Here is a 576,716-nt window from a genome sequence, read left to right as displayed (position 1 = left end):
CAGGAAATCAAAGCAATGTGTTCCTTCTCTCCCCATCCATTGAATGTAGTTTCTTGAATAGGCTTTGGCTGTCATTTCCTGAATGCTCAGGGAGCAGCTGGCCTGAGATTAGCAGAGATCAAACAGGGTGAGTGTAGGATAAAGAGAAGTCTAGGATAAAGAGAAGAAGACTGGAGGGAGGTGGAAGTTGGGAAGGTGAATGGAGGAAATGGCAGGGCAGAAATCAGGGACTCAGCTTCTGCCACTGGCTCCTTCCCTGGCCTTGGCCAAGGTGAATAAGCTGAATAAACATTTGCTAATTTAAGGAACAAAGCAGTGATTTTAGGCACTGAGTTCTAGATAGTGAGGTCTAAAAGGAAGCCCTGTGTCTTCAAGGTCTTCCAAGAAAAAGTGTTGTCACTGTCACATCTACACTGTTTCAGTCCTGAAGTAGTGATAACATTTTATGACTGTTGAATTTTGTGTTGGGTTTATATGGCCAGGTTTTGGTTGCAGAAGGGCTACAAGGGTGGCTTCTGTGAGAAGCTGCTGGAAGCTTCCTCCATGTCCAGCAGAGCCAATCCCAGGCTGGACCTGCCACTGGCCAAGGCTGGGCCAATTAGAAATGGTGGTAATGCCTCTGTGCTAACAGATCTGAGAAGAAAAAAAGGAAGTTTTTAAGGAGTTGTATCTGCAGCCAGACAGGACAGGAGTGAGAATATGTGGGAGGAACAGCACACCCGGGGCAGTGCAGGAGGAAGGACAGGAGCTGCTCCAGGTGCCAGAGCTGAGACTCCCCTGCAGCCCCTGGTGCAGCCTGTGGAGAGGCAGCTGTGCCCTGCAGCCACGGAGGGCATGGGGGGCACAGATCCACGTGCAGCCCTGGAGGAGCCCACGCCAGAGCAGGGAGATGCCTGAGGGAGGCTGTGAGCCCGTGGGAAGCCCGTGCTGGAGCAGGGTCCATGGATCCATGGAGAGAGGTTTCCTGGTAGGACTTGTGAGTACCCTGTGGGACCCTGTGAGGGACCCACACTGGAACAGGCTGTGCCTGAAGGACTGCACTCCTTGAAAACAGAGCCATGTTGGAGTAGTTGGTGAAGAACTGTTTCCTGTGGGATGGACTCACATTGGAGAAGTTCATGGAGCAGGAGGACTCTGACTCTGCTCCCTGAGAAGCAGCAGAAACAATCTGTGATGAACTGGCCATAACTCTCATTCCCATCTCCCTGAGCTGCTGAGGGAGGAGGTAGAGCTGGGAAGGAGGAAGGGGTGGGGGAAGGTGATTCTTTTAGGTCTTATTTTACTTCTTACCATCCTGCTCTGATTTTGTTAGTAACAAATTCAATTAATAACTCCAAGCTTGTTTAGCCCATGATGGTGTTTCATGAGTGATCTCTCCTGGTCCTTACCCTAACCCATGAACCCTTTGTTATATTTTCTCTCCCCTGCCCAGCAGTGGAGGGGAGTGACAGAGAAGCTTTGGTGGGTGCCTGGCATCCAGTCAGTGTCAACCCACTACAAGTTTCCATCAAACAATGCCCAAAATACATTTAAAACAAAGACTCTAAAACCTCTTCAGTAAGTCCAGAATGAACTGTTTTAACAAATGTATTTTAGAGGGATTTTACCGGAGTCTTGATGAACAGCGTCCTCCCCACAGAGGGGCACTGTGGGGAATCTGATGGTTTATTTATTTCTGTGGGACTCGGGGCTGTGTGCTGAACGGCTCCTCAAACCTCATAGCCTGGGGACTGGGGATCTCTAGTGGATCTTGCTTCAGTTTGTCCAGCTCAGACACCTGACCTGGCTCCACTACGGGGTGCTGGTTATGAGAACCTGGGATTAGCTGAAGTATCTGTAGGTTGCAGGTACAGGAGAAGCACAGCTGGCCGTTTTGATTTGTATATGTTTATGTAAATGCCTCATAAAATATCCCCCACTGGGACAAGCCAAAGTCACGCATCATAAAGATCAGCTCCTGTAATGGCTTATTTACAACTGTATTTGCCAAGGTAGTGAAAAAAAATATGCCTGTGTTTATAGGAAATTAATTTCTGCCCCTTCAGTGATCAGACCTGAGCAAGCAAAAGACCTGAATTGTCCCAGTTGCTTCACTCTGGCAGAGAACTGCTCTTCAGAGCCGCCTGCAGTGTAATCTGGGGGGGATGTTTAATCAGAAAACCTTAAAGCAGCAAGGTCCCAATCCAGCCAACTCAGTGCTCCTGCAGCAAGCAGTCCTTCCTCAGCAAAGCACTAAATCACACCTTAATTTTACACCTGTGCAAAGCCCAGGTACCAGGCTGGGCTGAAGAAGGTGTGTAGGGCTTTTGCTGAAGAAGAATGGATTTTTGCCTTGGGCTTGAATTAGCATACAAAGAATGAAATTCCTTATGAGGCAGATCAGCCAAGTTATTTAAAACATAAAACAACCCAAGCATGACAGGTCCCACCAAGGGAGGAACAGTTCTTAGTGCCAGTAGATGGTGCTCTGCCAGCTCCACGTGTGGGTGAATCCACACTCATCCCAGATTTATGCAGCACCCCAAAATTCTCATGGCTTAGTGCTCCTCCCAGAGGAGGTCATGACTCTGCTGGGAGTGAACCTTGAACACCTATCTATGTGTAGATGTTCTGCAGAAAGCAGTTGGATTTTCTAAGAGTCTTTAGGTAAGTCTTGTCCTTCAGGTAAGATTTTTGTACCAAGAATGTAACTGCTGAATGCTGTCGGTAAACCAAACCTGAACTATTTAACTCTGCAGGACTTCTCAAGAATTAAGAAAGAGTAGGTGGAAATCTTTTTCAAACTGAAGCCAGCTACTAATTTGTCTATAATTCATTAATCATAGGTTTTGTCCTGAAATCTGTTGTAATATAAGATTGACACATTTTTTGCTTTTTTTTTTTTTTTTTTTTTTTTTTTTAGATTCTGGTAGAGTGGATGGTTTTTGGTGTTGCTGCCCTGGGCAACACCAACTTCAGGACAAACACTGCCCCTGCTCCCCAGCCAAGATACTCCCTCACAATTTGGTGCCATCAGAGGTTCCTCTGCAGCTGGGCTGCCCTGGAGCAGGGGTTGAGGGTGTGAGATCTGGTTGGCAAGAGAAACCCCTGTGCAGTGGCTGCCGATGGAAGCAGGGGTTCCATCTGTCCCTTTGTGGCCCAAGATTAAAACCATGAGAACTAAAAAGCAGCAGATATGGGCAGATGTTCAAATTAATTGTTTTATCTGTACGTATAACCCCACCCTGTGTGTTAAATCTAGCCCTGGCTCAGGCCAGTCAATGAAAGAGAAGTCTGTTTTCTTGCACGACCCCCTTAAAATTTGAGGAGTTTCCCTGACAAAGTGATGCATAGTTATGGGCTCAGTAAATGGTAGAGTGATTTATGGCTTACACACTGTAAATCAATAAAAAGAATCACAGACATTGACAGCACGTTCACAGCCCATTTCTTTAAATGGAAGGCACTTTTCTATCCTTCCATTTCAGACTGGTGTGCCCACAGGGAGGTTCCTGCCACTAAGGAGTGCTAAGAGAGTCTTTATAAAGCTTGTAAAACCTACTTCTTATATAATACTTTTCCTTAGATGCCCTTTCTTGCTGTATCATCATTTCCAGTCATAGAAAGTACCATGTTCTGCACCCTGGCTTGTGTGATTTCCCTGTCCTGGACAAAACAGGATATGAACAAAACACATGAAAAATCTCCAGGGTTTTAAGCCCCTCCAGACCAGTCCCTCTGCATTCCCAGGGCTAGTATAAATCCCAATAAAGGTGTGTTTTGTTTGTGGGAGGCAAGGTGTGTGCTGGGAGGCCGGGTGTGTGCTGCAGGTCCTGGGAGCAGCAGGGGAGATGCAGCAGGAGAGGGAATTTCCCCTGGGCAGGAAGCTGTGGGGCTGCCCTGGAGCTTCGAATGCTGCAGGCTGGGTTGGGAAGGGTCCCATGGAGGGAGTCTCATGCCTTACCCTCTCTTAGGAGTGTGGGGCTCAAGGCTGTGCAGGCCAGGTCGCCAGTGGGGACCAGGAGCCTGGGTGCCAGCTTATTGTAAATGCAGGCGAACCCGGTGGGAAGAATGATGGTGTCTGACTCCAGTTCAGAAGGCTGAATGATTTCTTTATTATAACTATGCTATAATACATTAATATACTACATAAAGGAGATACTAAAACTACAAACCTACTTTTCTAACTACCATATCTCACTAACTCACAACTTGTGATGAAGCGATACACGGAATAAATAAATAGACTCCACACCCTGGGGTAGTTATGAAGTGGGTATGTATGTCAGCACCTGACACAAGTGAGATAGCTCTCCAAAACTTGTACCCCGAGCCTCAGTCTGACCCACGCCTTTATTCCCAAAGCTGTTCCATATGGAACACATTGCACAACCTTTTCATGCATATTCAACCCCTGGCCCTGCCTGTCCTCGCCTCTCACGCTCAATAGGTCCACGCCCTTCTGGGCACGCGTGGTTTGCTGTGGTGGTCACACGGGGGTCTCTCGGTGGTCCTGAGGCTGAAGATTGTGGTCTTCCTCATGGCTGAACTTTTGAACTTTTCTCCTTTCCGTGTGCACTTTTGGTCCTTTGGTGCTTATCTGAGTACGTCTGTAGTCATGATAGGCTTGGAGACAGAGGAGCTTCTTTATCTGGGTTCTTTGCCTCTTCTGGTATTGTTCTGTATGCAAGAAGCTTCAGAAATTTGCATTTTCCTATGCCCTTTGTACCAGGCAGAGGTTTCTTAAGTAAAAGGTTAAAATTCAATACATACCTCTACAAGCTAAATTATAAATGCTTAATTCATTTTGTTAACTCCAAAAATCTCTGTTTCAGTGACCCTCTCTCAAGAGTCCAGCACAGGTGGGTTGGATTGGCCACCAGGCTCAAACAATCCTCACCAGAATCCAATCAAGCAATCACCCCAGGTAAACAATTCTCCAAACATATTCCACATGGGAAAAACAAGGAGCAGAAATAGAAATTGTTTTCTCTTTCTTTCCTCTGTGTTCCTCTATGAAAAAATCTTGAGAGAGAAAAGAATATACCTACCACACCAGGCAAGTACCATTTCCTTTATTTACATACAGACACCAGTCCTGGAAGATGTTTAACTGCTCTGTTGAAATGGGCCATAAATGGGCCATAAAAGTCAGCCATTTAAGACTGGAGAAGCATTAAGAGACTCTTCAGTGTTGGATGGGTTATAAATACTCCACAGCCCAGCCAGTTCCACAAATGCTGGAGTCCTGGCTGCTCTGAAAGACCCCTCTCCGAGTATCTGAATATCTGCTGGCTGCTCTTCCCTAGGGCAGCCATGTAACAACACAGGACAATTGCACAGGGTGTCCTCAACCAAGCTCCTAAGGCTTGTCAACTTTAGGAAGCAACTTGTTAAAGGTTACAGGCTAAAAGATAATGTCTTTTAGAAATTCAGATTTTTATTAAAGCTTCCACTTGCCTTTAAAGACAACAGGTATTACATGTGTGCTTATCCCTTGGAATCACAGCCTGTGCTTAGACTTTCTTTGGTAAGCTGAAGACTTCCCAGAGGATGCTGGTTGTAACACCAGAAGGGAATTAAACTGCAAATTAGCCACCCCTTCCGGGAAGGGAGGGACAGAAAAGGAGAAACTATAGGTTGAAATAACAATTTAGTTAAAGCACAAAGCAATGGAATAAGACACACAGAGAGTAACAACAGCAGTATTAACAGCAAAAGAATACAAAGAAGAGAAGGTGTTTTACCCACAGAAGGCTGTTCACCACCAGGAACAAAAAAAACACAACTCAGCAATTGTGAGAAGTGATACTTCCAAAAAATTTAAAAGGTTTATTAAAACCTTATCAAAAATACAACAGAAGAGTGAATAGAGAAAATATCACAGTGCCAGGAGCAAAGGATTTTCCCACCATGTGCTCACCCACACCATGGAGGTTTCACCTTTTAACCCTTTGGCCCCTCCCAAAGTTCTGTCCATCCACTCCTCCTTCCCTGCCCAGTGCTCGAGATCACTGCCTGACATCCTGACTGGAGCTCAGCTGTTGCCATGGTAACGAGCCGACCCTCCCAAATGTCCCAAACCCAGGGCACCCCTGCTAACAGCACAAGGGGGGTAAAACACAACTATAAATCTATAAAACTTCTCCTAACATATATACGTGACATTTGCCTTTTAATTGTGAGTCAACCTTCCCATTACTTATCTATCACAGTGGGGCAGCTCCTGTGGCTAATTTCACACCCTCAAGCCCAAACCCAACAGCAGTCAGGGCCAAACCAGCCCTGGAAGCTGGGTCATCCATGTAGGGCTGTGCAGCCCCTCCCTGGGTGGGGGTCCTCACAGTTCCATGTGCTGCACTCACCACTCTCTGGGTGATGCCATTCCTGCTGTAATAAATGCTTATTTTATGATTGGCTCTTTGCAAATATTAAATTGAATCCTGTATGTATTATTATTTTGTAATACTGTATTAATCCTTTTTAAGTAGTGTGTTAAATAAAGTTTTAGGTTATAACATAATGTTAAAATAGAAACTCTGTGATGTAAGATATTTTTTTTTACTAGCTCAAGAAGGGGATAGGATAGTCAAGAAACTCTTCATACAGAGATAACAGTGACAGGGCACATAAAGAGTTAATGCCTCCTTATCAGAAAAAAACAAACATTCTTCTACCTTCTCTCCGTCTTTATGGAATCACCAGGATTAAGAGGAAGAAGTTGACAAAAACCAGAAAAATTCTTACTTTGCAAGGAATTATGCATCATGTATGAGATATATGAATATGCAACAGGCTATTGCTTTTAAGGGTTATTCCTTTGTTCAAAAGGCATGGTTTTGGCAGCTCAGTGCCCAAAAACATCCGGATGTCTGTAATTCTTTGCTTTGTATTGTCTCGTAGTGTCCTAATCCTCATTGTCCAAATTTTTATTACTCTAATTGTATTACTATTTTTATAACTATTTTTTAACTAATAAACTTTTAAAATTATAAAAACCAAGCGATTGGCGTTTTTCACGCTGCCACCTGCCAACCTCACACTGCCCAGCCCCGCTGGCTCAGCTGCGCCTCAGAGCTGTCCCTGTGAGCACCACAGCCCATCTGCAGTCACACTTCAGAGAAAACAGGAGCAGGGGGAGCAGTGGGTGGCAGAGGGAGCAGCTCTGCAGGGCTGCATGGCAGCAGTTCCTCTGCTGGAGGGAGCCAGGCAAGATGGGGCACTTCCCCTTCTCCCTGCCCAAACCACACTCCCAGCAATGATGGGGTGGTGTGGAATAAACAACTTGGCCACACTGACCTGGTGCTGAACTGCACCATCCTTCTCTGCAACCAGGACACTCAGCCAGGCCACAACTGAAATTTGAGCAGCTTGAGGAAATGTAGTGTCTCCCTCGTTTCTTTTGATGAGAGAACAGGATACAGGCTTTGCAGGATGGGCATTATCCATTGGATTGCAGGCCCATATACTGCAACTGCCACCTCTTTCTCGTGTGCAAAAGTAAATGAAAAATCAGCCATGATTCTAATTACTCTATGCTAATTGGGCTGCATTCAGGCTTCATTGATGATGCTATTATGCTGCAAGAAAACAAGGGCAGCATATGTACTTACCTTGCTCTACTTATCCTATGATTATTCTCTGTTAGTACAGAAACATCCTAAAGTATCATCCTGCACACAAATTAGCCCATGCAATGGACCACTGGAAGTTCAGCCCTGGAGCACAATCACTCTCTCTTTTTCAGTATCAAATGCAGGATCAGGGATGCCACAGCAGCTCCAAGCACTTTTATCTTGTATTGGGTTTAGCTTGTAACAGCATTTGCAGTCCTGTGTTTCCTCACAAGAAAACACTTTTGTATTCCCACCCAATCCATCCTGATGTCCTTATCTAACAGAATCTCCAATGCAGAGTTTCACCATGGCCTCTGGAAATCCTGCTGCCTGGGGAATCATCACCATGTGCCTGGCAGCTCCTGTGCCCATGCCCTCCAATTAGCTCTAGCTCTTGATAAGGGGGAGGAGGGCATTCCATGCTGGATTGCTCATTCCTGCTTTGGTAACTTGAGCAGAACTTGTTTTCTACTGTAAACTGGACTGAGACATTTGCATATTGTTTTTTGCAGTAGTATCTAATATGCCGAGAGCTCCTGGAGTCATTACAAAATCATCAGTGCTTGTTCCAGTGTGATATATTCTGTTTGTCTAGCTGGCTGTTTTCCTGCCATATGTATTTATTGAAGCTGGCTGAGTAGCTTTCTCTGTGATGTTTTGCTTATTTATTCAAGAATGAGTTCATCAAAATTCAGCCAAGCTTTCTGTCCTCAACATACAGAGATCTAATCGAGCGTTTGAACACACCCATCACAATAGCAACTGAATGCAAAATTCCATGTGATTCAAAAACTGAATGCAAACTTGATAGGAGCACTGAAAAAAGTCTGCCTGCCCCCCAGTCCATCCCAGGTATTACTCTGTGAGACTGTTATGACCTTGAGAGGTAAAGAAGGAAATTGAGAACCTCCCCAAGTTGCACCAGGTTCAAATTGGATATTTGGGAAAATAATAATTTCATTGAAGGGGCTGTCAAGCACTAGAACGGGCTGCCCATGGAAATGGGGGAGTCACCATTCCTAGGAGTGTTCAGAGCATGTGTAGATGTGGCACTTGGAAACATGGTTTAGTGGTGAGCATGATGGTGGTGCCAGGCTGACAATTGGATTTCATAATCTTAAAAGTCTTTTCCAACCTTGACAATTCAATGATTTCTCCCTTTAAGGCAGCTGGTAACTCAAACCACACTCCAGTGGGAGTCCCTGGGGAGTTTCTAGCAGGTGCCTGTCTCAGAGCCCATCAATGAGTAAAGTGGCCATGATATCATGTTCAATATTGTGGTCTCATCAGGGAGACAGATTTGTGTTGCATTAAGCAAGACAGGGTTGCTAATATCCACTGAGGTTTACATGGGAAAATTTAAAGCCTATTCCAGTATATTAAATGGGACTGAAAAGCTTCGATCAATAATTTCCCTTGTATGAAAAATAAAGAGATGAAAATGAAGGTAGATTGATTCAAAATACTTAATGCCAGATACCAGCTGATGGAAGTACCTTGTAAATAGCATTTTGTACAGTTGCCAATGAATTACTCTAAATTGTGAGGGTGATTGAAATGTGTTTTATAATGTTCATGTCCAGTTTAGTGGCCATTTGCAAAATTTAGAAGAATATGAAATCCCCAAAGAGTAAATGACCAGCCAGCAAAACCCAGACTAGCAAGCAGTGGTAGCTTGCAAATGAGATCTTGGAGTAGTTTATTAGAAAAAAAGCCAGAGTTCTTTACAAGCAAGAAGAATCAGTGATTTAAATGTGTGTTTAAATTTTAAAATATGTTTTCTAAGTACTTCCTTTTTCATCAACCCCCTATTTTACATGGAGATTATGATCTTTGATGTGGAAAGTGAACTGGATGTGGTTTTTAAAGTTAATTTGGTAATAAAAGAACACTTCCTTCTGTGAACAATCCTAGGCTTGGCTGGGCCGGTTCGTGTAGGAGTATTTTGTATCTCATCACACTGATTTCTGCAGGGAGTTAGCAGAATTGTGTTCCTTTGCTGTCTCACTGGGGTAGATGGCGACCTTGGGCAGTGGTGTGATGACTCCTGGGGACAGCCCATGGTCCCAGCTAGGAGAGGATACCCAAAGAGACCTCAGGATTGAGAGCAATCACATCGTTCCTCACAGCCTGTCTCTCCTGTGTGTGCAGAAGAGCCTTGCAGCCTTCCTCCCCTTTCTCAAAGGCTTTTCTGGTTCCCTCTTGCTCTGCAAGCTGTCCCAGGGCTTTTCCCACCAGTGCTTGGGAATGCTGCAGTGTGGGTCTACTGCATGTCCTGAGACCACCGGGCAAACCAGCAGGAGATCCAGAAAGATCCATCCACGTTGCATCCCCTGGGGGCCTGGCTTTCTTTTACAAACAGCAGTGAGCACCAATGTTTGCTTGTGTGCTCTTGTGTGGGTGTAGTCACAAGGGAAAGGGCTCTGCACTCTGCAAATTTGAGTCTTAACCATTCCGAGAAGTTTGTTTTGTGCTGATTTTTTTCTGCTTTTATGCATGGTGGCACTGCACTGCTGATATTGGAGCTGATTGCTGGCTGAAGCCAAGACTTCCTGCAGACAGAGCCCACTCCAGCAGTTCTCTGACAAGTGAGTGACAGCCAGGCTGCCTGCACAGAGGTCACTTGCACTTTTTGTCCTCCAGTGAGCCCTGAGGTTTTTTGGGTTTTCTTATCTTCTTAATGAATTTAGTAGGAAAGTCTCTGCTTCAAAGTAAAAGGCTCTGGGACAGCTCATTGCAGCTTTCCCAAGAGGTCTTAGAAAAAAGAGGAATAGTGAGTTTTTACACAGCTAATAGTGATAGGACAAGGAGAAATGGTTTCAAACCAAAACAGGAGAGATTTTAATTTGCTGTCAGGAAGAAATTCTTCTCTGTGAGGGTGGGCAGGCCCTGGCACAGGTGCCCAGAGCAGCTGTGGCTGCCCCTGAATCCCTGGCAGTGCCCAAGGCCAGGCTGGACGGGGCTTGGAGCAGCCTGGGATAGTGGAAGGTCTCCCCAGTGCAGGGGGGCACTGGATGGGCTTTAAGGTCCCAACCCAAACCCTTCTATCATTGTGTGAATGTCTTCTTGAGTGGAGCTGGCATTTGTAATAAAGCATTTTAGGTACACTGACCTAAACAACCTTCCTGCTCCATGATCATATTATCAGGAGGAAAAAGACAGAGTGCTGTCTTTTTTTATAGCTGCTGGTGCTATAAAAGCAATGGCTAATGATGAGTTTTGTCCTTTACTTTAGGGTGTTTTATTCGAATAGGATGAAAATTCACCAAGGAGGGGACTGTGGAGTGCCCCACAGGGTTATTCTAATCACCAGTGCCAAAAGAAAAGTGCTAGAAAAGTAATATCTTCTCATGAGTAACAGGAAAACAGCTTTTTTCCCCTCTTTCTTTCTGGTGATTCAGTCTACTAATTAGTTTCCAATACCCAGTCCACGGGATTTTTGCAGGAAATAGGTCTTTCTATTTATAAATTGTTGTTCTATCAAGTCACAATTTTTAATTTGTGGCCTTGAGGATTTTCATTTCCTCCTTGTGAGGTGCATTTTAACTAAACCATATTCCATCAGCCCTGTACAAGCTGCTGCCAAAACTGTTCTTGGTGTCTCAGCCTAGGCCTTTGTGGGGAAGAGGGAAGCTGGAACAGGGCTGAGACCTCTTAATAGAAATGACCAGGAGAAGTAACCTTTCCTCACTTTCTGGCTCTTCTGTCTGCCCTTGGAGCCCTTTAGGGTGACCTCTGTGGCCAGGACTTGCTGTGGTGGCTTTCCCTCAGCCCCTGTTCAATGTGCAGACAGGAAAATGCATATAATCCAAAGAACTGGCTGGTTCTCCACAGCTGATCATAGAATCTCAGGATATCTTGGGTTGGAAGGGACCCACAAGGATCATCAAAGTCCAGCTTCTGGCCCCGCAAAAACTGGGGTTTGGAATCAGGATCTACATTGCAAATCCTTTCCAAGTTTGAGCTGCTGTGGGATTTTCATTTTAACTTGTAAAAAAGTGGCAAGCTTTTTTATCCAGTATTGATGGTGTAAGTACAAAAACTCAGAGGATATTTCTTCAAAGATCTCATTTTGACTTAAAAAACACAGTCAGGTTCTGCATCATTCCTCCATATGTTTTTTCTTGATACAAGAAACTTGTGATGAAAGTGAAGAGACTTACATTTTTTCTCTGGCACTGCTTGCTGTGTTTCAAAATCATGAACATATATGAGTATACGTTCATATATATTTTGAGAACATATGAGTATATGTTCATATATATTTTGAGTATTTGCACACTCAAAATAGGCTCTTTCTGTTGATTCGTACTTTTTTTTTTTTTTTGGAGGTCATTAAGGGTAATAAAGGCTAGAGCAATGCCTTTCTGAAAGCGAGGTGCACTGTAGGAGTGTTTGAAATGCTTGTTCATGTTCCTACACGTTACTTGCTGAGGAGAAGCAGGTCAGGATTAATGAGCATTACTTGGGGCATCTGCCTGGCTGAACACATTTAATTCACAGAATCACAGACTGGTTTGGGTTAGAAGGGACCTTACATCTCATCTTATTCCACCCCTGCCATGGGGACGGCTTCTACTAATCCACGTTGCTCCAACACCTGTCCAACCTGGCCTTGGACACTGCCAGGGATGGGGCAGCCACAGCTGCTCTGGGAAACAAGAGAAGTCCTTCATCTGAAGGCTGAGACTCATCCTTGGTATTTCCCAGGACTTGGGATGCTGATTCAGAGTCTTCTGAAGCCACTTGCACAGCAATGGAGGTCTCAGTGTAAATCTTGCCCTGAAGGGGACCAGCAGAGCATTCTGGCTCAGCCGGCTTTGGGTGGTGAATGCTGCTGTTGCTCCACTTGCAGAGCCTGGCAGAGCCCTTGGAAATAAGACCCCCATGTGACTTTACAAACTGAGCAGTGAGAGTGCAGCAGGAGGAATGCAAGAGGGGGCTTCCATGGGCATCAAGTGATGGCCCTTTGAAAGGGATGGGTGTCCCAAGGATGGAGCCAGGGTCTTGTCAGTGGTGCCAAGCAATGGCACAAGAGGAAATGGGCAGGAACTGATGCCCAGGGAGTTCCACATGATCATGAGGAAGAACTTCTTCTCTGTGCACTGACTGAGCCCTGAACACGCTGCCTAGAGAGGGTGTGGAGTCTTCCTCACTGGAGCTATTCCAGACCCCTCAGGACAATCCTGTGCCCTGTGCTCTGGGATGACCCTGCTGGAGCAGGGAGGTGGGACCAGATGACCTTGGTCCCTTTCAACCTGGCCCTTTCTGTGATGCTGGGAATGTCTGGCACAGCTTCCCATATTTCCCAGGAAATACAAGGGTAGCTGCAGATGTTACTGTCGTGGAGGAAGCGGGGCAGAAGCAGGAGGAATTACAGATATGCTTCACTGCCATTGCTCTGAACAGCAAACAAATAAGCAGTAATCAGTAAATAAGCCCATAACATTTCCCCCCAGACACTGTCCTCAGATGGCCTCTTTGTGCTAATCCTCCTCAGCACTGAATCACATGCCAGGCAAAAAACTCCCCAAACCTCTGAGTGAGAGATTTTAAACTTACTGTCTGGGAGAAAGCTCCCCCAAGGCTGGTTTGTAGCTTGTACCAAACAACCCCAGGCCCTGGGCTGGATGCTGAGGCTGCGGCTGCGTTTCGAATCTGCTGCTAATTCATAAACATCACAAGCAGTTGATTTCAGCTGAACCCCTTGATTTAATTACACTCTTGTATACAATGGGGACCTTGTGTTTTCCTATATGTAATGAATATTAAGCTGATAGCCCTGTAATTTCCTGTGCCAGGCTTGCTCTCATTTTTTGCATATTGATACCACATTTGGTTTGTTATTTTCCAATTTTCCAGTCTTCTAGACTTGTGCTCAGCGAGTTCTCCATAGTAATTGCTGTTGGCACACACGTTTCCTTCCTCAAATCTGCTCTAACACACTGCAATGAATTTTGTCTCATCCTAGAGATTTGCTTGGGTTTCAATTTCTCTTATTTATTCATTGTCTTGAACTCGGTAGCATTGGAATCATGCAGGTCTCTGGATATAATTTCATATTCCACAGTTTTAATTTCCTCCTTTAGCCCAGGCATCTCCTCTTCCCCCCCACATGAGCACGTGGATGGTTTTTATCTGACTCCGTGACTTTCTGCTGTTCATAAGCCACTTTCCAGTGCTGCTTCCTCAGAAACTCCTATCCAAATCTGAACACTAAAACAGATTTAGATGTGGCAGGATCAAAAAGAATGCTGATATTTACTCAGTTGTCTTGGTGTGTTTGGTGTTTGTCCAGCTTTTTCTCTCTGTCTTTGAGGTGCTCATCTGGGTGTGCCCCACCTTGCCTTTGGAGGTGAATAAACCTCTTTTTTGTGTGATTTGGGCATTGGAAGGATGTGGGGCTGCTTTTGTAGGATGTGTGTGGAACTAAACCAAAAAAGAAATTGACAACTTATTTGGGCTTTTATTTGAACTAGAAAACAGACTAGAAAAAAGTGTTAATCATGCAAGATATGTCTGCTGAGTGTCTGTAAAAGGCAACCCCAGGCTGCTGCACTGCAGTACTGGGGAGAAATGCTTGGCTCTGGGAGGGAGAGTGTTTGATGCCTTTGACTGTCACTGTTTGGAGAAATTAAGCAACTTAGGAAGGAAAAGGAAAAAAAAAGAAACATAAAGAAGGGGGAAAAAGGAACACATTAACTGAAATTTTCCATTTCCCAAGGGTCTGTGTGAAAATCAGCCTTCTGAAATGTGCTCTAAGGAGGGCACCCTCTTCCTGAAACCCTTCAGCTTACGGTTGGTGTTCACAAAATAGTCAACTGGGCTGTTTCTGTGGAAGTGGCTGAGAAGCCAGCCAGAAGCCCTGGATTCTCACACTTTTGGGCCTTTTTCTAGCTCTCACTGCTTGTGACATTCATGTCCTGAAGGAGCAGGTCCACCCTGGCACCTGGCACCCCTCTGATGGCCACGGTATGAGGTGAGGTGCTCTTTTCCTGTGAGTTCATGGCACTGTTTTCCATCCTGGATTTAATTTCCCTGGCTGCAAAACGGAAGCCAGATGCCCTCTCTGTATTTCTTTGTGATTTCTTTCCAAGAATATTTACTGAGAAGAGTAATCCCGTGGTGAATAATCATCTTTGCTGGAGCAAACAGCAAGAAGAGGTGTGCCCAAATCCCAAGCCTGGCCTTCACCCATCACACCCTTGGCTGCACTGCTGGCAGGGAGAGGGAAGCTGGCTGTGCTTACCCCAGGTAAGCACCTACCATTTGTATAAATATTTACCAGGTTTGCTGACTCATTTTTGAATGTGAAATGGTATGAAGGCCAGGTTCTTCCTCAGGATTTAGCATATAGTGAGTTTTATTTATTTTATGTGTATATATATATATATATATATATATATATATATATATATATGTATGTATGTATATATATGTATGTATGTATGTATGAGTCTTTAATCTCAGTTTTTCACCCATCCCATATTTATCCACTGGCATAAATATATATCAGTCTTGCTGACTCATTTTCCTCATTTTTGAATGTGAAGCTGTATGAAGGCCAGGTTCTTCCTCAGGATTTAGCATATAGTGAGTCTTTTATATATATATATATATATATATATATATATATATATATATATGTATGAGTTTTTAATCTCAATTCTTGTGTTCTCCACCCATCCCTCCCTCAGAGGACTGACCAGGATATTTTAACCAGGTTTTAACCAGTATATTTTAACCAGCATATTTTTGACCAGTCTATTTTTGTACTCTAGTTTCCAGTCTTTAAAATCTCCTTCCAGTTTGGTCGTTGTGGTGCTGGGGAGCAGCCAGAGCCTGAGGCAGGGATCAGTGGATGAAGCAGTCACGTTGATGGTAGTGCTGTCATGTGATGATGCAAATTTTTCTATTTTTGTCAGAAATCAGAGCCTTGGTGAACCAGACTTTAGATCAAAGCTACCATAGTTGGAATTCTGCTTATTTTGTCACCTCTTTCTGCAGAGTAACCTACTTCTGGTGCTACCTCATGTAATCAGAAGCAACCTGTGCAATTAAGAAACTGAGAGACATCTTTAGATGGCAAAGCTGTCAGATTCCTGTCTTTCCCAGTTGACTTTTATTTTTCTTCGTGCTCTTGAGGTCTCTTAGTTCCTTTCAAGAGACAATTCATGCTCGCGGGCTCAGCAATTATTGATGGCCTCCTTTGTCAGACAAGCAGGGAATGTGAGCATGTGTGTACCACTCACAAGGAACATACCACTGGCCTAAATGCATCATTGAACATCTTAAAATTAGAAGCATAAATAGCATTCCTTACTGAAAACTCCATTTTTTACGGAGCTAATTGCACCAACTCCTCATCCACACATATAAAAAGAGAAATAGCCTATATATTTTTTTTTCCTTGACTTGCTCTTATTCCTGCTGAGAGGGCTAGTTGTGGGTATCACAGTAGAGCATCCCAGGCACTCTGTGGCAAAGAGTTTTGGGTCAGGAAAGGGGAGATTTTGGGTCAGAAAAGGGGAGATTTTTCTAAGACAACTTTGTGATGAGGACATCACTTGGATTCTGTAGATTTCTAAGTATATTTTGAATGGTGGGTCTTGCTGGGTCTGGATGATCCTCACTTGGATTCAGTTTGATACCTCAGAATTGACTTAATGGTTTGTATTTTGCATGTATACAGAGCCCAAATCATCCTCCTGGCTGTAGCTGATTTAAATAATGGCTGTTTCAGGGTGAAACTGTCTCTCCTGCTCTTCCCTCCCTGAGAAGAGAGCAGAAAGTGGCTGAGCAAGTGGCACATATGGTTGAAATAGTCTTGGAGCAGGAGCTTCAGAGTTATTCATAACAGCTGAGCATGTAATTGTGCATAATGCAGCAGAAACATTTCTCTTCTTGTGATTGAAAGGCATTTGCTTTTGATTGGTGTGCAACTGTTGTACCTGGGAATATCAAGGGGCTGTGAATCTGCATTATTTCAGGCACCAGTGCTTATCAGTCACATCTGAAAACACTGGAGGAAAAAGGCCTCGTGACAAACGCAGGCAGGGCCAGTAACGACCTTTACAAGACAGTTTTATAGAGCAGGATAAACAAGAGGGGCTGGATCCTCAGCTGCATAAAGCACCCTGTCTGTGCTGCTGCTGCCAGGGAGGAGCTGTGAGAAATGCTGCTCACTTCCAAAAAATGTAAAAGGTTTATTAAAACCTTATCAAAAAGGCAACAGAAGACTGAAGAGAGAAAATAATACAGCACTGGGATCAAAGGATTCTATCACCATGTGCTCACCCACACCATGGAGGTGTCACCTTTTAACCCTTTGGCCCCTCCCAAAGTTCTGTCCATCCACTCCTCCTTCCCTGCCCAGTGCTGGAGATCACTGCCTGACATCCTGACTGGAGCTCAGCTGTTGCCATGGTAACGAGCCGACCCTCCCAAATGTCCCAAACCCAGGGCACCCCTGATAACAGCACAAGGGGGGTAAAACACAACTATAAATCTATAAAACTTCTCCTAACATATATACGTGATATTTGCCTTGTAATTGTGAGAGCCAACCATGGCATTACTCATCTATCACAGAGCTGATGCTCACAGATCCAGGGAAATGCCAGGCAGCAGCAGCTGCCTCTGCTGTGAGGCTCTGGTGGAGATGTGCTGGTGTGCTGGTGGATGGGTGAAGCAGAGCTGGTGTGGAGGGAGCTGCTCTGGTGAGAAAAGCTTCCTACCAGCAAACCTTTGTGGCAGCAGCTCTCTGGCCACAGAGAGCAGGCACAGACTTTCCCAGGCATTTTCCTGGGGAAGGCTGTGAGAAGATCAGAGAAAAGAATGAGAAACAATTAATTTCTCCATTTGTTGCACCTGCTGTTGTGCACATGTGGAATGTGCTGTGGAGATCTGTTTACCAAAGGGTGATCTCTTAATTGGACACTGGATGGTGTTTGGGTGGATTGACCAATTAGGTCAAAGCTGGATCGGACTGGCTGGAAGATTACTGAGTTTCTTAATAAGTACAGTATAATATAGTATATGATGATATAATAAAAGAATTCTGCAATCATGTAGTCAATGCTAATTATTCCCCGGCTGGGGGCCTGTGGCAACAACCTTTATCTGGAATCTTTATGGAGCAGGTGAAGCAGATGAGCTTGGATGCTGACCCAGCCATGCCGTGGTAGGGGCAGTTTGCCATCATCTCAAATCCAGGCACTGCTCACTTCCTTTAATTCTCCCCCTTAGACAAAATATTGACCCAGCAGGCTGGGAGTACCTATTTTGGGACAAAAGCATCTGCAAGGGCTGTGGAGTGCACTTGGACATGGTCCTAGTAGACAGGGGACTGTAGATGCACTGACTCATTAGCTTGTACACCTTGTCCCTCCTCCCAGTGTAAAAACCTGAGGTCTGAGTTGGTGTGAGGGGCAGATTTACCTTCCACTGGGCTGGGACCAGAGTTTGATCACAGAGGAAACCATGCTTGTACTCAGGAGAGGAGTCCAGTCCACAGAGCTGCTGATCTGAGACTTTAATCTGTGTGAAATTCACTTTGGAAGAGTAATATCACCAAAAAGGAAAGCTGGCTGGCTCTCCTAAATTAAGCAATTACTCTTAGACACAGTCCTGTCTGTGAAGTACTTGGAAGTTCATCCTCAGGCTGAGATGGAAGGTGGTTTAACAAGGTGTTTTACAAAGTGTAGGTGGATAAATTCCTGGAGCATATCTGTATAAACCCGCTGTAAAGGCTGCCCAGAGGTTAAACAGATAGATAACTTCATGGAAGCTGAGTAATCGCACTATTACCCTGTATAATCTTGCTGGAAGGCATATTTTTCTACAGAGCAATGATACAGAAGATATTTGTGTGTAGTGATTACAGCAGCAGAAATCAATTGCACACAGCAAATAATTTGTTAGTGCAGGGATGCACATTATGTCATCAATAAAGGGATTAGTTTGTTGAACTATAATGAGGGTGAGAAGAAAGCAAACTTCATAGTGGTGTAACTAGTCCAGTCATAATATTGGCAACAAATACATCTGGTATACATACATCCTTCTGGAGACTGAGTGTGTGAGCTTTCCTTAACACCCACTAGCTCTGTTTGTTCTTTGCATCTTCAGTATACACCATAAGTAGTCATTAATTTCTTAAAAATAATATTTAACCTGGTTTTAAGGAATATATCCAAGCACACTGCTACATTTACCACTACAAAGGAAAAAGGCATCACCCTCATGTCACTGCATCTATTAAGATACTTTCTGCCAAGGTACAGGCAGAGTAATCAGTTTCTTTTTTTCCTGTTCATTAGGAGACGTGTGGTCTTGAATTAGATATTCCCAAAGGCAGGCACAGTCCCTTTTCCATTGCTTGGCCAGGGCCCCAGCAGTGCTAATCTCAGCTGAGCTCCTCTTACACAAACCCTACTCCCTTGGGCACGTACACTGTGCTTGACAGTCACAAATCACTGTGGAGGAGAAGCCTCCCCAACACCTGCCAGGTGGGTTGGTTTAATTATCCTCAGTGCAGAGTGGATTTTCCAGGAGTGCAGCTGATGGCACATGTTCAAGGTCACACAAAGAGAGTGGGACTGCTTGGCTGAGAAGCAGATGTTGGGCTCTGCCTCTTCTCCCAGCCACACATCCCCACACTTGTTGTGAGCTGCAGAAAATCCCTCCTTGAGCCCCTCCTAAGGGTGCCTTTAATGCCTGTGTGCTGCTCCCTGGTGCAGAGGGGACTGTGACTCCTTCACAGGGTGTGATGGCTTCTCTTCCAGAGTCACTTTGGCTTCTCAGCAAGCACCAGAGTCGACTCCAGCACGACACTCTGCAGGGAATGATGGTGCTGAAGATTTGTCTTGCTACAAATCCTGTACGTTAGGTAGGAATGAGTCTTTCCTTACCCCAGGTTTGAAGATGAATTTAAAACTGACCACTTTGGAGAAGAGCCAGAAAATAAAGAGGAAGCTGAAAAGGCAAATTGGGAATCAGCAGGGGAAAATAATCCCTCCTGATTCCTGCAGGTAGCCAAACGCTACCTGCAAAAGTCCCAAAGCGTGGGATTAATGTATATAAATAAGGTGTGAACAAATTCAGTGGCAGGAGAATGCCTAAATCCTTTGTCCCTCTTGCAAATCAAACCTGTTCTTGAAGGATTCAATTATTTCTGAGATCCCACCTTAGCTAAGGATTAACTGACACCAGAGATTAGGAAACCCATTATACTGGCATCTGTGCGTGGACTTCCTGGGCTTGGTTTTTGCTGCAAATGGTGTAAGGAAGGGGCATGAGCTGTGGGGTTACCACAAGGCTCATCCAGATTTTATAGCCAGCCAATGGTCTCTTTGGATTTTGATGGAGCAGCTGGAGGCAATATTTTCTTGGCCAGGGAAAAAAGGGAATATGATACATCCTGGCATATACTGGGAGTTGGGAAAGCAGTGCAAAATATCTGATGTTGCCTTGCACTGTGTAGAGAGGTTTTCTGCAAGATGCTTAGTCATCCTCGGGATCTTTCTCTACAAGAGAACTGCAGAGGGATTTTAACAAGAGCCTGGAGTGAGAGGACAAGGGGGAAATGCTTCCCACTGCCAGAGAACAGGATTAGATGGGATATTGAGAAGAAATTGTTCCCTGGGAGGGTGGGCAGGCCCTGGCACAGGGTGCCCAGAGCAGCTGTGGCTGCCCCTGGATCCCTGGCAGTGCCCAAGGCCAGGCTGGACAGGGCTTGGAGCAGCCTGGGATGGTGGAAGGTGTCCCTGCCCTGGCAGGGTGGAACCAGAGGGGTGGAATTGAGGTCCCTTCCAGCCCAAACCATTCTGTTGTTCTGTGATCAGACAGAATGTGTTGCTTGGCCCATTTCTGTGTTGGCTGAAGCAAAAAGCCCATTTATCAAGGGTGTTTTGGGAACTGTTTTCCTTCCCATGTCTTGCACCACGATCCCAATTGTCTGTCATGGGCATGTCAAAACCTGAGGGCTATTTCCCCCAGCTGCAGAGTGTGTGAATGAGGCAGCAAGGCAGGAGAGGCTACAGCAAAGCCCCCAGCCTAAACAGAAGGGAAGGAAATCAAGGGAAAATCACATCAGAATTATTACTGAGAACAGAAACACATGTAAATTGTAGCTCTGCTGGTGTATTCTGGGGAGCTCCCAGCCATTTAATTGGTGAAGACAGATATATAGCAGTATCACTATCTGCTAGGGACCCACATAAATCATCAGGGATGGTTTCTGTTGCTAGTACATGTAGCCAGGCCTGGTGGCCTGAGTGCCACAGAAAGGAAACAAAATACAACTCATCCTGTCAAGAGCTGCTCTGTGTTGTAATTGCAGTATCTGTAAGGAATGCCAGGGTTGGATTATTGGAGATGTCAGAAACAAAATGGGAGAGATTAAATGGCCACAAAGAGCTGCGAAATGAGGAGGTAATTGCACTTCATACGAGTTCAAAGATAACACAGGGAATGTAGATCTTGGCCAGGGCTCTGTGGAGCTGAGATGCACATGGTGTCCCTGGTCTCCAAGTGCTCTCCTGGAGCACCTGTGGTGAGCCTGGAGGAGCCTGGTGAGCACAGCCATGCTGCACCCACTGAGGCAAACACCCTGGCCCTCCTGCAAGAGGTGGCACAGGACAAGGCAACTCTGCTGCATGTTAATGCACTTTAGCAGCAGCCTCTGGAATGAAGAAAGCAGCTCTCTGCTGAATTCAAACACAGGGAATACACATGAATGAGTCTCCATGGAAGGTCTGGGTAGGCAGAGCATCTCCAAACTTAATGGCAGGTGTGGTGCCTCATGGTCCCCCTGCACCTCACATGGGGCCAGTCCTGAGGCTATCTGTCACCCTCATCAGCCCAGGGGCTGTCTGCCCCCTTCACCAGCCCTGGGCCTGCCACCTTCATCAGTCCTGGAGCTACCTGCCACCTTCATCACCTCTGGGCCTGCCACGTTCATCAGTCCTGGGCCTGCCACCTTCACTAGCCCAGGGCCTGCCTGCCACCTTCACCAGCCCTGAGGCTGTCTGCCACCTTCACCAGCCCCGAGGCTGTCTGCCACCTTCACCAGCCCTGGGCCTGCCACCTTCATCACCTCTGGGCCTGCCACCTTCACTAGCCCACGGCCTGCCTGCCACCTTCACCAGCCTCTCAATGGCTGCTGTGGGTAAGTCAGCCTGAGCTAACCTGAAGTCATGAGATCCTTGAGGAGGAAAGCCAAATATGAGCACTTTGCTTTCTCGCAGATGCCAGCTTCACCCTGAAAGAGCCCTCAGGCAATGGGAGAGCTCTGCTGGCTCTCGTTCATCTGTGGTTGCTTCTCACCCCTCAAGGCTTGTGTCTGCAGGAAGGCTCACGAGTGCTGCTGTGCCCATACCAGTTGTGTTTGTTTGCTCCCTGCTCCTGTTTTCTCCACAGCACTTCGCTGCTGCCTGGCTGTATCTTGTACATGCGTACAAGCCAACAGTGACCTTCGGTGTCCCACTGCTCATGGAGCCCAGGTGGAGGAGCTGGAGTGGAGCTAATGGCCATTTCTAGCATCCCTGCATGTTCCTCTTCTCTGAAAATTTAAGGGATGTATTTTATTTCCCTGGAGCAAGGAGATCAGCATAGCTCTTTTACACACAGAGGAGGATGTGTACTGCCTTTAAGTGCCCTTATGAAATGTAATTTGGGGTTTTTTCCCCCAAGAATCTTCATGTTCGATAGAGGAATAATGTCACAGCAGGTGAGATTGTTTACTGGCAATTGTTTAATTGGAATCTGTGTGGGTCCAACAACCAACTTTTTATGGTGTCTGATTTCCAGCTAGCCCAAACTCAGGATACCTCCCCTGGCATAAATGGAATGGGCTATTGGAGGATCTAGTTCAATTAGTCTAAGTGGCATGGGCCCTCCTTTGCATCACTCTTCAAATCCTGTAGAGCTGAGCTTTGCAGAAGAGAGGGAATTTGGCCACATGCCTTTCCTGTGGTGCCAATTTGGCTGAATTGATGTTTGATGTACGTAGGTAGCCCCACCAAGTCAATTCAAGGGGACAAAGGTTAAGTGTGCACTGCAGGCAATTATCCATTAGTATAAAAGCTCCTTGGGATAATATTTATACATTGAAATGCCAAAAAAAGCTGGACAAGATGATAGCTTTTGCAGCACTGTATAATTCATACATTAAAGCTCTGCTTTGCATGTTTGGTATTTCAGAAATAAGGGAACCCATTTTTGTCAGGAAATGCAACATGTGAAATACAGTGTGTGCAACATCCAGTGCTTGCTGTAAACCTTTTCCTTTCATATAGAAATTATATATATTTTATAAATAAACTATGAATGTCCTGGGATGTTTGATGGAAGAAACTCTCTGAAATGGTGACCCTGAGATGTCCAGTTGGTAGAAATCTCTGCAGCTCACATGGAGTTGTGGAATGGTGTCCCTGTAAGAAGCAGGGACAGAGTTCCCCTGCAGGGCTGTGAGAGCAGGATTTCTCCTGCAGTCTCTACTGTCAGGCTTCAGTGAATTCCCTGTCAATGATGTCTATGGTACCTGGAAAATCCAATTTACAGTTGAAGGGATTAATAACTGGCTATTATCAGGCATTGCCTTAGAAAACAAGTCTGTCTTGTGTGTATTAAACAAGTGGTTCTCTGGCATCAGTGTGCTCGGTGCTTGCAAAATTCTCCCTGAGGATTCTCTGGTGCTTGTAGTTAATATGGTTTTTTCCATCAGAGGCAGTAATTTGGGACATACCCACCTAGAAGGGTTACATGTTCAGGTGTTCCACACCTTCAGAAACTTTGAGTCTTTGGGACTTCAACCTCCACCTCCAATTTACTTAAACCTTTTTTTTTTTCCACAATATCAGGATGATTCTGTGAAAGTTTATCCTCATCCTATGCCTTGATCCATGGACAGATTGGCAGAAATTCAGTTTTAAATGTTCCCTGATCCACCTTAGAGCTGTGGTCTGTGGCTGGCTGATTTACCTTCATGTGATTGTGTTCCAGTTGCCTTAAGAACCATTTTTAAAGCATCTAAATAATCACAACAGTCCAGGAGCTCCAGCTTTATGCATAAGGAAGCCAAAAAAGGTACTGGACCACCTGGGACCCCCCGTGTGGATCCTATCCCTGTGCTTTGGTGCAGATTTGGAGACTGTTGTCATCTCAGATGAGATTCACCTCCTCTAATCTACAAGTCTGATCCTCATATTTCTCATCAAAGCTCAGTTCCTGAAGTTATCTGAGCACATCAGAATATCAGATTACAGTTTTTCCTGTGAAAATAGTAGTTTGCATTAAAAAATTGCAAGCAGTAAATCCTAAGTGTTAGGAAACACGGTGAACATGCTGTAATTCTGGGAATGAGATTTTAAATTGTGTCTGCTCTTCAAACCAATATCATGGTTTTTGGGGACTGTGGTGTTTGGTGAGGGTGGAGGGAGAAATTTTGTACTGAGACAATTTTTCACTGCTCTGCTGCTCTGTGAGTCTAAAAAATGATGTAGTGTTAGAATTAGCTTTTCCAGACTCCAATAGCTGTCACAGTGTTTACTGGTCGATCTATGATCCTTCCATCATCTTTGGAAAGTTAAGGACCCTGATAAAATATCCATTAAAGTCACAGTTGTTTTGTACACCTCCTCAGGCACTGGATGAGATCCAGCCTAAATACCCAATCTACATTTTCATGAGTCATTGCAGGAGCAGGGAACACACTGCAACAGGTACAATTGCCACTTTCAGGGGGAATTTTGCTGCCTCCACTCTGACTCCAGCCCAGTCAATCTAAATTTCCATTATGGACAAGGCTGATCTGATATTCCTATGGCCCACTGCTCAAAATACGTGGACACAGAGTAGTTATAAACCATTTTCCAATGACTTTGATATTAAAGCACGTATGGCTCATGCATCTGCTCTTTTGTAAATCTGCTGGTGCTTCTACACAGCCTGCATAAGGCACAGGGAAGACACAGAAACATCTGTTTGGAGTTTTAAGCAGCTTGTTAGATGAATTCAGCACCTGGGTTTCCTGCAGTGAGTCAGCTCTTGTCTGCTCAGTACAGATGAGAAATGGAGAAATACAACACTCCTTGGGATCCCTGTTCTCCTGGCTCGTGGGGGATTGCTCGAGGTCATTCCTGCTGCTGCAAGTGGGAACTGCCTGTGCAAACTCCCAGAAGTAAATATGGGAATAGCATTCTGAGGGGGGAGAGTTTACTCTGCTAAATCTGCTCAATCCTACAAGAAATATGGAGAGGAACTGTTTATGTGGCATGGAGTGACAGGATGAGGGGGAGTGGCCTCAAACTGACAGAGAGTAGGTTTAGGTGATGTATTAGGAAGAAATTCTTCCTTGTGGGAGTGGGAAGGCCCTGGCACAGGGTGCCCAGAGCAGCTGTGGCTGCCCCTGGATCCCTGGAAGTGTTCAAGGCCAGGCTGGACAGGGCTTGGAGCAATCTGGGACAGTGGAAGGTGTCCCTGCCCATGCCAGGAGGGTGGAATGATCTTTAAGGTCCTTTCCAACCAGACCATTCTGCGATTTCTATGATTTCTGTGATTTCTGTGATTTCTGTGATTTCTGTGATTTCTGTGATTTCTGTGATCTCTGTGATTGTGATACTGCTACACACAGGTTATGGTGTTTCCATCTTACTGCCATCCCAGGTAATTCCTTGGCAGTACCCACTACCAGGCAGTAGTCCTGAAACAATCACTGTGTCTGGTTAAAAAGCCCCAGTCCTGAACCGGTTTTCTTTCCGTTCCCTTTTCCCCTCTTCCCCACAGGAAGGATCTCTCTGGTTTTGGTGACCATTACACAGCCAAATGGGAATCTCATTCAGCTGGGAGCTCCTGGCCAGGCTGTGAAAGCAGCACAAGGGATTTGGCTCTGAAAGGAGGTTCAGAGCAGCTGTGTGATGACAAGTCACTTCTGCTTGGTAACTTTCTCTTTTCCTGTCTGTGTATAAGGTTTTAGACATGAGCTGATATCAAGGACTTTTTTGCCACAGCAAGGAGAATTTCCATTGAGGTAAATTCATTTTTAGCCTACTCAGGGAACCCCGGAGTGCATCCCCTCAGCCTGCTTGTGTTTGTGAGCAGAAGGAATGGGCTCGTGAGACAAACTGTTAGGTTGCAATATCATTTTGTTCCTTGCAGCTCTAGAATCAGGCTGCCTAAACAGAGTGCTTGTGTCATGGCCACAGAAGAAGAATCATTTTGGCTGTGCCCAAAGCATGCTACACCTCCCTCTAAGGCCAGTGTACAGCAAACTGGCTCATGGCCCAGTGCAGAGCCCCTGGACTCATCAGGAAATGCCAGTTTTAATCCTTTTATGGCCTGAAGTCCTTGTATTCCTTTGGGCTTATCCATTCCAAAATTAAGGGAAGAAAAGAATTGTGATTGTCTGGTGCCTCCCCACCCTGCATGAACAGCACTGGCCTGTGGTAACCTGGATATAATATGTTTTGTCTGATGTAGTTATAATGATCAATGAGCTATTTCTCTCTCTTTTCTGAGTGATTTTGATTATTATGTATAACAGCACGTAGTCTCCAGTGGATAAAAGCCTCTAATTCTATTTTATCCAACTCAGAGAGCAATCTCAGCAACTGGCTGTTGCCTGTATTATTATGCAGCAGCTATGGCATGTATTATTGCATATGATATTAAGGACTTTGTAATAAATATTTAGTGTTCCTTTAATCTTTCTGTTCTTATGTCATGTTCTGCAGATAATCCTCTACTCCACCATGTACAATTTAATAATTCTTCTTCTGCCCTTCTGCTCTTCTCCCTCATCCAGGCACCTGTGCCCATCTGCTCTTCTCCCTCATCCAGGCACCCGTGCCCACCTGCCCTGGGATGAGCTTTCCATCAGTCCTCTTCTGAGCAGTCTTCAGAGTTCTGGGTTTTCATGACTGTGTCATTAAGAGGAAGAACATTTGTTGCTTGTGTGGATTTCTGAGTAACAATAAATTGTCTTGTGCTCAGATCCCAGCTTTTTGGCACACAATAATTATTTTTTTGTTGGATGGAGGCCAAAGGCCTTTGAGAGACACCAAGGTCTGGCATGGGATTGGTGATGTTTCTGTTTGCTGCTGGCTCTTTTATCTGATGCAAGTTGCTTTGTGCCTATTCTTTCTTCTCACCCATTGCATGGCTGGGTTGGAGCCTTTTCAAGGAAGGGAACCTGAGCTTGGGGCAGCAGGCATCTTTGGAGTGTGGGGGCCAAGGAGTTCAGCTCTCCTGTGGGTCTGTCTTCAACATGGCCATGTTGCAAGGGCTGAGCAGAAATAAGTAGAGCTGTGAGCTGGGGAGTGTTTTGTGGCAGGGCCAAGGGGAGAGGGACAAGGCCTCATGAACACCAACTGCTCTGAGTCTGCCCCAGCTCTGGTGACCAGTGACAGGGGCTGAGGGAATGGGTGGAGCTGTGTCAGGGGAGGTTTAGGCTGGGTATTAGGAAAAGCTTCTTCTTGCAGAGGGTGCTGGGGCACTGAACAGCCTGTCCAGGGAATGGGCATGGCCCCAAGGCTGCCAGAGCTCAAGAAATACCCAGACAATGCTCTAAGATAATTGGTGGGATTGTTGGCTCTGTCCTGTGAAGAACCAGGGATTAGACTGGATGATCCCTGTGGGTCTCTTCCAACTCAGGATATTCTACAATTCTTTGAAAAGGTGTCTCCAGACCACCAAGGTTAACATGCAGCTAAAGTGTGTTAACTGACCTTTTCCCTCTCTGAGTCCAACTATAACCATCAGCTTTCCAATACCTGTGGCAATGATATCCAAGTTTAAAATAATCCAGAGCTTCTCACTTGAATTCTCCTTGGAGCAAGGACCATGTGAAGAGACAGGTGGTCATACACCAGGACATGCATTTTTCTGGAGCACTCTTACCCCAGCTAGGCCTGACATGCACAGTCAGATGTACCCACCTTGTGCTTTCCCTGCTACCATAAACTGGAGCTGTTAACCCCCAAGGAACAGAGCACTAGAGATGGGAAGGGGATGTCATGATGAAAAGGACAGTGACAAGTAGCACATTTGCAATGGTACCCTGCTTCACTGCTTCCAAGTTAGTGATACTGCAAGTCATGACTTATTATAACTATTCTATAAACTGTGCTAATGAAATCATGCCAGTATTTGTTAAAGCAGGCAATAATGCTGAACCAGAGAAGACATGAAAAGAGTTCTGATCATCTATTAATAGTGTTGCAGTCCTATTTTGAAAAGATCCCCAAATTCATGTGTGCTGGCATTAAATACTAACCTCCTTAAAGAACACTTAGTGCACCTCAGTAGTATCTATTATAGTATATGGGACTTTAATTGCTTTATTATAAAAGAAAGCAATAGTCACCCTTTTATGAATTTTGATTTAATGACTTTAGCACATTCATTATTAGTTCATTATGGTTCTGTGGAATTGAGGCCTCCTGAGTTAAAAGGATGTCCCCACACTAAGCTGGCCTCAATTAAATTGTAATCATATTGTGGTTAATCTCAAGGACTTGCTCTATAAGGGCAGGGGTATGAGAGAGAGAGAGAGGCAGTGGGGGGCACAAGGAAGAAACAGGAATGCAAAGAAGAAGGATTTGTGTTGATGAAAAGCTGTTTAAGTCCTCATCTGACAATGTCCTGGGCTAGAACCTGAAATGGCTTCCTTAGCTTGACCCATAATATTACATACTTAAAGCCACAACTAGAACTTCTTGAAGTAAATAAAACACTGCTGGTCTTTAGGAATAGAGGAAAATTCTGCTTAGGGAGGTTGGGCCAGTTTCTCCTCAAGTCCTGGAGCCAGCAAAGGTCCATGAGAACAGGCCACTGACAGATATCAGTGGGACTGGAGGGGACTGGAGGTACATTCTGACACTCATTATTTGACTGGGACCATTTGTGTGCAAATGGGAAGAAAAGGGAGCTGCAGAAGGCAGGGCTGCGTGCCTGGGAGTGGGACAGCAGCACTGTGGGCAAGGACAGCTGCAGCAGCTCTGCTTTGTGCCCATGGTGCCAGCCTGGGTGCACAAGAAAGGCCTCTCCACTTGAGCCTCCCCCTGCCATGCTTGGCCACAGGACCACAATAAGGAAACCAGCAACTCGGGATGATCTGGAAGAAGATTAGAAATTCAGCTCACAAGTAATTTGGTTGAAATATTCCCTCTTTGATGTTTTGCCATGCTGAACAGTATAATAACTCTTCCAGAAGAACACTCCAAACAGAGCTATTTTGGGATTCTATTTTTCCTTTAGCTTTTATCCTGTGGTTTTCCTGAATCTATTTTTTATCTCCTACATTTCACTGAAAATGTCTCAAGCTCTCACCAACTATTTCTGATGTTTCAAGATCCCTTCAAGTTCAGATCCTAGATATAAATTAGAGTTCTTGTTTGTAAAGCTAGAGTGCTTTGCAATGACTGTTTGAAAGGCTTTCTATTTTTTTTACTGTACTGTGGAGCCAAATCTGGAATCCACGAGGCCCAAAACTGAGGAGAATGGGGAGAGGCCAGATTCCTGTGTGTTGCAAAGCAAACATTTCTAGTGTTGGGGTCAGGGAAGATTTCCACAATAACTTCCCATTAGAAAGCCAGATCCTCAACAGGAACAGAATTGAGTACAATCTTCAATTTTAGTTGGTAATTTGATGTAATTTGAACTAGAAAAATTGTTAAAAGGAAAAAAAATAAGCCCCAGAAAAACTAGAATCCTGCTTTCACATACTGTCATTGTAAATATAAAGCCCAGTGAAGATTGTGAAGAACAGCAATTTTTAGGCTTTAAAAGATGTTTGTTTCTGTAAGAGCAGAAAGTAAATTAAGTCTAAAAGGTTAGTTATCAGGAACAAGCCTCAGCAGATTTTGTGTCATGTTGTTTAATAATTATGAATGATAATTACTGTGGGAATATCGATAATACTGTGGGAATGTTGATAATGTCAATATTTCATAAAGTTTTTCTATATTCCAGGAATTAAATGTAAAATGTTGTGTTTCATGAAGTAAAAAAAGCTGTTGGGGGGAAATGATGTTTTTTATGGAAGTGACTTATGTGTGGAGTTTTACAGCATCTTTTCACTCTGTAGTTGTCTCTTCATCAGCTCACAGCTTCAGTAGTCTTTTATTTCCCAAATCTCACAAGTCTCTTTAAATCCCTATTATATGTTGCTGATGATCAAAGGCCAGACCAGACCCTTTAGCTTTGCTGAAGGAAACTCCACTCTCAGCAACTCTGACTCTGTACTCAGAGAGCTGGAGAGTTCCCTAAACTGAGGCACATCTGTTTGCCATGAGAATTTACCCTTTTTTTCAGTTTTCATATGCCATTTAGGGCATTAACTTGCAGATGATCACATCTACAAAAGGCCCAGCCACTGAATTCTTGCACAGAAAACATCCAGCACTGGCAAGACAATGTCCAGGGAGAAAACAGCTTAACAAATTTCTTCCTGACTGTGGAAATATGTCCACATTGCTGAGAGAGGCACCTCTGCAGAGCTCCTGGCAGTGCAAGCTGTAACCTTGGGAAAAATTCAGCAGCAAGCAAGGAATGGGAAGTGCTGTGTGGTGTAGAGCACCTCAGAGAGCAGGAACACAGCAGTTCCCTCCAAGTGCTCTGCTCTAGGGGGTTTTGGGCTAAGTTCAGCCAGTGACATGTGGGACAATCCAAAGCAAACCTCTGCATGTAACTCACTGCTGCTTCTGTGCCAGTGCCACCATAACTGACCATTCACATCAGCACAACCTCGTTGACATTGATGAGTTGTTTGCAGAGCACAGTTCCTCATGGCACACTTCTGACCCAGAGAACAGCCAGAGCAGCTCCCTTCGCCTCTGCCCTGCCATGCCCTGGGCTGGGAACTGCAGCAGGGACACGCTGGGCACCTGTGGCTGTGCTGGCACCAGGGCTTGGAGCCACAGCTGAGTCCTGCTTTCCAGGCTGTGAGAAAGGATACTCACTTTCAAAAATTTCTAAAAGGTTTATTAAAACCTTATCAAAAATACAACAGAAGACTGAATAGAGAAAATACCACAGTGCCAGGAGCAAAGGATTTTTCCCATGTGCTCACCCACACCATGGAGGTTTCACCTTTTAACCCTTTGCCCCCCCCCAAAGTTCTGTCCATCCACTCCTCCTTCCCTGCCCAGTGCTGGAGATCACTGCCTGACATCCTGACTGGAGCTCAGCTGTTGCCATGGTAACGAGCCGACCCTCCCAAATGTCCCAAACCCAGGGCACCCCTGATAACAGCACAAGGGGGGAGAAACACAACTATAAATCTGTTGCATCCCGGGTTTGGGTTCAGATTAGGGGTTTTGATCTTTGTTAGTTTGCCGGTTCTGTGTACCCTCGTGCATCCCCCGTGTTTTCCCCCCACACCGTGGTTAGCTCCAGGCTGCCTCCCATTGGAGCTCCCCCCTGTCACTCTTGTAACAACTCCCTGCCCACTCCTGAGGATTCTGTGTCCGTCACCCCATTCCCACGGTCCCAGTCGCCCCGAAGCCCCGTGTCAGCCCCTGTTGTGTTCCCGTTGGTCGCTGTGGTACACGTCATCACCACGGTGTCTGTATTCATTGGGCGGGAGGGCTCCCGTCCTCCCTGTCCCACCCCTATATCATCCTGCTCCCCCCCGATCCCGGGGGCATATTCGTCCACGTGAGGTTGGGAACAGGCTGCAGCTTCTCCATCGCGGCTCTCGCGACCAATAAAGCACCAAGCCACCACACGGACAGATTTGGATGTTTTCCCTGCCTCTTTGTTTCCTCCCTCGCGCTGACGGCAAAGCGTGGCCAGCAGCCCGCCCCGGAGCGTGGCAGCAGAAGCGCCCGGGAATCGCAGCAAGCGCCAGCCCCGACGAGAAGCCAAGGCGCCCAAGCCGGGCACTCGGGAGCTGACCGGGGCCAAGAAAAGTAACGCGCTGCCGCTTAAATCTATAAAGCTTTTCTTAGCATATACATAATATTTCCCCTTTAATTGTGAGAGTCAACTATCACATTACTCATCACACAGGCCATGCATGCTTGCAGCTCCTGCGTGTCCAGGAACTGATTGACCTGATCTAGGGGATGGCATCCCTGCCCATGCCACGGGCTTGGAACCAGCTGGTTTTAAAGGCACCTTCCAACCCAAACCATTCTCTGATTCCACGGATCTATGTATTCTATGACTCGTTTCACTGGAGGCCAGCACCTTTCACATGCCACTGAGTGCTCACCAAAGCTCTCCAGAGAGGAGTCAGTCTCTCTATTGTAAATGCAGGTGAACCCAATGGGAAGAATGCTGATGTCTGACTCCAGTTCAGAAGGCTGAATAATTTCTTTTTTATAACTATGCTATAATACATTAATATACTATATAAAGGAGATACTAACACTACCATATCTCACTAACTCCCAACTCATGACCCTCTCTCGAGAGTCCAGCACAGGTGGATTGGATTGGCCACTAGGCTCAAACAATCCTCACCAGAATCCAATCAAGCAATCACCCCAGGTAAACAATTCTCCATGGGAATTCCACATGGGAAAAACAAGGAGCAGGAATAGAAATTGTTTTCTCTTTCTTTCCTCTGTGTTCCTCTATGAAAAAATCCTGAGAGAGAGAAGAATGTGCTTGCTACAGTCTCTCACACTCTGTGTGTGTGTTGAGAGTAGGTATAGCCTGAGCCTCCTGTGTGTGACAGATTTAGAGGAGCAGGTAGAGGAGAAGGTGCTGGTGAGAGATGAACACTGTCAAGCTTTATCTCTGCTTTTGATTTATTTGCAAAGATGAATAATTAAATCCCAACAATATTCCTTCAAAATATGAAGAAGTCACCTTCATCTTTTGTCTTTCCCTGGGCTTCCCTTCCCAAGTACACAGAGACCTGAGTTTTGATCAGGAGGGTACAGCCTGTAAGGTAATTTCTGGAGAGAGCTTGTACTGACTTTTTCCATGGAAAGCTTGAGAAAGGTAAAAATTATCATATTATGGATTCTTTGGCCATGAAGAGAAAATGATGCCAGATGTGAAGAGAAAGAAGTTCCTCTTATCTCTGGGTATTTTTAAGCATTAAATTAATTCCCCCTATCTCTTGGTGTGTTAATGGGAAGGCTTTCAGCTCTGTGTTAGACAGAGGCCCGCATTTGCATTTAGATGGAGCTATTTTAAGGATTGTAGTATATACATAGGGGCCTGTATCCCATTTACAATAGAATCTGTAAGATAAAATTAATATCTAGTAAGTGGTTGTTTTTGCAGTTTTGTTATAATCTGAACCTGTAACTGAAGTGCCATAATCTGACATAATAAATACCAGAGTCTTTCACTTTAGAGAGATCTTATCTACCCACAGGAAGAATACTCTCTTTAACCAGTGAAGTGGTATTATTTTTTCCCTTTCACAAGATAATCATGCAGTCCTGCATCCAGGGCAACTCCTGACAGTGATACCCAGATGACTTTTCATTTTACTTGTGTAAAACAATGTTCTGCCTCAGGAGGAGACAAGTTTTTGCCCCACCATCCAAGACAGCATAGCAGGGTAGTGGTGGCTGTGAGGGGAACACAGTGCAGGGACTTTTAAATCCTGCTTTTTTTTTTTTTCAAATGGGCCTGTTGGAGTCAGTCCAGAGGAGATCAGGGAAATGCTCCAAGGGCTGGAGCCCCTCTGCTCTGGAGCCAGGCTCGCAGAGCTAGAGGTGCTTACCTGGAGAGGAGAAGGCTCCAGGGAGAGCTCAGAGCCCCTTCCTGGGCCTAAAGAGGCTCCAGGAGAACTGGAGAGGGACTGGGGACAAGGACCGGGAGTGACAGGATGGGGGGGAATGGCTTCTCACTGCCAGAGGTGGGTTTAGGTTGGATATTGTGGAGAAATCCTTCCCTGGGAGGGTGGGCAGGCCCTGGCACAGGGTGCCAGAGCAGCTGTGGCTGCCCCTGGATCCCTGGCAGTGCCCAAGGCCAGGCTGGACAGGGCTGGGAGCAGCCTGGGACAGTGGAAGGTGTCCCAGCCCACGGCAGGGAGACTGGAACTGGATGAGCTTTGAGGTCACTTCCAACCCAACCCATTCTGGGGTCCCATGACACACACAAAAGCTCAGCTGCCCTGAGCTGCTGCCAGGTGGGTCTGTGGCAAGATGACTTATGAAACCCAGGTTTGATGTTTCAGCCTGGTTTGCACCACCCTAAACCTGTGATTTCTATGGCAGCTGCCAAGCCTGAAGGAGAGCCCTGGCACACGTGGAGTAAAGGCTGTGCCTCGTTCCCCTGCCCAGGGAGGACTGAGCAGCCCCGGGGTCGCTTGCCCTGAATTCATCCTGGTGGCAGGGAGTGAAGTGGAGATGGAAAATCAATGGGGTTTGTTTCAAATGCAATCTGTTTTCAATGACACAAACTGGTCATCAGTATAAAGACTCTGCATCCAGGTAGCCCCAAAATAATCCACCCCTGCAGCTAGAGCCATGCAAAACCATGGGTCATTGATGGAGCAAGCACCTCAGGTGAGAAATCTGCTCCTGAAGAGGTCCTCAGGGAGGTGTTTAAGTCATTTTTTCCTAAAATTGTCCCACTGAGTTAAAAGAAAAATTTTTGCTGATTATGCTGACATTTTTTATTAGGCAAAACTCAGGCAGAGTTTCACAGTAAAGGTGCTGCACCTTGCAGCACCTTGTCAAAGATGGAAATGGTGTTGGTCACTGAAGGTCACTTCCAAGATTTGTAGTAAAGGGATTATTTTACTTTATAGGGAATTAATAGAAGCTCCTTGTATTCTCAGGTAAAAAATTTTGAACAAAAATGGCTTGAAAAATGACAGTCTCAACCCCTCTAAACCAAACCTATGTTTCAAGTGGATTAAAACACTTTTCTTTAAAAAACTGAAATGTCTTCTCTTGGTGTGACTCTATGTTTCTTAAGCTAAGTTATATCTCATAACAGCTGTGCTTTGAGAATATCTTTAAGGAGCTTACTCCAATAGTGCATATTTCTACAGTATTGAAAGCTCTTTTGACTTTTCTCTAAAAATTAACTTCTGTTAAATTTACAAAACTGGTGCAAGAAATTCCTCGTATAGCAAGAGAGCATTACCTCATGGAAAATCCTTGTGGGAAATATTTGGAGTGTTGTGGGGCTCTGTGCTCTCTCTCACCAGAAACTACTCATCTGATGGGAAGAAATAAAAATTTATCTCCCAAGAACACATTATCAGCATTCCCAGGAGCTGCACCTGGCAGAGGCTTGCTTGCCAGCTCCCGTTGTTCCTTCTCATGCTGACAGCTATCAGAGAGCGTCTATTTTAGGGAGGAGCAAGCTCTCCTGTTTTCCAGCCCTTCCAGCTGCCCCATGCCTGCCTGCTGCCTGCTCAGCCCCTGATGAGTGTCTGTGGCCCCAGAGACCAGGTCTGAGATTGAAACTCAGATCAAAAGCGTATTTATTTTGTTTTTCAAGTGAATCCCTATCTATTAAGAATTGAACTAGTGAGCAGTAATCCTCAAGTCTTACATGAAAGATCAAATGAATGGATGGGAAAAGAAAGATAACAGGGGAAAAGCTTGATTTGGACTAGTTTCCCTAACAAGAATGGAAGAATAGTGAGACATGTCAATTTGACTTTTACAGAGCAGGTTAATGCCAGATACATGTTTATCCTCGGAGATTCCTCAAATCCAGCAGATTTCAGCACTGCCTAATGAAAGCTTAGGGAAGAGCAGGAAATGGAGCATGTACAGTTCAGAGGAGGGGAAGATGCAGATGAAAACAAATGCAAAGTCTCTCCCCTTCATGTTTCAAGTGCCAAATTATGCTTGACATTTCAATTTCCCCAAGGCGTGCTTCCATAAAATCGTTTTGAACTCTCCTCCAAGTGTTAAGGCTCCCATCAGCTCCTCCCGTGGCATCAGACAGGTCAGACTGAGCTGAGGCTGGGCTGTGAAATGCAATCAGTGCAATCATTGCCACAGCACTGCACCACTGGCATGCAGGAGAGCCATGGATGGGCTTCTCACTCAGCTTTGCACGATGTAAACCCTGTGCCCACACCATCAGCTGGTGACAGAACCCAGCCAAAGGAGCTGCTTTGGTTTGGTGACTGGCTGTGGCTCATTTTGTACCAGTTCTGGGAATTCAGGGTGTTTACCACTTGCGTGTGGGTTGTTTCACACGAGGATTTCTGTACTGTGTGTCCATAGCCAGAAGGTCTCAAGTCCTTTGGAAATCTGTAGGAGAAATCTGTAACCACTAAAATTCTCGCTAGTTCTCAATGTTCCAACATTTTTAGAAAGCTTGAAAGCTTGAATTTTTGAAGTGTTTTGACCATGTCCCCAGTGAAAAATACCACGATTAGGGAAATGGCAGAAACTGTGTTTTTCCCAATCCGTTCTATTGATGTGCTTTGTTTTTCTTGTTTTCTTCTAAAGGTCAGTGAAATTTTCTGTTGCATAAATTTTATTGACTTCACTCATTGCAGTCAGGCTTGTGAAGGAGATGCTGAGACTCTGGGCACTGTCAGTGCCAGAAAGTCAGAAGAAACCTTCCTCCCACGTGAGTGGGAATAATGGTGACCCAGCTTTTGAGAGACCTCACTGAATTGAACTCTTTGAAAAATATACCCTTGGGCTGTGGTTGCTGAGCACTTGAGAACACATATGATTGATGATACAGTCATTACCAGCATGATTAAGAGCAGCCAGGATTTACATTTACCACCTTGGCCTTTTGCAGTGGTCTGGGGACCACCAGTGCTGTGCACAATGTGACTGCGTGTGTGGAGGGAGCTGTGATTAATTCAGCTGGCAACACGATGCTGGCTCTCTTCTTTGATTGCAGCTGATGAATAGTATTTTAAAAGCTAAGAATACATTAAGCACTTTGCTGTAGCTCCTCTACAGTCTGAGGCCCAGCACCACAGCTGTGCTCCATTTACAATGAGTGCAGCTGAAGAACCAAGAGGAAGGAAGAGAGATAGCTTTTAGCTTGACTTGAACTATGGATTCTGCTTATCTTGGGAAGTGGCTGGAGACACAGGCACCAGTCTCCCTGAGCTGACAGCAGGGAGGGGCCTGCTGATGGAGTTTTGGGCCCCAGCAGGATTCACCAGTTCTGGCTGCTTTGGCATACTAAAATAACAAGTTGTTGCTCGAGCAGGTAACTGTGTTCCCTGCCCTCCCTCACACTTTTTCTCTGTGCCTGGAAGACCTTTTCCCTCCTTGCAAAGCTGGAAGCTCCCTGCTGCTGTTTGGGGATGCCAGCCCCTGCAGGGTGGGCAGGGTGAGCTCTGCACAGCAGGCAGCCCTGGACTGATCACGGTGCCACTGTGCAGGGATCCTCTGGTGATCTTTCCATTATCCAAATTCCCCCCAAATTTGCACAAGCTTCATACTTAACCCCTGCCTTTGCCAAATTTGGTTGAGGTGGACTGTCTGGCTGAAACTGTTTGGAGGAAGAGGCAGTGAAGGAGGGTGGGATGGAAAGCTCAGACTCACATCCCCTGTGTCCTTCAGGAATCAGAGTCGTGCCCGGGCGGGGAAACAGCAGCTCCACAGGCACAGGGAGCAGGGCAAGCTCCTCTGCTGCCCTGCATGGGCAGCATCCATCCAGGCACCTGGGCAGAGGAGTGAGCCACGAGTGGATCTCTTTTTGTATAACACAGCAACACTTCTCTAACATCCATTTTTCAGTTCATAGTACTGGCTGTTAGTAACAACTAAAACTTTCCTCACGGCACGCCTGACTCAGTGTTCATGCCAGGACTATTGCCCTGATTTGATAGCAGCTATTGAAGGAAATAAAAATGACAGCTTTGGAGCAGTCTTGTCAGGCAGCATGATGACTCTTGGCAGCAGGGGAACCATTTGCCCTTCTAGAAACTGCTGGCCAGACCCAGGGTCTCAACAGACAAGGTACCAAGTTATCTCTTTTCCCTCACAACTGGGTTAAGGCAGGCTGCCAGGGCCTGGTAGGAAGAGTCCCCACAGGTGACAGACGCCATCCTTACAGCAGGACTTCTGATGGCACTGCCAGCTGATTGCCAGCCAAGTGCCAAGGTGTGCCCTGCTTGCTCACTTCCCATAAAAACAGAGGGAAGTCTGTGTGTGCTCCCCACAGTGTGGGAGATGGGGAATTTGCTGCTTGCAGGAAAAGGTGGAATATTGCTTCCACTGCTTCCCACCTCTCCACCCTCCACACTCTTCAGCTGCAGCATCCTTTGCTTCCTCCAGCCACCCCTCCTGCTCTCCAAGGGTTTCTCTAGACAGGTTGGCTTGGCACAGGGCAGCCATGACAAATGGTTAAAATATGGTGATAAATTATGCTCCTTTGCCCAGTCCTTCTGGAAAGCGATTTTAATGTGGATTAAAATAAAAGAGGTTTGATAGATGCTGGAAATGTCTCCCTTTGGCTGTTAAGAAAAAAATCTGAATGCCTGTAATATTTCTGCCGAGAATTACAATAATTGGTATTTAAATAGTATTCTGAGCAGAGCTGCAATTGCCTAGGAAAGCCAACCCCAGGAGCAAGATCTGTTGTCTTTAAGAGCTCAGCCAGGCTTGGTAACTTAAAAATAAACTTGAATTATTGGGAATTTAAAACATGCCCTTGCTTTGGCTTGAATGCAACATCAAAGCAGGAGCCTGTGTGTTCCTGAAAAAAAAGTTTCCCTCCCCTCCCAGCTGCTGAATGCTGTTTCTCTGCTGATTTTATTAGTGCCACTATCCCAACATCATCTTCATCTACGAATGCCTGTTTAATGTGCTCACAGGAGGGAGTCAATTTTGCCCTCTCAGAGGAAGAATTGCCCACAGCCCAAACAAGAAGTGCCAGTAGCTAAAGAAGGCTGGTGATCTTAGGAACAGCTCCGTTCCCTTTGGCAGTGCTGGGCACAGTGCTGAGAGGGCCTCTGGCATACAAGGGTGGGTTAAATCCATCACACACCTTGTGGTCACCCTGGATCCCCTCACCATGGTGGTCCTTGTACTCAGGAGGCACTGCCCAGACTCTGCCACCTCCCCCAGGACACAGCAGCTTCAGATGGATGGTGTTTCCTCCTCTCCCTTCTGCTGCCACCTGGTCTCCAGTGCTCAGAAAGCCACTGCACATCTGGGACCTCCACCCATAAAGGCCCAATCACTGCTTCACAGAAATCACACAACATTTGGTTTATAATGACAGGGCTTCTTTTGAGACCAGCCCCACTATATTTGTGTTTGTGAGATACTGCTGCTGTCTCCTGTGACTTCCCAAACCCAACATCGTTTAGTTGTCACCGTGCCACCTGTTTCCCATGTCGATCTGGTATTTAAGTCCCTGCAAATGAAACCTCTCAGAATACTGCTATTTCCACGTGGCTTTTCCGTAGAATGCCTCAGCTCTCCCACCATGCATAGGTGACCCCATAGATGACCCCACTAAAGGGAACACATCAGTGCCTAATGCCACCAGCAAATTCTGCCTCAAACAAGCTGGGGGCTCTGATTGTGTTATTCACAAGATTCAGACCCATACAGTTCACTGACACTGATTGTCTCATAGTTTTTCTCTTCCTACCAAAACCTCTATTACCTGTACAAGATATATATTTTTTTTAATTTATATATATATAATTTATATATAAAAATATATAATATTGTATTTATAAATATAAATAGAAAAAATATATTATTAAATAGATATTATTAAATGTATAATATATTAAAATAAACATAATATTTACATTTTCTATAATATTATATTTTTGTATGCACATAAAATTTATATAATTTTAAATATATATAATTTCATTGATTAAGAAAACCTGGTCAGGGGTGTGAGCATCCCACAACACATGGCAGTGTGGACATTCCCAAACTACTGCGGGATGAACGATGAAGGGGTGCAGGCACAGCTGAGAGCTGTGGCCCAGCACTGCTGTGACACTCCTGGCCTCTGTGCAGCACTGGGTGTGATGTGTGGACAGAGCTGGTGTTTCTAATGTCAGCAATAACCACTGGGAAATGTCCCCCTTTGCCTTGAAATCGTTACAGTTTTATGTGACAGCAGCTTTATTCCCCAGCTGAGATTAGAAGTCCATTAAGTGCTTGACATGGTGTGCATGCATAGTGTGAGGGTGTGCACTCCTGAGCAGCTAATGCTGTTAACTCTGTGCCACCCAGGTGTCCATCCACCTCCAGGTACCCACCTCTCCACAAGAGGAGGGTAGTAGGGCTGCTCTAATTTTTGGGTTGTGTTTCCATCCTCTAATTTTAAAGAGCATTTAAAAGTGAGAGGAAAAGTGCTTGACCTCATAGAAGTTAATATATATCAAAGATAGAGGATAATATATATTGAATATATATTATACATTATTTATGGATTAAATCTAGTAATTAAAAGTTAAATTCATTACTAGTTCAAATGAAAAATAATTTGACTGAAGACAGTGGAAATTATTAACTCAGGGAAGCAGTTAGTTATCTAGCATTCCCTCTTTAAGGAATAAAGAAATAAACCTCATTTCTCCTGTGACATCTATTGCTTTTCCCCCAGTGTAACTCTAGTGATTTCTGCAGGGTTATTTCTGGGACTGAAACACTGCAAATGCACAAATGCTCCATTCATGGTGAAGTGGTTTGGATAAACTCAGCCTAGAGTCAAGTGAACACACAGAGGGGAGAAGAAGATAAATAGTCCTGAAGAGGAAATGCCAGTGAGGAGGTTTGTGAGAGCAGGAGCACAAGGCTTCCCAAGCCATTCAGCTGTAGGAGATGCTTCAGTTTCTCTCAGTGGTGAATTGAGCAGAGCCAGGGCTGCTGGATCAGTTCCTTACTACCTGCTGAAGGTAAAACAACATCACGTGTTCCCTGGTCACAGCCAGAGGAAACATCAAGAACAGGAGCATTTCCTGGAACTGTTCAGCAGCTCAGGTGGAGGTGGGATTTTTGTGGAGGAATGGCAATCAGTCTGTAATTAAAAATATGAACAGATCTCTTTTCAAATCAGAAAGATTACTGCAGGTATTTCACCATGCACGGTCAGGGGATTAGATGATCCAGAGCTGACTGAGATTCCTAACTCACACCTAGAGAAATGTGTTTGCATGCCAATGAGATTTCCAGACTTGGTCCTTAATAACTAAAAATATTGTATTTTTAGATTTTGGGTTGTCCTTAGGGAGCTAGGTTAGCAGCTTGGGAAATTGAATCCCAGAGCCTTGGTGTCCTGGGTTGTGAGATATGGTTTGGGGGTATTCAATCACCATCTGTCAGAGCTGGGGCAGTTCTCTGCTGTTCATGGGGCACTTTTCTTTATCTCTCCCACAGCCAATCCTCCCTCCAGGAGATCTCTTCTCTTCATGGCCACTGAGTGTCCCTGCATGGCTGAGAAAATTCCAGCATCCCATGGGGAGAGGCTCCACCCAGGGGAGCAGCCAAGCATTCCTACCTGGATCCAATCTGACCTTGGAACAGCACAGCAGCCTTTGCCCACTGCATTCCCAGAGGAGCAGCTTTCTTCCCCACTGCATTCCCAGAGGGAGCCCAGGCCCATCCACAGCAGCCCTGGAGCTTCAGAGGAAAACTCCAGCCTTGTGCAGGATCCTGCTCCAGCAGAAGCACAGCTGGCACTGCAGGAGGGCTGAGCCCCCATGGAATGGCACTGCTGCCACCACCCTGACCCACAGCCTGCCAGGGCCTGCTCTCACTCTGGCAGTGGTTTGTTTTTGTTTGTTAGAACTATTGCATTTGTATTTTTAATTTTCCTAGTAAAGAACTGTTATTCCTAATCTGATATCTTTGCTTGAGAGCCCCTTAATTTCAAAATTATAATAATTCAGAGGGAGGGGGTTTACCTTTTCCGTTTCAAGGGAGGCTCCTGCCTTTCTTAGCACACACATGTCTTTGCAAACCAAGACACTTGCCACATTAGCCAGCCCAAGTGTGGCTGGAGACCCCAGGCAGTGTGATTTGTGATTCCAGCCCCGTTCTTCACCTCATGGCACACCTCAGTATCTGAGGGCTTCAAGCTCCTGACACCCTGACATGACCTTTCTCATGGCAGATATCCATGGTGGCCATGGGCTCTTATTAACTCAGGTCTCTCCCATCTTCAATAGAGAGCATCCTTGTCACAGGATATCAAGCAAAAAGAGGCAGAAGCCCCCCGTCACCAGCCCCCTCCCCTTTCCTGAGTGCACTGCCCTGCCCCAGAGCCAAGAGCTGTCACCCAAGGAGGCTTTGGATGCTTTCAGAGCAGGCAGGAACATTCCAACTGAATAGAGCCATACACAGAGGTGGAAAGATCCTCTTAGCACTCATTAATTGTAATTTTCAGGATTAATGCAAAAGATTTGGCAGCTTGGCAGAAGAGAGTTTTAGCACAGATAATTTGCCGCATCTGGCTGGAGCCAAGGAAAGGGTCAGCAGTTCCCCCAGCCCCACCAGTGACAGGTGAAGAGAGGGACAGGAGTAACCAGACAGGGAACAGGGATATAAAGCACCTGAGAGATGACAAGATGCATTTTACACAAGGCAGTGTAAATATTCATGTGATTTATGAGAGTAGCAGACTTTTCATTGATGATTATATTGAATGGAGGGTTATTTAGAAGCTAAGGAGATCAATACAGCAGCTGGGAGTCAAAGCAACAGAAGGAAAAGTGTAAATTGCAGTGCCTCCTTCTGTGTGAAGTGCTTTCAGTGCCCCTGGATCCATATCTATGAAGTGATGGCTTTAGGAACACACTGTTATCTATGTGTGCAGTGCTGGACATCCTTCCAGGGAGCCCAGGTGCCTCCAGGGCTGTGCAGTGAGCCCCACTTTGGACAGGCTGTAGAGTTGCTCTGGTGGAGGGAAGGCCAGTGCTACACAGAGCAGCAAACCAAGCCTCCTGGATGTTCTGCCAGAGATCCAGCTCTGGGCTGGATCATGATTTAAGCTCAAATCACCACCTTCACTGCCATCCTCAGCAGCCTGGTTTTAGGCAGGTAGGGATCAGGGGGATGCAGCAACACCACAGCCTTTGGTGAGGTCTCCAGGCCTGCGCAACCCAGCTGCTGTTAGGACTTGTCCTGTTTTTAGCATAGAATTCATTTTTCCTCTTAGCAGCTGGTACAGTGCAGTATTTTGTGTTCAGGGTGAGAATAGTGCTGATCTCACACTGATGCTGTTGCTGTTGCTGAGCTGTGCTTCCCTTAAATCAAGGACTTTTCAGTGTCTCGTGCCCTGCCCATGAGAAGATGCACAAGAAGCCAGGAGGGAGCGTGGCCAGGACAGCTGACCCAGGCTGGACAGAGGCTATTCCATACCATGAAGTGTCATGCCCTGCAGAGACTGGGGGGAGCTGCCTGGGAGACACTGGTGCTGCTGGGGGAGGGGTTGGGTGTCAGGCTGCAGGTGCATTGAGAAGCACTTGTTTCTCTTGGATTTATCTCTCTATATATCTCCTTTTAATTATAAGTAGTAGTAGTAGTATTTCTACTATTTTATTTTCCTTTGCTTCAATTATTAAACTGTTCTTATCTCAACTAAAAAGTTTTACCTTTCCCCCCCTGATTCTCCTCCCCATCCCAGTGGGGAGGCAGAGAGAGCAGCTCTCTCACTGCCTTGATTTTCTGTCCTTGATTTCTGGTTGGGGCTAAGGCATGACAGGACCATATATCTCCTCCCTGACCCATCCCATCCCTGCCTGCACCTTGGAGCCAGGGGAAGATCAGAGAATCAGAAAATGGTTTGTGCTGGAAGCAACCTTAGAGCCTATCTCATTCCAACAAGATCTGTAACAAAGGCTTTATAAATATGATGTCTTTGTGATGGGGAGCAGAAAAAGACAAGGAAAGTGATTCCTTGTGTGAAACAGGTTATTCTGAAGCACATCAAGAACTTTTCACCACTGTCTAGCCACTGTCGATCTTGTGAGTATTGGGTTTTACTCCCTATCACTTTTTATTACATTTATTCCTTCAGAAGAAGTATAACTCAAATGTCCCTAATCTTTTTAGCATAGAATTTTAGATTTTAATGGGTTTGTTTTAATTTGCACATATTCTTGTTAATAATGAAATCTGTTTAACAGGACTTAAACCAAAAAGCCTGTAATGGTAATTCAAAACATAAAACTCCAGTGCATTTCCATAAGAATTCCCCGTTAATATTCTTAAAGCTTTTTAATGGGTATTGGTATTAGCAGAAACATCACACAAATTAGAATTAGGCTCTTTGTGAATATTTTAAAATGAATATTCACAGACTCTTCAGCATGAAATTAAATCTAGTTACATTTGATGCTGCTGGTATGTTTTAAGGAAGTATACTTGACTGAAAAAAGATTGTGTTGCCTGTGAACTTATTACTGATAGTTCATTTAATTTATTACAGGCCGTTGAATGTAACAATCAAATTTTATATAGCATAGCCTTAGGAGCCAGTGTGAGGCTTTAAATCTGCAGAGATGGAACCTGAGCCAGTAAATCACTGATGGAATTAGGAACAGGGACTTCCTGCTCTGGGCAGCACTCTTGTGTCTCTTGGCTGGGTGATAAACCTGCCCCAGTGCTCTAAAATGGGAAATCTGACTTTTGGCATTTGGGGTTGCCCTGCAATTGGGCCTCTAAGAAATCTTAGATTTATTTTTCCCTATTTTTCCTAGTTTAAATCCAGTACTTTGCATTGGGGTCACCTGTTTCACAAGCACATTTGGGCCTTGCAGAGGTTTGTGACTCCCTCTGTGGCTTTGTCACCAGCTCTGCTTCACCTGCTGCTGGGGGCTGGTGGAGCCACTACAGCTCCATGGCTCTGGCTTAACCTGTGCTGGAATTAGCTCCTCTGATGCCAGGGGATGTATAAAGAAACAGTCAGTGGGCAATTGTGTCCTTTCTTCGCATATCTTTGCTGAAATATTTCCCTATCCTCTTTTTCTCCTGACCATACAGAACTAAGGTCAGCCTTATAAAATTCAGATTACCACCCCCAGCTAGCATGACAGCAAAGCAGGTGCTTAAAATTAAACATGTGCAAATCCACTGGAAGTCCAGTGGAGTGAAGCACATCATAAAATTTAAGCAAAAGGTGAATTCTGAACTGATAGCTTTAGGAACACACTTTTGGACTGGACTGATAAAGTGATGAGGAAACATCCCAATCTGCCACAAGAAAATGCCTCCGTGACCCCCTGCCTGTTGCTATCATAATGGGACAGTCAGATTCAAAATCTTCCCTGGTTTATGCATTTTATTTTGACAATAGCACCTTGTACCTGCCTCTAGGTCCCAGGAATCAGGCAGCACTTTCCATGATATATCTTGGAACCCCTAAAATACAAAAGTAGAGTGGTGTCATCTTCCTGCTGATGTACACCACAAGAACCTGTCATTCCCTTGATACAGTACAGCAGGAGAACAGTCTCTCTTCAAAATATATCACTTGGGATAGTGGCATTTTGAGCTACACGGTGCCAGGATGGCAAGTGTTTGAGCCATTCACAAATGTAGACAAGACAGGGTCAAAATATATCTCTAGTTTGCACGTGGGCAGCTGGACTATCTGTAGTGCTAAAAATCACATTAAACGTCACTGCCATTTAGAGGACAGCAAGGAGGTGAAATTGGATTAAAGCACTTCAGTAGTTTGGGTTCCCAATTCCCATTTGCAAGAGTCCCCAGCAGGTGCAGAGTGGCTGAGGAGGGCACAGGCTGCCCACCTGCCCCTGCAGATGGAGGCTGGCCCAGGAGCTCCTGGCAGAGCAGGACGAGTTGCACAACCCAGGTGTGCTGGAGGACCAAACCCACCTGGAAGGCAGTGGACTCTGTGTGAATCCATTGCCTGTTTTTCTGCTGTTAGGACACTGCTGATGGTACCTCTAGCCTGCCTGGACCTGAAGAATGTGCTGGCCCTGCTGCACATTCCCATATTGTTAAAAACAAATGGTGAACGTCTTTGCTCTGTAAGGTCTGAGCCTCCAAAGCACTGTGTCCCCTGTGTCCCCTGTGTCCCCTGTGTCCCTGTGTCCCCTGTGTCCCCTGTGTCCCTGTGTCCCCTGTGTCCCCTGTGTCCCCTGTGTCCCTGTGTCCCCTGTGTCCCTGTGTCTCCTGGTCCCAGCACTGCTGTGAGCTCTCACTGGTGCCAAGAGCATGGTGTGTAACAGCACCAGTGCTTCCAGTGCTCAGTGCTTAAAGATTTGTGGGATGACTGGCCCAGCTGGCATTTTTGGTTGAAACTGTGTCCATGAAGAACTGATGGAATCAGGCAGGGCCAGCTCTTCAACCAGCATGAGCCAGCATGGTTCTCTGGAATCTAAATGGATGATCTCCTCTTCCTTGGGGTCTGCATTAGCTATGCAAGGCAAAGGAACAATTCTGGCAACTGGAGAACAATTCTGTGATGAATTGGTGAATGTTTTTAATTTATTGCCTTGATGTTGCTCTATTCTACTGCTGGGAAATTATGCAAATTCTACTTGTACAGGAAAAGAATACTGATAATTAAAAAATGTGCATCTTGGACTTAAGACAATCTCTTAAATGCAGACTAGTGTTCAGACACAGCAGAACACTGATAGCTGTGGCATGTGCTGTGACACCCAGGACTGGCTCCTCAGCCCTCAGGAGGTCACTGCACACACTTCAGGTGGCAATGGGGTGCTTGCTCCAGAGGAACAAGGCAGTGGAAAAGAGGGCAGGGCTAGAAGGCAGAAAGACCTGGCCTCCTTTGAGGCCAAGCTCTGCAGGTGTAATTAAACAGCCTTGGCTGTTTGGGCTTCACACTGCTCTCAGGACCCTGATTGAAGCACATGGGGAAGACAAAGTCAGGGCTCCCCAGTTGGAGTTCTTGCTGCAGTATCACACATGGGAGCAAACTGCCAAGTTCCTCAGCCTTTCCCACGTTGGGTATTATGGCAGGATGCCAGGCTGAGCCTGTGGTGCACAGAGAGATGTGTGGACCACAGCACAAACCTCAGCTTTAAAACTGGCTGAGTGGAGAATCAGCTGCTTTTATTTCCAGATACTGTCATTTCAACCCAAGGGGGAAAAAAAATCCTAAGTTGCTCCTTACATGGAATAAAAAAAAAAAGATTTACTGATTTAGGAGTGACATTTTGAGGGGTAATGGTTGGGTGGTCAGTAAGACTCCTCCTGCATGCACAGAGCTGCCCAAGGAGCTCAGCCACGCTGGCTTGGTCAGCCAGTCTTTTGAAAATCCAGCTGTTTCTGACAGCTGAAAATCCAGCCCTCGTAGTGGAAATGGAGTAGCCCCAGACAGAATCAGCACAAGGATAGGTTATTTTCAAATACAGCAGACCAGCTTATTTGCATAGTCTCCACACAATTTATTGAAATTTCCCAGAATCTCAGCCAGAGAGTCATATTAGCAGAAGGAATATTAACCTGGGAACCTCCACAAAAACTTTACCATGACTTTCTTCTATCTATATATTTTTCTCTCAATACAGCACTGTCACTGGGCAATTTAATTCTCTTCTGAGCACAATTGTCAACCTGTTTTCCAGAAGGAACACATGCTACAGGATTTAGTTTATTCCATTTAACTAACTATGACCAGTTGTCATAAATTGAGGAGTGGAAATTGCTCATTCCCTAAGGCTCTCTAACAAATGAGATCAGAAATCCAATGAATATGTCTTGCAAAGCTTTTCAGTTCAATTACAGATGTCCATGTGCAACTGGTAATGCCACGATCAGTTCACATAGTATCATTGCAGGTGTGAAAGACCTGCAAATTGAAGTCTGTTTCACATCGGTATCCAACGTGTGACTGGAAAGATTAAAAGGAAAATTTTCAAGGGACAAAGGATGAACAATTAATGAGCCCTGGAGTGGCTCTGAAACAGGTAGCAAAGCAAAACAACTGTAAAAGGAGAAGCTGTCAGAAATGAGCAGTTTGGTGCAAGTTTCAGGAGGAGATTAGTGGAGAGTTTCACTGGATCCATTAGTGTTTGCGAAGTACTTGTAGACTGGATCAATGAGCATCACAGAAACTCCCAGGAGGAAGTGAATTAAAAGCTTTTCCTTTTTTTTTCCATAGTGGGAAGCAAATAAAGCAGAGCTCGCACACCAGCTGAGACTAAGACAAGGCACTGCATGGACCTCTGGTCGAGTGAGTGCTGCCTGTGCCTGCCTGTGCCAGGGTGAGGTCAGCTGCACAAGTATGTGGCCATGAGAAAATGTAGTGATGGCCAGCAGAGGCTGGACCAGAGGTTTTTAAGTGACCTTAAGTCAATCTATTTTGAGCTTTGTGTTTTTGGTCTTCAGTTCTGAGCATTTGGTGGGAGGTGGCCCTTTGTAGGTGAGCAGTAAACTCTGTGACTTGGTGTTAGTGGAAACAATAAGAAGGTACTAAAATCCTGAGAGCCACCTTAAAGATGCAGCACCAGAGCTTCAAATGATTACGCCAGCACAGCACCACTGAAGCTTCCTGAGTGCTAGTGATTTACACCAGTTGAACATCTGGCCCATATGCTTTGTATTATTAAATACTTCTGTGATTATTATGTGAACAATTAAGATGCATGGAAAAGAAAAAGCAGGCTATGATTTGTGTCTTCCCTGCGATTCGGGAGTAGGAATTGCTTAGGGAATGCTCTGCTCTGCCTTTTACTGAAGCTGTGCACTTTATCTGTGTGTTTTTCTAGAAACCAGAAAGTGAGTGGGACCTTGGGAGATTTTCCAGGTTACCTTTCTCCTCCAGGGCAGTGTTATCACAGAATCACAGAATGGTTTAGGTTGGGTTGGAAGAGACCTTAAAGCTCATCTAGTTCAACCCCCGCCCTATAGGCAGGGTCACCTTCCACTCTCCCAGCGTGCTCCAAGCCCCCTTCAACCTGGCCTTGAACACTTCCAAGGATGGATAAACTTCAGCCCTGTCATATTTGCTCAAGATGTGCTTAAAACTCTGACACTTGAGACCCTGCAGCATATCCCAGTGCTCAGTACTGGTAAGAATGTTTTCCCCAGTACAACTTACCCCTCTCCCTGGCTGTGCTCAAGCTCTCCAATTTCTTGTCCTGCCTGCCGCTGCCCTGGAGCAGAGCACCCCTTCCCCTGCCCAGCAGTCCTTTGTACACGAAGCCTGTCAGTTGGTTTGTCTCTTTTGTGTAACATTCAATCTGGTCAATCATGTTGGAATTCAAAGCTGAGGAAGTCCAGACAAGCCCCAGTAAATGTTAACACTGCAAATTCTTTATAATTTCTTTCCATAAGCCTGATTCCCTTTCATGGTTTGCTGCTGAAGTGTAGAAGTACATCCAGCCATAAGAGAAAAAGATCCATCTTTCAGCATCAGGAGATTAAAGAAATAGAGTGAGATAACGTTTTGCAAACCTGAAAGGATTTGAAAATCCCTCTCATGCTATTTCTGGAAAAAAGTCAATTGCAGGGCAAGATTATCTTCATTAATAGTGTGAGAATGAGTGTTGGCTGTAGGTTTTGTTTTACCTGAAAAGTAGCATTCAGCAGCTGGGTTTCCACATCTAAAATAATATCCAGAGAATCAAAAATTCTTTGCCACACATGAAATCATCCTTTGGTTGTGTAATGGAGCTCAGCAGTGCAATGTGCAGGAGAGCAGGATAACCTTTTAACATCCCCACAATCCCCAGGGACTGGCACGTTGCTGATTAACAGATGCTTGATGATTTGAAGCTCCCCAGCTTAAAGCTTTGTATGTATTGCACAAGTCACTGGTTTTATGGAGAGCTTGGGAAACATAATTTTTGGCTTTCATCCTACTTTTCAGATGTGCCATGATGTAAGTGACTGCTCTGAAGTGAAAGCAACTGTCCAGAGAGAGAGAGAGAGCTGAAGCAATCTTGTGGGGACTGCTCTGCAGGGCCTAGCCCATGGTGCCCTGCCTCTGATGGGACAACTTCCTCAGGAGGTGTTTGGGGGGCTCACCTCAGCAGCAGAAAGCACGAGCAAACATGCTCTTTCCAAACCTCTGTCCTTAGGTATTCACAGAACCACACGATGGGTGTGGTTGGAAGGGGCTGTGGAGGTCACCAGCCCACCCTCCCTGCACAGGGATGGAGTTTGGCATGTCTGGAGTGCAGAGTTTGTGTTCACTGGTTCCATCTGGGCTTGGAGCCGTGGACTCAACGTGCAACCTCTGCTTCTTTGTCCTCACTCATACTGAGTCAAGGGAAAAACATCCATTTCTGTGCTAAAGACAAGGCTGCAGGTAACTCAATTAACCAAAGTACTGTGGTTCAGTGGCAAAATTAAGAAAAGGACCCAGAAACTGCCAGAGACACCCCTCACAAAGACTGAGACCTTCTCTTGAGGCCATGTAAGCATTTTTTTCCCACTGACCCTTTGGATTCAGCAGAACTTTCCTGGGGGTTTTCATTCATGTCTGAAAGGCAGCTCTTATCTGCTCTCCTCCTGAAGGCACCCAACCTTTGGTTGATCACTGCCCCCCTGCCACAGGAGCTGCTTGGAGAGCCAGGACTGTGTGCAGGAAAAAGGTCTAATTAACAAAATCTCCACTCCAAAAATCTGCTATTTTCAAGGCACTCCTCACTTGCCAAGCTGTGCTAATGTTAGCAATGCATGGCGAGAGGAACTTTAAAACTAGTGCTGGAAAAATCCCAAACCCTGTCCCTGAACAAAATGCCACCAGCTCCCAAAAGACTTGTATGACAGACAGAGAGCCCTGTAACTGTCAGCTCTTCATGCCTTTGGGGGCCTGCTTATTATTTTTAAATACTTTATCTCTCTGGTGGTTCTTCTAGCAGTGTTGCCTGTACAAGCAAAACATAAGGGTCTTAGCAGAGCTGTCCATAATTTTTGATATAAATAGGATAACTCTAACTTCTGTTGTTGTTATGAAGATAATTAAAATCTGCATTTTATTTACATTTTGTAGCAACAGAAGAGGTGCATCTTGGAAGAGAGGTGTGTTGCTGCTCCCAGCAGGGTGAGCAGATAGGGCTTGGGGCCTTTTCCAAAGCAACAGAGAGGTGAAAGAATTGAGAAGCAGCACAGTCCTGCCCTCCCCAGTCTTGTCACTCACACTCAAATCAGTGACATTTCATGTGCGAAGGGCAAATAAATACAGGAAAATTACGTGGAGATGGAAGATCAGGGAGGTGTGGAGAACAAAGGGTTGGGTGAGTGGAGGTTTTGTGGAGAGAATCACTGGCTGGGACTGCTTGACAGAATTATACTTCATTACTGCTGCTTCACAGCCTTGATTTTCATATTTATTTGTGACTCTTCTTTTTTAAACCATGGGCTCTTTTGACATGAGAGTCATGCTGTGTAAAGCACTATTGATTAGAGTTTCTAATTTCATGCCATTACAGCATGACCACTGGGGAATGAAATGTATTTTATTTTTTCCACCACAGCTATGCCAGCAGTGTTTGGGACGCAGCCATGGCACAGACTGTCAGCAGCAGGCATTTTCAGCTCAAGATCTTTGCTGTTTGAGCCAAAAGGCGAATTTGCCCAAGGTCTAAGCCTCAGCTCAGTGTGTTTTTCCTGGAATTAAAACACATCAGTTGCAAAGTGTATTTTGAGGCCAGAGGTTTCCAAAAGGATGGCTGACTTGGGGACTTTCCATTTTTCAGTCAGGGCTGCAGAAGACCATTTCCCCCCCATTTTTTCCCCATTTTCAGTCATACCCTTTGTCTTTCCACAATCTCTGGTTTGGTGCCCAAAAAAGTGAAGGAAATTGCTAAAGGTATGAGACCAGAGCATCTGATGTGATCACGTAATGTACATAATCCCCATTAGGCACAAGCTGCAAGAAGGAATTGACTGTAAACCTGAGGAAGACCTGGACCAGCCTTATTTAAAATGGTTTTCTCCTTTCACCTGCCAGATTTGGACCCTTCTGGAATTTCCTAAGGAGAGGGTTCATGGTCAGGGGAGTTGGTGCATTAATAGTATCTCATCCTGTTGGTGCTGTCTGAGGGCATCTTCCCCTTCCCTCTTCCTCCTGGTATCCTCCAAAACCCTTGGGCTTTTTGGTCTGTTTCAAAAAAATCTCTAAGATCTTTCTTTTAGCCATTTTTTTTTTCTCAAAGGCTTGTGTGAGGTAAAGACAGCAGGAAGATAAAACCAGCCTACGTCTGTAGCTGAGCTTGGCTGCAATGGGTTTCCCTCATGCTGTAACTAACGTGGCTTGTGTTCCCCCCTGCTTTGCCCTCTGGACAGTAGATGTGCACTGTCCTGAACTCATGAAGCTTTCCAGCAGTGCAGAAGAGCTCCAACAGAGTGGCCATGGATGTGTGAACCCCTTAAAGGTGGCCAGATGAGAGAAGAGTGAATGCTTGACATCGGTCAAAGGGGAACCAGCCGAGAAAGTTCTCTGACTTCTGCTTTTTTGCAGGAGCTCCTGACACCCACCAGTGGGTGATGAATTAGTGCAGCACAGCTGGAGCTGCTCATGGGCTGCAGATGTGAATCCCAGAGCTGTTCCTACGTGTACTGCAGCACTGGAGGTTTTGTGGCCACTTTGGGGTTTCCCTTGCAAAAAGACATCAATGTACTGGGGCAAGACATCAATGTATTGGGGCAAGAATGAGAAAAACTGGAGTTTTAAGGAGGGAAAGGGGACATCTTAGTGGTGTTGATGACCTTCAGAGGAGGGTGGGCAAAAAGCAGAGTCAGATTGTGCTTGGAGATGCAGTGACAGGACAAGGGCCAACAGGCACAAATTGCAGTGTGGGAAGTTCTGATGAGATATAACATCAGAAGTGTCCACCCTGAGGATGGTCAAATGTTAGATGAGAGACCAGAGAGGCTGTAGGATCTCCAGTTTTGGAGATGTTCAGAACTGTCCTGGACAAGGCAAGCTGGTTAGTTTACCCTGATTTGGTTTGGAGCCATCTGCTTCCCAACAGGCATCTCCTGATTTCGTCACACCCTGGAACGTCTCTTGATTTCATTATGGGGTGTGGTGAGATATTGAGTCTCCCTCACCTGCATGGGGTGATTGGCCAGCACCTTTTAGGGCACAGAGCAGGACGGCCCCTGGGAACGGCTGTCAGGCAGTCAGCCTGGATGGGTCACTTCAGTGCCATGCTGGTTTTGTCCTTGTGTTTCCAGAAGGTGCCCAAATGACAGCTGTATTTTAAAATTCAAAACCCATGTGCCTTCAGGCACTGAGCAAAAGGCTTTGTGGCCTCAGCCTGGTCTGTAACATCTCAGAGCCTCAATTAGATGTGGATGCCTCATCCCTGGAAGTGTTCAAGGCCAGGCTGGACAGGGCTTGGAGCAACCTGGGCTAGAGGAAGGTGTCCCTGCCCATGGCAGGAACTAGTTAATTTTTTAATGACTTTAACATCCCTTCCAACTCAAACCATTCTAGTATTCCACGATGATTCCATGATCCTTGTCATGTTCTCATCACCTCACACATGTGGCCCTGCTCCAGTTCTCACTGTGACACAGAGGCTTCAAACAAGGCTCTGTCCCTCTCTCCTGCACAGCCTTGGCTTTTTGCACCTGTGGCACACCTCAGATTGGCACTGCTGGAGATAATGTGAGAGATGTCATCTCTCACTGACCTCTCCTGCCCCTGCCTGGTGTCAGGCTCCCCGAGGAGCAGCAGCCTGCAGTGCAGCCAAGGAGCCCTGGGACGGGAGTGCTTGGCCCTTTCCCAGCACTTGGGTTTCAGTGTAGCCCAGCCCAGTGATCTTGATGCCTCAGGCTTTAGTTTTTATATTTTTCACATTCTGTGCTGCTTTAGTGTCTGGGTCTGGGCTTCATATTAGGGAATGGTGAGCTCTCTTCACAGAGTGGGGAGACAAAACAATTCCTTCTCTAGCTGGGGACCAAGGACAAATGATCCAGATCTCAGGCCCAAGAGCACAAACAACATGGAATGAAGAGAGAAAAACAGGAAGGATGGGACTACTGGAGTGCAATGGGTACCTGCGAGGTGTGTCCGCCCTGACTTGCAACATCAAAACCAGAATGTGGCCAACAGGCAACCTTTGAACGAAGACCAAGATGATGGCCGAGATGACAACTATCAATCAGATGGCCCTTCCACGAGTTGAGACTGAACACTTCATCCTGTTTTCTGGAAAGGACTGTTTTGAATTAGAATAAGTATATGATTTAGGATTGATAAGGCATTTTATAAGAGACAATCACAAGACCCAATCTCTCTGGCCATTTCAATCGACATCTGAATGAGGGACCTCTGGAGCCATGTTTGTTCTTCTTTCTGCAAGGGGCCCCGCAGAGGACTACAAACACCACCTCCACCTTTAAACAAAAAGGGGGACCTGTGGATGCCAGCCTGGTCAGGGAGAGAGAAGCGGCAATCGTTTCCCACAGTGGCTTGTGAGAATTTTTAGGAGTTGTAGGAATGCGATAACTTGATAGTCTAAGCAATCTGCAGGTGGTGTTTTTCCACCTTGCTTTTCTGTTCCTCTCAAGGACAGTGTGTGAGAAAGATGTTTTTATTAACTAACCAATCAAATAGAATGTATCATATCAGTCTATTTAAGCTGAAGTTTCCTTTCCATTAAAACCTTCTTTTCTTCCTTTTTACACTGCGTCTCTCGTCTGTTCTTGTGTCATTCTTGGCACAAGGGTGACATGGAGCTTCATAGGCTGGAGCTATAATTGGACAATTAGCTCCAATATGCTAATGGACCACAACTTATAAAAATGTGAGATCTCGTGACCAAGTTCTCTTTTGCTTCCACCTTGGAGCCATCTGGGCAGAGCCTTGGCTGTGGCTCCAATAAATATCCTTTTTATTCCTCTTAACTGCATCTAGCCTCTGGTCCAGCTCCTTAAGTCATCAAGCTCCACACCTCCCTGCTGCCTGCAGACTCCTCCAGGCCTCGACTGGCCTGCTGGCATTTATAGACATTTCTAAATATCAGGAAAGTATTGCAGGGAGAGGGAACTGTGCAGTGAATGACCGTGACTTGCAGCAGCAAAAGGAAGAAAGTGATTGAGAGCTGGATCGTGGTGACCATGCCAATGGTCCCCCGAGGAGTGAAGCTTCCTGTGGGAGCAGAGCCTTTTCCAGGAGATGAAATGAACTTCTTCAGCATTAGCCCTGAGCAAACACTGGTCCAGCTCATAAAACAGCCTGGAGTGCAGAACTGTTTACAGATTTTATTTGTCTTGAGCCTTGTGCTTTGTGAGATCAGAGGTGTTTTTATTACCCAGCTTTGTGCAATATCATTCCAGAAACAAATGCCATGTGGCTGTTTACCATAATGAGGGAATACATTACAGCCCGAGAGGATGGCAGTGTCTAACAGAAATATACTTCTGGAGCACCTGAGGGCCAATCCCAAGGAAGGGCTTTTCCTTGTTTCTTTTTACCCTTTTTACTCTGATTTTTACTCTCCCTGCAGCTGGATGCTCCCCACACACAGGACAAAGAGGCAGGACTGAGCCTTCCCTCTGTGGTAATGGGATTTGGTTGCTGGGGAGCAGTTCCCCAGAGAGAATTAGAGCCCTGGCTGGAGGGGGCAGCAGCAGCCACCTTGAGTCAAACAGAAAATAGAACTCGGTCAGCTTCTCGTACTGGAACTTTGATTTTCCAAGGAAGATGCAAGCAGTTTGTCCTTATAGGATGTTATAAAGGCATTTCAAGAATATTATATGGTCTGCTAATGCTACTGAGAACATCTTAAAAACTTAATTGCCTGTGATACCAAATGGGGAGAGAGTTGTTCCTTGAAAGATCCTGTGTTTTGAAACCACACAGCCAGATCTGAATGCTTTCAAATGGTACAAACCTCTTTCTTCCTGCTGACAGTTAGAGTAATAGCTGAACACAGCATGAGGGACACTGCCTGAAATGTTTCAGCACTGTTTCCTTGTTCCATGTTTTTTCACAATGCAAAAAGACAGTGGCATTCTTGGTCTTTGACCAAACACAAGATGAGGAGACAGAGAGATCTCAGTAACAAAGTGACTCTAAAAGCTTGGGAACATCTCTGCTCCCATACCCAGTTCTCTTTGCCCTCCTTCCATGTCAGCTATTCACAATCTGCTGATGTTTTAGTGAGAAAGGAGGGAAAAACATCCCAAAAACAAAGTCTGTTACCTATGCTTTGGAATAAAATGGGCTTCATCAGGCACAGCTTCTGTAGAAGAGAGGTCTGGAGCTGAGAAACTGTCACTGGAGCCCAGGTAGTTTTGACTGAGTGATGCCTCCCAGTTTGGCTCCTGGCAAGTGCCATAGACCGATGGTTCCTGCTACAGGTCTGCTGCTCACAAGGGTGACAGAGAGGGGATCTCCACATCACTTACTCATGGCACTGACTGACCAACACCTCTGTTAATTCTGGGGAACAGGAGACCTCAAGAGTTTCAGCCTGATCACTTTCATTTTGGCTATAATATTTAGCACACAGGATTCTCTGGTCTCAGCCTGGCTGGAGCTAGCAGAGGTGTCTGCTCTCTTTGTGTTTGTCCAGTAAGGACCTGTTTCCATCTCCTCATTTCCCTGTGTGGCCCATGAGACACAATAGCATGAGACAGCAATACCCACTGTAACATTATGTGACATCTGAAACCTCAAAGGACACACAGACACATGCTCATGCTTCCTTTGCACATGTTCTGAAAGCAGGGAAAAAATGGGTGAGATCTATAGCTTTAGCAATGCATTTCTTTAATTTATATAAGCATCTCAGGGTTGGTTTGGGGTTTTTTGGGGTTTTTTTGTCGTTTGTGTGTTTTTTGGTTTTTTTTTTTTTGTGGACAAGCAGATCTGCAAAGCACAGCAGATGTCTCAGACTTCAAGATACAAGGGACCATTTCTCCTCAGTTCTCAGATGAAATGGACTGGGCTTTGCTCCAGAAAAGAGAAACGATTAATCCATCACTGAGCATGAACTTAAATGAGCTAATGTTGGGTATTTTAGTTCTGATGTATGTGCTAAATGAAGTAATCATTCAGGGTCTAAAAGTAATATCTTTGGGAAAATGTTTTAAAACACCGTGGCTGAGGCCCGTGGGGCTGCACGGAGCTGGAGCAGGCCCTGGCGTGGCCACTGCTCCCACACCAGAGCTGTGCCCAAACTGCAGGAACCACAGACTCCTGGGATGGTCTGGACTGAAAAGCACCCTTAAAGCTCATCTTGTTCCTTGGCCTTGGAACTTTCAGGGATCCAGGCACAGCCACAGCTGCTCTGGGCACCCTGTGCCAGGGCCTCACCACTCTCACAGTCAGAGGAAGATGAGTGCACAGGGACTGAGCCCCACAAGGCTACTCTGAGTATCCTCTGGGCACACAATGAGTAAATACAGCTTTCAGGAGAGTTTCCAAAAGCAGTGCCAGTGTCTGGGCACATTCTGCCTGCTCCAGCCCCAGCCTGCACAGCCTTGAGCTGAAGGTGCCTCTGCCTTGTGCTGTACGTGCCTCCTCCCATTATCTTCCAGCCTGGTTTCTTTGCTCCTCCAGTACCACTAACCACAATTATACCCTTGAGCAAGGGACAGCAATTGATATTTCATCATGAGGATTTTTCACCCTGACTTTTATACCCACCTGGAGTGAACAAACTATTACAAGTTTCATCCAATTACATGAAGTGCAGTTGGACACACAGGTCTGAGCACAGTCTCTGTTCAGTGGGAGTGAGGGACAGTCCCTTTTCAGCTCCAGGCACCATCATTCATTAAAACATCATTTGCCTCTCACCAGTGAAGCCGAAGCACAAATCTATGGGATGTTATGATGAGGTGTGCTAATGAAAGATAGGCAGAGCAGGATTAACAAAAGGGTCCTCTCTACACTGTACCTGCTTCTTACTACTTTGCACAGTCCCCATCTTTTATGATCCCCTAGAAACATTTCAATGGATGCTGGAATTGAGGCCCACAAATCCAATTAATAGCTGGTGTGGTGTGTGCCCAGAATTGCCATGCACCACTGACACAAACTCCTGAGTGCAGCAGAGGAGAAAAAGGAAAGGATTGGGCACACAGGACTGTAAATGAGCCTCTGATCCATCCCAGCCTGTTCTTGCTCTGGGCTAAGAAAATCTTTGATAATTAGTTTAGCACCTTTGCTCTCATGAGCTGGTTTGACCATCTCTGCCCTTTCAGACCAGTTAGGATCTTACTTTTACTGGAGTTACCTGGCTGATGTGCTAAGTGGGAAGAAGAGCCCACTTGCTTCCCAGGGTCCCTGGGCTCAGGCGTGCAGGGCTCACTGCTCCTTAAGGGGTCATCCCTCCTGCAGCAAGCACTGGAGAGGTGATGGCACTGCCCTCCATGCTCCAGCCCCATCGTGAGCATGGCTGGGGAGGAAAGGCAGAGTTAAAGCTTGTCTTGACCTAATCAAGGTGCCAGAGGGATTCAGTAGTGTTTTCATGACACATTGCTTCTTGGACTGGTTGTCTGAGGGCTGAAGCTCACATTTTGTCCATCTGCATATCAGACCTTCCATGACCTTTGAAACTGCCTGAGTGTCAGCAGCTCAAATATTTCCTGAGTGTAAAGAGAAGATGTTTCAGAGCTGATAAATTTTGCAATGTACCTGCAGTTACAGATCTTTGTAAGGGCGGAGAGAAGGACCTGCTTTGACCAGCAGAGCTCTACATGCACACATGCACTTATCCCAGTTTGTCACTCCAGTAAACAGACCGTGGCTGTGATACAGGCACAGCAACATTGGTATTATTGTAAATGCAGGTGAACCCAGTGGGAAGAAATGCTGATGTCTGACTCCAGTTCAGAAGGCTGAATGATCTCTGTATTATAACTATGCTATAATACATTAATATACTATTTAAAGGAGATACTAACACTACAAACCTACTTTTTCTAACTACCATATCTCACTAACTCCCAACTTGTGACCCTCTCTGAGAGTCCAGCACAGGTGGGTTGGATTGGCCACCAGGCTCAAACAATCCTCACCAGAATCCAATCAAGCAATCACCCCAGGTAAACAATTCTCCAAACACATTCCACATGGGAAAACGAGGAGCAGAAATAGAAATTGTTTTCTCTTTCTTTCCTCTGTGTTCCTCTATGAAAAAATCCTGAGAGAGAAGAATGGGCCTGCCACATTGGTATGAAGATGTTTTTGTCAGCACCATGATTCAGTCATGGGGGTAAAGCTGAGGTGTCTCCAAAACCCTGAAAGCCAGTGCACAGAGCTGGGCTGGACTGGACAAATGCCACCTACAGGTTCTCCCTGAAAAACCCAATGGTGGCAGTGTCTAGAACCAGGCTTCAGAATTCATCCACTCACAGTGGAGCAGAGACTTACAGCACTGAGACTGATTTTGTGTTCTTGCCAACACTTCACGTCTAGTTTTGTCTGTAGTAAAGCTTTTGTCAGTATAGAAATGTCATCAAAATTCACATCTTAAATCACTTGGCTGTGTCCCATAAGTTACTTGTAGTAGGTGATGGCCAAGGCCCATGGTCCTCACAGAGGAGAAGAGCTGAACCAGTTTGTGTTCTTAAATCCAGCTCCAAATGTGGCAGCAGGGAGTCTGGGAGGGAAAGTCTCCATTTCTGTACCATGTCAATCCAGGCACACCTGGAGCACATGGACACCTGTGGCAGGTCCTGCTGCCTGTCCTCCTGCCCAGGACTGGGACTTGCCAGTGCCTTGCCAGCAGGGTGGGAAGGGAAGAGAGAAGCAGCCCCACACTTTGCTCACAGGGAGCAGCCGTGTGGGGATGTGCTGGAACAGGCACAGTGACATTAACCAACAACCTCTGCAAACTCCTGGCCATGCAGGTGGCTTCCCTGCCTAGTGTGTTATAGGCTATAAATACATACCTTAAATTTAGCTTATCCTTGCAATTTCTACTTCCCAGAGAGCAACCACTACCTGTGGCACTGCAGACCCAAAGTGCAGCTGTGAATCAGCTGCTCTAATAACTCATCTGCACAATCCTACACAATACACCCTGGAGGGAGTGAACCTGAATACATGGGGGAATCTTATTTCTACTTATCTTCTGCTTTTATCCAATTATCTGGATTTTTACCACCTATAATGTGTTTTTCTTCCCACAATGCCCAGAAGAAGCACTACACCCAAGTGACCAAAAGAGAATTGCTGTGGAGACAGATGAAGTGACACGACCAAGGTCACCCAAGGGCTGTGTCTGAGAAAGGAGCTGAACCTGGAGTGCTCTCAGCAGGGACTGAGTACAGTGTAGGCTCTGGATGCCTGGATGCAATTGAAGGACAAGGATTTCACAGCTGGAAAGGGACCCACTGTAAGTCCTGTCCCACCTCTGAAGCCAGTGAGACTAGCAGGTCAGAAGAAGATACTTTCTAATATTTCCTAATAATTTTCTTTTTCCAGGTCATGTGCATGGTTTACTGGTAAAGGCACAGCATGCCCACAGCTGGGCCAGATGTGCAGCTGATTCCTTCATTTGCCTTCTTGGTTCCTATTCACATCTGATATATATCAGTCCAGCCCTGCTAAACTGACTTTTCTTTTTTTACTACTCTCAGAAATACCATTCTGCAATGATTTTTCCATTTCTAGAGTGGGTCAGATTGTCATAGTCAGTGTCCCTGTTGTGGTGTCTAAGGGAATTAGGGAGGTGGCACAGGGCTGAAGCAGAATGGCACGGCCAGAGCTCAGCCACCAGCACCAGAAACTTTGAGGGTGTTCCTCAGAAGGCACCTCAGGGGGTAGGAGCACAAGCAGATCCTTAAGAAATTGTTCCCTTAAGGAACTCTTCTAGAAAAGCTGAACTGAACTTGAACTAAAGTGCAGGAAATGACCACAGGACCCCAGATGGTTTAGGCTTGAAGGGACCTTAAAGACCACGCAGTTCACCCCCTACCATGGGCAGGCACACCTGACACTAACCAGGCTACTCAAACACTTGACCTTGTTTCAAACACTGTTAGAAGAAAGTCTCTTTGGCCAAAATCTAGACATACTCCTGAACTCCAGTAAATCTGGCTGCTGTCACCCTCCTGGAGATGATTTCAGTCCACGAGATTCCTCAACCCAGGCTCTGTGCCTCAAAAGCAATTGCTTGTGCTGTAGTTGGGAAACGTGTATCATCACAGTTGCCTTTTTCCCACTGCAAAGTAATTAATAGATATTTCTCATGGAAGACAGTCAATTCTCATTACACTGGGCTTTCACAAAACTGGTTTATTTGGGCTTTTTCTCAGAAGTGGAATATCCAAGAGATACTTTGTGCTAAGGCTGAAGTCTCCATGTCACAATCTCTCTTTGGGCTGTGAGAGTGTGAAGGCAGCACTCAGAGACAAATTGAAGCAAAATTTTATGTTGAGGGAGGCAGCCACAGGTTCAGAACTCTCTGCTGGTGTAAAATTAATGGAGGTTTTACTGCAAACTTTTCCATGCAGCTCTGTGTCAGCTGCTGTGAGCCTGTCAGACGGTGCCAAGGGCTGGGGCAGGAGCATGGCAGAGTGGAAGTTGCAAGGCACCAGTTTTTGTTTATGCAAGACTTTGGAATCCTGGAGTGGTTTGGGTTGGAAGAGACCTTAAAGACCATCTCATTCCAACCCCTGCTGTGGGCAGGGCCACCTTCCACTGTCCCAGGCTGCTCCAAGCCCTGTCCAACCTGGCCTTGGACACTTGCAGGGACGAGGCAGCCACAGCTGCTCTGGGCACCTTGTGCCAGCACCCTCAGCATAAATTCCTTCTTCCTAATATCTAATCCAAATCGACTCTCTCTTAGTCTCAAACCATTACCCTTTGTCCTACCACAATAGGCCCTGCTAAAAAAGTTTGTCCCATTTTTTTTTCTCATAGACACCTTTCAGTACTGAACACCACAATAAGCTCTCTCTGGGCCCTTCTCCAGCCTGAGCAATCCCAATTTTCACAACTATGGAGTTAGTCTGGCACATTCACACCAGCATGGAGCCACCAAGGATGACAGTGCCAGCAGCCCTGCCTGCTCCAGTGCTCCCTATAAATACCTGCTCCATACCCAGCTGCTGTTGTGGGGAAGGGAGGGTCACTCTGCTGCCTGCACAGGTGCAGCACGTGGCAGCACCAACAGGGTTTTCCATCAGGCTCCTGAGCTTCTTCCTGACTCCGTGTATTTTAGTGTACAATACAGCACTGGAAGTCATTATTGTTACAAAGAATCACTAATTCAATAATGCCACTACCCTGCAGGAATAACAACCACACAATATTAATGCGCTTCTCCCCTCATGTTCCTTGCAGAACACAAAAGCTGTTCAGAGAATGCAAGACTTGAAGCAAGGGCACCATTAGCGCTGCCATGCATTGCTCACACCCAATCCAAGAGCTGGAAATTATGATTGCAAAGCACATTTTTGAATGCCATTCACAAATACAAAAAAAAATTGCTAAAAGTTAAAACTTCAAATAAAAGTAGGAAAGCTGCCTGGCATTGCACGATAACAGAGCACTTTATTATTCCTCTTCGATTGTTTGACGTTTATGCCTCTGTTTAGCAAGTCTGTTCATTATCGTTCTCCAATTAACAGAGACTTTTTTCAGATTATTTTTATGAAATCCTCATTTAATTAGCAATACCGCTGAATCTCAAATGGCAGTTTTAAAAATATCCTTCTACCGATCAAGCAGCCAAATTGTCTTTCTGAGATATTTGAAGAACTGAAAACTCTCATTTGTCTGCTAATTATCCCCCCTGCTCAGATGATGGGGATGGGAACACCTGACAATCAGGGGTTATTCACTGGACGCTTTAGTTGAGCAAGGTGTGGAAAAATACAGATTTCACTTATTAAAACCTTCTCATGGGCTTTTTGAAAAGTAGAGAATGGGATTTATCAGATGATTTTCATAATCCACACAATAGATGGGGAATTAAAATAATAGGACAAATAATAGAAAACAGGTGTGATAGGAGACATCAGGCATTCTACAAGCACAAAGCAAAATGATAGGAAATACACTGATAATACTGTAAGGAAAAAAATAAACTGAGCAGTAAAATGTCAGAGAATGGGCCCTCCTGCCACACAGCTGGAGACCATTATGGCATTTAGCAACCCATACACAAATAAGCTTAAAATGCATATTTACCATATATTGGTGGGTGTTTGTAATTTGGGAGGGAAAAAAAATTCCTTTAATCTACCACTGAACCACTTCCACATTTGCAGGGGAATGTGGCAGCTTTCCAGGTCCCTGCTGGTCAGCCCTCCCTTTGCTCTGTGACACTGCCCCTCTCCAGCCCTCTGGGACTCCTGGCAATGCCTCCACTGCCTGCTCCCAGCACCTGGGGGATGTTTGTTCCTGGGATAAGGGGAAAACTCAGGTTTTCCAAGCACAGGGCTACAGGGCAAAATACTGAATTTGAGGCAAAAGGAGACAAAGTCATAGCATGGTTTGGGCTGGTAGGGAGCTTAAAGATCATCTAGGTCCAACCCTCTACCATGGGCAAGGATAACATTTTCTGTTGCAGGTTTTAAGCCTCATTCTAGCAGGACATCAGGACACTTCTGCCCATGCCAGAGGTGAGTTTTGGGTGGTGTTGGTTCTGCCACTACAGTTTTGCTGTGCTCCTGCTCTCATTTATATCCCAACAGTGCTCGGAAGCCCAGAGGTAGGAGGAGGGCAAGTGAAGGCCAATGTGGCCATTTCAGTGCCTGGAATGGACGTGGGGCTTGCAGGAGCCCACCAGCCATCCTCACCGAGTCTCACAAGCTCCAAGAAGAGCTTCCAATCCAGCATTTGGGGGCCAGGAGGGAAGGCAGGAATGCCTCCATCCAGGCATTAAAGGGGAGTAGTGGAATAGCCTGCTGCCAGATAACTGGAGAGGATTCCTCAGAGAGTCACTTTGGATCTCCAGCTGCAGCAGTACATTGTTATGAATCTCCATCAGTGCACTTGTAGTGCAGCTGGAGAGTATGTCTGACACTGCCTCCAGTGACCTTTCAATACAGTCCAAGTGCTGCAGAGCTGGTCTTTCAAGAGGCATTCAAATTGAATTTACTCAGGCAGAAAGGATTGGCCTGAGGATAGCCCAGCTACTCACTTCACATTTCTCCTTGTCATTCTCATGGAAGCTCTGTAAGCATGGTGCTTCTTCCTACAACTGCAAACGTCTCCCTGCAAACAACAGGGACAGCCGGGGCTCTGAGGGAGGGTCTGGGCAGTGACAGTGCTGTGACATTGCAGGTGGCAGCGGGAGGATGCAGGTGTGAACTTGAGCACAACCTGTTGAAAGGTGACGATGTGACCTCGTGAGCTGGCACACCAAATTAGCTGCTGCACGGCAGGCACCCACCATCATGTTCAAGAATGCAACGCATTGCCATGGGATGGGATAGCTAAGATCTGGATAAACTCCAGGTGCAGGGAGAGAAGTTCATGGGAGAGAAATTCACTGAGTGCTCTGCAAGGTGAGCCAGCCCAGGAGCAACCTCTGGTGCTAACACTAATGGCCCTGGGTGAAGTCTCTGCCCTTCTTGGGGCAAGGTGTGTGTGTTTGGGAGGAGGAAATGTTGGTGTTTTCATGTGCTTTCCTGGCACAGTATGATTATTTCATACATTTGTCTGACGTGCTTTAAAATGTAATTTCTTTGATTAATTTGGTGTCTATATTTTCACTGTTTTGTTCACTCCAATTTATGACAAAATTGAACAAAGTGGGTAACAAAATATAGCCCTGTCAGGCTCCTGTCTTCATGGATATAAAGAAAAATGTGAAACTGTCAGGCACACAAATGTGCCAAACCCCAAGGAAAATTATTACATTCTGCTTGACATTTACTTTAATTTTACAAAATTCTGTAATACCATTATAAATAATAATAATAAAAAGCAGCATGGAAATATTTTAAAGTGTATTTATTTTCATTTGCTAGCTTGGCGATTTATGGGTTTGTTTTATTTTCTTGTTTTCCCTCTCTCTGCATCAGAAGAGAGAATGAGCATCTTGAGCTCGAGTGCTGCCGCCTGCCCGACTGCAGGGTGCCTGGAGTTGGGTATCCAAGGAAATGTGCCTGCAAGAAGGGGGCAAAACAACAAAAAAGTAAATCTGTGCTCCCAAAAGCTCTGCAAGGCTGTTGTTGAGCCCCTGTAAAGTTCTCTCTAAGGGACAGGTCACTGGGTCAGGTCAGTAACTGCAATGCCAATCCAACAAAGTTGGTTTGTACCAGCTGAGGGTCTAAAAGGGAGAGTGGTCCAGCACTGCTGGGAATGGGAGACAGACACCCAAAGAAGTGTGGGAAGTGAGCAATCTAATCCTTTTCTTTTCTAATGAAAGTAGAGAAAGAGTTTAGAAAAAAAGGCACAGAGGGTGGAAGCCAGCAACACTCAGCTTCCAATAATGAGATGAGCAAAGGTGCTTTGAAAAAATACACATGGGTATTTTAAAAATTCACATGGGTGATGCTGAGGGCCTAATCCTGCTCTGCCTGCTGATGTGAGCACCACATTCTACCTTTCCCTTGAGACCAGGGCTGGCTCCTTAGGCCACCCCAGCCTTGAAGCTCCTATGCAAAGTAGAGATGCTGTGGACTGTAGCAGTTTTTAATCAAGAGGCAGCTGTTCTGTCTGGCTCTTTGGGGGAACTCAAAAGGCCATCAACTCACATAGCTCAACTCTCTTCTGAAAATCCTATTCTCCTCCTCACCAAGCCCCAAAGCAGAGTCACACACCCCAAAGGAAATGGGAGAAGAAAACCATTTCAAGACATCAAGGTGATGTCTGTTCCTCTGACAGCTGAAGGCAAAGAAAAGTGTATGAAAATAATTGATAGGATGTAGCAAACGGGGCTGGCATCATTTACATACTGAGCTGACAGCATGTGCCATTCACAGGCCCTTCCACTGTGAATAATGCCATATTGTGGCACAGAAAAGTCTTATTTATCTCAGAAGTTAAAAAGGCACCGTCTCAGTGGACAGCCAGCTTCCAGGCTCCCCAAGAAAATGTTTATATAGCAGAGGTTGCATTAAATAATGAAATATAACTTGGCTGATATGGGCAAGGCTCTGTTAGCCAGTGAACTCCAGGCATTTCCAGCCCATATTCATGATCCCTGTGCTCACCCCAAGGGCTGATGTGCCTGCAACACAGCTCTAACACACTGCATCTGAAAACCTCAAAGGGCTCTGAGTGGTCAATATTTGTTACCTTTTCCCCTTGTCATCCCCACAGTCTCTCATTTCCAAGGTGTTTGGGTTTCCTTAAGAGCTTCCAGCTGTGCTGCATTTGGGGTTGAGTGCTCCAGCTGCTCCCCATTGCCCTCCCCGCTGCTCTCAGAGAACCACCTGGTCTGGTTACAGGAAGCTCAGTTTCAGTAGCTGTGCTTGAGTAATCTGCCTTGTTTTGGCAAGAGAGGGTTAGAGAGTGTTCTCTGGGTTGGGATATCCATGGGGTGGGTGGCCTTTGCAGCTGAGAAAGTCCTTGCACAGCTTCCACCCACCTGTACCTGAAGGGGAGGTGCACCTTGGCCATGACATTGCACAGGAATGTGTCCTCTAAGGCCTGTGTAAGCTCTGATGTCCTTGGATTGCTCAGCTGGTGGGAACAGGCTTTGCTGAGGAGTGGGATGCTTTTAGAAGAAAAGGCTTTGGAAGGTTTTGGTGAGCCAGACTCTTCCAGACTGTAAGGTTTAATTTGTTTTCATCTGTAAAGGATGGCTCTTGTTGGGAACTAAACTCTGGGGAAGCAGCAAGGCTCTGTCATCCCAAACAAGTCAGGAAGCTCATTCCTGGTGTTTCCAGCAGCACCCCTGTCCTGCTGGTTCAGTGGCCAGCGGGCCTGGAGCTCTCCATGCTGCACTCACGTGAGCAGAGCTGCTCCTGTGTGCAAACCCCAACCACCTCGGCCCCTCGGGGCTGTGCTCTGCCAGCCAGCAGGTCTCCACTCAGCCTCTCCTTTATAAAGCCCTTCTGGGAAGTGAAATGTGCTGCCTGCTCAGGAAAAGGCGTTATAATGGGCAGGTAGCTACGGGGGAAGATGGATCACTGAGTCAGAAATCAATCGAGAGCTTGTGATGGCATCATAAATCAGGAGATGCTGAGCGTTAAAGAAACCCAACACTTGATTTATAACTTGGCACAAGCCATTTGTCGCCAGCCAAGATTTTCAAAAAGAGAAACATTTTCGTAAGCTTAATTTAACATTATTTTTTTCCACTGTGCTAAGTGTTTCTGTAGGGTTTATTTTTCCTCCCGCAGATAAAACTCAATTTGCAGATAAAAGCAGCCAAATGACATCTGAAAATTTTGTTTCCCTTTTAAATTCTTGTTGGGTTTGTGCCCTCTTTTCCCTAATTCATGGTCATTCTTCTCTCAGCCTAGATTTGTCCCTGATGTCTTTTAATATTGAGTCTCACTGGGAGCTGGAGGCTTTTGCTGGTAGATGGCTGGTGCCAATCCAGCTCATGCTGCTGAGAAGTATTATCAGTTAATCACCACTCTGCTGCTGATGTGGAGCTCATTTTGGTATCAGCAGCAGGTAGGCAGCTGCCTCACCTGAACCTGCCCTGTTAGCTGTGTGTCTGGGTGGCTGCAGGAGGGCTGAACACTCAGTGGACTGTGGTAAATCAGGATTTACCCTGAGCTACAGTGGCTTGGGAGGGGCACTTTGTGCAGCTCCCCAGTGCTGAGACTGGGAGCCTGCAGTGCTTGATGCATCAGAGTGGTTTATCTGTCCCTGCACCTCAGCATCTCCTCTCTTATGCTGCCAGGTGATGTGTCATTAATATATATTTATTTTTTAAATGAGGAATTAAAGTGTTGTTCTGGTGTGAGGGGTTTTTTTAAGAATCTAAAATAAAGCATCTCTTAATTCTAAGGTGCTCTGAGCATCAGGCTTGATGGGCAATGCTGTTCCCAGAGTACTTACCTTTTTACTGTTATTTTATAATTAATTGGATTTTGGACTTGATTTCTTTTAATTGGGTTTTTGGACTTTGATTTCTTTGCCTTAAACCAAGGTGGGAAAACACAAAGCAGTGCTGTTCTGGAGCTTTCTGTTTGCCCTGGTGACACTGTTTATATAACATGTGTACTGTAGGTGGGCACAGTACCAAGCCTGTCTGAGTTCCAGAAGTGTTTGGACAATGCCTTGAGCACATTGTGGGATTCTTGGGGATGTGTTGGAGATGTACTGAGCTAAAAGTTGAACCTGATGATCCTTGTGGGTCCCTCTCAACTCAGAATAACCTGTGGTTCTGAGGTAATTGTGCCTCTTAATTGGAAGTATTTGTCAGTGCAAAGCATGGTGCACAAGGTCATGGTGGGAGTGTGCTCAGTTTGCGACTTGTCTCAGACCCACGTGTGGTTCTGGCAAATCTATTCCAGGCCAAAAAAAGATAACAAGCAAGAAGAAATAAAAAAAAAGTATGGAACTCGAATATCCTCCGCTTACAAATAGTGCCTATGGTCCATTTAGCTTCATATACACAAAGTAATATTGTTCATAGGCAAAAATCCCGTGAGCTTCCTGCAATAGAGAGGATTGGTGTTGCTTAGTTACCAGTGGTACGCTGGCATGCTGAGATAAATCAATACAGCTCCAAATATTAAAGCCTTTAAAATAAAATCAAAGCTGTGTCCATAGTCCCCAGTGCTCCTCTTTACCTTGGAGCAAACGTGGCACTGGAGCTGTGCAGGAGCCATGGACACAGAGACTGCACAGGCTGCTGCTCCGCCTTTCACTTCTTTCTTTTTCCACTCCTTGAGCTAAAAGTGAGGATAGGCTGAGCCATCCCAAAGGAGAGAGCAGGATGGAGGGGCAGCAGGGCTTTGTATGGATGTGGAGGTGACTTTTATCTGCTCTGAAGCTGCTCCAAGCCCATCCCTCCTGTGCGAGCAAGTGTCCAGCCTTGGGCAGACACGTGGCAGCAGCATCAGCTCTTCCCTTAGGGGGCCTGGGTGAGGTTTGCCCTGGGTAAGACACTCTGGGCCAGGTCTGAAAGGACCACAGAGCCCTGAGCAGAGTCATGGCATGTCCTGGCAGTATCTGCTGAAAAGTGGGGAGAGGGGAAATAGCTATAAAAAAATGCCAGAGCAGCTTGGTTCCCCAGGGAAGTGCCTCAGCTGCCAAGATCCCAGGTCCCTCTTCACCCTGGGGTGGAAGTGGTATTGTCCTTGCAGAGGAGGTAGATAACTTTAAATGTTTGAATCCTGCTCTTAATTAAATAAGAGTGAGGAAACCATATCCCACAGATTGAGAGAGAATGAGCAAAGCACAGAAAAAAAATAACCCTCTTTGGTTCATTTACTAGAGTGAATAAAATTGGTGGTGATTGACCTAACTTTCCTATATAAAGACAATTTATATCATTCATTGAGACTGATTTTTCCACAGCTGATAATGGTAGGGGAAGATCTTGCTCTGGAGTCAAATGTCAGCAATGCCCTGCACCCACAGGCATGGGGTGGGCTGCCTGGATCAGGTCCCTGGGCTTGGAAATCCCAGGGAACAGGAGCTCAGGTTCTGAAATGCAAATGTAAAACAATCAGAGACCTTGGTTCCTGGGCACAGTGCTGAGATAAGTCACTTACTGGCACCTGAGAGTGGGTTAAGCTGTCTATATAGACAGAGCCCTTGGAATTCGTGTGACAGTAATACCTAGAGAAATCTACCAGGATTAGATCACTTATATTAGATTTGGTAGATATGCATGTACAGCCTCTTCTCCCAAAAGATTGTAATGTAAGTAGACAAGTCAAAATAATGGTGAGAAAAAAAGGCTGTAACTCTACTCCAGCTTGTTGATGGCAAACTAGAGTACAGCAAGGCTCAGTCACTTGCCCACAGAGACAAAAAAAAAAAAAAAAGTGTAGTTGAGCTGGGAACTTGTCTTGGTTTGAAAAGACAGGTGCATGCTAAGGAAGGCAGGAGCCTTACTTGAAACGGAAAATGTAAACCCCCTCCCTCTGAATTGTTATAATTTTGAAACTAATGGGCTTTCAAACAAAAACACGGGAATAGGAATAACAGTTCTTTATTAGGAAAATTAAAAATACAAATGCAATAGTACAAACAACAAAACCAAACCACTGCCAGAGTGAGAGCAGGCCCTGGCAGGCTGTGGGTCAGGGTGGTGGCAGCAGTGCCATTCCATGGGGGCTCAGCCCTCCTGCAGTGCCAGCTGTGCTTCTGCTGGAGCAGGATCCTGGACAAGGCTGGAGTTTTCCTCTCAAGCTCCAGGGCTGCTGTGGATGGGCCTGGGCTCCCTCTGGGAATGCAGTGGGGAAGAAAGCTGCTCCTCTGGGAATGCAGTGGGAAAAGGCTGCTGTGCTGTTCCAAGGGCAGATTGGATCCAGGTAGGAATGCTTGGCTGCTCCCCTGGGCAGAGCCTCTCCCCATGGGATGCTGGAATTTTCTCAGCCATGCAGGGACACTCAGTGGCCATGAAGAGAAGAGATCTCCTGGAGGGAGGATTGGCTGTGGGAGAGATAAAGAAAAGTGCCCCGTGAACAGCAGAGAACTGCCCCAGCTCTGACAGATGGTGATTGAATACCCCCAAACCATATCTCACAACCCAGGACACCAAGGCTCTGGGATAACCTAGCTCTCTAAGGACAACCCAAAATCTAAAAAATTTTTTTTTTTTTTTTTAGGTTTTTACCAGCCCTATGGCTGCTTGGGAAGTATGGCTTTCTTTTGTCTTTTTTTTTTTAAGAGATTCTCAGAAACAATCTCCCCGTTGTTTTCCTTTCTACTAGAAAGCTCGAAAATTGGCAGTCTCTGGCTTTAAGCCACACTAGCTGACATTTTGTGGATAAACTTTGTCCTTCACATTTTCCCACTGTTGAACAGAGCAGCACAGACCTCTTGGACGAAACCAGGTCCTTGTAATACAGCTTGTGTGGCACTGAGAGGAGAGGAGAAGCAATAAAATGTGCAGGTGTGCACAGCTGGCCACACTGTGATACTCCTTCCAAGAGAAGGACGTGCCCAAAGCCAGATTGGTGGGGCTTGGAGCAACATGGTCTAGTGGAAAGTGTCCCTGCCCATGGCAGGGGGCTGGAGTGAGATGATTCTGGAGGTTCCTTCCACTCCAAATCTTTCTGTGATTTTATGTATATTGTAATTGGTTTGGTTGAGTAATTGTTAAGTTTCCAGAGACATCATCATGTTTTTTCATTTTTTACCAACTCCATGGGAAGCTACTCTGGAGAGAACTGCCAGGCAGAGCTCAGGTGATCACTGTCCAAACGAAGGTAAGAAAACATTTTCACGGAGAGCAGGCAGTGAGGATTAGCAGGCAATGGAGGGGGGTGTGGGTGGAGAAATGATTGCAGGTTGATAAAGACAGATGTAAGATGTAAACCACTAAAAATTGGTTTAAATATTTATAAGAACCATGGGGTCTCTTACAGATGTTATATTTGGGAAGGAGCTATAGTGATTTATAGCTGCTCTTTGCACTGCTCACTCTGCTTTCATCACTCCATGGTCTGAGCTAACCTGGGTGTCCCACAATTGAGGTGGAACTTAAGGTCACACAAACATTGCACAGCACACGGTGCTGTCCTGGAGGGGCCCTTGTGTGAGCATTCCTGAGCCCCCTGGCTCCAGCAGAACATGCTCCAAGGGCTGGAGCCCCTCTGCTCTGGAGCCAGGCTGGCAGAGCTGGGGGTGCTCACCTGGAGAGGAGAAGGCTCCAGGGAGAGCTCAGAGCCCCTGCCAGAGCCTAAAGGGGCTCCAGGAGAACTGGAGAGGGACTGGGGACAAGGGATGGAGGGACAGGACACAGGGAATGGCTCCCACTGCCAGAGGGAGTGGGATGGGATATTGGGAAGGAATTGTTCCATGGGAGGGTGGGCAGGCCCTGGCACAGGGTGCCCAGAGCAGCTGTGGCTGCCCCTGGATCCCTGGCAGTGCCCAAGGCCAGGCTGGACAGGGCTTGGAGCAGCCTGGAACAGTGGGAGGTGTCCCTGCCATGGCAGGGGTGAGATGGGCTGAGATTTGAGGTCCTTCCAACCCAACCCATCCTGTGATTCCATGGTCCCTCTGCTGCACATCCAGCACTGGGAAGCTGTGCCCATGGAGGGCTCTGGAGAGGTCACACTGTGTGTCCCCAGGAGCCATGGCTGTGTTTGCTGACAGCACCTGCAGTTCCTGTGACAGCAGGCTGTAGTCTGGAACACTCATGTGGCTGGAGGCTGGAAAGGTTTCCCCACCTCACCCAAACACCTGTGCCTTTGTGTGTCCTGGGAAAGCCTCGGGCAGCTGAGGGGACTCACCGTGGCTCTTTGGTCCAGCCAGACCACTGTAAGGCAAGTCTTCATCCCAGCTGCTGCCAACAGGGCAGGACCTCAGCACAGGGGAGCAGGGAACTGAGCAGGGGGAGCTGGTGGCATGAGCCACCATTTATCATTGTCACCCCTAATAATGAAGGGATGGGACTATTTTTGGGCAAAGGCCGATTTATTAGATAAACACCAGTCTCAGATAAACACCAGTCTCAGAGGCTGTGAGATTTTAGAGGAGCAAGCAGCCAGCCATAGCTCAAGAGTAGTCACAAGCTCTTTGTTACAAGGCAATATGGAACTTTCTAACCCAATGGACAGTTGCCACAGGGTTTATTTTGATTTTCTGACCTATCACCTTTACTCACTTCTGCTGCACTGTGGATACTGTTGTCCAATGGGTTTCTGTCTCACGTGCACACAGGTGCTTCTGTTATAACCTCTAAACTCCCCAACTATTCCTTACTATTACATTACTACACTATAAACCCTTCACCATCTTACCCAATGCAGTTTCTCACTTACTTAAGGCATATTCTTACTTTCAACTACAGAAACATAAGTTTATGTTTTAAGTCTCCTGCAGGGAAAGCAGGCAGTTGAGGAGAAAGGAGCAAAGATGGTGCTGGTGGGAGAGGCTTGGAGGACAGGACTGGGCTCCCCAAGCTGGGCATGGAGAGCAGAAGGATCAGCAGGAGATGGGTCTGGTGGGAATGAGGACGTGCTCGTTCCTGCGACCCAGAGTCTGCCTCACAGCATGTGCAGTGGCAAACACCACCCTGCTGGAGGGGAAACCCCACTGACAGCAGCTGGGCACACGTTTGTCCCCATAAACACCACAGTCCCCACTCCTTCAGGCTGTACCCACCTGTGGGGTGTGACCTCCAAAGACAAATGCTCCTGCTTGCTAAGCAGAGGAGAGAGAGCTGCTGCTATTAATTATTAATGAAATCTCACACACAGCATTAAAGACACAGGCAATTCTTTTTGGCAAGTGTAATGAAAAAATTAATTGAATAATCATTCCATGTAAATAGATTTAGATAAGCTTCTCGTCTTTCTTTTTGATTTTTTTTTCCTTCCCCTCCTCCTCTCTCCCTGCTCACACCTTCCACTTTTCAATAGAGAAACACTGTGATTAATCACTTGGAATATTGTTTTAATTCACAACATCCTGTGGTGAGCAGCGGCTGTACTGGCTGGGGCCACCAAGTCCCTCGGGTCCAGACAGTCTTACCTAGGGGATGCACAGTAGTATTAGGGAAGAAAAGGCTGTTAACATTTACTATTTGGAACACTTCAAAAGAAACCTAAATGCCTGATTTATAGTGTGTTGTTTTTTTAATGGCTTAGAGGGCCTGCTCCTGTTCAAGTCTATGAATCTTTCCATTGTTTAGGGGGTTGTTGCCTGGTGGGTGTCCCTGGAGCTGGATCCAGGCCCTGCCTGCTTTGGGGACTGTGTGGTGGGGACCATCCCCTGCCCTGCTGCAGTGACCTAGTGCTTGTGAGATGCTGTTGCTGTTCCCCGAGGCTGCTCAGGTGCCTGTCAGCTTCATGCCTTAAACTTTCATGTTGGAGTGGGAGGAAGCATGACAAGCCTTCCAGTTTTTCTTTTCTCTTTTCCCATTAGGGAGTTCCTAACGTTTCCCAATTAATGAGCCCATAAGTGACCCTTGGGCAGGGTTGGGCATTCCTGGAAGTTCCTCGGGGGCTGCACTGCCAAGAGCCACGGGAGGGATGTGGAGCAGCCAGGCCAGGGCAGCCCTTCCCAACAAGGATCCAATCCTGAAACAGAGCAGGACCAAAGCACTGAATTCCTCACAAATGCCAGAGCCTGGGGCTGTGCTGTCTCCTGTGAAACCAGTGAACAAACTCCTGGTTATGCTGTGTGCTCTGGTTCCCACCTCTCATCAGAAGCAGTCTGGCTTTTTCTCTCTTGTGTGTTTCAGTGAAAAATACTTTCCATTAAATTTTATCTCAGAGAATCTTCTTTGGGGTCTCCAGCTCTAATTCCCTAACATGGAATATTTATAAAGATAGAAACCATTTTACCTTTACCCATTAAACTTCTCAATTCTCATTACTCTGCAAAGTGGCATCAATTTAAGGAAGAGCCAGGAGAGAATATCTTTTCTTAGGAATTTCTTATGGCTTTAAAAATTAACAATCAAAAATACATACCAAAATAACCAAGCCCCCAAAGCACCTTTCTCCCCTCCTATATAGGGCCCTGAGCTCTCACAGATGCCCAGCATCATCTCAGCAGAACCACAAGGAAAGGTGTTCAGGACCAGGGTGCAGTGACCCTGTTTAGCATCACCACATGTTCAGCAAGACACATCCACTTTCTATATTTTGAAGCTTAAAATGGCCAAATTCCTTGACCTGTGATCTGCCCCATCTTTAAGATGATGTAAACAAATTTTAACTCTATCTCTGCAGATTTTCTAGGAGCATTATGCTAGCATTTCCTGAAGACATATTGCTCTTCAACCCTCTGTCTTTTTCAGCTTCCCATCTCACCTGACAGCAAATTTCCAGCTCTCTTGTTCCCTATAGTTACAACTATGTTCAAACAGTGTCTTATCATTAAATCAACCTACACTGAACCAGCCAGCTGCCTGGAAGAGAGACTGCTCTTATGGCTTTTCACACTTACTCAGCTGCTGTCTCACTCTGTCTGCAAAACAAAACAAAAAGGGAGAAATAGAAACTGCCTGCTGAAATGAAGCAACTGCTTTGTTGCTGCTTGTAGTGGTGTACTTTCCATGACTTTCCATGCCCAGAGTTTCTGAATTTCTTTTGCTTTAGATGACAGCTGGGTGTGTAACTGTCCCCTGAAATGACATAAGAGCCCAGTTTATTTCTACCTTGGGATCTAACCAAACTGAACTTTGTGGACCATGGACTCAAGGCAGCTCATTTGGGTGCTGGAGATGAGAGACAGGAGCTGGCTGTTCCACAGGCTTAGGTCTGGCTAAATACCTGTAACTCTTCTCTGGGGTGTTGTCCCAGATTGAAAAGAAAGATGTATTCCATTACCATCTGTATGGCCGTTGTCTTCTGTTAACTGGGCAGTTTTCCTTATCTCTTCCACAGCCAAAGCTCTCTCAGGGGAGACATCTGCTGTTAATGGGCTATTGAATGTCACTGTGTGACTGATAAGAACTAGAACATCCCATTGGGAGATGCTCTGCCCAGAGGGAGGAGCCAAGCATTCTTACCTGGATATAATCTGGAGTTTCTGGAACACCAGCATGGCTTTTCCTTCACTGGATTTCCCAGAGGAACAGCTGCCTCTTCAGAGGAAGACTGCACCCTTTTCTACAAGATCACTGCTCCAACAGAACCACACCTGACGCTCCAGGAGGGCTGCAGCCCAAATTCCAATTGGACTGCTGCCAACACCCTGTCCAACAGGGAGTCAGGTTGTGTTCTGACCCTGTCAGTGTTGTTTTGGTTCACTGCATTGTTTATTTTATCTTTTTATTTTCTTCCCTAATAAAGAACAGTTATTCCTGCTCCCATATTTTTGCCTGAGAGCCCCCCCTTAATTTCAAATTTATAACAATTCGGAGGGAGGGGGTCTACATATTTCCATTTCAGGGGAGGCTCCTGCCTTTCTTAGCAGACACCTGTCTTTCCAAACCAAGACAGGTATTTATTTCAATTGCCAGACACATGTACAATTGTAACATTCATAATGCAAGTTAAGCTGAAACAATTCAGGCTGCATCTCGTTTGTGCTAACACACGCACAGAGTCCTGCCCACCCCTACAGCCTCTGCCCAGCTGGGAAGGAGCTGCTTTGAGAGTTGAAGCAGCCCAGTTGCTCAGCAGGAGTTAATGAGCACTTCCCTTTCTCAGGGATTTTGGGTCTTCTAATTCACAGTGGGCTGAAGCTCTGTGTGTAATTGTCTGGTGTGATTCAGTATAAAATCAGCAAAACTTAGTTGCTGGAGGGTTCCCCTCCACCTTGGAAGACCCCTAATGTTTAGGCCCTGCTGAGGCCATCTCAAACTCGTTACCTGCTGAGCTTTGGCTCAAATGCCTGTGGAAGGGGTTAAAAGCCCCTGGCCCACAGCAAAAGTAGGTTATTTACTGGGGCTGCTGCTCAGCAGTGTCCAAGCATGATCTACTTCTCACAATCAAAGTCTTGGGACTCATTTGTTCCAATTACACCAGTAACTCCAGATGAAAACCAGCAGAAACACAGCAGTATAAAACAGGGTCAAAGGTGAGATGACAGTCTGCTCCTACTGACACTGCTGTGCTTTTTCCACTGATGTTTTAGTGCCCTCTGGTATAAATCAGGTCTTTCATGGTTTTTAAGGTTTGGTTCCATGTGACTGCCCTCTGCTAAAGTGTCCTTTCTCAGGTTTCAGGGCTCTGTTTTAACCTTTAATTAAAAAAAGAGAGAGTAATCTATAAACAATGTAATATTGGGTTTTGGGTTTTTTTTCTTTTCTTTCTCTTTTTTTCTTCTCCCCCCCACCCCCTCCCTGAAAAAGAGCCAACTGAGCCTAATCCTATATTCTGAAGGACCTGGCAGCATTCAGGACTGATTTTACTGGGTTTATGTGGAATTTGGACATCTGTGGCTTCAGGCAGCCCAAATCTCTCAGGATGTGCAGGACAGGTGAGGGAGAGCCAGGCACATGTGGATCCCACCCACAGGAGAGCGATGCCTTTGGGAATCAACTCTTGCACATGCCCAGGGCAGGACAGTGGGAAAGGAGAATTCTGTGGGGAAAGGGAAAGCCTTGAAGGTTGGCAAAACCTTTTTCTCATGGTAGGAGTGACCCTCACCACGCTGGTGTCATTCTTGCCCACCTCACCTGTCCCTATGGACAAAACCCAAATCCAGGCAATCTTTCCAAAAGCACTCAACTCCTGCCTGTGCTCCCAGTGAGAGCTCTTTTGTTTGGAAAGAGGTTATTGAGGCCATCATCACCTGGATATTGCTGGGAGGGCTTGGGGTTGTTCGAACATCAGGGTCCTGCAAAACAAGCTCAAGGTCCCATTAAAAAATGTCAGAGTGGGATCATATCCACATGGAATATGAATTAGGAATGAGGGATATGAATACGATTTAGGAATTTGGGCTAGGTGACTTTTGCTTTTTCCCAGTATTGCCAGCCCTCAAGCTGATGTGTAGCAAACACCATGTCTCAAATGCACGTTGTTAAATAGTTTCTTTAACCTTTGTGTTTCTATTCTCTCTGTCATAAAATAGATATAGCAGCCCATCTCAGGGATTGTACTGTGGAACACTGATTAAAGTCTTCACACAAAACCACTTCACACTTGTGCAAAGTGTTTCTGTGAATGCAGGAAGAACTTTGCCTGCCCAAAAAGCTCTTTTGTTTTGTTGCAGTCAGTGGATTTGCCACTTAAAAAAAAAAAAAACAAAAACAAAACAAAAACAAAAACAAAAACAAAAAAAAAAAAAAAAAAAAAAAACCGGAAAAATCCCCAAAAAACAAATACCAAAACAAACAAACAAACAAACAAAACCAAAAAACCAAACCAACCACAAAAAACGCCCCAAAAAATCAAAAACAAAAAAAGCAACAACACAAAAAAGAGCCAAGGCTGAGGTGGGCATGAGGAACATGAGAAGCTCTTGCACTAAGCAGGGAAATGTGCAGGAACTGCTGCCCTCCTTGGTCCTTCCCAGTGCCCAACACCCATGAGCCACACAGGTTCCCAGGAGCCTGCAAGGTGAGGCAGAGGACGCTGCAGCTGAAGTGCCACATCATTTCTCCCAGGCTGTATCATGCCTCTGCTATAATTAATGTCACCCTTGGCCCCTGCTCCTGCAGAGGAAGGGGCTCAGTCACCTGCTGGGGAAGCTGCGACTCCAAATCTGGGAATAAGGAAATAAGGGGGTCTCTCTTCCCCTGCTGTGGGGTTTGTGGGGAATGCTGAGCCCCAGGGGCAGCCTCATCCCCCACAGATGTTGCTGTTGTCTTCTCATGGGAGTCACCCAGAGGTGATTTAACAGTTTGTGGTGGGAGATGAGTGCTGATGCCTTGTGCAGGCTGCCCTAGAGCAGAGGCTGGACAGAGTTAAAGAATAAAGCAGGGATTTATTCAAAGGCCTCAATGGATCCACCTTGGGCAGCACAAGAGCCCAGCCAGGGCTACACCCCAGGTGAACCAAAATGGTCACAAAATGCACAAGTAGTCAAGGGGTCTCTCACTTTTATAAGTTCTGCTCCATTTGCATATTGGAGTTAATTGTCCAGTTACAGCTCCAGCCCATGCAGTCCCATCCTGCTTGTTTTTCTCTCTTCATTCCACGTTGTTTGTGCTCTTGGGCCTGAGATTTGGATCATTTGTCCTTGGTCCCCAGCTAGAGAAGGAATTGTTTTGTCTCCCTACTCTGTGCAGAGAGCTCACCATCCCCTAATATGAAGCCCAGACCCAGACACTAAAGCAGCACAGAATGTGAAAAATATAAAAGCTAAAACCTGAGGCATCAGTGCAAACACTGCTCCAAGAGAAATGCTCAGCAAGTCCTTCTCAGTAACAGGATAACAGGAGAGACTGGGATCACAGGAGAGACTGGGATCACCCTGCACTGACTGTGCTGAAGCTCCAGTCGTCTCCAGAGCCCCTCTGAGATGTTGTGTAAAAGAAAGCAGGATGGGCTCATTGCACAGATATAAAATGTTGGTACCAGAGTCATGGGAAGCCTGAGCTGCTGCTGCTGCTGTTGACCAAGGAATGGTGCTGTGGTGGTGAGCTGCCTGTGGCAGGAGGGGCTGCAGAGCTCATGGCCCTACAGCCTGTTCCCAAGGAAGCTTGTTACATCTGGGGCTAACTGTGGTGTGTTTGGAAGTGTAACCCAAGAGCCAAAAGTAGCTGTGGTGGTTCTGGCAGTGGCCCAGATCACCTTTATGGACTGAGAGGTGAGGGAGAGGTGAAAACACCAAAGCTGTGCTTGCATGGTGCATCCCTGACTCCTCTCTATGATTTGGTCACAGTTTTTAGCAGCTCTGTGCTGAATTTGGTAGAACTTTCCTCATCCACCCTTGCAGGGTCAGTCGGACAGGTTGGCAACTTGTGTTCTGTTTTCCTTTGGGAATCTGCACTTTGTCTTGGGGCTTCCCAGGGTTTGTCCTTGCTTGCAGGGATGCAGGGCAGTTGGTATCTTGCTAGCACAACGCTCAGGCTCTCCCAGCTGTTCCTGGGCAGAGCTGCTGGGTGCAGCAGGAGGGCAGGATGCAGGTGTGTGGCTCGGGGGTGTCTGCTGGGAGGAGGGACTCAATATTTCATCAGCATTGATTCCTGGAGGGCCATCTCCCTGACACTGATGGGAGAGGTTGAGCTTCAAATTAATCCCAGCTTTGGATCAATGGGGTAAGATCAATGAATTCAGGATAAGCCAGCCTTGTAAGAGCTACAAGCTGGTTCATTGCACAGAAAGATGAGCTTGTTTCTGCTGCCAGAGGTGTGAGAATATGGGAGGCTCTGTGGATTTGGGGATGGACATGGTGGGGGCCCCCTAGATCTGGCCTGGACAGTTGGACCAAAGAGCTCTCACCAATAGGGGAAAACTGGTTTTTACAAAAAGTTTGGATTGGAAGGGACTTCAAAAACCATCTTGTTCCACCCCTCCCTTCCATGAGCAGGGACACCTTCCACTAGACCTGGCTGCTCCAAATCTCATCCAGTCTGTCCTTGAACACTTCAGGGATGTGTTTCTGTTTTACACGAGGCCTCACGCTGAGGCTCCACAGTTGGCATCGGGTGCCCAAGAGCAGATCTACAGTGTGAATGTCCTTCCTGGAGGTATTTCTGCAGGTGTGGAAGAAGGACCAGCCCAGTTTGTTGAGGGGGATTACAGCTATTAATGTGGGTTGCCATGGTGAGTAATTAACATCTTCCCACACGTCCTGCAGCAGGTGCCCTGCACAGCAGATGTTGTGCACACCACAGGCACGGGAGCAGCTTTTGAGCACAGGAAAAACCCACAACATGCTTTCACCTCTACTTGTCTTGGTCAATGAAATGGTCCCTGGCTGGAGCTTAAATAATGCTTTTAATGCTGCTTTGCACAACACAGAGGAGCTGCAGGGTACAGGTTGTAATCCATGGATGCTCACTGTCTTTGAGAGTGTCAGGTATTGTTGTAACTGTTGTAAAATGAACCAGATAATGGCATTAAAGAAATAAAACCTCTGAGGGTGGCTGTGTGCCTTGCCTGGTGCCAAGCAGAGGTCAGGAGCTGTTGGTTCTTCAGCACAGCCTGGGTTACCTGAGGAGGTGTTTAACTGATGTCAGCTCCCAGGTCCTGCAGTGCTGGGTCTCTCCTGTAACACTGGAGCATAAATTGCATGAAGATTTCCTTCCTCTGCTTTGGGGTGTCTGTGGGAAGCCCTGTGATGAGAGGCATTGGGGTCAGAGCTCTGTGTGCTGGAGCACAGAGCTGCTCTTGGGTCCATCACCTGAGCAGGTCCAGCTGGCCTTGTTTGTGATGGATATGGGACATCCCAGTCAAGCCAGAGCTGAGAGGTGACCACTTCATCCCCAAAGAGAAAACACAAGGTCTGTCATGTCCCATTTTGGCTTTACTGTGACTCATCAGACTGCTTCTTGCTGTGCTTCTCCATTTCAACCCTGAAAAAAATCAAAACTGTGTCTTTGCTTTTGTACTTTGCTTTTTTTCCTCCCTGGATTTCTTTGCAGTGCCTCTATTGTAATCGTTTAAAGGAGTTAGGAGGAAGCATGGACAATGTCTTCTGTGCTTCTCAAGGAAAATCTTTGTGCTGAAGCCTGTACAGCCTCTCCTCCTTCCTTGTGCCTCTCTGAAGATCAGGTTGTGAGCCCAGCTTTTGTTGGAAAGCTGAAAATCCATCTCCAGTGGGTTGGTTACTGGTGTAGCAGCTGGTGATCCCAGAATTTAGAGAGGAAGGAGCTGGTGGGACCAAGGGGAGAAAGCCACTGTCCCTTTCCTCCAGCACACCTGTCCTGCTGGGCTGGGGCTGGAGCCAGTCCTTTTCCAGGCCTGATTGTCCAAAGAACAAAAGCAAAGCAGGAGTAAAGTGCAATAATCATGTGAGAGGAGAGAAACTTGAGAAGTACACCACAGGTTCACTTAACTCCTGCTTGGTCGATAAGCTGCTTATTGAAAGGCATTATTCTTGTGCTCCTGATTCCCAGAAGTGTCAGAGCTGCCTGGAAGGCCACAGCCAAACCCTGCCAGCTCGGCTGCCATTGATTTTAGTGGAGCAGGACACAGCCCTGGGTAATAAAGTGTGAAAACACGATTCCTCCAAAAGGAATAGCACAATGGGATAACAAAAGTAGTGACTAGTGTGGAGTTGTTTCTTATTCCTTTGCAGGAGGAGTGGCTGGCTGGCTCCTTCACATCCCCATTGCATGGCTGCAGTGCTAATTTAGGCCTATAAGCAAAGAACCCACACTGGAGGATGGGCTGAACACCACCCAGAGAGAAAAAAAAGAAGTCAATGGATGTTTGTTTCATTACTCTGATATTCTACTACTTCAGCTATTCACAGTTTAAGAGCAGCTATTTCCTTTTCCACTCTGTTATTTAAAACAAGAGCTCCTGTTAAAGCTGTGTGAAATACAGATTTCCTTTGGATTTACTGCCTAAACAAAACATAATGCTTTGGGTGAACATTTTTTTTTTCCTCTGGGTGAATGATAAAATGTTAGAGTTACCAAAAATGTCTCATTCAATGACAAGTTAGGTGTTTTGGTTTGGGGAATGGAAGAGAACAGCAGTGAGAACAGCTCTGCTTTTAAGTTACATTTAGGTAAATACAAAAGAAGAACAGCGAAACACATTGCACCTAGAAAATATTTGAACTCAGCAGTGGGTCTAGGGGTGATGTTCCTGTAGATCTTGGCATAAAGATCTTTTAGATTTTAACCATACTGAACTTAGTTTTCTCTTTTGCAAAAAGATCCTTTACTCAAGAGAATTTGCATGGCCTTAGCCATGATATAACAAATATTAAATCTAATTTTAAAAACCAAGGTCATTTTTCAAAAGTAAAATCTCACTTATATATGTAGACCAGATGGGTTCTGTTTTCAGTGATAGCTGGGGGGCTTTTTTTTTGGACATGTTATTTCAAAGTGAGCTTGAACAGGAAAAGGCTGAGTTCAGCCTAACACAGCATCAGAGATTAAAAAAAAAAAAAAAAGAATTGCTCTAATGCAGTGGTTCCCATAGCCCAGCCCCAGGTGCCAATATTTCCACAGGGCTGTGGGATCACCTGTGAGCCAAGGGAAATGCACTGAGGGCAGCCTGAGGTGCAGGAGCCCTGCATGCTGTGGGAATGTCGTGGTGCTGAGCCCCTTGCACCATGCTGGTTGTGCTGTGCTCTCCTTAGAAACCATGTTATGATTTTACACCTTGCTTTTATACTTTTATACCATCTTCTTGTAAGCCCAAGTCAGTATTTGCTCTGGCCCTGACTTGAAGGGAAGGGTTCCATCCTTGAGCAGGTGTGGGTGAATACCTGTAGAGAGGCTGAGAAGAATTGTGGTGAATTGAACTCTTCCTCCTCTCTGTCTCTCTCCAGGTTTGTGTCACACCACCCCCACCTTCCTGGAGACTGGTGTCACCCACAACAGCTTAGTTTTGAAAAGAAGGTGGATAGGTAAAGGGGAGAAGGTATAATTATGGTTGGAATCTGGGAATTTTTTTATCAGATTGTGACACTGTTGAAATCCCCATTGTGGCACTTAGAAATCCCCATTTTACACAAGCGCACTGGCCTCAGAGCTGCACCTGCCAGGACAAAATCCCAGAGGGTTTTACACCATCCCCTTGTAAGCCCAAGTCAGTATTTGCTCTGGCCCTGGCCCTGAAGGGAAGGGCTCCATCCTTGAGCAGGTGTGGGTGAATATTTGTAACTGCAGTGCTGCATCCAGGGCTGGAGTCCTCCCAGGTCTGGAGTCCTCAGCTCATGAAAGACAGGGACCTGTTAGGTCCAGAGGAGGCCCTGGAGATGCTCCAAGGGCTGCAGCCCCTCTGCTCTGGAGCCAGGCTGGGAGAGCTGGGGGTGCTCACCTGGAGAGGAGAAGGCTCTGGGGAGAAATCAAAGCAGCCTTTCAGTATTTAAACAGGACTCATGAAAGAGCAGTGGGAGTGACTTTTTACAAGGGTAGATAGCAATAGGACATGAGGGAATACTTTTGAACTAAGAGATAAGAGATTTAGATTAGATGTTAGGAAGAAATTCTTCACTGTAAGAATGTACTGGCACAGGGTGCCAGAGCAGCTGTGGCTGCCCCTGGATCCCTGGCAGTGCCCAAGGACAGGTTGGACAGGGCTTGGAGCAGCCTGGGACAGTGGAAGGTGTCCCTGAACATTTAAAACAGGGGTTGAGCATGAGATATCTTTAAGGTCTCTTCCAACCCAGACCATTCTGTGACTCTGTGACTCTGGATTTGGTGTCTGGCCCTCGCTGGCTCTGTCTGGGCCCTGGGGACAGCTCTGCCTGCCCTGCCCACAGCAGCTCCTGTGTCCACAGCACAGCCAGCCTTGTGAGCTCTGTATCGATCCAGCCCGAGGGCAGCCCCTCCTGCCAGAGGCCAGGCCCTGGGCCCATCACAACTACAGCTTTTTTTTCCACATTACTGTATTAAGCCAGAAGCTGATGCCAGTAACCCCCATCCTTACAACCTTCCTGGATGTTTGCTCAGCTTCTTGCTTCCCCAGCTATTTAACATCAGGTGTGCCATGTCCACAGCAGCTGGGACCGCCTGGACTTGATTCTCTTCCCAGGGATGCTTCTTAGAAACTGTTGCACAGGGCTGGTCCCTTGCCAGCACTGATGGATGCAACATCCTGGTTTACTGGAAATGCAGTGAGACAAAGGGTGGGGAATGGCAGAGCAGGGCCTCGAGTCCCTGTCCCTGCCTGCAGCAGCACTGAGCGTGCCTCAGACCCTCCTCAGCCACAGCAGCCCCCCAGACTCCTGGCTTATTTTTATTTTAGCTGGCTTAAGTCGTAAGACCAATGCTGGGAGGTCTCAGCTTTTGTCTTTGCAGTGTTTGGATGGGTACCTGGGGAGGGAGGGCTGGCTACAGCCCTGTCCCCTTCCTGCACCCAAACGCAGTTGTGCGTCCTGAGGTCTCCCTGGTGTTGAGGTATTGAATGTGCTTTAATCTCTGGCTGACAGAGGTGGGCATGGACATCTCTTGAAGAACTTTGGACAGTCCATCCTATGTCTAGAAATGGTTTTGGAGCAGTTATGTCCATGTGACTTAACCCAAAGTGCAGCCAAAGCTGGGAAGCACCACACATGCCTTAGGGCCATGCCCTGCTGTTGTAAACGCAGGTGAACCCGGTGAGAGGAAATGCTGATGTCTGACTCCAGCTCAGAAGGCTGAATGATTTCTTTATTATAACTATGCTATAATACATTAATATACTATTTAAAGGAGATACTAAAACTACAAACCTACTTTTCTAACTACCATATCTCACTAACTAACAATTTGTGACCCTGTTCTCGAGAGTCCAGCACGGGTGGATTGGATTGGCCATCAGACTCAAACAATCCTCACCAGAATCCAACCAAACAATCACCCCAGGTAAACAATTCTCCAAACACATTCCACATGGGAAAAACAAGGAGCAGAAATAGAAATTGTTTTCTCTTTCTTCTCTCTGTGTTCCTCTATGAAAAAATCCTGAGAGAGAAAGAAATGTGCTTGCCATAGCCTGCCACCCTCATGTTGCTTTTGGGGCATTTTCTTGATGTTCTTTGTAGATTTTCAGAGCTGCTGTGGGGTCCATCACCCTGAGAAGCCCTAAGGCAGCAGAGCACACATGCACCTTATCTTTAGCAGTAGCTGAACATCCACAGTTCCTCCTCTGCCTCCCAACAAGGACTCTGAGTGGAGCTGGCAATCGAACACTGTGAAACCTCTTAGCTCACCTGGCTTTCTAAATTCCTGAAAATGCCTCAGTCTTCTTTTTTGTTAGAAATGGCACCAATCAGGTGATATTTCTTCATCCTAAAACCTCACCCCATCCCAGATGGTGCTGGCCTGCCCATGGCTGAGGAAAACTATCAGCTGAAAAGAGACAGGTGGGAGAGAGTGGGCAGGCAGAGAGGCTGAGAAGAATCGTGGTGAATTGAACTCTTCCTCCTCTCTGTCTCTCTCCAGGTTTGTGTCACATCACCCCCACCTTCCTGGGGACTGGTGTCACCCACAATAGCTTAGTTTTGAAAAGAAGGTGGATAGGTAAAGGGGAGAAGGTATAATTATGGGTGGAATCTGGGAATTTTTTTATCAGATTGTGACACTGTCGAATGCTTTCTGTGCAAAGTATATTGTCAAAAAGGCAGTGATTGTGCTTTTCCCACCACCATTATCAAAGCTCCAGTCAGTCAAATCCTCCCTGTTATTAAAAGCTGCTCTGCAAGTCTGCATTGTGAAGCTGAAGGATACAATCACAGGTGCCAGACATGGGAAGAGAGCTGATCCAAAGGTGTGAAAAAAAAGAAAACACAAAGATGAGCTGAATAAAAACACATAAATGAGGTGTAAAAAATCAGATTACAGGGGGCAGAGAAGGTGGGAGTAAAATGAAGCAGAAAAAAATCCATTACTTAGGCTTCTTCCCCCCCTTTTGTTAATATAGTAGACAGTGGACAGATGCAAGTCAGAGCACAGGGTATTTGTCACTGTTTTCCAGCCCTGCTTGAGACATGCAGAGCTTGAGGTGATTGTGGCACCTCTTGGCTGCAGCTCTCTGTGTCACAGGGCCATCAGCACCAGCCCTGGGACCGTGGGGTGCCCTGCCAGCCCAGCACCCTGGGGTCCCACGGGACCTGCAGTGGCTTCGGCACAGCCCGGCACCGGCAGCACACCTGGGTGGCTGCTGTGATGTCCATGGCAGCACAGGAATTAGGAAGTCAAGTATTTGAAATTACAAATATTAACACAGGCTTAAGCTCCTGGTAGAAGATTTCCAGTTTTTTCTGCCAGAGTGGATTGGCAGAGGGATTGGGTCTATCAGAGCTCCTGTTTCAAGGGGAGGGGATGGCTGCATGCTGCCTGCAATGTGAAAGAAACTCATTCTGGTAGTGATGCCAAAAAATCCTTTGGAAACTAACTTTGCTCCAGCCCAGGGATGTCAAGCTGAAGGGTTTGCTGCCACCCCCCTGAGCTCAATATTTCAGGAGTGGACACATTCCTGCATAAAATTTCTATTTTGATGAACTTGCCTTTTTTAGAAAACTTTCAAGCAGCATTAAGTGTGTCCTTTGAAGACAGCTTTGAGAAACCAAATCACCCCGATTTCCTTTAGATGTGAGCATCTCCAGCCATTTACTCCCACGTCCCTCCATGCTGCCCTTGTTCATTTTAGAAAACTCTCTGTCTTTTACCCAAGAGCTTGGCCACAGAAACTGGAACCAGTTTCCTGCACAGGGCCAGCCTTGTGCAGAGCCTTCCCCAGCACATTGTACTTACCCTGGCTTAGGCTAAGCCTCTTTGTAGCCCATGTCAATTAGCACAAAACTGGTAGAAGCGCATCACACAGCTGTTCTGAGATAGGTTTGCAAAATCCTTTGAAAAACAACACTCTGAGGTCAACCAGTGCCACTCCAAACACGGAAATCTGGTTTATAGAGACATTCCTGGGTGGGATATCTATTAACAGGCAAGGCAATAGGTCACCTTTACCATGCATAAAATGCCAATAGCATATTAATGGAGCTCAGACAAGCAATCAGCCCTGCTCCTGGGCAGAGATGCAGTCATGCTTATAACATAGAAAAACATAGATTTTTTTTTTTTGTTCTGCCCCAAGGCACCTTGGAAATTTGGCCCTATAGAGGTCAATAAGGTTGGGAGTTTTTTTCTGGATTTTTTCCTGACTCTTCACAGAGATAAAGGGAGCTCAGAGAAAGACCTATGATCTCACTGCAGGAATTTCAGAGTAATGTTTGCTGGCCTGTTTTATGCATGAGGATAGGTGAAACGATCATACAGCTGCCTTCTACCCAGTCCACCCCTTCCTGCAAACATCTTTCTTTTTGTCACTCTGAATTTCAGGGGGTCAGAGCATCACTTGTAAACTGAGCAGCACATGCATTGGGTAAGGCTAATTTTGAACACAGCAGGTCATCTCTCAAACTAGTGTGACCTTGGTTCAAATTCCACTATATTTCAAATGTTATGGATTTTCAGTGCCTCTTTTCTGAATGGGAACCTCTGAAATGAAATACTGTGAAGTGCTATAGATCTGTTTGCAAGGTTATCACAAAGGCAGGCGGGACGGTTCTGCCTCTGAGAGGATGCACTGCAAAGCCTCCAAGGTCTGTGAAATACTGACACTCCAGAGACGTGTCACTGGTTATCAGGGGCCAGTTTTCATCCTGACCCTCAGACCAGCTGAAATATTCAACTTTGTCATTGAGTGCTCACTGTCCTTCCTGCCAGCAGTGTGGGAATGCCCACAGACCCATGTGCAGGGCAACAGGCGCTGCCCAAAACAGCATTTCAAGGACACACCAAAGACTTACCTGCCCAATTTAGCACTCATTGGCTCCTCCCAGCTGCAGAGCAGCAGCTACAGACTTGGTGCAGGAGAGGGCAGAGTGTTTTGTCCTCAGTGGTGAGGGGCTTGGAACACAAACCCTGTGAGGAACCACTGAGGGAGCTGGGGGTGTTCAGCCTGGAGAAAAGGAGACTCAGGGGTGACCTTATCACTCTACAGCTCCCTGAAAGGTGGCTGTGCTCAGGTGGGGTTGGTCTCTTTCTCCAGGCAGCTCTGACAGAACCAGAGGACACAGTCTCAAGCTGCACTAGGGGAAATTTAGGTTGGATATCAGGAAAAAGTTTTTCACAGAAAGAGTGATAAAGTTCTGGAATGGCTGCCCGGGGAGGTGGTGGAGTCACCATCCCTGGGTGTGTTTAAAACAAGCCTGGATGTGACACTGAGTGCCAGGGTTTAGTTCAGGTGTTGGGGCTGGGTTGGACTCAATGATCTTGAAGGTCTCTTCCAGCCCAGTGATTCTGTGAATTCTGTGAATTCTGTGAAATCAGTTGCCACCCTTGGGAGATGCACAAGGCAAAGGAGGCAACAGAGAGCAGCTCACGTTTCCAGCAGCACTGGAAACCAAGCGCTGTGGAAAAGAGTGTAGAACCTGCAAACCTCCAAAGCCCAAGTCACAATAAAATAATATTCATAGTTGGGATGGATTTTTACTTTTCAAATGCCAAATGGGATGATATCCAACTTTGTAATGAAAGAACATAAACCATACGCTCAGCACTGACAGAACAAAATGATTGATTTTTTTTTTTTTAATTGTCCTGTTCCAAAAGATGTTGCTTTGGGGGCATTTTCTTGATGTTATTTGCAGATTCAGCAGGTTGGCTGATGAGGTGAAAATTGTCAAGCTAGTGCTGGCTTGGCAAGATTTACCTGACCTTCTGGGAGATACAGCCAGAGGAATCAGCAGTGTTGACATTTGTTGGTGGACATCTAAAGGCATGTGGCTGAGCTATCTGGCACAGCTTTGGTACAACCAGGGAGAAAAGTATGATGGAGTTTTTGTTTCAGGTGCAAACTTCTGCAATTTAAAACTGAAATCTTATCTTCCTACGAGCAATATAGAATTTATTTCAGATCTTTAAGTCTGACTGTCTAGTGGAGAGCAGTAATACTCATAAACTTTTCTATCTCAGGGTGTCCATACTTGTATACAGAAGTCAGAAGCAGGCAGTATTTATACATTTCCTTTCAGGTGTTTACAGCAGCAGGTCTCAGTGAGAAAGCTCCTCACCAGCTTTAAAAAGAACAGTCAAATAGTGTAGCAAGGGGCTGATTGCTGCTCCATGGGGAACTGCTGCACACATTATAGACTATCTGCCTCACACAATAATGACAGACAAGTAGATGACCTTTCTATGCTAATGATTTGGCTCCTCAATGAATTCATCCTATGTGAAACAGGCAACTTGTCTTTGCTCAGTGATGGATCATGTCATGGGATCCCAGAGCTTTCATGTGTTAGTTAATGTTCTGTCAACACAAACCCCTGAGAGATCGTCCCAGATGTTCTGGATGACAATTAAGCTCTCCTGAATAAAAGAGATGGTGCCTAGCAAGTTTCCAGGAGCTGATGCACTTCCTGAAACACAACTGGTCACATCCCAGTGGAAATGTTCCCTCCCTGTGCTGTCGGAGCATGGAGCACGAGTGCAAGAGCAGGGTTAAAAATCTACAGTAAAATGAACTGGAAAATATTGATCCAATTTAAAGCTGCATTAGGAATGCTCAAATCATTGCATCCTAGCATTAACTAATTTTTAAATATCTAATGGTTTTATCTGCTCTGCTGCACTTCATAATGACAAATAAATGTGTTAGTGCACACAGCTCCTCCACTGCAGATATTTTGGTTCCCTGTACCAAATACAGACCCTGTGCTGCCCCATCTCCACATCACCTGCAGTGAAGTGCAATCTGAGAGAGTGCACGTGGACACACAGGTTATTTCCAGCAGGATTTAGATGCCCATCATGGCACCTTTCCTACCCAAGGGCTGGTCTCAGGACTGCTGTACATCAGGGCAGCATCCCACACCTCCCCTGAGGGATTTAAAGCAATTGAGCCTCAGCCCAGATAATACAGATTACTCTTGTGTTTACTTATGAGTTGAGGATGAAAATCAGGATGAGGGCAGCAGAATATGTGATAAGAAATGTTTCATGTGTGAAGACTGACAACTTTTTTGCAAATGCTGTGGAGAAACTTTGTGTTTATAACCCACAGGGCAGGCTCCACCTGCACCACATTCATGGGAGAAATTGGTATCACCCCTTTTCTCCCCACAGGCAGGACTTTTCATACACCCTTGGAACTGGGAGCTAAACCAAGGGCCACATTGCCCCACTTTAAATCAATGCAGTCCTGCAAACTCCATTCACTCAGCCCAGTTCTGCAATTTTTAAAATGTCCTTCTGTTTTTGATTTTGTCCTTACAGGGTTCATTTGCTTTGGAGGATGCTAAACCTTGCCTTGACTTCTATTCTGGTTTGACAGAAAAACCAGTGAGAGACTCCAAGTCAGAAATACAATTTATTAGGAGAAGAAAAAAAAAAAACAAAAAAAAAACCAAACAACAAAATATGTGCGATACTTCAAAAGAAAAACCACTGACAGAGTCAAAATACAACCTGACACCCTTTTGGTCAGGGTGTTGGCAGCAGTCCAATTGGGAATGGTGCAGCCCTCCTGGAGTGACAGATGTGGCTCTGATGGAGCAGTGATCCTGTAAAAGGGTGGAGTCTTCCTCTGAAGGTCCAGTGGAAAACCCAGCTGTTCCTCTTGGGAACCAGTGGAAAGGCTGAGTCTGGTGTCCCAAAAACTCAGATTGTATCCAGGTAGGAATGCTTGGCTCCTCCCATCTCCCAATGGGATGCTGTGACTTTTATCAGTCATGCAGTGACATTCAATAGGCCATTAACAGCAGATGTCTCCCCGGAGGGAGGATTGGTTTGTGGAAGAGATAAAGAAAACTGCCCAATTAACAAAAGATAACTGCCACGCCTTCAACAGATGGCAAATAGAATACAATCTTGCAATCTATGACAACTTTGTAGAACGCCAGGTTGGAAGGAACATCGGGGATCATCTGCTCCAGCCTTTCTTGGCAAAAGCATGCTCTAGATGAGATGGCCCAGCACTTTTTCCAGCCAAATTCTGGAAGCATCCAACACTGGGAAATCCACCTGGGGAGATGATTTCAAAGCCTGCTTGTTCTCATTGTGAAAAATTTTCCTCATGTGTCCAACTGGAATCTCTCCAGAAGTCTCTTGTACCCATTGCATCCTCAACTTTTCCATGTGAACCCTTGTAAAAATGGAGTCTTCATCTTCTTTGTAGCCACCTTTTAAATACTGGGACATGGTGATACAGTCTCTTCCCAGGCTTCTTTTCTTCAGGCTGAAGAAGCCCAGCTCTCCCCTTTCCTCACATGGCAGTTTCCCCTTCCTTGGATCATTTTTGTGGCCCTTTCCTGGATCCCCTCCAACCCATCCACAGCTTTTTGGCACAGCAAGAACCAAAACTGTGCACCTGGTCTGAGCTGGTTTAGGTGCTGGGGCAGAGTAAGAAAGAAAATACAGAAAATACTATTGTCACAATCAGATTTTTTTTCTTTTTTCAGTCAACTGAAGTTTTTCAGCCAACTGAAAGTACATATACAGTATCAAATAAATGAATACATATGAGAGGACATATACAGTATCAGATAAGTGAATATTTAAGTATTAAAGAAAATAATGATAATTAGGTGGTTACAATAATGCTAACTTGAACAGTTCTGCCTAATTTGATTGTTCAGATTTTCAAAGAGATTTAAAATAAACAGCATTTTATGTAAGGAACTTATGCAAAGTTCTTTGCTTGAAACACATTTCTTTCAGCAAGTGCTGCTTAGATCTGCTCCTGACACTCTTCTTTGCTGGGGGAAGGTGTTTTTTTGTTTGTTTGGTTGGTTGGTTGGTTTTTTTTTTTAATCTATTTACTTCAGAGGAGCTCCCTGATTTTGTTCAAAACACAGTTCCACAAAGACTGATGTTGGCATAGTCCAAAAGACAGGAAAAAACAGGGAGGAAAAGGAGCAAGGCAGAGCCAGAGACACTGGCTGGTCCTCCAGGCCTCACCAGAAAGAATTCTCATACCAACAGTGTGATCTGCAACTGTTAGGGGTGAGTGACCTCCACTCCTGTGGCTCCTCTACACTCCCTCACTCATTTCTGCAGACAAAATCAGTCCTCAGGTTGCCTTGAGCCATCCTTACAATCACATCCATCCTTTTTTTATGGAATCCCAGCGTCTCTCAGTTTTCCATGGTCACCATATCTGCAGGACAGACATGCCACATCCCTGCCTCACTTAGTGGCTTCTTGCCTGACACTGAATCCTGCTGGTTTGTCCCATTTCTGGCTACCCAGATCTCATTCTGCCTTTCCAAACTCCTGCCATTCTCCACCTTCCTGCCCTCAAGAGATCCCATGTGTCCTCTGGGGCTGGTGTCATGGGGAAAATGGATTTCCTTGCAGAGCCTGACAGGGAGGATATGGGAATGGTTTGGTGAAGTCCTGCCTGTAATGTGCTCCTCTCATGGTGTCCTTTCACAGCATCCACAGAATTATTGTCTCTCTTTTTTTTTTTTAATTGCTCTCACACTGCATTTTGAAGAGGTTGTAATGAGTTTAGCCCCCATCATTGCTTTACAGTCTATGTTTTTATCGGGGGGAATTTGTAGAACAGACATTTTAACTGCACTAAGGTGCCACAGTGAGGTTCAGGCCCCAATCCTGTCTCCTCTGTGACTGCAGGAGCACCAGACACAGAAAAGTCATGAAGTTGGTGTGGGGCAGGTGCTTCCCAAAGTGAGCTGCACTCCTGGGTGGGTGCAGCTCAGATCCTGGGGTGATGCACACCAGGGCTGCTGTGGAAACCCAGCCCTGGCGTGGGCTGAGGTGCTGCTGGGGGGACAGGATTCCTCCTGAAACCAAAGCTCCTCTCCACCTGCAGCCAGCAGATTTGAACCCAGCACTGGGGACAGTTTTTACAAGGGGTGGGTGAGGCCCTGGCACAGGTGGCAGAGAGGTGGCAGATGCCCCATCCCCAGCCACATCAGGGTCAGGCTGGACAGGGCTCTGAGTTTACTTTGTTTAGAGCTCATCCAAACTGGGGTGGAACGGCTGGGTAAGTGCTCCTCAGGATTCAGTGTCCTCAGCAGCGTCCTTTTTCATTGTTAAAAATTGTTGTCATTAAAACAGGAAAGCGTAGTCATTGGGCTTTCTGAATGACAGATTCATCTGTTCTGGAAGAAGCAAAATTGCTATAAGTACCAGGAAGGATTTCAAGGTATTTTAAAATATTCATTGAGAATATTTTAGAAATCAAGGAACTCTTGTATTATGTTGATAATTTCATTTGGTTAAAAAACCATTTCAGTCCAAACAAAGCCCTATCCACTTGGTAGAGGGATGTGGCATATAAAATATTAATCACACCTTCCCCCTTAATTTTTGTGCAGCCCTTGTTGGTGTTGTCAGCCTGGACCCAGGAGTGAAGAATATGGAAAATGCTTTCATTTCAGATTTGGGGCACAACAGAAAAGCTTTTGTCCCCAATATCTTGCCTACTCCCTCCAGCTCCACTAAGTGGTCTTTGAAAAAAGAGCCTGCCTTTCTGATGGACATGATGGCATTTTCTAAATGAAGCTGCACCTGTTCAACTGAGGATGTGATATTTTAAACCAATTAGTTCAATTTCCAGAGGAATCCATGCTCTTACTCCTCTTTGAAATAGCTTGTTTTGATTAAATTAAGACTAAATAGCTATTAATACATTTAATAAAGATCCTGACTCCCTGTTTATCCCAAGCCAAGTCCAGCTTCCCCAGGAAGCCCAGCAGGAACAGCTGCTGCACAGGGGGTTAATCCACATCATCCCTAAACTTGTCTGAAACTCCACTGACCTGGTGCCACTTACACTTCCAGTCTCCCGCTCCCCTTTTCTTCTCTGCTGTTTTCTGCTGTGTCAGAGCTACGATTGCCATGGAGCAGGAGCAGCAATGCCTGGAGCCAGCTGTGCTGTCATCACACCCTTGTGCAGCACAGCTGGATGTGGGCAGACCCCTCAAACAGGAGCTCAGAGCTCCTTGGGTTGGGAGGGGAGGCACAGCAGCTTCTGGAGGTGACAGGTGAGGCCCCTGCAGGAGACAGGGACTCTCTTAAAACAGCAGGAATAAACTGGTTAACCTGGGCAAGTTTCTGTTTTGGGAGGCTCACCAAAGCCTGTTTATTGCTGCTTATTTTCTTATCCAGGAAAGACAGAATTCCCCTCAGCTTGTGCTTGTACAGGATATTTTATTAGGAGCTTCAAACAGTTATGTCCCTTAGAAGGGCTCTCCTGTCATTCTCTGGGTGTCCTGTCCTTGCAGGGGAGCAGTGCCCTGCTCTGGCTGTGGGAGTTTCTAGGAACCTGTGCTTGGCTATCAGACATGGACCTGTTTCCCTGGGGAATTAATTGGATTTGATGGCTGTGCTCTGTCTCTGAGAGCAATGGGTGAAAAACCACTCCAGGCAAGGTAATTATTGCAAATATTTCTTGTTTGTGTTACAGCACAACAACTGTGTTTCACAGCCAGGTGTCAGAGAGGGTGAGCTTTACAGAAATAACTGGACCCTGTTCTCCAGGTTTGTTATTAATTAACTGTACCTTATAATGCCTCTTGGAGCTCAGCAAGTGCTTCCAGGAATGGGGGAGCTGCAGGAATGTTATTCACATCTCTTCCAAGGATTGTTGTCAAAACCTGGAGCACAGTTCAGGCCCCATAACCTGAGAGCTGGAGCAGGGCTGAGATGGCATGGCAAGGAGGAAAAAACAACACAAACCCATAATCTGTGTTATGGGGTCATCGAAAGGACCAGTCACACCGAATATGATCAAAATTTAGATTTCTCCAGTGGAAAAAATTTGACCTGGCATTTTTCACAGTCTTGGTGTCTATGCTTTGAAATACTCCTTTGTTCTGCAGGTCTCAGGGTGAAATTTAATCATGGCTCACATAAATACTAATTTTTTTTGACTGGCTGGGAGCCAATCTTGGATCATATACATTATGCCACTTTCCAGGGCATACACACACCATGTTAAAACTATTCCTGCCCTTTAAAGTGAGGAAGATCAGGGGCATTTGCTCCTTCTCTGGAAAACTTGCTAGAGAAATGGGAAGGGGAAGGGCATCCTTATGACCCTGGCATGGGATGAGACTGGCTTTATAGGGATGGCAGCAACTTATGGACCTCAGGAGCCCCTTATGGACCTCAGGAACCCCCACAGGGGTTTGGGTCTTGCTGGTGGGATGAGCTCACGTGCAGTTTTTGTCTCGGTGAAACATTTTTGACTGAGGGTTTTTAGTTGTAATAATTCTTCAGGCACTTTGAGTGGAAAGCTGCTCTCAGAGGGCAGTTCCTGGCGTGTCCTGTGCCAGTGCTTGGTGTTTGCAGTTCAGCTTTACAGGACTGGGACTGGTCCCTCAAGTCCCACAGCATCACCCCTACTTCCACGTTGTTTTAAACTAGGGAGCAATGAGTAACAGACTATGAAATTTGGGGTGAATGCTAATTTAGGCTGACTTGTGTGAAGCTTTTATGAATTGCAGACATTTCCCTAATGCTCTGTGGTTTTCCAAATGCTTGTGAGTCACAGCCAGCCACTTTCATTCACAAAAATATTTACAAGATTGGGTTTTTAACTATTTAATCAGTTCTGTGAGGGCTGGAATGCTGTTTTCAGACTGAAGTTGCTGGAGATATTCACACTCATTTCACTGAGATGTGGATCTGGCCTAAATTACTCTAACAGCATGTAATTATATACAAATACCAAAAAAAAAAAAAAAAAAAAAAAAAGCAAAGGGCATTAAACCAGAACCTTCCGAAATGAAAAGCAAATGCAAAAAGACCTGGCCTGAAAATTGCCTGTGAGACCCTCTAGCCAAGGTAGTCCTGGCTATGGATGTACCTTTTCCTGAGAGAGAGGAACATTTTATGTTAGTTCTTTTCCCCTCATCTCCAATAGGATCTGCTGGAATTTGTTCAAAGGATTTGGATGTGGAAATACAACTTGAGGGAGATGAATTAGCAGGCAGGGGGTTGGTGAGGTCAAAAAGACAACTTATTTCATTGCTTTGTGCCCACTGCCCCTCTCAGCTGTGCATCTGCACACGTGTACCTATTGTATCCCAGAGTATTACAGGTATTTCTGCTCTAGGAAAACCCTTCTCTTGTGGGATTGTACTCATGGGATCATGGAAAGGGTTGGGTTGGAAGAGACCACCAGGATTTTGCAGTTCCACCCTGCCATGGCAGGGACACCTCTCACTGTCCCAGGCTGCTCCAAGCCCTGTCCAGCCTGGCCTTGGGCACTGCCAGGGATGCAGGGGCAGCCACAGCTGCTCTGGGCACCCTGTGCCAGGGCCTACAGCCCTCACAGTAAAGAATTTTCTCCTAACACCAAATCCAAAACCTCTGATCAGCCTCTATGAACAGCTATAGGTATGCAGAATCAGTAACACTGACTGATACTGATCATTTGGGATTTTTTTTTTTTTTGCAAAGGCAGCACACTCTAAACCTGAGCAGGCAAGTTTGGGTGTGTCTGGGTTTGAAAAGACAGGTGTCTGCTAAGGAAGGCAGGAGCCTCTTCTGAAATGGAAAATGGAAACCTCCTCCCACAAAATTATTATACTTTTGAAATTAAGGGGCTTTAAGGCAAAGATATGGGAATAGGAATAACAGTTCTTTACTAGGAAAATTAAAAATACAAATGCAATAGTACAAACAACAAAAGCAAACCACTGCCAGAGTGAGAGCAGGCCCTGCAGGCTGTGGGTCAGGGTGGTGGCAGCAGTGCCATTCCATGGGGGCTCAGCCCTCCTGCAGTGCCAGCTGTGCTTCTGCTGGAGCAGGATCCTGGACAAGGCTGGAGTTTTCCTCTCAAGCTCCAGGGCTGCTGTGGATGGGCCTGGGCTCCCTCTGGGAATGCAGTGGGGAAGAAAGCTGCTCCTCTGGGAATGCAGTGGGCAAAGGCTGCTGTGCTGTTCCAAGGTCAGATTGGATCCAGGTAGGAATGCTTGGCTGCTCCCCTGGGCAGAGCCTCTCCCCATGGGATGCTGGAATTTTCTCAGCCGTGCAGGGACACTCAGTGGCCATGAACAGAAGAGATCTCCTGGAGGGAGGATTGGTTGTGGGAGAGATAAAGAAAACTGCCCAAAGAACAGCAGAGAACTGCCCCAGCTCTGACAGATGGGGACAGAATGCACATCCCCATTTCCAGCCTAAGACAGGGTGCTGCTGGTGAGGCAGAGGAGGGGATTGCTGGTGAGGCAGAGGAGGGCACTTGTGTGAGCCCCAGGGCAGTGCCTGGGTGATGCTGTGGCTCTGGGCTCAGCAGGGACTGGGCTGCCTGCCTGCAGGAGGGCTCAGGCATGGCTTTGGTGCCTTCAGTCAGGGAGGAATCAGGCCTGACACACAACTGCAGACAGCTTAGGGAAGTGCCCTGCTTGTCACTCCAGGCTGTGCAGGGGCTGCCCCTCCCTCCTCAGCCTCACCTGGTGCTGCACAGAGCACTCATCCTGTTTGGGCTAACAGCAAACTCACAAGCTCCTCTTTATTGAAACCATCGGGCTTGGCTAAAATCTCTGGGCTCAGAGCAAAGCCAGTGACTTCATCCTTGGAGCTGCCTCTGCATAACCTCTGCTTTCACGGATCTATTAGGAAGCTCCCCGGGAGGGAAAGCACAGCTGCCAAATAAATCACACATTCCCAGCAGAGAGGTGTGAGGTGCTCAACAGGAACCCGAGTGCCTGGAAGGAGGGAGATGGGGGATCTTCTGCAGGGATTTTCCAAGCTCGTTCAGGCACTGGCCAGGCCAGATCCTCAGCCAGAGCCCGCTGGTGTAAATGCACCAGTTCAGTGGAGTTCTGCTGCTCTACTCACAGGGAGGATTTGGCCAGAGTCTGTGTGTGTGGTGGGTAGAAAAGAGACTATTGTCAACTGCAGGGCTTTTTATTTTTCTTTCTAATTAAAAGCAGACATTTTCATTTTTTTTAAACACTTGCAGTGGGAAACTATAATTTAGTTTTAGGATTTCCCATTTAATACTCCCCTAATGCCTGTGGAAAGGTTTGAGTTGCAGGTCACAGTTTGAATCTTTATGGACAATTGGCTGGGGAAGGACCTTGAGAAACACAGGTTTCTCATTTGCAGGGATGTGGGGAAGAGAAAACCTACAGACTGAGCAGCTCTGCTGCAAGACAGGGTGGATAAAACCTCCATTTTCCCATTCCTTTAAGGATGGCTGCTTGAGCATCAATGTTGCCTGATCCAGGGGTCCTGTCACACACCTGTAATTCAGATTTGGTGGCACCAGAAGCCAGATTTCCACATGTATCCCAATGTGACCTCTGCACTGCATCTGCTGGATCTGACAGAGCTGACACCAAGAAAAGGGACCCATGCTCTTGAAACTCCGCTCTGTCTTTTGGTCCAGCTGCAGCAAAGACAGAATGAGCTGTGAGTGTGACACCATCTGCCAGGAGGGGCTGTCCCAAGGTCTCCTCTGCAGGCAACAGGGTGTGGGTCTAGATCCCTCTGCAGTGCCTGCAAAAGAGCAAGGGCTTGGCTGGAATTACAGGGGTTGGTTTGCATCTGGCTCCTCCTGAGAGGAGACTGAGGGAAGAAAAATGAGATGTGAAATTTGTCTTACTCGTGCATCATTCAAGGCTTATTTCAGAGGGTTTGGACAATGAGATGAAACTTTCAGCCTTGGGGCCTCTGTTTAAACTAGACCAGGTTTCTTTGCATAAAAACAAAGGTGTTGCTGGATCGGGTTTCTGGTCCAGGTTTTTCCCTTGAAGACTTGAAATCTCCACCTACTTCAGAAGAAGACACTCAAATGAATTCCATTAATTACTGGGTTTTATATCCCTCATCCCAGCTCCAGTGAAAACTTTTTCATTTTTGTATCAAAAATGAGAAAACCTTCCATCTTCCACAGATTTCACTGACTCAAATTTTTCATCTCCATGAACTGTCAGTCCTAAAAAGTTTCCTATCCTCTGGGTTTTCTCCATGCCTGGTTTTGCTCAGTTTTCTGTGAGCCCCTTCTGCTGCCACTGCTGCAAATGATGTGTTTAATGCTCCAAGGGCAGGTATTTCAGCATTACGAGCTGTAATCCAGAAGTACCTTGCTGGTTTTCTGCTTCCAATCCGTCCAATTACAAAATACCACCCAAACCCATGGAGAAGAAGGAAGAAGAAAGTAAAGGACCAGCCCTAAAACCTCCATCTTGCTTCATATATATTACTATATTCCAAAACCCCAAACTCTAAGTTTTCCACCATGTGATATTACACACTTCTATTCAAACTCCACACCCATAATCCCAGTGCTATCAATCAATTTTGGAAGCTTTTTCCAAGGCCTCAGGTCAGATGCAGCGTTCTCCTGGGGGTCAGTGCCTGCCAGCACAGAAAGTCTAAAATTCTCAGCATCCAGAACTCCAACAGTCCCTGTCTGCAGTCTTTGGGGAACAGGGAGAAAGAAAGGGTTGTCTGTACAGCTGGACATGAGTTAGATTAGTGTGGTGTTATATTTTAAACAGATTAGTACCTACTAATCTGGGCAGGTCAACAAAATGTTTGCCTTGGTGTCAGGGGTTTGATGCTGGAGACACAACCTCACCCAGGGCGAGGCTGGGCTGCCCCAGCCCTGCAGCAGATGCTGCTGGTTCATGGCCCCAGGTGACAGCAGGGCTCTTGGCCAGCCTGCAGCTCTGTGCCACAGCCGTGTCACACGGGCACACCCTCCCAGCTGAAGGGGTGACTTCTCCTGCTGCTCGCGGCTCTGCCTTTCCAGGCTGCAGCACAAAGCTCCCCATTTATGTGCTGCGGCCATGCTGTCAGAGTATAAGTAATCACTTTCATACTTTCTGAGCTGCATGGTCACCAAGGTGTACTATCTGATGGGCAACAGATGTCTGCTTTCTCCCAGAGTTTACAGCCCTGTGCTATTGCTGTTATTTGCTCTGGCTCCACGCTGCCGGGGAGTGGAGGAGGGGCAGGTCCTGATGCTGCCTGCTGAATGAATGGCACCTACAGTCTTCCTTTTGCTTTGGGGGGGTCTGTTTGAAGTGCTGAATAATAGCCAGTGCTCACAGATTCAGCTTCTCTCCTCAGAAATGGAATCGTGTCTCCTGCAGTGCAAATTCCTGGTTTATTCAGATAGCCTTTACCCAAACACAGCTGTGTTCAGCTGAGGGAGACTTGTTGCATTTCTCAAATCTCCCCGTGCCTGCACAACGCTGCTGAAGATAAAATAACCTGGGAATAAGATGGGGACTGTGCCTCCCGAGGCAGCCTCTCATGAATATGACACAATTACCATTGCATGAGCTGTCTGTGTTCAGGGACCGAGGGGAGCTGTGCCTCCCATGGTGCCAGCAGCACTTCAGGCACAGAGTGTCCTGCTTTATCATGCTTGATGGAGAGAGTCAGGTGGTGCCTCTGACTCTGCTCCAGTGCTACTGCATCCTTTTTGCTTTTGAAAAACTGTTGTGCAGCCGTAAAATTCCACTTCGATACCCTCCAGGGAGCCTGGCTTAATGCCTCATGTGAAGGACATGATATGAGTCATTAAAAACAATTTTTAGAAGTCTGGAGATGACCTATGGGGCTCCAGGAGACTGACTCCTGTGCAGCAGCAAGCAGGCAGTTTGTACCTTCCACCTCTGGGCACCTCCTTGCAGCTCTTGGCACAGCAGCTCTTCCTCTGGGCTGGGCTAATCCTGAGCTGTTCCAGCACCTCCCGTGGGAGCTGATGGGCAGTGGGCTACAGGGACAGCCATGGCTCAGACAGACTAAATTCAATCCAAATGCTTCCTGGTGACTGCTCAAGCAGCCCTGATGAGCACTTTAAGCTCTTTGCCCCACGTTTCAGGAGTGCTGAACTCTGTACTCTGACATCTTCTGTGCAGAAAAGGATATTTGAGCTGTCTGCAGCAGGACCCTGATCTGCAGGGTAGCTGGGGAAAGGCTGGGGACATGTGGCCTGTCCTCCCTGACCTCACGTGCCATCTGAGTGCTCTGTGCACTGGTGTGATGAGGGCACATCCAAGGACACCCAGCACAGCCACTGTGGAGCTGCCTTGGGCCCTTTCCCTGGAGTTACTGCTGGGAGTAAAACTAACAGACAGGCTTTACAAACTCCTCTGCCCCACACTGTGGGTGCTGTGGCACCCACCAGGGGCTCAGCTGGGGCTCCCCTGTTCCCTGTGGAAGGGCTCAGACTCACGCCTGGCTGCCTCTGTGCCTTCCCAGCCCTGCCACCCACAGTGTTACCAGCATGGCTCTGGTGCAAGGGATGAGTCAACATTTCCTGACCCTTTGCTATATGGCAACCACAGGCAGTTTGTTTTGGCTGGCTTTAGTTGGGCTTTAAAAGCCTCAGGAGGCTGGGAGGATGATAAAGGCTGTATCCCCCTCGATGAGTGCATGGTTCAGGCTTTACAGCTGGAACAAGGAAAAGAAATGCCAGCTCAGGGGTGTAATTTAGCTCCATGGAAATACCTAAGCCTTGTTGAGCAAATACTTGTGGTAATAGGTATTAAATTGGCTCATGTAGACATGGTCCTGAAGGGCAAGGAAACAACTTCACATCTCCTTTGTAATGTCTCTCTCTTTCCAAGTCAACCCTTTTTCCTACTTCAGGTCTAGTATCTTTGTGACTGTTTAGGTTTTGCTGTAGTCTGGAGGTGTTCAAGGAGCCTGTGCCAGGAGCCATTGCACATTTAGGAGGGAGACCCACAAGGAAAGGTCTAAAATCTCTGCTAACACAGCAGGAAAAGGAATCCTTCCCTTATTTTACAAAACAAGGGTTTGTAGGGGATTAAATTCCAGTGGCTGTGGTCCTTGGTGCTGCTCTCTGTGGAGCTCTGTTTGCTGGTAGGACCTTGCTGCAGGAGAAGAAGTGGCTCCTAAATCACAATATGAGCCCAAACATGGCCAGCCTCCCTGCCAGTGCTGGGTTACTTCAGCACACCTGGCTATAAAATGCCTGGCTTAATCCACCCCTGTGTCTGGAATAGCATCCCAGGGCAGAAAGGAAAAGCTTGCCTGTGCTATCAGAGACAGAATATAAACCTCCTTCTCCTGCAGCCAAATCTGGTGTTGGGCCACAAAAAATCTCAGGAGAGAGCTTTTCCAATCCAGTGCATTCATCTTTGCTGCATTCTGTCCAAGGGAGAGGCATCCACAGCCACTGCCTGGCAGGTTGGTCTCTGCCTTCTCCAGAGCAGCAGTACTCTTTATTTTCAAGATGAAAAGGCTTTTATGTGATCTTTTTGAATAACAAGTTCCAGTGTCACAAACTCTTGTCATCAGCCAGGTTAGCTTTGAAAAGCCAAATGCTTTGCCCATTGTCTTTGTAGGTAAAACAAAGGGAAGTGGCATCTTTCTACAACCTGTGGACAAAAAACCTCTGTGAGCTGCTGAGGTGCTGCTTGAGTGGCATCTCAGTCACAGCTCTCTTGCAAGCCTGGCTCTGGTGCTTCAGGAGCTGTGCATCTGATCCAGCTCCTGCAGCCTCAGGTTCACACTGTCAATGTCACAATGGCAGTCAGCAGGGCTGAGCTGCCTCCAGCTGACTCCACCATGAGTGTGCCTGCCTCACGGTGGGATTTTTGCATTTTATGTGTCATTAAGAATGGACTGTTCAGATCCTGCTTCTTTCACAGTCCTCTCTTAGCAGGAGAAATGGGCCCCAGCTCCTTTGGTCACATCCAGGGCTCTGTGCATCCACGTTACAAAGGCATTTGCATCTGGACTCCTGTCGTGACCAGATTAGAAAGTCTCCAAAGCACGAAATTCTCTTGGTCTCTCTCCTAGCCTGGGCCTGTTTCCAAGATAAATGCAAGTATTTGCAGACAAGCTGTGGAAATGAATGCCTTACCCACTCTGGGGAAGAGGAAAGAGGTCTGGAGAAGTGTTGCAAATTCCTGGCTTGAATGGCTCTTCCTGTCTTTTCCAGGGGCTGTACCCCCAGCAGGACAGCACTGAGTGATTTCAGTGGTGCATTAACAGCCAGACTAGTGTGTCAGCTATTCTCCCCAGCAGGACTTTATTCTCAAGGATCTTTGCTTTTAATTGCTGCCTTTCCATTCCTGGTGACATCTTCCAGAATGAGCAATGGACTGTGGGAAACCTTGGGCCATTCTGTCTCTACCTGATGCCTGGAGAGGCTACCTAGAATAGAGGCTAGACAGAGTTGAAGAATGAAGTAGGAATTTATTAAAAGGCTTAAAGGATACACCTTGAGCAGTGCAGAAGCCTGGCAGAGGCTACACCCAAGATGGACGAGGGTCACGAGTTTTTCAGGCACTTATAAGTTTGGTCTATTTGCATATCAGAGGTTAATTGTCCAATTATAGCTTCAGTTAATGAAGTCACATTCCCCTGGTTTGCTTCTCCCCCCAGTTCACTTTTGTTTATACTTTTCAGGCCTGAGGCTGTGATGATGACCTTGGTTCCCAGGCTCAGAAGGATTGTTTAGTCTAACCAAAATGTGAGGAGAGCTAACTAGCATTCTATATCGAGTTCAGAGTTACACTAATGCAGTACAGAAGCTGAAAAATATAACAGCTAAAAACTTAAGGCATCACACTGGTGTACTGAAATGAAAATTTGCACACCTGACCCGCCCCTGCTTAACAGTGGGGAAGAGCAGTTTGCTCCTTGTTATGACAGCAGAGCTCTCATGATGACTCAGAGGATGAAGATTGATGAGGATGAAGAGTCCCAGGAAAGATGCAGCCATAATCTGTTCTCCATTAGCATCACCTCCAAGGTACCCCCGTCCCTTTATCACCTGTACCTGGACATCACTTTCAGTACAGCAGAGGGAAAGTCCCACAAACTCTCCCATGATGTCACATGGTCACAGACTGGTTTGGGTTGGGAGGGACCTTAAAGCCCATCTCATTCCATCCCCTTCCATGGCAGGGACACCTTCCACCATCCCAGGCTGCTCCAAGCCCTGTCCAACCTGGCCTTGGACATTTCCAAGGATGGGGCAGCCACAGCTGCTCTGGGCAACCTGTGCCAGGGCCTCAGCACCCTCACAGGCAGGAATTTCTTCCTGATATCCCATGTAACCCTGTCCTCTGTCAATTTAAAGCCATTCCCTCTTGTCCTATCACTATCTGCCCATATAAGAAGCCCCTTTCTCAATTTGAAAGCCCCATTAAAGTACTGGAAGGCTGCAATGAGGAACCCAAAGAAATGTTTTCACAGTTTTTCTCCAAAGAGTTTAGGAGTGTAGAAAATCATTTATAAATAGCAAGGAGAAGGAGGAGAGAGAAAAAGAGCACTGTTCATATAATCATAGAATATCCTGAGTTGAAAGGGACCCACAAGGATCATCAGCTTCCAGGTTTTATGTCATAGATCAGCTGCTGCCCTGGTCAGATTCAGGTGTGTGCTCTGACCTTGGGGGCACCCCCAGGACCTGAGCTCTGGGGAGGTTTTAGGGCATTGGGGCCACGGGGACAGCTCTTCCTTCTGCTGTGGGACGTGGCCCTGCCCTCAGGGAAGCTCTGTGACCGATGGGGTCAGGAAAAGTGAGCATTGTGCTGGTGTTCCCTGGGTGTCACCCCCAGCCCCGTGCAGGAGCTCTCACCACGTCCCACGGGCTGTGCAGCCTCTGTGTCCAGCCTGCTCCAGGTGTCTGCACAGAGGCTGGGCCTAAACCCAGAATGGCGAGCTCTGAATCACCTAGGAGATTAAAAACCCAACAATCTCCAAATGGTTATGCTTTAGTTTGAGATGCTTTGGCCTGAAGTTTCTAAGTTCCTCCCCCTTTTCAGCCCACCTGTGGTGCCAGCTCACAGAGATGTGGCCAAGCAGATTTTGATCCCTAAAGCTGCACACCAAATCTTTAGGAGCATTGACTGGGCCAGGTGTATTTCCTTCCTTATCTCTTAGCCCTCCATGACTTGGAGATCACTACATAGTGTTGGAGGACCTTGGTTTGAAAGGTTTTCTCATTTGGGATTTTTTGGCAGCTCCGGTCAATATTTTTAGATTACTATGAGGTCCTGGAAGTCCCTCCAGCAGCAACAGGTTTGGGCTCTTCTCCTGCAACAAGGTCTGAGCAAATGATCTCTGATGTTAGTGCATATGGCATATCAAAGGGTTTGTCCTGGGCTGTGAAATATATTCTGTATTAAACTCCCCCTCACCTGTAAACCAGATGAAAAAGCATACACAAACACACCAACTGTTTGATGTTTCTCCTCTGAATCAAAAAGACCTGTCTCCATGGTCCTATTATCTCCTCTTATTAAGTATGTTTTCATGCTGTGCTTTTTTTTTTTTTTGTGCCCACAGTCAATAACAATTTAAATGATACTCTTTGATGACCTTTGTTCACATCATTTATTTCCATCTCTTTATCTGATTTTGCCAACAGGACCTAATTTGAAAGAGGCTGCAGTTCAGCGGCAGGAGGGATTTAAACACTGTTAAGACTGACATTTTCCCTCATCTCACATCCCGTGGGGTACCTGATTGCAAATTTATAATACACCAGAGGTCTTGCCATCAGAAGATACAGACTTACAGTAACAGCAACTAATTTAAAAAAGATCTCCAGCGCATCAGTGTCTGGGGCTGGTTTACACAGACTAATTAATCCTTATTTGACCTGAATTAACTCTTAATCTGTGTGAAATGAGAGAGCTTTACTGGGATATAGAAAATTTTAAAAGATGGAAAATCCTTTCAGAACAGGAGGTTTCTGCAGCTGAGTGACTTGTGGATTAAAATACTTGTTGGCTGCTGCTGCTGTGGAAAATTAGCCACTTCATTTTTCTCCTTTTCCCCCTCCCCTGATACTAACCAGAAAGAAGAGGGGCAGAAGATTTTTTGCCACCAGCAGTTACTGTCCCTTGGTAAGTAGAGCAGCACTGTTGTCCTTGCTGTTTCCTGCTGATATCTTGGGTTTATCAAAGACATCAGCAGCCTGGCACAAGGGAGAAAGCTCATTTTGGTGCAGATCTCACTGCTGACACCCCCAGGTTACAATCTGCAGGTGAGAGGTGGTTTCTCTGCTCCTTGGGAGCAGCACCTTGGCAGGAGCAGCAGGTGAGAGCACTGGTGAAGGGTCAATGTGGATTCTTTCCATGAGCCAGCTCAAAGGTGGGAGATGTCCCCACCCCATTGCTCTGTGATGGGGAATGGAAAACCTCTTCCTGGGATTTGTACAGATGGAAAAAATATAAATTCAGGCTCAAAAGTTGCTCTGTCAGGTTTGATAAAGGACAAGCTTGAGCTGGTGTCCTCTTGTGCCTCAGGGGATTCTGCCAGAGCACAGGGAGCAAATCAGGAACATCCGGATCATCCAGGAACATGAAGGGATGAACATATCCCTGGCCACAGCACACCCTGATGAAGGGATCATCTGGGTTGGATGTGGGATTTGGAGACCAGAGCTGGAGCCAGAATAAGTGGAGGCCACTCAGAATATGAGTGAACTTCCACAGCAGAGCCCTGAGGGGATCGTGGTCAGTGAGCCTGGGCATGTTAAGGGCTAGCCAGCACTAGAGCTATGGAAAAACATGAATGGGGAGCTGTGCAGAAACAGGAATGGCTGGAGAAGCTTGGACCTGTGCATGTAACGTGGTGCTCTGGTTAGATTTTTTGGCACATTGTGCTAAATGCTGCTGCTTGTGGAAATGGAGAGCTCCTCTCAGAGCTCCTCCCTGCTTTGCACTTCTCTGTATCGTACTGGGAAAAAAATGGTCAAGAGATGCCTGGGGAAGGTCAGAGACTGTCTGTAACATAGCAAGGAGCCAACCAGGCCAGGTAAGTTATCTTTCCCAGTGCCAGGAAAGCAGCAACTTACCCTTGTCTTTTGCTCTTGACCCTTTTTTCCGACCCTGCTTCCCTGTTCTTCACTCTGTTTGAAACTCCAGACCACAACTCCTTATCTAAATACCTAAAACATAGGGCAAGGTGCTTATCTCCAATTCTTGAGGTGTCCAAAGTCACCCAAGATACCTGAGGAGGAAGCATGGTGTAAGTCTGCTGTGGAGTGTTTTAGGTCACTTAAAGCATCACCACCAAAGGTATTGGCAAAAGCAGGTTCACTATAAAAGAGAAAGCATGACAAAGTTCTTGGACAAGGTTCTCTCTACTGTTTACTAGGTGGATAAACACCCAGAGAAAAAGCAAACTAAAATCTAAAAGCAATCCATCTAAAATCAGAATCAGCCCAAAAGTTGTCTTTGTGAAGGTTGGGGGGTGGAGGGTGGGGGCAGAGAGGTGAAGGGGTGAGGACAGGTAGGGTGAGGCTAAAAAGGAATATTAGAGACCCTCTGGTTGAGGCACAAGGTTCAGAGTGGACACCCTGCCAACCTGAGCCCTGGACTCGACCAACAGTGAGGTTTAGCAGCACTTAAACCCAACAGCATTTAATCAGTGGCTTAAGTTAAACAACAGAAGATTTGTGTAGAATTTACTGCAGCACAACAGTAATTCACAGGCCTCATTTGCTTACAAATCCAAAATATTCAGTGATGAGGAGAGCAATGTTCATGTGCATTTGCTGTGGCACATTCCCACTTGCACACACACAGACCTAAAGGGTCTGTACAGGCTACAAACCTGTGAAGAATTCCCCTGGAATGCAGTGAAGTGCTCACCTCCAAAGCCTTTGGATCTCCCCAAGGCAAAGGCTTGAGCCTCGGGGAGGGGGGATCAGCCCAGGCTCCATCCCTGCCCTTCAGCAGGTGTCCAGGCACAGCAAAGCTGAGATTTGCTGGGCTGGGAGAGGCCCCAGCAGAGGGAGGTCCCTGGTGCAGCTGCTGCAGCCCAGGAGGGCTCCAAGGCTCTCTCTGGGGACTGCTCTTGGTGGCCACGAGAGATGGGTTTGGTCAGTGCCATTTTCCATCCTGGCTGCACTTCAGGTCAGTCACTTCCTCTGAAATTCTGATAACAAAATTGTTATTTTCCAGGAAGGAAAAATGAGTTTCCAGGACTTGGTTAAAAAGCAGGAGCTTGTTGGACAGCAGGAGCTCTGGGAGCTGTCAGGGTTTCTGATAAGCTCAAGAGGAGCTGGGCCCAAGGGCTGTTCATCAAGAAGGAGGCCTAATGAGCATTAATGAGATCATGGTGTGCCCCAAGGAGGGGGGAAGGAGGCACCAGCACAAACTCCCAGCCCTGTACAGCAGGACCTGCCTGCCTCCCCTGTAAGGCTGCCCTGAGTGTTGTCATTATTGCATTAAGTGTCCCCTTGCAGAAGATGCCACCACACTGCACAGCAGAAGCGTCCCCCTCCCCAGTCAGTGAGCTGTAGGAGGCTTGAAGTAACCACTTAAAGGTTACCCAGTGCTGCTGCTATCTCTATTTCCAATTACCCCCACTTGTTGGCTTTAAGGTCTTTAGTATGGAAAATAAATCCGTGTGCAGCTCCATCACTCAGTGACGCCTGATGTGGCAGTCTCAGAAGATCACACGATTATAGGGATAAGGGTCTAGTTATAAAATGTGCACCATTTCCCAGTCAGATCTTTGACCTCAGACTGCATTAATGTTGTGCCATTTTTAGGTCCAATGCCAATCTCTGTCTTGCAACATATCATCATTGTAATGCCTGATTTACACTCTGAATTATGGTAATTTATTGTAATAGCAGGATTCGACCTTTCCAGTATTTCCTGGTTTTATTGGCTGTTGCATCCCTTTCCCCAGAGGTTAGAGGGACTCTGGGGGTAGAGGAGGAGGTGGATGAGCCTATAAAAGCACATAATACTGGAAAGGGCAAACCACAAGAGCATCCTGCTAATCCAGGAGCTGGGGAGCACATGGAAATGTTGAGTTGATATTTGTGACATGCCCCATGCCAGGAACAGACCTGATGTGTTATCAGCCTTGGAGAGGAAAGGGCATCTTCAGGGATGGCAGGAGCCATGTCCATGAACCTCCAGGTGTGGAGCAGGGCTCTGGGAGGGCTGGCTGTGCCTCGCAGTGCCAGCCCACCTCGTGTTTATGGTGCCAGCACTGTGCAGTGCCCCTGAGAGGCATGAGCCTGTTTCTAGAGGAAATGAGCTTTGGCAATCAGAGAGTGCCCTGGTGAGAGAGCAGAAATGTAAAAGGCCAAGATGGAAGCTGCAAATATAATCCTAACAGTTTCTCTCTTTATTGCTCTCTGCCCAGAAACACTGCTTCTGCAAGGTAGGATTTGCAGGCATGAGAAAAGAAACTGATAGCTTACTAGCAAAAAAAAAAAAAAAAAAAAAAAAAAAGAGAGAGAGAGAAAGAAAACCCAGAAACACTAAAATAATCCTCTACAACATAAAGCTTTGATAAAAGCAAAGCTGAGCCTGAGGGTGATGGTACTTTTTCACCCTGTTCTCCAGGACTGAGTTTGTTCCAGAGGACCCAGCCTTTCCTTTCAGGTTTGGAGTGAGTTATTTATTTTCTTAAGGACTGCCCTCTGGCATTCCTTTTGAAATGAATATTTGTGCCTGGCTCTGGAAAACAACAGCAAAAGCAAGCAGCCAGCTCCTCTAATGGCTGTGCTGCCTTCCAGGGAGCAGCATCTTCGGGGTTTGCTCTCAAGGGGTGGGAAGGCACTGCTGAGCTGGGGCTCCAGCCCTCCAAGAAGCATTTTGAAACTTTTGCTAATAAGGACTCAGACAAATACAGATGTAATTCTGCTCCAGAAGAGTGGTGGCTGCTGGTACAAAGCTTTGATGGGAAGCAAGTATAGAAAAATACTATTAAAAAAAAAAAAAATATATATATATATATAGAGTGTGTGTGGAAAATATGATTTATATATAAATTATATATGTATTTTATATATATATAATATGTTTTATAAATATTAAATATTTATTTTATATGTAGATATATATATAGAGAGAGAGTATAGAAGATACAGGCTGGAAGAGCTGGCTGAGGTCAGCCTAGAGAAGAGAAGGCTGCAGGGAGAGCTCAGAGCCCCTCCCAGTGTCTAAAGGGACTCCAAGAAAGCTGGAGAGGGACTCGGGACAAAGGCCTGGAGTGACAGGACACAGTGAATGGCTTCCCCATGCCAGAGGACAGATGGGGTATTGGGAGGGAAATTCCTCCCTGGGAGGGTGGGCAGGCAGTGGCAAAGGGCCCAGAGCAGCTGTGGCTGCCCCTGGATCCCTGGCAGTGCCCCAGGCCAGGCTGGACAGGGCTTGGAGCAGCCTGGGACAGTGGGAGGTGTCCCTGCCCATGGCTGGGGACGGAACAAGAGGAGCTTTAATGTTCCTTTCAAGCCAAATCATTCTGGGATTCCATAAAAAATAAAGAAGCCAAGCAGGTGCTGAGAATCTCTGTTCCTGGAAGGGAGGGAAAGGGTTGGAACAGGTTGGAAACAAAATGGGACTGAGGTCATCCAGTACCCCCTCTGGACACTTGTTACACCAATCATGGATTACAGGTGCCTGAATTTTGCTCAAAACCAGAGGCAAAAGTAACAAATGTGCCTGGAGGAGTGCTGGTGCCAGCGTGGATCTGCTGGGAGCTGCAGGTGAGGCAGGGGTGGCACAGCCAGGGCTGGAGCTGGAGCTGCAGCACTGCTGGCCCCAGGCAGCAGATGGAGGCCAGCGTGATGGATTAGCAGAGACACCAAGGGAGACCAGAACATGTATATTGTGCATCCAAGGAATTGTGTTTTCAGGTGATTTGTTTTCTCTTGAGCCATCCGGCTCATCTCTTCCAAAGAGTTAATTTATGGTGTTTACCCAAAATGATGGGTCCAGGGCAGAAGATGGGGTGGAGTCTCCTGGTGAAAGGTCTCCCTTCAGCTTTAGCTGCTGGACACACAATTCTTCTTGCTCTGTGTCTGCACCAGGTGTTTTATAACAGGCAAACATCCATCATTTCCAATTAATCCCAAAGGCCATTTCCATTATCCCTTGGTGGAGCTGACTAGAAATAACAAAATTTCCCAGAGCTGAGATTCAGTAAAATATTCTGAGTATCTCATAAGAGATGACTTCCTCTTAATAGCAGTGAGCACTTTGTACCTCTCAGACAATGTTTTATTTCATTGTCTCTAGTGGGATTGTACTCCCAGAGGATGAGCTCCTCCCCTGGATTTTCCCTGCAAGCTTGCACTTGACAGTGACACAGTCCCTGGGCTTTAGCTGACATTTTTCTACAAGTCATGGCTCAAGTTACAACACTGGTAGGAGTTAAGTGCCCCTGAGACTTCTAGCCCTGTGTCAAATCTGGTTAAAATTGCTCTCAGCTCATCTCTTCTAATGAGTACTGGTACCTGCAGGCAGCTCTTTAGAACCTCCCTGGTACCTGGATGCATTTGGCTTTTAAGGTGTGAAAAAACATTTTTAAAATGGTTTTTGATCTGATCACACCAAAGCCCCAGATGAAGTTTGTCCTCATAGAGAAATACTCTTCTGCCCTATAAAGTGTATTTTGTGCTTGCACTGCATAACAGCCTATCCCAGGAAGGAAAGGCAGCTGAGAGGGGCTGGTGGAATTCAGGAGCTGAGGTTTTTCCACTGATTTCCTCAATGACTTGAGACAGGTTTCCCTCATTTTGATATTTGTTCACCTCAAGTGTAGCCAGCTCAACAAGACCCAGCTGGGATTTGACAAGGTCTTTGCACAGGTCCCATGAGGTCCTGATTTGGGGCTTAATGTGAAATTTTCTGGTTAAATAAAAATGCACCTGGGAGTTTTGATGCAGACAGCTGTTCTGTAGGTCCTAATCAAAGCTCAAAGCTGATCTCCAAGCTGGCCAGTCCATACCTAAAGGATGAGTAATTAAATACAGGAGATGCATACTTGCATACTGTGATTCTGGGCTGACAAAATCACTGCTTGCTGCAAGGGAAGCTAAACCAGAGGCAGGCATTTCCAAATTCTCAGCTTTCCAAGCAGCCTTCAGGAAAACCCTGCATGTAGTGTGGTTTTATTGTACATTTTCAGTCCATTCCACCAATACAGGCAGAAGTACACACAATCACCTTCATTAATTTGATATGCAAATGGTTACATAGAGATACTTCATATCTGCAGTGAGTTGTTTCAAACCTCTCCACACAGGGACACAAAGCTCTGCAAACACATTGTGGATGCCAGGACCTTTGAAAACAGCTCCTTTTAAGCTGCCACTCGCATTCTGCTTCTGAACTGGGATTTTGCACAAATATTTTTAAGTCATTGTTTTAACATTTTCACGCTTGCTCTTCAAGTAGATCATCCTCTGTGATCACAGACAATGGCAACAATTGTTCAGTGGTCTCTTACTCTAATCGAGTCAATTTGCTTTGCTGGGATTTCCCTCTCCCCTGTATTCAGCGTTCAGGACCAAACAGAGTGAAGCGGATCTAATTAACTTTTCTCAAGGGTATTGACTGTCTGCAAAGGAAGAGGAAAGCAATGAGGAATTCATTATAAGAGCCTATTCATTGCCAATTCACACACAGGAGCACATCTTCCTCCTGCAAACCCGAGGTTTACACAAATTTCCTTATTTGATTGTATTTCCTGTTGCATAGAGGCACCAGGGGCTAAGTGAACTCCTACGGGTTCTGGAAACAGAGTCAAAAGGAAATAAAGCAAAAGTGTTTCGTATAAACAGTGGAAATTAGAAATTTCTAATTAGCCTTTATTCATTAGGAGGATGAGAAATGAGATGTACTGTAGGCCTGTGCACTATGTTCTCTCCTTTAAGACACAGAAACTGAGCCTGACTAAGATCAGATGCTGCCTTCACCTGCCTGGAACACTGTGGGAAGAGTGAGGACTTCACAGCCATGCAAGACAAGTCCAAAATTTGGAAAATCATGTAGACACTGTCCAAAGTGTCATGGAAAATCATGTGTTTGGAAAATCATGTAGACAAGTCCAAATTTTGGGAAATCAGGTAGACTCTGGGTCTGGCAGGCAGCTTTGCCCGGGAGCTGCTGCAGCCATGGGAGTGTGTGCAGGGAGGCTGGGCTGCCCAGGGTGCCATCACTGCCAGTTCAGTGCAGAGGGTGACAGGAATTTCCATCCATTTGCCTTTGGGGGTAGCTAAAGACCAGAATTTCCTACGTGCATAATTTAAAGAACAACCCCCAGAGGCAGTGCCTCAGTTTCCCCAGGGTGAAGCACCTCATGATGCACTGCTCTCAGGACACTTCTGCCAGCAGCACAGGCAGCAGTGCCCATCTGTATGCCAGGGGTAAGAACATCCCTGGGCAGGTGGATCATACCTGGGGTGAGCCATCAGCACCCCATGAGATGGCAGCAGCCTTCATCCCTAAGGGAGTGTTTGCCAGGGAATTTCTTGCGAAATGGCCACAAAGGTGCCACGGGCATTGTCACCTCAGGCTAATAGGAATTCTTGTTTGTAATTGAAAGTCACTCTCAGCTATTGACACAAACTCAAAAGGACTTTCCAGGTAACCTCGAAATTCTGGTGGGAATATTTGCTTGCAGGATGTGCAGGTTCCTCCAGCCATAGCACTGTCACAGGGTCACCTCTGCTTTGGGGACCTGGACCTCTCAAGGCAGGGAGAAGCAGAGGGAAGCTGAAATAGGGTTACTTTGACTCTGTGAACCTTTAGCTCTCTCTCCTGTGAAGCATTAGGCAGTCAGTGAGTCCTTCTGACCACTGTACTAGGACAAGATAAATGAGGATGGTGTGTCACGCTAGCCAAGGTAGCCTGTGAGCATCTGGGAGCTGTTTTCAGATGTCAGAAGTTAACAAGGCTCTGGCTCTTCTGCTAAATTGAAATCCTTTCTGAACCTCCCCACTTCTGACACAATCTGTTGATTGTCATCTCTACTATACCATGTGCAAATAAATACATAATAGCATCTTGTCAAAATGTATTGCCATTCAAACTGTACCTGTAATCTGGGTGTCTGACACAATCTCAGTGCTTCCTAACAAATACATTTCCCTACCAATTTCTGCAGGATGAGAACCCATTGCAATTTATTCAGCAGTAGGGCTGAGAGCAGGGAGAGGATCAGGGGTGGGGAAGGAAGAGACATTGTCAGCACCTGCATCAGCACAGCATCAACTCAGATTTCAAGAGACATTAAAGGTATAACCAGAGCAGAATAACCCTCTTCTGGACACAGCTGTGAGCAACATCAATGCTCCCGAAATATTTTGCTGGTGCAGCATCACCTGTTTAACAAGAGGATGTTCTACAAGTCTTTAAATTCCCTGGTGTCTTAACAGCTCTTAGGAAGGCCAGGCTGGGTAGGAGGGAGCTGCAGCGCTATTTGCATGACCCCAGGCTTGTGTGGGCTCTCAGTGCCTGCAGCCCTCTCTGCTGCACTGGGTGATGTCCAGCTCTGCAGCCCCATGGGGCTGTTCCCAAAATAAAAGCTGGCTGTTTGCTCAGGCAGCAGAAAAGTAAGAATCACTCACAGTGGGATAGAGAGAGGAGTGCTGAGCTGGGGTGGCTGCCTGGTGTTAGCAGAGCAGTGTTTCACTGGGAGTGGTTCAGTGAGGTGCCCCAGGGCAGACAGGCCCTGCCCTGTGCTGGCTGTCCCTGAGCCCTGGGCACTGAGGTGGTACCAGCAGCACTGGGCCACCAAAACCAGCACAGGGGAAAACAGAACCAGCGTTCTGACAAAGGCAAATAGCAACAAATCACCCTCCACTACATTTTCTAAACAAATTCAAAGCATATTTGCTGTCAGCAAAGTGTTTAATGGTTCCCACCTCATTCCTGCTGGTCTGACAGCATTTGTAGCTCAGCCTGCTGAGCTGGCTGTGGTGGGACAGCCCTGGCAGGGAGTGACAAGGCTGAGCTGTGGCCCTGGATGGTTTAGGAGCAACAGTGCCTGGGTCTGGGTTAGAGCACTGAGAAAAGGCAGATATAATGATGGAGAGGCATGAAGCAGCTGCTGTGTTCCCTTCCTCTCTGCCAGGGTGAAGGGATTCATGTGCATTAGGAGGAGCAGCTGCTCACACCACCATGTGTTTACACCCTGTTTTGCCTCTCTCTGTGAGTGGTGCTAAATTAATCTAAGACACCTGTAACAGCAATAGGTTCTAAGTGCAATAATTACCTGTATGCTAACGTATGCCCTATTTACATTCCAGTATATTCTGCTCAATGTGTTGTGACACTGCATTTAATAAGTGGAGCACAAGGTGCTTTATAGACCAGTGCTATGCATTTATCAGCTTTCTGCTGTGGTTATCAATGAAATCATTAAATAATGAACAGATTGGCTCAGCTCCATGAAATTACAATCTTCAGTCCCATACATTCTGTAATTTCTGCTGTGTGTGCTGGGAGGCTGCATGGGCTCCTCTGACTACAAGCACCAAATCTGGGAGAGTTGCTGAGAGAAGCTGGAGTTTGCTGCATGGCAGAGCAGGGGTTTGGGATTTTCATTCAATGACCTTCTCCATGCCTGGGCAAGTAAAGCTGCAGCCCCATTGTCTAAGCTCTATTTTAGTAACAGTTTTACCCTCAGCAGTCTTTGCTGCCTTTTTCGATGGATGTAGGAACCTTCATTCTAATGCCAGAAAAAAACTCCCTGGAGAATTGTATTTTACAGAATCTCAGAATGGTTTGGGTTGGAAAGGACCTTAAAGATCATCCTTGCCATGGCAGAGACACCTCCCACTGTCCCAGGCTGCTCCAAGCCCTGTCCAGCCTGGCCTTGGGCACTGCCAGGGATCCAGGGGCAGCCACAGCTGCTCTGGGCACCTGTGCCAGGGCCTCCCCACCCTCACAAGGAAGGATTTCTTACAATATCTAAACTAAACCTACTCTTCTTTCTTTGTTGCCACAAATACCAGGAGGTTTGGAGAGACCAGGTTTTGGGGTTTTGTGGTGAATGTGTTATGTTTGGCCTTTTCCTGCCTCACATATGCAATGTGAGCAGGACTTCACCCGAGGGATTTAAGGAAAAATCAGTTTCCATGACGTTACTGTAGGGTACCACTGCTCATGGCTGAAGGAAGGTATACCCCACCAAGATTAACAAATTAAATGTGTCCTGGGCCATTTCAGGGCACAAAAGCTGATATGTAAGGGTCCAAGTGTGTGTCTGCAGCCTGTGAAATGGGGTGGTGGATGCAGCATTCCTGCTGGGAAAAGCGATTGGACTTGCCAGCTCCAGGTGAAACCGTGTCACATAAGAAAATGCTGACCACTCCACAAGTTAAAAAACAAACAAGCACACAGATGTGAATTACACAGAGATTCCAACTTACACCTGACATCTTGTACTACACCCACAAAAGACTGTAAACTCAAAAAAAAATAAAAACTGTAGAATTTATAGTCAAGGCAGTGAGAGCACACTGAGCAGTGCAGCTTCACCACAGACAGGGCTGAACCCACCTGAGTGCTCAGGGACATCCCCATCCCTGCTCACCCACTGCACTGAAAGGGCACAGACATGGAAATTTGGGTCCTTTAGGCTCAGCCACCATCAAACAAGTTCCTTGTGCCTGAGTCCATGGTCAGTGCAAGGCTGATGCAGCAAAACCCCTCTGACAGGAGAACAGTGCACCAAAGGTACATTTTAGAGTGCAAAACAATATTTTTTTAGGAGAATCCTACTCCTCAGGAATCCCATCAACTCCTGCTGAGTGAGTGAGAGCAGTACCTGGCCCTTGCTGGGCTGGCTTACCTGGACATGGCGCTGCTGTTAACATCCTTCAGTGCTTTGTAAAAAGCACTCTTTGGGATGATTTGGCAGGAGAGAAGGTGTTTCTTCAAGTGCCAGTCTCCTGATTCCCTGCCTTAGAAAAGCTGCACTAATTAAATTGTGGTTGCCAGCAGAGAGGGTATTTTTCCTGGCAGTTTAATGCCTGGATGATCTGAGGGCCCCAGGCAAAGCCGAAGGTATTTGATCCAGCAAGATGTTAACTGCCAGGAAATATCCCAACAAGACAGTGCTGTAATATGCTTAATAAAACATCCTGGTTTTCCTCTGGCACTGGGAAGGCATGGAGACAACATACAACTGTTTCTACACCTAATCCAGCTCGGTGGGCAGAGAGCAGGAGCTGCAGGGCACTGCACCCCTTAGTCCATCTGGTCAGACATGTAGGCAAGGGCATTTCCATCCAGAGGGGCAGGGAGGCAGGCCAGAGGAAACCAGTGTTTGCTCAGCCTCTTAACACCTGGAAGTCCATGGAAGTATTGTTTCTGGTGCCAAAACCAGGAAAATGAGCTGCTCTTGCAACTGGTGTTATTTCTTGTATTTTGCTATCTCCACTCTGTTTCTGTTGTAATAGTATCATGGGGGGGGGGGGGGGTGTTGCTAATTTTAGAGACAAAACAAAAAAGTGCTTTGCAATCTAGCAAAGATTACTGCTGAGTTAGGCTAGGATTATAATCTCTGTTTTGTAAAGGGACACTGAGACAGCTTTAAGGAGCCAGGATATGATCCCATGGCAAGTTAGAAGGAAAACGGAATTAACACTGTCACTTTGTGGGGAAAGAGGACTGGATCCAGGCTTTTCCCAAACATGCTCCGTAACCCTCAGACCTCCTCTTTCCTGCCTGTAAAATAAGTCTAAAATCTCACTTCATCTCCCCAAGCTTTGCTCCCTTCTTCTCTTCAGAGTGCAGAGCCCATCAGAGGAGTCCGGTTCTTACCCTACAGAGAGCTGAGGAGCTCTGATCTCTCCCTGCATCCTGCATTTCCAGGCTGGAGCCAGACCAGCAGTTCCCTGGGACTGCTGCAGACAATAGCAGAGCTCACGTGGGAGCAGGTTTTATCAACCCACATCATGCCAGAATTAATGACTGTCTCAATAAAAGCAAGTGAGATCATCACTCTTGGCTTAATTTTTCCTTTTTATTGCCTTTTACATGTAGAAGTAATGATCAGCTGCTGAAATATCTCTTCAGCCAACACTTAAGGACATGTTCAAATCTTCCACTCTCCTAATGAATGGCAGTGTCATTTCACAGGGAATTTTAGCACATTACTAGACCAAAAGGAGAGGTTCTTTGTAGGACTGGTATCCCCACCCTTCAAGACTCCTGGAACCAGTGAAGTCCCATTAAAACAGGGAGGTGCACTGGGCCTGTGGCTGGGTGCTGGGGGCAGGCTCAGGCCAGAGAGCACAAGCAGGGTTAAAGGCAAAGGCAAAAGTTTCCATGCCTGTCTATGCAGCCCATGTCAAAATAGAACTTTTACAAAGTCGTACACATAGCTTAAGAGATTCTTAGACTTCCCAAGAATCTTTCAAGAGAAGTCACCAGGTTAGAGACCAAAGGCTTTGTTTCCCCTTGTTCATCAGAAGGATTTCTAGACACTGTGGTGTCTCCAGTGACCCACTCCATCCCAAAAAGAATATCAGAATCAGCCTCAAATGTTATTGAAATATGACTTATGAATACAAGGACCTAAATGTAAATGATGTTCAATGTGATTCTAATTCCCAAAAGCCTTATCACTTAAAAAATTAATTTTAGTCTCTAAATCACTTCTCAAACCCATCCCTCTGCCTCAGGTATCACTCATGAGGCATCACTGGTAGAGCTGAAGTGGAAGAGTCACAGAATCCCAGGATGGTTTGGACTGGAAGGGACCTCAAGGCTCATGTTGTTCCAATCCCCCTGCCATGGGCAGAGACACCTTCCACAAGAGCAGGTTGCTCCAAGCCCATCCAGCCTGCTCAGGGCCTGCCATTGCTCTGCAGCTGCACACATACAGACAGGAGCAGTTTGCCTTTCTTCACCTAGCATTAATCTGCAACCTGTGTGAATTGTAATTAAAGTCATTTAGAGCAAGACATTTTAAGCAAAACACCAATATCAGCAGTAGATCATCCAGATTAGGTCTGTTTGTCAAAATAATGCTATGGGGGAAAGTGTGTGACATAGCTCAGGCTGTGAGTGAGCAGGGCAGAGTTCAGATGCTCCTGTGCTGTGACAACCCAGGACAGCTTTTCTCCTTTTCCTCTAGAAAAGGACTACAAACCTTGCAGTGGCTCCAATGAAGCACATCTTCCTGGGAGCCCCTGCAGGACTCTCACTGGGGTTAACAGGGTTAATGAGATCTTTGCTTGGTGCAGGATTAGTTCATCCATTCTCATGAGACCCCACGTGGAGCACTGCAGCCAGCCGTGGGTTCCCCAGCACAGGGAGGACATGGACCTGTCCAGGAGAGCCCAGAGGAGGCCATGAAGAACACCAGAGGGATGGAGCAACTCTGCTATGGGGATGGGCTGGCAGAGCTGGGGGTGTCCAGCCTGGAGAAGAAAAGGCTCTGGGGAAACCTCAGAACCCCTCCCAGTGCCTGAAGGGGCTCCAGGAGAGCTGGAGAGGGACTTTGGACAAGGGATGGAGGGACAGGACACAGGGAATGACTTCCCACAGCCCGAGGGCAGGGATGGATGGGATATTGAGCAGGAATTGTTCCCTGGCAGGGTGGGCAGGCCCTGGCACAGGGTGCCCAGAGCAGCTGTGGCTGCCCCTGGATCCCTGGCAGTGCCCCAGGCCAGGCTGGACAGGGCTTGGAGCAGCCTGGGACAATGGGAGGTGTCCCTGCCCATGGCAGGAGTGGCACTGGATGGGCTTTGAGGTCCCTCCCAACCCAAACCATTCTGGGATTCCATGCTTCTGTGATTCCAGGATGCCTTGGGAATCCTCAGGAGTGCAAGTAGGGCCCAGGTTACCCAGGAGCTGTCTGGTGGCTACAGAGCCAAAGCTCAGCCTGCAGGTGACACCGACAGAGAGTGGGTACTAAACCCCTGTGCCACGATCAGCCACCCTGCAGAGCTCTTCTGCTGGACAGGAGCTCTTTGGTCCCAGCCCCCTGTGGCAGCTCATGGGAACCTGCTGTGTCCAACTTGGGGGCCTTGAACAGAAACCAAGGGAAGGCTTCAAGCCAGGAGCAGCTGATTACTTGTTGGTTGTCTGGGCTTTGCAGGCAGGGATGTGTCAGCGATGGAGAGAGAAACAGGGACTCAGTGAGATGGTCAAAAAATGCAAATTTATTGTGAAGTACAACTGCTTATATACTTATTCTAGGAAGACTAGTAATGTTTTGCTACAATGATTGGGCTAATCATCACATAAACAAATTTATACATTTTAAACATCTCTTACTTGCAGAAGTCTGATGTCATTTTCTTTTTCCTGGTAAACCCCTCTGATAGAATCTTCTTGCAATCTTGATATAATCCTCAAAGTTCTGTTTGCTATTGCCAAGGCATCCTGTTATGAAATTTCTTATAAGTACTGTCTGTTTCATGTATCCCAACAGGGATGGAGGGAAAGGCTGAGGTGAGAAGCTGTGAATGAACCCTGCTGGTAGGAAAAGGTAGAAAGGGGATGGCTTTCAGTGCACAGGAGGTTACTGGCAAAGTGTTTGTTTATTATTTATGGAACAGGTTCCTCAGAGAGGTGTTGGACATGTTCAAGGTCGGGCTGGATGGGGCTCTGAACAGCAATTTGGTCAAGTCCCTGCTCACTGCAGGGGGGGTTGGACTGGATGAAATTTAAAGTTCCCTTCCAGCCCAAACCTCTCTATGATTCTTTGGGAGGGTAAATGGGGGGATGGAATCCTTCCTTCCTGCAGTGAGGGCTGCCTGCAAGGCTGATGCACCCCATCTGGGTCCCTGCTCCATGCCAAGCCACCCTGTGCTTGCAGGGGCTGTGGAGCTGGGACTTCAGATATCTGGCAGCCAGGACTGTGCAGCAACTGGAAAACCAAGAGTTTGCCACCCAAAGTGGGGCTCAGCAGGCCTGGGATTTGACTTCTTGTCCTTTCTGGATGAAGGCTGGGAGGGAGCAATCTTTCCCTCCTCTGCTTTTGTAATTTTGTTGGTGCATTTGCTGGGGCTGTGCTGGCTGAAGTGCTGACAAGTTGGGAAGGCTGCATTCTTCTAGGAGGAAAAACTGCAAAAGTAGTTACATCTGTGAAGCCTCCAGCCCATCTCAGCTGCCAAAATGTACAGTAACAAAACTGGAACCTGCTCTGGTTTCAGATGCTGGCCTTCACTGCCTTGAGAAGGGGCCTCTTTGCACCCTGGTTTGTGCCACAGCCCCTGTGCAAAGGAGACAAGCTCAGGTGTGAGGCTGGCTTCACTTGCACTGGGGGTTGTTTGGGGGTAGGAGCACACTGCGGCGTTGGCTGAGAGAGAGGAGCAGGGGGGTTCAGGAGGAATGAGAGAGAGGAGCAGGGGGGGGTTCAGGAGGATTGAGAGAGAGGAGCAGGGGGGTTCAGGAGGAGTGAGAGAGAGGAGCAGGGGGGGGTTCAGGAGGATTGAGAGAGAGGAGCAGGGGGGTTCAGGAGGAGTGAGAGAGAGGAGCAGGGGGGTTCAGGAGGTTTTGCAGCTGTGGAGATGCTCTGCTCAGCAGCCCCTGGCACAACCCTGCTGGTGCCCTGGCTGAGCTCTGCCTTCAGCACCAGTGTGGATGTTCCCCGAGCTGAGCTGTGATCCACGAGGTTCCTTTAGCACTGCCTCAGCCCTGCCCTCCCTCCCTCTGTCACTCACTGGGTGCCCTGACCCTTGTGACAGACCTCAGGGGGTGTTTATCATTTAATGCTGCATTTCTCAGCTTTCTCTTTCCTGTTTATCTCTCTGCCATTTTAGTGCCCACGTTCAAGAGAACCTTGATGGGTTGTCAAACCCCTCCATGAGATATTTGATTGAAATGTGTCTCGCCTGCCTGGGTAAACCTGGCTGCCTTGGAAAGGCTTTTTTGCTCTGCAAAGAAAAGCTTTTTTGCTCTGCAAAGAAGCAGCTTTCTTCCACCCTCTGCTTTTCCAGCAGAACACAAATGAATTGCCTCATTTCAAGCAAATTTGATAATAAGGTTGGGGTGTCAAAAGTGATTACATTCCAGGGTATTATGGCATTTTATTTAAGTAGAGAGATCATGTTTGGATTCTCTAATTTATTTTTTCTCCAATTTCCCCAAAAGAAGGACAGAAGTATTTTCTCCTTGCTGGCTGCTAGATATGGCTGGGACAAGGCTGCAGCTCATCTCCTGCTCTTGGACCATCACAGGTCCAAGATTTTCTGGAATTATCTGTCACCTGCACCCTGGCAAGGCAGAACCAGCATCAGCCAGTCCAGGACCTGAAGAAACAGCTCCAAAAAGCACTGCCTGGGCCCTGTTTTATTTGTCTGAACATCAGGATCGAGGTGCTATTCTGCAAATGACCTTTGCAACCCACCTGTATGCCTTTAAGTTGTTATAACCACGTGTGGAGCAGTGGTATTAATAATAATACTATTCACACCAGAGTCTCCTGGGCAGCTGAATGACAGGATGAATGTGGATTAATATTCCTTAGCCACAAGGGACTGGGAAGGAGCTAGTGGAAGCATAGCTTGTGAAATTAATAATCACCACCCACTTGGAGGAAAAGGAATTGGATTACAGGGACTCCAAAATTAATAGTATCCTGGGCAAGCAGAGCCTATTGAAATATTCATTGGGCTCAGCTCACCCAAGACAGTCAGAAGCAGGCAGGTGTGATGCATTCTGTAGCCACGGGCAATGCTGAGCTGCCTTCTGTGGCCAGGGGCTGCTGCTCCTCCTGCACACAGGCAGAGTGGCACTAATTGGGCAGGGGAGCTGAGGGAGACCTGTCTCTGCACTGATGAATGCTGCCAGGAATGTTTATGCCCAGAATAAATAAAGCAGCAAGGCTCTTGGGCTGAAACACAGGGAACCTGGAGGAGGGGGAGTTAGGGGGTTGCCACGTGAAGGGTTTCAGCAGGACACCTCTCTGAATTCTGGGGGCTGCCTCTGCAGGCACACCTGATTCGAGTGTTCCTGTGACACTGTGTGGGGTTCTGGATGCTGTGTGGTGTTGCTGCAGGGTACAGGGCAGGAGTTTGGTGAGCGAACAGGCTCCTCTCCTCCCAAAATCACATCCGACCTGTGCCAGTGGAGAAAATAACTGACCTCACTCCCAGGCACATGAAATAGGTGAGAGAAACAGCACAGCCACTGCTGTCTCCCAGAGGGCATCCCCAAAAGTGACTGTGATATCCCAGGACCTGCTAAATCCTGCAACAGGGAGAGCAGGGGGAGGGCAACTTCCAAAAGCCATTTGTGGGGTGTGTTTTGTGCCTGCTGCTGACTGGGAGGGAACTGGATTCACTTTAGAGGAATAAATGGCTTCCAAATGCTCCTTTCAGGAGCTCTGCTGGCCACCAGGCCCTGCACATGCCTCTTAAACCCACTGGCATCAGACCTGTGTGCACTGATGGGAGCGAGGACAGTGGCCCTGTGCACCCCCACCAGGCCCTGGGCATGGGGACATGAATGTCCCTCACCAGCCAAGCCTGGTGGCTTTGTCTTCATGGAAAAGCTGCTTTGACCAGGAAAGAGGAATCATGGCCCTTCAGGCCCTTCAGCCCTGCTGATGTGTCTGCACAAGGCCTTGGGGTGGGCAGGGAGTGCTCGGAGCTGGGACTGCTGCTGTGTCCCTGTGAGCCTTGGGGGCCTGGAGGGGCTGCAGGCCAGGAACTGACTACAGCACCATTGCTTCCTTACTTTTCTGCCCAATCTGCCTCCTTTTGCTTCAGTGTAGCAAGAGAGAGAGGTGCCAGGGCTGCCCCACAGAGCCAGCCCTGTGCTCTGGGTCCGTGAGGAGCATCTCCTTTCCTCCCTCACCCATGGAAATGCCTTCTCTCGGCAGATGCAGGGTGGGCAGAGTGTGTCCACTCGAACACATGCTCCTATTCCCTGCCCCCAAATTCTTATCTGTGGATTGTTTCATCAATGTGTAGTCAGAGAGCTCCAAGGTGTGACCTGTGAAAAGTCACATCTCTGGCAGGCCTGCATGTGGCAGGAAGATACCACAGAGAGAGGCTCAGCAGGCTCTGCTGATTTGGGAGTGTTATGGATAAGCAATGCAATAGTTGGCTGTCACAATTAAGAGATAGATACTACACAGATGCACAGTGATGTTACTGTGATATGTCCTCCCACAGCCCCCTTTCCCTCCCCCCTGTAACAGCCTCAGCAGTCAGGACATTCAGAGCAGGCCAGCTCGGTACCAGGAGGGCTGGTGTAACAACACCCGAGCTCCAGTCAAGGTGTAAGAAGTGATCTCCACCTGTGGATGGCAGAGAAGGAGTTAACTGACAAAACTTCGAGAGGGGCTAAGGGTATAAAAGGCAGAGCATCCATTTTGTAGAGGAGCTGCATGGCTGGTAGTCACAGGGGGCTCTCGGTGTTGTAATTTTTCCTTATTTAGTCCTCTGTTGTAGTTTTTGTTAAAGTTCAATACATTTTTTTTAAAGTGAGCAGTTGTTTTTCACAGGAGGCAGCTGTCTGGAAAACAACCCTGCACAGGGCTGCAAGCACAGGGCTGCCTGGGGGTGCCTCCATCCCGTCCACTCCCCTCCAACCCTCCCTTCCCACTCTTGGACAAGGCTGATAGCAGCTCCCACAGACCCTGCTGCCAGGAAAACGAGGGATATCTCTGCTCCAGAGGCTGATGGGACCCCCTGAGAAGCAGCTGTGGGCCAGATGCCACCAAATGTCATGGAGGCAGCATGCTTGAAAAAGGAGAGTGTCTGTGGGACAGCAAAGCCAGCACTAAATTAAATTGGTTGTGCTATTGAAGAGGGAGGCATTGCCCCTGTGAAAGTATGTCAAAGTCCTGCAAGCTCATGTGAGATGGGCAGTGAGCCTGTGGTGCTGCCAGCACACTGAATTACTCCTTGAGTGGGTATTTGAAAGGGTAAATCACTACAGGGGATCATTATTTAATCAGTTTGAATTAAAGATTCCCCAGAAATACAATATTGTGCATTTAAAAAATGTCCATGTCCTAACTCTGTGTTTCCCACAGCTCTGCTCTGCCTCCAGGAAACCAGTGATGTTTGATTTCATTCTGCCTCAAGGCAGCCAAAGCATCTGGGTTAAAACCTGGCCCTGTGATGTCCAGCCCACCCTCCTTTCCCAGAGGAGCAGGTTCTGGTGGCACACCCAGAGATGAGGCTGCTGCATTGCAGGTGTAATGGGCTAAACATGAGTAGTTTTGCAAGACACATCTGTTTGTCCACCCAGCCCTCCCAGCTGGAGTTAAGCCCAGATGAATTTGCCAGGTTACAGCTCTCTGTGGCCACAAGCTGAAAAGAGGGTTTGTTTTTTTGTGTTTATAGTGGGGAAGGAAATTCTGGATGTACCCCAGTGCATGGTAAAAATCTGCAGGAGCCTTTCCAGTGAAGCCAGGTGTGTGCTGCTCCTGCTGTAGGTATCTCAGGAGGCATCATGAGGTGTCCAATGAGTTCCTGCTGAGAGCTTGGGTGAGAAGAACCCTAAGGGACCTGGGGTGATGTCCAGTGGGTACCTGTTCCTGGTTTTTTGGCACAGATGGTTTAGAAAAGACATCTTAATGAGATTTATGGGGCTGGTTTAAAACACAAGTGTCCTTGCCAACAAGACACGTTTGCTACATAAAAAATATGATGATGAAGGGATAAGATGACAGCTTTGTATCCACACACTTTCATCCCAAGGTGCTTTCATGCAACTGCTAAATATTTAATTTCTTCTAACTTCCATATTTCTTTTAGCTTCCATATATTCCATATGGAAATATCCATAACTGGGATATTTTTAGCAGGTGAAGATGCAGAAAGCCCTTTGCCCCACATGAGTGAGGTGGAACTTGGGGCAGGCACAAACCCCAGCCAGCTGCTCCCCAGCTCCTCTAACACCCTCCACTCTCACAGTGCCAAACAGCATCTTGTCGATTCAAGGTCTGCTTTAAACTCAGAGTTTATCTTTGTGGCTGTCTTTGATTAGGAGTTGAAATTGATCTGGAGAAAAGATTTTGTGGCTCCTTTCAGCCAGGAGAGCTGTGATATCCATGGGGCAGGGTTTGGGCTGTTTTCCAGGCTGGTGGGATTGAAGCAGAGCAGGTCCTGAATGTTGGGGACCATCAGTGCCCAGGCAGGGACAGAGCCTGCCCCGTGTCCTCTCCTGATCCATGGCCCAACCAGGGCCACTGGGAGCCTCATCTGCTGTCACTGCCTGATTTTCCACACAGCAAATCCTGTCCCTTAGAGCACAGACAGGACTGGACCTACATACTGCAGCTGGTGGGAAAGGCAAGGGTCCTCCACTCCATTTGGATTTTGCTGGGAATTGGGAAGAAGAGCTTTTCTTTTCCTCTTTCTTTCTTTCTTTCAAACTTTTGCCAAAGTAAAAAAAAAAAAAAAAAAAAAAAAAAAAAAAAGGTTGAAATGTCAAACTAGAATAATGCAATTGTTGTGGCAGGTATGTTTTGTTCTTCCAAACTGAAATTCTACCCAAATTTATTTAGCTTGTATACTACAATTAATAACATTTTGCTTTCCTTTTGTGCTGGTGAAGCAAAGGCTGGGGCTGAGGTTGGCAGAGACCCTGTGGAGTGGGATCCTCAGCCAGGGCTGTCCTGCAGCCTCAGTGGTGCTGGGGAGGAACAGGCAATGTGGGATGTGAGTCCTCTGGTCCAACATCTCATGTCCACGTTATGAGAGGGGAATCATGTCCCACACTCACACCCACACTCCCCCAGGTGCTTAGGGGTGATCAGTGGTGAAATCTGATAGAGCTAAATATGCTGTGGCCACTCAAAGTGAAATAAATCCCACTGCTGCAGTGATGTGCATGTTCTCAATCTCTCTGAAGGAACACTGACATCCCCTTTCCTCCTTGAGTGCACCATCAAGGTCCACAGTCCCTTCAGCTGCACACCCGGAAACCACAAAGCCCTGAACCAAAACACTTAAATACTTCTGACTCTTGAGGTTTAACTGCAGTCCTAGACAGACATAAATAACTCCCAGCTGCCTGGTGTGCCTCAGGGTGTCCTGCCCTGGGTGTCAGCCCACAGCAGCTCGGCGCTGTCACCTCCTGCACAGATTTCCTGGGTGCAGGAGGTCCCTAAAACACTGACAAATGCTGTCCTAAAACCAGCCAGAGTGCTGCATTCCATGAGGAATGGGGATGCCTGAGGGACTGACAGGCTTCTGCTGTCTCAGAACTTCTGGATTTCCAAAGCAATCCTGTCCAGGAATGGGAATGGAGTTGAAGTGGCTATTACAGTCTGTGAAGCTTTAAGTGAAGCTGGAGGCATGGGCTTTAACACCCTTTCTCTGCTGCTGCAGAAGGCAGGGTGGTGAGTTTTGCCTTCTGAGGGCACAAGCCTGCAAAATGATAAAAAATAATAAAACACAAACCCTCAAAAAAACCCCAAACCCAAACCATATGTGACCCAGAGAAACCAGCTGGACTTCCCCATAGCACAGCTGAGGAGGTCAGTGCTTAAGGCAGCTGGGAAATCTCACAGAGAAATGAGTTCCCATTGTGCTCTCTCTTCCCTGCCCCCCTCCAATGCCCCAAAAAATCCCTCTGATTTTTACCTGACTAATTAACAGCAATATGTACTCAGTACACCAGGAACTCTCTGGTTAAGGGCTGGACTCTGGTCCAGGCTGGGGTTTGGCTGCCCCTTGCAGTGAGACTGAAGGAGCAGGACTTGGCTCATTTTGCAGAAAGCAGGTTTGGGACCAGGGTGTCCCAGCAGACCAAGGGTGATGGCCATGAGGTGCTTCAAGAAGGTACCCTAAGGGCACACAGCCAGCCCAGGACAGCAAAATCCATGGGATCATCACAGCATGGCTCAGGCTGGAGGGGACCTTACAGCTCATGTCATTCCAACTCATCTGCCACGGGCAGGGACACATTTCCACTATCCCAGGGTGCTCCAAGCCCTGTCCAACCTGAACGTGGATATTTCCAGCCACAGCTGCTCTGAACAACCTGTGCCAGGACCTCAGCACCCTCACAGCCAGGGATTCTTGCCCAATATCCATGTGGGAACTTGCCAGCCTGAGGTAACCATGGACTTAAGGCCATGGGATAAACATTGAAGTTAGGATGAGGAGAAATGGCTGCTGGGAGTTCTTATGTTAATAGAGTCATTCTGTATAAGGTTGTGTTTCAAGTTACAGTTCATGACTGGTTGGTCACATTTGATGGATGAGGTCGTGTTTCTACTTCTCTTTCATGACTGGGCCCCTGCCCTCAGACCTACCTTATATATTGTTGTGTTTCCACCACTTTTGGGTCCTTTGAGATCACCCCGCAGCACGTGCAGCTTCTCTTCTTTGTTGTTTTGACTCAGTTTTACTAAAGTTCTTTTTTGGGTACCTCAGTCATTCCTGTCCCTATTTCTTTTGCCACACTACTCCCACCTGCTCCGGTACCGAGACTGTGTCTGCTGAACCACGACATATCCCACCCAACCCTGCCCTCTGGCAGTGGGAAGTCATATCCCCTTGTCCTGTCACTCCAGGCCCTTGTCCAAAGTTCCTCTCCAACTCTCCTGGAGCCCCTTTAGGCACCAGAAGGTGCCATAGGTTCTTCCCAAACTCTTCTCCAGGCTGAACAAGCCCCACTCTCTCAGGCTGTCACTGGATGTGTCCTCAGGCTTGGATTGGAGCTGTGGGTAACACTGGTGTGAAACCAGAGCTTCAGCTCAGCTGTGAAGTTGGCCGAGTGTCACACGGTGTCACCCTGCCTATTGCATCATACAAACCCCTCTTTCCTGTGATTCTTCTTCAGGTTCTTCCTGACATTTTGCATCGCTGCTCCCTGTGCCTCTGGTGCCAACCCGTGGGCAAGGACCAGCCCATGCCTCCAGTGTGAGTACTGGGGCTGCCCTGCTGGCTCTGATGTCCCCCCTGAGCTGGCATCCAGCTGAGGACCAGCCCTCCACCCCTGGGGACTCTCCCACTGAGAACGTGAATGGTTCAGCAGCTCCAACCGCCTGCTCAGGACAGCACTTTGTTTGCTCTGAAGAGGGGCTGAGGGAAAAAAAATCTGGAAAAAAGGACCTCTGGGAGACCTTGTAAGATTAAGCCAAAATAGCAAGCTGCTGAACAATGGCTGGCAGAGCAGGGCTGCACTGCTGGCCCTCCCCTGGCTCCTATAGATCACAAACACTTGCTCCGTGCACGCCGCTCCCAGGCTTTCATTTCGCCATCTTTCAGTTCCCGTCTATCAAATCCTTTTATTCCACCTGTGACACAGAAGTTAATTTGAGGAAAAGGATAAAGTGTCACATTCTCTTGAGAAATGAACATGTAAATGGCCTGGAAGCAACATATTTTTTCTCTCTCTTCTTCTTCTTTTAAATTTTTTCCCTTCCCCACCATGAAAGCAGCATTAAATCTGCTCTCCTGATCTGCTCTTTTGATAGCTGCTTCCCTGGTGCCAGAGAGGATGGATGGGCCATGGGCTGGGGCACAGGGAAGGCCTGGCTGGCTGGAAGCAGCTTGTCCAGCTGGCCCCAGTGCTGGTCCATGTGGGATGGGCAATGGGAGCACATCCATGGGTGTGTCAGTGGATGTGGGTGCAGCAGAAGGAGCAGGACCAGGCTCTTGGCAGGCCTGTGGGGTCACTGAGGTTCAGCACATCACGGGGCACTTACCCCAAGGGCTCACACACAGGTGTCTTTGGCATGTGCCTCCTAGCAGCAGGAATAGCAGGAAAGAGAAAACAGAAGGATTTGTATTGATTGCTTTGGAAGGAAGGTTGCTGGTGTACAGCGACTTTTGGGAGCACAAAGTACAGGCACAGATCAGAGGCTCCAATTATGCAGAGAAAAATACACAGCTCTAAAAAATAACCCTCCCTCAGAAAGGCTTCAGCACTGTAACAAAATATTAATGTTTAAAGATATTCCTTCTTAATATTTCAGGAAGCAATTGGAAGTCCCACAGTATAGTTCATTCTACTTTTTAAATGGAAATATTTAACTTGGAGCAACAGAGCTCACATTGGCTCCAAGATAAACTTTCCTTGGCAGTTGCAGCTCGTGTATAATGCTAAAAGCAGCTTCATCTTTGGGGTGGCATTTTTTTTTAGCTCATCTTGGAGAGCCAAGCTCCGAATTAAACTGAGGGCTTGAGCAGCTGCTATTTTGCCAGTGAGTCCAGAAGCTTGTCTGAGGCTGGGGAGGGGGGAAAAAGGGCTGTCTGGATGGGGAGGCAGGATCCATACAGAAGGTTGGGCTAATTAAATCTGGAGAAGTCACCAGAGAGCCCAGTGTTTCTGCATATTGTATCTTCAAAGCTTTCCCTTGTGCAGGGCATGATAAGGAGAGGATCATCTTGACACTTTCATCTTCTCCTCAAAGGGTGAGCGTTGAGCTAAATAAAGAAATAAATACACATTGATTACATAGGGAGGGACAGAAATATCTGCTTGTTCAAAGAGCTGATGTGTCTCCCAGGACTCCATAGGCTCCTTCTGCTCATTAGTAACCATATTTATTATTATTTTTATTACTATTATTTTTCAATCTGCCAATTGAGTGCTGTATTGCAGGAACTCCTGTTCTCACATGTACCCTCTGATGTCAGCAGCCTTTGCCAGCACTGGCACATCTCCCCAGCTTTCAGAGAAACATGAAAGTGGAAAAGGAAAGGTGTGCAGGGGGTGTGTCTGGTCCTGTTGCCAAGGGATGTTGAAGGAAGGGCTGGGTCAGGTTTGCCCAGTGCAGGAGCATCTCTGTTTCAGTGTCAGGGCTCGTGTGTGCCTCCCTTCTATCCCTGGAAGTGCTCAGCTCCAGCAAGTTCCTTTAACTGGGAGCACTGCATGTCTAAAAATTCAGACTGGCAGTGCATGAAACTATAGGTTTGGAGATTGGTAGGAGAAAAACCTCCCAGGGATCCTCCAGTGCTGGGTCCATATGAGAGCTCTCTCAGCACCTGGAGTAGCTCCCCATCAGCCTCCATGCACTGTGGGAGCACGAGGCTGGTGGCATCCCTAAAACCCCAGGAAAATGGTTGAAAGTTTCCAGTGGTGGCTCTTTGTTTAACACATCCTCAAACTCTTTGTCCTAAGAGTTGCAGTTGGCATGGAGATTTTGACATGGACCCCAAAGCTGCAGGCTTGTCTTTGGAGAGGGTGTTCCAGTGTGGTGGGTAGGGCAGAGGCTGAGGAAAAGCAAAGCAGAGACTCCAGAGGGGTTGATTTTACACTTAAACACACTGGAATTAACTCCCCCTGATACCTATAAATTGGTGTTCCCTCTTTGGTGGCCCAAGGAACAAAACTGAGCTGTTCCTGTAAAACAAAAAAAGACACAGTGATCTGGAGACTGAAACATGCTATAGGCAGATCTTTCCTAGCAGTGTGCTGAGCCCCAAATCTGCTCAAAGAGAGGACTTGGACTTTTTAGGGTTCATACAGCATATAAGCCTTCAGTTTCAGAATGTTTTACCAAATGGTTATTCCTCAAAGCATTATGGTGAGTCCCAGCAAAGCAGAGAGGGATTTCTGCAGCTCCTCCAGTGCCTCCTGGATGGAGACACATGTTGCAGTAAGGTAGAAAAATTATACAGAAAGACTCTCCTAAAATCAGTGGCCGGCCTTGTCAGGCTAGCCCTTTGCAAGTTCCCATGTGAAACCAGTCCTGGTGTGAGCAGTTCATTAACATAACAATCTATTCCTGGGTAAAAAACAACTTGTACCTGTATAAACTGTTTTACACCATTAGATAGAAAAATGAAAACTATCTCTCACAAACAACTTTCTCTACATGTACACACTGAGAACTGGAGTGTCCAGTCAATACAGAATAACAAGTTGTTAATGACCAATAAAGTAATTAACAAGAAAGCTCCTGACCAATTGGAGTCCCACATGAGGTCTGTAAAACTGTATAAAAAGGAGTTATTTATGTGAATAAAGAGAGGGCTTTTTCCACCATGAAGAAATTGGAGTCTGTGTGATTTATTCCCATAGACACAGCCCTGTGAGCCAGGGCAGAGCTGCTCACAGGCTGCCTGGCAGCTGGCACACCCAGCAAAATCCCTTTTTCAGCTCAGCTATAGAAACCTGGGGGTGGAAAATGAGGCTGTGTGTGGGGAAGGGCAGCCATGCCAAAGCCATGGCCTGTGCTGGCCCAGCTGGGGTGGCAGCCCAGGGGACACGTGTCCTGGCCCAGAGGGAGCATCACTCCAGACCTGCCATTCCACAGGCTTGTCCCAAGGCACCCTCCACTGCCCACTGTGGGATGTGGTATCAGCCCAGATGATAATTACAGAGTGAAATGTCAGCCTTATTCACAGGAGCATCATTACCCATTAGCTAATTAAGCATTAGCCATTCCAGCACTGCTGTCAGCTGCTTTTTAAAAAGCCACTGGATATTAGCAGAGAGAAACACTTTGAAATTGCACTTATGATAGCTGGTTTGAAAGAGCAGGGAGTCCTCTGATGCTTTTAGCATGTTAGAAAGCACAAATACCTCTTTTTTTCCCAGCTCATAGGTGAGGAAGAGAGGAAGTCATCCCCATTTCTGAATGTGTCCTGTAGAAAAGGACATGATTTCATTTGGGCAGGGATGTGAACCCACAGTGACTCAGGTCCTGTTCAGTGATGGTAACAGGACCAGTGAGAAGTTTGGCAGGGCCACTGGGCTTGACTGAGATCCACATTTCTGCTTCAGTTCTTTATCTTCGGGTGTGGGAAAGTCTGTTTTCTGAGTTTTAACTTAAAAACCTGAACTTGTCGAGACAGAAATGGCTTCTGGTGGTTGCTCTAAATCTTTTCCCAACACCCTTGAGGCCATGGTTCAGCCTTTCCTGGGGAGGAAGTCTGGGGCTGCTCTCACCTACATGGCAGCTCAGCAGGACCCTTGTCCTGGCAGGGGTGTCTTTGTTTTTGGTAATTCCCCAGTAAAATTGTGTTTCCTCTTCACTCTGAGTGGCCTGAGCATGACACTTCACAGAAGACTTTATGGTTTCCTGCCTGTTTGTAGAGCTCAGAAGCCTCTGTGGATTTGCTCTGTAACTCCCCAAAAGCAAAGCTAGCAAGGATGGATGGCAGTGAAGTGACTTTGGAAGGGCTGGCTTGGCTGGGTTTCAGCCCATTCCCACCAGCACCACGTGCCTCTGAGCAGGACCTACCTGGGACTGGTCTTGTTGCTTTTTACCTTTAAACACCCACTGCTAGAGCTTGTGTCTTCCAATGGATGCTGCCATATCCTCATTCTCCTTTCACAGAAATGCCATAGGGCAGGAAGGAGACTCTCCTTCAAGTGTCCAGAGCTTAGAAGAGATGTGGTGGAAGGTGGCTCTTCTCACAACAGAATGGGGAAAAGGAGCAGATCCATATTTATATAGATCTGTCATCTCTATATAAACCTGGGGAATAAAGAGCAATTTTATGTACATTAGATAAGGGAGCCATGTTCTCCTTTTAAATGAAGCAAAGATTAAATTGGTCCCAGTAGGATGGCTCTTAATTCCTTCCATTTATATATTCTTGTTTTATTATGCTTGTGTGATAGCAGCACTTAGTAAGGCAGACTGAACAGATAAAGTAATCAAAGAAGGTCCATAGGAGTGATTTGCCCAAATTATCAATATATCTAATGCTACTTCTTGCCTTATTTTCCTTATATTTTCCCATCACTTTGCATTTCAGCTCAGTGTTTAACAAGAGTCAGGGAGAAGCCTCTGCTCCTCTACCAGCACCCAACAGGGAACAAGCCCTCTCCTAACTGCCTCCAGTCACAATAAATGACAACTCCTTTTTGTGTGCCTTTGTGCCTCTCAGCCTGGATTAAGGAAATAGGTCCCAGGTGTGGATGTGACAGCCGGGTCAGAGAGAGAGAAAGCTGGATAAGTTTTGGGCCTGGGAAGCTTTAGGGAGCTGGAGTTAAACAATGATAGCCAAATATTAAAACAATCTGCAGGTGGTGTTTTTTAACAATCTGTTTGCTGTTTTCCTCATAAGGTTGTTTACAAATGGGTGTCTTGTTAATTAGCCAGTCATGGGAAATGCATTGGTTAAATGACCAATCATGTCCACCTGTAGCAAACTAAGGTATAAAAGGGGAGAGGATCAGCTAAACAGGGCTTTTATCTTTTTGCCTTCTGCTATGACTCTGTGTCATCTCTGACTCAGTGGTGACACCAGGAACCTTTCCCACCTCAGGGCAGGGCGAAGGCTTACCAGTGATGTAAGCACAGCACAAGCAGGTTTACTGATGTCCAAAATTCAGAGTGTCCCATGCTGTCTGCTACTGATGCTGCTGGCCCCAAGGCACTGGCAAGCTCCAGCTGCCACAGCGCAGCGGGTATTTGTGCACGTGTGGGACAGAAAGAGTTAAAAATGGGCAGCCATTGGCATTTGCTATCATGAGGGTGGTGAAACACTGGCAGAGGTTGCCCAGAGAGGCGGTGGATGCCCCATCCCTGGCCACATTCAAGGTCAGGCTGCACAGAGCAGTCTGGTCTAGTTCATGTCCCTGCTCACTGCAGGGGGTTGGACTGGATGCCCTTTAAAGATCCCTTCCCACCCAAACCATTCTGTGATTCTATGAAAAGTGCCCAGCTGGAATCAAATGTCAAGCATGGAAAGCAAGGGAGAAGCTCCATGAGTGGGATGTGCTGCTGCGTGGTCTCCCAAGGCTTTCCCAGCTCCTTCAGCAGGTAGCAGCCAAGGCTTTGGAGGGAGAGACTCAGGATGTGAGTCCTTGTTCCCAGCTTGTTGGCTGTGATACCTTTGTCTTGAAAACAGTGTTTTTAATGCTAGGAGATTTCTGGAAAAAAAACTGTTGAGAATGAATTCAGAGTAATTTAGGGAGGCAGTGTGCAGGAAATGGTCTGTGGTGGGTACTGCAGATGTGTTGGGTACCTCCAGAATAAGCACAAAGAAGGGGCAGGGGGTGGATCTGGCTGTAAACAGGGATGGTGCTGTGGCTGGATCTCCCTGGGAGGGAAGGGCACTGGGTTGGTGCCACGTGAATTCCCAGGACAGAGAGGCACAGAGCAGAAACAGCTCCTTGGGCTGGGGGCTGTTTCCAGTGTCAGGAGAGCTCAGCAGGGAGGTGAGGCAGTGGTGTCCCAGCTCTGGACACTGTCCCACAGCTGTGGCAGCATGGCCGGGTCACTGCCTGAGCCCTGGAGCCAGCCAGGGCTGTGTTCCTGTCCCCATGGGCAGTGTCACATCCCACCAGGCCATGCACTGCACCACAGCCTGTCAGGTGTCCTGCACCACATATCTGCACCTGGGCAGCAGCTACTGAAGTCCAGCTTTTGGAGCAAAAGCCAACCTGTGCCACTGCCAGGTTTGGGGCTGAAAGCATCAGCCTTGCTCTTCCTTTGCTATTGAAGCCCAGGATATTTATTTTTTGTGGGTGAAAGTCTCTGTAGCTTTTCCCCAGATGGGCTCTCCTGATTTAGATACAGCCTAGAAGAGGGGAGAAACCTCCTGTTCCCCATGGATTTGTCCCAGGGTGCTGCAGTCCCATGGGCAGTGCTGGTGGAGGCACCAGTGGTAGATTTAAGCATCAGGTGAGGGCAGCTCTGCCCCAGCCAGGTATGAAACACAGATGCAGCAAAGTTCCCTCTTCTCAGAAGGAAATTCAGAATAAAATCCAGGGGGAAATGTTTCTTTTTGCCCGGTCTGGCTCCAGCAACATTCCTGATGTTTTGCTAGGAGGGGTCCTTGACCCTGAGTGATCCATGGCTAATCGAGGCGGGTTGTCCACACAGAGGCACTTAGCCTGGCTGTGCAGCAGGGAATTGTACTGAGAGACTGTGTGCCTGTGTATGTGTGTGTTAAATACTTTCCCCAACAAACGTGTGCACAGCTGTGTACATGTACAGTTTAACAGTTATCGCTCTAAACTTAATAGGATTAGAGATCTGCAGACAAATGAACATATCCCTCTATAGCCTTATCATCAGCTGATAAGTAAAAGCCCAAAGATTGTTGAGACAATTATGTTTTGATATTCATCTTAATATTTGTTCAGGAGACAAAATGAATAAATTGCTTTTCGGCACTGCGGGTGTGAGCAAGAGCCCACGGTGCCTGTGGCTCGGATCCAGCCTTGTCTGGCCAGCTGTTGGACACAGCATCTTTTCCTGTACTGCAGGGTCAGGATGGAGCTTTGCTCATCTCCCCAGGCTCTGCAAGATGGACACAACCTGAACACAGCCCCACCGAGCCCTCGCCTCGGCAGCTCCCATAAATCTGCTGTTGTCACCCCAATTTCCATGAGGGAACTGAGACAGGGTTGCAGCTTGCTGGTCCCTGACCAGCCCGTGGAAAGTAGAGCCAAACCTGTCTGTCTGTAATTTTGGGTTCACAGCTCCATGTCTTTGCACAAAAGGCTCCCTTAAGCTCCCTCCTGCCCAAGGCTGAGCTCAGGCTCTGCTCCCCCAGCTCTGGAGTGTGATGAGAACTGGGAACTGACCCACAGCCAAACCCTGTCCTGGCACACGGCCCCAGCCCAGCAGGGGACACCTCAAGCACCTCCCAGGCAGTTCCAGAACTTCATGGCACAAAGGCAGCCACTCTCCCCTTCCCTTCTCTGGGTCTGCTTCTTGTCCTGCTGGATGCCAGGCCTGGAGCAGCAGCGCAGAGCTCACCTGGCACTGGGTCCCTGCTCATCTTCTGCAGAGGCTGAAGGGACTGACCTGCTCAATGCTGGTCCTCAGCCTGCACCAGCACTCCCCAGTGGCCTGGCTGCTGGCTTTGGCAACCACAAAACCCAGGAATTTTTAGCTCCTCTGTCAGTATGGGGCAGGGGGATGGGGAACTGGAGCAGACAGAAGAGCCTTGCTGGAAGGAAATATTCCCATCCTCTGGTGTCCTGTGATTTTTGGCCATGTTCTTGTGCTAATCTGGAAGAGTTTTCTGGAGATATTGAGAACAGCTGCCCCTCTAATTAGAGTTGGGAATGTTTGTATTACCAAAAGTGTCAAATTGCTTCATTACAACAAACACAGGAGACACTTTGATCCAGAAAATTAGATGACTTCAACTTCATATGAAGTTGGAGCTCTCCTCAGTGATTGAGAAACAAAGCAGAGGAGAATAAAGCAGGGGATGCTCTCAGCTGTGGGTGTGGGCAGGCTCTCAGGAGTGAGCTGAGCAGTTTGAGTCAGGCTGGTGCCTCAGATCTGCACAGCTCTTGAGTTGTGCCAAACAACCTGGTAAAACTGAAAAATTTACACCCAAATTACCTGTAAAACAACAGTGCACATTGGCAACAACGCCAGCATTTTTCAGAAATCATTGATTTTGTTACAAGTCCTTTTTTTACATAGGTGAAATCTCTCCAGCTTTCTTTGAGCAGTTTCAGTTCAATCCAGCCCCATGTTTTTCCAGTGGGAAGCTCCATGGGCTGGTTTACAGCAGCTGCCCTGGGGGGAGCCTGCAAACTGTGCCTGCCTGGGGTGGCCCTGTCTCCACGAGAAGCACAAGCAGTTCTCCTCATGTTCTTACAGAGCTCAGGCCAGGATCTGCAGCCAGGGCTCAGTCTAGGGGGCTGCAGGAAGCCTCCCTGTTAGAGGGAACATCCTCCAAAGCCAGGAGGTGCAGCCACAGCTGCTCTGGGGCATCATTTGCAGAAGGGCAGAGCTGGGCTCAGCTGTGCTGCTCCCCGTGCTCTCCATGCAAGCAAGCTGCCTTCAGCTTGAATCTCTAATCTCTTCTTATCTCTACATCCTTATTCCAGACAGGCTTTTCCTCCTAACAGTGTGTAAAGAAAGCAGGGGGATCTACTTGCCATTACCTGCATTGAAATAACACTGGAGGGTTGTCATCTTTAAATCCCACCAGGCAGATGCTTTTGTAACATCTTAAAACTAACCAATGAACCCAGAATCAACCTCCCAAATAGAAAAGGGAGATAAAAGATTCATCCTTCCACATACTTTAACAGTAGGAGAGCAGTGATATTTCAAAAGCAAGACAGACATCCTGGAGGTGAAGGCAAAGGACACGTGGGAAGCACAGAGAGGATGCAGACTTTAAAGGTGAACAGGAGGGCATCTGTGCTCAGCACTGTGAATGCTTCAGTCACAAGATGAGACCTCTTGATTTTGCACTGAAGTGGAATCACATATTTCTGGCTCTTATTTACTCTGCAAACAGAAAGCAAAACCTCCAGCCCCACTTGCTTCCCAGGGAAAGTGGCTGCAGTTGCCAGGATGTGCTGCAGCAAAGAGGGGCTTGGAGTGTCCTGGCAGGTTGGGCAGTGCACCCACAGCCCTCACCCACCTCTGAGGCAGCTTCAGGTGGGGTGAATAGCTGTGTGCTTGCAAATGCTTTCATAACACAAGCAGGCACTGATTTGTCAAGAGCTGAGGTGGTTCCAGCCTCCAGCAGCTCCAGGTGCAGCTGCAGCCATAAGGCCTGGCACAGCATGGGCTGGGGATGGCCAGCTAAAACAAACCCCAGCCTTGAAACAGAGCCCCCATGTTCAGAAAGTTTGGAAATATTGTGTAAATGCAGAAAATGTGGCACTTTCCAACCCCAGCATCCCACCTCCCCCTGCAATGTCTGCATGTGTGTTTGTATGGAAATGACAGGTAAATCAGCAAACCCACCAAGAAGCAAATAGAGTGGTTGTGAAAATATGTGGTTTTCTCTTATCAAATTTGCTTGGCTCTCCTCTCTTTCTTTTCCTTTTGGCTCCCATCAGCTCATGAGGTGTGTTAGGCAGCTCTGCCAGGGCCTTTCTGGAGGAGCTGCTTTGTGTCCTGCCTCTGGCTTCAGTGGGAACCAGGGTGGCTCTGAATTCCCACCAAGCCAAACAGAGCTGCATAAAGAGGACATTAAATTCCTTTCTATAAGGCTAAGTTGTTTAAGGTATATTATAATATTAAGGTATATTTTATAAGGTATATATATTATAGGTATAATAAGCTCTTTTTTTTTGTCATTTTTATTATGTTTTAATTATTATGAGGGGAAAGGAAGGGAAAGCAGTGAGCACCAAGTCTGAGTCTGGCAACACCAGGCTCCATGGAAAAAGGGGCAAGGTGTGTCCTTGGGACATGGGCTCATGGTGTTACTTCAGTGCCTGAGAGCTGTTTTATTTTTAAAAGACTAAAAAAATAATCTTTAACATTTGCGTAGGTAGCTTGTGTCTTTCTCCTCAGTCTTTTCCATGGACATGGAGCCACCAGCCAAAGCAGGGCCAAGATCCCAGTGGAGATGTGGCTTTTCCCTGCTTGTTGCTGAGCTGAAACTGCTGTCACACAACACCTTGGACACAAAATATTGACACAGCTTTATCCAATTACAGTCTGAACCTGTGGGACAAAAATCTGTTGACAGCTGTTAAATGTGATGGCATTATCTATGTCTCTGGAGGTGGGAAGCTGTGGATCACCAGATGTGGAGAGGCTGTGCAGGGAATCCCACGTGGAATCTGTCCATATGGGCTTGCCCTGGATTTACAGTCTCTTTTAGATACTTGCTTTCAGCCAGTGTCCAAAATGAGATTGTACAGACTTCTCGTCCTTCCCATCGTGCTGAAAAGAGGAGGGAACAGTACATGGACCTGTTCCTGCCCCTTAGAAAGGCAGCCTGGGTGTGATGGAGCAAAAATAGCCTGGGGGGGAGCAAGGTGTGCTGAGGCCCTGGCACAGAGAGGCTGTGGCTGCCCCTGCATCCCTGGCAGTGCCCAAGGCCAGGCTTGGAGCAGCCTGGGATAGAAGGAGCTGTCCCTGCCCATGGCAGGGGATGGAATGAGATGGTTGTTAAGGTCCCTTTGAACCCAAACCAGTCTGATTTTGGAGAGAGCTTTTCCACTTGATCCTGGCACAGGATGCTGATGGGTCTGAGGCAGCCCAGCTTCTTCTCTGCACTGGTCCCACTTGGGTGAAGGGCACCTGAAGCCTGGATGAAGCAGAGCTCTAGTTTTCCACAGATTCCCAGGGGGATACGTGTGTTATTAAGGGAACAAACTGATGTGCAAGTCAGCTGGTTTTCTCTTTTTTTCTTTTTTTCTTTTTTTTTTTTTTTTTCTTTTGAGCCTGGCATCTCACCCTGTATGAGAGGCAATTTAGAAAAACAGCTATTGAAGGTTTTTAATTCAAGTATGAATGTGTCTTCAGCTGGGGCAACTGATTGCCTCTTCCCTGAGGGAATGAGCTGTCTTATAAAGCACCATTCACTGCTATAATGGCCTGCTCCCTTTGGGGCCAAACACTCCATTTTAACTAAAAGGGGTTTGTATAAAAACAAGACTTAATGCATCCCAACCAAAAATGCTCCATCAGGGCCCTGAGCCCAGTGGTGAAGCACAGCACGTCCAGGACAGCCCTGGTCCTGCTCGGGGACAGGGAAATTCCAGCAGCAGCTCAGCCCAACTGGAACTGGGGTGGCTGGAGGGCAGTGGAGCCACATCCCCTCCCTCTCTGGCAGCAGAGGGGCAGGGCTGCTCCCTCTGCTCAAAAAGGCAGCACAGCAGACAATTAATTAGCAGCAGGACTGGTTGCATGGCAAAGACACACCGTGCACCCTATCTGCATGCAAATATCCCGTGGGCAGGGAGGATTAGAGGGGCTGGCAGGAAAAGATGGCTGGGAGGGTTTAACCTTGAATATTGCAAAAGGCACTGCTGCTGCTTATTTTGACACATGTGTGGGTCAGCCAGACCATGGAGGAGAATAATTAGGGAGGGAAAGGAATGCAAACTCTTATTATTGAAGATACCTGGGGCTAACGGCATGAATACATTTGTTATAATTGACCCGTGGCCCGATGATGATAATTCCTCTGTGGAGATAGCCACCTCATCTATTCCGTGTGCCAACATGGATGGAGGAAATAATTGCAACCTTGGCTCCATCTCGTTTCCACTCTTCTGGAGAATAGCTAATTTATGACAGAAAATAATGACTAATGTTAGAATAAACAATATTATGACTCAAGTGACTTATGAGTGCTGCAGATATGATGCACATTTAATAGGACATGACTTATCCAGACGTGTAATTTTTTTTTCTGAGCAGACTAAAGTAAGTGTGGCAGAAATGCCAGAAACAGCTTTGCAATTGGAATATGCAATTTAAAATAAGTAAAGATTACTCCCAGGTAGTTTATTGCTTTAACTACATCAAGGCAGGTCCCTGTAGCAGACTGCATAATGACTCTCATTTCATTTTTGGTTTGTGTCAAATATCTTCAGTTAGTTTTGCTTTATTGGCTTCATGCAATTTATTGCAGCACTAGAATGTGATTGTAATGCAACTAGTATTTTAGTTTTATCTTCCACTGGTAATTTTTCTTCTTTATGGAGCCTATACTGTCTGCATTAATAAAAGCCATAGAAATTATACAGCGTGGAACCAGGTTTTAGTAAGTGCCAGTTGGCCACAGAAGAACTGAACTAGCAGTGCTGTTCTGAGCCCAGAGGAGGACAGAGCCTCTGGCTGAACGGGGGTCAGGATGCTCTGTGGCACCTTCTGGGCACAATGCTGCTTCCAAACATGACCCAAGCACTCCTGTTTGTCAGAAGGGAGCACGGAGTGAATTCCTCTCATAAACAGCAGCTCTTTCTGCCACATAGCCATGATTCAGAGCTGTCAGGCTGAGCCCAGTCTTGAGGGGTTTTGTAGGCTCAGTCTCTGCATGGAGACCCCAAACACAGACTGAGAGCTGTGCTTGGCCTGAGTGTGTGTGTGCCACCTCTGCTGCTCAGGAGAGGAGAGGGTTACTGCACAGAGCAGCACCTGGGGCTTCTTCCAAGCCAGGCAGGGACCTGGCACCTGCCTGAGGAATCTTCCTGCCCAGGTGCTCAGCGAGCAGCAGCTCCCAGTGCAGCATCTTCAATAATAAGAGTTTGCATTCCTTTCCCTCCCTAATTATCATTTAAAGGTCGATGTCCTGGCTTCTTTCAACCCCCTAGCTCTTCTTTAAAACCTCCTACCCGGGCTGCACTTTCAATCCTAGGGGCAGTTTTGGGCCCCTCACTACAGAACAGGTATTTCTGCAGAGGGGCTGGAGCGTGTCCAGGGCAGGGAACGGAGCTGGGAAGGGGCTGGAGCCCCAGGAGCAGCTGAGGCAGCTGGAAAGGGGCTCAGCCTGGAGAAAAGGAGGCTCAGGGGGGACCTTGTGGCTCTGCACAGCTCCTGACAGGAGGGGACAGCCGGGGGGGGCGGGCTCTGCTCCAGGGAACAGGGACAGGAGGAGAGGGAATGGCCTCAATTGTGCCAGGGTGGGTTTTGATGGGATATTAGGAAATTTTCTTCACTGAAAATGCTGTGCAGCATTGGAACAGGCTGTCCAGGGCAGTGATGGAGTCACCTTCCCTGAAGGGATTTAAAAACCCTGTGGATGTGGCACCTGGGGATGTGGGTTAGTGCTGGGGGGATGGTTGAACTAAATTATCTTAGAGGGCTTTTCCAACGTAAATGATTCTGTGATCCTACTTCACCAAGGAGTAAGCAAATTGAATGCCCTGGTACATAAAACCATGTGAGGTGCTCAGATGCCCCCAGTGCTGTGAGCACCCAGGGATGGGTGACCAGCACTGGTCTGGCTTCCCCCACATGTGCAATACTCACCTGAAAAGATCACGGATCTACAAATTTGTAAATTTGGAGGTGTTGATTAATTTGTCAAAGCAGCTTGGGGGTACAATTTTGGCTGTGTGACTCTCAGTGAGTAATTATAGTGCACAAATTCTGCTCCTCTTTTGACATTTCTCATCCCTTATATCATAAGTCACTTTTTCCTCTCATGAACCACCAGACAAGTCCCATCAGCTACTTCCCCAAGCACTAAAACACCTTTCAGGAACAAACTTTCATTGCTCCTCAGCAGCAGTGCTTCCCTTCCTGATTTTGGTTTGTTTTGGCCACAGCTGAAGATGCTCTGGGGAATTCAGGCCAGCCACAGCATTCACACGGTGCTTGTGGGACCCCAGCTCACCCCTCCACTAGTAAAACAGTAAAAAAAAAGCAAAAAAACACGAGTGAAAAGCTTTTATTAGTATTTTAGGGAGCTTACCTATGCAAGAACTCAAACTGAGGGCAGCCCAGGACACACCCCCGGGGGCTGAGGGTTACAGAGGCATTTCTGGGAGCCAAACAGCCAAACCCCACAGCCTCTGGATGAGACCTGGGTACCTAATTCCCTCAGGCACTCTTAAATTTGCAGGCAAAAAACACCCAGTGTATACAGGGGGTGGGGTTCTGAAAGACTGATTGTGCTTGCTGCGAAATGAATTTCCTTTAAAGCTGCATTTATTGCACTCCATGGCCCCCATTAATCAGTAAGTTATATCTGGCCTTCACATTATGGTGAGAGAAGAATGTGAAATATTCCTAAGCTGCAAAATTACTCAGAACTGGGGGTGGGGGGGGTGGGGTTCCCCCTTTGCATTTGATTTCAGTGTGGAAAATAAGTCACTTTTTGCTAATGTCTGTCTGAAGCCCAGTTGTGAACTTGGCTTTGTGTGAGGAGCCCCACACCCATCTGTCCCAGCTCAGCCTTGGGCAGCCTCTGTGGCACCCCACGTGCCCTGGGGTGCCCATTCCTGGTGCCTTTCTGGGGTGACTGTGTGGGGGCTGATGGATGTCTTGGAGAAGAGTGGGAGGGCTGCTAAAGGCAGAGTTATTGCCAGGAAAGGCTGAGTTTACAGCCTTTGGTTATCTTTTGTAAGAAGTGGGGTTGTGGTTTGACCCAAACTTGGCTATAATGCAGCCTCAAAGCTTAAAAAAAATCAAGATCTCCAAGAAGGCTGAAAAAACATCTATTTTCTTACTTGGTTGAATTCAGTGTAATAATTTTTAGAAGTGTGAAGGTACAAATCTGGCAAAAAGACGAGAAGGTTTTTTTATATAAGCCCGTGACCAACACTTTGTTGGAGCAGGAAAATGCTTTCCATGAGAACATGTCTGTTTGAGGTTTTCAGTGTAAGGTTTTTGGGGCCAGAATGATTTCCTCAGTGAATATATATTCACAGCAAAGTCTGATCTTTGCAGGGCCTGTAATGGCAACAGCCATGAATACCATAAGTAAAACATCCTTCTGAAAACACTGTTCTGTGCTGTCCCCGAGGCCTCCCACAGGCTGCTCATGGCTGGCCAGTGCATTTGAAAGTTGTTAAATCCTGTACACACAAACATCTTATTAACCACCCTTTCATGGGAAGGGAGGAGAAATCAGCTCCATTGAGCAGCTTGACCCTTGTGAGTGCATTCCCATGGCTAAGGGAGCTCCTAGAGCATTTCATGGTGGTTTAAATCACTTCTGAATAGGAGCAGGTTTCCCCTGCCGTGTACCTTTGCACCTCTGCAGAGCAGAGACACAGCATCTCTCAGCGTGGGGAACTCCACTTCACCTTCCTTCCAGTAAAGAAATTACTTAGTAAGATCACTGTGGGTAAATAAGAAGTCACTTTTGTAAAGCCTCTCTTTGATGATGCTAAATGAATTCCCAGAGGGTGGATAAACTTTCTCACAATGACGACCATTTGCAGAACAAAGAGGCAATTTTTTTCTCATTTCAGTGTTTTCTGACATTTCCCCCCTGGGGGAATAAATGGGCCCATTATTCTACCAGATTCCCTGGCATTTGCAGAGCCTGGGTGGGGATGCTCCAGTGCCTTCAGGCTTTGCCTTGCTGCTTTGTGGTGACACCCAGCTGGCCTGAGGTGGCATCTGACTGCACCAGCTTCTCCTTTGGGAGCAGCCTCCCAAATTCCTGAGCTGCTGAGCTGAAGCTGCCATGCTGGGAAGGTGTTTAGGTATCTCATTCCAAATTCCTACACAGGGAGCTGGGGCTGAATGCCACCTAAAGGGTGCCCAGGTAGAAGGAGCCCCATGGGACTTTCCCTGGGGGACAGACTCAGCACTGATGTAGGGGGGAGGGAAACAAAATTCAAGAGCAGGGATTATGTTATGGATCACTCCACCAAAAAAGGTCTGAATTGAACCTGATGGTGCCAATGTTCCTGGCACAGTCCAAGCCCAGCAATGCCAGTGCTGGTGGATTAGTCCCACCACTGATGGGTGTGTGGATAAGGAACCCCACAAGTGTCCCTAGGCTGGTGTAGGTAGACAGCTACAGCCTGTGGCCACCACTTGTGTAGCAGCACGAGTCCCATCCCAACCACAGCTCTGTCACGTTGAATAACCTTCTCTGCTGTGCTCACAGCTTCTGCTTGGCCTGAGAGCAGCCAAGATCAAGAAGGCAGACAGAAGGAGCTGGAAAGGAAACAGGGAATAAGAATAATATATTGGGAAATACTTGGTATGAAGAGAAGTTTAAAAAAAATATTTCCTTTTCAATATCATCTCCTGTACAAGAGCTTCCAGGGAGGGTAAAATCTCACTGCAGATGGGTTATAATCCTTATTGATACAGTAAATGGAACTATCAAGCTGGAAAAGATCATATGGCAGTTAAGATAAAGGTTTGACTTGTCCCAGAACCAGGCTTATCAGGGTTTAGCAGTAAGTGAGTTTTGTTGCTTAGACTGCATTTAAAAAGGTCATTGATTTGCAGCTAATACCAAGTTGTCATAGTTTCGTGAGTAAGAGCTTGCAGTTTTCAGAATCAAAGCCTTTCCCTAAATCGATAAGAGCAGATTCAGTGAGATTGCCTGAGCCCACTGAGGCAGACAGAGAGGCAAGCAGCAAATCCACCCTGGCCGTGGCAGGAGAGAACAGCTCTGCAGCCTGCAGATCCCCTCAGGGCCTGCACTAAAGGGTTGCCAGGAAAGCCCAAAACGCTCAGCCTGGCAGCAGATGGGCTGAGAGGGTCTGTCAGGGACCAGCAGCTGCCTGCTGCAAACCTCCTATGAAGTAATTAGCTGATTGATCTGGGCTTTGCTGGGCTGAGACACTGTATTTCCTGCATGGTCCAGTCAATACCATTGGATTTTCACACTGCTGGATGCAGAAATACACATGCACAGCCAAATGTGGCTGGAAAGGGAGATTCCCACCTTGGGGATGGGTTCCTGGGCCTCCAGCTCCTCCCTAGACACCAGGTGGAGGCTTCAAAGTCAGGAGAAAGGAGCATCTTCCTTAGCAGAACCTCTTGCTGTTCCTGTGTTTTCATCATTTATGGCACAGACAAGACCAGGGCTTTAAGCTTCCCAGCAAGCTCCCCTGCTTTTTGTGGGATAGCTCCAGGTGTGTCCCAAGGACCCTTCTCCTTCCCACCAGCCCCAACCAGAGCTGCCTTCTGCTTGTCTGCTGCCTCATTCCCAACCACTGACAACTTCCTCCTGTCTTTAACCCAATTGCTGGAGAAAATCAGCCTTCTCAGGGCCTGGGTGTCTCTGTGACCCCAAAATTGTAAAAGTTCTTGTTCTCCCAGCCCGTGCAGCCACAGAAGGAGTCTGAATGTGCAGGGTTGGCTTCTCAAGGTTGTTTATTTTCCCTTATCTAGAACATTCTTTCTCTGCCCTGCTGAGCTCTGTCCAGCAGCTCGGCCATGGCATTCTGTCTGCCCTCAGGGCGCTGTTCACATTTTATACCAAAAACTCCGTGTGCTGTGGTTACAATAACGTGCCAATATCTGTCATTGATGTTGGACAGTGTGTCTGTACCTTAAACCAACAGAAAAGTGTCACCATCACAGCGAGACATGGAGGGCAAGAAGAAGGAGAAGAAGGTCAGGACATGCCCAAATCCCTCCATCTTGTACCCCTGAACCCCATTCTAAAAAGCCCCAAAATTCTACTTTTCCACCCTGTGCTAATCCAACTATCACACTACTCAAACCCTTGTGGCTTGTAATTCCTCATGCAGAGCTGGCAGCTTTCTCCATGGGCTAAAATGGAAGCCACAGGTGGTTTTGACTTCGTGCCAAGGTCTCTGAGCCCCCTGCCAGGGTCTGGAGACAGCCAGGGCAGCCAGAGGGATGTCCTGGACTCTGACACAGCCTCAGGAAGCACACACAGTGTCCTGCCTCAAGGAGCATTGGCCACCTCCAGCTAAATCTGACAGAGACAGGGGGACACTCACCCGTGTTGGTTTCTTACACGATGGGAAAAGGTGGGCACGCAGAGAAGTGAGGTGACATTAATCTGCTCAGCAAGGGAAAGGCTCCCAGCTTCCACTTCTATTAAACTTCAAAGGGTCCCCACAGCAGAAGGTGAGGGGTCACCAGGCTTCATGTGTTTTATGGGTCATGTAACAGCTGATTTTTAAATCAAACAGAGCAGAATGCTGGAAAGTGCTACTCTGGTATTTGGTATCTCTGCTTGAAGCCATCCATAAACACAAAAATAAAACACACACACACACAACAGTAGCTCAGAGAGGTGCACCATGGATACTGGTGCCCACAGCTAACTCTCACACTTGGCAAAATTGGGCAAGGAAGGCTGATGTCTTTATGGCACTGGTTAAATGTGAATTTTATGTCTGGGGTGAAAGTTACTACAAGGTGAAACTATCAGAAGCATGGAGCAGCTCTGCTATAGAGACAGGCTGAGAGAGTTGAGGCTCTTCAGCCTAGAGAAAGCTCTGGGGAGAACTCAGAGCATCTTCCAGTGCCTGAGGGGGCTCCAGGAGAGCTGGAGAGGGACTGGGGACAAGGGATGGAGGGACAGGACACAGGGAATGGCTCCCACTGCCAGAGGGCAGGGATGGATGGGAGATTGGGAAGGAATTGTTCCCTGGCAGGGTGGGCAGGCCCTGGCACAGGGTGCCCAGAGCAGCTGTGGCTGCCCCTGGATCCCTGGCAGTGCCCAAGGCCAGGCTGGACAGGGCTGGGAGCAGCCTGGGACAGTGGGAGGTGTCCCTGCCCATGGCTGGGGGTGGGGTGAGATGATCCTGAAGATCTCTTCCAACCCAAACCATTCTGTACCTCTGTGAATTATCTAAGATGTTAGACAGCTTTTAGACAGGAAAATGCAAAGTAAAACAGGCTTAAGCTTCAGAAAGGGCAAAAGATGGTCTGGCTCAGCTTCTACTGTACTTGCAGAGAGAGGAGATTTATTCAAGAGGAATAAACATGTTGAGTAACAAAGCTTCCCACAGAGCTCTTGTATTCTGCATCCCCTGGATGAATCCAGTACCCTGCCCTGCTCCCCTTGAGCCTCCTGCTGCCCTTGGGGCTGGTTTCCTGCTATCTGAGCACCTTGCCTGAAGATTTGGTGTCAGGTGCTGCCCTACAGTAACACAATAAGAATGAATTTGAGCAGGTAACTTGAGCACATGCTTGATTTGAAGGACGTGGTCAATTGTGTCTCCTGCTCTGCAGAGCCTGTTGACACAAGCTCACAGCCAGGCACTGCACCCACCTCCTCAGACCCTTTCCAGCTCTCAGTGCACGTGCTAATCCCAGTTAAATCAAGAGAACATGAGCACGTGCTTGATGTGCTAGTCCTGGTGCTAAGCATATGCTTAAGTGCTTTGCAGAATTGGAAGCCCTGAGCACCAGGGTTGCCACGAGGCTGGGAACAGTATCACGTTCATCCTGAGCACAAAGCAAAGGAAGGATTATAAATCTAAGAGGCAGCCCAACTCTACTAAGCTCCATGGCATAATCTCTCCTTGCCTGAAACTAAACAGCAAAAAAATCACAATCCTTTTGAGATCAAGACAGTCCCAAGGTTTGCACATTTATGATTATGTTTATGAGTGTTATCATATATAGATGGAAAAGTGTTTGCTCTGAGTGATTTGGAGACCCAGGCCATAAAGAGAGCAGATCTAAGCATAACAGGTTCTCAGCTGTGTCCCAGCTCAGTTCCTAGAAGACAGGCAAACCTTTAAGATTCCAGTTTTAACCTGACACAATGCAGAATGAGGGGTTTCACAGGATAACCACCAGTCTCTTGCTTTTCTGGAGTATAGTTTAGTTTGCAGACTTTTCTAGGCTATAGCTTCTGCATAACAGAACTCATCTATGCTTCCTTTTCTCTGTTTTCCCCACCCCTTTTCCTTAGCCACCCTCGCCTTCCACCTCCCTTGGAGTGAGACAGCCACAATATCTCCAGTGGAGCATTTTAAGAATTCTTCCTTGCGAGGCTTTCTATTTGGAGTGTTGGTACAACAAGTTGCATTTGAATCCCATCATCCCAGCACAACTGCAAACTGCATTTCACACACAGAGAGATGATTCTTTCCCTGAGGAGCCTTTGTCAGCTCCTGTCCCTGCCCTGAGTGGCAGCAGGGTGACAAAGGAGCCTGGCACGCGCGCCCGCACTCCCTGCCAGCCCCACAATGGCCTCTCTTGTGGCCTGGGCTGCTGATCCTCCTCCTCATCTGTCTGGATTTGTCATTTGTCAGCAGCTCTTGTGATAGGGCCAGCTCTGCAGCTCCTGGCTGTGGCCAGCCCAAGGTATATCTGGCGGTGAGGCTTTGTGTGCTGTGATGTATTTCTTTGGTAATGGGTACCATCATTTTTTGGCTCCTTCCATGGCCCCCTGGGTCAGCTCTCACTGCCAAAGCTGCTATGGTAGATAGCTTGAAGCCTGCCTGCAAGTTCAGTGGGTTAGTCTGGAGCTTGCCTTCTGACCCAAACAGAAATCATCCATCAGGGAATTAGCCAGCGCCAGGATCAGCACACTGCTGGGACATACACGCTGTTGGAGAAGGGAAGACCTTCAAATATTGCTTATTGCAGCTCCTGCCTCATCTTCTCTTGCAGTTTATTTGCACTGTGATATCTTCTAATGCTTTTTCTTACAGATTCAGCACCTGTGCTCTTGTTATTCTGGGACTGTACCAGGTGTTGCAGAGGAAATTCCTTTGCCAGCTCCTGTGGTTGCAGAGAAATTTTAACCTGTCACTGGACTGCAGCCTCAGGGTCTGGGGGAAAAGCACCAAATCTCACCAGAGTCACCCAAACCTCAGTGCTTAGGGAAGAAAAGCATGTGGGTTGATGAGGAAGCCATCCACGATGTTGAGGAAGCCACCAGCTGTGTCCTTCCAGTGCTGGGGACACAACTCCTCGGTGATCTCCGAACCAGGGAATCATTTCCTGTTTCAGCCCGAGCCCCAGGTGACACTGGCGGGTGTGATGTGGCTGTGTGGGTGGGAAACCCTCAGCACAACTGAGCCCAGTGCTTTCCTGGAGTTTTTGAGGGCAGCTGAAGGATGGCCCAGCATCAGTAATGACCATCAGAGCTGGCAAAGCCACAGGAACTCTGGCGAAGCCAACAGGGATGTGTGGCCAGTTCTGCCTTCTTCTGGCCTAAACCAACCCCAAAGTGCCCTGTTAGAAGTCACCACAGGGGCTGCTCAGGCCAGGCCAGTGAGGCTGTGATGCCTGGGGCTGACACCCAGCACCTGGAGAAGATCAGGTGAAAGAGGCAGGGCTGCAGCACATCACTGATCTCTGCTCTGCAGCAAACTCCCCCACTCTCCTGGTGGGACCAGCGTGTGCTCAGCCAACAGCCAGCCAGGGTTTGGAGCGTGTTTTGTGTCTGAAAAAAGCAAAATCAATTCTGCAACTGGCCCAAAGGCTTCCTGACTGCGCCAGTGCGCCCCAGCCTCCTTTAAGGGTAATATCAGCTCGCTCACTCCACTCTTTGCCTTTCTCATAAAAGAGCATTTTCCCTGTGGCACTGAGAAGAATGTAACCGATAGATTTATAGCCATGAGGGGGGAAAATAACACTCTCACTACCAAAACAGCAGCCTGTGAACCCTTTGCAGCAATGTTTTTTCTTCTGCAGGAGTCGCAGTGCTTCTGCACTAAACCCTCTGCTGACAGCCAGCCTGGGGACACTGTCCTGTCCTGGCAGTGGTGGCAGCAATGTGACTGGAACCCCATGGTAAGGCTTGGCATGTGCTGGGGGAAGGAGGGAACACCAAAGCTCTGCTGGGTCCCACTGGGTTTGCATTTTCCCAGTCTTGCTCAGAAACTCATTTTCAGGGTGATGGAGAGGATGGGCCAGCTCTGAAAACAAAACTTGGAAAATCTGTGTCTTTCCTCTAAAGCTTCTCCGTTGGCCCAATGAATTGATTGCCAGAGATAAAACCTGATGAAGAGGCAATGTTTTCCCAGCATAGCACTTGACTCCAGAAAGCAGAAGATGCAATAGATTTTGTTTATGTGCACGTCCACTGTTTTTTATTTATACATCAGCGCTTCAAGCTCATTGCACATTGCCAAGCAGCACAGCAGAGCTGCTTCCCCCTGCATTTCCCATAGGTAGGAATAAGATTGGAGCACAGCACGTGGGAAGGGTTTGGTGCTCGTGGCATGACTGAGAGCTCAGCGTGCCAACAGCAGGTCTGGCCCAAGAGGGAATCCAGAGGCAAGAGCTGTGTGGTGGTTAATAAGGAGCAGGAAAGCAGCTGTACCATGGTTGAGACCCACTTTAGGGAAGGAAGCTGATGAAAAGTTGGCATTTTTAATTCCCAGGCCGCAAAGGAGGGAGAGAAGGAAATCCAGGAGGGAAGGGCAGGAGGGAATGGCACGGGACTGGGGTGGAAGGAGACTGCCCACAGTGGGCAAGTGAGGCCAATGGGGGACGTTTGGGCACTTCTGCATCACTCCTGTGCAGGGTCAGTCACCAGAAGGATGTGCTGGGCACAGATAGAAGGGCCTTACACTGGCACTGGATCCTCTGTGTGGATGTGCAGGTGTGTGTGGGTGAATATGCCTACTCTTAAATAGCTCTTAAAGCTCCCTTAAACTCATCAGAATTATGCTGATCTTAGGATTCTATTGCCAGAGTGGTGTTGCCAGTGCCAGTGAGCAGAGGGTCTGTTGGAGGCAGTACCTGCCATTACTGATTCCTCCCAAGTGCCTTTTAAAGCGTGCCAAAGGCTGCCAGCGTGGGTTGGGTGTGAGCAGCACACCTGTGAGGCTGTTTGTAACCTGGTGGCTCTAAGTGAGCTCTGCCTGTCACACTGTGCCCCTCTGTGCACAGCCCACAGGGAGCCAGGAGCTCCCATTCACAAGCAGCAGCCTCACTGTGGGGGGAGGAGATTTGCTGACAAATAACTGTCATTTGCTAACCTTGTCGTGGCAATCTTTGTTTTTCCCTTTTTCCCGGAGGCACTCCAAATGCTGAATGCCAGCATCTGTTACAGACCAGAAAACAAGCAAACACTGATATTCCTGGTGGCTTTGAAAGAGCATTTAATGCTTAGCTCTCTACACTTGCCTTTACCAGAAAAAATCACTTCAGGATGTGCTTAGCATGATTATGATGAGGAGTGTCTGGGCAAAACCAAAATAGAGAAGGCAGCACCTTGCTACAGACAGGCTGAAAAAAAATCCATGAGTCTTCCTGCCAGATGTTGACATTTTGATTTGCATAAAGGTAAACTTTTGAGTCAACAGCATGTTTAATTTTCTAAAACGTCTCCAAGAAATAGGGCATGTTTACAGATAATGAGTTTGCATCATTAGCAGTTTTTGTCAGACCTGTATCCTGGCGAACTAGCTCAAGAACATCTTTGTTTCTGCTGCCTCTGAGCATCTCCCCATGAGTGTGCAAGGAGGGAAGGCAGCCAAAGGGGTGCCCAGGAGCTAACAGAGGGGCAGCTGTGACTTGGGAAGAGTACTGAGACATTTATCCATGGATTGTGAAAGAACCTGCAACTCCCAGCCCATGTGGAGACAGTGCAGAAACAGCCCCAGCCCCAGCACCCTCCACCTGCCCTCCCACCTTCCATCCTCTGCAGCAAATTCCAGCTGGCTTTGCCCTTCAGACAGAACCCTGTGAGGTTTTCACCTCACAAAGAAGTAACAAGACCTATGAGAGCATCCTTGTGAAGAAACAAGGATGTATTCACCTCTCAGCTGGGGGAACCAAGACTCAAACAAATGACCCCCCCTCCCCACCCCCTCTGCAGGGGAAAGCATTCAAGCCTGGAGGAGACAGCCCAGAGGCACCTCCCTGTGCCCCAGCTGGGAACATGCACTCCTGGCTCTCTCACTGAGCTAAATTAAGCTGCAGCGAGATGCCAAAGCTGAGAGAGAAAATAAGATCCCAGGACAGGCAGATAACTCTTTCCAAGTCACCTGTAAATCCAGAGAGGAAATGCTGTAGGTGACAGTGGGCTGGGTTCTGCACAGGAGCACTCAGCCTGCTCTGGAATATAAACCATGCCTAGAGCCAAGAATTCCTGCCACATTTCACTGGACTTTGGGTTTCTGAAGAGGCCAGGAGAGTTTGACTCCTTTTGAGTGTGGGCTCAGTAGTGCACAAGGCTCCTGCCTTGAGCTGTGCAGGGGCTGGGGACCCAAACACCAGGAGCACATCCCAGGTGCCACACGCAGGGGCAGAGCAGTGCCCCTGGAGCTGCTGGCCCTGCTCTGAGCTCTGCAGCCCAGCCCAGCCACAGGGGTGCCCGGCTGACCCTCCCTGCCCAGCCCGGGGCTGGAGCAAAGCACCTGCTCACACAAGGAAATAAGCTTGTTATTGCTGCTGGAAGAGCAGCTAAAAACAGCAGCTAAGGGAAAAGCAGACCCTCCTGTGTGTAGCACAGAGCTGAACCAGCTCTCATGGACTGCAGAGCCTGTCCTGCAGCATTTTCCTCTACCAGGGCCACGGTGCCCAGCCAGCAAGGCTGGCCCTGAGCATGGATCCCAGTCTGGGGATGAGATGGAGAGATGGAGAGATGGAGAGATGATGGAGAGCTGGAGAGATGCCCAGCAGCACAGGACTCCTGGCACCCCAGAGGAGCTCCCTGCTGCTGCTCCCAGCGTGGTCTCACAGAGCTCTCCAAGAGCTGGGGAGGGAGGACGAGACTGCAATGCAAAGCACTATCATTGCTGTATTAGCCTCAACTGAAATGTGCTACATAAGTGCAAATTGCTGTTATAAATCATAAACATCAAAAGGCCATAAGTGCCTAATAATGGCCTAAGTGGCTAATTTGTTTTATGTGCTACTGGAAGAAGCACCGTAAAGATATGGAACAAAAAATTTCCCTCATTGTGGTTTGGCCTCTGATACCAAGAAAGGCTGGAAGGGGGTGGGAGCAAAGTGCTGCTCTAGCACATATTCAGGAGCATTTCATATCAAAGCCTGTAATTAAAAACACAGCACAAACCCCTGCAAGATCCTGGTCCCTGTGGAAGGGAAATGTGGCCAGTGCTGGGGGTGACCCCATGGGTGCATGGGGCAGCTGCTGGTGAGCAGGACAGTGCACCAACCCAAACTGTGAGCAATTATTTGTGAAAAGAGATGAGGAGGTGTTGTGGCTAATGGGCCCTGCCTCTGGCACTTCTGAGCTGCATAAGTGGGGTATGATGCCTGCTATATTCCCCTGCTCGACACTGTGTCTCTGCAGGGACCCAGCAAGACCCAAAACACCATCCTGAGCTGGGCTGAGGGACACCTTCAGCCTGGCCTGGCTCCTCTGCACCTCTCTTTCAACGTGGCAGTCTCCTTTCCCCATCCAAACAACCACTGTGTGCCCTGTCCATGTTTTAATTGCTCTGGGACTTTTGGGGTTATGTGCTGCTCTGAAGGCTCTTCCTGGCTGTCTGGCTCTGCTTGTGAAATTAGCCTTGAAGAACCATAAATACCCAATCCAGCCCTGCTGTACTCTGCAGAGATGTTCCTCATGCAATTCTTATGCTCTTCAGGTCGGAGCTGCCCTGCTGCTGTGCCTGGCCCAGGACAGGCTGGGGGTGTTCCCTGCACAGCTCAGCTTTTGGGGTTTTGCTGCTGGGGCAGAGGAGGTTCCTGCAAGGAACTGCTGAGCCCTGCTCAGACCAAGCCCTGTTTTAGGATGCAACACCTTGAACTCATCTTCTCTTGGTCCAGAGACCTGGCCATGCCCAGCACAGCCCTGATGGAACCCCTGAGAACTGGGCAAACCCCAGAGGGCACCTCGTGGCCACCTGGGTGAAGCATCACATGCAGATGGTTTATTAGGGATGAGCAAAACCAGTCTTTCTCAATAATGTACCTGAGCATGGCCCCTTCTTTCTGCCCCCACTTTCTGTAGATATTTTGGCTCTAATTTACAGTAAAATCATGGTGTCCCTTTCTAATTGCCACAGAAGAATTCCCCCAGGTGTATTTGATCAGAATTACGTGTTTTGTCATGATGCTGCAGTGAGGATGTTGTGATGGCAGGAGAGAAACATCAGACCATGGCGAGGACCAGGAGCCCGATACTGAGGATCCATCCACATGCCCTTGTATCCCAGATGGATCATGTGGGAACTGTTCCCAGCACAAGGAATTAATTCAGTAATATTTCAACACAGGTACAAATGATTTAGAGTACCAACGGTGCTGCTTTCCTGTAATACATTGCCCTGCACAAAACCCTTGAGGGAATGGCTCAGGGAATAGCCCTAATTGGTCTGTTCCTCTTGTGATATCTGTGATAACGTGGAGGAAGAAAAATCCTCTTTGTCCTGAAATGGCATGCCAATAAACAGCATTTTAAAAAATGATTTCTTTGACGTTTATCACTTCCATAGCACATGTTCAGTGGGCTCTACAAACAGGAAGCACAGGCTGTGGCTGACCTCTGCATCCCCAGCGAGAGGGGCAGCACCCACTGCAGAGCTGAGTTTGTCACCTTGGTGGGGGCATGGGAAAAAACAAATCCAGCTTTTACAGCTGTGCGTGAAGGCACAGAGAGAGAGCTCTGTGAGCTTTGGAAGTGACTGGACGGGCAGAGCTGGGCTTGGCAGCTTTTGTGGCAGTGGCACAGAGTGAGTGTGGACACCCAGCTGTCCCCTCTGTGGGCAGGTGAGTCACAGCTGAGCCTTCACTAGAACATAACCCTGGGAATGTGTCTTAGGCTGAAAGATGTGCCTGGGGCTGTGTGTTCTTTGCCATCTGTCAGAGCTGGGGCAGTTCTCTGCTGTTCTTTGGGCACTTTTCTTTATCTCTCCCACAGCCAATCCTCCCTCCAGGAGATCTCTTCTCTTCATGGCCACTGAGTGTCCCTGCATGGCTGAGAAAATTCCAGCATCCCATGGGGAGAGGCTCCACCCAGGGGAGCAGCCAAGCATTCCTACCTGGATCCAATCTGCCCTTGGAACAGCACAGCAGCCTTTGCCCACTGCATTCCCAGAGGAGCAGCTTTCTTCCCCACTGCATTCCCAGAGGGAGCCCAGGCCCATCCACAGCAGCCCTGGAGCTTGAGAGGAAAACTCCAGCCTTGTCCAGGATCCTGCTCCAGCAGAAGCACAGCTGGCACTGCAGGAGGGCTGAGCCCCCATGGAATGGCACTGCTGCCACCACCCTGACCCACAGCCTGCCAGGGCCTGCTCTCACTCTGGCAGGGTTGTTTTATATTACTGCTTTTTTTTTTTTTTTTTTTTTTTTCTCCTTCCCTAATAAAGGACTGTTATTCCTATTCCCATATATTTGCTTGAAAGCCCCTTAATTTCAAAAGTAAAGTAATTCAGAGGGAGGGGGTTTACATTTTCCATTTCAAGGGAGGCTCCTGCCTTCCTCAGCAGACACCTGTCTGTTCAAACCAAGACAAAATGGAAAGTGGCTGTTCCTCCACCAGCCCGCTCAACAAAGGGAAAAATGCGACAGTGTGTGTTCAGCTTTCTGAGGAGAAACCACTGAGGTCTCCTCAGAGGTCATAATCTCCTGATTATGATTTCCTGTGCTAGCTCTGGTGGTCCTCAGACCCACTTTGAGCCAGTTGAAGGCATTAATCAAAAGAAATCTTGCCCTTTTTTTTTTTTTTTTTTTTTTTTTTTGCTGGGCTGTTTGTTGGGCTCGTGGCAAAGTAAGTCGGGCTGCCACAAGAAAAGTCTATTGACCACAGTCAGCCTGAAGTGAGCAAGAGGAGATGAGAGAGTGGTAGAAAGAGAGTTTGGGACCTCACTGTGGACAAGGCAAACCTCTCCTTTCTGAGCAGAAGAAAACAAGACATTTCTGACATTTGCATGTGGTGCAGCAGAGCTGTCAGCAAGGACAAGACTGGAAAAGAAAGTGAGAGACTGCCTCTGCTCCTGGGGAATGCCAGGCCTGGCTGTGTTTCAGTCCATTTGGCTGCTTCACCACCTCCTGCAACAAAGCAGTTGATGTGAGAGCTCTGCAAACCCCAGCCCAGGGGCAGGTAACCCAGCCCTGCAGAACGTGCTGCTCTGCCAGGAACTGCAGCTCAGCACCACCATGCCTGGGGGAGAGGGCACTTCACATGGCCTGCTGCCCCCTGGACACCTGAAAGCAGAAACAGGGTCATTTCCTACTCCCTGGAATATTTTAATGTGACAAATGGATTCTTGTCTGTGTAGTCTTAGCTCCCAAAATCTTTAGACTGCCAGTTCATGTTATTATATTACTAACTGTAAGTAATAAAATACAAATAATGCACTTTATTGCTGCTTTTAAGCAGAAATAACTAATTATTGATCTGTTTGCTAAATGACAGTGCAGGTGTTATGTTCTGACAGCAGGAACAAGGCAAGGGTCAGTCCATGGACCCAAGAGCAGAGTTTTTCCTCCTCTGCACTGGGAGCATCTTTCTCATGGCTGGTCCCCAGCTGCAAAGCCATCATCTCTGAGCTGGCTCAGCCCTCCAGCAGCCTTGCAGGGATGGAGGTGTGCTGGCAGGCCATGAACACCTGCACCAGTTTTCACCAGTGCACTCAGACCCATGGGTTGAAGTTTTGGTGAGGCCAGAGGTGTCCTGTGATGGGATGTGCTGGTGCTTTCTGCCCACCCTGGCCCTGCCTGCCAGGAGGCCAGTGCTACATGATAAAGCCCCAGATGATGAGGTTTTGTTTCAGAAATCTGGCAGTGACCTGGTGTTTATGAGGGCTTTGTCAGGGTGCATATATTTAGTTCTACAGCACTGATTGCCCTGTAGAGCTGCATACAAATTGCTGACTCTCCATTCAGTGGAAGTGTCTTGTGAAGAAATGCAACAGGATAGAGATGTGTGGTGTGCCTGTCCTGCTTGGAGCCTGGTATTTCCCTGGGGCAAAGCAGAGGCAGTGGGTGCCAGCCCCTGCCTGCTCTGAGCTACGGGCACTGAGGGCAGCAAAGCCACTACAGGAAATTCCTTCACCCTGGGATAACCAAGCAGGCTCTCCTGCTGTCCACTCCTCCTTTTCCTCTTCCTGTGCTCATCTTCATCCCTGCCCTGGGGGATAGCTGCCCTTTTTTCTCCTTTCCATCTGTGAGCTGGGCTGCTGATGGTGCCTGCCCTCATCCCCATGTGCTCCTGCTGCTGCTCTCTCCCCATTCCCCATACCCTGGTGACATTTGCTTCTTCAGTTATTTACTTTTGGATCAGTAAGTACCATGAAAGCACCATCCAACCGGCCCAGCCCTCTGAGCAGTGCCAGGAATGAACTGTCACTAATATAATTTCATATCAAATGAGATTACCCTTCTCCCCCATTAGGCACACTTCTCTTCTGGGGATAGTGGCAATGCAGGGACACAGCAGTTCCTCCAAGCAAAACCTGCCTTCAGAACTGGCTTCTAAGGATGCCAGTCAGTTCCAGGCTGTGGCTGGTGCTCTGAATCTGAGGAGTGAACGGCAGGACTTGGCCCAGGCTGAGGCTGGATTGATGACACCTGTCTGCCTGTTTCACATGCAATTGCCTGCAAACAGCTACACCTCCCGGCTGGCACAGGTGGCTGTAATTTATGAGTGCCACCCCCGGCAGGTGTGACAGCCCCTGGCTGTTCCAGTGACCTCTGGGGAATCCTGGGGGATACGTCGGGGTGGCTCTGTGCTGCTCGGTACCCCTGTGCCCTCTTTGCTCATCAGTGTGGCTCCTTGATCACCTGCACCATAGTCCCCAGGTGTTGGATCTCCTCTGAAGACACAAGCACCTTGCTGAGACAAACCTGTGTGCAGTTCAGAAGATAATTTGGTGAGGGAGCAGCTCTGGGAAGCAGCACAGGCAGGGCTGTAGCAGGACAGGCTATTCCCCACCGGTGAGCCTGCATGAGGCCAGCAGGCAGCAAATGCAACCAGTGCCATGACAGATGCCGTGACACTAACCTCCCCTTACCTTAGGAAGTGAAAACTATGCAGGAAAAAAATTGCTTTAAGGCCACAAAGACACTCCATAGGTCTGTGGCATGATCTGGTGTACATCCTATGTGGCATGGCTTGATAACTCCCAGGACAATTTTGCAGAGAGCTGCCATGAGCCATTTGCACCTTATGACCAGAGAGCCAGGGACTGCCGCTTGGGGTGGATGGATGCTGGTTTGCTGGCAAAAAGCTTTCAGGATCTAATTTCAAGTGCTTTCAGCTCTTGCCAGACTTCCTCACTGCTGAGAACAGAAGGAGGGTTTTTCACACTTGTATTGTTAAACTGTGACGCTCCCAGGATGTTGCAAAGGATTTCACAGACAGGTAAGATCATTCGCAGACCCATTAGCTGCTGCAGAAGACGTGCAGGTACTGACCAGGAAGGGCTGAAGCCTGGGGCTACAGCAGAGGAGCTCGGGCTGCACCTTCCCCTTGCTGTGCTGCTCTGCTGGCAGCCTGTCCCACTCAGCATGCTCCGGGCAGGGTCCAGCAGCCTCCACGGGGCAATCATTGCTCTGACCTGCTCATCGGGATCACACAGTGCTCATTTAGAGATCAGGCATTTGGGTGTTTGGAGAATGATCCAGACTAGAATTCCTAACAGCGCTCGGTACATCCATGGTGTCAGTGGTCAGAAGAAATTGCTTATCTGCCTGTGCCTTCCCTGTGGACAGGGCGCAGATCTGCTTTTCTTTCTTCAACTTACAGGTAAAAACCAGATTTTTCATTATCTGTGAATTGTAAGAGGAAAATACACACAATGATTTTGGCCCAGAACCAGGTCCCTCCAGTGTGCAGCTCTGTCCCTCCAGGCAGGTCCCTGCAGCCTCTGCAGCTTCCTCAGCCACAATGAGCTGCTACTCCTTGGATAACTGACCACGAGAAACTGGTCAGGACACAGCAGTTTTTCCTCAGATGAGGTTTTTGGTTGGCCATTGGCTCAGGACTGGGCCAGAGGATCCCTTTGCATGAGTGATTCTTGCATGGACCCACCTGACTCTCTTAACTGCAGGGTGTGCCTCATCCCCAGATTTGTCAGCCTCGTGGCCCAACTCCAGCTGAGTACATTAATCTGCTTACCTTGAAAAGGAAAATAAGCCCGTGGATTTGCTCTTGCCTTGCTGGAGATTACTGGGTGTTAGTTTGTGGGGTGGCTAAAGGGGTTCTGTATTATTTGGAGTTAAAGTGATAATTTAGTGCCAGGCTGACAGCTCCTGGCACGAATCTGCTGCCATAGCATCTCTCCTGGCCTTTGCTATGGATCAGCTTTACTTCTGTGGGTTAGTTTTACTCACAAAATCAGAACTTTGCTCCTCAAACTGTCCCTGGCAGTCTCAGGGGAAGCGCAGAGTGCTCTGCCCTCAGAGGCATGCTGGTGGAAATTCCTGTGCCAAGCAGTGGAGATCTTTCATCTTCATCTCTGTGAGACCTTCAATGCTTCAGCTCCTTGCTGCAGTGGGAAAGAAGGGTTAAAATGTGGGAGCAGGGAAGGGAAAGGTCAAATATGTAAAGCCACTTTCATGTACTTAGGAGAAGAGTGGTAACAGGAGAGCTGTTAAAAATTTTTATAGCTGGCACCAAACAACACTGGTGTTAAAAATCATGGAACTGTTTAATAGCAAGTGGAGGTGTACATGACTTAATTAGAGGCATGCAGCAGTGAAGCCAATTGAGAGATATTATTTTAGTATTTTTTCCAGAGGGCATATCAAGTCTACTCACGAATTAATAAACAGATTGTAAAGCCTAAGCAAGCATATTAGGGAAGTGCATGTGTGTGTACTGGGTCCATAGACTGGGGCTATGCACACTTGTTTGTTTGTTGCCATTGCATGTGAAATATGTTCCTTGTTTTCCATACAGACCTCAGTGGAAGAATTATAGCATATTGGGTTTTTCCAAAGACTAATTAAGATCTTCAGAGTTGATGTGTGTTTACTGAAAAAATACAGCATAAATGAGACCTAAACCAACAGCCCTCAATTAACCCATGAGTGGTGAGGTGCAGTGGCTGTCCCCTCAGAGCCTGCCTTCGGTGCACAGGAAGAGGGGAAAAGTCACAGGATTCCCTCCATTTCTCTCACCCTCTGATTTAAGTTATCATTGAAAAGGCATTTTATGAACTACTAAAAGCTGTCTACAGTTTAATATGCACCTCTGGCCTCCCTCTCAGCTCTCTTAGGGGCTGTTAAAGGTGGTTGGATTATGAGGAAGTGTCATTTCAGCTCACCCCGAGGTGATCAGCACTAGGACAGGTGTGGACTTTGGGTAAGGAGGGACCATCCTGTCTGTAAAATGAAGTTTCCCCCAAATGGAGGTGGTGGATTTGCTCTGATGAGGACAGCATCAGCCTTTTAAGCCTCAGTAAGGCTACTCTCCACTAGGCATTTTCCTAACCCAGCTTGGTTTTGCCCCTAACACTGGTTTGATTCCTTTTTTAAACCCACTCGTGCACCTTCTTTAATTCACAGTTGCCACTTTGCTTTCTGTGCAAAGATGAGCTGCCCAGCTCCATCCACTCTGAGCTGTGCCTTGCACAAACCCCGTGGTGTTTCACTCCTTCCAGCCTGGGGTCACTGCATGGCTCCAGCTCTCCTGGCTTCCTCCCTCCACTCTGCTCTCCTATTTTATGGTTTAATATCAACAGTGTTGACAAATTATGGCAAAAAGTCTGTCCCTAGTGGGTATCCCAGTGCACTCAGTGTCCCCAGGGCTTGCACCCCTGCCCAGCACCCCCTTCTCAGCCAGTGAGAGAAGGGGATCTCCTCCACCTGGAGAGATCAGTTCTGGCACAAACCACTCCTCACACAGCCCAGGCTGCAGGGAAAGACCGATGGGTTGCACCTCAGAAAAGACAAAACATTGTGAAAAATGCTAGTCACTGCCAAAAAATTTTAAAAGTTTATTAAAACTTTATCAAAATTACAACAGAAGACTGAATAGAGAAAATATTACAGTGCTGGGAGCAAAGGATTTTCCCCACCATGTGCTCACCCACACAATGGAGGTTTCACCTTTTAACCCTTTGGTCCCTCCCAGAGTTCTGTCCATCGACTCCTCCTTCTCTGCCCAGTGCTGGAGATCACTGCCTGACATCCTGACTTCTCCTAACATACATACATGATATTTGCCTTTTAATTGAGAGAGTCACCCATCACAACACTCATCTGTCACAAAGATGAATGACAGACTGTGTCTCTTTTGCTTGGCTGGGGGCAGCCCCACAAGCAAGGCAAGTAATGAAGATAATGATGAATGAAGGATGCAAAACTGGAAATCCTCCTCCTGTGTTTGTACTGATCTTCCAGCAAAGGCCACATTCCTGACATTTAAAATGGAGATACAATTTTCATGCAGTGGCCCTCCCTGGGCTGCAGTTAAGCAATTTAGTTCATGGAGATTCACAAAATCCCCTTCTGCAGCCTCAGCCCAAACAGCCCCAGCAGCAAACACCAGTTTGGCCAGTGCTCTTGGGGAAGGGCTGCTGGGGGCCAGCAGGAGCCACGGCACCAGGGAGCACCTGGCACTCCATGAGGAAAGAGGTGCTGAGCTAATGGCAGGAGGGGTTTCTGTGTGTGACTGGAGGATGATCCAGAGGGGAAGGAGATCACTGCCCTGTCCGGAGCTCCCCAAACTTCCTCTTCAGGGAGATGTGGCCATCAGCACCCACCACGCACCCAAGCAGAGCTTCAGTCCACAATTACAGCCTTTCAGCAGAGCTCTGAAGAGTCAAACCCCCAAAGTTTTACCAGGGATTTGGGATGTGATGGGAGCAGCTCAGCAGAGAGCTCTGCCCCCGCTGCCCAGGAGCCTGGTGCCACCCCTGGTGAAGCCTGCTCGGATGCACTTCTGGCCTTTGGCTTTGTGAGTGAGACAGAGAAGCCCAGGGTTTGGTTACAACATGTTGGGATTATTTTAATAACTGCAATTTTTCTTTTAGAAGAGAAGTATATTTTTACTTTCATCCTAGAACCTGGAAATAATTGTACATGTGTGGTCCAATTAACTATTAATTTACCCCATTAACTGCTGACACTTATGCCTTTACTTTGTATGACATACACATTTGTGTTCCCATAGTCTAAGCCTAAGAAGCTTGTCTGGAAACTATGAATTAAAGCAACATAAAGGTGTTAAGAGTTACCCATCTTAGCAACAGCCTCGGGAAGCTCTGGAAAAGAATGCATCACAAAAATGATTTTTTTTTCACAGTATCTGAACTCTTTCATTTTAATAATAAAATCTCCAATTAATTCAAGAAGCTCTGATCTTCCCACCACTTCCTGCTAGAGAACTGATCAGGATAAAACCATATTTGATTTTCAATGGCAGCAGGACGTGTCTGGAGGGCTGGGAGAACCCACTCTTGGAATATTTCTTCACCCTGCAGGTTTCCAGTCTGTATCATGCGCACAGCACTGTTGCCTTAAGGCCGTTTTCCATGAAGCTCTGCAGGGAATAACACCTTCTCCACACCATGTCCAATTTGATTAAGTCTCTGCCTTGGCACAGCGAGCAGGTCCAGCCCAGGCTATCCAAGGACAAGACTGACTCCAGGGCTGTCCCCAGCTTTGTGCCAGCTCAGCCCTATGGACACCAGGAGGAACTGGCACTACACAAGTGCTTCAGTTCTGCCAACAGAAGCAGCACCTCCCAGTGATGCTGTGTGAGATGCTCTGGAAAGGCAGCCTGCTCTTCCCTGGCTGTGTGTGCCTCTGCAGTAGAGCCTCAGCCTGACCCTGATGTTTCTCTGATTGTGGTATTTAGGGACATGGCTTCGTGGTGGATGCAGCAGGGCTTGATTTACTTTGGACTTGATGATCTTAAAGGTATTTTCCAGCCTACCTGGTTCCATGATTCCACATGCATGGGCAGTGACAGGCAAACATCTGTAATGGTGCCCTGGACAAGAGAAGGGTGTTTTGTATTTACAGTGAAGGAATGACAGAGACCTGGTGGAGTGAGGCCAAAAGTGTGAGAAAGGATATTCACTTTCAAAAACATTTAGAAGGTTTATTAAAACCCTATTTAAAAATACAACAGAAGACTGAAGAGAGAAAATATCACAGTGCCAGGAGCAGAGGATTTTCCCACCATGTGCTCACCCACACAATGGAGGTTTCACCTTTTAACCCTTTGGCCCCTCCCAAAGTTCTGTCCATCCACTCCTCCTTCTCTGCCCAGTGCTGGAGATCACTGCCTGACATCCTGACTGGAGCTCAGCTGTTGCCATGGTAACGAGCCGACCCTCCCAAATGTCCCAAACCCAGGGCACCCCTGATAACAGCACAAGGGGGGTAAAACACAACTATAAATCTGTAAAACTTCTCCTAACATATATACATGATATTTGCCTTTTAATTGTGAGAGCCAACCATGGCATTACTATCTATGACAGAGGGATGGAGAACATGTCCTGTGAGGAAAAGCTCTGCCAAGGAGGATTGTTCAGCTTGGAAAAGACAAGCTCCAAGGAGCCCTTAGAGAACATTCAAGTATATAAAGGGAGCCTATAAGAAAGATGAGGACAAACCTTTTAGCATGGCCTGTTGTGATAGAACAAGGGGGAATGGTTTTAAACTAAAAGATGGTCAAATTAGATTAGATATTGGGAAGAAAGTCTGGAATATGAGTGGGGTGAGGCCCTGGCACAGGGTGCCAGAGCAGCTGTGGCTGCCCCTGGATCCCTGGCAGTGCCCAAGGCCAGGTTGGACAGGGCTTGGAGCAGCCTGGGACAGTGGAAGGTGTCCCTGCCATGGCAGGGGGTGGAATGGGATGAACTATAAATTCCCATTCCAGCCCAACCCATTCTGTGATTCTGTGCTGAGAGATTTAACCACGGATGTAAGTAATGCTTTAACATGTACAGACAGGAATAAAAATGAGAACAGAAGGGAAAACCACCCCTGTGAAATTCTGTGATTCCTGTTCTATCCAGGGTCAGGTGAGGTTATCACAATGTTCTCTGCCAACCAGAGATCAGGTGAAGCACAGCCTCCTCCACAAACCTGTGCCTTAAAATACACCTCAGCTATTTACATTTGGGTCTGGTATCCACCTGCCTGTAAGTGTTGCCTGACAGCTCGTTCAGGAACATATGGTGTAATTTTAAAATGTGCTCCTCCATTTGAACATACCTTTGGATATTTCTCAATGACACTTGGGTGCTTGCTGATGTTGCTATACTGTGCAGTGGAGTAAGTGAAAAAAGGAAAGGTTCTGGACACGACTGCCAAAGCTGGTGCTGCCCCATCAGCCAGCACTGATCCTTACTGCGTTCCAGCTTCACACTGGTGCAGCTCAGCTAAATTAAACTGCATTGCTCTACTGGATTTTCATTGACTTAATTATTCAAGCATGGAGGAGGTATAAAAGAGTTAAAATCAAAAGAAAAAGCAGAGTAGATATTTCTTTAGGACAGGATCTGTCCATAATCCAATGGATAACTTTTATCCTGTGTATTGATCTTGTTCTTGTGAGAACTAACTTGAAATTTATTTCCAAATTACCTGACCTCAAGCACTTAAAATACTGCAATACAAAAAGTTAAAATTCAATTAATAAACCAGTACTGGTCCAAATATTTGATTAATGTATTACATTTCCTTTACATGAGTGTGAATGCAGGGAGTGTCCAGCATGAAGGGAAAGGTGCTCTCTGCAGGAACAGGATGCAGAATCCCTGCAGGGTGGCAGAGCACACCCCTTCTGGTGCTGTACTGAGAACTGCTGGGTGAGATTATCCTGGGGTTCTTGAGAACAAAGGCAGGAGATGATAAGGGCTCTAGGTGACAGCACTCAGTCCCTGCCTGGCAGGGAACCATAGGGTGGTTTGGATTGGAAGGGGCTTAAAGCTCATCCAGTTCCAATCCCCTACCATGAGCAGGGATGCCTTCCACTAGACCAGGTTGCTCCAAACCCCATCCAACCTGGCCTGGGAAACTTCCAGGGCTGAGGCAACAGTGGAAAGCACAGTGGTGAGAGAACTTGGAAGATGGAACTTGGAAGTTGGAACTTGGAAGATGGAACTGAAATGCATGCAGGGAGCAAAGGCTTTGAGGAGCTCCTGTGCTGTGACATGGGACAGAACTCCATCCCACTGTACCACATTTGCAGGCAGCACTGTGAAAATAAAGTTATCTCATGAGACAACTCTGTCCTATAATGAATTTCCAAACCAGCACAATTTCCCCAGGACTTTGGGGCAAAGATGTCCACACCCAAGAAAAAAAAAAATATTACTAAAGATGAGGGTTGCTTCCCAGAAATGGAAAGAGAGGAGCTTGACTCTTTCACCAGCTGTCAGTGCTGTTTTTATTGCATGTAGGAGCAGCTTGTACACAGCATCTCTTTACAATGGTAGCAGGGAAGCTGGAATGTTGTTATATCAGACTATCAAGTTGTTATGTTGGATTACATATAATGCTATCACAAATGACAGAATGCTTGCCTCCCATCAAAAATTTAAAGAGCAATAGACCTCTTTTTAGCTGTCATTGCTGATAACATTTTATGCACAAGTTTATTCAAGCTCAAATAGAGATGCAGCCTGTCAATAAAGAAGCCCTGGCAGATTAGGTATCGAGTATATTAAAGCTAACAGTACTAATGTGACTGTGCAGCCTAATCTGACATTTTAAAACTGTGACAAAATGAACCCTCAATGTTCTCCCCAGTCGTCGCAGCACGGCACGTTCACTGCTGGGTTTTATGGAGTGGAAACCAGAGTAGGAGAAATGAGACAGGCTGAAAACCACAGAAAGGTCAGCAAGGCTTGCTTCCCAGGAAACTGCGGCTGTCTTTCCTTCCTCTTGCTCTTATCTCATCTGCTCTGCTCCTCTCTTCCAGAAAAGTGGGTAGAGCAACAAATAATGGCCCTAAATTGCCGCAGAGGTGACACAGATTACGCATTAGAAAAAGCACTCGAGGGCAGGAAGGGTTCAGCACTGGAGGAGATTTGCTGGAAAGGGCGTAACACCTGCATCATTACAAGGCTTTAAGAAGGGGTTAGGGAAACATCTGCCAGGAATGAGGAGGGGTGGCTGATTTTGCTTTGGAGACCCAATGCTACTTTGTGCCATTGACTTTCCTGGTCTCACTAACAGCCATGGCTTTCTGCTGCCAGCAGAAAGGGTGTGTGAGTGCTTGTGTGCCGGAACTGTTTGGACCAAAAATAGTCTATTGAAATCAATAAGGAGTTGTGGTTTTACAACAGATGGCCTGGTTATGCTTCTCTTTCCCCCTTCCTACTCTTATAAGAGGTCTCAGCAGCTGTTGCTGATCTTTTGAGGGATGCAAAATCAGGAGAAAGTCTTTCCCAGGCCTGGGAAAGTGGAGCATCCAGAAATTTGAATCTGTCCTTTGCAGCTGGCAAATATTCACATGGACAACTTGATCTTCAAGAAAGACAGTCTGTTCCTGGCAATCTGTACATTGCAACTGTGGTGCCTTCATGCTGTGCTTGGTGATAAAACACCAGCCTCCACAGTTTGATAGTTCCAGCTAAAATCCAAATCTGTATGCAATGCCTCCCTTCCTGGAGAGGGAAGAGGAACACGAAGGGCTGCTGAGGCTGGAGCCTGGGCATGTGAGGGCTCACGGGTTCAGTGAAATATATGTGTGGCTTTGGGAGCAGTGGGCAGGCTGAGACGGCCTCAGGCAACACCAGCACCAGGGCAAAGTCTTCATCTCCTGCAGACGAGAGCTGGTCAGAGGAGTGGTGGAAAGGAAGGTCACAGAGAAACCTACAGGCTGCAGGCAGGGCTCCCCCAAACAAACAGCACCATTCCTTCAGTCACAGCAGAGACACACAACAAGACATGACTTTGCTTACTTGCACTGAAAACAGAAGGGAGGTAACTTCCAAGCAGATGTCCCATCCCTGGAAATGCCCAAGGCTGGCTTGGATGGGACTTGGAAGGTGTCCCTGCCCATAGCAGGGGTGGAACAAGGTGCCTTCCAAGCCAGACTGTTCTGGGATTTCCGGCTGTTCACAAATGAATGTTGCTGTGGTGGGATATGTGTAGCATCATCAAAAGCATAGGACTTTAGGAGGCAAACACCTCACCCAGACAAGTGAAGGGTCACCACAGGCAGGGATCCCTGAAGCCACACCTCCCTGCTCCAGAGGGGAAAAAATGATTGAAAACATTAATATAATCCTTAAAAGATTAAAGACAGCTCTATGACAATAAAGGAAAGAGAAAAAATGCATCATTTGGCTACGGTTTCCTCAAGCAAGAATTAAGTACAAAAGAAGGGACAGACCCTCTTTAAGGGTACCTATGGGAGTTAAGCATGTGGAATCTTTACCTCACCTTTAAAAATTAGCAAAAGCCTCTGCCACGTGGCTGTGTCCCATCTAACACAATGCTTACATGGAAACTTGACCTGTGAAGGGTCACATATCCAGTACCTGCTCCTGTGCTGACTCTAGAGAAGTCTTTCTGGTCACCCTGGCAGATTTGAAGCTTGGGGATTACAAGTGTGAAGGATAAGTCCTCAATTTATTTATGCTTTAAAAATATCTGTGTTTCCAGTAATAACTATCAGTGGGGTGAAATGAGGTGTTTGGTTTCTGAAGTGACTCTGTGTGTTTCTCTGGTTCTTCATTGTCTGTTTTTTAGGAAAAAAAATAACTTTGAAAAATAATGACAACATCTCTCAGAAAATAATGAGTTCCTTCCAGTTAGCTATTGAATTGTTTACTGCTGTAGCTGAATAATAACAGCACATCAAAGACTACTGCTGTAATTAAAAGATTTGTGAACATAGGTTAACAAATTAGTGTATTATAATGTGCAATTGTCTAATTAGGACAAAAATGCTAGTTCCACGTTAAAGACCAATAAGAAGAAATTATAAGGGAGAAAATAAGATAGACAACAGCACTGATACTACAGAACATTGGCAAAGATGTTATCTGTGACTTTTGAATGGTATCACTAGCACCCCAGGGGGATCAGCATTTTTGTGGATTAATTTACAGAGAAATTCAGTCTGCCATATGAATCCCATGAGCTGGTTGAGGGATCCCATGAAAAGATTAAATTTGTCCCTGACTGTTTAAAGCATTTTTCATTCTTTCAGCACACAGAAGACCTGGGAGCAAAGAGGCTGTGGCTGCACACACCCAGGAGAGCCCCGAGCCCTGATGTGACAAAAGGAGATGTATGACATTCCCAGGGTCACTGGTGAACATGGAGGCAGAGTGGGAGAAATCCTGTTGCTTTGTCAAAGCTAAAGGCAAAAGTCCTCTAGAGTTCAGTGGATTGAGAGTTTCATTTGGAGAGATGAAGGCCAGTGCTTCCCCTCAATGAGGAACAGACAGCAGAGTGAGTTTGGCTTTGATTCCAGGAGGAACTTCCACGCTGTCTGGAGAGGTCAGTGCATAGATGCTGAGCTCTCCAGACAACCCTGCTCTGCCATCAGCAGGGATATTCCTGAGTGCTGAGTCCCCCGAGGATCTGCCTGAAGGAGAGCTGAGCCCCTGGGAATCAGCTCTGTGCAGGGGCTGGGCTCAAAGCCAAACCCTTCATCCCTCTGTGCCCTTTGCTGTTGGTCTGTTAGGGAACGTGTGGCAGGGCACAGAGCAGGAGTCAGATTCTGAATGCTCCTGTTGAGTGGTTTCACCCAAACCAGCCAGAGCCCCTGCATGTGGATTTCTCTCCCGGGGTTCCTATAGGTCAGGGTGACCCCAAGAGAGATTGTAAAGAGTCTTTGCTTCCCTAGCCTGAACACAGCCAAAGAAGGAGCCTGGAATGCTTCCAAATGTGCTTTCAAGGTTGTTTATTTCTTCTTATCTCTATATTCTTTCTCTCTGAACTGCCGTGGTCCACCTATTACAGAAGCCACAGCAGTCTGGCCTCGAGTCCTGGGCGGCTCCCACATTATATACTCAAAACTACTTGTCTATGTTTACAATTTCTTCACAATTCCCATCACCTATGTTAGATGGTGAGTCTCTACTTTAAACCAATAGAAAAGTGTCACCACCACACCAGGACATGGAGGACAAGAAAATAAAGAAGAAGGTCAGGACATGCCCAAATCCCTCCATCTTGTACCCCTGAACCCCTTATCTTAAAAACCCCAAAATTCTATTTTTCCACCCTGTGTTGATTCACCTATTAAACTGCTCAAACCCTTGTGACTTGTAATTCCTCATACAAAATTGACAGCTTTCCACAGGCTAAAATCAAAGCCACAGGTATTTTTGACTTCATGCCAGGGTCTCTGAGACCCCTGCCAGGGTTTCGAGACAGCCAGGGCAGCCAGAGGGATGTCCTGGACTCTGACACCTGCACAATCCCTGAGACACATTAAAAGCCCTAGAGCCTGGTGTATACACAGGGGAGGATGAAATAGGTCCAGACACAGGGATCCAAAACCACCACAGGCCTCCTCACCCAGTCAGGAACATGCAGAATTGCAAACCACTGGCATACAAAGAAAGAGGTGCTCTCATCCAAGAGCAAATGCTTTCAAGTGGCTTGGTAAAAGGCATGAGAATAAAAAACCTGGAGTGGTAGCTGCCCCAAGTGGATCACAGGAGGAACTTGAGTCACACTGGAGGGAAAAGATGCACATGGTTAGAAAAGCAAGTGTCATTTATCATCTTTATTCCCAGTAATGACACTGCAAGCCTCCACTCCATCTTCAGGAAGAGCACACGGCCAGCTTTTGCATGAGTTAATAGCAGGGCTTGAACATGCAATCTTCTGCATTACACCTCCTGTACCTGATGTACCAGATGAGCTTCATTAGCCCGTGGCTGCGCCGGCTGCCTCCTGTGCTCTGACAGCTGCTGGAGAGACACACGTGGCAAACACTGCAGCAGGACCGACCTTGCCTGAGCCAGCAGAACCCTGCCCCTGCTTGGGGCTCAGCTGTCTGGGCAACTCTGAAACGAGAGCACAGCTCAAACCCATCAAACTGCTTCAAACAAAGATATTTCTGGTGTTCCTCGCCCTGCTCCAGGCTCTTTAAAGCAGCCAGGGCTCCTGTGACCCTCCTGCAGGGTGGGGTTGAGCAGCCTCACCTGTGAGCATAAGCCCAGCACCAGGGGCTCTGCAAGAGGCCCTGCAGCTGCTCTGAGCATCTGTCAGAGCAGCAAAGATCCTTCAGGTGAGCTACGTTTGTCCTGAAACCAGTAATGTTACAAAACACACACGTTAATAATCAAGGATTCTATAAGTGTTTTGTTTATGGCTTTGTATTTATATGTACATATGTATGAGCTGTAGTACATTTTGTTTTGCTTTGAGAAAACAAATTTTAAATTGCTGGTGGGGTATTTTCTCAAAGCTATTTAAATGGAAAAACACACCTTTCAGAGAAAACAAGTATTTTTATGAATTTCTTCTTCCTACCAGTAAAGCCTGAATGTGACAAGGACTGGGGAACATAGAAGGCACAAAGCTTTGTATTGTCTCAAAGGGACTTTTTTGTTTCCTCTTGATTTGGGAAATAGTTGTTAATCGCTGCCTAATTTTCATTTTAATTAGGCCATATTGATAGGACTCTGTTCAATATGAAAGACAAACACAGCAACTGAACTTCCTGCAACAGTTTTGGGCAAAAATTGAAACCATAGGAATGAACACAAACACACGAATGTTTACACAATCACAGCCTTAAAAACTAATGAGCAGTAAATAAATCAGAACTCTACCTGACCAAACTGGGATCTGGTGGAGGAAAAAGCCCCGTGGTTCATGAGATTTTTCTGCTGGAGCCTGGTGTCTTCTGCAATAAAGCTCAGGCTCTCTGGTGCCCAAATTAATCAGTTGTTTCTGCTGCTCCTGTGAACCCAGCACGCTGCTGCTGCAGCCTCTGCCTGCAGAGAGCACGAGGAGCTGCTGGGGTGACAGGTATTGCATCTACCAAAGGAATATTCACTGTTGTTTACAGATATCTGTGTCTTAGTCCAGTGCAATAATGTTTATCTCCCATCTGAGATGAAGAGTTACATCCTTTGTGAGTTGACTCTGGTCTGTGAGTAAACAAGGAGACTTGTATACTAACTGGTTTTTGTTGGGGGATTTTTTTGCCATATGTAGCAATTAAAGGTGATTTATCCTTTTTTTTTTTCTTCTACCACTCAGATTTTAGAATGTTTCAGGTAAATTTCTTAATAAAGCAAATTGGAGAATATAGTATATATTTTAGAACAAATCAGCTTCCTGTTTTTTGCCTAAACAACAAAAAGACTGACAAAACCAGATTCCAAAAAGTCTCTGTAAGCATACACATAGCCTTTGGAAGGGTCCTACTTTGTAACAATCCTGTAATACATCAAAGAAACTGCAGAAACATCAACAACACAAAGCCCTTGAGCTGGTGTCTCTGTGTGGTTTGTATAACCTGTACTATAAGTGACAGGGACCCCAAACCCTTGAGAATATTTCCAAATAAGCAAGGAGATGTTTGAAAACATGGGCTAACTCTATGCACCCTTGATCAAGACACTAAAGTTATGCAAGTTCCATGAAAATTAGGGGACTGTAGAAGAGACAGACCTTGTTTTAAGTCACTCCTTATGGGTATTGGGAAATCCAGGTGGACAGAACTGCTGGAAATCATATTTCATTAGTTCTGCTGCTCAGGCTTCTTGAGTTTTCTATATAGGTCAAAGCTTTTCATAATCGAGAAGCTGAGTCTTAGCTGTTTCTTTAGTCTGGATCAGTAACACTGCTCTCAGACCAAGACCATTCTCAGTTCAGGGACAGCGCAGCACAGAAAGCTCTGCCTCGAATGTGTGACCTGATTTCCAGAGGGTTTGTGGGCCCATATGTTTTGATGGGTGCTCAGTACTTCTGGTGCCTTTCAATTTCTAAATATGGACTTGGAAAGCCTAATTTTAACCACGCATTTTGGAAAGTGTTGGCAATAGTTTAAAGAGACTGTCTAGCCTAGCACGCCTTGCTGCAGCAGATTGCTCTGAGTGATTTATATATTCCTGGTGCTCACTGTCTCTGATGCCTTTTCAGTGCCTTACAGCTGTTGCATTTATGCAGCACTCTTTATCTTGACCTTAGCCCTTGGATTTCTCAGCTATTCTACTCTCTTAACATCTGGGCCTGAAAGGTCACTAATTTAGCTTATGTTTCCCCGCTGTGGGTGCCATTGGGTTGAGTGGGTACATTTTGAAAAATAACACTCTGTTGGTGGGCTGCCTTTGAGAAGGGCTTTCTCCCCTCGGCATCCTTGTGTTGCCTTCTCCCACTGCAGCAGCTCTAGGTCATCCAGGATCTGCCCTCGAGAGCATTGGAGTGTACTTGTTGGATCCTCATGTGCTAAAGCAGCACACCGGGTATTCAGAGTGCTGAGATTAAATTGCTTTTGCAGCTTGCCTGGAGATTAGGAAGGGAGCTTTATTTGTACTAACACCCCTTTAATGCATCTCGAAAGACCATAATAAACATCTTCTGGACTGTAAAAGGAAAATATATGTCTAGAGGTTGTGGTAAATTATGAAATTCTGGCATACCTAATAAAAATTGTGTATCAATGAGTTAACATTTAGTGAAATGTTAGATGATGTGAAGCCAGACCTGGCTTCACTTCAAGCCCAGGTCACTAATGTCACTTGGGGAAATTATGAGAATTTCCATTAACTTTGAACTGGCAGACCTCCCAATCTACTTCACATCTATACATTTTTAACACCCCGTGAGCAATACAAAGTGTCATTTCTCATATCTGAGAGCCAGACAATATTGCAGAGCCTCTCTGCATACCAGAGGCTACTTCAGAAATTAACAGGTCAGATCTCTCATTGATTTTAATACAGAGCTGTTTGTGGCAAATGTCTTGGTTATAGAAACTGAGGACTGATTTGGGCTTCCTGTCAAAGCCAGCACAGCAGGACAGAGCTGTAAAACTTGGGGAAAGAGCACAAGAATGTTAAATCAAACAGTTTCTTGACATTAAGAGCCAAATTCAGCTAGAGTTTAGAAATTGCTGAAACTGGTTTACTACACAATCCCTGAACTGGGAGCCTCAGAGAGAACGAAGTTGTGACGATGCTTTGGGAGGGGGACACTCACAGAACTTTTAAACTATTATCTCAGATGCCCTCTGTTCTCTCTTTTCCCCATAACCCCCCTTTCCCCTCCTGCCCATTGCCTTTACAAACTTGCCAACAGACAACTTGTTTTGAAACTCAAACAAGTTGGTCTGGAAAGGACTTTCCATTAAAGCCTAAGAATTGGAGCAGACTTAAAAGTGGCTGGTAGTATTTTCAGAAAAGAGGTATTTGGCAAGTCTTTAATGTCATGCTTGCCTAGAACTGCTCTCCTCTTTAATTAACTCAGTAAAAATCCTCTTGTTACTGCATTTTATTTGCTTAAACCACTACAGAAAAATAAATGCATACAAAACCGATTAATAAATCCATAGAAATGTGCTGTTGTTTACTGCGATGCAGCAGAGCACCGAGTTCCCTGTACATAATTCAAGCCCCTGGCAACAAAGCCATTTGTGAAAGTCCCCCTGTTTTGACACAAACATAAAGGTGGAGTATCCTCTGAGTGAAGCACAGACTGTGGTTTTCAGCTCATCTTCTCCAGGAAGCCTTGAGGTGGCTATTAATAATTGAAGTTCAAAGCGGTGTCCAGGATTCCTCAGGCTCCACGCACACACAGCCTCCTGGGATGTGTCTGCTACAGAGCCTGACCCGTGACTGCTGTGCTGGGAATGCAGGGCCCAGCAGCCCGAGGTGCAGCTGCAGCCCAGCTTTTAACTCTGAAGGCCCCACTGCTCCAGACAAAATGCTTACAGCTGCACCAAAGGGGTGCCAGTGCCTGGGACAGGGAATCATTCCAGGCAGGTTTTCACCCCTAAGTCTCAATAAGCAAGTGATCCGTGACGACAGCAACCCTGCCTAAGTGTGGCTCAGTGCTCCTGCTGAGCGATGCTGAGGAGCTGTTTGGACAAACACTCCCTGTGCTGGCCGGGGAGCAGAGCAGGGCCCACTGTGGCACCCCAGCCCCTCCCAAGCCCTTCTGAAAGCCCTCTGGAAAGAGGGAAACATTTCCTTAGTTCACCAAATTGATGTTCTGACATTTAGCTTTAAGTACCTTCTCTTTCCCTCGGTGTGTGGCCTTTCCCTTCCTCGCACGGCTGTTGCCCTCCTCTGTCACTAGATGACACTAGGAAAAACGATGCACTACAGTTTTGGTCACGATGAAGAGACTAATTTATTTTCTCTGACTTTAATCTTTTATAGTTCTCAAAAGGTGCTAGTGGATTGGTGGGTGAACATGTATTGTGGTTCACCCACCAATGGTTGGACATTGCGCCAGTGTCCAACCATAACATTGTGCCACTTCGCCAACGACACTAAACTACTTATACATCAAATTTCTCCACCTCTATGAAAGAATGTAAAACAATAAGTTGTTTACAGAAAGTTGTGTAAGAAAGTTCTCTACAAGAATGTAAACTCAGAAAGCTTTAAAAAAACTCTTAAAAATCAAAGCAACACTCCTCCACTAGCCAAGAAGCCCCACAGAGCCATCACCAGCCCCAGCTGGCCCATCCTGGCCATCAGCGTTGATCATCCCCGAGCAGCCCAGCCCAGCCCGGCTCCTCCTGTCCTCCCTGGGCATGGAGCAGGCCGTGGGAGCCGGCACAGGGCGGCGCAAGCCGTGGCACAGCGTTGTGATAAAGGCGGTCATTTCCAGCTGCCACTGCCACTGCACTTCTCTCCAGCAGGACGCAAAGCAGCCTGGATTAAAGCAGGAGGCGAGCGCCGTGGATCATCTGGCTGTGATTTCCCCCAGGACTGATGTGAGGACTGCAGCGAGGTGCACTAGCGGTGGCACATTAGCAGTGCCACGGGCTCCCGCGGCCCAGAGCATTCCTCACGCTGCCCATTTACCCAGCCGTGCGGGCAGGGCACGCGGCCGCTGCTCCAGCAGGGATGGCAGGAGCGGAGCCGGAGCTCCGGACTGGGAACGACCTGATGGGCTGGGTTTAGTGGTGCATGAGGAGTTCACTTAAACACGGACAGAAAAAGGAGAGGGAGAGTGTGAAAAATGCTACTCACTTACAAAAAATTTAGAAGGTTTATTAAAACCTTATCAAAAATACAACAGAAGACTGAAGAGAGAAAATATCACAGCGCCAGGAGCAAAACATTTTTTCCCATCATGTGCTCACCCACACAATGGAGGTTTTTTAACCCTTTAGCTGCTCCCAAAGTTCTGTCCATCCACTCCTCCTTCCCTGCCCAGTGCTGGAGATCACTGCCTGACATCCTGACTGGAGCTCAGCTGTTGCCATGGTAACGAGCCGACCCTCCCAAATGTCCCAAACCCAGGGCACCCCTGATAACAGCACAAGGGGGGTAAAACACAACTATAAATCTGTAAAACTTCTCCTAACATATATACATGATATTTGCCTTTTAATTGAGAGAGCCAACCATCACAACACTCATCTGTCACACGAGGAAAAAGAGGAGATAAAAGATGTGAAGCTGGAGGTAGCAGATAAGAGGGGTGATAAGAGAGGGAATGAAGTTGAATTTAAGAAAGCCATGCACTGGGAATTCAAATGAGGGGCTGGACGGGATGGAAAACCATCGAGGCTTTATCTAGAGATTGATAAAAGAGAGATTAAAACAAATGTTTAAAGGTAAACATTTGTGTTTATAAACATGGGGAACTGTAGAGAGAGAAGACAGTACTCTGACATACCCAGTTCACCCTCAGCAATGTGAATCTCCCAAGTTGTCTTGGCCAAGAGGAGAAGAGCAAAGATGGGGTGCTGGAACAGAGCTGGAAATGACAGAGAAGAATGGGTGTGAGAGCAGCAATGGAAAACAGGCAGGGACAGCACTGGGAAGCAAAGGCAATTTTGTCCTGTAACCATGTGCTCACTCAAGCCTGACAGATAAAGAAGAAGAAAAATACCTCCCTGTTATAAAAATTCCTATGTAGGTAAATCACACAGCAAACTCCATGGTGAGTGGTTCGGTGTGCCCAGGCTTGGCTGCCAGCTTTCCTGAGCTCGGGTTAATCTCTGAGACTTCTCTGTAAATTGTGGGTGATGCTGCTGCACTCCCAGCCTTTGCCTCTCTGACCTCTGGCTGTCCTGGGGCTGTGCTGCTACATCTGTAGGTAATGTGAAAATAATCCCTCTATATTAGCAGTGTTGTGAGGATGGTGAAGACTGGAGATGCCAATGGTGCTTTATGTAAGTCTGGCTCCAGTCAAGGGAAGCTAAGATGGCTTTTGTACTTTTAAATATAATTTTTGCCACTGTGTACCACGTCACAGATATGAAGCTTCTTGGGAGATGAAGTAATGAACTAATGTGGGAGCTAATGAAGGTCATCTTGAGAGAGCAGTAAGAGTAATGCCTACTGCTGGGAGACTTCTCACTGGGAACCCTCAGACTTCAGCACTTTCCAGTCTAAATAAGATCTATGCTTCCCTGACCTTGTCTTCTCCAATGTAAACGCAGAGCAGGATGTACTTAGAATAAAGATAAATAAGGCCTTACCCAAATAAAACACTTGTCTGCAGAAACAAATCTCCTCCAAGCAAGAGAGGGCAGGGAAGCAGAAACCGATGCTACTCTGGTGGAAAAAAAATATGTGCTATAGAGATGAAGGAACATAGTATCTGCTTCAGAGTGCAGAAGTAGTAAATGCAACTTAAAGTTGAAGGTGCTATTGTAAAATCTTGGGAGGTTTTCTAATTAAATTGTGGAAGATGTAGCATTTAGTTTTTCTACTTAAACTTTGTTTTTGAAGATAGTCTGGGTTCAGCAAAGTGCAGTGCAAGGTCCTACACCTGGGTGGTGGCAATCCCAGACACACCCACAGGCTGGGCAGAGAGGTGGTGCAGAGCAGCCCTGGGAGAAGGGCTTGGGGCTGATGGGTGGTGGAAAACCTCACCCTGAGCCCGCAGTGAGTGATCCCAGCCCAGAACCCGAGTCCCAGGCTGCATCCAGAGGAGCGTGGCCAGCAGGCCCAGGGAGCAGTCAATTCTCCCCCTCACTCTGCTCCTGTCAGACCCCACCTGGAGTCCTGGGCACAGTTCTGGTGTCCCCAAAAGAGGAAACACATGGAACTGTCGGAGCAGATCCAGAGGGGGCCATGAAGTGGATGGGAGGACTGGAGCACCTCCCCTATGGAGACAGGCTGAGAGAGTTGGGGCTGGTCAGCCTGGAGAAGAGAAGGTTGGGTGGAAACCTCACAGCACCTCCGGGGCCTGAACGGGCTACAGGGAAGCCAGAGAGGGACTTTGCATCAGGAACTGGAGTGAAGGACAAGGGGGAACGGGTACCAAGCAAAAGAGGGGAAATTCAGGCCAGATATCAGGAAGAAATTCTTCCCTGTGAGGTGGTGAGACTCTGGCACAGGTACCCCAGGGAGGCTGTGGATGTCCCAACCCTGGCAGGGTTCAGAGCTAGGTTGGATAAGGCTTTGAGCAGCCTGCTCTAGTGGGAGGTGTCCCTCCCATGGCATGGGGGTTGGGATCAGAGGACCTTTAAGGCCCATTCCAACTCCTTAAAATTCTGTGATTCTATGATTTTTCCCCTAGACATGCAATAGACAAGTGCAGCTAATCTTTGGGGGATAGATGCAAAACCACAACTTTCTGGAAACAATTACTAGGAACCTGCATCAGCTGGGACAAAGTGGAAGAAAGAGGGAGGTTACCTGGGACAAGATTCCCAGTTCAGCTTCTTGCAACAACAGCCCTTCTGCAGCTCATGGCTGGGAGTGGTCAGGTGAGATCTGGTTTTTACTGTGAGGGGGGACAGGCCCTGGCACAGGGTGCCCAGAGCAGCTGTGGCTGCCCCTGGATCCCTGGCAGTGCCCAAGGCCAGGTTGGACAGGGCTTGGAGCTCCTTGGGACCGTGGAAGGTGTCCCTGCCATGGCAGGGGGTGGAATGGGCTGAGCTTTGAGGCCCCTCCCAAGCCAAAGCATTTTGTGATTCCTTGATTCTCCTTTCATCCAGCGCAGCAGAAGGAGGTCGGTGTGCTCCTCTGAGCTGTCCTGTGCAGTGCAGCACTGGGGCTACGGCTCCCAGCACAGGGCTGCAGGAGGGATTAGGTCTGAGCCCCACATTTTTAACACCACATCCTAGTGAGGAAGCTGAGAGGAAGCAAGGGGGAATGATTTGTATTACAAATGACGATGTGAAAAGGGGTGGAGGAGCCCTGTAAAAATGTAAATGTGCAATTTGCATAATTGGGCAGCCAGGATTAAATGAAGCACAGAGATGGATAAGGATTACATGGAGGGACAGAGAAGGGAAATAAGAGCAGCACAGAGAGAAAACACTGCAGATAGATAGAAAATCTCAAGATAAGCAAGAGCAAAGGGAGAAGTTGCAATACTCAAAGGCAGAGAAAGGAAAGGGAGCTGAGAGGAGCAGTGGTGTGTGTTACTAATCCAGGCTGTATCTGAGCTGGCTAGGAAGTGTGCAAATTAATTTTAAAAGGAGCTTGAAATCAAAGGGGAGTGTCAGCTGGGCATTAAACATCCCCTTTAGTGGTGACCTTGAGAGCCTGGACCACCAGTACCTAACAACCAAACACAGCACTCCTGAACACTTCCTTCACATCTCATCCATAATTAATTTTGCCTTTGATGAAGGGTCATTCTCCACCAGGATATTTGTCAGCTGTCAAAATCACCCAAGTGGTGGCCTCTGACAGCTTTCTTGCTGTCTCTTGCACTGGGGCAGCGGTGATTGCTGTCTGTCTCTGCTCAGCTTTTCACAGGAGCTGTGCTTGACTGCCTGGTTGGACCCAGCAAGGTCTCAGATGCTGGCACTGCTCAGCAGGGACCAACATTCCAAGCACTCAACCATCCAATCTCCCCTTGGTGCCAGAATTCCTCCACAAGTCACTCCAGGTCAAGGAACCTTCCAGAACTCTGTGCAACCACCCTGAAGTCCTTCTCCTTACCCACTCCTAAAGCTCCTGTGGGCTTGCTTCCCTCTGGCTTGTTTGTACAGGGAAGATGGTTGTGGCCAAGCAGAGCCCAGAGCCAGCCACGTTCCACACAAAGCCATATGGAGAGGCAAAACCATGATACTCCTTTTAAGATTTGTTTTGTGTGAGTGCCTGAGGGCAGGAATTGCACTGTACTTGCTACTGTGCACATGTAAAACAGAGTGTTTGCAGCCCTGGAACACCTGCTCTGATAAGGAGGAGAGGGAGGGAGTGGACAGCAAGAAGAATGAGGCACCCACTCTGTCCCTGCAAGGAGAATCTCTGTGGGAATCTGGCCCATGGAATGGAGGAAGCCACATGGTACTTTACTGACATTTATTGACATGGTGCTTTATTAATTTATTATATTTAATATTGTTTTATTTTCTCTATTGCCCGAACAGAACTGCTTCAGGTGACACTCAGCGCAGAGAGGGGTAGGAAGAAAAGATGGTGGTGCATGTAGGTGTTCAGAGGGAGTTTGGTTTGCCTGTGCACCGTGCAGAAAATGTGGAGTCTCTCTTAAATGTGTCCCTGGTTGGTTTGTTTCTTCACACTCTAAACTTGGATTCAGCAAAAATAAAGTCTGCTGCTTGACAGCTCTTTAAAGGGTGATGGAAGGAGAAGATGGGTGAGGGAACCTCTTTTTTAAAAGGTAAAGATCTGTTCTGTTTTTACTAGAAGTGTTACGGCATCCTTACTGAGAGCTGAGAGTAAACTCATTGAGTGAAACCTTCCAGGTGGGATGTGAGGACAATTTGCCCTGACTTGCTGTTGTCTCTGCAGTTACTTTTCTGCAGGCCTGGGTGATTACAGCTCCCACCTTGTCCCATCATCTGGGATTTCTGTCCCCAGACTTTTCCCCGGGCTCCAGTGATTCAGTCAAACCATTCACATGTTAATTCCTCAGTGGGGTATCTCAAGAAATGCACTATCCTACTCCTCCAGTCCAAAAGGGAGAAGCTAGGTGAAGGTTTAATACAGGAAAATACAGGAAATTGCACTACACAGAAGTGCAATTAAGTGTCAACAAAAAACATCACCACAAAGCTTTACACACTCAGATTGTAAATATCTTCCTATTGTAGTTACTCAAGTCTCTTATTTTATGTAGGGTCACATTTAACTTATTCTCCAGCTATCACAGAATTTCTGATATTGGAGGAACTGAGCTCCTAATAAAACTGTAACAATAACAAAAAAAAAAAAAAACAAAAACAAAAACAAAAAAACAACAAAAAAAAAAAAACACCCCCAAAAAAAACCCCCCAAAAAAACCACAGACAGGCCTTCATCAACCCCTAGTGAGAAACAGAGCTTGAGGGGGAGGGAAGGGATATCAGAGAAAGGGCAGAAGAGGAGAAAACACAGCCCTGTTCAACTTGGGTATCCTTTATGAACCACTTGTTTTTTGCCTTATTCTTTTTTTTTTTTTTTTTTTTTTTGTCTACAGGCAGACAGCATGGCCAGTTAAGTAAAGCAAGTAGAGAGATTGACATTGCAGATCAATAAATCTGAAAGAGCTGGCATTCCCAAATTTGATGTCATTTATATCATTCAGGATTCTTCAAAGTATATAATCTCACTCAATTTTGAAAATACTGTCTTCTGTCACAGTTTAATTAATCTTGTACTCCCATGGGTTGTAATTTTGATTGTCTAAAATGTACAGTATTGTGCTTGGAGATTATTTTGGTCTTGTTATATTGCCACTGGCTCTTCATTTTTACATCATTATTGCTTATGACATCAACAAAAGTCCAGTCTTGACTTTCTCCAGATTTTGGTTGTTTCAAGGTTTGTCATTTTTGCTCATTTATTCCCACTGTTATATCACTCCCAAGCTCTGGAAGGATCAGCTTGTCTCCTCAGGAGAATCCAGCTCTTTGGAGGAAAAAAGTTTCTCTGCTGAAGCTCTCCAGAAGTACTGTGAACTGCAGAGGCAGTGGCAGTGTTCCCAGTGCTCCCACACACTGACAAAAAGGGGTGTTCTAGATTTGTATGAGAGAGATTTCCTGGTTTTCTTCAAGATAAAATTGGGCAGAATAATCTTTTCTACTCTGGGAAAAAAATGATTAATCAGTCAATAAATCCTCTTGTGAAAACTTTGTTATTCACAATCTTAGTGTAGCCAATCTTCCAAAGCTGGAGCTGTGTTTACACCCCACTGATGGAGAATTGCTCCTAGAAAACAACAGCTCCTTCCATGGAGAGCAATGGCTGAAGTGTTTCTGAAAGAGCTTCCTGGCAAAATGCAACATCTCATACTGCCTATGAGGATTTGAATAATGAAAAAGAAAAAAAAAAAAACAAAAAAAAAACCCTAACATAATAATTCACGTTGTTTGACCCAAACCTCTTTGTAATACAGATCTTCAGGATCTTCTGCAGCTCTGCACTGTGCTTAAAACAGCTATTAACTCTCATTTGTATGATGAGCACAGCAAATCCTCCCCAAATTTTCTACTAACTCTGTGAACAAAGGATTAATTTTCTGAGACTCGACATAGGTAAATTGATTTCATATCCATTTCAAAAATCAGTCTTTAAAAAAATGGTTTTTCAGTAATTACTGATAGAGATATTTCATACGCTCAAAACTCTGAAATCCAAATTTTCTAAAATCAAGGCAACAACCAGAAAAATTACAGGCTGATTTATGAAAACTATGTTACTGAACAACTGATTGTGAAAGGATGTGATTCGTATACTACATATGAGAGGCTTGTAGAACTATTTTTCAAAATGCTGAAGGCTAATGTCTTTTTCCTATTATTATTTAAAAGCTGAGATTACTGAACAGCCACTTGTCTTCAGCTGCTGTCATCCTAGAAATACTGGAGTTGGACAACAAATATTTGAGGTAAGAGCCAATCATATCCTAGTCTACAAAGCCAAGATCTCATTGAAACTGCCTGTTTCATTTTTAGTTGAAACTATCAGAATGACTAAATGAAGGTGTTGAAAAAAGTAACAACTTATGATTATAAAAGGACCAAAACAAGACTGGATAAAACTCATGCTTCTCCTGAGGTCACAGCAATCTAAGAGATACCTCAGCCACTCACAGTCTTTAAGCAAAGAAAGCATCAGTCTTTCTGATGGACTTTTTCTTCTTACTGCAATGAGGGGATCATAGAATCATAGAAGCACAGACTCATTTGGATTGGAAAAGACCTCCAAGGGTCATTAAGTCCAGCCTTTGACCAATCTCCACCTTGTCAACCAGACCAGAGCACCGAGTGCTACATCCAGTTATTCCAATTGAAAAAGAAACATCCCATTGTTTCTTGAACACCTCCAATAATTCAGCCTGGACTGTAGGTCCAGCCCATGCCAATTTGTACACTGAAAATTTTGCTTCAGATTAATCACATAGATTCAAATACTGAAATCCCTGGAAGTGCTTAAGGATAAGTTGGACAGGGTTTGGAGCATAGGTTCCTAGTGGAAGGTGTCCCTACCCATGGCAGGGGGTGGAGTGGGATGATCTTTAAGGTCCCTCCCAATCAAACCAGTCTGGGATTCTACGAAATGGGATTTCTCATGGCAGCAAAGTTAAATGGATGTAGATTAGCTTTTACCATAAGCTTGTTTTAAATGCTTGGTACTACATTCCTCACAGCGTACAGCAGCTTCCTGACTGCCATCCTGGGTGGAAGAGGAGGTACATTTTCCCTTCCAGCTGTGGTGCTGGGTACAAGCTGCACTGGAGGACACCACAAACACCATTTAGCCCCTTGGGAGGCACTGTGCAGAGGGGCTGTGATGCCTTCCCTTCTGGGCTGCAATTCATGCCCATGGCTGAGGGCAAGACAGACACAGAAGGGTGGGCAGTGTCCCACAGTCCCAAAAAATGCTGTGCCAGAAGCTGACATTGCTCATGAAGCATCTGGAGAGCAGCTCAAAGTTTGCTGCATGGAAAGGCCTGTGCGAGCCCAGCTGCTCTGTGTTAAACCCTAGGCCTGGAGACAGCTGCACCCTCTCTTTTCTGAGCTGTTGCCCATGAATATTGCATCCATTTGAAATGCTGAGCCCAGTGACAATCGTATTTCACACTCCTGCATTTATACTTCCCTTTATGTTAATATATTAATAATAAATAAAGGAATAAGACTTTCTGCTAAAACCCCTAACATTTCTTCAGCAGTGCTATAAATATGGCTGTAATCTCTGAGCCTGTGAACTTGCTTAAAGACCAGAGGAGTTATCAAAGGAACCCCTGTAGCTCTGCTTTTTTGTTTGATTAATTTTAGTTGAAAAGAGGTCCCAACATTTAGCTGCTAGAACACCATTAGTGTGACCCAAGCAAAAACAAAAGAAGAGTCTTGGTGGGAGTTCTGAGAAGCTGATAAGATATTGAGACTCCACATGCTTAAGCATGGAGATAAATGCACGTATTAAATACCAGTGAAGGAAGAAAAGAAGCCAAATCTCTGCAATCTAAGTGTGTGAAATGTGAAAAGCAGAAAGGAAAATTGCAAATCAATACACAGGGAAACAAAAAGAGAATTGAGGATAAACCAAAAGCAGATAGAAAACAGAAGAAAAAAAACCTCCAACAGTCAACAAATTGGGATCTTGACAAGATAACATTGTCAGGTTACTGAGTCACGTTCTGATTTTGCAGGTGGCTGAAATAACAAAGCCCTGTTAAGTTACGATGTTAGAAATGGTGTTTCCTACTGGAAGTGTGTCTCGCATTTCCATACTCTGGTTTGCTGGGGTGTTCCCAGAGAAATTCAGTGCATGTAGTACCAGCCATTGGTTGATGGGCAGGCCCTGGCACAGGGTGCCCAGAGCAGCTGTGGCTGCCCCTGGATCCCTGCAAGTGTCCAAGGCCAGTTGGAGCAGCCTGGGACCGTGGAAGGTGTCCCTGTCCATGGCAGGGGGTGGAAGGAGATGGTCTTTAAGTTCCTTTCCAACCCAAGCCATTCTGGGGTTCTGTGATTCTGTGAGTGTGTAACAGCTGGACTGAATGATCTTAAAGGTCTCTACCAACCTAATTTGTTCTGTGGTTCTGTGGTGCCCCAGGGCTGGGACACAGCTCTTCTGTGAAAGGGACCTTCAAAGGCTGGTCCTTGATCCACCTACTACTGTAACTTTCTAAGGTGTGCTGTAAAGGTCTATATACCATTCTTTCACGAGCTAATGGTCCATATTTGCTTTTGATTAAGTTATTGCTGCTATTATTTGATTTGAGACAGACTACAGAAGCAATATCCCCAAGCAAGAACCACTGCTTGCACAAGTACATCCACCTCAAGGGGGTCATGATCCCCTCTGTCTGGTGTTGGAGACATCTGAGCAACCCTTACAGCTGGAACTTGCTGTTTTCCTTTATTACCTCAACTGTGCCCTTACAAGCAATAATCCTCCCTCTCCTGTTTTCCTCCCCTTTCCCCTTCAATTATCAGTGACATTTGTTTTTTAACAGGGATTTTTTTTTTTCTGAGAAATTACAAGTAAATTTCAGTCCAGGAAAAAAAAAAAAAAGCTGCATTGGAAAGTGAAAGAGTAATTTTAGCAAGTGGCATGGAGGACAGAAGAAAATGTCAAATCAAGGGATTGAATTTTAAAAGGCAACAACACTCTGACCGTAAAAGAAGAAGATGAAAATAAGGTGCATCAGATCAGTAAAATTATAAACTAGTTTCTGCCCAACCAAACTCTTTCTTCAATGGACCCTGATGCTCCTTGTTTATTTAACTATTTGGTGTTTTCCTCATATGACAGGAGGTTACACTCAAAGGGTTCTGCCTGAAAAGAGGCAGGAAGAATGCAAAGAGAAAGTGGTGAACTGGCTATGCATGAGAAGATGACTGGGGCAAAATACTGGAGTGATTATGACTGATGATGTTTTAAACTTGTCTTGGGGATCTGGATGCCTATGAAAATTCCCACAGATTGTATCTAAATTGTTTGACTCTGGAAGCCTCTGCTCAGTGTAGCCCTCCATGCCTGAGGCAGCCTATCCTCAGAGTCACAGCCTTGGCTCACCTGTGCTCTTGTGAGTGGTGTCACGGCACTGTGCAAACAGGGAAATTAATTCCATCCCTGTTTCCATGACCATCTGAGTGAAGAACAAATGACTGGAGTAATTTGCACACCATTATTCACAACATGTATCAGAACCAGAGCCAGAAAACGGATCATAAATCTCCTGATATGTCTTTTCATCTGATCTTCCAGTCCTGCTGCAAATTAAAGGCAAAGAGAATCTTGCAACGGAACCCATGAGGAGCAGATCCAGGATTTTTGTAAGTATTCAGGGAAACAAGGGAGAGGTTATTCCCTGGAAAGCAGAATGCTGTCAGCATGAGGTTCTTTGCTGTGCAGTGCTCCATCCCAGAATTGGGAAGATGGTGATCAAGACTGGATTTAAAGTCTATTAAAACAGTGGGGATTTCTTCTTTGACTTCCCTGGGCTGGTTGATCTTCAGTGCACTGAAAGAATTGCTACACAAACAAGATGTGTATGGAGATTCTGGGAATGATGAACAAGAGACAGGATATTATAGAGCAGCTTCTCCACTGAAACACAGTGTCTGAACTCAGCCTTTTCTCATGAATGAATAATGAAGTGGCCATGTTTTATTAGCTTTACTTAAAATTCTCTACTAGTTGAACACCCTTTTGAGCCTTTTAACACTTCTACAATTTGCTGCAGCAATGATTTTTTTTTTCTTTTTTGTTCTTTTTAGGATACAGGAGCCAAGCTGATCTTAGTGTTGCAGTAATTATCTCTGTTAATGTGCATGAGGTGTAATTCCATCTGTGAAATGAATACTAGGTGAATATTTAACTCATACAAGTTTTGTTACATGAACTTCTGGGGTAGGTGCATGCATTAATTTCTAAGATGTTGATTTATTAACTAATCTTTCTTGTGTTCTTTGCTTTATTTACCCTTTGTTTACTCATTTCTGTGGTCAGTTCTGACAGTAGAGAACCTCAGAGTTAGGAGGAGCTCATCAGATCACAGAGAGGCTTCACACATATGGTAAGTCTTGTGCTGGTAAACTAGTGTTGGACTGGCAGCTTAATGAAAAGATTTATTGTTCTGTCACCACCACAGCTTTGTGTGAATCCAACATCTTCTTCTGCTAAGAAGAGTAGCAATGCACTAATGACACTGGTATGTTTGGTGTTTAGTCTTTAGGATCTTTATCCCCTCACTGGGAACTTCCCCTGCAGTATGACCACAATGCTCATTGCAGCCAGAAATTATTTCTGTAATAATGATGTTTTCCGTAAAACTCTAAAGCTGACCAATGCTGATGCAAATCACTTACCTGTAGTGGCTTCTCTTATGGCACTTTGCAACCCTGACTCTTTGGGGCACAGCAGAATTTACAACAACCTGAAAAACCTGGTTAGAATTGTTATTTAAAACCAAGAAGTGTTACAGTTTTATTGTTAATATCAGGGGGGAATATTACTTGCAAGCCTGTGCTTTGATTTTTCTTCTGTCTCCTGATGCAACAAGCTCACAGAAGAATTCACAACCCTCTCAAATTACTTATTACAACTATGACTTATTCCAAAATCCATTTTGAGCATAGCTGGAAACTGTAGTTAATACTGCTGCTGTAGTTTCTATCTTTTTCCATATAAAGTTAGGGCTTGATTTTATGTGTCATCCTCAGTGAGTATATATTTGCATAGCTCTGTTGACATCAATAGTGCTATATTGATTTATACTGCTTGTGCCTGCCTCATTATTATTTTTATTTTCTGTTCAAGGAGCATGGTGTATTTTCAAATTCATGGAAGATAAAAAGGGATTGCCTTTTCAGAACAGAATATATACAGTGTCTGCTGATGGGATATTTTAGATTTGGGCAAGCAAACAATGAAACATTATCAGTGAAGTTCTGTAAATATCAAGGCTGCTTGTACACTATCTGCAGAATATTTTCAGATCTGTAGGTTGGGCACAGGTTACCCAGAGAAGCTGTGGCTGCCCCTGGATCCCTGGCAGTGTCCAAGGCCAGGTGGATGGGCTTGGAGCAGCCTGGGATAGTGGAAGGTGTCCCTGCCCATGGCAGGGGGTGGAACAAGGTAAGTTTTACAGTCATTTCCAACCCAAACCATTCCGGGATTTTTAAAGGTGCCTTAGATTTCCAGTTATCTTGAATAGTTAGAAGGATTTGGTGTCCCATGACACAAGGCTGCCAGTCATGATTTATTGCTTACAAACAAACAAACTTGCTTTTCCAGAGATGGCTGAAATCTCCATTTCTCCAGAACAAAGTGCAAAGTCGAGTGGTCATGAACAAGATGCAACAGAGCCCAGGTAGAAGGGCATAAAGATTGGAAAAAATGAGATTAAAAACCCAAGAGATGGGAGGGCAGGAAAATATGTTCATTCCTCCCTGGAGGGAGATGCTGCATCATTGTAGGAGCAGCAGCAATACCACATCTTGCAGGACTGTGAGAAAATGCCTCCACCCCTTGTCTCATCATTTGCTCATGAACATGCCTTTGGGTCTGAGTGTAGGAAGAGGTGAAAAAATGGCTGGAAATACACAATATATTCCACAGAGGAAAGGACTTTACTGCCCTTTATATCTACAGAATATGCCAAACTAGCTGAGGATGATCAAAATCCTCTGCCTGAATCTCAGGGCACTCCTGTAAAGACAGGCTCTTCCTAGGCACTTCCACACACACCTATGATCATGTATTCACTGTTACAGAGATTATACCAAGAACAAGATAGACTTACTGTGTCTGAGATCACCTTCCAGAAGAGATTCCAATGTGTCAGTACCCCACCCAGCCAGGACAGGACTATCCTCCTCCCAGCTCTCAGCACAGGTAAGCACACTGGCCAGGTGACTTCCTCAGTGCCCAAGTTCAGCACATGATGTGTTAAAATGAGAGAAATTGCATATTTCTTCTCCCTTTGCTTTCTGGGACTTTCCAACAAATTTCCTTCTCCCTTCTTCTTTTCTCTGCATGGCTCTTTCAGATGGAAGCATCTGGATCTAAGAGAATTATCTCTAAACAACAACTTGAGTTGTGGTACATTTTAGAGACTCAGGTTTTATTAGTTACAGAAGACCTTGTAAAAGTTTGCTTGGGATCATTTTTAACAGCAAACAATAATCCTTCCCCCATCAGCCAATGAAAAACAAGCCAAGCCTCCCCCCAACTCCTGCACTGATATGTCTTACAGAAATACGATGATTCTGGAGATGCGTAAGTGAGAAATACAACAATACTGGAGATGCACAAGTGACATTTTTGCCAAGCTGAGGGTTTTATCCTCAGTAACTTACATTAATACAGCCCTAATTTCCTTCTGAAAGCTACCTGAGCACTAAGCACACTTGATGCTCAGTTGGTGTAATGTTGTTTGGAGTAGTCAATAATTGCATTTGATTTCACATTGTACTTTTCTGTCCTGAGATTATTTAAGGCCAGAGGACACCTAGTCATGCTGTGAGCCCAGACTCTGCTCCTGCATGTTCTGTGTCAGACAACTGTTTTCATCAAAACACACCAATACAACAATCCCAGAAAATTCTCTCTCCCTTTCCATCGGGAGCAGCTGAAGAACCAGGAAGATTAAAAAGCAGCATTCCCTGCAGTGTAACTGGGTTAGCATCCAGGGCCATGTTCAGGCTGCTAATCCAGAAGTTACATTCAGCATGTCATTAGTAATAAGGAAAGATAATATAGAAGGAAAAAGAGGAGAGGATGACAGATTGATTCCAGGGATGGGTGTCCCATAATTCTCATAAAACCAGAATGAAAGCTGAACCCATTCAACAGCTTTAAAAATCAAGACAGTCTTATAAATGCCTAAGTGCAGATGAGGGACTTCAGGTACTTGGGTGTGCAGACTTGGACCACTTAGCTCACTTCTGATCTTTGCAGATGAACTCCAACAGAAAACTTCATTGTTTTTATCAGCAGAATCACACTGATAAATGTGAGTAAACTACAGGATATTTCCTAATCAATTTCTGACAAATAAAGGTATTGTAGCTGTACTGCTCTAGTGCAAATGAAAAATAGTGGAAAAGTATGAACTTCAGAAATGTAAACTTGAGTTGTCATTAAAAATCAATTTTCATGATAAATTTAATTCACATTTCATAGAGAGCTGTGTAATATCAATAAAAATGCTTTAATAATTGCTGTGCTGGCACACAGTACAGTGTAAGACATAAAGAGATATAATTTTTTTGTAATTTAGAAGATGGGGACCTAAACCCTGTTTTTCAAAAGAAACCGTTTCTCAGGGAGAAAAATGAATGTTGGAGGAGGATGTAATTCATTAGGGCTTTTACTCCACCCCTTTTCACAAAGACTGCTCTGAAATTAAAACTTTCAAAGATCAGGTTTCTAATTTATTCGTAGGCTTAAAAGACCAGAAAAGACCAGGATCAGGTAGTCTGACCTTCTGGATAACCCAGGCTATTAAATTTCCTGTAGTTCTCTCCATATCATAACCTGTGTTGGGCCAAAACATAGTTTCTCATAAACATTGATTTTAAATGGTGGAACAAACGCATTCTTGTGTTTCTTTTACATGCTTTTTGGTGAAGGTAGGAGAGAAGGAAAGATGTAAATTGGTTGTTTCCTGTGACATATCAGCAGAACTGGTACAGCATGCAATACTGCAATCTGAACTCAGCATCACTAAATTATAAACACTTGGTGTTTTCTGGTAATAAAAGCTGACCAATTTTCAGGGCAGAGACATGCTACCTATTTAGCAATATGCTTTGGTGAACAATTTTTGAAGGGACCAAAGGGCAGGTCCTAAATCTCTAAGTCACATTAAAAAAAAATCCCATCATGAAATTGTAAGCCCATCTGAATCTCCTGAAGAAAATAATAGTTTTCTAATTTACGTGTAACTGAGGTCAGAATTTCACCCTAGAAGATCAGTCCACTTCATAAGATGCTAACTGAAGAACTGTAATTTGCAGTTGGTGCTTTGTTTCCACAGTGAATATAATTAACTACCTTTCTCAGGAATAAGTTCTCAGAAAGGGTGGTCAGGCATTGGGAAGGGCTGCCCAGCAGGGTGGTGGCTTCACTATCCCTGGAGGTGTTGAAGGAACAACTGAACGTGCTGCTCAGTGCTCTGGTCTGGTTGACAAGGCAGTGATTGATGTAAGGTTGGACCCAGGGATCTTGGAGATCTTTTATAATGTTAATGATTTTGTGATTCTATTCTATGATTTTTATTTTTTTTTTCATCTTGTTCTTGGTGAAAATCTTCTATTTGTTCCTCCACCAATGTGAATATTCATGGTCGTTCCAAATCCAGCGTGGTCTCCAAATTTCATTAATGTACTATTTATTTGATATTTTGGATATTAGATATTCAGTAAAACAGGGCTGCAGCATCAAACCCTTCAGAATACTCCACCCACAATGACACAAACTCTGATCTTGCCATTCATCACCATCCTTTACAGTTTCACAATCAATACAGTATTTTTTTCTATCCACAGAACTTGGAATCATGTTTTCAAATGGAGCTTCCTGAAACCCAGGGACACCTGCTTTACCCTGTATTATGAATGCTGCCATTCACCAATGTTCAGGCTGTGGGATAGGGAATCCCAGGCAATTAGAAAAACAGGTTTAGTCAGCTTAGGGTATTTATTAAGAAATCCCAAGGAATCAGCAGGATCCAAAAATTCTTGAGTTTATCTGGCCATACATGATAAACATACACAGCTTTATTGCTCATGACTGACCTGTTCTCCAGGGACCACATTTTTCCCTGCTGTAAATTACTGTAGATCCACAAGAATGAATAAATCAAGACTCTGAAGTTCTTATCCACTGCATGCTCTGATTTTTCTTTTTTTTTTTTTTCCCTGATAAAATTAGTCATAGATACTTCAGAGTTGTATTATAACCAACTAGAGAAACAAGAAACATAGATGAATTAGTTTTTCATCTTTTCTGGGGAAACTTGTACTTCCACTGATGCCATCCAGCTTTTTCTTTTCCTCCCCCCGCCAGTTCCCAGATTTCCTGAACTCTAAGCTATTTTTAAGAAATAGCTGCCCATTACACAATTATTTCTACCAGCTACAAAAATCCGAACTTCAACTTTTTCAGGACCAGTTAATATACCAACTTTTTCATGTGCCCCTTGATCTCCTGGTACCAGTGAGGATAGATTGCTCCAAACACAGGAACTAAAACACACTTCACAGAGAAGTGAACACAGGTTCAGATGCGTGCCAGCCCTGATCCAGCAGATTGGATCAGGCTGATGATCCATCAGTTCAATCTCCTGTCTCCTGCTTTGTTTTAGAAACTGTTTTAGGTTCTAAGGCATTCAAATGTACATCCCCCTCACCCACTCTGTAACCAATATTCTGGTTACTTGGAGAGTTCTCATTATTCTGGACCTCAGAGCTGCCTTGTGGCAGTGAGTTCCACTGACTGGGTTAGTTCCTTCATTTGTGAAAGGAACAATTGTCTCTTCTCTGAGTATTTTCTTTAGAGGTTGTTCTGGAAACCTGCCTGCCCCTGGGTTTCAACTAACTACTTTTAGTACTGCCTTTATCTTTAGTCTTGAGCTATCTGGGTTTTTTAAAGGCCATAGGTTTCTATTCTTCCTTGTTGGTTCACTTTGGATGCTCCTTCTTCCATAACTGTTTCTGTTTCCAACCTCCTTCTAGGAAAACACCTTTTAAAACAACAGGTGCAGCCCTTAGCTATGAAGCCAGACAATCCTCTCTGATTAGCAATACAATTCAGATAAAATTGGTTTAGTTTTATGGAACTGTTTTAAATTCCTCTGCCATCCACACAATCACCCCGGCATTTATTTTGTATTAGAGTTTTGGTTCTCATCATTTGCTATTCTTATAAATGCACTGTATGAGCGGGGTGGTAACAATAACAAAAAGGCTCTTTTCTCCATTTCTCTTGGTTTTTTGTGATCCCAGATCAAACTCCTTCTACAAAAATAATAGTCTGTAAGACAGACACTCTGCTATTTCAAACTACCCATCTCCTAAAAGGATGATAACCTCAGAAAGGTACTTTTGCCTCTGCTGAGATTCCTATGTGGACTGAACTTAAAAATTCTGTCTTTGGAGCTTAATGCCAAAGCACAGTGCAAGTTACTCTTGCTAGAAGCAAGGTTCTTGCCTTTTCCTCAAGCAATGAATTATCTCCTGATATTCGAGTTAGTTCAAAATATCCTTTCCATTTAGGTATGCCAGGCTTCTAGTGTTTTTACAGTTGCAAATTTTATTTTGTTCCAATGTCTAATGGTGACATGGCAATTGCAATTGTTGCTTTTGGTCTGTGTTAGCCTTTCTGTCTTTGTTATTTAGGAAGAGAAAGCTTTTGATATCTGTCTCAAATCAGAAGATTATAGGTCTGTTATTACATGCTGGAGAAGTACCCTTTCCGTGGGTGTTAATTACTGAGCATCCAGTTGAGTACACTAGTCATTAACCTCAAAAACAGTGACTCAGCAAGGTACCAGAACCTAAGAAAAAAAAAAAAAAAAAAAAAAGGGAAAAAGCGTGCTGTTTTCTCACACCAGATGCCAGGCAAGATGTATTTCTAGAGGAAAGCTAACAGGCAGCCTAAGAACAAATGTGCGTGGAGGTTTGTGGTATTCTTTCTGCTAAGATGACTTGAAATACTCAGCTGGAGGCAAGAGCGCACTGGAGAAAGAACTTCCTGAGGATCTGTCTGGTACTCCCAAATCAATTAGGGTTCGTGGAAATGCTCCTGCTGGATCAGACCCAGAAAAGTGGTAATTCACCTGTATTGTACCCAAGAAGGTGACCTGTGGTTTCTATGCTTGCCATAAGTATTACACAGAACAAAAATGTTTTGCAATGGAGGATGAGTTAGATGGATGGGTTTTAATCTTATTTTTTTCCGTAGACATGCAAGTCTGGGGATTTGTTTCTGCAAAGAATGCAAAATGAATCACGTATCATGTCTGTTATCCACATACATGCATTCAAGAAGAAAACAGACTGAGCAGACTTTCAGCCATGCAATGAATGTCTACAGAAATGTATCTGACTACAGATCTCTTAAGTCACTTTAATGGTGATGGATATGCAGGAAACTATAATCAATTTCTTTGCCCTGAAAATTACACAGTTATTTTCAAAAAAACCCAACAAGTAACAGTTGTTTGACACAGCACAGCTTAATATTTTTCAGAAGACTGAGATCTTGTAATATTTGAGCTTGCTGTACACAGAAATTGTAACACTTCAGCAATACAACTGCAGCTTCCGTATAGTCAAATTGTATAGAACTGGCAGGCAGCTATGAGACAAAAGAACCCAAAGTAAGATAGAGAAATTAACAAATTTTTTTTGTTAAACAGCAAAAAAAAATCTGAACAGGGAGATCTAAGGTCAGATTAGGAGATGATATCTGGGTTGATATCTGAGAATATTTAAAAACTAGCCATGTGCCTCTGCAATGGGCAGCGTGGCCTTCTGTGAGGTACCCGCTCTCACACTCTCGGGCTACTGACAGCTTTGTGCTTCCTCCTCCTCTGGCTCACACCAGCCTAAAAGTCACTGTGTGCTGTCCGGGAGATGTGGGATGCAGAGAGGTGGCAAAGGTGTCACTTGCCTTCTGCATACAGAGGGCGTATCCGATTCCCACTATTTCACATACTCAATATTCATAGAAAACATACTAAAAAAATTACTCCATTGGTGGCCTAAGGGTACAGAGTAAACAAGGTATTATACAGTCAAGCAGAGCCTCATCCCCTGAGAGTCAGAGCAGCCCAGAGGGAGAATACTGGAAAAATACACTCAGCCTGCGTGTGTTCCCCTTACTGGGGATCTCAGTGGAGGAATGATTAGCAGCTACAGGAGACAGACTTGGTTCTCGTACAGAAGGTTCTTTGTGGAGGAGTATTAAATGATTTTTCTTTTTCTACCTGCTCTTCCAATCTTCCCCAATATATTTCAAACTATAGAACAGCACGATCACCCGGTAGATGGAAGAAAACCAGTGCTGTGCTTCCAGAGCCCCTCTTCTCCATTCTGAACATTGAGATTTCACAGGGGTTTCTTCTCCATCTTGTTCCGTGCTCTTCCTCTCTACTTCTCTCTTCCTAGCAAATGTCCCGATTCCCCCAGGGCTCTGCTCCCAATGCCTTCTCCCCAAAGTCAGACCAAACAGCTCCACATGCCCTTCTCCTTCCATGCCTATTCCCTCAGCAGGTTCCCCTGGGCAGGAGAGAGAAGCACCAGGTGAGAAGGGTGACCATAAGAACCAGTTTAAAAAGCGAATTTGTTCTTTCCACAGCCCTCTTGGTGCTGAGGTGACACGGGCAATACGCCCTTATACGATGGAGGTGGGAACATGAAGAGGGGAGACAACGAAGATGGGGCTGACACAGGCGGAAGGCCACTCACAGCGCGGGAAGGGCAGAGCCAAGGACAGGTGAGCTGCAGGTGGGCGGCCACAAGTTGTTCTGCCCACAGCCTCAACATCTGCGCCAGTCATGTCGGAGGGTCACCGTGGCCACAGCCGCCATCCCGGGGCAGAGGGGTGCGGGCTCCCCTCAGGGACAGCAGGAGCACAACCCACCACAAGGCTGGGCCGGGGCAGCGCCCGGCAGCAGCCGAGGCCGTGAGGGACGAGCACCTGAGGCAGCCCCGGGCTGTGAGGGAAGGAGACCGGGCAGGGGGGACAAGGGCTGGACACAGAATCGCGGAACCAGAGAACAGAGGGGCTGGAAGGGACGCCTGGAGATCATCCAGTCCAACCCCCTGCCACGGCAGGGCCACCCGGAGCAGGTGACCCAGGGAGGCGTCCGGGTGGCTTTGGAATGACTCCAGAGAGGGAGACTCCGCGCCCTCCACGCCTGTTCCCGTGAGGACATCCCTGCGCGGCTCGAGGGCCGGGGCCGGGGCCGGGGCCGGGCTGTGAGGGGCGCTGTGAGGGGCGCTGTGAGGGGGTGTCACAGCGCGTGCCGCCCGCCCCACCGCGCAGGCCCCCCGCGCATGCCCGAGACTTATTTCGCGCGGCGGGGGCGCCGCATTTCGCGCGCCGCCGGGCGGGGCGCGGGCGGGGCGGCGGTCACGTGAGCGGCGCGGGGCCGCGCGGCCGCTGGGGGCGACACCGCGACCGCCCCGCGCGGGGCTCGGCGGGCGCCCCCCGGCACCGGCACCGGCCCCGCCCGGGCGGCACCGAGCCCGCCGCGCCCGCACCGCCGCGCCCCCGGCCGCCAGCCGGGCTCTTGTGGCCGCCGCCGCTCCCGGGGGCCGCCTCCCCTCCGCTCGGATCTATTGTCACCAGCACCAGCACCCCCCCCCCCCCCCCCCCCGCCACAATTAATACGATGAATTTGCCATGATTGATCCGTATTAATAGCTGGGGTGGGTGGGCGTGTTTTGGGGCTCTCTTTTCCTCCCCTTTTTCTCTTTTTCCTTTTTTTTTCTTCTTTGTATTGTTTGGTTTTGTTTTCGGAGGGGCCGGGCTGGGATCTGATCTCCACTCCCGAGTCCATCCCTGGTCGGTGCCTGAGAAAATTGCATCTGGATGCATCGTTATTATTATTATTGTGTTTGATCCAGGGAGATAAAGGAGGAGGGGGAGAGGAGTGCGTGTTGGTGGGGAGGGGAAGGCTGCACCCTTCCCTGCACACACACACACACACACACACGCAGACAGAAAGGGAGTTCTGTACATCTACATATATATTTTTTCCCCCCCCGGAACTTCTTTTAGTTGGGGAAGAAAGGAAGAAAGAAAATAAATTTTGTGCAAGGAAATACTCTCAGCTCCCTCCTTCCAGCGGGTCTCCTTTCTTTATTTTTTTCCCCCCTTCTTCTCAACCTTTTTTCCTCTCTTTCGAAGATCCTCGCCCTCCCAGCCCCTTGATCAAAGCATTCCGCTATTCTGATTTATTGCCTGCTTGGTGAGGCTTTTTTTTTTTTTTTTCCCTTTCTCTCCGTGGCTTTTTTTTTTTTTTTTTTTTTTTTTTTTTTTTACAAAGGCGACCTGAGATCAGCCATTACTTTCCTTGGCTCGCTTATAGGAATCTCTTACATTTGGTGCTTGCTGCTGGTGGTGGTGGAACCGCACTCGGATTCTTTCATCCCCCCCCACCCCCTTGCTGTCCTCTCCTCCCTCCCTTTCTCCTTCCCTCTCTCCCTCCCTCCCTCCCCCGTTATTCCGCCGGGGGAGCCGGATTTGTGGCTGCGGTGGGGCGGGGGGGGACGAGAGCGAGAGGGAGAGCCGGCGAGAGACATGGATGGCCCGGCGCGATGCAACGGGCTTCGGAAGAAGCGGCGATCGCGGTCCCAGCGCGACCGGGAGCGGCGAGCCAAAGGCGGGCGGCGCGGCTGTGCCGCCGGCGGGGCCGCCGGCCCCGGGGCCGCCGCGCTCTCCTCCTCGGGCTCGGAGAAGGAAGACAATGGGCCCCCGCCGCCGTCCCGGCCGCGGCCCCCCCGGAGGAAGCGGCGGGAGTCCTCCTCGGCCGAAGAGGACATTATCGACGGTTTCGCGATGTCCAGCTTCGTCACTTTCGAGGCGCTGGAGGTAGGAGCGGCGGCGCTTTGTGTGCGCCTCATTGTGTGGGGGCAGCGGCGGGGGAGCCCCCGCGGCGCCCCCCGGACACCCCCCCCCCCCCCCGCCGCTGACCCCGGTCCCGGGGCCGGCCCGCCGGGGGTGCCCGCGGGGGCGGTCCCGCCGCCCCCTCCCCGTCCCCGGGGTGCCCCGCTGCCCTCCCTTCTCCCTCCTGCCGCCGACACCTGCAGCCCGGCGCGCCGCTGCCGGCGGGCGGCGGGGCCGGGGCCATCCCCCCGCGCGGGGAGCGGGGAGTTGTGCGCGGTCCCCCGGCGGCGCTTCCCCTCCCCTCCCACGGATCAAACTTTTCTCGCGCCGCCGTGGCCCGCCGGGGCCGCCCACTCGTGTCCGCGGGGCCGGCGGCCGCGCGTGTTTCTCGGGGCGCTCGCGGCGCCGCCGCGGGCGGGGGGCGCCCGGCCTGCCGCGCTCCCTGCCGGCGTGTCACGAGTGGGCCCCGCGGCGGGCGGCTCTAGTCATCCCCCGGCGCCAGCGAAGGGGCTGCGAGAGCCCGGGCCGGGCGGAGGGAAGCGACGCCCGGGAAGCCCCGCGGGGCTTCGCTTCCCTCCGCCCGGCCCGGCCTCGCCTCTCCGTGTTCCCTCCGCCCGCCCACTCGCGAGCGTGGAACCGCTGTCAGCCCAGCCAGGGTCGTGGTGGTGATGCTGCCGTGGAAGGGGACCTCCTGCCTGTGTGTTTGAAGGGCTTTGTTGTTTGTTAAGTTCTGATCAGGAGAAGTTTGCTGTGGTGAAAAGCAGGTTTATTTGGGTTTACGTGCACTGGAGGCACAACTGGAACGATGATGAACTGTCAAAATAAATGTTGGAGGTGAAGCTGATTTGTTAACAAAAAAAAAACCCCAGAAATCTGTGTAGCTTTTAAGATGTTTAAATATTTAGCCATGAATACTTAGTGGATTTTCAGGGTATTTTTTTTGTTTGTTTTGTTTCTTGTTTTGTAGCCAGATTTTGTCCTTGGTTACACCTGTATCCATCCACACTATACCTCCAACAGAACTTACTCTGGTGTAATTAAGGGAGGATTTGTTCACTCCAACAAACCTCCGCATGGTTGGTGTTAGACTCATGTAAGCAATAAGGAACAAATGCTGAGGTAATGTCCAGATTCAATTTATCCACCATTTCTCACCTGGTGAGCCTATCCGCAAGTGCCCTGCTCAAACCAGAGAGACCAAAAGTGTGAATACGTGTTTATCGGCAGGAGAGAAATTTGTATGCTTCTGTTTCAGACAAAATTCTGTTTTTCCTGAAACAAAGCCCTAGTTTGTGTCATTAAGCATTTTTATGGGAATAAGGACTCGGGAATTTGGCTGTAGTCGTTCTTGGAGAGGAAGTGAAGAGCAAGTTTAGAACTTGGTAGGGCATTTTAGAAAATGTCTTTATTATTTTTCACTTCTTATTTGTTTATTTTCTACTTGAAAATAATTGCTGTGCTCTCTTTGCCAAGCCAAGCATGGCTACTACTTGCATCCTCTCATAATCCTGTATCACTAGAAAGGAGCACAGATACATTACCCAGTTCTGCCAGTTAATAGCACGTTCAGATAAAACAATAGCTTGCACACTGAGACTTGACATACTTTTAATGTTCATGTGATAGGTGGCACGTTTTGACCTAACGATTTCATGCTGTGTTAAGGAATAATGTCACAAAATCGTTGTTAGGTGCTTTTTCCTGCAGCTCCGTGTGTACGTTGAGAAACTTGTTTCTGAAGATCAGAGGGAGATGAAGGTGTCTAAGGCACAGCCCCAGTGTGGCAGAAATTGCTCTGTGTGTTGCATGCAGCAGCCTGAAGTTTTTATTGTAATTCTGGTGTTGCTGAGGAGGTTGTGAGTGGCTGGTGGAGTGAGATACCCCAGCCTCGGTGAGAAGTTTAGGTGTTAATGTGTTTGAGTTGAGTCAAGAAGCTTTGGGTGCTATGGAGAGGTGTCCTGGTATTCATACACCTCCTGCTGTGGGTCTGCCCCCAGCTCGTTGGAGGCTGTGGAGATTGTCCCCAGGTTCCAGAAGACACTCATGCCCAGGATGTGGACAAGACTTTCTGAGCCCATGACTTTTGCTTCAACTTCAGCCTTTTCTTGTGCTTAGTGCAGCTGAAAGGGTGCAGAGACAGTGTTTTGTCTGCTTGGTGTGAAGAACTGTGAGGGGGAATGTGCAGAACATTTCACCCACTGGAGGATCTAAGCCCACGGTTCAGAAGGGGGGACACGGGTGGATGGTGGCTCACACAGGAGGGGACAGTCACTGTGGAGGGACAAGGAGGGACAAGGCTGAGCTCTCTGCCTCTGGGGACAACCTTGCAGCTACAGGGGTGTGGGTTGGCTGGGTGTGAGGTGTCGCCCAGGACCTTCTTATGTATCAAGTTGCAAAAAAAGGAGCAAGAACTTCCACACAGCTTGATTTCAGCTGTCCTTTACTAAATGCTTTTGCTTTTTGTTAGGGTGACTGAAAAAACCCAACCTGTGCAAAATACCAGGTTGTGTGAAGCTTGTGGATGGCAAAGGGACACAGGTACTGCACAAGAACGCAGATCCCATACCACTGTAACTTCAGGAGGAGCCATCCAATCTGTTATGCTTATGTTGATAAAAGTTCCCATCCCTTGAAGCAAAAGTTTAACCAGCTCCCACTCTGGGAACTGCTTTTCTGTCCAGGTGTCAGTAGCCTTGTCATACTTCTCAAGTGTAAATTGTTTGGTGTTGAAATAGAGGCCATCTGCTTCTGGTTATCTATCTCTGCAGTTACGGCACCCCGTACCTTGATGTCTCTAATGTTTGTGTGGGGAATACACAGGAAGAGGGAGTTAAAGGATGACAGTGGGATCTCACTGTGGATTTTTTCCTTCTTGGCGTGACAGTTGAGCAATTCCAGTGTCATTGCAGATGTGGCCAGACTGATCCTTGCCTGGCCTTGCAAAAGGCTTCAACGTAGCTGTGTGCAATAGGGGCCTGTCTCCTACACTGGGGAGCATTTTGGAACCTTGACCTTCAGAAACCAGCCCTTACTCCGTAGTAAAGTGGCTGAGATGTGGTCCTACAATTTTTCTCCCATGAGTGGCCTTGCTGGGACTGACAGCAGCTCTGTGGCTCACTCCAGAGCAGTTGCTCACACATTGCTACCCTGAGCTCCCCAAATACGCCAGCTTGGAAAAGCAGGAGGGCACAGACACTCTGTACCTGTGTTAGTGTGACCAGGGGCTTTTCCCAGCTTGGAGTAGCCTGTGCTGTACTGCTGGTGTGCTTGTTACCAGCAATAATAGCATGAGGTTCTCCAAACCCAGGTGGGCATTTTAGACACCAGTTTGACAGGGAAGGGTCATTTCTCGGAATGTGATAAATCAATCTGTGGGAGTGACTTTCTCCATGATGTGCTCTGGCAGTGCTGGCAAGGAGGCTTCTGCAGAGCTCTCTGGTGAGGTGAGATTTCAGGAAGATGTTTGTCTCCCTCCTACCCCCTGGTGCAGAGGTGTCTGGGCAGGAGACTGACGTGACATGGCTGTTGACGTGCTGTGGTGAAGATGGTTTGCTGCGATGAGAAAGGAAATCTGACCTGAATGTTAAGATGGCTTAAAGCCTGGGAAGTACTTTATGTTTCCTGAGTCAGCTCTGACCATCCCTATGGAGTAAGCAGTTGGTTTCAGGTTTTCTGAACACTGAGTAAGGTAATGAGTTTTTTCTGCGGATGTTTGTTTAGCTTCAACTCAGGCAGCTCATCTGACAAGCCTGAAATGGGACACAGATATTTATAAAGCACAGATAGAAGTGGGGTGGGAAGCGGGGGACTCGCATTTAAATGGGGATTCTTGTTTCATAAAACTGTCACAATTTCTCAGTGTGCATTTGCTGAGCTAATTTCTGTTCAGCACACAGGCATTAGTCTGTTTTGAGACCATGCTAAATTATCGTCAGGTAAAGCCCAATATAATTAATTACAAATGAGAAATGCTGACAAATATTTGTCAAGGAGCTGTTTAATGAGCTTCAAATTCTGTGTCAGATGATTCCATCCACCTAGTGTAAATAATTTTTCAGCAATTGTTCCATGGTGTTTGTGTGGTTTAGGCAGATGTTAGCTGCAGTACTTCTACAAGTTGCACAGGTAGTATGAGACTAGATGGAGTAAAGCTTAACAGCTGATCTGGACTTTAAAACAGAGACACTACAGAAACAAAATGTGCAAGTAGCAGGAAGGTTTTGAAGGTCCTGTGGTCTCAGTTGTGTGTCGGTGTGCACTGACAGTGTGGCTCTGTGTATGCATCTGAATGCAGGAATTTGCTTTAATAACTGGTGTGTGATACTCATCTCTAGGCATGGCCCACTGAAAATAGAAATAGCTTGGCTGTGTGACAGCAGAAGCTTTGAGCTGGACACCAGAATGGCTGGCTTGCTGTGTGCTTTTCCTCCCTAAATCATTCTCTTCTCACCAATCTTCTAGCTGGCCTGATTAGCCTGTTTGCTTAAATTCTTTGAGATTTCAAGCAAGTTTGTTCTGCCTTGTCTCTATCCCTTCATATTTCAAAAGGAATTTGATCTTTCTGCCTTACCACAGCAGCATCATAACATCAGATGTTTGTTTAGTGCTGTCAGCAAATCTTGGTGGCCCTTCTTGTGTTTATTGACTGCTTAGATGCTTAGGTGTTTGTCCCAGTCTCTGTTTGCACATGCAAGTCTGCAGATTTAGACCAGCAGAGAAAAGAAGGGAGTAACTAAATGAAGATATCTGGGGATGAGGAGAGGCATTAAGTTTTGTGTGACACTGGGATGTCATGTGAAGCGATGCACTTATTGTTTTCACTGTGTATTTAAAGGAAACAGTAAACTGACCTGAGATTAAATCTCGAGATAACCTTGACAGAGCAACTGACTATCTTGATGAAAACCTCAGTGACCAGACCTGAAAAAACAGCAACTCCAACTGAAAGTGGGACTGAAAACAGCAGGATGCTGATATTCCACGAAAGGAATGTCTAGGGTGATGTTTGAAACATTTGTTGCTACCATTTGGGTACCTGAATGCTCTAAAAATACTTTAAAATTATTTTGCAAAGTCTGGTACCTTTCTGGGAGGCAAGGCACTCCTAACTCCAGCCGATTTCAGTAGCTGTTGGAGAGCTGAAGCTGTCTCTTTGGGCAGATAATGACCAAGGAATGAGATTGTTGCATAAATATTCTTTTAAGCTCCTGAAGGTAACCATGTAATGAAAGTGGGGATGTTTGCCATTCCCTCAGGTGGTAGTAGGAGGCACAATGGCCTTGAGTTGAAGAAGGAAGAGTTTAAACTATAAGGACAAGTTCTTTTAGATGAATGTGATTCAATTAATCTCCACTAGCACCGTTCTTTAAGGTTAGCATTGATGAGAAATATGCCACACATCAAAAGACACCCTTATTCTCCCTTATCTTGGATATTCTTTTCCTGCTATTTGGGGTAGTAAGTAAGCCCTTTCTGATTAAATACCTGGGGCCTTTGCTGGCATTGCAGGAGTGTAAAATCCAGGGCAGTGGTGGAGTCACCATCCCTGGAGAGAGTTAAATGTGGCACTTGGACACATGGTTAGCAGTGGGGCTGGCTGTGCTGAATTAATGGTTGGACTCTGTGATCTTAGAGGCCTTTTCCAACCTAAACAGTTATATGATTCTATGATTTATAAAATAAGGATAAAGGATCAGGAACTTGGAAGGAAAATGATCATTAGGGAAAGGCAAAAAAATCATCAGAAAGACATCAAGGGTCTGAGTAATTGAAAGATTGACTTACAACACCGAGATCAATAGAGAAATAGCAGGGATTGTATGGGAACACAGAGAACTAGAGGGGGATGTTGTTACCAAAAGTGGAAGTTTCAGGAAAGATCCATTGCTGTGTACAAAAATGCTCCTTGGTGAGAGCCCTGCTGTCAGTACCAAGGGGAGACACTCAACCAAATCTGTCCCTGCTTAAGGAGTCATTAATCCTGGTAACTTCAGGTGGGAGGAAGGTAGAAAGATCCCTCTCTCGCTGAAGATGATCCCCTCTTTCCCCCAGCTCTGCTACTCTTGTTTTTTTGGGGTTTTTCTGAACACCTATCAGTTTGACTGGGACACCCTACCACATTACACTGGGGGTCTGACCTGCAGCGTTGTAATTATCTGCAGCTAAATTAGAAATTTAATCTTTGTTCTGAGCAACAATAAGTTGAGTCAGATAGGTTTTAAAAATAGCCCAAGCTCAAGTTTAGTGAAGTCTCAAATGCAATTAATAAAAAGGTAATGGAGTTAGGAAGTTGCAGGCTGAAATGTGGAAATGTTTAACTCTCAGTTTTCCTGCACTTGAACTACAGTGTTGCCTTGGTTCTGCAAGAGAAAATTGCTTCTCTCTCTTTTTGTACATCATCTTTGTAATTTATCAGTTCAGTATCTTATGTTCTTGTTGGGGTTTGGCTCTGTATGTGCCACAAATTACCAGCTGTGTGCATTTTTTTGTATAGTCGGTTTGTTGTCGTTTTGACTCAATGCCGAGCCATGGTGAAGACCACTTCAGAACATCACAGTCCTCTAAACTCCTTTGTTGTAAAATGGATATGAAAATCCACTTTGTAAGTAATGAGGAATGGCTAATGCAGGTAGGGATTTGTTTTGCTGTAACAGCAGAACGTGCAGTGGCAATTTGTCAGATCCCCAGCTCAGCTCTGCTGTACTGTTTGCCTTTAAATAGTGTGTTACCTTAATGTCTTGAGCTTTTTCTCCTTGTATCTTGGCAACACTGCTGCTGAAGTTCACACACTCGTGTGGTGGAGAGAGGCTTTAACCAAAAGGTTATGTCTTCAGTCTGGTAAATACTATAGCCAGGAGTTTTGGTTCTGTCATCCTCTGTGCAGTAGTGGTGGAGTAAGTCAGCGAAAGAAGTGGATTATCCCTTGGCCCTGCACATACTATTGTGTTTGTCAGGCTCTACTCATGAGGTTTAATTTGATCATGGTGCATATGCTCCATGTGGATTTACTTGGTATTTGGTGTGCATCTCAGTCCTGCTGTTTTTAAAATGTCCTGAGACAAAGACATGGGAGATGTGCAGAGGTGTGCTGATATCTGATGTGCCCAAGTTCTGGCTGGCTGAACTTCTGCTTGTGTAATGCTGGCTGATGCACATATTTCTGATATGATTAACATACCAACTCCACACAGGAATAGTTACTCAGAGCCACGCAGGAGTTCAGCTCGCTGTTCTTTCCAGGAATGATCACCCTTTAATCTGTCTCATATGTGTTTCCCAGCTTCCTAAAGTGGAAGTTTCTTCTCCTCTACAATTTGTGCTCCTATAAATAGTCTCTTTTCATACTTTTATTTGGTACCAAAGGAGACTTAATGGTTTGAGACTAAAACTACTGTCAACCTGTCATCCCCATCCAGACACAAGCCTTGTCCTTTGTTGGATGAGCTCATGAAAAGAGGCAAACACTTTCAGCCTTTGGGACAAGTTCTGTGCTGAGTATCATTTATGTGAAGCCACCTGGAGCAGGTTTGTGGATGGTGCAGGATGACAGTGAACACCAGAAGCAGATAGAGGTATGCACCAGGAGGTTCTAGGTTAGATTAACATTTGGGTGGCTGAAATTCTGCAGAGGTACTTACTTGTGTGTTGTGGGGTAATGCTAACAGTTTAAAACACGTTGTATGCTCCCATGAAATTAAGTAGTGGTCAGAATCAGGCCAAATTCATGAAAGTTTGTGAACAGCCTTTTTCTGTCATAGGCTGTCTGTGAGAGGAGCAATGTTTTAGTGAGTGTGTAACAGTGATAGTACCTGGTGCAGGTACCCACTTACCTGTCAGTGGAATCCAGAGCCACTGTTGCCTGTTTCCCTAGGTGCAGGTATGGGTTACCATGTCCCAGGAGACCCATCCTTGGGGACCCTCTTGCAGCTTGCTCTAGTGTGTCCTACAGCTGCTCCTAACTCACCCTCCTGGTGTAGTAAAGGCAATTTAATTCCTTTGCTTGTGGAGTGGAACCAGTGAGACAGAAATTGTTGCCACTGACTTCTCCAGGACCACGCCTGGGTGGCTCCTGGGTACAGGAGAGCAGGGAACGAAACCTGTGTGGTGAAACTTCTCCCTCCTGGCAAATCCTGGCAGTCTGTGTTTTGTTGTTTGCACACCATTTCCTATTTCTGAGATTGAGATGAGTTGCAAACATGGTGATAATTGCTCTTGGCACTGATTTTTGTTTATTTTCTCTCTGGAAGTCCTAAGTGACCGGAGACCTTTCAGTCTGATAATCTATTTGATTTTTTGTTTTGTTTTTATGAGACATCTACTTCTGCAGAAGGTGGGAATAGAGGATAGGTGGCTGAAGGACCCTGGCTCCTTGCTTACATGGATGGTGGGAATGGTAGAGAGGTGGCCAAAGAACCTTATTTGTTGCCAGGAATGTGGCTTTGGTCTTCACCTTGGCTCCTGACAACGTCTGTCACCTTCCTCTTGTCTCCTGCACAGCCAGGTGCTTAGCACCACATGCTTCCAGAAGGTACCATGAGTGTCTTCAGGGGTCCTCCAGAAACTGGGGTCTGTTGCCCAGCTTCCAGAATGCCCAGGGGAAGGAGCTGGGAAGTGCTGCTGTTGCAAGAGCTGGGTAACACACGCTCTCCAGCTTGCTCCAGATTGTTGGGAATGGCTGGCGTGGCGTGGCATCCATCAGAGAGGGCACTGATGCAGGGCTGAGGCAGTGAAAGTAGTTTTGACCTCCAAGGGGTCTGTTTGGGAAGAAAGCAAGGGAAGAAGTGCTGCTGTTGGGGACGATTTATGTTGTGACTCTGTTGGTGTTGTGGGTTTAATGTATGTCAAGGGCACTTTGACCTTTGAATGGAATCTTTTGGTGTGAATTTGTGTCTCTTCTCCTCTCTTTTCTCCCCTTAAAGAAAATTCAAAATAAATACTGAAAATCAAAACCATCTGTTTTGAGAGGACCAAATTGCCTCTCTTAATTTTACGGGATTTGGATATTACTGAACGATTAGAAGTCCTACTAATTTTTGCTGTCTGGCTATTGTGCTTGTAGGCAGTGACTCTGCTAGCATTAGTCATTTTAACTATGGAAAAAAAAATAATAAAATGCAATTAATGTAGCTCAACAGCTGAGTCTACTGGACTTAAAAAAAAAAAAGAGGGAAAAAAAGTAAATTTTAATGAGTTCTGGGATCATAAAGATACATCTGGTAGATGGATTAGCCAAGTTTTCAACCTCAGAATGTGTATTGAAAAATTCAGTGAATTACGTAGCTACAAAAGAGGATCTTTGCATGTTTATAAGGCCTCAGTGCAATCTCCTTATATTTGCCTAATGACAAACAGACATCTCACAGAGGTGCAGCCCAGAACACACATGGGGTGAAACAACTCCGTAAGCTGAGAGTATTTGTATTGGGATGCTGCTACTAGTAAATATTAGAGAATTTGTTAAATGTAGGGGCGAAATATTTTGGTATTGGATGAAAGAAAAGAGAAGGAAGGGAATGGAGTGGGGTAGAGAGGAGAGGGAGAACAACAATTTTAAATGAACATGATGTGTGGGCTAAGATATTGTGCCTCCACTGCTGAACCAGAAAATTTATAACAACTGTTTGTCATGTGTATGTATTTATAGCCATTCACATAATGAAGAAGTTTCATGAGGTTGTAATAACATATCAAGATGGATGTAATTAAAACAGAAGCAAATTGACACCCCTAGATTAAAGGCAAACTCTAAACTAATACACCTGTACGCTGTCACTTATGTATTAGTTGTCTGGGGCAGTCTGCCAGATATGCAAATAAAAAGACATTGGCAAATTTCCTTGGATATGTGGTTATGAAAAACCCAACTATTTAATCATTTACCTAGCCCTGCTCAGGTTTGCTGCAAGGGTAGAATTTAGTAATTTGGTGTCACCATGCTTTGTGATGGGCAGAGGGGTTAAAGGCTACGGGGTGAGGGGAAAGGAGCAAGGAGAAATACAGTGCAGGGGGCTGCTGGGGAATAATGTTCTTTACAGTGGGACCCTTCCCTCAGCAAAGAGGTGTCAGCTGCTCCATTTCAGGTCTGCCCTGACTCTTGGAACTCCACAGCACTGGAGAGTCCTTGACATTGACACTCTAGCTTTTGAGCACAGTTCAGTGCTTTTTGAAAACTGCCCTCTTACAACAGGCTTTGCTTCTCTCATTGCTGCAGGTGCAAACTTGTAAAATTTATACTTTTGCACCAATTCGGATCTGATTGAAATCGTTACTAGGTCTTTGAAATGGCTATAAAGTTGCTTAGGAATTTTACCCAAGTTTTTCAACTTGTTTCAATTTGCAGAAGCCTAAAACATTTCCAGTGGAGTGAGTTGTGGACATCCATTTCAGCCTGTGGTCAATAGATCTGCTCTCTTAATTAACGCTCAGTCTGCAAACTGCTGATGTCAAATAGGCTGGTGGTATGGAGCAGGAAGGGAATTATTTGCCTTGTTACTTCCAGGGCTGTGAATGGAAATGCCAGCCTTGCTTTTGGGTAATTTGCACCCCAGGTAACCTGCATTCCTTTAAGTGCCTGGAGGCAGAAACAAGTCTTCATGTGGCTTGTGAGTAACCCTGTGGCTGGTGAAGAGGGTCTTCTGTTAAACCCTGATGTCCGTGCCTCCAGCTCCTCCTCCCTGAGTGGGAAAAGTGCTATCTTTTGTGGGTTTTTGATGGTTGCTTGGGTATGTAAAACTAGTTATAAGTCGGTTGATACTATGGGAGCTCTGGAGAGCTCAGTGAAACCTGGAATTCTGGAACTCAGCTTTGAATTCAGGCTTGAAGTTTTTCGTCCCAGCTGGGGATGAGCCACAAGAAAATCCCACTATGGTCTGCAGAGTGGGGGCTGCTAAATGCACCAATTTCCAGAGAGCTGACAGCATAAAAACTCCAATTGGCATGTTTTGTTAGACTTCTTCTGAATTAAAGAGACTCCTTTTTTAGTACATCTGGGCATTAAGGATCACTCATACGAGGTACAAGGCTTCAAAGTGATTTCAAATGGTAGGATTTTTTGTCTTCAATATTTCAACAACTTTTCTTCCACCTTTAATCTTTCATGAGCCGAAGCTTCAAAAGATAATTAGTAAAACATGCTTTTATCTGCATTTATCTCAAAACATGATTAATTTTTTAACTGCAATTATAGCAATCATTTCAAGTTTACTTTATATTAATGAGTAAAGGATTTTTTTGAGAATGCATGAGCCTAAATATGGCTATATTGGCTGAGTTGAAAGGTGCATTTATGAGTGTGCTTTTGTTTTCATTGCTAGGGATTGAATTTCCGGTTCCAGGAAGTAATATTTCACATGGATTAAAGTCTTTGAAATGCTTTTGCCCAGATTCAGTAGATCATTTTGAGGAGCTGACAATGATAAGACCTGGATCATGCACTTTGCAGGACCTGGCTACTGAATACCCAGTTCCATGTTTCTCTTGTACTGGTGATTCTTTGCTCCATGCTGTGCATGTGTTCCTTTGCTTGTTGCCCTTGGCATTGAAATGTAAGATATTTGATGCAGATGGTTTGTTGTTAAAGAATTAGCAATGAACTTGTAAGTTTTCACCTTCATCATTCCTGTCTTTGTAATAGGCTGCTTAAGATTTTTTTTATTACTATTTCACTTCTAGGAGAAATATGTTCATGTCTGTTCCTGACAGCAATAACTGTCTTTATTGCTGCTACTAATACATGCAGGACAGTCCAACTGGTGTCCTGCAGCCTGGATCCTGCCTCTAGGGCCAGTGTGTGGTCCCAGAGCCCCTAGAAAAGTGTGGCACTGGCAGAGATATCCCAAAACACGTACCCATTGCACAGCCTTCAAAAGCAATGAACCACTGCAGAGGACTACTGGAAAGAAGCACAATTAACCCCCCTTTTCACTGGAGTACAGCTTTTGCATAATTTTGCCCTGTGAAGGCTGCTCCTCAGCTCTGGCTCCTGCTTCTCCATCAACAGGAGGCAGAGATTTTGGGTTGGAGCTGCAGTTTCACTGCTCTGTGCCTCCTAAGGAACCAGGCAGAGAGCAGCCCTGGGGCTGCTGGAGGTGATGCTGGGGTGGTGGCATGGCCCCAGCTACTACAGACAGCAAGGTAAACAGAACAGGCCTCTGAAAGTGCTATCACAAGGGTAAGATCAAGAGAGGTTTTGTGGGTTTTTTGGGGGATTTTTTTGGTTGTTTTTTTTCCCTTGTTTCCCTTTATTTGGGCCCTGGTCCTGGATGTCAGAGAGGATTTGGAGTAAGCGTGCACAGCCTTGATTCATGTCTGATTTTAGCTTCTGAACTGGGAGTGCAGCTCCCCGGCCCTGTGGTCCCTGGGGAGGTGGATGGGCTGGTGGCTGCAGCAGTGAATTGGGCAGCTGCACAGGAGAGCACACGAGTGTATAATCAGATTTCTGATAAACCCAGGTCTCTAAGTCCCTTGAATGGGCAGCTTTGCTGTGAATGGCCTCGTGAGGTCTGCTGTGGCTGCTCTCTTTGTTTGGTACTCTGACAAAAAATTGCTCTGGTGTCCTTGTTGGCATATTTTTACATCTGTTATCCATATTTTCGATTTGTTCTGGCTGCAGTCTTATTTTGTTTTGCAAAATCTACCTGGGATTGGGACAGAGATATATGTTTGCTAAGGCAGATTTGGAAATTGCGTTGTTGAAATACAGCCCATATGGGCCATTGTAAAATGGTTACTGCAGCATATAATTGCCTTCACAATGATGTGCTTTGTCATTTTCCTTCCATCTTCAAAGAGGCGCTCCTGTAGTCTGCTGACAGCAATGGTGGTATTAGAAAACATATGGATTTGTAAAGGCATTAAACTGTCTTTAGTTCAAGGATTAGATTACAGTGTTAGAGTGTGGGTCACCACGCTTTCATGGGGATAGGCTGCACTGCAATGTGTTGGTTTTGTTACAGGTTAGGGAAGGGTTTGTTTGTTTATTGGAAATATCTGATACAAGATCCTGTCAAATACATGGGGAAGGCAGTGTCTTGTGCATGGTATGAGCTGCAGCTCTGTCTGAGGGCCGTGGCCACACCTCACCCTGCATCATGTTGGTCAGGGCTCACCATCCACACTGACAAGTTATCTCCTCAGGACATGCCACTTACAACATAGAAAAATACACAGAATGTAAACACCACAAAACTGGCTTTGAAAATTTAAGGTTTTTTTTTTAAGTCCTCCATGCTGGGCTGCTACTGGGAACATTTTGTGTATTTGTTTTGTATTCATTTTACACTGCACAGCTCCACACATTTTGGAGAACAGGGCAATCTGCTCAGCTTTTACCTTTTTTTCTCTCTTCATGGTTTGAGGTGTGACTTTTCTGGGATGGTTGGAGGTCTGCAGTGCCTCTGTCAGCAAAGGCCTGTGCAGCATTCTCATCATGAGATGCACATGGCATAGACATGGCACACAGCCTGGAGCGATGCTCATGCTCTTTACACCATCTAAAGGGGAAAGCTAGAGAGTGGAAGGGATAATACACATAAAGAAGATCCTTCTTTTTTAGTTTTGTTACTGGTTTTGTCTTACTTTTTGCAGCCTGCTCAGTTCTGTGCTCTGCCTGTCTGGGACCCTGAAGCAGATGGAGGCTTTTTTCTCCCATGGCCAGCTTCACCATGTGCACTTGCTGTTGTGTTTGGGTTTGCATAGGTCGCTTCCAAAACAACTCTTTGATACCTCTTTTCCCTCAAGTGAGCACACACTCTTTTAATGAAGGTGCTGAGCTGGTCCTTCAGAGACAGGGGCTGGTTTCTGTGCTGTCACAGCCATCCGTGTACCCTTGGAGCAGTCACTCCCCATTTCAGCACGGCTGTGCGAGCACCTGCTCTGGGCTTGTGCTGAGTAGGGATGGATTTGGGGTTGGATCCATGTGGATCTCTAGGGACCTGAGATCCAGGCTGTAGATTTAGGTTTCTTGACTGAGATGAGCAGGCATGTGGGGACAGTGCTGATGTGTGAGGTAGTATTTAGTGTGAAGTCAAAATATGTGCTTAGGGATCACCTTGAGCTGGAGTGTTAGTTTTGCTGTAGCTGAGTTTTTCTGTCCACAAAATAGGTTTAATAATACTGTCCCTCTTCTGAGTTTGCCTGGCTACTTAATTAGCATCTGCAGGGGGTTGAAATAGTAAGTGGTTAACATAAAATATCTACATAATTTTACTGTAGGACAATAAAGCACCAGTGGCTGTACACATGTAGCAGGGACCTGCCTGGAACACTTATTTAAATAAGTGAAAGCGCTTTTTTTGTTGTCAACCACATTTTAAAATAAAGCTATAATTTTGCCTTAAAATTGCTGATAACAGCCAACTTTGTTAAGGAAATCTGATGTGAAGGGTAACACAATGAAATTCTGATTAATGCTTTATCTTCCTTTATACTGTTACGATTATTAAGTGTGTAAAATTTGGTGTTGCTCAGTTATGGCTTGATTCAGTTTTAAATCACTTACAACATTATATGTCCCAGCTGTGGTGGGTGTCATGGCTATTTATGGTAATATCTTTCCTTAAATCCATTGCAGAATAGGGAAGAAACTCTCATTCTGCCTACAAGAAATGTTAAAGGATGTATTACTAACTCTGGCAGCTGTGATGGTGATAAGCAAATTAGATCTGTCATTAATGCCAGGGTCTGCAGGTATAATACGTCATAAAACATAAAACAGTCTCTGGTACTGGCTGGCCTATAAAAATAAATAAATACAGTTTTTTTTTTAATCCTGGTGTAGAAAATTAAAGAGCAAAGCTGCTTAACCATAAGGTTTGTGTCAGGTGAACACAAAGTTCATGTATATGGTGTCTTTTTGCAGCAAATAGTGCAGAAGGGAGAAAGAAACAGTCTAGTGAGGAGTTCCCTCATATCCCCAGGTTTTGCTGTGGGCCTTTGTTGGAGCTTTATTTAAGGACTTATTTATGCAGGTGTTTAAATCAGTCTGTCTTTAAGAAAGTGTTTGAATATGTTAAGAACCATAGCACAGTGCACTTAAAATCAGAACAGGCTGAAGTGCAGTCAGGAGAAGGATTTTATAAGGTGTACACAGAAACATTAATATGAAGCTTCCTAACAGTGGCTTGTTTTTAAATAATCGTTTATTTTGAAGGGAAGGTTGGGAGAATGGCTTGGGATTTTTTTGGTTTGGGGCCTTTAGGAGATTGAGTCTGGAGGGACAGCTCCTGGAGCTACAGGGCCAAGGCATGTTCCAAACTCTGCCTCGTGATGCAGCTCAGCATCATCCTGTGGGATGCAGGAGTGACCACATGCTGGGGCATCCCTGGCCATGCTGGAGGAGCCCAACAGAGAGCTTGCCTGTGGGCCACTGGTAACAGTGGGACTGAAATAACTCACTGGCATGAGCCTGTGTTTGTCAAAAGCTTTTTTCCATCCCTTAGCTGGATGAGTTTGGATTCAAGCACAGGTTTGGGTCTGGAAGTAACACACAGCATCAGGAGTCTCTACTGGATGGGATTGAATTTTATCCCTCCCTAAGACAAGTGGTGAACTTTGCAGCTTTGCTTGCAGAAGTCCTGGTAGTGTCGAGTCATCAAGATTTCCCTGGCAAGTGGCATTCCTTTGGGTGATCAGTTAGGAAAGCTTCTGCAGGGTGCTTCCTCCTCTCCCTGGGGCAGGCACCTTCCCATCCCACCACATATTGTTGCTTTCTCCAGTACCAGCTAAACAGGTGGCAAGATTCAAATCACCACTCTCTGAATGGAGTTCACTCTCCACAATAGCTCACCAGAGGCCTGTTTTGTTACAGAACATTGATTAAATAAATATTCCTATGCATACAAAAGAGGAGAAATCTGTTACAACACTCTGTAGTTATTTTTCCATTAATGGCAAGGAGCTCTCTCTAATTTTCCTGCCCCTTTCAATCTGTTTCCCTTTCTCCCTCCCTTCCCATCACTACTAATGCCTTGAAGTGCATGAGTAACATACAAACAGCTCACAATCCCTCTTGTTCAGATCTGCAGATGCTGTGGCTTCAGCTCACTGTGCTTTGGGAAATCCCCCTGGCCCATGCAGGGCAGAACTGACTGCTCCATGCATGTGGTTTTGTTTAACTTGATATTTCATGTTCAGTATCAGCATTCCTTGAGCTAACTGACCTCCATTAATTTATACAGCAGCAGTTAAAAATACAATTTTGCAATACCAGCATTTTGCATAGTATTGACAACTGGGGCAAAATATTTGACTTCTGAACGTATTTTTTTTCTTTTGTGCCCCCTGATTTTTAAAACCTTTGAGGCAGAAGTTACTGCTCTGTGGTTTGTGCTGATGGAGGTGTGTGTATGTTTTGGAAGAAAAGCACCTCATACTCAGAGCCTGGCAGCCAAAGGCAGCTCCACTGCAAGCAGCAGATCTGATCTGGTATACAATGGTGGCATCTGAAAATAAATATAGGGTAAAGGGGGGTAAGTAGCTTGACTATTTTGACTACTAAAAATAGTTTTTAAGTTCAGTAGATATTTGTCTCAAGAAAGAACTTTTGATTGAACAAATGTCTCACTGCAATAAATGCAGACTATAAGGAAATACCATGGATTTACTTTGGCTCTGCATTGATGTGATAGAGATAAAAATCCACCCCAAAGAAGAGAGTAACTTAAATTTAGCTGCTTTTTTTTTTTTTTTTTTTCCCTGCAGCCAATGGTATCTATTACTTTGGAAAAAACTGGAGTCAGCATTTTATATCATCATTTTTCTTAAACAAACTTGGAGCAGTTAAATCACAGAGCTGTTACTCTAGAGAAGTAAATTGAGTAATACATTTTTTAAAGTTTAAAGACCATAAATGAAGCCTCCTTTCATTATATGAGTTTGTCTTAAAATACTTGCCACAGTTGGTTCGATTTAGCACCAGGGCTGGAGAAGTACCTGTTGGCTAAAGCTGATCATCTGGGCACTCTGTCAGGGAGAGCCCTTTCCCTTTTGCCTGAGCCGTGTTGGGATTGCCATGGCAGAAATGAAGCTGTGCCAGCACACTCTGCTCACCCCAGGGACAGAGAGCTTTGTTGGCTGGGGCTGAGGAAGGACTGGCTGTGGAAGGCTGTGGCAGAAGCCCAGTGCCTGTCTGCTCTGCTTACCGTGGGCACTTAGATGGAAGTGACACTAACCTGAGTTTAATTCTAGTTTTACATTGCAACAACATGCCAGCTGTTCCCTGTGTTCTTCCGTGACACTGCAATGTAATTATTTTTTTGTTATCTTTCAAGATGTAATTTTATGTTGGTGTGCTTTCCCACTAACCCTTTGGCACAGAAAATGTACAGCTAATTCATTTTTTTCTGGGAACATGAAGAAGCAAGGGAGAAAATCGCAAATTGTAGGGCCAAGGGGCTGTGCTAGAGGCAGCTGAGGAGCGATGTGCAGGGAGGAAAGGCCATGTCTCAGATGGAGCCTGAAAGCCACTGGGACGTGTGCAGTGATTAATGGTGTCGTTGCTTTTTAGCTTCATCAAAAGGTTTCAGTGTAAGAGTTTCTAAGGAATGCTGATATTCACAGGAACCTATCAAAGGGTACAGAAGATATCAAATGAGCAAGCAGGAATGGGAGTTAATTACTGAACAGTGATTGCTCTGATATAACCAATTATTGGATCATTAAGTGTTTATTACCTTTTTTATGCTCCTTTCCCTCGTAAGTGCCGTTTTGTCCTCATAGTATTAAAAAAGGGGTGGATCTAACACATAAAAGCCTTTTCAAAACCTAGCAGGTATTGAAAGGACATCTCACCCCAACACCTGGCATGCTGTCACGCTGTCCTGCTTTCCCTGCTTTCCCTTGCTGGCAGGTTTGGGGTCAGGTGCTGTGATCCCTGTTTAAAGGCCAGATTATCTCACTCCTAGGAAGGGCCTGGAGGGAATGCAGCAGCAGGAGCCGGGCACACGACATCAGCAGGTTCACTGCTCTTCCTCGTGGGGTTGTGTTCATTCCTTTTGCCCTTGCTGGAAGTGGTTGGTGGCTTTTGTGTCCCTGTGTCACCCAGAGGCTCTTTCTAGGGCTCCCTGGCCCTAAGGGCAGATTGCCATGGCCTTCAGTTTCCTTGTGCTCAGAGCATCTCTCCCTCTCCAGTCACTAAGCCTCTCTTAAGAAAGAAGTTTCCATTGCAAGGCTGAAATGATGCTGTTAGAAAGTGAGACATGAACCCTGCACTGGACATCTGCAAAGTGAAAAATACCGTTTTTCAAGCTGAACGCAGTCATTTTGGATGACATTTGAGGGTTTAAAATGTTAAAGCAATTTTTTAAAATACAGCTATTTGTGACTTTCGTTGATGATCCTTAAATGTTGAGTTGTTTAAGCTTCATATCTGCAGAGAAGTGTGGGTCAGGGGGGAAAAAAATAAAAACCCAAATCTTTTTCTCTGTCAGCAGGGCATTTCTTGGCAGTGGCCTTTACTGCTCTGTGTGTGCAGGGGGCCAGGAGGGGTGTCCATGGACCTTGTGTCCTTGGAGGGTGTTTGGGGGCAGGTGGAGACACACTCCCAGTCCTGGTGTGTCACAAGTCCCCAGCAGTGGGGTTTGTGGCTCTGCTGTGCGCAGAGCAGAGCTGGGGAGGCAGCCAGGGTGCTCTGCCTGGTGAGGGATGTGTGACCATCACCAGATCTGCTCAGTAAGGCCAGTTCCTCTGTTCCTGAGGTGTGTCATCCTCAGCTACCACCACCACTTCTCAGCAGCCACGTTGGTTCTATCCCGTGTCCAGTGTGCTTGTAGAGGAAGTTCTCAGGAACCCAATTTTTCCGTGCCCTTTATTTGTGAATTTAGCTTAATAATTTTTATGATCTTCCTTAGGGGATTGTTAGTTTTTTATTAATACCTCCCTTTGCCAAGTTGGAAGCTTGAACCATTTCTGAGCTAAATCTTCAGTGCATCTTTTTGTATTCATCTTTTCTTTTTGCCTTTTTTTTCCCCTAGCATAATCTTACCTGGACCTTCCCTCACAAATGGGATTTTCAGGTTTTATCTCTGACACTCAAGCCCCCATGAAAGTCGGTGGGGAAGGTCATAGGGAATGCACAGCAGAGATTGAAACCAGGAAGCTGTTTGCCATTTTGTGTTATTACTGTAGGGAAAAAAGAGGAAACTCTGTTAAATTGCACTCCTTGTGCTCCTGGGAGTATAAATTACTGTCTTCTCTGCACTGCTGTGTCAAATCAGTTATGTGGCAGTTGGGACTTTGCCCTTTTTGGAAAGACGCTTCCTCCTCCTGATGGATTTTTCTGTAATCCTTCAAAAGAGAACTGTATTCTGGGTTCATTTCCCTATTTTTCTTAAAAAAAAATTAAAATAGAGCAGGTTTACTTTGCAGAGAAAATATTATGCAGGTCACAGCTTCCTCCTGTGCATGAAGATGATTTTGTCCCCGCAGTGCAAGTCTGTGGAGTCAGGACTTGGCAGCGATGCTTAAGGATGTGCCGCTTGCAGGAGCCCACGATCCCACACAGGCATCTGCCTTAAACACCATCACTGAATATCCAGCAGCAAACTGCTTCCTCCAGCAGTTGTGAAAGGCCCCTTTAATCTGCTGCAGTCACAGTTGGGGGGCTGCAGGCTGGTTTGGGGGGTCCTGTACCCCAGCTGCTGTGGCTATGAGATGCACAGCCAGGGCACTCAGTGCTCTGCTCACCGGCATGGCTGTGATTACCCCTCTTTGACAGCCTCTGTGTGAAATAGTAATAATAATAATTGTAATGAAATGTCCCTCAGGATTTGCTTTTAATAACTGAACACACAGCAGCTGTTGTAAACTGTCTTGGTGGTGTCACAGCCTCTCTGAGAAAGACGACGGGCAGGCGAGGATCCCGGGAACACGGTGAAAACAAGGCGTCCTGTGTTTGAGATCCTGTACAGAAATGTATCGTGGTTCCAAGGCCACGGGAGATGAGCCAGTCTCCTGGACTGCTACAAATGTTATATTCCAATGAAAGGTCAGCCAGAAACGAGGTCAAAACAAGCGCGGTACACAGAGCAAACAGCGAAGCTGCGAGGCACAGATAAAGGTTAATGTGAGGGGCTATTGGCATTAGTGCAGCATGTGGTCAGCTCGCTGAGGAGCAGGGGCTGAACCAGGAGATAATGAGGAGGGTTTACTCTAATTCCATTATAACGTATAATTAACTAGCATAATTGATAGCAATTTTCCCTGTGTGTCTGTGTGTGTGCTTACATGTACGTAAAGTCTCATTTTTGGCTTTTGTGTTGTTCCATTGCCTTGAGCTGATGGAAACCCTCCCTGGGGCTTGGGCTCACTGTCTTGCTCAGCCCATAGATGCAGAGGGGGAGCAGTGTTTCCAGCAGCCTTTTTTTGATCTGTCCCTGGATTTAGACATGATATCTACGTGGTACCCTGGATAAGGCAGATCTGCTGCTGATAAAGGTCTGTAGTGCCAAGAGCTTGGATGAAGTTTGTGTTTGAAGAGGGACTAAGGGACAGGTCCGCCCCGTTTCTTTCTGGGTTGTTTGTACCTTTTATTCTCAATATCCCTGTGAAAACAGACAGCTTGAAGTGAATTTTGCTTTTGTGCTCATCTTTTGTACAGGATAAAGTTCACTCTTTGTTACTATGCAGAGACATAAGCAAACTCATGTTTCAGATGCACTGGGAATTTTAATTTTCCTGGTGCACAAAGATGACAAACTATTGTGGATTCCCTTGCCCCTTCTCTAGGGAGAGCAGAGAGCAAATAAGCTCACGAATCAACATGAAACCAGGGTCCTGACCTGGTGATGTTTGGGATTTTGTTGGGTTGTGAACAGGTGGGGAAACCTTTTCTAGGGAATTGCTGCTGGATGCCAGGAAGTAACCTGGCCCACCAAATGAAAAATGAAGCTTTACCCACATGGTTGACGTTGCTGGGTTGCAGGAAGCTTTGTTGTACCTACTGCTACATCCTGGATGTGGTATGAAAACATCAAAGAAGGAAATTTAGTGTTGGTTTTGTGGTGGATTTTCTTTTTTTTAAAGTGTTGAATGATTTATCTGGATGGCTGTTTAGCCTGTCCACTTTCTTGATATTGCAGGGTACAGTTGAGGCCAGACATTACTATATAGGGGTTTTTTTCTTTCAGTATCTGGAAATACACATTTTTCAAATGTAAATGCAAATATCCTCTTCTCCATTCTTAATCCCTTGGGATGGGAAACCTAAAGGCCATATTCTTACTTGAGAGAGGGATTTACCCTTCCAGCTACATTAAATGTTAGCTGGAAACATGTGGCTAACGGCTCCCAAATACTAAGCTGAGACTCTTCCCTTGAGGTTCTGGTTTATTTGGAAATTTAATTTGTAATTTTTTTTTTTTATTTCAAAGGTTATGCAACTCTTTAAGCCTCCGATTTTAGGTCATTCTGCCTTTTACAGACAGATCCACCTCATCAGTGGGAAGGCTCCCTGAGGACTGTAAAAGACTCAGGCTTAGTGTTATCCAGGAAAAATGTGTATAATAGTTGTATTATAAAGTAGTAGGTAATGTAACCCCTGTCTGTCAGCCTGATGAGCACAATGTGAATGGTGGTGTGGTACAGCTGTATGCACTTAAAGCCCTTTTTGACACAATAATGCTAATTGTCCTGGGCTGAGTGATGCCAGGGCCTTAGAAATACTTACCAGTACTCATAGAGGGAGCCGAGAGAAGTCAGGTGGAGAAATCAGGGAGATTGGCTCTCATGCGGAGTTTCAGTGTCTGAGGCACTGCTAAATCCAGCAAAGGATTAATACCAAAATAATCCTGCTTGTCCAGGAAGCTCGTGACAACATGAAGGTTTGAGATCAGTGTGAGATGCTTCAGAAGGAATACAGTAATAAATTCACAAGTCACCAGAGATAGAAACCAATTGCTTTTCATCCGACATCACATCTGAGCTTTTCCACGGTTTGTTTCCTGCTCCAGTGATATGAGACCCCTTTCCACTTCAAGTCTAGCATCATTTTAGTGCTGTCTTCCACCAGAACCCAGAAAAATACTCTAAATCCAGCAAAAATTCCCATATTGCTCAGAGTAAATTCCTCTAAATATTTGAAGAGTTTCATCCTGGTTCTAGGTGGTCTGTACCATTCTCTAGTGCTATCAGGCTTCTGGCTGCAGAAGTTCCATTAAATGGGAACAGAAGTAAGGTGGCACTTGGGAGGCTAGAGGTGTTGTGGGTTTATTGTTTTTTGGGGTTTTTTTTTAACATTGGTGAGTGCTTAATATCCAGCTCTTATTAATCTGTTGCCATTACATGTGAGTGATGGAAAACTTCACCTGTATTTTTGCTGCTTTTTTCCCCTGTGTTGTGAACAGCTCTGTGGAGATGCTGTGGTGTTCTGCACTGTGTTGGGTGTTCCAAGCTGTGTAAAAGGTGTGGAGCTGCCACAGCTTCTGCTCCTGGCCTTGTCCAGTGCTGTGTTCAGGGCTGCTCCTGACACCCCTGCCCAGCCTGTCCTGTCTCTCTCCAGCCCCACTGCTCACGTGAGCAGTGCTGGAGTTTTCTAAGGATTTTGCAAGATGCTAAGCAGAAGAATACAAAATACATGGGGACAGGGCTTCTTTTCCAAAACCTCTTTCCTTGATTTATCCTTGAGTGCTGTGAGTTGGTCCATGCCTCCTGTTAGACTGTGCCCATGAGCCAGGACTGTTTGGATTTTGGGTAAACCTGAGGCTTCGGTGATGCTGGTTTTATGATGCTGACAGTGACCATGGGCGTGGCGTGTCCTGCTCACCCTCCACCCACGAGGCCACCTTGTCTCCAGCTGCCTGCACCCTGTGCATGTGCAAAAAGAACCCAGAGCAGGGTCCCTTGTGCTCCCCCAGCTCAGCAAGAGGCCCCAGCAGGTGCCTGGGGAAGGGACTGGGATCACAAACACTTGGGACATCTCCGTGGTGGGGATGCTGGACACGTGGTGGTGAGGGCACCTGCAGTGATGAAAGGATCCACTCAGCTTCAGCTCCTCTCCAGCACTGAGGAGCTTGCTTTCCCAAAAAGCACTTATGTTTTTAAGCCATTTATTTTCCGTGGCACTGAGTCATTAAGCATTTCTGCCAGCGTTTTGTTGTTTTTACTCAGTGTAGGAGCAGAGGGAATTTATTCAGTGTCTCGGGCCGGTAATGCAGGGGCTGAGGAGGTGCTTGACTGCCTGACTCGGCAGGCAGAGGCAGGGATGTTGCTGTCTGTGACATCTTTCTAGTGAAGTGGGATGTCAAGATCTGAGATCCTTTTCCACTTAGTGTACAAGAGCATTAGAACAAAAGGAAACAGAAAGCAGCCCTGCATCACAAAAGAAACCAAACCAAAACCCCTCCGGCTAAAGTATATTTTTAATGTTATGAGCAATTTCAGACAGAAATTGAATGAAACACTTTACCTGAGTGTTGATGGATCTGCTGGGGTCAGAGGAATTATGCTGGTTTTACACCAGTCGTTTATATGATCCTCCTTTTTTTTTTTTTTTGTTTTGTTTTGTGTGGTTTTCTTTCCCGTTCCAACTGTGTTCACAACAGATGGTGATTATTATGTTTGTTCAGATCAATGAATATTAAAAAAAAAAAAAAAAAAGCAAGACAAAAAATACAAAAAATGCCCTTCAACTCAATAGAGTCACCCAGGGTTCAGCTGTAGCCTCTGGGTTTTCATTTGGACAATGTTAAGTTATAGTAACTTAAATGGAATTTTTATGAGCAGTTGTTTTGCCATGAAACAGGATCTCCCATGGCACTGACCCAGGCAGATATCTGCCCTCTGGATGTGCCAGCCAGCTCTTAGAGCAGCCCCAGCTCTGGTGGGACACATTGCTGAGGTGAAGATGCTGCTCCACTGGCAGGTACCTTTGGGGGCATATGGACCTGCTGCTCACCTTGCTTTCCTGGAAAAGACACATGTACAAAGCAAGTATTTTAATAGCATGACAGATTTAAAAGCACGTAAAAATAAATTATTTGAGACAGATGCAAATTAATCTGTTGGTGTAAATGGGAGTATCAGGCATGAACGACTGGGGGCAAGATTGGGGGTGGAGGGGATGGATATGGGTGGCTGTAGGAATAGGAGAGCTGCACATAGGTGTAAATGCTACTCTCCAGCATTTCCTCCTGCATTGTTCAGTCTTGGGCTTTGCTGTGTTTGCTTTGCTCTCTGGTTTTACCTCAGCAAAGCCTCCTGTGGTAGAATCCACCCCTGGGGTGTGAGGACACACAGCTACTCGCTGCCCTCAGTGTTTTTTCCAGTGGTGCAGAGCACTGCCAGTCTCAGGAGTGAGGGTTCCTTTGGGCACAGGTGTTCCCTTTGGAGCAAGGGTTCCCTTCAGTGTGGTAGTTTTGCTGTAAAGGCTAAAGCACAGTACTCTGTGGTATTTGAGAGATGAATGAGTTATTAGTGGCCAGCCTTGCTCCCTGCATTCACAGACAGGATTTGTGCTGCCTTCACTGCTGTGTGACCAGACCCTTCTTGTCCTTGTCCCCCTAGATGAGCTGACAGCCCAGTGGGATGTGGAGCTGCTGCATCACCTGTGAGCACTGCTGAGTGCTCAGCCTCTGTGCTGCCTGCTGGGCAAAGGGTCCCAATAGGAAGGGGAGGCTCTAGGAGTGCTTAAAATTGAAGGGATCCAAGGAATAGCAATAATAAATGTAACAAATCACTTTTATGTGGGCTGGACGAAAGCACAAATTGATGTCTGGGCTCTTCCCTGCTGTGATTTTGAAGGGATTCCCCCAGCTCTAAACAGGGAGTCCCCAGGTGAGGGAAGCAGAGGGAGAGGATGGTGCCTTTGGCCTGAGGAGGTGCTTTGAGTGGGAGGGAGGGTGCTGCCAGCCCTGGGTGGCTGGGCTGGCTGCACAGCAGGGCTCTGTGACTGCTGTGTCCAGTGTCCATGTCTCACCTCAGCTCCCAGCCTCTTCCCCCAAATGTTCCTTGCAGCAGTGGGAGCTCTTCCCTTTCACTGCAGGTGTTTCCATGTGTAGTTTGCTCACAGCGAGCTCAGGCAGGATGTCTCCCCAAATTTTGTGGGGTTTTTATTTGGATGTTTTTATCAAGTTTGATTGCAATGGCCTGTTCAGACAGCAGAGCCATTTCCTGCTGTCTCTGGAAGAGACTGCAGGCTGTCTCCTGCTGTGGACAGCCTGATTTGTCCTCTTCTGGGCACTAAAAATGAATATCCTTTTAATTCTAGTACAGAGGAGCAGAACGAAAGCAAGAGACTGAATGTGTTGAGAGAAGGGGGAAATGGGGAGCAGAATGAGACCAAACATTACTGATGTGTTGTTTAGCGTATTTTTCCCCTTCTGTTTCGTACTTACCTGATTAGTAGAAAATTTGTGATTTTGTCCTGCACATACAGGATGGGCTCAGTGCAAATGGCTGCTCAGAGCACAAGGCACAGAGTCCCTGTTCCACTGACAGTGCTTGTTAACTGATGGATGATTTTAGAAGTGTATGTATGATGGCATTCTGTAAGTAGACTGTCTGCAGCAGGCAAGGTTTAACCTCCCTGTAGGTGTGCAGACCTGGGGGTAGTTCCAGGTGACTCTGGGCTGGGAGTTTCCCTGCAGTGGGACCTCCATGCTCAGTTCCCAGTGGTTGCTGGGTCCAGCCTGAGCCTACTGCTGGTGCTGGCACTCTCTGAGCACCCAAACCCTCACCAGCAGTGGGTGAGTGTGGGGTTTGCTGATGGATGCAGTCCCCGTTTCACACGCTGGTGGAGTGATGAGCTAAACCTTTGCCGTGGCTGTAGAGCCATTTTCAGAGCATTAATCTCAGAGCTGTGGGAATCCCCCAGTGCTGAGAGGGCTCTAGGAGAGCAACAAACAGCTTTGTGTTTACCAACCCCTGCCTTTTTGTTTGGAGAGTCAAGTTCAGGTACTGGAGCCATGTGAGAACTATAGTTAGTTCCCTGCATTCTCACTGAGCATTGACTTTGCTCAATATTCACACTAGCAGATTTTGTACCAGGACTAGCATTTATCTTTGCATATCTGGGAATTACTGGTTAAAACAATCTGTTCTCCTGTGAAAGCCATTGAGTTGTATTAAAATAGAATATCTCACCTTCAGTGGTGTGGTATTTCATAATACATGCCCCCATTGTGTGTTAAATGATAAAGCACTGTAATAAAATATGTCCAGATTGTTCTTGCTATTTTATGCCCTGTAACATTTTACTATTTGCATCAGCTATTAAGGTCTACCAAAAGAACCAAACCTGGATGGGCCAGTGTGAGAGAGGATGGGGTTGGGCAGGCAGAATTTTGTACTGGCAGCAGCATGGTTGGGATGTTGTCATGAGATAAACCTTACACAAGGACAGAGATCCTGTCAGAAACCTTCCTTTGGCTTTCCAGCGAGAATAGTCCCAGGAGCTTTGCAGGGCCTGGAGCATTCACAGGTGAAGATCTGAGAGACTTGTGCTTCCAGAGGCCCAAATTCAGATACAGCCATTTCACAAGTAAAACACTTGGTGCTGTGCACTGGGTCCCTAGTGAGTAATGGTCTGTGCCACAGTGAGATCTTGGTGTCCCTTTAACTGGTGTTCAGAAAGGGCCTGGGACATGTTTGAGAGCAGGAGCAGATTTTGCAGGGAGAGGACTGGAGCTAAGGAGAGCTTTTTTGAGAAGCAGCTGTGCTACGATTGGAGAAGTTGCTCGTCCTCGTGACTGATTTGCCTGAAAGCTGAAGTGCATTTGGCAGCTAAAGTGACATTATTTCAGGTCTTTGGCATTTGTAAAAGATGCTCTTGCTTCTCTCTTTCATCTCCTTTTCTCCCATGCTTCCCCCTTCTCTAACCTGTATAAGTGTCATAAATTGCCTGCAATGGGCTTTTCTTTAAAGATAAACTCATTATTCTCCAAGATAAACTCATTCACATAGTCTGCTCATCACTTTTGTAGCCCCCTTCTGAGAGTATCAAATAGAGAATCTTATTCTGACACTTTAGCTACATATTAATAGTATTATAAATGAGCATTATGGTTCTGGGGTTTGCAGCCTGAACCAGACACTCTTTCGGTGCCTACAGTCATGAAGTTTTTGGCTGTCCCTTGAGCGTGTTCACTGGAGATTTGGAATAACAAATCACTGTGGTATATCTGTGGGTTTCAGTGTGTTTCAGCTGTAATAACCAGCTTAATAACCTTAATAACCTTAGCCCAGCTAGGTGAAGGTGGAAGAGCAGTGTGTGATGGATCCCGGTCCTGCTGTGTCCCACCCACAGCTGCTCTGTCCCCAGACTTTGGGCCATGAGCCTGAGCACTCCTGGAGCGTGGATGAGCAGAGGAAGGGCACTCCCTTGCTTGATACACAACCTGCACACATCTCTTCCCCTGCCCTCTGAGGACAATCCTAAAGAAATAACTGGTTCAGAGCATTCACAGAACAAATGGGGTATCAGGACTTGCTGAGCAGAAATACAGGAGAAAAAGAAGATGCCATCATACTGCTGTAGACATCCATGGATTGCTGTGTCTGGAATGTGCTCCCTACCTCTATTATAAAATTGGAAGAGGTGCAGGGATGGGCTGTGAACATGGTGATCAGAGAGACAAAAAACCTTCCATGTACAGAGTGGGTGAACAGAGGAAGGCTCTACTCTGGAAAAGGGATGATTAAGCAGGAGTGTGATAAACATTGATACAGCCATGAATAAAGTAGATGGAGTGACTGTTCAAGTTCTTCTTCATACCAGACCTAGAGGTGGCACATGAAGTGTGGAGGCTCAAAAGAAGATATTTCTTCCTGCAAGCAGGCAGCAAGCTGTGGAAATCATCACCTCTGGGTGGGTGTGAGAAACTGATGTGGGTTTGGAAATGTGCTGGAGGCATTTGTGGAAGAGACAGAGCAAGGCTGCTAAAGAGCATGACTCAGGAGATCCCTAGTCACAACTTGTGCAGGTGGCTGATTATTCTGGGTAGACTCATTATGCTCTGAGCCTGTTCTGATCTTCCTTAGACCTTCAGCTGGCTGTTGGCAGAGCACCCAGCGAGGTGGCTGCTCTGACTGGGTCAGTGCCATGCCTTTTGTTTTCCTGGGAAAAAGGCACAGGGGCGGTTGGAAGCACCTGGCAGGCTGGGCTGAGCCCTCGAGCTGTCCCTGAACCACACTCCTCTCTAGAGGGTCACGGTTTGGGGAGAAGGAGACTGTTCAGAAAGTTGACTTAGACTGGATTCTTTTTTTTTTTTTTTTTTTTTTTTATTGTTTTGGAAGCTTCTGTAGGATGCTAAGGAGTTCTTGCCCCTCAATACTGTTTTTCTTTGTCCTCTTCTCCAAATTTGTTTTTAAATTACTGCTTTGTCCTGGTGTTGCTGAAAACAGGGAGATCCCTTTCACAATGATCCATTTTTCCAGATTCTTTCTTTTCTTCCAACTCCTTCAAGTGATGGCTGAATGCTTTCCTGCAGCCTGATTTCCTTCTTGCACTGGGCAGAATTGTGAAAAAACCTCAGTAAAATTCAAGTATTTAAATGGGATGAGGTGCAGGGAGAAGTGAGAGCCTTCCTGGAAGAAGCATCCACTGTTCTGTTGCTCTGGGGCTCTGTGATAACATGGTTCATCTAGCAGTGGGTTCAATAAAGATGCAAATTTTATACCTTCATCTTCTATTAACATCAAAAAAAGATGCAGCATTATAGGAGGACAGTGGCTGTGTCAGAGCCTGAGCTCATTTGTCTTTGTTCTGGGATTCTGGTCCTCACAGGCACAACTTCCAGTGACCCCTTCTTTGTTTGTCTGCCTGGTGTTGGAGGATGTCTGTGGTTTTCCCTACCCCTTCCAGGAAAAGAGGTGGCTTTGGCACATATCATCTGCATAATGATCATAAATTGCCTACCATGGGATTTTTTTTCCTTCCATAAAAAGAAAGCACCCTTTTCCTTCTTCCTTTAATAAAAAGAGAGTGAAATAAATAAAACCCCTAGACAAAACCCAGTAGATGACAAACTGCCTTCTACCTGCAGTTTCCCAATTAGCTAATTATAATACACATTTGCACACAGGCTTTTTTAAAGCAGACTGTTGCTATTCTCTTTCTGTACAAGGTTTTTAGTCACTGTACATCTTGTGTCTTTAAATAATGTATTAGGAACATTTTCGAGTCTGTAAGTGCTTTTTTAATGAGTGTGAAGATTTTAATGGGACTAGATTGCTTTTCATGACATTTCAGAGTGACTTAATTGTAACAATGTTGAGAGGCTGTATTTTAAAGTTTGCTAAGTATGTCTGGTGCGGATTGTAGTCAAATGCTTTAAAGACAGAATGGCTGATGAGATCAGATATAGCTTCCTATTTTTTTAATCTCAGCTTTGTTAAAGAGGAGAATCTGCAAAGTTGACATAAAAGAAGAGAATGAGGATTTTTAATGTCTAAACCAGCAGTGGTCATCCATTCAGTTTATGCCTATTCTCACTAATTTTCAGAGATTATTTCCTTTATTTCTGTGTTTGTACTTGATCCCTCTGTAGTCACTGATGGGACTGTGGAGGGCTTGTAAGATTTTTTTGTTATTACCATTTTATTTTTTTTAAAGCAGCAGCTGGATTTGTTACAAGAGTTGCATTCAGCTCCAGTGCATTTAGGCAATTTTCTGAAAGTGTTACAGAGTGGGATAGCTTTTAATTTGTGGCCAAATGATGGGTCAGGGATTTGTCATTTGTCTCCATCAAAATGGGGGCTCTGTCCTGAGCCTTACTCCCTTCCAGCTCCCTCCTGTTCCAGCCAGAGCAGCTCTGTGGAAGAAGGAAATGTTAAACTGGAGAGAGCCCAAAGGAATCGAGACATAACCTAGAGCAGCTCATCCTGCTTTTGTTACACAAGCACCCTGTGCACAGGAAGGGCAGAAGGAAATAAAATAGTGTTATAAAAACAGTGGGGCAAAAAGAAATACTGGTGTGCAGCAGTGAGAATGAGCATGAAGATATTGGCATTTCTTCAGTCTTTTCTTCCTAAAGACTTAACAGGACTTGCTGAGTACAAATGAAATATCATGGACTGCTCTCCTGTGGGACAGGGCAGCCTGGGGACTATTAAGTGACTTGCTTTAGGTCACCTGCAGCACCTGTGGCAGAGCCAGACTTGCATCTGCATGACTCGACTCCATGGATTTAATTAAGCAATGGGGCCACTTGTTTCTGGCAGGGCTTCTAGAAGTGACAAAACTTTTTGTTTATGAAAAATGGAACTATAATTTAATTTGAGTTAGCACCAACCTACATCCAAAGTAACTTCCTGAATGCAACTTTAATTATCTTTTTAAAACAAGTGCAGTGTTTAAGCATTTTGAGGGAATTCGAGAGATAAACCTGGCCTTTCTCATGAATACCAAGGAGGAAAGATTTGCAGTGAGTCAGTCAATTCACATGTGGAGTTATTAGTATACGCCAGTGTTGGATTTCACTTGACTTGCTCAGAGGTCTCCTGTGCCTTGGCATGGGACTGGAGAACACCTAGTATTTGGCAACATGCCCCAGGCCAGAAACTGGTGATGGTTGCATCTGAATATAAAGCTGTTGAAATCAATGGAGGCTCTCTGCACTACAGAGCTGAGCATCTGCTGCCTTCCATCCATCTTGACTTTGTTTTGGTATCTCCTGAAATGCTGGTTCTGTAACCTCCACTCACTGTTCACAACCACAAATTGCTATATATGAGCCAGTCCCTAAAACAAAAATATACCCTGTGCTGTGCCTGTGGTGTGTTTTGATTTTACACAAGCTCGATGGGATGAGTGATGGTATTTGTTCTGCAGCACAGGCAATCCAAGAGGGCCAAGCTGCTGACAGTGGGATTTCTGTAGGGGCAGGGTTGAAGGCTTTTGGGGGAACATTGTGTTTTTGAGTTGTCAGTAAAAAACAACGGGCCTTTTAGCCTTGATTCTAAAAATAATTGTTTCCACTGGAAAAATAATGGGGAAAATACTCATTTAAGAAAAAAGTGACATGAGAAGGTGTTTGGGGAATGAGGAATCCCTTCCTCATTGCCTGGTAAGTAAGGATCGGCTCAAATGGTTCATGTTTCCTGGTGTGCCCATACCTCTCAAATTTTGGTCTGTTGGGAGGGCTGAATTACAGGGTTGGACAAATCCTGCCCAGAGGCTGCTGTAGGCTTTCATCTTTGCTCCTTTCCTCTGATGAATATCACTGAGGAAGAGATTCCTGGGCTAGTCCTTTAAAATAAACATAAAGGAGGGCTTGAATAGATCTGCAGCATTGCTGAGCCTGCCCGATGCAGGTTAAAGTCACTTGGCACTACAGCTGCTCCTTGTGAGCTTAAAATGACACAGATGGATCTGTGACAGTCACAGTCACACCTCAGGTGAATCTGGCACTCAGGACTTCCTCCAGTGCAGCCTCCTGAATCCTAAGGATCTATGTTTGCTTCATACTTACAAGGACATAGATGACAAAAGAGCAGATAACTGCAAAAGTCACACCTGGATGCTCCAGATGTTGCTCCAGCCCCTCTCACTCATGGATGCTTTCCTTGCTTGGTGGGAGCTGTGTGTGCACAGTTGACTTCAGTTGATGTGTGGATGGTTTTTAGGGATGCAGGACACTTCTCTGTCAGCCAAAAGTGCCCACCTGGGAGCTGACCTTTGCTTTCCTCTGCAGGCTGGGATTTAAAGAATGTGTCCTGAGGATCTCTGTTTAACCTGTGGAGCAAGGAAATGTTTTTGTTAAGGCTGAAAGCCCCTGAGGAGATGGTAACTCCTGCACTTGCTCATCCCTCCCAGGGCCCTTGCTCACTTGCAGAGGGTAAGTGCTCATCAGTGGATTTATGGCATCATCTTTGCTTATCAAAGGAGATGTCTGCAGAGGCCCCTGGATCTCCCTTCCCAGGCAGCTCCCATCCCTGCTGGCCTGCAGCTGTGTCCAGCTGTGTGTGTTTGCACAGCCACAGCTCTGGGATAAGAAGGATTTTATTTCCTTTTGATCCTCAGTGCTGCTGCTCTGCACAGCACCTGGCAGCCAGGAGCACCGAGGGCTCTTCCTAGGGCTGGGTGACAAACAGAGACAGGGTAGAGTGGGTTTTAGGGTAGAATAAAGGAAAGTGGGTCCACAGAGCACCCCTTCAGCAGCATTAGGGGAGTGCTCCATATCCTGCAGGATTAGACTTTATAAACCCAGGCTTTAATAATTACTGTCTCTTACAATTGAAGATCAGCCTCAAATGTGTCTGCCTGTTTGTACACAGTGGAACTTGGATGGAAGTTGTCTATTGAGATGTAGTATGAAAATGACAGAAACATCCACTGACACAATACACCTAGGCAGTCTTGATTAGATTAAATCAAATGGTTACAGCATCTGGAGCCTTTAGCATGTAGGGGGCATCCTAATGGCCCTGAAAGCTTCCCCAAATCCTATTAGATAGGCTAATCTCATTGGAGAATACATTCCAGGTCTGCATAAACTGCATTGCTATAATACTTTCTGTGGTTGTCTAATCCTTTAAAGGTGAACTGTTGTAGACTAGCTCCGTGGAGTCCATTGTAATGCAGTGCCCCAGAAAAGTTCAGGAAAACAATGCAGTTAAAAAATAAAAATCAAACCTAAAAAGCTGACCCAAAGTCTAAAATAACTCAGAAGTTGGCAGGGTGAAGTGGAGCTGCAGACCTGAGATGATAACTGCATTGCAAATGGATAAAAATAAAAGGTATTTTCCCCATCATCATGCTGTATTTTGTTTGTGTTGCTTGGGAAGAATTGCTTCATTCACTCCTGTGGATCCTCCATGTCCCCTTTTCAGCTGACTCTTGTCTCTGGAGGGGTGGTCACATAGATGACATCCTCCCATTTTGACCAGGGGAACTGGGGCTTGGAGAAAGGGTAAATTTCCCTCAATGCCAGAGGCTCAGGTGAGCTTGCTGGTCTGGGCCACCCTCCTTGCTTTGCTCAGGGGTTGGTGTGTACTGCCTGCCCCAGGACATGGTGAATGAGCACTGGCTTTTTTGGGAAACTTGTGCCCCCAGAGTGCAGGGACTTCTAAGAAAGATGAGGAGACTTTTTAGTAGAGCCTGTAGGACAGGGGAATTGGTTTTAAACTCAGAAGCTTGATTAAAATTAGATATAAGGGAGAAGTTTTTACAGTGAGGGTGATAAAACAATGGCAGAGGTTGCTCAGAGAGGTGGTGGATGCTCCATCCCTGGACACTCTAAGGGTCAGACTGGATGGGCTCTGAGCAGCCTGATCTTGTTTAAGTGTCCCAGCCCATGGCAGGGGGATTGGACTATGTGACCTTCAAGGTCCCTTCCCGCCCAAACCATTCTTTGATTCACTGGTTCTATATCCTTCCTCCTTCTACTTGGTTCCTGCAATAAGGAGCCCAAGTCAGAAAAAATGAGCCTGTTTCTCAGCTGCCTTGATGTGCCTTCTGGCAGAGTGTGTCCAAACACGTGGTGCTGTCTTCCCTTTGCTAGACCCAACTCCACATGCAACCAGCAGTGTATTAAATGTACATATGTGTACTGTGAGTGTATCTACAACCTGGCTGCCTGCACTTAAATAACAATTAGATTTGCTCATTGACCATTTGGCACTTAGCAGTCTCATAATTAGTAACTGCAAACCAGTAGAGACAATGAAGGAAATCCCTAATTTTTATAATACTGCCCTGCTTTATGACTGTTTGCACAATCATAACCTCCTGCTTGTACAAAAAAAGCAAACACTTCAGTATTTTGACAGATGTTATATATAAAAAAGAGCTCAGCTTGTGTATTAATTTGCTGTTCCTTGTGTTGACTTTTGGGTTTTTTTTTTCCATTGAATACATCCATGGTTGGTGTTATCTGCTTTGGATTAAATTGCTGCTACATTTGCTTTTCCCTTTTTCCATATGGTGCTGGAAGAGCTGGTCCCCCAGCATGGAGCAGGGCCCCAGTGTTGCCTCCACAGCAGCAAGGCTCTTCCAGGAGTGGCAGCAATTCACATATGGATGGGCAAGGGTCTGTTGTGCTTTCAAGTCTCCCACTGGTTTGGGGGGAGGTTTTGTAGCCACAGCAGTTGCTTGCCAGCTACCAGGGTTTGAGAGGCCAGTGTGATTGATACCCAGCCAAAGGAAAACATGCCAATTGCTTTGCAAGGAGATGTGGGGTTGCATTAAGGGAATGTGTTTTGGATCAGTATCTCCTGGAGTGGGAGAAAAAAATCCCTGTTTTTGTGAAAAGGAAAGAATTTGCAGGATGAGTTACCTGGTTGCATTGGTTGGCTGGGAGCTTCCTTGTGTTGGTGCTATCCTGGGAGAATGGTGGCTCTCCTTGCTTGCTGTTCTCAGATCCTTCAGCATTTTCCTGTTTGCTTGCTCCAGCACAGGGTTTGCCCAAGATTCAGTCCCAGCAGGAGGTGCCCAGAACATCCCAACATCAGCTCCATCCTTGGCTCCTGAGGAAACAGGCCTGGGGAACACAGGGACACACTCCCACATTTAGGTAGTTGTCTTGGTTTGAAAAGACAGGTGTCTGCTAAGGAAGGCAGGATCCTCTCTTGAAATGGAAAATGTAATAATTTCAAATTGTTATAATTTTGAAATTAAGGGGGCTCTCAGGCAAAGATATGGGAGTAGGAATAACAGTTCTTTACTAGGAAAATTAAAAATGCAATAGTACAAAACAACACTGACAGAGCAGGCCCTGGCAGGCTGTGGGTCAGGGTGGTGCCAGCAGTGCCATTCCATGGGGGCTCAGCCCTCCTGCAGTGCCAGCTGTGCTTCTGCTGGAGCAGGATCCTGGACAAGGCTGGAGTTTTCCTCTGAAGCTCCAGGGCTGCTGTGGATGGGCCTGGGCTCCCTCTGGGAATGCAGTGGAGAAGAAAGCTGCTCCTCTGGGAATGCAGTGGGCAAAGGCTGCTGTGCTGTTCCAAGGGCAGATTGGATCCAGGTAGGAATGCTTGGCTGCTCCCCTGGGTGGAGCCTCTCCCCATGGGATGCTGGAATTTTCTCAGCCATGCAGGGACACTCAGTGGCCATGAACAGAAGAGATCTCCTGGAGGGAGGATTGGCTGTGGGAGAGATAAAGAAAACTGCCCAGAGAACAGCAGAGAACTGCCCCAGCTCTGACAGATGGCAATGGAATGCACATCCCAGCCACATCTTGCATTTCCAACCTAAGACAGTGGTGTAACCTGCAGTTCATTTGCTTGCTTGCTGAAGCTCTTCACTTTCTTGATCACTGTTCACTTTAGATGAGTTTAAAACCCCCTCTGGGAGCTGTAGTTTGGATAGACTCATTGATTTGAAGCATGAAGTCTCCCTTGTTCCTTGGTAGTAGCTGGGACTGCAACTCCTCCCCAGAGACAGGGTTCATCTTTTGCACTTGTGTGTGCAAAGAATGGGAGCAGGAACATGAGCTGGTCTACCCAGGGCTCTTCTGTGGCTGGGGATAAGAACCAGGCACATCTGGAGGGGTTTGGCTGAGTTTCCAGCTGTTTCTTTCCATTGAGTCTGGAGCCTCTGCTAATTCCAGTTCCTCATTTAATGAAGCCAATGCAAACAGAACTGCAGATCTCTAATTAATTTTGGAGTGGGTTCTCTCTCACACATTTGCTGTTTCTTCCCTCACCACTCCCTTTTGAAATAATTTATTTTCTCTGCTTAAAACATTCCTATATTGTTATTGCTCTCACAGTGGTGCACACTGCACTCACTGAATCAAATTTATAATGCTGGAATTAATTTAGAAGGTTTCTTCCATTTTCTCTCCATGTACATTTAAAAAAGAGAAGTTCTTTAAATTAACCTGATGTAACTAGATTTGTTTTCACTTTATTAGCTTTGGAGGGGGTTCTCTTGAGGACCTCAGTGTCATTATATTATCTGAGGAGCAGATCTGCTTTAGTCTGGAAATTTTTAACAAGAGCAATGTTTTCCCATTTCAGAGTGAGTGAATACTTTGCTGAAATTCAGGGGGCTGATGATTTACTGCATTACCAGTAAACACGAAGTGAAAAACAGCTGGCAGAGTAGAAATGAGACAGAGAATACCAAGTACTGGTGTGCCTGCTGATCTGCAGAAGAGCTCCCACTCAGGTGTATTTTTGTGAGTGATTTTATCTGTCCAGAAGATTTTAGCTCTCAGCCTGTTCTGCAGCAATCTTGTTTTCAGTATTTATTGTTAGCTGGGTGTCTGATCTTCCCCTGTACCACCTACCAGAGGTGTGGGAGCTCGGTGACTTCACCATTGGGATGTCTGATGCCTGGCAATAGCTGTCCCCTGTTCCCTGAAGCCTCTGACTGCAGCCCTTGTGCCCTCAGCAAGCTCAGAAGGGCTGGGGCCAGGCAGGGGCTCTTTCCAAGGTGGCAGGAGCAGGTTGATAAATGCCACAGCAGGATTGTCAAACTCTCCATGCAGCAGGTGAGACAGACATGTGGTGGAGTGTCCTTCCCATTGGAGACAGGCCCTGCTCCTTATTTCTCTTGTGTAAGGAAAACAGCCAAATAATACGAGCCCTGTCACAAACCTAATTTTCAACTATTTGATTATCCAGAACCGTTTTGGTGCAGATAAATATTTCTGACCCTGGTCGGCACATTATTGCTTTGACCTCTCACCCCTGGCAAACCCCTGCCTGCATCCTCCCAGGCTGGATGGCTTGAAAACTATTATCAGTGACAAGTAAAAGACTGCAGAGAAATAAACAACGGGGACCTCTGAGCTTGCCCTTGTAAACTCCGCTCAGGCATCACCCGAAAAGCGCCCAGAACACAGACAGATCAATGCTCTGCACAGTCCTCTGCAGACACACTCACTGGCAGAGGGCTTTCACAAGCTATAATGCATGTTTTGATAATGTCTTAGCACTGCATTTTTTTTAAGTACTTCCTTTGTTTGTTAAGGTGCCTTTCAAGCCGAGTCAGTGCTGGCTTTCCATAAAGATTCTCTGGTGCTTCCATCATATACGTTGAAAGTGGTGTGCACAGAAGCAGTTCTGTCAATATATTTTTTTATGTATTATTCAGCTCCTGTTGTTTGTGTTTGCCAAGGAAGATGGCATGCAATCTGCCAGGTTAGTTTCTTAAAAGCTAGGATGCTGAGTTTCAGTTTTCATCTAACTCTTCCTTGTACAGGAATGAGCTGTCAGGAACAGTATATATTTTTTTTTTTTGTTCAGTGCTGTGCAAGTCCTGGATGTCCAAATAGAAATGTGACAGGCAGAAAAACCAAGAATGTGCGTTTTTTTTTTCATTTAAAAGGAATTAGTAAGTTCTTGAGGTAGTTTTTGTTTAGCAGTGTTGGTGTCAAAGTAAAGTACTCCGTGCTTCTGCAGTGTGGTAGCTGAAATTTGAATAAAGTCCTGTTTTTTATCAGCCATCACTTGGGAATTGAGATGAGCCATGAGGGCTTTTGTAGGGGATCTTCTGTTTCAGTGAATTAGCACCATGAAGGCAATGGCACTGGGGTGAGAGGATTATGGCTGCAATGAACACCCAGAACTAATCTGTTTCCATGATTCGCTGGGTACAGTTGGGAAGAAAGCTAATCCAGGGGGAAGCATTTTCCTTTTCCCCCCTTGTGTACTGGAGATCACTTGTCCTGAATGACCCCACTTTCCTCTTACACTGCTGTGTTAAAAAGTCTGTGGTGCTGCTGTGTTACCACCTTTGGGGTGTTCCTAATCCCATTGTCATGAAGGTCCTGGTGAGGTGTCACACTTGCTTTGCCTGTTACTTGCTGCTGCTCAATGCAATCCCAAGAAAAAAGTGAAGTTAAATTTGGGTTTACAGCATTCATCTCCAAAAGGCATTTTTACTTTTGTGGTGTCGCACTGCTCTTCTGGTTATTTGGGTTAAAATCCTAATGATACCTGATAGCTGTTTTTCACCACTTGTGACATATCAGGGATGGATGTAATGGTTTTTTGGTGGAGGGGGATGTGTAATGGGCAGGAACAACAGGTCGTCTTCTGGCAGGGGACTTAGTCTTGTGCAGTCATGTAAAGAAAGCTGAATCTGGCCTCAATCCTCACTCCTGAGGTTTCTGGTGGCAAAGCACCCTGAAGATCTCTAGACAAGGTGTACTAAAGACAGCCCGTGGTGCAGGGAGGGGAATTTAGACCCAGAAATCCGATCCCTTGCTTTCTCTGCACTGCTGTGTAAAACAAAGAACCCTTTCCTGCATCACTAATAGGTGCTGATGAAAGATGCTTTTAAGATTTAGGTGTTTAAAGAGTCTGGTAAGAGGGAAAATACCCGGAATTGAAAATCTGCTCTGAGGGCTTAGTGCTGACTGATAGACCCTGGAGTCCAGGCTGAGTTTTGCTCCTCTTCCTTTTAAACAGTCTCTGCTCTAGCTCATGCACTAATAGAGATGCTCGTGCATGTGGGCTTGGCCAGAGTCCAGAGACACAAGATAGAGCCTGATGCAAGGGTTACTTCAGAGGTGGCATTTCCTTCCCTTTGTTTCAGAATTCTTTGAAATCCTGGTTTGAAGCATCAATCTCGAGCCAGGCTAAGCAAACCTACATTTTCTTTCTACGCTTCCCTTTCTCTCCATTTGACTCTTTTACTGGCCTTGCTTACAGTCCTGGTGTGCTTTCCAGGAGCTGCCATTAGTCATGTTCCCCAGAGTCCCTGTTCCCCTCCTGGCTGTGATGCATGCCATTGCCATAAGTTTTCAGTTTATTTAAAACCCTGCTGCAGCAGCTTTCCCCCCTGCATCCCTTTCTGAACTAAAAGCACTAGGCTATTCATTATTTTCAATAAATAAGCAGTCATTTTGTTAATCCATCTTAAAAAGTATGATCACCCACAGGTGGAGTGCTTTTTTATTACTGTTATTTGATTCCTCCTCATAGATCATTTTGCAGAGCTCCATCTCTCAGTCACGTTTCCTGGCTGCCTTGGGGGATGCAGGAGGTGGCTGGCGTGGGCAGCAGTGCTCCCCAGGCCTTTGGGGTGCTCTCACAGGGACAGGGCTCACTGCTCTTGGCTTCAAGGTGGGCAAGTTCCTCTCCACCTTCCTCTGCCTCCCATGGTGGCAGGATCTTGCTTCTTGCCTTGCCCATCAGGTCGCTCTGTTGGCAGTCAGATCCCCGAGCCAGGTTTCTTGAACAAACATCTCAGCAGTTGTACAGGGCAGGGAGGAAACAATGACCTGGAGGTTCTGCCTAAATACTTGTCTAGGCCTGGTGTTGGACTTGAGTTAGGAGGGCTTGATTCTGTGCTGTTGATCCTAATGTCACGGATACAAAGGCATCATTTATTCTGGAATAAATTAGTAGTATTTCTGCTTCTGCCTTTGAATTACATCACGTGTAAGTGAGATAAAGATCGAGGCTCTTGCCATGGTATATCTTTAAATGAGAAAGCAGAAGATGAATTTTTAGAAATGCTTGTTCCTACCAGAACTTTGCACTTGGTGAATTATGCTCTTAATTTCATAGAGAAGCAAAATAAAATCCTTGACATGAAAATCCTGTCTGTACTTTAAAAAAGCACGTATATGGATGTGTACACACAAACTATTGTTTAAAAAATAATAAACCTACAAAAAGCAGTTATTTAAGCTGCAGGTAACAGTTATTTGGCAGTGTCTGGGTTTTGTTTGGCTCACATTGTAAAAAGCCCCCAGCTGTGATGTTTTCCGCCCCGTGCTTCCAGCGGGGCCTCCTCCAGTCTGCTGGTGTGGGGCTGCTGGGATGGCTTTGGCTCCCGGCAGCAACGGCAGAGACACCAGAGTACAGGGCAGGATGTGAAACATGATCAAATCTCCTGGTTGGAAGGCTTGGAGAGATGAACATGGAGGTTGAAGACAGTATTTGAATGGAACAAGAGTAAGGTGGGGCAGCAGAAGGATGGGAAGGCAAATCCCATCCCAGCTGGCACCGTGGACCAGTGGAGGGAGCGTGTGTGGGGGTAAGACACACCTCCAGAGATGGGCCGGGGACAGGGGGCTGATTCACACTGGCACTGCTGTGGTTTGCATCCCGTGGAGGCAAAAGGGACAGAAAAGGCATTTATGGTTTTGTTTTGAATTAGTTTGCTTTTTTTGAGTTTGGGAGCCCTGAGCCGGTTCTGTGGAGATGGCATTGCTGAGTGCATGTGTGCTGAGCATATGTGAGAGGGGAATTGAATTGCTTGGAGAGAAGTTTGTCAGCTCTAGGTACAGCAAAGAGATGAGAAAAGACAGACGTTTTGGGACTGTTTCTGCTAATTTTATGTGGAAGAGTAAAATGCATTGAATTATGCTGGGAGAGGTGACGTGATACGTGAGGCACTGAGGTGATGCCTCTTTGCATGGTAAAGAGCAGATTATAAAAGCAAGGGCAGAAATGGGAACAGATGGTGAGATTTTTGTTGGGAGAAGGTAGTTATTGGTCCTTTAAGTTTGTTTTTAAGAGATGACTAAAGAAGGCAAGACCACTAGTGGAGAAAAAAACCTGAGAAACAACCTTGCCAACGAAGCATTGCAGACATTGCAACATTTCCATTGTTTTCTCAAACAACAAACGCAGAAGGTCAGGTTGCAGGTCTCTAACCCTTGCACCTTTCCTGCCTTTGCTGGGAGCACATCTCCTTGCAGAGGGGGCTCTCCTGGCTAACCCTGCTCCGAGGCAGGGACTGCAGGAGGTGTGACACTTGTCACTGGCTCTTGTCACTGTCAGGCACTGCTGGTGCTCACCTGCTGTTGTTTTGTTTTCCTGTTGAAGCCCTCAATCCGTGATGGTGAGTACTTCCCATCAGCTGTTTGGGGACCCTCTAAGAGAGGGAGGCATCTCCCCAAGGAGATGAAGGACTTGTGTCAGCTCGAGCAGGGAGGATTTGCTGGAGAGCATCATGGTTTTCCCATTTATTTTGCCAGGCTGGTAACATTATCTTGCATTTGTCACAGCTCTTTCTAGAACTCTGATCTTTTTGTCTGTATTTAAAGATCTTTCTATTCTCTGTTTAACAACAGGAGGCTTTAGGTTTAAATAGCACAATAGTGTATGTAATTTATATATACAAAAAAGATAAATTGCTGCTTCTTGAGACACAAAATGCAAGCATTGCATTGTTGGCTGAATTAACTTTTGTGCTATGTCAGGCGTGGAAGGTATTGTTAGAGATATGATTTTAGTATATAGCAGTACTAAATATTTTATCTTGTTGGCAAGCAGTGTTGTTGCAGAAGGTTTAAACTTCAAAGTGAGCTTTGCTAAAATGCCTTTAAAATAAAATAAAAAAAGGTGGAGAGGGAGATGTAAGAGTGACTTGATTTGTGCTGGAATGATTTCATAGAAGGATTGTTATCCACTGAGACACAAGGCTTCTATTTGACCTCCTGCTGACTTCCCTAAACAGTGTTTGTAGGATGTTTAAACACTTAAAAAAAAAAAAAAAAAAAAAAAAAAAAAGCTGCTCTGCTGGGTTCACATCTCTTTTTTTCTAAGTGACACACAGAGAAGGTATTTAGCACTTACAAAGAGCTTGTTGGCAAGCTTTCACTTCTTGGGACACAGAGGCGACCCAGACGCTCTATTTTAATTTTATTGTGGTGCTGGGTCTCCCTTTCTGCTCAGACTTTGCACAGAATCTGCCCATTCTGGTGTCCCCACCAGGAACATCTGGGCAGGATGTGCACAGGAGGTGCTGCTTTGTGACAGCTTCACCTCCTGGGCTTCTGTGGTACCTGCTGGGACATCACCTCAGAGCTCTGTGGTACCTGCTGGGGCATCACCTGAGCAGGAGCCCCAGCTCCACTGCCTGCTGCACCAGGAGCTGCTACACCATGGGCTCCAGCAGCCTGCATGTGATTCGTGAGCTATTTTGGGACCTTTCTGGCAGAAAAGTGCAATATCATCGTTGAAGAGACTGCTGCGGGATAAACTGTGACTAAGATCTGAGCTGGCAAGCTGCAGAGAGCTCCCAGGCGTGGGGATCTGCAGTGGGGTGTAGACACAGGGAGGCTCAGCCCCTCCTGTCACGCTGCAGGAGGGGTTAACCAGGCTGACAAATTCATGGCTCTGAGCCCTGGTCAAGGGGCAGCTCTGTGCTGCCCTCCCGCAGTACCCTGGGCTCTCAGGGGGCTGCCTTTCACACACCAGTTCCCAAATTTTGCTCAGTAACAAAGGAAGTTCATTGTAAGGCAGTTATTCATGTACCTGAAGCTGTTCCCATTTGTTTCACCTCCTCCTTGTCTTTTCCTTGCGCTCCCTACACTCCATTGTCCTGTTGTGCTGCCTTGCTGAGCTGGCCTTTTTAATGAGAAATTTAACGTGGACTGAGGCTCCATCTTCTACCCTGGAGGTGTCCCAGGTCCTTCTGCCTTCAGGTCATCTGCAACTAAATGCTGCTGGACAGGGCAGGTCAGGTGTGGGATGAGTGGGAGCACGGGCTGTGTGCCCACATTTCCTTCCTGCAGTGGTCAGAGCACCTTTCCTGAGTGAGGAGCAGTGTGATCAGAAACTGCAGATCAAGGTGAGCCCAAGGGTGGCCCATAAACCAATTACTGGGTTACGCAGATAATGCCAGTGGTTGGTGCACAGATTTATTGTCCCCTTTGCAGTTCTGAAGCACTTGAGAGAGGAAGCTTTCCCCTTCATCACCCTGAGGGTACAACGAGGCTGGAGGTGCTCACCTCTCCTGCCCTCCTGTCTTTCACGCACTTTTCATGACATGCACCCACATGATTCCCTTCCTCCTGCCTGCCCTGATGTGACTGAATTTGGCACACTGCTATCCTGGGAACAGAGCTAGTTTTCAAGCTCTAACAGGCTCCCTGTTGTCACCATGTGGGACATCTCAGCAGCAGAAATAGGAAGCGACCTTGGGCAGGGAAGAAGGAAACTGCACAGTTTAAGCTGTGCCTCCTGCAGTGTCACTCTGGTTTTAAGGGGATGTGTCTCGAGCTCTAGAGCTGGTGCAGAGCCCAGTGGTATTAATGGAAGAATTGCTCAGGGGCAAGTGGGGCCCTCTGAAGGGACTGCAGAGGGGTGCTCTGATGTGTTGGGTATGGAATCTCCATTGAGGCCACTTCCCGTGGCTGTCACACATCATGTATGATCTCAGAGTGACACGAGTTGTGTTATTTGGATTTTAGCCAAAGAAGAACCCGTTTTTCATTCTTGGCACGTCCCTGGAGAGAGATCAGGCTCTTCACAGGGTGGTTAGACCTGCAGGCAGAGGAGTTCAGCTCTGCCTTTGGGGGCTTTGCCCATGGCTTTTACATGGCCAGGTTGAGTGGTTGCATCCAGCAGTGATGGTCTGGAGCATTACTGGAAGTAACACGGCTGTGTAACTCAAACATAAGTGCTAAAAGGTAAAAATTTTTGGCATAGATTAAATATTCAACAAAGAGGCTGAGCTCTGCTTGCTTTGGCAAACAAGTACATCCCCAAATGGATCAAACAAGTTGTAATGCAGAACAAATTGGAATAGTAGAGGATTTGTCTCAGATGCTTAAAATCATATTTTATCCCCTGCCTTTATATTGCCATCTATTCAAGCAAAAAACATATTTTGAAATACTGGTGGAAAAAAAAAAAAAAAGCTGAGTGTGTGTTGTTTGTTCTTTCGTGCTATGGCATAGTCTTATATTTTGGTCTTGTGCTCTTTTCCAACCTTGGAACAACCTAAAAGATAGCTGGCTAATGTGCTGTATTCAATTGCTGTCTCTTTTTCCCCCAAAGGTTTGCAAAAATTATTTTAAATTAAGCAGGGTACAAAGTTCTTCTAATTTCTAGCACAGAGAATTCATTTTCAATTCCTCTATCAAAGCAAAATGACAAATACAAAATGCAAGTGAAACCAGATGGACTAACTATATTAGGAGCGCTGCATGCATATTTTGTGTCACTTATTAGCATTCATTAAGTCAAACACGGGGAGAAATAAGCTTTGCCTACATGTATTAAACCAATAAGGCTGGCAAGGATCCAAGCCTGCTCTCGTGGATTAATTGTTTTATAACTGCTTTAATTAAAATTGTTCAGTATATGATTAACCTAAAAGTTTTAATTTCCACAAAATTGTTGAACAAATGAGACATTAATATTTTACATTAACCGTGGAGAGTGTGCTGTGGTTCTCTGAGTAGCTCACTGTAAACTTGAGGCAAGTGGCCTTGTGGGGGGGGTGGCCCCAGGTGCCCCCATTTGGGTGAGAGGCTCCTCATTGGATAACACATTCCAGAAGGTTCCACACCTCCCTCCATTGTGAGGGCACGGCAGCACAGAACACTCTTGGTGCTCTGCGTCCATGGAGGGCCAGTGTTGTGGCTTGTCCCTGGGGGGGTGACAGTGCAGCCGAGAGGCTGGAGGGGTGGCTTTGTCCTGGGGGTGCCTCTCCTGCCTTGGCTGTGCCAGAGAAGCACATGGGCCTTACAAGGCCAGGTCTGCCCCTGTGTTGGGGATGAACACCCTGAGGAGGTGATGGACAGAGTGGAGAGGTGACAGACACAGTGGCACACACAGAGAAGGAGTAGTGGCTGCACAGCAGCTGCAGCCAGGAGTTACCAAAGGCGTGGGCACATTTACTGTAGTGGTCACCCACCCACTGCTATCAAGGTCTCCTGTAGCCTCTCTTCCCTCTTTCCTAACCAGGGATGCTGTCTGGTTGCTGTAGACTGGTAATGATGAGCTTTTGCCACTATTTAATCATCCAGTTTTTCTTACAGGCTGACTGGGATTTTGTTGCAAAATGGGCATCAAATGCCACAAGCAAAATGAAGGTTTGGGCCCAGCTGCTTTGGGCACCTCCTAAAGCTGTGCCATGCTCATCTCCTCAGTGCTCACTCCACAATGGCTCTTCTGCAAAGCTAGAAGCTGTTAAATCTCCAAAGTGCCAGACTCCAGTGGGGATGGAACAGTTGGAGCTGTTTGATCTAGGCAGAAGAAAAGCTGATTACCTGTGCTGGAGCCTGATGGGGGCCAGGTCGCCTCCAACAAGGAAACCTGCCATGGGATTTTTGGAAATGCGAGATGTCACAAACTGTGGTTTTCCTTGCCTTATCAGGAAATCTGACCTTTCCATGTTTACATTTTGCCATGCCTTTCCAGGGTGTTATATTAGCAGAGAAGTGGGGCAGGGGGTGCAAGGAGCTGTGTCCTGCAGGGTTGGGATGTGCTGGGGAGATGTGCAGCTCGCTCTGCCCAGGCCTGACCTCCTCCTGCTGTCTGATGAGGCACCATGGCTTCAGAGTGTGGATGTCATCACGCCCTTAGAGCTCGCCTGTTCTGCTGGAAGTATTTTGACATGTGATATTGCAGGCAGATGTGTGTGATGGCTGAAATGACTGCAGAGCTGGGCTGCACCTTGGTGTCCTCCTTCCAAAAACCAACCAAGTCATCATCTAAACTCACAGCCCTGCTTGAGTAATCACAAAAGTGTCATTTAGGTGGGACTGAGAGTTCATCTCTAAATTTAGCTCCTTAGGGACCTGTTTTTGAATTTTTGAGGTGTTGCCAGTGTGGGAAATGTGGTGTCAGGCCCCTACTCTGTGGTGTTTCCATGGGGAAAGTGGCTCCTTGCCTGATGTGGGAGAGTTCCTTGGGTTCTTGGTGGTACCTTGTGTATTTTGCTGATGCTCCTTTATGAACTGACATTGGGCAAAATAGTTTTTATTTTGATGGCCTCTGTGGTCACACAGTATGCCAAAAAACAGACTTCAGTGAAGTTCTGGCTGTGCAAGATCCAAAACCTCAGCTGAGTTTGCTGGAAACATTGTGTATTGCCATGAAATCTCCTGCTGTTGGGTGCTCTTGGAAGTGTTTCTGTTCAAATGTACTTACCTCCAGTTCAGCATTGTTATTTGGGCTTTGAATGTGCCATAAAGTATTTTGCTTTCTGATTCTCATTGAGCATCTCTGTGCTTTCCAACGTGGAGCTTGAGGAGTGTCTGCCATCGCTTCTGAACGTGGGAATTTCTCTGGGTGGGAGGGTGGCTGCAGAGGGCTGTGTCTGTTTGCCTTCAATACCTACTCCTGGCATTGCTATTAAACTTCATGTGGCTTAGAGTTACCAAGATTTGTGGTACTTTGAGCAGCTGGCCACAGTTTGCTGGGTTTCAGAGAGGGTGAGGAAGTCCTCCTAGTGTTGGTAATGAGTTTATAAATGCTCCTTATGTGTAGATTAAGTGGAGTCGGGGCGAAGTCATTGGTGTTCATTTGTGTTTCAGTTTTAGGATATTTGGTTAAGCTTGCAACATTGAGGAAATGAAAAATGGAGGGATTTTCAAGAAAGTCTGTGAGGCTTATCTAACTCAAATGGAGATGGATTTTGATTCCTGTAGCTTCCTGGAAAAACATAAGGAAGGTGTGTATACACACACACACACACACACACAAACATGTGCTATGTGCTGCTCTGTGTAAATACAGCAGTTTCTCTTTCTGTCACATCTGATGGGAGATCTTTTGTAGCTGAATCATGTAATACAGAATTATAAAGATAATGAGCAGAGTTCTCCATGGCACTGCCAGGAGCTGCCTGTTGTTCCCTGCTGCTGCACGCACCAGGCATTGCTGGAAATCAGACCACAGCTCTCGCCTGCTAAAGCCTGACTTTAGTGCCTGTGGGCCCTGGATCAATCTGGTAAAAGTCAATCTGAGAAGCTAGCTCTGAGGTATTTGCATGGGAAAATGTTGCAGTAATCGACTTTTCAGGGTGCACATGGGGGATTTGAGGATGTTTGCCAGCCCCACAGGAGTCCAGCTCAGCCCCACACGAGTCCAGCTCTGCTTTCCTGCCCTGTCTCTGGGGAAGATGAAGATGCAAATCCTAGCTCCTAAATCCCTGTGTAAGGCTGTGATGGAACACTGTTTTCTGGACTCTCCATCTGTTTTAAGCTGTGGGAAATGCCTAGCAGTCACCTCAGGCTGCAGGTGCTTTTCCAGTGATGCCAGCCTTAGGAGCCAGGCAGGGCTTCTCGGCCTTTGAAAGATGAACATCACTTCCCTGTGGTCCCACCTTGTCATGGAAGGAGCCAAAGTAAAACCATGTAGATGTAGTAAGTGCTGATTTCAGTCAGGGTGAGCTCTGAATGCAGCAGTATTTCTGTGGGGGCTGAAGCCAGATGTGAAGCCATGGTGGGAGATCCTGGACAATCACTGGGAATGTGGCATTAGCCATGGATGAGGCAGGTGGCCCTAAGCATTGTCAGGGGCTGTCCCCTCAAGGAACAACTCATGTGTTGGGTCCTGCACTGTGTTAGCTGTGAGTGCAAATGAGTGCTGCTCTGCTGTCCAGAGAGGAGGATCAAAGTGCTAATTCCTTCTGCCAGAGCCAGTTTCTCTGGGGACATCCACTGGCATTCCTTCGGTTGCTAATTTGGATGCTTGTTAGGCTTGAAGGGATTTACTGTGCTCTTAAGTCTAAAAGGCATTGAGAAATTTCCTTTGCAAAGCTGCTGCCCAGCTCGCAGAGCTGCCCGAGGGGACTCCCTTGTCTGTGGGTGGGTGACTGCAGCAGGTTTGTGCCTTCACTCTGAACTGGGGTTTGTGTTCTCCTGCTCCTCTGTGTAGAGAAAAGAGCAAGGCAGGGCTGCTGAAAGCTGTGTTTGTGATGCCTGGAGATGCACTTTGCAGTGGTCAGAGTGGCCATCCCTGCCTGTGCAGACCATGGAATGCTGCCAGGCTTCCTCCCTCCCCCACTGCCACCTTCCCCTGCAGGATCTGTCCAACAGCTCCCAGCACACTTGAGGATTTGTGGAATCCTTAAGATGATGAAAAGCAAATAATGAGAGGATCAGAGTATTGTGTTCTATACAGCAAGAGATGTTTAAGTGCCTGTGTGGAGATTCACAACCCACTTTTCATGTACAAGGGAAAGGCCTCTGCTGCTTTCCTGTTATTGCCCTTTCCCTTCTGTTGCTGTAAGGAGAGGTAACTGCAGTCTGTGGGGAGGAGGATGCAAACCCAGTGCATTTTTGTGGTTTTTGGTTTTAAAAGCATCTTTTCAGATTTGAGACCAATGCTTCTCATTGATGCACAACTTAACCTCTGCTGCTGCCATCTGAGATGACAGCATGTCTGTGCTGAGGGAAGTGAGTGGACTGTCCGGGCTGTACTCCGTGGTACCGTGTGGGGGTTTAACAGCACAGCCTTCCTGGCTGCAGGTGGGTATGGCTGTGCAGGGACTGAAAAAGGCTGCTCTGGAGAGCTTTATTTGGTAGGCAGTGCTTGTTGGTGTTTGTAGTGGTTTTGGTTTGCCAATTTAAGATTTCCCCAATTTTGAGATTTCCCAGCCAGTGTGCTGGTGAGTGTGGTGGGTTTCAGTGCTGGCCAATCACCAGTGCACTCACTTCCTGCTGTGAGACAGGGAGATAGGATTAGGAGAGAGGCAAAGCTTTGCTTCACTTCCCTAAAGGGCTCTCATGCAAAACCATGGCAGTGTTTCATGAAGCTTTCCCGAGGCATGTCCCATGGCACACCTCTTTGTGTGAAGGTACTGGAAGGGGAGCAGAGGCAGAGCCCTGGGTGAGTTTGGTATAAATGCAGAGGCACTTCTGCCTCTGTGACTGATCTGCCCTGGCAGCAGAGCCCAGCAGAGCAGGGTCACAGGGAGGAGGATGTGACCTGGTGAGCTGCACAGGTTGGGCCACCCTCAGGAGTCCTTTGGGAAATACACTCAAGCAGATCCCTCTGATGCCTCAAGTTTTAACTCTTATATTTTTCAGATTCTATTCTGCTTTAGTGTATAAGTCTAGGCTTCGTATTAGGAGATGGTGAGCTCTCTTCACAGAGTAGGGAGACAAAACAATTCCTTCTCTAGCTGGGGACCAAGGACAAATGATCCAAATCTCAGGCCCAAGAGCACAAACAATGTGGGCTGAAGAGAGAAAAACAAGCAGGACTTCATGGGCTGGAGCTGGAATTGGACAATTAACTCCAATATGCAAATGGAGCAGAGCTGATCACAGTGAGAGCCCCCGGGAGCGCTCGTGCATTTTGTGACCATTTTGGTTCATCTTGGGTGCAGCCCTGGCTGGGCTCTGGTGCTACCCAAGGTGGATCCATTGAAGCCTTTTAATAAATCCCTACTTTATTCTTTAACTCCATCTAGTCTCTGTTCTAAGTCAGCCTTCCCAAGGCATCACCTCCTGCTGGTTCACCAAACATCTCTATAGGAACTGGTGGGGGAAGGAGCATTATTGTTCATTGTAGGACTCATTTTGGGACCTATTTAATGACTGCTCTGATGAATCATCTCAAAAAGGAAAGCTTCAAGAGATAAAGACCTTCCAAATTTCCTCCTCCTGAGCATGAGTCTAACTTCGCATGTGTACACAGTTTCTACTCCCCTCCTGGATTTACTGGGAAGTCCATGTGGAGTGATGAACATGCCAGTTAATTGGGAATGCTCCTTTCCGATGGCCATGGTTTGTACTTTGTTTTTAATGTAGTACAGCCAGCTAATTCATTGGTAGCCTTCACTTCAAGATTGTTGACATTATCCTCTGACAATAGATAATGTGTGGTTAATCCTATTTCCTGCAATCAATATGGTAATAGTAATTAAGTATCTGAATGATGAAATACTTATGTTGTTTATTTTCGAAATCACACAAACTTCCTGCAATTAGATACATAAAGCTAAATTATTTAGTATCAGGAACTGAATCCAAGTCATTTACACACTAAAAAGCCTTGTTTCTATCAAGATAGGGTTTATAACTGTTGTATTTTTTGTGAGTTTTCATGAATTGTTCTATTTCCCAGTGATTTTTCAAGTAGTCTTTTAACATTAAGAATTTAAAAATATGATGGGCCAGCTCTTCCAGTTGTGGAATTAGAATTCAGACCAGCCCATACAGGTCAGATCTCTGGTCTGTGGGCAGTTTTTCTGTGGCAAATTAGAGGTTTTCTGTCTCTGTATCCTGAAGGCTTCATCCTCTCCCGTGGGCTGGGAGCTGATACCTGCCCCTGCAGCTCCTGCTGCCCAAAGGCTGCTGCAGCCATGAGCCCCTGGTGGCTCAGCAGAGGGGTGGGGACAGATCCAGGATGTGAAACCAGAGCTCACTCAACCTGGACCAGGTGATTGTGGCTCTTGCACTGCTGCTCTGCAGACACTGGTGCTGTGTCCTGAGCACCCCACTGCTCCGGGGAGCTGCAGGGTGCTCTTCCCCCTGCTCAGGGAAGGCACAGGAGATGCTCCAGGTGTTTCAGCATCATCCATCCTGTGAGCAGCACATCTGCTGACCTCACTTGGCACGCAGATTATCAGAAGAAGGGAGTAGCTGGGGACTCCCCTCTGACCTGTACCCAAATGGGTACATCCATTCAGAGCCCCCTTCCCAGGGATGCAGAGCATGCTGCATTTTCCACCCCGGTGGTGTTTTTCGTTCTTGAGTTCTTGCTTATCTTTATTCAGCCCCAGCTCTGTTATTCAGTTCATTTTGTCCCTGACAGGTTTTCATTTCCTTTATAAATATATAGCATTTTCATTGGCCTCTTGGCTGTGAAAAGGATTTAATACATTGCTTTCTCCACACTTGCTTTTTTTTGTTATTATCAAAGGCTATTCTTTCTTTTCCCAGTCCCTTGAATAATCACTGGAGACAGTAAGGGAGTCTTTCTACATAGCTGCACGCTTGCAATACATGGTAATAAATATTAAGCTCCTTATGAATTGTAGCAACTTGTGTTTTGATTTAAGTTTTAGCAATTGGAGATGGCTTTTGACTTGTAGACAGAATGTTATGTGGTGAATTTCCAAAGATCTGCCTACTGAATACACATCTGCTTGTACATACAGGCATTTATGCACTGCTCCTCACTTTGCAATGCAAATGTGTGATCTGCAAGTCCAATATGGGTTCTTCTGTGTGCAGGAAGTGTGAGGCAGGATCTGAGCTCGAGCTCTGAATTCCAGTCCCATTCTTGCTCTTATTTCTGTGACCAGAGGCAAAAGTTGTTCAATGTCCTCCGTAGCTCAGCATAATGCTCTGCAAAAGGGAGGTGACAATGCCAGTGGCACCATGCAGTGCTGTATGGAGCTGAAGAGAGAGGCTGCAAGCACTCCTGACACTCTGAGCAGTGCCTGTGGTACCTTTCCTTCCAGGTGAGGTATCCCCCGAGCCAGCGTGGGAAAGAGAGATGCAAGCATTCATTCCAAACCTGTTCATTTCCAAAAGGATTCTGGCTTGGGTTCAGCCCCAGATAGACCTTGTGATAGCAAACAGGGCACTGAAAGCCATCAGGAGAGGTTTCCATCACTTCTGAAAGCTGGAATGGAAATACAGAACACTGAACAAATACACAAGTGCCTGATGTGTTGCTGGCAGCCTGATGGTGCCTCAGCTTCCCAGGAAACCCCACTGTCCCAGCCAAGGGACCTGCCAGAAAGGAGTAACGAGAGAAGCAGCAGGCAAACATAATTCAACCTTTCATTGGTTTTAATATTTGGATGTAAACCTGATGGAAAAGGAAGGGATTTCTCTTTGCATGTGCCATGATTTATATTTTCAGGTGAACTGCATCTCTGTTGTACTAGGAGATAAATGTACTTTACATTTAGCTGCTGTTATCTATTACTTTTCTCTCTCTAGCTCATGTAGAAGAAACTTCAGTGTGCCCGAGCTGGGAGCTGTTTTTCCTGAGGGATTTGTGGCATGGACCCATGTGTCCTAGAAGTCCCACAGTCATTATTGTATTTCCATTTTCCTGCAATGTTCAGCATTTTTTTCATGTCACCTTCCTTGGAGTGTTCCTCTTATTATTTTCTCTGCTGGTTTAAACAGTCCACAACATCTGTTCCTAATTTTATGAAAGTATGAAATTCCATTCCTGGATCTGTTTGAAGCACAGGAATCAAATACACACACACACACACACACATTCCCTATGGAACAAAGCATCTTTTTGCCATTAAAATATACAATGCCTAAATATATACTTGGGGAAAAAAAATCAGTATCACATTGATATTGTGAACTGGAGAGTAGATAGAAGTATGTCACCCAGGCCAGTCTCTAGAAAGGTTTGCCTGGATTTAACTGGGAGCTGTGTCCCATGAGTGTGGGAAGTGGTGTTGGGCAGTGGTGCTGTGAGCAGGCAGGTGAGTGCAAGGGGTCAAGATGCTCCAAAAAGGTTGTCCAGCCCTGGCACAGCTGCCCAGGGCAGTGATGGAGTCCCCATCCCTGGAGGGATTTAACAGATGTGTAGATGTGGCACTTGTGGAATTGTGTTAGTGGTGGCCTTGGCAGTGCTGGGGGAATGGTTGGACTGGATGTTCTCAAAGGGCTTTTCCAGCCTAAATGTTCCTGTGTCTCTGTGGTGGCACAGAGAGAGGCACTGCCAGCCTGTGGGGCTGTGCCCTGCATTGGAGCTGTGTGTAATTACCTGTGGGTAATTAATGCTGTTGGTGGGGCAGGCATTTCTGTGTGAGGATGGTGTGAGAGCTGTGGGAGCTCTCGGTGCCTGCTGGAGTGCCAGGAGTCTGTGCAGGGCTTACAGAAATGGATCAGAACGTCCTCACAGAGAGCCATCACTGCCTCTAAGCACTTGAAGATGTGGGTGTAGAGGAGGAGAAAAGGTGGTGAGTAAGAAGTTAGTGGAGAAGAGAGCTTGGCTTACGTGATGAGGAGGGTGAGTTGAAAATGATTTTTGCAGTCTGCCTACTACTCCAGCAGAATCTGGATCAGATGTCTGAACAGGGTCTGAGCACAGCTGTGACTCATGGCTGAATGACTTGGGATGATAGATGGTCACTGCTCAAAGGGTAACTGGCTGGTGCAGCCAGCAACCTTCTCTGGATCAGTTATGTCCAGGGAGGCCTGGAAAATACCAAGCTGCCCTTTCAAAGCATCTTTAGATGCTTGGCTGTTTCTCTCACTTGATTTGTGCTGAGAGCAGGAACCGGTGCAGCAGGGTTTGATTTCCTTTGAGATGCCAGGTTTGGTACTTTGCTGTCACAGTGACTTTGGATGGCTTCAGATCAGCCCCTCTCTGAATGTGGGAAGGGCACATAGGGAAGGAGAATGATCTGCAGTCGTATCACAGTGTGGCATGAATTGCATTTCCCTCTCTGCTTCTGTTCAGCCATGACTGGTGGCAGCAAGACCACCTGTGCAATGGCAGAAAGCATGTGCATGGTCTGAGAGGTGGGTCTGCTGCCTGAGCTGCCTTCACCCTTGTGCTGTTTGAAAAGGAGCAGCTCAGTCCACACTGGGTTTACTGGAAGAGTGGGCTTGAAGATAGGTGTCTGATTAAAACACTGAACTTTGCTTGTGTTCCTGCCATTATATTTCAGACCTGTCACCCAGCTGAGGATGGGACTCTGGAGCAGGAGGAACACAATTCTTACAGGCAGATGATTCTCAGTCCCTTCTCTTTGGAGTTTTGTCTGAGATTTCCATGTAGCATCCCATCTCAGGACCACCTGAGCATCAGCAGATGTTTTACCTTTTATATGATGAGATTTTTTTATATTATGAGATTTTTCATCTGGTGATCTCAATTAATTAAGCCCTGTAGTACTACTTTGAGTTATCTGGAAGCTGGATGGATAGCCTCACTGCTCTTGCTCCCACATGATGTTAAACTGCTGAAGCAGTAGGTAACTGACTGAAACCAGATTAAAGCTCTATTATTCACATAGATGTTAATCATGAGCAGGGATTCTTTGCACACTGCAAAACTCTACATATCTCGCTGGGCTTTGAAGGAAGAGCAAAGCTAAAAATAAAGGGTATGAGTGATTACCATGTCCTCCTTCAGGGAGTAGGTTAGCTGTGTTTTTGGAGAACTGGAATGAGCACTGGAGACGTTCATAGAGAACTCATCTTGGTTTTCAGCACTCTGTCCCTGAGCATGGAGTTTGGATGGGGGTGTCTTTTGCCTAAATGCAGATCTTGGGTCAGAAACGGATCTTGCTAAGTAGGTTAGAAAAAATGGTAGATTCAGAAACTGAAATAATTGAGTATTTATAGCCCAGTCTGCAGTGTGTTGGTGCTCTTGGTTTGCTTATGTAGTGCCCCTGTGCATCTGATTATCGTGAAGCACATGAGTGGTACGACTGGTTTCTTTGGGCATATTGCTTGGGCAGAAGGCATTCCTGGAGCCTGCGTCATCTTTAGGAATTGAGCCCTTCCAAACAGACTTGCTATAATAGGATGCACTGGAGAGAACATAAACACAAGAAAATAATGTCAGGAAATACTCTCACTTAGAAAAAGTACTCAGACACGTCATTTATGTCATAGTTTTCCTGTGAGAAGTCTGCCTAGTAATAAAACCTTTAAAAGTGCCCAAATCTGAGGCCCAAAGTGACTTCATTCTGAATTGTTTTCTACCTCCTGTAAATGTTTTGAGTTACTGTTGTTGCAGTGGGTGCTTCACAGAAATACTAATGCAAGTAATGGAGAGAAGAGGCCAACCACCAGAAAAAGTTGGAACTCATGATCCTTTCTTATCAGTGGCTTCTGTTAATATGGATTTCGGCCCTCATTTAGTGCTTATGATCTAATATAGGACTTCCGTGTTGAAATGCTGGTGGCTGGATTGAGTTTCTTGTTTGACTTGTCCAGCAATGGCTAGAAATGCTGGAGTGATTTTCTCCTCCCACATGGCAAGTCTGAAGCCCATGTTTGTCTGTTACTGGGCTGTAGGAAGGTGGGTTTGGCTGTCCTCCACAGCTGCACACATATTTGCTTCTTACACTATGCTTGAATTTGTGTCTCTTGCAGCTCCTCCTGTGCCATCAGTAACGTGCAGGCAGGTTTTTTTACAAGGCTGGTTCTGCTGCTGTGTGGATTTAGGCCCTTGCAGAGGTGCCATGGGAGCAACTGGCATGTGTGCCACTGCTCCATCTTCCCTTCAGGCACTGTCACTGCTCAGCTTTGCTGAGTTCATGCCATTAAGTAAAATGCTGTCTTGGGAGGTTGCTGGGTATTGTGCTGTATGTGTTGTTGATAAGCTCAGGATTTCCTATTTTGTCTCCTAAGGAAATCCTTTCCTGGCTCTCTGAGCAGCTTATGTGGTCCTTCCTTCCCACGAGATCCTCCTGTCCCAGCATCTTCAACATGCAATGGCCCCAGTGCCGTGCTCGAGTATCTGAAACGAGTGAAGGGACCAGTGACCTGAGGTTTTCATCCAAAACTTCTCAAGTTCTGGCTGTGATGCTGCCCTCTGGGGAGGTGACCATCCCTCCTGCCCACTGTTGTGTCTGGCATATCCAGAGAGTCAGTGCAAATTTCTCGAGGGTGTTAGAATTAGGTTGAGAACCAACCCAAGGTCCAAGGTTTGGCCATTTGAGAACTCACTTTGATCTGAACCTGGTAACTCCACTCAGGACAGATCCACTAGAGCTCCAGGAGATGGGCTACAGGCTCTTCTCCACTTGCCTCGTTAGCTTTATGTCTGTCCTTGAGAGTCTCTCTTCACAGGACAGATCACTGCTTCATCTGAGGGTGCTGGGGAATGATAGATATTAGGGTGTATGGGGTATTCTGCTCTTCAGAATAATTTCCCTGTTTTGGGCTTGTTTTGCTTTGCCACCCCTGTGCAACACATGGAGAGGCTGCACTGGCAGAGTTTCAGTAAAAGCCGATCCTGCAAATGTCCTGGTTATCTTGGATGTGCTTTGTTATTGTGTTGTAGGGTTTAAGTTTGTTTAATTAATAGCTGGAAGGAGGAAATCTCTTTCTCAGAGCAGCAAGGACAGATCTCACAATCTCAGTGGTCAAGAATGAAGCAACTGCCAACAATACTGCAGTCTCTTTGAAATGTGATTATATGGTTCAAGCCTAGCCCTGTGAAGTGTAATAAAAAGCAGCAGGAGACTATAGCAAGGCTGAAATATCATGCTGCTGCCTGCTTTTACCAGTTCATACTGCCTTTTGAGGAGTTGTTGTCTTGGCAAGAGGTTGGCCAGCAGCCTGAGCAAGGCAGAGCCAAAGCAAGGAGAGGTCCTGGAAATAGTTACACAAGAGGAAATAGTTACAAGGGGTCCTGGAAATAGTTATACCTTTCAAACAGCTATCCTTGGGATACAGGAAACATCTAGCCTGGATTAACTGTGGTGAGAACCGAGAATTGGTATGGAAAGGTGAAAATCTTGTGCATTTACAGGTTGTTTTCAAACTCCAGGCGTGTTGATATGTTGTCTTCTTCTGCAAGCCATTTGGCAAGTGAGCTGCACAGAGGGCTGCAGGTCAAACTCAGAACACTGGCAGAGGTGATATCCAGACACATCACATAGTCAGAGGATTTGCTTGTGGTTTCAGAGATCCTTAATCCAACTTAGGGCAAAAAGGGGTCAGTGTGTTGGCACTTGCAGTCATAGTTCAGTGGTCTGGGAGCACGAGGGCTGAGAGGACCAAGCTCCTCTGGGTCCAGCTGGCCCCACGGGGTGCTGGGTTGTAGCCAAGTCACTGCTACAGAGAGCCAGGGAAGGCATTTGGCAAGTCCCTGTTCCTTCTTCTGCCATCTCTCTTGTGGCCTCTTTCCCCCAGGGCTGTTTTTGTGTGTCTCTCCAGCCTTGGTGCATTGTGTTGCTGAAGTTTGTCTCCTCCCACACTTCTGCCTTGCCTCTCCTTTCCTCATCCCGAGATCCCAACCTGCCTCTTTTGAGACCATCATCATGTTTAGCTCCCAATACGTTTCACAGACCTGTTGCAACTCCAATTTACACAGATGAGGTTTGGCATTACAGAAACATACATCATCCCTTTCCTTATGGTAACTGGGGAGAACAGAGGGTATTTCCCCAGCTCCTTCCCTGCAGCCACTGGAGTTACAGCACTGCAGGGTCTCCCCTGCGAGCAGCTGAGGGTGAGGCTGTGATGGATTGACTCTGCCTTCTGTTAACGCCAGCACTGCCTTTCATGCCCTGTTGCTATTTGTGTTTTTTGATGAATGATTAATTAGAAAAATAATCATTTGTAAATTGTGAGTGAACCAGACGTTTGGCCTTTCCTGTAGGGAAATTGAGGCTCCAAGCTCTGCTGCAGCGTGCAGCCTGCTCACAAATGCAGGAGTATTCCCAGGCTAGTGATGAATTTACATGAAGTTCCCTTTCAGCATTTTAATGACTGTTACAGCTGAGTAACTAATGAAAGATATTAACAAACAGAAGAAGTAAATATTTAATTTTTCTATAGCATTTTTCCAGCTTGTGGCAGCCAGTATTTTAAATGTATGTACAGGAAGATTTCTGCCCCAGTCTCTCCACCTCTGCCTGGAGTACAAAGCTTGCTGTATGTGCTGGACAGGATGAACACCTCTGTGGAGATATTTTACCCCAAAGTGGGCTGTTCCTCTGCTCTGTCCTGACAGTCTGCAGTCAGCATTCAGTGTGATTTAGCACAGCCCAAAAGGTATTTCCCTGCACCAGGGATTGCTGCAGTTTGTGGTCTCCTGAAGATGAGATGGCCACAACAAGGTCATTCGGTAAACTACAGTGATTAGTGACTCCATCAAGGAAAGCTGCTGAACGCAGCAGGGAACAGTCATTTGAAATGTCTCAACTCTGATAATTTACCATCTTCCACCCTTTAGTATTTCACCTCCTTCCTTTGCCTGAAAAAGCCTGCTGGGGAAGATTTTCTGTGGGGCCTTGTTATGTCCCAGCAGATTCTCTTGCTTGTTTTTCTGTTGTTTTCCTCTGTGATTCACCAGGATGTGATGATTTGGTTTACTGGGGCTTGGGGTCAAGCTGAGGGATGCTCTCCAGCCTGAAAGGTTCTGCCCATGTTATATTCAGATATGCAGGGAGAACTGGGGCAGAAGTTGCCTAGAGGAAGGGTTTGAAAGGAGAATTTGTCAGGGGCTCCAGGGGTGTTTGTTATTTAGCAAGCATGGGGCTGGCTGTATTATTTTGGCACATGGTGAACCAAAGCCATGCATGGACAATGTCACGGTGGGGTGGTCAGTCTGACAGTCCTGGCGTGTCCATGGGGACACAGGGTGTTCATCCCCACCTCACTGCCAGGCTCCTGCCTGCTCTGCCATCCAGGCTCATGGCAGCAGACCCAGCCAGAGGTCCCAGCACAGCAAATTTGATCCTGTGAGTTCTGGAGAGCTGGGGAACTGTTTGCAGGTACAAGTTATGAACAAATGAGGCAGCTGAGATCTTTGTCTCTTAGGCATTATGCGCTTTGGGGAGGAGGGAAGAATAAATCCATACTCAAAGCCTGCAGGAGTTTCACCAAGCATTTATTTAAGGAAATTTGGCCGATGTGGTACACCCACTGTGTCATTGTGGCTGTCCATGCAGGGCCCTGCATGATGTCAGTCTCTCTGCGGTGTCTCTGGCTTGCTCCTTGTTTTCCACGGAGCTGGTCCAGGCTCCACACGACTGGGATCCAGCTGTCTCGGCTCTTCCCCACACTCATTCAGTCTCCCCAGCCTGCCATCTTTTACAGCCAAGAAAAACTTCTGCTAAGTGAACCAAAGCATTCATCTGGATGGAGATATATGTATGTAGCAAGAGTCTGTGTGTATTTGTTTTTTTAAAGAGCTCATCGGAGTAGAGATCATAAAGGCAGAGTGAAACAGAGTGAAATGTCTGATTTGAGACAGTGCTTCTTAAACACTGGTTTGTTGCAGATCTCCTTTCTACCTACATCTAGACTTAATTGCCTCTCCTGCCTCTGTCTGTGCACTTTGAAATATATGAGAATGCAAGAACTGGGCCTTCTTTCGGGGGCAGGAGACAGGATGGGGACTGTCAGGATCTAACCCACCACTTTTGGGGGAGGTGAGGGGAGATGGAGGCTGGATGCTCCAAATGTAGTGTTTCATGCCCACATGTGGGAATGTGTATGGACACCCCTGCTCCTCAGCGGGTCTGTGTTCTCCCATCTTCTGCTCCCTGTGTGTCCCCTCAGCTGGTCTCTGTCCTTGCTGAGCTGGGAGGTGATGATTCCTGTTTGTCACAGAGGGGATGTGGGTGGGTTCCTGTCCCCTCAGCAAGTGCCAAGTTGAAGCTAAGTGCCGTGATCCTGGCTGGCAGCAGGGAGGGGTTCCATAGAGCTGCTCGGTCAGGACCTGCTGCCCTTTGTGTGTGGGGTGGGCTCAGGTGTGTGTGACCCCCCAGCCCCTGTGTCCAGGGGGAGAAAGGCCCCTGCTACCAGCCCTGGATGTGCTGCTGCAGTGGGGGCAGCCTCTCAGAATAGCATGAGCTGGTTCCTCTCTGCTGCCTCAGAGTTCCTCGTGCTGGGCTGGCTGTCACTGGGTTCTTTGGCAGGACTGTCCTCTGTGATGCTGGACCAGCTCCTTTCAGCACTGACCTCTGTGCTCACACAAAACAGAGCCCATGAGTTTAACTGGCCTCTGCCTGGCTGGTTTTTCTCCCATTACTAGCACCTAGCAAAGTTGTTGGCCTTCCTAAACAACCCTAGGAAGGTTTTTTCTTCATTTCTGAAATGCTGAAGGGGATTAGATCATATAGTGGAGTATTCAACTGTCAAGTGATTTACAGCAAAGATGCAGTTGAGTTATGAGAGCTGTTAAAATGCCTGTTAAAAGTACTAAATGCTTTTAAAAACTCATATTATTTGGCTGATAGAATGTAAAGGTCTGATGGAGCTATTACTCTGCTCTGTATAAATACACATTTGGGCAGGTGTTATTTATGTACACGCTCACTGTTGTGGCTTGCAGTGACCCAAAGCCATTGCCACCAGATAGCTGTACATCAGCCTGCTCAAGCCAGGCAGCAGCCAGGTTCCTGGTGGACTGATGGATCAGAAATCCTTGCTCTGGGGAAACTTAGCTTCATCTTGGCAGTACTGGGATGATTTGAGGGGTAGCATTGAGGCATACTTGTGTCTGGTGATGATGGCTTTCAGTGGTGCCCTGAAGTGATCCCTCTTTTCACTGAGGGTTTCAGTGCCTTAACTCACTGGCTTTCTAGAAGGCTTTGGCAAAAAGCAGCAGGTCTGTTGGCCCAGAAAACATGGATGCATCTTTCCTCAGCACTGATATTTCTCACATCCCAATGTTTCTCATGATGGACGTGGGCAAGCAAGCCTGAATAAACACTTTCAGTGTTTATACTTACTTTAAAAGAAACAGGGTAAATTTGTGGTCTGTGAACTCTGACAGTTAATATTTATTTTTAAAACTCAGTTTTGCACCTGCTTTTAAACATGTTTGCCCAGAAGAAACAGTGGGGAGTCAGTAAGTTTACCACAGATTTGTGGCTGAGTGTCAGACCTCCTCTCTTCCCTAGACCTTTGTAACCCAGCAGAGTCACTGTGACCTCCTGGTTACCTGCCACTATAACCACTGGAGACAGTCCAAGTCTGTTGCTGACAAATAAATGTGGGACACTTTGGCCAAGTGTGTGTGATGTCCTCTAGTGTGCAGCACTCCTGGGTTGCTGTAGCTGTCTGGTCAGGATGCCCTCCTATCCTACATCTGAATTCAGGGGCTGAATTTGTGAACAGCACGTGTACACCCTGGGATATCTTCCTTGCACTGACAGCCCATGGCTGATCCAGAGGGAAAACTTCACACCAGCTTCTCATCCAATGGATGAAAAATTAATTCTTCTGGCTTCCTGGACCATTGTGTACGTACGAAGGGTTGCAGTGTTGTGCTGTGTAAATTTGTGGTGGTGCACAGGAAATATTATGCTTTAACGGTTGCAGGTCTGACATTTCTGTTGAGTTATGTACCATAATGTTCCAACACCATGGGCTGAATTTGATCTTAACTACGTGGGTGCACTTTAGTGCACGCCTGAAGAAAATTGGCCACTAAACTTGCAGGTTCATGTGCACAGTCAGTGATTGAACAATCTGGTGATGCCCCAAAAGGTATGAAATTAATTTTCAGGTACAATAAACAATATTTCAGCCCTGACTGGCTTGACGGAAGCTTCATCTTCCAGCACTAGGTATTGAAATGGGTTGCAGGATTGCATTTAAGAAGGGATTTGTTCTGCCTGTCTCTTTAGTGCAAAGGAAGCTCATGAAGTTGTGCCCAGGCAGTGCTGCTTCACCTGAGCAGTGCCTCTCTGCAGCTGGAGGTTTGGAATTGTCGTTACCTATCTTAAAAATTCCTCATCGTGTAGATCAAGCAGTGATTTTTCTTTCTTCCTGTTTGCCTTTGCACAAGCTGGGCATGGCCCAGTCCAAATGCATTTATCACTGACTCTTTTGGAAAAGGGATTTCTGCACTGTTTCTCCCTCAGCAACTGAGGGGCTGTGCAGGACTCCTTTTCCTGGAGAGGGACACTGGCTGGGCACAAGTGCAAGGATGCTCAGGAGGCGTGTGCCACTCACTGCCTGTTCAGGTTTTAATTGCAGTGCAAGTGTTGCCAGTGACTGGGGATTTTCTGTGCAAGGAAGTATCGAAAGGGGCTGCAGCAGAAATTTTCTGTTACGGGATACGTGGTCTGTGGTCAGCTGCAAGGGGAGTCCACAGCAGCAAGATCAGCAAAGACTTGCTGCCAGGAGATGCTGGGCCCTTGGGACAGGATCATTGAGAATGTATCAGCAGCAGCTGATCTTGTGTCTGCTCTTCTGTTAACATATTTGCAGACTGCTCCCCATATTACCTCAGCTTTGCCTTGGAAGAGCATTTGTGAAGTCTGGAAGTGTGGTAGGAACAAACCCACTTGGATCCACATCATGGAGCAGCCTTTGGTGTTAATTGTTCCCACCATTAGCTCTGTAGATCCCATTCAAGCCAGGCCCTAGATAAGGGAGTTGGTGTCAGAGCCACCTTCACCTTTCTTGCTTGGATTCAGAGGCTGGGGAATGATAAGTAATGTATTACACAAATTTAGCTCTTGTTTTTACTCTCCTGTTTATAATTGTCAAAGATTTGAGCCTTTTGAAATAATAAGGTTAAGTGGTCCTCTCTGACCTTAGGTGAATAGGAAAAAATATAGTTATTGAGGGACTCGGGCCATTACACTTCAGCAGTGAGGAATCTGAGGCGTTGGAAAAACCTGCTAAATTATCCTGCTTAATGCCAGACACTCCAAGGTGACTTATGGTGCTGCAAAAACATAAACATCCATAACTGTGACTGCTGCAGGCCAGCAGTGGGTTTGCCACATGCCTGGGTTGGCAAATAGGAGTGGTGGCAGATGAGCTCCCGTGGCATCATCTCGCTGGGGACGCCAGGTGCTGGCTCCACAGCGGTACCCGAGCCAGTCCTGGGCACGTCCCAGGCTGAGCTGTGCTCTCACCCTTGGTTTCAGAGCATGTGTTTAATGTGGAACCGGGCCAGGATGCCTTGCTGTGTGGCACGGGGCTGTCATTGCTCCAGGGAGCCTCTCCAGCTCTGCCTCAGGACTCCCTGTCTCCATGGAGGACAGGAATGGAGGGCTCTCTGGAGCTGTGCCCCTTGTTCTTCGTGTTTGCTGCTTTTTATCAACAGCCTGAGAAGGGAAAAAGCGTATTTTCTTGTGGGGGTTACCTTTGAGATGCTGCCTGTCTTACCAACTGAGCAGGAGGCAGATGAAGCACAACTGTCTGATGTGAAGTTTCCTTAAGGCCTTGGTAGCCATAATTTTATTTTCCTAGAAGAAGAGTAAGCCTGTTGCTAATTTACCACCAGATCCAACAAAACCTGGAAATGGCACTGGGAAATCATCCTTGCAGCTCTGTTTAGATGTGGCCTTAAAAAACATAGTAGGTTTGGGCTTGGGTAGCCATCTCTCTGCTCCAGGTAGGGACTCAGAAGAAGAAATGTCCTTAAGTCTAGAGTCTTGGAGAAGAGCAAGCTGTCCCCACTGTTGGGCACAAACATGTGAGTGTCAGTTTGGCGACCTAGGTGAGACCCTGGTTCAGGGTTGCCTTTTCTGCACACTCCTCTTTATTTAAATTGTCTGCAATCACAGAAATTCCTGCTCACAGATACGTTTGCTGGAACATTTGGAGAAAGGGGGTTCAGAGCTGGACTGAAATAGACTTGTTGAATGGTGCTCTGTTGTAACCACTCTCCCATGCTAAAGAAAAGCTTCTTCAGCAAGCACATGGAATAAATCGGCGTGGTTAGTCAGAAGCCAGATGGAGCAGAAATACAGATTAAATAGCACAGAGTCAGAATCAAAGAAATGTAGAGCAAAAGCATCAGTTGAGTTCAGGGAGCTCAGCACTGCCCTGAACTGAACAATCATTGTTCCCCAAGAGCCCCGGGGAGCTCCGGCACGGCACCGCTGCTCTGGTGTAAACCAACTCCTCCTACACAACTGAAGAGTCGACTCCCAAAGCCAATCAGCAACATAGGGATCTAATTTCCCCTCTGCTGTCTAAATAAAATGCTGCTGCAGATGGAAGGCTCCCTAGAAGCTGCTTCTGGACTGCTTCCACCTTTTTATGAAAGCTCCACTCAGACGTGGTACAGTGTGCAGTAACATAACCCATTGAGTGCTGTGATCCCTGGAAAAAATGTAAGGGGGACAGAAGCTGGGAACAAGCCTTGAGATTCAGGGTTGGAAATAATGATAGAAGAGCAAAGTATTAATATTTCACAGCACAATCTGCTTTGCAGAATACAGGGGGCTTGGGGAAGGAGCAGATGGAAGGAGCTGAGTATGTGTTTCCCAAGGAGATGGCATTGTGTCTGTTGCTTTGTTAGTTGAAGCTCTAAACACTGAAACAAAAGCACAGAAAAGAAAAAGGCTGAAATTTAAATTTGGTGAGTTGCTCTTTCTTTTCAGTTGGAGATTAAGCTGGTGCTGTTGTGGTTCAGTCTGGGCAGGAGTTTTGGGTGTGTGTGTCCTGTGTGCACCTCTGTGCACGTGTGTGGGTGTCTGCGCTCCTGCAAACTCTGCAGGGTTAGTGCAAGCCCAGAGCTGTTCTGGGAGCTCATCCTATCACAGCTCCCAGCACGGAACCTGGCCTGCCATTCGCATTACTGAGGTAAATACAGCTCTACAGGTGCTCTGGCAGCCACCTGCACAGGGCCACACTCCATTCTAAGCTCTGCAGAAGCTCTGGTTGTGCCCTAAGAGACATGCAGGCTGCTGGCCACGTCTCCTGGGGAACAGTTCCCTCCTTAAGTGCAGACTTGCAGCCCTCAGTCTGCGGGTGAAGGTGTGCAGCAGAACCAAGGGACAGCCCTGCTCCTCCAGCTTCATCATGGCTTGCAGATTTTTACACTTTCTGACCTGAGCAAAGGTTCAGCTGGACCTTCAAGTCATATTCCCTGTGCCCAGTGAACGCAACGAGGTTGTGCATTAAGTTGTCTCTTCAAATTTCTGATGCTCTGGTTTAACTATCCAGGAGGAAAGACTGTATTCTCTTGGGATGAGTGTAACATGGACAGGAGCTGGAGTTATCTCTTAACATGGAGAGGCTGGGAAATGGGTGCAGAGAAGGGCCTGAACCAAGGCAGCTGGTTCAAAGCTTACCCCAAACCAGTAGAATAATTCCTGGAGGATCTCATGGATACTGGGTAGGGTCTGAGTCAGTGTATCTCATAGTTTGAGTTGTAGCTGCACATTTCAGTCCTGAATGTGAATTCCTCCCTCTTTAGCAAACAAGTTGTTTGAACTGCAGTCACCATGGTTTTTAAGAGTGATCTTAAAAATGTTAATTAACCTTCTGCAGTTACAGAGAAACTCCAACTGTGGACAACTGTGCAAGAGAAGGATTTCAGGGGTTTTGAGTCTTTCAAGGGAGATGAATGTTCTGTGGCCATGGGTGCTGCCCTCGGAGCCTGACCTGCTCACTGTTGTGATAGTTCTCAACTGGATCTTCCATGGATGGTCTTTCTGGTGTCCAGCTACCAGGCACTGAGGACTGTGCTCTTCATTGGTGAAATGATACATAAATATACACACTCTGAAGCTCAGCCCTGGGATTCATTGTAAACATTGCATTGTCCCACAATTTACATTAATGAGGATGATTTACATTTATATAGCTCCTTTCATCCCGATGGATCTCAGAGTGCCTCACAGACTAAAATACCCTGGGCTTCATCACAGCAATGTGAGCTGGTTGTGGTGTGAGCCAGCCAGGCAGGACAAATGAACCTCAACGTTGCTTTGTCTTGAGCAAGAGGTGTTTTGGGGAAGCTGGTCAAATATTTCATCCTGTGCACACCTGGCTGGACCTTGTAACTGAGATCCAGTCTGAAAGACCAGATGTGGAGAACTTGGTGGTCTTGTTCTTTATCTGTTCCTGCAGCAGGAGGGGCTGAGGTCACCTGGTGTTTTCCGAGTGTCTCACAGAAGATGGGGTGACCAATCAGTGCTCCCTAGGTCTGAGGTGCAGCCCTTGCCCAGTACTTTTCCAGACCCTTACCAGAGGGAGGTAGGAATCCACAGGGATGAGAAGAGGATGGGACTTGTCCTTTGGGGCCATACTCCTGTGGGTGAGCTGGGGTCTGTGGGGTTTGTCTCCCATGTGCTCCTGCACTGTAACCATCTTTTTTGGGGTTCCTGTTCAGCCCTCACATTGCTTCTTGCTGTGCTGAACCCCACTGTGAGCATGGGCTTCCTCCTCCAGGCCGTTGTTAAAAGAGAGTTTTAAACGTTCGCTTGCTTTATTTTTAGGTGTGTATTTAAAATACTACCAATATTTCCAGGGAGCATTTGTAAATGAGGACTCTATGAAAGTTATTTTTGTGCATTAATTCATGAGGCAGCTTCAAAAATTCATGAAGTAAATAGAACTTTCTGCCAGGAGGCATCGGGGTGCCTTTGCTGCCCTCCAGAGCGGAGCAGACATTTCAGTGTAACGCAGTAACACTTAAACAGAGTCTCCTGATCTCAGTGTGCTGATTAAGGCACTAAGACAGGCTGCAGAGGTGCTTTATAAGTCTTTAAGATGTCCTTGTTTCACCAGCCTTAACAGTGATCTTATTTCAGCAGGGATTAAGTGAGCTGCAAAAATATACCTGCGTGGCAGAGGCAGCCGCTGTCCCTTGTGCTGTCCTGGAGGTCCAGGGGCTCTCCTGGAGGTCCAGGGGCTCTCCTGGCCCACAGAGAGGCACTGGCTCAGCTCCTGTTCCCAGGCACCATCCCTCCTGGTGCTCTGGCTGTACCTGTGGAGTGACTCTGCTGGCATCAGCACAGCGCTCTGGGCTCATGCTGGGGTGACTGAGGGGTGAAGTCAGCTCTGTTGGGGGATTATTTCTATCAGGCTAAAAGCAGCAGTGATTTAAATGGAGCAGATTGTGCTGGGGAGGCCAACCTGCACTGGTGACTGCCCTGGTATAGCTAGAGATGGGCCAGTGGGGCTGGGGTTGATTTAAGGAGTCACTTTGCAGTCACTGAGTGTTTTATTTGCTATAAAACGAATACAAAAAAAGAGGAGAATTGGGTCTCACACCTCCAAGATGGGTTAAACTAAACCAGAACAAGCTGGTTTTTCTCTGCAATGAGCAATATCCACATGTGGAATTATTTATAAACAAATCTTCAGAATCAATTAGTATGTAGGGAGTCTTCTTTCCTTCTTATCTTGTAGTAGGATCTTCCTCTAAATATTAAGCTGCATGTTTGGATGTATGAAATAGGGAATAGTAAAGTGCTTCAGAATAGATGAAGGACCAGACTGAGGCTCTTTCTGATCTGTGAGGAAGGAGTGATGTCCATTTGTGCTGGCTCGTGCCCCAGCTTTCTGCTTCTCTTTGGATGCCAAACCTGCAGTGAGTGTGCTGCTGCTCCTGGGTGTGGGATGCATTTCAGGCTGGACAAATGTTCATTGTGGTTTGCACAAAGGTTGCTTTTTTTATGCACAACTCAAGTCTTGAGAAGGAAAAAATGCTCTCCAGACTCTCTTGGGATTATTTTTTTTTTCCAGGTAGCTTCTGACCTTGAATGATATTCAGTGTTTTTCCATTAACACCAGTGGGGCTCAGGTTTGTGTAAGATTTAGGGGTACTCCCTCCTCCTCCTCCTCACACTAAATGCTTTTTTTTATTATCCATTAATGAGTAATCAGAAATTTCTAAAAGGACATATGGTTCAGTTCTTTCACAGACAGTGGGATGTGTGCAGCTTTGCAGTTTGTAGACAGCTATAAATGGTAATGAAGAGCACATTAAAACCCTGCCTCCATAGCAGGGCTCTAATTGCTGTTGATTTGCTGCTGGATTTGGTGGAAGAGGCTGGGCCAGAGCTCTCAGATGTGCCCACTGAGGAGCACCCAGGCCCCAGCTGGGTGTGTTTGTGTTGGTGCACTGTTGATAAATTCCCCATGGGCGATGCTCCCTTCCCTCCACACTTACAAACTCCCACAGTCCAGGCTGCCCAAAGTTATCCCCCTTAGAAATGAGAAGGATGCAGCTTCTGCCAGACCTCACAGTCAGCCTGTCAGAGAGCTGAGAATGACTTCCTAGCCTCCTAAGTCTGCCTTTATTCCTAGGCTATCTGTTGTATCTCTGTAAACCTGACCTCTCGACTGCCTGAGCATCCTTCTGCACTGTGTGTGTGTGACCCAAGAGATGGAGAGCCCTGATGTCTCCAGGTGGCACACCTGGGGTTCCAGGGGGCTCCAGGTGGCACACCTGGGGTTCCAGGGGGCTTTAGGGGCTCTTAGACAGTGGCCAGGGCTGCCCAAGAGAGACTTGGAGTGGCATCAGGTGCAATATAAGGCTCAGAAGCTGTGCTCCCTGAAATGCTTTTGTGCAGCAGAGAGGAGTCAGGAGCACCTGCACTGTGTAGCAAGGTCAGGTGGGGTCTCACCTAGAAAATGGATGTGTTTGGTTTAGAGGCTGTGCTTGAGAAGTGTGGGGATTTGCTTCCCCACAGTGTTCTCTGGGTTTGTTAAACCTCTGTGGTTAGAGGAGCAGAAGAGCCATTGAATTATTTGGTCCATTGAACTGATGTGCTGCGAAGACTCTTGTACTTTTAACACGCTGCAAGTTCACCAAGGGTGCACAGCCCAGTGCAGTGCTCAGGGGGGAATATTGCATATCTCTGGTTCCACAGCACCATGGGGCAAAGAGAAGAAAGGAGGAAACTGCCACACTTGTTAAATATCAACAAAGGAATTTTGTTATTTCTTGGAGGAACCTTGTGATGGTCTCTGGACTGAGGTTCCTCCTGTTTTCCCATACCATCACCCACATATTGAGCCATATGTGCTGGCAGCTGGTTGATGAGAATCCACCAAACTCCTGTGCAATAAGGCGTTTCCTGTAGTGATTTAATGTTTAGATGATTACAGAATGCAGTGGATTACTTGATTACTTTGTGTGTGTTTCTGCAGGAAATATGCTGGAGTATTTTGTAGCAGTTTTTTCTGTTTTGGGGGACTTTGTTGTTTTGTTTCCTTAAGAGGGGATGGAGTGCTACCTATAAGAGACTGAGAAGTGTAGCCAATAGTTTTATTATCCTCCCAGTGCTGGCCTCTTCTGTCTTTACAAATGCTCTGAAGCCACAACTCTGCATAAGAAAAATGGATTTGTCACTGAATTTTCATGCTTCATCCTCACAGAAATGTAACTGTTGTCCTGGGCTTTAGCACTGTGCCTTCAAGCTTGGATTTAATGCTGATCATTATACTTTTAGAGCAGGTTACATACAAAAATAGAGGCACGGAGCACATCCAAAAGCAAGCGGCCTTGCTTTCACTCCCATTTTATTCTGGTGAGGGTGCTGAATATTTATTAAGAAAATCCCACAATCTCACTTTTAAAGAGAGGGGAAAAAAAAAAAAAAAAAAAAAAAAAAAAAAAGACCCCTCTGTATTTTAGAAAGGAACAGCTGTAAAGTGCAGCTGTTGAGCTTAATTGTATCTCTTACAGCCCAGTGCTGGGGAAGGGAGCCATGGCTGTGCTGGGTCAGGGTGGGCTGTGCTCAGCAGGGAAAGGAGCATCCAGCTCTTCTGGGAGACCAGAGCGATTGCACAGATTCTCCTCTGCCCCCCGAGAAACGTGCTGATGTTTGTCCTCAGCCCGCTGTGTTTGAGGGCTTTGGAGAAGGGCAGTAAGGATGGAGGTGGCTGTGCACCTTTTAGTGCCTTCTGCGTTCTGCTGCTGCTGTGGTGGGAGTCTCCAGGTGGCTCCTTTGACAGTTTCGCAAGATATTTTTATTTCTGTGCTAGCACAATTGTGTTTTCTTTAAAGGAGGCTGTGCTCATTTTTAGGTTGTATTTTGTGTTTCAGATGTTGGTTGTAGCACAAGAGTTAATTTGTTGTTTTGATCCAAGCAGATTTGACCCTGAAATCAAAGCACTGCTGCTTTCAGCTGATGTTTCTGAAAGAGAATTTCTCAGAAACTCCTTTTGAACACCTTTGTTTGGGGATTGGCCTTATCATGTCAAAGGGATAGTCTCCTTGAAGAAAACCTTCTATTTGACACCTGGGTGATGATTTCCCTTTTGTTGAGATTCCAATTTAAATCGTCACAATACCGAGGGTTCGGTGGCAAGCCGACAAGGCATTACATCTGCTGCACTGAGCGTGCTTGGTTTTGAATGCAAGATCAAAAAACTCCCTTCCTTCCACCCTCCTTGCACACTCAGTACTGCCTCACAGCATGGAATTTCCAGGGGGAAGAGCAGAGGGGCCGAGGGTGTCCTGCTTTCGAGGGTTCTAGTGCAGGAATTCAGCCCAGCACAGCAGAGCTGGCTCAAGGCTGCTGTGATTGGACCCATTTTCATTTCATCTTAGCCAAAGTGAGCACAAAATCAAGTGGAACAGCAAGTAAATGCAATATATTTATTGCATTTTGTTCTGTTCAGTCTTTCCTAAACTCCAGATACAACGTTGTTTTTGCTTTGCCTTTGTCCTGGTGGCTGCATGGTTTAGAAATTGGTGTTTCTGGCACATTTTCAAGCTATCTTTCAAAATAAACACCTTTCCCAGAGGTGAGGGCAACCTGAGGCCCTGATTGCATGAGGTGTCATTAACCAAACAGCACCAGAGACAGAGGTGATTAATACACACCCTTGGAGCTTTGTAGTGAAGCTTAATGGTGTGATCTTGGAGCAAATCATGTAAAGCCTTTGGAGATTCAGCTGGAACCCAGCTCAAGCCTGTGTGCATTTAGCTTTGGAATTCTGGGGTTATTTTCAACACCCAAAAGCGGCACTGGTGTCCTTGCTAGGGGAAAACAAACTGTGCTTTACAGTGTTTGCTGTGGGAATGGTGACACCAGTGGTTGCAAACCGTTCTGCTTGTTCATACAGCAGCTGGATGGTGGCACCAGGGCCAGGTCCCTTTGCTTAGGGGTCACTGTCCATCCCCAGCTGAACAGGACCCCTGGGCAGGGCTTGGTGTTAGAGCCCAGGTGGTGTGTGGTGAGAAGTGCCCCTGCCAGGCCATCCCAGCTGTGTCTGGGCTCCCTCTGTGATCCTGGATCATGCAGAGCTCCCTGGGCACAGCTTGGTGGGCTTGTCCCAGCTCCGGCCACATGCCTTGGTAATGCCCTTGCGTGGGCTGGGTGTTCTGGATCTCCTCCTTGGAGGAGGTGCAGAGCAGACATCCCCATCCCAGGGCTCTGGATGCAGCAGGGAGCCCTTGCTGGTGTGGTTTAGGAGCTGAGCTCTGGAGCAGTGGGAAGCAGTGTTACAGAATTACAAAGGCATTTTGCTCTGAGCAGCGTTTGTATAGCCAGAAATGAGGAAAGAATCTAGGGAGGCTGCATGAAGACCTTCAGGTAAAAAAAAAACAAAAACCCAAAAAAAAAAAACAAACCCAAAGGGTTAGGGACTTGACTCGGTGGGGCAGGTGACACTTAAAATAGAAAACACTTATCTTTGTTTCCTTTTGAAATGTCCTATGTCCTTGGGAGGCTTCTTAGCAGCCTTTGGATCAGTGCCCTGCCTATTCAAAGCCCTTTTACTTTCAGCAAAGGGCTGTAATTTGCAGCTTGTTTCGGGTGGTTTTTACTCGGTGCTTTGCAGGACTGTGCTTGGCTGTGCTCTCCTGGAATGCAGACAAAGCAAGGTCCCAAAGGACCCCACCACCCTCTGACATGGGGGTGGGTGGGAGAGGGCAGGGTCCTGGCAGGAGTGGGGCGGTGTGGGGCACGTCCTGGACCCTGCATCCCTCTTTATCCCTGGTGTGAGCAGCACTCCTGCTCGTGCTGCACATCCCACGTGTGCCTGGGCACCAGCAGGCCCCTCGGGAGAGGCGCTGTAATTAACCATCCCATTAGGAGGGAGCCCTTCCCATCAGCTCCTCTCTGCCAGCACATTCTCCTCTGCTGTCTCTTTTTCTAGTAGAAAGCTCTTCCTACAAGTGGTACTTGTGTAACTTGGCAAGGATGTTTTGATGGGCTGGCCGCATTGTTCATTGAATTACTGTCTGGCTGGAAAGCCAAGGGCTGCAATTTTCTGTGCATTATTATTCTTGGGATTCAGCCTCTTAGAAATGCAAAGTGGGACAGTTTGCTGCTCGAAACATTTCCCAACAGTTCGGGGCCTGGCAAGAGATGGAGGGATCTCTTGGGCTTCAGTAACCTTCAGGTTTTCACATGCTTTGACATGCATTTTGAGTGAGTCCTTTTATTTATTTAAATACTTCTGTCAAACATTCCTCCTCCCTTGTATTAACTATGGCTTCACTGCCCTAAAATAACCCAGCAGGGTTAGGAATATTTGCCACAGGAATCTTGTAAATGGCTTGCACATAATTATGTTTTTATTCCAAGGCAAAGGAGATATAACTCTTCAAAATGGATAAAAATCTTGAAATGAACATCTGGACATACAAATTAAATTGCTCTTAGTGTAAGGACAGTACAGTACTTTATTCTCCCTGGCAGGCTTCAGCACACTTGCAGACTCGACACTAATCCACAGGATCAGAGTCATCTTGTAAACTTAATGTCTCTAAATGTTTTCACATATTTTTATTGCAAATCTATCCTTTCAGGACATTAGAGATCAGCCTGAGCCCTGGTAAGGCACACGTAGCCTTTCTGCATTGACTGAGAGCTTTATATACTTAGATTGAGATAGCCTTGGGTCTCAAGAGCAAATCATTCTTCTGACAATAAACCCTCCCCTGCCCTGCACAAGCTGTCACCCTCACCATCAATGAAATTATAGATTAGGTTATTGATTATTTTTCTTTTTTTTTTCCTCCCACTTACTCTCAGACTCTCATGAAAATTCAAGACATTTCATATCTTTCTATTGACAAAAGCAACAACTAAATAAGATTATGCAACTCTCTTAATTCCCAGAAGTAATTTCCAAATTGTTCTTAGGTCCTTTGCCTGTCTGGTGCTTGCATTTGGATAGAGCACGCTGAGATACTTGCAGCTTGTCATGGTTTAAATCTTAATTAGTTCATGGGAATGCATCCTTTTGAAATGCAATACTTGGACTTTCTCTAGGCTACTCTTTTTTTTTTTAAAGGAATTAAAATATCCAGTATCATAATTAAGCATTTCTACTCATTTATGTTAGAAGCTTTTGAAGAGTATTTAAAGGAAGCAAAATCAATGGACTAGCTACTAATGTAACAGGGGAGCAGGAGGTGGGGGTTGGTGCTGTTTCTGTTTTGGGGGGTCAGCTCCCCTCGTGTGCCACGGGTGGTGGCAGCAGTGCCATCGGTAAGGCCATGCCCGTGGACATTGATGTTGGCCCTGCCTGCATGTATGCGTGAGATTTGATGCAATTCTGGTGCTTCTAGACAGGCTGGGGGAGCTTGAACTGGCTGAAGAAATAATTCTTGATATAGATGCAGAAAGGTGATCATTTTGGGCACTTTTTATTTAAACGGGAAAAGACCAGGGCATCAATAAATACAAAACTTATCACTCTACCAAGCCAGTAATGTCAGCACTTCAGTCAAGTTTCCAGGGAGAGATTTATGACTCCTGAGATGATGCTTGTATAAAACTTGTTTGGCTGTGATTTTCAAAGGCTGCAGCAGGGAGGAACTGCTGGGGTGGCTGACTGTGTGTGCAGAATGCTGAGGAGCTGGTTGGGAGGTGAGGCTGGAGAGAGGAGAGGGCACATGAACAGCAGGGGTTTGAGGGTCTAGAAAGCCCAGAATGGTGATTGCCCCACGCCCAGATGGGACAGAGGTGCACAGGGTCTGTCAGAGTCATGGTTATGCCTTGCCCATGTTAAACACTCCCATAAATGCAAAGAGTAAACCCCATAAATCCTGATGGTAGCTTTGATAGTTATGTTTTGTATAGACAGACATTTAAAATACAAAAAAAAAAAATTATTTTCCCATGATCTGCTTTCCTCTGTGGCTGCTGTCTGGCCTCCAGCAGGATAAATGACCAGGGTGGAGACAGCCTCCTCTAAAAGGTGTGGGAGGGTGCTTAGATGAGCACAGGGACAGCTCCATCCACCACAGAACAGTCCCTTGCCCACTGTTGTTGTGCAGTGCATTCTTAGATTAGATTTTTGCACAAGAGCACATGTTGTCTGGTTTCCTCTTTAACCCTGGAGGTGCTGGTCTGGATTGCCATGTTCTCTGTCATATTTCAGTCACTCAGGCACTGGGAAGTGCACGTGTATACTGTCAGAAGCAGAGGTGTCTTCTTTAAAACACTGTCTTCTGGATCTCATTTTCAGTTCTTGAATGGAAACATGGCTGTTTTAAATAAAAATTTGGTTTAATGTGCTTTTAAATTGGAGGCAACTGCACTAGTTATGCAATTAACTGCAAATATTGAGTTCGAGAAAGGGCAATGCAAGTACTTCCAAAATAATCAGAAGTGTTTTTTAAATGGATGGCTAATGGAGAACAGACACTGCAGTGTGAGCTGCCTGTGTTCCCTAACAAAGCATTCTTTACCCAGGCTCTGCATAAGCTTCTTTTCAGCGTGTACATTAGAGCAGGAGTCTGGCAGGCTGTCTCGTCATGTGTCTTGTCCTGTAGAGCCACTTATTGGATTTCATCTGCTTACCCTTGTGCGATCATCGGGGCAGTGCTTAAAAGCAGCTCTTGTATGAAAACAAACGCAGCAGATTATGCAGCCTTAGTCTCTTCGTGGAAGAGAGGAGGGGAGAGATGGGGAAGGGAGGAAGCCTCCATTCCTGACCTTTAACTCAGCAGTAAACATAAATCTCCTCTAATGCTCTGCGTTAGACCTTTGGAAGAAGGGGCAGCCAACTCAGGCGGACTGCAAGGATGTTGTGAGGTTATGCAGGGAGAAAATGAGAAGGGCCAAAGCCCAACTAGAACTTAACCTGGCTACTGCCATAAAAGACAGTAAGAAATGTTTCTATAAAAACATCGGCAGCAGAAGGAGGGCCAAGGAGACTCTCATTCCTTTATCTGGTGCAGGAGGAAACACGGTGACAAAGGGTGAGAAAAAGGCTGAGGTACTTAATGCCTTCTTTGCCTCAGCCTTTAATAGCAAGACCCGTTGTCCTCAGAGGACCCAGCCCCTGAGCTGGAATACAGAGACAGGGAACAGAATAAATAATCCTGTAATCCACAGGCAGCTATCACAGTGAGCATTCCAATGCCACATGGGCCACCTTCAATGTGTGATGGATTGCCCTGCCAAGCCCTATCTCCACAAATGAACCAATATCCTTTTGGCAATTGTCGTGGGTATTGGTCAGCCACAGAAAGCACATCTCAACTGTCTGAATAATTACACCAAAAACTTGAATTTCTGTATGCAAAATAATGGGGAGTGACATTGTACTTTGGAGGATCACCTTCTCACCAATTATTAGCTGTAAACATAAGGCAGAAATCCATTGTTAAAGAACCAAAAATTTCTAATTCTTGGGGTTCAGATACTGCTTTGGGAAGTTCTTTGGCCCAAATGTTCCAATCCAATACAGGATTGCTCCCATTGTCCATTTCACCAGGCTTACTACTGAATTGCTTTTTGACCAAGGGCAAATCCTTTCCTGGCACATCGACTAGACAGGTTGAGAAAGGCTTTTCTGGTTCCAAGTTAGGCAAACATATGGTACCTGAACCTGCTGCCTTGGCTAAGGTCACCCAAACAATTTTTTTTGGTTGTTCCACAGGATTCCACAGGTTTTTCCACAGGATGAGCGACCTGCTGCACCCCAGAGACACAAATATCCCATGGGGCTGTTTGGGATCCACCCAACAGGGCTGAGGGAGCAGGTGGAAGTGCCCACGGAGCCACTTCCCATCATTTATCAGCACCTCTGGCTAACAGGGAGGCCCCAGGTGACTGAAGTTACCCAGTGGGACACCTGTCCACGTGAAGGGTCAGCAGGATGAGCCTGGCAAGCCTGGCCTCAGTGCTGGGGAAGGTCATGGAGCAGATCACTGCCAGTGCCATCCCGTGGCACCCACAGGGCACCCACAGGGCACCCACAGGGCACCCAGGGCATCAGGCCCAGCCAGCAGGGGTTTAGGCAGGCCCTGCACAGATAACCTGTCTTTTATGACAAGGTGACCCACTTGGTGGCTGAGGGAAGGGCTGGAGTTCAGTAAAGCCTTCTCCTGGGGACACTGTCAGCCTGGGACAGCTGCACTGTGCTGGGTACAGCACTGGCAGCGTGGGGGGCAGTGAAGGTGCACCCAGCCAGAGCTGGTCCCGAGTGCTGTCCCCTGGGCTCAGAACTGGGGCCAGCCCAGTTTAGTGTCCTTAGCAGTGGTCTGGGTGAGGGGATTGAGGGCACCTTCAGGCAGTCTGCAGGTGACACCAGGGTGGGTGGGGTGTTGATCTGCTGGAGGGCAGGAAGCTCTGCAGCGGGATCTGGATAGAGGGATCTGGATCCATGGTCTGAAAATAAGTAATGGAAAGGTTACCCTCTTAAAACAAGAATGTTTGCTGTTGAAGTTGTGTCCAAAATTAAAAACAAAGACCAAAAAATCCTACCACCAGTTTGCTTTCCATTATGTAGCTGCCCACCCAGAGCATCATCTCCCAGAAGTGGCTCTTTCTCACCTTGTAGGTGATGTTAAGTCGTTCATTCCCTTTCTTTTTTGCAGGGTCAGTTATGTTTCAGCTTGGGGAAGCTGTTACATTTCCCTGCTCTTCAGGCATGATGTGCAATTGTGATTCCATGCACAGCCCTTCCCCTGGGACGGGCTGCTCTGAAGGTTGCTGTCTTTGGCTCCATGTTAGAGTGGAGATGTTTTGAACAAGACCAGGCTCTCTGTGGAGTTCAGGCTATCTTGTTCAGATTCAGAGATCTTACATAGCTCAGGGAACTGGAACATCATTTTAGCCGAAATGACACAATCTGTTCTGTTTTGTTTTGCTTTTTCTCCCCTTTTCTAGTTTATGCTCAATTGGTGTCAAAATCTTTCAATGGGAGTAGAGGACCTCAACACTTGTGGAAAGACCAGCAGGCTCCTTGCTGGATCTGCTGGTCCTGCTGTCACCTCTGCACTTTGTCTTGAGAGCTCAGGTGACTTTTTCAAGGCTGTGCAGTGAGCGAGGAACCAGGAATGAATGTTGCTGTCACTTGTGGTCCCACTGCACCTGCTGCCCTGCTGTGTGCTGTTCTCACCTGAGCAGCAGCCACACATGGGCTGTATGGCTGAGGGGTGAAAGGGTCTCCAGTCTGTCCTTCTGCTGCACTGAAATTTGTGTGAGTTGGCAAAGGTGATGGAGGTTTCTCCAGGCTGAGTCAGCGTTGAAGCAGGAGATTGTGTCAGTACAGGGGATGTGGCTCAGCTGGGATGGTTTCAGTCCATCAGGAGTTGTCATCCAGTGGTGGGGTCTGATCCCAAGGCACAGAACAGCTCTGCTCCTTCATAGCAGAGCTGGGGTTATTGGAGAGAAAAATCACTCCCTTCTGTAGGGAAGTGATGCTGGTAGGATGGAAACCAGTTAAAGGAAACTGCCACATAAGCTAATGATGCTGAAGTGAAAGAGTTGGAGGAGCTGGGGAAGAGATTGAGCTGGAGCTGCAGGAAGCCAATAAAGCAACTTTGGCATGCTCATCAGGGGCAAGTCAAGGAGAAATACATTAGTGTTCAACAGGTACCTGAATGGTCGTGGGCACAGGGGGTGGCTGGGCAGAAAAGGCTGCAGAGTGATGGTGGGAGGTCCACAGAAAATGGAGCAAGTCCCAAGGGTGCACCAGTACTATTCATCCTGCATGTGCCCTCCTTGAGCAGAATTCCTGAGGGGAAAACACAGTGTAAATTAAAAACAGAAGTGATGATTGCAGAGAAAAAAACAGGTGATGGATTGAGAAGTTGCGGTAGAAGAGGGAGGAGCTAGGTAGATGAGATATGGATATGAAATGTAAATGAAGCTTGGAGGTGATTAAGTGGACTTTTCTACAGTCATTTCTTATGCTGGATGTGGGAGGCTGGGCTGACAGGGGAGGAGGAAAAACACCACAGCTCAGGAGTCAGCAGCATTTCCCTGTTGATCATGTAGGCAGAAAATAGGGGCAGCCTCTTTATTGGGGAAGCTGAACTGAATCAAATCCTCCAAAGGCAAACCTTGGCCACGGGACCATTGTGTCATGCAAAGGGAATCTGCCTTCCCCACCAGCCCCCTGCAAAGGAATTAGTAATTCCTTATGACAGCTCATGGCAAAATGATTTTGTGAGACGTGGCGTGGAGGTGTGGAAAGAGGAAATGAGTGAGATGTTTTTAATTCCAGATAATTTGTTTGGTGTGTAGCTGTGAATTAGACACAGAGGGAGTCAAAGTTAATGGATGAAGAGTGTATTAAAAGAGACAGAGTAATGTTACCAAGAGAACAGAATTGTTCTCACCAGACAATGCACTTTGCAGAAGAGAGGACTGTCATCTGGTTTTATTACAAAATAGATGTTGACCTTTTTTCTTTTTATTCCCCCCCCAAACTGTTTGTGAGGTTTTTTCACAATAAACACATTTTTTTTTCCTGAAAATTGCAGTTTTGAAAAGACTACAAACCCAAATGGTAAAGTAATTAAGATTTCCCTAGGAGAACACATGTTGGCTTTGCATTTCCTGCATGTTTGGGAGCAAAGGAGCTGATCTGGTCACAGGATGAGCTCTTGGATGACATTAATCTCACCTTTATAGACTGACACAAATTGTCCTGTGGCAAACAGGCACTTAGGAATTTTCTCAGCATATCAAACAGAAGATTTTTTTCAGCTTGGGGCAGGGATGTAGGTTATGGATATCTTCAGTGTGCTGCTGCAGCCACATCACTCCTTGCACATGGGGAAATCCTGAATCCCCAAGAACTTCCCCTCTGAATGACAAGGTCTAAATCCTGGTGCTTGCAGGCTCTTGATAGTTCTACTTCTCTGGGGCATAATCCAGATTGCAAAGAAAACTCTTATTAATCTTATCTGCACATGAAGGAAATGCCAAAGAATGCAATACAGCTTCAGATCCTGCTGTATCCATAAGTGATTTCCATGGGGTATCCGATGTGCGTGGAGAACTCCAAGAAAAACCTGGCAGCCTAAACTGGTGGAGACCTGGAGCAGTGTTAGTCTTCCTTTTGTTTTTTATTATTTCAAGGAAATGCTTGTTTCAAAGAGAAAAGGCTTTAATCATTTGGCTTGTGAGGGAGTTGTCTCTTTAATCTCTTACACTTTGGTTTTGGCTTCCTTCAAAAAATCTTTGCAGCACTGGTGTCATTGGTGCCTGTTTGCTCAGATCAGGCCTTCCAGAGGGGAATGAAAGCAGCGTTTCCTCATTTAGAAAAAAAAGGGGGGAAAAAAAAAAGAAAAAAAAAAGTTAAAAAGGACAGAAAAGATTATTGCAGTGCCAGGTTTTTAAGGTACCAGGCCTGGCTTGCATCCCTGAGATGAAAAGGAAATTGAATATTGTGTTTTCTAAAGGACTTTTTTAATCCCTGCTGGATATAGATCTATCAGCCAAATACTGAAATAGAGGCACCTGGTTTGCTGCATGGCTCCAGCTCACATGGAGCCTTCATCTCCCTGCTTTTGGAAGCAGGGCTGAGCCTTTGATTTCCACAGGGAACTCAGACCACAGGAATGCTGAGCACAAGCAAAGCAGTCCTGATAGTTCTGATATAGTTTTCCCAAGCTTTGGGAAAACATCAACAGTCTGATGGAGCACTGGAGGGGGGCTTGGGAAGGTGCCCTGAGCGTGGCCATCCCCAAACCCCGAGTCGTGGGAGTTCAGGTGTCCACATCAAAACATTCCTTTGGCTTTGGTTGTTGCTGAAGAATGTGTAGCTCTGCCTTTCCCCCCAGCCTGTTGCTGCACAAGACAATAATCTGTGTCCATGCTGGAGGTGAGGAGTACAAATTAAAATCCAAGTTAGTTTTAAAACTGAAAAACACCTTCTGTTTTCAGCAGAACATCATATGCATCACTAAATTCTTTTTTCTCCCACTTCTTTCGTTCTCCACTTTGAAAATGCACATGAAACATGCCTGGTAATTAACAAGATGGTAGCAGGTTTGCGGGGAAAACAAGTGTGTTAATTCTTTTAAGGCAGTGTTAAAAAAATATTTCAAATGTTTTCCCAGTGGTGGTTGGGATTTTACCTTGAAAAATTGCATGAAAAGCAAAATACTGTTCTGTGATGATACTAAACTGTATAATGTAAGGTCACAGGGTTCAAGGAAACATGTTTTCCTAGAGGAGATAGAAGTGTTTATCTAGTCAAGTGAGTAATTTTCCTAGAGAAACAAGTTTTTTAACAACTGTAGAAAATTAATTTTCAGTAGGGAATAGTGAACCTTTAATCTCAGCTTCCCTGCTCAGCATTAGGAAAATCTTCACTAGAGAGTGACTGGTATCAGTGTGCCTCACGATGGTAACATTTCGGATGAACACCAGGTTTCTGAGTGATTTTCTGAACACTGCCAGCATGGAAAATCCATCCCTGATTTGGATTTAGCAGTGAGTGGTCGGGGCAGCATCTTGCTTGAAAGCAGCTTTCACATGTTTACAGCTTTGGGTTTTGGCAATGCTTGTTTGCATTACCTGTGAGCAAGGAGCCTTGGAGGGCTTTAGAGAGGCGAGTCCTGAATTCAACTTCATTTCTTCCCAGGTCTCTGGGAAGCTGATGCAGGTAACATGACTCATTTGTAATTTAAACTAGAAGAGAATTGTACCATTTCTGGGGGTTTTAGACAAATAAGTGTGTTGTTACCATTTTTTTTTTTGTTTGTTTGAAAGCAACAACAAAAAAATCTGAATAATAGTGTTTTCTTTGAAATGGATTAAAGCTGGTTGACTCTCCCTAGACTAGGAAGAGTGATGGTTGTGCTGTGCTTGCAGTTGCCTGATCCAATTTCAAAGAATCACCAACTGATTTGGGTTGGAAGGGACCGTAAGGATCCTCTAGTTGCACCCTGTGGAAGGGACACCTTCCACTAGACCAGATTGCTGCAAGCCCTGCTCAGCCTGGCCATGGACTCTTTATTGGTCATTGTTTTACTTTGCAAAATCACTGCTGTGCAAAAGGATCCAGCTCTGAGTTGTATAAAGATGGTTCACCAGAGAACCTCAGAGCAAGGGAAAATATCTGTATGGTACCCCCAAAGCCAGCAGTGGTTATTGGAACCCTTCATTATCCCAGAGTTACAGATGAAAGGTACTGCAGACTCTGTGAAGACAGAGGTGAAAAGACAAAAAAATTGGATTTGAGCAATCTTGTAGTTCAGTGTGTTGAGTTGAATTGGTAAAATGCAAACTGGGAAGTCCTGCCCTGGGACTGACCCATGCAGGGGCAGCTCCTGCCTTGGGCTGCAGAATTAACCCCATCCTTTTCTTGAGCTGTGTTACACAGCTTCCATTCATCTTGCTGATTCAATGCAGCCATCCCCAAAGAAAATGGGATTTGCTGTTCTCTTAGCAAAATTCATGTATAAAGAAAGGAATTATTAAGCCAGAAATGAAATTCCACTTACTGTGTGTTTTCCAGGCGTGCCTGGAGCTGTTGTGCTGGTTAATAGTGTTGAGCTGCTGCACACTGCCTTTGCTGCAGCCTTTCCCTCAGCTGTGTCCAGGTCTCCCTTTGATTTCCTGCCCACTGGAACAGCTGCCCTTGTCTGACAGGTCCTTGGAGCCAACACAAACGAGGGATGATTCATTCACAAAATATTTCTGAGCGAGGAGCTGGACTGTAGCTCTGCTCTGGTTTTACACTGTTTTAACTGCCCTGATGGCAAAGAAGTGGCTCCTCAGAACGTGGTGGAGAGCGGTCACATCTCACCTTGGGGTGAAATTTTTCCCCCATCTTGCCCTGCTTTTGGTTCCAGGCAGGGAACTGTCACTGCAGAGTCAATAAACAAGCTGAGAGAGGCTCCTAGGAATGAGGATTTCTGCCAAGTTGACCTTGGTAGGGCTTTTTGACATGATGTGTCCCAAGCACTCAGACCTGCCTTGATTCAGAGGGGCAATACCTTCCCCAGCAGCTGTCAAGTTTTCAGCTGTGTAGGGGATGTTATGAAATGAAAGATGGTTTCACCAAACTCGTTCTATTCTGAAAAACTAATGGAAGAATGTGCTGCATTTTCCAATACAGATTATCCTCCCTTCCACTTGGTTTCACTTGGAGTTATGGCAGATGTGCTGTGCTGTGGCCTTAGGGAGGACAGACATTTGCCATTGCTGTCCAGTGTGGAGGGAGGCCTGGAAATCTGGAGGTTACCTGCTCTGTGTTGCTGAAGTTTCATTTAAAGCTGTGTAGAATGAGCTTAGATCTGCACGGATGTTGGCTCTGCTCGTGGGAGAGAGGTGAGGAGAAGTGAGAGAGATTTGTTGTGCAGACACCCTCTTAGCTGAACAAGCTTATTTGTACAGTCAGATTTTTGGCAGCCTCTTGTCCTTCCTGGTGCTTCCAGGGCTCTGGTGTGTTTCTACAGTGTCATTCATGTCAATAAGCTACAGTGTAATATTGGCATTTGTTTGCTATCTTCTGCCAGAGAAGGTAATTTTTTAAAGAATAAATGGCTCTTTTGGAGGCTTCCCTTTAGCAGCTCTTCATCAGGAGGATTGACCCTGCAGAGGCTGTGAGGTGTGCACTGGGAATGCTGACATTGGTAATATTTAGAGTCACAAAATTCTGCTTTTGGGCAAGATCCTAATTGCTTCTACCTCTCTTGTTTTTGCTCGAAGTTGGATAGATCATACAAAACAAGATGGTTGCATGTGCGTTAATCTCCATATTTAGGTCAAAGGGTTTGGTTTTTTTTTCATCTCAGAGAAAGATGAAAAAATTCATTTTCCAATTTTAAATGATGGGCATTACTGTGCATATGATTGGTTTTGTCATATCCTCCCCACTTATGTGTTGCTCCAATTGGACTCTGCTCAGCAGGGCAGGCCTGTGGTGCTCTTAAAATACTTTAAAATTTCCATGTGGACTTTTCCCTGGATTGGTATCATAAGAGATGCCATCAAGCAGAAATAAATAAAACCAATAGAAATGAAACTTTCATGATTCTTTGATTCTTCAAGTTGCATTTTTTCCAAAATAAGTGGAAGCGAGGTATTCTTTGCAGGTGTTGGAATGGAAGTTATTGCATTCATTCATCAGCAAGCTGATCTCTGTTGCTGTTCATGGAAGGCAGTATCTCAAAAATACATTCTCAATGTCTGCAAAACTCTGTGCTGCTGAAAACCACCAAATTATATTCTCTCTTTCTCCTTTCTGATGAGCAGATCGATAAAGGAGGCATTTCCATAACATGGTATTTACCCTCTCTACAGCTGAAATACAATATTTACAGTTGCAAATATTCTTCACAGCTGGTAGCTGGTTTCTCTATCCTGCTTTTATGATAAGTTTACAGTACATTGCTGTCGCAATCCTACCTGTTTTTTTGGCTGCCTCAGAAAAAAAAAAAAGACAAGGCAGCTGCTTTGAGGTCTTGTGTAGTGTTTGTGCACGAGGTGTGTGTTTCTTTTGGGTTAAATTCTGAAGGGAACCTTCCTGGTGCTGCTGGTGCTTCCGTGCTGCCCATGCTGAGTGTGAGCATTCGGGGTGTGTGAGATGTGCTGGGGGAGCAACCTCGGTCAGACGTGCCACTGCTCATCTCAGTTAACCTCTCTGTGGATTTCTCCAGCCTCGTGCATTCAAGTCATTCAGTGGGAGCCTAAACCAAGTGGAAAATGGGAAATTGTAGCATTGTAAAATTGCTGGAATTTGCAGAAAGATGGCATGAGTTGGGTGTTTGACTTTGGTGAGCCTGGGAATCTTTGAATTTCTTCTGCAATTCTCAGTCAAATATTTTTCTCATTTCTACATGTTTTTGTTAGTCCTAGTTAAATCATTTATAGTGCAAGAATTATTGGAAATATATATACACACACATGTATATAAAATCTACATTTTCCCAGCCCTGTCAACTTAACAACATTATTAGCGTTTTCATGTCATCTTTCCAGTTAGTAAATCCTTCTCTTTTTTTGGTCAATATTCAGTTTGCAAGTAAAAGAGAAAGCTCCCTCAGCTTAGATTTACATCATGTCTTTCTCTTTGATGAAAGCACTGATTAGCACGAGTCGTTTGGTGTCATCCCCCCGTGCCGCTCCCCACACGAGCTGTCAGCTTTCATCAGGAGCAGGAAATGCATGTTTGTAAAGCAGAACTGTTATTAGCAGAATTCAAACTATGGGAAGGTTGGGTTTTTTCTTTTCACTCGCAGATGTGTTAGAGGAGTAGGGAAGTGTGTGGGCAAGTGTGCTTTTTGGTTTTGATCGTATTTCTCCCCTGCATTTTCAGTTATGGCATTGTTGAATGACTTACCACAAGTTCTCCCACCTCTGTGAAAAACAAGTACAGTGTGATAATGGGTTTTTGTTGTTGTTGACTGGTACATCAGGTCCTCTGTTAGCAAACCAGTTAAATGGTGAGTCACTCCAGGGAGTAGGAGTGATTGCAGCATGCAAAAAAAAACAGTGTAGGAAATTTTGGATTAATATAAGTGGAGAAACTATCAATAGAAATGCTGACCATTAGTGTTTCCTGAAGTAGAACAACCTGGCTTCAAGGAGGAGAAAATAGATTAATGGTGGTATTAGCAATGAAATCTTCTTTTTTCCTACAGATGTTTTGTTTGGCCTTCAGAGAGGAGGTGGGGTCACTGTCACTGATGCTCCTGGATGAGGGGACAAACAGCTGCTCCACTGGGAGCAGAGCTGGGAACTGTGTCCCTGCTCAGGGTCCATCACCTGGGTGTGGGTCTGTGTCCCCTGGGAAAGGCAGGAGACTTCCCAGAGTGAGATCCGGGGTGCAGGTAACCCAGGGCTCTGGGAGGTGAGCAGGAACCTGCTCCAGGAGCTCCTGGAGCACTCGTGGGACACTCCTGCCCTGCCACCCGTGTGCCTTTCCTTGGGAGGAGGAGTAGTGTGCAGCCCTCCTGCCAAGCCTCAGGAAGCATCTTCTGCTGGTTTTCACATCAGCCAAAAAGTGTCCATTAAAAAAAAAGTAGCTTTGAAAGTATTTATTTGGAGTATTTGTGAAAGTTCAAGGCTTTAATTTAATTGGTTTTACTGGTTCTGTTAGCTAATAGAAAAAAGTGAGGTTATGTAATGAACATGGTCTTTTTAATGGTAATATAAATGTTTGCTAATTACCATATGGAGATGAAGGTCATATTAATTACAAAACGGTTCTTGCAACGCTACCAGGCAACCATCCTTTTAATTTTTTTTTTTTTTTTATGGGAATAATTAGAGATAATATGCATTCAGGACTGACAGCTTTTCATCATAATGTTTTCCAGAAAAAAACATGTATGGCTCTATTTGAAACTAATTGACTGCTGTGTGCCCTGCACATCTGTGCTGGGTGGTGGCATCGACATCTCAGCTGCACTTTGGCCAAAAAGGGCAATCAAAGCAAACAGCCAACACAACAGCAGTGTTGGAGCACGTTTGGCCTTCTTAAGCCTGAATTTAAAATACAGATGAGAGCTTGTGCCAAGAGGCTGCTTGAGAGCATCGGGTCTGCTCTCATTAAAGACTGTGGGTTAACTCTTGTGCCAGCAGTGTAAATACCAACTGCCTGGAGTGGGATGGGCAGGAGCTGCTGCTGCTCAGCCTTGTCCTGTATGGGGTTCTCTCTTCTGCTGCATCACTGGTGGATCTGGAGTGCGATGCAGAGCTTTCCTCCATGGCTGGAGGACATTGCCAACAATGGCAATGGCTATTGCCCTGTTTCTGGGCAGTCTTTGTGCTGGAGGCACAAATTCAGTTAAAATGTGCAAGATGAGTTGTGCCCAAGCCTTCCCCCTCCTGGACGTGCTCCTGAGGCACTTGGTGCATGGACCTGTGTGTAGGAATGGCCACAGGCAGTCTGGGCAGCATGGGGCTCTGGGTTACAGGTGCAAGGGTAGGAGTTCAGGCACTGCAGCTGGTTCCTCCAGCCTGGAGTGGCACAGGATGGCTGATGCCAGTTTGGGCTCAAGGTTTAGCTGGTGGTGCTTTGAGGTGCTCTGGGCCTCCCTGGCGCTGTGCTGGTGAGGTGGTGCCCAGCATCTCTTCTGCCTCTGAGGCACATGAGCACTTGTGGGCGTGCAATGTCCCACTCAGCCTGGGAGAGTGGAGAGGGGTTTTTGCTTGTCATGAGCCACAGGTAATTGCAATCTTGCCCTTGACTGCCATGACTTTCCAAATACCATGGAGAGTGGCTTGGAAACTCCATCAGCCAATTCTCTTCTTCAGGACTCCGGGATGCGTTTCGTCAGGTGCTACAGACTTATGCACATTCAGGTTCCTCCGGTGGTCATGAACCTGATCTTTGCTTACAGAGTAGGGACTTTGCTCTCTCAGTTCTTATCCTGCCTCCACCCACTCCAGAGGCATGGGAGCTGTGAGCCTCTGAGCTGGTACTGCTGGTACCAGTGGTACCACTCACCATGGTGGGGCTGGCCTCAATGTGCAGGCAGCCTCTGGCCCACTGCTGACCTCGGGCAAGTGACAAAGTGGAGCAGTGATGGAAGAACTGAAGATTGGCGATGAGTTTTGGTGTTTGGCATCTCCTGGCATGCATGTGCACATTATTTTTGCCTACATTGGTGCCACGTTGTAGGTGAACTGAACCAATCCTCTGAAAATTGCAGCTCTTGTGCCCAGGCATTCCTTGATTGCTACAAAATGATCTCTACTGATCTGGGTTTGTATTAATCAGTGTGGGAATAAAAGGATGGCAAATCTGGAACTGACAGGCTCTGTTCAGGACGCCCCTCCCCAGGGGCTGTGCACACAGTTGTGGCTTTCCCCTGTGCGTGGCTGTGTCGCTTCAACGAGCCATGTCATGGCTGAGCAGCTTCTTTACCCTCCTCATGCCCACACTTTGGAAGATCATGCTGAAGATAAAAGTCAAGAGGAAAATAAGCCCTTGCGTGTGTTTCAGCCTGTGCCAGGATTTAGTTTTTAGTCCCAAACTCTTTGCTGTTCAGTTTTAGATGTTTAATGTGTCACTCAAGTTGAACGTTGTGATGACAGCAATCAGATTCACTCGAGTTCTTTTGTGCTGGCACAGTGCTCTCCTTCGGATACGTGTCAGCAGAAGGGATTTAAAAATCCAGATATGCCATGCTGAACTGAGCTCAGAGGGATTGTGTGCACAGAGAGATGGTCAGTATCTTAAAACAATTACCATTCAAACAGGGTGGAAAGGAGGAAGGAATACCAATGTTCTGATGACGTGTCTGAAGCCATGAGGGGGTTTAGACTCAGATGCTTGAAGGTGTTTAGAAGTCTAAGCCTAGCTTAGGTGGCCAGGTCATCACATGCAGAGATCTTTAGAGACTCTGGAAGCATGGTGAAGGTCACAGGATAAGGACTAGCAGCAAGCCAGTGCTACAAGAGGAACCCAAAGAACTTTAGTCATAAGTACCTTAATTGTTGTGGGTTTTTTTCACCTTTAGCTTTAGTAACATGGAGGTGCTGCCTTTATTTTCAGCACTCGTTGTTTTTCTCAAGGTATATGAAGTGAATTTAAGCTTCTTGGGCGTGAGATGGATTTTCTTTGTTACCCATCAGAGGTCTCCTAGATTATAAGGGTCGAGCCCTCTGAAAATCACCATTATCACAAACACTACCCTCAGTAGTTGCTTGATTGTTCAGGGGAATGTGTGGGGCTTAATGTGTAAATGTGGCAGTGGGTTTTTTTTCAAGTAAAGAAAAAAAGGAATTCATGGAAGTCTGTGAACATTTTAATGTTATATGCTTGTCTTTAAGTTATATGTAAGATCTGTCTTATATAAGTGTCTGTAAGATGCTCTTCAGGTCTTATTTTAAAGGACTCATTTTCTTGATTACAGAATTACTCTCTTACTGATTTTTGTTAATATAATGTGTTATTGCTGATGAACCTGGAGGTGACCTTCAAAAGGAGGAAACCCTGAGAGGTCTGTGCTGATGCTGTAGCCAGAGCAGCTGGGTCATCACACAGCTCTACAGCTAACACGTTGTTCTTTGGGGACATTGCAGAGACTTTGGGGAAAAATACTTACATGCACATCACACCAGTTCTGAGCTGGAGTGGGACTGAGAGTGTCAGGCTGGTGCTCAAAGCTGGAGGAGGTCACAGGCTGTTTCTGATTTGTTTGGGACTTGCCTAAATGGCAAAGCTTTTGCCATACAAACAAGGGAATAACATTAAGATACCAGATTCTCCTCTGTTTCCTCTCCACTTGGACTGCCACCCACTTGAGTATTTACATCTTAGCTCCACATGCTTTCTGATCCACTGCACTGTTCAAGGACATGTTCCACATGAAGTGGCTGTGTGAGGAGAGGGTTGGCAGCCACCCTTGTCCCCAGGCTGTTGAGCTCTTGGGTCATCAAACCCTCTGGAGACTGGTTTTAAGTTCAATGCTTGGTCTCTGTCACCTGCAAAGTGAAAGATGATGGTGTGTTCTCTGTGGCATCCCAGGACCAAGAGCCCAGGGTGTTTGCTCACCCTGCTGGGGGCTGGAGTTTGGGCTTGGGGAGCCTTGTGTCCCCCAGAGACGATGTGGCTGCAGGGAGGGTCAGGGTGGTTGTCCTAAAACAATGACAGTGACAATGCTGTCTGCTGGCCCAGGACTGGTGCAGAGGTAAAGGTCCTTTGTGCCAAGTTCCCAGGTGTCTCTCAGGAGCTCCCTGGAGAGCAGATGAGGGTGAGTGCTAACAAATTCAACTGTGAAGGGTGAGACGATTTATCCTAGCTTCAGGATGTTTGTTTTTATCTTTTTGCTGGGTTGAGAAGACGCCTTTAATATCATTCCAGTGATATGAAATGAATGCTGTACTGGTCTGGAGACTAAAAAGCACTCCAGCTTAAAAAATTTAATTCCTCTGTACTTTAATCAGGCAGAAAATGAGAGGACTGTTAAACTTGTGTTTTCTTTGTGGCAAAGGCAACTTAATGGCAGTCTGGAGTGTGCAATTGAGCTAACAAAGTTTTAGAAAGCCAACAGAAGTAGGTAGCTGGTAGCAGAACGACGTGTGTGTGACAGCTGAGTACAGAGGATGTGGTGACAGAGGAAGTCTGGAGATACTGGCAAAGGGAGTCTGGCAGCAAGAAATAGGCTGGTGAGAACAAAGCAGTGCCTGTCGTGGGAATGATTGCTCGTCCCTTTTGATCACAGGGAGGAGGGCGTGCAGTGAGCAGTGCTCAGGCAGAGGGAGGGGAGCAAGGGCTGGGGGGCTGCAGCTGGGTAAGGGGGCACCACTGCACAGCCCCTTCAGCCCAGGGCTGGGCTCAGCAGCAGCAGCTCTGGGCAAGGAGGAAAGGGCTTTTCTCCTGGAACTCAGGGTGAAACCCTTTAGGTTTCACACTCCTTGAAGGCGTTGCTCAGTCCCCCTGGCGTGGCTGTTGGCCGGGCTTAGCTGTGCCTGTGAGACCCCAAGGGAAGGGCTGAAATACAACGTGTGTAATCTGCCCAGCCTCTGCCCTGGCTTTGGTTTCCTTCCAGCCCTGTGGGTGGCCAGGAGGAGATGGAAGCTCTCCAGTGACACGCTGCAGTAGGTTTTGACCCTGGGAAGGACAGAACGGGAATTGTAATGGGCCATGTTTGCTGTCTGGTGGGCTTTGAGGGGGAGGCTTTCATGTGATGTTGGTTTAAGAGACTCCAGCAATGGCAGTGCCATGGGCCCTGTTCATCTCCCCATGCAGTTGCTCTGTCATGTCTCACCAGCAGCCCCCAGTCATTCACCATGAGCACGGGCTCTGACCAGGACTCAGCCTCCTCAACAAAGCTGGAATGACAAACCAGGTCTTCAGTGTGGAAAAGGCAGCAGTGCCCAGTGCTAAGATAGCCCTGCCTGCTCATTTGACAGGCAGAAGCTGGAAATGAGAAGAAAATTTTACCAGTGATTTCATGTTGAGCTTTTCCAGCCTGCAGCATGCTGTAAAGCTTTATTAACAGTGGGGTTTTTTTTGGGTGTTTTTGTTTTTTTTTTTTCATTATTTTTTTAGACTGCTTGTGTGGGCCAGCCCTGGCCACACAATGGTGGGTTGGGTGGCACGTTGGTCTGTGTGTGCAGCAGCCCTGCTCTCTGTATGGGCAGTCTGTATTCTTGCTCTGTAGCAAACACACCAAAGCCTTTTAATTAGCTTCCTTTCACTCAAGTGTACAAATTCTGCTCTCATCACACGTACTAGCTCTCAAATTTACAGGCAGGAACTTCTTGGATAGAGTAATATTCCTTGGCCACGCTAGCATGCAAATTTAAAATTTAATACCTTGCGGCAGGTCTGTTCGCTTTTATGCAAATTCTAATGTGAGATTATGTTTTATAGTTGTAAATTAGAAATTAAAGTAAGTTATGCAGGGGAAGGGTATGTGGAGAACGGTAGTCTTGGATTTATTTTTTTAAAACGAGGTAATCCTAGTCATTTGAGTAATACAGAGATGTAAACCTCTTTAAAGGAGAAGACTTGAACAACAGACATGGTTTAAATGGGTACTTAGCTCCCATAGCTGTTAATGAAGAAGTGGTTGCTACAAGACTGTCTCCCTCAGTCTCTCAACTTCTCTGAATGCATTTTGAGGCAAACAATAGGTTAATTGTTCTGGTGTAGGCAAAAGAAATAAAATCCAGACGTGGCTCACTTTTGTTCTTCTGTAACCCCTGCAACTGAGGGTGTATGGGGGATCTGCCTGCAGGAGGGAGATGGGCTGGGCTGTAACTCCTGCCTGGAATCAGTGGTTCCTGGGGGATAGCAGCTCCTTCACAGCTTTCTGCCCTTAATTTCTATTAAGCAGATCTGAAACCCCTGTGACACACAGTGGTAGCTGGATCTGGCTGTTCTGATTGTCCCAGGCCTTTACATGGCAGCTTGACCTGGCCCATTCCAGCCATGCATGGCCACCACTGGCAGCCTTGGCTAGTGAGCAGCTCCTGCCATGCCATGGTGACAAATGCAGGAAAATCAGGAACAGCACAGGGAAGGGAAATGCAGAATCTGAGTGAAAGAATTTTTCTTCTGGAGCGTTGCTCACACTTGTTCTAAAAGCAGCCAGAGCATTAGAGGAAATCAGATTCCCTGGGTATTCACACCACACAGGCTGCACTTGTGGATTGGTCTTCAGGAGCGGCCCTTAGTGGCCCAAAATTTGCCATGAGATAGATGAGAGAAGAAGGGGATAACTCAATAATAGAGAATCCTTTTGTGTATGACCAAAGAGTTTCTGAACACGCTCAGTATTTAGATTTGCTTTTTAGAAATCAGTATCTCTTAAATCACTGAAGGGAGTGATGGGCTCTAGTGTTATCATATCTATACCCAGCATATTTTAAAAAGACTAAAATCAAAAGTATTTCACAATGATGTTAATTGCATATGGATAAGATTTTGTAAAGCAATTTGGGTTCTGTCTCCCTCACTGACTTTCAGCGGTGCCTAAGCTGTCGTGCTTCAAAGCAGCTTTTGCAAATGGAGTTTCCAGGGTTGAGCCCTGTATGTGCTTTTGAAATCACTCCTTAACTCTGAAATACTTGTATTTTTCTAGATTGCCTGTTGACAGGGTGTCTTTTTCCTCCCCATAGTGTCTCCACAGGAAATAATATGATGGAGCCCTTGGAGCTTGGGCGTGGGACTGTGCCTGGTCCCAGATGGATCAGGCACGGCCTTGGCTCGGCCCCGCGGCCACGGCAGCCCCGACACGCTCAGCAGCACCCACAGAAACGCCCGCCTAGCCCTCAGTGCAAGGAGCTGAAGAAAAAACACTGCTATTATGGGCTGCTCAGTTCATTTCTTTGCAGATCTGCAATGGCTGACATCTGTTTGCTTTTCTTTGTGGTTTTGGAAAAGAGGAGAAAGAGGATTTGGATCCAAAATAGCTATAAGATGGCTTGACATGGAGTAGCATGAATAGGCTTGTTTTGTCTCCTCCTGTTATGAATCACTTTCCATATTAATTTCAGACTTTGAGTCGATGTGTATCTGGCCCTGCAGAGCTGCACACCACTTCAGCTCATCCTATTGTTTGAAAAGAAACACCTCGTGTTTATTTGTTTCGTATCAGAAACCAGCGTCCCACATGGAGGCTTGGAGAGGTGGCTTGGTGACGAGCCCCAGCTGCCAGGGGGAAGTTCAGCCTGTTCAAAGGCTCTCCCTGAGCTGGGCAATTTCAGGTGTGCTCCCAGCCCTCCAGTCAGAAGTTCAGACGTTTGTTGTGCCATTTCTTCATCCGCTACCTCCAGCTTTGCTTTCTGTCACGACTCTGCAGTCAGCCCCTGGAGTCACCACGCTCCACGTGCCCAGGGCAGTGCTCAGTGCTGTGGATGGGCACTGGTGGGGCAGTCCCATGGCCCAGCCTGAAATGTGCACACAGAGCCTGCCAAGCTCTTCTGTCGGCTGCAGTTGCTTGCAGAACCATCAATTAGAGATATTTTTCCTTTTTTTTTTTTTTTTGCATTTAGTATCAGTCAACTTGCAGTAAAGGTCCTTCCCTACTCTTTTGCCAGATGTCATGGATTACTGCCTCTGAACAGCTTTCCCATGAAAAGCATAAATAAATACAAGTCTTCAAGCTCCTGGCAGGAAGTCAAGACCCCCTCCTTTGTTTTGTTGAGCTTCTTTTTTTTTTTTTTTTTTTTTCCTCTCTATTTCTCAGACAGATTAATATCTTGTCTTTAATGGCCTATTTTGGTCAAACATCAAACCCACCCATCCTTCTGTGTGTGCCTGGAGGAGAACGTGGCCATTTTTGGGATGAAGAGGACAGCCATGGGGTGGGAAGCTGAGCACCTGCCCACAGGGAGCAGCAGTTCTGGGTTTGTCTTCAGACATTTATTGTGCCTTTTGTGTTGTTCTGGGGATCAAATGAACAGATGAAACAGAATGATCAGATGAAAATGGGAGAGGGCTGTGTTGATGTACAAGCTGTGTTATATTGTTGCTCGACAGTTGGTCTGTGCCATGTTCCTGTTGTGTGTACAAGGGGCTGAAGCTGGAGTGGAGCAAATGGAGGGGAGGAGAACCTGTGGATCTTTTTAGTGTGAATGATAAATGCAGTGCTACTCCTTATTCTGTATTCCTGCATGGGTTTGGCTGTCCTGAGCTTGTGCTGTGCAGTGGTAGGGTTCTTCCTGCTGGCTGAGGGATAACTGGAGGTAATCTGTGGGATCAGCTCTTTGACTTACAGTGTTTCTAGCCCTGTAACATAAAACTCAGGAGCTGGACCCCACATAAAGGTGTGGTGCCACTTTAATAACGATCCAAATGGGAAGGAAGGAAGGAAGGACAGGGCTTCAAATCTGTCACTAGGTCCCATTTTCAAGTCCTTCTCTGATACTTAGAACTTTTTTTTATTGGAAGCTGAGAGTCCCAAACCATGTGATTTCTGGAAAGGTAGTTTAAAAAAGAGCAGCTGGAGTAAAGAAAAAGCTCGTTGTGGAAACCTTTGCAATGAAGTCACTGGCATTACCAGCAGGGCACTAAATGAGTGTGCTGATTAAAGCTGGGAGGAGCCGTTTGCATTTCCTTACATTTCCCTGGGAATGTAGCATCTTGTCCAAGCAAACAGCCAGCTGCAGTTTGCTGTCTTTGTAGCACCTTCATGTAGGGAGTATCAGGCTGCCTTTCCAGGGCAAACTGCAAACCTGGGAGCTTTGCTGGCAACACCAGTCACCAGACGAGGGACCAAGAAATTTGAGCACTGGGACGTGTGTAGAAATGTTATATATCCTGGTTTGCTATACACCAGCACTCATCTGAACACTATCTGTGGCCACTGTTTAGTTCTCAGCTGCCATCCTTGTGGTGCTGCTGTGCTGGCTCTCTCCTCTCCCAATCCTTTTGTGATTTGTGAATGATTAAGATGGAGTCAGACAGAAAGCAGAGTTGGCACAGCCAGGCTGTTACCCTATTAGAAGGTCCAGATGTACTGAATAAGGGTTCCTTGTGGTTTCTGATGAGGAAGAAACAAAACAGTGCTCTAGTTAGGTTTAAAGGATTTGGTAAGCACACATGTGTCATGGTCTAACTGCCTTTGATGGGTACCAGATGGCAAACAGAAAGGGGAGGATGGAGTCGGGGGAGGCAGAAGGATGGAGAGGTCCTTTGTGAGCCTCTGTGGGGAAATGTCATGTGCAAAGGTGCTTATTTACATATGTATATAGGTGCTTGGACAGAGTTAAATATGTATATATGTATAAAATCATTTTTCTGCCCACAGGGTCACCAAGACACAAGCCTGTTGCCTACCATGGCCTCTCTTAGAAATAATGGATCTCACTGTGATGTATCTCACATCTCTGTGTGGGTTTGCAGCCACCTTCATTTCCAGAGGAGGGTGAGACTGAGCTGCAGCCCTGGGAGCTGGGAGGTTTGGTGGGGGTGCTGGCCTGGCTGACAGATCTCCCCTGTCTCCACTTGAGTTATATCCAGTGCTGAATCTCAGCATCAGAGGGAATAAGCTGTCACACAGACACAGAGTGCAGGGATGCTGCAGTGCTGCCAGGGGCTGGCTTTGGCAGAAACAGACATTGGGTCACTTCTTACCACTTGTAATTGGTTTCTAAGTCACTGAATCCTTGGGCTGATGAGATTTTCTCTTTAAAAAATTACATTTGTATATAATGAGTTGGGAAAGAGAAGACAGCCCAGTGATTTATTTGTGTGCAGTGGTTTAAACACTGTGAGTTTTCTCAAGTCATTCAGTCCTAAAAAAGCCAAACACTGGAAAGACTTGAAAGGATTATGTATGGCAAAAGTGCTGGAAGAAATCTTCATTGACACGTCACCCTTTTCCAATTTGCAACCTATAGGACACTGCATCTGTAACCAGGAGATGCTGTCACTTAGGTAATTTGGAAACTAGTGAGATATTAGGATTAAAAGTCCAGGCTAAGTGCCTCATCAGTGTAAACCAGCATGGCAGTTTGGCTTCCAGGGAAACGTATGGATTTATATACCAGCTCCACGTCTGCCATAGTATGTTTTCCACTCTCGTGCTGTAATTCAGTACAGCTTGTACAATAATGTAGATGAACTGCTGGCAGGGAAATGGAGTAGATAAATCTTTTATGAGTCCAATGTCCCTGAGCTGTGCTCAGCCCTCTGGGGAGCTGCACAGGAGCCAGGCTGGCTCTGGCAGTGCTGTGGTGTCCGCCATGGGGTGAGAGGTGGGAGCATCACCTGGACATGGTCCCTGAAGTCTCTGTTGCTGGGGTAGCCACTGCTCCATCTGTCCCATATATATGGGACAAACACATCCCATGTATAGCTCTTGCAGTGACAAAATGGGTGCCAGCAAAGCCCAGAGCATTTTCCTTTTTCTTGCAGGAGCAGGGAGGGTGTTACAAGCAAAGCTGGAAAAATGTTTTGCCAAAACCTATTTGATTAAAAATAAAACCAAGTATTTGATATAAATAAAATGTTTAGAAAAATGTGTCAATTCCCTTATAATTTCCTTGGAGAAACATTTTGGAAGTAAAAAATATGTAGATCTAGAAAATGTCAGAATTTAGCTGGGAAATTTTGCAGGGTAGTTTTATGTGTGCCTTTCTCCCATGTTATTTTTGCATTTCATAGTCTATTGAGTGATCATATTATTGAGCTGGCATAATGTGGTGTGATTTGATACATAGCTAATGCATTTATTTACATTTCTAAAATGTCTGTATTTAGATACACATGATTATTTGTTGAATCAATAAGGGCAGCTGCTATTTAGTATGGTCTGAGCCCCCTGATTTCCTATGTCAAAGTGTTCCATATGAAAACTAAAATTGGATAATTTTTACATGTCTGAAGTTGAGCTGAAGCATGATTTGAATCACTGAATAGTGGGGGTTAGAATGCTCTTTGATCCAGCTGGAAGTTGGGCTGCAGGTCCTTTGGTCCAACCCCTCTCGTCAAAGAAAGCCAAGCTCAAGTTTAGATTGGCTTGCTCAGGGTCATACCCCTCTGAGTTTTGAACACATCCAAGGTGCCAATTCCTTGGCCTCTCAGTGCAGGATTACTGTCATGGTGAAAATTGTTTTCTGATATTGCAGTGTCTCCTGCTGCAATGTGCTTGTCCTTGTGCTCTGCTCCTCTGGAGCCTGTCCCCGTCTGCTCCACACCCTGCGTTAGGGGGTGAAGGCTCTAGGAAAGTCCCCTTGGACTCTCCTCTTGAACAAACACATCTCCCTGAGACAACTCCTCCACGCCGTGTTCCAGCCCCAGGGGACGCTGGAATGTCCATCTCACATTGATCTGTCTGAGCTGGATGCTGGTGACAGTGAGGATGCATTGGCACGAGCTGCAGCCTGGGTGGCTGCTCAGGCGCCCGCCAACGTGTGCCCTCGCTGGCTCTCAGCTCCATCTCCACAGCCCCTGTACCTTCTGCTGCCAGGGCTGGCTGATTAAAGCCTCTTCAGATATGTTAATTCTCCCTGTCATCACATTTCCAGAGCCTAATGCAGCCATGGCCTCTGTGCCAGTGTGGGGGATGCTCTCCCCGCAATGCAAATCACAGATATTTTTATCTAGACAAAAAGTGTTTCAATTAGTAATAAACAACAGCTGTCGTGGAGGAATTAAAAATAATAGTTGCTCAACTCATATGGTGTGGTGCCTCGTGCAGAGAGTATGTGGGCAAAAAGAGAACATTCCTAACAAAATCCTGAGAACTTCTGTTTTATGACATTTACTTAAACCAAAACTCAGCACTTGCATTGGGGGTGTTCTGTGCTGGAGGAATCCAAGGAGATGTGTAACCCACAGCCACTATTGGCACCCTACAGCTGTTGCTCTTACCTGTTCTGAGGCATCTCCAGTGTGAGGATTTGCAGGCTTTACCTGTATTTGGCTGGGTGGGGATCCCCAGGCAGCCCAGAAGTCGCTGGGTGAGCACCGTTCTGGCTCTGCACGTGTTGTCACTTGTGGCCTGTCTCTGTCACAGCCTCCCTGCCCTGTGTGCCACGTGTTCACCACGAGCGTGCCAGGGGACACGCACAGAGGGGAGAAGAGGCTGTGGTGCAGCTCCTCAGTCCCTGGCATGGATGGCTGACGTGCATCTTCCCATCGCTGTGCCAGCAGATGCAAGGATGTAAGCAGATCTAACATGGGCAGCTGAAACCAGGAAACAAAGGATGCTGGTGTGCATGAGCCTTGGGAATACTTGGCTCATCCTGCCATCAGCAGGCTAAATATTTGTAATTTCTGTCATAAAAAATTCACCAGCTGCAGAAGTCAATAGAGGGGAAGTAGTAAACATGACATGACATTGCTTTTCTAGCATTGCTGAGAACAAGAAATCTCTTCTTTCAAACAAAAGCCAGACATTGCTGCCTGGATGGACTTGAATACTTTTAGGATCTTGTCAGAAAAATGTCTGCCCCGATTCAGTCATTTAGAAGAAGATCCCAGGTCTCTTTAGAGTAATAAGGCTTGAATGTAATCTCGAGCACAGTGATTTAAAGTGCAAGGAATGTTTCTTTACCCTGCCTATTTATAGGGCAATGCATTTTTAATATTGAATGATCCAAAAGTCAGTTCAGGAAGGATATACAATCAAAGGAAGGAAATAGGTCATAATTTCTCACGAGGGACTGCATGAAACCTTCAGTCATCTTCAATTCCCCATCCAGTCCATTTCCCTGAATATTGGATGGTGCCAAAAAGGGGGCTTGTTTTGGGGTTTTTGTCCCAGTGATTTGGCATGGCAGCAGCAGCATATGTTGAACATCTCAGCTTGGGCCTCTGGGGCCACAAAGGTAAAACTCTGTCCTGTGGTGAAAGCAGATGGGCTGGTTTATCTTTCCTTGTGGGAATGAGACACGTGCCATTACTGTAGAGGAGGAGTAATAGCCGCTCCCTGTGTTACTGGAAAGTTCTCTGGCTCCATCGCTGAGGTCCCAAAGCCCTTATAGCTTCAATGAGAAATGAAATTATTGCTCTTATTTATATCCAGTAATAATTGCTTCTTCTAATTGCCCTAGTTTGTGAGTTTCTTCCCAGCAGGTTAGGCTGAAATTTCAATTTAAGTTTGATATGCATAATCACTTGAGCCTCTTTCCCTTCCTCCCTTCTTACGCTTGACATCAGGATTGCTTGTCCTCCTTTGGGACCAGATACAGTCCTACAGGTCTGTGTCATGGGGGGAGTGGGTTAAACTCAGTCTCCTAGTCCAGTCTGTCTTTCAGTGCCACCTCTGAAGTTATATTTCATTTATGGCATTCCTTGGCAGCTAATGATGGCTGGGCTGAAGATGTGGGTGATCAGGTGTCACATTGTGGGGGAGGTGGGGAGGTTAGGGGTGCTGTTGCTCTTCTTTCTGTATTTTCCTTTCCTAGAGCAGTATGTTATAGATACATATTGTAATACTGGCTTTTTGCAAATATTAAAATTAATTTTATGAGTGTAAAGTAACTTTGTTATAAAGATGTAGTTTTAATTTCTGTTATTAAATAAGCTTCGTGAAATAGCTGATATAAGTATACTTGTGTTAAAATGCCTACTTAGATAGCATCCAATGAACATTTAAAGAAAACACCTACTACAGATATGGCAACTATCAGCACTCACCATCTAAAGATAGTGAGGACCAAAGTCCAAAAATTAGAAATAATAAAATAGACTAAAACCACAACCAAAAAATACACATACTCTAAAAAAGTAAAACCAAAGAGGAGCCATGCTATACAGTTCTTAGAATATGTAAACTAGTTTAGGAAAAAAGTTTACTATACATAATTGTTTATGAATATATAAGGAGCTGATGTAATAGAAATAGTATATAAAGAGTATCTCCAAAATAACAAGAGTGCTCTTAACTAAGTACCAAGATATACCCGGCCCTAATAATCTTTACTTTATTGTCCTTATCTCCTATTGTCCTTTATTAAACTTTTTAAATTTTCACAAGAGCGTGAACGTGTTTTTCACAAGCGTGTTGCGGGCTGTGCTGCAGGTCCTGCCCAGGACACAGTCCCGGGTGCAGCATGACCTGCAGGCACTGCAGAGCTCGGCCATCCGCAGGACTTGCTTTTTCTTAATAGTTAAGAACCCTAATTTGATTGAAGAGATTTTTTTTTTCCACTAGAGCCCCCAAACAAGCCCCAGAGATGCTTTTGCTTGCACCAGGGTGGGCCGCAGCAGGACACACAGACAGAGAACGTGTCAGCCAGGCAGGACCGGGACCTGTGGGGCTCCTCCGCTGTCACCAGGATTCCCCCCGTGGTGGTGTCACCAGAGTCCCTTCTGCAGGACATCTGCAGGTGCAGTGGGAGGTGTCCCCTTGCCCACTCTGCCACAGCCTCGTGCAGCGCAGCCCCCCCTTTTCAGTGTTACAGCACTGGCTCAGGCCCCACTCAATCTGGGGGTAAAGCAGCTCCAAAATATCTGTTGGGTGGCATTGGGGTCTGGCACGGACACGGACAAGGGCTGTGCTCGGCTGCAGGGGTTGAGCCAGCACAGGTACAGGACTCAGCTCTTCTGGCCTCATTCTGCCTTTGTAGGTGGCAAAGTAACTTCTGAAGCAGGTTCCCAGGGCAGGAGAAGGAGAAGTTCTGGCCCGGGGTTGTGGGGGCAGCGTCCCAGCTGCAGTGACTCCCGCGGGTGGGGCAGGGCAGTGAGAGCAGTCTGTCCAGCCAGGGTGTGCCCTGATGGGGTGTCACCATTCCATGGCACACAGAAGAGGAGCCGTGGCTCTGGCCTGAGCTACTCTGTGTCCCCTGACACTCCCTCCTCCTGCCAGGGACATCTCAGGACACCTGGTGCTCCAAGGACAGCTTAGAGCAGTAGCACAGGCTGGCCCGTGGGCTTGGGGTGGCCCACAGGCTCAGGGTGGCCCACAGGCTCAGGGTGGCCCACAGGCTCAGGGTGACCCATGGGCTCAGGGTGACCCATGGGTTCAGGGTGGCCCACGGGCTCAGGGTGGCCTGGGGGCTCAGGGTGACCCATGGGTTCAGGGTGGCCCGGGGGCCTGCAGACACCCCGGGGTGTGTGACAGCATTTCCCCACTGGTGGCTCAGGCCCTGCCTGTGGGAACAGGTTAGGTCTGCAGCAACTCCCTGACCTCACAAAGGAAATTTGGGCCAGGAGGCATGAAGCTGCCTTGAAGACAAAAGCCCTCTCCGCTTATAGATCACAAATTGCCATATATCATATTTCTGTGGGTAAAGAGCCTATTTTTCTCACTTCTGTCCCAGTCTTCTAAGGTGTGAAGAGCCTTTAGTCAAGCTGAAGGGAGAGAGAAAGGTTTCTGGTGAAGGGATTTGGTTGATCTGGGGTTTGTTTTCAAACCACATCACAGATTTTCTTTTTGCCTATGATTCTCAGTTCACAGGTTGTGATCTGTAGAAATTTTTGGAAGGAGCTGGTATTTTCCCTAATTACAGCAAATGGGTGCTGGTCATCAAAGGCATTTGAATTCCTGGGGGTGGTTTACAAAGAAAGGTGAGGAGGGGTGTTTGTGTTGCCCCAGAGCCTGAACAACTTCCAGATGGGTGTTGTCCCTGTGGATATTACATCCCACTGAGTGGAGTGGGAAGGAGATCTCTGTGAGTAACCCCTGTCTGTGTGTGCTGTGTCCAGTGGACTTGGGGAAAGTGGGAATGGAGAATCACGGTCAGCGGGAATGTTTTGTTACTAATTCAGCGTCTGAGCACTCAAGCACCCTTTTCTTTATGGATTTGGGTTTATTACTTGTGGTTTTTTAGTGCTTCCTCTAACCCTAAAGGTCCTAGATGTGGTTCTGCATTCTAGTATTAAAGCAAAAGGACTCTTAGATTTAAAAATAAACTCTGCAGGGAAGAGGCTACATATATATTTTGCTTTTCAATTTCTGGTATGTTTTATTTATGTATGTAAATGAAGAAAGGTACCTGTATGCGGCTTTTCAGTGTCTCAAATGCATGCAGCTCTTCTGCCAGGTGAACGAGACACAGACAACCTTTTACAAGACCAACTTATAAAAATCCAAACACTGTTTGGAAATGAAAACACCCAGGCAAACTTTTTGTTGCTGAGGTGACTCTTGAGCCTGAGTTTTACCTCTAAGCAGAGCTTCTTTTACTCTTGAGAGGAGATACCCTGTCCTGCCCGTGCTGTGGCCCTCAGTGATGCAGTGGTGGGATTATTTATGAGGAAAACTAAGTGGCCTGTTAGAGCAGCACCAGTGAGCTGTAAAACCTGTTACTGACTGAGCAGGAAGGAATCCTCACTGCCACCAGCTAAGGCACGTGCTACCATAACCCTGCATATGCCCAGCCAGGGCACTGAGGAACAGGATAAAGCTCAGGTTTATGTACCACAGTGTTTGCCAGGATTAGATCTGACAGCCCTTTTCCACCACTGGCAGTAATTAGAGCCCTGATGAGTGTTTGCCAGTGGCACTGGTATGGGCAGCTGGACATTGCCTGTTGCAGTTTGGATATGGTGAGGAGATGGTAAGAGAGCAAATAAAAATTATCAGTTAAGCTGCAAGAATTGTCTCTTAGCCAGGCCATGCTGCTCTTGGACCCTGGCAGTATTTTGTCATAAGTGATGACTGGATTTGGGCTCCCTCATTTCCTGCAACATCAGATCTCTTCCAAAGGGAACAAATTTTTTTGAGGAAGCAGAGTTGTGATACTCATGGAGAAGCCCAGGATATGTCTGGCACTGCCCTGTTGGAAGAAGGGGGATAGTTTAGCTCAGGTGGATATGGAGGAGAGGCAGCACATGAGGTATATGAATGTGTGGTATCTGTCTTGGTTAGGACACCAAGGAAATGGTGAGTACCAGTTTTGACGATGAAAAACTTTAAAATGCTGCTTCGCAACATCTGCAACTCTGTGTCCCATCTCCCTCCCCTCCTTCCAGTGTCCACATCTCCAGATCCTTCTCTTGTGCTGAGCAGGAGCCTTGGATGGCTGCTGTGGGCTTTAGGAGCCCACGCTGGCTGACTTGGCAGTAAACCTGCTCCAAGAGCTGCAGTGATGTCCCTTGATGTTCCCAGTGTAATAACAAGGAATTAAATACAGTTGTGTTCATTTCAAATTCCACTTGAAATACAAATAGGTAAACCTTTAAATTAAATGCAGAAGAGCCAGTGGAAGAAGAAAGTTCAGTGAATGTTTTTTGTTTTAAATTTTCTGAGAAATCCTACAAAGAGCCCTGAGTAAAACAAGGCCAAGTAACAAGAGAGGGGCTCTCTCTGCCTTTTGATTCAGAAGCACTCAGGAATGTTTAATCCTGGCCTTGCTCCTGCCATGGGAACCTGTGTGTCTTGGGCTTTTCAGGCAAGGGAAGGAAGGGGCACAGCTGAACTTGCCTGACACCACTGGTCACCTACTGAGTTCCCTCGGGCAACTTGTTTTAATCTTTCTGTCCTTCTGGAGCACAGTAAAATAGTATCTGCTGGGATATTGTGGGTTCCCATCTGCCCCATGGCCTCCCAGAGAGAGAAGGTCACTGTGCCCTTCAGAACAGGCCTTTGACACCTCTTAGCAGCACAGGACCACGCTTAGCTGCACCGGGAATTATTGATATTGTGTTGACCTGTTGGTCTAACAGCTGAGCCCACATCTATTCATGCAAAGCAGAAGAATCCTATTGGCTCTGTTGGATTGAGAGCAGCCCCTGTGTCCTACCCTCCACCAGCAGGTGCTGATGGGTGCAAATGGCCTTGGCCACAAAAGCTGCCATGCTGGCAGGGGAGAGGCTGCCTTTGTGTGCTGGGGTGCTGAGGGACCCCAGGGTGCACTGCTGGCCCATTGATGGCTCTGGCTGGCCCTCACAGGACACGGCAGGTGAGGGTGACAGTTTTCAGCTGCAGGAATTCCTATGGAGAGATGGGAACAGGAGAGGGGTTAGGATTTAGCACAGATTTGCTACAAACTGGGTTTACAGCTGGATCTGGGAAAGATTAAGCAGTATTTCGTGTGTGCTTTGCTTCAGAGTGGCACGTAGGTAGCTGTTTTATTCCTGAGTTCCTGTGCTAGGAGGAAAGGCTGAGAGATTTGGGATTGTTCAGCCTGGAGAAGAGAAGCTTCAGGGTGACCTAATTTTTGCCTTCCAATGCCTTAAGGGAGCCTGTGAGAAAGATGGAGAGAGACTTTTTAAAAGGGCCTCAAGTGACAGGACAAGTAGGAATGGCTTCCCACTGGCAGGGGTAGGTGGGATATTGGGAAGAAATTCTTCCCAGAGAGGGGGGTGAGGCCCTGGCACGGGGTGCCCAGAGAAGCTGTGGCTGCGCTGTCCCTGGCAGTGCCCAAGGCCAGGTCAGACAGGGCTTGGAGCAGCCTGGTGAAGTATGGGTGGTGAAGTAGGGTGGGCTTTATGGTCACTCCCAACCCAAGCCATTCTGTGATTCTATGATTGATTGAATCCCTGTCTGCAGTGTGGACACAGATTCCACTTCAGTAGCCAGCAAAATTGGTTCCTATCACTGTTTTATTAAGGGGGAAAAAAGAAATGTTCACCTGTGAGAGAAGAGTAAGGCAAACATGGCTTCTGGCAGTGAGGCAGGGAAGGGTTAAGCTGCCCTGGCTGTGCACAGCCCTCCCTCCCTGTGCTTTGCAGCAACCCTTGCAAAATGAGCCCCAGGTGTGCTCAGGCAGCCCAGCACACAGAGCTCTGTGAGGAGCCCAAACCACATCCAGCAAGGAGCTGATAACCACGACACTGTCCCAGGAGCTTGTGTTTCCTCAAAGTCCTCTGCAGCAGTAGCAGGGGGAACCAGTGGGGCTGGTTGTTTGTTTGGCATCCAGGCACACTGCTGGGGGTATTGCTGTGCTGTGTAGTGCAGAGCTGAGCCCCAAATGTGGCTCTGAGATACTGCTTGATGGGGTGGAGGAAGAGTCTAAAGGGTGATTTAGCGAAACAGCAAAACCTTGTGAGAGCTGCTGATAACAGTTTGGGATTTGGCTTCAACTGAGCCATGTATAAGAATAAAGCTCTTGGAGTAAGAGTCTCAGGGCTGGTGGTTTAAGAAGTGTCTCTTTGTTTTGAACTGTCCAGTTTGAGCACTCGTGGCTAGGCTCAAATCTCACAGAGTCCAGCTCAAAATTTTCCAAGAACTGAGGCTTTTTAAAGGCAATTCAAGTTCCCCTCTTCCCAACATGATTTTGGAAGATCATGGTAGAGGCTGCTCAATTAAATGTAATTTAGTTTTCTCATCTGAAATCTGGTCCTATTTATTCATGTTGTTGGTGTTATTCCCATAAATAGCCTCATAGCATTCCCTGAATTCCAAATATCTGAATTTATTCTGAGAGCAACTTGTTTGAAAGCCTGGGTTTGAAAGCAGGACAGCCTAGCAGCTCCTAGTGAGCTTTCTGAACATGATCCTTCAACTCTGGCTTTTGCCGGACTCACAGATTTTTTCTGGAGTGGGTTGTGACAGAAAGGTTTGTTTGGGTTGCAACATGTGAGAAGATTGATTTGTGTGTTCAGTGAACATTTGAAAACCAGATGTCAGGGCAATAGATACGCTGATTATTGGAATTAGGGAAGAAAACATGCAACCCCCAAGTCCATCTGACTAATTTCCTGCCTCTTTTGCCCCAGGAAGCATCCTACATCTCAGACCTAGAGGAGTAAATAAAATTGCTGGTGTATTTCTGATAATTGACCCCAACCTGTCTGCTTTAGCCTTTCAGATACATTCAGATATTGCATTCAAATTACGATTTCATGTGGATATCAGGGGCAAGTATATAAGTATGGACTTATATATTTACAAGTATTTGGTTTTCTAAAACTATTAGCCATGCAGACTGTAGTAGATGAGTTTTAAGAATCCACTGATGATATTTTAAGCCCAAGTTAACTGCAAGTGCTTTGTATGATCTGTCAGTCAATCCAAAGAGAGTCTCATGATGGATAGACTATGTGTTACCTTGCCTGACTCTTTTCAAAAATTCTGACAGTGACAGGGATCAAACAGGACTGTCTTCAACTGCTTTGTCTGCAGCTTCCTCTACTGCTGGTTTGCTTATGTTAAATTATAATATATTGTGTGATGGCCCCAGTTTGGAGTATTGGGATGAAAATCCCAATGGTGTTTGCATCCAGATGCTGACTCCTGGATGCTGGCTGGCTGGATCTCTATGTTACCAGCTCTGAATCCATTTCTACGTGTTGGGTTTTGATAAAATAGGGATCTAAATGTAGGCCTGAATTAGCTTTCTGATGGTGACCTTAGTAAGTATCATGTACAAGACCATGTAAATGTGGCACTTGGGGACATGGGTTATTGCTGGGCCTGGCAGTGCTAGCAGAACAGTTGGACTTGATGATCTGAGAGGTGTTGTCCAACCTAATCAATTCTGTGATTCCAGGTTTCTGTGTCACTAGAAAAAAATAATTTCTTTAAAACGAAGTCAGCTTTGCTGGAGAGTTTTAATTTTGAGATGGAAAAATTATGGTCACCCCATGGCACTGCTTTTGGGATTTACGCTGCATGTGGGCTCCTCAGGGACATCATCATGCTTTAATTAAAGTCCTTGGAGAATGGGAACTGGTTTGGTGCAATTAGAATAGGCAGCAGCATTTAATGAGTGGGTCAGAGGATTTTCCATGCTGGTCATCCCTTATTTCTAAGACGTGAGGACTGCTGTTTGGGGGATACCACAGGTGGGCTGCACTCATGGGCTGTAGGCAGCTGGGCCTGGGAAGGGGAGATTCCTTCCAGCCCTTCGTGTCTGATCCTGTGTTTTGAGCAGGGAAAGGTGGGCTTGGTGAGCTCTGTACAAGAACTCAAATTCTTTTCCCCTGTACCCCTGACTTGTGTGCACAGTGGGGTTCTCAGGCTGTCTGAATAGTGGTTGAAGTTCAGATAGTTCTCACTGTTTAATGCCAAAGCCCTGTGGGTTGTTTAACAGTATCTTTTGGTAGCTGAGTGATGCTGGAGAACTGTCAGAATGATTTTTAACAGCTCCTTGGAAGCTGGAGCTTGGCTTTCCAGGCATACACACTGTGTGTGCTGCTGGTATGCAGGTAACGAAGAAAACACCTGATTTTCAGTGACAATGAATGTCACTCCGTGCCCTCTGATTTGTCTGAACATCCAATATTGCAATTAGACAGAGCACAGTACACACAGATGACAAAACAATTAAACAGCAGTGAAACATAAAGGGAAAAAATTAACAAGTAACCAAATTCATTTGACACAGAGATCAAAACATATCGACGGTGTCTCGCAAGTCTGATAATTCCATTGAGCTGTGCAGAGCTTAACGCTGATGCTCACACGCAACCTCTGATTAACATTAAGTGGGGCTGTCATTTTGACATAGCTGGATAAACCAATATTGAAAAATCTATTAAATATATCAGACTCGAACAGGGAGCACAAACCTTATTATGTTATTTCAGCTGTAATTAGCTGGGAGATAAAATCATAAACAGGGAAGTTCAGTGGATGTTCTTGTGGTGGCACAGAGACACCTGAGTGTTTGTAGTTTTGGGGTGAGGCTGGAGGGGAGCCAAGGACTGCAGGGTTGAGAGGTGACTTTGGGAATATACACAGAACAGGTTTGTTACTCCAATGGTATTAGCTCCAATCCTCCCTGAGACAATGACAGTTGTAATGAATGTCCTTGCATTTAACTGGAAATAGTATTCAGTGCTTTTAGAACTCAGAGCCTCCCTAATTGCTTCTTTGAATAGATAAACATGGCTATTTAGAAAGATTGCTTTAAGATGTTTTGCATTCTGTTCTGATTAATAATGGAGGTCATGCTACTAAAAACCTTCACGTGTGGAAAGTGCAATTTTAAAAACAATTCTCTTGGGAAAACAAAAATAAAGACACCTTTTTCATTTTCAAGACTGTTGAGGTGCAAAGCCAGGCCCTCCAGAGCAAGGAGGGGAAAGTTGAGGTCTCTTCAGCTAGAGTTTTGTGCGTAGAGGACACTAGTTTTATTATGTAGCCCCATCATGTTGTGTCCACGCCAACTTTATGACTTGATCCAAGGAACTCAGTGCTGCACCCTTAGCCAGCAGCTGAAAGAGCAGCTTAAAGGCTTTGAACACATTTTGTGTGTTGGGGACCAGAAAGTAGTTCTTTTGTTTCTTGTTATTGAGGGGGGATTTATCTTGCTTCACTTCAGTTGTTGAAAGGCTGGTGTCCCTGTGTGGCTGAGGATTTGGGGAAGGTGGCTTCTATCTGGGCATGAAGGGGAGCTGAATCCTGTCTGAAGATGCCTCTGTCCATTGGCAGCAGGAGCTGGCTAAACTCAGGTGAGGGGATTTCCAACAGAAATAGTCCCCATCCTGTTTTAATTCCTTTCTGCTGGATGCCATTCTTTGCTGACTCGCCACCACTGCACTGCTGTGCAGGGAACTGCTGCCTTTCCTGAGCATTTTACAAGTCCAGACCCTGGGAAAAGGCGTTAAGCGAGCGTCCCAAGTTTACGCAGGGAGTTTGCGACAAACAGCAAACATGACTTCCCCAAATGGCACTGTAATGCACGACTAAGGAAGTACTTCTCATCCTCTCAAAGCTTTTCCTTCTCCTCATGTGTCCTGAAGCCCTGTGGTGAGTGAGGGATGAGCACCAGGGTGCTCCTCACACACTGCACAGCATCCCTGGGAAGGAGCTCCTCGGCTCCTGCTGCGATTCCGGGAGCTGGGGAGCTCCCTGGGAGCTGGTGGGCATGTTGCCATTAGCTTCAGCCAAGCCAGCATTTTATCTTCATCATGCAGCCCTGCCTCATTCTCTGTCCAATGTTTGAACTAACTGAGGCATAAATTCAGTTCTGATGTTGGTTGGTAAGAAGTGAAAACTGAGTTTCTGCCAAACCAGGATATATTTTCAACTATATTTAAAAAGGTCCCATCCCAAGAGTTCAGGACCTCTTTCTAATAAAGTTTATGATAATAGATTTAACTTCTATTAGTGTATTTGCCTTAGTGTTTGCAGGGAAAGAGGCACTTTAAGAAACAGAAATGATCTATGTCAGGCACAGAATGCTTTGCTCTGTCTCATGTACTTTAGTGTTGGAAGAATGAACAAATAGTCTGTGAATAAATAAGGGAATATTTATATTCTTTCTGGATCTCAACTGCCTGACATGTTTCCTTCTGGAATGCCAATGAGTTCTGAATAATTCCTGCAGGCAGTCATTAATCCTGCCTTCTCCTTCTCCTTTGTTCAGAGTAGGGACACCTAATTCAGATATTATCAACCTTGTGGCCATGGGGTGTACATTGGAGCTGCCCCAGTTACAGCCAAGCAGCTGACCAGCACTCTGAAGTGTCACTGGTGAGAGCAGACTTGTTGGCACACAAAGTACCATCAGCACCTCCACATTTTGGCAGGGGCATGTGCAGCTGAGGGGCAGAGAGCTTGTGGGGAGCTCTGTGCTGGGGAAGAGGACTGGCAGGTTTTCACACCTCACCTCTTCACCATTACTGAAGATAGAGTGAAAGTCTGAAAGGAGGACAGGGGACACCGACTTCTCTGGGACACAAATCTGATAGCAATCTCTGCAAGCAGAACCTTGTCCTGATGCTGGATAAATACTTGTGGGATAAAATACTATGTAGTAAGAAGTCACAAAGCGTATTCCCAGATGGACAGTGGTTTTTGGAACTCCACCTTTTTTTATGGTGCCAGAAAACAGCAGAGCAGGAAGAGTTGTGTGGGTATTTAGATGCTTTTGGGACATGGTTTTATTTCGGACTAGCTCTGGTGGTCTCACCTGGTAGCATAGGAACAGCCACCTTATCTTGCACCACCTTCTTCTGTGCACCAAATGTGCACAGCCAAGCTCACAGCTGCTGGATGGACACCTTGAGATGATGGTGACACATCTCAATTTGCTTTCTCTCTCTCTGGCTCTGCTTATCTGTGTGTCCTCTGCAGCTGCTGTTAGTGTGACTCCAAGTAAGGGGTGCACAGGGTTTTACAAACTGAGTGCAGAGCTGAGCACAAAAGCCCAGCCTGGAAGGCAGTCCTGAGCTGATAGAGTTATGAGGAATGTGTCTCTGACTTCTGAATACGTGGATATAATCTTACTTGCTGAAATGCACCAACAAAAATGTAAACACAAGTGATCATTAATTTTATTGCAGGTTTTTTTTTTTTCTCTCCTTTTAAGGAAGCTTGGAAGTGCTGTAAATTTGGATTTGAACCATCAGTGACTAGAGTTCAAAACATGGGCTTGACTCTTAACAAGATTTATACGTGTACTTAATGATTCTCTTGAAAGAGTTTCCAACTGGAGCCTTGCTGTCATTAGATTTGAAGCATGTGTTAGGGTACACATCAAGTACATGCATGAGGGCTCCTAATTCTCATTAATGCAGAGTGAAGAACTGCACTGGCTGTGAAGGAAAAATGTCTCTGGCTGGTGAATTGCACGTACCATGGAGCCTGCTGGACACGCAGCAAGACCCAATCCTTGTCTTTCCTTGTTTCCAGATTAACTAAATACAGCTAGAAGGATTAGCCAGTGATTTAAAAATCCACTAAAAGCAAGCTGTCACATTGGAAAGTAACTTTGCAAGGGCTGTGACAGAAATCTGAAGGACGCGGGGTCTGCGTGCCAGGAGCAGGAGGGCTGAGAGCACCAGCAGCAGCAGGCATGCAACAAGCTGTCATGTCCCTGCCTGATGGGGATCCTCCTCAGCATCACAAACTCTCCTAAGCCTACACATTTTGAGAACGATGAATTTATTTGTTGCTTTCAAATATTATTGAGCTCAGAAGAACTATAAGGCTTTAAACAGTGAACTGTGCCCATTTGGATGGAGAGCAGAGATGGGCTGTTTCAGGGCCTGTTCAGCTGGGAGGATAGAGCTTTTGCAGGGAGGGTGAGGAATAGCTCAGGGAGAGAAAAAAGAAGTCTAAGCCCATAAATGGGAAATGTTGGTGTTGGTGTGCTCAGGATTAACTGCAAGGCATATGGCATGTAACTGCAGTCAGGGATGATGTTTCCAGCTACTTTATGTATTTGTTCTTTGGGAAAGTAGATGAAATAGCGAATGTTTAATCAGAACCCAGCCTGCTCTACCCTGGGCTGGTTATTACTCTACGACTGACAGAAGTACTGAAGAACAGGTAGACCTCCTCCTGCAGAAAGGATGCAAGGAAATGTATTAACAAGCAGACAGAAGATTTGCTGAGGGTGTCAAAGATAACAGTTTTCAATCCCCCAAGGTACAAGCCCTGCCCTCCTCCCAGCAGCTTGGAGTCCACCTGCACTTCTCAGGCTTTCTCCAAAGTGGTGGATTGTGAATGTCCTGCTGGAGAGGACTGCCTCGGGAGACGGTGGAGGTGCTGCCTACAAGGATGATTTTGTTGCTCCAGGCTGTAAAGGCTTCATGAGTGTGTGTTTTGCCGAGAGGAAACACCTGAAGGCTTTTTTGGGATCCTGTTGTGTAGGGCTGCGGTGGTTTCATTTCTTTCCTTGAAAGCAGGAGTCCCTGGCTGCTGGCTGTGCAGGAAAAGAGCCCCCGTGGCCACGTGCTGTGCTCCTGTTGCTGTCTGGCTCTGGAGCTGAGCATTTCCAGTGAGATTTCCAGCATTCCCACGGCTCTGTGCCGCACACAGAGCCTTCGCTGTGGACTCCCACTCCAGCCCTGGCTCCAGGATTGTTCACTCATCGTGCTGACAGCAGCCGTGCAGGCACCGTGCTTACTCAGACTCAGAGCAGCCTTTATTTATACAGCCACTGCCTCCTCCAAGCAGGCTAAAAATAAAAGGCTTGCTCTGAGTAAGCAGATCGCCTTCTCTGTGAGATCCCTGTGATGTAAGTGGGTTTTTTCCCTGCTGCGGGGAGCAGGGCTCAGCCAGAGCAGTCCTTGCCATGGAGAAGGGTGTCTCGGGAGCAGCGTGCCCGAGCTGGGCTGTGCAGCAGAGCTGACAGTGTGACAAGTGCCACCTCCCACGCCGAGGCACTTGTGGAGAGGCCCTGTGGCACAAGGAAGTTCACACTCATTGACTACGATGGGTAGCAGCTCCAATCACGCCCCACAGCTGACAGAGAAAAGAACATTTCAGTGCAGAGCCATGTCAGGAAGAGAGAGGCAGGCGGAGGCTCGGAGCAAGGCAGCCTGACAAGTGCTAAAAGGGCCTGCAATCTGCATCGTGTCATCATTAAAGTGGCTGCCATTAGCTGGCGAGGCACATTAGGCAGTGATACCAGGCACATCCAGCCTTTTGCTCCAGTGCCCTGAGATGCTTAGGAAAATCAGGTGGTTTCAAGGAGCCCCTAATCACATTTTGCTTTGCACTGCAGAAATTAGACCTGAGCCGGTTACATCAGGGTCTGGGGAGCTGCTCTGTCAGGTGCTGCAGAAATATGGACCAAAAGGATTCTTCTGTGCTTGGCCAGGGGAATTCCCCGGCCAAAATGCACTCACCATCCTGGAAACATAAAAGCAGTGAAGGAAGCTGAAGGATAAAGAAACCAAACTGCACATCCAGGATGACAAAAGCAAAATGCAGTGAGTATGGCCCACTTCTGTGTTATCTTAATCGCAAATTTTAGAAAGTCACCTTTGATTTGTATAATTAATACCCTAAGTTGCTCTCAGGGAAATTCAGTGGGAGAAGAGTTCTTGTTAGCTCCATCCTGAAGCCTTGCAGAAATTCTGGGGCTTGAGGTGATGTTTTATAGAGTGCCTCTTCATTTTCTTGAAGACCTTGATGCATCATCTCTGCAGTGACACTGTGCAGACTCCCCTTTTGCAAGCACATTCTGCTTGGGCAGTCAGAGAAATGAGTCCTCACCTTGTAACTCCGTTTTCCCAGAGATCACAGCATCATTTTTCCTGGCAGTTCATTTTCTAGATACTTCTCTCTCAGAATAACCCCAAAATAGGAAAAGAAAAGACAAGACTCATCCAGTGGGTGACATTTGTTCCTGTTCCTTTCTCTGCTGCTGGTACTGAGCTGTGCAGAACAGACACCGAGTGGTTGTCAAACTGTTTGCCCTGGGATGACTCTGTGGCAAGAAGTTCCATGAGCTAATGTACTTACACTGAAAATTGTATTACCTCTGTGATTCCACCAGCTCCCTTTTGCTCTTACAGAGAAAGGAGGTCTTTTGGGGTCATTTTCTGATGCTTTCAGCAACTGAAGAGATATAATTGCCAAGGAAACACCCAGCTGTAAGGCAGCTGAGCTGCCAGGGCCTGAGTGGAGATGGCTGAGCAGCTGTGAAAGCACAAAGGCTGGAGGTGATGGGAAGAGGGGAAATAAGAGAGTGCAGGACACCCTGAGTACGATGCAGTTGGGAAAGTGTCGCTCTCTGCTAGTGAGTGGGGCATCTGGAGTGGAAAGGGAAGCAGGCCACTGTGCTCCCAGGGTCCCATCTCTCCCCATGTGCTGCCCAGCAGGAGCAGCAGGGCTTGTCCAGAGCTGGGAGCTGCTGGCCCATGGCATGGGGACAATTTGCTTGTACCTGGTGCCACGTCAGCTCCCTTAAAGCCCTCTGCAGCCAGGCCTGCTGCTGGCTCTGCAAGAAGTCTGCCAAACCAAGGCATTAATGGTACTCTGTGGAAGGGATGGAGGTATCAGAGGATCAGTAAAGAAAATGGATTATTATAGACCTTCTGATAGTACAGAAATCTTTGTAGTTGGCTGTTACGGAAGTAGAATTTTGTGTTATGATGAGAACAGACATTAGTATACACCAGACATGAGATTTTACAATCAACTTTATTAATTTTAATTGATTATAAAATAATGGGGGATACATTTAAGAAGACTGTTTCATTCACTGTAATTATAATATGCTTAATTATTAGAAATTTGATGGTGCAATAAAGGTATTAAAATAAATAGAACAGTAGAGGTTCTCATTAAAATTGCATCTGACCTCTGTGCATTGATATGTGCTGGAGTGAATGCAGTAAAATTGGCTGCAATGTGGGAGCAGTGGGAGCTATTAATTCCCAATTCACAGGTCTTGGCAAGCGTGATGCAAATAAAGTCAAATTTAACTATCTGTCTCACACGAAAGACCAGAGAGGGCTCTGCTGAAAGAACAGTAGCCTGTGAATCACTGATGATTCCAGTTGTGCAGCTGCTGCAAATGTGGGGCTTGTGGCACTGAAATTTTGGACACTTCACAGAAATTGAAATGATGCCCTTCACAGCAGTGTAAGATCCACACCTGTAGGTGTGTTACAACTGCCGTGGCACAGGTGTTTGTTTCAGAGCATGATTTAGACATTTGGGTCTAAATCCAACTTATGCAGCTTTTCCTGACCCTGAGCAGTTGGACTGGAAATCTCTCAAGAACTGGTGTTTGAAGGCTATTTTAGATTTTCACTGCCAGACCCAGAGAACATTTAGCAATCTGGAAGCAGGCAATGATTGAGGGCCAGATTTGCAATTTTTTATTTTCCTTTGGGTGGGGAAGAAATTAGTTTTGTTTCTGTGGTGTGGAAATTGTCTCAATAGGTTGTTTCCACTCCCCCTATACCCTTAGGTGCTGTGAGCACACAGGATGGAACGGGGCAGAAACATGAAGCCCTCAACTGAATTAAAGTAGCAGTGCTGCTGCTGCTGGGCTCACTGCTGTCTCTCCTGGACATTGGTTGTTGTGTCTGAATGCCCTGAGAAAAAGCTGAAGCAAGTTGGTGTATGTCACAGCTCTGAAAGTGTGGATTTTGATTTTTGCAGTGGACAGTGGCCTGTTAAAAGCCATTGGGCAGTTATTTTTAACTTGTTCACATAGTCCTGAAAAATTAAACTGCATAGATTGGAAAGGAGGATGTTACAATGGTTGTAAAGAACCTGGTGTATTATAGGCCAATTGTTTCCATTGAGGTGTACAAAAATAGCAAGCACTTCTTTTCTGTGGTGTTTTATATAGGTGAGCAGTTCTTCTGGAGGATGGGGGCTGGCACTCAGCTTCCTCCTTTGCTGTGAATGTGGTGGAGGAAAGGTAATTTCCATATTAAATGTGAAGGAGGCATTTTATCCTATGGCAACAGCACCTGCTTTGCATTGATCTGGTGAGAGGGCATGAGCACTTTCTGGGAGTGAGGAATGGGCCTCAATAGGATATTCCTGTCTCTGAATGCAAAATTCGTATTTCTGCCTGCTACAGCCCATATATTCAGACTCATTTTTGCATGGCATTTCAATGGACCTAAATATTTCACCAGCTAGCAAGATAACACTACAGCTTGTTTGGTATTTGGTAATCAGTTATTAGGACAGGGCTTCAGTGAAATAAAATATGAGGGCAAAGGAAAGTAACGTGCCTGTAGCATTAGAATGCTGTTAGCAAGCTTGAGGCATATCAGAGAGATTGGTCCTGAGAGTAACATTTGCTGTCTTACTGCTTTTGAACCTTTTTTTTTTTTTTTTTTTCCATTTGCCTGTTTCTGAGGTCTGGGATTTATCCTGAATTTAAGAACTGACAAGTTTTGATCATTTGAATAGGTATCACTGTTCAGCAGGGAATACATGTGCCAGCTGAGTTGTCTCTTAAAGCCAATTTGTACTACCAGTTATACGAGATGATTTCTCAAGACTGTAATGTATTTCAGCTCCAGATTCCCCACCTGTGCTCCTGTGCTGTGGCTGTTCCTCTTCTGTCCTCCCCACCTCAGCTGTCCTCTCCCTTCCCCACCTGGGCATGTCCTTTGATGTGAATGCACACAGAACCACAGAAAGACAACACTGCAAGGTTGAGTCTGACTTGGATTTACTAAGGCAGAGCACTCTTAAAGCTGAAGTAATTTCTAAATCCCAACCTCATCGTTTTGTGCTGAGCTCATGCAGTTTGTCTCCATGTAAGCAGGACCACCTCTGCTATAGATCTCCAGATTTCAGCATTTAGCAAGTCCTTGAGCTTCTTTCTATATAAATGATGGCTCAATGCCAGTGTCTTCACTGTGCTGAAGAGCAGAAGAATTGAGTTCATAATTACTAATAATGGTGCACAAATCAGAAATATTTCTAGGTAATGCCTATAAAGAAAACTTTTGCACTGTAGTAGTGTTTGTTCATGAGATCTTCTCTGATGATGATACTTATGCTCCTTGGTAGGATGGCTGTGAACTGTAAATGTGGGGAGAGATGCCCAAGACTTGGGATTCAGGTTACTGGTACCCTGTAGACATTTGTCTGCTTGAAACTTGGTTGTTTTCTAGTGTGCTCCTGAAGAGCTGTTTTTGTGGGAAGTTGGGAAGGGAATGGATGGTTTCAAGCTTTCAGCCTGAAAGATAAAGATTGTCCATGCCATATATCTACACAGATGTACATTATACATATACAAATGCTACAGGAATCCCGGAGAAGTTGGTGGGAGTGGAGGCAAATTTTGCTGGCTGGCCAGAGAAGCTGCCTGCTCTCTGAACTAGAGTAGGCATTTGCCAAGTTTTGCCTCCCAGTTAATTACCTTTCTAGGGAGATGCACTCTCTAGCTGCTCCACAGAGATCAGTGGCAGTCGCTGTTGTCTCCACATCTTGTACAGAGGTACACAAGTTATCCATGAGCTGTGGAGCTGCACAGCCCACACAGCCAGTCCAGCCAGACAGCCCTTGCACGAGCTCAGTTAGTCCCAGCTCATTGGCAGCTAGTCTGGGTTTGTCTGTTTGAACAGCAAAGTGCCATGTCTGTCACAAAAACCATAAATAAATCAATCTGCAGCCCTGCCAATAACACACAGAACACATGACATGCTTGGGCATACTTTCTTGATCCTTGTGGACCCAATTTTACCCCATTTCCCATGCATCTGTCCATAAAGAAGAACCATGAAGGGAAAGGAATGGCAGGAATGAAACATTTGAAGAATGCTTTCAACGAGCCCATTAAACTATTCTGCTGGAAACCGTAGCCTGGTGTGATAGGTCTGGTTCAGATTTTCCATGTATTTGAAGTCTTATATTGAAGAATGAAGCCTCTGTTTTAGAGAAATGAGTCCCAAAGTGGAAAAAGAAAGAGCCCAGCTGTTAGTAAGGCACTTAAGGTTATTTTGCTTTTTGCTGGTTTTTGTTTTGTTCTAAATCCTTCCGGCAAGTGTAGCTGATACTGCTGGCTCTCGAGCTGCTTAGAGAAATCAGCCCTGGCTGAGTGGAGCTCAGTTCGTGGGTGGTGAGGTGGGGAACCTCAACAGTGGACAGGCTGCAGTGTCCGGGTGTCTTCCTGCAAGGCCTGGGAGAGTAGATATTAAGTAGGGATGTCAACTACATCCCTGGTATCTGCAGCAACAAAGAAAAGGAATGAGAAACCAGAATGTTCAGGAGAAGTTCAGTGTTTCCAAAGTATTGGTTTGAATGGGTTGAACTTTGCCTGATGGGAGAAACATCCATCTTTTGGTGCATGTTACAATCAATCTTGGCTCTAAATCCATCCCGTTACAAAACATCCTTCAAGTCCCTGAGTTCTTGATGGTACCTGGTGACCATTTTAATGATGCTTTGCCCTTGCTCCCTGTCAGTGCAAGGCCATGGGTGAGCCTCAGGTGGTGCAGGAGACAAGGATGACTTTTGTGGGTCTTGATGTATTTACTCCTGTGCTGCCCAAGGAGGGGCCACGGCAGCCCTTGTTATCAGGCTGTCAGAAGAATTACGAGTCAAGTTGTTGCATGAGCAGCAGGATGATTGAAGGCTGGTTTCCGATGGACTTTTATCTGGTAATTGATTTCCTCTGTGGGTTTGTGCTGTCTAATGAGGTGTGAGCTAACAGCCAGCCTTCCCCGTGGTGGGAGGTGAGAGAAGCCAGGCGCCTTTCCCTGCACAGCTGAACTTCTGGGAATTTGGCACTGTGGAGACCTCTGCCCTGCTGTCACATTGACTTGGAATTAGTGGGTTTCAAAAGTTATTAGAAGGGGGACAGATAGGGAAACATACACAGGCAGGATGAACTTCTGTACCCCTGGCTCTTTGAAAATTAAGCTTAAAAAAAAAAAAAGAAATGGAGAAATTGCTTTGGTCTTAAAAGTTTCCTTTGTCTGTGTTAATCCTGAGGTGGGGGAATGGGCAGGGAGGGGTTACAGAGAAGGCGGGGCAGGAAAACCTGGTGATTATCATGATTGTAAATACATTCTTGCCCTAACTGCTGAGAAGTGTGTTGGTAACTGCAGAGATTCCCAAGGACTTGAGCAAATAAACAAAACACAGAGTCCTGAAGCCATGTTTGGGAGTGATTTTTAGTTTCTGGTGCTGTGAGAAACCAGAGGAAGCTTCTCCCTGCCTGTTGCTCAGCTTTCCTGGGGGTGGCTGATCCCTGCCTGCTCTCCCTGGACCACTATTTGCTGGGAAGACTGGAAGTAGGTTGGATGTTCTGGCCCCATTGGAATGGGGAAGAGCAATATAATGGCTATTAGCACTTGAGGGTTGGGAAAAACTTTGTTTTCCTTTTACCCTGGAGTACCTGGATGTTTATGCAGCACTTGGGAACCCTAAATGCTTTATTAAACCAGTTCAGCTTTAAAAGAAAAGTTCCTAAATGTTTGGATACAGTATAGAATTGTCCTTTCATCCATTAAACAGCTTGTATCCTCAGGCATCCGTACAGTTAATAGTTTTAGCCCCAGTGGAAAGCCTCTGGAGGCATTGCTGACTGCACTGGAAAGCGTGGATCATTTAAACATTAACAGCTTTGGTTATTAATTATTGTGGAAAATGTGGGGGTGGAGAATGCTGAACTGGAAATGCTGTCCCACGCTGTATTTTTCCCTTGCTGCCTTATCAAATCCATTTCTGCTGTCAGCTGAGTGCAGCGCTTTTAGAGCAGCATGATGGGGAGCAGAGGTTATTCTGCCTCCTGCTTGGCTTCCAGGTTTTCACTTGACAATGATGATGGTGTCTTTTCTGTAGGGTGTACAGATGATAGGCTTTAGCTTCATTTCATTTCGTGTGAGCTCTGTTTGCAGCCAGGAGGAAAATGTCTTGTAAAACTTGTGCCCTGAACACATCCCGAGAGAAGTCCCAGCGTGGGGAGGGTCTGGAAGCTCTGGGCACTGGAGCTGTGCTTGTGGCGCTCGAGATGGGCTGGTGGGAATCCAAGCATGGTGCTTTCTGCACTTGGGGTGTTGAGCAAGGACTGTGGTCAGGGTGGGAGAGGTGTTTTCCACTCGGATACACAGAAGGGTTTGGGGCCCTGTGTCTTCACCTGGGGCCTGGCTCCTCGGACAGCACGGTCAGCACCATCACACCACGGGTGCTGGGGACCGAGCCCCTTGGAAAATCAAACCTCTCTGTTAGTGCTAGAAAGAGAGACTTGAGCTGCTCCAAAGCTTGGCCTCCTTGAGTGTTGGTACCTCACAAATATGCCCCCATGTCAGTACTCACAAGGCTTCAAGTCCTTGTCACCATCAGCCAGGTGCTAGGAGCACCTTTGGTTCTTGGATTTGGGTCAGTCTTCAGCAAAGCCTGTCCTTGCAGCAGGGCTGGGCCCTGGAGGATGGCCAGGGTGACTCACCCACTTGGTGGTAAATAAGCTCTGCCTCTTGCTTCATTTGCATCCAGCTAATATAGCTGTAATTACTGAATTGTATTTCCTGGACACTTGGAAATAATTTAGCTCCATATAAAACTAATGTGTCTTGCCAAATTTAGGCTTAAAATTGTTTCTATGGTTGAGTGCAGTAATCTTCTATTACATTTTAAGGGTTTTTAAAAAAATATTTTACTAGTGCCTGGCTTGATTGACTCACAATGTTGTAAGGCTTATTTGTGGAAGGGGTATAGAGATATTAAATGAATTTGGAATTAAGTAGGTGCTGGCTAAATCTCTGCTTTACTCAAGCCCCAGTGATCCCAGTGATACGGAGTCTGGGCATGCAATATTGTTCCTGGCTTACTGAAGCTGAGTGGAGGTATAAGCTATGAGAATATGAGAGACTGGATTCTTGAGGGGTTTATTTTTGGTGCTCTTTCAGCAAAAACTAGGCTTATGTGAATAGTGTACTTAAAAAAACATTTTCCGCTCCTGCACTCGTATTAGTTAATGGCAGTACTCAGTGGAGGTTAGAAAGAGGGATTTGTGAGTAGCTGATTCCTCACCACATCAGGAGAGAAGTTGAAGGTTCAGGAGGCAAGCAGGTAACTTCAGGTTCAGAAGGCCACTGGAGTTGCAGTGGGATGAGGAAAGTAGTGAGGAAAACTGGCATAAACCTGCTGTAGGAGAAAGGCTTTGGAGAGCTCAGTGCTGTTAACACACGGGCACCTTGACTTGCCTCTGTGTTAAGAAGTCCACACATTCAGACTGATGCAGCTTGTACCTGGACACTGGCACTGTGCACTGCTTTGGGAGCTCTGTGAATTCAGTTTGCATGGCTTCTTTCTGGTTTGTGAGTCATAATTAATGATAATGAGCCCTGGAGACAAACCAAAAGAGTGCTTGGATGTGGATGTCTGCAGCCCCAGCCCTGGGGAGCAGCTGGACCGGGGAGCAGCTGCTCTGCTCACTGCCCAAGGGACTGCTGCCATTGGGCTGGAGCTGCAGGACAAGCCAGCCACTAACAGCAATCCAATATCCTTGTCAACAGCAGGATTAGGCACAGTATCACTGGATTTGTGGAGGAAGAATTTCTGGGGAAAGCAGATATGATTTTTTGGGAAGAGTTCCTTATTGTGCATCCTTATTGTTTCATAGATTAAAGGGTTTTCAAGGTTGCCTTCCAGTTTTAGGTGTTGAGTGTGTTTGGAATTATGTACTCTTATGTCAGATTTTCATGATTATAGGGATGCTTCCGTCTTTTTCTTGTTTTTTGAAATAATTTCTGGTGCACTGTTTGGTGAAGTGTCCACTCAAAGATTTGTGTTTTAAATGCTGTGTCATGAATGGGTTCATGGGGCTCCTTTGCTGACTCAGTTGCTGTGTCAAGCTTTCAGTGTGACTGAATGGCTAATGCTGGGAATTGCAGTGTTGGAATTATAGATTTTCCTACAGTGCTGTGTTCTCTACTGCAGGAAAAGGCCTTTTGCTGTTAAGTGATTTATAATTTTTTGTCTGTGATAAAAATCGATGCCTCTCTTTAAAAGTGTTTAAGTTGCATGTGTGGCTACATTTGGAAATAAATTCCTCATGTGTCTGTGCGTGTGCACAAATGTGCATGTGTGCAAGCCATGCAGGTGCCCACATGGAAGTGTGTAAAGCTGCTGGGTATTTGCCCCTGTATTTTTGGATTTTACAAGGAAGGACATATTATGGAAGAGTGTATTGTATTAATACATCTGCTAAAGGACATAAAAAAATGTAGCACTGATGCTTTGTGTGGAATGGAAATCCTGTTGTTAACATCCAAACCCCAAACAGCTCAGCCTGGAAAGGAACCATTCATCAACCAGACCCCACCTTGGACAGATTCCTATAGATCATCAACCCTCTGTCCCCACCACTGGGCTGTCTCAGCATCTCCAAGCCAGCAACCTCTGCTGGATTCCTGTCACCGTTAAGAATGGGACTTGAATTATTCAGACAATCTGAGTATATCGCTACTCTATTACTTATTTATTTATTTATTAGCACTGAAGAGTTTTTGTTTTGGGTATGCAGCAAAGCAGGAGCTTCCCCTGACCTTGCAGGGTTTCAGAGATAGATGAAGGTGTGTGCGTGTTCTTTAAGGCAGCTTGGAATTTATGGTGTTTGAAGAGACTCTGGCTCCAGTGTGGGTTGTTGGCAGCAGTGCTGATAATCACAATGTGATAGCAACTGGGCTCTATTATTTCACATGTGCTTAAATCTTATTTTCTTGTTCTGTAAGGTTATGTCTTTGCAACTACCGCAGCTCAGAAGGAAGAGAAAAACAATTCCAACCCAGGAACCTTTGTTTCAGAAGCTTGCTAGCATAAATCTTTTCTGTTTTGTTTTTGATCACCTGATATGTTTCTAGATCTTAGGTAAAATGAGTGAGCTGTTCACAGAGTGTACTGGTTGCTTGTCTAAAGCCCATTTGTATGAAACAGAGCATTCTTGTCTTGCAATCTGTTGAAGCAGTACCTTGTTAATTCCCTGGATTAGCAGACCTCTCGTGTATGCTTGCATTATGAGAGTTAGCAAATCTGGTGAACAAATGTTTCACAAAAGCCAGGAAAATGCATCACAAACCGTGTTCCATCTCTTCAATATTCACTGTAATTGCTGCCAGTCACAATCTGTGCAGGATTCAGTGGTGTATCTTGTACACGCAGTAGGAGTGCAGCAGTACATGTCCTCAAGCATTTGTTTCTGAACCACAGCAGAGAGTTAACAGCAGTAGCAAAATGTTCTGCTGATGTATTGTTGATCAAAAAATGTGCAGTAATGCCATCCCTAACATGTTTGCATCCGAGATTTGCTCAGTTATTGGGTGTGCAGCCATGTGTGGGCAGCTGGGATCCCTGCAGCCACACACTGGGGTCAGACACAGAGAGAGGGCCCTCAGTGACACCTGAGAGGTGACACCTGAGGGCCCTCAGTGACACCTGAGGTCACACACAGAGAGCCTCAGTGACACCTGCACAGGCTGGGACAGTCACAGAGAGCCTCAGTGACACCTGCACAGGCTGGGACAGACACAGCCCTCAGTGACACCTGCACAGGCTCCTGAGGCTGGGACAACACCAAACACTGCAGGGTCATTGTCCCACCCGAACACCCCCACCCCATTAGCGCGTCTCTGTGCACAACCTTTACTGTTTCAGCAGCTGCAGAGGTGTGTGCTGTGCAGCCTGCAGTGGTTTCCTGGCACGGATGTGTGGCATGAACCCTGTCACGTGTGGTACTGTCAGTGTGTCCATGTGGGCAGGGGTCACTGGGATGTTAATCACACCTTTTTAAAGCCTGTGAGTTTAAACTCTCTGGGATTCTGACTCTGTCACACCTGAGAGCTGGAGTCTGGAGCATGGGTAGGAGCAGAGGAGCACAGGAGGGCAGGCACGAGGAAGGAATAGGTTAGGGGGCATTTTTACAAGACAGTACAGACATGAGGTATTTCTTGCAGAGATGGTTTTGGATGAATTTATAGGTGCACATTAGATACATTAAATACATGTAGCAGAAGTTGATGAATAGATATCTCTGACATAAAATGTCCACATGTATTGCTCATCAGTTAGGGTGTTTTTTCATATATTTTTCTCCTAGCCCCCTGGATTTTTTTTTTTTTTTTTTTTTCTGATGGAACTGTATACTGCAGATTTGGAATTCAGGAAGTATCTGGAGGGACTTTTTTCTCATTTTAGAGTTAGGAGTACATAGATTTAATTTCGTTGGTCTGGGTTTTGGCATGTATGAAATCCACATCAGTGTTTGAACTTGCAGGCTCTTGGTCTGGCCCTTGTGGCTTTCCTGGCTTGTAAGTGATTTTTATATCTTGGAGAAATATGGATCAATAAGCAAAGAAAAAAAAATCTGCTGCCAGGAAAACATTGTTTTTCAGGGTCTATCCATAAAGAAAAAGCTGCATGGAATTATGCAAATAAAACAATGTGCTTTTTAATTGCATGGACAGCTTAATTACACTGCTTGAGCAGGTATCTATTTACATCTCAAAGCATATAACTGAGTTTTAGGAAATAATCCATGTATATAAAGTACTTTTAAATTCTGTGTGTATTATATAAGTATAAAATCTGTTAGACACCACAAAAGCATTTAAGGGTTTTAGCTTCCTTGTGGTTTCATAGGGCTGTTCCCCTGCTTTCCCCACTCCAGCAGGCACAAATACATCTCGTTGCTGTCAAGTGAAGTGAGCAGAAGGCCTGAGGTTTGCTCCTAAATGGGATTTTAAAGCCTGTTAATTATATTCAGTATTGAATGGGTCCCTGCCCATGTGTCCCTGAGGTTCCCTGCAGCCTGGGGGAGCACAGTGGGACCATGTTTGGGGCTCCCTCACTGCTAACGAGGGGACAGCCCTGTAATGAGGCTGATGAGCCTGCTAATGAGGCTGATGAACCTGCTAATGAGAGCACCTGGGGTAATGAAGGTGCTGTGCAGCCTCTCCTTGTGCGGGCAGTGCTGCTGCTTGGGTTTGGGAAGGTTCTGTGCTGCATCCCAGGGATGTTGGTACAAGTGGTACCAAGTGCTGGGAGTTGTGTTTGTGTTTCCATCAGCCACCAGCCCTGGTGCTGGGTGTGGGGCCCGGCCCAAATTAGGGGCTCCCTGTGGTGCCCCATTTGTTGTGTTTTCCAGACTGCAGGAGGGTTTTGAGTTGTCACTAAACCTTGGCACTGGAGAGGTCCTGGGCAGTTTGTTGATTGGCCCCTGCTCTCCCCTGTGCCCTCCCCAGGATTAGAGACTGGGTCAGGATTAGAGGCTGGATCAAGCCTGGCTGTCACAGGAGTCAGGGTGTGCAGGTTATTCTCCCTTCAAATGCTTTATAGCCCTGTGGGGTGAGGCTGTGGTTTGAGGAGTAACTTGCTGGGAAGGGCTAGAAGTGATAACACAGGCATTTAATTCATCTTAATGAGATTCCGTCTCCAGGTGCTCCCATGTCAGGTCTTTGGAGATGGGCCTTTGTGACAGAAGCGCTGCGCTAAAGAGGATCTGTGGAGGTAACAATAGGATGTCAAAATGAAGCGAAACAAGGGCAGGGCAATTTTATGGAGATGACATGACAGGAGGAAAGTATGGGGGGAAGAAAAGAGAATTTAAGATGTCAGTACAGATTTACTGAAGGCTTTCCAATGTCAACTAGAAGAAATGTCAGCACAACTGACTTGGCAGTGTCAAGGTGATGGCAGGATGCAGTCCGATCAGCTTGGGAAGCATCTCGAACTCCAGCTGTGGAGACGAGCTGCTGTCAGTAGAGATGATGTCAGGCTGATAATTATTTTGTACATTGTGGTTTAAGTAGGGCATTGTTTCTATTGAGGTATTCTGAATTCAGCACAAGGTAGGAGAATAGTCATTCAAAGATAAAACTCCAAACTGTTTCTTCTTTCTGTGAGAATGCCAGGAGCTTCCAACCCAGCCTCTGAGCTGCTGCAGTGAAGCTGGCACTCAGCTGCCCTGGGGACTGGGCACTGCCTGCTGTGGGTAGAGTCGAGGGGGACTGAGTTACAACTCTGCTTGGCTTCTTTTCATTTCTCTCTTCAAACTCTGCCTAGTAAATAAGAGGGCAGAGGAGAAAACTGATGTCACATGGGAGTGCAGCCACGATTTTAGGCAGGTGGGTTGGAGATATTTGAGGATGAACAACTGTAATTCACAGTTGCTGATGAAAATGCATGCAGCTGTGTGTGATACTGTGACATAATTGGTGCTGAAACAGCTACCTGTGTTGAAAGTCACTGGGTGTTGTAGATGGCAGAATAAAGTGGCAGCAGAGGCTGTTCCCACCTCTTAGGTTTGTTTTAGGATGCCTGTAGAGTTAAGTGGAGTCCTGAGGAGTGACAAAAAGAAGCTTAATGCACTACTGAAATGAAAATTTGGGCCCTTAGCTGTTCCGGGGTTGTAAGGTATGGGTTTGGGAGTAAATTGTGCCACATGGTAAATAACAGGGCTGGGTGCAGAGCTTGCCAACAGCTCACCCTGCCAGGCTCTTCCCACTCCGAGGCACTTCCCAGCATCCAAGTGCTGCCGTGTCTGGCACCCTTTCCACAGAGGGAATCCCCTGTTAGTTAAATTGCCCTCACTCTCTGTGTGTCCTTTATCACAAAACAAACAAACAGAAAAAAAATGTGCTGGAAGAGCCAATCTAAGGCCTGGCAACCCGATAATAAATCCCCTGTCTTTCCACACACTCTCAGTGCCAGCTGTAGGCTAATTAAACTCAATAGTTCACAGGTGTTCCTGGGAATGACTATCGCAAGAGCACTCTCCTCTTTAGGGCTCGTTAACATCTTTTTCAGAGCTCTTTAAATTTCATACACCAGCAACACTGAGTTAAAGCAGATGAAAGATAGTAGAAAGGGACTTGAGCTATTACAGGAGTGCTCTTGGTGTTAGTACAGGCTGTAGCCTCACTCAGTTCAACAGCTTACTTGTTGTGATGGGTGAATCTCTTGGAGACCAGTGTAAGAAGGAAAATGGCTTTCTTACTTTCTTAGAAACATTCAGCTTTCTGTAGCCAAATAAAATTCTTGTCTCTGGAGCACATTATGTAGCTGTACACACTGTCAGGATGTCCATTGCCTCTACACACACGTAGGGGCTACAGAAGAAGAAAGTCTGTGGCCAAATAAAGCAGATTTAGGCATTTTGTCACAGCTTCTAAAACCTTCTCAGGGAAAACCAAATGGAAAGCAAGGCTTCCTCTAGCCTTCCCTGCTTATTGACTCTTCTGGGCTTTGAGAGATGCAGTTTCTTTGCACCAATATTGGAGCACTGGACTGTCTGTAGGCTGGTTTAAGGGGACAGTTGCCGTGACAAGTTCTTCCAGTTCCACTCCTGCTGTGTAGCAAGAGCTCAACTTTTAGTAGATCTCACAGCCTTGTGTAGTTCTGTGGCTGGGTAAGCTCATCTGTTCATTTGTCTACCCATCTTCATTTGTGTTCCTTCTGCCTGCCTAACATAATTAGATTTGAATTTCTTGGAGAGTTCTCATAAGAATGGAGGAAAGAAAGGAAGCTTTTAGCGTTGTCTTTCAAGGTTCCCTAAAAACCTCCTCTTGTGGAACTGGGCCAGATTCCACTTCAGTCTGATGTGCAACTTTCCTTCATGGAGAAAAAGCACCTTGATCAGAAATATGGTGCCAGAGCAGGCAGCCCAGAGAGAGGAACTGGTTTGCCTGAGTAAAATAGTGTTGGTGGGATAAAAGCATTATTTAATCTAGCTTGATATACCTGTTTTCTTGCTTTACTATCCTGCCTCAGCCATGTGCTTTCCAGCAGACTGGAATGGTTCATACATGGACACACTAGGCATAAGTGTTTCTGTTTTAGCAGTTACTAATTGAAAGTAATTTCTAGATTTCATAGCTCTTGTTCTCATGAGCTCTCATGCTTCTGTTTCTTCCTAATGATATTTTCAATTTTACTCTTTTACACTCTTCCCTAGACAAGAAAACCACAGTGATATACCTCAATCTGAAATGGTTTTATTGCTGATTTATGCTAAATTGATATCCCTAAATCAAAATAATATTTCCTACATGAGTTGACTGCACCATTTTAGTTAAATAATTTTCTCAATCAATTCTGTTGTATCAGTGCAGTTTTACCCTATCCAGAAAATCTTACTTAAACTGCTACAGCTCTTGGTGTGGCTATGAATGGGAACAAGCTTTCATTCTCCTGAATGTCAGATCTGGGGAAAAAAGAAGCTGTTTTCAAATGTTAAAAAAAATCTATTTAAGTGTAGTTTGTTCTAACTGTCCTTTTAGTAATTCTTCCCTTTCCTGTGTCACTGTCACGTGTAAATCTCATGGTGCTGCACAGAAGGACAGACTGGGAGCTGATGTTGTATATTTTGGAAACAGGTACAGACTGAAATGACATTTCAGTTCACTGGCCTGGCTACAGGAAGCCAAGAGTAGGAGTGCAGTGCTCTCCACCAAAGCTGCAATGCCTCCTCTAAACACTGTTTAGTTTCCAAACATGCAGAGTACCCAGGTGAGGTGAGTGTGAGTGAATTGCCTGAGTCAGCCCTGGATGAGTGGTTTGAATTGGGCTTGCATAAATCTCATCAATTTAGAAAGAGCCTAAAACACTTTCAGTGAATTTGCATGGAGGTGATTTTGTGTACAGAAGTCAATTTGAGGTGGTGAGAAAACCAGCAGGACAAGTACATGTTTTCATAAGGATTTGATTTGTTAGCATTTAATGACATTATTTTGTCAGTAACAAAGTAAAACCCCAAAAGGTGCAGTGCACAAAGCTGAAAAGTGTTAGGCAAAAAGTGGGCAGAGTATAAGAAATCCTTTCCTGACCCCAATCCCATGCATGCCTGGGTATCACTGCTTGTGACATTGATTTGAGGGTATTTAACAAAGAAAAAGACTTCATAGTTTCTGTGTTAGAAACTCCTCTGTGGCTGGCATCCAAAAGCTTATTTGCACACCAGTTCTGAAGTTAAATAAATTATGTGGCAATCGGTGTAGCACTAAGCTGAAGCACTGATATGAGGGGGAAGGGCTTTACAGAAAGCATTGCCTTGGTTTCCTCTCATTTCTCTTTCAGGTGAGGGAATGTTTAAAAACAAATGATTGTGGAAAACTTGGGATCCCGCTGTGTGGGGGTTATTTTTCAATGGCCAATGAAACAATTCCCCTTGCTTCAATACTCAAATTCAAAACCAAATGAGCAGATCTACTGTTGAGAAAAATACCTGTTAGAGAGGGCAGCTTTAGTGGTTAGATGACTGGTACACCATCATCAATGGAGTTTTGAGTTTCTCTTTGGTAAAATATAAAACTGGAGCCTTCATCCCAAATCAGGTGTTTGTAAAGTCTAAATGCATATGGACAATTTCAGATTACTTGTCTGCCTGATAACTGAGCCTGTGTGTCTTTGGTAGGAGACTTGCTCTCATCAGATTGAACTAAATGTGTGCTATGTAGTTGTGAAGAAAGATGTCTACTGGTAAGATTTGGGGAAACTTGGATTTTGCTATTAACAGAGCAGCTAAACAGCTAAAGGGCCCAGATGCAAACTCCAGCCAGCTCCATACAGATAGACAAGATTTCCCTGCTCTCTTTTGCAAACTTCTACAAACTCCTCTGAATGCAAGTTAGTTTAGGAACCAATTAATTTATGAAATGCATTAAGCACCACGTGACTTAATACAGTGTCTGAGCTCCTTATCTATGGAGATGAAAAATTGGTGACTCTTCAGTACTAGTTTCAAGATTAGCTCTTTCTCCTTAGGAGTTAATAGGAAGTGAGAGATCTATGTCTATTTATGTGATAAAATTAATTCCTGCATAAGATGAGAGTAAAAAGCCCAAATACTTGGAAGTTTAGTCTCTTGATTTTATTTCTTATGAAACTGAACCCTTCTCCTCTTCTGGATTCAAGGAAATAATATAATACTGAGATACAGCTTCAGTTGTTTTCTCAAAGGGAAGATTCAGGCTCTTCTTTGAAGGCTAACTTATTTCTATGTAGCTGTTAAATACATCCTAGAGCAAATAGCACTGCAGCACCATGTCTAAAGCAATACCCCATTCTGGATAAGTAAAATGTTAATTTCTGCATTACTTTATGCTTTTGATTTTGTAGCAAACCAAGTACATAATGTCAACCCACAATTTCTAAAGTGCCTGATGATTTAGGGGTTTGTATACTTTGGTTGTGCAGTATAAAGCAGGTGGGTTAGTTGGGCTGGGTGATCCTGGTTGTGACCCTGAGCCAGCAGCTGTGTTGGTGGTAGATGAGCCACTTCTCTGAGTTTGGGTGCTGTCCCCAGTTCAGGGCCTCTGGCTGGCAGGGCAGGGAGGGACAGCACCCAAAGTGGGGACACCATCCCAAAGCTCTCCTTGGGCTGGTGCTGCCAGGGAGAGCAGGACTGCTGACTTGTTTGGAGGCCATGGCAGCCTGGCAGTTGGATTTGTGTTGTGACTAATGGAAAATAAGCAAAAGGAGAGAAGCAGGGAGGAGGAGCCTCCCCTTTCTTGACAGTGGTGTATTTATGCGTGGGAAAAGTACTCTTTCTTGACAGGTTTTTTGTTCCTCCACCAAGCAGAGGGTTGTACACCTGCTCTGGGTTGCTCTCGTGGGTGATTCTGTGTGTGAGTGAGCCCACATCCCTCAGCCACCCCCTCCTCAGCTGTGCATGTGCTGCACAGCTCATGTTCCTTCTGGGAAGTGTCTGGGCTCTGTTTTAGCACAAGTATCTATTGCTGCTTTTGATTTTCTCCTAAATCAGACCTAATTGGTTTCTTAGTGGCAGCACCAAGAATCAAGTCCTTCACAGATCACCTTGCATAACTTTGAGGGTTTTTTTCCCTTGTTTCTTCTTTGTGGTTGGTTTTGGTATTTGTTTTTAAGCAGTGAAGAATTGATTCAAATTCTCATACTACCCAACAGACTTTGAATCATGACATGAAAGGACAATAACATTTGTTATCTTAGCATTCAAAACACAGCATGATTTGTTAATGGTTGTAAGATGTATTGACACAATTGGGTGGAAGTTGCTCTGGAAGTGACCAGGGCTATCACTGAGATGTGATCCGTTTACATAAGAAGTGACAAGGCAAGTATGCCCAGAAGGCTCGTTATGATGATTATTATTATTAAACATTACTACTATGACTATTAGCTTTATGTCTGTGGATCAGCAGCAAAATTTTGTTAAGCAAAAATCCTCAGATGCTCTCCCCAGTGAATTCTGGATTCATCCCACTTACCTGAGTTTCAGTGGTGTCTTCCTATGGATGAGAGTTGTCATTTCCTTTTCTCCCCTGATAAGTCACTGCAAAGGTTTTTGCTTTGTCCCTCCTCACAGGCAGCTGCTCTTCTCTTTTGGGAAAACTGCTACTTTGGAGTGTCCTTCTGGATGAAAGGCAGGAAAACTTCTATCATTAAATAATAGTATTGTGGAGCCCCAAAATATTGTGTGTTTTAATGTTGTTGCATAATCTTGGGGCTTATTGATGCTTTATGCTCCTGTATAATAGCCTCAAACACATGAGAACATTGTGAAATAGGAACAAGGAAAACACTTGACAACACTGCATTTTTAAGCTAAAAATGCTTAAAGCAATCTTAAAGCCTGAATTCCTCCACAGATTAATTAGGATATTCTTTCAAAAATCTTTAAAGATGCTGGACAAAGAACAGTGTGATGATCTTTGCCCAAAGTCGAGTGTTAATGGGGGAAAGCATTATACTGATTTCCCTTTATCCCTGCTCCTTGCTCCCAGTGGTGCTGTGGATCTGACCTGCAGGTCAGGATGGCAGCTGGGGATAGTGCACATGGGTCTGTAAGTAGAGAGGGAGTTTGCCTGGCCATGGCTAGTCATGAATTAGTCATCCCCCAACACCCCCAATTAGCTGAGCTCATTTCAGTGGGCTCTGCTGTGTTCATTTATTAGTGAATTTGAAGCTGTGATTGAGGCTGACCTCTCTGGTAGCTGGAAATGTTCTTCCCCACATGGTTGTACATGGTTTCTGCATGGGGAGGGATGTTGTCAGCCAGTCCTGGGCTGGCTGAAAGAGAAATATCCAGTGTGCCTTGTGATGTGGGCACAGAGAAGGGTGAGGGTTCTGCTCTAAACTGGAGCCATGCGTGCTGCTCGGTGGATGGGGATGTTGGTCACCACCCTGCTGGGAAGGGACATTGCTCATGGCACTGCTGAAACATGTTCTGCTGTTGGTGTGTGCTGCAGCAGGCACAGCTCCCCTCGTGTGCAGGGAAAAGAGTGTCTCTTGCTGCTGAAATCCCTCATTTTGAAGGGAGGTTACAAGGCAGAAGTTGGAAGCAATCAGTTAAAGCTCCATTTCCACAGTGCCCTTCATGCCAAGCCTCTCAAGGCACTTAAGAAAATACTGGAAGCTGTACAGCACAAAATAGCATTGGCACATTGCTCAAGAAAAACAAACCTCCTGCCTGGATTTGAAAATTGAAAATTTACAAGACTGATTGCTGAGCTTCCAGGCCCAGGAATGGAGTTAGAAAAAGGGCCCTGTAAGATCGGGACAGTTTAGGGTGTTCTTCAGTGATGGGAATGACATTTCCATCAGTGCTTATAATTTTTCTGGTAGATTTTTTTGTTTTGCTATCATACCATCTCCTCCTCCTAAGAGTCCAGGCTGTAGGATTGAATTTCTCTTTCCTGCAACAGCAGCACAGTGAACCTTCTTTGAATCTTTCTTTTTTTCCCTCCCTAGTTTCTGCTAATATGATTCTGATCCTGGAGATAGCAGGTCCAAGCTGAGTTCCCTCTTGCAGCACAGTATCTTGCCTTCTGATATTTTGACAGTGTGGCTCTGCTCCTCCCCAGACTGGAACCAGGGAAAATGTGTCTTTCTTTGTAAAGCAGTCTGACAGTCCCAGAAGCCTCATGCTGGATGTATGTATTTACAGAAGAAGTTGGCTGCCTTGCAAGCATTTCCTCTTTGTGCAGCCCTGGTGTACTGGATCACACTAAGGAGACTTGCTGGGGGATGAGTATGTGAGGTGATCTTTTCATGATAAACCCTTCCAGTCTGAGTGGGCATTGCTGCAGGCAGCAAGAATTTCTGAAGTGAATGTGGGAAAAAAAGTCACAACTAATAGGAGTTGCTCCTAATAATCCTGGTACAGAAATCAAACAAAGTCTGGTTAAATTAAAAGAGTTAAGTTTCTTAAGTTTTTCTGGTTAAGAAAAAAAGTTAAACCAGTAAAGATTTTCTGGTTTTATTGCTAAAATTGGTTACAGTTTTGTCTTATGGGTTTTAGCCCATTTTATTTTCCTGAAGGGATGTGGAGGTTTGGGGATTTAATCTTTGGCATTGTGAGGGGTCTAGAAGAACCAAGCTAACCATGAGAGAGCTGCTACTCTCGTGGTGCAGGGCTGCAGCAGATGCTCTCAGAGAACTGATTCCTCCTTTCCAGTTTGCCAGCGTGTATTTTTGCCTGTGGAGTCGGGGAACCTGATATAAATCCACTGGCAAGAAGTTGTTCCTCTCAGTTGCCTTTTTAAGAATAGTCATCTGAGTGTCCCTGGGGATATCTGGAGAAGCTCTGGGCATGTATTGTCATTACTGTTGGAGAGCAAGAGACGAAGGGGTTGGTTTGGGCTGTAGGTTGTCAGGAAAAAAAAAGAAAACATCTCTACAAGGGAAACAGGAGAGATTAAAATGAGGAGCAAAATGCTAGAAACTGGATGCTGCTGAATATTAATGTGTCAGAGAGCAGCTTCATATGGGAGGTGGCAGGAGGTGCTGAACCAGTGACAGAGCCTGAGCCTCAGTGAGCCTGGCATGAGGAAAGGGAAGCTCCTCTGGCACAGGTGGGGATCACCTTTCCTCAGCTGCAAAGACACTTCAGCCATCCCTGTTCAAGGCATGAGAGCAGCCTGCAGGCAAAAGACAAGGTTGCATCACATGTGCCTTTGAACAAGCTAATTACTCCCAAAATAGCCATTTGACCTTCATCTTCTTAAAGCTCTGCACTGGCTGTGGAGCCACTTTTTTATATGATGAAACAGTGAATAATTAAATCTTATCAGTTTGTGTAAGTCTGATAGAATTGGAGTTGATAAGCATTACTTTTTTTTCTTCTTTTCCTTTTTTTCTTTTTCTAGCAGGGCAAAAGGAAATTACAAAACTCATGTGAAACTTCTGTAGAAGTCAGAAGTGTGAGTCTAAAGAAGCAGTACAAGGGGATTAGTCCCTTAGGAGGATTAGTGTCTATTAAACGTGATGATCTGGATGTAGCTTCCGGCTCTCGAGGCCCATAAATTGCTGGGCTCTGTACCCTGGGACAGAGGGCCAGGGAAAGGGGTACCTTAAACCCCCTGCCAGTTCTTAGCCAGGATGATTTAGGGGTTGGAGAACAGGGTAAGGGGAAAGCCTGGCTGCTGGTTAAGCAAGCTGCAAAATTCTGATGTTTCAGCAGACTTGATCTTGTCTAAAACTAGTCTTCATGAATGCCCCTCTCCCCAGCAGAATGCCAGAATTCATGTGTGCTGGTGGCTTCACAGAACCCATCCCCCAACACTGGCCACAAAAATCAGGCACTGCTGTGGAAGGGGAGAGCTGAGCTGAATCCATGTGGTGCTGCTGATAGGTGCTTTCTGTAAGGGCTGGATGGTGCCACTTGAGAGGAGGGCTTGGTGGGCTGGGGAAAAAACACCTTGTGTGTCCTTCTGTCCCTCCAAAAGTTTGGTTGAAGTGCCGGGCCGCTGGAAGGGCTGGGGCGTGCCAGGAAAGTGTCAGCAAGCCTCATTTTGGCATTTATATATGAGGAGTAAGCACAATCCTTCTACTATTCCAATGAGCTGCTTTTGCCAAGAAAAATCATTTGTAACTCTTTCTTTCTTCTTGTAGTGCTTCTCCAGCAGGCCTGGCTTAGATTGCTTTAACCCCTCGAGTGCCAGCAGGCGCTGCAAAGGCAGAGCCGTGCCTTGTGCACGTCTTGGCAAGTCCTCCCACGTGCCAACCAGCTCCGCAGCAGACTGAAGCGCTGTCTGGCAGTTAGCTTTTCTTTTTCATCAGGTCTGTTCCTTAGGGCTGCTGCTGCTTTTTTATGTTTTTATTCCATTCCTGGGGCTGTAGCAGAGGAGGAGGAGGCGGAGGCTTGGGAGGAAGCTGGTTCTCAGAGAGCTGGTAACCTGAGGAAGGAGAGGGAAAACGGAGCAGGGAAATGGTGAAGTGGTTTGACCCTTGCTCTGTTGTGTTGTCTAGCAGGATGCTGAATCAACAGCACAGCAAGGCTGCCAGTGTTATGTGCTTCTAGAGATTTGCTCACCTGCAAGTTCAGAAGCAGCTCTTCCTCTGTTCTCTCAATAAAGCCTCAAAGAATAGGAGATGCCTATGCCTTTTTATGATGTACACTTCAGCTCTTGCAGTGTTGCATATATGCGCTTTTACCTTTGATCATCATTTGGAGAGGTTTGCAAGACAGGTTTAGTTGTGTGAGAAATGGATGTGCTGTTTGGAATGAGCCATTTCTCCCCCTCCCTCTAGGTGCTGGCTGAATTTTAAGTTTATCACCACCCTGAGCTCTGAGCAGAAAGGCTGTTTGTTCCCTTTTGTGTTGCTTTACAGGAGAGCAGTGCCTTTACCCTTTTGTAGAGACTGGGCAGCTGCTTTGCTGCTTTGCTGCAATCCTTGATGAGATTTAACAATTCATGTTTCTCTACATAAGAAGTTGAAAAAGACAGTAAGTCCTTTTGTCTATCTAGTGTGCTTTTTTTTTTCAAAGGGAAAGGAAAAGAAGCAAATTATTTTGTTTTAAAAAATAACATTTTAATAATGTAGTCTAACCTTTATGCTAATTGCCCCAGGCTTTTAATGAAGCAGCGTAAAATTAGTCCTGTGAGTCTTCATTAATCAAATATAGGAGCTGATGGTATAGTAATAAGATGCTGTGCTGCCTCTGCTCCCCATGCAATGTTGACATTTGCTTATATTCAGAGTAGAAAGCAACTATATTTTTTTTGGTAGCTCATTAAAATAATTAGCCATGTTTGGCTTTCTTTAAAAAAATCTTTTCTTAAAAAATCCTTTTAATGAGGAAAGATGAAAACAGACAGGATGGAAAAGTCAAAAGAATCAAATTAAGATAGAAAAACTGACTGCTGGAGGCTTCCTTTGAACGGAAGATTTATGTATGTTAATGGCAGCTGTTGGCTGGAACCTCTGTACAGACACCTTGTTTGTTATTTGCAGAACTTACAGCAGAAACAAACAACTTCAAGGGTCTTTGTTGATTTGTTTTGTTCCAAATTATTTTCCAAAGGTGCTCTAAGACACGCTATGCCTCTGCTCTGTCCCAAACCTCAGTGCTTGCATGGGGGATGTGCTGGTGCACACAGGCACTGGTGCCCTGCCCCTGTCCAGGTGAGTGAGTTCTGCTGTCCTGTGGTGGGCGAGCCCAGCTCCCCTCTGCAGGCACGGGCTGAGCTCTGGCCATGTTCTGCTCCAGCTCTCGGAGCATGCTGGTCACCTGCTGAGTCCTGGCTTCAGGAGAAATAGTGCTTAAACACCCTGCTCTCACAACAGACACAACCCCAGTGCCCAGTCCTTACTAGAAGTTTCAGGGTGTTTTGGAAGAGCCAAATCCTGGAGCTCCAGAGCAGAATCCCACCCCCATCTGCGCTCCCTGGAGGGAGGGTAGGCATCTGCTCTTACCGTGCCATCTCCACTTCAAATGCTTTTCAAGCAGCATTTTCTGCTCTGGCTGCTGCCTAAGTAGAAACTGCTGTCTGCTCTAAAAATGTTTGTGGAGAAGAATGGCAGCAGAGTCTGATTTTTGTGTATAAGATGCTGGTGTAGCAGCTTTGGGTTTCTACAGGGTGATTATGAAAGGCTGGCCACAGGCAGGGAAGAGCTGGGATGATGCTCCTTGCTCAGGATGTGTCAGCCCCTGGTGCCCGGCTCTGTAAGCGTGCAGGACACGGCTCCTCTCAGGAGAGCTGCACTGCTAATGTGCCCTCCTGATTGTCCAGATGATGGCTCTCATTTCAGAGTTCAGGCCTCGGTGGCAGGGCAGGACAGCCGTGATTATGCTGCTCCTGCCTGTGCGGCCATGTGCGTGCACGTGCACGTTTCCAGATGAAAAACGATGGCGGTCCGCTGGGGATGCGGCTCTTGTCTGGGAATCAGGGAGCCTGCACTCAGTTCCTGTGCTGGCCACATGGCATTAGCAGGCCAGCTCTCCTTCCCCTTCCTTTTTTCTCTTCCTGTGCTGCCCCTTCCACAGGCACAGAGTGGAGATGAGGATATCTCTTTCTCTTAGAAAAGAATTTGGCTATCAGTTGCTGATGATTTTAAAATGAACACTGTGATTTCATACAGCTTAGAAATGACTGATAGTTTAGCAATTCAGGCAGAAAGGAAGTTGGATTCCCCCTCACTAATCCTCCCCATTTCTACCCATGTGCTTGCTTCCAGATAAGTCATATTTAATTTCTGATCTGTTTTCTAGTGTGTTCCAGCATTTTTCTCACTGCCAGATTAACAGCTCTTCTCTCCCAGTAAAATCTTTCCATTCCTCCTGTCCAGAGAGCTCCATAAAATTTGTTTGTGTTTTCTGAAAAGCATTAAAGTAGGTTACACAGCACTTTGACAGCCTGGGGTGTAGGGACTATGAAGGTGAGGGAGCAATCCATAGGAGAAAAAATGCTCCATTTCCTGCACTGAAATTGTTTGTAGGAGACTCAGCAACCTAAAATAGCTGCCTCCAGAGGACTCCCACAAAAGCCTTATCCTCAGATTGTTTCACCTCTCAGCCCTATGCAGCCTTCAGTTTAAAACTTTCTCTTTTTTCCCAACCAATGTCGCCCTCTTCCCTTTCTGTTGTTATCCAGTTCTGTCAACACAGACTGCAGTGGAGTGTGCTCCACAATTGTTGTGAAATTTAAAAGAAAGCAGTACCTGAAGCTTAGCCACATGCATTGGTGCAGTTATTTCTTCCCCTGCACAGAGGGCAGGCAAAGTCCAGCATGTCCCAGGGCTTGGAGCAAGAGACACCCCAGGAAAACCTGCAGGGCTGAGAGGGTTCATCCCCCTGGCTTGCAGCGTGTGCAAGGAGGAGCAGTGGTTCATGTATATGCAAAACCTTGCTAATGAGGTGTGGGATTATATCTCTGCTAATGATGGGGTTCTTTCTGATCCTCTGGCTGCTGGGGCAGATCTGGTGTGGGTCAGAGCACTGTCAGCCAGAGGCTCTGCCCAGAATTGCTGAGGCAGGAATGAGCTGTCAGGTTTGGTGATGGACAGCATGGCCAGGCTTTGGCTTTGAGTGCCCCACAGTGTGAGATTAAAGCAGGCAGGGAGTTATGGGGTGTTCACTGAGCTGGCTCTGGGTGCTGTGCAGGGGGAAGCACTGGGGACGGAGCCTGCAGCCATAGGCCTGGCTTAATCCCGTTGCTTACACCGAGCTCTTGTGACATCCTTGGGCAGCACTTAATCTCCAAGCTTTAATTCTGCGTCTTTATCCACACTTTGGTGAAGTGCTTAAAGATCAGTAGGAACCAGTTCAAGGTATTATGGTTGTTAATGCAAATACATGTTATATCACAGTATCTTCACCATGTTTATTCCATGGAATATATTTATCCATAAAATTCTGTTACATTTATATACAGCTCCAAACACCCTGGAAGCAGCTAGGTGTTGACAGAACAGCTGCAGTCTTTTACTATGTTCAATAAATACAAATGGATATAAACAGTATCCATCTGTCAGGCTCAGTTAGATGGTTTAAACATAAAGCTATTTTGTTCCTGTAATTGTATTTAGATCTGAAATGATAGAGGTTTGATTTTTCTTTACATAGTGATAAGATACAAATTCCTTTGAATTGCTCTGACTCCTGATTTATTGCAATAAATTAAATAATAATCCATCCTGCCTTGTTTCACCCCTTCTCCAAGAAAAGAGAGCTCACTGCTCAGGCACTGAAGCCTCCTGCTTGCAGTAAGCCACCCTTCCCATGCTCATAAGCACCTGGGCCTGTGACCTCTGTGTTTACAAGATATTTATTGCTGCTTGCACTTCCCACTGCTACAGTGTTATCACTTCAGTGCCTTGTAAAATTTGATTGTGTTTAATAAACGTATTCAGCGTTATTGCTGAGCAAGTCTGACAATTTGCCCTTGTTCCTTCCCTCACACACACAAACTCAGACACCTTCACAACCTACATATTTTCTTAGCTACGTATGTTATTGCTTGTGTTGTATCGGAGGCAATTTTGGATGCATCTCAATTAGATCATTTTTCTAATTAAATAAGTGCTTGTGGTTGTAATGTGAGCGTGTCTCTGAATACTGAGTGAGTGTGAGTCACTGCAGTGATTTTCCCAACTTCTGTGTGATGTTTGCTTTATAAAACTCAGCTTCTGGCACAGAGGCATCTCATTACCTTCCCCGTGCTGACCTCTGGAGCTGATGTTAGCCAGATGTGTTCAGCTCCCTCCTTCACCACAGGCTTCCTGTGTGACATCAGGGAGATCACTTGGTTTCACTGTGCTGTTTCTCCCTCTCTAAAGCAGTTACCAGAGCCCTCACCTACTCCTCAGAGCTTTTGGGGAGCTTAGGCTGTGGACACATGTGGGAGTGTTGTGTCAGAGGAATGTCTGTGGTGTTCTTTATCTCCTTCTCCTCACCATCGTGTACCTGAGCATGGGGGGATAGTGGAGCCAGGTGTTGCTTTTCTTGTGGCAGAGGTAGCTTTTGATTTCTTTGTCTTTTTGTGTCCTAGGGTTTCTCCTTAAGAAAATGGGTTAACAATATAAAAACTCTGTTTTGTGCACCTGAGGGGGTTTAGGCACCATCTCCTTGATGTGGCTTCTCGTGCCAAAGCAGTCTTCACTTCTATCCTGTTACCAGCAAAATTGCATGAGAAAAGAGTGTACAAGCAGCTGCAGGGAGGTGCAGAGTGGTGCTTCTATTGCCTTACTTTTTAGCTTCGTTTTGTGGGGAATATCTTCCCAAGAATGAGAAATCAGGGATTGAGTGGTTTTGCCTCTGTAAGACTGGTGGAAGCTCACTGGTGTGGCTGGAGGATGTTTGGGTATTCCTGTAAGCTGCTGAACTGTGGTGTGTGAGATCGTGTATCCTCCTGGGTTCTAAGGAACAGGCAAATGCCTGTAAAGTCTCATTGAGGACTAAATATTTTTATTCTATGTATATAAGGAGAAGAAGGGCTTTTCTAATTGTCAGAAGTGAGAAAAAAAAAATTGCAAAGTTTAAAAAGTTAAATGCAGGCAAAGAGATTCTTGTCTCTTCTTCCATTTCTTCTCTTTAAACGTCCCTCTTATAACCATCACAAACTGCATCACATGGCTTCTTGCTCTTGATTAATTATAACCAAACAAACAATCGAGTCCACGCAGGCCAGTGTATGGTCCTGGTGTAATTTCTGGGCTGTGCAGCTCAGGATGTGTTCAGTAGGAGCAGTCCCTCAGTACCAGCCCTTTCTGCTGTGCCTCGTCACACCAGAGACAGCATCAGCCCCTGGGACAAGTGGGAGCCACATCTGTCACCACAGCAACCTGACATTAGACTTATTTTCCTCCCAACAAAGTTAATTGCTCTTATATTTTATGGAATTTGGCTGAGTTTTTGGAAGTCAAGAAGCACTGGCTGTGAGCAAATAATAGCTTGAGGTAGTGTCACTAAATAATAAATATGAGTACTGGTGGAGCAGAAATACAACATACTGTGCTGTCATTCATGGAGGTTTTTCCCCTTGCCAGAGTTTCAGATGCAAATTTCATCGTTGAGCCAATTCAGATATCTGCTTGGAAAAAATCTTTCTCCCAAAAAGCAGCAGAGTAACAAAGAATAGGAAAGAACTACTGTGTGATGGTGCAGTGCAACCTGCATTAAAGCCTGGCTTTTGTGGACTTTTGCAGGATTTTAAGTCATTGCTTCAGTCTCCAAGGATTTCAATAGATAGGTGACAAATATGTAATGAAAGACCACTGCTAAAATTCACAGATGTGCCCAGGTTACATTTTCTTCATGGAGTCTGGCCCTTAATAATCAAAATTTCATGGACTTTCTGATACACTTGAATGTGAAAATTGCATGTGAAAGTAGATGACAGGCCCTCTGAAATACTCTTTGCTAGTGACTGACCATCTATTTTTGCCTTTCTCTGAATTTTCTTACACTTTTAGAACACAAGAATCTTTTTTGTTTCTTTGAAAACAAGTGTTTGTTTTTCTTTTCAGGGAGTTACTGTAACTGGCAGCATCATTGTAGAATAGGGGATCGTCCATAACAATAGAGGGAATGTAGAAGACTAACAAGTATCAGTGTGGATGAAGTGTCAAAAACAGAGACTGAAGGAAAAAAAAAATCGTATTTTATAAAATTCATGTTTGAAGACCAGGATGTAAAATCCAATGCCCCTGAAATCTCAGCCTGTAATGGACTTCTTTCCTGATGGCAGTGGGAGGTTTGCACAGAGATCACGACCTTTATGTAGTTATATTCTTATTATTTATTCAGAGCCATCTTGCCACATTCAAAGGGAAAATTTGCTCCTTGTTTGACCAGCACCAAGTCTGATCTTTTCCTTTTCTTCCATTTACTGTGTCTCCTGCTCTCCTTGTATTTAGCTTTGCTTTCTGTGCCCTGCTGCTTCCCTGTCTCTTACCCAGAGGACATCCTCCCCCTCAAAGCCTTCCCCATCTTGTTTGCAATGACAGAGCTCCAGTTTAGCTGGGCTAATTCCAGTTAGGCCTCCATGATCCAGCCTGAGGACAGCTTGGTCCTGCCCTAGAGGCAAGGATCTTAAAGCACCACCAGAAGACACCACCAGCACGTACTGCTGACGTGGCTCTGTGGATGCTCTGAGAGCTCTGTGCCACCCAGGGAGAATGAGTGGCTTGAGCCTCCTCTCTGAAGTGTGCTCCACATCTTAAGCTGTTTTCAAAGTTTTCATGTCCTTATGGGTCACGTGCTGCATCTGATGATTAAAAAAGGTCTGGTTTCTTTAAAGGGATGAAGGGAAAAGGAGTGGGAGATGGAGCCTGGGGTGACAGAGCCAGATGTGAGTGTGAGGATGTGGAAGCTAAAGACAGACCAGAAAGCTGTCATGCTCTGGGCTGTGCTCATTTATCTTACACTTAAAGTAAATATTTCTGAGTAAACTAGACACTGAACTCTTTTGTGCAAACCCATGTGCCATGGCAATTATTGTGAGCAGTAAGCCCTCCCTACCCTGTGCCTGAGCTGGGAGGTAACAGAGTTCCTGCTTGAGCCTCTCTGCAGGGCTAGGTCAGTTCTGCAGGGAAGGATGGGAAGGTGGGAAAAGTGCAGATGTATTGCCATTGTATGCAGCTATTCAGAGTCTTTTCCTACACTTGAGACTGAAATCTGTTTTTCTGGCACTGACCTTATCGAATAAACATTGATTCAAGAGCTGAATGTCCCACTTATATTTTTCCATTTGACAGCCAACAGAAATGCACAGGCACAGTGTGAGCTCCTTCAAGGAGGCAGAGTGAGAATTTTGTGATTCTGTTTTTCACTTGCAGTCTAAACTCCAGTATTAAATACCTATTTCTACTGCTGCTGCCCCTCTCCTCCCCTCCTGCTTCTCTTGTCCAAGCCTACTGCTCAGCTTTCATTTTGGCCTTCTTTTTCCTGTCAAGGAATATTTGGGTTTAGGACCTTTAGACTGGCAGCACTGGAAAATTAAGTCATCATTTTGTCTGCAAACCTGCCACTGTGTCCCTGGGCACAGAGCAAGCTCCCTGCCAGTGACTTCAGCCTCTCTCTCAGAGGATTTGCCTGCTGCAGGTGCAGGAGGTAATTCACATGCAGTGCCCATCTCTCTCTGTTCTCTTGAGGTGCCAATTATCCAGCATTGTGTCAAGTTAGATCTGGGGGGTGTGCATGTAAGGACCACAATGAGCTGGTGCAGGGCTGGAAAGCTGAGGGTACTGACAGTCAGGCCTGCCAGCGAGATGAAGTGAGGAAGGACAAAACAATCTGGATGCAATTAGAGTCCTGCCCACCTTCTCCCTAGCCCCTTTCAAACACAGAAATGTGCATCTTCCTTCAAGGATAAAAAAGTTTGGGCTTTGTCCCCCATCCTCCACCTCCCACTCCTTTGTGTATATCTGCACTTGTGCTTTCCAGCAGGGAAGGAATGTTCAGTCCCACAGGGACTGTTCCTGCAGTGTCTCTGGCTCAGAGCGAAGCTGGAGGTGGTGGATCTCCCAAGGGAAATTTCTTCTCATGAGGTTTATGGCTCGCTTTTGCAGATCTCAGGGAGGCTGCTGCTGTTCAGAATGGGAAATGGAAGTGGAGAAAGCAGTTGGAAGTGCACCTGCTGAAATGTTCTTCCTGCACCCACACTGATTAAAGTATAGCCTACTTCTTTTTCCTGCTTCCTTCATAAAAGATGCGTTGGGTGGAGCTCATCTGTCTAGAGGAAAGGGAGGCAGGGTAGTGGAGACTGGATTCTCTTTCTGTCTGTCTTTTGATCCTCCTGTGTAAGTTGAAGGTTTTAGAAATTATTAAAAGCTTCATGCAGGGTGAATACTTTCAGAGGAGACTGAACCTGCAGAAATAAGTTCCAGCTCTAAGGTTCTCTCACAAGCTCAAGGCTGGGGTATTAAATCCCATCACACTGATCAACATGGTCAAAAGAGCAAGATGAGGGTGGAAGTGGGTTGACTTCTGCACATTTTCAAAGCCTTGTTTCAAATTTACCCTTAACAGCTTTTTAGGAAAGCCTCTCAACTGGGGAATGTAATGCTGATTGAAACAGCTTTCTATGATGCTGAGGTTTTAGGCACACAATAAGCTGCTCTGCTGTGTAAGTGGCCAAAAAATAGCTAATACCTGGCATGGTGATGTGATGTATTTAATCCTCCTGATTAAAAAATGTTATCCTCTCCCTTTAGTCTTTCTGATAGGCAGCAGTCACCTGTCACTCCTTTTTAGCATATCCCACACATTAAATGAATGCTTCATCTTTGATAGTAATAACAAGAACAACTCTACACTTAAATTGAGTCTGTGGTTTCCAAAGTGCTTAAGAAACTCACAGCTAATTCTGCCACTGTGTATTTAGCTGTAATTTTACGTACCTGGAAACCCACAGACTGATACCAGTAAAGCCTGTAGTCATAAATCCAGATTTTTGGTGAAGACTCCACTCTAAACTGATCACTCAGGCTTTTTTCTAGTAGAAAAAATTGATGCTGAGCTGGGAACGAAACTCATTTAATGAGGAGTGTAGTTTTTTTATTCTAGTCTCTAAGTGTTACTGTCCTTCCACCCACAAGGTATCACTGGTTCTGTCTCAGTAGCAAATATTAGCCCCTAGCAACATTACAGAGTCGTAGGAGGAATCGGTCATTTTCCTTGCTTGAGTACAGGCTGCAGCCAGTTTAAAACAACCAGCCATTTCTTGTTATCTGCTCTAAACTGCTGAATCCAGCAGCCCTGAAGAACGAGGCCACATCTGGAGAACCTGTCTGTGCTGCCAATGTTCCTCTGAGCAGCAGGGAGGAAAGAGTCTCTTCCTTCTGAAGCAGCATCAAAAGAGCTGTCGTGTGTCTAATGTGTCTTCCAGCCTGCAGTCTCTGAAAGTGAGATTCCCTTTATCATAATACAGTGAATCATCTCAGGAACACGCACTTGGGGATGAAGAGGATTATGTTTTTGTTAGTGTCTGATTGTCTTTTTCAGCAATCCTTTCTCGGGCATTAAAGCCGTGGCTCTTTGCAAGCGCTGTTGTTTTTGGGGCTGTCATGTGGTGGATGGGAAGAAGTGGTGTTGCTTTGTACTTCAGGTCTGCTCAAAAGCAGCTTGACCACCTTCTGTCGTGACAGTGTAAAAGCTGTCACCCTCCACCTCCAGAAACAGACCTAGAACTGAGCTTTGTGGGCATTCTCACTTAGGAGTGTGTCAAGACATTAAGTTCAAGTCTGTTGTATGTGCTGTGAGGTTCCTGGGCAGAGTTTTGAAGTTCTGTACTACCATTTCCCCTCTGTACAGCAGGGATGGGAGTAGCTCCTGCAGGCTGGAAAAAGTTATCAGTTCCTGTAGTCTGGAAGAAGCATTGGAGACATTCAGCAAACTGTGAAACAGGGCTCACCAACCTTTCTGTGTCCACTGACCTCATGCCCAAAGCTCTGTATGGCTGGAGTGGCCACACACATCCCATGTGGTGTAGAGAGCCTCAGGAGGAGTGTGTGAGGAGGAGATGGCCCTGGTTCCTCAGGGATCACTGGGACAGGCCAGGGCTGCACAAAAACCTCTCTCTGGGCTGCCCTGCTGTCCTGAGCCTCAGCAGCTCCTGCTGGCCTGTCCTCTGCTGTGATTGATCAACCCCAGCTCTCACACCAGCACTGCCCCTGGCTGCTCCACCTCAGACATCGGCACTTGCTGGTGTCCTGCTGGTCCTACCACAGGCCAGCTGTGGTTGCTCCTGGTCTTGGGGAATGGGACTGCTGATGCATTTGGTGAGGACTGGCTGATGTGATGGGGTAGACTTGTCCAAGGCATTCTCTTATACTGCAGCACATCCTACTTCAGTGATGGCACACCTCTAGAATACAATGATTTTTCTTTTGCTGTTTATTCGCCCTGTCTGCCTTTTGGTCTTTTGGAAATGACTGAGACCTGTGTTGCAGCTCAAGAGGCTAAAACACAATGATCCTAATCAGGAGAACTGGAGCTATGCTAGTTAGCTGAAGATTTTCATGTTTTCTCTAAGGTCTTCTCTTTTTAACAGTTTTCTTCATTGAGACCCAGGAGTTAGGTTAACCATCATCATAGTTTGCCCCAATTAGAGACTGGGGAGAAAGAACTATAGCAAACTGGTGTTTGTAATTGTGTGCTGAGCAATTACCCTTTGGGACATTTGGGCTGAAGTGGGAGGCAGGGCACAGTAGAGAGAGGCATGCTGCTATAAATGTCCCTTTAATTGGGCTGCCTGACACAGGAGGAGTTTGACACTCAAGAGGTTAGACCATCTGGTGTATGGGAGGCCTTGCTTTATAGATGTTTAACTTTTTTTTAAAGTACACTGAAGAAGCATTACTGATTCCCATGTCATGAGTCTGTTAGACATGGAAAGCCTGGTGAAAACACTTGAGCGGAGGCTCTTGAAAGCAGAAAAGTGGTCTCAAGCAGTTTAACTGCTACTTAGAGTGTGCAGTTTGCTGTGGCACGTTCTCTTCCTGCCCCCAATCCAGCTGGGTTTCTGCAGGGAATTATCTTAATGCTCTATGGAAAGACACATAAATAACTAAGCACGAGATTCTGCATAAAGCACAGTCTGAATGTGCATGTTTTGCTATATATATGTGTGTGTGTAACTGTAAATATTTGTGAAATAGCAATATAACCATGGCATGCACAGTATTGGTGAGGAGTTTCAAAATAAATCAGCTTGTGTAGGAGTAGGGCCTTCCTAAGTTAAGGCTAAGAGTACCCATGAACCAAACTCTTCACTGTACCTGGAGAAGTCCCATGAAGTGCAGGAGAAGCTGTTTTTCCTCTTTGAGAGATGAAAAGTCATACTCTGTCACACGTTTTCTCATCAGAGTCTATTTTCTTTTCCAAAAATATGCAAGTAAGGCAGAAACACATTCATACTCAGATTTTGTATATTTTGTCATGGTTGTGTAACTGCTCTTTATGACAAAGTCATGGAATGCCTTGGATTGGAGAGGACCTTCAAGCTCATCTCGCTCCAACCCCCCTGCTGCCCATGCTGGGGGATCAGCCCAGGGCACAGGGGTTTTCTGGGTGCCAGCACATGGGCAGGGCATGTTGAATTTCTGTCCTGAAGTCCTTCTCCTCCATCCATGCTCCACTTGCCTGTACTTGTGCTTGAGATTGCCCTGGCCCAGCTGCAGGACCTCAGCATGGTTTCCTGGAGGATCTGTTCCATGGTCTTGCCTGGCACAGAGGTGAGACTGACTTGCCTGTAGCTCCTCACCTCGTTCTCATTTCCTTTTTTACAAATGGGAAGTCCGTTTCCCCTTTTCCAGTCAGGGGGAATGTCACTGGGCTGCCACAACTTCTCAAATATGATTTATATGCATGATTTTTTTTTTCCTAATCAGTAGGGTTTACAGTGAAGCAATGTGCATGCACACTTAATTATCTTCTGGTGTTCTTTGGTTTTGCTTTGGTTTGTTTGTTTGGGTTTTGTTTGTTTGTTTTGGAGGTTTGTTTGTTTGTTTGTTTTAAGGAAGGTGGGACTAGTACCAGTTATTGCTGAGATCCAGCATTCTTGTTTCCTGTGATTTTCACCAAACTGGGAGCCTTGGCTGTTAAAGGGGGAGTGAGGCATCATAGAGAAGAGGAACTTTCTAGAGGGAAAGGAATTTTGGCAGCCGAGTCACTAAAGCATGCAGAGTCTGAGTTAATTGCTGTGTTTTAGGTGTAAGAAACTGTTTAGTGTAATTGCAGAACTGAGCAGCACATTCATGTGGGTCCAGGATCATGTCAGGCTCCTCCATGACCTCCTGTTTCCCTGACTGCAGTTGCACTGTGTGACTTTTCTATGATTATGGTTATTTGTGTCTATAGGATTTACAGTAACAAACCCTGATCTTTGACAGGATTTCTTAGAGCTATTGCAATGTGTTTTGAAAAGGAAATAGTTATTTGTGGTGGCCTCAATTTTGATAGCTGAAGGTTTCCTATGGTTGCAGTTATTTAGAAGACTAAGCTTTTGTGTGGTGGTGGGAGACTCCTGGCTTAGAAATCTTTCTTGCATCTGGAAGTTAAAGGTGAAATACTCCTGCCTGTCTCTGTTGTACAGTTCTCCTCCATGCTGTCAACAGGGCGCCTGCTCACAGTGTTCTTTGTTGCTGCTTTTAAAAAAAAAATTCAAGGAAGAGGAGAGCAATCATATTTAATAATGCAATTACAATCAGGGGAAGATGTTTATCCTGTAAGATTCCAACTGCTGGAAAAGCCCTAGGGCATTCTGGGAAATGAGATGCAAATATCCAGGATTACCTCTTCCTAAAAATACCAGAATCAAACAACAACAACAATCATTGCACTGAGCAGTGTATTAAGTGATTAGTCTGTTATTGCCTGCAAGAAGCTTTGGGCTCTCCAGCCAAAGGACCGGTCCAAACCAAACACCGTGCTGGCAACGCGACAGCGACCTGGGGGCTGTTCCAGGCCCCCGTCCCTGCTCCTCTCTCCGTGCTGCAAAAACAGCTTTTAACAGTTTGGCAGCCACAGCTGAAGCCTTCACACAGGTAAAAAGCTCTGAGAAGAAAAGAAACCACATCTCGTTTTTCTCTATAATCCTAAGGCTCTTGGTCTGGCTGGTGGCAGTTTGTAAATGAAGACACATTTTGGTGGTGCCTTGTGATTAAATTCATTTGCAAAGTCCTAACTCCTTCTCTAAGTTGGCCATGAGAAGTATTATTCATGGGGTGAAAGTTTTGAAGACACTTCAGCTGTGGTACAGCAGCAGCAGCACCCCATGCAACATTGGGTGCACCCTGTTTCTTTCTGTTTGCTGGATACCAAGCAGTGTTAACCCTGATGTCAGTTCTTGGATGACAACAGTTGTATTCTATATTTAAAGTAAAATCAAATATTAAACAAAACCATTTCAAGAACTAATCTAAATTTAATTTCAGAAAAATGTTAGCTGTGAAAATCTTGATGTTGGCTCTCTGGGTTTAAGGCTTCATTGAATCTGAGCTAAATTACAGACCAAGCATGTGAACTGGGGCCAAAACATGCTTTGCAGTCAATTAGATAAAACAAAAATAATTTCATATGGTAGTGAGTTGAACTTCTGTCTATCCAAACTGAATTTACACATCTGAATCCACTTCTACTGGAAATAAAGGATTCAAACACCCATTTTTCTCTAAGTGCTCATTAACAAGGGCATGATCACAGTACTTTCCATTTTATATGCTGGGATTCAAGCAGAGAGATTAAAGATTATTTGGATTTTTTTTTAATTACAATACATATTTGAAGATGTTCTAATGGTATTCTTCTACTAATTTGCTATGTTTTTTTTTCAGATTTTTTCAGAAGATCAAGGTCCTTAGTTTTCATAAGCTTATTTTTGGGGGTAGTGATTTACACAGTCTTCTTTCATTCAGGTCCATTCCCTAGGAGAAGCTGCACTTGGCAGGTTTGCTGTGCTGTGTTATCACAGGGGAGAACAGGAGGTTTCTGTGTCTCATGTGTCATTCATTGGCTTTGTTCCCTTTCATTTGCTTCGTTGTGTGGAGAGGGCAGCGCTCAGGCAGGGGCTGGCTCAGAACCTCTGTTCCCATTCCTCCGGGAGCCAGGGTTTGGAGTCTTTGCTGTGTGCAGTGACGTGTGACTGTCTCATCACTCACCCCTGTGAGTGTTTTACCCATTGGTGCTTTACCCCTCCTCTGCTGCTCCTCCCGGGGTGGCTGAGCCCACAGCAGTGAGGGAGAGCGAGCACAGAAATCACTCAGGCCATGCTGCTGCTCCAGGAACACGCTCACACATCTCTGTGTCCTCATGTGCTCTTGTTCCTTTACTGCCAGAAACCCACACAGTTAAGGTGGCAAATTTAAGGTCTCTGAATACCACAGGGTGATACTGTGGGATCATTTGGTATCTTGAGTCTGCTGGCTGAAGGACCCCATGAGAATGGTGTGCCTCTGTGGGAGACAATGTCCGCGTGCCTTAAGGAAGTAGAGACTTTAAATGAATGATGGGCAGGTGCAGCAGCAGAAAGGGTAAATATTATAGCAGGAGTTATTAGCATTTATCACATTGCACAAAATGAAGTGTGCAAATGACATGTAAACTCAGTATCTCTGTGTGTATGTGACTGTTCTCTGGATATGAGGGTATTGATCATAGCTGTTGTTTGCAGCACGGCACAGCAATATGCACTGCAACGGGAAACGAGCTGGGCAACGGTGACAGAAAGTGAAGTAATAAGACAATGAGACAAAAAGCAATAAGAATTTCAGACATCACCATGTGTCTGGAAGGGGCCATGACCTGGCTGTGGTACAGAACACATCATGGTGAGGTTTTTTCGTCTCAACACCAGGGAACCCTCCTGTTCCCTTCATCTGAACTGCCCTAGGGAAGAAGGGGAGACTTTCTTCCTTAGGACATCAAGCCTTTAGAAATATTTGCAGGTTTTCCATCAGCTAAATCGTTTATGTACCAGAGAGACTCCACACACCTGCAGACAAGGCCACTGGTTTGTACTTCAGGCTTTGTGGTTCAGCTGTGACTTAAGGGGCAGAATTTGGTTCTTGAATTAGCAACCAAGATCAACCCCTGCCTTTAGGCACCTGTTCCTGGTACAAGGGAGGGAAAACCTTGAACTTCAAACTTAACATGGCATAGAACATGCTGCAATGTGACTGCCTTCACCGTGGGATGGATGGCAACACAGACACCAAAGAGCCCAAGCTGGAATGGAGCAAGGGAGAGCCAAGCGTTTCCCTGCCTGCTCCCACTGTGCCTGGTGCCACAGGCAAGGAAAAGCACTGACAGGGCAACGAGATGGGAGCTGCCTGTTCCAGGAGCCTTTTTCCAGCCCTGGAGATCTCTGAATCTGAGTAGAATAGAAATATTTCCCCTGGACCATGTTGCTTGTAGACTTGTCATGAGTTGCTATTCCAACTGCACCAGGATTAAGGAGTGAGGACAGAAGGAGTGGAAAAAAGCTTGCAGAAATATTTTCTGACACTTGGTTTAAACATGCAGAAGAAGTCAATTTTGTCGATATTCCTATGGAGATCTTTGTGCAACTGAGGCTTAGGGAAGAGCTTTCCTTGCCACATGGTGCCTAAACTACAGCAGTTTATGTATTGAAGAGGAAGAGCTTTGGAGGTAAATGCCAGGTGGTCATTCTGTCTTATGCAGGATGGATCATCGCCAAGACTAATCTTCATTTTTACCACTAGCATGATCAAAAAGGGAGGAAAAGAACCCCAGCTGTTTCTGGGGTATCTCTCTGGCCAGGCAGGAGGGAGCCATGCACTTGCTTATTCCTGGTGTCAGAAGTCAGCACCTGCTCTGCCAAGTGCAGTCATCAAAGGGGCTTCCTTGGGGAGCCAGCAGTGCAGAGCTGCTCAGCTGGAGGGACTGAGTAGATGAATTGGTCTGTTTGATGGTTTGAACTGGGTGGGGACAGGGAATTGAAATCTTGATGATTGTATATACTGTATGCTGTGCTTTCTGCTGCTGTTGCTGGGCTGCTTTTGGAATGGTGTAGAAAAGACCCTGAGTTTTATGTTACTAAAAGAAAGAGCAGGAGGGAGGAATTGTACCAATTAAGTTGTGTTTTATTAGCTACTAGCAGTGGGCACAGGATCTGTTACGTAGCCAAGGTGCTCTAATTCTTTCCAGGAGAGGTTACATGTGCCTGCATGGTTGGTAAACTGAGATTAATTTATTCTGTGGCCTTGGCAGGCTCTGGTAAACTGCATTGCTATAGGGAGTTATGGGGGAAGAGTATCAGATGTCAAACTCAGTTTGGTCTGACAAGACAAAGAGTTTTGGGGTTGTTTAAAACCCTCTCAGTTTGTTTAATATTTGGGCTCTTATTCGGATTTGTTTGTAAGTGTAACCACAGTTCTGCTCTGTGTGTGTGTGTAGGCAGTGGGAGGGTTCCTTTGTTCATACAGAGACAGGTTATTGCAGACAGGCACTTGCTTTTAAGTGATTTTGCCACCCTTGTCTGAAGGGTGTCGGAGGCTGGCAGTGCAGATAGCCAGCTTTTGAGTCACGGGAATATGCAAAAATGGACCTTGTTGATGTACTGACCTTTGGATAATTATCTTGATTTGTTGGCGTGTGACTTATTAGTCAAGGAAAGGCTATTGTTTAAAACAAACCAATAAATAAGACACAAAAAGGACAGTCCAGTCCTTGTCTTTTGTTAGAGCAAGAATTTGCTTTAAAAGCAAAACCCTTTAGAGTGGCTCAGCTGTGAATTGAAAAAAGGGAGCAGTCTGAGTAGGTATTGACCAAGCAGAGTACTGGGGCTGTTCTGCAGTCTGGAATGCACATGTATCACTACAGAAATGCAGAGTTCCAAGCTGCTGAGTTTGGGTGTAGAACTGAGTTTTTCCCTCGCTTGAGGTTCAGGTTGCCTTGACTTTTCTCTCTGACTCATTTGAACCATAAGTGTGTGCAAATGCTTGTGACTTCCACACTGCTGCTGGTGCTTTATTAGGTAAAGGGCTTACCCTGCTCCAGAACAAGAGAATTGTTGTTGATCTTGGTTGGAACAGCCTGGGGTTCTCAGATGCATGGGATACAATGGCACTGTTGTGGCTGGTGCCTGCCCAGGGTCTCTCCCTGGTATCCTTTGTTATAGTTGCATAAATACTTTTCCCATTAAGGGAATTAATCCTTGCCCGATCAGCATTTAGAGCCAGGAATAAATGAAATACAGCCTTTTGTATTAAATAGCACTGTGGGTTATGGTGGAGAGTAAAAAGCCCGTCCCTTATTCCATCAGGGAAAAAGAGAGCCTGCTTTTCCAACTTGGCTGAATGATTCTATGGACATGTCCCTAAACCTGAAAATGTGCATTAGAGCCCAGATCTTTCTAGATTATGCATTTATGTATCAGTGTTGGTCCTTGCAGCTTCAGTGTAGCCACATGTATCCCAGTGGTGAAATTTTGGGCAGATACTTTGGCCTGCTGCAATCCCACTGCAGGTCATGGGTGTCCTGGGTGGGAGAAGAGGTGGTCAGAGGTGCAAATCCCTGTACAAGTGTCCACAGCAAAGCCAAGAACCTCTGGCATTTTTCCATGCACTGCTTTGCTCCTTAAGTGTCTGTGTACAAGTGTTGAGAGTTAGACTTACTGTTAGAGAGTTATGATGTGAGATCCAAGCTCTTAGGATCTGTTCCTATTTAGTTCTGATCTTCCCCCAAAATTTGTTACCTAGAGTAACTGTGACTGCCCTATCCCTTGAAGTGTTCCAGGCCAGGTTGGAGCTACCTGGTCTAGTGGAGGGTATCCCAGCAGGGGGTGGAACAGGATGACCTTTAAATCACTGGATAATCACCTCCTCTGGAAGTGCTGGAGCTTAATTCTACTTTTATTTTCCAGAGCATAATTTGGAAGCAACTCCAGTACTGGTAGATGGTATCAAACAGGTGTCACATGGAAGAATTTAGCCCTAAGTGAATAGAAAATTTGTCCTCCTGCATGTTCTTCAACTCCATGTGTGAAAGCTGCAGAATAGTTTGGAATAATATCCACTCCCATTATTTAGCTGCATAAAATACCTTGAAGGCAAATAGCACATCTATAAATTAAGCTTCTGAAGTGTTGGTCAGGTTACTCGGGGAGTTTTTGACAGTGAGATTATTGACGGTGTAAAGTGATAGTTCTGCTCTTGAAAAGCTCATTCTCCCAACACAAATCACAGCACTGCCAGGATTTATTGAACTGCCTGATGGAGAGGTACTGTACAAGCCTCTATTAGTCCCTTTCCTCAGCTTTGCCATCAGGAGGCTTTAAATAATTGTATTTGAAAGAAATGTCAGAGTGACAGAATTGGGTGCAGAAGGCCATAGATATTCCCTCAGCGCTCCACCCCGCCCCTGTTCTTTCTCTCATGCTCTCTCTTGCTCTCTCTATTATTTGATAATTTCAGAGGGAGAGGGCTTCCCCAGCTGCATAATTGGAAGGTTTCAAGACATTGTGTCTGCTGCTTTAGGCAAAGTCTTGGTTATGCTGCAGAAATGGGAAGCTTCCCAACTTCCTGCAGTCCTGCAGATCTGTTTAGTCAGCCAGGGATGCTCCTGCCAGGGTTGGGGCTGCCATGGAGGGTGGCAGTAGCAACTGTGAGAAGAGCAAAACCCGTGATGGTGGCACTGTGGGGATTGACAGCCTTGGGGAACAGAGGTGCAATCCCTGGAAGGCAGCTGGGGAGGCAGAGGCTGCTCACCAGTCCCTCTTTTAACTGGCTGGTGGTGAAGCCTTCATATGAGAGGAGAGGCAGCTGGCATTCAGGAAATGAAACAAGGAGGTGTCGTCCCTTTGAAAATAAAGGACACTGAGTTCATGGGATCACGATGTTCTCAGTTGCAGCAGAGCTCTGGAAGTTCTCTGGTCCCATGAACAGCACTCTGCCGCCTGTCAGAGCCTGGCGTGGCCAAGACCCCAAAATCCATAAGGATAGAGCTTCCCTGAGGGCCTCTGACCGGGTGGATCTGAGAGGAGAGTGCAGGTGCCCTTGTTCTCCCAGTTCTGTGCCTCTCCAGGTGTGTTCCCAGGACTTGTGTTCCCAGGGCCTGTGCTGAGCCCGGGGCCTGTTCTGTGCTGCTTTACTGGGGAGGGACAAATGCCTCACTCAGCTCCTGCCCAGAGTGCCAGGGTCCATCTGTGAGCTGGGACTGCCCTGGGTCTGTCTGTGTGAGGGGTTCTGGCTGAGCTGGGACTGCCCTGGGTCTGTGTGAGGGGTTCTGGCTGAGCTGGGACTGCCCTGGGTCTGTGTGAGGGGTTCTGATTGAGCTGGGACTGTCCTGGGTCTCTGTGAGGGGCTCTGATTGAGCTGGGACTGCCCTGGGTCTGTGTGAGGGGTTCTGGCTGAGCTGGGACTGCACTGGGTCTGTGTGAGGGCTCAGACTGAGCTGGGACTGCCCTGGGTCTGTGTGAGGGGTTCTGGCTGAGCTGGGACTGCACTGGGTCTGTGTGAGGGGTTCTGGCTGAGCTGGGACTGCCCTGGGTCTGTGTGAGGGCTCAGACTGAGCTGGGACTGCCCTGGGTCTGTGTGAGGGGTTCTGATTGAGCTGGGACTGTCCTGGGTCTGTGTGAGGGGTTCTGATTGAGCTGGGACTGTCCTGGGTCTGTGTGAGGGGTTCTGGCTGAGCTGGGACTGCCCTGGGTCTGTGTGAGGGGCTCTGGCTGAGCTGGGAGTGCTGTGGATTTGTCTGAGGGGCTCTGGCTGAGCTGCCTTGCTCCAGCTGGGTTTTAGTTGTCTGCTGGAGAAATTGAGGTTAATGGTGTTGGATAAACATAATACCAGCCTTTAGTGTGACCTAAGTGACAGTAGGGTCAGTAGGGATTTATCCTCGGCCTTTCTTTGTCCTTCACGATGTTGGGATTGTGCTGACCTGTCCCATTAACAGACCAGTGGGGTTGAACTGGCCACAGCACTGAGGATCCTGCCTCACTACAGCACTGATGTATTAAATGCATTTAAGCACAAAGGCTGTAATTGATCCTCAAAGGCATGAAACTGGGATTTTAAGTTAATTTCCATGGCATCTTGCTGCACATTCTTTTAGAAATTTTTGTCATGATGCACTGTTTTAGGATTCCTTGATTTCTCTGTAGTCTGTTATATACCTGAACTGTTCCTTTCCCTGGAGACAAATTAGGGCGGGCTACCAAACAGTGGTTCTGCTGCAACTTTGATGGTGTCTTTGATGCCTTTTATTTCATAATCTCAAAATAAGCAAGGTTCACAACTTGCTGCAGGTGGAGGAACCTGGTTTCCTGAAGCTGGCAGCACATTGTCCTGCATATTTGGAGAAACAGCTGAGTTCCCTTTCTCTTAATGCTTTGACTGTGGAATTCATACAGAGGCTACTGAAGTCAGGAGATAATAGATTGTATTTGTAACACTTGCATATGGACTCCTTGTGTCACAGCAAGAATGATGGCTCTCAGGGTTTGAACAGGAGTGTGTTTGGATAAAAACATCTCTAATTTATTGGAAGCAGACAGAAAAGAAAGTGGCATCTTTTCTTGCTAGTGAAGTAATTTGGAACTAAATGGACATGCAACCGTAATAAAACAGACTTGTAGCTTTTAGAAGAGAGAAAACTCAGAGTTATGATTTTTACAGTAAAAATCTGTAGAAAATAAGACCTTGTTTTTACAGATTCTCTTATAAAGGTGAGCTGCAGCTGCATGATCCCCTCCTATAGCCTGCTTCTCGTTTCCTACAATGTTTAAGGATCTATTTGTGCTATTATGCCAGATTGTTCCAAAAAGCTGCCCTTTTACAGCAAATGGAAAATAAACACAAGTTATAAGGTACCTCAGTCCTTTCCAGGGTGTAATGAAGAAATGGCTCCCTTTTAATTTTCCCTTTTTTCAATGAAATTGGCCCTTCAGAGGATGTGGGATCTCAGAGGGTTGACTCCTCTAGTAATTGGGAGAATTTCTTGGTTAGATGTAGCTTTGAAGTAGAGATCTCTGGACCCAAATGAGGAGATAGCAGTCCTTTTCCTTCACTTCAATCCCACTTCCTCATACCCCATCTTGGTGTGAATTGCAGAGTGGTTTCAGTTCCAGAGCACCTCATAAGATTTTCATAGTGTTTCTCTTGTAGCTTCTTTACTAACCCAGCCAGCCCCGAGCAGTAAGGAGCCTGTAAACACATGGTTTGTAAGCCTATTACAAGCTTCCCATATTATAATACAATTAGTCAGCACTGACTCATTTGTTTGAGGGAGGCAAATGGAGGAGATTCAGGGATTTGTTTATTAGGATGTACCAATTTGTTGCACAGTCTAACTTGTTTCAGGAAGGGCAGTTCCTGCTCTTCAGCTGGCTTCCCTTTTGCTGGGAGACTGCAGCCTGCTTTTGCAAAATCTTACTTTCCACCAGCATTATCCAGCTTGCCTTTGCAAAGGAAATAATGTTAAATGGAGCTTTTTATTGAATACAAACCTTTTCCATATAACTCCAGAGAGTCAAATGTGGCACAGAATGTAAATTCTGAACTGTTCTCCATAGGATGTCCTTCTCGCTTCCATCTTGAGGTAATTATGTCACAATACATGCCACTACTCCCATGGACTGGTGATCCAGCCTAGTACTTAGTGTCTGAATTAATGTTTGGAATTGTTGCTGCTTTCTTTGTAACAGAGACGAGAACCCAGCTGGTTTGGGTTATTGGTAATGGATTCCAGTGCTCTGAAATCATTCACTCAAATCCAGCTCCAGTCTGTAGTAACCCAAAGTAATTATTATTTGATTGCTACCCGGTGATGTAAACTGAGCTGGTCATCCCAGCCTAGGTGGACAGATGTCCAAGTTAAACAGCACCAGCTTAACCACTGCCAGTGGCTCTTTGAAAGTCTGAAAAGGATATTGCTGAAGACACTTAGATAAATTGGGTTGGGAGTTTTTCTTGCTTGCTGTTTGAGTGGAGAAAGAAATCCAGAATGGAAAGCCAGTAGAGCCTCTGAGGACTCTTATCTGAAAATGGATTCTCTGGGATCATGGCTGAGGAGTGCAGAGTGGGAGGAAAAAGCTTATTGTCTCTCTTCTGTCTTGTATCTTGTGCTGGGGCAGAGGGTCTCTAAGGCAGTGTGGTGATGTCACAGCACTGTGTGCTTGTGGATGGGCATGAGAAGGTTTTTGCTTTTTAACTCTGTGGGGGTTGATGTGTATGCTTTCTTGGAAGCTGTTTCTGTATTTAGCCTGGAAGCATTTTTAAAAGGGGAATTTAAAAACCACCGCACTTTCAAGTAATTTGTAGTGGGTTTGTTCCTTTTCGGTTTTTTTTTTTGTTTTTTTTTATTACTTTTGATAACACAAAGAACTGCTGATTGTGGGAGTGTGGCAGCAAAAGATTTTGGCCATGCAGGGGCCAGCAAAATGCCTTTGGGAGGTCTAAAAACCCATTTATATTCTCCACACCAAACATTATGTAGATGCATCATAAATGGTCACATAATTTTCACAGTGCTCTTCTGGAGTACTTTTCACCCTAAATTCCTTCAGAGGTGAGAAGCTTTCTTAGCTCCTCCTAGCTCTCTATCAGCTGAGCAGGGATGGTTCTGCTCTGCCTGGCTTTGGTGCATTGCCCCGATGGTGTGGGCACCGAGATGTGGATGTGTGACTCCACTGCCTGCAGATCTATTCATCACATGTGAATATTGCCATCACCTGACAAAAGCAATATGAAACAAATGCCTTTGTGGCACATCTTTCATCACATAGCTGGGAGATAAAAAATCTCTTGACCTTTTTAGCAGTCTTTTGGGGCAGAGTCGGGAGATGTGCTTTACTTGACGTGAAGGTTCTTTTCCTGCTGCTGGAAGAGAAATGCTGCTGTCAGCTGAACTTTTGGCTGTGACTGAAGGTCTTCCTTTACTGTCCTTTATCTCTGAGCCCTGGCTCTTGGCCATGCAGTTGCACTCCCTTTGCTTGCTCTGACTCTTGTTGTCCTCTTTGGATTGTCAGAAATCGAGCCAAAGCCACTTCTTTATTCCTTGTGCTGGAGTTGAGGTTGTGAAGTGGCTCAAGAGCTTTTGCAGGGCAGTTCTTTCTCAGGGGCTGTTGTGCCCCTTCATGGGCACTCAGGTGAGTGCTCACCTACATTTCCTGACTTGGGGACAGCCTGAAGTGTCCTCTCCCTCAGAGCAGACTCTGCACCTGCCCTTCACAAGGAGGTAGAGGCTGTGGAGAACTCTCAAAGCAGTTGGATACAGTCATTGGTACCTCCTGTTTTAACTGGTAATACATGGTGAAAATAATGCTAAAGTGTTTGTATTAGGGGAGGGGCAGACCTTTAGGGCATTTCCCTGTGAACCCTGGAGTATTAAAGGGTGTGAAGAAAAACTGCTTCAGAAAGTACCATACACTAATGCAGTTCTCCCTCCCAAAACCAATTTTATGTTCCAAAGGAAACAAACTTCAAATGAATTGTCTTGGCTTGATTGGTTGATATGCTGTTGTGAATTAAGCTGGCATTACACTCCACTTGGAGTTCCCAGTTGTATTAAAGCTAATTGGTGATGTTAGTACTAGAATTTAGGCTTGAAGTTTCTATGTGCATTAGTATAAGCTTCCAACAACCATATGGTCATTCAGGAAAATCTCAGCATATGAGTCAACGAGCCTGTGAGGGAGGAGTAAAATGAGTAAAATTCAAGTATTTTGTTCCCAGACCAGTGATCTCTGCTACTGAAATGGGATCTCAGTTCCTTGACCCTGAAAACAGCAGCAACAACAGGAGAAATAAATGCTGTAAACAGCTCTATAATGAAACCTCTCAGACAGCCTGTCAGCATGTGCTGATCTTTTGCCTTCACTTGCTGCTATGGCAAATTAGGTTGACCTTTCCTTGGTAGCATCTTAAAAAAAAAAAAAAAAAGGAAAAAAAAAAAGGTGCTAAGATTTAAAAAGGAGCCTAAGGGATTTAGGTGTACCTTTGCTTATTGAAATTCAGCTGTAGCTGGGCATTTAACTCTCATAGCTGCCTTTCAGAATCCCACCCACCCCCTCTAAATTACACCCTGCCCTAGAGGTGGTGAGAGTACAGGGGCTGATGGCATAGGGCTGTGATTTAACCAAATTATGAGATATACTTGAGAAGTCAGAATTGATACTTTCCACGAGTTAGATTAGAGAGGCACTGGCATGAGAATTAACAGCAAGAGCTGGTAAATAAAGTTTGAGAAATTGCTGATCTCTGCTTTATGCCTCTCTCCAGAAATCGCTCGGCACAGGGCAGCGCTCGGCAGTGATTGAGAGCCCTGCCAGGGGCTCCTCCATCACAACTCACTTTTCTTATCTGCAGTCACAGGTTCCCAAGGTCTCAGTCCATCCTGCCTTAGATTTTCCAGCTGTCATGTATCTTTCCATAGTTTACCAGATGATTTCTGTCACCATCCCCACCAGTCTGTGGTGGCTTTGCAGAGTTACCTGAGACAGGACTCAGATGAAAACACCCAGAACAGCAGCAGGGCCTCGAGGCTGTTGTGTTGGATACCAACAACATTTATCCCCTGTGCTTTTATAGTGCACCCTGCCACGGCCTGTAAAAGAGGATGTTACTCTGCAGTGACGGAGCATTTCTCCTGATGCAGCTGTAATTAGGACTGATGAGCATCCTTGGGGTCCCGCCTGGCTCTCATTTAAATCAGCAGGAGCAGAGCTGATCCCCTTCAAAGAGAACTGCATTTGTGCTGCAGCACAGTGATGGATTTGGTTGTTTTCCCTTTCCTTAACGACAAAGGAGGAGCGAGAAAGATAATGTTGTGGTGAGGGGAGGGGTATTTGTCTTGAACAATGATGAAGATAAAGATGGACAAGCAGGGCAATTTGTGAGTTTTATCCCCTATCCCACTTAATGGGCTGCAGTTATATAAAGAAATGGAGATCTCAGTTAATCTTTATACTGTGTCTTTCTATAGGAACACAGTTACTTCAAATTAAATTAGCCTTTTGCCTCTTGCTGGAAATTATAGGGTTTCTTTGGTGTCCTTGTTTATTTTTCATTGATCTAAAGAAAAAGAATTTCTCTCCCTTCTCCCGTGGGATGTTAAAAATAAAGGGATCACCTTTCTGTTTTCAGCTGCCATGGCTTAAAAAAGTGTAGAAATGAGGAATAAATTCACCATGGTTTGAAGAAATCCTCTTCAAAAAACCAATGGGGAACATGACAGAGTTAGAGAGACCTCTCCCTCAGAAGAAGAGTAATATATATTTTATTCTCTTATTAATATTTCATTGGCAAGAAGGTCAAAATCTACATTTAAATGGAAATATTTAAAAAGCAGAAGCATAATATTTGACTATCTGGAGCTTTTATGGGTTAGAGAAAACCAGAAGCTTGAACACATTGGTTCAAAATTCATGGGGTGGGCTGGGAATTCCTTGTGTAATTTATACAGCAAAGGAATCCTCCATTTGCCTTCATCGACACCTCTGATAAAGGGTTTATGTTCCTAATACAAAGCTCCCTTTTAATTCAAAAATCCTTTTAAGTATGTCCTGTCAGCTCGAGTCTTTAGATGAGGTAGTCTGTCAGTGCTCAGAATATTATCTGGGTAGATGGAGCAATCCATGGCTTGTGAGGATGCTGGGTTATTTCTCCCAGGGCTGGGCAGATGTAGTGAGTGCTGCTGTGTGTGGTGTCAGCAGGGCCTGGGGTTTGAGGAGCCTGCTCAAAACATGAGGGACTGGGGGTCACAGCACAGCCCCTGGTCCCAGCTGGGGTTGGGGTAGACTCACAGCACCCACTGCAGATCCCATTTGGGTGTATGGGAAAATCTGGGTGACTCTGAGAGTGAAATCTGTCTGCATGGGGAGGATCCTGTAAATCACTTCAGTCAGGATGTGAAGTGGCTCAAACAGCTCCTGCCTTATGCTCAGGCTGATCTGGAACACATTCATTTTCCAGTCCCAGTAGTTTTGGCTTTGACATCAGTCAGGGGTTGAGATTCCCAGGCTGTGGAAGTTGTGCCACTAACCTTAGGTATGCAAATTCAAAACAGAGAAAAGGAAATTGAAAGCCTAGTAGGCTGTGTTTTCCTAATCAATTGGAAGAGATCGAATTTATCCTCTGCCCAGCAGAGAACTGCTCATGCCCACACGCTGCATTATCTGAGGAGAGTCTAACTGCTTTGCTGGTGACAAGGACAGTGGGATCAAGGGCACCTTCAGCAGATTTGCTGGTGACACCGAGCTGTGTGGTGCAGTCACGCACTAGAGGGAAGGGATGGATGCAGCAAAACCTGGACAGGCTGGAGAGGTGGCACTGGGTGAACTTCATGGAGCTCAACAAAGCCAAGTGCAGGGTCCTGCGCTTGGGCTGGGACAATCCCAGACACACCCACAGGCTGGGCAGAGAGGTGGTGCAGAGCAGCCCTGGGAGAAGGGCTTGGGGCTGATGGGTGGTGGAAAACCTCACCCTGAGCCCGCAGTGAGTGATCCCAGCCCAGAACCCGAGTCCCGGGCTGCATCCAGAGGAGCGTGGCCAGCAGGCCCAGGGAGCAGTCAATTCTCCCCCTCACTCTGCTCCTGTCAGACCCCACCTGGAGTCCTGGGCACAGTTCTGGTGTCCCCAAAAGAGGAAACACATGGAACTGTCGGAGCAGGTCCAGAGGGGGCCATGAAGTGGATGGGAGGACTGGAGCACCTCCCCTATGGAGACAGGCTGAGAGAGTTGGGGCTGGTCAGCCTGGAGAAGAGAAGGTTGGGTGGAAACCTCACAGCACCTCCGGGGCCTGAACGGGCTACAGGGAAGCCAGAGAGGGACTTTGCATCAGGAACTGGAGTGAAGGACAAGGGGGAACGGGTACCAAGCAAAAGAGGGGAAATTCAGGCCAGATATCAGGAAGAAATTCTCCCCTGTGAGGTGGTGAGACTCTGGCACAGGTACCCCAGGGAGGCTGTGGATGTCCCAACCCTGGCAGGGTTCAGAGCTAGGTTGGATAAGGCTTTGAGCAGCCTGCTCTAGTGGGAGGTGTCCCTCCCATGGCATGGGGGTTGGGATCAGAGGATCTTTAAGGTCCATTCCAACTCCTTAACATTCTGTGATCCCATGAGAGAGCCAGGATGGCATCACTGTGCCCATGGCAAACCTGCAGGCCCTGGAACTGCTGCTGTAATGGGCACATCATTCCCTGCCTGTCATGAGCAAAGAGTTGAGGAATCTCTGGCTTTGGGGACACCTTAGGCAGCCTAGCAGAGACAGCTCTGAAAAACTGGCCCAGCTCAGTCCCGGGCACGATATTGATCCCTGGCTGTGTTTGACATAGCCTGTCTGTAAATGTGCTGCCTGTGGCTCCAGGAGCAGCTCTGGGAGCAGCGTGCTCTGCAGAAGAGTGATAACATTGATTCCTTACTGGGCAACAATATTTGATTGAGTCTCATAGCTGGGCAGAGGCTTGGTTTGGATTCTTCTTGTGTTTTTTGTGTTTTGGTTTGTTGTTGTGTTTTTTTTGGTTTTTTTTTTTTTTTTTTAATAAGCATTATATTGACTAGCAGCAGCCCACTGAGTATTTGTGCAGTTTGGGAAAACTTGCTTGCTTTGCCACCAGCAATTTCCTGCACACCTGAGCCTCCCAGGAACACAGGTTGGAAATGATACAGGGGAGCTCAGTGCTACAGAGAGAGCAACAGAGAGATGCTCTGCTGCTTCTTGACAGACTTGTAAACAGATTCCAGTTTGTGCTGCATTGCCCCTTCGTGTAACCCTATTAAGAAGCTGTAAATAGTAATATAAATGATGTTACAGTCATTTGTTTTGATGTATCTGAGCCTTTAATAAATCAGCTGTAGCTTGGCTAATAGGAATATGAGAGGATGGTGTTTGTTGCCAGCAGCTGCTAGTAAATTACAATGCAGTCATCTGTTTTACAAGGAAATTAAATGTTTGTTCTCTTGCTCCCTCTCCCTCTCGCATATTTTAGAGCATCAGAATTGTTCAAGAGCCCCTGTGTTCTGCTAGGCATCCTTTTTGATCCTGTTGCATGTGGCTGGGGTGGCAGTGAAAGCATCTGCAAGGAGATTCGAGTCACTGCAGTGTGTCAGTCCCATATTCCAGCATTGCTCTGGGTGCATCCTCCAAAACAGCAGTGGTTGTGTTTGATTTTACTTGGGTGACAATCTCTTTTGTGGGTTGTCAGCAGCATTTGATCCTTGGATCTGGTGCACAGACCTGCAGAGCTGAGCTGAGCAGTGATTTCAGTGGAGGGCACTTTCCCTGGGCTGGGGCTGTGTTTGCACCAGCTGTGCCCTGTGCCAGCCTGGCTGAGGTTTGTTCAGGGTTAGGACTGTCTGGAATGGACTCAGGGCTGATAGATCTGGGTTTTGGATGTGTCCATCCAAGTTAATGACTCCTTTTGGCTTCCTTTAGAGTAGCGAGAGGATCTAAGTGCTTGGAGCTGCAGCAGGCTGGGATGAAGTTAAAGGGGTGATGGTTTTACCAGCATCTCTGCTTGTAACTGGAGGAGTCAAAGAAGGGATCAGACCCCAGAGAAGCTTCTTGTCATGGCTTTGAGGCTTTTCATAAGCCATTGTCCACCAGAAGGCTCTTGTTGAGTCACAGCCACCCTCTATGCTCCATCCTTCTGCTCCATCCTCCTGTGAAGGAATTCTGAGGAAAGTTTCGTGTTTCAGGATGAAAAATTAATCTCATCTTTCAGTGCTCTACTTATCTCTAGATAAACACATGAATGTGGTCTGGGGCTTGAAACTTATCTGAGTTACTCAAAGAAGGGCCTAGAATTCTATTAAAAACTTCTGTTTTCTGTATTTGGTGAAAGGAAGGTTTGGCTGTGCTCTTTTTCTCATAAAATGTTTCCATACTGCAACATGGTGATTGTTTTTTCTGTCTCTCACTGCAGCTGTGCAACAATTCATGTCTCCAGGCCCCAAATGACATGACTTGTGCCAAATATTGCAATTAAAATACAACATAGAAGCTGTGTTCTGTTTTCTGAATTCTTTTCCCAGCTCTCAGCTGCACCCACGTTCCCTGGTGTGAGAACACACGGTGCTGAGCAGGAAGCAGCTCAATCCTTCTGGAGGTGTTGGTGTTAACAAAAATTATCCTTTGGCAAAGAAGGGAATCTCACCAAGGCTTGGTTTGGAGTTCAAGCAGTGCTCCCAGTGTGGGCAGGCAGCTGGAGGAAATGCTCCCATGCACAGCTTTGGTTTAATGGGAGCAGCTGGTTCACCCTCTCTGTTTAAAGGCTCCAGGAAGGAACTGTGCTGGGCACCTTCCTGCAGGTGAGCACTAACTGTGCTCTCACCGTCTGTGCCCTAGGAAGTGTGTGCAATCCAAGGATAACATCACAAATCTATGCAGTTTTATTATACTTTAAAGGAGAAATAACTGCACTGGATGACATAGATACTGTTCCTTGCAGGCTGATTATTAATATTTCATTTATTATGTCTTGTGGTCTGTCACAGAAGAACCTCGCTGGTTACTGAGGGTGATTTCATGCAAGGTTGCACATTTGAGGTCTGTTTTGGAAAATAAACTGTGTTATATTAGTATGAGTAGGGCTTTTGTCAACTCCCAAACATAGGTTGTGTGGAAGGGGATATTGCCTGACAGTGTCTGCCCTGAATGTTTGATTTAGTGACCACTTAAATCCATGCTGTGGTTTATTATTGTTATTGTTAAATTTCTATTTAAAGAGTAAATTTATTGCTGTCAGTCAGAAATCGATCAAGACAGAACCAGTAACACATTCAGGCACGTGTTTGTGTCATGTTGAACAGTGACTTTTAAGAATACGTATGTGCTTGTTGTTGATACCTCTTGAAGTCAAAAATCCAGATATGAAAAATGATATATTAATAAACAGCAGTTGAATTTGAAAGTGGCAGATATTTCTAGTGCAGCTCTCTGGCAGAGGCTGTCTTGGTTTCCCTGCTGAAGTTGATGGCTGAAGTCCTGCACAGGGCAGGGGACAGAACAACCCTCATAGCAGAGGTTTTTTTTCTTTGCACTGCTCAGCTTGGCTCTGCATCATCAAACCTCAAACTGCTTTGCTGGCATGGGGCTGGGGCTCATCTTTTACTGAGACTTGTCACTGCATGTCCTACCATTCCCAGCTTTTACTCCACCACAGTGTAACACAATATTGTTATACTGAAGTCTCTTGGAAGCAGGTAATGGTTTGCTCCAAGTCCAAAATCAAGAGAGATTTTTTACAGAAGTCTTTTGTCCAATAGCAGTCTCAGTTAAATGTTATTGATAACGTGAGGCACGTTGCATTTCCTCCTGTAAAACACATTGTCTCAGCAAGGTATCCCAGAGTGGGTCCCTCTCCCTGTTCAAGCTCCCACGTGGTTTGGCTGACTTGCTGATGCTCTCCAGACACACTTTATGAGCTCTGCCACAAATTGATAAGGGTGAATTAAAACGTCTGTATTTCATACTTCCACAGACTGGTGTTTTCTATTAAAAAACCAAACGAGTGTGGGCTGTGGTTTCTGAGGAGGAAAGCCTGAGCTTTGGTTTCTGGATGAAAAGCGTTCCCTGGGACAGTGACACGCAAAGGGCCGTGTGCTGCGTGTCTGGCAGTGTCTGCTCCAGCTGCAGAGGGATCTGTGTGGAAGGAGTGTTCCTGCTTGGAGCTTTCTGCTGCCAGCAGGAATCTGCAGTGCAGCTCCTGCCCATGTGTGTCGGGGCTGAGAGGGATGGCGTGTTTGGGTCGCTGTGCTGCCCCAGCAGGCAGCTCTCCCCTGTGCTCGCCCTGCAGCCTGCCCACTCGAGTGGTCACCAGCTCCTGTCCCTCTGCACAGAGCTGAGGCAGCCCAGCCACTGTGCCACACCCTGGCACGGTGAAGCTGCTTCTCTCCTCATAAGAACGGAGGGTGCTGGCTGCCTTTTCCTGCTGCTGTGCTGGGGAAGGAGGGACACTGCCCGTGCCTCAGTGGCTATCTGTGTGCTGGGCTGGAGGCTCAGCTGTGAGATCCCAAATGCATCCAGAGAAGGGCAGCAAGGCTGGTGACAGGTCTGGAACACAAGTCCTGTGGGGAGGGGCTGAGGGAGCTGGGGTTGTTGATCCTGGAGAAGAGGAGGCTCAGGGAGACCTCATCACTCTCTGCCACTCCCTGACAGGAGGGTGCAGCCAGGGGGGGTCGGGCTCTGCTCCCAGGGAACAGTGACAAGACAAGAGTACCCAGCCTTAAGCTGCATCAGGGGACGTTTAGGCTGGACATTAGGAAAAAAATCTTCACAAAAACAGTGATTGGGCATTGGAAGGGCTGCCCAGGGAGGTGGTGTGGAGTTACTGTCCCTGGAGCTGTTACACAAGGACTGGGTGTGGCACTCAGTGCCATGGCCTGGTTGATAATGTGGTGTTGGGTCACAGGTTGGACTTGATGATCTCAAAGAACTTTTCCAACGTTGTTAACCCTGTGATTCTGTGAATGAAGGTGTGTGGGGCAGCAGGGTCCCATGGCAGGGACCTGCTTGCTCTGTCCTACAACCTGAGTGTGTTTTTTGCAGACAGATTTTTCTTGGTGCTCTGGAATGAGGGATCATGAGTAGGGTGCAAAGAAATTAATGGAAACAAAACCAAGGTGCCAATAACACCAAGGGTATGAGTTTGATCCCTCTGTGAGCCATTGACTTAAGAATTGGACTTGATCCTTGTGGGTCCCTTCCAACCCAGAATATTCTGTGACTCTATGAAAGTGTGAAGCTATGAGTGTCTGTATTGTTAATAATAATAATGATGGTAATAATGAAGACAATCTGTAAGTAGGCATGAAATCTCTCAACGGAAATGCAAAAGATCTTATCCATGACTCCTGGATATTTGGAAGGGATCTACAAGCATCTGGGCAAGGGGCACAATGGGAGGTTCAAGCAGTAGTCTGGTGGTGCCCTGTGCCATCTCCAGGGCTCTGCAGTCACCTGGTGAGAGTGCTCAGGAGAGGGAGCTTGAGACAATGCAGTGCTGTGCTTTTGTGACTGCTCTTTGCTGTGTCTGTCATTCTCAGGTTTCTCAGTGTAACTGTTGTCCCCCAGTGCAGATTGGTGCTCCATCCCTGCTCCTCCAGCCTGGGCTCTGAGGCACAGCAGGCTGTCACTGGAGCCCACGGGAACTGTGAAATACCAAACCACAAAACCTCTCTGGGGGGGTGTATCTTTGGGCTTTGGTAGCTCTGTTGCAGTCTCTGAATTCTGGGACATTTTCCTCAGTGTGTGGTGCTGGCAGCAGTGCAGGGTGGTCAGGAAATGCCATGGAAAATGCTTGGATAAGGAGCACGTGTTCCTGGGAGTGTCAGTGCACTCTGCCAGCCCTGGGAACAGCCTCTGTCAGCTGGAGATTATCTGCAAATAGTATCTCTAGATGATCTGAGCAAAAACTCAACCTCTGTGCTGAAAAGAGTAACATCTCCATGAATAGGGATGCTCTCTGGCAACTTCAGTGAACTGAGATAACTGACTGATGCTCAGTGCTGCACAGATTAATGATGTCAGGTAAATGGGTAAGAATTACATTCTTGGAGTAGTTCAGGTTGCAGCACTTTCAATTTACATTAATTTCAGGTCAAAGTAACTTTTCTCTGTGCTGGTGCCAAGGGGCACAGAATCAGAAGCCAGTCTCTGGCACCCCAGTTCTTCATGCATCCTGTGTTCCAGACAGATTGCTCAAAATAGTTCTTCCATGAGCTTGAATAAATCAGACTTAATGTATGAAGACTTGAAATGCATTTTCTAGGCAGTAGGAATATATATTTTGTAACAGATGCCATACAAATGCCTTGTGTCCTGTAAAAATATATAGACATTTTGAATATGATGGGAAGTTGCAATTTATAAGAACATCAAGATTCTTCAAGCCAAAAAGCTACAGACAGTTGTAAGAAAGATTGTCTTGTCTGTCAGTGCAAATGCTATTATACAACTGAATCATAACTGGCTGCACTTGACTAGCTGCATCTGAACTTCTGTCAGCTGTTACAGACAACTCCATTCTCTTTGCAGGGCTTTTTTTTTTCCTTCCCTCAGGAACTCAGCTGAACTTGTTCTCATGCACAGATCTCTGCTATGGCTGGAGCATTTCATTTAGATATTTAAGGTGTTTGCTGCATTAAGACTTAGCCTCATATCCAGAGCCAGCTAACACATCAGTGGAGCTGGCAGGGCACTGAAATACCAGTTGGATTTTAAACATCACTCCAGCAAATTGACTCCTTAAGGTTCTTCCTTGAAATCTTACTTTTTATTGCAAATTATCCCATCAAAACCATCCAGAAGTAGCTGCCCTGCAGTGTCTCTGTGCATTTAAATACAGGATGCCCATCTGAACTTCAGTCATTACACTGGAGTAGTTTGGCTGAGCAATTTAAATATCATAAATCTTTGTCACTGTAAAAATGCCATCTTTCTGTCATCCAAAAATCTGCCCTTTTCCCCCCTCTTCTTTAAAGCTAGTGGTTACTTAAAGTCTACTCTTTCAGTGCCAAGGTTAGAGGGCTCAGCTGTATGACAAGCTGGTGGTTAACTGCCAGGGATAACATGCTTTCAGACATATTTTTGGGAATTTACTACATTAATAGTGTGGTTTAAATTAAAGAAAAGGTAGTTGTCAGCTAAAAGAAGAGTCTGCTTTGGGAAAGGAATAAATTATGACAAAGTGTCAACGTATTAAAAAAACACAGACAAAAGTTCCTGTAAATTACATTAAAAAGTTCATTGACAAATATTTGATATGTGTTTTGTGCTGTGTCAACATTAGTTGAGACTCCTGGTGTGTTTACCTTTGGTAATACTGGGTTTTTTTCCCCCCTTAAGTAGGTTATTTATTTTTAATGAAACACTGTAAAATCCATTTTTAACTCCCAGGAAATGCTGCGAGGCTCTGAGTGCACGTGTTGTCAGTGTAAGAGCAGAGCAGCAGAACTGCACCGAGCCGTGAGCTCCAGCAGCTCCCAGTGAGCAGCCACCACCCCTGTGCCAGGGATCCCCACACTGGGAATGTGCCCTGGCTGACCCAGGGCTGGGCTCGGTGCTGGGGGACGTGTGGGTGCCCAGCAGACTGAACATGGAGCTGTGGTGGTTCAAAGCACCCTCAGCAGGGAGCTCCAGACTGCTGGGGTGAACCCCGGGGTGCAGAGCCCAGGCTGGCACTGACTGCCCAAGGAACTCAGCACTGCTGGCAGTTAAAGTGTCTTGGTTTGCAAAGACAGGTGTCTGCTAGGGAAGGCATTGAAATGGAAAATGTAAACCCCCTCCCTCTGAATTATTATAATTTTGAAATTAAGGTGCTCTTAGGCAAAGATATGGGAATAGGAATAACAGTTCTTTATTAGGAAAATTAAAAATACAAATGTAATAGTGCAAACAAAAGCAAACCACTGCCAGAGTGAGAGCAGGCCCTGCAGGCTGTGGGTCAGGGCAGTGGCAGCAGTGCCATTCCATGGGGGCTCAGCCCTCCTGCAGTGCCAGCTGTGCTTCTGCTGGAGCAGGATCCTGGACAAGGCTGGAGTTTCCCTCTGAAGCTCCAGGGCTGCTGTGGATGGGCCTGGGCTCCCTCTGGGAATGCAGTGGAGAAGAAAGCTGCTCCTCTGGGAATGCAGTGGGCAAAGGCTGCTGTGCTGTTCCAAGGGCAGATTGGATCCAGGTAGGAATGCTTGGCTGCTCCCCTGGGTGGAGCCTCTCCCCATGGGATGCTGGAATTTTCTCAGCCATGCAGGGACACTCAGTGGCCATGAAGAGAAGAGATCTCCTGGAGGGAGGATTGGTTGTGGGAGAGATAAAGAAAAGTGCCCAGTGAACAGCAGAGAACTGCCCCAGCTCTGACAGATGGTGACAGAATACACACCCAGCTACACCCTGCAACCTGAAACAGATGGGAAGGTGAGCAATGGTTATGGACCAGAAAACAGGAGAGTTAAGAGTGGGTCAATACTTAAATTCAATTTCTGGCTCTTTCACAGTAACCATACTGAATATGAGGACAGGGCTCTTCCCCCAGAGGGTGCTGGGCACTGCCCAGGCTGCCCAGGGTGCTGGGCTGCCCTGGCTCCGAGGCTGCCAGAGCTCCAGGAGCTCCAGGGATGCCCAGGCTGGGATTGTTGAGGTGTCTGTGCAGGGCCAGGAGTGGGACAGAATGACCCTTGGGGGTCCCTTCTAGTCAGGATATTCCATGATTCTGTGGTACATGTGACATTGGACATGTCACTTGTTCTCTGTCTGCCTGTGCTTGTCTCTTGGGAAATAGGCTTAAGCCTTTCTTTTACAGTTTTTTTGTTCATTTATTTTTTCTCTCCACCTTTCTGGTGGCAAGCTCAGAAGGTTCCAGGTTATGAAGATGTTACTGTATCACAGAATTAAATGGCATTTTTGTCCCTGGACTTTTAAATCACCTGCAATTAGGGCACTCACATGCCTGTTTTAGCAATATAGAATAGGGCTAATTCACATGGTGCTTTAATAGAAATAATTTTTTTAAAGGCCCAAAACCATGGCATTCATATTTAGCCCCTAGCATACACTAATTTGATCTGTCAAGCAGTGTTTGGAATTAGTGGAGCACAGAAATGCCGTTCATTGTCACAAGGCTTGTTTTAGCTTGGTCCTTAATTTAAAAAGCTCTTTAATTTTCCATGTTGTGATGAAAAGACACATTTTAATTCTGTGGTCATTATGCATCTAAAACCAAAATATTTCACTCAGTGTCCATAAGTAAGAATTGCTAAGTGATAAATATTTTACTTTCATTAAGAAGACATTCATCAGAGTAGATTTTAATATTCTCATTTTCTTTCCCTGTAAAAGAGTTTATTATGCAGGTACAGACAAGTCTTTTGATAACAACAGCAGGAATGGTTCTGGTTTTACTCAAATTTTATTAGACTCTTTTTGAGAAATAATTCAGCAGTAATCCCTCAGTAGCAAATAGTTGTGTGAGGGGCTGTGGTCTCCTGTGGGCTTATTATAGAGAGGGAGGTATTTCTTTCCCTGGCATTACCACATAGTTTAGTGCTGTTTCACTCCCAGAACACTGGAGAGTTTGTTTCTGATTTAAAGGTATTGGTGCATTTAAAGTTAGTGAATGGAATGGGTTTGAAAAGATACTGGCTTGAATTCGAGGGGGTGCTTGGCTGCCTGTTGGCTGCTGCCACTGTTTAGTCTCTGTGCATGGGGTTACCCATTCCCAGTGCTCAGAGGTGATAAATGCAAATATCAACATGTGATATTTTCCATTCACTCTGCCAAGCTGTAAACAAAGCTCTCGGTTGGAAATGATCCCTTTTCAATAATAAAATATTTAAAAGCTACACAGTGCTTTTCATTTTCCAGGTGAAATCAAGCTGAATCCTGCTTGTTAGCATAGTCCCGGTATGGGACACACAGACCTTGTCCCAGAAGTTGTTTTCTTTCAGAGACATTGCCCCATGACAAGCAGACCTCCTCCTCCTCAAGCCAGACACAGGACTGGAATGAAGAGGGAATGATCTCGTGCTTTTGTTAATGTTTTTTTCTGACATACCAAAACATTACCATTCTGTATTAGGAAAAAAAGAAACAATACTCTCAGCAAAATATTGAAATGAAATTTTTGAAGTCATTCCCCACCCCAAAGCAGCTATTGCAGAAGCACAAAGAGAGTACAGAAGCTCTCCACCCCAGACCAGATTTTAACTCTGGGCACCAATGACTTGACTGAGAGCTGGAAAACACAGGATTGATTGAGCTTTTGGCCTGACTTGAACCTCATTCTCTAAAATCTTGGGTCTGTGTTTGTCAGTGTTGACAGTCTGTGTTTGTTGGGTTGAGGGCTGGTTATAGGAGGCATTTGTCTTTCTCTGGACATTTCTCTACTTAAATTCTCTGAGTGTTTCCATGTGGGAAGTGGTTACCTCCACCCTTGTTGGCCACTCACTGATTCTTCATGGGGAACAGGGATTATCTTGTACTCACATAGAAGAGATTTAAAAGAGAAAAAAGTAAACTACTTGTCTCTGGGACAGGCAGCCCGAGGTAAATGTGACTGCATGCAAAAATTGTGCTGGAAAGTAGGCAACTGTCCCTGGTAGTCAGAGCCAGTCCTGCATGTTCCAGGCAGCTTGGCTTGAGCTTGCCCCATTCAGAGGGACACCTAGCAGTGGGAGATTTTGGTAAAGAACACAGTTTTTTCTGGGAAGTCGTGGCTAGCTGCATCAGACCTGTACTAACCCAAATTTAGGAAGCCTTTTTGCTGTGACTGTTGTTGAGTGCTATTGGCTATTTCTGTCTCAGACATGGGGTAGCACAGAATACTTTTATTATCACAGCATTATTTGGGCTCATCTAAACAGAGAAAATAGTAGGAATCAAAAAATAAAAAACCTTTTGAATTTGAAACTGTATTTCTTATTTGATCATCTTTTCTCTGGGAGTAACAAAGCTTATTGCGTAACAGTTTGGTTCTGTGGTTTTAGTTATGTCATATATAGAACTTTTATTCTGGAGTTGGGAATAGCAATTCAGGAGTAAGTGCTTCTACCCTTCAGTTATTTACTCTGTTTTAAGCCCCACTCTGCAGGACCACATCTGCATGCCTATTTAAAACATCATTTCCTTTGCACAGAAGCACTACTATGGCTAAAATTTAATTCTGATATTTAACTGAATGAAATTGCTTGCAGATGACTGTTTGAAAGAGAAACAAACCACATCCTTGTGTGCTGCTGCACTTTGGGGGATTTGTGAAATATTATACGAACGCAAAGAATGTGCCCTCCCCTGACTGAATAGTTGGATATTACTCATTCAAATACCAGCGCATTTTGCCTCAAAAATCATGGCTTGTTATTGTTGTCTGACAAATAGCAGCCAGCAGGAATTGCAGGGAGCAGACTCAGCCAGCAGTAGGACTGTCTTTTGTTCCTGCTGAACCTACCACAGCGTCTCCTCTGACACTGTTTCAGGGACAGATAAACATTGCCATGGAGTATTTCAGAAATAACTGCAATAAAGATTCAGACTTCTTTTTAAATATATTATGCATTAGGTGACTTAAAACATCTAAAAAGTTGGACATCATCTAAAAAGTTGGACTCAAGTAGGAGCGTCAGAATAAGCTGTGCTGGTGCAGCCTGGCCCACACATAAATCACATTATACCAGCATGAATGAGAACAGTTTCCTTTCAGATGGGTGCAGAAGGGGAGTTTGGCATGAAGAGGAGTTGTTCCAAGTCACTTGGCAAGCCTTTCCTGACAAGAATGCTTTAATTCACAAAGCAGCCTTGTTTTTGCATCTTCATTGGTAGCTGGCACTGGTTTGGAAGTTGCCTGCCCGTAGTTCAGGTGATGGGAGCTGCCTTTGCCCACAGCTGCCCTGCTGTGCAGCTCTGTGCTCAGAGCTGTTCTGTTAACATTACTAACCTTAAAAAGCAGCAGCTCCATGAGCTGCTCTGTGCATGATTTGTGTCCCTGTGCTTGATCTTGCTGCTGGCAGTGGGAGGGGTGCAGAGATGTCAGAAGGGATGAGGAGTGGGCTGCTGCAGGGTGCTGCTGTGAGCCCTCACAGGGCTGGCAGGGGCAAGATGTCTCTCTCTGGAGCTCAGCAGGTTTTGCAGGGCCAGCAGGAGGGTGCTGGGCAGGTACATGCCCGGGGTGCTGCTCTGTGTGCCTGCAGCCAGGAAGGTGCAGGGGGATGTGCATCAGCAGCTGCCTCATTCCAGGAGGTGCAGATTTCCTTCTCGACACCTCTGTGACAGAATGTGGTGGATTTGCTGCACACCAAATGAAGAAATCCAGAGCAGATGGGTCACATGGTTACCCCAGTGCTCTGTTTTAACCCTGTTGTAGCTGAACTCCATCCCCTTTACAGCCAACCAGAGCTGGCACTGCAAGGAAGCTGTGCCATTTCCAGCTCCAGGAATATCTTAAGGACCCGCTAGTATTAAAGTCAGAGACCTTTCAAGGAAAGGGTTTTCTTCTGGTGATGTTTGTTATGTAGGAGCTCTGTATTCTGGCCACAGAATCATGGAATATGCTGAGTTGAAAGGGATGCATCATGGCCCTGCACAGACACCCCAACAATCCCACCCTGGGAGCTCCTGGAGCTCTGGCAGCCTCGGGGCCGTGCCCATTCCCTGGGCAGTGCCCAGCACCCTCTGGGGGAAGAATCCAACCTAAACCTGCCCTGGCCCAGCTCCAGCCCTTCCCTGGCCCCATTTCTGGTCATGAGAGTGAGGAGATCTGTACCTGCCCTGTGCTGCCCCTCCTGAGGCTGTTGAAGATCAGCATGAGGTCTGACCTCAGTCTCCTCCAGCTGAACATTCCAGTGCCCTCAGCTGCTCCACACACGGCTTCCCTTCCAGACCCTTCCCCATCCTCGTGGCCTCCTTTGGATGCTCCCTGATGGTTTCATGTCCTTTTCACACTGTGGTGCCCAAACTGCCCCAGCTCTCGAGGTGAGGCTGCCCCAGCCCAGGGCAGAGCAGGACAATCCCCTCATGGCCTGGCTGGCACTGCTGGGCCTGGAGCCCCAGGACAGGGATGTCCCTGCTGGCCCCAGGGCACTGCTGGCTCACATCCCACTGGCCATCAAATCAGCCTGGGACCAAACTAAGTCATACTTTCCATCTGGAAGGGCTGATGGTTTGGGTTGAACCCCTGTGACTTTGGGTAGGGGTTGACATTGTGGTGGTAACCTGCCTTATGTTCTTACTATCATTTTTGCAAGCTTTGTGCAGGGTAGGCTTTAAAGCTGATCTCTCCTTTGCCTTTAATCTTTTTGTATGTTTCCCCCCTTCTTTTTCCTTCTATTTATAGTTTGGGACTTTTTTTTACACAACATGTCTGAGTTTTCTGAGCCTTTCAGGGGTTCTTGTTCCAGCCTCCCTCCCCCGCTTGATTCTGTTGTGCTCTTGCTCTTGTTTTTCTCTATTCCCTTGGTGGATTTCTCTTCTCTGCTGCTTACTTTGTTTCCTTGTCATCTTTTGTTCTTCATTCTGCTTCTTCTTCCTCAGGGTGTACCTCACATCCAGGTTCTATCCCTGGTTCCCTTCTCTTCCCTCACTTTTTACTCTCCTCTGCTACTCCCTAGACATATAAAGAAAATGGGAGTATCTGGTACCAGTCCTTTTTTACTCTCTGACTCCATTTTCCTTCTGTTTTCTTCTGTCCCTGTGAAAGAGAAAACATCTCTTCCTCTTTTCATAGTTCAAGATCCCTTCAGTTTGTTCTAATTTTATGGCCTTTTTACCAGTGAGGTTGGCAGGGAGCTGCCAGAGATGTGGGGAGGGAGGATAGACAAGGTATTGTGGTGTGTCCTCCCCACTTCCAAAACCAGCTTTCTCATCCTGGGTGCTGTGTGTGACACCAGACCAAACTCCTGGTTGTGAGGGAAAAAGGTGTTGGTGCTCCTGCAGTGAGCCAGGAGAGCGTCCAGCTAGGGCTGTCTTTCCTGGGCTTCACTTCTTATTGGTTCTTGCTTTTCCAGTCTGCTTCCCTTCAAATAACAGCAGTAATAGAGCTCATGGTACAGCACAGAGCTCTCATCAAGTTTTGGGACTTGTTTCCAGGCTTGATTCACTGAGCTGCTGGTGACCCCACAGCTGTCACTAATTCTGACCTCAGGGCAGATGTTTCAGAGGGCACTCCAAGGGAAGCTGCCATAGCTTTAAAAAACAGTTACGTATATGAATTAACACTCATCTGTAGATGAATTCATTAATTAAGCAAAACAATTTTAATACTTTACTCTAAAAATTAATAATGGTAAATCTGCCATTGGTAATCTACTACTGGAGCTGAGCACAGAAAAATTCAATTGTTGAACACCAACCCATGAGCTTTTCATCTGTTTGCAGGCTTTTTTTTTTTTTTTTCTTTTTTCAATAATCCTTTATCAGCCTGCACTGAGGTGGAGCACAGGAGCATGAAGGCCTTTCTCAAGATGCTTACTTAACCTTTAAAAACCCACTGACATTTACAGGAGGTGCCTCTCTCAAACCTGCACAGGGCTGCTGCTGCAGGGGCTGAGCGGCGCCTCTGCACACGCGGCACCGCCAGGGCTGCGTGCAGAGCCCGTTCTCATGGTGCCTCAGCTTTAGCTTTTATATTTTCACATTCTGTGCTGCTTTAGTGTCTGGGTCTGGCCTTCATATTAGGGGATGGTGAGCTCTCTGCACAGAGTAGGGAGACAAAACAATTCCTTCTCTAGCTGGGGACCAAGGACAAATGATCCAAATCTCAGGCCCAAGAGCACAAACAACGTGGAATGAAGAGAGAAAAACAAGCAGGACTTCATAGACTAAAGCTGTAATTGGACAATTAAGTCCAATATGCAAATGGAGCAGAACTGATCACAGTGAGAGCCCCCGTGACCGCTCGTGCATTTTGTGACCATTTTGGTTCATCTTGGGTGCAGCCCTGGCTGGGCTCTTGTGCTACCCCAGGTGGATCCATTGAGGCCTTTTAATAAATCCCTGCTTTATTCTTTACCTCTGTCTAGTCTCTGTTCTAAGTCAGCCTTCACAAGGCATCATTCAGTGAATCCTCAGCACCCATCCCAAGCATTTTGGCCAAGGGGCTGATGTCTTGGCACTGCACAGGTCCATCTCCAGGGATCTCTGCTCCTCTTGGCCCGCAGGGAAGTTGGGCTGTTGTGATTCCTTGTCCAAAAAGTGTTTTTTCCAGTTTAAGGTGCAAGTTTGTGCTTCTGGTGCTGAGCTTATCTGCTGATGGTTGAAATGGGGTCATCTAAACGTCACAAAGTCACAAGGGGTGTGTGCATGCACATCACTAATACTCAAATCACTTGTAGCCTGTGATCTCTGAAATCAGACACGGTATATTAAGCTGGATGTGTGGCTTCTAATGACGTACCAGAGACAGCAAGTTAAATACACTTTCTATAGTACATAGTAAATTAGTTAGTGTTTAAAAACCCCATTGTTAGTAGTTTACACACAGGTCCATATTGTGAAATGATTGCTCTGACAAGGCCCCTTTTTGGAACATGCACTAGGCACTGGTGTGACTCTGGTCTCTTTCCCAGTGATTTGTATGAAAAGTTCATTTCAATACCTTTTTCTGGTTTTGCCTGGCAGGAATCATGGTATGAATGAATGAGTATGGCTTATGTGTTTTTGAGCTATAGATATAGATATAGATGTATGTTGGATGATCTTTTTGAAATAGTGCATTTTCAATGCTGTCTCTTATGCACAGCCCCTCTAAAGACTAAACAGACCAGGATGACTCAGTGGGGAAAGAGAAAGACCCAGTTATAAATAAGGTTTTATATGTAGCTCTTCTGAAATTACAGCCAAGGCTTAAATGCTTGATGGTTCACATAGTTATCAGATGGCATTCAAAAATGTGGTGCTTTGTCTTGGAGGGACTCTTTAAAACTCTTTTATACATCTCTAGTTACCATATACTTAAAATTTAATAATAAGCAATGGTGTTTTAAAGTACTGCACATTTCATGGGGTTGAATGCAGGAAAGAAAGAAAATCTAGTAAGTCTGTCTGTGAGGAATAGCAAACTGAATTTTGAAGCTGAAAATCTGCTCATACATTGAGTTAGAAAGTGAGTCCTTACATGATATTCATAGCAAGGCAGTGATACATTTTGCCATACCTGCAAATAGTTTGTCAAATAAGAATTGGCAGATGCCAGAGCTTAAAAATGCCATTTTTTATCCTTCAGAGTCAGCTAAAAGCATAGTAGGAAGTGTGTTGACTGGGTACTCCCCTTTCATTAGGTCTGTGTGCAAAAGGGATGATAAAGTTTTGTGCCACCACAAGGAGCGAATCCTTTTCCTCTGGGAGGACACTTCAGCTGGTGGTGAAGGGAGCGTGTTGGTCACAGCAGTTTCATGGCTGGTAAAATCTAAAAGCAGAGGCTTCACAGAGCAAGGATGTGTGCTTCCAGGTGGGATTCACTAAGGAGGAAAGCACTTAATGACCCACTTCTGGGAAAAGGAAGAAAAACACCTGGCTTGTCCTGGCTAACAGGGGTCTGGTCTCAACTGCTTCATGGAGATGGAAGGAAAGCTGTCCTGGTTCAGGGCAAATTTGGGAGAGAACCTCTGAAGGGGTTCTACTCCAAGGTGTTTGCTCCTGTTCTGCAGGGGCTGTGAGACAGGCCTGCCTGGCTCTGAGCCTGTGGAGCTCTGGGAGATGCTGTCCTTCCTGCTTGTCAATCCACATGCAACTTCACCTCTGCCTGAAATTTGTGACACTGCTAGCAAGTAGAGGTTTGTATTTCCTCTAGAAATACAAGGTCCTAAGTCATCTTCAGCCTCCTGAAGTGACTTACAGTTCCTCTGTGTCCATCACATATTTTTATTCATGCTTTTTGTTTCTCCAGTCATTTTATTTTCTGCTCATCCTCCATTCCCTGTGCATCTGTAACCTGTCCTTGCTTTTACCTTTCCCCTTCCTTCAGTGAGGACTTTGAGGTGCACACTTGACACCCAGCTCATCCTCCTTATTCTCAGTTCTTTTATGTGCTGGTGTTTGTGCTGGATTTTTGGCTGGTTTACTTAAGCTGAGATGGTCCTTACAAAAGAGCAAAAGGAAGCAGAAGCCCCCTCTGTTTTGATGGGCTAACTCCTCAGTCTTGATTAGTCCACTGGAGTGTCAGTGTGTCAGTGTCCATTAAAGCCTACAGTGGTACTCAGTGAGAAGTCACATGGCAAATAAATTTGATTCTGTGGGTTTTTTTGTCTCTTACTGGCTTCTGTGGCCTCTGCCTGACTGCAGGCTTTGACAGGTAGTTTAAATGCTGGGTTTTTCACTGGTATTTATCTCAGCAGGGTGCTGATGGCCTCAGAGCAGCAGTGCTGGATCAGGACCTCACAGTGGCACATGGATTCCACAGCAGAGGCAGAGTTCTTGCATTTAGAAACAGGAGGTTTTTCTCTTTAAGGGTGGAGAGGAGCCATGAATTCAAGTTTGGCCAGGTTGGGTGGCAGCCCCACAAGCATTCTGCACTACAGTGTTTGCTCACCTTGAATATGTTCTGCTGAGCAGTTCAGTCAGAGAAATCCATACTTGAATCTTTGCCTTGTGTTTGCAAACAGCCTCTACAAACTGTAGTCCTTAGCTCTAGACAAGGCTGCCTCTTTTGGAATATTTTCTTGTTTCTTGTTTAAAATAGCTGGGGAGAAATGAAATGTGAAGCAGTGCTGGTGATGGGGCTGCCCTGTGCTCCCAGACAGGAAGCTGCAGTTCCTGCCACTCCGACAGTGATGCTTTGCTCCAGTTCGTGTCCATGAAAGTTGGCTCTCACTATTAAACATTTGCAAACGTCTCCTTGCTGTGGGTATGTGAACAGCAGTGAGAGTCAGTAAGACATTTCTCTTTCCATGAACTGCTATGGATTACCTGGTAAAACAGCTAATTGCTGCTTTGGAAAGCAGCTGGCAGGGATCACTGTTGGAGGGGCAGCAGCAGCAGGGTGGATTTCTTGTCCTGTTTGTACAGCCAGCCCTGTGCTTGGTGCCTTTTGGAGGCCACTCAGCATGGCTGCTGTCCCTGTGCTTTGAGAGCCTCCCCGTGCCCTGGGCTCTCTGCACCCTGCTCCCCAGGCCCGTTCAGCTTGGTTCTCATCAGCCACTCACTCCTGTCTCTGCACTGATTTGTGCTGTTTCCCTGTTCCTCTGCAGGCTCCTCGATGTCTCCCTGGCTCCCCAGACCCTCTGCTGCCCCAGGGCTTCCTTAGGCTGGTCTGGCTGTTTGCTCAAGGCTGTTTAAGGGCTTGCTTGCCAGTCCAGTTGCTTAAGGCTTCCTAGAGCTTTGTAATCCCTTCCTTTCACCTCTCTTGGCCATTTTCAGCCTCCTGAAGTGACTTACAGTTCCTCTGTGTCCATCACATATTTTTCTTCATGGTTTTTTTTTTTCTTTTTGTTTCTCCAGTAATTTTATTTTCTGCTCATCCTCCATTCCCTCTGGATCTGTAACCTGTCCTTGCTTTTACCTTCCCTCTTCCTTCAGTGAGGACTTTAAGGTGCACCCTTGACACCCAGCTCATCCTCCTTGTTCTCAGTTTCATGACTCTTCTCTGAGCTCATGACTGAGACCCCCTCATATCCCACTGTGCTTTCTGTGCAAGGAAATCACACTTTTCCATCTTGCCTGAGCTGCCTGTGCCAGCATTCCAGGGTAGAGATGGCCCCATCACTGCCTCCTGAGCTGATCACAGCAGCTTTAGTCTTCTCTTTGCACAGCTGCATATTTCTGTGGAAGCTGGTCTCATGTTATGGTTTTTTTTTAATTATCATCAACTGAGTTTCGATACTGCCAAGTTCCCTAAACTGAGGGTACTCTTTGTGCTTAATGTCACTGAAACCAAAAAAGTAATTGCATTCCTTTGCCATCTATTCCAGGTTAATCCTCCAAAAGGAGTGATTCCCTCATCATCTGAGCCAGTGGTTTTAGTATAGACTGTGAACTCTCCAATCTTTAATTTTCTGCATGGAAGCAGAAGAGAGAGGGAAGAAAGAGACTGTGCAGTTCATCTGCTTTGTAACAGATGTGCATTGAACCCATGGGCATGACCACATACATGTTGAGAAATGAAGGAAAGCAGACAGCTATACTGGGATTTAACTTTCGTTTGAACCAACATGAAAATCCTTCCAGTTTTCAGTGCTGGATTCCATTCTGCCTGTGGCTGAGCAGAAGTTGGTGTTCTGGCTTGTCCTGGCTAACAGGGGTCTGGTCTCAACTGCTTCGTGGAGATGGTGGAAGGAAAGCTGCCTTTCATGTTCAGGTTTACTCACACACTCCAGTGTTCGTGATACCACTTTGGTCTTAATGAAAAGAGAGATTAGAAAATGAACAGCAACACTGAAAAGTGCACATAATTCGTGGGCAGGAGGAGTAGGATGGATCTGCCTATCTTGCCCTTTTCAGGTCATTAAAAACTATGGAGAGGAGTTTAAAAAAATTGAGAAAGAAAGATGGGAAGCTTCCTGCAGACCAGCCATCCTCAGTGTCTTCTAGAAGCTGCAATAGCTTGTCACTGTTGTGTTGGTCCTGAGGCACATCTCGAACATGTTGGAGGGGAGGAGGAAGCCCAGGCATCAGCTGGGCTGGGCCTCTGCTCCCCATTTGTCTCCAGTGTTGGTTTACAGTTTTCCTTTTTAATTTTGCTGCTTCTTTTTGCTTTCTGCTTAATAAGAGTCTCCCCTCTGGCTCTTGCAGTGGCACTGTGAGCCTAGACTGGAGAAGCAGTGAAAACCTGGTGTGATGTAGGTAGGACATGTCCCTCCACCCCAGGGTCTGTATGTGGCTGGTGAGAGCATGTGCTGGGCACAAATGTGATTGTTAGAAAGGGTGGATGCCACATTTTCTCTCATTTTGTTCTTTTCTGAGCCTTACATCATGTTTTGATCTTGTCTTGTCTTGGAGAGCGTAGGTTCAGACCGTTTGAGGGGTGCAACTGCAGCAGTTCCAGCTGCTCTCACCTGACTTCCAGCTGTGTCCCCTGGAAAATGTCAGCCACTGATCCCAGCCAAAACACTGCAACACCATTGTGATTCCTTGGAAAGACTGTGCATAGCTGAAGGGGAAGGCAAGAAGTGTCACTTGAAACAAAAGTCCTACTTAAAGCACTGCAAAGTGTAATGTACTAACAGGTTTTCCCAAATCTACAACAAAAGGTTATTTAAGAAGAGTTCAGCTGCTGCTGCCAGGGGACATGTAGGCCAGTGTCTCTGTTTTGATAAACCTTTAGCTGCATTTGTCTTTTTAATAGCTGTTGATGACAAGGTCATGTTCACACCTTTGAATTGCTGGGCCCTTGTGGCCACTAGAGACAAACCTGCCACCTTTCATGGTTCATTTTGCTCCTAAAACTCACTTCTCTCTGTTGTGCAAAGAGAGCTGATATGGCTGAATACAAACTAAGCTCACACATGTGTCCATCCAGTCATTCCCTTCTCCCCTCTCTATGGTGACTTTCCTCAACTTGTTGGCTGTTGTGAGCACTAAATACAGTTGTCTCAGCCTGTCCTACATAGTAGTACCTAATATCTAAATGATTTTCAGGCTCAATCATCCAAGGTATTTAGATTTCTTGACTGGGACTTGTACTCTTGGCTTTTCAAGAAAAGACAATCCTCATACAAGTGAACAACTTGGATGTTTTGCATGTTTTTGGTAATAATAGTTTGCTTGCCTTGCTCCCTTCTTGCTTTTTCCTTGTGATACAAGACTGCAAGCAGGCATTAGTTAATCCTAAAATGTCAGTGATTGAGCTGGAATCTAACTGAAGACATTGAGGCACTGCTCCTAGTCCTCACTGTGAATTGACGAGTTCAGTGTTAAGAGGAATGGGGTTCATTTTTCCTCAGCTCTGGCCCTTAACCCATTTTCTGCTTTGGAATATGTTTGCCTTAATATCTCTGTAGGATGGAAACAAGTACCAGAGGTAGAAGCAGATGCAGTGTGAAATTGCCCTGGCTGCTCGTTGTCCCCTGCTCTGTGTCCTGTATTTGCAGTGTTCCCTCAGCCAAGGGCTGGAATGCTGGACTATTCATCCAGCACCAAAACTGACCTTGTGTGGACAGCTGGGGCAGCAGCCAGAGTGCTGAATTCAGAAGCTGTGCAAAAATCAAAGGGACTTTTCTGTGTGCTTCATTCTTTTTTACTATAAATGTGTAGTTTCCATAAGAGCAGGGGTGTTTTAGCTGTCCCTAAGCCACGGAAGCCTTGCTTTGATCATGCGTGCATCTGATTGAAAGATTGGAACTGAGAGCTCTTCTCTCAGTCCCACATGGGCCATGTAAACAAGTTGGTTTATAGTTGATTTGCTGTCTTCTATGGTAAACTAATTCTGTGAAATGTGTAGTGCAATCCCATACACTGGAGAGGAAATGGATTTTTTTGCTGACTGTGTAATATCTTCTTAATGTTTGTTCTTCACAGATGTTACTCACCACTTGGGAGCACACTGAAGTGGAGAAATCAAGTGGCTTGTCATAGCAGTGGATGTTGGCATGAGGGCATGTTTCCTGTGTGCTCTGTAAGGTGTCTGCAATGCATTCAGCAGGCGTTAGGACTTTGAAAATGTTGTATTTGTCTTGGTGGGTTCCAGGTCATACCAGCAGCAGTTGTGTCAGGAATTTCAGTTGCTGTGCAGTGATGAATCCCTAGGACGGAGCTCTGCAGTGTTATCCCATTCTTTATATAGCAGGGGAGAGGTAAAAGTCTTTTAAAATTGGTTTTTACTTTCTTTTGGGGGCCTGTCAGCGCTGAGCTGAGCTCAGTGACACTGTAATGATGAATGTGGCAAAATATTTCCATAGCTACAACACTGCTCCATACAGAATATGAAACACTGCAGAGGGCAGGAGAGGACAGGCCTGTACAGGTGAGAGCAAACTGCTGGTCATGGTTTGGTCTCAGCCCTCAGCAGCCAGAACAGCTCAGGTTTTGTGGTGGCACCAGGTGGTGGGGCTGACACAGCTCGTACTGCAGGTGTGTGCCTGGGCAGGTGTCACTGCCACAGGGCACAGTCTGGGCTTAGGCTTGGGTTCATGTGCTTGTCCCCTGGACTGCAGAGCAGTGAGATCTGGGATGACCTTGAATTCCTGCAGGTTACACTCTGTGGGCATTTTCTGTTTCTTCTGTGCAGGCAAAGCCAGTGGTTTCCAGCTCAGGAGGAGTTTTGATCCCTACACATTGCTCTCCCTGTTTTCTTATCTGATGTGGGGAAAAATCCCAACTCAGCCATAGGTGAGCTAATTTGTACCAGGAATGACCCCCCAAAAGATAAATCAGCATTTCCAATGGAACTTTTTAGACTTTATATTGATGGAATGTGCTCCTTAGGTAGGGAAAATCTCAACAAGCTCTGGCTGAGGATCAGTCCAGTTTGCATGATGGCAGCTCAGGCTGCTCCTGGGTCCATGCAAGGTTTAATTGGTGCCAGGAGGTGCTTCAGTAATTAATTCTCCACCGTTCTGCAAAGCTAGATTTTTTGGCAAGGGGTCTGACCCTTACCTGGAAGGAGATCATCATTCTGTTAACACCACAAATACCTTCAGACTTCCACAGTGAGATTGTTGAGATGCAGTGCTTTGGAGAACAATTCTGTAGCAATTAGAATAGACAAGTATATTAAGATTGTCTTTAAGTATGAGTGTTGGAATCCTTCCATGTGAAGAAACCCACAGTGTGTTGATTTGGAAGCAGACCATTAGTCTAAAAGTGCTTTCCTGCCCTGGGAGGGGAGAGAAAAGCTCAGTAAGTGACGATCAGGAGGGACACTTTGTACAGCACTTGGGAGGTGGAGATCACAGTCTTTATCGGTCTTGAACTTATCTTTGACCTTCATTGCTCAGTGTTGTTTTTCTTTATTTTCCTCCTGTCTGTCAGATGTCTGCAAGTGGGTGTGAAATGCAGTGAGTGATCTGCAGGCTGTATTGAACCCATGCTGGGGAGCAGGGCTGGGAAGAGAGCAAAGCCAGTGCCAAATGCCTTGAGAGCAGAGGACAGGGCTCAGGAGCACTCTCACTCTGGAAAATCTCCAAGGCTGATCACATTTGCCGGCTCTTTCTTTCCTTAATGGGAGTTGAAGCTGAGACACTGGTACAAGTGTATTGATGCTTGGGAGGCTAAACAAGTAGAAACATAAATAAAAACTCAATAATCCATAACTGGAGGGAACTAAGGAGCTTATCTGATTGGTTACAGCATGGCAAACACATCAGAAAAACACATAAATCCAGAAGACTGTGGGGTTTGAGTTTGATTTTTTTTTTCTTAATCCAGTTTGAATCTTTTTAAACACTAAAAGGGCAGATAAAATGAGCAACCAGCATTTGAAATGAAGGAAGAACTGATATGCTTGAAAGGAAAATGTCAATGCCACAAAAAAGCATAGCCCTGTAGATTCAAGAGAGGCAATTTGTAACCTCAGATACCAGCACAGAGCTGTCGAGCACAGGGACTTCATAAAAACCCTGACTGTTACCAGCTTGTTAAACTGGCCAGAATGGTCTGTAGTGAAACAGATTTTTTCATGTTTTCCTGCAAATACAAAACTCAGTTTGGGCTTGTCTATCCACAAATGGGTTATCAGATGTGAGTCCTTAGCTCCATCTCATTAAAACTTGTTTTTCTAACACCAGAATTCCATTCCTTCATTAGCTTTTCCAGCTGGTTTCCACACAGCCTGTAGAGAGTGGCAATCAATGATCTTGGAGTTTGCCACTGATAGAAATGATTCCCTTGCCTCTCTGCCAATGATTCCTCTTCCTCCCTGCCTGTTTGGTGCTGTGAACATTTGCAGGTGCTCAGGAACAAACTGAACACGGGCCAGAGCAGCTGACAGAGAGAAGAAGAGGGAGCACTTTGACAGAAAGCCTTATCCTCTTCCCTGAGCTGCCTTTCACTGACATTTGTGTGTTTGGGCTTTATCATTCTGCTTATCAGTGAGAGACTTGGGAAGTACCAGAGAGGCTTTCAAGGCCAGGGTTACCTGCTGGGGGGGTTATTCTCTGTCCTGTTCAGGACATGGCTTGCTTTTGAAAAGGAAATGGAACTGGAGGAAATGTCTTTCTCTGTTCTTCCAGGATGCAGGGGTCTCTGCCCATCACATGTGATTGATCCTTAGCCCTCGTTGGCATTAGGGCATGTTATCCCACTCTTTGGGATGCCCAGATGTGGTATCTGGGAAAACTCAGTAGGCTTTTAGCTGCCCCACGAGGCTGTGTGTGCCCAGAAGCTCCTCTCTTGCTCCCCACATATCAGTGGGTCCCATAAAAGCTGTTACTTCTCCCTGAAATCCTTTCTTGTCTCCAGCTTCTTGTGGCTAAAAACATTCCTGCTGAAATAGCAAATGCTGTAATTTTATACGTAGCTGCATTTTAAAAAGGGGGAAAAGATCTTGTGCTTGGTTTATTTTTCAGTGGGCTAAGCAGTCATTTATTGTGTTTCAGCCTTCTAAGATCAGCAACTGCACCTATTCCCATCTAGTGGCAAAAGCAGCTCGGTTCTTCTGTGGTGGAACATGAGGTTTGGGATCTGCAGTTCTCTCTTACAGAACCCTAAGTGTGAAAATGAGCCAAATCCCAGCCCCACGGTCCCTGCACAGGGTGGGTCACAGCAGAGGGACACTGCAGGGACACAGCAAATTGTGCTCGGGTTGTCTTTGGAATTTCATGTATTGCTCTAATAACGCTGCATACCGACTCTAATCTGCTTTTAATTCTGAGCTCAAGTTAAGGTCCAGACTTCATTTCAAATCTGTTGTTATTTTTGCATGTCCTCTTTTTCTCAAGTGGTTTATTTTGTCTAAATGCAGCAATTAGAAAGAAATTATTACTCTGTGAGAGAATTTGTCTCAAGAAGAGGAAAGACGTTTACAACAGCAAACTCTGATTGTCCTTATTTGTTTTGGCAGATAAACAGGAAAGCAGTTTTCAAAGCAAATCCACAGTAGGTCCCTTTGGGATATTTGTCTCACTGGAGGGAGACTTCTCTTTTTGCCACCCTGAGCAGATCACAATACAGATTCTTTTTGGATTTGGGACATCAGTTCAGACTTGATTCACACATGAGCTGTCTTTCAGTCCCCTCACACCTGCCCCCTCCTTTTTTGACAGCTTTTTGAGATGTTGCTGATGATCTTCCCCAGGCTCCTCTGCCACTTCCTACCTCACTCCTTTGGGGGATGTTTGAGGCAGAGCTGCTGAGTCCCTGTGGGTCTGTAACCCAGAAGAATCCCCAGTTACAGCCACGGCACGATGTCCAGTGCAGCTTGGTGGTGAAGGGGATTCCTGCAGAGCTGTGCTCGTCCATTCCCACCACAGGGATGAACGTGTCCCCTCCCAGTGCTGGTCTCAGGTGTTTCTTGGTGGCAGGGGCTGGCTGGACAGGTGACATCTCTGGCTGAGGACAGAGCTGCTGTGCCTGATCCTTCAGAGCCTTCAGAGCCTGGGCACATTCCCCAGTTCGACAGGTCGTGTTTACTGGAACTGCAGAAGAATGTTCATTGCTGTGAGACTGCAATTGCAATGCCCTGGCTGTGTTCACAGGAAGCATCGAGGGCCAGGCAGGTTTGTAGGTAGTTCAAAATCTTGCCAGAAGCTGCCTGGACTTAAGAGTGCTTGTGGAATGGCAGCTCTTGAGCCCAGCAAAACCGCTCTGCTGTAGAACCCACCGTGTCCTCTCTGGAGTGTTTCGGTTGTGTTTTAAAAACATTCTGCCTTTGTGCCCTTCTGTTGTACTGTACCCCCTTAATGGCTGATGCTGGGATGCTGCTGGGTGCATTTCCTTCAACAAAATAATGCAGTCCCCTTGTAAAAGGGGAGATTTATGATGCCTGTGTGTTCATCCCATTTCTGGAGACGGCTCCTCTAATAATAAAGGTGCATATATCTCGGTGTGATGTAAACAACTTGATGGATGGGTTGCAGTTTATGTGGAGAAAATATTGGAAGCTTTTTATCTATCTGTAAGGCTTCCTGGGAGGCTGCAAACAGGTGGCCTGGAAGCAGCAGACAGGTAGATCATCATTACGGGCAGTCAGGCTGTTTGCAGGTACCCACTGAGGCCAGCATTTCCATTCTGAAAATAATCAGCTGGTGAAGGCAAAAGGGAAGGAGCTCAAGGCTGCCAGAGCACTTACCTCTCTTTTAAAACAAAAGGAGGCAAAGATGGATTATATTAATATAATAACTGGCAGCCAGTCTATGTAGTTAAGTGCTGCTTTAATCCTTGTTTAGGAAAAAATACAGACTCAGGGATTGTAGTGTCTGTTCATGGATGCAGGTTTTAATTGTGGAGTAGTAGGAAAATAATAAAATCTTGCCATTTACTCTGGTGGCAAGGGTACAGGATGTCCAAATTCTCAAAAGGGTATTCATTTTTCCAGCCAGGCATTCTGTGTGTGTGTAGGTCTGTCTGTGTTTTTGCACCTGCATCCTCAGTGTGGGCACAGCACTAATTAGCTTTTCAAATGGAGAAATTTCACTTAAAAAATGAAGCCTAGTTTCAGTTTTCATAAAAATGTCAACCAGAGCAATAAAATGTCTCCCTAATTTAGGAACACTAGAAGGCAAAATAAATTAAATATGGAAACAGATAGAAATCCTTATGTTGAAGTTGATGGGTTTAAAATTATGACTAACATAAAATTGCCACAGCTCTTCTTTTCCTCACTGATGGCACACAGGCCTGCCTGTGTGAAATGTGCCCAAGTGGAGAAGGTTTATAAACAGTGGGGGACCTGCACTGATTCCAGGCCTTGGGAAGCCTCATTCCTGTGTGACAGCAGCTCCTGCCACCCCACAGGAGCACCCAGGTCCTTCATTTGCTCAGGGGTGACTGCACCCCTGGGATTAGAGGGTGTGGGTTGCCTGGTTTGTGTTTTTTTTTTTTTTTGAAGGATTATCCCTCGGGGCAAGTTCTGGCTCGGCCAGTCTGGTTTGGAGCCAAAGGACATCATCTGATGGACCTTGGGGTGTGGTGACAGCCCTTCTGCCTGGCTTTGAAAGCATCCAAAATTTACACAGATCACCTTGAGATTGTTTGCATAAAGCTGGGAAAATACTTTCTCAGGGACGTTTTTCGGGAAGCTTAGCATTGTGTAAGTGTTCATGGTTAACTGATCCTGCTCTGGAGGATATTTTGGATTTTTGTACACAGGGAATCTGAGCTTCCAGGTGGGCTGAGGGAACCATGGGCAGCATCTCTGCAGAGTAGGTGTGACCTGTCTGATCCATGAGGGAGGCACAGAAAACCAAAGCAAGTGAGAATATGGTTTTGTCCCATGGTGTAGGATCAGGATGAGAACAGTTTGCAGGGTTGCAGTCCTGGTGCTGACCCTACCTTTACACAGGCCCCTAAAAGTCTTCGGTGTGGTTTCTTCTGTTGCAGGAGTAATGAGATGAGCTTGTGTTAGATGAAATAAAGACTTCATGATTCAAACCCACACATTTCTATTTGCTACATTCCTACCTGCTGTATGCTTATTGCTCTGGTGTCTGGTGCTTCAGTGCAAAGGGGATTTTTCATCTGGCATGATGATGATTGTTCTTTTTTTGTGGTTTCTTTTTTTTTTTCTTGGCTTTTTTTTTCTTTGTTCTTTTAATTATTTTTAGGATCTGTAATATAAGTAAATTAGAAGTGCTTTTTAATCAACTTTCTTTAGATAGGCTCACTTTGTAGTACATAAGAATGGCAAAAACGTTTGACTTAATTATCAATAGATTATGTATCTTTGTTGTGTCGTTAGTATTGAAGATCAAATACAAATATCAGAGTGCACCATATAATTAAAAATCACACCACAGTTCCAAGTGGAGACCACCTAAGGTTGTGTGTGGAAACTTAATACCTTCAAATTTAGAATTGCTTTTTTTTTCTTAATGTTTGATTTGGCTTCTGATATATTATTAGTAGAAAAAACTATTTTAGATGTAGTAAACTGACTAAAATTTTAAGTTTTGTTTCTTTACATTGTCAGTGAGAAAAGTTGCAAGGAGAAAAATTCTAACACTTTTGTTCTAATTCTTATTACTCTTTCTTTTATACTGTTAATAAATTTTTCATTAAACCCTTTCAAAGTTTTCAGCCTACTTTGCCTTTCTCCTAATCCTATCTCACAGCAAGAAGTGAGTACATTAGTGATTAACCAGCACTGAAACCCACCACACTCATTAGTAATTCGCCAAAAAATTTCAAAATTAGCAAAATCTCAAATTAGTGAACCAAGACCACTACAACACTTTAAGTAAATACTGAAAAATACTAAGAAAACACTTGTCAGTGGTGATTTGGGGCTCAGTTTTAGCAGATTCTGCCCCATCCCGAGTTCAGGGCTTGGGGCAGGACTTGCTGCTCCTGTGGCTGAAGTTTCCTGCGGGTGGAAAGGCTCAGCAGGCTTTGCAAACCAGGGCACATTCACTCAGCTCCTAAGACCTGAAGTCATGAGTCCATTTTTTTTTTTTTTTTTTTATTTTTCTCCTTTTAAGTTAGCCTGGGAGAAGCTGACAAAAGAGGAGGAATCCAGGCTGTTTGTTTTTTTTTTGCCTGCAGGCAACTTTCAGATCGTTTTTGCGGGATCACAATAGACAAAGCTTATTGAAAATCCAGGATGTTCTCTCTCCTGGCCCTGAAGCTGTGACACTCTTACTAACAGGGCATTGATGTTCCTCTGACACCATGGAGCTGTTAATTGAATGTTAATCACGTCACTCATGCCATGGCACATTTTTAACTAGCAAAGGCATTTATTATATATTAGCATCGATACTGATTTCCTCCCTGGGTCTCTGGCAGTGTGTAATAGGAACACTGATCTGGTGATTTAGTTTGCATTGTTTTGGCTCTGAACTGACTGCATGTACAGCACACACATTTTAAAGATGGGATCCCCATCTTTAGTTTGATACATACTAAAATATTTACTCTTATCTGCTGTTTCAGACTACTTAGGAATGAACAACAAAGAAAGTTTTTTCATGTTCTAGTACCAGGTCCTGTGTCTTTTTAGCTAAGAAAATTACTGTTCAGGAAAGTTGTATCACTGGGCATTAGGAGAACTGGATCATTAATATTTAACTGTGTTGAAAGTAGAAAGCACTGTAACAGTGATAATAATTTGCACTTGCACAACACATTTCTCCTGAGGATCTCAAAGCACTTTACAAACCATTTAATTAAGTCTAACTAAATCCCTCTGAGGTTTATTATTAGTCCCATTTTACAGATGGTTAAGCAAGGGCATAAAGAAGTTAAATGGTTTGCCTAAATTAGTTAGTGGCAACAATAAGCACATACTTCAGGAGTCCTGGCTCTTGGAGCAGAGAAGGACTGAAGTGACCACAGGGTCCTGCAGCAGGAAGAGCAGAGCAGCTGAAACAGAGAAGGTGAAGGGTTTTGTCTGAGCTAGTTCCCTGTGAGTGCTGTCCTAGGATCTCCTGGTGTCTTGGTGTCCTGGTTGTGTAGGAGTGAGGTGGGGCTGAGTCCAGGCTCTCCATCAGACCACGGCTCTGAGTTCCATCCCACCCCTCCCAGGGACCCCCACCATGTGCTGTTTCCTCGCCGTACCACACTGCTGCTTTGCTTGCCTCGGTGCTGCAGCCAGGAAGGAAGGAAAGAAGTTCTTGCCACTGGACTTAAAATTATTCATCCCTTTAGCAGCTGCTTCTCCTCAGCTGCCCAGCAGGAGAGGTTGGTTTATCAAGACATAAAGCAGGAGCGTGCAGGCGAGGGGGACTCGCGCTCGCTGCTGATCCGAGAGCCACTTAGGAGGGTGCCCGTGTACAAATGCATTAGATTATGGTTAAGCAGCTTATGGACATAAAAACACATTAGAACTTTACAGCACACTATAAATTACAGTTTTGCAGCATTCACAGCCACAATGTTAGGTAATTACATTCATTAATCTACTACTAAGAGCACATAAAGTTGCCTCCCAAATGGTACAGTGTGTGCTTGTGGCTCAGCTGGGGATGCTCTGAGAAGGGCCTCCCTTCCCCCACAGCTTCCTCCACCACTGTTCTGCTTTGCTTCAGAATTTTCTGGGTTTATGATGGTTTTCAGCAAATCAGAATGTCAAGCACATTGCTCTAAATATTTAGGATGCACAGAGGAAGAATTTCTGCTCATGTCTCATCCAGCTCTAAGCTTTTCTCAGTGAGCTGTAAGCAGTGTGGGGACTCAGTGCAGTCATTCAGTGAGGAAGAAGTTCCTGCTTGTTGTCCCCTGGGTGATCTCTCTGTGCCACCTGATATTTGGTAGTCCCTGTAATTGTTACCGTCACCAATTAATATTCTGTTGAAACTTTCTTGCCTTAGCTTGAACATCTTGTGCTTCATTTTCTTTCATGCAGAAATATTCCCTTTAATTAGAGCAGATTCTCAGCTGGTGTAAATTTTGCTATTTCCAGGTTGAAAGTCTGTCCCAGTGGCTATTTCCTTTCTTTTCCTTTTTCTATCTAGCGTTGTAGAGAAAGGCTTTCAAACCTTTGAGGTGCATCCATGTTCTGTATAAGCAGAGTCCTCTGCTGATTCATTCTTGCTTCAGTTTCTTGTTTTGAAAGACCCTTCATGGCCATTTCTTTTTCCTCTCTAATGGACCAAGTGTTACCTTTGATATCCCCTACCCAAGGACAGCGAGCTCTCCAATCCTTTATTCAGCCACATTTTCACTGGGACTTTCCATGAGTTTTTAGTTATGAAAGTAGGAGAGCAGAGAGTTGTGTATTCTCTTTTCTTAACCTCTTGCAGTGTTTGTTAGGGAACAGAGCACATAGAAATTCCCTGGAAAACTTCCTCCAATTTCAGTGGTTGCTGAGCAGAGTACACATATGAAAATAACAGCTCAATTGGAAGGGTAAAAGTAATGGAAGCAGTTTATCACCTTGAATTCTTAAGAAATCAAGCTACTGAAATAGATTCAGTGTCTCAGTCCTGGAAAAAACAAAAATGAGTTCCAAAAATCAAAGTTCCTCTAAAAAAACTCACACTCCTTCATGAAGGTATGAGTCCACTCAAACATAACTTCAGCAAGCCAAAAAGCAAAAGCTATTATTTTTTGTTCGTGAAACTTTAATGAATCTGATTGTAAAAACTGAAGCTTGTACAAGTCAACAGGAGCAGAAGACTTCCAGAAATGACCCATTACTTCTGTGTCAGTTCATTAATTGGGTTTCCAGTTGCTGATTTCCGTTCACATCAGCATCATCTTCCCATCCCTATGAGGAAGAGCCCTAAGAGCTACCTGTGCCTGTGCAGCTGCTGCAGGAGCTGTGACAGCTGCTTAATCACACGCCAGCCTGGCTGAAAGGCATTCATCTATTTGCTAAATAGATGGAGCTTCAATGACACTTGAGTACTCCAGTTTCTAGGGAATTTCTTTGTCATTACTGACAAATTTATTATCCTGACCATTAAATTAATAAAACGCAGAGCACACGGCAACTGCTTTTTGAGGGAGGTGATTTTTGGTGCCACAGAAACCTCTCCAGCTCTGTCCTGAGCTGTCACCTGCCTGCTGCCCTGGACCTCTGTGTCTAAGGGCCAGAGGAGGGGGGAAAAGGCAAGCCCAGCATCTCTTAGCTGTGGGACAGGACAGAAGGAGCACATTTGGTGGGGATGAGCCTCCCATCAGGAATTCCCAGCTGTAGTTTAGTGCTGTCCCTCACAGGCTGCTTCTGAAAAAAGACCCGCTGTGGGCCACTGTGCTGCTGCCTCTTGGTCACTGATGCATTGATGGGGTCTCAGCACAGTGCTGTGTGTTCCATAAGCAAGAGCTGCAGGGATGGCCTTTGTTTCCAAGAAAGCAGCAGTTGCAGGGAATCAAGTGCCTGGAAATATCCCATTTTTGAGACCGTTTGCCTGTCACCTGCTTGGCTTCAGCCCACCTTTCAGGTGGTGCACTGAGATATGGAACTGTGTTCTTTACAGTGGGCTTTACGTCCCTCTTTCTGCATGCAAACGTGAGGAAGCCAGAAATGTTTATTTTTAGGGGCAGTGTGTCTCCCTGCTGGCAGCAAGGCAGGGCAGCAGCCTGCTGGATGGAGATGGCTTGGGATCCCACGGGGCAGTGCCAGGGCAGGAGGATGCTGTCAGAGCTGGGTGTTTAATGTCACCTGCAGCTGCTGACCTGGTCCTTGGCTCTCCTGATGGAACAGCTGCTGCTTTGGGGCAGTGGCAGTGCTCCTGATGCCATCTGTGTCACCCGTGGAGCATCCCATAGGGCACGTGGGGACCCGTAAACCTGGGCTGTCTCCTCTGATGAAGCACCAGGGTGAGTCTGTCCCTGCTCAGCTCGGGGCTCCCAGAACACCGGGAGCTCTGCCCGGTCACTCTGGGACTGCACTGTGTGATGGCATCCTTGTAAAATGGGACAGCCACGCTGTGGGCTGCCTGTGCCTTCACTGCTCACTGCTGGAACATGCCCTGCTCTGCACTGAGATATTTTGGTCTATTTCTTAGATATTGCAGAGATTTTCCCTTTCTGGACAGAGCTGGCAGTGATTTATGTAGTGGAAGCCTACTGGGAATGATGCTAATCTAGTTTCCAAGGATTTGTTTATTGGGGCAGCACATGCTGGGCTAATTTCAGGGTACGTGCTCCATGGTATTTTTTTTATCCACAAGTGAAGTTTTAATAAGGGAGCGTAGTACTCGGACAGCAGTTTGTGTTTTGGGATTTTTTTCTTTTTTTATTTTCCTCCAAAAAGCAGTAAAGGCAAAATTGGCTCAGTGAGTATTTATTGGCAAATTAGTGTTCCTAAAGCCTTCCTTTTTGCTTGTTCTTTTCTAGAGCTTGGAGAAATAAGATTTCACATAATGCATCTGGGATTGGATTACTGGATTGAATTTTGCAAAGTACACTGGGGATAGCTGAGCCTGTTTAAAAAGCAGCTAAGCCCCTCTGAGTCAGTAAAAATTCAATTCATGACAGTTGATGAGGGCTTTTTTGATGGGTTTTGTTTTGCATAATATATTTGCTGTTGGATGGCCATATTTCCTTTGAGGTATTTTATCAAGGTTTATTAAGCTTTTGGTGGAGGCTGTGGTGGGATACAGACTTTCTCTGAGAAGTATGATGGAAAAATGCCTGGAAGCTGACATCCCTCCTCCTGCCTGCTTGTTGAACACAAATATTACATTTTAAAGGAACTCTGTAGTTGAATTTGTGTGTTGTGGCCATTTTGGAAACCCACAGACACATGATCAAAACTTGTCAAAGCTGTGGTTGTGATGGGTTTTTACTTTGCATCTGGTCTCTGGTGTACTCAGGGTCTCCTCCTCCTCCCTCCCTCTTCCCCCTTCTCTCCTGCTGAGGTTTTGGTCCAGCCACGTTATCCCAGAGCAGATGGAAATATCTCTGTGATTCTGGTAACAGAGCTCAGGGCACAGCAGGGACTGGGAAATTCTTGCTCTCCTGCAGGGGTAGATCTCATCTCAAATAATAGTGTCTGAATTTAGATTCTTTCTGTAAAACTGGCCTGATTTTTATCCCCTGAACTTCCTTTTCTGTTTCCTAGGACAGTGGTGTTGTAATGCTGGTGCACCTGGGGTTTTTTTAGGGTTTTGTTTGGTTGTTGGATTTTTTTTTTTATTTTTTTTTATTTATTTATTTATTTATTTTTTTTTTTGAAAGGGGTGGTTTGGGTTTTGTTTGTTTATTTGGTTTGGTTTTTTTTGATGCTTTGGAGTTGAATTCTTTTGGCAGAGAAGTTTGCACAGTGCTGTGCAAGGAGAGGTGTGAGTGTAAGAACCTGGGGGTGACTGGACTGAGCAGAGGGAAAGGAGAAGCAGGAAGGCTGCAAATTTCTCAGTGTGTGGAATAAGTTTTAATAAGGTCAGTGAGAACTCAAAATTAATTCCGAATGAGGTAAAAACTGCCATATCAGGAAACCATAAAATATTTCATTGTAACCCTGTGTAGGATCCTTTAGCATCCTGTGCATCCTATAATGGCCCTGAGAAGGAGATTACAAAGTGTGATATGGGAGAGGGCTGTATCCTCCTCTCCCTTAAAGAGGAAATGGGCAAAGAAGCAAAATGCTTTTGCTCTTCTAACAGGAAGAAATAATGGTTTTCTAGGTGAGGTTTAATGCTCTCAGCAAATCTTTGCAGATTTTACATTACAGTCATTTCCTCAAGCCAGACTTCCCTGCTGCCTGGTAAGTAAACACAGAAAGCATAGATTATCAGTTAAGAGTATCGACAGCATTTCAAGTGCTATCAGAGAACATTTAATTCAGTTTAATTTTGTGATAAATCTCATGTTTAATCCTCTGGTTGCTCTGTAATCATGTCTCTATTGATCTTCTCTGAATGACTGCATGCAGTTTAATAAACTTTGCCATTAACCCAAGCTTTCTAAAAGAGGAGATTGATTCCAGTATCAAGTCTGATAGAACCAATAAGCACCTGAAAATCATTAAATGTGTCCATTATAAAATATTTGCATTAAGATCAAAGTAAAAGTGTAGAGATGATTTTGCAGCTTATTAGAGAAAGAGTTTGCAATTGGAAAGTCTCAGTATGTCAGTCAAAATCAGCAGCAGTTTTCAACCTGGCTGATTCAAGCTGACACCTCCTTTCATTTCTTATTCCTCAAATCCCTCTTTCATCCTATTGAGCAGCCTCCTTCTCTCGTTTCCCAGCCATAATTATATCCTTTAATTTATTCCATCTTTTTCACCCTAGGCATTTGTTTAGTCCAGGGGTTTGAGATCATTTTCACCTCACAATAAAGCTGCAGACTTGGGTGTCTTTTTGAAGTGTTGGTTTGGATTTCTTGTCCTGACCTCCTTTTCTAAGGAGTGTCCACATTACATGAGGTACAACATTGGGATGAAGAAGTGGAGAGGGAAGTGCTGTGCTCCCTCTGTGTCAGGGCATGCAGGGAGCCTGTCAGTGAGGGAGGGAAGAACGGGAGAGAGCCAGAACCACAAACCCAGACGTGGCTGGGTGACAGCAGTGAGGCTGCAGATGCTCGTCTCTTCCCTTAAGGATGATGGAGAAGATACAAAAGACATTTCCCACCCTGCACATCAGCTGGGAGAGAATAAGGGAGGTGCAAGAAGTACCTGCTTGGCAGGAGGCAGGGAAGGGTCCCACAGGAACACCCTGGCTGTGGTGGCTTCGCCTGATGAAGGTGAAGGGCTGCAGGGGTTTGAAAGAGGAGAGACTGGCTTTGCTGTTGTTCCCAAAATAAAAAAAACAGTGCAAGCCCTCATATGCCTTGTGGGGTGCAGCAGTTGATCACTCCTGTTTCCTGTCCAAAGGGGCTGCCTTGGTGTGGCTCTGGGAGGAGGGAGATGTGCCAGGAACCCCCTCACCCTGCAGGGCCCGTGTGCTCTCCATGAGCTGCTGTGCAGCCCCGCTGTTCCTGGGGGGGCTGCTCCATTTACCTCCCCCAGGATTTAGCACTGCAAAGCACAGATGCAATAGGATGTGGTGTTACTTCCTTTTCACAGATGAGCTCTGCTGCATGGGAGGGCTGAAGGCCCAAATTCATGGAGCCATTTATTTCCTTTGGAAAGCCAGTCAATGGGAATTAAATAGTTTTAGGCTCCTGAATACCTTCTTTGTGGTCCGGGGCTTAGCTGAGTGCTGCAGGTCACAGGGAGCACTGGTGGAGATCAGGAATTCCCACAGCCACCTCCAGGCCCCAACATTAATAATTTACCTTCCCAGTCCAGCCAGCTCTAATCCTGTGCCTGGTGATAAGGTCAGACAGGAGAGATTTGGATACCGGCCCCTACAAGCTGCTTAGAAAACAAACCTTTCCTAGGAAAGGTTTCCTTCCCAGTGCAGACTGATTTCCTGCTTATGGTTCTTATTCTCTTCAACATACTCTGTGGCTCTCGAGAGAGATGCATTGCAGAGCTTTATCTGTTCCTGCTCGAGGCAAGTTTTACAGAGAGACAGGAGTAGGGATGCTTCCTACAGCAGGAAGAGTTCAGGCAGGCAGCCGTGCCATGAAGTGGGGCTTGACTCTTAAGTGCTGCTGAAGTGATTTGATTCACAGCTTTTGTAACTCCTTGCAAGTTTGCTGCAGGCATTAGCAAAGCTCTTGACTTGAGATGTTCTGCTTTGGAACCAGATCCCCTGACTGTGCATCACTACCAAGTTAAATTTGTAGCTTCTAGGTGGCTATAAACAAGAAATATTACAGTAATTGCTTTTCCAGCCACTAAATAACCCTGAATATTAGATGACACTTCAGTTTTAAAAGATCTGTCTACAAAATATCTTGAATATTTGCAGAAGACATTATGTTTTCAGCCACAGTGTAGGAAATTGTCTTTTTCTCTGGTGTATGAGGTGGCTTTGCAAGGTCTGTTCCCTGAGATACAACTGGAGAAAGCAGCCATATCTGGTTTTTCCTGTTTATTTTTTCATGCTGTGTTCTGTGCCCATTTAACTGGAGACTCTGTATTCTACATACAAATAGAAGGAGGACCTGTGTCACCTCCTAGGAACTGTAGGTATGTACCTGGTGGGTTTTTGGATGATCCCACAAAGACTGTGGAGCATCCACTGAGCCCAGAGCTGAAGCCAGGATGTGATGCCCTCACAGCAGTGCAGAAATAGAGGTGAAAACGTGGCCTTTCCCCAGAGGGTCTGTGTTGGGCACAGGGTTTGTACCTTTGTACACAAGCAGCAGAACAGTTCTGGTATTTATTCCCTCCTGTACGTGAGTGAGCACTCTTGAGATAGGAGCAACTTAGCAATGATAAATCTTGTCTGTTATGCTAAGCTGTGCTTCTCAACCACAGAGAGGGGGATTTGCCAGTGATCAGCACCGTACAAGAATGTAATCCCTCTGGTTTTTTGATCATCAAATTTATCTTCACTGTATCTATTTCCTTGGGGAAGAATAAGCCAGCAAATGGAAAGGTTACATATTGCTCTGTTTCTTAAATTTTTATTCTTTTGCTATTTTTTTTCAGCCTGAATGCTAGAAGGTGGTTTCATTTGCAGATGGGAAGTTGAACTATTGTTTCTTTTTTCCCTCTAATTGCAAAAAGGTTCTGATCCTTTTCCTATTGAGGAATATTGCCAAGCTCACCTTGTGTTGCAGTCCTCAGGTCCTAGCTGAGCTCTCTTTCTCTCTCCTTATTTTCTGATCACTGTTCTTTCTCTTTAAAATCTTTCCTCATCAGTCTTTTTTTGGCTGTATGCCACATACCAAAACAGTGGTAGAGTCAGGGAGTTCCTAGAGAAGAGCAAAGAAAATCCAGAGCAGTATGAGATAGTAAGAGCTTGGAAAAACTGCTGTGCTGAGTAGTTCAAATTCTTGACATATCAGATCAAAAGGGTTGTTTTTAAATAGATTAACTTTTTCTTAAGGCTCAATAATTACAACCCATTATTATGTGGAGATTTTTGGCTGGGTGAAAAAATCTGCAGATTGGATTGCTCATGGATCACAGCACCTGGCATAATCCATGAGTGGTTCTGCTAATTCTGTCATTTCCTTTGCTCATTTCTGCATCCTCTGTCCTGCTGGCCTGGGTGTGCAGAGGGATGCTCTGGTTTCCCTGTGTGGGTTAAGGCTGCCTGTGTGGTGCAGAAGTGCATGGCAGGGATGTTTCCATCCATGGCAGGGATGTTTCCATCCCTCCCTACAGCAGTTTCCTCCTTGTTTTTACCTGGCTTAGCTCAGGGTGGTGTCTCTGTCTCGACTCCAGGTTTTCTCATCCAGCCTCGAGGCTGGCAGGGCAGCAAAGCCAAGTGTGTCCAGCTCAATGTGGCCAGGAGATTCTAGGGAGCATCCTGAGACCTTTGGAATGCACTGGACTTTCCTGGTGCTGCACTGTCCTCCTGCAAGACAAGGAACACAGAGGTGCTTCTGATTCCACTTACAAACCATAATACATTTTTTATGACTGCTGAGTGCTGTGCTAATGAATGGTGCCAGTGTGAGGCTGAAGTCATCTGTTCCCAGTGCAGGGGTAGCAGGGATGAGAGCTGTCTAAGCCCACATGCATTTATTGTAACCCTACAATAAGGGGGATACCCTTTAAATGTAAAATTTATTGGCCCACTAACTCCTTGCCTGGGTCTGTGGCCTGCCAACCAAAGTGCTGTTTGAATTATTCAGAGAACACAATGTGTGTGAAGGGTGGAGGAGCCCACAGCCAGCTTTGTGCCAGCTGCTCCTGCAGTGGAATTTTATTTCCCTCCAGTGAAATCTCCTGGAACATGATCAGTATGTGGAAATAATGTATAACTACAGATACAAATGTACAAAAAATTTATTTTTGGAAGAAAGTTTAAAATTTTAATTTTTTTTTTTCCATTCTAAATGAGAGAAAAAAAGGTGAAAATTAAGACAACTATTAAGACAAGTATGTGAATTATTGCTCAATTATTTAGACATACTGAAATATTTGTGTTTTATATTATTCTGTGTGGTTCTTGATAACTGTTTTCCACCATGACCAGCCCCTTTTCCAAGGATAAATATTCCTGGCCCCGCTGTGACCTGAAGCTGCCCCTTGACCCGAGGCAAGGAGCAATGGGAGATGGCAGTCCCAGCCCGTGCCCACAGGTGGATGTGCTCCTGCTCCAGATCAGGGCGGTGCCTGGGACAGTGCTGGGTCCTCGGGATCTGTATCACCACAACTGTGCCACTGGTGTGTCACAGCACAGGGGACAAACCAGCTCAGCACTGCTTCAGGGCTCCTCTCTCTGCCTTATCCCTGATCCTAACTGAGCAGTGCAGGAGCACTGGAGCCCTCTTCCCTGGCATGGAGATTTAAAGGGAGCATCCCTAGGGATTCCTCTCCACATCTCTGTTCTATTTCTCTTCATTCCTCAAACAAGGAAAATAAATATGAGCATGTGGCCCTGCTGCTCACAGGGTAAGTCAAGCACATTTATTTAAGGCTCAGCACTGTGAGATAAACCCAGGGCAGTGGGAATCCATCTCCCCTGGCTGCAGGGGCTCTGAGCAGCCTCGGGGCTCTCAGCTGGGTGCAGCACGGGAGGATGGAGGGGTTTGGACCTGTGGTGCTGGACTCAGAGCTGGGGCTGGTTCTGCTCAGTCGTGCTCAGGGAGCAGGGATGGGCTGGAGGGGCAGCACAGCCCTGGCTGCTCTGCCAGGATCAAAGCCTGGAGGTGCAGCACAACAGGTACTTACCAAAGGGGACTGAAGAGTCTGCAGGAGGAGCTGAGAGAACGTGGCTGAGATGGTGTCAGCAGAGGACACGGATCCACTGCTGGCACAGGCCAGGTCTCGCTGCTGTTTCAGCCTCAAAAAGGCAGCCCCAGGTGGGCTGGAGGTCACTGAGTCAAATCTGCAGCAAAGACAAAACCTTGGACTTTGCTGGCAATTTGTGTTAGACCTAGAAAAATCTCTAGAGAAAACACAATGGGACTTCTAGGCTGGCAGAAGCTGGCTGGAGCCAGAGCTTCAGGATCTCTTGGCAGGAGCACACAGGCTTCTGGCTGAACCAGTCAGAGCAGAATCAACTGTGTGTACTTTGCCTTCCACAAAGCCAGGCAGCTTCAAGAAAAACACTGCCATGCTCTGCAGTGGAGGCTGGCATTGCTCAGCACTTCTCAGCACCAGCTCCAAGAAGATGAGGTTTTGCTAACTCAGGCTGCACAGGCTCCAGCAATTTCTTGACTGTTCTGCACAACTGTAACATGTTATGGCACAGTATTGGAGTGACAAAATGGAGCAGGGAGGGGGGAACAACAAGGCTGAGAATACCGTGTCATGTTTGAAAAACATGAAATAAATGAATAGCAATCAATTTCTCTCATCCTCATCTTCATGTATGACACCAGCTTTTGCTAGCTCAACAGCTGGCACCAGTCTTAGATTTCCTCTACCTCCAGCTTGTATTTGATGTGTGGCATTGAGGGAGGCCGTGACACCACATTATTTTAGAAACAGCTCTTCCCTGTATCCTTATAACACATGGTAAAGCTCAGTAAAGCCCAATTTTCAGGAGTGCTCAGCTGCTGAAATCAATGAAGGTTGTGCTTCATTAGAGAAAGTGCTCTGTGGAGCCAGTTTCTCTGAAAAATTAAATCTCATGTGCTTCCCAATGAATGCTTAAAATTAGCAGATGTTTCTGACCTGAACATGTCAGGACTGTTATTGCCACCTATAAAATGGGAATCGCGAAATGCCTTTGGCAAAACAACTGTAAAATAGGCCACTGGTATTTGTTGAGCATCTATCTGATACTATCGGGAGGAGCTGTACAGAAAAGCCCTTGAGGAAATTAATCATTGTGCATTCAGAGGAGGGTGTGAATGGAGTGTCAGTAAACAAGGCCTAGGTCCACACTATGGACAAAGAGGAGCAAACAAAATCCTGAGTGGCTGCTCATTAGCTGAACACCTTCCATTCTGTGTAGGGAAATAGGAGCAGGGGATCATGTAATTAAAGATTGTATCTTGGCGTGCATGCACAAGAGGCCTGAATTAAGGTGGTGGCTGCAGCCTTAATCCTGGCCTTTCATAACTTCCAAGCCCTTGACTTTGTAACCTCAATAATGTTGCCTTAATGTATTTCTGTGTGTAGTTTAAATCGGCAGGACCTGAAAAGGCACCTTCTGTTTATCAATGCTATTGTTAACAAATGATTTTGGGATGAAAAATCAAAGCAATCTCTTTGCCACAGAAGCGCTTTCACACAACATATCTGGAGCAGACAGCAACTTGCTCTGCTATTGTTTTCCTTCCTCTGCACCCATCCCAGCATCCCCCAGCTGGCACTGCCTTTCATCCCCACTCTGTTGCACAACCCCTTCTGTACAACACTGAACCACTTTGTTTTCAAATTCCAGAGGAGATGCAGGAGGCAACAGATTGCAACTTTAAGCAATCAAAGCAAACAAAACAAGATGAAACCTTTCTGTGGAGGTCTTGTGGCTTGAAGGAATTGCTGGGATTAATGGATGGGCTACTGCACCCGATGTCGTTGACATCACACCTCTCTTCACTAGTCCCTTGTGTTTCAAAATACCGTAATAGTGACACTGAGAATTCTTTTCTCTTCTGCATTGTGCCTTACACCTGCCTGCCTTTCCCCCCGGTGTTATTTTAAGAGTGTTTGCAAATTTCTTCCCCCAAAATAAATGCTTCTGAGAAACTAGTAATTCATCAGAAGAATACACAGTACATTTAACTGTTTTATCTGGAGGTAAATTAATGGTTATTATAAACATCTCATTTTATTTTCTAGTTTTGATTAGAAGGACTTGTCAGTGCATTATTTTCAGACCTTTACATCTTGTTTCTGCTGGAATTGAACCAGCAAATTATGAAACATGAGAGAGATATTGAAGATCTGGGCATTTTTATCCATCATCTGTAAAAACTCTCCAATGTAACAGAAACACAATAGGAGTTGATGGGGACTGTCAAGATGGGATGCCAAATTGGGTACCCAGACTAGCAGTGTTTCTGAGGGGTTTTGGTTCAGTTTGTGCAGCTGTTGGTGCAGGTTTGGGTTTGGTTTGTGCAGCTTTAGGTTCAGTTTGTGCAGGTTTGGGTTTGGTTTATGCGGGTTTGGGTTCAGTTTGTGCAGGTTTGGGTTCAGCTTGTGCAAGTTTAGGTTCATTTTGTGCAGGTTTGGGTTCGGTTTGTGCAAGTTTAGGTTCAGTTTGTGCAGGTTTGGGTTCAGCTTGTGCAGGTTTGTGTTCAGTTTGTTGAGATTTGGGTTTGGTTTGTGCAGGTTTGGGTTCGGTTTGTGCAGGTTTGGGTTCAGTTTGTGCAGGTTTAGGTTTGGTTTGTGCAGGTTTAGGTTTGGTTTGTGCAGGTTTAGGTTGGTTTGGGTTCAGTTTGTGTGTGTTGCTGTCCTGGATTCCCCTGTGTGATGCTTCCCTGGGAGGGTGGGCAGGCCCTGGCACAGGGTGCCCAGAGCAGCTGTGGCTGCCCCTGGATCCCTGGCAGTGCCCAAGGCCAGGCTGGACAGGGCCTGGAGCAGCCTGGGATGGTGGAAGGTGTCCCTGCCCTGGCAGGGGTGGCTCTGGATGGGATTTAAGGTCCCTCCCAACCTAAACACTTCTGAGATTCTGTGCTGGCCAAGCTGTAGGATTTCTCTCAGCTGTACCCTGCAGGCATCCTAATACCTTGCCAGCTGAACCTCTGTACCCAGTGCAGTGGGTGAATGTGGGGGGTGGTGGTTTTGCTGTGGTTTCTGGTTCTGTGCTGTTCCCTTTGGCTGTTTCTTGCTTCCCCCATGTCCTATCCCGTCCCTCAGAGCTGCTGCAGCTGACAGCAGGCTCAGGATGCAACTGGGAAAGAATTTCAAATCGACTTTTGTAGCTACTGAAAATGTATTTTCCTTTTCCCTTAATTAGCTTCTTCCTTCTGCACTAGTGTTCCCGATCAAAGGTGAATTGTTTGTACCTTGAAAGGCTCCAGAAGTGCCTTTCTTACAGTTCTGTTTGACACAAACCTTTGGATGTCTGAATAGTGAAGATATTAGAATAGTGAAGGGCAGACTTCAAGCTTGATTTTCTAAATACTTGTGTTTAAAGTGGAGTATTACACTGATATTTCATAACGGTTTGATGTTTTAAAAAATGTCTAATTTCTTTATACTTTATTCTTGGAGTGAAGGGTAAATTGTTGGGCTCTGATATAAAGCTGTAAAAGACTTTAGCAAGAACCTGAGGAGCAAATAATTGGAATATAGTTGTAGACAGTTACAATTGTAATTTGGTTTAACTAGCACTGCAGTGTAAACTACTCCTGTTTTTAATAACCAATTTTAAAAGTTGTATTTTACTGAGGTCACTCAGTGCAAATTCAGAAAACAAGTTTTTACAACATTGGAATTGTAGTGATAATCCACAAGGATGGTTTGGAAAGGTCAAGGCTTGAAATCCCTGAGCAGCACCTGAAATGTTCATCCAGGGAAATTTCTGCAGTGTATTTGCTACACACTGTGCTTACAGTGTTGTTTTTCATCCAGCATTCCCAAGGAAAAATCCTGTAATAAGGGGTGGAACAGAGTTATTCACATGTAGTTTTTAAGGAATTGTCAGAGGGCAGGGGTGGGCAGTGATGGGCTGGCTCTGGGGTGGGGTTCAGGGGGGTGATGAGTGTACCCCACAAAACCCTGCTCTGCTGCCACTGAGGGTTTGATGTTTAATCAGGGAGTTGTCATTTATGTAGCAAGAAGATGGACTTGGCTGAAATAAATCAGGCACAGCTCCCTGAAAGACCTGATGAGAATGCAGTGTCCTTCCAGCCTCCTACCATGAGAAATGATCACTGATGACCTGGGGGCTGCTTCTCCTCCCCTGCGCCGGGCAAGGCTGGGCTGAGGCTGTGGCTGCAGACTGCAGCCAGGTGATTGCAGTGCCCTGCCAGGCAGGAGCCTGCTCTGCTCCACGGGCCCTTCCTTCCCTGCCAGGGCACCTACAGCAGGATCAGCCTGATGAATGTGCCCAATCGAAATAAAACAAATGGAAATTTTTTTAGATTATACAGTACACTCGTAAATATTAATGCCCTTTTGTATTGAATTGCGTGTAATTACATATTTATACATTTAAGTCACCTTCCTGATACACTTAAGGCACTTTACTGATGAAAGATATCTCTGAAAGAGATGGTTTTAAACTGTGCCTAATACGTTTGTAGGATTTACTCAATAATGTGTGGGCTTGTATGCTGGCAGGAGAGGAGAAAAACCTCCATTAAAGACTGCAAGTGTTCATGGGGTCTGCTGCTCAGGCTGAATCCACTCCATGGGTAGCTGCTGAAAAATACGTCTCGACATGAAATATTACTACATCTTCTTATCTGTGTAGATAAGGTCTGTGCAGTCCTGTCACCTTAGAGTAATTACAGCTTATTACTCTAATCATGATGATGCCTGAAGACTGTAATTAAGATTGTGCTGGCTAATGTACTCACACACGGCATGGTACAGCTATTGTCCTATCTAAACAAGGGAAAGATAAAAACGGGATGAGGGAGAAAGGGCAGAAGTGGGGAAGTGATTTATGCAGGGCCGTGGTTCCCAGCCAAGCGCTGCCTCCACAGAGCCTGGGGGCTCCACGGGCCACAATCTGAGACAGTCCCGGCAGTCTGCACCTCAAACACCAGGAGAACGCCCTGGGGAGAGCTCTATTCAAGCTACTTTTAATGCATCTTGTCCACCTGTGTCTAAGATTCTTTTATCATGTCCTCTTGCATGTCCTCATCTAGTCTGAGGTGAAGAATTTAACACACATTTCTAAGCACATATTTATTTTCAGGCCAAGTCGTGTCTCTGTTGAAATCCATGAGAGGCTCTACCCCACAAGTCCCTCACAAAGGGTTTGATCCCCAGTACTCTCATTTTCCTCACACTGGTGTCAGCTGGTGAAAAGCTCTCCTGGAGGAACAGGGTTGTCTAAACACCAATCCTTATGGCTGAATTTCACAGCAAGTCCACCTACCCAACAGGATTTAAGGCCCCTTTCACAAGTTAGGCACATCTGGAGCTCCTTGGTGTCTCTGCTTTGAGCAGAAGAGGAACATCCCTTCACTTTGAACACTCCTGCCAGTCCTTCCTTCTGCCTTGGAAGGCGCCTTTCCCTCCAGGCTGGGGAAGGCTTTGTGGATTTGGTGTCACTCATCTTGCCATGGGTGTGTGAGCAGATTCCTTCCTCCCAGTTCTCCTGGGCTCCAGGTTCTTCGGGTGTATCTGACAATCTGTGAAGCTCATGCAGTTGTCTGGAGGATGGGCTCTGGGGAAGGGTCATCCCAGGTACATCCACAGGGATCTGCTGAGTCTGACCCATCTCCCACCCCCCTTAAAGCTATAGGAACAACTTATTTCTTGATGGAAGTGCCTGGCCCCTTTAGACATTTTATAACTTCTGGAAGCCTGCCACTGTTTCATTTAGATCACTCACAGCTGGGGGAAAAATCCCACAAAAGCTACTTAGTCATTAGAAGATTTTTTTTTTCCAGAAAGTTTTCCCTTTGTTCACTCCTTCAGCCTTTCATATTTACAGTGAATCCTCTTGAATAGCATTTGTATCTACAAACATGAGCTCTGTGTTTTAACAGAAGTTTTTGCTGGTATAATGTTCTACTCATAAAACATTGGATTTTTTTTATGCTGACCTGAAAAAAAAAAGAATTGTTAGCAGCATGATAGCTATCCTAAGTTACAAATCAGTTCTAACATAAAACTCCTGCTGTTTTATAACCTGCCCTTGCTGTCCAGGAGGTCCAGGTGTAGTTTTATGAAGCTGTTGATGGGGAGCACTGGTGAAATGGTTACTGCACCTGAGAATTTGCCTTCCTGCATTTATGGTATGCAGCTAAACCTAAAACCTTCCTGGGAAGGTGGGCTGAGGAAAGAGCTTTTTCCTGCTTTTAATTTCCTTGGGCAGCTCCGTAGGATCCCTCTGCTTGTGCACAAGGAGATCCCAAAGCATTTTAGGAAGACCAGTGCTACTCCTGAGCTCTTTCTCAGTAGGGGCAGGGAGGGACCAGTGAGCAGACACAGGTGGTTTCTTAAATTACTAATCCTGTCTTGTAGCTAAGGATGCTCCAATTCTCTTTCATGAAGTTGGATAAGGCTCCTAACTTTTTGGATAGGAATAACACTGCGAAGAAAAACCCAGGGAAAAGTCTTGTGGTGCCTTAGGTGAAGAAAAGGTGTAAAAAATGTCTTATAGCTTCTGTTCAGTACTCCCATCTTTAATGCCTGTAAAATCATTCCCTTTGCTGAGTATCAAATTTGAACAATGACTGTCTTCAGTTTAATTAATCATCTCATTGGTTTCAGTTATGAATTTTGTGAAGCTCTTGTGTTTTAGAGAGTCATTTAGGGAGCAGTCTTTAATTAAAGCCAAACTGCTTTTTGCCTTTAGGCATGTTTTTTTTGCATAAAAAGGTGCCATAATTTGAATTATATTCTCCTGAGCCTCAGTCTTTATGTGACACGGGGACCAATAGCCCTTCCTGCTGTCAATTATAATATTAAGTGACTGTAAACAACAGCTGAAAGGTTCACAAGATTACCCAGCTCCTTATGGTGGGCATGGAAGCTTCTGGCCCAAGCAGCCAGGCACGTTAGCAGAGAGTGCTGAAAGCACAGCCCTGCTTCAGTAACCTCCCCTCCCAGGGCAGCACCAGACCCCAGCGTGGGCAGCCCTAGGAGTAGATGTGACTCAGCACGTTGCATTTATTGGATGCAGAATCTGCACTGTAATTTACATCTTCTCAATAGCATCTCATTCTTCTCTCCTAATGAATTGTCCAGCCTCCTCTTCCTCTGCCTGTAATTCTGTGCTGCTGAAAAAGATTCATTTCAAGTAGCATTTATCTGAAATGAAAATAGGGATTCTGTGTGTTGCAGGTTGTTTCTAAGAAAACAGCTGTGGGCTAAGTGACACAACTCACATTTGTGTTACAAGAGTGGAGTATTTTTTATAGACAGACATTGATTCTGGGGGTTAAAGGGTCAGTGACAAAGTTTTCAAATACAAGTGGCTTTTTTCGTGCACTTTTCACCCCTCTCCCTGAGACTTGGAAATCTACTGCTTAAGTCAGGCTTGAGGGAAGCATGCCCTGAAGTCAATGGAGATTCATTGGCCTTAATTGGATTTAGGTCAGCTCGTGCCTTGGCTTCTCAAATACAAGAAATAATAAGAATAAATATTGAAAAGACAAGCATTGTCTAAATCAAAGCAGATTGTTAATTTAAGCATTATAAACAAATGCTGTCTTCTAAATGTGTGCTCTCTTGATACATGAGATGCTTCTGAGAATTGAGGTTGACTGTATGAAGTCTCAAGGGGGATGTGTCTCCTTCCATGCACTCACTTCATCCTGCCAATTTTATTTAGCATTTGCCTATCTTTTGATTAAGAGGACATCAGGGAAGAGTGGGTTGGTTCCTTTTCTGGTGACTGCAGCATTGCCCTGAGAGTGCTTTGCAGGTCACCTGGAACCAAGCCAGAGCTGTAGCTTGACCACGGTGTTTTTCTCCTCCCTCTGCAGAAGGACATAGCTCTGAAACCTCAGGAACGTGTGGAGAAGCGACAGAATCCTCTAGCCAAGAAGAAAAGGGAAGCACTTACCAATGGGCTGTCATACCTTCCAAAAAAGAACAGGCTCCACCACCACCACCAGTACAGCTCCGACCGGGAAAATGACCGGAACCTGTGCCAGCACCTTGGGAAAAGGAAGAAGTTACCGAAGGGCCTCAGACAGGTGGGAGACAAGTTTCCTGCTGCGGGGAGGGAGGGCTCTGCCCGTTGGTTCATGGTATGTAGAAGCCAATTTCTCATTTTGTGGGATCGCTTATTTTAATGCTTTTGTGGTTGTTTCGTTCTCGGGCTCTTGGGTGTGATGTGGTGCAGTCACACTGGCAGAGGTCCACTGAGAGGGAGAGCAGGCGGTGCATTGATGCTGATCTGATAAATAAATGTGTAAAGGTGGGAAGAGCTTTCCACAGGCTGGCTGTGGGACTGTCAGGGCAAACAAATGGTGTCCCTCTGTGGTTGCGAGGCCAACTTTGGCCTATAAAGAGCTTCTTGTCTTCAGGCTTTGTACACAGAAGCAGAAGAGCCCTCTGAACATCCAGGGTGAGGTGAGGCAATTGCAAGAAGGGCAGCTGTTAATCAAGGCAAAGCTTTAAGGCTGATTAGAGTGTGAGGAGCTCATTTGTGAGGTGTCAGTGGTGCTGGTGTCTGCTCCCCTGGGTTACTGATCACCCACCTTGAGCAAGAACTTCTGCATTCCCAACAGTGGTGGGAGTGAGCAGGCAACAGCCAGGATTGCAAAGCTGGAGGCTGAAAACATTGGATTTGTCTTCGTGACTGTGCAGTGTTGTGTTTGTTGTGCTTTTTAAGGAAGAAAGCGTGACAAGTGTGATTTCTGTGATGGTGGTAATAGTACATAGTAGTAGTGACTAGGTCAGCTTTTGCCTGTATTTGAGTGATATTAATGACACTTGAACTAAAATTTAAACATTTAATGGGGATGGTTGATATTCATGGAATCAGTTTTCATCCTTGTTCAGTACCTTGCTTTGCAGAGAAACTTGTAGCAAATAGTGAGAATTCACTGCTTCTCATTTTGTGAGTTCAGGGAGATGGAAGGAACATCGAGGATGACAAGTATGCTGAGTTGTATTCAATTTTGATATGCACAGTTAGAGAAGCTGGGAAGAAATAGGTTTTCATGATAATTTTGAAGCCTATATGTTAAGCTGCATACAGGAATATAGTAAGAGATTATACAGTTCTTTAGCAGAGCAAAGAAACTGCAAAATGCCTGTTCCACACTACCAGCTGTTAAGGGTGTTTCTTCTGATTTAATTTTATTTGGTATTTCAAAGGAAGGTGAGGCAAACTCTTCAGGATAGTTGGTGCAATTATTCCATTCCTAGAAGATGCTGAAGGTTGCTGTGTTTCCTTGACTGTTTCCTGTGTTCACCGTGGTCTCTGTTCTGTTTTGGTCTGTCAGACTGACTGTGTGCACTGCGAGCTCTCCTAGTGGGGCCTAATGTCAGGTGGAACCTTTTTTCTGAAATTCTGAAATTCTGCCCAGAATTTCATCTGTGAAGGAAACTGGCCTCCCTGCTGATGGAGATTATTTGTGAGGTTGTGTTTTTGGGAATGAATATGCATTGGCTTGGAAGGTATTGAGTTGACAAATGTCATGGAAAATGCTTTTCCCTTGTGCTGACAAATCTGAGTACTCTGCCTAATTCCTAAGGCATAAGACTGAGAGGAAATAAAGTATCTTGCTCAATATAAATGTAATACATTTGGTATTGCTTTTAGAGGTAGAGTTCCTCAGATAAGAACATTTAAGTCTTATGAACAGTTTAGTATGTGCTGACAAACATATACAGCTTTGGCACTTAACATGGAAAAATGATGTCATGGAAAAGTTGTTTGGAAAGACATGCCCACCACCTATACAAAGAGTTTTGGGTAGGCATTTTCTGACCTCTTTCAAGACAAATGGTGAAGAGCACAAAAGAAGGAGGAGATTGATAAATTCTGAGCATGTTTTTTTTTTTTTTCTGGTCATGTTACATTTTTCCTCCTCAAGTGACTCTTGGCTACACACCTTGGGTTGCTTTCCCCACCCAGGTCCATCCCACTGAATCCCTGGGCTCCTGAAGGGGAAGCAGATTTGCTTGTCAACCTTCTCAGACAGCAGTGAGCCAAGAGCTGGGGCCACTGTGGTTTGTGTGTGACACAGCGGAAGTGTCCTCACTTAAAGTTCAGGAGGCTTCTGCATGTATACAGTGTCCTTGCTGAATTAGGGCTTTATATTTGAGACACAAACAATTTATCCTGCCTCTCCTGTCCCTGGGGGAATCCTGAATTGTCACCTGTGATTACTGTAACTGGATGGCAGGATGCGATCTCAGAGCTGTCACTTGCACCCCTGTGCTTGCATAAGACCTTGGCCGCAGTCTGTCCTTGCTGGGAAACGTTTTATACCTGGAGATGTCATTCATTGCTTTTCCAGTGGTTAACAGTCCTGTTGGATATGCTTTCCTGTGAAATCTGTTATCTGCTGGAAGTAACTCTCACTGCAGGATTTAGGGTATGAAGCTCCCTTGTCAAACAGATTTAGTTGAAGTCAGCTATTGAAAGCATTGCTAATTAGTTTTCAGAGAAAATCCTTGCAGTATTCATGCAGGTATTTATCCAGCTCTGCTGAAATGCCTACAGGTTTATTGAAATCCAGAAAATGTGAAACTGTAGGTTAATTAAGGCTCATATTTTACTAGCGAGAAGACTTTTGAACTCTGCTTTGTGAGCTTTTATAAATGTACTTATTAAATGCCTCAAGGAAATTTTAGTTGGCGTTAAGCAAACATAAGACTCATCAGAATATTTCTCCACCATTTTAAATTTAATTTCCTTTACGTTAATTGGTGATGGCATGTTTTTATGTGCTTTCTGCAAAAATCATTTGGAAATCTTAAAGTGAACATTTTTAAACTAGTAAAAGGGTGGCAAACATTTTTAATGGCTTTTAATGAGATTTTATTCCTCGAGGTCTGAGCACAGTGGGGCATACCAGGAAACAATGAGCTTTCAGGGCAGAAGGAGGGTTGAGAGTATTTTGATAATGAGGGAGAAGGATCATTTCTCTTTGTTCAGTGTGTGTGATTTGAAAGGAGCAGAACACACTGACTTGTGCTACCTCCACCATTTCCTTCACTGTTTTTCTTCATCTGGTGGGAGGTTCTTTCACCTTCTTGCAGAAGAGAATAATTTCTGGATATGCTTCTGAACCAGGAGTGTGTGTGTTGGGCAAGGGGTGCCTTGGCTGGCTCATGTGTGCACGAGAGCCGGCAGCTGCTGGGCTCTGCCTTCACCACCTGATTCCAGAGACGCTTCCAGAATATCAAATCCCAACCCCAGATACTGAAAGAGAGCAGAGAAGGAGACAAATGGTAATAAATAGGAGCGGATGATAAATAGAGGGAAGAAAACTCATGATGGAGAAATGAATTAGGAGGTAAATTATAATGAGATAAAGGAAAAAATGGGAAGAACAGGAGCAGAAGATACACTGCTGACTCTGGCTACAAGTGTTATAGACCACTGGCTTTCACCTCGTGGTCCATTACATGAATCAATTAAAGGGGAGGGAGGGGAGTGCTGAAGCTGTTCTGTCTCAGAATTAAGTCCACGATCCTGAAACGGAGTATTTTGGAGTTAAGTAAACAAAATGAATTAAGCATTTATAATTTAGCTTGTAGAGGTATGTATTGAATTTTAACCTTTTACTTAAGAAACCTCTGCCTGGTACAAAGGGCATAGGAAAATGCAAATTTCTGAAGCTTTTTGCATAAAGAACAATACCAGAAGAGGCAAAGAACCCAGATAAAGAAGCTCCTCTGTCTCCAAGCCTATCAAGACTGACAGACGTACTCAGATAAGCACCAAAGGACCGAAAGCGCACGCGCAGAGAGGAAAAGTTCAAAAGTTCAATCATGAGGAAGACCACAATCTTCAGCCTCAGGACCACCGAGAGACCCCCGTGCGACCACCACAGCAAACCACGCGTGCCCAGAAGGGCGTGGACCTATTTAGCATGAGAGGCGAGGACAGGCGGGGCCAGGGGTTGAATATGCATGAAAAAGTTGTGCAATGTATTGCATATGGAACACCTCTGGGAATAAAGGCGTGGGTCAGACTGAGGCTCGGGGCACAAGTTTTGGAGAGCTATCTCACTTGTGCCGGGTGCTGACATACTTACCCACTTCATAACTACCCCAGGGTGTGGAGTCTATTTATTTATTCCGCGTATCGCTTCAATCCCCTCGGCAGTCTCACCCTGAATGTACACATCCTAAATCTGAGACTGCTGAGCCTTTGGGTGGCTGATCTGGACAGCCACCGTTGTCCCCTGCCGTTGTTGTTCTCTGCCACGGTCACTCGAGAGCACCCCGTGCTTCTGTGTTGCTTTAGTGCCAGCACCCTTGGCCCCCGGTGCCGAGGTGCAAAGCTGCGGTGCAGAGGGTGAGCCCTGCGGCCAGGGCGGCGGGTGCAGCTCCAGCGCTGCTGCCCGCGGCGGCTCCGGAGCGGCGGGCGGTGCCAGCTCCGCGGCTGCGGTGGCTCCGCGCGGGGAGCGCAGCAGATGGGCCGGGTTGTCACCGGCGCTGTGATCCCGGGGAGCGCTGACTGTGCTGACAAGCGATTTACAATGTGCTATTTACAGTTTGGGTTTGCAGGCTCTCAATGACATCTGAGTGCTCTTTAGCAACTGCTCTCATTATTACTTTTCTAAGAGCTGCTAATTGAAAATGAAATTGTGGGTGGGCTCTGGGAGTGCTGTAGCAGCTACAAGGACGATACACAGCCACGGAGAACGGTTTCATTTCTTGGACTCCCTACTGTAGCTCTGTGCAAGGGAAGAAATGGGGACATGTTTGTGCAGTGTGAGGTCAGACACCTTGGAAATCCTGCCTACAGCATGCAGCACCCGCAGTGGGTGATAAAGGCTTGAACCTCCTTGAACATCGCTGCTGGGATTTGGGATTCCTTTACTGGCAGCCAGTGCATTTCAGTGACTATAAAACTTCTGAAGATCAGGAAGGAACCTAGGCTGTGAAACTACCCTGTGCAGGGCAGCACAGGGGAATGGAAGCTGTATATGGGATTTTGGGGCTGCTTTTGCAGTGCTGGAGGTCTGGCTTTTTATGAAGTGACAGGAAACATCAGTACTGACTGGTAGAATGTGGGACAAAGTCACACGCCCTGGTAGTACCAGCCAGGATCAGGTCAGCAGGGATGTGGCCACACATGGAAAGGGAGATAATGTTCCCATTCTGTATGTAAAGGGAGAAGTTGCTTGCTTTAGGGTTTTTTTCAGATTCAAGATGATAGTGTGGCCACTTTGGAATGAGTGGATTTGCTGTTTGTGCTGCAGCCTACATGGTGTGGTTTGATTCTATGCCAGTGTTGCAAAAGTCTGAAGGCACCTACAAGTGTCACCAGCAACAGGACCTGCTGGGGCCACTGGTTTAAAAAAACTGGGTTGGTATCATGTCACTCAAAGCACTAGTTATTAATCTAGCATGTCAAGCAACATTTATTTTGAAAAATAACCCATGAAATTGTGAAAAAAAAAAAAAACAGATTACAGCTCTGAAAGAATAGAAAGGGCCATATCTGGATAACTGTTCTTTGAGGTTATTTCACAGCATGAGTGGGTGCAGTAATACAGTGGGAGAAGATGTTTGTGTGATAAAGGGGATGGGTAGATCTGGGCTTTGAGAACCCTTTGTAGAATAGCAAAAGGGAAAGAGATTTGTGGGGAAGGAATGAAGAGGTGAGGCTTTGCAGAGGTGTAGGCTAGGCTTTGTGGGGTTTTTGAGGGGTAAATGTTACACATGGTGTGCAAATAGAGGGGGATGCCTAGAAAGGGGACAGGTTTTGTGAGCCAATATCCTCTGTCTCTGCTAATGTCCAGTTCAGTTTATCCAGTGCACCATGTGCTGTGGAAATGCTGAGTGCTTCATGCTGGCCAGTTGGTAATTTCACCCTTGGCAGGGACCCACACTTTATTTTCACACATGCACAGTGTGTGGATTCCTGTCTGTGTGGGAGCATGTGCTGAAAGCTGGGCTGCCATTCAGTCCCCTTCTCGTTTCCCGTTTGGAAAGCGCCGTGGGTGACAAACAGTGTTTGAATTACAAGCATTTTGTGATTCTCAACTGCTGTTTGCCTCTGATCAGAGGCCACAGAAATCTCCAGCTGCACTTAACCCGCAGTCGCCGTATCCCGTGCGTCATCTGTGAAGGCACCCAGCTGCTCAAAAGCATCCAGACAACTTCTGGGCCTTGATAATATATAATTGAGCTCAATGGGCACAGAAAAGACTGTTGTTCTCTGCAGAAAGGACTGAAAAATGATGTGTGTGGCTTCGTGTGCCTGTTGTTCCATGCTGCACATCCCCCCGGCGTCCCCGAGCTGCTGAATGGGCACGTTGGATTCCAGGAGAGCACACACAAAGCCAGGCTTGGGGAGCCAGGAGAGCACACAAAGCCAAGCTCAGGGAGTGCAGAGCTGGTCCTGGGACGCTGCTCTGGGCCGGGGCAGGGCTCTGCTCAGCCAGAACAAACCCCTCCAGTCACTGATCAGTGCTCAGGGAGCTGCCACTCCACCCAATGCTTGCCCGCAGTGACGTGTCACAGGCATCCCCCCCTCATAATCACCAGTTTCACCTGCAATTTTTCAATAAGCCATTGAATTATACCTCTCTAAATGACACACTGCAAATCCAGCAGGTCCTAATTGCTAATGATGGTTCTGAAAGACTTTCATTTGACTGTAATTAGGTTTGCAAGCAATCAGCTGCCCTTATCAGGATGGAAACACATATAATGTAAAATACAGGCTGGTGGGAAGGGAGAGATTTCTTAAAAGGAGGAGGGAAAAGGAAGATGTTTTATTAGCAGAAGCTGTGACATATTTTAACACCTTGAAAACATCATGTGTGAAATTAATTCTGCTCAGTATTATACCATCTGGCAATGTTATTGTTCTGTATATATTGCCATGTAAGTGTGCTTTTTTCGTCTGGGTATGAGCCTGTGTTTGAAATAGTAAACATGAGTCAAATTGATTACCCAGGATGTTATCCCTGCTAGAAGGCTTAAAAATACATTTTGGGAAGTCCCAGGGACTCAAAATGGCTTCTCCATGGAGAGCTCCCCTTGCAGGGCTGATGAGGGTGGAAGCAAAGGGCCTGGTTTTTGTCATGCCCCTGTGCTGTGAATGAGTGTATGTGCCCAGAGGTAAGAGGACCTCTACCCAGATGTTGTTTATTGATGCTGAAGTAGCAAATGCCTGTATCTCTGCCTCAGAAGCACTGCATTTGTATGTTGGTTTGATCCTGTCTGTGTGCTGCTCTGTGCACTGCCCAGCTCAGACCTTGCTGTGCGTGAGCAGCTTCAGCACCACTGCAGGCACAGAGTCCCCAGGTGCAGACCCAGAACAATACAAGCTTAAAACTTGGTTAGAGGCTGGTTTGGCCACTCTGGATGAAATATCAGCTGTTGGGCAGTGTGGACTGTCCCTTAACCGGGACTCAGAATGGCCATTAGCACCTGACCTGGTGACTGGGATTGTTGCGATACTTCTGGCTGGTGGAGCTTGTACAGCCAAGGAGGAGCGTGGAGGAACTCAGGTCACATCTGGAACAGGCAGTGGGATATTAAGATCTCCCCCATTTCTCTAAAGCTGATGGTGTGAGCTGGGCTGTGGCAGAGGAAGGGTTTCTTTGCCTCCTGTGCTTGCGCCTGCCGTCGCTGTTGTGTTGAGTGTGATCAGGCTTGCAAGAAAATGAGGAATGTTGGTGTGTTTTTATTTCTAATGCAAATATTGCCACTCTATCTGCTCTGCCCTGCTGCATTTCACTTTGACTCCAGTTTGCTCTGACACAGAGCTGCAGAGATGTCACCATGCTGTTACCTGACCAGGTAATGCTGTGGCAAAGGAAGGGCCCCTGTGTGCACCACCCACCCAGTGTGACGCAAACTCCCAGCAAATTCCAACTGAAAAAAGGGAGATTAGAAACTGTCACTTTTGGGCTCACCTAATTATATTAACCAATTAGACATCTTGAGAATTTTAGTAAAAAAAAATAGTTTCTTGTGCACTGAGCAGCTATTGTCTCTCAGGATTATCTTTTCTTTTAATGTTGGCACCCTACTTTAATTGAAAACTTAAATGATTGTTAAATGTGCCAGGAATTGGACCATATTTTAAATGCTCAATGCAATCAATTGCTGTCTTAAAAGTTTCCATGCATGTTACCAGTAAGGAATTAAACAAAAAATTAATTTTGACTGAGTCTGCCTGGAGATAAATTAAATGCTAGTTTAAGTATTATAAGACAGTATAATAAAGTGACCATTTTTAATTTAAAAAGGAAGTCATCCCGAACTTTTAAAATATTTTTTTGTATTCTAGAAATAAATTTAGGCCAAGACTTCTAACTTACGGGTTTGCCTGCATATTAATTGTAAGCACAGAAGTACATCCTCACATTCCAGTTACGTTACTTGATTCTTGTTTTTTCCTCTACAGGCTCAGTTTTCTGCAGGGCAGGAGGCCTGGGAGCAGTGGGTTTGGCTGTGGCTGTGGCTCCCAGCAGCACAGGCTGGGTTTGCAGCATTGCTGGGGTGCAGGAGGCACAGGGAGGCCGGGGTGCCCCACTGCGGGTGCCGGGAGCTGGGAGGAGCCTCAGGAGCACATCAGCCTCCCATGGATGCTTAAACTCGTGCTTAGGCTTTTGTACCCTTAGTCCAGCTCCTGAGTGCTGCAACTCCACGGATTCAGGGGCACAAACCGGGGCCATGGCTTTGAGAAATGTGCCAGGACGCTGTCAAAGTGTCAGTGAACAGCGCTGAGAGGAACTGTTCCCTTCCCAAGGGGTGTGGAAAGCTCCCTGTGTGGCTTTCCCAAGGGAAGCAGCAGTGCCTTGGCTTGGCTAAGCAGGCTGGTTTTCTGCCTCTTGGTAGCCTAAAGGCAGCACTCCTGCTTTCACAGCTGCCTTATTCCAGTCCCTCGATGTGGAGGGAGGCTGTGACTGTCCCGGATCTGAGCAGCTGCCCTTGGGGCTGGGATTCATCACAAGTGGGGAGCTGAGGGCAGGGGAATGGCAGTGTGCAGTAAATCCCTGTGAGATTCCAGGATGGAGCTCACACAATTGCTTTCATGGTTTGCAGTGCTTTAGGGGCCATTGTGGAGTTGTGGAGTTTTCCCTGGGTTTAGCCTGGCTCTGGCCAGCCCCAGAGGCTGCCTGTGTCCCCATAGGTCACACAGCATTGCTGGAAGAAACAGGGTGCACTTCTAAATTTTCTGCTATTTATTTCATTTTGGCAAAAAAATGACCTGGGTGTACAGCTTAGGAGAATCATTGATAATCTTGCTCAGCCTGGAGAAAGTCTCTGCTCTGTGGAGTTTCAAAAGTTGTAATGCTGCAATTTTATAAAATCAAGACATCTTAATTTGTGCCCAAACCCACTGAAATGGAACAAACTTTTAAATCTAAGTCCCCCATTTCCTACGTTTAATGCTTTATCAGCAATGCTTTTCTGTGCACTAGGAAGGCCTCCTCTGTTGCTAGCAAAATGTGCCATAGGTGATTGTTTTCTCTAAGCTTGCTGGACTCTTGGATAATTCCAATGGATATCTGGATTGGTTGTGTTGTAGAACACAGTGTAGCCATTACTGTGTAAGGCCATGACTCCTAAAATAGACAAAACAAACTTCTTCTTTCTTCCTGACCTTTCCCTGAAGCAGTTTTCACTGCTCAGTATTAAAATACATTGAGGTTCTATAAGCAAAAATGAGAGTTACCTTTAAGAATGTTTATTATATTTGCTACAAGAATACAAATATTTTTATAGAAGATTGACTGCAAAAGTTACTGTGGTTTTGTGTTTCAAGTTTGTCTGTAATATCAGCAACACTGTACAGTCTGTGACAAAATACCTACTCCTGATGTGTCTAATTTCCCATTTTTAATAGTCAGTGTAAGATCAGTTTCAGATTTATCCATCTCTATTGGATCAGCTATTGAAAACTATTGAAATGAGTCACTCTGTTGTGAGTGGACTTTCTTGTAAAAACTAAACTTAGCAAAGTCCCCCCTTACTCAGGAGTGTGCAGGAGCCTGTTCCTGGCCATAGCTGCTCCCCTGGTGTCTGCCTTCTCCTCTGCTGGGCTCTGTGAGCTGTAGGCACCTGCTTTAAGAAAATGCAAATCTCCACTTTCTCCAATTAAAGAATTGCTATTGCAGTTTAGTCACAATTCCTCCTAGCATGGAAGACACGAGAAGACTGTGCTCTCTGTAGTCCAGCAAAACAAAGACACAGGAATAGAGTGTTAGTCTTTCTAGATCTGTCCATGTGTGAACATCCTGAGACATCTCAGATCTATTGAGAGTGTAAACTAGTGCAAGAAGTTAAGCCTTCAACCCAAAGCCTGCCGAGATCCTGCAAGAAATTGTTGGAGAAGGAAGCAGGAACATAATGGGTTTGCAGGCAGAAGTTGATTTAGGTCATATAAAAGCCATGAGCCATTGCAGTCTCTGACAGCAAAGACTGAGTCACTGATCTCAAAGTTCCCATGTCCTGTGTGCCCTTTCCCACGTGGTAGAGTTACAAATGGTTGTAATGAACCTGTGGGCTTAATAAAAAAGAATCAAGTTCCCTCTCATGCAACTCTTTTCTGCATGAACAGAGAAACAAGAGAGAAACCCCCAAGTTTGCTCATAAAATGCTGTCAGGTCTAAGCCCAGCTTGCCCTGCTAACCCTGTTCCCAGACTCAAGTCCTTAAATCAATAAAAATAAAACAGCTAAGAATGGGTGTAGAACTGGAAGCTGAGGTTTGATACCTCTTCTTGTGATTTCAGGTTGGCTTTTCCTAAATATGTCAATAAAAAATATTTCAGTCATAAAGCAGGTGGATTTTCTCCTAGCCATCGGAAGCAGCAGATATTTGGCACTTGAAGTTTCTCCATGGTACTTTTATTTTTGCCAAGCATGCTCATCATTTCCTTTTGAACAGGATTTTCTCTGATCTAGTTGAACAAAAAAAGCTCCTACTTTTATAAATGAAATAAAAATTGGGTGTCCAAATCATGCAGGGGGTTAATAAAAATAGAAATTCTTTGAAATCACTAATCAGTCTGTTTAATGTTTTATTGTCTCCCCTCCCCCCAACACATGTTCTTTTCTTGTAAAGCACTTTATTGCTTCCTGCTTGTTTACCAGCTTTTAGCAAGTCAAGCAGCATTCAAATTGCTTTGATGTTAATTATATAACCTGCTCAATAGGGCTTGCTAGGTGAAGGAAAATAGCTCCTATGTTTAAGAAAATAAATTAATATCCAGACAAGTGCTCTGTGCTTTGGTTCTCAAGAAGGAAATGACAGGGTACTGATGACTTACTGTTGTGTTGTCAAATAAAAGCTATATTTGGGTGGCATGATGCTCTCAGTTTGCAAGATTTGATATTGGTTGTCTTCACTTCTCTTGATGATACAGAATGATGTGCTGAGGACTGATCCTGCTAACTGGAAAAGGAATGAGTTTCCATATCTCCTGTGCCAAAGTAAAAGACTCAGGAAGCAGGGATTCTGCCTTAGCCCACAGGACTGTTACTAACGAGTGCTTTGGATGCTGGGTTATCCCAGCTGCTGCCCTGCTCCTGCTCTGCACTCTGGCCCAGCCCGGGCTGCCCTTCCTCAATTCAGTTCAGGTGCTGCTGGCATTAACATTTGAGCTGTAGCTCAGGCTGAGGATTTCCAAAAAATACTCTTAGAGTGTAGAAAAGCCTGGAGCAGCCTGTGCATGGAACTGCCACGAGCTCAGTCAGTGTCCAGACGTGACCCCTGCGAGGGCACGGCCGCGGTGCCGGGCTGGAGCTGCACCGGGACCTGCCGTGGGCTCTGCACACCCCAGCCCCACAGCCCCGAGCTCATCCTGCATGGAAATGGTGTTTCATCAGGAAGAGCTTGTCTACCAATCCCTAATCAAGGCAGATAGGTTTAATTGGAGAATTTGTGCAGAGTTTGGAGATCTCCAGATGAAAGATTGTACCTGTGTGATGAATGAATATTAATAATTCCTAATGCAAAGCGCTGGAGCCATCGCAGCTGACGGGATTTAAGTGGAATGACTGGATGGCAGCTCCCAGGAAACAAGGCAAGCCTTCAGCTTATTAATGGCATTGTCTTTATAAATCAGTAACAGTGCACGGAGGGAGGCTGGATTCTGTATCATTACAAAATGCTTTGGAAAGATCTGAAGTCAGATTTGTGGTCTGATGCTTCCTGTAAGAAGTGCAGTGTTTTTCATGATAGAAAGAGTTTATTTGCAGTACTAATGCTTGTGCTTCCAGTGTTTCAAATGAACTTGTGCTTTAATATGCAATAAATACTGAAAACGATCCCTTCAAACTTTATTCATTATCATAATGATATATTTTGATATAATCATTACCAGTGGGCTATTACTGGTCTAAATCACGTACCAGAGGGTGTGTTGTTTCCAGAAGGAGTGAGTGTCAGGAGATTTTTGTACTATTTTAGAGTGATCATAAAGCATTTCCAGGAGTGGAGCTGTATGAGACTGTAACATCGCTTAGAGGGAAAGAGATCTTACCTATCAATAGCAATGCAAGGCTTGTAATTTTAAGTCTTTCTAATTTAAATCATGAAAATCTGTTTTTCATGAATAATTCAGGACTCTGATTTAGTAGAATTATTTCCAGCCCATGTATATTAAGCAGCCAACCTGCTATGCCAGCTCTGTTTTCAGACACTGTTGATGGGGGGTTTCTCTTTCCTGCAGAAATGATCATCTTTGTCTGTTAGAAAATAAAGCTGCTGTGGTATTTTGTTCTTTTGATTGCACGAGGATTTTGCTTTAAACCTTGTAGGCTAAAATTCAAGCTGAAGAAAAATAAAGCTCTTACTACAGGAGCTCCTAGAATTAAATTTGGAGAGAATAAACCTTGTACTATATCCATTAGGAAAATGGCAGTATTCTTCCATTTCCTGATGTTATTCAATTACTTACCCCGCTTCCTGCTTTTAGCGTAAACTGTATATTTTAGCTCATGACCTTTGACAGCAAATTGAATCAGAAGTGGAGATGCAATGGAAGTGGGTTTTTTAAAAGACTCTTTAAAAACATGGGTGTGTAGGAAATTTGGGATTTTGTTTTGTTGTTTGTTTCGGGTTTTTTTAAATAAACATTGCAGTGGATTTTGTAATATAATGCATTTTGCTTGGAAAAAAGGAAATTGAAGTTAATGTCCTTCCTTCTTTGCCCTGGAGAAAGCACAGCCTGCATAACTGCTCTTGTTAGTGCTTGCCTGCTGAAATTAGCATTGCATATTTTTGTTAATACCAATAAAAGTGGAGTTTGTTTAATTTAGAATCAAACCCTTGTTTGGATTGGATTAGCACTTTAAGAAAAATATTTAACTTGTAAAGTGATGCAACACAGGTCGATCTAATCTTTAGCTCCTCCAAGATTGTAGCTCATTTACAAGCTTTAGATCCTACTATTTCCCTTACACTTGTGAATAGTGTTAACACATTAAAAATCCCCAAACCAGTGCATTTATCTGAACCTTTCCAACACTGGTACCCCAAACCATACAGGAACCATCAGTAATGAGGTCAGTGCTGTCCAGCCATGCCCAGTTCCCTGATCCTGATGGAACTTCTCACACATGGTGTTCCCTGAGCTTTTCTATTAACTGTTGAATGAGAATTTAGTGGGTTTTAGCTTTTTTTGACCAGAATGCGTTCATGTCACTGTTTCCCCAAATTTGTCATTTTTACTAATCTTGTGTCTGTATACAGTAATGAGGGGAGTTTGTTGTGTTTTGAGTAACACAACAAACCCTTTGTCGTGTTTAGAACTTGCCTTGGATTGAACTTGAGCAGAACGTGAATTTAAGATAAAACTCAGGAGATGTCTTAATTTAATGTAAAGCAGTGAAGACTTTCCCTTCCTGCAAGAGCAGTCTGCCCCTTGCTCCCACTGTAGTGCTGTTTACTTGCATTGGAAGTAAAATCTCTTTTTCTATGAGTTGCAAAATTTTCAGGTCTGCACACAGGGCTGAGTTGTATCCTGGTGCCTCTTGGGCCTGTGCTAGGAGAGAGCCTGGCTTTTCTGTGTATCCATGTGTCTAAGCTGGTACCAGAGCTTTGCTGCTTCGCTTGTGTTGTTCTGCAGGCTGTTCCAAGATAACACTGAATTCTTTCTTGTTCTGGCTGCAGCAATGCCAAGTGTTTGTTGAACATCTGTCAGTGTGTTCAGATTATTAACCTAACTTCTGCTCATTTATGTTAATGAAAACATTTGAGCTTCATAACAAGCCTGTGTAACAGTTCCTCACGCTACCAGTCCCACCGATACCCAGCTGAGGGGCTGCCGCAGTCCAAGCCCACCTGGAGGAGTTGGCAACTCCACTTTCAGAAGTGTTGCTGCACTCTGTGCTGCCCAGCCAGCAGCGTGCCACTGCTTACTGCTCATATTTAATCTTAGGGCTCTAAAGCATCATCATATTTTGGGACAGAACTAGAAAATAAGGGAAATGGACAGCAGAAATTCCAGATTTGGCATCTGTATTCAGCTGGGTGTGGCCTGTTCCCACATTATGATTCCATGCTGGCTGTCATGTGCAGTGCCAGCAGAGGAGGGTTGAGGAGCACAGGCAACACAAAGCTGAGGAGGTCAGAACCCAGCTCAAAAAATAAAAAAATATCCCAAATCATTTAACTCTGCTCAGATCTGCCAGGGAGGCAGGCAAGTCCCTTCGGTCCGGAGGCTGTGGGATCTGCATCCTTGGACCATCCACCTCTCCCCTGAGCAGCTGGATCTCTCCTGGATAAGCCTTGCTTGGAGTGGGGCTTGGATGAGGTCACCTCCGAGAGCCCCTCCAACCCAAACTGTTGTGTCACACTGAGCGAGTAATTTCTGGGAACAGAAACTGCTGTCCATTGCAGTTCCTTGGGGTCTGCTCTGGGGCTGTTACTGTAACATGGAGAGCAAGCAGTGCTGAGGCCAGCTGAGGGAATGGTCCTGCAGCTGGGTCTCCAAAGGCCTTTGCTTTTTTGTTAGCACACAGCTTTGGAAGTTGAATTAGATGACTGATCTCCTTTCTGGACTGCGTGTAGTCTGCTGGGCAGCAAATTTCACTCAGAGTCATTCTTCCAAGTCCTATAATCTTTTACTACAGATACTATTAATAAAAATATTAATTACTCTGTTCTGGAATTAGGAGTTCGTAATGAAACCTCAAACAGAAAACTCAAGCCAGGTTGGTCAAATGTCATGGAACACTCAAACCTGAGCTGCGAGTAAAATAAAAGTCTGAGTTGCTTTAAGGTTTATGGTTAAAAGAATGTAAAACTTTTCAGCTTGTCCAAGTTTTGACAGAAAACCTTGTAGTATTTGGCAGGCCTGGCTGGGTTTCCTTAAGTGTGAAACGCAAGATAAAACCAGCAACTCGGAGCCAAGCACAACGAAACGAAAAGGTTCTCCTGAAACAAAGAGAACCGGAGCTCCACAGATCTTTCTCTCAGCTCTCCTTCAGCTCCCTGCCTGGTCCCGTGGCTGGAGTGTCCCGAGCTTGGCATGGGGGTGCTGTGGGAGAAGGGGAACTGGAAGGAACTCTGGGGGCTTGTGCCAGTGCAGGGTTCAGCCCATGGAGCTCCTGTCGAGCTGGGGAGGGAGCAGAGAGGGACAGGCACTCCTGCAATGCGCCCCGTGCAGTGCACAGGGCAGTGCCAGCCTAGGAGCTGCAGCAAAAAGCTGCTCTGAATACATTTCAGATGTTTGACTTGGATTGGAAGGGGAAAGGCGATTTTCTCCCCGTCCTTCCTTTCACCCTTGAACTGGGACTTAAGACAGCTTGTTAGGCAAAATGGAGAACCTTTTTTCCTTTTCTATCCAGAAAGGCTTTTTAGGAAGAAGGAGTGGTTGTTAAAAGTATTTGGGAAGATTTTGCTCATAGCAGATGAGAGTTGTTTGTACATGTGGGGAGTGGGGGCAGTCAGCCCTTTAACATTTCTATCCATCCAATACACAATTCTGATAATTTAAAATATTTTAAATGTTTTATTTACTTCAGTGATTTGGATATTTGATTTTAAGTACTACTTTGACTTCTCTCTTATTTTTTAATGTCCTGATTGAAGTTTTATGCTAGAAGGTATGGGGTTAGGTCAGAAAGAGGTAAAAAGCAAATGAATAGGATGCAAATAATATATATATATTTATATGTAAAAAATAGATGAAAGAACCCTTTTGTCTATGATTGAAAGAATTTATTTTTTTTTTTAGGCAAGACTTTGTAACTCTTGTGAAAATTGTTCCTTGCTCTTTTACATCAACACAAATTATGCTTGTACTTAAGAAAGTATTTTCCCAGGGTGTCCGTGGGCTTGCGGAGCAGGGAGAAGGATGTGCTTCCACCAGTAACTGTGCTGGGGCACTTGGGGCCCTCGGCATTAACTCTGATTACAAGGAGTTTGCAGCCAGTTTTCTCCACCACCAGGTGATCTCTGCTGAAACATTCTGTAGTGACTTCTGAAGATGAGAGCAGTCCATAAGGGGAAACACTCCTCCCCCATCCTTTGGTTTTCCTGGTCACAGAATATCCTCAGCTGGAAGGGACCTGCAGGAATCACCCAGTCCAGCCCCTGGCCCTGCACAGACACCCCAACAATCCCAGCCTGGGAGCTCCTGGAGCTCTGGCAGCCTCGGGGCCGTGCCCATTCCCTGGGCAGCCTGGGCAGTGCCCAGCACCCTCTGGGGGAAGAGCCTTTCCCTGATCTCCAGCCTGACCTGCCCTGGCCCAGCTCCAGCTGTTCCTGTCCCTGTCCCACAGAGCAGAGGTCGGAGCTGTCCCTCAGGAGGAGCTGCAGACCCCAAAGAGGTCTCACCTCCCTCGGTCTCCTCCAGGCTGAACAGACCAAGTGCCCTCAGTCGCTCCTTGTGGACCTTTCACCATTTTCATGGCCCCTCTGTGTAACCGGCTCCTCTTTCCCACTCCCTTCTCCTTATTTAACAAAAATATATTATGCATAGAATGGTAGAATCCCAGAAGGGTTTGGGTCAGAAGGGACTTTAAAGCCCACACAGTGCCACCCTGCCATGGCAGAGACACCTTCCACCATCCCAGGCTGCTCCAAGCCCCGTCCAGCCTGGCCTTGGGCACTGCCAGGGATCCAGGGGCAGCCACAGCTGCTCTGGGCACCCTGTGCCAGGGCCTCCCGCCCAGGGAAGGATTTCTGCCCCCCGTGCCCGTCTCCCTGCCGTGTCTCCGCGGGCCGTTCCCAGCGCCGCCGTTTCCCCCTCAGGCCCCGGGGGCGCTCGGAGCCCGCCCGGGCCGGGCTGGGCGGCTCCTGGGCGGCGCTGGGGCTCCCCCTGCGGGCCGCGCCGGGGAACTGCGGGACCGAGCTGTGAGGGCAGGGTTGCTGCTTTCCTCTTTTCTCCTCTTTTTTCCATTTCTTTCCTTTTTTGTTTCTTCCTCTGCTCTGGAGACAGGATTAGAAGGCCGAGGGTGTTCAGCCTCGAGAGAGAAGTTTCCAGGGAGACCTTAGAGCTCCTTCCAGCGCCTAAAGGAAGCTTATAAAAAAAAGGAGGGATTTTTTTACATGAGCAGATAATGATAGGACAAAGGAGAATTGTTTTAAACTAAAATAGAAGAAGTTTACATTAGATATGCAGAAGGAATTGTTCCCCGGCAGGGTGGGCAGGCCCTGGCACAGGGTGCCCAGAGCAGCTGTGGCTGCCCCTGGATCCCTGGCAGTGCCCAAGGCCAGGCTGGACAGGGCTGGGAGCAGCCTGGGACAGTGGGAGGTGTCCCTGCCATGGCAGGGCTGGCACTGGGTGGGCTTTAAAGTCCCTTCTGAGCCAAACCATTCTGTCATTTATTGCCCTTGGCAAAGAATGCTTGTTTAGGGGGGAAGAGTTTGGGGTGTGTTCTGGTTTGTAGTTAACAGGAAGCAGATTCCGGTTTCGATCAGAGTGGTCACTGCTGGCCTCCTCCTGCCACTTGAACAAGCAGAAGAAAAGGCAGACAGATAACAAAGGTGGGATCAGCTGACAGGGAATCAGAGCTCCAACCAGAGTTCCAGGGTTTGTACTTTTATCTCACCAAAGTGGTATTTATTGGCTTTGCTTGTGCAGAGCAGCTGTTTGACACACAGTGAGCGTCTGAAAACATTCAGAGCCTTCACACAGGTCTGATGGCAGGACTGGAAGTGGAATTGTATTCTACTGAGAGGCAAGAGGCTGATGGTGTGATTTGTTGAGAGTCAAACATGCTCTTTGTTGCAATTTGGTCTGGTGGAAGCTGTCCCTGTCCATGGCAGAAGAGCTGGAACTAAATTATCTGTAAGGTCACTTCCAACCCAAACCATCTGCGGTTCTATTTGAACCTAGAAAATCTGTGAGAGAAAAGCATATCTGTATACTGCCCTGCTCCCCTTTTCTGTTGGCTGCTCTAGTTTGGTTGTAACTGACTCACTGTGAGGGATGAATTCTTCTCCCACATCCAATAAAACTTCAGTTAACACTAAATTTGTCAAAACTTCCGATACAGGGATAGAAACCTTTCTTAGAGAAATAGAAATTGCACCTCTAAAGGTGTCACTTGCCCCCTGCTTCCTTTGGGCAGTCAGCTGGGGGGCCCAGAATGGGAGTGTGAATGGCAGCGCTTTAATTGCTTTTGGTGGTTGTGGAAAAGAATGAAGGGTTTGGTGTTGGAACATCTTCGTGGTCTGCTGTGAGTGCTGGCCTGGCTCAGTACCCTGAGGGGCCACTGCCAGGAAATGACAGAAATCAAGGGGCAGGAAAGTCCTGGTGAACAGACAGAGCCCAGGAAGCTGTTGGCGTCCCCCTGCTCCTCCTCTGAAGCTCCTGAAAACTTCCCTTATTAAAACCTATTTGCTAAAGTGCAAGGGAATTTGCAGAGGGAATGTGGTCCCATTAAGCATCTTCACAATCGTCCTACTGTGCATGACTGAAGCCTACAAAAGCAGCAGTGGCTCCTCCTTGTCATCACCTCAAACACCAGCCATCAGAGCAGCTGAAATGAGGAACTCCAGTTCTGTTGGGTGCTGTGAAATAGGACAGGTTTGGGTGCTGTGAAATAGGACAGGTTTGGGTGCTGTTACGCTGCTGTAGCAGATCGGAGCAGGAGAACTGACAAGCTCTGTTTTGCCTGTGATCAACCTTACTAATGTATTATTCAGCTGTTTTAATGGACTAAGAAGTGTAGAAATGTTTCAGTATGGCTGGATGGGAGTGGTAGAGATCACTAATTATAATATCTTCATTATAAATATGGATTAACCTGAAGGTTAGATATTATGTATTTTTTCCAGCAGAGTAACTAATTCTGTGGAGTGTAGTGAGAGATGGAAATGAATGTTTTCCTCTTGTTTTGTATGCATTTAGAGAATTGGCTTAACTCTGGTGAAGGGCAGGTTTCTCTTTAGTAAACCTGTAACTCCTACAACTAGAGAAATAGCTGTTTCTCATCTTTCTCCCTCATTTCCCCTGTACTGATGAGGAGCATAGTCCTGACACACTTCCACCACAGCATGGCTTCCTACAGACTTTCCCCTCCTGGTTGATTCTGAACTGTCTAATATGGAATAAGCTTACACTAAGTCTGTCTTACCATGGAAGCACTTCACACTCCTCTCCTCTATCTTGATTACTCCTCATCAGTCAAATCTGGTTGCAAATAATTTTATAATGCCAAATCAGCATAACTTGCATTCAATATGATAGGGTATGTGAGCTGAAAACCTGAGATTGACAATAGGCTGAGCTTTTTATTTCAGCCTATTGGAATGGTAGAGGCAGGTCCTCCAGGTTGACTGATAGGATTAAATTGGTGCATTCAAGTGTGCGTCAGTTCTTAATTTTACTACGTCAAGGACACAATTCTGCTTCTGGAAGGGTTGTGGTTTCCTTGCAGCTCATCCAAGCTCTGCTAGCTGAACTCCCTGCATCCTGCTGGGTTTGAAAAGCATCTCTGTGCCTGTTAGAAGCACTGTGGGTACTCACTTCTGTTCTGGGGAAAGGCCCGTGGGTCAGGTGTGTCAGGGGCCACCCTGCCCTGTGCTCTGTCCTGTCCCCAGCAGGACAGTGGAATCTGTCTGGGCAGAGATGATGTAAAGCTCCCACACCTGCCCTCTGCAGCCTGCCCTGGACATGGAGCATTGAGACAACTGATTCCATCCATTTTCAAGTGGCCTGAGCCTCTAAAAGTCTCTTTGAATAAGTGAAAATTGTGATGTCATGCCCCTGTGCAGGCAGGCAGGTTGTGTTCAGAGATGCTTGTGTGTTATTGATAGAGCCTGGTGCTGTGCTGTCCTCTTGCTTCAAAGCAGTATCAGGAGTTATCTAATATTGAGATGTCTTGTTATTTTATGACTTTGAACTGAAGGGTGAGAGCAAGACAAAAGACTGGAAAGGGAAGCTCAGGCTGTAATGTGTTTACGTGGAAAGTGGGTTTTAAAGCTTTGAAAGGATTGTAATGCTCTTCTACCTTGAGATGCTAATGCTGAAACTTGAAACAGAGCACAGTATCATTAGCAATTAAATGTGTCTGTATACTGCTCTGACATCATGTAAGGCTCTTGCAAATCAAAAGGGAGAGGTACACACCCCTAATAAAATAATGATTGGGAAAGCAGAGTTCCAAAGCCCTGCTTGCAATTCACAGACAGCAGCTGCATGCCTGGCATATTTGTATAAGGTTTTAGAATTAAATTAATTGCCCCAGGCTTTGTACTTGTAAAGGATTGATTTTTATTCTTTACCTATGTGCTGTTGATACTTTGCCATTCTGTGCCTCCACTCCAATGGCTTTTGTGCTGTACCATTCCAAGATTTTAACTCAAATTTTATTTTCTCTCTTTGAATTGCTAATACCATTCTTTTGGTGGCAAAAAACCTACATCTCAATAGATAGATACACAGATAACTTATTGGAGGAGTTCATTGCAAATTTTGAGTTGCATATACAGGATTACAGATGTAAATACCAATATCCAATGAATTTAGTATGTTACTAAGAAAGTGGAAATACTTCTGGATCCTATCTGTAGAAGCCAACAGCTGAGTAGGACTGCACTGGATTTAAGTTTTTGGTGGTTATGTTTATTCCAGTTAGGAGTTTTAACATTTCTGACACCTGTTTTATGTTTATTTTGCTAAAACAAAATAGTGTGTATGCATGTATATGTGCACATATGTACGTTTATTATACACATGATGTATTTGTTACAGCAAATGCAATGTAAACATACAAAAGTTCACATTACTTTAAATACTGAGCTTAACTGTCAACCACAATACATATTTGTAAACTCTTTCAACATGTGTAACATATACAATCCTAATTAGAACCAGCACAATAGCAGAGCTGCCCATATGGTAGTGATAATTATGTTGAAAGTGTTTGTCTTGTGGCTCAAAATTAAGTTTGGAAGATCCAAAGTGAACTGCCTCATGCTGGGGGTTTGTAACATGCCTTTAAAATGTGTATGTGAGTAATTTGCCATGGCCATGCTGGGTTAGATGAGTTAAAGATGAGGGGGTTTGATACAGTGCTCATTTGATAGGAGTGTTTAATGTGTATTTCTAACAGAGTTACTGAAGGCTGTCCTGACAAAGGTAGTATTGCATGTTTGTATGTGTGTTTTGTGTATGTTGTCTTTACAAAATCATGAGAAAAGATGGGTTTTCTGTATGTTGTGCTGCAAGACACACCTGAGACAACCCTGTCCAGGCATTTCAGAGCTGCAGTGTGTGCCCTTCTGGGATACATAGGAATGGATGTTAATGGAAAGCATCATTTCCAGCAGAATAATTAGAACTGCATTTATGAATGGGCCAGGGCTCTCCATTGAAAACCTGCTTTAAAATAGTTCATTCTTCTGCACACTTGTGACCAGTTCGTGCTGTTCTTTGTCAGGTTAAATATGCCAAGGCAGGATATAAGCCTAGTAGAAAATGGAGGTATTTAGCTTTCCATTATATACAGGCAAATAATAACAATATGAAGAAAAAAGGCAGTGGCTACAGCAGTAGATAATGTGGGGTTTGTGATAAATACTCCTAGGTTTGCAATTTGTTCTGTCTTATCTCTCAAACATGTCCTGTGGTTTCCATATCCTGCAAATCAGTGTGAAACAGGAGCAAGTTGTGCTCTAAAAAGAGACAAGCAATTTTTAACATCCAAATGATGTTTTAGGTGAAATAGTGTGGGACACATTTGTATGTATGAATAACAGTCTTTTATTAATAACACAAAATGCAGCACTGTGAGTGTGGGACGTGTTGGTATCAATCTAGAAGTGTTCCATTTGTAGGTTTAGCATCTGAACTAAGACACCGTACTGTGTTCCTGCTGGTAAACACTGAAATCTTGTTTGGTGTTACAGTGTGCAGAAAGATCCCCATGTTGATCCATTAGCGTTTATTTCTGGGGGGAAAAATGTTGTAGTAGCATTTCACAACAATTTCAATGGAAATATCAAGGTGTTAGAGGGAAGTCTGTCTTGGTTTTATGAACTGTGTGAAAATACAAATCACGGTCAAAATAAATGGATGTTGTGAATTAACCTGCTGTCACAGGCATTTATTATGGATTTGTATTTACTAAGAGTCCTAAATGTGTATTTACTAACACTCCTCAGTGCTAGCTTCTCATTTTAATAAGGGTCCTTCATTCCTGCTCACTGCAGAGCTTAGAGTGTAAGGCTCAGAGGGATTTTCTGTGGAGGCTGGATATAAACCCATCCCTCCCAACTCCTGGGCTTGTGCTCAAGGGCAGTGCTGTCAATACTGTGAATTTGCAAAGTCAAAATCTCGGTTGATCTTTGGTCTTGGCTTTTTTATTTTTTTCTGCTTTGGTCTCTGAAGGTTAGTTGCTTGCTGTGATGTGAGAAGAAGAAGAATACAGGGATAAGGTGAATAATGTTTTAATCCTTTCAGTGTTGTTGCAGGAGTGACTTCTAACTTAATACCTGTTTCAGTTATTGACCCTCTTTTGGGGAGATATTGATTGTGTGCATTTTATTGATTGTGCAAATGCTCATCCACTTTGGGAAGTGCATTCCTGTGAAGTATCACAGGTCAGTCCTCGCTGAAAGAGAGAATTACTTGCCTTAAAATCAATGGGATGAGGCCAGCCTGTATCACACCATTTCTGATGGTGAGTGCTGCGGGTTTGAGTTTTTTTTGCATCAGCCATTTACTTCATCAGTAACTGATGCCTTGTGTATTTAAACATTCACTTGCAATTTCATGTGGCAGGGTGTGGAGCACGGGTTTGTGTAGGAAAATGCTGGGTAACACAGCTGCTCTGGTGCAGCTTAACTTTTTAAAGTGAATTCTGGTGCTTCCAGAATTTCACTTTTGCAGGTTGGCTGTGAAGTAGCTGCTGTCCAGCCTTGGTGCCCAGCCTTGGTTTCCCAGCAGCTAGGACTGTAGTGGTCCCTCTGCAGCAATAGGTGTGAGCCAGACTGTGCTGCTGTGGTTTAGGACAGTTCCTGCCATCTCCTGCCTTGGTGGAGTGCTTTTATTGAGCAGAAATGGATTTCTTTTGAGGGTACACATCAAATGGTCTGGGAGCTTTTTTCATCCTACCGACTGTTTGGTAGTTTGGAGGGATCATTCTCAAACTGTCCACTTGTTACAGTAACATACCAACAAATGTTGGTCCATTTGGAGTGACAACTGAATTTTTGCCCTGTTTGTGTGTTTTGCTCTCCCACCACCCCTGGCTCCTCTCCCAAGAGTGTCAGTGTATGGCAGCGATGGTAAAACAAACTGGGGGACACCACGGCATGAAGCGAGTTCTCAACTCAGTGACCTGAATCTGCCATCCAGGCACAAATTCCGAAACTCCGGGGGGATTGTCCCTGGATAAAGGTACTGCTGCTGCTCGTACTTCCCTCTGCAAACCCCAGCACGCTGGCTGCCCACATCCCGGCTGCTCCTGAGCCGCTCCCGAGGGATCCCGGGTTTCTGCAGCCATCAGCAGCGCTGCTGGAGCCGGGCAGGCAGCTTGGCTCGGGGACCTTCATTGTTTGGGGACAATGACTGGGCTCAGGCTCCTTCCAGAGCAGGGGCTGGCTCCTGCCTTGCAGCCCCCTCGGCTTTGTGAGCAATTGAAAACGTTAAAAACAGGCAGCAGCGCTTCCAGCCCCGCCCGCGGGGATGAAGGCGTGCCTCGTTTGTGCGCCAGCCAGATGCGGGTTGGTCACATTACACCCCTGCACGGCTCCTTGTCCCCGTGTCCGTGTGAACCCTAATAACGCTTTTTGGGATGCGTCCCAGCTGCTCCCTGCAGCAGTGACCCACCCTCACTGGAGCACTGAGGGGTTGGTTCTGGGCACCTGCAGTGATTAACAGGGTGCCCTGTTAATCCCTGTTGCTCTCTGCTTTACACACCTCATATTTTATGGCCACCCTCTCCTTTAGCACAGCCTCGCTAAAGCCACCAGGAGTGGACGTTTCCCTCTCACTTCCACGTGCTGTAAGTGTCGGATCTGCCTCAGGTGACACCGTCTTTTTGTTGGCCTGGTGACGATGTCAAGTCTCATCTTCTGTGCTTGTTTTCCCGGTACAAAAGGTCCCTCTGTGTAAAGAAAAAGGATGTGTTTTTCCCCTGATGAAAGGCTTCTGTCCTAGAAGTATCAGCGCCCTGGGAAGCACAGGTCAGAGCTGTCCTGGCTGGCTCTGGCTCCTTCTGAGCACAGTGCAGCAGCACTCTCCTCTCCTCTCTCCCTGGCTCAGCACCATCCAGCACAGGCTTTTGCCAAAAACCCTTACAGCCCTGGATCACTGGCTCTTTAGCAACACCATTGCAGGCTTTGAGAGAGCCTGGAGCGATGCCACGAGGCAAAGAGCCCTCTGCTCCTCCTTCCTTCGTGTGAGGGGGGAGATATTCATGCAGCAGCTCTCACAGGAGCAGTGGATGCAGTGCGCTTGCAGCCAAATTCTGCAAGGTTTGTCCCGGGGATTTGTGAGCTTTGCAGAGCCGGAGCAATGCCTCGTGTTTCCACAGCACACAGCACAGAGGGGATTGAGAGCAGTGTGAAATCCATAGTTGTGAGTCCTCCAACAGCTTTGGGTGTGAAATCCCAGCTCTGTCAAATCATGGGGGTGATCCACGGTGACTTCACAGGGCAAAAACTCCAGCAGAAATTCACTCAAGGTGTTGATTTTGCCTTAGTTACCCCAGGAACTCAGATGTTTGAAATAGAACCACAAGCATGACTTAGGTGGGGCCTGGGTGAAAGAAGGCAACACCCAAATCATAGAATCACAGAATATCCTGAGTTGGAAGGGATCAACAGAGTCCAGCTCCTGGCCCTGCACAGGACCAAAGCTGCTGAAGCCAGCAAATGCCTCTGAATGGGAGCATGAATTGTTTCCTCTCAGCTCTTGGGCACTCTCAGCCTTTCTCTTCCAGTGTTTCCTTGGGAAGCCATTCCAGGAACTCAGGTATTTTTCCATTTGGTGTGGCTGCAGGAGCGTCCCTGTGGCAGATGGCTCTGCACAGTCAGAGGTGCTGCAGACCTGGGACAGCGGGTCCTGCCCTGACCAGTGACACCACGGAGGGAGCAGAGGGGTTGTTGGGGGATTTTAATTTGGCAAGTCACTTGTTTCTATTTAGAAGCTCTACCAGTGTTTTAATTAGGGTAATTACCCTTGACCAGCTAAGTGTAATGGCCTGCTGCCTCTCTAATGGCTTTTCCTTTGTGATTTCCCTGCTTGGCGCTGGGATGGCACCATGAGAGCTGGGAGAGGAGGAGAGAAGAAACTGCAGGAGAGGTTATTGCATCCTGCTCAGGACTGCCAGAACTTTCAGATCATTAAGAAAGCTGATTTATTGCCTTAACCCCTGCAATTTATTTTTTATTTTTACATTCTTTCTTAATTTCCTTTTTTTTTTCTTTTTTTTTTTTTTCTTTTTTTTTTTCTTTCTTTGTTTCTTTCACAGAAAAAGTGTTCACCAGAGCTACAGTTTTCACTTGGGAATATCACTGACTGACTGGGCATAGTTGCCCAGTTAAGAAGTTTCCACTCACTACAAAATAATAAGCAAAACTTTGCTAAGTGACTAGTGGGAAGCAGGAGCAGTTTTCTGTCTGAAAATGCTTCCAGGTTGGGATGGGGTACACGTGAAGTGGGGAAACCAGAAAACAAAGTCAGCAAAATCAGTAGCCACTGTTAAAATACATGAGCCAGTAACTTTGGGGTTAATATTGGTTTTACAGGGTTTTGTTCAGATTTTCACAATTCTGTTTAGCAGTCAAATGGATAAAATTCAGAATACATATTTTCTGGGGTTTATGATTTGCTTACAGTACATATTCTCAGATTTTACTGGTGCAAAGACTTATCTCCTTGTTTGTCTGATCAATAGCCAAGCAGATCTGGCTGGGGGAAGCCTGGCTCGCAGAGGTGCTGATATATCATTCCAAATTGCAAAGGTTTTTTTATGCCTTTTCTTGGAGGAGCTCTTGACACAGTGCTGTGCCACTGCTGCTCCTCCCTGTCCCTGGAACATGAGTCAAAGATTTGGCTTTTGGTTTATTAATCACAGAGGGATGGCAGTGCTTGCAGTGTCCTTGGGGGATGCTAAGCAGCATCTCAGGCTGCTCTGGGGAAGCCACCTCACCTCCAGTGCTGCTTTCTCCCCTCTGAAGGAAAAGTAGCCTGAGATTTCTTTCCTGCTCATGGGAAGCTTTTACAGCATATGTCACAGTTGAGACAGCCACAATACATAGAGTATCACCATACAATTTCAGAAAGCTTCAAATCATATGGAGTAACATCACACAAGAAGGCTGCAAGTGTCTGTCTGTGTTCTTTAGCCCAGCCTTTAGACCCCTCATGTTCCTGCATTGCACCTGTGTGCCTCAGTTCCCTTTGGTGGTTGCCCAGCACACCTGGGCACTCTCATTGCTGTCAATGCTGCTCACCTGCTTTTCACAGCTGCACCCATTGGGGATGAGGCTGGGCCACAGCCCCACTGCCAATCCCCACACACTGTGTGCTCAGAACACAGCCCCACTGCCAATCCCCACACACTGTGTGCTCAGAGCACAGCCCCACTGCCAATCCCCACACACTGTGTGTGCTCAGAACACAGCCCCACTGCCAATCCCCACACACTGTGTGTGCTCAGAACACAGCCCCACTGCCAATCCCCACACACTGTGTGTGCTCAGAACACAGCCCCACTGCCAATCCCCACACACTGTGTGTGCTCAGAACACAGCCCCACTGCCAATCCCCACACACTGTGTGCTCAGAACACAGCCCCACTGCCAATCCCCACACACTGTGTGTGCTCAGAGCACAGCCCCACTGCCAATCCCCACACACTGTGTGTGCTCAGAACACAGCCCCACTGCCAATCCCCACACACTGTGTGTGCGCAGAACACAGCCCCACTGCCAATCCCCACACACTGTGTGTGCTCAGAACACAGCCCCACTGCCAATCCCCACACACTGTGTGTGCTCAGAACACAGCCCCACTGCCAATCCCCACACACTGTGTGTGCTCAGAGCACAGCCCCACTGCCAATCCCCACACACTGTGTGTGCTCAGAACACAGCCCCACTGCCAATCCCCACACACTGTGTGTGCTCAGAGCACAGCCCCACTGCCAATCCCCACACACTGTGTGTGCTCAGAACACAGCCCCACTGCCAATCCCCACACACTGTGTGTGCTCAGAACACAGCCCCACTGCCAATCCCCACACACTGTGTGTGCTCAGAACACAGCCCCACTGCCAATCCCCACACACTGTGTGTGCTCAGAACACAGCCCCACTGCCAATCCCCACACACTGTGTGTGCTCAGAACACAGCCCCACTGCCAATCCCCACACACTGTGTGCCTACAGGAAGTGTCCTGAGGAGGAGGAACAGAAGCAGGAGCAGGTGCAGGGATGTGCTGTGGTGTTGCCGGACGCTGGCAGAGTCCTGCACTGCTCTCAGAAGTCCCCAGCCTGTGGGGATTTGTTTCCTCACTGCATTAAAGTAATTAGTGCATGCAAGAACTAGTGTAGATGTTGTGTATAATGTGGAGGGAATATTCTGGAAGCCTAGTGCTCTGCTCAGGTCTGCCATCCTTCCTCAGACAGCCTGGGCTCTGTGCTGCTGGAGGGAACGTACCCCCTTTGGAAACCTGGGGTGCAAAGGCACAGACCACCATCTCTGATTATAACCACACAGGGAACTGCGAGCAGCAGTCTTCAATTTGCCTCACATTTATCTAATATTTTCATTTCTAAACCCCATCAAAGCCCTAACGGTGTTCCTAGAAACAGCCTTTTAAAATTCTCACTTGTTTCTATTATACCTCCAAAGATGTTCTTTCTCTCAGACATGTGGTGCTAGCCACGGAGAAAAATTTGGAACAGCTGAAAATATCTGTGTATTATAAATTTTTTACAGTAACTGCATCTGTAATCTGTGCTATGGACACTTCCAGAAATTGTGTTGCCGCACTGCAGAGTTTCAGAAAGCTCTGCTGAGATTAAATGTTTAAAAAGAAATATTTTTAATCATTGGTGAAAGGTGTGGATTCTTTTGGTTAGGTGAGAATATTAGTGATGATAAATTAGCAGTATGGAAAGGATTTAAGGTTTGTATTGTCTGAACTTCAGATTTCAGAGATGACAAATCTGGGTTCTGCCGCATTCATAGACTGGCAAATCAAATTTATCTAAAGAGCGTGAACTCTATTTTTTGAAATTTTCCTGCACTGAATACCTTCAAAATAAAGAAAAATGCTCTTCATATCCCTTCATTAGCATGTAGTGTGACATGACAGATTTATGAAAGACATCTCAGTGCTGGAGTGCCCTGGTGTTTTATCCCATTTGGTAAATAGCATGGTGATGTGCTGGGCACTCAGGTTTCATTCTGGGTCCCATTTATCATCCTGCTATGTGACTCCAGACTATTGCACTCCTTTGTCTCAGTTTACCTGGGTATGAAATGTTGGTACTATCTCCTCCCACTCTCATGAAATGTAATTAAGTTAATGCTTGAAAGTACAGTTTAAGTACAAGCTGCAGCTGTTATTTCTTAAGGTTTTAATGCATGTAAAGAAAATAATCCTTCTTGGTCCACTTCAATTTGGGGTTTATTTTTGGTTTCTGCCTTTCTTAGTTCTTTTTTTATCTCCCTTTATAGCTGCTACAAGAAAGTCAGGAGAATGTGACATTCAGTGAGTGACACCAGAGCCGGTGGAGGAGGGAGGGCTCCAAGTGTAAGCAGTGATGCTGGAGATCATTAACACTGCTATTTATAACTGTAAAAACTGGATTTCAAGGGGAAACATCTAGGCTTAGCGTGGCTAATTATACAGCTGTTAACTAATCTAACAGTGATCCTAATTCCAGCAGCCCTTGGCACTGACACTTTATGGCTCTGTGTGGGGAGCTGATGTGGCACTGAGCCCGTCAGGTGCCTGCTGCCTGCCCGGCCTCCCTGCCAGCTCGGCGGGGTGGCAGGGGACAGCTCACACCCCCACTGCCACCGAGGCCATCCCAAACACTCCTCTTCAGGCAGGGTAAGGCACCTGGGCTGGAGGCTTTAAGGAAATCTCCAATTACTACTAAAGTCAAAATGACAGAGCAGGAGTTACCGGAGGATCTGACAGCTGCAAAATTGCTGAATCCTCAAGAGTGACTCTAGACACACATACAGTGTTTGCATTATTAATTTAATGTCTTTGCACTTTGTAGAAGTGTTTTCTGTAGACGTATTGCCTGAAGGATCTATCTGCATAGATTTAATGCTAAGATCAAGGTCTTTATTTCCATTTAAAGGCATAAATTAGAAAGCAATCTCACTGAAAAAGTCTGATCAGTCACAGGATCAAATGGATTCATCAGAAGTGTGTGATACACTCTCCTGTCACTTTCCTTTCTCCTGTGTTGAATCCCTTCCTATTTTTGAAGTTTGAAGTCACTCAAATGTGACCTATTTTCCTGTTCATGTTGTCTGTTTGCATTTTCCCCCGTTTGCAGGTGGGAGATGATCGAAGGGAAGGCAAAGGGCCGTCCCTCAGGCAGCCCTGCCTCCCACTGGCTCCTTGCTTCATGAGGGGCTCCTGAGTAGGCAGACAGGGGCTTAAAGGCCCCGAGTGCACTGAATTATTGTCAGGGAGGTGCTGGTGCACACATTGACCTTATTGTAACATTTATAGCTTCAAGGCAAATGCAAAGCAGCAGAGCCTGCAGCAGGCAGGTTCCCATTCAGGACTGGGAGCAGAGCACTTTGCTTTCTGCCTTTGCTGGTGTTCCTGTTGTTAGTTTTCATGTGTGAGTGGTTACCTTTACTTTCTCTTTTCTCCAGTATTTGATCCTCACTGAGGGCAACAGGAGGTGGCTCAATGGGAGGCAAAACCAGGTTGGGCCAGGGCATGGCATGTGTGTGGAAAGCTTTTCATATTTGCTTGCTGGACTGCAGGAGTAGAGCAAACTACCTGGCTGAGAGTCTTCTGAAAATGTCTTGTGTTTGGGATGTACAGATATTTTTTTATTATTAACTTTTACTTAAAAAAAAAAAAAAGTGAAGCATATTTATCTCCCATCTCTCACTGTTTTGCTGTTGTGTTACATTGGTTTCCATGCATTCTGTGGGGATCCATTGCTTCCAGTCCTGCCAAGTGCTCTGGATTGCTGCCTGGCAGAAGTGCCCATTTTCTCCCTTCTTTCCCCTCACCCTCCATATCAGCCTCCTGAGCTGTCACAGATCAAAGGAGAGTTCTGCTTTATTTTTAAATTGGGTGTTTATTGAGTAAAAGGGACAGTGTAATGTCATTATGGATGGCATCCTTTAAAGCTGCAGAGCAGCAGCTGTTGTCCCCCTCTCTGTTTACAGAGGCCCTGGTTGCTGAACAGAAAAGCTGTAAGCTCCATCCTGGTTTCTTCACTTGGAGAAAACAGAAACAATCCTTAGGAAGCTCAAGAGATTTAAGTATCCCATGTATGTTGGTGTTTTGGGAATAAATACAGACTGTCTTGCTAGAAGTGTGATAAATTGCTATGAGTTTGGCTCTGCTCACTGTGTTATGGATTGGAGCTGTTGTGTTCACCTGCAGTGTGCCTGCAGGGGATACGAGTGACAGTCTGCCTCTGTCCAAATGGTGAATGGTGCCTCTCTTTTCCTGGTTCCTGCTGTGCATGGCTAGAGGAGGTGACCAGCAGATGTGGAAAGAAGAGGAGAAAGCATTTCATGGTCATTTTATGTGAGATCATACCAAGAAAAGAACGTTTTTATTTTCTTGTATTGCCAAAATATTTGTGATACCCTCTTTGCTGGAGGGTTTTTTTTTTCACGCCATTACACAGTGTGTGCAGCTGCTCAGGTTTGTAGGTACCTTGCTTTCTCCCTTGGGTTCTGCTCACAGGAGCTGGAAACAGAGATTTGACTCTTTTTTACCTTGCAGCATTTCCTCTGTCCCCTGGTGTACTTGTCCACCCATAGCCCCATGTTTCCAGAGGAACTCAGTGAGGTGTAATCTGCTGTGGGAACTCTGGGTCCTGGCTGCTTTCACATGTCCCTCATCAGCAGGTGTCATTGCAGCCCCGTGGCTGCGCTTCCATCCCCTGAGTGTCTGAGCCCAAACCCGCAGGCATTTCGAGGCAGCCATCCAAATCTCCTAGGGAATATGTTATGCTTTTCCCAGAGGAAAAGCACTCTCCAGACAGTGTGAATGGCACGGATTCTGCACAAGGCAGAGCTGTACAAGCTGTGCAAATCCCCATGCCCCGCTCTGGTCTGTGGGGAGCCACAGCTCGAGCTGCTGGAGGGGACGTGTGTGTTCACTTACTTTGCTAATGCAAACAGAAGTCAGAGGGATCACCCCCTGTTCTTCCTGTGGGGCATGCTGAGCTAATGGAACTGATTCATCTGGCCTCCTCCTGCTTTTCTAGCCCTGAATCATCCTTAGGAGCCCCAGCTGCTTGTGCTGGGACCAGCAATCCCGTGCCTGCATCCCTCCCCACGTGTGATGGCCATGGGTGTGAAGAGCAGGAACGGGGCTCTGAGCAGCACAGGGTCCTGAAGGTGCTGCTTCCCTTTCTGCTCAAAATGGAAGCCAAAGTCACGATTCAGCAGCCATTTGTAGAAACCATTTAGATAGTGAAAACTGGGAGAGAAGGTCCATTTCTTTGAGCACCTGTATGTGTGTTCTGTTTTTGCCTTCTCCAGCTGTGTCCTGGGGTGTCTGAGGGAGTCACCTGGGCCAGGCTGATGGGAATCTCCAGCTGCCCAAAGTCAGGCTTTGCTGTCTGGGCATTTCAGAGCACAGCAACCACTAATGCTCAAAGCAGACAATTAAATAAAAGTGGAGTAAAACAAAGTCTTAGAGCTGGGGAAACTTAGGCATGACTATAACAAAGGAGTTTCTGGTTCCTGGTCTGTTTTCTACTAGAGTAGCTTTGTTCAAACTAGTTCAAACTAGGGTTTCTAAGCCAACAGAGAGGCTCCACAAAAGAACTAATTTAAAAAAAAAAGTGTAAACACCCTCACCCCTGTACAGTTGGACACATTCCTGAAGAAATGTTGCTATGTGCATTTGCTTGCTAGTGGTGCCAAATGAAAACATACCAATTTATAACACTAGGGTTGTTTTTATATAAATAAATCAATATGATTCTGTTTAAAGAAACAATAGGTGCTCCAGTAGCAGTCTTTCCTTCCCAGCTGGAGGGAGAATGTGGAATATAGCATGGACTCAGATTTTATTTTTACCTCTCCAAAACAGCTTGGTCCTCCAGTGGAAAAAGGGTGGAGAAGAATCAACCTAGATCATCTTTCTTATCTGGCTAAAATCCATCAGTGCATAAGTATATAAAAATGAGAGATAAAAGGAAGAAATTATATCGGAAAAGTGTTTAATTTTATTTAATTTAGCATCTCCATAAATTTACCTCACTGGTTTTTTTTATTCAACTCAAGTTCTGCAGTCCTGCTGTGAAAGGTGTAAGAGGACTTATTACTTCTTCCTTAATGGGAGCTGTAATTCAGTAATTTTCATATTGGACTTCACAGCTCACTGATAGAATTTGTTTGTTCAATAGAATATGTGCTGTGGATCAAGTGTGTGGATGTACCCAAAATATGTTGTGCTTCACAAAGAGCCTGATTGTCAAAGCTCCTTTCAGAATGGGTGTGAAGCTGTGTGTCACACAGTCCGAGTGCACACATAATGCTGGTCCTCTTCTCTTGCCTTTCTCCTTGGAAAATGTGACCAGTGAGTGGCAATACTGTTGAATGCTGCTTTTATTAGCAGCAGCTTATGTGGGGATGTTGTCCCATTCCTTTGGGCCATCTCTCCCATGTGCTTTGCAACAGTGCTGAAGCCAATGAATAAAAACATTCAGGGGAGAAACAAGAGTTATTTGTCAGGAGCTCTTTGCCCTCCTGCTTTTCAGGGCTGGGTGGCTGAAGAAGACTCAGATGCCCATGGCAATATTGAAACACATCAGTCGTTTTTCTGAATTCCATTTTTCTGGATCTAAATGTGTTCTGTTATGGAAAAAAAATAATAGCAAAGCTTGCTGCTGCATTGACTGTCCTGGGCCAGAGCTAGGAACTGCTGAAGGCCTTTTAATACCCATCAGAAAATAGTGCACAAAACCTACAACAGAGGGTTGGTATTTGCTCTGCTACAAGGAAAAAGAAGTTTTAGTTCCTTGGCACAGAGCTTGTGCAGTCTCAGGAAAGTGGAAGCCTCTGTAGAAGCTTTGAAGGCTTCAACACTTGCAGGATTAGCACATGGGAGAAACAAAGCTCCAAAGATACGTTAAAAGGTGTAGTTATTGTAAGTCCTGGCTTATCCAAAACCTGACTCTGGTATCTCCCAATGCCATTCACAAGACAAGCTGGATGTTGTTGAATTTCAGGAATGGGGAGAACGTAGGAAATTCTGCAGATGGGCAGGAACTCTGGCAGCGTCACTGAGGATGGGAAAACACCCTGTTTCCATGCCTTACTTTCACTGAGATCTATTTAACCCTAACACTGAGCATTTGGGGTCATGCCCCAGATGATGACAGTGTAGCTCATTATTTGTGTCCTGTACTTGTGTCCTGTGTAAATGGTGGTGAGGAGGAGGAGGGTGCTGGTTGGGAGACCCAAACCAGGAGGGAGGATGAAGGATGTCGTCTGGCCCAGTCTGTCTGTGAGGATGTGCTGGCAGGGGAGGGTGACCTGCATGTTGAACACCCAGGTAAATTAATTTCTCTCTGCAGGGGCTTGCAAACTAGTTTTTCCAAGTAATGTGGCCTAGATACCCCTTTAGTCAGGAGAGATCTCAGTCTGCTTGTCAATGCTGTTTAAATTTCAGTGAAGAGTTAAACACGGCCTGCAGCAGGGCAGGAGGTGTGGGGTCTGCCCAGCCATCACAGCAGGCTGTGCATCAGCAGGGGGAAATCCTGACACAGCCCTGTTACCTGGCAACAGGGAGTGTGGTACTGGCACCAGCAGAGGATTGCTCGAACCTACAAACGTGTCCTCAGCACAGCGCTGGCTTCCAACGCAGAGCTCAATTGCACTGCGACAGCTGCCAGGGAAAACACGCTCAGGAGCTCCCCAGGGAGCCAGGGGCATCCCTGGTGACAGCCCTGTGTGCCCCTGGGGACATCTGCAGGGGACCCCCGGGGTGGAATGGAGCCCTGTGAGCTGTCATCGAGAGCCAGAGCAGGGATTCAGAGCAGTGTGGGGGCACAGGCAGCGCCTCAGCGGCTCCAGCCCAACAGCTGAGGTTTGTGCTTCCCCGCCTGACTCCACAGCAAATGGCACAAGGCCCCTCCTGGCTGGCGTCAGGGATGGTTGGTGTTGGCTTTCTCACTTGTACATCTCTGGAGTGATTGTTTAATTCTCTTTCCATCCTGCAACAAGGACCTCCTGGCAGCCTGGTGCCCTGCACCTCCTTGACATATTCTGCACTGGCATAGAGACAAATCCTGATCTAATAATTCATATATAATTCAGTTCCCTGAGGTTTAGGGATTAGCCAGGTTATGCTAAAACTATTTTTTCCCCCACAGACTCATTTGCATATTAACTTTCCTGTGCATTGCTGATTTGGTTCTGGTGAAGTTCATCTTGTTGCTAGGAGGGATAAGCATTGAGACACTGAAGAATTATTCAGAGTGCCTGCAGATGCAAGAAGTTAATACTGCTCTGGTTTGTATTTGGATTGCTGTCATGTAGTGTAAAAGACTCTGGAAATTCTGGAAGCTTTTCCTTCTAGAAAACTCTAGGTGAGTTTTTAAAGCCTGAATGGTAGCTCTGCCTGAATGACAAAGTTCTTCATCACAATGGGAATCACAGAGCTCCTGTGAGACCTGCACCTGGAAGGTGCTTATGGCAGATCTTTTCCTGGAGCAGAAATCCATTGGAAAACTCATTAACTTATAAGTAAGTGGGAATAGGAGTAATTGAGTCAGTGTGCAGAGGAGATATCTTTCCTTTCCAGGCAAACTGGGACTTTATCTAGAAGCTTTCTTCTGTCTTCAATTAATACAAAAAGGCTTGGCTGCTTATAAGTGCTGCTTGCATTTGGTGCCCAGCAAAGTTTGCCTTTTAAAGGGATGCTTTTGGTCAGCTGTCACCTAATTCCTTTATGTCATGTTTATGTAAGAAGGACATGCTATTTTTAGAAACTTAGCATAGATGTCAGTATGCTGGGGGATGAGATTTTGCTTGACAAGGAGGATGTACCAGCAAATTCACTTCACAGCATGAACAGAGCATTTGTGTGTGCTGTGTCCTGGGAACACCAGGAGCAAAAGCACAGCCTTAACTGGAATTTATCCACCTGGTGCCTCTCCAACCCTCTAGCCCCTTTAAACATGGGGTTTAGCACAAAGACAACTGTTGGCATTCTGTAGAAATTGCAAGATCCTGGTGCTCAATACAAGAATCCTCAGGGGGTGTGTGTTTGTTTGCTTGTTTTTTAATTGTGAAATTTTAACAGTTTTTGATTCTCTTTGTTAATGGATTTTGAACTTTTTCTGTGCTCTCAGACCATGTGTTAAACTTTTCTGCCAGGAGATCTGAAATGTGTTTTCTGCTGTTGTTGAAACGGGAACGGACTCACTGCGTGCTCACTGGAGCCTTCTGTGAAGAACACCGCTAAATATTTTCAGGTTTCAGAAAAGAGCAGCATTTGTCATCTTGGGAGCTGTCTGCCTGTAGCATATTCATGCATGAGCTACTTACTGTAGAGATCCCCCATTTCATTGCCCACGCTGTGCTGCAGCGTGCCAGCTCAGATGTGTCATCTGATTCACTGGTAGCATTCCTCTACAGCGTGTTCTTATAGATAAGGCAGTAGAGGACATCACAGGTACATAAATGTGCTTGGGCTGTGAACAGATAACTTCCAAAGGCACTCACTTCTGCTAAGAACAAAGAGGCTGCTCAGCAAATGTGTTTTGTGATTTGGTGTATCCCATTCCTTTCCTCCTCCCTCCCCTGCAGTTGTATAAGTACTTTTGATGGCAGCTGCTGGATTAGACCCAGAAGCTTAAAAGATTAAAGAAACCACTAAAAGCAGCAAGGAGGAAGTGAAGGATCCGTTTGTCTGAAGGTTTGTGTTTTTGTACTGGTGGTTGAGAAGAAAATTGCAAACAGGCTCTGCTCTGCCGCAGGGGTCTCGCAGCATCTGGGCCATGAGGGGGTGGTGGTGGGGCTCACTGGGACCTGCAGGGCTCAGCCTGGCCCTGGGCTCCCCGTGTCACCTCCTTCAGCTGTGGGGGGACAGTGTCAGTGCCCACCCTGTGCCCTCCTCGCTGCTGTGGCTCACAAGCTCATGGAGTGTAGACACAGTGCAGTGTAGACACAGAAAGCTTTGCTGTCCAGAGCCTCTTATGGAGTGAGATGAAACTCAGGAATTAAAACAATGAATGGCTCAATGAGCTACAGATTCTGCATTTTCATGCTGTAGTAAACTGCTGCCTGCTGCTGCTGCTTACACGGTCTGTTCATCTTAGCAGGGAATGTTCTTTTTAATGGATGTGTTTCTTGTCCAGGTGGTTCCAGTCAGTGACAGAGCAGAGGAGGACACAGCATCTCTCACCAAATTCAGGCTGAAGTCTGATTCTTTGCCCCCAATTCCCTTTTACCCTATCCATCCTCCTTAGCCCCAAACCTGGAAGTAGCTGTTTCAATCAGCTGTTTTTTTTTTTTTAATATGGTCTTTTGCTATGTAAAACATTTACTGATTTCTGGCTGATCCCTAAACACTACTGCTGGGGTGTATAATCAGATGGGGAGAAGGGGGCTTCAAAAATGTCAGCCAGTCTTGCCTTTGTCATTCTAAACAAGCAGTGTTTGCAGCACAGGATGATCTGGAGTGGATGAAAGACAAGACCCTGGGCACCCAAACCCCGTTGCTGGGGCAGGGAGTGCTGCTGAGCACGTTAGCATTATTAACATTAATCTAATCTTTCCGTTTGTCAAACAGATTTTTGAGTACACGGAGACAGCTTACCCAGTTCTTAAGACAGTGCTCCCAGATCAGCTTGTAGTTTGTTCTGTAATACCGTGTGGATTTGCTGGGATTTTCAAGTAAATACATTATGTATATGGCTTACAGATTGCTTAGGCTGTCTGCATCAATAATTAAAATGAGGGAGGGGACTATTCTGCAGTTTTCTTCTCCTCATCCTTTTTACATGTCTGTTTTAATCTTTCCTCTCTTAGGATGGGAAAGATAAATGTGTAGCAGGAGAGAGTGTTGAAGACAAGAGCTGAAGGTTTTTCCAGCAGAGACAGAGCTCATGGCACATGGCTGCAGTGCCAGCTCACAGCATCACTCTGACCTTTGCCATTCTATTTACAGACGCTTTGATTCAGACTTGTCAAGCACTGCCAACCTGTTCCCTTTGCTGTTAAAACAAGCACACCTCTCCTGCTGAGGCAGGACACAAAGCACTGCCTTTGAGCCCTGTGGCAAACGTGGTGCTGTGCTGCTCAGCTGGCCAGAGGAGAGGGAAAAGGTTTGGTGGGAATTGGAATTGCTGTGGTGAGTCTGGCATTGCCTAGATAGGATGGGAGTGAGCTTTTGGGCTTGATTGTGCACTTTATAATAGTACTTTGTTAGATCAGGATCTTCAATACAAGCTAATACTTAAATGTCAAGTGTATCACAGGAATAACCAGACTCTGCTTTATACCTCCATCCTCACCTATCTTGGAAAAGCCTGTGTGTGAGGTGCAGCACACAGCACTTGGTGCCACTGTGCCACTGCTGCAGCTTTTGCTGTGGAGATTTTCATACCAGAGCTGGAAACATAGGTATTAGAGCAATTTCCAAGTGCACATACCATGTGCTGGTACAGAGTAAGACCAGTCTCAATTTTGTCACAAGAGGGGAAAAGCCTCTTGGTTGTGCTGTGCTGGTGCAAAGGGGCTTTGGTATTGCTCGTGCTCCATCCACAGAGCTCAGGGGGAAGCTGTTACAGAGGCAGAGCAAGCTAAGCTTGTCCAACATTGTTATTTTGTTTTCACATCTGGCTGAATAACAAGGTTGCAGTTCGCTGATGTTACCTTTGCTCATTCGGATGATTTCTTGTCTGGAAACTTTGGAATTGGCCTGACATCACCAAGCCATGGGCTGTGAAAGAAGTGTTAAATAGTACCAACTATCCAGTCTCATTTCTGGCCTGGACCACACTCTGCCCAGCAGCCTGGCACAGAGCAGTGCCAGCTCAGTTATATGCAGCCCAGGGTGCACATCTCAGGTACCACTGTGTTACTGTCTGTGCCACTCTCTTCCCACTGTCATTTGGCTTGTTTTAAGGCTCTTTGTGGAGTACTATCCCTGTGAAAGTTCAGTTCTGATTGTGGGGCCGCCTGTGCAGATCTGATGGCATCAACAACTTCTCTTGTCCACATTACAATTTGTGGCCTTGGAAGCCAGGTACCTTTGCTGGGATGATTCTGGCTGTGTTGCTCTCCCTTTCCATGCAAAGGGGCAGTTTTGTGCATTTCTTCTGTACAAAGACAGCAGCTGGTGCTCTGTGGGAAGCCCTGGTGCTCTAAGAAAGCCTGAAGCCTTGATTAACTTCTCCAAATACACCTGAGCTGACTGTGGGCACTGTAAAAACAAAGCAAAGCTGCTATGCACAAACATAACTGCTTATTTGCAAGAATATTGCAGTCTGACTGTTAGAAGTGCTGTGAATTTGGGTACTACAGGTCCTCAATGTACAAAACTGTTCATTTTGCTGGGGTGCTTTTGTGGGATTTTTTTAACAGCACCTGTTTGAGTTATATTTCTTAGCTTTTCTCAGCTGCTTAAAAAAGTTGACAGCCTTTAGGCAGGTACTCACAGACACATTACACAAGGTGTAATGCCGTATTTGCTACTTTAAACTCTCTAAGGGGCAGAGCAGTTGCTCTGGAGGAAGTAGGGACTGTGGTGCACCAGGCAGTCCTGCTTGTGGAATATAAACCCTGGGTGCTGATGTAATACAGATGTTAATCAGAATTTACAGTAGTTGAACTGAGCCTGGAATTTAGCCGAAGGGACTGAAACGGAGCATTAATCAAATGCCACAATTACTGAGCCACACTTTCTGCATTAAACTAATGTAGAAGATGCATTTCCCCTCTAACATCTCAGTGTAAAATAAGAGGACATGGTAACAGCAGTCATTAGCCTTTACCGTTGGCTGAGTAAGGGAAAGTAGGTGTTTGTCTGCTCTCAGAATGAAGATTCAGAAAAAAAAAAAAAAAGAGAGAAAAACAGTTCTGGCTCTTTTTAATAAACTAGAGTAATTACAGATCTTTTTAAGTGGAGGCATATGATACATATGTTTGTGACAATTTTCCAGAGGGATGGTTCGGCTAGTGCTAAATAACCAGGCTCATTTTCCCATAATGCAAATGTTATTCACAAACTTACCATAATTGATGCACCAAGCCACTGTAGAGTAAATAATGCCTTGTGTGTGGGAAGGAAACTAGAAGTCAATGAATATTAAAGAACAAAACCTCATTTTTAAAGGGAAACTTCACAAGAATTAGAATTATTTTGAAAATGAAAGCCCAGTGCGGGTGCCAGTGGCCTGGCTGTGTTTTGGCTGGGTGTCCACGCACATGTGTGAACACGTGTGCCCTGGCTGTGGGCTCCAGGCTGCCTCTGTCAGGGTGTTTTTTCTGCTTGGAGAGAACAGAGCATCCTCAGAGCTGATCCAAGCCTGGAGTGTGGAGCTTTGGAGCTTCCCACAGACACGGCTGATGCACCTGCCAGCCCTCAGTGAGGACCTTTCAGGGTGTTTGGTGTTGGGGAGCTGGGATGTGTAGTCCCATGCCTGGGGAGATCCTGGTTGTTTCTTTGCTCTTCCTTCCTGCAATGTGCTGAATTTCCTGTCTTGTGTGACACAAGAGGAATTTTGAATCATGCCAGAGGTGGCCTTGGGTTTATAGGTCATTATGCTGAGTGGGCTGCCCAGGGTGGCTGGGGTTGGGATCTGAGACCTGCTTGGGTGCTGGGATCCCAGAGCTCTGTGTAACTCCTTCCTTGGTCCTTGGTCACTGTCCTTGTGCCCAGCGTCGTGCCTTGGTGGGTGTTAAAGAGGTTACAGCACTCACTGCTGAGGTATAAATTGCCCTGTGTTCATGGCTGGTCAGGAGCTATTGGCCCTGCAGCCTAATCTGTGCTGCTGGGGATTTTTGTGTCTCCCGTTTTGCTGAACAGGACTTGATTTAGCTGTGGGTATTAGTGCCCTGCCATCTAATCCCTTTTTATGTTCCAAGGGAACTTGTGTTAGTGCTCCAGTGTTAATGCATACGTTGCATGCAAAGGTTCTGTTTTTTCAGGGATTTCTCTGCCCCCCCTTCCCCGCTGGATGTATTGCTCCCTCATCCCTGTTCCATGTGTAAATGAGGGAGATCCATACTCAAGCTCTGTAGTGTATTGCAGAGCTGTGTTCAGTAGGAGGAAATGATGGAGTGGCACAGAAATCACTGCTTTCTGCATTTGAGAATCCTGTCATTTCAAACACTTTAGAGTACTGGTGTCATTTCAGAAGTGACTTCTTTTTCTCAAGGTAATAAACCTCTGTCCAAACAGTGCTGGACCTCTAGAAACCAGAAAGCCAGGGGACAAAATGCAGAACCATTATGTAGGATTACAGAAGCATAATTTGATCTCTTAATATCATAAGCGATTTTGTCCAGCTGGCAATTATTGTTGTTTTTTAAGTTACAGATTATGGCACTGCACCTTCTTTTTCAGAGAGGTCAAAAAGACATTTTAAGCCACCTTTGCCTCCCAGTGTTGCAGATAGTCACATGTGACTTCTTGGCACAGTTCCATATATATCATATACCATCAGCAGCTCTCCTCGCTGCACCCTGAGCTAACTCTGTGTGGCAGAAGCAGCAGATTGTGAGCCATCCTAGCCCAGCTCCTGTGTGCCAGGCTCATGGGCTGTCCTGCTTCTGTCTCAGTCTGTCTCTTGCAGGTTGTAAACCACTAGCAAATGCCTGATTCTTGTCCTCTGTGGGCTGCCTTGAGGTGTCTTTGAATCCTTCAGGGGTCTGTGGTTGTGCCTCTTAGGTGTAATTTCACCTGGAAAGCTGAGCATGTGCCCCAGCTGGGTTACCCTTGGCTGTAACTCATTACAGACTGGCACTTTGCTGTGGGAGATAAAGTACTTCAGACTGGTTTTCTCGCCTTAATCTGTACTCTTTCTCTTTGAGTCAGGTTTGACTTATTAGGCTTTATCCTATTCTAAGGGAAAGGCAGCTGTAAGACCTTACAGCACTGACAGACCTGACAGGGCTTAGAGCTGCCAGGGAAAATGTCATTTGCACTTCTTACTCACTGGGAAGCAAAACACCAAAACTCTTTCTGTAAAGGGTGACTCTGGTGGTGGTGTTGGTCTCTGGGACTGAAATGGTGCCAGTCCCAGGAACACCAGACATGGGATGCAGCCCATCCTGTGCCTGTGGGGGTGAAGGCACAAGAATCCTGCCAGCCCACACTGGGCTCAAAGCAGTGACCTGGAGAGTTTCTCTGCAGACGTGCACAGAAGCCCGAATTGACAGCAGCATGTTCATGATGGGATTACTCGGCAGCACTCAAGATGAAAGAGCAGATGGTGTTGATGGGCGAGCGGGGTCTTGAGGTACAAGATGGGATTGTTACCATGTTAATAACCAGACAGCAAATCCCACAGTGCTTTCTATTAGCCTGGAAGATGAGAGTCCCCTGGGGACCTCCCTGTGACCCACAAAGGTCTGGCAGCACCGGCCTCGGGAGGCTGCGGGCGCCTCATTTGTTCTGCTGGTTCTGAGATGTAGCACTGATTTGTTTGAGATTGGGCAGTCTGACCCTTCCCTCACTGCCCGTGCCCTGGGAAGCCTTCAAGGATGGAAAGTGTTGGAGTACAAAGCTGGGGTGGTTCTGGGTTAAAGCAGAAAGGCTGCTGTGGAATCTGGGTACTTGGAAGTGAGCTGGGTGTTTGCTGGTTTAGAGCTGGGGGAGTGCTGGGCATGCTCAGAAGCAGGCAGGAGCTTCAGCATTTGTACTTCATTTGTAGAATCCAAGTTACTCTACAGTTCTCTGAATTTGGGAAAAACTTTCTCTCTTAGTAGGCTTGCAGAATCCCACAAGCTTTGTTCTCAGCTTCATTTAATCTCCCAGGGATCCCTGCTTTGGCTGCTACATTAGGAGCCATTCTGAACTGTGAAAAATGTTTCAAAATCCTTTTTATTTATACTTATTCCAAATTGCCTTCCCCCCCCCTTTATTCCCCCCTTCCCACAGGCTAATTATAAAAATTGCTGTAAACATTTTCTGGAGATGGGATCTTCCTATGTATCTAAACTTTCTGTTTGTTGTTTATGTGCTATTTCTTTCAGCATCCCCACACTTCACTCTGCTGCTTGGGAAGTGTGAAAGCTATTATGATAATAGGGAGGGGGATGATTTTCTGCTCTTGTAGTGCCAAGAACACAGGAATGGCTGTAATTCATCTTGGATGTAGTCCCTGCTGCAAATGCACCATCTTGCTTTAGCTTTAGTCCCCCTGCACACACACAGAGATTGCTTTTGCTTGGCATAAGGGTTCTTTAGCTTCCTCCAGAACTGGCTCTGCTGTGCAAGTGGGTTCTTCGAGGCATTTCTGCTGCCTTTGGAAATAGAGAAAATAGGTGAAATAGTGTCTAGTTTGCTCCTTCCCCCCGTCCCTTGTGGCACCAAGGTGTTAGTCTGATTTACCAACAAACCCAAAGGCAGCGAGAAGAGGAGGAGGTACCTACTGCTGTTAGGAGACTTAAAAACCAGCTCAATACTCACTGTTAGGCTGCTCATTGCATTGGTGTGTGATCAGCTTTGTCATGGGGAATAATTGAAATGAACGTGAATAGATATCTAAATATACATTAGGGTGTATTAAAAGGCTTAGAACCAATGGTCTGTTAAAAAGGAGGTTATTTCAATTCTTTTCTACACTGTCTCACAGTTGAAATGTTTTATTAGAGTATGGCGAAACCTGCTGAATAATCAAAGTATGATTATTCTGGGAGAATTGCAAATATTCTACCAGAGCATGGTTCCCCTTTTGGGGTCACATGAAAAGGAACATTATGTTATTCCATGTTATTGATGGGTGACTGAAGGAGAAGGTGTGGGCTAGCAGGGTTTTGGAGGTGAGTGCAGCACTTCCAGGGGTGGATCCCCATCCGCTGTGGCGTTTGTCTGGCTTCACGTCCCTAGGAAGTGAATTGGCAAACAGGAGTGAAGCTGTTGTATCACACACCATAAAGACTATAGCTCTGTAAAACAGGAGAGCCAAACACAGCTCAGAGAAAGCGCTGATGCTGCAGGTTTGAAAATGAATGGTGTGTTTTGTCCTACTGCAAAGATGAATGAAGTGTTGAAAACTTAAGCTGGTGTGTACTTTGTGTGTGTGTGTGCGCAAAGCCACGCAGCTGTCAGTGCTGTAAGGAATCACCGGGCTGTGCTGCTGCTGCCAGGGGCTGTTTGTGGATGCTGATGTGGGGGCTTTCAACAGTGCGACACAAAATGAGCGATCTGTGGCGTGATGGGCTCGTCCCTGCGCGGCTGGGGGATGTGATGGCTGCAAATTCGGCCTCTCCATTCCCTGCACTGCACTTGTCCTTTGATTACAAAAGGACAGCTCTCGAGGGATGTCGCTGTGCATTTGCCTGAAATAAAATAATAGCTCTGTGTTTTGTGACCCTGGAACTTTAGGTCCTGCCCGATGCTAATGAACCAGTGGAAAACATCCAGGCCTGGTAATTGCTGTGAGCCACAGCTGTTTGAGCTTGGTACGCGGTGCCGGCTCTCGCCTCCGCGCCGGCTGCGCCCTCTGCTCCTGCCCCAAGGGCCAGGGATGGGGCAGGGAATGGGACTGTGCTCCTGCCCCAAGGGCCAGGGATGGGGCAGGGAATGGGACTGTGCTCCTGCCCCAAGGGCCCAGGATCGGGCAAGGAATGGGACTGTGCTCCTGCCCTAAAGCCCCGGGATCGGGCAGGGAATGGGACTGTGCTCCTGCCCCAGGGACCTGGGATCGGGCAGGGAATGGGACTGTGCTCCTGCCCTAAAGCCCTGGGATCGGGCAGGGAATGGGACTGTGCTCCTGCCCTAAAGCCCCGGGATCGGGCAGGGAATGGGACTGTGCTCCTGCCCTAAAGCCCCGGGATCGGGCAAGGAATGGGACTGTGCTCCTGCCCTAAAGCCCCGGGATCGGGCAGGGAATGGGACTGTGCTCCTGCCCCAAAGCCCCAGGATTGGGCAGTGCAGACACGAACTCCCCGAGCCGGAGCAGGCCGGTGTGGGTCCGCGGGTCCGTGCTGAGCCCGGCTCTGACACCGCGGCTGTGCTGTCTGCAGCACTCCTGGCACGGCTGCGGGGAATGCGCTGCCGCAGGGACTGGAGGAACGGCAGCAGCTGGGGAGGAAGCGAGGCTCTTGCACTGACCTGATCTCAATCAAATCCGCAGCCAGATCTGTCCCGTTTATTCATTTGCTGCTTCAAAAACCAGCTTTTGAGGCGCAGAAAATAGAAGGTGCTGATAAGAGCCAGTGTTTTAATTTTCTTTTTATGTTGCTCCCTATAGAAGACCTTCTCATCCATTTTTAACATCTCCAGTTCCAAAACATAGCTGGGGTATTTTACCACCCTTTTAGCATAGGTTAATTCTCCCACAGGAATGCAGAATTAAAGGGAGAGTGGGAATATTTTTCTGTGGCATCAATGGAAAGTCATTTCTGACATTATGGCCATGGATGGCCATGATTTGAACCAGCCCAGCTGACTGCAGTGAGGGGACTTGGAAAGTCTTCATCCCAGTTCCCTCTCTGAGCGGGGAAGAGCAGGGTCCAAACACAGAGTGTGGGTGAGCAGGGAAGGGGTCTCAGGGCAGAGCAGGACTGAGCAGCCTCAGCTCAGCTAAATGCAGTGACCATTACTGGCCAGTATTGGTATTTGGATCTCTTGTGTAAGTCCTAGTTTATGAAAAGTTCTAAAAACCTCTGTTGGCAGGTGAATGAGTAGCCAGGTTGTCAAAGCCACCACTTTGAGATAATGCATTGACACTGTTGTCAGCACTGAGAGTGCTTTTTAGGTGAGTAATACTGACAAACTAGGTTTCAGGATCTGTTTCAGCTGCTTTATATCTCTTGTGTGCACGTATAGTAGGAGATGGTAAGTCAGTGGTAAATGTATTTATTCCATCTCACTCCTCCCATGAAAAGGATACCTAGACCTAGAAAAGGTACAGGGAGTGATGAAAAGGATCTGTGGAGACATGCACAGCCTACCTATGAGAAGAAATTTAATAGTCTGGGAGGTGTGATATAAGGGAGACAAGAAAAACCTATAAAGTCATGATCTGAAGATGATGAGAAGCAAATTATCCTCTTTTGTTGGGATATGATACTGTGAGACTCCCACTTAAATAACCAGACAGCTGTTTAAAGCAGCAAAATGAGGTGACTTCTTTACTTCTGTAATGAAATTCTGACCCTCACTCATTGTAACCCATGTGACAAGTTCATGTGCGTCTGTGTTAATACATGTTACATTACATTACATTTTTATTACATTACTGAGGGCACATCTTTGGACTCAAGATTCCTGACATTGTTTCCTTGTGCATGGTGAAGTGTTTGGGCACAGGATGCTGGGCCAGATAGCGCTGGCTGCGTACAGCGGAAACACAGGAGGCTGATTACATCCATCCTTTCGTTTGTAACTTGATATTCACTGCTCCGCGGATGCACAGAGCTGCGAGGTTTGCAGCCAGATCAATGTGTCTCCTTAAAGCAGAGCCAGGGAATTGGGCAGTGTTTCTGAACAGGCAGAAGAACAAACGTTCTGACCAGTGACTTCCCGGGATTTTCTGTGCATTACTTTAATTTGGTAGCGGTGGTTGTTCTGTTGGGTTTGGTTTGGGAGTTTTTAGTGTTTTTTTTTTTTTTTTTTTCCCTTACAGATGTTATTTTAAAACATGAGCCTGACAACTTCACAGCTTACCAAGGGTGTTTGTAGAGGGGGGCTGAGAAAGGGGGATCCAGGAGCGAGTCTGGCTCCTGAGGACTCGCTCTGGTTCCACGGCAGCGTTACTGCAGCTGCAGAATCGGAAAGGAGATATTTGCTTTATGCCTAAGAGGCTTTATTGTTTCTAAACTATATATAGTCCTGTAATCTTGCTTTCGATGGGGGGAGGGCATCGCGGGACAGCCTCCAAAGCATCCCCGCCCTGCCTGGTGGGCGAGCGAGGGGTTAACGCGGGGCTCTCGCAGTGGACAAGCTCATTGTCAGAATAATGTTTAGCCAGGTGTTAATCTGTGTCTGGAGGGAAGTGCTGGAATTCATTATTCATCCCGCTGGGGGAGGTCACGGTCCTGGGCGGCTGCCAGCGCCGGAGCCAGCCTCCTGGCTTTACTGACATGTGCCATTTGTGATGAGGGCGGTGAAGTCCCCGTGAGGAGCGGAGCTGCCGGGCTGGCAGCAGCGCCGAGCGCTCGGCAGCGCAGCGAGCGAGCGGGGACACGGGCAGGGACTCGGACACGGGCAGGAAGGACGGACACGGGCAGGAAGGACGGACACAGCGCCTTCCCCGCCCGTCCCTTGCGCTCTCCTGCCCCTCACCTGAGCGCTGCGCTCCCCCCGGCGCAGCGCCGCCGCTGCTCCTCAGCGGCACAGCTTTGGGTCCTTGCGTGGCCCTGACCGAGGGCAGGAGGTGACACAATGATCAAGTCGAGTTGGTTCTACGTCAAGTTCAAGCATGCCGAGAAGGTAAGTCCAGCCTCTGCTGCAGCCCTTCCCCGGCACTGCTGGGGCTCAGCTGCTCCCCTTTCCCTGGAAGTGTCACCGGGACTCGGTTTTCCTGTGACTCCAGAGATAAGGCTGTGCCCCTGGAAGTGTCACCGGGACTCGGTTTTCCTGTGACTCCAGAGATAAGGCTGTGCCCCTGGAAGTGTCACCGGGACTCGGTTTTCCTGTGACTCCAGAGATAAGGCTGTGCTCAGAGCAGCGCAGGGCACGGGCTGCAGATGTGGCAGCAACTTCAGCACGGCGCAGGTGGAGGAGGAGAGCTCAGATCTGCTTCCTCCAGTGCCGTGTCCGGGGGGAAAAAATAGAGATAGTAGAGATATGTTTGTTTTCCTCATGTGGAGCTTGAAAGGGAGGAATATTTCTTGTTCTGTGGAGCCTGAGTTGTGACCTGCTTCTGCAGGGAGGTCAGTTGTTTCTTCTCCTCTAGTAGCTAAGTATTTAATTGTCCATGATTATTACTGGAAGAAAGAAGTTTTATTGATCAAAAAGTAGCAAGATGTATTGAAGACTCTTTGGTGTGGGGTTTACTGTGGAGCTTGCTGTATTTCCCATTGCACAGAACAGTGTTTTCTGTGGGATTTTCCTCTTGCACTCAGGTTCCAGTTTATCTCGACTGTGCCTTGGTACCCAGATGCCTGTGGGAAGCAGAGAAGCAGGGATGGGGAGGGAGGATGGACCAAGATTGTGCAGGAACCTGCTTAATAGTGGTGCATTTTCACTGGAGATCTCCTGGAGGGTTTCCTGCCCCAGGGTAGAGGCTGATCTGATTTCCAATAGTGCTGAGGTGCAGGCACAATGTGGATGTAGCTTTGCTGTTTCCTTAATCCAGCAAATTAGGGGAAAGAGCAGAACAACTTTTTATGAAACTACTAATCAGCCTTGCTGCTTCCCTAAACATCCTTGAGCAGTTAGCAACTTGCTCTTCTTAGAACAGAGGCAAAACCCATGCAGGTGCTGTTAGTCTGAAATTTTCTATTCTGGAAAATAGTCCCACATTGATTTATTTCTTGTCTTTGTGCCTCAAGTTATACTTCACTAGTGAAAGCATATATATTTCATTTAACAAAAAGCATATATATTTCATTTAACAAGACTGTCCTATCATTTATCCCCTGCTGCACATAGCATATTTAACATTCTCAGATGTAACTGTTCTGTTTTGTTTGTTTGGGGCAGTCTTAAAAATGCTGCAGAATCCACTGTATTAGGCAGTTATTATCTTCTTGAGGTTTCTCTGCAACAATTCCGTGTTCTTTAAAGTTATATCTGACCTATAAACATCTATAATTAAACAAATCACCTCAGCATATTTAGCATATGGAAATTCCTGGAAATAATCTAAGGAATCACCAGTTATTTACCAGTGGGTGAGGCTGGCTATTTAAAATGCATGGGGATTTCTTTTTACTCTACATTTTGTGATTCAGTTCCTTTCTATTTCTTTTTTTTTTTTTTTTTTTTTTTTGACACCCCTTGCAGTTGATCCAGAAAGCCCCAGAGTCCCTGAGCAGAACAGATAATGTTCCTGCTCTGCTGTCACCAGCTGATTCTGTGGAGTGTTACATAACCTGTCATACCAGTTTTGTCAGAATCAGATATTCTTGAGATCTACAACTTGGGAAATTTGAACATGGATGAAATCCAGGAAACCCATTTAATCTGTCTACTTACAGTTACTTGTTCCTTACAAGACTTTCTTCTGATCCACCAGGGAAGGTGCCAAGTCTGTTCATGTGTTGGGGGAAAAAAGCCCCAGACCATAATGTACACATGCAGGAAGGCAAAAACTGAAGTGCATGCCTGGTCCTTTACTGGATTTCATGTGTGATAAGGGACTGTTAACCCTTTGTGTTGAAGTGGGGGTTTCCTAATGAAAGGCTCCTGAGAAATTTTGGGTTTGGCTACCTGGGAGGGCTGTACCCCCTTGCTGAATGCAGGATTTTGTGTCAACGTTCTTGTTGCAGTTGGGGCTTGGCTTGTTTTGCTTTCGCTCCCAGTCTTGTCTGCCTGTGAAAGTTGTGCTAGTGTGGCCAAGGTGTGAATTGATGCTGAATTTATTAAACTAGTGCAGTTCTCTGGCTGGACTCTCTGGGTACACACTCCATGAAACAAGTATTTCTGCAATAGTGTAACCACACTGGCTTAAAAAATTAGGTCAAATTCTTTTGCAACTCCTCTGTGTTGTCATGGTCTTAGAAATTTGGTTTATGTGAGCTAAGCTGAAGAACCTTTGAAATTCTCAAACCAGCTTTTTACAGCAGTTTGTCTAAATGGATTTAAAATCTCCCTTGGAGATGCAGTTTCTCCTCTTCAGCTGGCACAAGTGTGGGCTGCTGCCGGAGCCAGTGCTCCTCTCCCAGCAGTGGTGCCTGTGCAGCCACATGGGGTGGTGATCCCACCTCCACCTGAGCTGGTTTGATTCCTTTTTTGTGCTGGCTTTGTTTCCAGGCAGGTCAGTGTGTCCCAGTTCACTGCGAGGGTCCAGCCCTATGGGGTATACCTGGATGAGCAGAAAGGACACTGATGTCTCTTCTGGCAGCAGCCTGTGAAAACCAAATTAATTTAAGTTTGCTCTCCTCAAGTGGAAGTGTTATATAATGTCTGTTTAAGGGAGGTCATTTTAGGTTAGGAAGAGGTTGGGTCTGTGCCCTCCTGTCAGTGCAGTATCTCAGTTAATCAGAACTGGAGCTGCTCTTCCTGTGTGTGCTGACATTGCACAGCTCCCTCTTAATTCTCTTGTAAAGAAGTTCATTGACATTTTTACTGGCTGGCTGGCTTTGCTAAAGTTGACGTCCTTGCCTCTGGCCATCACAAATATTTTTTTTTCCTTTTGGTTTACTTCAGAAGATGTTCATGTCTGAAGACCCCACTTTGATAAAGCGTATATATTTATATGCATGTCAGGGGTAACTGCAGGAAGCTTGTATATTGTACAGTTTTGCTTCCCATATAGATTGTCAACCTGCTTTATTCTCTTGGCATCACTGTGCTTTCCTGCCATAAGCTGTTCCATTGGTTGTGTTTGAATGCTGCTCATCCCAGCTGGGTTATCTACAGAGAGACCTGAACTGATGTGTGCTGATGGAACTGGCCTCAGGGACTGAACCCTTATGAGCCTTCTGGGATCTTCCAAACTCATCACATCCACCTGGAACCTTGACATCTCTTAATCAGTTCATTCATGTCATCTGCCTGCTTGCTCAGTGGCCAGTTTGTAGGAACTGGTCATGCATTCGTGGCTGCAACACAAAGCCTGAAAAATGGTCACCTAAAGACATGTTGGAACTGGAAACAGGAGAGAAAGACATTGGTTAAGCTGATGTCCTTTGGTGTGTTAGTTTGCTCAAGTCATCCAAACGTTTCTTTTAAGTTGTGTAGACAAGCACGATAAAACCTTTTCCCAGCAGCACATTTCTAGTTGTGATTAAAATAACCAGATAATAAAACTAACTAAAGTAGAAAGCTCCACAAGATCATCTTGAGTCTATTATCAAGTTAATTGCTAACATTCTGTAATACAGACTGAAAGGAAACCTACAGTTTTCATGTTTGCCCTTTCAAAGATTTAATATAAGGTCATTTGGCCACGAGCCACTTGGACATAATACCCATATTCAGTCTCAGTGCATTTACACTGGAATTAAGATTCAAAGGCTTCATGTGAATAATATTGCTGACACCAGAAAATCAGTTTAATCTGAAGGGGGAAAGAAAAAAGGCAAGCTCTTGGAAAAAATCTGTGAAATTCTAGAAAGTGTGGGAGATGTGCGGAGGGAGGCAGCGTGAGTGGGCAGTCTGGCTTCACGTGTTGCTGCCTGGATCTGAGGGAGCTTATGGATGAAAATGGAGGACTTGAAAGGTTTCACTTTGTCCTTGAAAAGCCCTGTCCCTTGTTTGAGGTTCATTGACAGATATTGCTGAACTGAAGCAAAGCTTAATTTTCCTGTTCCCAGCAGTGCCCAAGGGAGAGAAGTGCTGTATTTCTAGCTAGAAAATTAGATTAAAACACCCACTACCTAGATCCAGGGTACATTCATTTCATCCTTTCTTGTAAGACTCTCACTACTCTGAAAGGCAGTTTACAGTTTTGACAGCTAAAATAAAAAGCCTGAAGGACAAGCAACCACTTTGAATGTTAGAAGGGCTTCATTTCCAGCAGAAAGATTTCAATTACAGTCATTTTCCTCCAGTAAGTACAAAGAGGTAAATGGAACCCCTGTTTCAAATGTTAAACTCACAGACTACATTATTACCACTTGTACTTTGAAAGTAAAGGATAAAGCCCATCTAAATCAAAGCCCTGGTTCCAAATTACTTTTTAAGAGTATGATGAGGTCTGCACCCGGTAATTCAGCCACTCTGTGCTGAGCAGCACAGAGCACATCAAATGTGACTTCCATTAGACCATGCTGCTCGTGGGGGGGATCGAGGCAGGAAGCATCTTTCTTGACAAGCACTGAGAGTTGCAACTTGAAAGAGCTGCTCTGCAGCTGGAAATTCATGAGTTGGCTGTATTTTTAGAGAATTCAGGGTTTTTTTCATCCCTGACTCTGCTCATTATTTGTCTTGTCCCTTTTAGCAGTAGTTTGACAAAGATTTGGTTATTTATCTCTTGTGTGGCACAACCTCTTCTCCCTCCCACTCACCACAAGAAGGTTTTTCATCCCAAACCACTTCCTCCCCTTGCTGGGGTAGGGAACACCTTTCCATAATGTATACTGAATAGATACTGAAATGTGCACAGTGCTTGCATAACACAGTGCTCTAAAGAGCCTGACAGCTGAGGTGATAAATCAGCCTGATGACCTGAGCTCACCAGAACATCCATTGTGCCTGGAATGATGAAACCTCCCAGAAATCTGTACCCTGGCTTGCTGCAGTCAGGGATAACTGAGTGTGGGTGACTTTCTGGGCTATGCCCAGAGGCATGGGAGGAGTGCAGGGAGTGAACCAGGAGAGCAGCTCCCTGCTCTACTGGCACTCAAACCACCCTTGCCTGGGAGGTGGGAACTCACCTGTTTCTTCACCAGAAGTGTTTGCTGGAGATAATTGTGCAGACTTTATTTATTTATCTTTGCTACTTATTTTCCTCATTGCCTTGTTAGAAGATTTCTGCAGGTGTGAAATCAGATGTTACTCCTTAAACTGATGGGGATGATCAGCAAAGAATTGTGTTGTCCTGAATTACTCAGCACCAACACCTGGTTCATTATTTTTGTCACTTTTAGCTGCTAAAATTTTAAATTTTTCCTTTCCTGCCTATGAATACTACAAGTTTGTGTTTTTAAAATTGTGCTGCAACTGTGACTGACAGCATTTTAGGGAAATGAGTGAGATTTGTCATTTTATATTCTTGTGAACAGAGATGAAGTGTAATCAAGGAAAACAGATGTAGGGATTTAATTTACTTGTAAATACAAATTACTACAAATCATAAAATCATAGAATGGTTTAGTTTAGAAAGGTCTTTAAAAATCATCCAGTGCCACCCTTTGCCATGGCCAGGGACACCTTCCACTGTCCCAGGCTGCTCCAAGCCCTGTCCAGCCTGGCCTTGGGCACTGCCAGGGATGCAGGGGCAGCCACAGCTGCTCTGGGCACCCTGTGCCAGGGCCTGCCCACCCTCCCAGGGAACAATTTTGTCCTAATCTCTGATCCAAATGCACCCTTGTGCTTCAGGAGCCTGTGCTCACTTGGACTCAGCTCTTCCCTGCCTGCCCTGGTCATGTTACCCTGCGAGTGCCACTAAACCCTGTCACGCAGAGCTGCCTCGCTTTGTGTTTTGGCCTTCCATCATTGCATTTTGATTTTCTCTGGCCTTTAAGTGAGCACAAGGAGCTTGCCAGTGGTGGGTGCAGCCTGCACAGCTGCTGTGCTTTGCCCAGCAAAAGGGGCAAAGGGCTGGCAGCAGCTCTGAGGAGGTTTTTCCCTCCTTCCAGCCTCACTTGTGGTTTGGGCTGGAGCACCAGCAGCAAACAGGGGCTTGTGTCTCCATGGCCTGTTAAGCCCAGTGAGAAGCAGGCAGGGCTGGAAGCCAGAGGAGGGAATTCCATCCCTGTTCAGTCTCCAGCCCCAGAGGAATGGGAGGCCAGCTCCTCAGGGCAAGCCAGCCCCTCGGCTCTCATTTGCTCCTGGGCTGCAGAACCGAATGAAGTACTTATTTATTTGGCTTTAGTTATGTATTTGCTTATTCATTTTGACTTAAATAGATCTTCCTCAGTTCTGCCAATTCTTGGTAGTTGGACTGGTTCCTGTGTGGTTTTGGATAAGGGTGTTTAACTAAGCTGTAAAATCTTTCTGATTTCTTTCCATGCTGCAGATTGAATGTTTGCCATTTGCTTTTTGCTCTAAATTGTTATCAGCAAGGCCCTCTAAGATTTTTAGGCTTTCTGGGGAATATGGTAGAGATGTAAAGGGCTTTTTCTTCCTTGATCTGGGGCAGTGGCTGCATCCTGTGTGTCAGGATGACTCAGGGGCTGCTCCTGCCCGGGCAGGTGCTGGGAGCCCCGTGGGACTCGCAGCATCAGGAAGTCCAAGCACCACCTGCTTCCCCCTTGATATTTCTCACAAAGGGAGTCACTGGAGCAGAACTATTTAAGCATCTCAGTGACACTTTATGGTCCTCCCACTTAAAAATGGGAATAAGTGCAATTTTTTTTCAACCTGGAGACAGCATCTGGACAGCTTTGTCTTTAACATGGATTGGGATCTAGACCTCAAACTTTTCCATCTTTAGTCCTTGTTTTTTGCATATTTTTGTGAGACTGAGAAGAACTGAATGCTAATGGGAATAGTCAGTGGCAGATAAAATAGCAAAGGGAAAAAAAAAAACTGTTACATTCTTCTGATGTAAATTTTTAATCAAATGTATTTTCTTCTGTTAAGCAACTTTTACAGCCCACTGCACAAAACATACAACCAAAAACCTTTGCACAATGAACTGCATGTAATAGGCTAGCAATGCATCCATTACACGTTTTTAGGTCTGTAATGCATTTAAATCCATTTTTGTGTGCATGGTAGTGTTGTCTTCAAAAGATAATTAAAATTTACTCAGTTTTGCCTTCATAGTTCCTTAGGTTTTCTTCCAATTGCAATGCTTTGGAAAGCTTCATTAGAAGTGGTCTTTTCTGGAACTAGAAGGAAATGCCATTTGAATACCTTAGGACATTCTCAATAGGTTAGAAAGCTGGAAGTTTTGTATCAAAATTCCTGAAGTGCTTGTACAGCCACAGTGAGCACCATTCTGCAGCACAGCTGGGTTGAAGCGTTGGTAGGTGACAGGAGGCTGTAATAGCAGTGATAATTACATTAAATAAGAGTTCTCAATCTGAATAATTGGAGGTGAGTTTTATAGCAAGGAGTGGACGTAGCAGTACCCTTTTTGCAGGTGATCAGACTCAGCACTGCCATCACCCGTGTGTGTTCTGTGTGAGGGCTCCTGCCTGGGGCCATCATTTCCAACCCAGCTCCTGCTGTCATGTCAGGGCTCCAAGCAGGCTTTTCCCTCAGTTCCAGCATCCCTGTTGGGAGTTTCCTCTCCCCAGGCTGTCTGTGGCACAGGACTCCAGCTCCCCTCTGTGATCTGCCCATGCCCCCTGGGCTGGGCCTTGGTGGCTGCTGCTCATGGTGGGATGGAGCCGCTCGTGGCTCAACGCTCGCCGTGGTGAGGACACGTGAACAGTGTTACTCCTCCTGCTTTGAGCAAGTCATGGGCTGGTTTGGGCTCAAAGGGACCTTAAAACATGTCCCATTCCATAAACACATCGCATTCCTTAATCCCTTCATAGACTGGTTTGGGTTCAAAGGGTCCTTAAAACACATCCCATTCCATACAACACATCCTATTCCACCCCCTGCCATGGGCAGGGACACCTTCCACTCTCCCAGGTTGCTCCAAGCCCTTTCCAAGCCCCTGAACACTGGCAGGGATGGGGCAGCTTCTCAGGGCAAACAGTGCCAGGTATGAGGAACAATTCCTTCCCAGTCTCCCATCCATCCCTGCCCTCTGGCAGTGGGAAGCCATTCCCTGTGTCCTGTCACTCCATCCCTTGGACACTGTCTCTCCATCTTTCCAGTGGCTCCTTCAGATGCTGCAAGGCCACAGTGGGGTCACCCCAAAGCTTCTCCTTTCCAGGCTGAACAATGCCAGCAGAGCTGCTCCATCCCTCTACTCATCCTGATGCCTCCTTTCTGGGGGTTTCTGTGGGGTTTCTCCAAGCAGGGGCTGCTTTCAGCACTATGCCAAGAGCTGGCAGGCCCTGGAGCTTTGGAGCAGGGATGTGGGCAGGACCTGGCCAAGCTCTCCCATGGCCCCAAGTTCTGCCTTGAGAGCCTGTGGTGTGTTTAACTCTGTAACCAGTAACGTGTAGGTACTTGATGGATTAATATTCAGGACACAGTAGATGAGAGAAACTGGCTGGGGGGATGTCACACACAATCTGTTCTTTTTGAATTCCTCTCTGTTTTGAAGCTAGATTCACCAATTCTGTAGATGGGAAGGAAAAAAAAATTACAGGCTTACTCTGATTTTTTAATTTTTTATTCTCCCCTCCTGGACTTCATTTGCCTGAGGGCTAGTTCTGCCCTTTAATTATTTAAGAACTGGGTTTTGTTTACAGTTTGTAATAAAACTGATAAAAGATTAACAAGGTGCTTGTGAATCATTTTAAGCAAATTAAAGCTTTGAAAGACTTACAACTGCAAATATTTGAAAATTGTGCAGCAGAAAAAATAGGAACAGACCAGAGCAGATAATCAAGTTATCAGATTTGTTTGGGAGAAAAAATAATCTTGTTTGCAATCAGATGTGAGAGCAGCATTGTCTGCTCTATGAAATATTTATATGTGCTTTTAGCAAATTTGAAGACACTGGTTGTATGAAACAGCACCAGGCCTGTTAAAATCCTGTTTTATTACGGTGTGGGGTAGGTGCAAGGACAGAGCATGGGGTGGAGAGGGGATTCTGAGTGGGATTAGTGTGTCCAAGTTCACTTCAGCAGCAAGCCTGTGCCAAAGCACAGGTGCCTTATGCTGCTTTTAGGGACTCTGGTGACTCTTCCCTAAAACAGTCCTAATGAAATGATGGGCTCTCAGCTGATTTCTATGCAAAAGTGAAATGAGGGAGGTCTATTTCTCCATTTCTAGGCACAGATTTTGGGGTTATAATGGTTATTTCCATCAAAACATCAGCACATCACTCAGTAGTGGTATAAAAGACTAACCAGCTAAAGATAAGGGAGTGTCCTAAGGATGGAACAGGGAACATTGCTGAGATGGAACAGAAATTCCTGATTTACCTGTGTCATGGCCATGTGCTGCTCTCATCATTCCCTCTCCAAAGACTTGCACACACTGAGGGCTCAGAGAAGAAATGCAAGGCTGTTCAGAGGGGTCAAACTGCCTCTGTGTGAGGAAGAACTGAATGAACTACAACCCCTCAGCTGGGTGGATCAGGAAAGGAGACGTGGCAGAGGTTTGTGAATTGGGGCAGGACACCAGGAAGATGGGAATTGTTCATTGCCTTGTGACACAAGGACTTGGGGATGCCAAAGGAAGTTGGTAAAAGCCCAGCTGAAGGAGATCAGAAGTAGATGGTTCTTTGGGAAGGTGTTGGCCAGTGCAACTGGGTGTTGTCGAGGAAACTGTGGATGCTAAAAGTTTACATCACTTGTGGGAAAGTGGGCAAATTAATGGAAAATAAATCAATGGATTCCCACTGAACAGGCAGAAACTCTGTCAGGAGATCAGAGAGCTGGGAGTGACTGGTGGTGGAAGCAAGGGGGAAAGATGTAGGCATATAAATAGAGACAGGAGTATTATATGTACTTATCCTATTTTTATTCTCTTCCTTTGGACACCCATTTATGGCCGCTGTTGGAAAGAGGCTGCTGAGCAAGCTGAGCCTTTGATCTGGCCCAGCACAGCCATTCTCTGTGCTGGTGGCACTGGGGCAGCTCTTTGTGAAACATCTTGTCCTGTGTGATGACTGCTGCATAAAACACACGTTCATCAACACCCACCGAGCTCTGCAGCTTTGGATTTGGCTGTGGTTGTTACCTTCAGACAAAGGCATGTCACACAGTGATTACAGTGTTGTACTAATTGCTGGATTCCTAATTTTCACTGAAAGTGCTCTGGGTCTGGGAAGGAGAATCTCACACTGCCTCTTCTCAGTGCTTCATTTGCTCCAGCCATAAAATGGGTGTGAAGGCACACGTGTTATCAGGAGTATTGTTTGTGCAGCATTTTGGAAGGAATTCCAGTGCACTTCTCTGAAGCCATTGGACAAGGCACAGAACCAAGAGATGGCAAGCAGCATTCCCATTGCAGTGTCCCCAGAAAAGTTTAAAGATGGGTGAATTATTGCATTGCAAAGCTCTCCAGCACCCCAGTGAAAAATCAGGACAACCCTTTAAGCCCAAATTACATTCACAATTGAATGAGGTGACTGGAAACTTCTGGGGCAGATGAGGAGAGTTGGAGTCTAATTAAATGGAGTAATTTTATTCCTTTGGGGATGAGCTGTGAAAGCCAACACGGTAACACAGCAGGTTCAAAGGTCTGTGTTTAGGTCCTAATCTGCTTAAAAGATGGGATTGAATTTCACTGCCTGCATCATAAACTTGAGTTCAGTATCTAAATGGTTCCTTTCTTGAGCACCCAAATATAAACTGGGAGAGAAGGCAGAGGAGCTTAAAGGAGGGGAATTAAGCTATGCCTATGCACAAATGCTGCCTATAGCTCAGTGGTAATCACAGAAATATTCTGAAAGCTCTGTAGCTGGTCTTCGTGTCCCCCCTTTTCAGCTGTGTGGCAGCTCTAACATACCTTGTTAAAGTCATGCTTTGAGGCAAACATCATCTGTAGGTCCCAGCAACAGTTTAAATGTCTCCTTTCTCCTTCCCCTGTAGCTGATGTTTCTGCTTTGCTCCTCATGTTTGGAAATGAATTCTGAGCAGTGAGAGCTGGCGGGGTGGTGGGGCTGAGCCCCGTGTCAGGCAGGGCAGGGGGTCCCCATCTCAGGGGTGCACGTGGGTTGCATTACTCTGTAGCTTTATTCAAGCAGGATTTGTAGCTTCCAGTGCTCTACACAATACAGATGTTGGAGATGAACAGATAGTGCTTCTATTTCCTTGTTTAGTGTTCTGTCATTTCTGTGTTGTGATCAATCTTTGTCCAGCCCTCTTGAGACTTGGCCTGTGTTTGTTGTGCTCTCTGTGATTGTCAGTGATCTCCTTTAAAAGCCCAGGATCCATTCCATCTGGTCCTAGGAACTTGGCAGCTTGCATGGCAAGCAAGAGCTGATTTTTTTTTTTTTCTGTGAGTGCTAGTTCAGAGAAGTCAATTCATGGCTAAAAAGATTAAATTCCTAAATCAGAAAAGCTGGAAAAAATATAACAATGGCAGCTCTGCCAAGGAAGTGCTTCTTGTTGGATTAAAAAATCTTATGACAAGTTGAAAGAGAGAGATTTGGAAGGGTAATTCAATTCTGTTGTCAATCCAGGAGAGTTAAAGCGGGAACGGTGTTAGAATACATTAACAGCACTGCCTGGACAGAGAGAATGAACTGCTTCTCAGAGACACTTCTGTGCTGGTTTCCATTCTGCCCCTCTTATGACCTGCTTTGGATTCCTTGTCCTCGATGTCACTGGGGCTCATCTCCTGCTGTGTTCTCTGCTTCCACGTGCTGGTTCCCCCTGAAATAAACCGTGTTTGCAGCAGCAGGGACACGGGGGCTGGGACGAGCAGTGGAAGGGGGTCAGGCTGGCAGGTTTGGGGAGAGAGGCACCCATGTGGTGTGTGGGAGGTGACAGGGACACCTCACACTGCAGGCAGCGTCCCCGCACTCCTCGGGGACTGGCAGCACCGTGCTGCTCTCCCCACCAGGGCCTGCCTGCTGGGAGCACAGAGCTGCTTTTCCTCAGGGGATGGTGTGTCAGAGCTCTGGCAGTGCTGCTATCCTGTGCTCCTGGGAGGCCTTGTGGGAAGGCAGCACTTGGTGCCAGGAGAGCCCTTGCTGCTGGTTCCTGCTCCTGCTGTGTCCTCACCAGCTTCCCAGACTTCTTTTCTCCCCATCCATGTAAAAAGGAGAAACCAAAGACAAGCCAAAATCATCTCCCTCCTTGGCTCAAGGTTCAGATTGAAGGTTTTTTTGTTTTGTCTTAGCAAACAGGATCATTCAGTGCTTGAATATCACTGTGGTGTGTTCCTCAGAGAAACTGGGAGCACAAAATCCCACTTTCTCCTCAGCACAGACAGAAGACAACAGAGAGAGATCTGGGTCCTTCCACTGTCTGTGGAGGGAGATTACTGAAAGAGGTGCTGCTTTTCTGACCTCGTCTAGTGGTTACTCTGAGACCAAAAGAAGGTATGAATCTAAATCTCTAATAAATCTAAAAAATTATTAGATATACTGAAAAGTGTTCCAAAATGTGCCTTGGCATAGTGCCAGGCAGTGAGTGACCCATGTGGGGTCCTGCTCCCACAAGGGGAGGGATAGTGAGAGCTGTTCTAAGAACTTGTGGGCTCAAAATCAGGGTAAACCTTCCCTTCTCATTCTGGGCGACTAAAATTGGAATCCTTTCTCCTCTAACTTCAAGCATGTAATATGTCTGAATTGGGGATCTCATCTCCTTAGGGCCCCTGGATCCAGAAGAACAGAAATGAGCCCTCTCCAGGGCCTGAATGGATTTTGAAGGTTCTTGATTTTCCTCACTAGTGCAGTGGCCCAGGCAATGAGGCCTCTAAATTAGTTTTTTTAATTTAAACACACTTGTTTATAGGTAAGTGAAATTTTGCCTCTCTGTGTAAAAGGAATATTTTTAAATTTTAATTTCTCCATCTCTGAAGGGTGATCAGGACTGTTAGAGGTGCTGGGGTGCTCAGTTACTGTGGGGGCACAGTTGGGCTCCTCATTTGCCTCCAACACAGGGAGGAAGTGTGTGTTCAAATATTCTGAGTGATCCTTGTTTGTGAGAATGAACAAGCACCTACAGATGTTCCTTGGCCACAAGTCTGGCAGCTTTACACTTGCATATGTTGTTTTTACCCAAAGTGGCACTTGGAGAACCCCGGGAAAGCCAGAGCCCGACTGCAGCCACATTTGGCCTGCCCTGAGAGCTTGGCAGCTGAAAGGGCCTTACAGGACAAGGCTGTTCACAACAGTGAGCAAATACAAACAAGTCTCCCAGGGATGGAAGTGGCTGCTGCAAGTGTGGTTTGCTGTCCAAACTGCACAGTCGGTGGCAGGGGGAAGGCTGGCTCTGCTGGCATGTCACCCAGGGAGCAGCAGGACAGTGCTGGGCACATCCTGCCCTCCCTCCTGGCACTCAGCACAGCAGGGGACACTGAGCCTTGCACCTCTCAGAGCACAGGTATAAATATACAAGGAAATGTGTGGCCTCTGAAGTCCAACATATCCATTGCTGTCACATTATTTCTTTCATCCTCTTCAAAAGTCAAAATAGAGCCTGTGTTTCCACAGCCATTTCTATCCAAGAATGGAGTCCGTGTGAAACAGAGTCAGTGCTCAGTACTGACCTGGGGAGAGTTCCCTGCACAGCTGCAAACTGATCTTTATCATGACCATAGTCAAAACTCAAAAGATTTGTCTAGATGCATCTGTGTGTGGGCACATTTATATATGTAATGTAATACTTGTAGGTCTGAACATTGCATGTAGTGTTTAATGTGTAATTACATGAGACATATAATACCTCTGGGTTTAAACACAGACAGACATAGCTACAGCACTGATTGGATCTGTATGATTTTGATCGTCTGATATTTTTCCTTTTTGGAATAATTCACCAAGGCGTATATAAGAAAACAGCAATAGCCTTTAACTTCCTGCAATAATCTGACTCCCACAATCAGTGCAGTGAAAGCCAAGGTGTCTGGCTGGAGGTGCACTGCTAGTGCTTGTGTCACTGCCTCAGGAGCATTGCAAAGACAGGGAGACAAGATAGCAGCCTGGGAATTGCATGGGAACCTTTCCTGAGATACGGTTCTGGTTTGTGATGGGGAAATTTTTGCATAATTCTATAGATCTTCTTAGTATGGATTAGGACTTAGCTAAAACCAAAATTGTGAAGCAGCTTCATCAGGATGTTTGCTTATAGACAGATCCTTGCAGTTCACGAGACAGATGAAGGAGTTAAGCTTCAAGGGATCAGTGAGAAGCAGAAGCCAGATTCCTGACTCCTGCTGTGATATTGAATATTACACCAAGCTGGTATTTGCATCTTTGGGAGTCTGACTGGAGATCTGGTGTGAGGTGTTTGCTGCAGCTCCTCTGGCTTCACTGGAGCAGTGTTACTTCAAGTCTGGTTAATGAGCCAAAGCCATGTTCACTTCCCAGAGCTTTCCTGAGTCTGCCCCAGACCTTGTCCTCACTTTATCATTTCCTGGTGTGGTCACACACAGCTGTGACACAATCCCAGCCCAGAGTGCACTCCCAGGGTCACATAGACAGTGGCAGCCAGGCAGCAGGAGGTCAGTGCCATCGTCTGAGGAGGAATTTCTAAAGGAAGAATGATATCATATCCTGAAAGACCCTAGTCTGTCATACAGCTAATCTATTTCTAAAATGAAGTCAAGACTTCCTTTTGCATGTAAGAGCATCAGTTTAAAAGCCTGAGGGACTTGCACAAAGAAATGTCACAGACTGAAGGCAAGGGTGAGGTTCTGCCTGGGTACACGGGGTCGTGGTTGTCTGTGGCAGATTCTCCTCACAAAAGAAACACAAAGGTGGTTGTGTTGTTATTTTTTCCTTCACTAAGTCAACACTTAAGCAGACTCAGGAGCAGAGAGTCTGGAGCACAGTGCCCTCTTTTCCCTTTGGACATGAGCACATTCTTGCAGCTGAGGCTGTCCTGTCTCATCAGGAGCTCTGCTCTGGGTTGGTGCTGCCTGGGCTTCGCTGGCAAGAGTCTGACAAACAGATTTCCCTGCTGGAAAATGGCATTAAATTAAATAGGTATCAGCCTGCTACTCTGAGAGCTGAATGTCAGTGCTAATAAACCAGAGGCTCCATCTTTCCCAAAGGACCTTTGGAATCAATTGAGAGCTGCATCCTCCCTCCCCCTTCCCAGCGGGTGAATGTTGCTCCTGTGCTGTGCCACCGTGTCCTCGCAGGGAGGGACACCAGCAGCACACCGTGCTGATTGACAGCATTGCTCCCAGCACTGGAGGAGAGGAAGTGACCTTAAACTCTGGGCTTGTGGTTCTGTTTTGACTGTAAGAAAATATTCTTTTTTTCCCCCCTCCTTTCCTTTTTTAAAACATTGCCCTGCCAGCCTGGCTTTCTATTCATCTCTATGTATTTTTAAGGTCTTAACCCGTTCCTGCCCTGAGGTAGAATTAGATAAGCTTTGAAAGCAGCTCAATGTCATTTGTTTAAAAATAAAAAAAAAAAAAAAAAAAGAAAAAAGAAGAAAAGAAGAGAGAGACTAAAGCAAGGAAGGTGACCTTGCAAAGTTGCCTGTAGAAAAAGATCTCTCTTATCATAAGCCTAAAGTAATTAGCTTTATTTTTGGTGTTGCCTTGTATGAATTTTTCATGGATCTCAGCTGGCTGTGGAAATGCCTCATGACAGCCTGAGTGTGCTTTCCAGGCTGCTTAGCCACTGCCTGAGAGTGCCTGTGTCAGTGCAGGGGTTTCCTCTTCCCATGGCATGTGCACTGAGCACTCTCCCTTCTGCAGGGGCGTGCTGGTGCCCTCTCTGGTAAAGTCTCTGTGGTCAGGGGGGATCCTGCATCACTCGGCAGAGCAGCTCAAGGCTACTAGGCAAGAAATAGTAATATGAGAAGTCATCACTGTTACTACCAATGCAACACATTTTTCTTGCCCATTTCACTATGAAATGACGAATAAGTCAGTGCTAAAGGTGGCAGGTGGGCAGAAAGGATCCCTTGCTCCATTTCTGTTCCTTTCTGCAGGCAGTTAAAACTCTTGACTGGCTGAGATGAGGCTGTCAGTGGTACTGGCAAAGCCATGCAGGTGTGTGCAGGTGTGTGCAGTGTGCCAGGAGGTGTTTCCCTGGGGAGCTGCCTGGAGTCCTGCAGCTCCTGCACAGGTACCCAGGAGGGGTTCAGCAGCAGGGGCTGCTTGGAAATGACTCTGCTGACGTGGCTGTCATGGGCTGCTTCTCTTCCCTCAGCTGCTGCTCCATGTTGCAGTCACTCCTCAGCTCTTGGGGCAGTGGATTTGCCTCCTCACCTCCCCCAGAACACCCCAGCTCCCCTTGCCCTCTGAGCAGCTGATGTTTCCACCCAGCACAGGGAGCAGCCATCCCCGGCCAGGTGACTCACCATGGGGAAATGTGCTGATGGAAATTGTGGAATGCTGTCCCTGTCTGTTCCTTGGCTCTCAATGATGCTGAAAAGTCGAAAGATGACGTGGCTGTTGGTGTCCTCTTACTAATGGCATAAATTCAGCAATTATTTTGAGCCACGGTGAAGAAGTAAATGCTGATACTATTGTGCAGGCTTGGCCAAAGTACTTGGCTTTGGTGTGTAACCTGTTTCTGGGTGTAATTACCTTCCCTGTTATCACTGTGGTTGTTAGGGTGCAGCAGTAATCAGGTTTTGGCAGGAGATAGTGCTTTGTGTCTGCAAAGCCCTGGTCTAATCAGGAGGGAGGATCAAGCTATGGCCTCGCTGTGGCTGCTCCCAACCATGGCAGAGGCAGAGTGCTCGTACCAAAACAGCACCTCTGAGAGCTCTGGGCCTGAAATTTCCAGAGAATCAAACATTTGAGGGGATGCTCATGCAGTCTGGGGGCAAAAAAATTAGCTGTGCTATCAGTGGCATGTTGGATGTAGAGAATAGGTCAGTGTCTCAAATGCACCCTTCTGGCAGAGCTCCCTCTGACAGAGGCAGTGCTGGTGCCAACAGAGGGAGGTCATGGGAGGCAGATGTGGGATAATCACTTCTCCACCTTAAATCTTCTCCTGGTTTAAACCCTGAGAACAAGCTTTAATAGCCTTCTTAAAGGGTGCAGTTCATTGAATTCTGCTTGGATTATGGCTTGTTCCATTTGGCTTCATTAGGTTCAGCAAGGAATTGGGAACAAACTTCAGAGCGACTCATTTTGAATCGGGAATGAGATCAGAGCTGACTGTGACATGTATTACTCTGAAGTGCAAAAAATGAGTCATGTTTATTCCCTCAGCTGGGTGCACACACTTCATGGGCGTTCAGAGGATCACCCCACGGCCTTGGCTGTGGTAGGCAGCCATGGCAGTTCTGTACAGCCCCTCTTAAAAAGGATGTATTTTCTGGCTAGCACAACAGGAGAAGTGGAATGTCTAAATGTGGATGTGAAGCATCACTGCAGTCATTCCCCCACTTAGGCTGACCTCCAGGATCATCCCTGCTCCTTCCACTTATCTAAATACATCAACTGTAATTTCTTACATACAACTTGTGTGGCCCAGTGTTGATTTTTTTCCTTTTTTTCCCCCTTTCTTTCCTTAAAGTGAACTGATGCCACTTCTGCCTGAGCATAGTCTCTTCTGTAGTGCAGTGATTAAATGCTGGTAGTTGGAGGGCTAGGAAAGTACAGGAATTGATTTTCCCAGGAAAAGTACATTTTTGGAAGATCAGTTTCGATTAGCCACTAGAATTTGTTTACAGCTCATGTGTTTTGGGTGGATCAGAGCAGGTAACAGCTATTGTCGTGGGATCAGCACAACGTGCAGGATGAGGCAGAGTAAGTGTGTCAGGTTTATGGTATTGTGTAAGGAGGGAATCCTTCTGCAGCCTCCCCCTTGCCTTCTTCAGACTCCCAAAAATGCCTGATCTGAATCAGCTTAGAGGGTTTTATTTTCCCTTTCCTTTGTTTGAAGTTTAAGCCCTGTGAAAATCCATTAGAAAAGATGCATTGTTGGCCAGGCCCCGATAGCATCAGCTGCCAGTTTATCTTTCATGTCGCACAGTGGCTCCGTTACTGCCCAGGGGCTGCTGCCTTGGATGGTTCCCATCGTTTGGGTGGCTTTTGACCCACCCCAGTCCTGATCTGGGCTTTTCCTTCAATGAGCTCTGTGTTATCAGCCTCCCCAGTGCCGGTGTACCTAGCAGAGCCTGGCACCGTGTCAAGGCTGTGGGCGTCCTTAAGATCCATCATTGATAGCTCACATGCTTTTTCCTCTCGAAGGAAAACAAGCACTTTTTGTTTAAGTTCACTAATGTTTGGCAAAGAAATATAGTAGTAATTATACACCCAGCCTCCTCCTCCCCCTGCACCCCCAATCCCACTTTTATAAAGGCAGCTAGCACTGGAACTGAAATAAATGTCATGAATGAATAATAATTTCTTTCATTTACACAGTAATTAAACTTGTTGAATGCAGACTTTATGCTTTACTGCACAGTGTTTAATTTGAGTGGTAGATCCAGGCTTTTGTTAAATTCAGGAAGGAAAAAATGAAATATCTATATGACTATCAATGTGTTTTGTTACAAACACTTAGTGGTTGTTTTTTTGTTTTTTTGTTTTTTTCCCCTGCAGTGATGCTGACAAAGGGATGAATGTGTTTTTCAGGCTGTTGTTTGCATCTTTACAAAGGTACTTTGTGGCCAAGGTTTCAGAAATGTGACAGAGATGTACCTCCAATGCTTTAAAGCTGCAGGGATTAATCAGCATTTCTGAAACCTTGGTTATGGGTATAGATATATGGGTATATCCCATCTTAGCAATTTGACTTTCCAGAGGATTTATTTTTTTTTCCTTCTGTGCAATCTTTAAGTCCTTTAGGCACAGCTCTCCCCAGGAATTGGCTTCTTCCCCTTCCTAATCAAATGCAGGGCCACGATGGCAGCAGTATTTATAGAGGTGTGTGCATGGTGATGTCCTCATCCAGGCAAAGGAGGGGTTGAGCAGTGACAAGGATGGCAGAGTTGCATGTTTTACACACAGAAGCAGTGCAGGTGCCAGAGGTGCAGGTTACCTGGTGTGCCCTTCCCCTGCAGGAGTGAAGTCAGGGATTGTTTGGAAGGAATGGGGAAGGAATTAAGCTGCATGGGCTGAAGGGAATCTTGGGTGACTTGAGGATGGGAACAGGGATAGTGTTGATGGGAAATGCTTTGGTTACTTGTCAGGCACGAGGATTTTGTGTGGAAGCATTTAATCTCCACTCCAGAGAAGAGCAAAGTGAGTCAAAGGAACCTCTGTGTCGCCCAAGGTCCCCCAGTCCAGGCTTCCCAGACACTCAGACACTCATCTCAGTAGCTTCAAGGCTTTGGGCCACCTGTCCAGGAGAAGACACTGGACAGAGGAGCAGATGTTGGAGGCGTGTTCAGCTTGGGCCACCAGCTCACACCTCGATGCTTCAATTTCAAGTTTTGTGAATTGTGTGACATTATTTTTTGAAACAGATGCTTGTCACAGAGTGGTTCCCCTTTTCTGTGAGTGTGTGAGCTCTCAGATGCCCTGTGTTTGTGCTTCTGGCAGTTCTGCTGTTGAGCTGTTTGGGGCAGGTTGCAGGTGTGAGTGCAGGAGGTTCAGCAGGGGCAGGCAAAGGGACTCCCTTGCACTTAAGTAGGAGCTGCAAAGCACTTCTGAATTTTTTAGGCTGCAAAGCTGGTTAGTTGATTTGGTTGGGACAATTGCTTAGTCTTGCCAACATGTTCTGAAGAAATGGTTGTTCTGGGACATTCCCCAGGCAGGTGCCAGCAGCTCCCAGCACCATGTTTGGTGGATGCTGTGACAGAGCAGAGGTGACAGTGAGGGACTGTGGGAGGTGCTGGTGCAGGTGCCTGAGGATGGGGCACAGCAGCTTTGCCCCTGGGACCTCCCAAAAGGACTTCAGGCAGAGGTGGAGGTAGCAGCAGTTCCAGCTGTGGCTCCTGCCAGCCCTGCCTGTGCCAAGTCCCCATTCCCACGAGCCCTCTGGTGCCACAGGATGAGGGGGACAGACAGGATCTGTGCCTGTGTCTGGCTGAGGTTCACAAAGCGCTCCCAGGACTTGGGACACGGCAGAGAAAACCACCCGTGGCTGGGGATGGTGGATCATGTGTGGGTTTGAGTCTCCAGGCAGATGTTACCCCAAAACTGCAACCACAGAAATCTCTCAGGAGCTTTCCCAGAACACTTCCCAAAAGCTAGACAAACTGTTTTAATTGTCCTACATACAACAATTATTTCCCCCACCTTTTCTGCTCTCGGGGGGCTGACATCTACAAATGTGTGTTGCTAACTTCATTTTCTTTCTTACTGAGGGAACAAGAGGCACTTGGGCTGTTTTGTTTATAGCTGTGCTCTCAGCTGGCTGCATGTCTGGAGATGAAGGTGACAGCTTGAGATTTGTGAGCCTAATTGGCATACAAAAAAATTAATCCACTGGGAAATGAGTTATTTGCAATTATCTGTAGATTTGGCTTTATTTCATGGAGACAAATATAGTTGCTTGGTGACTTAATTACAACATTTTTTTAAGATTATGAGATTTTAAAAAGGATATCATTATTAACAAGATCTTGAGACTATATTTGGTGATTCCGTAATTACAACTATGGCCATATTTGTTAGCTCAGAAAATAATACGTGGAAGCTTTTAATTAAAATAATGAGATCTGTTCTTGCAGATAGGCTTTCAAGTACCACCCTTGGATAACAGGACCCTTTATTGTTCAGTACAATCTAAAACGAGCTGTACTGTGCTGGGAGAGTGTCACAACTAAGGCTGAGACAGATCAGCAATAAAATATTCTTTGCCTGCTGGTTAAGAGGATGAGCATGAACTGGGTAAAGCAGCTAATTGTCCACAGCTCAGCTGAGCTCTGCTTGCCAAGGCAACTTTCTCAGAGCCCTGCTGGCTGGATCACAGAGAAAATGGTTAGAAATAGTAAAATATTCTCCATCTGTGTGGTTTCTGTTGGTGTTAAGGGTGTACAAATGTGAGCACAGATTTTAGGTCGTTGCTTCCTGAGCTGGTTCCCAGTGGCTGTAACTCACCCCAGCCTGGCTGCTCCGGGTGGCTGCAGGATGAGCACTGGGAAGGACGTGCCAGCCATCCCTGTGTCCCACAGCACCAGCTGGGTGTGACTCAGCTTCATCTGTGTCACTGCAAGGTCACCTGGGTGCTGGGACGGAGGTTCCTCATTGCCAGAACAGCCACAGGGCCCCAGTGAGAGGTGCAGAGGAGCTCGCTGACCCAAGGCTGCCCATCTCCTTGGGGATAAACCAGCTCTGGGTGCAGCTGGGAACCACTGGGTGCTGTCCTGTGACCCCAGCAGTGCTGCAGCCGCTCCCAGGGGCTCTGCTTTAGCAAACATTGTGAGTTCAGTTTGGTCCTACGGGCTGCACGTTCCCAAACTGGCCCGACTTGTGCTGTTAGAGCAAAATATTGTTCTTACTCTTGCCACTCACTGTGATGGACTCATTGAAGAGGCCTAAAGCACATTCCTGAATTATTGTCAAAGACCCATCAGCGAGGGGTCTCCAGGAGGTGGTTTTTACCCTTTTACTGACATGGTTACTCCACAAGACCTACTTGGCATCACTGTTTTCACAGACAGGGTGCTCATTTTGCTGTTCTCCTGCAAGGGAGTTACAGCACATATCCCTGACAGAAAGCAGTGTGGAACAGCACAGTCCTGTGCCCTCTGGAAGCAAAGGGAAGACTTGAGTGAACTTAAGTATACACTGAATCAGACCCTGCAGGAGAAAAGAATTAGACATGCAACATCAAAGCAGTATTTCCACATCTGGGAAAGTGTTCAGAGAGTCCCCAAAGGTAAGATTAAAAAAAAAAAAAGAGTCAAGTGTGTTCATTTCTTATTAGCAATGTTATTGGCAATGAGATATTCTAATTGAATTACTCCTAATTAAAATAATTATGTTTTCTAAGTACTCTGATCTGTAGAGACCACATCGAGAATCAAAGGTAGAAATAAACAGCACCTTGTAAATTCTCTCTAAGCTTGATGGTGCTTAAAGTGGTTTTTTTTTTATGATTTCACTTGCTCTGCATGGGCTGGTGCTCATGCCATGATGGCTTTTGGGAACCTTGCTCCTGGCTCAAAAAACCAACTGCTGTTGTGAAAAGGATTAGCTGGAAAAAGCTCAAGGGTCAGATAAGGAAAATAGGGCTGGTTCTCTGCCTCTGCCACACCATCCTGCCTGACCTGGGGCAGGATCTTGAACCTGCTCCACCTGGATTTTCCACCAGCCACTGGGCTGTTACTCCGTTATCTCTGCATTGCTGTCTTAGTCTGGTCTCTAACAGAGCCTTTCTGGCATGCAATAACCAAAAATCTCAGCAGTGATCTCTGATTTCCATCAGGATAGAAAAATAAACCCAGGAAGGCAGTGTTTTGTTGATGAAGGGTGAAAGGTGAACCCCAGAGTTAGACACTGAGTGGTCCTGCAGGGTGGCTGGTAGGATGAAGCTGTGATTCCTGCTGAGATCTGGCACTGGAATATTGCTCTGCTCTGGGTAGATACCCTTCCTTCTGGAGTGAATAATCTTAGTTTATCTCCTGCTGCAAAACACTTGGATGAACCAAGGACTAAGCTCTCTGGGGAGTCTTAGGCTGTCCAGATCCATCTCTGATCTGCAGGTCAGTGTTGACCCAAACTGAGCTTTCCCTGAGCGCTGTGCTGGGAACACCCTGCCCCATGCTGCCTCCAGGGCCACACTGCCTCTGCCCCCGGGTTAGAGCCCATGGCAGCTGTTTCCTCATGGGGCACTGACTTTGCAGTGTGTTTCCTGTTGTGAGGTGTGTATCAGTGCTAAATAACTTGGCTTTGTGGGGTCACACGGGGTCAGATTTGACAGACCCCTCCCAGGACCCGTCACTCGGTCCCAGCCCTTGGAACAGCCGGGGATTCTGTGGGATGGGTTTTGGTGCTTTCTGTTCCTTCAGCACACAGCTTGGTGTGGGCAAACACCTTGGAAAAACAGCCTGCACCAACAGGGAAGGCTGGAACATTCAGCCCAGGGCCATGTCGAGGGCCTGGGATCTTTGGAACCCCTGGCCCAGGGGATTTGTTACCTGTTCAAGGGGAGCCTGCTGCTGTCACTAAACACTCGTCTGCTGGAAGGTGTCCCTGGAAGGTGTCTGCTGGAAGGTGTCCCTGCCCATGGCAGGGGGTTGGAACTAGATTATCTTTAAGGTCCCTTCCAACCCACACCATCCTGGGATTCCATGATTTTCTGATTTATGGTGACCCTTAGCATTGTCCAGAATCAATGCCAAGGCCTAGTCAGTCTCAGAATAAGCTAATATTTATCATACACAACCCTTTATAAAGGCCAAACATTGCAATTTCTTCTGAGGAGGAGAAAATTTCAAAGGTTTCTCACATCAAATACTGCTGATTTTTCTTTTTCTTTTTTTCTCATGATCATGATTAAAATTCATTCAACATCCTCTCACAAGGAAAAAAAATATATATACATTTGATGGCTTTGTGCTTTCTTCCCCTCCCTCTGTAAAAATAGAAAAGCTTTCAGATGTTGCATGAACAAAGATATGGAAATGTGAGAAGAGGGCAGCATCTGGAGGTTTTCAAACACGAGAACACGGGCTGTACGTTTCTTTTGCTGTTAGAAGAGTGAAAAGCTGTTTCCTGTCATTTCCCATCTTGTCACTTGGAAGGCTGGCATCTTGCAGCTCCTTGCACCAGCTGTTGTTTTTTTCTCCACAGACAGATGGTGCAACCTCTTTGATAATTTTTTTTCCATGTTCTAAGGATTTTGCATGTGTACTACCTTTATGTAATGATCATATAACCCTGTCACTCACTTTATCCTGTTAGCAGTGTCATCCCTGCAAGGAGGAGGAGGAGGTGGCAGTGTAAGGAACTTAATCCTCCTCTTGTGTTCTGACATGCTTTGAAAATACACTGTGGAGCTGCAGTTACAAATGTTTCCAGAAGCCTTCTGTACTCCTGTCTGAGGGATTCCAGAATATCGGGTGTGATTTTGTAGGATTCCTCTGCCTGTGTGAATTTGATGCAGCTTTATAGTAATTAGAGGGGGTTTTGTCCCTTCCAGTGTGTATTTCCACCGAAGTACATTTTTGCTTTGTATTCCTGGAATACAAACCTGGACTGTTACAAATAATGCCAATGCAGCTACATGTGGAAAGAAATGGAAATGGCTTCTATTATCTCAAAAATGGCTGTACATAATGCTTGTAAGGACTTTATTCTCTTTGATTTCCACCTGCTTTGCAGTGTTGGGATGTGGCCCTTCTGATGGTTCTGCAGTGCTAAGGATTGAAAGCTTTTGAGGCTTCCTGGACATACCTGGAGGTCTCAAAGCTGCAGATGAGCAGATACCCCACAGCCCTGCTTTCCCCACGATGGCAAAGCAGGCTGGACTCATCTGGGAGAGGCAAACTGATGATGAGGAGCCCCTGGTGTGGTTTCTTTTCCACAGCAGACTTTGCCGCTCACTCCCACCTCGCAGAGTTAAACTGTGAGCAAATCAAGCTGTGTCAAAGGTGGGAAGAATTGGTAAAATTAATGAATCCTGAGCAGCCAAGCTGCTGGAACAGGCCTGAGTGGGAGGTGAGAGATGGGGTGTCTACACCAGTAGCTGGTGCAGGTGTGTTCCAGTCCATTTGAAGGAGAGGATTCTGCCCCTGTGCTCAGGTGAGCCCCCACCTGCAGAGCTGCCCTGGGCCCAGCACAGGCAGGAGCTGGAGCTGCTGGAGGAGCCCAGAGGAGGCTCCAGGATGAGCAGAGGGATGGAGCAGCTCTGCTGGGAGAAAAGGCTGGGAGAGCTGGGAATGTTCACCTGGACAGGAGAAGCTTTGGGGGGACCTGGTTGTGGCCTTCCAGGACCTGAAGGGAATTTAGAGGAAAGATGGAAAGAGACAATTGACAAGGGCCTGGAGTGCCAAGACACAGGGAATGGCTTCCCACTGCCAGAGGGCACGGATGGATGGGATATTGGGAATAATCCTTCCCTGTGAGGGCGGACAGGCCCTGTCACAGGGTGCCCAGAGCAGCTGTGGCTGCCCCTGGATCCCTGGCAGTGCCCAAGGCCAGGCTGGACAGGGCTTGGAGCAGCCTGGGACAGTGGGAGGTGTCCCTGCCATGGCAGGGCTGGCACTGGATGGGCTTTGAGGTCGCTTTGAACCCAACCCATTCTATGATTTTCACCAGTCTAAGTCAGGGATCAAAAGCTTTTTCTTTTGTTGCAGAGCACCACAGAAACTTTTCTGAGGAGGGAACAATGCATTCAAATGCATTTTAAATTGGGAATTAAATCCTAACAGTGTAGTTTTGCAGGTATCACAATTATTATTAAAGATACAATAGCAATGTCATTTTGATGACGAGGTGTGTGATTTGTAGGGTTGAGCCAATTTTTCTAATGAGTGCTGTTTATTTAATGGTACTTTGGATGTATCTATATTTCTCTCAGAAAATACTGTTGCAGAGTGAGTATGTATTTTTTTTGGCACTGTGTTGCACATTTATTGGTCCTGTCACCTCCAGAGCAATACGTGTAATTGGAAGAAGACAGGTAGTAATGAGCCATCCTGTTTGCTGTTCTTTGTTTGCCTTTGCAGTGTGTTTGTGCTGAAAAGAGCATCCTCTTCCCACAGCCAAAAAAACATTTGCTCTGAATTGTTTACTGAGTGGCATGTATAAAAGCGTGGCTGCTGTCACAGAAGTGACTATAAAAGTGACACCATGGGGCTCACTGTTTATTTTCTTTTTCTCCCTGTCTTGGAGACCTTCTAGAGCACATTTTCTCAGCTCAGCTACCAGTGCTGCAGTCTCCAGCTGTCAGCAGGAAAATCAGAGCTCTGTGAACCCCACAGGGTCAGGTTCATGATGTTATTGGAGAGTTGAGAGCTGGAGCACTCTGAAACATCCCCTTTATTTCCCACCTCTGGACCACTGTGGTGCCTTCATAAGGGCACCCACCAGGCTCCTTTCATATGTTTTTTTCTTGGATTTTTTTTTTTCCTTGTGATCCAATCCACTTTTTCAGGTTTTTTTTTTTTTTTTTTTTTCACCTGTGTTGGAAATACATTAGGAGAGGCAGATTCCAATCCCATCTGCTTCTGTAAGGACAGGCAGGATGAAAATAGTATCCGGACATCAAATGGAACACAAAAAAATCACTTTGAGCAAATACAGGATTCCTGCATGTGAGGAGTCAAGATCTCCATGTTAGGGACCCAATTAGGGCCTGTACCACTAAATCAAACTTCAGTCTCAAAGAAATATGGATCTGGGCTTGTTTGCTTTGTTCTGTATCAAATGCACGTTGTTTGTGTCTTTATTTTTATGTGTTTGTGCATGTGTTTGTGTGTGCTGGCAGAGGGGACAAGGAGGACCAGCTCTAAGTGGGGAGGGCACACAGAGTTATGTGCTCTGGGGGCTGGATTTAGGGGAACATTTATTCCCCAGTGACCAAGGGGGTGCAATTAAGTACTTTGTCAAGTGGATGTGGGTGGGAAAGTTACAGGAGTGGCTTAGAGGTTTGGATGATTTTCTTTTAACTTCCTCATTTAGTGTAATAAAATTGCATTCCATAAACTAATTATCCTCTTTTTTTTTCTTTTTTTTTCCCCTTTGTCTCTTTTTTGCTCCACCTTATCTTTCTAAGTATCTGCTCTCCTTCACTCTCCTTCATCTGTTCAGAATTCCTCCTAGTGCCTGATGAAGCAATATTTTCCTTTCCCCCCTCCTCTTGCATTTATTAATTTGAAACAGAATTAGAAAAAAAACCATTCACCTCACGGATAACTGCTTTTTGGTATTTCTAGACTTTTTTGGTCTGCAAGTTAATCAGTGCTAATGGTTTCCTTGAAGAGGTGGGAACACTGAATTTAAGTATAATCCTTGTTCATCAATATCCTTGTTTTTTCTGTTTGATCTAAGTCAGGAAATACAGTACTATTCATGCTGTCTGCAATCCCAAGATTTCCAGCCTGGTTTCCCATATCAAGTAGTTAGGGAATATTAAAATTCTGCAGCATTTATTCAAGGGAGCACTAAGAGTTTCTTGCAAGGCACGTAGCACTAGTTAGTTGTGTTATGAATTTAAGAAGAATAAGCTACCCTGGATTTGGCAAATTCATGCTCGATTCTAAAGAAGCACTTAAAAGGATTATTGAAATTTGTCTTGTAAAACCCCCTGAAGATTTTAGCAGCTTGTGTGGGATTTTGGTTAGCATTCGTGGGACTTGGCAGGCTCAGCAGCTGCACAGAAGGTCCTGTAATCCCTCAATAATGGCAAGGTGCAGCAAAGGTTCCGGCAGCACCGAGCACCATCGGCACTTTGTGCTGGGAAATTCTCCTCTGCTTTTCTGCCTGACAACCGTCCCTCTCTCATCTTTCCCTCTAATTTGGGCCACTGCAGCTTCAAGCTGTTACCCTGTGAAGCAGCCTGATGGTTCCCAGAACTCTGTAGTTGAGCAGGAATGACCCTGAAGGAGCTTAAAGCCAAGCACAGCCCAGCCTGGGTGGGCAGTGGGCACCATTTGCCATCGTTGTGTCCAAAGCACAGAAGGAAAATGCATTTCCTACAGGAGATAAACACAGATCATGCTTTTGGGAAATGAGCTTTCAGCAGAGAGAAGATTGAATTCCTTGGGGCACTTGGGACTGTGGCATTCAGAGTCATGACTGAGACTCCTTTGGGCAGGGCAGAGCCCGGGCACTGCACGTTCCTCTGGCTCTTCTCTCTCTGCAACTCTTCCAGTGGCCCTGCAATCACCTGCCCAGTCCCACACTGCCTAAACAGCATTTTCTCTGCTAGAGTGCAGTAAATGATTTACAGGAAGAATACATTGAATAATTTCAGCCTATTCTTTTCCCTTAGCCTGAGTATATACAGAGGGGTTGCGATTTTCTTTTTGTTGCTTGAACTTTCTATTTATAAAACCTATTTATAAATAGGTTTTTTTTTGGTAATCTGTGAGTTTATCACAACTATTAAAATTTCACTAGTCATGTTAGATGTGTTGTCATGTAGGACAGCTCTGTGATTGTACAGGTATTATACAGCATATGAGACAGCCCCAATGAAGCTTATTGCAATTTATTGTGGGTGGAAGGGGCTCACATAATGCCACAGAGGGAGCCAGGGCAATACCTAAAGACAGGCAGTCATTGTGCCAAAAATAAATCTGTGCTGTGATCAGCTGTGTGGACATGATTTCTCAGCAAATGTAATTCTGTGAAGATGTAAATAATGATTCTTTTAATACTGGGAGCAACTTTGAAATTCACTTTTCTGAAGCACTTGTGCTGGTAAGATTCAATTGCTCAATTTTATGCAGAAAGCAGGCGTGAAGCAGACAGAGGCTGAGCCAGAGCAGACTTACTGCAATTCCAAGCTGACTGCTCATTGCATGGAACTTTGGGTATTTTTTTTAAATTTTACTTGCTTTCTGTAATGGCTGGGGTGCAATGAGGGCCATGGCAATCTCCCCATGCCTGCAGCCACAGCAAGCCTGATAAACGAGCAGGGATGCAAAGCAGGCTTATGGCAAAGCTACTTGAAACCCCCTTGCTCTGTCACTGTTATTAATTAAGGGCATTTCTCTTTTCCCACCGTGAAGAACAAAGTGTGTCTGTGGAGCTGCATGAACACATTCCATTTTTCATGCTGCTACACTTTGTTCCTTCTTGCTGAAAACCCAGAGGTGAGCTGGTACCTCCCCGACCCAGGGTCTCTCACAGCGGTCGTGGAAACCCCCTCGAGGGTCGGTGAAATATTGACAAGGAATTTGTGAGCATTCCCAAGCCTCTCCCGGAGCATCCAGCTCTCCCATCTCACATGCACACCAGCCACGTGCTCCTGCTGAGGACTCCGCCACCACTCAGGAGCGCGTTTAGCAAACAAGGCCTGCTGACAATCGCGGTCATTTCAAATTACAGAAAGGGCAGGATTTCCCCAAAGGGACTTATTTTCTGCCATGATTGAATCAAGAAGGGAGGCAGCTGCTGAGACTGGAAAAGGTCACTCAGTCACATTGGTTGATGAAGGAATCAGAGGAGCTGTCACCCCCGCCGCAGCCTGGCCTGCCAAGTGACAGAGCTGTCACCACTGGCATCTGTCACGGCTCCGAATGCGGGCGGCCCAGGGGCAGAGCAGCGCCGCCATCCTCTGCTGGGATCAATTGTTTGTTCAGCAAATGGTGTTAGGAGACTCTGGCTTTTCTCTCCTGCAGCTCGGAGGATCAAGTTAAGCTAAATATTTGAAGCTGTACTAGGCTGGTATTGACAAAACACAGGAGCACTTGGGCTGCAAGGGAGATGGACGTGATGGGGATCAGGATGTGCCGGGGGCGTTGCAGATCAGGTTCCTCTGATCTATCTATAATTGAAGGTATTTCTGCAGGAAGGTGAAGGAGGAAACAGTAAAGATGGCTCAGCAGGGGTGTTCTGTGAGGGTTCAGGTTGCGCTGGCTGCAGGTATCCTAATCTTCTATCAGTTGTGGTGAAGCAAATCCATTGTAGGTTTAGGGGGCAATTGTTTTCTCCCCTTGGTCTGCTCAGAGGAGATGCTCATGTGATTTTCAGCCATTCCCATGCTTCCCTAAAGAAGGGAAGTTCTTGATAAATTTTGGAAATGACTATTCAGAAAGAAAACTAGATATTACCAGGTATGCATGTTCCAGGGACTTCCAGTCATACACTGACCAAATAATAGCTGTTAAAGTAATTTCTTTGTACTGCCTGTGAATGGGACTTAAGATCACACGTCCCTGCCAGTCCTGAGAGCTGTAGATCTTCCAACCTAAATGTTTGGCTGAGTGGCATTAAGGTCTGTCTTGAACTCATTTCTAACTTAGGCAGTGATTTTTCAGAATACAATAATACTGAATTTTCAGAATATAATGGTATAATTCGCCTGTTACTCAATACATACTGACATGTAGAGAGTCCCATGGTTTGTTTTTGATGGGAATTCACTATGTATCTCCTCTTCCTCTTTGGGGCTACCAGAATACTGCTTTAGTAGACCCATCTGCCTACACTTATCCTGCATGTGTTGCTTTTACATCCCCTGTGTAATCTTCATCACTTTTTCGAGTCTGACAAACATATCTTGTTTTTTAGGAATAAATCTTTCCTGATGGATCCTGTTCAACTGAGGAAAAATCACTGAATGGTTTGGCTTAGAAAGGACTTTAAAACCCATCTGGTTCCACCTCTTACCATGGGCAGGGACACCTTCCACCATCCCAGGCTGCTCCAAGCCCCATCCAGCCTGGCCTTGGGCACTGCCAGGGATCCAGAGACAGCCACAGCTGCTCTGGGCACCCTGTGCCAGGGCCTGCCCACCCTCCCAGGGAAGGATTTCTCCACAATATCCCATCCATCCCTGCCCTCTGGCGGTGGGAAGCCATTCCCCCTTGTCATGTTGCTCCATCCCTTGTCCAGCTCTCTTTAAGCCCTTCAGGCACTGGAAGGAGCTCTAAGGTCTCCCCAGAGTCTTTTCTTCTCCAGGTTGGACAATCCCACCTCTTGCAGCCTTTTCTTTATAGCAGAAGGGCTCCAGCCCTTGGAGCATCTTTGTGGCCTCCTCTGGACTCACTCTGGCAGCTCCAGGTCCTTCTTGTGCTGAGGACACCAGAGCTGGGCACAGGACTCCAGGTGGGGTGTCACAATTGCAGGATAGAGGGGGAGAATCCTCACCCTTGGCCTGCTCCTGTGCTGCTTTTGATGCTGTCCAGGCATTTTGAATAAAGTTGTGGCATTGGTTTCCCTGCCACAGTGCAGTTACAGTGGGGCAGCGACACCCAACAACCTCCTCCAGATCCTTTAATCCAGATCCACACTCAGGAGGTTTGGGAACTGACTGTGGTTTATGAAAGGGCAGATGGCAGGAAGCAGTGACACGGAGACAAAACTCTCCCATTAGCTTTGTCAAAACATTTGCTAATTGCAGTGTGATCCCTCAAAACATACTTCTTAGGGAAAAATGAATCTAAATTCAAACCCACGCCGACCAGGGAAGAGCAGAGTCCTCTCCAGGATGTAAATTAGATTAATAGTTGAGTGGAATTGATTCTGCTGAGACTAAATTAATCACAGTGCTTAATCACTGTAACCTTTAAACATAGCAGTCCTGACCACAGCTGTGGGGTAGCACATTGTTCTGGCAGACTCCTGACCTTCCCAAGGCACTGGGACTCTCAGGCAGAGCAGTACGAGTGGAGCAGAGTCAAAGCTGCTTCAGCCTGACCTTCACGTTCTTCCACCACTTAGAAAAGGGGAAAAAATTCATACTTTGTGGATATAAACCCGTGGTGAGCAAATGATAATGTCAGTGTCAGTCAGGACACTGTCTCCTCTGTCTGTGCTGGGATAGAACAGTTCATTATTGAGGGCTGTGAAATGACCCTGGATCCACCTTCACTCACAGCTCTTCACTGGCTTTGGCGTGTGTGTTCTGGACCTCAGGCTGAAGGATTCATCTTTTCCTTGTAATCCCATAGGCTACACATGCTTCCTTTTGTTCTTTACATTAGCAGAGAGCGTGAGATTTCTGGCAGAGATGTGTTTGGGCACAGAGTGGACACTGAGAGAGACATGCACACGCTCCCCACCCAGACAAGTATTGTAGGACACTGAGATCCCAGTGGCAGAATCTCCAGCCCATAGATTGATGCCTTGGGAAGGCTGACCTAGAACAGAGACTAGATGAAGTTAAAGAATAAAGCAGGGATTTATTAAAAGGCCTCAATGGATCCACCTTGGGTAGCACCAGAGCCCAGCCAGGGCTGCACCCAAGATGAACCAAAATGGTCACAAAATGCACGAGCGCTCCCGGGGGCTCTCACTGTGATCAGTTCTGCTCCATTTGCATATTGGAGTTAATTGTCCAATTACAGCTTTAGTCCATGAAGTCCCATCCTTGTTTTTCTCTCTTCATTCCACATTTATGCTCTTGGGCCTGAGATTTGGATCATTTGTCCTTGGTCCCCAGCTAGAGAAGGAATTGTTTTGTCTCCCTACTCTGTGCAGAGAGCTCACCATCCCCTAATATGAAGGCCAGACCCAGACACTAAAGCAGCACAGAATCTAAAAAATATAAAACGTAAAACCTGAGGCACCAGATGATCTTGAAAACCAAACACCAGATAAAAATTACTCCTGGAATTCCTCAGTTTAGTCTCCTGCAGATCAGTTTGTACAGGTGGTGAAAGCTAATGCACTTGCATAAGGAGAAAAGCAGGGAGGTTTTAAACACAGTCCAGGCTCAGTTTTCAAGGGCTGGAGGGGACTGTGAGTACAGTGTCCTTCAGGTGTTTGCTTTGTAGTGTTGATGCCAAGGTCCATCCTCTAATAAATGTGCCAAACTCCTGAGAAGTCCAAAATCACTAGCTTCTCTTGAAACCCAAGGCCTTTTCCTGCAGCTTTCAGCTGCTCCAGCCAGCTCTTGGAGTGCCAAGAGAAGCCTCCCTGTCACGCCATGAGAGGTGGGACAGATGGGTTTTCTTTCCACAGTGTGGACAGAGCCTGAAGTTAAAGGGACCAGACAGTGCTGAAGCAGCTGTGTTTGAGGTTGATTCTTTTAAAATTGCATTTTTCTTTTACTTTAGAAATATTTGGGGATATTTTGCTGTGATGCTGTTTAGGAATAACATCTTCTGTATGGACATGAAGAAAACTTGAGACGAGAGCCCACCTGTGGATGTGGTTTGCTGTTGGGGTCTGTTCCCTGCTCTCATTAGCCAGCAGTCAGATTTGGATCTATGCTCAGCTCTTCCACTCTTCTCCTTACATTTTTTCCTTCAGATTCTATCTTGTAATCTGAAGATGACTTTGTTTCTGTCCCCTACCATCCTTTGTATTTTCTCTTTTAATTGTTTACCTTTTGGGGATGTAAGGTGCAGCACATGAATAATTGATGAGCAGAGTTTTCCACCCAGCAAGGCTTTGGGTTTGATTGATGATGGTCAGACAGTCAGAGCAGCAGCTCTCTCTGTAAACAGCAGAGTTATTCTTTAAGGCTATGTCCCATCCCTACATAAACCTTTTACAAGAAAAAAAAAATCCTCAACGAAGCTTTAAAAACCTGTGCTGAGAGGAATTTGTCATTGCTTTTAAAACTCATGCTTGCTGTGATTTATTTTTCTTTTTTAAATAAGGTATCCAAAAATTTCTGCAGCTAAGGGACATAAAATCCTGTTTTGCTGTAATGTATTGTTTCACACATCTACTTTCCATTAATCATGAAGTACCTTTGTGACAAGAAGCTGGGTAAATTGTATGATCCCTTGAAACCATCTTTCTTTGCTATGAATGATTAAAACAGCACATCATCACCCTGAGTTAACTAAGTGTCCCTGCTCTGTTAGAAGCAGAGGGAGAGGCTGAATGCTGACAATTTGCCATAGCACTGCCACAGGAAGTACCTATTTAGACACTGAAGATGAGTTAAGTGCTGCCAATGTGAAATAAAACAAACAAAACATGACCAGAGGAATTTAAAATGTCTTTGAAAAATACTGCTCTGTCTCTGTGTGTTATTTAGTTATTAATATCCATATTACAGCCATATCCTCACAGGAAGGAACTGAAAGTGTACTGTTAATGGTCACTGGAGTCAGGAAAGTCTGAAATATTCAATGGGAGCATGGTCTGTGAACAGGGATTGGGCTTAGGAATTTGTACACCTGGGTGGGAAAAGCTGGAAAGGATCCAATGGCAGCATGGACTCAGGTACTGGTAACGTTATCAGCTTTGGAATGTGTTATTTTTGAAGCTGTTTGGTTTTTGTCTGTTGAGTTTTGAGAGATTTGAAGTTTATCCTTTTCCATGTAGGAATATCCCATGCTTTGATGTCCAGCCTGGCACACACTGGAACTGGTCACTTCAGCACTGGCAGGTGCCAGGCCCTGCAGCAGGGCTGTGCCATGGGGACAGGTGGGACTGATGGGGCAGAATTCCCTGCCCGCTCCCAGCCCTGCCCTCCTGCTCCTCACTGAGCCAAACCTGCCAACCACACTGCCACAGCATCATTTAAAGGAGACTTGCCATGACTGCCAAAATCGAGGTGTGGTAATTCCATTTTCTACAGGAGGTGCAGAATTCTATCCAGGAATTTTGGCTTGCAAACTGAGGCCAAAAGGAGGCACCAGCATGGGGCATGCTGGTCTCCTCCTTGCCTATGCAGAGCTGCAGTTGGCACTCCTCAGGCACACCTGAGCCTCGTGGGAGGTGTGGAGATGGCAGGCTGAGGAGTTAAAGGGTTTGTGGAGATGGCTGAGGAATTTAAGGGTTTGCTTTCTCCCTAGCTGCTTTCTCTCATGGGTGTCTTTGCACTGCCTCCTGACAGGGAGTCAGGGTGCTGACACCTCAAGGGAAGGGGTCACCTTGCAGATCAGAGGTGATTCAGTCCTTGAATTTATTCACCTGAGCTCACATCTCGGCTGGATCAAGCTGGGTGCCAGTTGTGGTGCTGGTTATGGGGCCTGTGACCCATTTCTCTGCTGTCACACCCTGAGCAAGGGCTGCTCTGCTCACTCCTGTGGGGAATTACTTTAATCCATGATCATGCAATTGGCTTCCTCACAGCTTAAGCAAAGTGTCAGAGTAGGGCTTGAAACCGGTTAGGTCTTCAACAGAGATGATTCTTTTCTCCTGGATTTAATTATGCACATATATTTCAAACATAAATACATGTATATATGGTTAAACTTTTATTTTGTCATTTCCTGCAGCTGAAATTTATTGTGGATTGAAATACACAGGTTTATCTGCCTGACCTTTTGCTAATTATTAGATTGAGATAAGTGTGTATGTAAGTGACAAATTGCCTTTAATGACATTTAATCTGCACACTGACATTAATGCTGGGTTTAGCAGCCTGGTTATAGTCTTTGTTGCTGAGAGACGAAAAGAGCAAGGACTTTTATCTTAATTTGACCTTATTCAAAAGGTGTTTGTAGTAGTAGTCAATTTCTGATTAACTTAATGACCTGTTTTACATAGAAAGCAGTCAAACATTGATATATGAAAGGGCCTCGAGGTGATAGATTACAGAGGCAGCAGTGACATTGCCAGATTCTCACTCTTAATGGATGGGAGAGAGGGAGGTGGGAAGAGGAGCAGCCCCAAACTCTTCTTGCTGATACCACAAGGGAATGTGCCACATTCAGAAAACATGGTTAGAAAAGCATCTGTTGAAGGCTGGGTGCAAAGAGCCAATATTTGGCTTTGCTGAATGCTTTTCTGTGCAGCCCAGCCTTGTGAAACACGGAGCTGTAGGACTGCACATGCACTGAATGGAGTGAAAGTGTCTCCACTGGGGATTACTGAGCTGAATCTGTCTGGGAATTACACAGCCCCATATCGAGGTCAGTCGTGGCCTATTTCTGTGACAACAGATCTGCACATCCTGGGGGGCAAACACAGCACAGAGCCCAGGGTGGGAAATTGCAGTCCTTCCCTCTCACTGCCCTGTGGTACATTTTCAGAATGATTTAAGAGGGACTTCAGAGACAAGAGCAGAGGTTATAAACTGCTTTTAGGAAAAGTAAACACCTAAGCAAATCATTCAGGAACCCATTAAATGGCTAGACAGCTCCTATAAATACAGTCCATAATGCACTTTGGAATGCTCCAGCACCTGCTGGCTCTGATGGGCTTTCCTCTGAGAGCTCCTGAAAGTTATGTTTTAATGGTAAAAATTGTTCCTTGCACATCACTGCAAAAATGTGAAGATGCAGTTCAGAAGAGAGCTGGAAGGATAATAATGTACCTTAAGTTTGTAAACTGATGAATTAATTTACAGTGTAATGCCATTTTTTAATGCAACAGAAATGCCTTGAAAACTAAACCAAACGGAGTGGCAAATTGACACAAATGTTTAGTGAATTGAGATCAACACTTATTACATCAAGTGACAATGGAAATGCAAACAGAATGCCTTGGCATGTTGTCGTGGAGCCCTTCAGCTGCTGCCTGCCTTGGCAGGGAGGTGCTGCCCAGGCAGCAGCCACTGGGCCATCACAGAGCCTCTAAAAGCACCACAGGAGCTGGAGAGCAGTGTTTGGAATTGAAGGATTCAGTTCTGGGTTTCTGGAGTCTGCAGTGTGTCTGCAGTGTGTCAGCCACATCAGCTGGAGATGCTCCTGCCTGTCCTGCTGTTTGAACACTGTTAATAAAGGAATGTTGTGTCATTTCATAAAAACAACCAAACACAAACCAGCTCCATCAGTGGGACAGCCTGGGCTCTGCTGCTGCCCCTGAGGGATGGGACAGGAAAAGAGCTCACGCCACAGTCTGGGCATTTGCTGAACTCCATCTTTTATCCCAGTTACTCCTTTCCCCCAAAAATGTAAGTTCTTTGGGAGTTCCCTCTGTTCCACTGTGCCAAGGTGAACTTGGGTCTATGAGTTAACAATATTCTGAGATGTGGGAAGAGTACCAGCTCTTTGTGGGAATAGGAAACCAAGCAAAACCCCAGAAAAACATCCCCCAAATGGATGAAGAGCCTCATATGTGTCTTGTATGCTAAAAGGTATTTTATGGTTATGCCTTTTACAAAGGAATTAAATTTTAAGTTGGTGCTGCCCCATCTAATTTTTGTTCTCTGTTACTGTAAAGGGGAATTTGAATACTGCACCCTAAGTGGATAAATTGTTATCCAAGGACTGTTTTCCCTGTGTTGATGCTCAGTTGAGATGTTGATCCTTTTGAGAGCAGGGATGGTGTCTCTAGGCCAGCCCCAGTGCAATTGTAATTGCATTTCCTTGTGAGTGCCCCAGTTGTTCTGGATTGCTGTCCAATCTGATCCAAGAGCAGGATGCGAAAAAAAATCATTTGGATCATTTTGAGTGAGCTTTTGTAGCACTTGGGAAGCAGGAGTTGATGTAATTAATTCTTGTTTGAGCATATCTTTAAAATAAATAAATCTGGTCTTCACTTTGAATTGCCAGTAATTGAGAAACCACTGCAGTCCTTAGGAAGTTGTTCTAGTGGTTAATTACCCTCACAGTTAAAAATTAGCATCCTATTTATAACCCAACTTTTTTTCTCACTTCTGCTTGCAGCCACTGGATTTTATCACACCAAGAGAACCCATTCTTTGGGTATTGTTCCATCTTTTCCGTAATTTCTATGTCTCCTTTCACTTCCATGTAGATACAACAATGCTACAGCAGTATGGTTTGGTTTTGTTTAGGGTTTTTTTTTTTTTTTTTTTTGTTGCTTTTTTTTTTTTTTTTTTTTTTTTGCCTGAGGTTGGACTACATTTGAAATGTGTTTAAGATTCTTGGGTGAAAATTGCTACAATACACAAATTTCACAAAGATCTATTAATTATCCATTTTCCCAGTGCGACCTTCTGTACCTCCCAGTGGTGTACACTCAGCAGGGTTTCTTGTCTTCTATTAATATTGATGCTGTTTCCTAGGACTGACACCTGGGGGAGAAGGAAAATCCCCTGGCTGGTAGCTGAGGGTAGAGTGTGTGCCATTGCCAGCTGGGGAGCCACAGCCTTTCCCCACAGTGGGGTTTGCAGGCACCAACCAAACCAGCTCCGCTGCCACTCTGGGGTTTCACCTCCTCCTCAGAAACCTCACAGGCTTGCTGGGGAGGAAGGGTCACTACACATTTCATGGTCTCATGCACTGGGATGTTATTTGGTGGCTGGCAATTACAGACTGTTGTGCTAACAAACCTGCACTGAAACTGCCCTTCTTGTAAGAGGCCAGAACCAGATTCTGTGTCCCAAATGTTTTAAAAAACACATTTTCATCAGATTTTACTCAATCTGTGTTTAAAAAATGGTGACCTTAGCAAAGGTGTGTGTTGTGCTTTTGCAGATAGGGATGGTATGTGGGTTCCTTAGTCTTCATGATCTTAAATTATCCAGAAATACATTGGCAGATGGACTTGAAAGCATTTGTTTCAGGCAGATGGACTTGAAAGCATTTGCTTCTTGCTTTCTTCCTACTTAGGAGCTCTACAGACCTCCCATAAACTGGTGGGCTGTGAGGATGAGGAGGGCCTGGAGCATCTCTGTGCCCAGGAAAGGCTGAGGGAGCTGGGGCTGCTCAGCCTGGAGAGGAGCCCCAGCTGAGAGGGGCCCTCAGGCCTGGCTGTCCCTGTGTGCAGGGAGGGCAGAGCAGGGCCCAGGCTCTGCTCCGGGGCCCAGCAGTGGCACCAGAGCCACGGGCAGGGCCTGAGCCCAGGAACTGCCCCTGCCCAGGAGGCAGAACTTCTGCCCTGGGCAGTGCCCAGCCCTGAACAGGCTGCCCAGGGAGGGGCTGGAGTCTCCCTCACTGATATTCCAGACCCATCTGGATGCAGTCCTGCTGGATGGCCCTGCCTCAGCTGGGACCAGTGACCTCGGGGCTCCCTTCCAGCCTGGCCCAGCCTGGGGTTCTGTGTTGAAGCAGTGTGTAAACAAACCCCAAAGCAGACCCTAAAGCCGTGGTGTCAGCTCCAGATGCAGCTGCTAGCTGAGGTTTGCTATTGTCCCTGGGGCTGCCCAGGCTCTGGCTCTCTCCCCTGTGCAGAGCCACCTGCAGCTGCAAGGTGTGCCATGGAGAGCGGCAAAGCCTCTGGCAGCAGATGACAATGCCAAATTTAGGGGCTTCTGCTGGTCAGTGAGATGGACACCTCAGTTCCCGTTTGACTTTGTGTCTGTTGAAACTTGGAAAAGGCTGCAGAGATTTTTTTTTCCTGTGTGTTTTCACTGGTATTTTAAATGAACATGCTTTTCCAGTGTCAGCTCCTGCCACCATTGTCACTTTAGCGTTTTAAAGTACTTTTTCTTGTTCCAATCTTCCTGATAAAAGTGTCTGTCGAAAAGAGGAATTATCAGATGTGACAGAATATTCATGTTTTGAAGGTGCATGTTGGACTTCTCTTGGCAGTGACAATTGAAACATTGCTGCAGTCAGAAAATACAGACGTGTGGTCCAGCTGATATGCAGGCTTGGGGTTTTACTCTTTGCCTGTTGGTATTTAATTTGTTTTACTGACAGAGGAGGATTTGCAGCACCTGCTGCCAGGCCCTGAGCCAGAGCCAGGGACCCTTTGGATTCCTGGTCCTTGTTATGGCACTAGAGTCAAAAGCTGGTGTTCAGCACCCAGTGCTCACACAGCCTTGGGGTGGGTGGGGGGATTTCTCTATGTTGGCTGGGAGTCTGTGGCCAAAATCTACTTTGGTGAGCACTGTTTGATGTGTGCTTTAAATTCCTGCTTAAGCCTTGAAAATGTATCCATGAAACCCACAAAGCCCTGCCCGCTGATGATAGAGCCAATCTTGTGTGAAATCATTTATTATAAAGTTCCTGGGTCTTTTTTTTTCTCCGTTTGCCTTCGTTTCCCCACCCATGAAATAAAAATACCAACCTTCCCTTTCTTCCAGGCTTTCTTATCTGTGCTAATACAAAGCTGCTGGGGGATGCTTTTGTGCTGTATGTCTTCACAGTGCTGAGCAGAGGGGGGCTGTCAGTCTCAGCTGGGGGCCTGTATTACTACTCATTCTGTAGTCATACAAATAGTGGATAATATAATAATGATGCAGAAAAGAAAGTAAATGCTCTTTATATGGAATAATTGAATATCGCTGTGACGTTGAACAATGAGTCTTAAAAGGATGGGGGGAAGTCATGCTTTTTTCTTCCTTAATTACAGCTGAACTCAAATTACTATATTTAGTTATTTCTAAAGCTGCATTGTATTTTTGTGTGTCTGAAAGAACACAATGATTTGGATACGCATGCATTTTCCTCTCCAGATGTCCTATTGCCTCTTGAATGTGGTTTTATATCTTCATATCTCAAATAATGGAAGCTTGGATTTCTGCTCCAGTAGTGTGCCAATTATGCAGGTCAATATTAAAGGAATATTATAAATGGTCTCTGTAGGCTTAGAATAGCTTTATCTCACTCTTGCCAGTACTTTGTATGTGGATAACTGTCTTAGCTTCCTTGCCTTTGTGTTTTATTTGGATTAATGGGTAACCTAGATATTTTCAAGTGCCTGTAATACAGTTCTTTCTGTAAGAGACTGGAGAAGTTCTTGTTCTCTAGGATTGAATTCCCTGTTAAATTTGCAGTGATGGTGCCTTTTGCACCCTTCTGGGCAAGGGAAGGGCTCAGTGTTGAAGGGAGCCCAGGGTCCTGGGGTGCAGTGTGACGTTCATGCTGGCAGCTCCTGCAGGAAAGGCAAGGTGTGTAATCATCCAGCAGCTCCCTCTCCTTGTCTGAGCTGGAGAATTCCTTGATTTCTTGTTGTTCACACACGGGTTTAGCTCCGTGGCAGTCTCAGTGAGGGGCTGTGCTGCCCCCACACCACCCTGTGATGTGCTGGGCCCTGGCGTCCCCACTGTGCCCAAGCTCTGTGCTTGGTGCTGCTCGAGGCACGTGCCATGCTCAGGCTGAGCAGCCACTTGCCACAGAGTCAATTGCACGACTTTAGAAAGCAAAGCACTTTTTGCCTTTTTAAAATAAGTTGGTGGGGTTTTTTTTTGTTTTTGTTTTTGTTTTTTTTTTTTTTGGTTTTTTTTTTTTGGGTTTTTTTTTTTGGGTTTTTTTTTTTTTTTTGGTTTTTTTTTTTTTGGTTTTTTTTTTTTTTAATTCAGACGTGTTTTGGTGATTGTGGGGCTTTTCACCAGCTCTTCCTGGTGGCTGAAGGCCGGTGTGCCCAGTGTAGGTTCCACTTCACGCTGCCTAAAGAGGAGCTGTGGCTCTGGCTGGCAAACAAGATTGTGAGAAACGATCCGTACTTTTAAAAATATAAAAGGTTTATTAAAACCTTATCAAAAATACAACAGAAGACTGAATAGAGAAAATAAACACGGCGCCGGGAGCAGAAGATCTTTCCCACCATGTGCTCACCCACACCATGGAGGTTTCACCTTTTAACCCTTTAGCCCCTCCCAAAGTTCTGTCCATCCACTCCTCCTTCCCTGCCCAGTGCTGGAGATCACTGCCTGACATCCTGACTGGAGCTCAGCTGTTGCCATGGTAACGAGCCGACCCTCCCAAATGTCCCAAACCCAGGGCACCCCTGATAACAGCACAAGGGGGGTAAAACATAACTATAAATCTGTAAAACTTCTCCTAACATACATACATGACATTTGCCTTTTAATTGAGAGAGTCACCCTTCCTATTACTCATCTATCACAAGGTGCTCAGGCTTCTCCTTCGCTGCCTGCCTACCCCAACCTCCGTCACTTAACATCTCCCTACCCCAGGTTCCCTGTCTGCCAAGCCCGTGTGATGTTTCTCTACTTCAAAGCAGACTAACACAATGTAATGGTGGCAATATATTTTAAGATCCTTGCTAACCAGCTTGTCTCACTGAGCTGAGGAGTTTAATAAGCTGTAAGACATGTTTTTGTCTTGCCAGCCTCTGTCTTCTCAGAGCAAACTATATTCATATCAAAGAGTAGCTGATGTTAAGGGTTATGTACATGAGAGCACCCTTCATGGGAGGCATGTAGCAGTGATAACAGAAGTAGTTTGACACAAAGACGCCTGAATAGGGGGAACTCCTTTACACACATCTTCACTCTTATGTGCATTTCAATTTACACGACATCAAATTGGATTAGAGTCTGTTAATTCAATTAATGACTACATTGAAAGTTTGCCTTTGCTCATAGTGAAAACAGGAGGGCAGCTCCTAATAGCCTATGGATTTAATGACTGCAACTTTGAAGAGTGTTAAGCTAAAGTGAAGTTCAGAATGGCTTGTTAACTGGGTTTATTAGCTGTTGACCTTCCCTTTCAGCATAATAGTAGCAGCCAGACTGAAGAAAGCATTAAAGTCCTCATTAGCATTTATCTAAAGATAGGCTGCTGCCCATTCCACAGTAAATTAGCTCAATCAGCCATAAAGAGCCTGAGAAACATTTTCTCACATACCTTTAATTCTCTTTCTTGCTCCCATCTCCCCCCTCCCCCCCCCCCTTTTTTTTTTTTTTTTTAAGTTAGTTGAGTTCATTTTATCCAGCTTATTGAGACTGAAGCCTCAGGACAGTTGCATTTAAAGTGTTTCTACATGCTTACATAATTACAGACTTTCTCCTGTGAGACAGAGGCATGGGAGTGGAAGTACAGGCTGTCAGTGATGTCCTAGGCTTAGCCTTTTGCAGAGATTACAGATGTCTTGCTTGATTTCCAAGCTGACAAAATGCCCTGGGTTGGCTCTGGTGCAGATAAAGAAGTTTTGTTACCTGCCCTCCCTCGCTGGCCTGGCTTTAAAGAGAGGAAAAGAGATTGGGAAGCATCTGGTTCCCTGGTTTAGATTTGTCACATCCAATGGTGAAAGGATTTATGCCTTTAGTGTAGTGGGTTTTGTTTGATGCAAGTAATTTCTATAAAATGGATTGTGATCTTCCGTAATCAATGGCTGAGAAGGCTCTGAGCGCCAGCCTCTATCCTGCCCACAGATCTGAAGCCCAGTTTGTGAAGAATAATTTTTGACAAATCTACAACCCCATGTATTTAAATTGCTTTCTGGGTCCCTTTATTGTTCTATCTATTCAATCTGAAAAGATGCTAAGAATGTCAACCCCAGTTCCAGAATATTTTGCTTATTCAGATGAGATAAGCCTTGTTTGTTTACAGTTCAGAATGTATTTACAGCTTTTGCTGCATCAAATCTCAAATTCCCTTTCAAAGGTTATCAATGAACATTAATATAGATCACTGAAATAAAAACATTAATAGATAGCATTTTCTTACTTTTTCAGTACATTGGAGAACAAAAAAAAAAAAAAAAAAAAACAATAGAAAGAAATGAAGAGACTATAAAAAAAAAAAATCTGTTTTAAAAGGAGCCAAGGAAACCAGTGGCAGTTTAATTGCCAGTAGTATCTCACTTGGTCCGGGTTGCTTTACAGCAATTTAGTGGTTTTTCTTCTTCAGCATTTCATGAGAGCTCCCCTCACATTTTTAGTTCTATTATATGAAGTATTGCATAAACTTCTTTTACAAGACTGTTTGCCTCAAAGCTTTAAAACAGGTTGTAAGATAAAAGCAAAAAAGCAATCTTGTTGCAGAGGGAGGAGGAGGAAGATGGAAGGATGAGATGAAGGAGGAGGAAAGTTCCCAGGTAACAATTGACAGGGTAGGAGGAAATGGTCTCAAGTTGAGCCAGGGGAGGTTTAGGTTGGACATTAGGGAAAATTTCTTAATGGGCACAGCTGCCCAGGGCAGTGGTGGAGTCCCCACCCCTGGAGGGATTTAACAGATGTGTGGATGTGGCACTGGGGACATGGGCAGGGGTGGCCGTGGCAGTGCTGGCAGTGCTGGGGAATGATTGGACTTGCTGATCTTGGAGGCCTTTCCCGACCTTAACGATTCTCTGGTAGTGTGAAATTGCCCTCCTGGGCCAAGCAGCACTGTCTGTGGTGTCCTGGGCCTGTGGCTTTCCCTGAGGTGTTTCCCTAGGTTCTCCTTTGCCCTTGGGTTACTGTGTTGTTCTGAGCCCAGCTCCTGCTAGAGCAGGAGTTTACCAAAGCTCTCAGTGCCCCTCTCCTCCTGTCAGAACTTGTTTTATTTATAAAACTTCCATAGGAATTTTGTTTGAAGTCTTTTTATTATATTTCTATTTACTCTTAACAGGTCTCTGCTTCCAGTCACCCTGTCTTTAGATTTTCCAAACCAGTAATTATTCAGGATTTTATGTCTGATGTAATGCTTATCTTGCAGGAATAATCAGAAGCCAAAAGTTTGACAGGCTCAACATAAACAGTTAAACATACACTCAGGCTCTAAAATTTAAGAGCTTGATCTTTATAAGTGTGGGTCCAGGCCTAGCAAAGTACTTAAGCATGTGCTTAATCTTAAGCCCCTGGGCAGCACCATTAACTGCAACAAACCTCTCCCTGTATTTAAAGTTAAGCTTGTCCTGAAGGATTCTGCTGAACTGGAGCAGGAGTACTTGGCATCTTGAAGGATAAAGCCGTAAAACCAGCCCAGTTTATTAAGGCAGCTCAGCTTCTTCAGCTGTCGTTAGTTTTAAGAGGATTTTGGAACTCAGTGGTTTTCTTTGCTTCTGGGGACCCACTGTGTTGGCTGCTGCTGTAAAGGTATTCCAGCTGTACTCAGAGAACCTACATTTTGTTATACACTTCAGGAAAAGTTACTTTAAATAAAATGGTGGAGGATTTTCACCTAAATATAATGCCTTGAGTGCTGGAAATTTGAAGAATTTTCTTCCCTTAGAGTAGAAACCTGCTTTTTTCTTTTTATTTGTGAACATCAGATCTGGTAACATCTGGAATATCATGATCTGGTAACAGCTTTGAAATTTGTAACCCAAGAGAGGCATTTTGTTGTTTGTGGATTTTTTTGGCACTTGTTTTGCCTCTAATACATTTTGGGTTGTGAGTTCAGTTAATTAAAAATAAAAAGTTGTGCTGATGGGGAGGAAATAGATGCAAATCTTAGAGTTACAGAAGCCCCATGGGTTTAATAGGATTATATCCAACTCCTAATAGGGATGGGCACCATATAGAGAGCTGTGGCTCAGCTCTGAGCACTTTTACTTGTGCTGCCCGAGCTTCTGGGATGAGGGATGGAGAGGGGCCAGAGGGTCAGGACAGGACAGGACAGGAGCCCTCGGAGTCCCTCTGAGCCCTCGTGGAGTGAACCTCTGCTGGGTGAGGGCAATGCCTGCAAGCACCAGGATCATTTATTTGGTCTGTATCTCCAGCAGGGCAGCTGCGATTGTGCCGCTGTGAAATGACTTCTCAAGAACTCTGGAGCATTGCAGCCACATGCCGGGCACGGGGTGCTGCAGGGAGGGGTGACCGTGTCAGAAGGGCTGAGGACAGCTGGCACGGGAGTGAGCCCCTGGGTGGGAGCTGCGCTGCCTGCACACGGGTGTTTTTGCCGTGGGCTGAAGGGAAGTTTGGGATCGGGGAAAAGCTGGTCGGTAGCACCATCTGCAGGCTGCGAACCAGGGCGGGCGCCGCTCGCCGCGCTCCGCTCCGGCACTCGCAGGGAAAACCAGGGACAAAAAGCACCTGGAAGAAAGGCAGGACCGGGAAGGGCTGTGCCAGAGCCGGCGGCGGTGGCTGGGCATTGTCAGTGGCTGCTCCCACACCCCGCAGCGGTGCCGTGCCCAGCGGGGAGGGGACCCGGGGCTGGTGCCAGGTACAGGTGGCAGCGTGGTGACAACGCGGCTGTGCCAGGCAGTGCCTGGCAGTGGAGCCTGGAACTTGTTACTAAGCGTGTCCCTCTGCCCTGAGCCGCACATCCCTTTGCTGTCCCAAATGGATGGCATTGCTCTGAGCTCTGCTTTACTTGAGGCTTTTTCCCTGCGAGCTGTGGAAACCCTCTGAAGTTCAAACCTTGCTCTTCAAGTCTTTCTTCAGCAAGCGGCCTCTGAGGTATCACCCTGTGAGCTGGAGTAAAAGACATCACGAGCGGATTGCAGTCAGGAGATGAAGCTGCAGGGGTTTGCCCATCCCTGCTTTGCTCCAGCGAGGCTGGTGGCAGCTCCGGGTGCATCAGGGCACCGCTTGGTGCCCCAGCCTCCACAGCATCCTCGTGCAGGGCACGGCGCATCCCAGAGCCCATGGGCCTGCAGGGAATGCGGGTGCAGCCACTGGAGACAGCACAGAGGCAGCGGTAGCCCCACACGAACCCTCGGCCCTCTCTCTCTGACTGCCCCGGGAGCCTTTCCCCTGCCCCAGCTCGGTGCCCGCTCCGGCGCTGCTGCTGCCCGGCCACTCGCTCGCCCGGCCCGGCCCGAGGTTGCTCCAGCTCTCTGCAGCAGATGGCACTCTTTAGTTCTGTTTCAAGCCCTCTCCTTCTGGAAGTTTCTCTGGGAGAATCTGTTTTAAAGGGGCCTCAGCACTTTGGCAGCCCTATTCTCCATGAGGTTTCATGAAAGCTTTTAAAGGCTGCTGGCTCTGGAGGAAGGCGGCGGTGGCGGGCAGGCCCTGCCAGGCCCCAGTGACATGTTGGCTGCACTTCTGCACAAATTCAACTGGTTTTGTCTTTCTGCTCCTGGATCAGTAACACCAACCCCTCCAGGAAGCCCCCTTGGGACCCAGTTCCTCTAGTACATGTCTGGTTTCTTTAATCCACAGTGGACAAGGGGAACCCCTCTGTGTTCTTGACCCACCTTTATCTTGTCGCTCCCATCCCACTTTGTGCATCAGACCCATAGCAGTGTCACAATTACCTGGGAGAATTAGAAGGTGATGACAACCACCACCACTATCAGTTTCATCACCTTTCTGTATCATGGAAGGGAGAAAAATAGTAACTACAACCTAAATGAGCCATCAGTTAATGCTGTGGCATTGGTTGTAGTTTATCTGCATGAATAAGGCTTATATTTAAACTGCATAAGAGCCTCAACAGCATGGGAAGATGTGAGTCCTGTCACACACACTGCAGGGACACTTGGTGCATTGCCATCCTCCCAGCCCCTCTCCCTGAGAGGCTGCTGGCCAGAACTGTAGGGCAGATTGCACAAGGGACTCACTGAGCTGGGATGGGCTGGATGGGGGACAGCAAAATGTGTCAGTCAGGAACTTGGCTGGAGTGCCTGCTGAGCAGAGCAAAGTGAACTGGTGGCAGAGAGGGCTGGGAAGGCTGGGCTGCTGGACAGGGAGGGACTGCTGGTGTTCTTTTGGCTTTGTACACTGAGATGATGTTGTCTCTGACCTTGGCACCAAAGCCAGCTTTGTCACAAACCTCAGTAAAATAGTTGGTTACAGCCTGGTGCTAAAAACACCACGGTGAGGTTTGATTCTTGTATGGGCCATTGATTGAAGAGTTGGACTTGATGATCCTTGTGAGTTCCTTCCAGCTCAGAATATTCCATGATGAGAAGAATGCTGTATGGAAAGCAGGTACCAGCCCTGGGACTGGGAAAATGTGCTCCATCCCATGTGACACACTGAGCTGTGGCTCCTTGGGCATCCTTTCTGCCCTGTGTTTAATTTTAGAGGTGACCACTTCCAGGGAACCAAAATTTTGCATTGAAAATAAGGTACATCTGTGTTTGCGCATGTTTACAGAGGTTATTTCAGGGAAGATCAAAATTTTCCAGCCATTACTTTATGTATGTGCCTATAGGAAGAAGAGTTTGACTGATTTTGTTGGTTTGGGCTATTTATTTATTTATATGTTTGGCTTTTGTTATTATCCCCTCTTAGCTGGGATGCTCTGTTGGTTTTCACTAATTACAACATGGTTGCTGTTCTGAGCAGAAACTGCTGTCCATGGAAGTACACTACAAGATGTCTCTGCTCCATAAATCAGTCTCAGGATTTTATTGGACTGTTTATGTAACCTTAGTTTATGTGCTATAATTCTTTGCTGTGTTGCCTTGAGTAATTCCCAAAGAGAATGTTTGTTCTTCTTGCTTATAAATTCTTTAGTGTGGGAGCTTTGCTTAAGACTTCTTTGCCCTCCATTACTTTCCCATTCCTCTTTTTTTGGGTAGCACTTTGTAGCATTTTAAATTCCAGTCATTAAAACCTAACTTGTATTAGTTACTCACACATCATGAACTATAAGTATCTTGAAAATGGGAAGGAATAGCTTTGTAGTTAACCTGATTGCATTGATTTTCTTTTTAATGCACTTGAAGAAACTTTGGAAGTACCTAATCCCTCAAACCTTGGTGCAGTTCTTGCATGGAAGGTGTCCTCCTCTTTGGAGACCTTTGAGTGGACATGCTTAGTTTTGGTCAGATCACATCTCATAAGATAATTAGTAATAATTGAATCCAATAAAAATCTGGTGATTGCAGGGGGTGCAAAGCACAAGGTGGAGCACAGGTTTTCCACACAAGGTCTCTGCAAGCAATACATCTGCCAGTAACTTCTGAAGGCAGCAGAACTGCTTAGGGGCTTTTGCTGACATGTGTTCCATCAGTTTATAAAACCATAGCCTCAAACATCTGATAAAAATCAAGTGTACTTCTCTTGTGAAGTCATTGCATGGCCACATGCAGAGTGTTTTGACATAAATCCACAGGGCTGCAGTGGAAATGGCTCCATCAGGGGTGGGGGGAGGATGGAGGCATCTCCCCTGCTGCCTGCAATGGTTCCACACCTTCCATCCCTGGGCTGCTGCAGAGGCTCCTGCAGGGCTCTGAGCTGGGGGAGCTCCCGTGCTGAGCCCTGCCCATGGGGGCTGAGGCTGTGCCCCACACAGTGCCCCACGTTCTGCCCAGTTCACATCAGCCTGGGGGAAACATCAGCTTTTTCCTTACCAACATTTCTGGTGAACCAACAGGTCTACTGGATTATAAGTTCTTTGAGATATTTAAATATGATGTTTTCTTCCATACAACAGAAATAATTAGCACCCTGATTTCTTTGCGTTACGGACTAGCACGTGGGTGTTATCTCAGGGCTACATGGCGAAACCACCTCTACCCCACATATGCCCCTATTATTGAATGTTATTTCCTTTACTGTGTCTGCCTCTGTCTTCAGTCCCTGCCCCAGTCTGCCTCTCCTCTCTCTTACCTTCTTTCATCCTCCCACAAATACCCTTATTTTTGTGCGTAGGCACCTCTGCTAGAGGCAGCAAATTCCCACTGTGGTGCCTCTTTGCATTATGGGCTGTAACTTACTCTTGGGCTCCTTTTTTTTTTTCTTTTTTTTTTTTTTTTTCTGTGACCAATTTGATCACGTGTGACCAAAGGTACCTGAGGCAGGGGGGGACAGTGCATGTCTTTGTGATGCTGCTGCCCCCATGCTGAGCCAGCCCCGGTGCAGAAGTGGCAGTCCTTCAAGAGCCATCAGGACTTACAGGAGTCTGTAACAGATTTCAGGACAGCCTGCTTTCTCTCTCTCTTCTCTCCCCCCACCTCTGTAAACATATGAAAGAAACATGAGAGAGCATTAAACCACAGAAGACAAATCATGGTCAGAATAAATATACTGTTTTCTAGCAAACTTAAAAATACGCTTGTGGATTCTAATAGCTGTAGGCAAGAGTTGGATATTTATTGCAACCAAGGCTTACTGTGGTTTATTATGTTTATAAAACAGTTTAATACTACTTTTCTTTTAAAATGAGTTTTTAATTTAGAATAATTTTTTAGGATTTGTTTCCAGAGTACAGATGGCTGATCGCTGCGGGGGTGCGGGGTGAGAGGGAGAAATGTGCTTGTGGGTGTGTTTTAAAAGCGCTCCCAGATGGAGTGTATTGAATGAAATTTAAACCATTGCCCTGTGAACTACAAGTGTGATAAATATAATCAGTCAATCCCCAGAACCACGGCGGAGGGGGAGCAGATTGATGGGCACGTGGTGGGGAGGGAGGTGGGTCAGGCAGCCTGGCCGCCCGTGCCGGGCCAGGGCAGCAGCTCCAGCATGGACTTCTCCCATGGAGGGCTCCTGATCTTCACCAACGTGCTGACAGCATCCCCCACCTCCTTTGCAACCCCTCCAGTCCCTCAGTTCCTCACAGCACACTGAAAAAAGGGAAAATTCATGCCAAAAAGAAGGTCTGGCTGCTGGGAGTACTGAGCTCTTGGAGAATTTTTCATTTACTCAGTCTTAATTACTTTCTATGTGTAAGAGTTAGCTATCACTGTTCTCTTCCAGAGGTTAGTGTAGTCCAGTCTTTTAAAGCCCATAGATTTCCTTAGAAGGATTTGTTTGTACAGCTTCTTTCCGTGCTTAAGGCAAGTAAGCCACACTGAATAAACTGCACAGACTTTTTTGGACAACACAACAAAACAGGTGAAGGAAGTGGAGTGAATTTTAATTGCTCCAAATTGTTCTTTCCAGGCTCTAGGAAACAATTTTCAGCTAAAAATGATCGATAGGCCTTTTGTTGGTTTGGTTGAGGTGTAGTGTGGGAAAGGGTGTCTGTGTCCTGATGTGCAGATGAATAATGTAGCATTCCCCCTCTGCTGGACTGTGGAAGAGGGTGTAAGATGGACATTCACAATCGCTTCTCTCATTGCAAACACGTAGCAGCTCAGCCTCCTTGGCTTCCTTCCTGCCAACTTCCATCAAAAATAAAGTCATCTCTGCCCTGGCCGAGATAAATGTCTGGCCAGCTCATTTTCCAAAAGGATGTGCTTTGAGCAGGGCTTATTAGAAGGTTGACAGTTTGTTTTTTCCTGGCCAATACAAATTTAAGGCCATGTCCACACTTGCAAAATCTGGCAGGTTTTCTCTCACGTCGTTCTTCCACCATGCTTTCATCATGCCTAATGTCTGGATATGAACTGCCAGATAGGCTTCCAGACTTCCATTTGGATTAGATATGCTCCAAGCAAGGTTTGCTGTTGCTCTCTTGCATGCTGTCGGCATGGACAGAAATCACTGGCATGGTGGCTGTGGCCAGACAGCCACTCCTGCTGCTGCGCTGGGTTGTCCACAGCTGCCCAGTTCTGGTGCTCCCTGCCTGTCTCTGGTGCTCCATGCCAGGTTCTGGTGCTCCCTCTCTGTCTCTGGTGCTCCCTGCCTGTCTCTGGTGCTCCATGCCAGGTTCTGGTGCTGCATGCCCAGTTCTGGTGCTCCCTGCCCTGTTCTGGTGCTCCCTGCCCTGTCTCTGGTGCTCCCTGCCCTGTTCTGGTGCTCCCTGCCCATCTCCAGCTCTCCCTGCCCATCTCCAGCTCTCCCTGCCCGGTTCCCATGCCCGGTGGGCAGTTTGCCTGGCAGGCAGTGCCTGTGCACTCACCGTGGAGCTCATTTGTGAGCCTCTTTCCCGTGGCTGCCTTTGTGCTGCCCCCAGCAGCCGGGTGTTTGGGGAAGGCTCGCTCGGAGCAGCGTGTGCCAGCTGGCCGGGGCTGTGTGCGGCCACTGGTGCTGCTCCGCAGGGCTGGGACACACTGCCAAGCCTGCTCTGTCATTTTCATCACTCCATACATTTTCAGCTGACACTGCTGAGAGGCTATGAGAGATGTGCAGTCTGGTGCTGCAAGGATATGCAGCAGTACTGGTGGCTCTGCTCAGAGTTAAAATGGACTTTATCGATGATCTTTGAAAATCTCAGCAGATCAGGGTGAGGGACAGCAGGAGGATATCTTTGGGATTGGGCTTTGAACAGCTGATCTAGTGGAAGGGTTGAAGGTAGATGGTTTTGAAAGTCCCTTTCAACCCAAAACATCTTATGATTCTTTGTAGTTTTCCACATTGCTGGTCAACTTTGAGCTGAGATGCAGGATGTTTCCTGGGTGTCATGATTTATTTGAAAAGATTCAGCCAACAACGGTACAACAGAAAGGGACCTGGGGGTCCTGGTTGATGGCCAGTGGGATGTGAGCCAGCAGTGCCCTGGGGCCAGCAGGGACATCCCTGTCCTGGGGCTCCAGGCCCAGCAGTGCCAGCCAGGCCAGGGAGGGGATTGTCCTGCTCTGCCCTGGGCTGGGGCAGCCTCACCTCGAGAGCTGGGGCAGTTTGGGCACCACAGTGTGAAAAGGACATGAAACCATCAGGGAGCATCCAAAGGAGGCCACGAGGATGGGGAAGGGTCTGGAAGGGAAGCCGTGTGTGGAGCAGCTGAGGGCACTGGAATGTTCAGCTGGAGGAGACTGAGGTCAGACCTCATGCTGGTCTTCAACAGCCTCAGGAGGGGCAGCACAGGGCAGGTACAGATCTCCTCACTCTCATGACCAGAAATGGGGCCAGGGAAGGGCTGGAGCTGGGCCAGGGCAGGTTTAGGTTGGATCTGAGGGGAAGATTCTTCCCCCAGAGGGTGCTGGGCACTGCCCAGGGAATGGGCACGGCCCCGAGGCTGCCAGAGCTCCAGGAGTGTTTGGGTAATATTTGCAGGCACAGGGTGTGACTCTTGGTGATGTCCTGTGCAGGGCCAGGGGCTGGACTCCATGATCCTTGAGGGTCCCTTCCAACTCAGGGCATTCCATGATTCTGTGGGGGCAGTTAGCAAATGGCTTCTGTTTCAAGTATGTTTGTTGTTGTTGATGAGTAAAAATGCAGGCTCCAAGCCTAGAAAGCAGCTTTCCATGTTGTCACAGAGCTGTCATTTGGATTTGTGTGTCACATGAGGACCTGGGTGCTCAGGTGACAGAAAGCATCACCGTGGCTGGCATCCTTGTGGGGTAACATCATTAATAAGTCTAATTGCACTGTAGGGCAGCAGTTTCCTACACCAAATGCTGTTTTTCACCAGCTCTATCAGTTCCTGGTGTCTGCTAACTCCTGTGTATCTGATGCCTGGTACAGTCACATTAGGCAGGAGTGAAGAAGCTGTTCTTTAATTACATGGAGGTTTGCTTTGTGGAGAAGCAAACCTGCCCTCCAGGTAAACACAATCCTTGCAATAATAATGGATTTAAACCTGTACAGACCTATAAGCCAACTTTGTAAATAAGCTGAAGATAGGACCGTAATTAGAAGGAGACATTCTTAAAACTTTATAAGGGATGTTTGGTCATACATAAATTAAAAGTGAAATTTAGCATATTTAACAAGTAAAATTGCCTTGTAAGACATGCAATGCAAAACCAATAAACTTGCTGTAACTTGACAGTTTCAGCATGCCTTTGGGTTATTTTGGGCTCTAGACAGTTTGTGCACAGAATCTCTGGATTATTATTAGCATTATTGGAAGTTTCTGTTGGAGCATTCCTTTGTGGACTCAGTTTTGGTGGTGTAAGAAAGCAGTCAGCCCAGCTGTTCATATTTCATTTAAAAGAATTGCTCATTGCATTTCACCTCCCTTTTCAAAGGAAGTGTAAATTTTGCTAACCAGTGGTGAAAATTCAGGCTATGATATTTGTAGCCCTGTAGACAATCAAACCAAAGCACCGGATGGCTACAGATTTTATCCATAAAACAAGTCCTGGAGGCTTACTCAGAACTCTAAACCTGATTCTAATTTGCTTTATGGGTCTCAGTTTTTCCCATGTGTAAAATGGAGATCTCTGGTGAGGGAAGCTTTGATCAAGCCAACACCTTTAAGAGCTGCGTTCCCCTGCTCTGCATCAAACCATTCCCGTGCTCCTGAGCCTGAGGATGCAGCTCCACTCCCCTCCTGCCTCAGATGCAAACAGCAGGATCTCTCATCTGCCAACAGGTAGAGTTCTTGGGAAAGCAGAGCTGCCATATGGAGAGCAAGAGGCCTTGTGTTCTCATAGTAGTAGAAGCCTCAGTCTGCTTGGTCAGCCTTTTGCTTGGTCCTTCTCTGCGTTGCCTCTTTGGATACAAATCCTGGTCCCTGTGCTCCCTGCCTCTTGTAGCTTTCCTGAACCTGATGGAATACACTTCTTCCCTCTTTTGCCAAGGTCTTTTGATTTGTCTTCATTTTGTTTTAAACTCTGAAACACTGGTAATGCAATTGTAGAGCTAAATAAACACTGTATTATGTTTGGGGATATTACTTTCAGGAAAAATGGTCCAGTGCACAAATTGATAGTGGAGTGTATTGCACTTAAGAAAGATAGACTGTGCACTTACTGCTTGCTGGAGAAAACACTGCGGGAATTTCTGGTCCTATTTATTTTTCTTTTTTTAAGTTTAGATTTTTAGTCATCTATTTTTAGAGCATGAGTTTGGTGTGTAAAATCTCAATGTCCATGGAGGCATTATATTCTGAAAAGAACATGTCATCTCGATCATTTTCCAGGGTGCTTCCTGTAGGAAATCCTCAAGAAGCCTAAAGCAATCCCATCTCCTTTTTTTTTTTTTTTTTTTTTTTGTGTGTGTGTTTTTGGTTTTTTTTGTTGGTTTTTTTTGTTTGTTTGTTTGTTTTTGGTTTTTTTGTTTTTATTTTTGTTTTTTTTGTTTTGTTTGTTTGTTTGTTTGTTTGTTTTGTAAAGATTGTGGTATGACTTTTTAGGAAAAAACCACAACTGGTTTCTTGTGATCTCAGTACCAAGGAAAATGAATAGTAAGGGTTTTCACTGGCTGCTTTTTATCTTGTCTGTAAAGGGGGATCAGTAACAAAAGGAAGACAATGACTGCTTTCCTTTCTACCACCCTTGTTTCTCCCTCCTAACTTTCTTCCTTTTTTAGCTGGGTGCCGGTCTGCCTTTTGATTCCAAGGGCCTTGGGAGCATGTGCTGTGCTTCCTGAGTGTCTGCAGGGCAGCACAGCACTGTGAGTGCTGCCACAGAGAGACAAGTGGCACAAAACAAACCCAAGGAAGGGCTCACTTTCCATACTGTGTCACACAGGTTCACACCTGCCACCACACCCCACTGCCAGGTCAGGGGGCACTTTGAAGAAGATTTGGAGAGAGGGGACAGGTAATGAGAGGAATTTAAAGACACACAGCTATGGAGGTAATAGTTCCCTGGGTTGAGCTGTACATCCAATACATCCAAGATTTCTACTTCTTTAAGCCTAAGTTTGTACTGCTTGATCAAGGGCTGGATGTGTTATTTGAAGTAGTAGCAGGCTCATATATCTCCATTTTCTGGTTGCTTTAGGGATGCATACTTAGCTGGTATAACACCTGGGTAGTGTAAAAGCTGTACAGCACTGCTGGGATTGCACTCTCCAGAGAAAATACTGAGCTGTGGGTGAAACCAAAGGAATGTTTCTTACCCATGCATGTGGTATTCCAAGCTCCCAGTCTGCTCCTTTCCTCTTTCAAGTGACTCCTGGTCCTTAGCAGGCAAATACAGTCTTGGTTCAAATGTGTTTGGCCCCAAAAAGAAAACCCACAAGTGCTTGCATGAGTTTGGATTGAGGCTTTTCATTTATTCTCTTGAAGGTTTTTCTTTCTGAGAAGTCCAGAACTGTGGTCCCAAGAGTTCAGGAAGTGCAATTCACTCCACAGTGTCACAAGGCTCTTTGTTAATTTTGAATTTCCAGTGTCCCACAGAGGCTTGTGAGTGTGTGTCCCCACTGGAGGTTAATGAGACCTTTGTTACAGGTTGCATCTTCCTTCCAAAGAAGGTCACTATTTATATTGCTCCCAAATGGTTCTTGGAAAGGAAACACTGCAAACTCTCAAATTGCAACAGCAGGAGAGCTAGAACAATTTGACTGGTGGTCAAAAGGAATCAGAAATTCATTTTGCACTCACCAAAAGGAGATGTCTCTGCCTGTTCACCTGGAGCTTCGGCATCTCAGGCATTGCTGTGCTGCCCAAGGTTAAATAAACTGAGCTTCATGGTGGTTTTAAATCCTTCATCCTCCTTTCATGGCATCAAAAAAGAAATCATTAAAAATATAGTCTGGATATTTGCAGACTGTCTTCTGTGCTGGCAGCTCTCTGGTTATCAGCTGGTTTTGGTTTTGCCCACTGCAGGCAGAGGCAGCTCAGCCGAGTGCCCCACACACAGCTCCAGCAGTGTTGGAGCTGCAATGGTCCAAGGAAACAGTGGGACAAGGGCTGGAAGGAGAGATAATATTTTGTGCTGGAATAATTCAGAACTGGTTTTTATTCTATCTCTTTTCACTGCTGCTTCTGCCTGGCACAAAGAGCTGCCAGCAAAGGCCAGGGCCTGTGGATGAGGAATCACCACTTCTCCCTTGTGCCAGGCTTGCCTTGGATGAGGGATAGACCTTGGAGCTCCAGAGCCCTCTCCAAACCAGGGAAGGTTTACTGAAGCTACATGCATGTGAGAGTTCATGATGGGATGTTCTTAACAAGGTCTGTTTCTTTTGAGCAGGTTCCATTTTAACGTCTAATGGGTAAGAGAAAACCACTTGAGTAGAAATGCATGTTTTTATCATTAACTTCTGTAGCCAAGATTGCTTTTCTAGAATAACTAGATTTACTTTCACATCTTTTTCTTTCTTCCTCTCATTTTCTGTCAGAATTCACTATGTTCACTCTCACTGTGGCTTTATTATCTCACTGCCAAAATTAAAATCATACTGATGCTAACTGATTTTCTGGTGGTTGTGGTGACAGATCTGTGATGTTTAGAGGTTTGCATTCCTGCCCTCCCTCTGAGTTCCCCCTCCCCTCAGGGGTGTCTGTGCCAAAGAACAAGCTCTTTGCCTACGGCGCTCATCGTTGAACCTTCAGATCAACCAGTTAATACTCAAAACATTTTCTATTTAAATTAGAAACTTACTTATCCTTAATCTCCCTGTTCCCCACAAAAATCTCAGGCTCAACCTCTCACGCTTCAAATCTAAACCCAAGGGTAAATGATCTTTACTGTAAGAAACTAATCAGATGGAGGAATTTACTTAATAGAGAAATTTTTTGAAATGGATCTCTTCGATAATAAAAAGTGAGAGCCTCAAAACACTTTGGTGCTTTTTGAAGTCTTAGCAGAGGGTATCAATAGACATCTTCTGTGGTAAGGATTTAGCCTGAATTTATTAAAATCCATCTATTAGGCCTGAGCCTGTTGACTTCTGGGGGCAGCTGGTCCCCCAGTATTATTTATGACTCTTTGAACATCTCAAATGCAGTCTCAGATTTATGAAACAGAATTATGTTTTGGCAAGTATCCCATGTTTATGCTGCTCATATGCCCTGTATTTATATACTGTGTAACTCTGGAGAAGTGCTGTCTGCTGAATTGCTGGGTTAATGCAGTGCAGTGTCACTGCAGGAAGGTATTTCCTTCATGGATACCATCTAGAAAATCCCTGAGGATGGTTTAAGGATGGCTCTCTATTTCCCTTTTAAAGGCTTTATAAAGGAGATTACGTACTGAGCAGCATTAGGTAAACTGGAAGGGAGAACTGAATGTTTCAGAGTGTTCATACTTTGTTTCTTAATGTACTGTTCAGAGGCAAATTGCTTTTGTTTTACCTCTCAGCCTTTTTTCAGTCCTTCCTCTCCTACCTGCTCTTTCTCACCTGCCCTGCGCTCAGCAGCAGTGAAGGAGGACATCAGAGAATACAAAGGGATTAAAAAAGTTAACCCTAATTCTAAAAGTTATCATTTTGAAAAAAAAAAAAAAAAAAAAAAAAAAAAGAAAATTTTTGTGAACATTAAAGCTTAGAAGGCCAAGAACAGAATAGGCTCTGCTTTGGGGGGCGACTGTGGAGTGAAGGGAAAGCAAAATGGAAATGACATAATGTACTTTGCTTTCTTTTCATTACTCTTTTTATGTGCTTTTTCCCTCCTCATCCACTTCCTCCAGAGAAAGATAATTTTTTCAGCAGGAATTTCTGCACACCTTCTTTGGGGAGTAGCAGTATTTGTCTCCATCCCTCTAATCCACTTCCCCCCTCTGCCTGTATTTAGCACCTGTGAGAAAATCCAGAGGCACTCCACTCCCTGCTCCTCGTGGCTGGGTAGAAGTGTCAGCAGGGAATAGGACTGAGGGCTGTTGTGCACCAGGAGGGCAGAGCCTCTCTGCAGCTCTGTTCCTTGACCCCAAAGCATTTCAGTCCCAGGCTTGCCCCTGCCAGGCTGGCCCAGCCCTGGGCACCGTGTCCCCAGGAGACTGCAGAACTGCTGAGGCCATCACCATCCCTCTGTGCAGGGTTTCCATTAGGACTCACAGCTCTTGGAAGCGCTCTGCTGGAATGTCAGCAGAAGGTTTTAATTTGGGAGTCATAATGGGAAATACATCAACAGAGCCTTGCCCAGAAAAGGGTTAATGTGACAGAGCCAGACTTCTGATGGAGTAAAGCAGGAAAAACTATTTCCATCACAGTAAATAAAAGTGCATTAAAAAGACATTTAGTCATGGGAATAAAAGCTAAAGAAACACATGCTACATTGGGATGGTTTATATTAGTGTCATTAACTCCTATGTTTTGGAATAACTCCCAGATGAAGGATTATGCTGAGAGTAGGAATTAATGGCACTAATGTAAGCCATTCCGTGGAGTGTGCATTTGTACCTTTGATTTCCAGGCACACAGTGAGCAGTTGGTAACACAGCAGAGCTGAGAGCTGGACAGGGCACAATTAAAGTTAGCCTGAACCAGCCTTGCTTTGGGCCAAGGCAGCTTTATCCCATGGAATTGAGACAGCTGGGAGGAGGATGGAAAATCGTTAGGAAACCTCGTGTAACCTGCCATTAAGGTCTTGAGCTTCTCAGAAACCAGGCACCTTCGTGCAGAGAAAAATGCAGTGTGCAGTGGCAAGCAGCCTGCAGCCTCAGCAGTGAGGAGAACGGCCTTTCCCAAAATTCTCACAGTGTTTGCAGCCTGAAATGAGCCAGGTCCTGTGCAGCTTCCAGGAAAGCTTGCAAGCAAAGGAACATTATTTGCTGTGGTGGAGCACAGCTGAGCTCCCTGGTGAGTGCACAGCAGTAGCAGTTGGCTCCTTCCACTGCCAGATCTGCTCTTTGGGGAGTTTTAGGCCAATAAATGTGAATTTCACTGAAAAAATGACCTGTAGCACATCAGTAAGTGACTCAAGAATAGATGCTTATTTTTTTTCCATTTTTTTTTTTACCCTCTTCACTCAATTCAATGCTTACTTTATCAGTGTTTTTAAAGGGATATTTAAAAGTGTGTGAGCACTTTAGAAAGAGAACTACAAGAACTGCACCCATCCTTGTGAAAATCCCATCTGTAATATTTGTTTTGCTACACTGTCCTTTATGTCTGCTTGAATAACCCTTTATAAACTGCCACCTCTTGAGCACAGGGCCTGTGGTCCCAAATACTGATGGTCCTGCCTTGCTCCCAGCAGCCTCCCTGGTCCATGAGGGTGTTTGCACTTGAGCATTAATTATTTCTTTGTTTAAAATAAGATTGTAAGTAGTGATTCAGTTGTTTTGGGTGTGTAGAAAAACACATCAATACTCTTTTTAAATCTAGTCAGGGTATCCCATTTCTTTCTAGTAGTACTGTGAAATGTTTAAGGGAATAGAAGACGTGCTTATGGCTGTGTTATTCTTTTAAAAGTTGAAGTTATTATAGAAGGATACACAAAAATAGCAGACCCTTAATTCCTATGAATGTGCTTACTTTAACACTGAACCTGAGACATGTTTATTTTAATCAGCTGTGGTAGTTCTTGGATCATACCTAGTTTAAGATAAACCCAGCTTTAGTTCTTTCCCCTCTCCCTCCTGGAAGTTGAGGTTCATACACATGTTGGTGCTCTGGAGGAGCCTCCTTAGATTTTCTCATTGTTGTCTAATGTCCATAGAGGTATTAATGCCTACAGAAGCATTAAAAATAGATCTTTTTTTATCTTTGTAGATCTTTACAAGTCTCAAGGCCTGTAAAACCTCTCCCATAAGGATTGCAATGTCAGTGATGTACCTGCACATTAGTACTAACTCCTCCTTTCCTCTTTGCTCCTCATCTATTGGAATAAAAGGAAATGGTAAAGAATCCTCTGTCAGCATTACAATTGTATGTATTTTAATTTGGTGATCTCTCTGCTTATAACAAGTGTATGTAAAACTCTGAAATCCTGTGTTTTGATTAACTTCTAAGGCCTAACTAAACTTTGAAATGGAAACTAACTTTGCTGAAAACAGAAAGCTTCTTAGTTTCTGGACTAATCCTGGAATTACACACTGGATTTGCTTCATGGAAATAAGTGTGCTTAAAACATTACCTCAGATAGGTAGGTTTGCATTGTTTGCAGAGGCCAGGAACAATAGGTGACTTTAACTCTTGCCATCTGTGTTGCCTTTGTCCCTGAACAGGGCATTCAGGCCAGTGGAGCTCTGGGTGCCAAGGCAGGTGTGCTCACCACCCACATGGGGGCTTTTGAACATGGCCTTGGCTCAGAACCCATGGTGAACCCATGGTTCTTGTCTTGGTTGGAAAAGACAGGTGTCTGCTAAGGAAGGCAGGAGCCTACTTGAAATGGAAAATGTAAAGCCCCTCCCTCTGAATTATTATAATTTTGAAATTAAGGGGCTCTCAGGCAAAGATATGGGAATAGGAATAACTGTTCTTTATTAGGAAAATTTAAAAGAAATAGAAATGCAATAGTACAAAAAGAAAAAAAAAAAAAAAGAAAACAAACCACTGCCAGGGTTAGAGCAGGCCCTGGCAGGCTGTGGGTCAGGGTGATGCCAGCAGTGCCATTCCATGGGGGCTCAGCCCTCCTGCAGTGCCAGCTGTGCTTCTGCTGGAGCAGGATCCTGGACAAGGCTGGAGTTTTCCTCTCAAGCTCCAGGGCTGCTGTGGATGGGCCTGGGCTCCCTCTGGGAATGCAGTGGGGAAGAAAGCTGCTCCTCTGGGAATGCAGTGGGCAAAGGCTGCTGTGCTGTTCCAAGGGCAGATTGGATCCAGGTAGGAATGCTTGGCTGCTCCCCTGGGCAGAGCCTCTCCCCATGGGATGCTGGAATTTTCTCAGCCGTGCAGGGACACTCAGTGGCCATGAAGAGAAGAGATCTCCTGGAGGGAGGATTGGCTGTGGGAGAGATAAAGAAAACTGCCCCATGAACAGCAGAGAACTGCCCCAGCTCTGACAGATGGCAATGGAACACACACCTCCAGCCTAAGACAGTTGTGTGAAAGGCGATTAAAATCAATTACAAGGCAACTTCAAAGCCCCACAGCCTCAGGGGTGTGTCAATGCTGGTGGCTTTGGCTCCACACAGAGTTGGCTGGTGTAGGGCAGGTGAGATTGTGTTCAAAGTACTCCCCAGCCCTGTGCACTCACGTGTTGGAACCCTGGTTACTGAGAACTTCAGACTTTCTGTGCTGACAGGCACTGGCCCCCAAGAGAACACTGCTTTTGACCTGAGGCTGAGCAAGAAATATCATCTCACACATTTAATCCCAACCCTGGCAAAAAGATTAGATTCCACACACCAGGCTGTGTTTGGAGGTGCCTGTGCCCCTGAGGGGTGGGGGGATCTTGGCTGCAGTCAAAGCATCCGTTTGCTGGCACTGAGCTGTAGATGCAGACCTTGGCTATGAGCATTCCTCCCTGGGGAAAAGGCTGGAACACCCCTGGGATGGTGTCCTGGGCTAAAGGTCTGTCAGAGGCAGCGGGACACAGGGCAGCACAGTGACATGTGCCCTGCCATGGGAGCTGCTGGGGCTGCCACGTCCTCTCCTACTGAGCCTCAGGATGTTGCTGTAAGATGGCAGAAAGGTCTGGAAAGCCTTTTGCTTCATGGAAAGGCTGGGACACGTTTGGGCAGGGAGCTCCTGCTGGGCATGGGCACTGATGAAACACATGAAGGGAATAATAATCCTGCACTAAAGTGTGCTGGCTCAGGGGACACAGGCTTGACTTTGTCTCTGCTTTAGGCTCAGTCTGTCCACAGAGGCCTTCTCTTTTCTCTGCCTCATTACCCCATTTGAGAAGCACCTATAAATTCTGCTTTTCCTGGCTGGGATTTTGTGCTGTTTAATTCCTTTATGCCCGTGGTTGCCTCAGATAGTGCAGTGAGGGGTCCATGTAGGTTCAATAAATAAATTATTAATATTATTATTTCTCTTCTGTTGCATATTTACAAGGCTGTGTTCTCTTGTGCACCATATTTAGTGCAGAATTTGTAATGCATTATGTTGCAGCAGCTTTTCTAGTGGCTTTAGAAAGGTCAGGGCGATTTAATTTTTTCACTGTATCCTTTATTCTGTGTAGCTCTGAATTTGAGATAAAACAGGCTTTGCTGAGTTGTGACTAAATGCCAAAAAAAATATGTTCAGTTCTAAATTCAGCTTCACTTTTCCCCCTTAAATACATAATTCTTCACAAGTATCTTAGAGGTCTTTTCCAACCATAATGATTCCATGGTTCTTCGCAAGTGAATTTAGAGGCAAGTAGTTTACTTTGGGATAATTGTACACTACAGCCATAGCCCATCCTCCTTCTCATGCCTGTCATCCTGGAGAAAATGGCTTTGTTTTTTGTTGTTGTTGCTGCTTTATGATTTAATGTTTAAAGTGTCCCATCAGTTTCTCAGTGTCAATACTTTCTCCTGCCATTAAGCACTCAAGACAGGGAAGGGAGGAGGGAACGTGTATCTATAATTTCAGAATACCTTCTGTAGATGCTGACATTGACCACCATGCCCTCCAAAAGCAGAGCTTTGAGTATCCAGTGGCTCTGCCTGCACAGCTCTTGCCAGGCATGCTTAGCTCGAGCAACGAAGAGTTCTGAACATCTTCAATATTTATGCTTCACAAGGCAGTTATCCTCAGTTATCCTTTTAGCAAGTCCCATTTCTCCGTGTTCTGTCATGGGCTCATTTATACTAGGCTGATTTAGTGCTAACTGGGGAGATTAGATTGCCCTGCTTGATGCTGTCAGCTAAAACTGAGTCAGTGTCTGTGTACTGTGGCCCAATTGCTCAAAGCACCTTACCCTTTTCTGTATTGCTCATTCTATTAGCTACAAAAGCCTTTCTCACCCGGCTTTTGTGCCGGGGTCAATTAGCTCCTGAAATAGCTCATATAACACAAATAATCATGGCAGCACTAATCCTTTGGGCCAGCTCCGTACAATGGCCACTTCTGGCCCCGAGGACAAAGAGGGTTGTTTATCTTCCCTGCACACAGGCTCCAGGACTTTGCCCAGTCATTTGCAGAAGAATTTATTATCCCAGAGGTCAGAGGTGGTTTGCATTGGAGGAGATTTTCTACCTTGCCACCATATGGGACGTCCTTGTCTTATTCCTGTAGGATCGAGCGGCGCTCCAGGTGAATTGGATCACAAATACACACGTTCAAATAATGCTGTCTTAGGTAAACACAGACCTGAAAGACACTTTGACTAACACAGCACATTTAATGGTCCTGGTGTCAGCAGAGAGGGTTCCAGCAGGAGCGATGCCTCCTCCAGCCTGGAGCTCCCGCGGCTGCAGTCACAGCAAAGGGTTTCACAAAGGACAAAGCCTCCAGACAGGGCTGGAGTCTGGCTGGACTGCATCATGTCCCAGCCCCTACCCTCAGAATAACCTGATCTTTGTCTTTTTGCTCCTTACGCTGTTGCAATGTATTTGCAAGGGTTAGGCCACAGTGTGTGCACCAGCCAGCCTGCTTCTAAGTTTGTTATCAAAGCCTCAAGAATTCATCGAGGCTACTGAAACATAAATTGTGCTAGATTAAGAAAGAAGAAGCTGAGAAACCAAATACCAAGACTCAAGAACTAGATAACAGAAGACTGAAACACCTAGACTGTAACCAATCACAGATGCTGAGAAATGGAAACAGAAAACGAAGGAACAGGACAAAGGCACCAATCAAGAAGTGTGTACTTGGTAGTTTGTAGAATCTATAAAAGTGTGTGTAATGTAAACAATAAACAGCTTCTGCTTGATCATATTGGTCAGTTGTTCAGGAGTCCTGGATTTCCCGCAATATTTCACTTTGGAAGAAAGAAAAGAACTGCTACAATAAATTAATAATAAGAATTTTCTGTGTGTTCACAGAAGGAAAAAAGTTGCCCCCAGCCTGGGATCCTGCAGGTTGAAACTGGCTTTGAGTTGCACCTTTAGGTTTGAGTATTTAAATCCCTTAGAAAGAGACAGGAATGGAAATGCTGACAAAGTTACACTGCAGTTAACCTGGAAACCTTAGCACTGCACTTAACCTTCCTGGGCAGACATGATCCATATTTGATAAAGCATGAAAAGCATGAAGAGCTGCTCACCAGACAGGAATGAGGAGGTGTTGACTTCCTTCATCTTAAATATTTCTGCTGGCCTTTTAGCACCATAATTGGCATGCAGAAGGGAACATTATATCCAGATAATCTCTACTGCTCTTTCCTTCACAGGAAAAGCTGTGGTTCCTCTACAGGTGTTAGCATGCCTGTAGGACAGGAGAGGGATGATTTATAGGCCTGAAACATGGAAACAGCACTTCCCACTGAGCACTTTCCAGGCTCACATACCTGTTAATTTCCTCTGATGTTCATTTGTTTTTCCTTGTGGCTGGTCTTTCTCCAAAAGAATGATTTGCCTTCTCACTCACTGCATGAGACGTGATCTACCATTGGTTCTGGGGTAGAGGGTTTATATTTCTCTCATATTTTTGGGTTCGTTGAGTTTTTAAATTTTTTTTTTTCTACCTCATTCCCCAGGAAGCCTTGTGCTTCCCTAGTAGTTGTTTCTGTTGCACTGTTGTGGCATGGAGCTCATGATTTCCTGAGCCCTGAGCTTGCTGTGGGATTTCTGAAGGATGGGATCATCCCAGGGCCGTGGCTGCAGACCTGTGGTGTGCTGGGAGCTCCTGGAGCCAGAGGCATCAGCAGATCAGTGGGGTCATGAGGAGAGATGCATGATGGCTTTTAAAAAGTTCCTTTCCATTGTTAGGCAGTGTTAGCCAATTACAGACCATCCTTGCTGGAAGTCTGGACAGGGGCTGTGTTGCCTTCCTGTCTCTGCAGCTCCTCTTATCTTCCCAGAGTACTCTATGAATTTGTCCCAAAGACGTTTATTTCCATAGTTCCTTTTCCTGTGCTTTTCCCAGTCTAGTTTTGCCAGATTTTTTTAATCCTTGCTGATGAGAAGAAAAATCGCAGTAACTTTTCCTGCTCATATAAACACTTTGAGATGAAAGTGGATGAGAAGAGAACATGGCAAGCAAGTTGTACCCACAGTGTAACAACCATTACACCAATTGCTTTAGTTTAGTTCACTCCTGGTAATAAGATCTGCTAAACTTTCAAGGCTCAGCATCAAGGGAACTATCTTTTAAAAGAATAACAAGGAGATACGTTTTAAAATATCTCCTTCAGCCTTGGATAAATGTAAGGGTAGATGACATGTAAGCCTCTAGGGACTCAACTTTCTGAAGCAAGTTGGATGAGCTTCCCCAGCTACTTTTTCATTAAAGAGGAGTGTATAGTGCATGTTCAGAGTACATTAATGACTACATCATCAGTAATAAATTAGGTTAAGAGCTGTATGTGATGCTATCAGATCGTTGTAGCCATCCTGCTTTCATCCTCTATTTTTAAATGACTCTGGAGTCATATCTAGAGAAAGTCAAAAGCCTCTGAGGCCAAAGGGGAAAAAAAAAGGCTGGATGGCTGACTGGGAGAGAATAGCAGTAGACTTGTGGAGAGAAGAAATAAAGCTGGATGGGTTTTATTTCTCTCACCCAATTTTTGTGTGTTGTATCTGCATCTAAACTCCAGTGTGAGGAGGAACGTGTCCCACGTGCAGCATGGAGTTAGCTGAGCTCGTGGAGATCAGTGTAAAATAGGCATTTTAGGAGCAGCAGGAGGGCAGTTGTGCACTGAAACGTGGCCTCCCTTCTCTGACCTGCTGGCAGAATCCCCTCCCAGCTGCCCTGTGCCCCAGGCAGAGCTGGCCTGCGTTTGTTCTGTTCTGGGTGTGCCCTCCCCTCCATGGCCACCAGTGCCACCACGCTGTCCTGGGCATGCCACGGCTGTGTTTATCTGCTGGTTCACATCCTGCCACAGCTCCAGTCCTGCAGCCTTGCCTCAGCAGTGATGTGGGAACAGCCAAGCCTTCATCTAATCATTCAGAAAATCGGCTGAATTTAGTGACTAAAAAGATTACTTTGGTCTGAAATAGATCCTTCCCACATGCTCTTCTCCAGTGCTTGTCCAGCTGGTTGAGTTGGCCAGTAGTCAAGTGTGTTAAAGAACCAAATCCTACATTAGAACATTGACCTTTTCTTTATGAGACATCTAATTTTATCCCAAGAGTTAGGGCAGTTTCTCTTTAGGAAATGTGCCTCCTCATCTGCTTTTGTGTAGCCCAGAAGATGTTGCTACAGAGTCCTCATCTCCATTTACTCTCCTTGGCCATAAAAAGAACACAGATTCCCTTGGATAGAAGATGCGTTCATTGATAGCCTTTAAAGCCTTTTTGACATAATCCCATGTACTGGGTTATTTTTTTTCTGTTCCAAGCCATTCCAGGTCAAGTGTCCCATGCACAGATAAAAAATCCTGCTGATACATTATTTCAGCTCTCAGACATTTACCTGGGGAAAGCACACTGGCATAGGTGAACTGGGTTGCTTTCTTTGAATTAGGAAAGTTCTGTAATTAATATCAATAACTGGCAGAATAAATGCATGTTTTAGGCAGAATTAGCTTTTTGGTTTGCTTTTTGTAGTGAAAAAGGATGAACTTGTGTAGAAATGCAGATTTTGAGCATTATAGTCTATTTTTATCCTGTCTTAGATCATGAGAGTGGTGTGTAAACAGTGCCCCAATTATTTCCAAACAACACAGCATCGTCCTGCCACCTGTTTAAACAGAATTTCACAACTGACAGTCATCCCCTAGAAGAGACTCTCTTCCAGGACATGTTTGTTGTCCAAAGTTGAAAGTGTGAAATTACATTCCCGTGGGGTTTTGTGTCCACTTGTGCCTCTGGCTCTGCTCTGTGTGTCCATTTATTCCCTATAAATTGGTGTGTATCACTTGCCTGGCTCCCAGGAATGTAGTGAAACATGGTGTTTGCAAAGCTGTTTGGTTAAAGAGATTATTCCCAATAAAAGCTGGTTCTAAACATCTGAAAAAACTGGACAACATTCAGATCCCAGATGGACATCAATGGCTTGTGTCCACAATGATTATTGACAGCAGGAATTGGGGCAGGATTTTCCTAAGGGCTAAACCATGAGGGTTTTCCTCATCTACCTTAAATTTGGGTTCTGAGCTGTAAATCACTGCATTTTTTCGAAGCATGAGCTCTTCCTTGGCACACAGCTGTAAAACAAGTTATTTGAGGGTGAGGTAGTCTGTGGGTTTAGAAAAACAGGAGATTCTCTGTGGTTGTTGGCTGTGGCACAGCTGTACAGAACAAATCCAGGCCATCGCTGCTGGTCCCACCAGGGGCAAGGGTGGATGACTGGAGTGGAGCAGAGGATTCCCTTAATACCTGTGTTCAGAAGGGAGGAGGGGTTTTTCATGCTGTGAAGACCCACTGGTCAGTGTTTCCCACTGCTTCAGGAGCCCCGTGAGCTTTAGTCCCATCAGCACTTCCCTTGGATTTACAGCAGAGCACCATTGTCTTCTGCTAACACCAGAATGCCAATTTATGTAGTTCCTCCCAGTAATTTCTAGAACAGCTCACAGATTAGGGAAAGGAGGGGTGTTGTTTTAAGTGTTTCAGAGGGTTGATTTGGGCTGGCAGGTGGCTCTGTGCCACACTTGGTCCCCACACCCTCCTCGTGTCCCCAGGCTGCCACAGGGCCCGGCGCTGGCAGATTACAGCTCTGAGCTCGTCATGTGTGATTTATTTGAGCCTGTGTCTCCAGCCTGCTGAGCCTTCCCGGGCCAGCATCAATCCTGGCACATTGCAATTCCTCAGAACCCACAGCCCATCCGATGCTTCGATCCACGAGGAATTTAGCTGGAGGCGCTTAGACAAAAAAGAAATATTGTGGCTGGGGAAGCATTTAAGTTAGAGGAGGCAGCCAGGGCTGTTTTATTACTTAGACCTCTGTCACCTGTGATGACCCATGAGAGTGGGGAATATTGATCGCTTGTCACTCACGGCATTCAGTAGATTGCATTGACAGAGCTTGTCAGGCCTCTAATCGTGGGGTGAGTGGCCTTGGCTGCCACCCCGGGGACAGCTCGGCAGCGCCTCTAACGTGGCAGCCTTAACTCCTCCGGAGCTGGGAGTGAGCGTTGACAAAAGGGAGGGGATCACTTTGTGGTTACAAATGCCCTTTCCTGCTCTGTGCTTTGTTTTCTGTTTAATTTCCTTTACTTCTCGCCCTGCTGTCCTTTTGCTGAGGCAGGGAAATTGGGTTGGTATTCTTCCATCGCCATCTCCGGTGCTGGCATGAACATGGGAGGTCCTGGAGCAGCTGTCTGGTCCCTCAGTCTTAGAGTATATTGCAACATGTTCTTACAAACAGGCTAGAGAGAGAAATAGAGAGCCCAGAGCTGAGCCTGATACCTGCAGCACTTAAAAAATACAGTTATCAATCACCGTGGAGTGAAGGTTAGTGAACCGCAGCAGATTTGTGTTTATCCTCAGATCTCTGTCACTGCCACCAGCTCTTGTTACAAAGATAGAAACAAAGAGTGCTGGATTTATCTTGCTTTGACTTTATCTTCCCTGGCATCTTGGTGTGGGATTAGGACTGACTATTAATACATACCTGTATGTACTGGGGGAAGGAGGAGGGCATGTATGCCCCTTCTAAATGCAAGATTCTTTCCAATCTAATCTATCCTTGAGTGTGCAGTTCATCTGCACACAGAAGGGGACTGACACTACCTAAGTGTTCAGATGCATCTGAGGCCATTCTTGGTAATTCCAACCTCTTCATAGTTAAGATTTCAGCTAGAAAACTGGCAATGTGGGGACCTCAGAGAATGCAGAAAAGCCAGCTGGATCTCCTGAGGGGAGGTTCATCCCACACCTCAGATCCAGCTCCTGCTGGCCTGGCTGCCTGGAATGGCAGTGTGTGCTCCTCTGTGTCCAGGTAGTGTGAGACAGCAAGGAATCAAGCTTTATTTATTAAATCTCCAAAGCAAATGAAGAGTCAGTTTGAGCAAATAATTGTTGAATGTTTGATGTACACGTGTTCTCTCTGTGTCTGCTCGGTTGCTTGTTTTTAACTGGGTTTTTTTCCCAATTCACTTGCTACTGCCTATTGTTTGAGGTAGGAGAAAAGGCATCTAAAATATGTAATCCTCACCAGTCTTTTCAAGGGATTGTGGTCAATAGTGTGTGAGAAATGCATTCTGTGTAGAATTGAACAAGAAATGGAACAAGAGAGCAGCTGATAGCATTGCATATTGTTTTAAACTAAGCTGCAATGTCTATTCATTGAGAAAGGCCCCAGCTGGAGCTTAGCAGCACAGCTGAACTTTTTAAAGAGAAAGAGAAAATCAGGACCGTGGGGTTTTTGCATGCTTCTCAAGGCTTTGTGACCAAATGTTCTGCTTTGCTTCCAGTAATTTTCTCTGATCCTTACAGAGGGAGTGTGAGCAATAGTAAATAACTTGTGTTTCCTTGCAATGGGTTGTTCAAGGAGTTGGAAAGCAGTGTGAGAAGGCAGTTTGAGTCCCATATGAGATCTAGCAATCCATATTGCATCGTGGTGCATTTAAATGGAAAATCACCATCATGGTAAATCCCAGTGTGGATTTCTAAACCTCCTGTGGGAGCTGGATGTGCTTCTTTCCCACAGTGCCCAGACCCTCCCTCTGCAGCAGGCTGACAGCAAGTGAGCAAAGCTGATGCTCAGCTCATAAAGCACTTGTCTTCTCCCACCCAAAACATCTAATTACACAGCTGCTCATCATTCCTGCTCCTCCACAGCCACGGCACAGGACACCCTGTCATCCTTAGGGCTTCTCAGCCTTCTGCTTTTCAGCCATTAAAATCACCAGTAGTTTGGGTTCAAGGATGACCTGCTTGGCTTTGTGAAAGGTAATGATGGCATTTCTGCATCTAAACAGCAAAAATTAAACTTAGCAGGAGAAATAAACACTGTGTTAATTAGGCAGGTTTTTGGACATTTTGATCCTGCAGAGCATCAAAGTACACTTGCAAAAGTGATTGTGGTTATTAAACTTAACCACATGCTGGAGCATTTCTCAGTGTGACTACAGAGGAATTTTCTGCTTGAAGGATGGAGCTGGACACAGGCTCCAAGGAGAGCTTGCTGCCAATATATTCTCTTCTTGCTATCCCCAGGCATCAGGAGTCTCAGCTCTGTCTCGGGGTTAAGACTAAGAGCTGCTTTTTGTATCTACTGACCAACTCTCAAATTCTTCCAATCTTCTGTGTGGAAAAAGCCTTCCAGCTGTAATAAAATGTCTGTTGTATGGGGCATGGCTTCCTCTGCCTGCCTGAGCATGGTGGCTGGTGGAAAGAAAAAATTAATTACCTGTGTGACTTTGTCCCCATCTGAAACCCAACTCGGGCAAACAGATGCCTGGCATGCTAATTCACTGTATCACATTGAGCCTTGGGTTTGAGTTCTCTGTAAAAGGTTTTATAATTCATATAACCTGAAATAATTTACACCTAATTAGATTTTGTAAACTGAATAATTCTGTCTCATGCTGCTTCTGCAGAATAATTTAAGCAACTTCATTTTATCCTCAAAATAGTTGTAAATGTCACATTAATTTTATTGACACTAGCAACTTATAGGAAAGTCAACCAAACGTATTATGGGCTTTTCCCACTGAGCAGAGCCCAGGGATGGACATCTGCTCTCTGATACCCTGCACAGGCTGTGAGACCAGAGTTTGTGATAAGGTGCAAAACCTGTTATGTCAGAGGTGTGGAGATAGTTCACATCCCTGGGATAATCCAGCTGCTGCAAGTTCATATCCCTGGGACAATCCAGGTGCTGCAGTTCCTTTGGATTGCTGAAGAGTTGATGTGCCTGGCAGAGCCTTCGGTGCCTTTCTCACCACCCAGAGTGATCAGAGCCCGTTGTGCAGCCTGGGAGAGCCGTGGTTCACCTGCATCAGTGACCTTGGGCAGGCCTGGCACTGGGGAAAGGATAAGAGCCATTGGCACACGTCACCATCACCACTCTGTCAGACGGAATGGTTTGCAGATGCCCTTAGACATTGGAGCGTTCCAGGTCGTCATGGTGGTCTTGGTGCAGGGAAGAAATGACTGAAATCAAGGGTGTGAACACGTGAACTGTCCTGTGCTGCCACCCACGGTGCCTTCCTGAAGGCGTCACTCCCCCAGCGTGGCAGATCTGCCCCAATTCCTGCCCAAAGGAGCTTACTGAGGTGCACTGTCCAGCTGGAATGTGTGCCAGAGGTGAAGGAGATCATTCAGAGGGAGCAGGTAATTGGATTTGCTGCCACAAGATATTAATGTTATGCTTTTTCTGGTTAAAAAGTAAAATAAAATTAAAAAATAAAAAATTACATGCAGTGTGACATGCTTGGAAAACAGAAGGTAAGAATTATCTAGAGTTATGTTTGTTATGTGGTTACTTTTTTATTAAAATATTGAAAGTGTGCTGGTTGGTATTGAAGGGCACAGCTTAGTCCTACACTGGATTGTCCTGGGCTAAATCAATATGCTCTATTTGCCATATTCAAGTTAGGGTAGATAATGAATGTGGAAGTGAAGGATTCAAGATGTTGTAATAGCTTTTGGAAAGGGATTAAATGTTTCAAAAAATGTAAAGCAACTGTGATAAAACGTACCTTCTGTGATTTCTGTAAAGTGCCACTCAAACTTCCTTTAATATCTGTGACATTGGAAATTTGAATCCTATCTTCTTTTTTTTTTTTTTTTTTTTTTTTTTTTTTCTTTTTTTTTTCTTTTTTTTTTTTTTTAAGGAAATAGTTAATGTACATTTACAGCTAAATTACTGATACAGAATGGCAGGGAGGAAGTTTCCTAGTGCCACTGCCTTGGCCCCTGCTGCTCACATTGGATTTTTCATGTTTCCTGGTGGGGCAGCCTGTTTGTTTTACTGCTCTCCACAGTGTCAGTAATGGGCCGTAATGCCAAGCAGAAGCATTTACTTATTTTTAAGAAAGAATGGACACGTTGTAATGAAGGATCCTAGGAAAACAGCAGATCCAAGGACTAGATTGCATTCATTTGGAAAGTATAGATGTGTGACTGGGGAGGCAAATCCAGGTCTCATTTACCAAATGGCAAAATACCTGGTGTAGTCTGCAAAATAAAAGGCAGCATGGTTGGAGATAACCTGGACTGTTGGATAGCACAAAGGATGAGGTGGAGGATGCACAGGTTGGTTCACACCTGGTTTGAGCCAGGTTTTATTTGCCTTTGTTCAAGGGAAGCAGGGAAAGCATCTACATTTCAGTGTGTATATAAAAAATACTTTGCAAACAGATTTCAAGATAGGCACTACTCAGGCAAAGTTCTGCCCTCTTTACCAGGAGAGTTCTGGGTTTATTTAGCAACACTTGGGTTCTGCTGCCTTTACACAGATGCTACAAATTCCTCTAACTGATGGCTTAGCTGGAAAGCCAGCAGGGCACCAAGGCAGTTGCTTGTGCAGACCCAAACTTCTCTGTCTCCCTGCAACAACTACAAAATTCCATTTCTCCTGGGAAAAGATTATTTTAGACACAAAACCAACCCAGGGTAAAACCCCCACGCCTTTGATCACACAGTCTGATGTTTTACATCCATTGCCTGGAGGAGATTTATGTCCATTAACTCGTGTTGGAAATAAAGTCTCTCTGATAGAATGTCTTCGTTATTGATTTACAGCCTTCCAGGTAGTGCAGGACTTACTGTGCCACATAGAAACTGTTCTAAGGTTTGATTTTTTCCCTTCTCCTTAAGGTAACACTTTATTTTCCTTTTGTCTTTCTTTCATCTCTCAACTCCAGCCACAAGTCCCCTTAGCGGTGCCTGGGACATGACTATTGGTGTCTTGTGTAATTCACATTTTTAGAGCCTAATCCCACTGGCAGCAGTCCTGACCTGACTGTTTGGGATGGAGTGGTGCCATCATCTCAGTTGTTGTGGCAGTGACACAGACAGACCACGCTCAGAGCCATCAGGTCCTGCAAAATTTCCAGAAGCGCTGAGGAGGACTTGACATCAGGGCATTTTTATTTAGATATTGTGATAGGTCAACTGAGGGCCCACCAAATCCCCCACGCTTTGGTGTGCTGAGCAGTGGAGTTATACTAACAGTACTGCTAAACAAAACAAACAAAACACACACAAAAAGGGTGGAATATGCAAACTGAGGGTTTTTTATAAAGAAGTTGATCTGTGCTGTAACTCGGGTTTCTCATGTTGAGCACATTTTGGCTATAAAGCTAATTATCGTATGGATTTTGAAATGACTCCCTCCTAGTTCATGTCTGGGTACAAAGGAGTCCTCATTCTGTTTTGGAGCGGATAAAATCCTCCTCCTGGAAGCATTTGTTGATCATATTACAGCTTCACATGAGCCGAGCTGAAGCCTGACCCCATGTTAAGTGTCTGTGGTAGATTTCATTACATCCATATACTGGAAGTCCTGCCAATATACTGGCAGGAAAATCCTAGTGGAAAATAAATGGCAATAAAAGAGAGAAATGATGGGCTCTGTGAGTGGTGAGGAGCAGAGCTTTATTGAGGCTGGACAGCCCTGGAGATGTCACTTGGCATCGAGACACGAGCTTAAGAGAGTGCAAGTGAAAGCTGATATTGGAATAACGACTCTGTGGCACAGGCAGGGGAATAATTTAATTAATTGCACCGAAATTTCTTTGATGAATAGTTATGTGGTGATAAGTATGAGGTCGAACAGTAGAACGAGTTTCAGCTTTTTAATGGGCCAGCACAGCTGCAGGTTTGGAAGTGTTCCCATTTTATTTTTGCCCTCCTCGCTCCCCCCTCGCTCTCAGCGCGCCCGCGCTGCTCGCACCCGCATCCAGCCAGGCTCAGCCTCACCCTGCCCCGGGCACGGAGGGGAGCTGGCCAAAGGCACTTGGCTCAGGTAGCCCCTTTGAAATCAATGCCAGATTGAAAGGAAATTGTAGGATGGTTTCTTTATGAATCCTGCATTTTTCTCCGATGATGCTTTTAACAGGGCCTCTGCTGCAACAGTTGTATGAAGATTTTTAATAAAACTTTTCTGGTCTCCAGAGGAGGAGGCATGTCTTTGTTGTTGGAGAGCTGGAGGAAAGGGAACAATGCAACACAGCTGGAATTTGAACATTAATCCTGTGATTCCTGGGCTGTTTTTTTCAGACAGATCAATTTCTCCTGGCTGTAACCAATCTCCAGCCATTTCCTCACGGTCCGGGGCTCCATTTACCATCACTTGGATGCTGCAGCTTGACATAACCTCCTGCCTTCCTAGCAGTCCAGCTGGAAATATCACCTGCCAGACCTGCGGCCCCTGTCAGCTGTGGTTTACCAGGAGTTCACTGAGAAATTAGGGATGAGAGCTGTGGGTGGTGCTGGCTGGCTGGCTGGCAGTTATATTTAGTGCTCCTCTCTCCAGCCAGCTCTGGGTGAGAGCTGCAGGGAGCTCTCTGGCAATCACTGGACGGGCTCTGCTGGTTTGCTCAGGTCAAGGCCTTGGACAGAAGCCACCACGCTCCATGGCAGGAGAGGGGCACTTGAGCTGGGCCATGAAGAAGGAAGTCCGTGTCCTGCTGGGATTGTGTCCCTGAAGATGAGCTCCTCCAGCAAAAATGAGCCCCTTCTCCCGTTAAGCCAGGCTTGAGGCCAGTCAATAATCTGCCTAAGCAGATACGAACTCTTCAAACACAATGAAACAAAACATGTAAATAGCTGGTAAAATCTGTCAGCATCAAAACATTTTTTTCCCAATGCAGTAGAGCTGCACAGACACCCTTGGTTTTGATGTATGTTCTCGTATTGCCTTTTTAAAAATTTCCTAAGTAGAGTAAGTGTGTTACTCTCCAGCAACAGCTTCCCACCGAGGTTCACGTTGTGCCTTGCAAATGTTCATTTATTGAGCCGTGGAGGCTGAGACCCAAATCCCAGCCCAGTCACAGCCGTAGCTTGGGCCTTCCTCCCAGAATAACAACCTGGCCTCTCCTTGCAAAATTCATAAATAGGCAGTAATTTCTCTTGAACTCATGTAGCTTGTATGTGGCCTCCATAAGGACTTTCCTCCCAGTCTCTCACTTCTTTCTGTGCTTGGTGGATATGGAATACACTGCAAGATCCACCATTATCTTCACTAGCAGACGTTGGTCCTGCTCTCCCTTTCCAGCCTGATTCATGTGTCTGCATTTTGGTATCTGATTTATTGAGGAGGGTCACTGGCAGGGTTGCACAAGAGTCCTGTGGCTTTGGCCTTCGCCAGCGGCTGAGAGCAGCGGCGGCGGGAGTGCCGAGGGTTGGTCGGGTTTCTTTTTTCTTTCCTGGATCTTTGCCCATCTTATTATGAGTTCTTTAGAGAAATGAAATGCAGCAGTAGCTTGAAGAAATCATGGACACTTTCCAGCAGTAAAAGAGCTCTGGAGTCAGTATATAAGCTTTCTCCCCTGGTTGCAGTTAGGAAGGCAGTTGACAGTATAATGGGCTTTTGGAGGGGGCGCGATGGTTTGTGTGTTCTGTTTGATGTTGCAAATACTGAGCCCTCGGGGAGATCAGGAAAAAGGATGTTCTGTTCTTTAGGAAAGGAAAAGATTAACCTGAAATGTGAACTGAAACTTAGGAACTCTGCAGGCCTTAGGTGCACCAGAGATGGGTTTGCTTACTTTAATGGAAATATCTTCTGTCTCGTAGCAGAGGCGGGCCAGTGTTTTTTCAAGGATATGGTTGGAGAAGTAATGTGTGTGTGTTTATAGAGAAATAAAAGCCACAGCCAGGGCTCAAGTAGGTGAATCTTTAAAGCACAGCAATTCCCTCAAGATGAGTTTCTGACTGGATGCTCTTCAGAGTCAGAAAGACTTGTAACTGTTGTCAGAGAAAGTCTGGAAATCATATGTGGTCAGTGTTTTCCAGGAAAATAAAAAGGCTTCTGCTGCATTTCTTCTTTCTCACTTCTGCATCCATTTAAAACCATGAGGAGATTTCAAAGATGGGGCAGAACATCTAATGTCACTTTTGAAAGGAGCATAGAGGGGGGAAAAATTAAGCCTTTCCTCTGAACCAGGCTATTTTTGTCCATTTTTAGTAAATATTGCTGCTGACAGTATATGTGGCTTTCATCAGCAGAAACTGTGTTTTCACATCTTACCTTTACCTGCAGATTCAAATATGCCTTATATTCAATAAGGTCGTGCCAGTCTGACCAGGTTCCATCCTGGTTGCACCCACACCCTCTTGCTGACATCTTTCTAATACTGCAGCTTGGGCAAATGCAATTTGTAATGTGGATGATGGGTTTGTCTCCTTTGAGTCACCCTCAGTCTTTTCCACAGCTCACAGAACTTATTTTTCCTCTTTTATCTCTGCATACCACAAGCTTTAGGGTTTCTCCTCTTTGAGAGCAGTCAACAGGATTTTGGGCTGGAAGTCTCATAATGTGTGATCTTTTGGATATTGTTCTTTTATCATCTCTGTATGACTCTCCTTGTTACCTTAAGATTCTTTTATGAGTGATGAGACAATGGTTAATGCTTGATGCAGGGAGATGCATCTTTAGTGAGCACAGATGGGTGGGGCCTTGAATTTGCTCTGGTGGGCAATTTATAGAGTTAAGTTCTGCTTCTTAAATAAGAGAGACTTTCAGTCACCCAGAAGGACTCCAGGGAATTGGAAAAATGTGATCTCTGGCATTCTCTGCAGTTGTTTTCATTCTATCTCAAGGACTTCTGAGCTTGCAGGAGCAGAACCCTGAATTTGCAACCTGAAACACAAGATAATTTTCATTTGGTGAGGGGTTCATGGCTTGCTTTTCTTATATTGTTTCCACTGTACTTACAGTTATTGCCAGAAGAGTTGAACAAGTTCTCCTTTAGTGTACAATGATGCCTGAACAACAGTTTCATCCTCTCCAGCAGCCTATTTTTACTGGCCTGTGGTAACCATAACACCGAAGAATGAAAGTACATGAGCACAGTTGTAATTACACAATGGATCTTAATCTGGACTGATACTGTGAGATATGAATCTATGGCACTTTCAAACTGAAAAAAATCAATAAATAAAACTTCAAGCACTTTCAGTGCTTCAGATAATGGGCATATTCCAGGATTTAGCACCAGCTCTGGCTTCTTTCTCAAAAATAGTATCCTGAGCTTTTACAGCTTGCCTATCCTGCTGGAATTTCCCATTAAGCAGGAAAGCTCTGCTGAGTAAAGGATGATATTCTGATCTTGCAGTGTTTTTCTCCTTTAGGGTAAATGGAGTTTCCAGGTCCACAGACTTGTGTTTTACAGAAAGATAATGGGGAGCTTTAAAGTAAAATTCAATGTCCCCTGTTTGGTTGAAGTAGGCTTTCATAACATTCTGTATTTACAGAAAATACTGATTATTTTTACCTATGTTATATTATTAACACAATCCCATTTCTTGTAGCTTTATATCAACCTCAACTTCAGAGCAAGTCCAGGTTTTAATCCAGTCGCAATATTCAAGTCTCTGGAGGACAGAATCTGCAGCAGCCTTTTTCTTTCTCTTCTCCTTCCCCTCCATCCCAAATATGTTACATCAGGAAACACAGCCAGTAATTTTTCCCTATAGTTTTGTCACATAATTTCTGTGTCAGAAATCAGGGGAAAGAGGGGGAGTTCATCTCACCGGAAGAGGGAGGGTTTGTCTCTTTTACAGTCTAGTCTCACTACACTCGGTGTAGCCAGTGAGATAAAAACCAAACTCACTCAAAACTCTTGTGGCCGCTCAAGTTCAGAGCCTACCCTCCCTTTCTAGATGGGGTCGGGCTCTTCTCCCAAGGAGCAAGTGACAGGACAAAAGGAAATGGCCTCAAGTTGCACCAGGGGAGGTTTAGGTTGGATATTGTGGGAAACGTTTTCACTGGAAGCCTTGTCCAGCCCCAGCCCTGGCTGTCCAGGGCAGCAGTGGGGTCACTCTCCTGGGGGTTTGACAGATGTAGGGATGTGGCACCTGGGGACAGGGTTGGTGGTGGCCTGGCAGTGCTGGGGCTGTGATTTAAACCTGCTGCTGTGCCCTTGCCCTGGGTGCCTGCTCCGATTTCAGTGTGACTGCTCCCAGCACCTCATGGTGGGGACAGCTCAGGGCTGAGGGCTCTGGCCCAGTGGCACCAGTGGTGCTCCAGAGGGCAGACACTGAGCTCTCACTGGAGGCAGCATTTTCTCTATGGGAAGAGATGGTGGTTTTCCACTCTTGCCTCCTCCCAAGCCTGAATCCCAGAGCCAGGCTTGCCTAAGGTGCCTGGTATCCTGAGAACTTTTTCAAGAACTGTTAGAAATCAGAGTGTAGGGAGTTCCATGCACTTCAAAGTATTCATTAATGAAAGTTTGGCTAAAGCAATGTCTTAAAATAGAATGTGCAATCAGTGTGCTGTTTCCAAAAAGATTTTTTTTTCCCCTTAAATCTCTTAAAATTTATTAGGTGGGCGTGAGCAAAAAGGTTGTCTCCTTTAAAAAACTGGCTTTATAATGATTAGCAGGGGCCCTGTATAATTTAAGATATTCTTTACAGTTTATAAATACGGGCTCATAAAAAGTGTAGATATAAAGAAGCTGTGACTTTAAGTCATTAGAAGCCCAATGGTTTGATAAAATAACAGGAAACAGACAATTTATTATGAGCAATCTCGGTAGCTCTGGATTATCTATAAAACTTTTATGGCCCTCCCCAAGTGGCAAGAGGCCATAAAACTTGCCTGAATGAGGGACTTGTTAATTTACTTGTTAAAGCAAATTAAAAATTTATAAGCGCTTTTAGGTAAATGAGATCTTCTCTCATTGCTGCCCTTGCGGGCTCAGGAGTCCTGGGAGGAAAGAAGTGGTTGCGCTCAAACATCACAGCAGAACAATAAAAGCTATTAAATTGGCTCCGTTTATTGCTACAGAGCCAGGCAGCTGTTGCCATGGTTTGCTGGGGGATGCCAGAGGTTGACAGCATGGCATTTCTGTGCCCTTAAAAAGAAGGAAATAACGTTGCCTTTCACCCACCCAGCAGCTCCTCCCATGCCTCGCTCCTTTTCCTCCTTTTTCAGGTGGTTTTCGTGTAGAGCTCTCAAGGCCAGTCCTCAGCCTGTCACAGAAAGTTCAACATCTCATTCTTTCATTCCTGGCCTTAGTTGTTGTAAAATACATTTATGAACACCAGCAAAACCTTCACAGTTTCCGATTGCTTAACCAGGATGCTTAACAGCAAATTAGGTTTTAATTTCATTCAATGCTCCTGCTGTAACTAAATGTAGGAGTGAGGAAAAAGGGCCTGGCAAGGAAAACGGGGCTGTTGGGCATCTTTGAGCAATCTTTGAAAGCTGTTGAAATGGATTGGAAAAGCGTTTCTCCAGATCACTTCAACAACAGCTTCTTACAGCAGATGAATTCCAGCTGTGGAAGTGTCATGAGGAGCTACACTTGGTCCCTGCAGCTCCAACTCAGGGGAAAAAAAACTACTAAGAAGGAAAATTTCTATTGAAAACTCTTAATATTTAGAAAAGGACCTGTTTCAGATAAGGTTTTGAATGAAGAGAGATCTAAATCAAGGTGCAGTGAACTAAACAAAGCCTCTCCTGAACAGGTCTATAAATTGTATCTATACTTGTAACTACTTTTGTTCAGGAAATATCTTTTACAGATCTGGTATTATTTAGAAAAGATGTTAACAGCACTTCCAGGAGAGAAATAGCAGCATAAATTCAAAAGGTTTGTGTTGAGAACACTTCAGGTGATCACTTCAGATATTTTCAGGTGTCACAAGACTGGCACCCAGAAGTGAACTTGCCTGACCAGTCAGTTGGCTAAATGCAGGCCACAGCTTTCAGTACCCATTTCATCCTTACATATTTCATTTAATACTCATTTTGCATCAGTATGATTTATATGATTCTGTATTTCCAAATGGATATTGCAGGAGTTGCCCTTCAGAATAGGAAATACTTGATGCAAGAAATACTGGAGTACATGGAGAAAGTCTAAAAGTGTGGTCTGCAAGAGAGGCTTGAAAGAATTGAGGCAATTTAGTTTTAAAAGAGGGAGTGGAGTGGAAATACTGATACCAGTCCTCTAGCACAGGAAGGTGCTGCAGAGAGCAGAGGAGAAATGTTTGTGCATATCCATGATAGGTGGGACCAGGGACACTGCAGGCAGGAGATGCAGTGGGGCTGTGAAGGTAACTGCTGCAGGGGAGGGCAGTGCAGCACTGCACCAATGCAGCTGCAGGGCTGCAGAGCTCCCTGGGTGTCTGCAGCAGGTTTGGGCTGGGTTAGCTCAGGGTCTGCCTGTCAGGAGGGATGCAGGGAGCCCTGGTCCTTCTGGGCTGGGGGACCACCTGGGTCTGCACCTTCCTCTGCTCTGTGATTTTATAGTGCTGAGACTCCTCAGACTGCAGTGGGTAAGCTGAGGACTCAAATACTTCAGGCAGTGCTGCCCCAAAATCTTTATTTCCCATGTGGTTCTGCAGGGAGAGACAGATGTTTAGCAGGACGCTTTTCCTTCATGCTGTTAGACCAAACAAAAGCTTCCAATCTCCAGGAATTCAAGTGCAGCAATTGTAATATTCTGGCACTTCCATCACTCAATACTTGTATGATAAATATTTCATGGAAAAACTGAATCATAAAAGTATTATTTTTGTAGTGTGCCAAGAGTAGATCCAGGCACTTGGAGCATAAAAAGTATGAAAGTCACATTTTAATATTGTGGTCTCCTCACTAAATACAGTGCTAGCCTGAAACTGTCTGACATATAAAAATAAGGCAAAGCCTCCAAGGTATATTAATGGTGGTTATAGAGCTAATGGTTACATGGCAAACTCCCAGTACAGTCATTTCAGTGTGCACATTTCTCTGAACCAGATATGACTGGCTGGAAAGGTCTCTTGAAATCCCATCTGGCATCTCCCGGGACCCTATATTTCACTGCCCCAAAAGTGGATATAAAATGAGCCAAGAGCTCACTGTCTTTCAGTGAGGTTACACCCCTGCCTCTGCTCAGCACATCGGAAACTCCCAGCCCTAATTCCCGAAATTCATAGTGATGACAGTGCTTGAAGTCAAATAAATAATCTTTCATGTCCTTCTTACCTAACTACTGTTCTGGTTCCAGACTTTGGAAACCCAGATTCCAAATAGGTTTGTGGCTGTTCTCAGCCTCTCTGGATTGGGCCTTAAACCTGTAATAGCCTATTTAAAAAAAGGAAAAAAAACCAAATACTGAGGCAGAGCCAGCTTTGTTCAGGCTGAGCCTCTGAGAAAGGTACAGGCACACAGGGTGGGATGTGACAGGGGTGGGATGTGATTCTGCTGTAGGTGGTCTGTTACAGAAATTTCTATGGAAATATATAATTATTGTTGGAAGTACATTGAGCCCAGAATGTTATTTCTGGTGTAGATTAGAGGGAGGGAGATAGAACAGGTAATACCCCTTGGTAGGGCACCAGTCTGCAGGTAGAAGGCCCAGGTTCATGGCCCTGTTTCTCCTGACTTGAAGCAATAACCAGAATGTCTCTTGTTCTACTTAACTGCAGTACAAACATTTCTCGGTGCACCATGAAATCCCTGCTGAACACACAAAGTGAATCCAGGAGGCAGAGTCCTGCAGCTGGCTCCTTCCCTAAATCTATGTTTTCTCAAGGCTTTTTTCAATGTTTATTAGTTTAGCCTTGCAATTCCATGTTTACATAAATTACATGATTAAAAGCAAAACAGGAACCTGGACAGAATGTGGTTTCTGTTAAAATCATTCCCAGTTCCTTGCTAATTTAACCCTTTTGAAAACCAGAGACATTTAGGGAGGTGCCTACATGTTTAATGCACAGGGAGCCTGTGTTCCTGCCCCTGTTTGAAGTTATTCCCCACGATATTTATTTATTGGCTTCATCCATACAGTAGCCAGGCGATGACAACAAATATTGAATAACATCAGCCTTTTTGCTGCACCCTGGGAGCCAAAAGAAGGACTTGCCTGGGCTGAATTTAAATCATAACCTGCTAAATTGGGGGAAACCTGCAGAAAAATTCATCAGCAGTTCTAGTTCTAAGGTGCATATCTGAGGAGGGAACACAGGAATTAGCTTGCGTGGGGCATAGAGATTTTTTTATATCAACTAGTGTTTGCAAGGGTAGAGCTTTGATGAATACTAGCCCATGTTCTTATCATAGATGAAAAAAGGAAATATAAATTAGAGGCTCTTAAATATAGAACTCCACTGTCCTTTGAAGAACTTTATTCCATACAGTTTGCATGAGAATGCTTCCATTGATTTTTAAAAAAATGAATTTGTTTTTGGCTGGGTTGTAATTAACGTGTAAGGCACAACATTTTAAGTAGGTGTCCTTTATCTAACGTAGCTAAAAAGGGACATGAGATCTGTGAGGGGTGAATTCCTATGTTCTAAATGAAAATGGAATTAGAAAATGAATTCCTCTCTAACATCTCCACTCAGTGTGCAGATCAAAGCCATCATAGGAGTAAATTTATGTCTGATAGTGTGGACGGTTTCAATGCACACTGGCGAAATATCATGCTGATTGCTGATTGAAAACAGTTGTTAATTCTCTACTTCACTAAATTCAGAGTGGAAAAACTTTCCTTAATAAAGAACAGATTGAAGAGAACCAAGACCTTACTGTGTGGAAATTAATGGCAGATGCATATACTGGTAGTTAAAATGTTTCATTAGATGTTAATGTCTTGCTGTGTTTTTAATTGTTCAGAAATTAGCCTCTAGAATATTAAAACCATCTGTTTGTTATCATGATGAAACAGAATACTTAAATAGTTATTAATTTTGTAGGCTTTTTTTTCCTTGTCTGCAAAACTTTGATCTGTTGAGATTTCAATGGATGCTGGATGCAAAACTGAAAAACAATTTTAAAACACCTTGGTGCCCCAAATCTCAGCATTTGCTGCCTGCCACCCATATTTTGCATGCCTGCTTTATTTCACAAATTATTATACACCAAGGAGAAGCTGACGTTTTTTAGTGCATGGAAGGAGCGTGCTGATGCTTGCTGAGCCTGTATAATGGTTGATTTAAACTGTAATATGGTACTTTCTCACATGCTGATACTTAGTTTTTAAGTCTTGTGGGTCATTTTAAAGCCCAAATATTTCAAAGCATGGAAGGGCTTCCATGTTGATCCATCATCACGGGGCTTTGTCTTCCTCCATTGCCAATTATTTACAGCTTTTTAAATTTTTTTTTTTTTTTTAATTTTTGAAGACCGGGTTTTGGGGAAGTTGGGGGTTGACAGGTATTTGGGTTATCATTTCTGATGGGTTTTTTAATCATCTAAATGAACAATAATGGGCTCCTGCAGGCCCTGACTCAGGTGAATATTCCTCTTTACGAGAGCATACATTGAATTATTTCTGGCATAACAGCAAAGAGAAGCTTACTTTTTTCCTCACCTGAGGTGAATTTAAGTGCTGAAGTGCTGTCTGCTGGGGAGGCTGTAACATGTATGTACACACAGCTCTCCAGTGTGAAGAGCACCATTTATAATACATTTTGTAATGCTTGTTATACGTGACTTAAGTGTGAAAATTTATTCAGCAAGTCTAAACATTACTTAGAGAGCCATTAACATATCTTTCCAAGTGATTTTTGACCTTTTTCTGAATAAGCACTTTACAAATTATTAAATGCCAGGATGAGGATTAATTCAAGTAACTGTAATTTGATAGTAGTCCTCTATTATAGATTTTTTTGCACTTATCTTGAAACAATAATAAAGCTGCACTTATCTAATATATGACTATATTTTCAAGATGGCTAAGTTTAGTACAATTTCAAAACATAGGAAAGAGAAGTTAAATTAAGGAGTTTTAACAGTATAAGGTACAGAAACAGTCCATCAAGTATTTGTGTTCCCTAAATGGCTTCTGCATCCCTTGAAGTTGGTGGCAATCCTGCAGTTGTGCCCTGGGATTCTGGTGGCCATTGGTGGCCCTGATGCCACTTCTCTGCTGAGGCTGCCAACACAGGGACGAGTAACACTAGCTGGCAGAATGATTTTCTGGAAATGAAGATGATTTTGGACTTGGACTGAGGCAACCAGCTCATCAGATCTATCGAGCATTAAATTACCTTTGGTCACTCTTGTCACAGGGGACAAACTACAAGATTGATCAGGAGATTTTTAATTTTTTTTTTTTTTTGACATTTGCAAACAGCAGGACTCATTATTTCAACTGACAAAAGTAGTCCAGGGTGAAAGCATGCTGCTGCAATGTATTTCACATTATTGCTTAGATGAGGGAGGGAGAGAGGTATGCAAAAATAAAAATGAAAATCCAAAATGCTGGGATAGCTGAGTGTGTTCAGAGCTCCCCTCAAAATGTTGGGATGCTGACTCTGCTCAGAGCTTCCCTCTGACAGAGGGAGGTGCACCACAAGTGTTCCCCAGTGGCACCTTGCCATCTATCAGAACTAATCCAGTTTCAAACAACTTCAACAATAGTTCCTCCCTTTGCTTTTCTCCTGAATTATTTGTGATGACTAAACTCATCTCCACATCAATGACAGCTGCTAATGAATTCAGATGCTTCATTCCCTTCCCTTCTGTGCTGCTTCAAATAGATTTTCTTTGCCAGATACTTCAGCTTCCCTTTCCTGCTAACAAATTGGTACTGAGGTATATTGTTGTGACTTCTGCTTCTCTCATTCAAGCAGGAGGAAAATACAATATGTATAGATGTGAGTTATATGTCAAAATGCTTTTACTCCCTCTCCCCCCGCCTTCCTTCACATTATTAAATTATAGAGAAATGCTATCATAATAGCCTCTTGGCCAAGTCACTGAGAGCAGAGTTATGGCTCCCTTGATAAATTGCAAAACATTATTAAGTTTTGCTCTTTGGGCTGAGAGTATTGGCATAAAAGGACATCAACCCCAGTCAGATTGGTCTTGATTGCTGCTTAATTGCTGCTTGTTTGTGTTAGCGATCATGTGGTTTGATTGATCTTGCCCTGCTTTTGTCATTATTGTTACAACTTCCTAGTTTTCTCCTTGTACAGAGACCACAGGATGACTTTTAACTCTTGAATAATTTATCTAGCTGGGCAGTTAAACGGCTTAAAATAGTATTATAGTTTTAAGCCAATAGCTCAACCTTCAAATCATTATTTATGCAACCAAATTATTAAATATTTATTCTGAGCTTATATTGAACAATGAAATAACAGGACTCCTTTCTGTTAGCAGTGGTAAGCATCTCGAGGTCCATCCATGAATACTGATACTTCCTCCTTCAAAACATTTATTTACTTCTGTAATGTTAGCTGGGTGTCACATTAGTGGTCTGCATTGAGGAAGGAAAGGATGGTGGTCACTGTGACTTAATTCAAGCCAGTGAGTACAGTCACTCTGCTCTTTCTCAGGCTGCTTCACCTCTTTAGCTATTCCAAAAGGTCTCATCCCTTCTTGCATCTCCTTTGCACCTGAGGAACACCTATCCTGTGGGCTTGAAACAAGTGGAACTCTACAGGAGCTACCCTGAGGTTGTGTTTCCCCTCATTAAAGCAGATGGAGGCTCTTAGCTGGATCTGTGGACAGTTCTAGAGCTGCAGTGCTGCTAGAGCTTTTCATCCTGGCTCATTTTCTATTTGTTCCATCATGTGATTGATCTGATTTTCTTACTTAAGTGTTCTTTCACTAAGTTACACATTTCAAAGGCAACCAGAGGCCTTCCTTAGAAAGTTGTATGTCAGACACTGGGCTCAGTGGGGTAATATTTCTGTTCTCTCCCCTTTCTGAAGATTCAGATTAAAAGTGGTATTTGCCTTCACTTTCCTACCTCACCTGGCCTTTCCTGTGTGACAGAAAAAGGAACTCCTCACAGGTCCTGGGCTGAGGCTGGGACAGAATCCCTGAGGCCCCTGTGCCTGTCACCACCACAACCAGAGCTGATGTTGGGCTAAAACTGCCAGCTTGGTTCTCCGTTCTCTAAGTGAGCAAGCCTAAATGGGACCACGAAAAGCAGTCCCTGGTGGGAAGTGTTGCAGCCAATGCATGTGCACTGCTCCTTGTTGGGTACTTCTGGGGAAAAGGGGGGACAGGCACTGCAGCAAGAGTTCATGAGTCTCCCCATTACACTTAAAATCTGGTGTGGGGACGTGCAGAGCAGAAGCAAGAAGTGTAAATGGTGTAAATGGCTGAGTAACAGCCAGAAATTGTACGTGTAAGGATGAGAATATGGATGGATGGATGGATGATGGATGGATGGATGGATGATGGATGGATGGATGGATGATGGATGGATGGATGATGGATGGATGGATGGATGATGGATGGATGGATGGATGATGGATGGATGATGGATGGATGGATGGATGGATGGATGGATGGATGGATGGATGGATGATGGATGGATGGATGATGGATGGATGGATGGATGATGAATGGATGGATGGATGATGGATGGGTGGATGGATGATGGATGGATGGATGGATGGATGGATGATGGATGGATGGATGGATGATGGATGGATGGATGATGGATGGATGGATGGATGATGGATGGATGGATGATGGATGGATGATGGATGGATGATGGATGGATGGATGGATGGATGGATGGATGGATGGATGATGGATGGGTGGATGGATGGATGGATGATGGATGGATGGATGGATAGACGGATGGATGGATGGATGGATGGATGGATGGATGGATGGATGATGGATGGATGATGCATGGATGGATGGATGGATGGATGGATGGATGATGGATGGGTGGATGGATGGATGGATGATGGATGGATGGATGGATGATGGATGGATGGATGGATGGATGGATGGATGATGGATGGATGATGGATGGATGGATGGATAGACGGATGATGGATGGATGGATGGATGGATGGATGATGGATGGATGATGGATGGATGGATGATGGATGGATGGATGGATGGATGATGGATGGATGGATGATGGATGGATGGATGGATGGATGGATGGATGATGGATGGATGGATGATGGATGGATGGATGGATGGATGGATGGATGGATGGATGGATGGATGATGGATGGATGGATGATGGATGGATGATGCATGGATGGATGGATGGATGGATGGATGGATGGATGATGGATGGGTGGATGGATGGATGGATGATGGATGGATGGATGATGGATGGATGGATGGATGATGGATGGATGGATGGATGGATGATGGATGGATGATGGATGGATGGATGGATGGATGGATGGATGGATGGATGGATGATGGATGGATGATGGATGGATGGATGATGGATGGATGGATGGATGATGGATGGATGGATGGATGGATGATGGATGGATGATGGATGGATGGATGGATGGATAGACGGATGGATGAGGGATGGATGATGGATGGATGGATGGATGGATGGATGGAGGGATGATGGATGGTTGGATGGATGGATGGATGGATGGGAATGTGGATGGTTGTATATCCATGCAGGCAAGGATGGCACTCCTGTGGCACTGCACATCTGTGTTTCTCAGAGTGTTTTTTAACCATACAAAGACTAGTTTCCCTTACACAGGGCCTAGGGAGGGCCCTGGAAATCCAGGCTGGGACACAAAGAAGCTCAGCAGCGTGGCTGGGTAAAGCCTGGGAGGGCAGATATGTCCCGCCCTGCCTGCAGCCCCTCTGGCTGTCCCCAAGCAGCCGGAGCCTGGCTCCTCATCCCACTCTGCTCCCAGCCTGGGCTGTGCAGGCTGCTTGCACAGATTGATTGGTACAATGGAGAGCTTTGCAAGGTGTAATTTTAAAGGCCGTGTTTCTCACTGTGCAACCATCAAAATGCAAAGGGTCAGGAGAAGCCTATATTTTTTTGCAATTCAGCTTTTGAAGTGTGCTGAAATACGCTTCATTTGCTGCAATTGCCAACAGCTTGCTGTTTCATACCACTCTTAACAGGAGCTGGGGAACAGAGCGAGTCTGTTACACTTTCTGTGGTGTATAATGTATGTATGATTCTGGGGTGTGATGAGTTTATGCCAAATTTATCTTTGATTTCTGTATAAACAGCACAGAAAAAATGATGGGCTGCATTCTCTGTGAAACTTAGATAAAACAGAGCTACAGACCTCCTTCAGAGTACCTTCTGTGTGCTGTGGATCTAAGGTTGCCCAAGCATATAATGAAGGAGAAGAGGATCTGGAAATAAATGCCTGTTTCTTTCTCCCCCACCCCCGCCTGGCGAGGATGCTGTTTATTCTTAGCCTGTGTTGCTTCAGCTCCTGCTCCTGCCAGCAGAGCCCCATCACTTGGTGTGTCTGCAATAACAATGCTAAATAGCCAAATTCTCCCCAGGAGCACAGGGGGAGAGCTCTGCTCCTTTGCTGGACCTCCCCCACTTAAGGTTGTAGGGGATGAGTTCCTCTACTCCAATTTATTGAGCAAGTGCAGCAGCAGACTCTGGATCAGCTCAGAGGCAGCAGGAAATGACCAGCAGTGCTGCAGAATAAGTGAGTTAAAGATACCCTTGTTATGTATCATCAAGCTCATTAGAAAATTGTTTGTAGTTATTTGTTCAATTTAGATTTTTTTTTTTTTTTGTCAACAGAAAATTGAAAGAATGTACATATGTTTATTCTTATTTTTTCATGAAAAGAGTTTTGGAACAGAAAAATGACTGACTTTTTCTTCTAATTAAAGGTAGGAAGGAAACAAAAGATAAGATGTTGTCTTTGTTGGTTTGCCTCACATTTACTATAAAAGTAAGAAAAAAAAAAAACAAACTTCATTTCTGGTTGGGATATCAGATCCTAGGATGATGACACGGAGGCCTGGATTCTCAGAAGGTGGCAATTTCTTGGAGCATCTGCATTGGTCGTCATAAAATTGTATATCAAGAGGTAAACAGAGGGCCTCTCCTAATGTTTTATTGTATCTCTCAGGTAACAAGATTTTTCTTCCCTGAGGTGAAAAATGTCTTTGTATTAATAATGTTCAGAGTACACACACGGTGTGAATTCTTTTTTCACATTTACTGCCTAAACTCATGTGCTGTAAATATTCTTCCTCCTCATTATCTCACCTCTGATTTGCTTTCCTTGTGCTGCTCCCCTGTTCAGGCACACCATGGCTTTGTTAGAAATGCAGTGAAGAGGTCTTGCTCCAGACCCAAGCCACCTTTAATGCTGTGGGTGACATGGGAGTGCTGTATAAGGAGCATTTGTCTGACTTCTGTCAGTAGCAGGAGAGCTATAAAGAGAAGTTTTGAAATGACAGCTGTTAATCATGATTGAAATCAGAAGTAACAGCCCTTGATCTACCCTGTTGTTTTTTGGTTCTTTCTTGCCATGCACTTCTTTTATTTGTTTTCATACAGCCAGGTTTGTTCTTGATAGTTGATAAAATATGTTTTCTTTGCAATCTGATACTGAGTTCTGCCTGAGATGTGCTGCTGCTCTTTCTGCCTGGTTGAAGACAGGTCAGGGCTGTGTTTGCTGGGCAGGGCAGGGCTGGCCTGGGGCTGTCTGTGCAGCCTGGCTGCTCTGGATGTCAGAGCCCTGCCTGGGGCCTGGGGATGGCCCAGCAGGCCTGGGCTGTGCTGGGATAACTGGGATCTCACTGGGTTCACACGGGCTTCCATCTCCAGGCTGTTGCTCCCTGGCCTTTGGAGCAGCTTGCACTCATCAGCAGTCCCTGCTCTGTCTGTGCTTCTGCCTGGATCCGTGTGTGCCCTGCTGAGGAAAAGGCTGTGCCCGCCAGAAGTGACAAAAATTCCCATTCTTGAGTCCTGTTCCATGCTGGGAAAAGTCCAGAGAGCAAATGGAGGCAGGCCCTAAGGAGCAGTGGAAATGTGTGTGTGCTGTGCCCTGCTCAGGACAAACTCCTGTCAGGAGTGGGGTGGGCTGTGCCTGTCCAGGATTTTGGGCTTGGGAAGCATTCCTAATGGCACATGTAGGAGTCAGCTGAGCTGAGCTAGGGAATTCACTCACCCAGGTGGGAGCAGGGACTGCCTCACCCTTGCAAAAGCTGTAGAAATAAAGGATGACAGCAGAAGTGAAAGTGGAGTTCTCCTCCCCACAGCAGGGTTCTGCCATCTCTCAGGGAGCAGGTGTCCCCTTCCTTTAGGACTCTGGTAAAGGCTCAGCTTGCTGGCTGTGCTCTAACAGGGAGAGGTGTTAGTATTCTTAACTTTAAAGTATAATGTAGTGAAATAATCCTTTCATTCCATATGGCATAGAGGCTCAGGCACCTCAAAATGATACTATAGATTTACTGCTGCCAAATGGCGTGGGGTTTTTAAACTAAAATATATCTGAAAATAAAAAAGCTCAGGAGAGCCACAATAGGGTGTTTTTGACATGATATATAAGCTCTGTGAAAAAGGCTTTTGCCAAATTCTCAGCATGTTTATTTATTTTGCTTCTTGTTATGTGCTACAATGGAATTATCTAAAGTGGCTTTGGGATCCAGCACAGCCAACTGTGGTCCCGAGAGGACGATGCTCCCTGGAGTCTGGGGCTCAGCTGCCCTGCCATCCTCCCTGACACCCCTTAACATGATCAGCTCTGCCCTTCCTTCTTTTCCTGGCTGAGAGGAAAGGCCACAGAGAGCCCTGCTGTCAGGGATTACCCTTAGGAGTGTTTTATGGCTTTGTCCCTCCTCTCATGTCACAGAAATGTCTGGCTGGCACAGTAGCTCTGGCACTGTTGCTCTAGGCCTGTCCTACTCCTAAACCTGAGAGTTTAGCTCTACTTTACCCTGTAAAACTGAATGGTAGAAGGAGCACAGCAGAGAGCTGCTTTCCCTGGACACAGATGAATATTCAGTTTGCACTTTCACTGTCACAAAGTAGGGCTGAGTGTTTCCCTGCTGCAAAAATAGTTCTGTTAGATTCCAAGTCACCTGAAAATCTCTCCGTGGGCTGACAGAAGAATTCCTGTTAGCACTTGCTATGACAGCAGTTTCATGTTGATGTTTCTGCATCTATTTTGGTTTATTCATAATTTCTGGATGGTTTCTCTGTGACCTTCAGACCTGAGCAAGTCTCTCTTTCTTCATCAAATGGTCCCTCTTGGTGTTCCATGCTTTGTGCCTCTGTTCTCTGTGCTCTCAGTGTCCCTCTCCCTGCCCTGGTCCCTCATGCCAGTCTCCAGCTTTGCCTCCATTCCTCATCACTCTGCAGAGCAGCAGAGTTGTGACTGAAGTTTTGTGACTCAGTCCATGAGCAGCAAGTTCTCCAAACCACATCGTGGCTGAGGCCAAACTCCCCCAGCCCCTCTCACACCCCCTCCTCAGCAGGGCAGAGGAGGGAAGAAGTTTGTGAGGTAAAGGCAAGGAAGTCACCCATTATTGTCATGGGCAAAACAGTCTTCACTTGGGGGAAAAAAATTCAATTTATGGTCCATAAGAATAGATTTGAGTACTCAAACAACAAAAATTGCAATGCCACCCTCTGCCCCCACAACTCAGCTTCCTTCCTTCATCCCTGTGTCCCTGGCTGTGGTGCTGTGGAATCCCCCATCACCCACTGATGGAAAAATCCTCCAAACAGTCCAGTTCTGGAGAGCAGGGAACACCTATTCCTCTCACTGTCTGGGGAAGGTGTGGGAAGGTGGAAGGTGGAGAATCAGAAATAAAACCTTTGTGGAAGGTGAAGAATCAGAAATAAAAGCTGAGCCCCAGCCCAGCCCTCAGCCAGCAACCACCCTTCCAAATCTGCTTTTTGGCCTTTTCCTTTAATAGAAATGTAGTTATGACTGTATGCAGTTCTGCTTGACTTCTGGTGTCCTCCAACAAATTCAAATGCATTACAAACTAACAGGTTCTGTAGTACAATGAAAGATTTCAAAAAATGACCAAAAACTAGAGAAGTTTTGGAGCTGTGGGTGTGCCCCAGGATTGAGTCCTGTGTTATTCAGCCTGGGCAAGTGGTCTTGAGGTGCTTTTTTTGCACATACCTCATCTCTCTCTAGGGGAGTCCCTGAGACTGCACATACTTCTTGTGCAGTCAGAGACACTCTGAATTTTTAGGGTTTTTGGCTAGAAAATGTCTGTATTTCCTCTTTGTGAGACCCTTTAGATGGATCCCGTCATGGACAAATTCATTCCCACCGTGCAGTGAAAGCACAGAGTCAAACACACGTTTTGTAAACCCTTTTTCACTCCTTGCCTGGTGCAAATTAGGAGATTAATGCTGTGTTAATGTGGGAAGGTCCTCAGTGAGACCTTTGTAGAATCACAGAATAACCTGAGTGGGAAGGGACCCCCAGAGATCATGCAGTCCAGCTCCCAGCCCTGCACAGACAGGCATAATGGGATTGTCATGCTGGTGTTGCTGTTTGGGTGGGGTACCCTGCTAGAAACAATAGAGGAACAAGAGTTGTCAACATTGAATTTCAATTTTTTTCCAAGGAAAGTTGCATTTTCCAGGGAAAGTTGCATTTTCCAAGAAAAGTTGCATTTGCGTGGGGAAGCTGATTTTAGGGTTGCTGTGTGCCCCAGGTGATGACCCAGATGCACACAGTGTAACTAAAGATCCTGCCTGTTACGTGTGGGCCTTCTGAGCAGCACTGTGTTGTTTCAGCATTGTTTTAAGCAGTTGGATCTGTGCAAATAGATTGAAATTAAATGACCCATGGCCTGTCCACATTAAATGTTCTCATGTGCATTTGAGTGTAACTTTTGGTTCTTAAGAGAAGACAACGGGCCCGTTTCCATGCTTTACTTTTTTAATTTAACACAGATTGATGGGTTCTGGAATAAAATGTAAACCCTCAACAGTTTGGCACATGGAGAAACTCAACTTGGAAAAAAAGAAAGGAAAATATGGAAAGCTTATAAATCTTAACTTGGACTTATTTCTGAGTTTGCTGTCTAGTCCCTGCAGTTCACTTTTTTTTCTACAGAGTTTCAGGCTCAGATGTCTTCATCATGTTCTCTTACTCCTTGTAAATTGTGTCTAGAAAAATGACACCTGCTGGGTTTTTCTTCTCTTCTCTGTAAATAGCTGGAATTCGTGATGTAGAAGAATTATAAAACTGGGCTGTTATGATTAGCAAATATCTAATGTGTGAAGATTGTGTACAAACTAAATTTAGGTTCTAGAAATAAAATCTGAGACTGGAAAAATAAACGCTTAACACCCCACTTGCAATGAGAGTTTTTCCATCATTGGGCAGATGTTGACAAAAGACCAAGTCAGGGAAACTTGATCCATTTTCCTTTGGGCGGGTAAATTTTAAACTTGGGACCATAAAATTACAGGACACAGAGGTCCTAGATAAGATCAGTGAGTTATATATGAAGTGTAAGACTTCTTGAATTCGTTATCCTCCCCTCTGCCTCCAAGAACTGCTCCCAAGATCTCTTGGATCTGACTGATAAACCATTCCATTGGAAATAAAAATCATTTTACTGGAAATGTTCTGGCTGAGCTGTGGAATATTTAGTCTATTTATTGAATTGTAAGTGTCTGACAAATAGCTCTGGTCCTTCTGATACGTTTTCTTTGGGCTGAGAGTAGCCTGTGCCATTTTTTGTAGTTGTGCTCATGCATTGCAACTCAGTTGTGCGTTGGAACTTGTAGTTTGTGTCCTTACTTTGATTTCACTGATAGAGAGCACCCAAAGCTCCCCTCTGCTGGTGAGGGGAGTAAGGGATTAAGAAGTGGCACACAAATACCAAACTTGCAGATGCAGTTTGCTCCGGCTGTGGTAGGGAGAATGTGATAACCTGAGGGTGAGGATGCTTTTTGTGCTCCTTCAGTGACCCTGGGAGGGAGCAGCTGTGGCTGTGGGTGAACAGAGTGTACAGGTGGGAAAACATCAGCAGAAGTGTAGGTTTTATTTGTGTGCATCTGTAAAAATGCATTGGTGTGAATTTTTGTGTATGCTTGTTTCTGCTAGAACTGGAAGTAATTGAGAGAGAGAAGAAAAAGGGGGAAGAAAAGGTGATGGAGAGTGATGGAGGAGGAACCTTTGGTCTCCAGTCATGGCATGGAGATGAATGAATACCTGCTCCAGTAGGGTGTGAATGGAACTTACCATCATCCTATGAAGAATTAGAGCAAGTTATCAGGAGTTGTTTGGTGTTTGTTATATGGATATTGATAAGTGTAGTAGGTCTCTCGTAAAATATTTCATTAGGTACCTCACCAAGTATTTTCTCTGCATTTACCTCTGCTTCCAGTATTTATGTGTGTGATCTTAAGTCTAAATTTCTGAAAGAGACTTCTTGCCAGTGTTAACCACCAGAGTTAGTTCAGACAAAGCATCAGAAAGGCTAAATGAAAAAAAATTATACATCCAAGCAAAATGTAAAGAAGGATATTTTAAATCAAAGATGTGCATTTTCAGCATTGCAGTAGATGTGGATGGTATCTTCCTCTTGCTCTCTAGGTGTATATGTGCTTGTGGACATGTGTAATGGGTGTCTGTGGTGAGTGTTCCTCTCAGTACACTGCTGTTTAATGTGGTGACTTGAACAGGCCAAAGTATAAGAGAAAGCAGATGTATTCTCAATTGTAATGAAAATGTAGTTTAGGGGTTTTTTGTAGTTTTTTTTTTAATTACAATGCCAGTAAAGTTCATTAGAGCTGGTTTGAAAAACAAAAGCAGTTTGATACCTATTAAGTAGCTCCTGTTGTTTTATGAACATTAAGGTTTGTTAGTCAAAAATTGTTTAGAGTGCCAGGCAGTGTGGTTTCTCTCCAGCAAAAGAAAGGCTGCTCTGGGGTGGTGACCTCCTCTTCCCCTGGGGAGACTCCCACTGATCTCAGGTCCTCAATGCTCTTATGCTGTAATGAGGGAGGAACTGATGCTGTGAGTGCTGCATTGTGACGGAAACCAAAAGCTTCATCCATGGCAGAAATACCTTGAGAAGTCTGAAAGTTTCCCAGATGAAGGTCTCAAATTGTGATTTCCTTGGGACACGAGGGTTGCCTCCTCCTGCCTGCAGCACCTGTAGCTCCCATGGGGGCTGTGGTGCCCAGGACTGTCCGTGGTGTCCCTGGGGCTGTGCCCTGGCACAGGGACATGGTGCCACTGGCACTGCCACGGAGCCACGGCCACGCAGCTGCTGGGGCTTGGGCGTGGATAAAGGAGAGCGGGACAAGGACACTCGCCCGAACCAGGCTCAACTCTTGCTCTCTTTGTGTTTCCTCTCTGCTGCAGCTCAAGCCAGGCCAGAACAGCTGCCGAGACAGCGACAGCGAGAGCGCCAGCGGGGAGTCCAAGGGCCTCCACCGGAGCAGCTCCCGCGAGAGGCTCAGCGACGTAAGTGCTGCTCAGCAGCTCGGGGGGATTTGCTTTCTGGGATGGTTTGTTGCTAAAATCGCCTTCCCTTTGGGGGTTCAGGTGAGATATGGAGGGGGGGAGGTCAGAGAATTAACTTACAGTAGAAAGAGATCCCGCATGCGTCTGGCGCTGAATAAACATGCATGCCTACTTTACAACTTGTACCTGTTGTGGGGTTTTTCCACAAATCACAGGAGGGGAAGAGGTAACTTAGGTCTCCTGCCCTGGTTCAGTAAACTTCTTACAGATTGATACAATGTCTTTCTGTGTGCAAACACTCAGCTCTTTGGAAACAGTTGAAGGCCATTTAATAAAGTTAAGATGTTCTGCATAGCTGAGAAGTGAGTAACATTTTTACCCCAAGTGATGGAGGAAAAGAATGTATTTCTTTGGGCTACATACTGTCTTTATGAGAAGTATTTGAGTGTCTAGAGAGACTCAGTTATATATAATGAATTGATATAACATGGCCAACAATAGCATAAGCTCTGCCTTTGTTGCTCTACCTAAAGTGCTGTGGAAGGGCCTGAGATGGCAGCCCTGTGGAGAGTGTTTTTCTCCATGGGAGAATGCTGGTCATTCACCCAGTGACACGCATGAGTTGTTCTGACAGAGCAATGACTACAGAAATCTTTCTGTTGCTGCAATTAGATTACTATTTATTATGTGTACCATCACAATCCTTGAGTGTTTTATTCATGGCTCTGTGTCCTCTGTGCCACATGCTTTACAGCACAGAATATAAAGAAAGCCCTGTCCCAATAGAGTGTCTAAATTGGGGATTTTGTAGGTCAGATCCTTTGCTGGTAAAAGCATGGATAGCTACATCAGTCAACCCAATTTGTACCAGCCAGCAATCTGGCCCTTTTAACTAACCCACATTTTGGAAATGGGGATTTTATCGATAGCATGTCTGTGTAGATTTGCATGACAGATACCAGATGGTGTCCTCTATAGGCCAATCCAATAAAACTGAACTGAGCAGGCATTAAAAGAAATACCTTTGTAAAGGATACATTTCGTTGTGCAAATTTAAGCCTGAAGGCACACAGCTAGCAATTTTTGCTGAATTGTGCATATCACTGCAACAGATGCCTGATTTTTTTTTTTCTGTGAAAGTGTGAAATCTGTAGCACTCTCTCTCCACATCCCTTTGTCACGTTATTTTAGAGGTCCATTTCTTCCCCAGAGCCAGCCTTTATGGGTTACATTCAGCTAAACACTTCAGAGCTTGCCCTTCATAGCTGTCAGATGAGGTCAGTCTCAGGGCTGTGAGATCTCTGCAAGAGGAGAGTGAAACCAGAGAAGGTAGTAAGGAAATGCTCTGTACAGGTAGCAGTGGATGGCAGCTGGATGTCAGCCTGTCACCATCATCATCCTGGCTTGTCTGAGCCCTGTGGCAACTGGGAAGCCACTGCAACCAACTTCACAATTACACAGCACCTTCAGCAAAAATTTCACAGCTCCTTACAAACTTGATTTTAATTCAGCTTTGTCATTCCCTTGCAATGCACTGAGTGGAGAGCTCTGAGGTTTATTGGGCTTCTCAGCAGCTCACAGCATAGCCCTGCCAGACCTGGCAGTGAGAACAGAGTCCTGGGTCCCCTTCCACCCATCAAATCCAGTTTTTCTCTGATGTTTGTACAATACTTTTCCTTTGTCTCGGTGCTGTGGCAAAGTAAAAGGAAGTAGAGAGCAAGTACAACTTCCCTAGTGCACCTGAGAGAGGACAGAGGGATTCACAGGTTGCTCAAAAGAAACGTTATGTAAATACATGTGGCGATGTATATTTTAAAGTGCTATACATAATTTATGTTTTGCTTAATAAGGAAAGTTCCTTTGCTTTGATAATTCATTGCAATACAAGCATGTCTCTCTGGTCTGGCATTACCAGTTCAGCTGACATTTGAAAAACACACATGAGACAGCTTTCACTATGCCTGGGTCTGTGGTGGCCCTTCCCAGGCTCCTTCTGTTCAGAGCTGTCCATCCCACTGCCCTCTCCCAAAGTCAGTTCAGAGCTGTCCATCCCATTGTTCCTCCTGTCCCAAAGCCAGTTCAGAGCTGTCCATCCCATTCCCCTCTCCCAAAGTCAGTTCAGAGCTGTCCATCCCATTCCCCTCTTCCAAAGTCAGACACCCTGTGTGCTGAACTGACAGGACCTTCCAAACGGTTATTTCATATAATACTTTTTGAAGAAGTCAGATGTCTAATGATACCCACTGTTTACTGTCCAAAAAAAAAATTACAGACAACAGAGCAAGTTTTCTCTGAAGCTCTGCTTCTGTTTTTACAACTATTTTCTCAGAAAAAAAATATACAAAAAAGTGTACCCAACCAAAGATAGAACCAAAAATATGAAGCATTGCAGGCAGATTAACCCTGAGGTTAGAAAGCAAATTTTGCCCATGAAATATAATAAATCTCCACTATTGTCACCTGGCAGCACTGTAAGACTAAGCATGGCTCCTGTATGGAAATGTGGCTGATGACTGAAGTGCATGTTCTCCAGGTGGGCAATCCATTTTCCCATCCCCAGTTTGAGCAGGCTGGTGAAACAGGAATGTTAGAGCTTCACAGGCCCTAGAGCAGGGCCTGAGTGAGAGCTTAGTGACAGATGCAGAATGAGGGAGAGGGGATAATGAACATCCAGCTGCAAAGTGACATGTCAGTGGCTTCACTCTCCTGTCAGGGAGCTTTCAACTTTGCCTATTGTAAATGTACCTGCAGTCCTTGGATAATGCAGAGTGATGCAAAGTCTGTTTACAAGGAGTGACTCCTTTCCAGGCCAATGAGATCCAAGCAGGTAATTTGCAGCATTTGTGAGAGGTGGGAAAAAATGAAAAGAAGATAATTCAATGAAAAGACCATGTTAAACAGGAGATTTTTCTCATAATGAGGCTTGAAATAGCGTCAGACAGTAGGAAGGGGAATATCCTGTGTTCTTGTCAGATGCAATGCAGTGAGACTGATTTCTGTCAACTCCTCTCTTTGTCCTCACCTGGCACACGTGTGCACACACCCACCCTTCTGTGAGGGAGCATAATTGGCAGAGAATTTGACCTCTGCTAGATTAGAGATAAAGATTGCTCAAATGCTCCAGTGCAAGCAGTGCCCTGATCCAGCTCCCCCTCTGAATTTCATAAACCCATGGCTCTCTGCCTTTCTCCCCTGTATAGGTTTTTTTTAGGAATGACAACTTGCTTTTTCCTTTATGGGCAGAGGTAGCTCCAGGGGCCTAAAAGAGAAATTGGAGAGCTGCTCCTCCTTCATATATAGGGTGCTGTAGTCAGTTTAATCTCATCAAAATCTTGCCAGTAGTAGAATTCATTTTGTTGAGATCTTCCTTGGAGACAAGATGGCAGCGCTTTCTCTTTTGCTCAGATTGGAGCTCAGTCAACTTCTTTTCCTTATCTTCCTGTATGTATTTATTTTTAATTGAGACCTCCCTCTTTGGAATACATTTTTGTCATGTTTTACAAAACAGCCAGGAGAGTTACCTGAGGAAAACATGAGAGTTACAGCTAACCTGGATGGTAAATGCACCAAGTATTCAGGAGTTCAGCCACCTCTTTGCTAATCAAAAATCAAACCCCCTGATTTCTTTGGATCACATTCCTAAATTCCTGATCTACCTGATCTCTGCCCTGCCTGCTGCCTCTGGTGTTGGTTGCAGGCTTTCAGTGAAGGGGTGAACAGCAAAAGCCTCTCCCACATGGTCATTGGATGGGATTCAGCACCTCATCACCTCTTGCTGCACTTGGCACCTTTCTGTCTGGAATGTTTTTCCATTTCCTGAACAGGGAATGAGACAGGAATCTTCCCATCTGTCCCTACATTAAAGGTCTTCTCTTGGGCTCTCAAAAAAGCTCATCAAAGCTGCTGCACTCTTCATGAGTGCTCCCCTGCTCCCAGTGCTCTGTAGCTGCGTGCTCCTCCTGTGCTGGGTACTTCGTGCTTGAGAGGAGCCACAGCCAGGAGGTGACAATGAGGACCAAGTCCTGAAATCCTGAGGTGCCCTGCCCACCAGGTCTGTTGCTGTTTGCTTCAGGAAAAGATGCGTCTACACCCCTCCAGCAGTGTAAACCTGTGGGCAGCTCATGGTTTCAGCCCCAAATACAGGATATTTTCAATTCTTTTGTCTCCCATCCCTCTCACCTGCACAGAGCCAAAGACAAATTGAGGGACGGCCTTTGGGTTATGTGCTGTGAAACCCTCAGTGCTGCTCCCTCTCCAGAATAACACCAGTGATGCTGGCAGTGTGTGGAGTGGAGCCACACGAGCAGAGCTCCGTGTCTGTGTGCTGTGCCAGGAGCTGCTCAGCAGCAGTGGCTGTGCTTTGTGTGCGTGTGCCTGCGAGGGTGGGGATGTGTGTGTTTGTGTGTCTAAGGTTGGGTGCTTAAATGCTTTGTTGCATTATGTTAATTCCTCGGCAGTGCAATCAAATTCATGTCGTAATTAAAGCTGTCAGTTGGAAGGCAAGCCAATCGCCAAGAAAACACAGCATAACAAATGAAGTGAAATGATTCTGCGTGTAGCTATACAATGCTTCGCCAGGCATGAAATTAAATAAGTAATTTGATGTTGACATCAGAAATTGAAATGATACCCACTGTTCCTTCATTCAGTCAGACCTGCATAAACAATAGCCAGAACAAATATGTACAACACAGTCTTTCTCCCCACCCAGCTCCCCAAGTAATGCACAATATATATGCAAAATGGGTATAACTGTGCCTTCCAAGACCTCAAGGATGTAATTTTCTTTGGTACACAATAAACTAATGCTTACACGAGGGTTACTACATTTTTGCTTCTGGGCCAAAGTTCTTTTCTTTAAGAAATGATGGAAACAAAAAAAAAAAAAAAAAAAAAAAAAAAAAAAAAAAAAAAAAGGAAAAAAGAAAAAAAGGCGGGGGGAAAAAGCCCTGAACTCTGTCAATTTTAAGCAAGTGTATTTTGCTGATGGGCACCTGATGCAGGCTTCTGCTGGTGGTTGTGTGAATATCAAACAGTATTTCTAATGTCCTATTTTGCAAAGGGTTTCAGAAAGTGAAACCATTACCTCTATTATAGGCACACTTTATATAAGAGCTATAGAACCAGCCAGTGCGGGATCACGACTCAGCACGGGCTTGTAAAGATGCTTGTACAGTTGGTGCCAAGGCTGGGCACTGGGTAGTGGGATCCTTTCGCTATTGGGAGTTACCCAAAAGGTGAGAAGTTGTCTCCTTGCATAGCCCTCGCTTCAGCCTCTGTGCTCTGTCAACACACGGTTCACAACACAGCTGACAGTCATTCATGCATGTGCAGCACAGTCTTTCATACTTCAATTAAATAGAGTTTGCAAACTGTACTCTCCATATGCAGCATGCAATGTGTGAAGGGCTATATTTCCATCCAGCAAAGTCAAGTTCCCTGAAAATGCGCAGTTGTTCAGTGAAAGTCATTTGACTGCTATGTTTCGACTGTCCTCCCATGGCCATTGCAGCATTGCTTTTGAAGGAATGAAAATATTCAGTGGGAAATATTTTGTTTGCTTATTCTTTTTTCTTCCTCTTTATTGTTTTGTTTTGATACTCTATCCTTCCAAAACTTGGAATAAAAAGCAGACAAAAATTACACACAGATGCAGAATGCAAACTTTGGAGCTTTCAGCCAGTAAAGTAAGTTTAAAAAAACTGTGAGTGAAAGAGTGGGACTCGCTTGGCATCTGCACATAGCTGAAACAAAAGTGGTTATAACGATTGCACGTGTTGCATTTGTGGGTAGATCTGCAGCTTAAATGAAAGGAATCTCAGTGGCATGAAGCAGAGAGCAGGGTGAGTGAAGAGGAAGGCAGTGTGTCTCGTGTTGGGTACTGAGCAGGGGGTGCTCTGTGCCAGGGCTGCAGGGCCACAGGGGCTCCCAGTGATGCCAAAAGTCACAAGCCAAACAACATTAAGATGATAAAAATCTGTTACCTTTAATGAAGGTCCTCCAGGTGCAAGTATGGCAAAATGCACGTGATAGAGGATTTTAACAATTTTGTAATTTTAACAAATTAGTGTACTTTAGAGAAAGTATCCAATTAGAGGAACAGTTAATTAAGTAATCCCCCCTTTTGCTTCTGCCCTCCACTGAAGCCCCCATTGCCCCCCCCCCAGCTTCTAGGCCCACATTTTTTATGTCTACAATATATGGAAAAAAGAAAACATCCTTGGTTCACTATAGAGGCAAAAAAGATTAAATAAGGGTCCAGGAAGGTGAGCTTACTGTTCTAAAATCTTAGAGAAAGGGTAGGCAAAGAACTAGAGTTAGTTAAGGAGCTATGTAACTGTATAATAGTAGTCTACAGAGTTATGAATATATGAAAAATGTATAAAAAGCAAAAATCTTTTTGGCACCTCCAAAGCAGGACCTGTGCCCACGGAGTGGCTGTGCCAGAGGGCTGTGCCCAGCTGGGAGCAGCAGCTGGGCTGGGCAGTGGGCAGGGCTGTGCCAGTGCCCAGCTCAGTCCAGCAGAATGGTCATTCCAGGGACAGCAGGGAAGCAGAGCTGGCAGGGACATCATCCCTGGCACCAGGGGCTCTCCTGTGGGTGAGGGTGGCACAGGGCAGCAGCAAGAGTGGGGACAGGAGGGCTTTGGAGTGTCTTTGTTTGTGTGGAGTTCCTTTGCCTGCTGATAGCCAGAGCTGTGCACTGCAGATCTGCACTTTGGGTCCCTGTCTCAGAACAGGGGTGAAGTGACAGAAATGCTGTGTCTTCCCAGTGCTCTGCTCGGGCTGCTGGGGCCCCTCTCCTGTCCCTGAGCTGTGTCACCAGGAAAGGGAGGCTGTGCTGAGCTACAGGAGTGGGAGTGGAGCTACAGGAGCAGGAGTAGAGCTACAGGAGTGGTAATAGAGCTACAGGAGTGGAATAGAGCTACAGGAGTGGTAATAGAGCTACAGGAGTGGTAATAGAGCTACAGGAATGAAATAGAGCTACAGGAGTGGAATAGAGCTACAGGAGTGGAATAGAGCTACAGGAGTGGTAATAGAGCTACAGGAGTGGGAATGGAGCTACAGGAGTGGAATAGAGCTACAGGAGTGGTAATAGAGCTACAGGAATGAAATAGAGCTACAGGAGTGGAATAGAGCTACAGGAGTGGAATAGAGCTACAGGAGTGGGAATGGAGCTACAGGAGTGGGAATGGAGCTACAGGAGTGGGAATGGAGCTACAGGAGTGGTAATAGAGCTACAGGAGTGGGAATGGAGCTACAGGAGTGGTAATAGAGCTACAGGAGTGGGAATGGAGCTACAGGAGTGGTAATAGAGCTACAGGAGTGGTAATAGAGCTACAGGAGTGGAATAGAGCTACAGGAGTGGGAATGGAGCTACAGGAGTGGGAGTGGAGCTACAGGAGCGGGAGTGGAGCTACAGGAGTGGTAATAGAGCTACAGGAGTGGGAATAGAGCTACAGGAGTGGGAATGGAGCTACAGGAGTGGAATAGAGCTACAGGAGTGGGAATGGAGCTACAGGAGTGGGAATAGAGCTACAGGAGCGGGAATAGAGCTACAGGAGTGGGAATAGAGCTACAGGAGTGGGAATAGAGCTACAGGAGTGGGAATGGAGCTACAGGAGTGGAATAGAGCTACAGGAGTGGGAATAGAGCTACAGGAGTGGGAATGGAGCTACAGGAGTGGAATAGAGCTACAGGAGTGGAATAGAGCTACAGGAGTGGGAGTGGAGCTACAGGAGCGGGAATAGAGCTACAGGAGTGGAATAGAGCTACAGGAGTGGGAATGGAGCTACAGGAGTGGAATAGAGCTACAGGAGTGGGAATGGAGCTACAGGAGTGGAATAGAGCTACAGGAGTGGGAGTGGAGCTACAGGAGCGGGAATAGAGCTACAGGAGTGGAATAGAGCTACAGGAGTGGAATAGAGCTACAGGAGTGGGAATAGAGCTACAGGAGCGGGAATAGAGCTACAGGAGTGGAATAGAGCTACAGGAGCGGGAATAGAGCTACAGGAGTGGTAATAGAGCTACAGGAGTGGAATAGAGCTACAGGAGTGCTAATAGAGCTACAGGAGTGGGAATAGAGCTACAGGAGTGGGAGTGGAGCTACAGGAGCGGGAGTGGAGCTACAGGAGCGAGAATGGAGCTACAGAAGCAGGAATGGAGCTACAGGAGTGGGAATGGAGCTACAGGAGTGGAATAGAGCTACAGGAGTGGGAATGGAGCTACAGGAGTGGGAATGGAGCTACAGGAGTGGAATAGAGCTACAGGAGCGGGAATGGAGCTACAGGAGTTCCACACTGGTTCTCTGGACAGCCTCACTAGAGAATGCTTCTCTGCTTTTTGCTGCTGTGCCCATGGGCTCTGGAGGCTGGAGCTGGGCACAGCTCCCCCTCTAATGGAGCAGCCTGACCTGGATTAGCACCAGGATCCCCCATGTCTCTGAGAGAGCCTGCTGTGTAATCCCCATTGCTTAGATGAAAAACTAATGAAACAAAACCCTTTATCTCCTTAATTCCTGTGACTATAGAGGTTGTGATCATGTCCCACTTAAACTGAATTTCATGATGCTATTTTTTTAAGGCATTTAAACAAATTGACTCTTTTCCATGGTAGTAATATTTGTTTTAATTATTTTTATAGGTTTAAGTTTTGAAATCTATTTCACACTGTAGATATTTGCTGTTTGCTTTTTTGTTGTTGTTGTTGTTGTTTCTGAACCCTTGGTTTGTCAAACAATGTGGACATCCAAATGGGAAATTGTAGTGACTGCATTCCCCAGAAAATGGTACATTGACTAAAGCAGCTTCTCTGTGCCCACGCATTCTTTACATTTCAGACTACTAATTATGTTTACAAAATGTCTCATTTTAGAAAAGCACTATGTGTGTACTAACCAGGGCCTTTCGGGAATAAATTGGCAAACAGGTCATACACTGAAAAAGTCATCCAAACCCACCGGGCTTTTTGTTTTGAAGTCAGTCTACTTTTTTTTCCCTTTCTCCCCCTCCCGCCTGCCCCTTTGTGGCCATGAAGCTGAGGAGCTGGAGTCCAGGGCATTGAATGTCAGCATGTCAGGGAGGCTGGTTGATGAGTGTCTGTTTAGTCTCAGTGCAGGGCGAAATGCCATCATTAATTCATTACCCAGCTGCCTGTCAAATAAATTGGCAATTACGTCCACCGCAGAAGCTTGGAATTCAGTAAATAGCACGTTACCATCTCCGAGTCGTTGAGAGATGTAAAGGGAAAAATTAAGCAACAGCGTGTTTGTTTCAGTAGCAGATGACAAGGGGCAGGACGCTGGTGCTGTGATGTGGTGATGAAAAGCTTGGAAAGGGCTGGTAATGAGCTGTGTGGATTGGAACGTGTTAAAAACCATCACTGACTTTCCACTTTGTCTTTGTGTTTTATTGCAGAGCTCAGCTCCTTCCAGCTTGGGAACAGGCTACTTTGTAAGTGTATTTCCACTTTCACACGTGTGCCTCTGAGCAGCAGAGCGTTCCTCACACAAAGTGCCTTCCACAGAATGCATGGACTCAGGGATGTCCCACCAAGCCCATTCTGCCCAATGGCTGAGTGCACCCTTCTTACTTGTTCCTCCACAAATGCACTGCAAGTAGCATTCCCAACATGGTCTGTGTTTTCTTGAACTAATCAGGTGTCATTTTAATTACTACATACATTTTAACAGCACTTAATTTACACAATTATAGCAACTAAAATGAGCCATGGTCTCACCAGCTCTCTAATGGGAGATGGCAGGATCTTGATTCCCCCTTGCACCCGTTCTTGTTGATTCACAGATTTTAAAGAGCCCATTACAATGTCTTGCCTCATCTCCTGTGTATCACAGCACAGAGAACGTGCCATAGTGATTTCTACCTGTTGCTTAAAAGCCCATGGCTCGTGAGCACTCTTGGAAAACACAGAAGTTATATTTATGCCAGATTTACATTTTGTGTCCTGAGAAGCAGATCAGGCCCCAGCTAGTCTGAAAATTGATCAGGTTTTTTTGGGTTTGTGATTTATTTGCATGCACCTGTATTGATTTAACAGTCTATATTCATACCTTTCTGTTCATTCCCACATTCATCAATATATCTTTTACTTGCACAGATAAGTTTGGGAGTGAAAAAGCTTTTCAGTCAGTCCAATGTACTGCTTATTTTCTTCCAAGATTTATATCTAAATTGCTCATATCCTGTTTCTCTTGTAACTTATGCTGTATTCTCCAAGCACATCTTTTCTGCCTTTATAATAACTGTAGGAAAAGGAGAGCATTGTGTATGTCCAAAACCAGGTGGGTAAAATGAGAGCCTTGTCCCTTAGCACTGCTCTGTGAAATTATCAGTATAATCAAAGGCTCCTTCTATCTTCTCATTGAACTCTGGGGAAAAGTAAACTCTACAGTATTCAATCACATGATGGAAAAGCTTGGTTGCGCTCTTGTCACATTCCCAGAGAGTCATTTTCTTCTATTAGTTCATGGTGAGTTTAGTCTTTTGTCACAGACGTCTGTGATCCTGTAAGAAAGTTATGGGATTAAATTGTGAACGTGTGGTCTCGCAAAAATTGCATAAAAATTGCTTAATACATGGAGAAATGCTGTGTCCTGCTGGAATTACATTGGACTTCTGCACAAACAGAACGTTCACACCAATGGTGGTGAGGTATGAAAACAGCATCCTCACGTGAAAATGTTTTGTGGTGGTTGTTCCAATTATACCAAGGCCCAGATCAGTGTAAGGTAAGTTGTGAAACAGAAAAACAAGCTGGCTTCCTTTCTTCATCACTTGCCCTGGTTTGTATCATATGTATTTTTAAGAGAGAGGGGATGAAGGGAAAAATAATATCAAATGGCTCAACGTTTATTTAGAATTAAAAGTAAACCTTGAATGTCTTTCCATATTTCAGAATGAATTGCTTTCCTTTGTCTGGGAAAAGTCCAATCGTATGGAGGTCTGTAGACATGCTCTGGAATGGGACAGGTGTATTATGGGCTGGGGGGCTGTGCCACGGATAAATAAGCCTTGTTCTCCTTGCAGCAAGAGCTGAATATGCATGGTTTGAGAGCAGTGCTCAGCTTCCTCTCTAGGCAGCAGAGGTAACAGAAGAGAAGCCATCTGCTGTTCCCTGCACCATACTGTCTGTGGGTTGGTCCACTAGAGTGAAAATCTGGAAGGTGTCAGCATCCCCTATGCTCCAACAGAAAGCTTGAAAGTTTCCAGCTCTCCTGAGCAAGGGATTCAGTAACAAGAAGAAGCCTGACATCTTCTAGGGCTGATGGATTGGCACCTTAAATCATTCCAATTTGGGTCTGTGTAGGTGGGGGAGACATCCCTTGTTGGTGCCATTAATATATTTAACTGAGCTGTTTCTTTTCTATATCACAGTATTAAGGGTCTTTAACTTCCTTTTTTTCTTAGAAAATGTGCTTCAGTTTCTATCTTAAATTTGTTTTTACACTTACACAGTCTTGGACAAAACATGAAGGTTTTTCCCCTCCCTTTTCACTTTGGAAAATTGTTTTTAGGATTATCTTGCTTGTTGTTTTAAAAAAGCCCATACTCTTATTAACTTACATGGGGCAAATGAAACCCAGATGTGTTTTGTGGTACCAGACAACGAGAAAAATGCTCCAGGGTGATCCAATTAGCATGTGTTTCTGATCAATGTAATTATTATATTATCAATGTGCAAAGGAATATGCACTTGAATTGACTTCTTTTTTCCAAAGCTTTTAACTAGAAAAGACTGTTAGTTTTTGTGTTTGGTGTTAACCCAGAACATCAAAACAGGGGTCGTTGGTCTCAAATACAGTAAAAATAACTTCTAGTTTAAAAGGTAATAATAAAGCTTTGGCCCTTGGAAATGATTTGGCATATGTTGTACATGGCCTATGAAATATTCTGTACTGCAGCTCACCAGAGGGAACAGAGGAACCAGGTAGGTGAAAATGGACTGATGGACATCTACTGCAGAGGGAAGCAGGTTTAATTCAGAAAGGAATGAACACTGAGGTATGGATTAAGTAGCACATGTTTGATGTTTAAATCAAGTATTAATGGAATCCTCACGTGTAATTCCTGTCCAGCTTGGAATCCCCTGCTTGCACCAGGCACTCAGGTTTGAGGGATGGGATGGGTCATGTGTCTGCAATGTTTGTGCATGCTACAGGAAAGCTAAAATGACTTTTAGATCCTGTTACTCTGTTCAGTCTCTGGAGATCACCGAGTGTTTAAGGAAACATTTATAAAGCTGACATTTCCCAGGAACACAAAGTCATTGCTCCAATACCTCTATGATAGCTCCATCCTAGAAATTCATTATGCAACTTCAGTAGTAGTGGTGAAGGCTGGAATCTTACCTGATTCTATACTGCATCAATATCTGAATGGCAGAGCTGAGACTGAATTCTTCTGTTCTTGTTGCCTCTGTGTAAGAGCTTCTGGAAAAGCAATAGGGAAAGGAAAAATGCACGTGCTCTGGGAGGGCATTCCCAGCCTGCTTTGGCAAAGGAGAGGGTTGGGAATCTCCATCAGGTGATTCAGCCTAACCCACACCCAGCTGGGGTGATAGAACTGCCCTGGATTGAACAAACTTTGTAATGAGCTGCCCTCAGCAAAATGGGACCAGTGGGCCACTGTAGGAGAGGGGATGGTGCAAAGTTGTCAATGAGCTCTCCATTCACCTTCAAGTTTGGATTTCAGTTGGGAACAACTCTCTTCTCCTCCTTTCACAGATGTTGGTATTTCTGTAGATTCTGTTTAGAAGACATTTTTGTTGGAGTGTGTTTCTCCTATCTTGGTGCTCCTTGACAGAGGAGACACTTTCCCATCCTTTTTGCATGTTATTAAACCAATAATCAGAAAAGAGGAGGTAAAAATCATTCTAATTCTCCTGGAAGCCTTTTGTGCTGGCCTGACTTCACTGCTTCCTATGGGATCAGTCCAGTCTATGATTGGTGCATGTGAAAAAAAATTTAGGCATGCTGTTAATAATGGTGCACCCTAAGAAATCATAACTTAATACTTCCTGGAATATCTCTCAGTTTTCTTTGATATTTTTTGCATTGCAAATTGTCATTGTCTCTCATCAAAGACAGATTATAAGGTAGATTACATCTCATCAAGATGTCAGATCAGATAACTGGAAAGTAGTTAGAATTTTAGAAAAAAAAAATCACCATCTCTTTAAAAGGAAAGCTGTTTGAATTATGGGAGTTTTTAGTGTTGTCCAGGTTTCTTGAGATTTTAGAAAGTTGAGGTGTTTTAGAATACAATTGGAATTTGTATAACAATAAAGCTTTTTCTTTTACCTAGCTTTGAAGAATGGTTTTTGCTCATCTGTGTATCTTGCACCCAAACAAATTCCTGTTAAAGTGGATAGAGGTTCATTGGTTTGCAACACAGAACAGAGCAGAAATCAAAACTTATATAACTGAGTCTTTTGCTTCTAAACAACAATCCTGATTCCCCAGATTGTCAGGTTCTTTGGCAATTGTACAGTTTCTCTGCTTTTGGCAACTTATTTCCATTTCTGTATATGTCTGCTTCTTGAGTCTGTGTTCCAGTTTCTGAGCATTTTCTGTTCCTTTTTTAATTTTTTTTTTTTTTTTTTTGATTGCATGTTTGTGTCATTTTCTTTTCCTCCAAATGCAGAGAGTTTGTGAATTTTTCAGAACTGGGTAGAATTTGGTAATAAACTGGTGATGGAAATAACATTGGGAAGGCAGAAGACTTCTTTTCCAAACAGTGCTCTTGCTCCACCTTAAAAAAAAAGAAAGAAAAGCTAAAACTGTGCTTTGCACATGGGCTGGTGACTCAGGCAAACATAAATTGTGAGCTTATTCCCCAAGGCTCTGGCTAATCAGTTGTGCTATCCAGTTTGGCCCTGAGTGGGTTGGGTTCAGCAGATGTTTGTGCAGCTCCAGCATGCCACTGGGACACTGGGTTGTGCAGTGTTGCATTACATTACTCAGAGCTCTAAAAACCCATCCCAGGGAGAATAAGGGGAGCACCAGTGGTGTTTGGTATGGATATGATGGAAAAAACAGCTTTTGGCCTAGATAAGGCCAGCTATTTCTCTGTGCACTGGGAGTGATTTTCATCTGAGACATCATCCTGCAGAAGAAATGTGGAATTAGTTACACCAGCACATTCTCTGCTCTCAGAGAGCCCTTCAAAGAGCAGATTTTCCCTCGCTGCCTGGTCCATATGTTTTGGCAGTGATCCTGAGCTTTGTTCCTTGAGGTGGTCAGGTTTGTGATGCTGGTGACTCCTGGGTGAGAGGTTGTGAAGAGCCTCCACTCCAGTGAAGTGCAGTAGGACCCACTGGCTTCCACAGGAGAGAACAGATAGATCAAAAGTGTTGTTTGAAATAAATCCAACCTGCTAAAGCCACAGAAGGGATGTAGTCCTTTACTCCACATCACATGCACGGTGGTGTTGGTAAATAAAAAAACTGTTGTTCTTGCAAGTAGGTTAAACTGCTCAGTTGATTTTAGAGCTTGACTTTAGAAGGCAAACATTTAAGTGTATTTTGCTGATGTGAAAGTGTGTGTCCATCTGAAATACCCTGAGGTCCACAAAGGCACTGCACAGTGGCTGTTGGGATGGCACCACACCATAAACTGTCACGTCCCCTGTGAATAGAGTTGGAAAGAGGATCCTTGTTATCCTCTCTTTGGCACTATAAATCATTGTTAACGAATCCTAATTTGCTTAGTAGGGTAATGAATGAACTCCAATTTTCTCACTGTAATTAGTTTTACCAACTATTATTGTGAAGGGTATATTGAAATCCATTTTAGCTTCACTTTAAATTCTCCATGTGCCCATTCTTTGCAGAAGTGAAACTGACAACAGAGGTTATGAATCTTCTGATAGCAAATTCAGATTGGAGCAAAGTGGACAAGATCCCCAGTAGAAATCTCTCTGTGGGCTGTAATTACTCATTAGTGTTTGCAGCCCTCAGTGGAGTAGGTTTGGTGTGGTGCACTGAGACCAGGAAACCTGGTATTTCTTCATCTAAAATCTTTTAGGTGTTGTCTTTTGTTTTCCAGGAGCCATTAAAAATGCAGTTTATTCTAACTGCTGCTGTAAGGGAGACATCATCATTGCCAACTAAATACATTGCATGTAATAAAGTCTACCCCAGGTCTATTAATTTGAGCATTTATAAACCGTAGTGCTGTTCCTAGGGAGAGCTGAGACTCATTAAAGAGTTTGCTAACAACATGACCAGCAAAGCAAGAAGAACAAGAGCAGCTGCATTTCCAGCATCCTGCTCATCACAGTAAGAATACTTGGAGCAAAACAACAGTTTTTGGAGAAGAAAACTGTGTATTTCACATATTATTAACTCAGTATTTGGGGAAAGATTAGGCAAGCAGAAAAAAATGACCTGAGCTGGAATTTGGTCAGGATGGGTCTCTCCTCAGAAAATTTTGAACAGAGATGGTGAAGGCTGGAGTTGTTTTTACAGCCCTTCAGGATGGTATTTCCTCAAACACTGTAGAATCCTGCCCTAATGCATGCTCATGCTTTTTGGATAACATGTTTTGAATTTAAGATATTAATCCATATCGTTCTTAGGGTTGTGTGTGTGAAACTGTGTTGTCCAAATCTTACAGAAGGAGAGCAGGGCACCACAGCAGTTTTTTACCCAACCAAACAGAACTGAGACCAGATTTCAGAACTTCAGGTTTTTCTGGTTTGTCCCCTCATTGCTGAAACACGGATTTTCACCCTCTGTCTGAACAATGAAATTTCTTCAATAACTTTAGGGTAATTTCTTTAGGACAGTCCCCAGATACTTTAGTGATTCAGGGGGTGGTATCCCCAAGGAGGTGTCACTCAGGACTGAGCAGAGTGTACTGGCCTAGGCCTTCCTTCTCCTTGCCCAAGCCCACTCCTGCTGGAGTTCTCAGAACTGAGCAGTTCTGTGATTTATCTAATGGCTTTGCCTCACTTTTACACTTCTGTGTCTTTCCTATGTTTCTTTTTCATTTTATTTTTTTAGTTTCTGGAATGGTGTTATATTTACTGCTTTTGCCTTTCTTCCTTCAGCAAATGCTTCCCTTTTCCTCCTGTTTCTGTGCATGACCCCCCACTCACCTTGTTGGAGCCAACTTTTCCCCAAGGATTACAAGTGTGATGAATGGAGATGTCATTAAAAAAAAAGAAGGGAAAAAGGAAGGAAATAAGAGGGTTTATGTATTTGGAGGGGCAATATGAAACTCTCCATCATTTGCCAGAAGGGTGTCCCTTCTGTAACCAGTAGAAAGAGGAGTGTTGAAAGTGTCTGCTTGATATCTTCATTTACAGTTGAGAACCCTGGAGGCATTCTTGGTTCATATTTTTTGTGGTATTTCAGGTGAACTTGCTTAATCATTTTTTTTCCAGCAAATATCAATTTAGAAAAATCAAGACAATCATTTATAGGCAAGTGTTTAATGCAATATTTTCTTCTTCTGGACACTATAAGATTTCTCTAAGTAGTAGAAAGACTTAAGATTTGCTGTCAGTCTGTTTGGTCTCAAATGCCCCCTGTTACTCATGTGGCTCGTGTTCTGCTCATCAACTCCTGCAAAGCAAAAGGATTCTTTTTTTGTGTTCCCCCTCTTTCTCTTTCCTGTAACACGTGACACAAATTGCAGATGTGAACCTGAATAATAAAGGATTGCTTCACTGATTGCTAAACATGCATTATGGTGCTTTTAAACTCATTTCAGGTCATCCTACTGCAAATTAGTTTGATTGCAAGCAGTTAAGCTGTCATATACAGAGCCTCCATCTTCCAAGGGTCTCAGTTTCATATCATTACAAGAGAATGCTCAGTAGCATTGCCTGCATTGTGTGTTTAATATTTTGGAGGAAAGATAGTGTTGAGTCTCTAGAGGAAGTTCAGTATGGTTTCATGAAAAGGAGAGGGCTGTTCAGTCCCTCCCTGGAGTGCTGCAGTGAGTCCTGGCTTTGTGTCACGTGTAAAGGGGGCTGACCATGTTCTGTATGACACAAGAGCCAATTTTCCCTTGTTTGTGATGTTTTGCAACTTGGTGGAATTTGTAGCCCAGTGGAAAGAGTGACACTGGACTGTTCCTGTTGCAAATTATCTCATGGCATTATTGTTTGTGGTGAGATTTTGCTCAGTGAAATATGAATTAACATTTTCAACTATGTGCCCTTAACAAGGGAACCTTTCAAGATCTCTGCATGGTGTAACACAGGAATTTACAGACCAGCTCACTCTTAGGCCAAAAGGGCTTATGGCAAAAAGCATTGTGGTAGAAAGGAGGTGAAGGGCTTAAGTGTGGTGATTTCCCTGGGTTTGTGGTACCTGTTTGGGTGGGCCCTGTGTGGAGAGGGAGTGAAGCTCACCCCAGTGTGGGAGCCCTGTGCCAGCCTGGGCTGCCTTGCAGAGGAGAAATGCAGAAACCTGGTGACCTTGGAAAGCACCAGTGCAGTCATTGGACTGACTGATAGGATTACTGTGGAGGAAGAGAATGCAACAGCCTCTGAGGAACCAGGAGTGTGCACTATGGATGGATGATGAGGAGAAGCCATGTGCTGGCGTTATTCTGATGGCAGTTTCCAGAAGCTTTTCATTTTGCCATTTTCTGAGAAATACAGTCTCTCTCTTTTAAATTTTGGAAGAATACATTTATTAATTTAGGCTGCATCATATTGTTTCTATTTTTTTTAAACAATAGGTCTTTTTCTTCTTGCAAACTTCACAAGTAAGGAAATGCTGAGCTAGTTAAGTCAGGAGGAAAACGCTGCTGTGATACTGCAGGCACTCAGCTCTGAGCCTTGCCCAAAGTATGACTTGCTCCTATGCCAATGAGTGGTGTTAAGGTGAATATTAGGTTATTCTTCTTTTGAAGGTGAATATTGGGTTATTCTTTTGAGTCCCTTGGAGGGTAGTAGGCTTGTACCTGAAGCAGAGAACACATCTCCTGATTGCAAGATTTAAGGCTGAATTTCAGAGAAAAGAGTCCAATCCCCTTTCTCAGCCTTTTATGTCAGAACTCAAAATTGCTGTCTGATAAAATGTAGGACACCAGATTGAATTACTTCATTGAACCACTGCTGTCCCCTGTTAATGGTAATTGCACGGATATAGCGGTCTTTCTTGGCAACATCTCAGATATTTACCTCCCACTGTTTTTCAATTCAAACCTTTGATGAAAATATTCCCAGTACTTCTTTAAAGCAGACACCCAACTGTCTTTCTTGACAAAGGCAAGGTCTTTAAATCAGATCCTGACAATTTGTGACACAGCAGTCTATCTAAATCACCTTTTACCTATGTCTCTGTGTCATTTCCTGGAAAAAAAATGTCCATCAGAAGAAGGTTGCTGAGGGCTTGGTGCTCAGAGAGTCTGTGCGTGTGGCAGCACCGAGCTGGAAGATTTGTGTGTTTGTTTCAGTGGAAGTAATTAAATGAAGGCTTGTAAACTTGCAATGCATGCTGTAACGGTTCATTAGAAATATTTGGGAGTATTTTGTCCATAAGAAAATGATTATTAGGTTATTGCTGCTCTCAGACCATTAGGAAGTCAAGGTTTTTGATGGCCTTTCCTTTAGCAATGGTAAATCTGTTTAAAAAAAAAAAAAAGCAGGGCAAATATTTTCATCTTCACTCCACCTGAGGGTTGATGTGCATTCAGCTGAAGTAGCTTATATTCACCTCCTGAAATCTCATCTCTCCTGATGCTGTGAACTCCCCATCCCACAGAGGGGTGTGGATGCCACAGTGCTCCTCAGCCCAGCCATGGCGTGGTTTGGGGCCTGAGGTGAGCAGGGCTCTGACTCCTGCAGTCACAGCCCTGCCCTTTGGGGCATTGCTGGGGCATTGCTGGGGCATTGCTGCCTGCCCTTGGCATTACTGGGGCATTGCTGCCTGCCCTTGGCATTGCTGGGGCATTGCTGGGGCATTGCTGCCTGCCCTTGGCATTGCTGCCCCTGCTCACTCCTGCTGGGGCTGTGCCAGCACATCTCTGCATTCCTGCCTGTGCTTCTGGGACAATCTCAAGGTTGGCAAATAATATCAGACTTGGCCATGTTGTGTAGCATCACTGTAAAATAATTAATAGGAAAACCCTGTAAAAATCAGTTGTCTGTGAATGAAAAGAGAGTAGTTTCTATGAGAATTTATTATGAATGTTTTGGCTGTTCATTTCACTCTGTGGCCTGTATAGCAGCAGTGTTCATCACAGAGTGCCCACCCCTGTGTGTTTGTGGAGTACTGGGCAAACAGATTTCAAGCTATTACTGTAACAGAACCTCCTAATATTGATAGCATTGAGTAATTGTTCCACCTTAGCAGCTGAAAACAGGTTGTTGTTAAATGGCAGAACAGATAGCAGGCATTGCTTCATTAGCAAAGTGTTAATCTTTGTCAAGCAGGACTTGTCTGTCAGGGATGGTGATAAAAGGTGAGCTTGGAGGGGAAAAAAATATCTTGTTCTGGTGAATGCATGTGCCAGACTGGTTCAGAGAGTGAAGTTCATGTTTGGAGTGGCATCAGCACAGCACATGGTGACACTTGTGCCATTTGGAAATGCAAGGAACCTTTCAAACCAAGTGCTGGTCTGAGGTAGATCAGTGAATGCAAGAGGAATGAGCTGCAGTTTGAAGGAATAATTTCTGATCCCAGGTGTGAGGGGTTTCATGGTGCACAGCTGAAAGAAAAGAGAGGGATTTACGATTTTTCAAACATGTAAAAAAAATTCTTCCAGTAAAGATGGTCATGTAAGTCCATGTTCCCTGTGTTGTGATGAGGAATGGAGAGGGGAAGGGAGCTGCTGCCTCCTGTTCTGCTTCCATACTTTTGTTTTCTCCTGTGGCTTCTGAAGGTGGAAGTGAGTGATTCCAGCTAAACAGTTTGATGGCTTTGCCACACTTACAGTATCCAGGTTCTGCTTTCTTTTCTTTGATGAAATATGGCATTAAATGTAACGACTGAAGTATTTGTACTGTTGTACCTTGGCACAGCAGCAGTAGCCCCAGAAATTTTCTACCTGCAGCTCCTGTTTCTGTAGATGGCACATGCAGAGGCTGGAGAATTGGCAGCACAGGTGCTGGGAAAGGGGCTGTGTGATGGGGCTCTCTGGAAGGCCCTGATGGTGACAGTCCATGTGCAGAGAGATCACTCCCACCTGGTGAGTGGTGAGCCCTGCTCCTCCCTCCCTCCCTTCCTGTGCACGTTAACATCTGCCTTGCAGGGCTGCTCCCCTTGGAGTGGCAGCTGTGTCAGGCTCTCACAGCAAACCTGACCCCGAGCTGGCACATCCCTGCAGCCACCTCCATGTCCTCTGCTGCCAGCTGCCAGCCTGGAAGAGGCAGCCTGGAGCCCAGGATGCTGTTAAACACCACCAGGACTTGTTTGCTCCCTCCCCACTGCCCTTTCCCCACCGCACACGGGCTGTGCCGAGTCCAAGAACCGCCGAGCTGCCAACGAGAGCAAAATTACTTACAGCTGCTGAGTGCCACCTGCTCCTGCACAACTTCAGCCAAAACAGTTTCCTCCCCAGAGTGCCTTGGAGTGGGGAATCCAAAAGCTGTTCAGAGCAGGCAGTATTTAGTGTGGATGGGGAAGAGACACAGCAGTTCTTGCTTGGGAGCAGAGTGTGTGACGCAGGAGGTCTCTAGGACTAATGTCTGTCTCTCCTGTTCCAAGCTCCCTCAAATCACCCCTTCTCATTCTTCCAGTATGTTGCTTATGAATATTAATTCAGCCCTCTCTCCCTTTATATGCCATCCTTTTTCCCCATCCAAGCTAATGCAAATTTAATGTTGTTAAAAAAAAGAAAAATAAAAAAAAGGTCTGCAAATGACAGTGAGAGCAGTGTGTCATCCTTGGCTCTGTGATGTATTAATGCACACCTGGTGTGACACTGCATTTTATTCTGTGGTAGAAGAGCTCCTTGACCCTAAGAAAGCAAAAGAACACACTTCCTTGTGATTTCCCCTCTGTTTCTTAATAACTTTCTTCATTCATCCCCAGTGCCCTTCATTTGCCCAGTGGTTCCCAGCAGTTTGCAGATATTTTTATGGTTTTGCTTTACTAAATACATCTTGCCTACTTAAATTGCCTGTGGTATAGAAACAGTAAATAAAAGGTTGACATCATTATGAATTCATAATGAATTCATTGCAAGAGGCCACTTGACAGCCCTCTGAGCACCATATTCTTTCTTAGAGAGTACTTCATCGCTTCAAAGGACTTTGTTCTCATTGAATCAGTAGATATTTTGTTGTATTTAACTAGAAAACCATGTTCTAATGTCTACATTCATTTATTTAAAAGGAAGATTTGGGGAAGGCTTGTTGTTGAGTTAACCTGCTGACAGTTTTATCAAGTTTGTGCCTGGCTTTAGGCTTAGGAGCTCACTTGCTTAGGTGCCTTTCAGAGTCAAAGCTTAGGTTTAATTTTGTTGCTTGTATCATCATTAACCATTGATTACTTCTTGCTTTCATCTTTGCAGTTTAGTTCCCAGTGTTTCTTTTTCTTTCCTCTGCTTTTCTGTCATTGTCTGAGTGTCATTAAACTGCTTTGAATTTGCTCTTCATTCATTTCTGAGCTCAGTTATAAAGTCCTTTTCCTTGCCTATCTGCAGTACAAATGCCTGGAGTGATAATAACTGAAGCCTCTTTATTATTTCTTGAAAATATCACCTGGGATGTTCAGCTGAAGGTGGGTTTGCTGCAGCTTGTTTGGAAAGATAAAGAGAACTTCAGGCAGCGTGGGGAGAGCCGTGGGTACTCAGGCTGTCACATGCTCACTTGCATAAATAATGTCAGCTAGGAAATAAATCATAGCAGTCTTTTGCTGTTGGTAGCCTGCTTTCCTAAAACTTCTCCAGGTCTTCTCCAGGGGCCTCTGCCTGATGCTGGTGATGAATATGCAAGGGAACAATTGGAACAGAGGGCTTTGAGAAGTGGCAATCCCAAGAAATTCCACTGACAACCTGTTCTGTTTCTCCCATCTAGTTTCTTCCTCATTGCACAGTACCAGGAAATTTGTTGCTTATGATACAGAATAGCCCTTTGGAGGAACTAATTGTTCCCTTTCTCTGCATACCCCAGAGGAAGGGGAAATGCTTGTTCCCTATAAAGGGATGACTGAGCTGCCTAAAAGCACATGGAAAGACAGGATGGTAGAAATAGGTCACAACCATTATCTGCAGGTCATTTGCATCAAAACTGTTTTGCAGCTTTGCCTTGACAAGCAGCTTCCCTGGCACAGGAGCTCTGTGTCTCCCCATGTTCCTGTGCTCCTGCTTCCACAGCATCTCTGTTTCTCCCTTCTTTTCAATTATTGTGTCAGTTGACTGTGTTCACATAGCTAGAGAGCAGTAAAATATTTCATCTGTTGACTGCTGCATCTAAAATAGATTAAATTAGTGTTTATTCAACTTTTTACTGCTGACTTACAAAATTACTTTTAGTCTGGTTTGGATAGATAACTTTTTCTATTAATTTATTGCCATGCTCTGCTTTGATTGCTTTTTTTTCATTGGTATCAAATCATATGCTGCTTTAATATTTCCTCCAAGATGTGCTCTTGATTAAGTCTATGTTGGATATTTATACCACCAAGAAGGATTCTATTTAGAAATTCACTTTCTTAATAAATACCTGTTTTTAAAGCTCTCACTTCTCCAAATTAAGGTGACTTAAGTGTAGTTAATCCTACTTGTTTCATGGAGCTTTTGCATATATATTGGGAGAAAATACTTTCCTGCGTCATGAATGGACACATGTAGAATAAGTGATACAGGATCAAAGGGGATGTGATTTTGGGATGAGGTGTAAAACATTTTGGTTTAAATTTTTATGTAGTGCCAGAATGATTTTGATTTTGGTACTATGGCAGAATCTGAGATCCTCTCATTAGTTTCTATGTATCAACAGTCCTTGTCTCAAAAAGCTCATAAGAGAAATGAGTTGTGAAGTTTGAGATTTAAAAAAACCCAAAACCATTGGAGAGAAGAGAATATAATGCAAAAATATTATATAATAATATATAATTATATATTCTATAATTAACTATAATTATAGAAGAATTAATTATATCTATAGATAATTATATATTGTAAATAACTAGGTGATGTCATAAATGAGACACCAGTTCACAGTTGCTGTCCGTTGCCATCAGTGTGGTTGTGGATGTGCAAAGGCTCAGGAATCAAAAGAACTGTCCAGGGCTGGTACCAGAGTTACCAGTTCCCAGCAGCTCCACTGGCTGCATCAGCTGTGCCAGGCTACCCCAGCTGCTGAGCTGCTCTGGCTGTCAGTGAGTAGCAGACAGGCCCTAGATGTGTCACATACCTCACAAATCATATTTTTCCATGTAACTTTCTAGGAAAATGCTTTTTAAAGAAATGTTCTTATTTTGGGAGGTTTTGCTTTTTTGCTCAAGAAGTTTATGTACAACAGAACTGATGTTTTCATGTGCTCTTCAATTTATTTTTTAGCCTAGCCCATTACACTTGACCTTTCTTTACACCAAAAAAAAATTATTCAAATGGTTGTAATTCTTGAGACACACCTTTTTTTTTTTTTTTTTAATGTGTTTTCTTTGTCAGGTGCTACTTTTTGAAAAAAAATCCTGATATATCACTCCAAAGTATGGAGCATGCATGTGAATCTTGAGGCCATGTCAGCTATAGTTGCTCTGACTGTCTGAAATCTCCTGCCAGTACTGGGAGTGCTCCTGCACCTCCTTCCCCACCCAGCACTGCAGAGATTTAATCACAGCTCCAGCTCATTTTGCTCTTTTAAGCTGATGTGCTTGATTTTGATGGTAGTAGAGGAAGGTGCATGAACAGATCCCTTCTGCTGGCTGCAGGGCACACGTGGTAACTTCCATGGGGGAGCAATAACACCCAGTGGGGAGTTTGCAATGGCCTCAGCTGCAACAGCTGTTTGTGAATCAACATCTGGCCTGGCCTCAGCCTCAACACTGCCAGTGTTCTCAAACTGATGAACTGAGCATTTGGATAGCATTTATGTAAAAACATTCCATTTGAATGGTTTTCTTTTGCTTTTTTTCATTCTTTATGTCCCTTTGAAGGAAAAGAAAAGCACTTGTATGTAGATTTTTTTCCCCAAAAAAACTCTGGCTCTGTTCTCTGCTGATGGAAAGGCCTTGTTGCCTGGAGATAAAAGCAGCATTTCTTGCATCAGTTTAAATTTCACTCTCCTCTTCACAGTCTCATCTCAACAAAGCAGAGGTTCAAGTTTAAACACATGCTTATATCTATTTCATTCAGAGAGCGTGTAAGCACACATGCATAACTGAAGTCAATGGGATTTAAGTGTGTGCTTCACTTTAAAGCATGTGCTTCACCATTCCCTTGAATGCAGGGGGTTTAATCTGAGTGCTTTGGAAATTGCAGTGGCCTTGCACATATTGGTTCTTTTATCCATCTGGAAGAAGGGCTACTGTGAAATTTAGTAAGTACTGTTCACACTTTGAAATTTTCATGTAATGCGTGCCTGTTTCTCTCCTTGCAGTAAGTTTAGTTTACACACTAAACACCACGTGAGGGTGGTTGGGATTTGTTCCTGTGCCTTTGAGTGGGCTGTGTTGAGGCTGATGGGGGTAGGGGGTTGTTCAGACTGTGGCCGTGCCCAGCTCTTCTATCTAAGGCGTGATGGCACCCAGCCTGCAATATTTAATCTGTGCCTGCCACTGGAGGCTTTCCAGTGGCCACTTGTAAATATTTAACTTGTCCAGGACACCAGAGCCTTTCCCCAGACTGTGTTAGAATGAAGAGCTCAGAGGCACCTGAAGAGCAGTGGCTCTTACCTGCCTGCCTGGGTGTTGGTACTTGGATAGCTCTGTAATTGCCCTTCAGATGTGGAACTGCAGCTCAGCAGCTGGGCCCCAATGTTTTGAAAATCTTTGAGAACTAATTAGGCTCTCCTCAGAGTACAGCTCATCCAGCCAGTCTGAATAAACAAATGGCACCGTTTGTATTAGGAAATCTCTACAAATGACTGATCCCTGTCATGGGGTAGCATTAATCTTTTTTGTATAGATTTCCAATAGTTAACCATCTGGCTCCATGCAGTCTTCCAGAAAACACTCACTGCTGGGGCTGGTGCAAAGAAGAAGGTGGGATTAATAACCTGAATACATCATATGAAGCATTAATCTTTAGGATTGGCCATTTGTTTTTATCAAAACAACTCCCATAAGATAATATTTCACAGCATGTGGTGCTTGCATGGACTTCTTTCAAAATGAGAAAATGTTTTCAGTGTCTGCCATGATCTGCACTTTGCAAATTCAGTGTGAATGATAAAGGCTGGAAGAGTTGTGTGTTCTCTTCTGCTTTATGTTGCATTTACAGTCCTGGCCTGTTCAGTGGAAATGTGTGTGCTTTGTGATATTGGTTGTTAAAGCTTTTCATTCGGAACAACACTGCTATATAAGAATCTAAAATCACCCAAGTCAATGCCAATAATTAACACACAGGCTGGGACAGGCACTGCGTTCATCTCATGGATGAATTTTGTCAACTGAGCTGTCCAGGCAAGTCCAGACTCTTGGTGCAGGTTAAATGGTCTCAGTCTGACTGAGCATTTAGGCACCTGCTTGACTTTATTCACCACTTGTTCTGCAGATTTCACTGGTCCCAAGTGCTCTGTTGAAATCCAGCCCTGTGACTTAGCTCCCTGACCTGCAAGCTGTGGCAAATTAAAGGCAAAAGCAGCTGAAGAGGTTGTGGCCCTCAGGCTGTCCGTCCTGCCCCTGTGATAGGGATTACTCCTCTGCAAGGCAGGTGAAGGAATGGCTGCTAAAGCACAGAAGTTAAACTCAAATTGGAGACAAAATACTCCAAGCTGAAAAGCTGAGCACTCCAGAAGCTGCTTCATGAGCTGTGTCATTGTCTCTGCTGTGGTGGGAGGACAGCTGCCATCAGGGGATGGGGGAGATGGTCTAGGGGATGGTAACTACTTGGGCCATCTCATTTTAATCCCTCCCTGCATGCAAACCAGAGCTCTCAGTGCCACCCCTGCCAGCCTGGCTGTTTGCAGAGCTGGCTGGCTCTGTGCTGCTGCCTGCCCTCCCTGCACTGCTGGGGCTCTCCTGCCTTCAGCACTGCCCAGCACCAGAGAGCAAGTCCAGCTGGAATCTCCAGACAGGAGGGACTGCACCTTCCATGTGTTTGACTGCAGCATATTGTGAACACCATCAGAACAGTACTAATAATTTTCCTAATCTGCATGTGACACGAGTGCACTTGAGTAATGTACAGCGCTCTGCACATAAACCATGTTTATACCTTCTCACCCAATCATGTCTGTTGCAGTATTTCCAAATAAATGGTGGGTTTCTCAATGATTCTTCCTGATAGAGAGTGATTTGTAATAATCTTGTCATGCCAAACTCATAATAATACTAAATGAAGACATTTGTTGAAGGAAGTGATTGTAAATTACAAGCAAATTCAAGCCTTGCTGGCATTAATCAATACCGAAACACAACTTCTGCATTCCTGATATTATACTGCTGAATCTAATCCCATGGATTTTACATTTCCATGTGAATTAAGCATTTATTTTGATTTAAACCCTTTTTTTTTACCTCCTGGGAAAGGATAAGACTTTTTTGAGGTGGGTATTTTACACAATCTTGACAGACCTATACTCCCACACGCAGAGCTGGTAACTTTTGTACACAGTTAGTTAACCTGTAGTGCTTACTCTGGTTTGCATTTCCGTGTGGTTGTGAATTGAGCTGGGGTGAGTAAAGCTTTGCATAGTCAGGCTCTCTGAAGAACACCCTCTGAACCTGAGAAACAATGCATTGTTTTAGTTGTGTGGCAGTATTTGATTGAGCACCTTCTCCTGGTGATTGTCATAGGGTTTATTTTCAGTACACGAGCCCTCTCCACCCTGATTAGCACTGCAGGGCCATGGACTGACTCAGAATGTACAGTCCATTACACCCATTGGGAATGGGTGCTGTTGCAGTATTCTGTTAGATTATCTTTTCTAAAGATTTGGTAGAACTAGAGTTCAAAGTGAACCATCAAACCCATTTCAAGGTTATTACCTTTTTGTCAGGCATTTCAGTACCAATTTATTTTGGTTCAGCAACCTCAGCACTGCATACTTAGCAGCACAGTTGTAATGATATTTTCATATGTATTTCCATTAAAAACAGAGATAGGCTTCCATATCCTATGATCAGTTTTCCATTTAATCTTTCTTCTTGTATCAGCCACTCATTTTGGTTGAATGTGGAAAATGCAGTTGATTGTTTTTGATAACCACTAATGCATTCTGCCAGTGATTTCTTTCCACTCGTTACAGTAATACAAGAAGATTAATCGTACTTGATTTTATTTTAAAATATTAGACATCAATAATACAAAAGCTGACACTTCTGGGAATTTAACCTATTGGATTATTTATGTCACAGACAATTTTTTTATTTAACCAATTGCTTCAGAGTAAATGCAGAGACTGTCAGCTGTTTATTCACAGCCATGTGCATAGACTGGTGTGTTTGTTTTCTAGGAATAGCACCGCTACAGCACATTTTCATTCTTCTAAACTGTAGCTTTTGAAATATTTAAGAGGCTATTGTACTTCAGTCCTACCAATCTCTTTATTTTAGGCCTGATTTAAAGCATATTGAAGTCAATGCCCATTCTTTGGTTGATCTCAGTACATATAATTCTCAGTGACTGGAAGTTAATAGAGCAGATCATCCTCTGTGATACCTGGAGTTGGTATTTATGTGTCTGCAGGAATGTGTGTCCATGCACAGGCACACAGCAAACCTCAGAGCCTTGTGCTGGGAGCTCCTGGTCTTGGGATCCAATTTATGTGGGAACTGTTAGCTTACTGTGGAATGGGCAACAGTGGAAGTAGCTGACGTGGCTCAGTGCAATTATTTTCAGCAGCTGGGGTTCAAAGGTCAGTCCATTTAGCACTGCAGGGCAGGACTGCAGCATCCTTGGTGCTGCGTGTGTGAACTTCGTTTAAAAAGAGGGCAAAGGGTCTGATGTAAAAGTCACTGACTTCAGTAGGCTTTGGGTCAGAATCTAAATACAGTTTTTATCTGCTAGATTGTTCAGCTATTGCATTTTAGAAGAATATTTGTGTGTTTCTTTCCTACTAATGGTCTGAGGGAAGTAATATTTTTCAGAATAATAAAACTGTTAAAGAAATATGGTCTGATTTTCTGTTTCTTTAACATTGACATCAGGATGGTGTAACTCTTTTGAAATCAATGCAGTTACACCAGAATAAAGCTGCTGTTAATGGAGTGCAGAAATTGATGTTAATGGAGTGGAGAAATCTGAGAACTTCTTTATATCAGACTCAATTGACTCTAATTTTGATCATCTCCCTTGAACTGGAATTAGTAAACACTGAAATAGATAGAACTGCACTGGAGTAAAAGCAGTGTAATGACATGGAGAATCCATCCTTTGTCAGTCAAAATGACTGCTAAAGAACCATTCTAACTTGAATTTCCTTAGTGGAAATTATTCTTTAACCATTCCATTTAACTTGAATGGTTTTGGAAATTCAGCCAGCATTTCAGTGGCAGCTCGGATTCTGTGTTTTATGGAACAGGTTTTTGCCTCGAGAGCATCTTCTCCAAATGCATCAGTGTTGTAACTCAGCTTCCTTCAGATGAAGTAGATGGAGGTAAATTTGGCATGCTGATGAAAGCCTGAAAACCAGAGTGTACAAATTTTAATAGATCTTCCAGACTGTTACAGCAGTAACAGTTAGAGATCAGATCATGGGATTCAAAACATGCAGAAGCCCAAATGAAGGCAATTTGCTTTCCAAGGTCTCCAATGCTTTGTGCTTAGATGTTTGCAGTTGCCCATTTGTCTGTGATAACTGTAAAACACCAGACTCTGAGAGGAGGCTTGTGTTTTTCTGTGCCTCCCTGATGCTGGTGTAGAGCCATGTAGCTGCACAAGGCCAAAGTCAGGCAGTGCAGATCAACAGCAGTGCAGGCTGTGATCTCTGGGAGAGGCTGTAAGTCATATGGAGGGAATATTGTTGTCCCCTCCATATTTTCTATGTCTCCGTGCAGAAAAAGCACAGAACATCAGAACAGAACTAATAATTTTCCTAATGTGCTGTGACACGAGTGCACTTGAGTAATGTACAGCACTCTGCACATAAACCATGTTTATACCTTCTCACCCAATCATGTCTGTTGCAGTATTTCCAAATAAATGGTGGGATTCTCAGTGATTCTTCCTGATCTGTGAAGGAGAGCAGCATCTAGAACCCTTTGTCACAGGAGTACACTGAATTCTCAGTGTTGTTGGCAAGCTGTGCCTCCAGCTGTCACAGGACAGACGTGGCTCATGGCACCACTTCTGTGCACGCTGATGATCCTTGTGCCTCACTGTCCTTACTGACCCCAGTGCCTTGTAGGTCCTTGTGCATTGCTGGTGCTTGCTCAGAATGACCCCTCAGCTGGGCTGGAATGGAGGTGCCTTGAGCCAGAGGCTGCAGCATCTTTTAACTTCTCTCCTTCCTGGTTACATTGCAGACCTGGGGTAACAATTTGCAGAATGTGCTTCTGGAATTTTGGAGACTCAGACTTCCTCTTTGGCCTGTGAATTTCATTGTCACTTCACACCTATCTTTCAGCCAAGTACAGCAGAAAGGTGCTGGGATTGCAGTCAGAGTGTGGAATGTCATCCCTGTTGTGATGTAATTTTCAACACTGCAGCTTTCTGTGTGTGAAGCAGACTTCAAAAGTGTCTGAGATCAAATCCCTCATATTCCCCAAGCAGTGAGAACCATTGTTTGAGGTTCTAAATTATGGTGGGGAGATGTGGGGGCTGGGACACTCTTTGGTTGAGGGGAGCTGGTGTTAATGATCCAAATTTCACTGCCATCCAGACGTACTACATTGTTTTGAGCAATGACTGTGGAATATATAACCCGTAAATGTCTCAGCAGATTGCATTGAACAGAGCTCAACAGATGAAAGCTGTGAACCATGACTGGATCCTTCTTTTTGAATAAGAAGTGACTTTACCTGGAGCATTGCTCCTGGAGAGGAGTGGGGTGATGACTGGCTGTTTTACTGGATTCCTCCTTGGGGCTGAGTGCCAGCCACTGAAAGAGAAGCCAAATGAAGCATCAGGGACCTTGCAAATATAATTCATGATCCTAGTATTGCAGAGAAGTTTAAAGCTAATGAAAAGAAAATAATGAGCCACTGGCTTAAAAAAAGAGTCAAGAGTATTTATTACATCTGGCAATGTAAATCTAAAGTCTAAATCTTTACTGTATTCAACCAGAAGCCTAAAGGACTGGATTTTTCTTTTTCTCTGATAGAAATCAATTCTCAGTGTTGCCTTGAGCATCTCAGTTGTGGGGCTTCAATTTCAGTGATTTGAGATCTGTGGATAAGAAAAGAGATGAAAAAATCTCGATCTAAAGCAAATTGTTGTATGCAAGCAGAGATAGACCTGGGAGCAAAGAGAAGGTAGGTGTCATCTGCACTGAACAGATAAAAGCTATAGCTGACTTTGATAGGAGTTTTCTGTGGCTGAAATTTCCCCTCTTGAAAAGGGATAGCAAAAGGCTGACCATGTGTTTCCATGCTGGGCTTGGCCATGACACAGAGTAATTTTAAAGCAAGATATTCGTACCTCGAAGCAAATCTGAATTTTACCCCATGGCTGTGAGCCCTGGCAATTGCTGCCTTCCCAGGGAGTGCTCCAGCACCTCCTGTTAACTGCTCAGCAGAGTTTAGCTGCTTTAGTGCAGCCTGTGCAGGGTAGTTGGATAGCTTTTGTAGGTTGCTAAGTTATACACAGTCCTTTTACTAAACACATACAGCAAATAAAATCAGCTAAGTGCTGCATAATGGATCGTGGGGTCAACATCTTTCTCTTTCTTCATTTTGTAGCTTATTTCAGCCTCTGAGAAATGTGAACAATTATGCAGGTGTAGTCGCTACCAAAAGTAAGAAAGATTGAATTTGCTATTTGTAGCACTATAAAGCAAATACAGAATTCAATAATGTGTATTTTCATTATCCTAATGGAAGATTTCAGTATGTTAAATGTGTTCAGATGTCCTTGGCAAAATTGGGGTCAGTCATGTGAAATGGAGACAAAACGTGTTTCATCATCTTGTGGTTATTATACTACAAGGATTTCATTGTAAAGTGCAACAAGTAATTGCAGCCACATTCCTGATGCTATTGACTGCTTTATCTAATGGAAATGATTTCTTTCTTGATTATTTAAAATGAACCTTTTACCATTGTCATGTAAGGAAGTTGTAAAGTTGTTGTTTTTTTTTTTAAATACATTACAGCACCACCATTAATAACAACAACAACAACAACAAATTAAGAGTGTGCGCTTCTCAGATGGTTTCATCCAAGGATCTAAAGATGCTTTAGGCAGAATATCCGAATTAAAGTTCTTGTGTGGGGGAGGCAAAAGGCATGGAGGATTGATTTAAAACTGAGACTGTTCTTGTGCTAGGCCTGATGGAAAGCTGCACAAGTCCAGGGTAACTCGTGTGTTAGTGCAGCTCCTTGGGCTGAGCTGTGCTGTCCCCAGGTGTGCCTCAGTCAGGGGGTGTTTGTGTCCCTTCAGGGGCTCGGGATGAGGCTCCCAAGAGGCTTCACCCACCTGGACAGACCCTGTGCAGTCCTCATCCCGGGCAGAGCGCTCGGAGCTGTGTCCCAAATTTTGGGATTCGCTGCTGCAAGGTTTGCCTGGCAGGAGCTGGACCCGTTTCCCCAGGGAGCTCTGCAGGAGTGCCCTGCCCTGGGCTCTGAGCTCCAGACCTACCCCTGAACCCAGTGCTAGCATGCAGCAGACCTGGGTGAGGGTCTCCTTCATTAAATCACCTTCCCCCAGCTTTCTGTGTCCCGGGGTCACCCACGGCAGTGCCTGTTGTGGGTATGTGGACAGGCACGTGCTCACACTCAGGGACAGCACTCCTGAGCCCAGAACCTGAGCCAGAAGTGCCTGAAGGGCTGGATTTCATTGCAAAATAGCCACAGAAAGATAGGGCAGCTGTAAGGCCCCAGAGGCAGAGGGAACCCTGCCCGTGCCTGGGCTCAGCTCAGCCTGCCTGAGGCTGTGCAGGATGTGCCTCTGAGAGATCCCTTCTCCAGAGGGACAAAATGCATTCTCACATCACACTGGAATGTGTTGTTTGCTGTCAAAGGTCTGGGCTCTCACTTCCCCCTGTTCTTCATGATTCAAGATGCACTTTATGGCTACCAGTTTGCAGATTTAGGATGCGCTGTAAAAATCTTACTTACAGGGTGTTTGCCTGGCAGCAAGCATGCATTGCTGTGGGCTTTGGTTCGCTGCAAATCTGATGTTTAGGTACATCAGGTAAAAATTTCTCAGGTTGTCATAGCCAGGCCTTTCTTTTCCAACCAATAAAACATTCCTTGTTTGTTTTGCACTTCTCAGTTGGATGCATATCTGTATGTGTATATATAAATATAAAGGAATAAATAAATAAATATGTTATTCATTCCAGAAACATGAGAGACCAAATACCAACACCCTTAAGGCTGCAACTCTGCAGATGTGAAATAGCTGTTGCTCAAAATGGGGTTATTCTAGATTTATACCTGTGGAGCTAAGTGGAACTTCACGTGGAGAAAGGCCCAAAACATATGGCAATACCAATTTTGTTCAGAGCAAGTTTTTAATGATTTCTACCATTTGATCTACTGTATTGTAGATTTTATGGGTCAGTGTGGATAATAAAATAAAATAAACATCTGGTAAAGTACAGCTTTTTTTGGGTAGATTTACAGAGCTGGGCAGGGATGCAGCTGGTGTGTGGCTGTGGAGCCAATAAACAGACACTGAAG

At 45.8% G+C, this 576,716-nt stretch overlaps 1 protein-coding gene and 3 long non-coding RNA genes across 4 annotated transcripts; 3 read left to right on the top strand and 1 right to left on the bottom strand.

Moving 5' to 3' along the window:
- The first annotated feature begins 21,727 nt into the window (after positions 1–21,727).
- Positions 21,728–26,536, top strand: LOC128817394 (uncharacterized). The gene is made up of 3 exons (XR_008440183.1): positions 21,728–21,765; positions 25,383–25,534; positions 26,401–26,536. It is a non-coding gene; the product is annotated as an uncharacterized LOC128817394 (long non-coding RNA).
- A 166,238-nt stretch (positions 26,537–192,774) lies between these two features.
- On the bottom strand, positions 192,775–194,913 carry LOC128817286 (uncharacterized). Its single transcript, XR_008440149.1, has 2 exons — positions 194,318–194,913; positions 192,775–194,128 (listed from the first exon to the last, which is right to left on the bottom strand). It is a non-coding gene; the product is annotated as an uncharacterized LOC128817286 (long non-coding RNA).
- A 1,187-nt stretch (positions 194,914–196,100) lies between these two features.
- On the top strand, positions 196,101–553,330 carry LOC128817456 (autism susceptibility gene 2 protein-like). Its single transcript, XM_053995940.1, has 4 exons — positions 196,101–196,448; positions 402,051–402,263; positions 543,742–543,843; positions 553,259–553,330. Exons 1-4 carry the CDS (start codon positions 196,158–196,160, stop codon positions 553,328–553,330), a joined length of 678 nt encoding a protein of 225 aa, XP_053851915.1. The 5' UTR covers positions 196,101–196,157.
- LOC128817106 (uncharacterized) lies at positions 321,712–324,951 on the top strand. The gene is made up of 3 exons (XR_008440110.1): positions 321,712–321,929; positions 322,834–322,898; positions 324,766–324,951. It is a non-coding gene; the product is annotated as an uncharacterized LOC128817106 (long non-coding RNA).
- Positions 553,331–576,716: the final 23,386 nt, after the last annotated feature.

The sequence above is a fragment of the Vidua macroura genome, chromosome 20 (genome assembly GCF_024509145.1).
Source record: "Vidua macroura isolate BioBank_ID:100142 chromosome 20, ASM2450914v1, whole genome shotgun sequence".
Lineage (NCBI taxonomy): Eukaryota > Metazoa > Chordata > Aves > Passeriformes > Viduidae > Vidua > Vidua macroura.
This window is presented reverse-complemented; position numbering and strand designations above follow the sequence as displayed.

Coding starts and splice junctions, on each gene's coding strand:
- LOC128817456 (XM_053995940.1), top strand. CDS start 196,158: ATGGATGGCCCGGCGCGATGCAACGGGCTTCGGAAGAAGCGGCGATCG. Junction 402,264..543,741: donor TACCGAAGGGCCTCAGACAG/GTGGGAGACAAG, acceptor TCTCTGCTGCAG/CTCAAGCCAGGCCAGAACAG. Junction 543,844..553,258: donor CCCGCGAGAGGCTCAGCGAC/GTAAGTGCTGCT, acceptor GTTTTATTGCAG/AGCTCAGCTCCTTCCAGCTT.